The sequence below is a fragment of the Podarcis muralis genome, chromosome 5, assembly GCF_964188315.1.
Source record: "Podarcis muralis chromosome 5, rPodMur119.hap1.1, whole genome shotgun sequence".
Taxonomy (NCBI): Eukaryota; Metazoa; Chordata; class Lepidosauria; order Squamata; family Lacertidae; genus Podarcis; species Podarcis muralis.
Window position 1 is genome coordinate 51,709,657 of NC_135659.1, and position 576,716 is coordinate 52,286,372.

General features: G+C 44.0%; 12 protein-coding genes and 2 long non-coding RNA genes across 58 annotated transcripts in view; 6 read left to right on the forward strand and 8 right to left on the reverse strand.

Moving 5' to 3' along the window:
* The first annotated feature begins 28,951 nt into the window (after positions 1-28,951).
* Positions 28,952-34,992, forward strand: KLF17 (KLF transcription factor 17). 2 transcript variants are annotated; one of them, XM_028733728.2, is made up of 3 exons: positions 28,952-29,154; positions 30,791-31,769; positions 32,497-34,992. In XM_028733728.2, exons 1-3 carry the CDS (start codon positions 29,062-29,064, stop codon positions 32,670-32,672), a joined length of 1,248 nt encoding a protein of 415 aa, XP_028589561.2. In that variant the 5' UTR covers positions 28,952-29,061; the 3' UTR covers positions 32,673-34,992. The 2 variants fall into 2 exon arrangements, with proteins under 2 accessions (XP_028589561.2, XP_028589560.2); XM_028733727.2 differs by having other exon boundaries at positions 28,955-29,154; positions 30,788-31,769.
* A 40,224-nt stretch (positions 34,993-75,216) lies between these two features.
* Positions 75,217-130,548, forward strand: SLC6A9 (solute carrier family 6 member 9). 3 transcript variants are annotated; one of them, XM_028733730.2, is made up of 14 exons: positions 75,217-75,544; positions 83,730-83,875; positions 119,550-119,706; positions 120,521-120,652; positions 121,443-121,698; positions 122,682-122,814; positions 123,554-123,688; positions 123,860-123,963; positions 124,685-124,922; positions 125,724-125,858; positions 125,966-126,065; positions 127,417-127,517; positions 127,871-128,041; positions 128,149-130,548. In XM_028733730.2, exons 2-14 carry the CDS (start codon positions 83,846-83,848, stop codon positions 128,365-128,367), a joined length of 1,911 nt encoding a protein of 636 aa, XP_028589563.2. In that variant the 5' UTR covers positions 75,217-75,544; positions 83,730-83,845; the 3' UTR covers positions 128,368-130,548. The 3 variants fall into 3 exon arrangements, with proteins under 3 accessions (XP_028589563.2, XP_077784924.1, XP_028589562.2); XM_077928798.1 differs by lacking the exon at positions 83,730-83,875; XM_028733729.2 differs by lacking the exons at positions 75,217-75,544; positions 83,730-83,875 and adding an exon at positions 101,235-101,318.
* On the reverse strand, positions 126,777-142,498 carry CCDC24 (coiled-coil domain containing 24). Of its 4 annotated transcripts, none has more exons than XM_028733737.2 (9): positions 142,232-142,498; positions 140,156-140,316; positions 138,208-138,392; positions 136,331-136,438; positions 134,409-134,495; positions 133,372-133,426; positions 131,992-132,061; positions 131,662-131,782; positions 126,777-131,276 (listed from the first exon to the last, which is right to left on the reverse strand). In XM_028733737.2, the coding sequence occupies exons 2-9, from the start codon at positions 140,309-140,311 to the stop codon at positions 130,907-130,909; spliced, it is 1,152 nt and encodes a 383-aa protein (XP_028589570.2). In that variant the 5' UTR covers positions 140,312-140,316; positions 142,232-142,498; the 3' UTR covers positions 126,777-130,906. The 4 variants fall into 4 exon arrangements, with proteins under 4 accessions (XP_028589570.2, XP_028589567.2, XP_028589568.2 ...); XM_028733734.2 differs by having other exon boundaries at positions 140,156-140,341; XM_028733735.2 differs by having other exon boundaries at positions 140,156-140,341; positions 142,127-142,498.
* Positions 142,499-143,061: 563 nt separating this feature from the next.
* On the forward strand, positions 143,062-147,773 carry LOC114599122 (von Willebrand factor C domain-containing protein 2-like). The gene is made up of 3 exons (XM_028733744.2): positions 143,062-143,412; positions 146,429-146,558; positions 147,099-147,773. The coding sequence occupies exons 1-3, from the start codon at positions 143,062-143,064 to the stop codon at positions 147,281-147,283; spliced, it is 666 nt and encodes a 221-aa protein (XP_028589577.2). The 3' UTR covers positions 147,284-147,773.
* Positions 147,774-148,019: 246 nt separating this feature from the next.
* On the reverse strand, positions 148,020-163,631 carry B4GALT2 (beta-1,4-galactosyltransferase 2). Of its 4 annotated transcripts, none has more exons than XM_028733739.2 (7): positions 163,325-163,630; positions 155,440-155,816; positions 153,932-154,167; positions 153,071-153,261; positions 151,237-151,359; positions 150,723-150,827; positions 148,020-149,557 (listed from the first exon to the last, which is right to left on the reverse strand). In XM_028733739.2, the coding sequence occupies exons 2-7, from the start codon at positions 155,747-155,749 to the stop codon at positions 149,407-149,409; spliced, it is 1,116 nt and encodes a 371-aa protein (XP_028589572.1). In that variant the 5' UTR covers positions 155,750-155,816; positions 163,325-163,630; the 3' UTR covers positions 148,020-149,406. The 4 variants fall into 4 exon arrangements, with proteins under 4 accessions (XP_028589572.1, XP_028589574.1, XP_028589575.1 ...); XM_028733741.2 differs by lacking the exon at positions 163,325-163,630 and adding an exon at positions 162,891-163,169; XM_028733742.2 differs by lacking the exon at positions 163,325-163,630 and adding an exon at positions 158,883-158,989.
* A 6,572-nt stretch (positions 163,632-170,203) lies between these two features.
* On the reverse strand, positions 170,204-185,248 carry ATP6V0B (ATPase H+ transporting V0 subunit b). The gene is made up of 8 exons (XM_028733746.2): positions 185,094-185,248; positions 176,221-176,269; positions 175,121-175,204; positions 174,418-174,495; positions 173,698-173,767; positions 173,012-173,063; positions 171,625-171,815; positions 170,204-170,812 (listed from the first exon to the last, which is right to left on the reverse strand). The coding sequence occupies exons 1-8, from the start codon at positions 185,158-185,160 to the stop codon at positions 170,786-170,788; spliced, it is 618 nt and encodes a 205-aa protein (XP_028589579.1). The 5' UTR covers positions 185,161-185,248; the 3' UTR covers positions 170,204-170,785.
* A 112-nt stretch (positions 185,249-185,360) lies between these two features.
* Positions 185,361-193,089, forward strand: DPH2 (diphthamide biosynthesis 2). 3 transcript variants are annotated; one of them, XM_028733750.2, is made up of 7 exons: positions 185,361-185,568; positions 186,216-186,385; positions 187,494-187,606; positions 188,092-188,312; positions 189,144-189,776; positions 190,698-190,880; positions 191,259-193,089. In XM_028733750.2, exons 2-7 carry the CDS (start codon positions 186,233-186,235, stop codon positions 191,381-191,383), a joined length of 1,428 nt encoding a protein of 475 aa, XP_028589583.2. In that variant the 5' UTR covers positions 185,361-185,568; positions 186,216-186,232; the 3' UTR covers positions 191,384-193,089. The 3 variants fall into 3 exon arrangements, with proteins under 3 accessions (XP_028589583.2, XP_077784925.1, XP_028589584.2); XM_077928799.1 differs by lacking the exon at positions 185,361-185,568 and adding an exon at positions 185,611-185,693; XM_028733751.2 differs by lacking the exon at positions 185,361-185,568 and having other exon boundaries at positions 185,704-186,385.
* A 3,481-nt stretch (positions 193,090-196,570) lies between these two features.
* Positions 196,571-238,496, reverse strand: IPO13 (importin 13). 3 transcript variants are annotated; one of them, XM_028733747.2, is made up of 20 exons: positions 237,526-238,496; positions 225,010-225,746; positions 216,111-216,251; positions 214,790-214,931; positions 212,659-212,825; positions 212,323-212,443; positions 210,419-210,566; positions 209,551-209,732; positions 208,563-208,589; positions 207,860-207,994; positions 207,338-207,481; positions 206,700-206,780; positions 206,193-206,330; positions 205,826-205,922; positions 204,281-204,333; positions 199,195-199,261; positions 198,857-198,915; positions 198,395-198,484; positions 197,844-198,025; positions 196,571-197,056 (listed from the first exon to the last, which is right to left on the reverse strand). In XM_028733747.2, exons 1-20 carry the CDS (start codon positions 237,598-237,600, stop codon positions 196,957-196,959), a joined length of 2,886 nt encoding a protein of 961 aa, XP_028589580.1. In that variant the 5' UTR covers positions 237,601-238,496; the 3' UTR covers positions 196,571-196,956. The 3 variants fall into 3 exon arrangements, with proteins under 3 accessions (XP_028589580.1, XP_028589582.1, XP_028589581.1); XM_028733749.2 differs by having other exon boundaries at positions 237,519-238,496; XM_028733748.2 differs by having other exon boundaries at positions 196,571-197,053; positions 237,526-238,495.
* Positions 238,497-240,553: 2,057 nt separating this feature from the next.
* Positions 240,554-249,606, reverse strand: ARTN (artemin). Of its 5 annotated transcripts, XM_077928807.1 has the most exons (6): positions 248,665-249,605; positions 248,415-248,566; positions 248,072-248,207; positions 243,739-243,833; positions 242,790-242,982; positions 240,554-242,456 (listed from the first exon to the last, which is right to left on the reverse strand). In XM_077928807.1, exons 3-6 carry the CDS (start codon positions 248,193-248,195, stop codon positions 242,035-242,037), a joined length of 834 nt encoding a protein of 277 aa, XP_077784933.1. In that variant the 5' UTR covers positions 248,196-248,207; positions 248,415-248,566; positions 248,665-249,605; the 3' UTR covers positions 240,554-242,034. The 5 variants fall into 5 exon arrangements, with proteins under 5 accessions (XP_077784933.1, XP_077784937.1, XP_077784935.1 ...); XM_077928811.1 differs by lacking the exon at positions 243,739-243,833 and having other exon boundaries at positions 248,665-249,606; XM_077928809.1 differs by lacking the exon at positions 248,072-248,207 and having other exon boundaries at positions 248,665-249,604.
* Positions 246,690-258,102, forward strand: LOC114599127 (uncharacterized). Its single transcript, XR_003707252.2, has 3 exons — positions 246,690-247,120; positions 255,156-255,231; positions 256,514-258,102. It is a non-coding gene; the product is annotated as an uncharacterized LOC114599127 (long non-coding RNA).
* Positions 258,103-263,707: 5,605 nt separating this feature from the next.
* Positions 263,708-452,170, reverse strand: ST3GAL3 (ST3 beta-galactoside alpha-2,3-sialyltransferase 3). 13 transcript variants are annotated; one of them, XR_003707254.2, is made up of 14 exons: positions 431,431-431,623; positions 425,448-425,592; positions 399,520-399,567; positions 397,447-397,572; positions 385,015-385,057; positions 372,606-372,698; positions 336,224-336,318; positions 327,594-327,657; positions 324,519-324,614; positions 323,183-323,369; positions 308,353-308,499; positions 286,367-286,513; positions 273,401-273,599; positions 263,708-267,905 (listed from the first exon to the last, which is right to left on the reverse strand). XR_003707254.2 is itself a non-coding variant. In XM_077928801.1 (13 exons), exons 2-13 carry the CDS (start codon positions 425,566-425,568, stop codon positions 267,816-267,818), a joined length of 1,257 nt encoding a protein of 418 aa, XP_077784927.1. In that variant the 5' UTR covers positions 425,569-425,592; positions 449,806-452,170; the 3' UTR covers positions 263,708-267,815. The 13 variants fall into 13 exon arrangements, 12 of the variants coding, with proteins under 12 accessions (XP_077784927.1, XP_028589587.2, XP_028589589.2 ...); XM_077928801.1 differs by lacking the exons at positions 273,401-273,599; positions 431,431-431,623 and adding an exon at positions 449,806-452,170; XM_028733754.2 differs by lacking the exon at positions 273,401-273,599 and having other exon boundaries at positions 431,431-431,608.
* Positions 452,171-452,345: 175 nt separating this feature from the next.
* Positions 452,346-477,207, reverse strand: KDM4A (lysine demethylase 4A). Its single transcript, XM_028733780.2, has 22 exons — positions 476,732-477,207; positions 475,276-475,464; positions 474,261-474,436; positions 473,371-473,485; positions 472,907-473,100; positions 472,576-472,625; positions 471,163-471,266; positions 470,302-470,439; positions 469,119-469,366; positions 468,221-468,411; positions 467,016-467,368; positions 466,343-466,463; positions 465,297-465,475; positions 463,549-463,744; positions 462,234-462,310; positions 461,146-461,201; positions 460,390-460,498; positions 457,773-457,961; positions 457,286-457,456; positions 456,444-456,563; positions 455,868-455,960; positions 452,346-455,454 (listed from the first exon to the last, which is right to left on the reverse strand). Exons 2-22 carry the CDS (start codon positions 475,411-475,413, stop codon positions 455,314-455,316), a joined length of 3,159 nt encoding a protein of 1,052 aa, XP_028589613.2. The 5' UTR covers positions 475,414-475,464; positions 476,732-477,207; the 3' UTR covers positions 452,346-455,313.
* Positions 477,208-482,549: 5,342 nt separating this feature from the next.
* Positions 482,550-494,379, forward strand: LOC114599136 (uncharacterized). Of its 2 annotated transcripts, XR_013392943.1 has the most exons (4): positions 482,556-487,406; positions 488,735-488,874; positions 491,774-491,906; positions 494,279-494,379. It is a non-coding gene; the product is annotated as an uncharacterized LOC114599136 (long non-coding RNA). The 2 variants fall into 2 exon arrangements; XR_003707256.2 differs by having other exon boundaries at positions 482,550-488,874.
* A 7,265-nt stretch (positions 494,380-501,644) lies between these two features.
* Positions 501,645-576,716, reverse strand: part of PTPRF (protein tyrosine phosphatase receptor type F) — a 467,761-nt gene continuing 392,689 nt past the window's right edge. For 5 of the 15 annotated variants that reach the window (XM_077928818.1, XM_077928817.1, XM_077928822.1 and 2 more), the window contains 28 exons: positions 574,275-574,544; positions 572,409-572,990; positions 571,887-572,020; positions 571,054-571,198; positions 565,886-566,191; positions 562,892-563,085; positions 555,046-555,072; positions 552,033-552,150; positions 549,477-550,055; positions 548,759-548,856; positions 546,402-546,655; positions 545,501-545,591; positions 543,459-543,689; positions 541,150-541,301; positions 538,653-538,768; positions 536,269-536,301; positions 533,918-534,015; positions 523,855-523,978; positions 522,070-522,245; positions 515,676-515,795; positions 514,136-514,290; positions 512,403-512,688; positions 509,224-509,402; positions 506,565-506,691; positions 505,518-505,643; positions 504,977-505,131; positions 504,535-504,670; positions 501,645-503,202 (listed from right to left, as the gene is read on the reverse strand). In XM_077928818.1, coding sequence (XP_077784944.1) covers positions 503,134-503,202; positions 504,535-504,670; positions 504,977-505,131; positions 505,518-505,643; positions 506,565-506,691; positions 509,224-509,402; positions 512,403-512,688; positions 514,136-514,290; positions 515,676-515,795; positions 522,070-522,245; positions 523,855-523,978; positions 533,918-534,015; positions 536,269-536,301; positions 538,653-538,768; positions 541,150-541,301; positions 543,459-543,689; positions 545,501-545,591; positions 546,402-546,655; positions 548,759-548,856; positions 549,477-550,055; positions 552,033-552,150; positions 555,046-555,072; positions 562,892-563,085; positions 565,886-566,191; positions 571,054-571,198; positions 571,887-572,020; positions 572,409-572,990; positions 574,275-574,544 — 5,081 coding nt within the window. In that variant the 3' untranslated portion in view covers positions 501,645-503,133. The remainder of the gene's footprint in view (positions 503,203-504,534; positions 504,671-504,976; positions 505,132-505,517; positions 505,644-506,564; positions 506,692-509,223; positions 509,403-512,402; positions 512,689-514,135; positions 514,291-515,675; positions 515,796-522,069; positions 522,246-523,854; positions 523,979-533,917; positions 534,016-536,268; positions 536,302-538,652; positions 538,769-541,149; positions 541,302-543,458; positions 543,690-545,500; positions 545,592-546,401; positions 546,656-548,758; positions 548,857-549,476; positions 550,056-552,032; positions 552,151-555,045; positions 555,073-562,891; positions 563,086-565,885; positions 566,192-571,053; positions 571,199-571,886; positions 572,021-572,408; positions 572,991-574,274; positions 574,545-576,716) is intronic. The other 10 variants (XM_077928823.1, XM_077928826.1, XM_077928825.1 and 7 more) reach the window with 6 other exon arrangements.

A 576,716-nucleotide genomic window follows, 5' to 3' on the forward strand; every position in this document is an offset into this window, starting at 1 on the left:
CTTACTCATGTTTTCAGGAGCACTTTAGATCTGGAGAAAGATTTCTCTGTGGTATGGGCACTTGTTCTGGCTCTGCCCAGCCATTGCTATGATATGCCCCTCCTCTAGAGGTATCAGGTGAGGAAAGTGGCATTGCTATGAAGCCAAACCACCTCTGAAGAAGGGGGGAGGTATTTGGATCCCAGAACTGCCCTTGATTCTTCGTGTGACCTTTCATTTCCATACTCTTTGATGTTCAAATCCCTTGTTTTTACAACACTGGAGGGAGGGATTCCTTTTAGATCACCAGCATTGTAGAATGGAAAACATCTGCAGGACCCCCTGATTCCATTTGAAAGTGCAACAGCTGAAATGCCACACAATATCTGTCTTCCCCAGCCTTGCTGGCTGTGATTATAATTTTTCCCTCCAAACAATGCAGTTTTTAATGGACAAGTGGAATTGTATGGCTAGAGGACAACATGTGATAAACTGCTCATATTGTTCCAAAACAATGAGGCATGAGGAGGGCAGACGTCCAGGCAAAATACCTCGTGGTGTTCTGATTTATTTAAAATATTGGTGGAAAAATCCTCTTTTTGCCTGGCTGGCTAAGCTAGTGTTTCAGTCCTATATCATTTTGGACTGAAGAGAGGTGGAAATCTCCATTATATTCTGATAGAAAGATGTTGCCTTCCCAGCTGGAGAGGCAACATTAGAGGTTGTTTTGTTTCCCCCTTGCTGGAATGCCACAGAAACCTATTCCTACTAAATTGAGACGAGGATAAAGACAGCTTCTGTACGGAACTAGAGGGTGATTTATTCCCCTCACTGCATCTTGAGTTGGAGGGTGTGATATTCTAAAATCAGGAGCTGTCCTTTAAAAATAGGACATCAGACAACTCTAGCAGTACTTTTCTAAATTAACACATTTCAGGCCTTAACTTAAATTGAGAAACATTTGAAGAGTTTCTTGCTACTTTGGGGCACTTTTCATAGTGTTTTAATGGCAGAACCACTGACTTGCTATGGTGTACATTAAATTTATCTCACCCCTGACAAGAATAATGGAATCAAGATCTTTCATAGTTCAACCCCTAGAAATAGCAGGACTTGTAGTCTTAAACTGTATCTGACACAGTATACATTTTAGGACCTACCCTCCTCTTCTGATATAAAACCACTTTTAACTGGTTTTGATAGTTAATATCCTGATATAAATTGTTTTAACTGTTTTTAATTTTGTACATACTATTTTATTGTTGCAACCCATCCTTGGACCTTATGGTGAGGGGCAGGTAAGTAATCCAATGAATAAACAAAAAAATCCCAGCCTCTTCGTAATTTTCTCTTTTTCTCTCTCTGAGTGTCTTCTCTTGTATGACCCGTGGTACACTGAAGTTGTCTTCCTATAGAAAATGAAGGTATAATCCCATGTCCCATCATGAGACGAGAGGGATAATTGATTAAGATACTGAAAATGTCCCTTGTCTAAGGGGTAGCCACAGTGTCAAAGGTAAAAATAAAAAGGGAGCTGGAAGCTGGTTTACAAACCTCTTCATTATCGTGTTTTTGCAAACTCCAGTTGAGGCCCTCTCTGTTGTTGTGGCACTTCTTTATACAGTGGTACCTTGGGTTAAGTACTTAATTCGTTCCGGAGGTCCCTTCTTAACCTGAAACTGTTCTTAACCTGAAGCACCACTTTAGCTAATGGGGCCTCCTGCTGCCGCCATGCTGCTGGAGCACGATTTCTGTTCTCATCCTGAAGCAAAGTTCTTAACCTAAGGTAATATTTCTGGGTTAGCGGAGTCTGTAACCTGAAGCGTATGTAACCTGAAGCGTATGTATCCACTGTATTGAGGTGTTGTTGTTGTTGTTGTTGACTACTGTACTTCATTTGAAGGATTTCCCCCCTCTCCTTTTTATAAATCATTTTTATTTATTTTTGAACAAGGGAGGAAAAGATTACAAGCCATTCAAGCATTTGTAAATAACTTACAGAGTTGGGAGGGGGGCGGGATGTAGATTTACATAATACAGATAACTGAAGAAATAGCCTTAGGTTTTTGTTGTTGTTGTTGTTGTTTTGTTTTTTTAGGGAACAGTGGTGGGGAGGATAAACAAGGGATTAAAACCCCATATGCAAAGAAATTGTTGGTTTGTTTCAGTTAGAGAACAGCAACAGGAACTTAAGCAAGCTGCCTTATACTGAGTCAGACAATTGGTCCATCTTGCTTAGAATTATCTGATTGGCGGCTGCTCACCAGGGTGTGACAGAGGTTATTACCAGCTGTTCCTGGAGCTGCCAGGGATTGAACTTGGCCCTTCTGAATGAAAAAGCATGTGCTCTAAAGCTGAGCCACAACCCTTCCCCTACCAGCATTTGCCAAACACAAATACAAGTTTTCACATACAAAATCTCTTTTCAGAGTTATCAGAGATGACAGGTAATTCTTTGATTTTATTTTTTCCCCATGACTTACTGCCATATTACTGAAATGTCAGTATTTTGTTTTGAAATGAAATGTCATTGATATGCTTACGGGTGTTTGCTAACATGTTTTATCACGTAGTGCTGACATTCTTGTTTATTTGAGACGCTTTCGATGCAATCTCTTCTGTGGAAAAGCAGCGTACAAATTAAAATCTAGTGACATGTAGTCCAGTCAATGTGCTTGGTGGGATATGGTTCTCTCATGAGAGAAACTGAACTTTCTCACATTATTATCATTGCTATTAATTAAATTTCTATACATTCAACTGAATCACAAAGAATATAGCAAGATTCAAAGTTAGCTAGGCTGCCTTGACTTCCTCCAGGAATCCCCAGATAAGGAAGGCTTTTAATATAGCATCTCTTGCTACCAAGGGCCTTCCCGCATTAATAAAACATGGGGCCTTCCTGGTCAGACAATGCTGTATGCAGGGTGTGTGCCCTGCTCTAGTTCGCCAGTCTTTTGAGACTGGCAGTTACAGAGTGCACCGCCTGCCTGCCACACACCCCTGGGTGTGCTACAGCACGAGACTCACCTCTGAATGATTCTAGGAGTATGGCCATAAGGTAGCACTGCCCTACTTATACCAGAACCTGGGAACTACCCCCCTCCCATACCCTGGCTGTGTGCCATGACTTGTAGTGTTTTGCATCAGTATGGAGGCAGGTTTTATGTTTCTGGGTGTGATTGCATATAAATGATGCTTGAGTTGAATGGAAGATGTTGACCAAGTACCTTCTCAGTAACTTGCTGCTAGAAGGCTGCAAATACCAAAAGTTAATATCTTAAGTACTGCCTCCCCGGCCCCCATAGAAAATAAAACAACTTCAGGCTAATAATAATAATAATAATAATAATAATAATAATAATAATAATTTATTTATACCCCGCCCATCTGGCTGGGTCCCCCCAGCCACTCTGGACGGCTTCAAACAAAACACTAAAATACAATAACCTATTAAACATTAAAAGCTTCCCTAAACAGGGCTGCCTTTAGATGTCTTCTAAAAGTTTGGTAGAAAAATCTCTTTGACATCTGGTGGGAGGGCGTTCCACAGGGCGGGTGCCACTACCAAGAAGTCCTTCTGCCTGGTTCCCTGTAACTTGGCTTCTTGCAGTGAGGGAACCGCCAGAAGGCCCTCAGTGCTGGACCTCTAGCAGAGATAGCAGCATCTCATCTGAGAGGAGCATCGTATTAGCAAGTGACTGGCCCTTTCATGCTTTAAGAAAGGCTGCAAAAGAAACAGGTGGAAGAAACCAGGCAGCATGCTTTATTTAGAGGAAAGAAACTAAAAGTGGAAGATGACTGAAAGCAGTTTCAAATGCAGCAGGCGGTTATAGAGAGACTGGAGAACTGTTCGCCACACCCATGAGCATGAAATAATGCTTAGGCAGAAGTGCCAGGTTAAATCGCTGGTATCTCCAGGAAGAGATGAGAAAGACTCCCTGAATGAAACCCAGAAAATACACTGTTGGTCAGGGTTGACAGCGCTGAGCTAGCTAGACCAATGGTCTGATTCAATATAAAGCATCTATCCAAGTTCCATCTCTTCTGATCTCAGAAGCCAAATCATGTCAGGTCTGGTTAGTATTTATAGGAATGACTGCCTGTGACTAGGAATACCATTTTTAGTAGAGAGGCAATGGCTCATGGGTAGAGGGCAGGTTTTGCATGCAGAAAGCCACAGGTTCAGTCCCTGGCATCTCCAGGTAGGTCTAGGATGATTCCTCTCCGAAGCCTTTGATAGTCACTACCAGATAGACAACACTGAACTAAATGGATCAATGATCTTAAGAAGGTAGTTTTCTCTGTTCCAGTGGAACAGACTATTGGAAAGAATATTCTGTTGGGTTGGGAATGGAACAAGTTGCTTTAGAAAGTTTATAAGTATCCCCTTTGGATTGTTGCGAGACTGAATTCATGTTTGTTGAGATAATAAAACTATAGGCCTGAGTATGATTAAATGAGTTAAAGCAGCATCTAAAAGGACTGGGCAAATTGAAAGGTCATTATCTGATGCTGAAAAGGTAACAAAGTTATCATTATGGAATGCCATAAGGCTGGCATTCCAAAGCCAGGACACCGCTACAAAAAAGTCCTGTCTCTGAAGGCAGGTGGACCCAAAGAAGGGCCTCTGAATAGGATCCAAAATGTAGCCTGATTTAGGTGGGAGCAGCTGGTTCTTACAGTGATTTCAGATGTTAAGGCCAGCACTTTGAAATGTAGCCTTGTCAACTAGGCAGGCTTACGGTGTCCCTGTGTCCTACAATATGGAGGATAGTCCTCTGTTTGACGGACTGGCAAGAGCACAGTCCTCTATTTTAAGGTGTCCTCTTGGAAGAGCTAACCAGTCCAAGTCAGGTTTAAATATAAAGAACTGAAGTCAGCACAGAGGCCTTGAAGCTGGCGATCAACATCCGATAGACAGCTGACTGAACAGAGACACAGGTCCCCTGATCCCAGTCCTTACTATGGTAAGATGGTTGCATTTCTGTTTAAATGACAGGAAATGCTGTTAAATGTGCCCATATGCATATACATTAGCATATGCAAATTTTATACAAGTCTGTGTTCTCCATTGTTTTCTATGAGGTGGGCGATGCAGTTCCTCTTTTCTGGCAATGCATAAGTTGTACCCTAAACTAGGCTTGACCCCTTCAACACAGAGCAAAGACAATCTGCTTCCTCCCCCTCACACATTTTCAGCAAAATCCCAGTGCCTCAGGACTCAATTCATTTTACGCAGGAAACGTCCTGCCTGCTACTGAGACTGGCTGGCAGCTTGCCCCACCAGAGGACTGTGTTTACATGCCTGGTACTCCCCAGATTTAATATTTGCTTGTTTGCAGCAGGGTGTGCAATTCCTCCAGCAAATACCTGGAGAGGAGTAGTCAGGGCTGTGTTTATAAATAATCTTCTCAGGGCTTTCTGCACACCCCTTTGCCATGAGCATTTCTGACAGTGGCAGTCTCTTCTTAAAGAGCAATTCCTTCCCACCATCTTTCCAAGAAATCTACAACAGTGCACCCAGGAATCTAAAATTATGTAAGTGCAAGCAGGAGGATACAAGCCTACTTAGATGAGGGTTTATATGTATTGCCTTTGAAGAAGCACAAAGCAGCATTCATTCACCTGCCTCCAGTCCTAGACACATTTCCATGGAAGTGAGTTCCACCAAAACCAATTAAATGTACTTTAATCTGCCTTGAGTGTTTGGTGTGTGTGCTTTTCTTCTGGATTTTCATCAGCAGTGCAAATGCCTAGTACTTACCGCACCATTCCCAAAGCCCGCCACGTCTCTACTTTCAAATGCTTGTAGCTGAACCCTGCTCAGTTTGCAACAGTTTGAAACGGAAAGTTACTACCATCTGGTGAGCTGCTGATAATGAGTTGTATTCAACTAACATTTAATCAGAGTAGATCTATTGAAATTTATGACCATGACTAACTTAGCTCCTTTAATTTTAATGGGTCTACTCTGAGCAAAAGATAGTTGCGTACAACACAATAGCTGTGAAGCTTCTAACTTTAAATTGGCCCTGGTAGCTATCTGTCTGACAGCAGTTTGAACTGTAGAAATTAGCAAGGTGTCCATTCACAGCAGCTGCAACTGATGATGATACAGCCACTTTTGCTGCAGCAGATTTTAGTTACAATCCTATGCACTCTTACTTGAGAATAAGCCCAATGGAATACATTGAGATTTTACAATGATTAGACATGTTAATGACTGTACTATAACACCATTATCCTCTCTGACGAAGGTAGCACACTCTTAAACATGATTACACTGAAGGAAGTCCCACTGTGTCCGATTAAACTTACTCCCAGTGCATAAGATTTTAGCCTTAATTAGCTGCTGAGCACTTAATCACCCATCACACTCTCAGTCAGTGAGTTAATTTATTCTCTCTCTCATACACACATTCTGTCGCACAAACAAACTTATACTTTCCCTACTGCTTGCAGGTTGGTGAGTGAAATGGGGAACCAAATCTATGTTACTACTAGAGTTTAGGCAGCCTTCACCAACCAATTGTTTAGGACTACAATTCCCATCAGACCCAGCCAGCACAGAACCACCCTGCTGTGAAAACATTTGGAGGGCATCAGGTTGGCAAAGGTTGGGGTGGTATTGACTCTTAGTTTTGTTTGGACAGTGCATACATGGATGTGATCGTTTGCAGGTGATAACAGCAAGGGTTGTCCCCATATGCTTGGAAAGCACCGACAACATCCTGGATGCCTCTATGCACTGTTGATACTGATATAAATTGAAGGCTGATTCTGAGGAAAAGCGGAACTGAGCTTTCTGGCATGGCACTTCCATTTTCTCCATCTCACCTACATACTTTAAAACACAAAAATACAAGTGATTTCCTGAAAGACTTCACAAAGCAGTTTTCCAAGACAGCTTTTACCAGCTTGTGCTTCTACCTTTAGTCCTTAACTCTCCCCAAACCATCTCCAAACTGACTGTGGGCTGCGTACACATTACTGTTTACTCTGGTTCCAGTGTGCTCCCACTGCTGGCTTTTGAATCTGTGTACCTACATTATTACCCATGATGCAGAATTATCCCGTGTCTCCTTGAGAAATGCTGCTGTTTGATGTGTTTTCCTTCAAATCACCTTCAATCTAAAGGGAAAACTTAAGCCACATTCACTTTGCAGTTAAACAGAGGTGTGTATATTTGAGATAGCTATTGTGTATGCACAGCTTCATGAATAGGCATTCCGGGGGAGGGGGTTGCAGGGGCAAGGAAACCAATCAGGTCATACGCATCATGTGAAGACATCCCCACCCCCTCTCTGATGTGCTCAGTGACATGTAAATGCAACTTGGAACGCAGCAGGGGAAAACAGCCTTGTTGCACATTAATCTGGTAACATGTACACACATTAAGCAACTTAAGATACAGGTAGGTTGTCCATCCCCCACCCCATTGCATTTCAAGTCACATTTGCACATTGCTGTGCACACCAGATGTCTTCACCCAATGCACATTTCCTGTTCAGTTACCCTGTCCCTGCAAACCATCTCTAAACTCCTATTCATGCATGTGGCAGCTATCTGTACATGTGCTGTTATCTGTACACACACACAAATGTACACACCTCAGCTTAACTGTGAAGTGAATTTGGCTTAAGTTTTCCTTTTGAGGCTAATTTGAAGGGAAACACGTCAAACATCAGTATTTTCCAAGAAACTACAGGATAGCTGTGAGTATCATGAGTGTCGTCGTGTGTACACGGATTCAAAAGCCAGCTGTGGGAGTGCATTTGAACCAGAGTAAACAGTAATGTGTACACAGCCTATGAGTCCTATCTAGGAAGCCTGCCTGCTTTCTTCTCTCTGACTGACATCTCTCTGGTGTGTGTGTGTGTGTGTGTGTGTGTGTGTGTGTTGTGCTCATAGGGTTATTTGCTACACAGTGACTGTTGGTTTTGGCGTGGAGTGAGGACCACACCTGCTATTCAACAGCCAAGGATTTTTTTATACATATAAAAAAAACCCTAATGCAATATTTGTTGTGGCTTTAAGATACATATAAAACACACACACAACATATCCAATCAACCTGACCATGAGGGATGATGGAAAATGTTCTGAGAAAGCAAACTGTGAGAAGGAACGTATTTGAATTTTGAGAGACTTCTCTTAAGAAAATGTTTCTTAAGAGCATCAGGCCCCTGTGAAAGTAAATATTTGTTGGCTGCTTTCCTCACATGTTTCTAGTCATCTAGTTGTTGCCTTCTATGAAAGCCTCAGACTCCCAACCATCTTTTTCTCCTTCTGCGCTGTGCAGGGGGGTGAGGAGAATATCAGGTGCATGACTTGTCTGGCTCAAGAGGCAGTCCTAAGATGCCCTTCCAGATAGCAGATACGCTCTCCTTTTAACAGCCACCTCAGATGATGATAACTGACAGCCCAAAGGAAGGCACTGAGAAACAAGAGGGAGACATCAGCATTGCTGAGGAAGGAAGTACCTCAAGGTGTGCAGAAGTAATTAAAAAACCAAAAAAACCTAAGTGGCCAACTTATCTTTTGTAAGCCGCTTTGTGGGGTTTCCCCCCCAAACAAGCGGCATATAAATTTTATGAAACTCCCTTAAAAACAGACCAGTGAGGACTGACAATAGAATATTGTGTCATTTGGAATCCTGTGTGTGTTTATGTGCACACGCCTTCATGTGGAACACGGTGAAGTACCCTGAAGGAAGGTATGTCTGGCTGGAAACCTGAAGAGCATTCACTACTACAACATTTTGTTGTAGGTCCCACTTGCTCCTCCTATCTCTGTGACCCTGCCTCAGTGATTTAGCCTTAATGTAACCCTGCAAAAAAACTTTAGTGGAATAGATAATGCTGTCACTGCTGGGTTTTCTGCATATTACTAGCTAGATTGACTGATGCTTTTTTCTGGACCAGGATAAGGACTGGAAAGGAACCTGTGGGCCATGGAATTTGTATATTGCTAGTTTCCCACTTCTTGTATTTGGAAGACTGGCTCAAGCTAAAAATGCCAGAAGGCCAGAAGTGAGTCGTAAGATGAATTTGTCATCTATCAATTGTGTTTGGCTCGTGGGATATACCAGTTAAGAACAGACCAAAGGACCAACCAGTCCAGCACTCTGTTTATTCATTTACAGATTTTTATACCACCCTTTACCAAATGGACACAGGGCAGTTTACAAATAAAGACTTCATAAATACCTAATATAAAACATTAAAGTGATTTAAACAGCAAACTAAAGTGACATCAGCAAACATTCAGCAGTTCCAACAATTACATCATTCTGCAATGACTATATTTTATATCGTACTTCCTCTCCTGGTGGAAAAGTTGCATCTTTACCTGTCTCCTCAATTAAAGCAACCACAAAGCAAGATATTTTTCCATAGGGAGGTCATTCCAGAGTTTTGTAGCTACCACTGAAAAGGCCCTGCTATTGGGCCCCTTACTTCATATATCCTTGACTGGGAGAAGTCACAAAACCCCTTGCTGATCTTGACATGGGAGGAGACACTCTTTCAGAGAGCCTCCCAGTGCTCTGCCAGTGGTTAACCAGATGTTAATTGGAAACCCACAGGTATGGCATGAGTGCAACAGCACTCTCCCATTCATGTTCCCCAGCAAGTTTCCTGTGGGGAATAATTTTACAACAAATGCCTGAGTATCATGTTTGGAATTAAAGCAGGACTACGGGTTTTGAATGGTTGTCCTCTTCTGGGACAGGCTACATGTGCAGCAATTGCCTGCTATAAAAGTCTAGCTCAAAGAATGCAAACCGGATGCTGGAAATCAAACTGACAAGAAAGCAAAAGCAAATAGCAACATAACATCTCAGCAGCATTCTTGCAGCCAACTAACAGTGAATGATTAAACAAACTGCATGCCATCTCATCACTTTGTTATTGTTTTATTTGTTATCATGTTATGTATTTTTGTGTTTTTATACTGTAAACCGCCCATGATCTTCGGATGAAGGGGGGTATATAAATTTAATAAATAATCATATATTAACAACACCTATCATATTCTAAGGAGAAACACACTACTTGAGAGAATAAGATGCTTTATTTTAGGACAAGTGAACTTATTCTCCAAATGTTGAGCATTATATAGCTAAAAAATGGCATAGTGCATGCATAAGAGAACTCAGCAAGCTTGGGGAAATCTCATAACTTGCAGAAGCACAACAACTTTTTTTTTTTTTTTTTTTTTTGAGGGGGCATCTTGGAGAAATTATAACCCCAAAACAGCCCAATGCTCAGTGCCCAGATAATGATGAATGGTGGGGGGGGTGTGTGTTAGAAAACCAGGGAAACAAAATTAAATAGAGTATGCTAGAAAATAGCATGCCTGGCTGGCTAGAAATCTGAATGGGAGCCCTCCATACAACCACATTTTATTGCCAATCACACATGTAGAACTAAATAAAATGGCCCAAACTGAAGAAAGGAACTGATCTCAGGTAATGAACTCAGTGACATATATTTGTGCATTTTTTTTTAGTATGGGCAGAAGGTGATGAAGAGGAAGATGAAGACTCCAAAGTTCCCTGCTAAGCACTTGAAAGTGGGAAGAGAGTGAGGAAAACAGCAATGGATCTCTTAAAAGAAAGAAGACGAAAAACATGTCCCTAATTTTTTTCCTTCCTTATTAGCAACCGAAACTGTTTTGGAACCTGAGCCCCAAGAGATTAGCTAATCTGAACAGTGAACAAACCTGCTTCCAAAAATTGCAACCCTTTTGTGATGTGTAGCAAACCTATTTACCAATATGAAAGCTGGATAATTAAATGACACTTCCTGGAACAGAGGGAGGAAGCTTTACGTAATGCAACATGAAAGCGGCTTGCTCCCTGATCAGGAGAAGGATATTGTTCCTTCTAGACTTTTGTGCCTGACCAAGGCTGTCTACTCGTGTGTGTGTGTGTGTGTGTGTGTGTGGTGCTGCGAAGGGCAAATAGAATGCCCGAGCATATGTTACATGTCTGATATTAAGTTGGGGTTGTTGTTTTTCTTACTCGTTATCTAAAAGAACTTTTTTACATATAGTGTGGGTGTGTGCTTGGATAACTTGCCCTGTAGGAGTATTATAAGCTGAGCACATAGGCGCCGACCCCATGGGGCCTGAGGGGGCCCGAGCCCCCTCAAAAATTTTATTGGGGGGGCTCGGCCCCCCCAATAATTTAAAAAATTATCGCGCGCCTTGGCTCCCGCGGCCGGCGAGGGGAGCCCGGGCCGCGCGCGGCTGCTGCTGCCGCCTCTCCTGGGGGCGCCGCCTCCCCGGGCGGGAACGCTGCGGTTGCGCGAGGGAGGAGGGCGGCCCCCGGGGGCTGGGAGAGCCGGGCTGCCGTGGCCGAGAGGGCTGCTCTGCCGGGCGCCGAGCAGTTAATATTGTGTGATTGTTTAACTCTCTGTGTGCTGAATGAACTTTCACAGCAACTATTGGGTTCATACAACTGGAAAACAGTAGAAAAACTAAAAATGTACAGCAGAGGTTGCTAACCAGTTGGCCCTCCAGTTGTAGTTGGACTCCAGCACCTATCAGTCCCAGACAGCATAGCTAATTCTCAGGCATGATGGGAACTGTAGTCCAACACTAGGAGGGTCACAGGTTAGCCATCCTTGATGTTCAGGGATATACATGTGTTTCATTCAGCTTCTGTTTGTTTGTTTGTTGCAGTTCAGCACAGCCTCCATCTCTAGCAGGTGAGTAAGAAGAGGCTACTGAGTTTGAAAGACAGGTGTGCCTTGCTTTATGGCTTGCAGTATAGAGCACACTACTGCCACATAACTGCCTAAGAGACTCAGCAATTCCATAGAACAAATGATCTTCTAGCTACTCACAGGTACCCATGGCAAAGATCCATCTTTATAAAGGAATCCCATGGGAAAACTCCACAAGGTCCTTCTTATTTAAATATTGATCTGCCACCTTAACGGCAAAGATGTAAGAATCATCCATGCCCCAGATACCATAAGATAATAATTCATTATTAATTAAAAGATGCCTGGGAAACTGCATTCCAGTGTTACCAAAATACACAGAGGTGAGTTGGAGGAGAAGGCAATAGTTTCAGAAATAATGTCTGCCAGTCAAGTCTCCTTTTGAGGATTTTAATGCCTTCTGCTCATTGTTTCAGTAACTGAATCTGGACTAGGCGGTAATCATGGTGTGGTAAACGGGCACTATGCTGATTTCTTGCTTTCTCCCAACGGGCCCAAACAGAAGCCATTTAGAATTCAAAAAAAAAACATGTAGGAGATACTCTGCTTCCATGCTTTCTGGATTGGAAGGGGCCATCTTTGCCCAGCCCTGGAACCATTGGATGAGGAACAGGGACAACAGAACCCTAGCATATCTCCATACTGCCAATGGCTCAGAGGAACCATCAGAACTGGACAATCCTACTCAAGGACTGGAGGTCCTCATACCAGCTACCTGGATTTCTTGCTGGCTCTCAGACCCACCACTGCCCACCTCCCCCAACAGCAGAAGAGACAGGGAGCTAGACAGAAGTTCCAGAGCCACCACTAGCTGCACATGAGGCTACTTGAAAGGAGGGAGAAACCTGTCCAGATTAGGGTCTGGCTGAGATCCAGGAATGGGTAGATTCTTCAGCTCCTATAAAAGCTCCCAGCTTGAGCTGTTGAAGCTCCCTGGAGAAACAGGCATTATAGCAGAATGCATCTCTATCTCAATCTCTTCCTTCTCATGCACTGTCCATTCCCAGCAACCAATATTCAGAAGCCTACTGCCTCTGACGGTGGAGCTGGAACCAAACCTCTGTGGCTTGTAGCAATGGTTGACCTATCCTCCAACAACTCTATAGTGTCATGATAATTATTTTGCCATCTCTGGTAATCTCATCAAATGCTGTTTTAGCAGGTGTGATACACCTGTAACAGTGTGATTTGGAGTGAAATACACACACACCTGTTGATAAGGTTGCAATCCTATGCCCATTTACTTTTGATATGGACAGAATTCAGTGGTGAGTAAACATACTTAGTTTTGAGCTATGTGATTTAATGCAGCTCAAGACTGCATGGCATAATGTATTGGAAACACTCACATGAACAGTGACATTTGTGGGGGGCCTTCAGTTGACGTGAGCAATTGGCTACAATGAAATAGCCAGTTCACACACTCTCGTCTGCATAGTCTGAAAAAGGTTACCACTCTTGTTCTACAGATATCATATGTATATTTGCACTGAATTTGGGTGGCAGACATTAATCAAGTAATGAATGTGATTAATTCACTTGATTTAATTTTTAATTTAAAATTTGGATTTTAAGTAGGGCTCACCTCTGTGTATTATCAAGTGCTTCCCATAAGCATCTGTCTGGCCACTGAGAAAACAGGATGTTAGACTAGTTGTATCTTTGGCCTGATTCAAAAGGCTCTTCTTATTATCTTAAAGGCTTAAGGCAGAAGTTTTCGACCTTTTTGAGTCCATGGCTCCCTTGACCAAATACATTCTTTCTGTGCCAGCCCTGCGGGGCTCAGAATCCCAATTATGTCAACCCTGTTCCCTCAGCCTCCTCTCTCTCCTTGGGAGTCCCCTGGGCAGCTGCCGCAGCCACCCCTGGTCTCTGATGTGCAAACAAAGAGGGCTGCCTCCCAGAGGCACCATTTGCCTGGGGAGCTTATGGCCAGGGCTGCTGCAACAAACAGCCACACAAGCCTTTGGGAGGTCAAGACGCTAGAGGGCATCAGAGGAGGAAGGGAAGGAATGAGGGACAGAGGCGAGTGTTGCCCGCAACACCCCGACCATCATTCAAGGCACCCCAGAGTGCCATGGCACACTGGTTGAAAACCACTGGCTTAACGTATCACAAGCAGGCAAATGTGTACATATATAACACCCACTGATGTGAGTGTGACAACTATGAAGACTTCATGGTTCAGGATAACCATGCAGTGGATTTGACAAAAGCATGGCAAATTATGCAGTAGTACAAAGACACTAGTCAGTGTAATATAAAAGTAACAATACTTGGCCTACTCTGCAGGGTGGTTGTAAGAATTACTAAGATGAGATATAAAAAGTACTCAGAGCTCTTGAAATGAACTATAGAACAGTATTGGTAGTAAAACTTTGATATCTGGGTTGGTAATGGGAGTGCTTGAACAAAGAAATAACATTTGCTATGGCCTCTTTTGAGCTTTCTGCATATTGCCTCTACTTGCGAATTTGACTACTTGCAACTCATGGACATATCTGTTAATATGCCATTAACAGCGATTATCTCAATGTGATGAAGAGATATCCTAATCTGGGAAGACAAAAGCTATCTTGCTCCTATGGGTTCACCTTCAACCCAACTGGGGAAGCAGCTGGGATGGCAAGTGGCCCTAGGCAGGGTGGAAGGCAACTCATATGTTTGGACAGGTTGAAATGCACCTGCCCCCTTAGATGTGTGCACACCTGTCTGTCTATTCTTTTGTGCTTTCCTCCTGCTGCTTGCCTGGCCTGGAGACAGTGCATATGCAGGTTGTACCTGTTGCTTCACAGGCTGACCTTTTGTCCTGACAGATCCCTTATCCAATAGGTGTTCAACATCCCTTGAAGACACTACAATCACAGGGCCTGGCTGGGCTAAGCTGTTCTCCATCTGAAGGACTCGGACCCTGGGGGCTCTTCCTTCTTACACTCATTTGGGCTGCCAGCAAGCTTTCCTGGAACAGTGAAAGTTAAGAGTAGGAGAAAATAAAGTTGTTCTTAGCATGTTATAGAGGAAGAGAGGTAAAAAGGGCAGGAAATTTGTGCCGTGTCCATTTCCCCTTGGCCCTGAGCCGCAGTTCATTCCGGATCTGGGATTTGCGTAGGCAGAGTTAAAAATAACAGGGGTATATAAAGAGAAATGCACAGGGCCAGTGAATTCTATAACAAAGAGTCGAAGGGATGCGCAGTGAAGTGGCAGAACTACCACTGCATCAAGGAACATGATCAAAGTGAAAATGTTCCAACATAGAATAGTCCAAGTAACTGTAGTATGCTTCTGCATGAAAGTGTGTGCATGCCTGGGTAGGCAGCAGAGACAAAAAAGGAAACCACATTGCACTGATATCAATAGCAGTTTCCCAGTTGATTTCAGTGGAATCTGGACTGTACCCTTATAATCAAATCATAACCTTGTTTACTTGGAAGTAAGTCTCATACAGCTTAATGTCTGAACTCCTTGTAGGTTTACTTGAGACTGTAGCCTTAATTATATGTTTGGTAATGTCTGTTCAGTTCATAATGCCAAGAGGTCTGATTACATTGCAGTTGAACATGTGTGCGTGTGCACGCTAATACACAGACACAAGGAGAGTTCGTGCCCTTCTAGCCATTTCAGTCTGTTTGCCTTTTATAGTCCTGGAAAATAACCATAATAATAAATCTTCTTCCTAATAATAGGTGGGGCTGTAATTTTCTAGTATGGAAATTTTTAATTGATATTTTGTATGTCTGTAACCATTAAAGGTTTCAAAGGAGATTCATGACTATAATAGGTGTAGATGATACAACTCTCTTTAGTAGGGTGAATAGTCAATATTAACTATCATTCTAACTTCAGTTTTATGAATTAATACAAATAAGAAAGTGGGGGGAGAGAGAAAGGTTTCTAAAGAGGCATATTTTCCACCCGGATGCTGGATGCTGATTTTTTTAAAAAAAAATGTCTTTATGAAATACTGTATTTTTAATTTGTATACATACCGTGCAGGATAACTGAGCAACTGCTTTTAGAAGGGCACAAGTGTTGGGAGGACCCATTCACTAAGTTGCTTCTCTCTCTCTAGTCCCCAGGAGAGAATGACACTCTTAGTTAGCCTCTGTTATTGTTCCATTTGAATACAAATTGACAGAAACAAACTGAATAAGTACAAAATTAGTTCCAATTTGGTTTAATTTCTGATAAGCATGTGCCCAGAATTTTCACACATATATTTTTATTGGAAGCCCCCAGGTCCAATCACATTACAGTCACATGAGTCCAACTGAAATCCCCATTTATTTTCCTGTTTATTTAAATAGTTCTAGACTGAACCAACTGCAGGACTGTAATCCTAAAGACACTTATGAGATAGCTTTGGAATAGGCTGAGGAAAGAGATTAATTAGCCTCTTATATAGTGATGGTTCTCGACGACAATGACTGAACTTGCAGGTAAATTCCATCAGAACAATTACTTGATTTAATCAAGTAATGATTTAATCAAATAGCCTCCAGAAAAGCTAGTTGCATACATAATTTGATTTTCAGGACTTCAATCTGTTTCTCCCCCTAAAGGAGTGTGTTACCACCCTGGGTTGGAGCAAAGTTTGGAGTTCCCCCACCACCTCTGAAACTCCTTACAAATGAAAATGAATGCTACTCCTGATAAGATTGTTTTCTTTCCATCCAAGGGAAGGACCTGCCAAGCCTTGATAAGTGAATCTCCCTTTAATCTGAGGCCACTCTAGGTTGAATTTCATTTTCTTCTAGTTGTTTTTACTTTCATTTTGACCCCACTGCCTAGGCACAGCATTTGTGGCTGTATTAATCTACACCTGATAAATGGTTAGTTCACACAGTTCTGTTTGGGGAGTGCAATATTATGTGACAGTAGTTTTTTTCTTTGCTTTGTTTTTAAGAGACACATTTATGATGTGAACACCCGCCCGCCTTTACATGTGGTTTGGTTATACTGACTCAAAGGTGACAATTAGACAATGCTCACAAAAGGCCCTGCTGTTCTTTCAGAGCACAAAGTTTAAGCTGGCAACGCTGGCTAAAAACAACGGCATAGAGACAGTTAATGGCTGTTCTGAGGTGGCTATAATGGTAGTAGATGAACCCAAGTATTCTGTTTTGTTTCAGAGGGTGTTTTGAAAGGTTATGTATCACCAGTAATGCTAAGTACCCAACCCATTTCAAAGATAAGAAGGACTTGTGAGTCAAGCAAAGAGAAATGGTTGCTATGTAGAAATCTTTTGTATGTGTGTGAAACCCAAAGTCATGGAGGTGGAGCGCTTGAGACTGGGCCTCCCCCGCCCCCAAAGTGACCCATTCCCTACAATCAAACTCCTAGAGCCCAATGCTTCTGGGGAGGAGCAGCTTCTGGTGTATGCAAGTCCCAAGTAGGATATGTAAGCTCAGGTTCTACTGCTATGAATGCTAATAATACTATTCATATTTTTTAAAAATTCCATATTTCCTCCAGCAGGTAGACTGCCTCAGACCCTGGACGCTCCCTTTAGCTATCATGGGGAATAGCTGTTGATAGAATTTGGCTAATCCTCTTTTGAAAGCCATTTAAGCTAGTGGCTATTACTGCTTCTTGTGGCAGCAAATTCCTTGAATTTGAGTGCAACCCTAAGCAGAGCTGCTGTATGTGTATGAAACGGCAGCTCTATCACCACTTCCAAAGCTCTGCAGACTCCTGCTAGCCAGGATTGTTTGAGGAGATGGAAGGTGGGCCTATTTAGCCTTCACCCCCCCCCTTCTTCTTCTTCTTCTTCTTCTTCTTCTTCTTCTTCCCTCCTCCATTGGTTCTAATCGCTGGAATTGTTTACACTAGCTCCAGGCTGGACATAGGCTATCCTGCCATAGTCTCAACCCCAGGGAATGTCCTGTTTGGGGGCCTAATGGCAGCCACTGCCACTGGGAACACGGCTGGCTCTAGAGATGCACCTTTTCCACTGGTGGAACTCATCTCTGCTGCTGGGGAGGCACCCATGGGCAAACCTCACCCTGTCCAGGCAGTTCATCTGAGAAGTCAGGGTTGCTCTGTTAGCAAAATATTTTATGAATAAGCACTTTCTTGTCTCCACATAATTCAGGCTGGTATACATGGATGTAAATTTTCCCAGTTTATTCTAGCCTTGGTGAAGTAGTTTAGGTTGAGAAAGTGAGTGAATGGGCCCAAGGTCACCCAGTGTGTTTCATAGCAAGCAAAAAGTCTAGGGGCTGACTACTCCTTACTGGTAGTCACTTGGATCAAGTCTGTTCACATCCTTTCCTTGTTTCCTGGTCTGGGAAACGAGGAATAATTACACATTCTTTTTCACTGAAGTCTAAAAACTCTGGTGCAAGAGCTGATTGGAAGGCACAACCCATAGAAATGCTCACCTGCTTCTAGGCATCAAATAATTAAATAATGTCTATTTAATTATGTCTCCTATTCTGCAACAATCCAACTTCATGGAACATGATAGGCATTTCTTATTTCAAAGGTACTCTAGTTTTACGGAACACATAAACCAGAGATCATAATCGAAAAACACACCTTATTTTGGATTCTGTAACTTTATACCTTGGCCCCTATGAAACCTCTTTCAAATAGACCACCAACAGGCTATTTTCTTTCTACTCAGGGCTGCATTCCTTCAACGATAATCAGTCACGGGCCACATGCCAACTGTGTCTTCTTTCTTCTTTGGCGATCACTCGTAGCCAAGTAAGATTGTCTTCCATGAACATAGTCTTAACAGTGAGTCTGTAAGTGACTTTGGAGGCCAATCCACACGTCCTTCCACAGCGGGGACATAGGTTTCCGGGTGGGAGTTGATCAAGGTGAGGGTTTGCCAAATGTGCCTTCCTCTTAGCACGTTTCTCCCTTTCGTCCTGAGTTCAAGCATCTTCAAAGCCCCCAATACCTTTGGTAAATGCTATTCTCCAATTGGAGCACTTGCAAGCCAGTGTTTCCCAGGTGTCAGTGTTTATACTACACTTTTTAAGATTTGCCTTGAGAGGGTCTTTAAACCTCTTTTGTTGACCACCAGCATTTTTTAAAGTTCAGAATAGAGTAGTTGCTTTGGGAGACAGTATTCAGGCATCCAAACAACATGATCAGTCAAATGAAGTTGATGTTGAAGAATCATTGCTTTGACACTGGTGATCTTTGTTTCTTCCAGTACAATGGCATTAGTTCACCTGTCTTCCCAAGTGATATGTAAATTTTTACGGAGACACCATTGATGGAAACCTTCGAGGAGTTGGAGATGGTGTTTGTAAGTGGTCCATATTTCACAATCATACAGTAAGGTTGGTAGTACAATAGTTTTGTAAACAAACATTTTGGTTTCCCTGGTCCTCAAACACTCTGTGCTTCAATCGGGAGAAAGCTGCACTCGCAGAGCTCAGGCGATGCTGGATTTCGGCATCAGTGTCGGCCCTTGTGGAAAGATAACTGTCCAGGTAGGAGAAGTTACAGATAGGTAGCCGTGTTGGTCTGCCATAGTCAAAACAAAAAAATATTCCTTCCAGTAGCACCTTAAAGACCAACTAAGTAGTTCTTGGTATGAGCTTTCGTGTGCATGCACACTTCTTCAGATACACTGGTTGATGGACTTCCATTTCATGCGGCTCAATGTGGTGCCTTCCATGGTTCCAGTTACAGATAGGTAGCCGTGTTGGTCTGAAGTGTATCTGAAGAAGTGTGCATGCACACGAAAGCTCATACCAAGAACTACTTAGTTGGTCTTTAAGGTGCTACTGGAAGGAATATTTTTTTGTTTTGTCAGGTAGGAGAAGTGATTGACACTTTCCAACATTACACCATTGAGTTGGATTTGTGGCACTGCAGAGGGTTTGTTTGTGCTTGTTGGTGCAGCACTTTGGTGGTTTTTTTGGATGTTGAGTGATTTTTGTTGTTTAGTCGTTTAGTCGTGTCCGACTCTTTGTGACCCCATGGACCAGAGCACGCCAGGCACCTCTGTCCTCTACTACCTCCCGCAGTTTTGTAAGCTTCTGTGAAAATATTTAGGATGGTTTGGAGGTCATCCTCTGGGTGTGCACACACTACGTTCTCATCAGCATATTCAAGCTCTATGACGGAAGTTATGGTAATCTTACTCTTTGCTTTCAGCCTACTCAAATTAAAGAGCTTTCCATCTGTTCAATATATGATTTCTACCCAATGGGGAGTTTCCCTTTGACAATGGGAATGAAAATAATGAATAGAGTTAAACCCTGTTTAACACCTGATACCACTGTGAATGGTTCACTTTGAGAGCCATTGTTATCTGTGATAGTTGCTATCATATTATCATGGAGGAGCTGAAGGATGTTCACAAATTTATCTGAGCAGCCAATTTTCAGAAGGACAGTCCACAGGATATTACAATTTACAGTGTCAAAGGCCTTAGTCAGGTCAATAAATACCATATACTGGGTTTGGTTTTGCTCTCTGCATTTTTCTTGATGCTTGTCCAGCTTGCATGTGATGCTAAACCAAACCACAGCTGAGAACAAATGAGCAAGCTTGTGAGTTCATTGACTGAATACTGCAGCTGCAGCTCTCCTTTCCTGGTCGTGCTGCCACCATGCCAACCAGAGCTAAGCTATGGTTCAGCTTAGTATTTTGTCCAAACCCAAGCTTATTGGTTCAGACATACTTCTAAGCACAGCTTATATCCCTTTGGGTTGGCTTTGAAAATACACAAAAACAAAACACAATATGTAAGCAGAAATTAATTTGTGGGTGGGGAGACGTAAGCAGCTGATGAAAGCAGAATAAAACAAAATCCAGCAAAATTTAATTTGCTTTGGATTTTTTAAAAAAAACACAACCAAAACCATTTTTACCTTTTACACTCAGAAGGCCTCACTCTCTCTTGTTGCTCCTCAGCCCATCTCATCTCACAGGAAGTTAAGAAGCTGCTTTATACTGAGTCAGACTGTATCTATGCTCTCCAGGGTTTCAAACAGTGGATATTCCCAGCCCTACCTGGAAATGCTAGACACTGAACCTGAGACCTCTGCTCTGCCTCTGGACCTTCTTTTTGTGTGTGTACATCCCCTTTTAGAAGAGGCCACCACCGCAAGAAACACACTTAGCATTTCAGTATTGCTAAACTTGTCAGTGTGAGTCTCCTTGAAATCATTGTAAGCTGCCTTGCACATGCAGGGTGTGTGTTTTAAAAACCAATACAGCATGCTTCACAATAGCATCTCAGTAATCCTCATAACAAGAGCTCTGCAGAGTCAATGAATATTATGTATTATCCCCATATTGCAGAGGGGAGGCGATGGTGCTGAAGCTAAGAGACAGCGGGTAGCCGAAGCTCATTGGGACTGAGGTAAGGCTTACCATACTTCCCTGCTCCCAGTTGCAGCTTCATTCTAACCAACTTTACATACTCAAAAAATATCCAGTTGATTTCAGGGGGACTTACTTTAATTATGCTTAGAATTGCATTCTCAGCTTTTGCAGTGGTGACACCACTTTTATAGTTAAAACTAATTCATTTCATTTAAGTCTTTCCAATATTTTCAGGGCACTGTACATAGTTTTCTTCTCCTCCCATTTTGTTCTCTCAACACCCAGTGAGATAGATTAGGCTGAGAGAGAGTTATCAGTCCAAAGTCATCCAGTGACCTTCACCACTGTCTGTGTAAGGATTTGAATCCAAGCCTCTGTGGTCCTACTCTGACGCATTGACCACTACGCCACACTGGCTCACATTTTCTACCTCAACATCTCATTCCCCAAACCTCATTTATCAAATTCTCTTTAATATCCAGTATCCAAATTCACTTTTTCTCCACCCCCAATGACAGCATACATCAAGGTACTCTTCTATAGATGGCACTTTTATTGAAGCATCTGGTTAAACTGGAGATTTTTGGTTGTCCGTTGCATAATTTAAGAGGAGTTGTGCTGTAGCTTCCATTTTCTAGGAATGGTTGTAGGTAACAAACCAGCTTCATTAACGTGTAACCCTGAATTTTTGGATCCCTTCCAAACTGATGCCAAAGCTTTGTGCTCATTTTGTGCTGTTTACACCATTTCCCCACATCCTTGACTCTTGGGACAGAAATATGCTTAAGGCTTGTGCCTTGCTCACTGGCTGAATGAGTCACTTTAATACGCAAAAATTAGGTTTAGCAAAAGCAAAGCAGCTTGCTGCTCACCAGGTTAGAGACCTGTTTTCTTTTGAATTTACCCTGAAGGCAGAAGAGCCTTCAAGGTCTTGCACTGCCACTGTCAGTGAATTAATTCTGAGCTTGAAACAAAGATGAGCAACAGGGATAGTGTGGAGCCAATTTCCTTGTAGAGACCGGCATGTGCCTTGAGAAGGAGTGCTGCATCTCTTGGGGAGAGATTTGCATAGTTGTTGCTTTTCTGGATTAAGGCAACCATTTATTGTCCTGCTCCACCCGGATAATTATGGTCTGGTAAGGAGAGTAACTGGAAGAGTAGCTTTTTGATTCAGGCTCGAGAATCCAGTGTGCCTCTGTCTTGATGGTTATTAGCGCATCCACTTTACTTAGAATTGTCTTGTGCACTTTCCAAACAGCAGAATCAACCCAAAGTTCTTAGAAAGGTAACTGGATATGGGAAACCCTGTGTTTGCAAGAGGCTTGGGGAGATAAGACCTATCTCTCCTCGACAAACTCAACAGCTAAGGAGCTTCTTGGTACTGAGTGGCTGGAAGCCAGATCCCAGCTAAAGAGGGAAAGCAGAAGACACTTTACTTTGCTACTTGGCACAGTCCTGTGTAGTTCTTCAAGGGCCTGAAGACCACCCTGTGTGCCAGCTCATGCCCTGTTTGGGAATCCGCCAAGATATCCCCAGCGACAGTCACTCTTCCAACTATCCTGCACACTGGCAGGTGAAGCAGAGCTCATATGAGAAGGAGCCTGCCTTTCATGCCCAGGGTATGGAAAGCCCCAGCTTGTCAAAAGGAATATACCCCGTGCCAGAAGAGCTGAAATAATTAATGTTGATATTCTGAGATCAGTAGTAGCTGTCTAGCTGGTCACAGGGACTCTGTACAACATTTAACCCTGTCTGCATTTGGGATGTGCTTGCTGCATGTTCAAATGGATCACAAAAGGTTCTGCCACTGTTAGGGTTCTCCCACTCACAATGCTGCTTATTTAACATTTTTGCAAACTTCTCTCTATCATAAAAAAAACCAATTATCTCTCTCCTGCCACACATATATACAGCTACTGTACCTCACGGAAAAGGCAGCAGCTGAGACCCCGTACTCAGTGATAAAACTATCACTGCTTGGAATATACAACGAACATCACCAGCAGACACTCAAGTTATCTAGAAGAAAAAAATTCCATACTTGGAAGTGAATGGTCTGTTGCTGTTGTTGTTTTTAAAAAAGAAGGGAACTCTGAAGACCAGATCAGGACTGAAACATAAACATTCCAATGCAGAGAATTTCTGAGGCATTCTCGTGTAATTAAAATTAATAAGACCAAGGGTGCTATGGCAGTTTAAGGGCTAATTGGTTTACTGTGACATGAGCGTTAGGTTAACACACACACACATGTATGCAAATGAAGTCAGTATCTCTTGTATGGTGTATGCATACATACAGTGCAATATTTTGTAGCAGCTGACACTTGTTAGGCTTCTTCCAAGAAAATGTGCTTTAGATTGGCAGGTAAGGCCATATTCATGCAGCAGCGCTTGCACTGCCAGTCTGGTGCTGCAGTGCAGAAACAGAGGAGGTAATTAGAATAAGCAGGTACTTTCCCTTGGGCATCCCCATAGTGAAATCAGGGGATATTCTCGTAACTTCCCCCATCAGTCATGTAGGTAGGCAAGAAACCAAGAGAGGATAGGATCCATTCATGAACTACAGAGGCATTCATACAATACTTCAAATTATGAAGTCATGTGTGGGGATGCCCTAACACAGAGAATGGAAATAATATACATAGGGAAGGCATGTGCCCACACTTGTGTAGTAAGCAAATAAAACAATTTACCTTTTCGCATTTCCTCTCTTATTGAATATGGGTGTAGTACATGTTGCTTTTTGCACCTTTTATCACGGAGGGGAGGGGCATATTTGCATTTCCTATTACTAGATATGAGTTTACACATGAACAGAAAGTCAGAGATAATTGATGGGAAGCCCTGTTCTAGTCCTGGAAGCAGCAGCAACCACCTGCCTCCCTATTTCATTTCTTGCTATATTGTCTGAGTTGCTTCAGACATTTAAAACTATTGTTCAGGGGCAAAACATTTGGGTTTTGACACCTAAAACTAAGCCTGTGCATCTCCTCACATAGGGAAATGCACGTGTTGTTTCTACAACTTGATGTGCACGCATCCTCTTGTAGGTGGGCTCAGCTCTGGGCATGCTAAACAAGCAGCAGAAAAGGTAGAATTTATATTACTCTTTTATGTCACTTTCCTCAAGCTTTCTTACATCCAAAGCCTTGATGAATCCAAACTACATTCCTATTGTCTTCTGCTACTTTATTGAAGAGGTAGGAATGGATGGGTTGAGTAACTGGGATAGCTTAGTTACAGATAGGTAGCCGTGTTGGTCTGCCATAGTCAAAACAAAAAGAATTCCTTCCAGTAGCACCTTAAAGACCAACTAAGTTAGTTCTTGGTATGAGCTTTCGTGTGCATGCACACTTCTTCAGATACGTATCTGAAGAAGTGTGCATGCACACGAAAGCTCATACCAAGAACTAACTTAGTTGGTCTTTAAGGTGCTACTGGAAGGAATTTTTTTTGTTTTGGGATAGCTTAGTTAGAGTATGTTGCTTATAATGCCAAAGTTGAAGGTTCAATCCCTAGATGGGACAGCTGCATATCCCTGAATTACGAGGGGTTGGACTAGATGATCCTTGGGGTTCCTTCCAACTCTTCAATACAGTCGTATGTTTGGAATCCAAAGCGTGGCTTCTGATTGGCTGCAGGAAGCTGCGTTTGGCTTCCAAAAATCATTCAAAAACTGGAACACTCACTTCTGGGTTTTGATTGTTCGGGAGCCAATTTGTTTGGGAGCCAAGGCGTTCAGGATCCAAGGTACGACTGTATTGGTAGTTACAAATTGATTAATATGATTCTGAAAATAAACAGCCACTGGCATTTCATAGAAGTACTGCTGGGTCTAGTACATTTAACTTTATAAAATTTGTGGATGATACTACATCTGGAGGAACTGCATGCTAGAGTATTCTGATATGAACCTGGGCTATAGTTATACAGTCATACCTCGGGTTGAAGTTGCTTCAGGTTGAATGCTTTCGGGCTGCGCTCCGCTGTGACCCGGAAATAATGGAACGCATTACGTCCAGGTTCTGCCGCTCGCGCATGTGCAGTCAAAATGACATCATGCGCATGCATGGAAGCGGCGAATTGCAACCCGCGCACACACAGACGTGGGTTGCGTTTACTTCAGGATGCGAACGGGGCTCCGGAATGGATCCCGTTCATATCCAGAGGTACCGCTGTATTATTATTATTATTATTATTATTATTATTATTATATCCCAACTTTCCTCCAAAGGGCTCAAGGATGGTTATCCCTCTCCTCATGTGATCATCACAACAAATCTGTGAACTTTCTCCTTCAACCCGTTTGAGCTAGGTCTTCAAGAAGCTTGACATGCGAGATCTGTAGGCCTAGAATAACCCATTATTTACTCCATAGTTTACCAATCACACCTTTCTACTCCCTACTTCCATTTTGGTTAGCATTGTGGCCTCAGGCAATCTCATGCTGCTAATGGATGTAATTTCAGTATTGGGATGCTAATATTGCTCTAAAACCCTAATCCAATCAATTTGACCCTGCAGTCTGATTCAATCCTAAGGTGTAAGAGAAATGTAAGCCTTATCAATTGCTCAAGCTCAAAATTCAAAACCCAGCTAATAAACTACCAAAATGAGAAGACAGCAACAAACATGAAGGCAGATCTGTTAGATATGGGATATGTGTTAGAAGTGGCAAAGAAGATACAAATGTTTGGGAATAAGATAGGAGAACAACCAGGCAGGCAGCAAGAGTGCTGAAAATGGTATCAGTGTTAGCTCGGATAACAAACCAAGCATGAGTCAGCAATACGATTCTGTGACAAATATGGTGAATGTCTTTTTCTGTTATCAGCAGAAGCATCACTTCTAAGACTAAGAAGAAGTGAAGTGTTCTTTGTCATTAAGACTCACATGGTACTCACCCAGGTCTAGCTGAAGGTTGCAAGTGGAGTATTGCATTCATTTAGGCACTTGCAGTTCAGAAAAATTGCTAACAGGCAACAAAGGGGTTCGCAAGAAAACAACAAAGGTGGCAAAAGGTCTAAAAGTACTCCTAGCTGGAAAGGCTAACGAAACTGGGCAACAGGTCCATCTTAGGGAAATAAAGTTAGGACAGATATGTTGAAGAGTTTGCAAATATTTTTTAAATCTCTTAGAAGATAAATGGACAGCATAAAACAAAAAGCAACTGTTTTCAATAGCAATGATTTAGAAACTTTTAAAAATCTGTAATATCCTGGCTTTTAAAACCCAAGGTTGGCTGCCTAGAACACTCCCCGATGCAACATTTTGTTGAAGATTTATATACATACCAGCGTGTACAAGGCTTTATAGAGTACAAAGGGATAAGTCTCTGGCCATAGGGTTTATAATCTATAATCTATCACAGGGAGACAACAGAGAAAGGAGAGGGGCATGTAGAATCATAGAATCATAGAGCTGGAAGGGACCCCAAAAGTCATCTAGCCGAATCCCCTGCAATGGAGGAATCTCAGCCAAAGCATCCATGACAGATGACTATCCAGCCTCTGCTTAAAAACCTCCAAGGATCCTTCCTTGGAAGTCCACAGGAAGTCCACAGGAGATTATTCCCCTGTCATACAGCTCTTACTATCAAAAAGTTTCTTCTGATGTTTAGTTAGAATCTCCTTTCTTTGTAACTTGAAGCCAGGGTAAGTAAGGGAAGAATATGCATTACTAGTTTACACATATTTAGGCTTAATTGCAACAGGAAATAGAGACTGTGTCAAAGGCTTCACAGAAAAAATAGGTTTGGTATTTAAGACAGAGCATCAGTCAAGTGATATGAGTAGCAGTTTCATACCTAAGAGGAGGCAAGGAAGAAAGGAAGGAGTAATTTGAAGAAACAGCAGATTGTCTATTTTTAAAAATGATTTTAATTGTTTAATTTCAACAGCTTGTTATCTATAGCTCTAGGAGATCATGGAATTGTAGAGTTGGAAGGGACCAGGGGGGTCTTCTAGTCTAACCCCCTGCAATGCAGGAATCATTTGCCCAACGACCCTGAGATCAAGAGTTGCATGCTCTACCAACTGAGCTGTCCGCAGAACACTGTTAATATGTACATAGCATACAAAATCACAACAGACTCAAGTCCATTAATTTAAATGGGTCTACTGTGAGTATGGCCTAGTTGGATACCATCCATCATTTTTGCTCAAAAATGTTCAACCTTTGATTTCTACACACCATCACAAATATAGATTAAAGTCCCAGTTTTACCCAGAACTTTTACCGACTTTGGTTTTGCATATAAAGGATGATTAATGCACATTATGCTTGGAACTCATTGACAGGCTTCAAGGGCTTACTTCTGAGTAATCATGCAGAGGATTGATCTCATTATGATTTTGAGTTTCATTCACTATTGTGACATCTCCCTTCTGCTGTCTTTTGGGAGGTGGGGCTAAGAATTTGCCCCGTTTGGTTTCTAGACTTGGAAGTCAGACCTTTCTCTTAAATTATTTCACTCAATTCTAATCATTCTTTTTGTGGAGATACCCATGAAACACATTGTGTGCCAAACATTATGTCTATCACCCTGTGTGTTTCTCCTCTTACCTTCTTCCGTAGAGGGAAAATCATGTGTCAGAACCAGAACTCATTTGCTATAGATGCTACTTCCACAGCAAATTACTGAAGAGGAATAGCAGAACTGTATTTCTATAGACCCCTAATATCCCTTTACAATGGGCATCTCTGAATTTCTGAACTGAGTCCAAGGGCAGTTATGGAATGCCTTTCTGTGAACTTTTAAGGAGGATTTCAGTCTGCTGTGAAACATTTTGATTGGGTATAGGTGGTTGAGCTCTGCACATGATTTTCAATATTCCTTCTAATTAAGATAAGCATGCCTGTTCAGCCACCTGATCTGCCTTTCTTATTTCATACCCTTTTTAAACTTTATGAACAATACTGATAGGATGTCCACTTTAAAAAGAAAAATCAGGACACCTTATAGAAAGGAAGAAAACAATTTAATTTAGACATACAATGTAACAAAGTATAAAGCAGCATAACTGCATTAGACATAACTGTGGGCTTTAATGGGTGTTGGTGTATGTTCTTTGGAACTATGCCATTTTCAGCTGTGGACATTGGGGTGGGGGCACGTAAGATCTTCTTACAGTCCTTCATTGTAGCTGTTTTCTTCTCTGCTTCATGAGATGTTCAGAGGCAAAACACAACTCCCTGACATTGCTATTACAGTTAACTGGGCAACCACCACCTGCACTTCTGTTATTTGCAATCATGCATGAAGAATAACGTCCAAGCTTCCATGCATAGGATCATGATACAAGTCATGTTCTGATAAGGCTGCAGCTTCCCCTAGAAGCTGGATCCTGACTTTAGTTATAAGCTGTATCTCATATTTATCGACCACACACACACCGCCTCTCCTTCTAGGAAAAGCAGGGTACAGTATTTGATGTGCTCTCTCCCTCTCTCTCATACACACACTGCAATTTTAACCTCGCATAAAACAACCCCTCCTGCGTGGTCTCTTAGCCTTCGCCAGTTGGCCAGAGTGGGGATTTAAACCTGCCTCTCCGCAAACCCAGGCGGACACTAACTAATCACTAGAGCACCGTGGATCTCGAAGAGTAAGCTGCTCTCTCCGAATCGATTTCCTACGAAGTGCCTACCGGAAGCATTCCGTGACAATTGCTCCAGAGTAAAGACCGCTTACTTAGTAGGTCTGCTTCTGGATCTAAAAAAAAGTGGGAAGGTGCCCCTTCCTTTACCAAGAATGGGATTTTCTTGCTCATTTCCATTTGCTTGTCAACGAGCTTCGACTACAGCCGAGACCTTTGTAGTGGGCGTGGCCGTTTCCTTTGTAATAAATTCCAAAGATGAGCCTCCTGAATATGTAGTTCGCCTCGGCCAATCAGAGCGCACGGGAGCTCAGCTGTTTTACTACTGGAACGCAAGGAAACTTTTTTTTTTTTTTTGGCGCTTGCAGAAGTTCAGCGCTCGTTCAGTGCCTGGAGGGGAGCTGCCGGACTCGGGGCAGTTTCCTAGCTCTTTCCCGCTCAAGCCACCGTGCAAGATGAGCGCAGCCGTGGAGGAAGCTGTCTTGCCGTCTATCTCCACCTTTGCCGGATTGGTGCCGCTGGAAGACCGGCAGCCCGACATGGTACAGGTGAGGGCGCACGGAACTGTTTGGGAAAGCGCCGGAGGGGCGAGGCGCAAGGAAGACCCTCTCGCCCTTTAAAACTAATATTAACGGAATGGCGCTCCGAGACTATTTGGAGGGGTTGCGGGGCAAGGGCCCATGGCCCCCGGGGACAGTTTCCCCGTTCTTCATCGCCCCCCGTTGCTTCCCTTGCCGCCGCCAGGATCCAGATGTGTATTTTGAGGTGGGGTGTTAGAAACTGCGCGACGGCGCCTTGAGGCTGCACCCCACTTCTAACCTGCCTGGCTTTGCTGGTGAGGTTCCTGGTCTTTGCACTCGTAGGAGGATAAACTACCTTGGATCATATAAAAATGACACAGGTCAGGATCAGCTGCGAGCAATACGATTTTTCAACGATGTTAATTTAAAACTCTTGCCTGAGCTGTTTGGGGGCACCAACGTTATTGAGGTTTTAGCTTAAAAACAAAAGAAAAAACTTTCGAAATTATCTTAAGAATTCTGGAGTGGCACATGCCTTAAACTCAGCTCACAGCTGTGAAGCTAAAATACCGCACTCAGCCTCTTGGAGGGCGGGCAGGATAATAGAATGTATATAAGCGAGAGTTTTATCCTGGTCCAGGAGTACGTGCAGAGAGTAAGGGTGGAGTTCCTGATCAGGCTGAATTGATGCCCGAATTGTTCGGTAGCAAAGTTAGCCCCTCAGTTACTGGAATTCCTACCTGATTTGCGTCCCGATCCTGCGCTGCGTTAGGCACCCCGAAGGGCAGTGGCGGCGCGTGCAAGCTCTGGGAGAGGGGCATTTTGAAGCCGGGTGTCCCTACGAAAAAGGCTCTTGGGGGAAGCGATTTGGAGCAGAAAAGCGTGGTAGTGGAGGAGGAAGGTGGTTAAGCATTGCTCCCCCCCCCCACTTAAAATCTCCCTTTTCTTCTTAAAGGTCGTCACGGCTCCCTTATACGCATTTGCGTGTAAAATGTATTTTTGTCCCCACGAGAATTTCTGGGCGATCTAACAATTTAAAGGCTAGCTAGAAACAAAAACACATTGAACATATTTTTGTGGGACTTGGAAAGGATGCAGGGATAAAGTTTTTTTGACTGCTGAGAAATTTAAACTTAAGTCTCCGCGGGACGTTTTGGTAAAGACCGCCGTAATCTGCAAAGGACGGAGCGTACCAGTCATATTCCAGCGCGAGGGGCTTCTCGCTGAGCGGAACCAATCAAATATTGGGGCGGGGGCGGAGAGAGGGCGGGGCTAGGGGGGTCAAGTCAATTAACTCCTCCATAATTAACTACATTCCAAGAGGAGATGGGTACATTTTGGAGAGATCAGGAAGCGATCCCGGCTCATTCCTGACTGGCGTACTAGTAGGCTGTGTAGACGCAGGATCCGCTCCTCCGAACCATAGCAAGAGGACCGGGTGGGATCCAGTGGAGCCTAGCAGATTGGTATTAATTCGAAGTGATTTGAGTGCCAGGCGCGCCCTGCCCTTAAACTCATCGGAGAGGGAAGGTGCGCGTAACCCGTTTTTCAGGTTAGGGGGTGCTATAAATAGTGTCTGGATTTGGCTCCCCAGTAGCATGTTTGCGCCTGGCACCTTAACTCTTTCCCCGCCATAACCCCGCTGCTCCTATCCACGCAGCAGCAGCAGCAGAGGATCCCCACCCACGTGGAGGGCGCCGCGACCATCAAGAGGGAAGCGGACGAGCTAGGGAACTTCGTCGACCTGGAGTTCATCCTGGCGCACACCACGAACGGGCAGCCCACGGGGGTGGCGGCGCCCCCGCACCCCAACCCCAACTACCCGTTGCCCGAGACTCCCGAGAGCTGCGGCACCACCTACGACAGCGACAGCTCCAACTACCAGCAGCCCTCCAACAAGTTCGCCGCGTCCTACATGCCCAGCCCGGGCCACAGCTACATGGCCGAGCTCTTCACGCAGGACATGCAACAGCACCCGGCAGCAGGGCCGGGCCCTTGCGAGCTGCAGCGGCGGGAATACACGGAGCTGCGCGCCCCTGGCTTGGCCCACGCTCCCCCAGGCTTAGCTCGGGGCCTCTCCATGGAGCACCTGCGCGTCAAGCAGGAGCCGATGGACGGGCAGCCGTGCATGATGAGCGGCAGCCCCGATTGCCTGGGGCCCGCTCCTCTGGACCACAAGCCCCTCCTGATGCAGGCCATGATGCAGCAGCAGCAGCCGCCCCTCCCGCAGCACGCGCCCTCCGGCTTCCCCAGCGAGCAGATGAGCCCCGCGGCCCAGTGCCAGGTGGCTGGCGACATGCACGCGCAGATGGGAGCCCCCCAGCATTACCCCCGGGGGGCCCACCTCTTCCCGCCCAACTTCGCCGGGCAGATGCAGCCCCAGTTCCGTGGACACTTCAGCGTCTTCCGGGAGTCCTTGAACGCGCACGCCCAGGGCCTGCACGGGCTGCTGGTAACGCCGCCCAACTCGCCCGTCTTGGATTACTACGCCCCGATGGGGCCCCCGGAGGAGTGCAAGCCGAAGAGGGGCCGCAGGTCCTGGGCGCGCAAACGCACGGCCACCCACAACTGCGAGTTCGCTGGCTGCGGCAAGACCTACACGAAGAGCTCACATCTTAAGGCGCACATGCGGACCCACACGGGTAAGGAGGGCGCAGGGCCCGGGCAGGAGGGCGCGGGGCTGGGAGTGGAGTTAAGGGTCGCTGGGGGTGGGAGGGACGCGGATCGCCTCGGGTGGGGAAGCGGGTTCGCGGAGAAGGGCTCCCCAAGAGGAGGAGCTGGGCGGGGGAAGCGCGGAGGTGTTTTGTCCCCCCCTCCCGTGGGCGCACAGGGTGTAGCAATGTGGAGAACTGGACGCAAGCCTGACTCGCCAAGTGTGCGAAAACTGGCAGCAAACTCTGCCAGGCTGATCTTATATGACACTTGGGCGTGCTTTGGCCAATCATGTCTTCCCGGGAATGTGCGGCTTGTGTACAGGGGACGCTGCAGGAGCAGAGCTTGGCAGGACAGCGCCAGTGCGCCTTGTTGCTTTATTCCGCGAATTTAATTGTTTCTGGAAAGGCACATGCAGTACAATCCTGTGCATGTTGTTTGCCCGGAAGTTTGTTTACAGAACTCTCCAGTTAAGACCGCTGACTAGGTTGAACTAATGCTAGTTTGATGTAAAGCGGTTACGTCCAATGTAGGACATCGTTGGGGCCAGTTTTCACCAGGGATGTGAGATCAGTGGAGAGCACATTCCCTGGAATAGATTCACTTGGTCTTTTATTTGGGCGAGTGTTTGTCCCAGGGTGGGTGGAGACAGGGCCATTTTCACTCCTTTTCACCAGACTAGAAAGTTCACCTTTCTCTCCTTTTCTGTTTTTCCAGGTGAGAAGCCTTATCACTGTAACTGGGAAGGCTGCGGCTGGAAATTTGCACGGTCAGATGAACTAACACGCCATTACCGCAAACACACTGGTGTCCGGCCCTTCCAGTGCCACCTCTGTGACCGTGCCTTCTCCCGATCAGATCACCTGGCCCTGCACATGAAGAGGCATGTGTGAAGCATGGCCTGCTCCCTGGGGCACCTGGGTGGGATGTGGTAGGGATGAAGAAGAGGGGGGTGGGACAGGGACGCAAAGAGACTCTGAACTCTATTTATGAAGGGATGGAATATTTTCTTATTGGAAGAGGTAAATTATGTATATATTAGTAAAACATTTTAATATTTAAAGAGGAAACCCAGTTGGTTCTTCCATGGCAATATGGAAAACGTTTGTGTATTTAAGAGTGAATAGTTACACAGATCTAACTGCAGCAGAGTATATGAAAAATTGCACTGGAAATATTTGTGTGTGGGCACTATAATTGTGGCAGCATATCTCTGCTATTCCCATTCCAAATCTTCAGTGTGCACACAGCCATAGTTCAAAGACTATGTCAATTGCCTCAAGCGAGTTTAACTTTTTAATGTTTTGCTCTGTACAATGGTCTTTATTTTTTATCTTGTAATGTAAAATGCTTGCTCTTGTCGAACTACCTTTTTATAGTAAGTATCCTTGAGGAAAAGAGGGACAAATTTAAACTTGCTGGCTCCTTTTGTTCAAAGGGATGGTGCCAAAAGGGACAGATTCAAATAGCTTGGCTTGAGCTAAGTTACCCCAGTGAATTCAAACATCTGCATCTCATACCAAATTTTTTAAATAAAAGATAGATTTTGGGGGGGGGTTACCTCTCCCCCCCCCCTGTATATAATGACCAGGGAAGGGACTAGGGGGAAGTCAGCTTTTTTCTTTTTTCTAAAATGGTCACTTCTGGAACAGGCTGTAAAACCAAAATATAAACCCTGAACAAAAGGTAAAACTTACTCTGGAAGATTGCATGAGCTGAAGGGTTTCAAGGACCAATGTAGTGCAAGACAATCCTGTTGATACTTAACTCAGAAGCAAGTCCCATTTGAGTTTAATGGGACTAACAGCACAATCCATACATTCAAAAAAAGCACCATTGAGTTTAGCAAGTGTTCTAAGGTGGCCAAGCTGAAAATTAGGACAAGACTCCGGCATCTTTAATTAGTTGTATAGTTGTAAGTTGTCACGCAGGCTTACATCTTCTACACAACTTTTATTAAGCGGAGGAATCCTGTCTTTCTTTTCAGCCATTAACCCCAAAGTATACCTAGAGTTGCAATGTTAATTCCCCCTTCCCCTTGTCCTGCTCAGGGATGCTGCTAAAGCATTGCCAAAATTGCCTTAACATTCAAATACACTTTTTTCCTGCAAAATTGAGATATCGCATATTTATAGGCAAAACCTTGAAAAAGTTGCCGTATAAAAGTATAAATGTGTACTACTTTGGTGCTGTCAACCAGCTAAAATTCTTGTGGATGCGATCTTTGCTTTCAAGGGAACAAGTCACACTGAAAGCAGTGGGAGACACTTTTAAATAAGTTTATATAGAATTGTGCTTTGGCTGGCTAACTGTACAATCCTATATGTTTACTGAAAATTAAATCCCACTTTTTTTCAGCAGGGCTTACTCGCAGATAAGTGTGCATAGTACTGCAACCAAACTGTCTTAGCTTTTAACTGACAAGAAGATGTCCATACATCTGCTTAGTTGCAATACCTCTAGGTGCTTTGTGAGAATGTAACATGATTTTCAACCTCTTGTCTTCGTAAATGGGAAAGAAAGCCATCTTTGCTTGCTTCTTAAACAAATGTGTAAGGCAAGGAATGCTCCAAGACTCTTGTAGATTTATGTGCTAGCGACATTTTTGTAAAAGTACAACTGAAAACTATGGTTCTGTTCTTGCAATCATTTGTCCTGAACTGCCCATTTCTTTGCTTAAAGCAAAGATGGTGTTTGGATCATGAAAGCAATCTGTTCTACAAGGCTAATGATTTGGTTGATTAACTGATAACCTTTTAAAATCTGTTTTGGTGTCTCCTTCCAAAGGATGATCATGAAGCCAGGTACTGCTGCAGCTGCAATCCCTCTCCTACAACTGCCATGGCAGCTTTTTTACTTTTCATTTTTTTGTAAAGGGCATTTTTGTCCATTTCTGCTATACTTGAAACTTTCTTTCCGAAGAGAAAAGGACCCTCTCAATATGTAGCTCCTGCAAACAAGTTGTAATTCTTTTTAAAAATGCTGTAAATGTATTGTTGTTGTTTTTTTGTTGTTGTTTTTTATAGGCTGGGTAAATGACCTCAGCCCTGGTATGTGCACTGCACCTGTCTGTATTATATTGTTAATATTGTGTGTGTGTTTGGCTTGGGCCCATCGAGCAATCTACCGTGCAAAATGTTAGTTTTCTCTATATGCATACCTTTTAAAGATTGTTGATCTGATGCAGACAAATAATAAAAAATCTGAACTAAAGTAGTTTATTTCTAATTTAACTGCAAAAAAAAAATGTGGGCAGGAGGACGGCATCTGAAATGGCGAGGTAGACATCTTTTAAAATAGGAAACTGCTCTTTGTTTCACAAGTTAGGTTTAAAAACAAGAGTGGGGGACCTGTGGCCCTCCAGAAGTGGTTGGACTGCAACTCTTGTCATTCCCAATCCCTTGTGGCTGATACGAGTTGGGAGTTCAGTAACACTTGGACTAACGAAACCTGCAGATGTGCCAGTTTCAGTTTTCTCCCCATTTTGCTTGGGTGCCTAACACAGACGGAAATTCAGGTGTGAGGTGGCCAGGTGCAAAGAGGGATAGGGTTCCTATGCCATTAATAGTTGTGTGGAAGTAAGTGGTGTTTATGTACCTGCTAAAATCCCCACTTTTACACACTTGTTAAAGGTGCAGGAGTCCCATCATTGTCTGTAGCTGGCCACCCTACTCAGGAACCAGGATTGTGTTTGCAGCTGTATTAAAAGGAAGCAAGGACTTCTGAGTCTCTGTGATGCCAGGTGGCTAGAGGACAGGTTCCTCCACAAATTGTATCAAGGCTGGGCATGACCCATCCCTCTGGCTCAGCTGAGCTCCCGCACTGGATCTACTGGTAGTTTCACTCCTTGCTAGGCACGAAGGCTTCCTCTTTAAATTAATAAGGGTGACTAAGTTCTGGCAGGTCCCAAGCCCAACAAGCAGGTCTTTCTCCCTCCCTCCCACAGGCACTCATACTCATTTTAAGGGCTGGGCTTGTGCAAACTTGATGCGGAGCTATTAGCACAGGCAAAATGACTGTCCCAAACAAGATGGGTTTCATGAGCTGGGGCTAGAACTGGAGGCCACATCTGAACAGAGGAATCTGTAGGGATGATGGGCTCTGGCCATGCACTCAGTCATGCTGGTGGAGGGAGCTTTTCTGTTGTAGATTACTTAGCTAGGTGCAGAGTGGGAGGGTGTACATAGCGATCTGTCCTGAGAACTTTGCAGACTTGTTAAGGGGTTTAAAATGAAGTAAGGGCAGCTATCCTGCGGGGGATATTCTAGGGTAGCTGGTTGGTAGAGAGAACTGAAGAAAGCATGCAGTTAGTTGTGTGCATCTTACCAGAAAGGATAACTTTTACTCACTTCTTTGCTGTAACAGAGGGAGCTAGATTCTGCTCATGCTGAAGGTGTAAATCTTATTTCGCCCTGCTGGAAGCCTTTGAACTAGTTGTGACTCAGTAAATCTAGTGCTGACATGATTTTAGTTTTGGTTAATCGCTAGCGCATAACCTGATTTCAAACTAGCTAGTTTGGTGTGCAGATGGCTGGTTTTATACTTGTGTGTTGATAAACTAATTTGGTCCCTTGTGTGAAGCTTGGCCGCCTCTGCTTGAATTTTGAAATATGCTTGTCTGGCTGGATAAATGGAAGATGATCTTGGCCTCAAATTAGATTTTCTAATAGATCCAGGTTTGTGTGTGTGATAAGGAGTGTCTTTGTTTACAGACCAGAGAAAGAGGTGTGAGATAAGCTGAATACCTGATTAATCAGGCAAGTGTATGTATGTGTGTGTTTGTGAAAGAAAGAGAGAGCACCACTGCTCTTGATATAGTTAAGCCTCTTAGTTCCTACAAACATCCTGTAACACTGGAAAAGCTGGATTCAGAGTTTACCTCCCCTGCTCTCAGCAAATATCCACAGCCTGCGATTATTGTGGGGGGAAATTATGTGGAATGACAGATAATAGAATAATAAAATCTTAGGGTTGGAAGGGACCCCAAGGGTCATATAGTCTAACCCCCTGCAATGCAGGAATCTCATCTAAAGCATCCATGACAGATGACGATCCAATCTCTGCTTAAAAGCCTCAAATGGAGCGTCTACAACCTCCTAACGGAGACCACTCCAATGTCTAACAGCTCTTACTGTCAGAAAGTTCTTCCTGATGTTTAGTTGAAATACCCTTTTTTGTAACTTGAAGCTATTGGTTCAAGTCCTACCTTCCAGAGCAGGAGAAAACAAGCTTCCTCCATCTTCCATGTGACAGCCCTTCAGATGCTTGAAGATGGCTATCATACTTCCTCTCAGTCTCCTCTTTTCCAGGCTAAACATCCCTAGCTCCTTCAGCCACTACTCACAAGGCTTGGTTTCTAGACCCTTGATCATCTTGGTTGCTCTCCTTCTGAAATTGTGCCCAGAATTGGACCCAGTATTCCAGGTGTGGTCTGACCAAGGCAGAATAGAATGGAACTATTACTTCCCTTGATCTGGACACTATAGTTCTGTTGATGCAGCCTAGAATAACATTAGCTTTGTTTGTTTGTTTGTTTGTTTGTTTGTTTGTTTGTTTGGTTGTTTCTGCATCACATTGTTAAGCTAGTGGTCTACTATGACCCCTAGATCCTTTTCACATCTACTACTGGCTAGCCAAGTGTTCCCCATCTTATAATTTGTGGAGCTTGTTCTTCCTGCCTAAGTGTAGAACCTTACATTTGTCCCTGTTGAAATTCTTTTTCTTAGTTTTGGTTCAGTTCTCCCATCTGTTAAGGTAATCTTGAATCCTGATTCTGTCTTTAGCGGCATTGACTACCCCTCCCAGTTTGGTGTCAACTGCAGGTTTGATAAGCATCCCTTGAATACCTTCATCTAAGTCATTTATAAAGATGTTGAACAACAACAGGCCCAGGACAACCTTGTGGCACCCCACTTGTCACTTTCCCCCCCAGGATGATGAGGAACCATTACTGAGCACTGTTTGGGTTTGGTCAGTCAACCAGCTACAAATCCACCTAACAATTACCTTGTTTAATCCACATTTACCAGCTTCTCCACACAGTGGCGTAGCGTGGGGGGTGCCAGGGGTGCCGGCCGCACCGGGCGCAACATTTTGGGGGGCGCGTTTGGTCGGCCCCCCTCGAGGAAGCGGGAACCTCTCCAAGGCACAGCGTGCCGTCGGTAGAGGAAAAAAGCCGCGCAGCAGCAGCAGCAGCAAAGTCGGGAGGAGGAGGAGGTGGAGCGAGCCTGCTAATTCCTTGCTGGGAATTAAGCGGCTCAAGACTCTCTCCACTGGCCGCCTGGGTAGTGAGCCGAGCCGAGCAGGGAGTCTGGCGAGGGGGCGGGAAGAGACTTTTCCCCCTTTTTTCCACCTCGCCTGGTCAAAAAGGAGAGCGGAGTCTCCTCAGGGCGCCCTCAGGCAGGGCAGGGAAAGGCAAGCAGAGCGAGGAGGAGAGAGAGGGGGAGGGGGGGAAGCAGCCAGGAAACGCCGCGGTGTGGAGGAGGAATCAACTTAGGAGAGAAAGCGAAAAGCCTTGGAGAAAGGGAAAAAAGGAAAGAAAAGAGGCAGCTCCAGGAGAGCGCGGGGGAAAGAGAAGCCTCGCTGCTGCTGCTTGGGAGAGTAAATTACTGTACTTGCCTTGCCCCGGGTTAGGGGGCGCAAATTACTTGCCTTGCCCCGGGTTAGGGGGCGCAAATTACTTGCCTTGCCCCGGGTTAGGGGGCGCAAATTACTTGCCTTGCCCCGGGTGCTGATAACCCACGCTACGCCGCTGTCTCCACAAGACTATCATGGGGGCCCTTGCCAAAAGCCTTACTGAAATCAAGATATACTATGTCTACAGCATTCCCCTGATCTACCAAGCTTGTAACTATAAAAAAAGAAAGAAATGAGATTCATCTGGCACAGGGGCATAGTCAGGATTTTTGTTGGGGGAAGCAAGCCTTTTCGTAGGGGAGCAGGGAAGAACCTTTCCTATGTATTTTTTATTGATTTGGGGGGAGGGCAGCTGCCCCTCCCTGCCCCGGCTTGACTACACCCATGATCTGGCATGAGTTGTTTTTGAGAAACCCACATTGGGTCTTTATAATCACAGCATCCTTTTCTAAGTGTGCACAGACCAACTGTTGAATTAACTGTTCTAGGACCTTTCCTGGTATCGGCGCCAGTTGGTAGTTAAATGAGCTTTAATTTTTCCCCTTTTTGAAGATGAGTACAACACCCTACTTTCCACAGCACTGTTACTTAGAACTTTGGTGGTGTATTGCTCTGTTCATATATTTTGCAAGAGGGAATAAAGCATTTGTTCCCATAGTGTTTATAGCTTACTAGAGAGAAGGTGGTGTACCAAACAAAACCGAAAATGAGTGGGATACAAATATTTACTGTTTTAGGCAAGATGGTCAGGTGAAAACTCCCTAAGCTTCGGCTGCTGGAGCGTCTATTGTTCTGAAACTCCTTATACAGCTTCTAAAACTGAAATAGGCAGAGGTTTACCTAGAGTCCTTTGCACCTTTGGCAAGGAGCTGTATCTGCACTGGTGCCAGAAAAAAAACATTTTACCACAATAGCTACTGTAGAAATTACTACATTTTACGTGATTCAAGTACTCAAAGCATTCAGAGTGAGGGCGAGGGGAGTAGAAAGGGCAAATAAATAAATAAAATGCACACCTTTGTGCCATGGTGCAACAAGGACGGGAAACTTCTCTCGCATTTGATCTTGCACATATACACTATACACTCCATGATCTGATAAGTGATTCTTGTCCCACCCCTGGCTTGAGTCCCTGGTTGGGGCTGGTTTTGCCAACCCCTAGGTATGCCCCTGGTGTTGGCTATTTGCAGTTTAGTTGTGCTGCAGAAAGCTTGCTGGGGCGACCACGCATTACAAGGAACTCAAAAATAACTTTAACAAGGTTTTAATAATAAAAACAAAAACTCCTTTTACACTAAATATATCATGACCCAACCACCAACCCATCCCCCCGGGTACTGGGAGAGCTAGGTGCTGCTCTTTATATACTATAACCAATTGCTGACACAGCTTAATTAACACAACTTAGCAGCACCTGCTATACTGTTTCACAGCTGTAAAACTGGGTCTCGTTATTTGCTCTGGCCCTTAAAGACATACACATCTTGTGGAACAATAATGAACCTTCACATTTAAAGAGACCATTCAACACCTGGAAATAGGATACAAGTCTAATGCTCAGATGGCATCTAAAGAAAAAGCTGTACTAATGGGAATGTTATGTGTTGGGATGGAGGGGGGTGGTGGACTGAGTCCAGCTATGCAAAATGCGAAAGATGGAGGGGAAAGAAGACGGTACCAAGAGGAAGGGCCTACAGGCTCCTCATCTCCACCATCTTTGGTGATAATATAAGCTCCTGTTCTGTGGGGTAAGGGAAAATGAAAATGCAACTAGCACGGCTATGCCCTAAGATGACAGAAAACATGAGTCACCTGGATATTGTGATGAGGCCTTGATCCTATAAACAGGGCAGAAAGAATCACAATACTTGGCCTCTGAGGTGTTGCTCACTGAACTGCTGGGGGTGTGTAATTCGAGTGGAACCAGCTCATCCTGCCTGCTTGCATATGTTACGTGATGGTCCAACCATTGGAAGCGAATGAGGCCCTCAGTGCAAATCATGAAGTGGCTGGTGTTCTCTGTGTTAGCTTTGTTAAAATCACAAACATGAGCTGCTTTGGGTGGAGTTAGTGTAGCAGTTCTGTATGCCTGCATGCCAGGTAGCCTCCAGGGAGCAGCACTTGTAGAACAAAAGCTAGGACTCAGTCCCTGGCAGGTCTTGATGCGAAGAGGCTGTACTGTATCTTGTCCTAACTTCAATTACATTTCCAAAGTAGAATTATGCCCCCTTGTGAAGACTTTGTATAGTGTACTATCAACACAGCTCAATAAGAATCGTATGTATTTCTTCTTTCCAAAAACAAGTTGGCAGTACATTACCCCAGTTGCCTGGGAGCAAGCCCTATTTAATTCTGACAGCCTTAGTTCTTCTGAGTAGTCATGTATAGGATTGCACTGTAAATAACTGTCCTGAGATGGAATAAGAAATTCACATAGGGGAGTTTGTTGGCATCCGCCTGTCTCAAGAGACCTTGGAGTGCACCTCTGGGGTTGAAGTCAAACCACTGCATTAGAAGCACCGGTGACCTCCCTGGGGCACAAGCCTGAGCGGTATAGATGGAGGTCCTCGGCTGCACAGATGACAAGACCCACCCCCCTCAGTCTCGCTGATGTGGTCCAAAAGAAAGCAGAGCAGTATGTTTGGCATCAGCTTGGCTGCAAGAGTTGCTGGAAGGAGGCATACAAGGCACCATCCAACCATATTAGGGACTCCACTTCGGATTTGTGTAGGGTTTACTCCTTAGCCTTTTCTTCTCCCGAAGATATCCCACAAGGCAGAGGAGGTTTAGGATCAGAGTTTTCCTCCTCTTAGATGGGTTATGTTCCGAGGTTGATGAGCCCCCTCTGCCTCCCGCTTCCCTCTACGGCACATGCAGAAACCACCTTCTTGAGTGTTGGGCCCACTGTTGGTCTTGTCCACTCAATCTGCTGGAGCCTGTCTTCACATGCAGGGGCAAGTCCCTTACTCACTGAGGGTTTAAGATCCATTGGCTACCGTTACCTGGTATAGCCGGCCAGTCAAAACTGTTTACCAGGGTGTGGCTGCTGTCACTTGCTGACAGCTTCCAGGACCCACAAGGTGAGAGCTGTGTTGGATGGGAACCAAAAGTGGACAAACTACCCCAAAAGGAACATGACATGTCCCCCACCAGAGGTACTACCCTTCCCCAAACACCCCATACACCCCAGGTAGGGGAGTAAAGAGACATAATCAACAAGGTTGGGCTGGATCAGGCCAAAGGCCCATCTCCATCAGCATTCTGTTCCTCCAAAGGTCAACCAGGTGCCTCTGAGAAGTCCACAAGCAGGACATGAGCACACCACAGCCATCTCCTGCTTGTGTTCCCCAGCAACACTGAGGATTCAGAGGCTTACGGACTCTGGTCCTGGAGGTAATACATAGACATCATGATCGCCCTAGCTTCCAAATTCCATGAGTCATCTGGCCACACAGTTTCATCTGTGGCATCTCAATTTTCACATTATTTGGGATACTGAAAACACAAGCAGGCTACAAAGGATTCAAAAGACCTCTCCGGCTAGCTGAACTGAGCAGCAAGATGGCAAATGAGAGTCAATTTAATAAAGTGATGGGGGGGGGGGAATAGCTTCACACATAGGCCAATGTGATCCAAAAAGGCAGTGGCTCACCATGAAAGGGAACTTGGTGGACAACTCAATGAAATGTTTACCCAGTGTGCTGTGAAGGTGGTGAATTCCATGCTAGGGATTATTAGGATGGGAATAAAAAACAAAACTGCCTGTAGCACAATGCCCTTATACAAGCACACTTGGAATACCGTGTACAGTTCTAGTTGCTGTAGCTCAGAAAGGATATCTTAGAGTTTGGTGCAGGAATGGGCAATCAAAATTATCAGCACCTTGCATGGGAGGAAAGACTATGATGTCTGTAGCTTTCTAATTTTTTTTTGGGGGGGGGAGGTGACAAACGGCACAATCCTGACCATGTCAACTCAGAAGCAAGTCTTATTAACACTATGAAACACCTCACAAGTGGTGAATCACCCAGGGAACATGGGTTCACTAGCAACTTCTATAAAGCCACACCATGGCTCACTAAATTCAACAGCATGCTAGATGGAGGTACCGTAGCTGATTCATGGCAGAAATAAAAAATCGTGGCACTACAGACACCAGGTACATGCTCTCTTCTAGTGGGCTCTTGCTGCCCAATAGAGCGTATCAATCAGGACACTAAATTACTATCCTTAGTAATGGTTAACAGATTGCCCTCTAAAAGGAGTTATGACCTGTTTGACAGTGAAATTAGATCATGTATTTCTGTAAGTTCTGTGGGCTGTTACCTCAGACATTTCTTTATCTTTCCCTGACTCCTGTTAGGCTCTGCATTGTGCAGCTGTTTAGATTGAAGTGTTGGCTCAGACACTGGTGCCTGGTGCCTATTGGAACTGACAGGTCAAAAGGCCAATGGTACATGGAGCTGGAATCAATGAGAGGCGGAACCAACTAATTCTCATTTTGCCTGCATTCCTATATGGACATCTATAATGGCAACACTGAGACTAAGGGCTCCTTTAGATGTCCTTTTTTGTGCATTCATGATTATGTGCACTCATGAAGGTCTTGGGATAGCTATGCACAAACCTGCTTTTAGCACAAGTTTTGTGGTGGACATACTATGTCATTTCCAGTCGGTGCATGTCCTGTCCTTACTGATGGAATCCTATACCTTTATGATGCCAAAGGTTCCAGGAAAAATATTTTTGTCTCACTTTTGTTGCACTATAGTGCAAGGGTGTCCTTCAAGATGTCAATAATGCAATAACATGGGGGAAGCACTGCAGAGCTACTAGTAAAGTGGAATGATATGCAGGTGGTCCAGTATAAATCTACCACTAATATACTATTAATTGTATGTTGTAGAATACAACCCACACAGAGAAAACAGTCTGGAGAGACCCTATGCAGGAGGAAGCTAGCAGCTAGGTCCACCCCCTGGCCTGCTAGTAAGTAAACAGGCAGGTGTGGGCTGGGCAAGGGTAGGCTGAAGTTGTCGGAGAGCCAGTGTGGTGTAGTGGTTAAGAGTGGTGGACTCGTAATCTGGTGAACTGGGTTCGCTTCCCTGCTCCTCCACATGCAGCTGCTGGGTGACCTTGGGCTAGTCACACTTCTCTGAAGTCTCTCAGCTCTACTCACCTCACAGAGTGTTTGTTGTGGGGGAGGAAGGGAAAGGAGAATGTTAGCCACTTTGAGACTCCTTAGTGTAGTGATAAAGCGGGATATCAAATCCAAACTCTTCTTCTTCTTCTTCTTGGGGTGTTGCACTAGCTACCCTCACTGGGCTCAAAGTATCTTCTTTCTCTGCTGGGGTCTTTAACATGCCTCCCCAAGTTGAGACCTCTGCCCTGCTAGCAGAGCAGACTGGGTGCAAATTGTGATGTGATGCTAGCAAGGCAGAGGAAGGCTATGATGTGACCATCCATAAGGCAATCTCTATTTGAGTGCAGCTAAGATCTGATAGCACCAAATGTGAACATCAGGCAGCAAGGGAGAGCTGGGAATTATCACTGCCCTGTGGACTCTGGTGCCCAAAGGCAAATGTTTCCTAAGGGTGAGGCCAGCCTGCTTCTCCATGTGCGTGCGTACGAGTGTGATACCCATGGCTTAATAATCTCAGCCTTCAATTTGTAATCTGATCAGAGCTGTAACACTGGGCAAATAGCAAAGGAAAAACATGGCCACACGCTCAGATTGCGCAACTGGCATGTTTGTCCTACAGAGGTTTGCATTAAGAAATGAATTTCCATATACAGTTGTCTGGGAATTAGGGACCTTGGTATCGTAGGCTACATATGGGGGAATGGGAAGGTCAACATTTTCTGTTCCTTGCAACCTTGAAACAGTTGCTGTGGAAGTATGCAATTGTTTTAGATGTTTATTATTTAATATGTTATTATTTTAAAAAATGTACGGTTTTAACACTGATGTATTGGCTGCCCTGGGCTCCTTTGGGAGGGAAGAAGTTAAATTCAATCAAATCAATCAATCAATCAATCAATCAATCAATCAATCAATATTTGTCTTGATTTTCCAAGAACTGGCAACCAGAAGTGCTTGGCTGAAGGGGCCCTGTTGACACCTCTCCTTGGATTCCCAGGAGCCTGAGGATTCCTGCAACAAGCTCCTTGTCAACATGAGCCTCTGCCTGCATTAAGGCTCCACGGGGTCCTGACACTTACATTACCCCGCCTTGCTCTCACCAGCGTCAGATGGCCCGTTGAGTATCTAGTTCTAGTAATGTACAGAAACGGTCGGGCAGTGAGGAATGTGGAGGAGCACCAAAGGAGTGCAGCCTCTTGCTAAATGCTCAGTTATCCAGAGCAACCACCAGAGGGCACTGTGCTCCTTTTGAGTCGACGCGGCTGGTAAGGCTGCTGGAGCGCGGAGTTACGTAACCCGGGAGCTCGCAGTGCCCTCCGCGTGGCTTTCAGCGCTTGCTAGGGAATGCCAGCTGGCGCAGGCTTCTGGTCAAACCCCCTCCCCTTATGCTTTGCAGCTCCGTCCATTCCAGTTCAGTTTTTTAAAGCATATATTTTTATTGGTTTTCAAACCTGCGACAATGCAAGCGTACAAAATAAAATAAAATCCCACTCTGGCCTCCTGCAAACCTTTGCTCTGTGCTTTGACACAGTGTTACAGTCAAACTGTAGTGGTTATTTTTCACAGGTGCTGGGAGACACAGACATTTAAGTGAAAACGTCCCTTACTCAAAGTTATAAGAAACTGCTCCATGTTTTATTACAAGTGATCTAATTCGACTACAAGTCACATTTCATGAGTTGTTACTTCCACCCTGGATATCATCCACTCTGCCCAGGTTGGACAGGGTGGGTTTAACCAGTGCTGTAGGAGCCAACTCCTTGGGGCGGAGGTCCCTTCGCTCACCCCCGAAAATATTTGAGGGGGCCACTGCCCACAAAGTCAATGAACACTGCCATTCCAATGGTGTGCATGCACCGTGTCATGTGATCACTTGAGTTATACAATCAGAAGCTATTCTCAAATCAGCATCTCACAGGTAAACAAACTAGCAGCTACTATCAAGCTCTGTCCTACTCACTTTGTTTTTGCAAATATAACAGGGGGCAAATAAACACTGACGATAGCAATTAAGAGCATTGCATCAATCCTAACTTAAACATACAGATTAACATAGGCAGTCTATGTGTTCAAAGAGGTGACAGAGTACCATAAATCAGATGCTGAGGCCGACACCCCTCTGCCTCCAGGGACGTAGAGACGCCAGTGATGGCATGAACAAGCTCACAGATCCAACCCACTCAAAGAGTGCCTGTTCCCTTGACCAGTTCTGGGGCTCTGGCTGCTTGCCACCCTAAGAGCTGGGCCTGTCCTGCTCTTCAAGCAGAAGGTGCAGACAGTGTGTTGCTTGTTGGATAAATGTCTTACTTTGCACTTAGCCACCTCTTGTGTACCTGCCACACTTTGTAACCTGTGTCTGGCCTGTGTACCCAATCTGATTTACAAATTAAAACCTGTGGCAAAAAACAACAACACAGAGCTGGGAGTTCGAGTTCTTCATCTTGCAGTGAGCACAAGGACACTTAGTCCTTAATTATTTTAGGCACTTCAAAACTTGCAAGCCTCAAATACTAGCCTTGCAGTGGCAGAAACTTTCTCTGCCCACCCCACCCTGATTCATTCTCTCCCTTGAAATGTTGGCCATAGTCACTTTTTTCCAGTTGGATGTCTTCTGCCCGCCCACCCCGATTTTCCCTGGGAGTTTGGGGTAACCAACTCAACATTTGTTGAAACTCTGCCTTACATTGGCCCAATTTGATAGAAAGGCATGAGGGGAAAGGCTGTGTTTCACCTCATGGCTGGCTCTCGGTACCATCCTGTAGCAGTACCATCTGGGGTGGGTGGGCGGGGGGTATCATCCTGTAGGTGACACCCCTGCCCCCGCCCCAAATTCTTGTGCAACCCACATCACACTCAGCATTCACAATGGCCATGGATGCAAAAGCTGGAAAACAAACATGTTTCGCTAAGAACAAAATGCTGCTGTTCGGATGCTTTGAAAATGTGGTATTTCTCCCACAACAGAAGTATTACCTTGAGGCAAGATGTCTGGACCATGCACAGCAAAGCAGCTAACTACTGTGAATATATTGTGCAGCAGTCCGATCATCTGGAAAAGCCCTGAATAATGCGAGAAGCTTGGGCAATTGTTCCACAAGCCCTGTCCTAAATAGTCCTGCTGAGAGCAGAGAGGGAAAACAGCATTTGAGTGAGGGGCTGATCTGGCTTTAATACTCAGTGGTGTGGATCCTGGATGTGAGGATCACAGAAGATGCTAGAAACAAAGGAAACTGCCTTTTTATGAGTCAGACCACTGGGCCATCTAGCTCAGGGCTGTCTACACGGACTGGCAGCAGCTCTCCAGGATTTCAGGCAGGGGACAGCTCAACTTGGAGATGCTGGGAATTGAACCTGGAACTTCCTGCCTGCCAAACAGATGCTCTACCAATGAGCTATAGTCCTTCCCCAACACTGGAGGACTGCCAGGAGAGAAGATACACATTGCAAGGGTTGCTAGATCAAAAGAGTCAGGAATTAAAGAGCTTAGTGAATGTGCCACAGATATGGACAGTGAGGCCAGGCGTCCTTCACTCTTCCTGCTGCAGGACCCTCCTCTGCTTGGGCCACAGCATGTATGCTCTAAAAGCACAGCTGCAGCATGTGTAGTTCCCCCCTTGGGAACAGAGCCAGGGGGAGGAGACAGATGCCAGCCCAAGAGAAAGCTGAAAACAACATTGTCCTGTGGGTTAATCCCGCCATTGCTAAATCATACCAATCTGCAAAAAGAAAGAAGTTGGAGGATGAGGAAAGTTCTTCAAGCAGAGTAGAAGGTGGAGGCGGCCTTTTTGAACTGCTGATTTCATAGGCAGTCAGAGGAGGAGAAAGTAGTAGTAGTAGTTATTTATTGAATTTATATACCCCCCTATACCTGGAGGTCTCAGGGTGGTTCACAGAAAAGACCACAGCATATATAATCAGAATAAAAACAACAACCCAATAAAAACCCCGCAGAAAACAGCCACATTTTAAAAGGGTGTAGGATGTTAAACAGATCAGCCAAAGGCCTGGTTAAAAAGGAACATTTTTGCCTGGTGCCTATAGGTGTGCAATGAAGGCGCCAGGTGAACTTCCCTGGGGAGAGCATTCCACAGACAGGGAGCCACTGCAGAGAAGGCCCATTCTCGTGTCGCCACCCTCCGGACCTCTCGAGGAGAATGCACACAAAGGAAGGCCTCAAAAGATGATCTCAGGGTCTAGGTAGGTTCATATGGAAAGAGGTGGCCCTTGAGGTATTGCAGTCCTGAGCTGTTTAAGTTAGGAACTAAGATAAGGCAGAGGGACCCTTGTCCAGGGAGGCACTGCTCACGGATCAATAGATACATACAAATACAACAATGTCAATACAAAATGATGCAAATACAAACAATACAATTCATATAAATTCAGAACATTTCAACCATACAAAAAACCAAGCACATGGCTCAGGGGGATTTGAACCCAACTCCCCTTAGTCCTAGTTGGGTGACACTCTAATCCAGGGGTCAGCAAACTTTTTCAGCAGGGGGCCAGTCCACTGTCCCTCAGACCTTGTGGGGGGCTGGACTATATTTTGGGAGGGGGGGGGATGAACGAATTCCTACGCCCCACAAATAACCCAGAGATGCATTTTAAATAAAAGGACACATTCTACTCGTGTAAAAACACGCGGATTCCTGGGCCATCCACTGGCCGGATTTAGAAGGCGATTGGGCTGCACCCGGCCCCCGGGCCTTAGTTTGCCTACCCATGCTCTAATCACTACACCATGCTGGCTGTCCGAGTCTGATTCCTGGCCATCTCCTGTAAAAAGGACAAGGTTGCATGTAGTATGAAGCTTTACTGCCATCGTGACGACAATTCTGAGCTAAATGGACATGTGATCTGACCTGATAATATGACAGCTTCTTACAATTCATGTCCTTTCTGGTTAGTACTGCTGGATCAGGCCCACTTTTGCACAGCCAACTGCACTTGTGCATCTCCTGTTACAGAGACAAGGCATGGGAACGTGGAGACTTCAAAACTCAGAATCCCTCCCATCTCAGGGCCTGTTGTGCCAGATGATTAAAGCAGCCTCCATTTTAAAAGAAACCGGGATATTCCTAAAATTAACCTGTCTGTATTTCACAGACAGTTCTTGTATTTGCTTCTCTGTGCCGAATGAAAGAGTCCTTGAGGCACCCAACTCTTCTGGCTTCCAGCCCAGTTCCTATGAGGTCTTCCTGAGCAGGCAGGTACTATGAGGGTAACCAAATCCCAAGGACAAGGCTCCTGTGCCATTAATAGATGTAACAACAAAGATTCTTATAGCAGCTTAGAGACTAGCAGATTTATCGTGGCAAAGGTCTTGTGTCCTAAACCGACTTCATCAGATGCATGGTTCCTCAGTAATGTACACATGGGGTACATGGGGGGAAATTAACAAACTATGGAACCAAAAGAATGCAAAATGCAAGGAACACTATACAGTGGTACCCCAGGTTAAGAACTTAATTCGTTCTGGAGGTCTGTTCTTAACCTGAAACTCTTCTTAACCTGAGGTACCACTTTAGCTAATGGGGCCTCCCACTGCTGCTGCACCGCCACAACGGGATTTCTGTTCTCATCCTGAAGCAAAGTTCTTAACCCAAGGTACTATTTCTGGGTTAGCAGAGTCTGTAACCTGAAGTGTTTGTAACCTGAAGCATCTGTAACCCGAGGTACCCCTGTAACTGCTGTTGTAAATAATCACACTGCTATTTGTGTTTTGCACAGATAAGTTACACATTATATCTTTTTTATTCCATGGCCTTTTGGCTCCATGGTTTACAAGATTCTCCCCTCACCTCTCTATATATGTTTGAGTGTGCACACGTAGCATCTGGTGAAGTGGGCTCCTGTAGACAAAAGCTTGTGCCACAATAAATGTGTTAGTCTGAGGCACAATATTCCTGTTTTTCTTCTGACTGTAGCAGGCTAACACAGCTGCCCATCTTGGATTCAATACTAATTTAAGAGAGTGCCCTTGGTGTGCATAGTGCTTTACAGAGTGCAAGGGAACAGGTCCCTGCCCCAAAGACCTTACAGTCTAAAATCTGACACAGGTGAAGCCAACAGAGGAAGGAAATGGAGACAGGTGTACTCGGGAAGCAGTGGTTTCAGTTGTCTGTGTACTAGGCTGAGTTTCAGGAGGGCCTGGGAGCCTGTGGGTTATGCAAAAGGCTTCACAGCAAAGGTAGGTTTTGAAGAGGAATTTAATGGAAAGGAAAGGTGGCACCGCACAGATAATCTGGGAGGTTCCAAGCATACCGGGCAGCAAGGGAGAGATGTGTAGACTGATGATGCTTTTCTTATCCCTCCATGACAAGCTGAACATTCCAAGCTTCCCCCTTCAACACAGCTACTAAAATCACAGTCATTTTGTCCTCTTTTGCAATCTGTCAGTCATTTGTTCTGCAGGGAAAGGTTCGTAGCCTGCTATCTCTGTTGTGGTGTGTGGAGATACCTCCCCCTATTGGAGAGCAGTGATACTTCAAAGATCCAGCCTGATCTGGTATACAGGTGTAAGATACCTGTATGTATGTTTGTGTGTATCTCTGTGCGAGAGAAAGAACTTGCAAGGATTTTATAAGTATTAATGATCACAAGTATATTTTGATTGCCTTTCTGTTTGCACAATTAGAATAATAAGACACTGGTTTTGAAGTACTTAAAGGATGGGAGAGTGGTTTCAAACTGTTGCTTTCAGGACCACACTTGTGTCTTCAAGATAGTTCATGAATCCTGAACTACGGTATATAGATTCTTATAGGTTTTGGACAATTATCCCTTAACTGCTCCTTGAAGCAGTGGATTCATCTTTTTCAAAACCATGGGTAGGCAAACTAAGGCCCAGGGGCCGGATCCGGCCCAACTGCCTTCTAAATCCAGCCCTCAGACAGTCCAGGAATCAGCGTGTTGTTGCAAGAGTAGAATGTGTCCTTTTATTTAAAATGCATCTCTGAGTTATTTGTGGGGCATAGGAATTTGTTCATCCCCCCCCCCCCCCAAAAAAAATATAGTCTGGCCCCCCACAAGGTCTGAGGGGCAGTTTGCTGACCCCTGTAATTTAAACCATCCTAACTAGATCATTAAAAACCCTTAAAAACATACAGTGTTTGTTGAATTATCTTGAGAGCAGATCCTTAAATGTGTGGGTGTTATAATAAAAACCCATGTCAGCAAGAAGAGAACCAGAGAGTGGATTTGGGTGGTGGAGACAATCCTGTTTACTCTGCATCTTGTGTGCTCCCCCTGCTGGTTTGGGCAGTGGTGTACACGCATCATATTAACCACAATCTATATCTATCCTGTATCCATCCCGTCATTTCTTATGAAATTCTGCATTTGGGTGCGCTTTTCCGCGAACCACCTTCAATGCAAATTGAGGAAAGGAACAACCTAGCACCATTTGAAACTGGCAGTGTGTACACGGCCTTATTCCGGGTTGTTTATTCTGGTACAAAAGAACCGCCCAAGAGAGACCCAGGATGATCCAGCCGCAGGTGCTACCCACCGGGCCTCCTTGCATGCGTGGAGACCCCCTCCCTATACTTAGCCCCATGGACTCCATAAATCCTTCAAAGTAATTGGTGCCAGCTGCCAGCCCAGCTCAGATGCCTTCACCCCAGCTGCTGAGGCCCCTTTTGAGGCCCAGTCACATGATAGTGCCTCACTGGTTGGAGGTTATTTTGAGCAGCTGCAGACAGCTCAGCTGTTGAGCTTCCCCACTGCAAGCAGGGCAAGGCAATGGATACAGACCTCTTGACTGGAAGCTCTTCATATTGGGCCCATCATAATGGGAAGGGGTTGCAAAGGATGGGCAAAGCCATCCAGGAGCAGAGGGGGTTAGGCTCTGTGCCTTCACCCACGGGCTCCTTGGAATTGCTATAGAAATCACAGCACTTATCCAGTGCTCTAAAGCTAGTATTTTGAAGCTGCAAGAATGACAGTGCCTAGAATAATGAAGGACTGACTATCAAGAAGAAAACAATACAAGGATAAACTGTATGTATCTCTGGGAAAGGAAACTGCCAGCTCAATACAAATATTATGCAATATTTCAGTGAATGCAATTGCTCAGATAACATGGTGGTTTCAGCCTCTCCAGATCTTGTATGACATAATCTCTTACAACCTCCAAGTAGGCCAATGTTATTTTCCTCATAACGCTGGTGGGTGACTGAAAGGAACAAGAATTTGCCTAACAGCAGAATCCTATACATGTTTATTTAGAATCTTAGAACTATAGAGTTGGAAGGGACCCAATGGGTCATCTAGTCCAACCCCCTGCGATGAAAGATCACAACTATAAAAAAAAACCCTGACAGATCCTCCAATGAAGGAGAACCCATCACCTTCCAAAGTAGTCTATTCCACTCTCAAACAGCTCTGTCAGAAAAAAATTCCCAATGTCTAGTCGGAATCTCCTTTCTTGTCATTTGAATCCATTGGTTCTGGTCCTACCCTCTGGAGGAGCAGAAAGCAAGCTTGCTCCATCTTCCATGTGACAGCCCTTTAGATACTTAGAAATAAGCTTCAGTGAGCTCTCATTGAGTTACTCCCGGGTAAGTCAGTACAGTATAGAATTGCTGTGTAAGGCTCCCTGGTGATTTAGTGTCTAAAATGGAACCAAGGACACCCCAGTCATACCATCTCCCCATGTGAACGGTGTGGATGGTGTGCATCATTGCTGTGCTCATGAGTCCCCCATATGAGCAGCAGCACCCCACATATCTCTTTCCAAATGTATGGCACATTCCTGTGTGTGTTTACCTCCTTGCCCAACAAATGGCACCCGGCCTTCCTGCCTCCAGAATAACTCCAGTTCACATCACACTTGAAGCTACTGCAGTTACTGCCCGGGACTCAGTCTACAGAAAGGCAAGAGATGGAATGCATTTCTGCTAACACAACTGCGGAACTGAAGGGGGAGGGATATGTGATCTGGTTGCTTCTGACCTCCGTTAGACCTGTTAGCCATTTTTCTTGCTGGCAAGCTCCTTATGCCTTTAATACAGGGCTACAGAACCTGTGTTGGTCCTCTAGGTATTGTTGGATTTCATCCCCCTGCCAGCATGACTAATGGAGATCTCCAACATCTGATAGGCCACAGATTCCCCAACCCTGTTCTAATAGCTGCAGAACTGCAGGATTCAGCAAGCAAAGCTGCTTTCGATGTGGAAACGCCATAGAGGGGGACAGTTTCACTTGTCCTTACTGGGGCTGGGCACGTTCCTGGTAAGTGCAAGATCTCTCACACTGACTTCTTAGTGCTTGTAGGACGACAGATCTTGTCATTTACTTCAGCACCAGAGCACACAATCATCCTGCACATGGTGTTCAATTTTTCCTCTGTGGTAGCGTAGTTCCCTGCTTTTGCTGAACACCAGTCAGCAGGCTACCTATTCAATCCACATTTAAGAGGTGCTCTACAAACTGGAGAGAATTCTGCTCGTAGTACATGAAAAAAGACAATCCATTTGATGGGAATAGAAAACTGCTACAAGCAAAAGGGGGGAAAGGGGTTCAATTTTAAGTCTTGCTACACAAACACAAGGCTAATATATTTTTAATAGACACAAGGCAAACAGCTTAACAGATAGAGCTTTCCATGAGGTGCTGCTGCGACTGCTGAGGGAGCAGTAGCTAAGCTAGCTACACTTGTTGATTTTGTGCTTGTTGTATACCTATTAGGAGCTGCAGGACCTTGTAGAAATCTAAAAAGACAGTTCTAGACAAGACAAGGCTATCATGTGTGATGCCCCTTCATAACTGTCCATTTGGTGAAAAATGGACTGGCTCTGATTATAGATTCAGGTAGGTAGCTGTGTTGGTCAGTCGTAGTCATAATAAATAACAAGATGAAAGATCTTAAGACTGTCTTAAGACAGTCTTAAGATTATTTTGAAAGATTCTTTTACAGACTGTCTTAAGATAAAAAGACTTGATTCTCTTAAGGGAGTTATTTTTGGATCATCTTTTAATTTTTTTAAATCTTTCATCTTGTTATTTATTATGGCTCTGAATATGACACTTAGCATATGGCTGCCTTGCTTGAAAATGAGGGTATGGTGGATCCTCTTGAATGATGGTTCCCAACTGGAAGCTCCCAATGGTGACCCCCATGCAGAGTGCTTATCTTCCGCTTTCTGAGTCAATAATTCTATTCACTTTGCCAGCAGAGGGCAGCAAAGAACATCAAGCTACAATTGAGTCTCTACCTGAGATCATGGGGTAAATAGGGTAGGCGTTATGGCCATTGGTGCTTGCAAAAAAGCTTGAGCAAGTAATACTGGACGAATTTTGGTTGGGATACAAATTTTGTTCAAACTTCCCATAGCCGTGTGCCTTCACCATGCTGACAAAATACAGTTATGTTTGTCCTGTGACCACATGCATATCTTTACTCCAGCACCAGGATTATAACAATGTGTGCATGTGTATCTCAACAGCTTACAAAACAGAGCCTTGTTCTGTGATGAAATAGTATACCACCAAGACAGGCTCCTGTGCCTTTATCAGCTGCCTGGTAGGAAGAAATACAGCAGGGGGCATCTTCCCTAGGTACAGAGACAGGACAGAGGGGGGAAACTGCACATGTTATATTTCTGCACAACATGCAGCAGTTAAAGGTCCATGAGCCCTATCAGAAAAGAGGTAGCAATCTCACTATTCAACATATGGGGAAATGCTTTGCATTTGCTGGGTTCGGAAGGGCTCCAATAACAATGAAATCAGGGAAGTCTGCTTGCCCCTGGCTAATCTAGCCCTGGGACGGCCAATGTAGTGCCCTCCAACACTCATCAGCCTCAGCCAGCAGGATTAGGGATGATGGGAGTGAATCGCCCGCAATATCTGCAGGGCACCATGTTGGCTCCCTTCCTCTTCTCCAGATGTCTATGCTAGCTGGATAAACAAACTTCTCTGCTCCTTCTCGCAGCTCTTCCTCCAAAGAGTCTCACAGTGCTGCTGCAGTCTCTGTCCCTGTCCCTGATGAAAGGAAAGGGCTGGGGGAGAGAAAGTGTACTGAGCACACAGCATAACAGTGTTACTTCTTTTATTATTGGGAAATATTTGTCTGGCATATTGCAAGAGTAGGAGGAGGAAACAAAGCCAATCTGCTGCTCATAGATCTTATTGAGCCTGAGTTACACTATTCTGGTATCTCCAGTAGGAACAGAGCTTGAATTGCTCAACAACTAGTCTATGTCCACTGGGGCAATGGAGTTTTCTGCTCCTCTCATGAGGCCATGTTAAGTCATGGTGCCCAGATTCCTACTCCTATACACCTTAGTCACCTCACCTAAATGACTGGTTTCATTTTGCTTGAGCCTACTGGCACCTTTGTTAGACCAGGTCTCATGACTCTCTATTTGCACGTAGCCTAAAGAAGTCTACTTGGCTTGCAAGTACTTAGACCTTGCTTGTCTCCACTTTTACCCAGTGCTTCACAGCACAATCCTATGCACATCTACTCCTAAGTAAACGCCAGTGAGATTAATCAGGCTTACTCCCTGTGTAAGTGTGTATAGGATTTTTGCCTCCATCACCCACTCTGGAGTCTGTACCTCCCTTGAACTTCTTATGATACCAAGGCTGCAATCCTAGCATCCTCACTTACCTGGAACAGGAAGTAAGTCCCACTGAACTCAATGGGACTTAGATGTGTATGGGATTGTGCTGTAAGTCTCCTGGCCATGCTCTTGAGCAGGGATGGGAAGCCCTCCAGAAGATGCTGAGCTACAATTCCCATAATTCTTGATCATTGGCTATGCTGGCTGGGGCTGATGGGATTTAGAGTCCAGCAACATATGGAGGGCTGTGTTTTCCCTATCCCCAGTCTTGGGTAACTTCCTGACTGATTTATAGATACTTCTGGGCCCCTGACAGAATTAAGCAATCACTACTGGCATTCCATATTTCTGGCGATGGTTATCAGTCACAGCTGCAAGCAGAGAGAGAAGAGCGCAAAAATCTGTTACAGTAAAAAACACACACACCACAACTTGACATTTCTATTAAAACCAGTAGTTTAACAATCCACAAGGGGGGGCTCCCAACAGAATGAAAGCTGGTAATTCTGTAGGGAAGCCGTAAAGTAGACTGGGGGGGGGGGGGAGCATGACTATGCCCAGTCCAGAAGGGGAAGTTCTGTCCTGTTCTGCATGCCTGTACTCCAATTAAGAAAGCCTCAAGTCTCTACATGAGAGACCATTAAAAGGATTGAGTGGTCTGAGACTTTAAAAAGAACTAAAATTATGTAATTTCATTCAAACTGGCTGTTGCCTCAGCAGGAATTTTGCTTTTTGTAGTAACTGTTTGCTGTGGGCGTGCCTGAGAGCTGCATCTCACAAAGCCTCCATTTAGGAACTACTGTAGTTCCAAAAGTAGAAATCAGCCTATCTGATTTCTGATCAGGTTGGGGTGATGGGCACCAGCCACTATGGTCTCTGCACAAAGCATTTTGATTGGTGGAGCACTAGAATTCCTGGCTCTGTGTTCACAAATATTAAGTGGGAGGCAAACCTAGGATCTCACCTGTACAGAAACATTCCCAAAGAGCTAGGGAGGGTGGGAGAAATATGATCACACAGCTCTAGGGTGGCTAGGTCTAAGAAAGGGGACTAGGGCTCCTTCACTTTTAATTGTGCAGACATTTCAGCGGATGGTAGCCTGTAGGATAAATTTCCTCTGCTACACAACTTTTGAAGGTGCAGGAACCGTGTCTGCCTTCTCACACAGATCCCATTCTGTTGCAATGGAGCATTACCCATTTTCCTGGGTAAGAAAAGCCAGAAGTTTCCTTTCTTTTCTATTTTTGCAGCAGCCACCACAAATCAGAAAGGAGTGTGACTGAGCTAGGCAGATGATGGAAATGAGCTGAGATGGATAAAGCAGGGGTGCAACTTCTGTGAGAGACAAATTTCAGAGGGACCTAAACAAGCTCAGGGAATGAGTTGTATGCTGACAAATGCAAATCAGTGTCAACTAATACAGAGTAAATGCACATTGGAGAGCATAATAAGAATTACTCATGCGCATCACTGGGCCCTAAATTAATCAGAGCCAATCAGGGGGAAAGACCTGAACATCTTTGTTTGCAGTTCAGTAATACGGAGATGCAGATGGAAATGAGTGGAGACAGTGGAAATACTTGCTAAGCCTAGAGCAGGCTTCTTCAACCTCGGCCCTCCAGTTGTTTTGAGACTACAATTCCCATCGCCCCTGACCACTGGTCCTGCTAGCTAGGGATCATGGGAGTTGTAGGCCAAAAACATCTGGAGGGCAGAGTTTGAGGAAGCCTGGCCTAGATGATCAGTGTCAACTGGCCCTGCTTTTCAGAATGGTAAGAGAGGAAATGGTACCCAGAGAGGCACTACCCCAATGGGGTCAGTATAAGAATCATGACTAGATGTTAACATTTCATAACATTTTTGTTTGAACCCAAGTTGGTTTAACAAGGAAGATTGGGCCCCCCTGGCATCAACAACCTGACTGGCAGGAATAGGGTGAGGTAGAATGAGCTTAGGTATTGAAAACATCTTCCCCCAAAATGTCGGCAGCATAAAGGAATGTATTTTCACCTTTGATGGGAATGTGCTATGGTAGCCTCTTTTGAAGAACTGTGTTCATAGTGATTGTCCAAATAACAGCATAGGCTTCGTTGCCAGTGTCCTCATTGGCACTGTTAACCACCAGTAACAACTAGAACAGAGTTGGGAAAGGGAAAAGTTGAGCTGAATTTTTTCTTGATGTCTGCAAGATCTCTAGGCACTGGAAATATTTGGAGGGTCTTTCTGCAAAGGCATGGTATCAAAGGCATGGTTTCTGCCAATTTTGCAGAAACTGACCACTAACTTTAGGGGCCAAATAGCTTGCAAAATGTGTACATTAGTCAAAACTGTATATGAACCATCTTTTTAAAGGAGACATTTGCTCTAACATGCTGTTGATTTTTTGTGAGAATTTTTTTTTTTAATCAGAAATTGCTGCAAGATGGTGGATAACTGAATTTAAGATTGGAAAAATGGGAAACGGGGAGGACAGAAATGGACAGATCCTTCTCTCTCTTGCACCCACCGTGGCAGGAAACAGATACCAAGCAGGGTTACCTTATAACATAAATCAGGTACCATATTAAAATTATTAAAAACAAACCTATTAAAAACAGACATTAGCCCAAAAGCAGCCATGGCAGCTTGCAGAGAAAAGCAACACAATTATGCTTTTGCAGCTCCTTCTTGTAGACAACAACCAGCCTGGCCCCTCTTGGAAATGACGTCTCTGAGCTCCCAGGTCTTCTCATTTTACAGCACGAAAATATCCTGGCAGGCACAAGTATATGTTTTCCAATATCTAACTGAAACACTTTTAATGAGCTCTGAATCATCTGTTATTCTACCCTAAATCTCCAACTGTAACAAACTCCGTGATTTCATGCCAATTAAAAGTGCTTCCATCTCTAGAAGGGCATGCCAATAGGTTACTCTTTGGGTTCCGCTGTGCATGCCTGTTGGATCGCAAGAACCGGATACAGCTGAGAGGTGCTTGTTTTGCTCTTCAGGTTGTGAATAGCTATACATGCCTGGATATGTTTCAGTAATCCTTGGACTGGTAACGTCTCCGTATCTTCCCATGTGATCTTTCTCCTTCAAATGTAAGATAGAACGATATGTTAGGGGGAGATGCATTTTACGTTTCCTTTATTTTCTTATAGATCTTAATTTTATGTTGTCCTCTGTTTTGAACAAACTTTCCCCTTTCAATATTGCCCAATTTTCTCCATTATTTAGAAACCTTTTGTTGTTGTTGTTTAGTCGTTTAGTCGTGTCCGACTCTTCGTGACCCCATGGACCAGAGTACGCCAGGCACTTCTCTCTTCCACTGCCTCCTGCAGTTTGGTCAAACTCATGCTGGTAGCTTCGAGAACACTGTCCAACCATCTCGTCCTCTGTCGTCCCCTTCTCCTTGTGCCCTCAATCTTTCCCAACATTAGGGTCTTTTCCAGGAAGTCTTCTCTTCTCATGAGGTGGCCAAAGTATTGGAGCCTCAGCTTCATGATCTGTCCTTCCAGTGAGGACTCAGGGCTGGTTTCCTTAAGAACGGATAGGTTTGATCTTCTTGCAGTCCATGGGACTCTCAAGAGTCTCCTCCAGCACCATAATTCAAAAGCATCAAGCCTAGGCTAAACCCAAATAAACCTCAATCATCTTTTATTTCTCTGCTATTTAGGACCAACCTAGATGATATATGAGAGGTCTTTAACTGGATGTCAGTGTTATTTTTCAGCCCCCTTGAATCGCCCAATCTACTCTAAGCCCAGAAAGGGTATTAACAGCTTTGTGTGCATGTGTGATTTCGCTCAAGGCAATGGTGTGTGCCACAGTCCTGATCCAATTTTTGGGTAAGGCCAGGCTGTTTTTGAAAAAAGGTGTTGAGAGATCTGACCGTGAATTTAGATTGGTCCCTACAGAACATTACAAAAGTGGAAGTTGGAGACACATGTTAAGCAAAATTAGGTTCAGAGCTAGCTTGATACACTGGCGGAAGAAGAGAAGTGCGGGGTGAGCACACCGCCCCCGGCAGCACGATCCCGGTGGGGTGCCATCACAGCTATCCCCCCACCCGCGCTGGGTGCCACACCCCCAGGACACATGCCATGCCCCTGCAGGTGGCGTGCCACACCCCCAGGACACACACCACGCCCCTGCAGGTGGCGTGCCACGCCCATGGGACGCACTCCAGCCCCGCCCCCGCCTGCTCTCCGCCCCCACCCACCCCCCCGGTGCTGGAGCATGAAGCTCCACCACTGGCCTGATAATGGATAAAGTGAGATATGTGCTTCTGTTGACAGACCACAAGCAACACTCACCATAGACTGAATCCATGGTAGTTGCTTGCCTATCAAAAGAAGAGCGCATTCTTTGATTTAAATACAATACGGTGTATATACTGGTGCAACTTTTGTAGCAACCCTTTTGTACGCTTTCATTGGTGACAGGACTGTCATTGCACCATACCAACTGCTCCCCAGTTTAGATTGTTTGCCATGTAATCTGGGAAGGCTAATGTTGCTAAGGTCTGCTAGAGTGAGTGGATGTAACTGCTCTCCAAATGCCTCTCTAGGAGAAGCAGAGCAGGAAAGGCAGCAGAACATTGAAGCTAGTGTGGCTGGCACTCCAAATGCAATGCACATAAAGCAGGGGAAAGGCCATAGTTTCATGAAATGCATCCAGACCTTGCAGCCAACTTAACCTTGGACCAACCAGCAAACTGGTTCTTCTGCATTCAGACCCTAGCTGCTGGCATGTGCGGATTGGGTTGCACTGAGAAGAGAGAACTGCTCATATGCTCAGCACGTCGGCCACTGAGCTGTGGAGTTGGGTGTGAACCCAAGCTGGTTAGTGAGCTGGCAGTCAACACACAAAATCACAAGAGAAGCTGGCATGATACAGGCCCAATATGACATTCCAGTTAGAAAATTGGCTCCACCCAAAGCCCCCCCGGGGGGGGGAGCAATTCTAGTGAGGGCGGGGCAGCTCAGTGAGCACTCAGCAGCCAGGTGTTCCAGTTTGCAGTGGGCCTTCTGGGCACACATAACTGGGGCCACAGCCAGCCACCTCTTCTGTTTACAGCATGGGAGGGGCAGGGAGGAACCCCTCCATCACTAAAAATCTATAAAAATGCATAGCAAACTGAGATTCTGTCTCCCCCTAACAAAAGGCCTGCCACCCCAACAAAAATCCTGGCCACGCCCATGGTTTACAGTACTCACTTTTCAGACATACCTTCCAACATTCCTCATGAAATTTCATAGGTCCCAAATCATAGGCTGTCTGCTGAAGAACAAGCAAACACAAGACTGAGTAGGAAAATCAAAGTAACCACAAGCACAGTCCAAGGGTGGAGTCCTTTGCTCCCAATATAGTGAAAACCTTAACGCTAACCCTACAATTTCCCATCACAACTTTGCTCTCCTCTTAGGGCTCAGCAACACTTTTGCTTGACCTGTATTTTGATTACAGTGGTACCTTGGGTTAAGAACTTAATTTGTTCTGGAGGTCTGTTCTTAACCTGCAATTGTTCTTAACCTGAAGCACCACTTTAGCTAATGGGGCCTCCCGCTGGTGCTGCACCACCGGAGCACAATTTCTTTTCTCATCCTGAAGCAAAGTTCTTAACCTGAGGTACTATTTCTGGGTTAGCGGAGTCTGTAACCTGAAGCATCTGTAACCTGAAGCATCTGTAGCCCAAGGTACCACTGTATACTGAATACCCATTAATTCCCCTGAGTCTGAGAGCTTTCCTCATTGTTTCATGGCTGGTTCCTTGAGAAAAGCCTATCTTGCCTGCTGAATTGGATCCTATCAGATGCACAGAAAATCAGAAGAGAGATTTGGCTTAACTGAGCAGGCCAGGGTGGTATAGTGGTTAGAATGTCAGACTAGGGGGGAGACCAGGGTTCAAATCCCCACTTGGTCATGAAACTTGGGCCGGTCACTGCCTCTCAGCCTAACCCACCTCACAGTGTTGTTGTGGGGATTAAATGAGGAGGGGGAGAACCATGTACGCCACCTTGAGCTTCTTGGAGGAAAAGGTGGCATATAATGCAATCAATAAATGCAATAAATAAGACTGGGGTTTCTCAAGGCACGGTTGTGGAACAACAAGAAAAGCTTGCAGACATGGGGAAATTAACTGGTACACAATATGATCAAAATATGGGTCAAGCAAAAGTGTGGATGAGCCTTAAATTCACAACCTGAACATATTTCTCCCCCCCCCCAATAATTATGAGCTTTCCTTCCCCCACCCCTGGATAACAGCCCTTCACAGAAGCCAACAACTTATCTGGCCTGAGAGGGTATCTGTCCATCACAGGGCAACTGGAAACTGGTGTTTCTTTATGGCGTATTCTGCAACATGCCATTGATGCAATAATGGGGCATCAGTGGTGGATTTATCTTGGACCATCCATCCATCATTCTGCTTTCTTAGGTGTTTGGCAATGCTTCCCCAATGTTTACATATTATTGTTGTCTGGAGGGGCACTCTTATATCACAGCGCAACAGAAAGCTGGTATACAAATTTAATAAATAAACAGAAGTGGGGTAAAAAATAAACCAGAACATTTATGGTACAAAAATTTACAGAATTTCAGCAGAAAGCTATGGGACATGCACTGATTGGAAATGAAGCAATTTTCTAATTGTGTGACACATATTTCCTCATCACTAAGTTGCTTGCTTTGTTTCTAGGCTGTCCCAAAATAAGCACAGATTTGAATCAGAAAATGGAAGTAGCTACAAGAACAGTCTAAGGGTGGAACCCATATCCAACCCTATTTTGTGACAACTTAAAATGTAATTCTGTATTTTCCTTTTACTATGTGTAGTCTCTGCATCTGTGTTGAAAGGAAGTGCAAGAAGGAACAAGGCAGACCAGCTGTGAGGTTTGGGTGGTTGCAAGTTGTGTGGCCATGTTTGTATTTTCACATATATCAATATGACAACATTGAAGACCTGCAGAATTTGGAAACAAAGTGAAACAGAATGACAGGCAGAGCCCATCGGTAAAGACTTCCCTTTTTAGCAGTGAGCATGTTCATGCTTCTGCTTCTAATGCGGTAAGGAGCCATGTAAATGCCCAGTCATTGTGATTTTTCAAAAAGCCTGATCAATACAAACACGAAACAGAATGTTAGCAGAATGCTTCCAATGTTTAAACTCTGCTTTATAGAGTCAACACACAAGCTGACATTTTTGCTGTGCAGGTTTGTCAGCATTGCAACACGGATCAAAGCGACACATTTCTGGTGTTCTGAAGGGGAAGAGGGGAAGAATCCCTGCCTCTTGCTACATGTATCATTTCAGGCACACAGCACAAAAAGGTTACAAAGACGGGTTTGCGTCCTTATTTTGCATGCCTTATTCTGCTTGCCAGCAGTACTGTCCAAGTCTTCTAGATTGTCAGCTTCACATTGCAGCAATCGTGAAAACATCCTGAGAAGGCAGCAGGTGCTGGCCACAGGTTTCCAGTTCATTCTGGCAAGTAAGCAGTGTGTGAGAGAGCTTAACAGTATCAATACTGGTTACAAATCCGGGGTCACCAACCTTCTAGGTTCAGGGGCAAATTTGGATTTTTGAAAAGGAGTCTTAGGTGACTCGTTGGGTCACTTCTCCATTCAGCACCCTACCCCGGATCAGGACCCCTGCCCAAAATAGAGTAGAATGCATCTGAACCTTGAAAAGCCCATAGAGCTGAAAGCAGAAATGAAAAAGAATGTCCCTATTCCAATTTCTCCCTTTCAAGGGAGAAAAAGGTAACTACTCTTCAGTGGCGTAGCAGTTGCCCTGGGTGCCAAATTCTTAGGGGCGCAAAATTTCAAAAGAAAAAGAGAGAAAGTAGAAATAATAAATTTAAAATAGTGCACCCTCCCCCTCACACAGAACATCTCCCAATGTTTGCTTGGACAGATGGAGGAGCGGATTTGAGCGATGGCCAGTTCCTGAGGTGCCCTCTGCATGGGCTTTAGAAAGATACCCGCTCCTAACCGATCCTCTGTCCCACTCTCTGCCGTGCTCGACGCTCATAGGGCACAGTGGCTGCCACTCGGTTAGGCCGCCAAGGTATTGCACCATTGTTCCATTTTATTGGTGGGCGGCGCTGAGGATACTTACCTTGCCCTGGGTGCTGACAACCCACATGATACCATGGCCACCCTCATGCCTCATGACAAAGTGGGGCAGTGAGTGGGAGAATGTAGAATAGAGATAGCCCTACTGCTGCATTATTGAGTTTAAAAATTGAGTATTATTATCATATCTCATTTGTGAAGAAGGAAGCAGAAAAGAATGCAATGAAACTAACAGTCTGGAAAGGGAGGGAGGGAGGGTGATTAGTTACTGGCATAGATGGTTGCCTGTGCTTGGGCAGAGTCAGGTGCCACTGCCAGCCCTGTGGGGCTAATCCAGCCTTGTACAAAACTTATCAGAACTGCCCTGTGGTCATCAACTGGAAGGTGCACTGAGAGATTTTTGAGCTTACTCATTACAGAAAATGATCTACTGAAGTTCCTTACCTCAGACATTAATCTTTCTGCCCCCTTTGTTCTTTCTGAAACATCTCCTTTCAGGTGGCAACAATTGAGCCATCCTAAGGACCAAATCTTCTACCTCGTTTCCTAGGCAACCATCAAGCGGCTTCTTCTGGTAATATTAGAAGAGACAGCAGTGACACTGCAGTAGTGACTGCTTTTCTGGGAAATGTTGTGGCTGAGTTGCATTCATCATCATCTTAGCCGCATAAAAGAAGACACATCCCCAAACAAAACAGAACAGAAGTGCAGGAACTAATAGACAATGAGGCAAGTAGCATGTGTGAAGGACTATGACTCAGAAGGCATCAATTCTTTCTTTGTTCCATATCCCCACGACATAATGGAGACAGAAGTGGGAGCTGGCAGGGCATGCTAGCCTACCGTGTCCTTTCCTTTCAATATGCTGCCCCTCTTCACAAATGGACACATTAACAGTGGGCTTTTTTGTGCTGAATACAGCAACAAATATGTCCTGGTATATGGCAGCCACTATTTCCACACACTGCATTTACTACGCACAAGCATCTCCTGCCATGAAAGCATTGGCCCTGCAAAATCTCTTAGTTCTGCCAGCCAGCATGGCCTGTATCCTGAACGCTCTACAGGAGGAATTCCATCAAGTGGAGCTGGGAGTAATGAAAGCCTCATCAGCGGGAAGTCTGCACCAGCACAGTCACCCTGCAGGCTCTGTGAAAGACAAGATTACACCTGCACCACTCCTTTAGAAATCTGACATAGCTCTGTGGGGTGTTGATCCCTAGCATCCAAATGTCTCTGGGGAGAAAGAGAGAGAGAGATGGATGCACAAGGAGAGTTTGACCAGGCTAAAACAGACATTTCCCCGTTGCTCGGTCCCAGCGCCTGCCAACCTAGCAGTTCGAAAGCACCCCCGGGTGCAAGTAGATAAATAGGGACCGCTTACTAGCGGGAAGGTAAATGGCGTTTCCGTGTGCGGCTCTGGCTCGCCAGAGCAGCGATGTCATGCTGGCCACGTGACCCGGAAGTGTCTCCGGACAGCGCTGGGCCCCGGCCTCTTGAGTGAGATGGGCGCACAACCCTAGAGTCTGTCAAGACTGGCCCGTACGGGCAGGGGTACCTTTACCTTTACCTTAAAACAGACATTTCCTTGTTAGGCACACATACAGATTTCTGTATATGGTTTTCCACTACAGTCTGGGGCTCTGCTGTCCATGTTCACTGGGAGCATGTGGCAGGCTTCAGTAGTGTTCAGTAGGGTTTTTGTTCTATTCTACAGGATCTGAAGGGGAAATCGTGCCCAGCTTAGTTGCAAACCTTTCCCCTCTCGCAGCACTCATTGTTATGGCAAGCACATGCACACCCAGTGGCAAACGCACAGCACTCAGGCTCTCTCCTGAGATATAGAGGCAATTGTCATCCCAGGGAGGATGGGCTTGCAGTCCTTTTGCTGGGACGGCAGACACATGGCAGTGCTCCTGGGCATTGTGCTTGCAGCAGAGAGTGTGCCATGGCTGTCTCTGCACCGGCTGTCGTTTCCAGAGGGTAGCGCTCAGCTCTGTCTGTGCAGCCTCAGCAGCAGGCAGGGCGAGATTCGGCCTGGAGATCATTGCTGTGACAGGCCTGCCGATGGAAGACGTATGGGCAATTGGTGTGGGAGAAACCTTGAGCTCTCCAGGTTTGGGCTGTTTGTGTAGGAGAGTGCCAGCCAAGGGGAGACCAGAAACGAGGGGCGGGATCCCGAGAATGCTATAATTAGAGGAGGTAAGACAAGTACTTTTATTGGGTTGAATTGCAAGAGTGTAGAAACCTCACGGTGTTCTTCCTCTGGCGGAATGGGAAGACGAAAGGCAAAGTTCAAGCCTTCCATATGATCGTTTAGCAAGCTGAGCCCTTTAATCTTATCAAGTGAATCAGGTCCTCCTTACTGCAAAATTGGAGAGCAACAAAACAAATGAAATACTTTTTATACAGTGACTTCACACTTCCATCTTACATTTTTTAATTCATATTTTATTTAAAGTATTTGATATTATTATTAGTATTTATTTATACTCTGCCCCCACCGGCAGGGAAACTGTTTCAAACTGATTGTCATGACTGCTGCTAGTGGATTTGGAAGTTTTCTTTTTCCTGAAAGGTGAGATAGGAAGGGTTTTTCAAACAAATAAATAAGATACCACCCACTCACAAGGAACACAGTCTAAACCAACAGGCCTGAGATGAAATATGTTCAGAACTACTCAGGGGCAAATGACATTTAGGCTGCAATATTATACACACTTACCTGGGAGTAAATCCCATTGGGGAAAACAGAGAAAACATGTACACAGCTGTGCTGTTTGAGTTCCTTCCTGCTTTATATGGGAATTGTGTTTCTTCGGTGCAAGAGTGGATAGCAGGGTTCATAGAAACTTGAACAATATTGTGATACCAGCTCAGAAAGATAGAGTTATAAATGGTAAGGCACAGGTGAAACATACCTCATTTCCTTTCTCAGGTACAGGACCCAAGTGGTGCGAGTTATTTTTTTGGCCTCTTTTTAAAGTGGATAATTTATAGCATATAAGTGTTTGGCTGTAAACTGGAAACCCCTCAATTAAAATCTTAATTTAGTCATGGTGCTCAGCTGCAGCTGTGAAGCACAGGACCTTCCCATCTTAGTTATAATATAATGTTTAGAATTTACACAATGCTTTCCCTGAATGCTCAGTGTCATATCGGTACAAGAGACAGGGCCTTTTAAGTGGTAGCATCAATCTTTGGACCCACTGGGACCCCTCTCTTTATGCTTTAAAGGGTATGCAGAAAAAACTCTCTTATTACAAGAACCTTTCAATGTCTGATCACCTGCTACATTTTGTGGGCTGCTACTTTTATTTTGTTATGTGATTTTAGCGATGTTATTATTCTACGTATTGTTATTGTAACTTCTTGGTTGCATTATTTTTACAGTTTTAAAGCTGGTTTTTTAAAATAGAAAATTGGAATATGAATGACACTTAAATAACACTTCACTCTCTGGCTGGTGCTTATAACGAGGGGTTGAATGCAAGCAGCTTGCTACATGCAATAAATCCTTGAACCTTTATTTTAATCTACCCATCATCCTGTCTGAGTGCCCCAATACACTTTTCCCACTTCCCCAAAGCACTCTCCCTCTGCCCTCTCCCTGCTGCCTGCCCTCTAGACCTTTCTGCCTTTTGTCCTTCAGTGAGACTTATTCTCCTTTCCTGCTCCAGTCTCTGCTTGTCTTGTTTGGTATGTTTGCTATTTTATCCTCATAGGATAGTCATAGGACTACAGCTAGATTTATTTCCCAGAAATGGCCGTTTACATGGTGGGAGTGGCTTGAAAGAACAATATATGAGAAGGCGCTTCTTAAGTATTTATGGTGGAGGGACACAGAATTACACACCCTGATAATGAGAAGCTGTTGCTGTTGTTGTTGCTTTAAAAAAAAGACACAATTGTTACCGGTAATTCCTAGTGTACACAGGACCATAGTTATGGGAGCAGGGGCAGACACTGGCAATCTTATGTAATTTGCCACCCTGTGTTCCAGGCCCCTTCTTTAATCTGGGGGAAAAGTAAGCTTCTAGTCCTTTTTATTTATAGAGATATGTGGGAACATGTTTCAGAGAGTATTCTACCTAATTGCTCAGTATTATACACTGAGATATTGCAGCTCTCTCCAAGCTTAGAGAATGCCAAGAGAAATATGTAGTTCTTCTTTCATCATCATCATCATCATCAACAACAACAGCTTAACCTTAATTTGGGAGTGTGCTACAAAGAAAATTAAACAAATTTCACCAGGAGCAAAGATGTAAAGGTCAACCTCGTTTGTATAGCAAGACCTGTCAAATAATAAGTAAAGCCATATCAATATGCATCATCTAGTACTTTACGAGTGATCCACGACTGCTGTTCCTTAAACATCACATCTTGTCCCTGTCAATCAGCATTTTGAAAAGTGGGGATAGTGATGACAGTGTCTTAAAAGAACTCTTTCCCCTGCTAGCACTGCTACTGTTCCTTCTATTTGTGTGTGTGTGTTTTAATGGTTGAAACAAAAAACAAATTAGGGATAACATGATGCCCTTTAACAGTACCCTAAACTGTCCTTGACCCTGCTGTCATTCAGGCATTTGTCCAGCTGCCTGTCTGACTAACCATGTACTGCATGTCCAGTGGTGAATACGAAAGCATCTGAAGGAGGGATGTGTGTATACAAATATGTATCCTTTCAAACAGTGCAGCATTCATCACAAGGCATACAATAGATACCCAAGAATCTCGTCTGCAACCATAAGTGAGAAACAGCCCCCAATCTCCCACAGCAGTATTTAACTGATGACAATTAACACTCCTCTGGTCACCCTGCTAAGTCCTATGAAACTCAATGCACCTGCTCTGCTCACCTGGTCTACTTAGGTGATGCTACAAAAATTATTTTTACTGTCTGGCTATATGTATTTTGCTTTATCTTCCTAACACTGTATTAGGGAACAAAAGCAATAGTTCTGTGGCATTGTAAATGCTTAGCAACTTTATTTTGGCATATGCTTTTAGTGTCAAGGTCCTATTTCATGAGATGTGTGGAAGTTTTAGAACTGGAACATAGAATGTCAGGAAAGAATTTACAGGTGAACTTACTGAGAATTATATTTTTGGAGAAATCACAGCAGGACCCTGGAGAATATTCAGTGAAATCCCCTCCTCCAATTCCAGAATCACAAATAAGGTGAAATGTTTTGCATGCAGTTTTAATATAATTTTAATATTGTTGATGGAAGCGACGGGTGTGGACTGTATTCCTTCCAAACCTTCTCTCTTATCCTATTGTTTCTTCCAACCACATGGACTAACAGTAGTTCCATTCAGTATTACCTGAGACAAAAGTTCTTGAAATAGCATTTTCTGCGAAATGTTGTCAATTTTATTTTTTGGGTCCCTCTCCCCCTAAACTGTTAGAGAATTCATCTTCCTCCTGTAGAATATTCAGTGAATCCTCCTTCCATTTTTCCACCTGCAAATATGGTTGATAATTTTGGAATGCATTTTTTGCTCTGTGTTAGAAAGTTTTCCCCTAACAGGTAGGGGTGTGTGTGTGTGTGTGTGTGTGTGTGTGTGTGTGTGTGAGAGAGAGAGAGAGAGAGAGAGAGAGAGAGAGAGAGAGAGAGAGAGACTTCTTGACTTGGAGTCATCTCAAGCATTTCTGACAAGGAAATCACTGGATGCACTATTGCACTAGTCTTGCAAGGAGCAGTGTCATTCAGCTTGAACAAAGTAGTCCAGATGAGGACCATTCTGAACAATTCTGTTCTACTGAGCAGTACAAATGCAGGTTGCGATTGCTGAACTGGATCACAATCTTTCCTCCAGCTTGTGTACTCACTGCAGGGAAATTGGGGGAAACGGAATCTCCCTCCTGAAATGTCATGTCCTTTAAAGGAAAGCACACATTTTAGGCTACAAGCTGCATTTTTTCCTCCATTAGAAAAAATGCTATTTCAGCCTCATCTACTACTAGCACTTTTGCATCTGTTTGGAATGTCGTGGATATGTTACGGTTATGCTACTGACATATACATCTATTAGCTGTCCACAGAGAGCCAGTGTGGTGTAGTGGTTAAGAGCAGTAGTCACGTAATCTGGGGAACCGGGTTCGCGTCTCTGCTCCTCCACATGCAGCTGCTAGGTGACCTTGGGCCAGTCACACTTCTCTGAAGTCTCTCAGCCTCACTCACCTCACAGAGTGTTTGTTGTGGGGGAGGAAGGGAAAGGAGAATGTTAGCCGCTTTGAGACTCCTGAAGGGGAGTGAAAGGCGGGATATAAAATCCAAACTCTTCTTCTTCTTCTTCTAGCTGGCCTTCTGGACATCACTGGTGCCCATTCACGCATGTCTCCTCCCATGCAGGAATGCCCTGCTGCCTTGTGAAAAGTTTTTCTTCTTCTCACTCTTAAATTTTTGTTTTTAGTGTTCCCTCCCCTTCACCAGTGCTGCAGCTATGTATGTTATTTTTTTTAAAAGAAACTAAGAAGGACATTCACAGCAGAATGGTTAATTCCACTCCCCCAGCCCCACCATAAAAAATAACATATGAGGACAGGGTATTTCAAGTTAGCATTGCCTAGAGCAGTGTTTCCCAACCGGTGTTCCGCGGCACACTACTGTGCCGTGAGACATCGGCTGGTGTGCCGTGGGAGGGAGGCGGGCGAGTCGGGCGGCGAGACGCGGGGCGGCGGCGGCGAGCAGCGGCTGCCCAGCGCGGGGCTCTCGCCGTCTGCCTGCCTGGCTGCCTGCCTGACGCGCAAACCCCCGGCGCAGGCGCCCTGCTTGTTGACACGGGAGGGGAGGGGGGAGAGGAAACGCTGCTGGTGTCGCTGCTCCTCGGCGGCGGCTCCTCCTCTCAGCCCGCCCTGCCTATATTTGCACCAATCCCCGCCCACTAAAGCATTCGCGCCTCCCAATGGGAAGCCTTGCCGGGCGGCGGGTGCTGCTGCCTGAGAGTTCTGAAGCCAAGCCCACTTTCCCAGAGACTGGCGGTTCTGAGGGATCCAGGGCAGGGCCGGCGCGCGCGCGCTTCTTGCTGCCCGGGCGCTTGCTCTAATCCCGCCTTCCCTGGGAGGGAGGGATGGCGGTGGCCGCGAGCGTCCGGGGTGGGGCGCGCGCTGGCTCTCCCTGGCGGCCCCCGTGCCTGGCGTTCTATCAGTGCGCCTCCTCTCTCTTTCCCCACCCATCCTCCACGTGCTGCGCTCTAACCCGGAGTTAGAAGCAAATTAGAACACGCCCCCCGTGTGTGGTGTGTTTTTTGTGCTGCTCCTCTTTTTTTAGGGCTTTTTGGCGGCTTTTGGGACGGCGTCGAGGGGTGGCCGCCTCAGCTGCCGCCGTCCCTCAGTCCCTCGCTCTGCTGCCTCCTCCCACCCCGGCAAGGGGGAGGGAAAAAACTTTCACTTTTGTGCGTCCCTCCCGGCGTGACGCTGCGCGCTGACGTCACGGGGCGGGGCTTTAATGGTGGTGTGCCGCGAGATTTTTTTCCGGTAAACAGGTGTGCCGTTGCCCAAAAACGTTTGGGAAACACTGGCCTAGAGTGCATAGGTAAAGGTAAAGCGTAAATAGGTAAAGCAGGGGTAGACAACCTAAGGCCCAGGGGCCAGATGCGGCCCAATCGCCTTCTCAATCCAGCCCACAGACAGTCCAGGAAGTGTTTTTACAGGAGTAGAATGTGTCCTTTTATTTAAAATGCATCTCTGGGTTATTTGTGGGGCATAGGAATTCATTCATTCCCCCCCCCCAAAAAAAATATAGTCTGGCACACCACATGGTCTGAGGGATGGTGGACCAGCCCGTGGCTGAAAAAGGTTGCTGACCCCTGCGGTAAAGGGATATAGGTGACACTATGGTCTAAACCACTGAGCCTCTTGGGCCTGCCAATCAGAAGGTCGGCAGCTCAAATGCGATGGGGTGAGCTCCCATTGCTCTGTCCCAGCTTCTGCCAACTTAGCAATTTGAAAGCACACCAGTGCAAGTAGGTAAATAGGTACTGGTGAAGCAGGAAGGTAAATGTTTCTGTGCGCTCTGGCTTTCATCACAGTGTTCCGTTGTGCCAGAAGTGGTTTAGTCATGCTGGCCACATGACCCGGAAAACTGTCTGCAGACAAAAGGTTGCAGACAAAAGCCTTGGCCTGAAAGCAAGATGAGTGCCACACCCCACAGTCACCTTTGACTGGACTTAACTGTCCAGGGGTCCTTTACCTTTACCTAGTGTGCTTAGTTAAATGATCACACAGATCCCTTGTTGGTCATCATGTGGAGATAGCCTGAGCCTTTAATCTTGCCTTCTAAAGAACTTCAAGTGTATGGCATAACCTGAAGCGCTGCAATGTTTGTTCCTATTTCTTTGCCAAATGCTTCTGATTGCCAATCCTGCTAATATGTACCAAGCACCTGCTTCAACAGTTTCCTGAGATAAAGATCTAATCTTCCGCACTCATACAAACAGTCATTATATATCCTATTAGTTGTTCAGGAGCCACGGGGCTCCATTATTTGTGCTGCAGTGTGAGGTGTGCAAGCTTTAAGCAACTCTCTGGGGATCCTTTGGGAAGAGGTAGAAATCTGCCAACATGTGAAGTAAACAAATTTCTTAAATATGATCTACTGTTATCCCAAAGGAAAGCAGTAGATCATATTCAAGAAGCAGTGGATTGTAACATTCTGTTCTTAGAATGCAGGGAAAGGTATTATGAAATAGGCACTGATGTGGGAGCTGATCAGGAATGTGGGCTTGATGTTGAGCAATGGAAACAGTGGGGGCCACTCATGTGTGAAGGCTCCCTACCATGGGCTCCTCCCTACCAGGATTTGTGTTGGGGGGGGGGGCAGAACCTCAGTTTGCTATGTATTTTGATTGAATTTTATTGATTGTGGGGCAGCTGACCCTCCCTGCCCCCTCCCAGCTATGCTAGTGCTCCCTACCACCATCAGGTCTGGAGGCCAAAGGACCCACACCCCCATACCCACTAAAGCTCTTTCACTTTCTGCAAATACCATCTTCAGGGGGAAAAGTGAGAGATAAAGATCAGTTGTACTGAAAAAAGGTGATTGGGAAAAGTTCATCACCCCAAATACCTGCTTATGAGGGAGGGAGGGATTTCTGGTGGTTTCCATGATAAACTGAAATGTATGCTGCTCCCTCTTCCTTAATTTCCTCTTAGATAACGGGTAAAAAGCCTGCTTGTGTGCAAGCCCTACTCTTTTATTTATCTCAGAGATGGGAGATATGTGAATAAGCAGCCGGTACAAGTTTCTGCATGCAGCGTGTGCATGCTTATCCATTTATTCAGAAACCACAAGCTCAGTCATAACTTTTACTTTCATGCTTCTTGCCCAGAAGGGCAGAGTTAAAGGCCCTTTGCCTGCTCCGCAGTCTCATTACCTGGGTCAACAAACACAGAGAGAGTTTTCAAACCTCAACACGTATGTTCTCACATGCACAAACTGACTGCCAGCAGTGCCAGGGCTCCCTCTACCCCCCTCCCAGCCCGACACTACTCTTTGTTTGCTGCCCGTGGCAGCCTTTTTGTGCTGGCACCCACAGCACTTGTATCCAGGGCTGGCCCAAGACATTTTGCCGCTTGAGGCAGAACAGAAAATGGCACCTCTGCCACAGCAGGCTCCTCTTCCTCCTCCTCCGCCAGCCGTCTGCTGCCATGTCCCACCTCAACCCGAGGCAATTGAAGGAGGCCAGGTAAGCCCCGGAACACCAAAAGTGGAGGAGAGAGAAAAGGAGGCCAAAGAGGAGGAGGTAGCAGCAGCAGCAGCCCTGCGTCTTCCCAGGCTGCGCATGGGAAACAAGCACAGGAGGTGCACTCCTCAGAGGTTTGGATCTGCTGCCCCTCCCAGCTGTCCCCAGCCTGCTGCCTGACCAAGGCTAATGGGCGGGTCAGTCTTGCTTGTCTCAATTTATGAGTGCTGGCACCTCATTTTTTTAATACCAAAAAAAGCACTGCTTGCTGCCATACCTGGCTGTTGGAACATGTCCCTTAGAAAGCATGTTATCTGTCTAAACAGAGATTAGGTATCTTTCAATATTGTGTAATACTTCTGCTGTGCTGACAACTGTGTGATTAAAAAGTGGCAAAAGGGTGGGTTTTCCTACTTCCCCAACACACTTAAACTGGGGTTCTAGCCTGTACTAAGCCTTGTGAGTAGAAATGTAAAGTAGAAGATACTCTGCATAAGGTGCAAGAGGCACACGCAGCAATGAACTCAAAACAGCCAGGAGTTGGCTACTTTGGAGTCTCCCTCTGAAGTCCATCTCTGGTACAATTGTACAGCTGAGCCTTCTAACAGATTCTGCATGATAAAACAGACGGACAGAAAGTAGTCTTCCTCCTCTCCCAATGTGCTCTTGATGTAAGGAAGAGATATGCTGACAGTGGTGGGGGAGGAAAGAGGCAGAGGTCAGTAGCAGGCGCTCTCTTGGTCAACAGGTCCTCCCCCCACCCCCCCGTAACGCGAGGTGGAGCAGCACCAGCGACCTGTCACAGCGAGGATTGCTGGAATCCGTTGCATTATCCACTGGCACTTGTGGCGCCTGTCCTATAAAAGAAATGCCACTTCAGTATAATGATGGCATCTGCATTTGCGGTGAGGGAAGCGGGAGAAGAAGCGTCACGAGACACTTCCTCCTTGTCTTCTGGGGGACACTGTCACAGCCAGTTGCACCTTGCTGCGGCTTAAGGGGGCGATTGTTGCTGGCAGGTGGGCGCTGAGAGTCAGAGGGAAATCGACCCTGGGAACTTTTTTTTGTTTGGTTTGGATCGATTAGCAGACTCTTTGGCTCAAAGCTGCGATCTTCGTCCCGGGATGGAGGCAGCTTTGCTCCCTGCCCCAAGCCCCCACCAGCAGACCCCAGGGTGGGCCGGCAGGGGGCGGCAGCGCGCAAAATCCCTCGCTTCCCTGGCGCAGCAAAGAATCGCTGCCACGTAGCAACACGCAAATCTCGAGCAAAATCTGTGGACCAATTTAACCGGGGGGGGGGGTTCATACTCTAGGGTCTAGGGTAGGGGGGGCTGCTCCATTCCTCCTCAAGTGGGCTCTTAACAGCACCTGGGGCAGTTCGTACGTAGAAGGGAGCCCCGCGTTTGTCTGACCAAGGCTGAGCAATGCGATCCCTTTGCTTGCAAGACGCAACAAGCCGGGCGCCCTCGGTCTTGGGCTGGAGAAGAAGATGGAGCACTCTGGGGAGAGCGGGCCCGAGATGACAGGGCAGGGCGGGGAAGACACGATGCTTCTAAGGCACGGCCCCGCGAGGGATCGCTGGGATCGTCAGGTAAGAAGGGGCCCAAGACAACGAGGCTTTCCTAGAGAGCAACCTGAAGCCTTAACAGGTTTATTGTCGGCTTCGTCCGATGCACGACTGGAATGAGGACCTGAGGCACCTACAGCCGCTGTGCGGGGTCCACCCAAAGCACGTCGGGGGCGCGCGCGCGCGTCTTCTCTGGGACGTGCCTGTCCAAGGTGCTGCTCGGCGCGTGGGGGCTTCTCGGGTCTGCGAGCGGGAGCCCTCAGAGGGAGGGGCAATTGCGCGGATGTCTTCCTGGTTGCGCATCTATGTGCCAAAGACATCGCACATGTTTCCACGAGAAAATGTACGTGCCCCCAGCCGGCTGCGTCGGTGTGGGTCTGTCTGAGAGAGCGAGCGCGCTTTGCGCCTGTGCCCCTTCGGAGTACGCGCGTGGCCACAGCCATCTGTTTTGCTCCGCGCGCTTCTTTTGTGCGTCCGCGCCCCCTGCGGCCCGTGCGCGCGCGCCTCCAAGCCGGAGCATGCCTTCGAGGTATATGTTTTCCTTGTCATGTGGGTGGCGACGATATTTATTGACACTGCGCGCGCGAGGAAGGGGGCCGCCTCTGGGGTCCCGCCGAGCCGCCTCTCTCCGCCGCCACCACCAGGGCTCTGCGCAGCCCCCTCCCCAGAGCCCCACGGCGCGGCAGGGCGGGAGCGGGTCGGGGAAACAAATCGCCCCAATCAGCGAGCGGGGCGGGATCGGGCGGGGCGGAGCCGGCCAGGGAAGGCGGGACGTGCCCGCCGCTGTTGCTGCTGCCGCCGCTGCCGCCCCCTCGGAATCCTCTCCCAGAACTTTCATTAAAGTCGGCGTCCCCCCCGAGCCCGCGGCAGAAGAGGGACTGTCGGCTGCCACGCGCGGACACGCTGCTCCCGGGACGCGCAGCAGGCGAGCTCGCAGGGTGCGCGGCGGCGAGGCGAGGCTGAAGGAGTACGGTTCGGGCTGATGCAATTTTCTCAATAAGAGGATCCTCCACCTTGACAGCGCGCCTGAAAAGCCCGGGCGAGGCACCGGCGGGGAGCGGCAGGAGGAGGCGGGAGCGGCATGGCGAGGGTAAGGCGCGGGCAGAGAGAAAAGGATCCCGGGGTTGGGTTTGGAGACACGCGCGCCGGTGTGCGCGAGAGAAAAAGAGAAACGAAGGGGCGGGGTAAGCGTGGTAGGAAAGCGTGGTGCCGCCGAGGAAGCGCCGGCGAAGGTCCGGAGGCGGCGCGGCTTCCAGTGTGTTCCATCCGCCGCTGTCACTGGAGCTGCCTCGAGGCAAGACCTGTGGCGGGCAGCCCCGGAGGCGGGCTGTCAAAGGGTGTCCCGGACCCCTGAGCTTTACGGAAACCGCCACGCGGGAAGGGAGCGGGTGCGCGCGGCCTGTCTGGACGCCGCGGGTTTCTGGCCTAGGGGAGGTGAAGTTGCCGGGCGCTCCCGGGGGCCGGGGGATCCGCGCGCTGTAATTTTCCACCCCGGCATGTGCGGGGGCGGGGCGCGGAGCAGCTCCCACGTGGCAGCTGATGTAACCCCCCGTTTTCTTGCCCCCTCCGCTGCTTTTAAAGGGATCGCGCGCCCTCTCTGGCCAGGTGTTTCGGACTTCTCTGGATTTGTTTTCACCCACGGGCTGTGTGTGTGTGTGTGGGCGTGTGTGCCAGGGGTGGTGGTGCTTCCTTCAACCGATGCTGTGGTGGGTCCAGTATTGTGACATCATATAGAAAGTGGAGAGTGGTGTGGATTTGGAGTTGAAGGAGTGACTTAATAGCTACATCAGCTTGGGGGTAGTATCAGTGAGAGGTTTTTGCCAGCACTTGTCAATGGTCTGTCAAGGATTTCTCTCTCTCTGTGTGTGTGTGCGCGCGCGCGCGCCACACACGCACATGGACATTATGCCGAAAAAGAACTTACAGTTTTTCACTCAACTTTGGGAGGCTAAACTTGCCTCACAGTATCCTGTGTCCTCTTTCTAGCTTGGCCACATGCCGACTTGTAGAATTACAAATCTGAAAGTTAAAGGTGTTCAGGCAGTAGGAAATCAGTTAATGCAACAGTGTACCAATGGTACGGTGTGTGGGGGGGAATCCACACATAATTTACATATTGTTAATTGCAACAGGTTTGATGGCTGCAGACAACTTTGTTGAAGGTGCTGCTAGCTTTCCACAATAAATGCGCCCAACTAAAACAAAGAGCCTAAATAATAGATTCAATCCTGAGGATGGACTGAAAGGCAAAAAGCTCACTTCGCACTCAGAAATGGAGGCTGTTCAGTTACAAAGAGAGACTGAGAAAACTTACAAAATTACTCCTTCTGAATAATCAAAACAGCAAAGACCCTTGTGGCACCTTAAAGAATTACATGTTTATTGTGGGTCGGAGCTCACTTCGTCAAATGCCTGAAGTGAAATATACGTTGACCCTCCCTGAATACAGATGAAAGAAGAAAGCGGGGAATGAATGTATAATTATTTTTTGCTGTGATATTATTTTTTGTTTATGCTGCCACAAAACTAGCATGGCTACCCCAGGAGTTCTAATTTTTAAAAAAGAATCTGTAACAATGTTTTATTTCCGATTATGAGGAATAATGTTCCGCCAGATCTCCATTTCAGCCCATCAGCAAAACAGTACCAACACTCATGGACTGGGACGTGCAAGAGTCACTAGATTACATCCCAGATCAATGCTTCATTCTGAGACAGTCTCATCCATCCTTGAGGAGATAAAAATGCAGGTTGCCCTGTTCCACATAACCATACTTGTGCTCATGCAGGTCAGCATCAAGCTGTTTGCACCACTGAGATGTGGACGTTGCCAGTGTGGTTTGGGTGGTCCTCAGTTTCCCAGTATCTGGGTTCAGCAGCTTGAATAGCCAGACACGTAACCCTAGGGCTGTCTTCATTATTGTGTCATGCTAGCCTGAGTAGTAAATCAGTGGCAAGAGTGGAGATCTGATTACAGTGGTACCTCAGGTTACATATGCTTCAGGTTACATACGCTTCAGGTTACAGTCTCCGCTAACCCAGAAATAGTGCTTCAGGTTAAGAACTCTGCTTCAGGATGAGAACAGAAATTGTGCTCAGGCAGCATGGCAGCAGCAGGAGGCCCCATTAGCTAAAGTGGTGCTTCCGGTTAAGAACAGTTTCAGGTTAAGTACGGACCTCCAGAATGAATTAAGTACTTAACCTGAGGTACCACTGTACTGTTAAAATAACACTTTGGGCTGAGCTAAGGCCAGGATTTTTTCATAGTATGAAGTGTGATATATTCCCGCCAGGTCTCAGAAGTTCCCTCCCCCCAAAGTCATTGCTGACTCTTCCAAGGCAATTGACTTTCTTGCAGGACTTCTGATCCCCTTATAGTTGTGACGTACAGCTGCTGAAGGCTATTCAGTGAACCAAGACATGGTTGGCAGGAGTGCTCCCTCCCCCAGGCCAAAATGCAGTGAGTGTGGCGGGAGGGGGGAGCTCCTTGTTCGGTCCCGTGGGCAGGGTGGGTCAGTCCACTTGAGAGAGAGAGTGTGTGTGGACAAAGTGGCTCTGAGAGAAAGTGCCATCCCTGGGCACAGCTTCCCTTGTGTCCCCTTTGTGAGATGTCCTGCTATTTTGCAGGGTTTCTTAATTGCACTTCCGTGCTTTTGGCATGGCAGAGCAGAAAAACTTTTCTGCATCCCAATTCAGTAGCCGCTTGTTGGCAGGACAAGGACTGCTCAAGTATGAAAAGGGAGCCATCATTCCGGTGTCTATCTAGAGTGGGGGCAAGTCACTCAAGCTTAGGAACGGGGTAGTTTCCCTATCACATAATGCCTTCTGTGTCGCTTCATTCGTGCACCTCCCCACAGAGCATACTTTCCCCCCCTTGTCTGATCCCTGACAGCTTGAGGGTGTATCATTCACGTACTTCCTTATATTTAGGACACTGGAGCAGAAAGGGCCTCTGTTCCAGCTGCTCCTCAGGGTCCCGTTGGTTGCACAACGTCTCCTCTGGCCTCAAGAGTGTCCTTTGTTATGCTGTATTTTCACCTTGGGTCTTTGGCTAGTTCCTTGCTGCAAGCATAAGAGTGTGATTATTATGGTGTCCTTCCTTGAAGTGAAATGCACATTTATTTGCAAGTGTGCACTGGGCAGGATCCTGAGGGCAATTTGTTTGCTAGGCTGGTGGTTTAAACACCTTTCTGGTTGTGAGAGGCAGGCTGTGAAACAGCAGAGAGGATTATCACTCATGCCTCATATTTTATGCTGGGCCTGTTTCCTGGTTATAATGTTGTGGAAACTTCACCTTTTACCTGAAACAGGGCTGCTGAAAACTCGTGTGTAGCAACCATATATCCAAGACTGTGCATACTCTTGCATTTATTTATTTTTTAAGAGAGAGATCTGCACAGAAGTTTCCACAATTTGTGGTAGCAAGCATGTAAATCAGATTTGCACCTTTTGCATATCTCCATTTCCCTGATTTCCGAGGAGATTTGCAGGGCGCTGTCAGGCTTCCTCCTGAACTCAAAATCGTGTGCTCATTTCCCTTCTGGTTTTTGGCACTTGGATGTTCAAGCTTATATTTGCCTTCAGAACTGCCAGAAATTTGCTTTCCACCCACCTCTTTATCAACAAGAGCTAAAATTCGCAGGATGCTGAATTTTCTGGCTGCTTCTAAACTTATGTCTGTACTTCTTATGTTGTATTTCTTCCTTCCTTCTCAGGAAATAATAATAATATGCCAACAAATTCAAACATCAAACAAGGGCTAGCCCAAGACATTTTGCTGCCTAAGTTGAAGAACATGAGAGCCTCAGTGACACCTCTATCTGAAATTACCGTAACCAGATTGGTGACATGTTAGCATCCTCCACTCTGCCTGGAGGTAGTAGATTAAGAGGTCTGGTGTGAGCTGTGTGGCACACACAGAACTGCTGTCCAACATTGCTTCTCCCCACATCCTAAATCTGCCACCTGAGGTGAACCCCTCTCTCTGCCTAACAGTATAGCTGGCCTTGTGTCCTGCCACTGCTACCTCTCTCTCCTCTTCCTCACTTGGCAGTTGTTCCCTCCCTGTGTTCTTCAGAAGCTCATTACTTGGAGGCCTAGAGATTGTAGTGCACCATTTTTTAATGTTTCCTTTCCCAGTGCACAAGATCACACCCTTATCATTTGCATTCAGCTGGAGTGATGATCACTCCTTCATTTAATGCTGCCAGTCTCTAATACAAAGTGAAATCCCACCTCATTGCAGCCAGCATGTTATAGTTATATGTTTAACGTACACCACATGCTGTGTTTGAATGCACTGTATTTAAAATGCTGTAAAGGGAAGTTTACCTTAGGCAAGAAGTTTCACTCCAGCAAAAGTGTCAGAGAAGGCTGATATTTTTGAATTGGTTCTTGTTAAAGATTGTCTTGTGTTGGAATATAAACAAATGAACAAGGAAAGTCTCTGCTTTGGATTCATAGAGTCTTTTTCACATTTCATTTACATTTGGTATGAGACACTACTGTCATAGACACTGTGTGGTTAGGGGAAAAGAGGGGGAGGGAGAAAGATGGGGGGATAGCGATCTTCCATTCTGTTGCATAGTGTTTGCGCAAGTTTTTGTGTCAGCATCATGTGTGTAGGTCCTTTATTATTATATTTATTTTTTTATTTGGCATTGTGAGAGATTAGAGGCTTCAAAGCTTGCTTGGTTGCAGTGTGGTTTGTTTGTATCTGTGAGCTGTGGGGGGGGGGTGTTGGGTCAGATTAGCCATAGTAGTTTGTATGTTGTTGGGGTGGGATAGATCATTGTCTTGTTGTGATAAAAAGGAGCTACACCAAGGTGAAGGTGTCCTCCTTTGCTTGTCCGCATGCTGCTTTAAGCTTAAGTTACTTACTCGCAGCTAGAAATATTGCAACTAGACACTGGAAGGACCTATAAGAAGTGAACATAGACCACTGGTACAAAAATGTATGGGAAGCCGCCCTATAAGAAGACTGATACTTTTTCATTCAATAAAGTAAACTACCTGGTGATTCATCACAGGAGAGCCGCAGAGCTCTCACAGCAGGAAGTTGGAACTTGAGAAGCCAGCATGTGCTTCTGGGAGATAGCTGGCAGCAGCAGCAGTGGTTGCAAAGAAGCTCTGCAATGATGAACAAGCTTAGCATCTCTCTCTGGGTTCAGAGAGAGAAAAGTTTGCTGAACTGCATAAAGGACCGGACCCCATTTCTTGTTTCCAATGTATTACTTTTGTTATTTTGCAATGTTTATCTCATTTTAACTAGTATTTAAGATGGTTCTGCAGTAAAGATTTGAAATTTATTCTTGTGGTAGAGAGAATTCATTTCTACACAAGTTCTAGGGCAGGGATTTCACTGACCAGCTCCCAACACAGCACAGTGTAGTAACTAAATGACTAAGCTTTGGACCAGGAAGTTCCTTGTTAAATATCCCCTCTGCCTTGGATTTGGTAGAGGATGTTGAACGAGACATATTTTTCTCGAGTCTGCAGTACAGGGCTAATAATACAGACTACCCTAGATGGCTGTTGTAAGGGCAACTGACAGCGTGTATAAAGTGCATGGAAAATTATACAATATTAAGTATGAATATAATCATGTCTCCAAAGAATGGCATATTTTTGAGTGCCAGGCAAAAAACATTCCTCTTCTTTCAGGCCTTTGGTTAATTAAAGCCTTTTAAATGGGGGGTGGGAGGTGTTATTGATTTTGTCTGTCATTATGTTATATATTTTTGTGTTTTTATATTGTAAACCATCCTGTGATCTTTGGATGAAGGGTGGTGTTGAAATTTAATTAATAAAAATAAAATATGAATATATTTTAACTAATCCATGAGGAAATAGTTGATGGAAGAAATGGGATGAGAGGCAAGTCTGTGTACTCATACTCATGACGCATCTGTTCCAGTTCACTGTCTTTAACTTTTCAGGAGCTGCCCTTTCAAGTGTCCAGGAACCAAACGTGCCCTGTGGTATTGAGGTTGCCACCTCTGTCCTGGAGATTTGAAAAAAAATGTGGCAGTGACCACCTCCTGTTTTTCTGTAGTGAATGTGCCAGCTGTTTAGTGGTTGTTTCACAATAAGATATCCAGGGCCCAGTTTTGTGTTCACAGTCCTGTTCACAGGAAGTGAAGCACAATTTGTTCAGCTTTATTGCTTGCTGAATACAATTAGCATCCATAGAATGTCAAGCAAAAGGATCTAGCCTTGTCCTGAAGCTGAAATGAAGCTCTCTCCCCCCACCCAACCCCATGGCTCACTGCATTTCAACCAAACTAGTGAGTCCGCCATGTTATTTATAAACACCTCTCTCTTTTGCCCTGCTCTACGTTTGCAAAAACCCACACAACACACATTTGCTTAATTATATTGGTTTTCATAATTTATATTCGATCACGGATCCTGTGGTCCTGATGTTTTTTATTTAGTCGTTAGTGTTTCCGAATTTGGGTTCTGAATTTTAATTCAATAATTTAGAGAGACTTAATGATTGTGTCTACTTTCTTGTTGCCGAGTTCTGCTTTCAGTGCCAGTTTACCCTGGTACTCAGAGCCAAGTATATTATGGAAGTGAAGAGAAGACCAGGACTCTGGTGATCATGCTTACATGTGCACATTCCCCTAGCTGGAGCCCAGGTGAGGAGAATGAGGTGATGTTTCCTCCCTGGTGACCAGAAATGTCTGATGCAGCTAGGTCAGCCCCCTGGGGGGGAGGGCACCTGGGGCCCACCATCGTAAGGCACAGGAAGAAGCGGATGCTCAGATAGGTCTGCTAGGAGCTGAGAAGACAGAATTACCAGGACCCTTTCCTTACAGTAGCCGCATTCTTGGAGTGACGGCTAAGTGCAGTGATAGTACATGAAAAAGAATTTTTAACACTACCCATTGCTGTGCGCATTTTGGGTGGTTGGTATTCAGTCTCCATGGGGTATTTGACCCCTGGCATTTAACATGAAGCTGGGCCATTTGAGTTGAGGGTCTGAACAAAAGTCAATTCAGGTTTGCTTTCTCCAAGTCACCTTATCTGGAGTTGCATCATCGCAGAAGAAAGAAAAATGAATCGGAATTTGGGTCCCCTTTTTGTAAGACAGTAGAGAAGAGCTTGCACACTTCATTCAGCTCCTTATCTCACTGGCTCAGGCTCAGCCACCCTATCTTCTCCCCATCCACCCTGTTCCCCATGTGCTACAGTTTATAGAGGCATCCTTTCATGCTCTGCCCCCTTCATGACCAACAACCAATTCACTTTTGTTGCCGATGTCTTACAAACTATCTTGGGCGATGCCTTTCCCTACCACAGACAGACAAACAGACACCATGGCTGTCCCTTTTTCGCTGCCTGGCAGTACCACCTGGTCTCTAGCACAATGGCAGAGCTGACCTGGCATGTGACTAGGTGCACCAGGGTGGAAGGCAATTGCCTCCCATCTGTGTCCTCAGTGGCAGCTGTGCCCCTGTGCGTGTTTGGTGCCCTGAAGACTTCCCCTGCCCTGAGCCCTGGCTACGCTCTTTGCAGCCACGTGTGTGGTTCTTGCAGCTTCTTCCCGCTTCAGAGATGGCAATGGGCTGAAGGAACCAGGAATGAGGGGGCAGATATAAGAGCCTGCTAACCCAAACTCTGCATCCCTTCCCAGCCCTGCTCTCATTTTACCATCTTTGGGCATATGCTGAATGTAGACTGGGAAACGGCAATGTAATTTTTGCTGTAAAAAGAGATGGTCCTTGCAAATGCACCAGTCTTGGTCACGTGTGTTTGTGTGTGTGTTCCCCTCATTGAGGATTTAGAGCAGGGGTAACTACCCCTGGCCCAGAGGCCTGATTCAGCCACCTTCCCAAACCACCTTCCCCGCCCCTAATTTTGATAGCAGTGGCAAAAAAGTAGTGCTGGTGTGGATGAAGTAAAGTAGACACAGTACTTGAGTGGTCAGGGAGGGTTCAAGCTCTCTGCTCAGCACCCTGATGGGGATGCACATCTCTCATTCTGTGGCCATCTGATCAATCATTTGATGAGCAGAGATGGGCAATAACCCCCTCTTTCCACATTGATCAGCTGGAGAGGGGAGCTCTGTGTGTGTGTGTGCCAATGTGAGGTGACTGCAGTAACTTTAGGCCACACCCACCATTAGTATGTGGCCCCTGCAGGACTGGCCAGGAATGAATGTGGCCCTTGAACCTCCCCCCCAAAAAGTTTTGTCACCTCTAATTTAGAGGACAGGAGTCTTCTCTTGTTTCATTTTCTCTAACCAAAGCCCGTTTTGTTCTCCACAGCTTCCTGTCTCTTTGGTCTAATTTGCGCTTCTGTCTGAGCTCTCTGTGTAGCCTGGGAAGCCTAGCCATCAAGACGGACAGTGGGCAGCTGGGCGCTCACATCACGGCCCCCAACCATGGCAGAAAAATGCAGTGAGGGGTTGCTGGTGAGTTTGCGGGGAATACGTCAGGTTTGAGTTGGCATATTCTGCCCCCTTGGAATGCAGGGGGGAGGGATCCATGGGTCTCGGTGGTCTGGAGGGGGGTGACGGTGAGGAATTGTTACTTAATTTGTTTGCTGCTTTTCTGCACAAATGTGCCCAAAGCGACGCACTACATGAGTACGCAACAAAGCAGCATTAGCGTAAACAGCTCAGTACCAATTTGTTTCAAATCATAATACAGCAATCTCCACAAAGGAGTCTGTTTCATTAATACTGTACTGTTATAACATAGTGCATTCATTTCAGAATAGGTGGTATAAATCATTAAAGCACAGTATCAATTTATATTATTTATCAGTTGTTAAAGCACATTTAAGCCAGAATTAGATACAATAAAGCTTTCCAGTGCAGCCAGGTTTTCATAAATAATATAGCCAGCAGGCAGTTCCTCAGATGTGTCAAGTGCAGGAAATCGCAGCCCTATATTTTACAGCTATCGGTATAAAAAGGTGTTAGATGCAGATGCATCACAACAATCTTTAGCAGAAGGGCAGTGGATGTAGAGTCCCCAAACTAAGAAAGCACACTTGGCTGCCCTCAGATATCTATGAAAAGTCATATAACTGTTTATCTCTTTGACATCTGATGGGAGGGCATTCCACAGGGCGGGCACAACTACCGAGAAGTCCTCATGCACCTGTCCGTTTCCTCTTCCCCCAAATAGCCTGGGAAGTGGAAGGCAGGATGTGCCCTCCACAGGTGTCTTTTACCAGAGCTAGGCTCTTCGCTTCTCTCATAGGTGGAGTGAAGCTGCTTCCCTTAAAGCCCCCCCACCCCAAGTCATCAAACATTACCAGGGAAACATGTAGAGTTCAGCAGGTGGGAAATGTTAGCCCCCATCCACACCGCTGCGTTGTTTGTGTTTTGGATTTCTACATTTACTGAGAGCGAGGCTCCCAGGAGACGCCTGAAATAGCCTGCACCCCAGCCAGGGGGCACCGTGCCAGTTTCAGGCCTGGAACATGTGGGGGAAGGGGAGTTTGGATAGCTGCAACACACAGACACCAAAGTCCCTTGCATTCCATCCATAGAGATTGCAGGTCTTCTCTACGGCAGCATTTCACAGGCACGTCCATGCATTCCTTTACACATCTCCTCTCATGTGCTGCTTTATATTTTTCCTGCATAAACCATCATTTTGCAAGCACAGAGCACTCAAACCCTGGCATTCGTGCATGCAGCACAGCACTGTATGATCTGTGGCCTGCACACACTATTTTGTCCCGCAACTTTTTCAATCCACACGTCTGCATGTGTATTGGAATTGTTTTTAGATGTTTTAATTGTGCTATTGCTGCTCTGCTTGGTGACCTGTTGGCTCTTTTTGGAGGAATGTCAAGATATACATGTAATAAATAATAATACATCAACGCATGCAAAGACATATATTCATGCACACAGACACACGTGTAAAGGGTTGTGCCCTTTGGGTCACCTCCATTCAACTGAATGTGATTCTGCTGATTAGAAACCAAGTCAGGCCAGCCAGCATTAATCAAAATGAAAGGAGATGATAAACGGGTGAACCACCTGCCCAAGTGCTGTTCAGAGTGGCTGAACCTAGACAGCAAAGGTTATGTGCGAAAACTACTCAGATTCCCATATTTGCCTGGTTGTGGGACATTTTGGACTTTGCACATACCCTTTGCTGTCTAGGTTCAGCACTTGCTGTTAGAAAGCATCCCAGCAGGCCTGCAAATGTGTGCACATGCTTTCACATGCACAGGTACTAAGAGCTCTGCTTCTCTTTTGCTATATTGCAGTGCTCTTTGTGTGAAATGGTATATAATGACTTGCACATCCTTGCTTTCTTCCCTTGACACAACTTTTATACTGTTGCTCAATGCTCTGGCTGCTACTTTTGTTTCTGGAGTCCTTTGTCAATGTTGTTTTGTGCCCTGGGGTGGGGAGAAGAGGGTGTGCGGCGGGGAGAGTCCAGCGTAGCATCGGAATACGACATATATTCCGAGTCAATCTTTAACCAATTCTGGGAGTCAATGTTGTCAAATGGGAAAGAGGATGTTTGCAGAGGCTACTAGGACAAGGGAAGGGGTTGGACTAGTAGGTGATCCTTGGGATCCCTTCCAACTCTATGATGGGAAGGTGAATCAGAAATGCCCCTGCATTTCACCCCACCCAGTCACCTGGCATTGAAGTTTCCTGCTTGCTCTCATGCAGTTTGTGTAGTGTCTCTAGGTCACTGGAGCAGGCACTCGGAGCTTTCTGGCCACAGAGAAGAAGCTAATCCCCTCATTGAGCTGCCTAGACATAATTGAAATAGCAGCATAAACCCATCACCCACTAATCGCCTATCCCAAGACAGTAATAGTATCTCAGAGCCTACAGCTTCTCTTTGAGGTCCAGGGAAAGAATGGGACAGCTCTCTCTGACACTTCTTTTTGATGGGGCTTGATTTGCTAATGTCCACATTCCCCAAAATACCAAATAAACATGACCTTGGCACAGGATGTCCCAGTCTGGGAACCACAAGCATTTCCAAGAAGAGACAAACAAGGGGTGGTGGTGGTGTCAATAGCACATAAAAACCCTGTTGGTCACCTCTCTTACCTCTTTGTGTTCTGTTCTCCATTCCCCAGTTTGTCCTCTTGGGTAGTTCTCTTTCATCTGATGAGCATTGGCGTACTTGTGGTTGCATAGGATTTGCCCTCAGAAGAGAATATTTCCTGGCTTTTTCAAGGATTGTCTGTCACGAAACATAACTTTCATATTGCACAGCATTCAACTATTGTCATAATGCCTATTTCTGATAGGTAGTGCAGAGCAAGACAATTATGTAGTTGTGGGTGGGGGAATAGTTTTGGGCCACTTGCTTCTTTCTGGAGCCACAGTAGCCAAGTCTTGTTCCCCATCTTGTTGCATGTTTACGTGTGTCATGAAATTGGCTCTATCAATAACGGGGGCTCTTTTGGACTGAATCTTTGCAAAATGCCACCTAGGCAGCTGCCCAGTCCCTTTGCTCTATATTGGCTGTGGATTAACATAAAGGCAGTAGAGACTGGGAAGTGTTGTTGACACACAGTGAGATCCAGAAGTGCTAGTGGTAATTAGCCTTGGATGGTCCTTTCCATTCATTTGGCACTCTTTGCCGCCAACATCAGCCAGCAGTGCCTGGGGTTCTGATGTTTGGACGGATCAAATGCCCAGGTATGCCCAGAGGTGCCAACTTTGGTCTATTTACCTCTTACCCAAAGTGACATTGTGTGGCTCAGTCTGACGTTGTGAAAAATTACAGTTTTTCAGCCGGTTGGGGAGATGGAGCAAGCTGGGCACAAAGCCACAAGTGAGATGATTGCATGGGCCAGCGATGTCATTCACCCATAGTGCTAGCATCTATTTTGTGGAATTGATCAGTGTTTCAAGAGCCAGGTTTACAGGTATCTGTGGTGCAATGGGGTTTCTCCATCTGGCCTCTGCCCAGTTCAGTCAGCTACTAGGAAATCTGTGGGTACATAGTATTTCTGTCAATGGGACAGTGTATTTCCTGCTTCTAACGCTCTAGGACTAGGTGAAAGAAGGAACCATTCATTTTAAAACAGGGAGAAGGTGGAAGACAGGCCATTGAGAAGCATCTAGGTCTGTTCAGCCATTGAAGAACTGTGTGTTCATAGTTCTGTATGTGTATATAATGCTCCCCAAAACTGGTGTGGATGTTTCTCCTCAAATTTCCTTGGTATTGGCACTCTGACTCTAGCCCTTCTGAGTATGTGACTCTTAGTCCTAGACTGGCCTTGTTTTTACTTTCCAGGGATGGCAGCAATGCTTGCCTCAAACCCAGAGTTCTATAGAATGTGTAAGAAAAAATGAGGAACAGGATTGTAGCCTCATTCTCTTCTCTTCTCTTCTCTTCTCTTCTCTTCTCTTCTCTTCTCTTCTCTTCTCTTCTCTTTCTTTTCTTTTCTTTTCTTTTCTTCTTTCTTTCTTTCTTTCAAAATTTAAAAAGTACCCATTGCTTTGTGACTTATAGTTTCCACACTCCCCAGAAAGATTGGACTTTTTCTGATAAGGAAATATGAGAAAATGCAAAGAAAATAAATCAGAATGAGCGCTCATTAAATAACCAATGTTGTCTGATCGCCCTACAAGCATCAGGATGAATGTTAAGTGAGCAGGCTGTGTGGAAGCACCCAGCAATTACAGAAAAGAAGCAGAGATGGTAAGACAGGGAACGGTTATGTGTCAGGTGTTAACTCTACCTCTCAGTGCTGTGCTGTGGAGCCAACTTCTGGAGAATTTTGTTTTGGTTCTTTCTGAACAAGGAAGTTTGGGGTGGGAATCCTGATGCTGTATGGCATTCCTACCTCAGAGGGGTTGCTGCAGGCTGGGAAATGCTTTCAAGTGCCTCGGGGAAAGGCAGTATCAACATTTTGGGAGTCCAATGCAGGGGTGAGGGCAAATGTGCCAGCAGGACATTTTTAGATCACTTGGATCCTGCTCCCCCTCCACAAGTTCTGCAAATGGGGCCATCATAGTACAGCTTGCAAACACCAGGATGTGGGCAGGACTTGGACCTGAGAAAAACAGCTCTGTCCTGCTGCTTCCTGAGTCCGGATGGACAAGACCTGGGCTCCAGCCAGCTACAGCATCCCTCCAGGCTGCCTGCAGTGGGATTGGGGCCCAGATAGTAAAGGGGGATGGCTAGTGTGGTAGTAAAGGGGGATCTGCAATAGTGTGTAGTAGACTGCAGTACCTTTAATTCAGCTGGGAACCCTGATTCCCAGGGAGATGTCAGGAGACACAGTGAATCCTGGAGAGGGTACTAAGTAGAGTGAGAGAGAGGATGCTGAGCTCTTGAGGCAGCTTGCCTTTTTCACTGGAATGGGGATCCATTCACAAATCCCATTTGCTGCCCTGACACTGCCTGATGGGGGTGTGTGTGTGTGTGTGTGTGTGTGTGTGTGTGTTTTCTCCCATTGAGGGGGTGGCATTTCCCAACCCCCCAGCAGAAGTCAGTGCCAGACACTCTCTCACTTGCTCGTTTTTAAGGACATTATGTTTTGTCCTTGGATTTGCCATTGCCTTTGTTTGCACAGCAACCCCTGCCAGCGCCTCCTGACTCTTGGGCAGATTCCCTGGCTGCCCGGGGGCTTGCAGCATCTGCTGGGGGATTTTTAGGCAGACTGGGCGGGTAAAGAGGGCAGGGGCGTCCGTGGCATATACTGCAGCGATGACCCGGGCGGTTGTCTTCCACTTAGCTGCGGGGTTCAAGCCTAATGAGGGAATTTTACTTCTGGGTTTCAAGAGATTTAAGCCTGGCTCATGCCTGCCGGCCTCTGGCCAAACCACCCCCGCTGTGGGTGCTGAGCCTTTACTAGGCTGCGGAAGCTCCTCTGGCTGGAATAATAAGGGGGGGAGCAGAAGGAGGGGGGTTGGTGAGGATTTTCTGCCTGAGCAGCCCTGGAGAATTGAGGCCGGGCTGTCAGCGGGGCCTGAGAAAGTCGCCTGAGGATGTATGTGTCTGGCACAGGCCTCTTTCTTTCCCTCCTTACCCACTTCCTTGCCCCATGTTCTCCCCCCAAACCCATGACAGAGACAAGAGCTGCCACCTGTGAATGAGGCAGCTAGATAGGACCCGGTCCCATCCTTTTGAAATGCACCTATCGTATCCTGAGGTGTTATATGTACCTGGCATGGCAGCCCTGTTGCTGATATTCACAGTGTAATCGAGGATAGATAAGGCTCAACTGCATCAAGTTGTCTGTCTGCTCAGGCAAAGGCTTCTGTCACTCCAGCCCCTCAACCCCTCCAGCATGACCTGACACACATATTGAAGCCTTACACCACTCTTTTCAATGGGCTTCTAAGGGGTGCTCTGCTTGATAGAATATTTGTGGGTTTTCTCTCTCTCCCCCCCGCTGATCTGCATCAACTGAGTAGAAATTTAGAGAGAGTTGCTTGAAGCATTATATGTGATGTGCCATAAGATTGCCTAGACTCCAAGTTACCTCTTATCTGTCAGTGTCCCACCAATGTACCTTCATCACACTGGCATTCTAGTCCTTGGGGGTTCTGCAAATATGCTTGGCTGTTGTCAGATGTTTTGGGACTACAACTCCCATCATCCCTAGCTAACAGGACCAGTGGTCAGGGATGATGGGAATTGTAGTCCCAAAACATCTGGAGGGCCAAGTTTGGCCATGCCTGCCATAGAACAAAGAATAACACAGTAGCTAAAATCCCAAGAATCCTAGCTTGCTTAAGAATGTGACCTAAGGACACTTACTGGAAAATAAGCTCCACTGAACATAATTGCATTGACTTTTGTGTAAGCATGCATATGATTGCACTGTATTTTTTTAAAAAATTGTGTTCAGGGAAGATGACCACCATATTTGAATTGCTAATAATAAAGAGTCTATGGTTTGAAATATACAGGGATTTCCATACATCTTGACTTTTAAATATTAGAAACTTTGTTAGAATTTATTTTTTTCCTTTCTCACTGGCAGGTTTTCCTCTGATAGATACCTGCTGCCATGCTGGTGGTGTTACTTTTAAGTAATGGCTTTTCAGCTTGCAAGATTGCAGAGAAAAAAAGTTTTGCAAAAACCTTAAAAAATATTTTCCAGCCAAGTACGGACTCTGTTCACATAGGATTATGCAAACTTTATTTTAATTGAGAAACTGTGGCATGTTGCTTGCAGAATGTGGGAATTTTAGTGCACAATTATTGATTCAAATCATGCTCTCGTCTCAGTTCTTGTTCACCTCTGTTTGATGGTGATGGTAGAGAATGGAGTATTTGCCAGTGCTGAAGAACCAGATGTTCCAGCGCCACTATGCCTGAGTTTTCTTTCTTTCTTTCTTTCTTTCTTTCTTTCTTTCTTTCTTTCTTTCTTTCTTTCTTTAGTTGTGTGTGTGTGTGTGTGTGTGTGTGTGTGTGTGTGTGTGTTACAAAACAAACAGACAAAGAGGGACAGGTACAGCTATTGTCTCCAGTTTCAATTTGTAGTCTTTTTCACAGTTCATTTACATTTAGTGAGAGACACCTTTGTCATAGACATCTTCCTTTTGGGGGAAATGGGAGAGGGGATGCCTGCGTTTTCTGATGTTGCATGCTCAAGGTGTATTTAAGTGCAGAAAGCCAGCATCCTTGGTGCCTCTCCTTCCTTTGACATGCTTTTTATAAGCAAATGCATATCCTCCTATCCCTGCAGTTACATTGATTTGGATAATAAATGGACTGCACTGGAATAGTAGTTTCCATTAATGTTGGTCTCTCCATCCCCCAGGATAGAACACGCATTGAACAGCATTGAACTCACACATTCTTCTTCTTTGAACTTCAAATTTTGAAGTTGTCTGAAAACACTGGTAGCTTGAAGATACTACTTTCACACTTTTCCTCACATGGGAGACCTGGAACAGAAAAAAGGGAAGCTTTCCTTCCTGATTAAAGCAAAATAATTCTTTAGGATTAAGGAGGGAAAGCATCCTGGGCGTATTGAACAACTTCAAGCTGATCACGGTTTCTAATGGTCTGATACATGAGTGGAATATGTTTTAAGATATATAGATCTGTCTTGGCTTATTTTGGTATAAACTTCCACTGCCAGGTTTCTCCCAGAGAAGTTAAAACATGTAAAAATAAATAAGGTAATTAGATCTGTTTCTATTGGTTTAGCAAGCTGCCCTTCAAATCATGCTAAAACCTTCATCTGCCTGAGAAGAGTGTTGTATTATTTCCAGTGGTTGCATGTTTCTTTACCACACAAAAGTTGGTCTAATAAAAGGTTTCACCTTTGGGCTATGCTCACGTCTAACTCACCTTCTAAGAAGCTTGACTGAATATAGTTGCACATATGTGCGTTATCTAATCTCCATATACCGTATACAATTTTGAATCAGCATATTTAATCCTCCTAAGATGCTCCATATATTATCAACAGTGTTGGATTGGATCCAGGCTCAGTTCTGTTTAGAATAGACCCATTTAAATCAATGGGACTAAATCTTCTAATACTAACTGAATATACAAACGTACTGTAGTTCTTTGGATTTTTGCTTTAATAGGGCTATTTCTTAGTGGGAGTTTTCCAATAAAGAACCAGTGGTTAAGTACAGTTTACATAAAACAGCCATAGGCAACTATAGCCACCCCCTGTTCTATGCCCCCAGCACCTGATAATTGGAAGCTTGCTGCCTCTAAACATGGGGGCCTCTATTTTTAGTTATTTTTCTAAAAGGCACTGTATAGCTCCTATTCCCAATGAATTTTTCCAGCTCTTGGATTTTGTTTTTTAAAAAAACATTTACAGTTGTAGCCACAATCATATCTTGTGAAAATGGTTTCTATAAGTTAATTGTACATTAAGGCTGACATCCTATACCTCCCTAGGACTAAGCCCCACTGAACTGAGTAGAACTTACTTCTGAGTAAATATGCATAGGATTGCTCTGTAACTTGTACTTTCTGACGAACACTTCAGGGAGCAAGTCCTTCTAATACACTTTGCCAAAAGTTTTGTATCTTGTAACGGCAATGAAATGTCACTGAACTGAAATTGAACAAAGGTTTCTAATCTTCTAATCCTTTGTCCACAAGAGGTTACACAGACAAAAGGTTCCATAGCAGCCAAACTTGTTGACCGATTTGTATTTGCTGCTTACCATTGAATTCTATGTTGCTGTGTTGGGCGTGGGTTGAATGTTTGAGCATCTTCTGGTCTGACTTTCACAGTGGTTCAGGAAGGCTGCGATTCACAGGTTGGGATATGTTTGGGTTTTAAGTTTTGATCTTGCAGAGCATTGCTGGCTGCTTTACTAAAGCTACATGAGAAATGGGAAACTCTTCTTTTTGTTGAAAGGAAGTGTCCCAAGACCTGTCATCAACTGCAGTTGTGGGAGTTCCCGTACATTCAGAAAAGCTGTTGCATAAGTTTATTCACTTATTTCAGTTGGTTTCACATCCACGAAGTGGTAACACCGACTGGATGTTAGAGAATGAGATATAGAGATATGAGATATAGAGAATTGTTAGAGAATGAGATATATGCATGACGGGTGGTGGGGCTCACCTCACCTCAGTTGCATTGTTGCTGGTTCCTGGGAGGTAGAGGGTGAGGGATGCGGCGGCGAGCTTATTTTATACTAGAAATGGCATGCCCCTCTATTGTCCCTCTCAGTGTTATAGGTGAAATTATGGCCCCACACATACACAGTGAGGAATGTACCCATACCCCATCTGTCTGTAATGGAATATATAGTACTCGTTTGCAGCTATTGACTTGGAAGTTATTACCACCTCTCCCCCATTCACACTGTACAACAGAAATGGTAGGAGCCTTTACTGTCCCTTTTTAAGAGGATGGGTGAAGTTATGGCCAGATTTTCAGTTCACAGCATTCACCTGCATTCTGAGTAATTCATTGGAAGCCTGGCCGTAACAAAATGTCAACTGAAGTTATATGCCCATCTGTTTAGATTCTTTTACTCAGTTGTGTGACCAATTTTTATTTTATTTGTTTTAAGATTCGTACCCATCTTTACCTTTTCATAAAACACGTGATGGCTAATGTATTAAAAATATAAAACATATACGTTTTAAAAACGTGTAAAATTACAGAAACAATTTCTGGGGTGGGGTTGGGGAAGCAAAACAAAATCTCATAATAAGCATGGTGAAGGCTTCCTAGAACAAAAAAAGTATCTAAAAGAGTGGAAAATAAAAAGAGGGTGAATGAAATATCCTAGGGAACAGCAATCCACATTGTGGGTGCCATGGCAGAAAAGGCCCTTTCTTTTGTTTCCACCTGCTGTACTTCTGAAGATGAGAGGCCACGAGGAACAGGATCTCCCACTGAACATAGAAGCTGGGTGGGTTCTTATGGGAGGAGGCAGTCCTTTAGATATCTGTGAGTGCAGCCCAAATCCCCACCCCTCTGGCAGGGCTGTGCAGAGCAGCAGAGCCACAGCAGCATCCACAGCACAGCTGCTCACAGTGGTGGCAGCACACATATGGATGGGGGGGGGGCATGGAGGAGGATTGAGCCTGATACCATCAGGTGGTGGCAGCAAGACCAGCTCAAGATCCAGCAGATTCTGGGCCAGTGCAGCTCCACTACCTCCCTGCTCTTGGAACACCCAGGTTCTGGGGATTTCAACTAGCCACTGCTGGTGCAGACACTGCCAGTGGGCAGTTACTCCAGTGGAAGGCAAGCTCAGGCTCCACTCTATCCAACCACGCCATGGCCAGGCCCAAGAGGGGTTTGGATTGCTGTGTAAGCTCCAAACCATCAATAGCTTTAAAGGCAATAATCAGCCCTTTGGATTGTGCCTGGAAGCAAACTAGCACCCAGTGTACTTTGTACAAAAGAGGAGTTGCATGTCCCGAATAAACCAGCACCTGTTAAGTCTAGCTCCTGCATTTTGAACTTCCACCAGATGTTTCCAGGTAGTTCTGTGCATGCATTCCATTTATCCAGTATAGATGCAACTAAGGCTGTGGCCAGATTTATTCCCTTCCTGTTCTCATCTGGAAATCTCCTTGTCCGTAGGAGTCTTTGGTCAGGACCTGTTGTCATCCTTCATATGCTGAGCCTGAGAATAAATATGTGCCTAGGAATTTAAAACACTTCCAAAACTTGCTCCCACTCTTCCTTGGTTCCTGCAGGTGTATGTATTCTTGTCGTGGACACAACTGAGAAACTGGGAGTAAGAAGGGCATGTCAGTAACTCTGACCTGCTTTAAGGTGATATACCAGTGGGGGTCAGGAGAAGAGATGTGCAAATCCCTTGGTATGAAGTGGGTGGGTGTGTTGTTGTGAATGCATGGAAACCAAAAGGTGCAAGCTGTGTGTGTGTGTGTGTGTGTGTGTGTGTGTGTGTGTGTGTGTACGTGTGTGTGTACACAGGGGAATCGTTCTAAACAATTGAGCTAAGTCTGCAACTGAAAGAATCTTTTGTGGAGAGTTTCAGTGTACATTCGTTTAGTCTTTATACATGTTCATCGGCAGATAATACACCTGAGCACACCCCGTTGAACCTGTAGTAGGCCACTGCAACACCCACCAACACCCCAAAGATGTCCAGAGACAGGTACGTGGCCCTGTAACACAGTTATTGCGATGTAGATTGACACAGTACATGATGTGACTTTAAGGAGATTATTGGACCACAGAGACTAGCAAAGAACACCATTGTCCTAAGCAGTGATAGTAGGTGACATGGACTTGTACCCATTATTCCTGTGCTGGATTTATTTCCAAGGGAAAGACGAGAAGTGACAGCAAAGGGACTCAAAGATGGAACCCCAAACCCAGTGTGAGGCTCTTCTGTGATATGGCACAAATACTTGTGTGGTGGTTTTAAATGGAAAGATGCTCTCTTTCTTGCTTTAGGTTTGTTGTTGTAAATGGTTTAAGGTAGAATAAAGTCTTTGTACATATTTCCAATTTAGAAGAATGACTAAGCTTCCGTTCAGCTCAAGATTTTTTAGCTAGGCTGGGTTTCCTGAGTGAGACTGACCCATCCAGGCTTTATGTAGCCCTTGCAGAACATGGTTGTTCTAGTTTGAGATGTTTGAGCATGTTCCTTCTGTCTGCTGGTCATAAGTATCTCCCATTAAAAATACGGTAAGCCAACCAGAGAGCACAGTTTCACCCTGCAGTTTGGTGTCTGATTTCCTGAAATGTAAGACATTTTAATCTCCACGGAAAGCATTTTCATTCTGCCAACTGTATTTTTCCTTCTTTGCATGAGAATGAATGTAACTAACAAGAATGAATGTGTCTCCTTTGCCTTTTGCTTTTATATCTGACATAGGATTCCTATCCTGCCTATCCTGTCTAGCTCCACCTTCTGGCTGAATTAGACTCTGTTGCTGGCATGACCCTCAATTTGCCTTTTGCAGCTGTGGTGGCAAGTAGGTTTTGCAGAGTGGGACTTACTGGTTCTAAGCTAGTATTGCATGCCGACTGCCCCCACGCGTGGCAGCTTATCACTGGACCATGCCTTGTCCATGTGTAGCAATGGCAGCCCCCCAGACCCCATCTGGTCTCTTCTCCCCCCTTCTCTGCACTTCCCTGCCATGTTCTGCTGTCTCATTCACGCCTCATTGGGCTCCTTGGACAGTTGATGCTCAGGAAACAGCTGGGGTGCTCGAAGCCATAGTAGGGGAGGTGGTGAGGCTTAGCATTCCATCAAAAGCAGTAAAGACAACAAGAGCGTCCCTAAAGAACAAGGCAGGTCAGACTGAGTCCAAAAGGGGAGACTGAGAATCAAGTTCTTGGTGCCCCTATGAGGAGCCCAAGTTGGAGAAAACAGAAGACATTTGTTGTGCCATCTTAACTTCCCCTCTTTTCTGTTGCTCATTGTTGTCACCAGATGGTCAGCTCAGTGCATGGTGACTTCATAAATGGTTACCATGGAGATGGCTTTGATGACATCAAGAGGAAGGGAGAGCAGCAGCAGGATGTGGCATGTGGTTCTTGGAGGAAAGGCAACCTGGGATGGCTCTGAGGGATCACATGTCCCTAAAGCAGCTTCACCAATCTGGTGCCCTCCAGCCGATGGGATTTGTAGTCCAAAACATCTGGAAGGCACCAGGCTGGTGAGGTCTGCACTATTGGATAGGCTTCCCATTCCACTTGGATAAGTTGTTGCTCTTTTCCCTTCACCACTACCTCAATCAATTTTGGGAACCTTTGCATCTCAAGATAGTGGGATAAAGGTTAATCTAAAGGATAAAGAAAGTTAATCTAAGCATATCTGGTTCATCCACCCAAAGAGCTGGAACTGACCTAAGATGAGGCATTGTTAAAACATGGTGGGGATTAGGATATATTTAGCAGCACTGCACATTCGCAGAGTGGATTGCACCCTAATACCACTGTGATACAAAGTCAGAAGGCCTCAGTGAGGAATGGAATGGTTTAAGGCAATGAGTGATAGCTAGTTTTACTCAGTGTCTACTCTGAGCAAAACCCAGACTCACATATAGGAAAGTGTTTTACACCAGGTCAGTCCACCTAGCTCAGTATGGTCAACAAGGATTGGCAGAGGTTCTTTAGGGTTTCAGACAAAGATCTTTCTGTGCCTTGCCTGGAGAGGCCAGGAATTCAACCTGGGTATGTCAGCATGCCACTATGCTATAGCCCCTCTCTGCTGGAAGGAGAACCTACAGGCAGGGGTATTGCTGAACCCCAGGTTTTTTGCAATAGGCTCTGGATCGCCTACTCCTTTGCCTCTTTTTGGGGGGGGGGGGGCTTTTTAAAAACAAGTTTGCATATAGGACAGCTGGGCACACTGCAGAGTTCACTACCGGTGAACCCAATACCTTAGTTTCCCATAAATATCTATACATTTAAGTTAGCATAGGGAGATTGAATGCAAATTTATGTCATGAACCCATGTATCCAGCAATATGCCTGCCTAAAGGTTTCCACTTATTTATTTATTTATTTAAATTTGCATACTGCTCTCTACCTGTAGGTCTCAGGGCAGTTCACAACACAAAGTTACAATATACAAAGCAAAAAATTTGTAAGAAAAATAAAGCACAAAATATATGATAAAAATAATCAAAACAATAAACAATTGTGATGTACAGTATAGACACTAATAAACAATACACTCCCCAACAAAAGCCCCTAAACAATGCTCCAGCCCACCCACAAATACAAATAGAAAATCCAAATTAACATATAACATTTAAAAACAACCCCACCCTCCCAATAAAACAGCACCCATCCAAGTTAAAACCACATCCCCGTGAAAACAATAACTTTAACACAAGGGGGCTGGCTCACACCCTCGTTCCACCCCCACAGTGCTGCCACCAAAGGGATAACTCCCCTTTGCTGTTGCCCCCTTTGGTGTTGTGCCCGTTTCAGGGGCAGCCTTGCCGAGGGTGGCCCCACCCCCAGACAGGCAGGCTTCATAGGGCTGCCCCAGCACTGATCTTCCACCTGCCACCTCAAACCTACCGTCTTGTCATAGTTCTCAGTATTCTCTGAGTGGCAGAGCTACCCCGCCAAGGCATGGCTACAGAACACACACATCCAAGGGTGGCAAGGAGAAAGAGGAACCCTGGCTCTCACAATCAAGCCTACAACACCAGTCCAGGCCCAGTGCTAGATAGCTGTATCCTAAGCAGACTGTGGTGCTATATACAGGCCCCTGCAGAGGGGCAGACGGCTGTGTACAGTTGCCATTGACCTCGGAGGGCTAATCTGGCTGTGGGGCAGGACCTACACTGTCATGCCAAGAACTAGACTCAAGCCTGGCTACACACACACACACACACACACACACACACACACACGTACACGTCTCAGAGCTGTCTCTTTACAGCTCTGGCTTCTTCTCAGCTCTGTGACTGGCTGGGCTTTTTGGGATGCCCTACAACAGGTGGGTGCAGGCAGAAGTCCCTATAAGGCCAGGGGTGTGTGCCAAGCCAAGACTTAAATAGCTCAGCAAGGAATACTGTATGTGAGCACTGTGAATGAGTTGTTATGAAATCTGTTTGGGCCCAGGATGCCTGCCTCTTCAGACTCCAGCAAGACTGTAATCCTGTGCCAGGTATTACTGCCTCCAAGGAGCCAGGCCAGGCTGAAAGCACAGGCGCTGAGCCCGCACTGGGCTTGGGAGGGGCTGCCTGTGGCCGGGGGGGGGGGGCAGAAGCGGGTGGAGTCTCCTTCACCGCAGGAGTAAGAAAAACTTAAGCCCTTCCTGGCTGCCTTTCCCTCTTGGCGCCCGGCTGCTTGCCCAAGCGCTGTGGGGTCTGAGCCCATCTGTGAGGCAGCCCCCTCCTTCTAGTGCTAGCTAATTGAAAGGGAGGGGCAGCCAACAGCTGGATGCTGCTAATGAGGCCTCATTAGGCAAGGTCAGGCTGAGCTGGCTCTTTCACCACACTGAGTGCCTGCTGGGCAAATGGGAAAGGGTTGTGCCACTATTGGATGCAAAGCAGAGCAAGAGGCCCCACATACTCCTTCAGCCCTGCATCCCAGACTTCTCTCCATTTCCAAATGGAATTGGGAAGTCAGGGCGGGGGTGTCAGAGTTGGGGAGGAGCTGTAGCTCAGTGGTAGAACATTTGCTTTGCATGCAGAAGGTCACAGGTTCAATCCCTGGGAAAGGCAGGAGGGGGGATCTAGGTGGGCCAAGGGTCTGACGAGCATAGAATTAGGGCAAAGGACCCTAAGGATCATCGCAAGTAGATAAATAGGTACTGCTGCAGCAGGAAGGTAAATGGTGTTTCCATGCTCTCTGGCTTATGTCACTGTGTTTCATTGCTCCAGAAGCGGTTTCGTCATGCTGGCCACATGACCTGGAAAACCGTCTGTGGACAAACGCTGGCTCCCTCAGCCTGAAAGCAAGATGAGCCATAGTTGCCTTTGACTGGACTTAACTGTCCAGGGGTCCTGTAGTCCAACCTCCTGCAATGGAGGAATAGGCAGCTGTCCCAAACAGGGATCAGCACCATGCTCTAACAACTGAGCTATCCAGATGTTGCTAAATGATATACGGCAGCTTTCCATGTTGCTGTGCATGCAAGTCTCAGCTTCAGGTAAGCCAGATCCCTGCCCTGGAGCTGTTTGCTGCATCTCTACCTGAAGGTGCTTATAGCTGGCTCCACAGGCCAGTGGATATAATGGGAACCATTTGCATAGAAAATGTACCCAGTTCAGTCCCCAGCATCTCCAGGTAGAGACGGAAAAGTGTTCTGGCTGAAACCTTAAAGAATTGTTGCTAGTTGAATGTAGACACTACGCAGCTAGATAGACCAATGGCCTGGCTTTGGTATATGGCAGCTTCCTAGGTCCTGGTTCATAGAATCATAGAATCATAGAGTTGGAAGAGACCACAAGGGCCATCGAGTCCAACCCCCTGCCAAGCAGGAAACACCATCAGAGCACTCCTGACATATGGTTGTCAAGCCTCTGCTTAAAGACCTCCAAAGACGGAGACTCCACCACACTCCTCGGCAGCAAATTCCACTGTCGAACAGCTCTTACTGTCAGGAAGTTCTTCCTAATGTTTAGGCGGAATCTTCTTTCTTGTAGTTTGGATCCATTGCTCCGTGTCCCCTTCTCTGGAGCAGCAGAAAACAACCTTTCTCCCTCCTCTATGTGACATCCTTTTATATATTTGAACATGGCTATCATATCACCCCTTAACCTCCTCTTCTCCAGGCTAAACATGCCCAGCTCCCTTAGCCGTTCCTCATAAGGCATCGTTTCCAGGCCTTTGACCATTTTGGTTGCCCTCCTATGGACACGTTCCAGTTTGTCAGTGTCCTTCTTGAACTGTGGTGCCCAGAACTGGACACAGTACTCCAGGTGAGGTCTGACCAGAGCAGAATACAGTGGCACTATTACTTCCCTTGATCTAGATGCTATACTCCTATTGATGCAGCCCAGATGGTTCAGTGGGATCTGAATACTGAGTGCTGGGAAGGAATGAGCCACACTTGGAAAATGAAGTACATCTGTGCCTCTCAAGAGCAATTCCACATAGGACCCTTGAAAAGCAAATGGAAATGGGCTGTACGACAGGGATGGACCTCCAGGCTCATTTTGCTTGGTTTAGTCATGCTGGCCAAATATATCCTGACACTGCCTTGCACCCTCCAGCTTCATTTGTTTGTAGCCTGAAAGCATGTGGAATTTGCTGGGATTCCACGCTCTCTCTTTGTTCCCTCTGAGTCTTTACCTCATTCACGTTTGTTCATCATTTACCAAGTACACTTTCCTCAGTGGGACAAATAGCCTTAGGGGAAATGCTTTGAGCGAGAAGAGTTGCATGCTGCCTTTCACAGCAGTTCTGCCCTGACCCAATCTTTAATGAAAACCAAAGCACTTGAAGATCCGACCGCAGATCTCCCAAATAACATGATGAGCTTTCCATGTGTACTGTAGGTTATCACTTGTTAGGAGGAGCCACCTTTTGTCCATGAGAGTGGAGACTAGGCTGCATGCACACCATACATTAAAAGTAGCTCATTAAAGGTGCTGGGAATCGCAGCTCTGTGAATGGATAAACTATGGTTCCCAGGATTTGGTGGGGGGGGTGTATACAGCCTTAATAGCAGAGGAAATGGGTGATCGTAGGTCCTTCTGAGAGTGTGGGCTCCTCTGTGTGTGTGAGAGAGGGAGAGATTGCAGCAGTAGAGGGGAGCCATGTGGCTGGGTATAGAATGTTGGCGGGTGCTGGGCAGCGCGGTGCTGGGCACTGGGCAGGCGGGGGCAGCATGGTGCTGGGAGAACTGAGCTGAGAGTAATGCCAAGTTCATGAGGGAGAGGCAAGCACATTATCGCCCCAGTAGCAGCGGGGCTGGATGTGAAGGAGGCAGCAAACAGCCACAGCTCTAGCAACGCCCCAGGATACCGGGAATGAGCAGCCAAGGGGTTCCCTGCCCCCAAGAGCAGGTCAGTGGGGAATCTTCCCTAAAGCCCTAAAGTGAGGGGGAGGGGAGGGAGCCTTTTTCCAATGGGGGAGGAAGGATTTGTGTGAGTGTGTGTGTGAGTGTTCGAGTTCCACAAAGAAGCGAGGGGGTCCTGTTGCTGCGGCTGCCACAGCAAGTTTAAAAAGGGGGTAAAGGGGAGAAGTTAATGCCGGAGACTCAATGAAAGCTGGTAACCACACTCTCTCAAAGCCTCTTTGTGCTGGCTCCCGGGGAGACAGCGCAAAGAGGTGAGGAATTGCCAGGCTCAATGTGGCTCAGGCATCACTGCCAGGCTGTTTCTCATGAGGGTGAAGATGCATAAAACAGTTTGGGGGCTCCAGCCCATAAACATACAGGAGTGCAGGGGGGGAGCTGCTCCTTGGCTGCCGTTCCATCCGCTTTATGAAGCCAGAAAGTCTGCATTTAAGGTTGGTTATGGTTATAGATGTGAGTGAATAAACTTTTGTGGCTGCACATGTTCATTATCCCCCCCCCCACTGTGGACTTCAGTAAGGTGGCCTTTTTCTTCTTGAGGGCTCCAGCCCTTGCTTTCTTGTAGTGCTCCCTTCCGTCCCCTTATGGTGTCTGTTGTCCGGTAGCAGGAAATGCTTTCCAGCACTACTGAGGCCCTACACTTTTGGGGTCACCATTGTACCCTCACAGTTTATATGCATTAAGTTACATTTGCCAGCTGGAGGTGTGGGGAGTTGCTGTGTTTCCCCATGGCCTCTAGAGAGAGCCAGAGAACAGTATTTACTGCATGAGGGGCTGTAAAGGCCATGTAGCTATTGGTAACTCCACTTCCTGCACACTTTAGCACAGGGGTGGGGAACCTCTGGCCTATGGACCAAACTTGGCTCACCAGAGGTTCAAATATGGCCAGCCACCCCAGCTGCCCCACACCTGATGTCATATATGAGGTTAGGTGCGGGGCAGGTAAGATGCAGCTGCCAATGCACAATCAGGAACCTTGAAGTGCACTCTTCGTTGTGAATTAGCAAGGGAAAACAGGCTTGCCCACCACCAATTTGTGGGCCGGAAGCCTGCTGGATTGGCTGCATGTGGTGCTTTGAAGTCATAGCTTTGAGACCTCAAAGCACTGATTCCCTTGTGCAGTCAGGTGATTGACAGGTGGGAAGCCTCACCCACCTGTCAAATTTGGCCTGTGAGGCTAGATCAGATCTTGCTAAGGATCTGGCCTATGGAGCCAAGAAGTTTCTCCTCACTTTTCTTAGTAACACCTGTCCAGAAATTTTGATGCTCTGTGTGGAGTAAAGGGGAAACTTCAAACACTGATGCACTGATTGCTCTGCTGGGACAGTGTCTGTGGTCAGGGGTTTGGACAAGGAATTTATCTGAGCCTTTGAACAGAGGCATTCCTGAAACAGATTGCAGGATCCATGCTCTCAGTAACTTTTTAAAAGTGAAAACAACTAAAAGCAAGAAGAAAAGGCATCAATAAGGCCGGCCCTACCATTAGACAGAGTGAGGTGACTGTCTAATTTACCAGGTGCTGGGGTGCAATGACAGCAGCCCCTTGAGTATTCCTCCTAGTGAGTTCCCGGACCATACCATTTTGTTGACGACAATGCTGCCTTGTGACCTATCCTGCAACCACAGAAGTAGTCTGCTGCCCTCAGGTATGGTGGACACTATACCATTGCTAGTATTGAAATAAGATTTAAATGCTAGTCTAGTTGGCTTCTGTACATGGAATGGTGAGACGCCATTTTGTCTTTTGCCAAAGGCAGCAAAATGTCTTGCATCAGCCACAAGCAAACAATACCTTTATATGCATGGCTTTCAACACAAAGTATAGTATAGGGTGAATAGTCATATTTTTGGTGATTTGTCAGCAGTAAATTTAAAAGAGAGGAAATTGAACCTTTTAAAAAATGTATTAATACTGACTTGGTTATACTATCATTTTCACAAGAGATATCAATACTAGCAAGAAACTTCAAATACTGGAAGCCAGCTGCAATTTGTAAGTTCTGCAGGTTGGTTTGCGGCAAGGGGAACACAGCATTTTTGCACTTCTAGAAGAAGTCCCACAGCCAGCAAGAATGACTTAAAAAATGAAAATCACATTCAGTTCCCTTAGTTTTGGATGTACCAAGAAATATACTATGAAACTTTAAATGAAGTATCAGAATGAACAGAAGTACAAAAGAAAAATCAACTCATTAATTAAGATTATTGGGGGTGGGACCTATTACTGGTTTTTTCTCATAGCACCTTGGAACAGGTTTCACCTTTTTAGGAATGATATCTAGCAACTGTCTCTAAAAAACGGAACACCAGCTTCACCAAATCTCAACACCTGCAAGCAAATGTATTGCTTGCATCACAACCAGAGCCATTGTGATTAGGATACCCCCTCTTCTCCCTTCGGCAAAGACTTTTGAGTTTCCATTGCTACTTTTCTGTGAATCAGTCTTGACTGCACCCTTCCAAAGGCAAGAGCCTAAACCAGGGATGGGGAACCCAGGAGTGGATCTGCTACGAAACTAATGAACTTTAAACTTCAGGGCCCTTAATCCCAGAGGGGCCCCAGAAGCAACTTTCATCCACATTGCTTTAAAAATAAAATGGGTCTAGTAGACTCAATTTGAGTTGCATGGCTCAAATTGATTATTTATTTGTTTTTGTATATATTTCTCAGAGTTTTGAGAGTCAGTAGCACGGATGTTGTAAAGATTGTAAACAAGCCAACTGAAGAAGATAACAGTGGTTATCCAGACCTAATTGCTGGTTGCAAAGGGGCTCCCATAACAATTCAAACTTCAGGGCCCTAAAAATTAAGGTCTGCCACTGGGCCCTCCATATAATTGCTGCACTGCAACTCATCCCTGACCATTGGACATGTTGTCTGGGGTTGATGGGAGTTGTAGTCCAGCATCTGGAGAGCCACAAGTTGCCTGTACGTGGGCTAAACCTTGACTAAGTTAATCCCACATACCCAAAATCCTGGATGGTCACAGTATGTGTTATCTTCCAACCTGACTTGTGGGGCTCCGATACTGCAGTCGATTTCCTTGCTGTCGCACTGAAGGTGATAGCTACCAAAGCTGATCTATCCCATTTAAAGGAAGTCTGAGGCCAGATGGATTGTGGTTGCAGCTTGTGTATGGGTTGGCGTGAGGAGAGTTGAGTCCTGCGTCCCCGGCTCACTCCTTTATGCCTTTTTTAAAACCTCAGTTTGCCTATTTATTTTTATCCTGCATTTGATGGGTTGATGCATAGATTTAATCAGGTCATATGTTTTACCCTCAGTTGCTTTCTGTAGCAATTTAAGGTTCAGCCTGGGTGCCAGATGGAGTCCAAACCGTTGTTATAGTCAGTGAAGCAGACAAATAATTTCCGTGATTAAAAAGAAGTTTGCTCATCAGTACATGAAGGGAGGGAGGGACATCACAATTGGTGACTTCTTTTGCAGTGTGGAGCAACATTTCCTTTCAAAGGTTTACCCAAAGTGAGATTTCTGATTTGATGAACTTGCTACAGATCATACAGGTGGTTCTGTAGCTGCTTTGGGGTCATGGGTTGCATAATGAATTCATCCTGCTCCCAGCTCAAAACTATGTTTGAATTGCGCTGGGCCAAATGCAATTCAATGTCACCTTGTAGAGCTGTGTGTGTATATAGAACTTGTGGTGGCATAACTCTTATTTTTGGATGCACAACCTCAGTTCCTTATTCTTTTCTACCTGTTTTGGCTATTCTTGGCATTCTGGACAGTGCTACTTTTGACACAAGCCTTTGATTTGCTGCCTCTGTCCATTCAACAGGCTCCCTTTAGTTCAACATCCATTAAACCATACAGTATTTTGAATTAAGAGGGTGGTAATATAAGCAAATAATGTATGGAGGAAATATATAGAATAGTGTTGAGGTAAGCTTACAGAGAAGCACCAGAGTGACAAGAATCAATCTTGAGGCAAGCTGAAAGCTCCATCACAGGGAGTGAATTTGAAGAGCAATTTAGGGATGGCAGATTTTCTCCAAAATATGCTGCCCCTGGGCCCTAACTTTAAGAGCTCTAGCCCCTGAACTGGCAGGTGGGAAAGTGCCTCCAAGATGGCACCAAGGATGCACATGGCAAGCAAGTTTTTTTTAGTCATCCATCTAAGACAACCTTCCCCAATCTGTGGCCCTCTGGATGTTAGTACAGTAGACCAGTGTTTCCCAACCTTTTTTGGGCAAAGGCACACTTGTTTCATGAAAAAAATCTCGAGGCACACCACCATGCCAGATGGGGAAAAGTCACTTTTTACTTATGTAAAAAAAAAATAAAAAAATAGTAACAGCATAGAAGGTAATGGTTATCTCTTTGATGTCTGATGGGAGGGCATTCCACAGGGCGGGCGCCACTACCGAGAAGGCCCTCTGCCTGGTTCCCTGTAACCTCACTTTTCACAGTGAGGGAATTGCCAGAAGGCCCTTGGCACTGGATCTCAGTGTCTGGGCTGAACGATGGTGGCGGAGACGCTACTTCAGGTATACTGGACCGAAACCGCTTAGGGCTTTAAAGGTCAGCACCAACACTTTGAATTGTGCTCGGAAAGGTACTGGGAGCCAATGTAGGTCTTTCAAGACTGTCGTTACGTGGTCTCGGCGGCAGGTAGCAGCGCTCACAGCTTACGGACTGCACCGTGTAACAGGTGTCTGGCCCAGCAGCCTAAGGCGGACAAGCCACTGAAACAGGCATTCAGAATCCATTCATTTCATAAAACCTGCAGGGCTCAATCTCTGTGTTTGTGTATGTGTGTGTTTCTGTTTTGCCCAAGGGTCTGGGGGTGGGAGAGAGCTCTTTAGCATGATGCTTTTAAAACAATTAAATTATCAACAAACAAACCTGATGATACGAATAGCAACGTCAGGTGCTACGGGGGGGGGGGAGAAGGGGGCCTACTCAGAAGTAAATACTGCGTCCAGGCGCAATTAGCGCTGATTTAAGGTGCACCAAGACTGCCTAAAAACCTCACCAAAGATATGCAACAAAGTGCTTCGTTGCAGAGGGGAGAGTTTGTGCACCGTGGAGGCTGGAGGGCTTCTATTCTACATGCGGGGGTTGGGGGGGGCGAGGAAAATGTGCTCCGTGGTGGGGCGGGGAAGGCAAAGTTGCAAAAGCGCCCTGCTCCTTCTTCCGCGGAGGGAAACGCTCCTGCGGAGGCGAGAGGCAGCGAGGAGGCGACGAGGTGAGGCTTTTGTGAGGTAGGGAGAGGAAAGACGGGGGAGGGAACCCAAGGAGGATTTGCACGAGAGGGAATGAAGGGGAAACGCGCCTCCCACGTGGAGCACTTTTCCCCGGGAAATGCACGGGGTGGGGTCGTGGCTGATCCGTGCTGCGCGCTCGCGTCGTGCGGCCCAAAGTGCTGCAGGATCGCCAATGCAAGACCCCCTTTTAAAACCTCCCCCTCCCCCAGCTCTGGAAAAAAAGGGGGAAGGGGATGGCGTCGGGGTGCGGAGGCTGCCCGTGCCCGGCCAGGCGTCGGTGGCGGTGTCAGCGCTGCTGCAGCGGCTGCTCCTCCTGCGAGCAGTGAGTGGAGCGCAGCCGCAGCGGCGGCGGGGGGCGCGCGCGCTAGGGCGCAAGGCTGGCGGTGGCGGCGGGGAGCCCGGCGGAGGAAGGAACTTGTCCCTTCCCTCTGGACTCGCGCCCCCCGCAGATGTTGCGCCCGGTGCGACTGGCACCCCTGGCACCCCCCACGCTACGCCACTACTCCCACGGCACACTAGGCAACGTCCGGCGGCACACTAGTGTGCCGCGGAACACCGGTTGGGAAACACTGCAGTAGACAATAATGCCCACTCTCCTGACCATGGCCCATTCTAGCTGAGGCTTATGGGAGTTATAGTCCCACACATCTGGAGGATAGCAGGCTGAGGAAGGCTGTTTGATCTATGTAATCTTTTTTCCAAAGCCACCACCCTATAGCAATTCCAGAGAAGGACGAGGTGGAGAAAACATCCCACCTAGGAAAGCAGCTTGTCTCTTCCATCCCTGCAATTTATTGCCTAGCACCATTTTGGAAGTGCTGCTTCCTATGCCAAAAGGATTCAAGTTTGGGGGCAAATGAAATGAGAAGCCCCCCCCCCCAGTGCTCATACTTGATATGTGTTGGAGAAGGAGAAAATCTGTAGAATGATAGTGAATGCAGTCTAAAGGTTGTAGCAAAAGAAGGCAAAGAAAAGAAAATATCAGCCCTGTCTATCAAACACTGAATAATATTTAATTTGATGCTTGGATTCACTATTCTTAATGTTAACTTCTCACTGGCATAATAATCCACTCTTTCAACATCTCCTGATTCAGGCATCTCCCTCCAATTAAATATACTTTCACATATTGTGTGAATAGCATCTATTATGTTATTTTATTACACTTATATCCCTCCTTTCTTCTATCATGGGATCCAAGGAGGCATGCATGTAGTTCTCAGGCAATCCAGCCACAAACCTGTTTAGCATCAGCCAAGTGGTGACCTCCTGTGCCTTCAGAACACACCTGGGTAGCAGCACCTCTGCTGGGTGTCCCATGTGACTTTTACTAAAATGTTTGGGCTTCGGACTGAAGCATAGAACCCTCAATAAGTTGAGAAATGTCATCTCCCCTCTGGCCCATTGTATATTGAGTACAACACTGATTCAATGCAATAAAGGTGCAGTACATGAAGGTGATCATGGGATCCCTTTGACCAGCAAGGCTGGGGGAACTGGGAAAAGCTTTTCTGGTAATATCTGCTGCTTTCTCTTTTCCTCCTGACTTCCATTAGAATATTTAGAAACACACACGTTGTGCAGCTCCTAGCCTAGGATGAACATTCTGTGCCCAGTCTCTACCCGCTGGCACTCCAAAATGATCTTCCCTGTTCCCTTTGGTACTGAGAGCATCATGTTGTGAACAGTTTGACTCCAGCATGCTCTAGGCTTCTTGTTGTTGATATAAGCTGAGCAGCTAGTTGTCTTCTTGCCTGCACTGCCCCAGAGTTGGAGGCTTTGTGGGGTAATGAGTGGGGGTCAGGTGAGGCTCCAGTTGACTCAAGCAATGAGTGAGCTGGGATCAAAAGAGGGATTTCCCTTGGCTCCTAGCTAAGCCTTCCTTGCCACCTGGCTTCTAGCCCAGACCTGCTTCTCTTCCTTCACCACCGCAAGGGCAGCATGTCCCTTGGGAACCACTTGCCGGAAGGGGCTGTGCAGCTGACAGGAGCTTCTCTAGCATAAATCCTGTTGCCTGATTGAAGCCTCCTTCTGGAAGCAGCCCAGTGGCCTTACAAGCTCAGCCGTGAGGCCCACCAGTTGAGCCAACAGGTGAATTAGCATAAGAAAGGTAGCTCTTGCCAGGGAGTCCTGATGGATGAGCATGAGGTGGTATAAGAACTTCCTTCCCCTTCTCATGCCTATGAAATCCTGCTGTGTCTCTAGGAGAAACCATGGGTGACTCTCTGATCTGTGTCATCACTTGGGTCAAATTCAGTATGCATTTGTACTACATTTGCTATGCAACTGAGGGCTCGTCTACACTTCCGCACTTCCGCTTGTTCCAGGCCTGGAAAACATGGGTCTGAGTGGTTTTGCCTATGCCCCACAACTTCCTGAAAGCCTGCTGTTTAGTGCTAAATCAGAGCAAATGTCAATCTGGACAAAAACCCAACTGACGTTTGCTCCAATTCAGCAGTAAAGATTGGGTTTCCCCGAGGGCAAGCAGCAGGGCATGTGGAAGTGTGAATGAGTCCTGACTTGATGGGTGCAGGCAGGAGGATGCAAAATCATGCATATATGTGAATATAGATGCACACACACTTTTTCTTGAATTCACCAGCATTGTAAGTAAAAAGTGAAGTTTGTGGTACTTTCCCCTTTTGTGCTTTGTTAGAGCAAGGAGAGAGAGAAGCAGGTTAATGTCATCCCTGGGGATTCAGGGTAAATGGCTCCCCTAGTTCTGCCACCTCAAACTATTGCTCAGGATCAGTTCCAACATGGCTCCGGCTGAATATGAAAACATTTGCAGCATTTGCTTTGGTCCATTGAGGCATTGGTATTTCCGCAATAGTCACAAATAGTGAGGAAAGGTATAGTACCACACTCATATGGCAGCACCAGGAAGAATCTATATTCAGGAGCACACCAGGGATAAAGAGCCTTCCTGCGGAGGTGAACATTTAAAAATGCATTTTCCCCCTCAAGTAACCACAACATTTCAGTAATGGGAGAGAGGCAAGCTAAATGTCTGGAGAATGGTGACTGTTTGCACCCACTCCTGGTGCACTGCCTATGTGTGGGGAGGAAATCCAGACTTAACAAACAGCATTTAAGGAGGGCTCACAATTCTGCCAGAGGGAGAATTTGGTAGAAACCTGTGCTTCCACAGCAGACCAAGAACTTGGTAGCTTTCATCATGATTGTCTGGCACGTAAGGTGAACTTTGTGACACATTTATACCTGCACAAAAGCTTCTTGCACCAATATAGTGTGATGAAATAGCTGCACCATGTCAGTACAGGAGGCCCCTGTGCATGCAAATTGGAAATTTGGGACATTGCTTATTTGTTTATCATACTCTGCATGCTACCTAGCTTACAAATGTCAGGGTTTCTGTGTTATCAGCAACAACTGTTTTGTAAATTACCACTGTTAATTACACAATTTATTACTACCTCTGGCATCAGCATTTGCAATTCTTCAAAACCCTCCCCCCCAAATAACCATGTGAAGATATACCTGCAACTTTATGTACTTGATGAAATCAACTGTAGTCCACAAACGTTTATGCCGTAATTCTCTTTATTAATTTGTTGTCCTTTAAGATGCCACAAGACCCTTTTGTTGTTGCTGCAATAGGCTAAGACAGATACCACTCTAGAACTGCCAAGTACAAAGTCAGAACAGAAGCTTGGAATCATAAACTGATAATGAAAGTGTGTGTGTGTCTGCCAACCAGCTTGTTTTAGACTTTTCATTTTTATCCCACTTATGGACTTTAATTCAGTACTACTTAAGTTATTAAACTGGTGGCATCCGAACCATGATGTCCAAACTAAGAAACTGTGGTTTGAATGATCCCTACAAACTAGGATAGCAGTCCATGGTTTGTTATCCTGCTTGACAGGGATCACTCATATGATCATTTCCTAGTTCATATATTGTTGGAAACTCTTTCAGGAAACAAGGAAATGTTGAATTAAGGAAGAGAAAAGGGAAGAGGCAGGAGTCTGTGTTCTCATAGCTTATTCTTTGGTTTGTTGGACCAGGGTTGTTGTTGCTGCTGCTATTTTTTAATTTACGAATCACTTTCTTATGTCTGATCCAAATGGAATCCTCTTCCACAAGTATAGAAAGGTGTGTGGAACTTCCCCCCATTCTTCCCCAGTGTCCCATACATAGTTCTTCTCCTATTCTGCGCCCCCCCCCCTCCAGGAGGTTCTTATGCCCTTGGGTCTGGAGGATGAATGAGCTGCTGGATGCTTCCTGAGGAGGCTTGGCAGGCCTTGGATGGGAATGTGTGAGCAGGCTGCATTGCTGCATGCCCTGGCAATGTGATGAGAGCCTGTTACAGGGGAGTCCTGCTGGCAAAATGGGGAAAAACAAAATAATGTTAAAAAACAAATTAAAATAACCATGGAGAAACAGTGCTCTTCTATACAGTAACTACCAGCCCTTGTTTCTGGAAAGTTCTGTATAAAAGTATTCAAGTAAGTGACTTTACACATATGTATAGAAAGAATGCCAAACAGAATAATTAACTTCACTATTGAAAGCTGCATGACCATATATGCTCCTAGGTAGTAGTATAAAGCTGAGGCAGAATTTAGTATAAAATATATAGAATTTCATTGACTTTCATCTGTTTAGTATATATACTTGCTAAGTAAATACATGAATTGGAAAGCTGGAAACTTTGTTTAAAGCACTGATTTAAATCAGCCCTTGTTCTTGGAGGATATCATTATAAATCTTCCCAAACAGTGAAACATTCTGTCTGTATGCGACAGGTAAAATTGCTGCCACCAATACATGATTTGGCCAGACCCGCCAAATACCTGTTTTCTTGCCAAGACAGTTTTCCTTCATGAAAAGTCAACTGATTTAATTTCTGACCGACTGTGGGAGCTAATTCACATGTCTTCCTCTAATAAGGGAATGTGTGGCCCATTCCTGCCCTGCTATAGCCACTGCTTGTCTTGCCTGCCCCAAAATGGCAGGGTTGGTAGTTTCTTCCAGTAGCTGACAGAAAGGCAATGGTAACGGAGGATTAGCCTTGGTACTCACCTCCCCCTAAGAAGTAGTAACAGAAGCAGTGGAGGACCGATTCCCTGCATTTCCTCCTCAGGGAGGTGAAATGAACTGGTCCAACATTTGCAAAGAGTGGCTTGATCCTAACATGCTAGGAAGCAGCAGTGTATGCTGGGAGTTGCCCAAGTCAACGGGCTACTTCCATGAGTTTCACTCCAGCCTTCTCTTTGAGTTCCTGTTGGGAGTTCTCTGCTCAACAGACCACCACGTGGCCAGAGTGAACTGAGCTCCCATTAATTAAGCAGAACAGAAGCCTCATTAGCGCTCGCTTTGCAATTCAAGTTGGATTAGGCTACTCAGAGTGAGCAGCATGCTTTAAGAAGTCAGCCATGGAGGATCTGACCTGCAGCCAACTGTAGTGCTGCCCTTACTCTTGAGATGCTGCTCCTTTGGCCATGGAAAACTGTGTACCAGCTAGGACAGCTGAACTGGTAGGACGAACTATGACCATTTTTCTTCACAGCCTAATGGTGTAGAGTCATTATTTAATGTCAAGCTGGCACAAGTAGAATATAAAGGATAGAGGCAGTTGTGTTGTGTGATACCCTGGAGCTTCATGTTACAGTACTAGAACATCATAAACTGCCACCCTATTCAGAAACCACTGTTACTGACCTTCTTGAGCAAAGGAACTTCAGAGGGAGAATTCCAGCGTGAAACTGCTGAACTGTAATTTATGAAAAGTTCAGTTCTCTCACCTGTGCCAGAATCGAGCAATAGTAGCTCATCTTACCACATTGTTAATTAGTTTACTAATTATTAGTGAGAGAATTTGTGTGTTGGCCATACACACCGATTTGTGTAGTGATTTGACAAAGTTTTAGTGTAAAAAAAACACGTATTCATGGTATATTTATTTCTGGGTAGTTGTGAACAGTAGTCAACGTTTGTTCTTGGCTTTACATTTTTGGTTTATTTCATGGTAACAAATCAGAACTCCGCTTCCAACAGCATTATTGTGGCATGCAGACACAGCTGATAAACATACATACACTCAGAGAGAGACCCCCACCACCACAGCAAATGCAGGATAACGCTTCATGCATCTGATAAAGTGGACTCTATTCCACAGGTCTTTGAGATGCCGCAATATTCTTGCTGTTTTTGCTGCAACAGCCTGACACAGCTACCGCACCGTTATGACTCCTTATGGGGAAGGCTACCAGGCTGTGTATCCAATTCCTTGCAAAGTGCTGTGTAGCCAGGCTGGCAACCCCATTAACTGCGCCAGCGAACGTGCCACGCGGTTACATGTGGCTGCCGCCTGAACATCTCGTCCCGAGCCCATGCTCAGGGAACATGAATGGCCGCAAGCGCCCGGCAAGGACTCGATCAATGCAGAAGGAATGGGGGGCAGAGCGGGAGGGGAGCTGGGAACGCACTCGTTGCTTGATTTACAGCATCTGGACTCCCTGCTTCCGCGGGTGAGAGAAAGGGAGGGGGTGCTAGCACTTCCTCTCTCTGCCCCAGATTCCCTGCTGTGCCCTGGTGAAAGGCCTATTGGTCTAAGTGGAAAAGCACTGAGGAGCCTCTGCTGTCCATTGTGTCACACATCTTACAAAGCCAAAGAAAGAAGCTTCCTTCAGGTGGGTACAGACCCAGAACCTTAATAGGAAACTTGCCACTAAAGCCAGGAGTGGAATAACCTGTTATTGATCCAAAATCCTCAGATTGTCTTTGTGGGGACTCTTTGAGATAAAATTACGTATACACCATCATCCAAGTGGGCTGGAGCTGCTAGCCCAGGTCTGATATGGTGAGATACCTGCCTTTTTATCAGAATCCACTGAGCGAACATTTAATTCTTCCGACACACTCCACTGCTGACCTGGAAGCTGCTTCTCTTCAACATGGAAATGTTAAAGAGAGATGTCAGCAGCTGAAAGGACTGAATCAGAACTTATTAAGAAGTTTTCTTGCATCCGTTTGGGCATAAACAGACACAGTGGTTCCTGTCCCAGTACAGTTTGCTAATTAACAATGCTAGGGTGGTTGTATTTTTACTAGTTACTGCTGTTGTGAATGCTGCTGCTCTTCCCATCCCCATTTAAGTTCAATTCAGTCTTTGCATGTACTTTTTGCATTTTATTGCCATTCCGCTCTACTGGTTGTCCTTTTTCTTCTTCTTTTTGCTATGCACAGTGTGAGTGTGTGGTGTATTTGCAGTACCAAATGAGGATAATACTTAGTGTTGTAATAAATTGGTTCAGTCTTTAAGATGCCACAAGGCACTTTGTTGGTTTTACTGCAACAGATTAACAGAACTGCCCCTCCAGAAGCTGCATTTATGCAGTAACAGCTTGACTGTATCTGGAGGGAGAAGGCTGTTTGGTTAAGAGTAGCCACCCATATTAAAGACCCCATGTGGCAGGGCTGGTTTAGCCTTCCGCCAAAAGGCACCAAGGGAAAGTTGCTGGCAATGCTCAGGCCATCAACCTTATCCCTCTGTAAGCAAACCCTGCAAGGTTATTTGCACATACCTAGATGCATGTATGTGTGTAGGTATGTAACAGTTACACACATACTTTTCTGTAAACAAGCATGCAGAGAAACCTTGGGACAAATGTGCATAAATACATGTATCTCACTGCTAGTCTTGGAACGCTCTGGGGCTCTGTTCATATTCTGTTTCTCATTTCAGAATTGGTGGAGGAGAGGCAACATCTGTTAAAGGTCATATTGTGCCACAGCTCTTCAAAAGTGCCAGATTCTCTGCCCCTAAAACACAAACATCCCCCATAAGAGCAGCCCTTGGAACTGCTGGGTCAAACGTTGCCATGATGCAGGATTGTCTCTTGGCCTGACTCCCTTGTCTTGCAACTATGGTTGGGGTGCATTCTGTGTGTGCAAAGTGTTTGCTTACTTCCCCTCTTTGCATTTGCCCCTCCAAGACTCCACTTATCATGGGGAAATGACTTCAAGCCTCCCTTGTGTCAAGGGTGGGTGTGAAAAACACAGAGAAAGATTGAGATAAGGATATTAGGATGTGGTCTTCCTCCCTGCTTGCCACTGGCAAGTGTATACCTTTGGCTGTGTACATACCATACTATTAAAACACTCCCCTAAGGATAATGGGAAGTGTAGTTTGCCCCTCATAGAGCTACACTTCTCAGTACCCTTAACCAACTACAGCTCCCAGGATTCTTTTGGGGCGTGTGTGCTATAAATGTATTGTGTGTGCGGTCTTTTCTTTGGAGACAGGTTGTGTGCAGGGTCTCCCTGTCCCTTGCAGAGCATGGAGATCCTTGGAGGTGATCCTTTAGGTTGCCGCCGAGTCCCCATGATGCCACAATCCCCACTCCGGCTTCCATGGCCAGGGCTCACAGCAGAGGTCACTTCTAGCAGGCGTGGCTCCCCCGTACCCTGCCAGTCCCCCCAGTTAGCGCAGCAGATGGCTCCTTGGCAGCTCTGTGCCAGAGCGGCTGCTGGCTCTAATTGAATGACACGGTTAGGTGCACAACTCGCCGGCTGCCAGCCCCCTCCCATCCCAGTGGCAGGAGGCAAAGCTGAAACGACGGCTTCCATTTGCTGAGTGCTCACAGCAATTGTTTGCGATCAGCGGGCAGCCACGTGCGCCTACGTGGAGTGTGCTGCGTGCACCAGGGGGAGAGCAAAGGAGGTGCATCCGCAGGAGAGGCTCCTGCTGGCAGCCTGTTCATCTCAGAGCTCCCGAGAAGTAGTGGGGCTCAGGGAGCAACATCCTCCCCAGCAAAGCATCCTGGAACATGGGGCAGGGGCCAGCCATGAACAGGAGGGCCCACAGAGGCCAAGTGCTCCTTTCCTAGGACACCCACTTTTTCTTTACAATACCCTCCCTTCCTGTAGTAAAGCTGAGCTGTCTCATAAGCACTAAAGTGATATGGAGGGTCACAAGTTTCCCTGCCCCTGATTTAAACAGTCAAGATGCAAACGCTGCTAGCACAGGGCTGATCATCCGTATAACCAAGGGATTCTAGGATGCGCCAGCTGCATCGCCTTGCTCCCAATCTTCGCTTATTGACAGATCACGCCTTCAACTGGAACAGCTCTGTCATGGTTTATTTAATTGTTTATGAATAACAGGTAAAATATATTGACATTTGGAATGAGATTATACAGAATATAGTAGATTATTAATAACCATATATGTATTTGGACAATAATAGTACTGATATATCTATATAATAATGTATGGTAGTGTAGCTGATTATATTTAGTGTATCCTATGTCTTTTCTTATGTTTTAATTTTTTTGCTTTTTTATTTGTGCTTCTCTCTCTCCCTTCTCTTTTATCACTTTATTTTCTCTATAACTGAAATTTTCTTAATAAGATGTTAATAATTTTACAAGTGGCAGTTGACAGAGGAGAGTCTTTGCAAATTGCTGACCCAACTTACTTCAAATTCTGATTTACCCCTCAAGTAGGTAGGCAAGCGAACTAACGATCACTTAAGTCTCATGCAGGAGAACTGAACCCAGAAGCATCTTCAGGTGACGTCCCATCTCTCAGTAGGAGGAGGGGGCAAGGTACAGGCAGTAGCCGCCAGAGAAATATTGCTCCAGAGCATGACCAGATGTGCCCCATCCGCTCTAAGGGAAGAGAAGCCAGGCTTTGTTGTTGACACAGCACATCTCCCATTCCTTTGATCTGAAGGCTGCCATTGTTATCCTTGGGCAGTACAGGGAACTGGTGGTGCCAGGATGGAGCTAGATGCACAAAAGCTCCATTTTTGTCCTGCGGAAAGCGGCTACGCTTGATGACAGCATCCTGTCCTGTGTGGTGCTTGGGCTTCTTCTGTGTGGGGCTGAGTGCTTCCAGCCACATGGAAGTCGTACTGTTCCAAAGGTAGCTCAGACAACTCTGAGGTAGCTCTGTCAACGCTGTGGCAAGTAGCCTCTGTTCCTCCCCCTGCCCCTTAGGGGATAGAGAAATTGGGGGCATGTCTAAGGCTTGGGCTAGCAATGAACGCATTCGGAAGGGGAACTCTAGGGTGATGGGCCAAGATTGTTTAGTACCATTTATTTTCTCTGACAGACCTTAAAGGACTAGGTATGATTAAGGAGGACTGAGGCTCCCTCTCCTGGCGATGTCCTTTTACTACAGCCAATAACAGCCTTCCTGAGCTGTCACAGATAGACACACCGTGGGCACTTCCTTCCAGATGACCTGTTTACTAAGCTTTCGCCCTCATTTGTTTGCAGAGAGATAACATTGGCTATTTAATGACCATTGGTTTGGAATTGTTTTTGGGGAGATTAGATGACATTACAAGTGTTTCTTTACCCGCCCTTCACTCTCTAGTGCATTCTCCCCACCAGTTTCCAGTCTTACAGGGAAGAAGCTGGCTTGTCACGCAAGTTATAACTGTGCAACCCAAATTTGCTGGTGCACATGTTGTTTTTGGCCCCAGATGGGGGCAGGGGTGGAACAGGCCTACGTGTGACTGCTGACATGCACAATGACTCAGAACTCAATCCCCATGCAAAAGGGGAGTTGCCTCCTAGTCCGTGTATGTTCTTAATAGAACAGCTCTCACTTATGTGCTGAAAGGTCAGATATAGTCATTTCCCCACTTTTATTGTGAGTACAGAAGGGAGTTAACATCTATAAAAAGGCAATTTAGTGATGCCATGTAAACATCCATAGACTCTACGCTCAATGGGCATATTCCGAATTTGCTACCAAGAGCCAAAGAGAGGATCCAGTTTTCCTCCTGAGATTGCCAGGAACAAGCACGGGTATACAGTGGTACCTCAGGTTACAGACGCTTCAGGTTACAGAAGCTTCAGGTTACAGAAGCTTCAGGTTACAGAAGCTTCAGGTTACAGACTTTGCTAACCCAGAAATAGTACCTCGGGTTAAGAACTTTGCTTCAGGTTGAGAACAGAAATTGTGCGGCGGCAGTGTGGTTAGCTAAAGTGGTACCTCAGGTTAAGAACAGTTTCAGGTTAAGAACAGACCTCCGGAACGAATTAAGTTCTTAACCAGAGGTACCACTGTATTTCTGTTCCTTCTTCACACAAAACATAGTTAACATTGGGCATTCCCTGTCACAGGATACAGTTATGGTCACTGGCTTATAGGGCTTTGTAAAGGGCGATAAATAATTACAGGATGCAAAGTCTCAACAGCTTAATGGCTTAAATCAGTGGTTTCTTAAATCAGCTCAATGGCTTAAATCAGTGGTTTCTAACCAGTGTGCCGTGGCACCCAGGGGTGCCTTGAATGATGGTCAGGGGTGCTGCGGGCAACACTGGCCTCTGTCCCTCTTTCCTTCCCTCCCTCCTCTGATGCCCTCCCATAGGTAAAGGTAAAGGTACCCCTGCCCGTACGGGCCAGTCTTGACAGACTCTAGGGTTGTGCGCCCATCTCACTCAAAAGGCCGGGGGCCAGCGCTGTTTGGAGACACTTCCGGGTCACGTGGCCAGCGTGACAAGCTGCATCTGGCGAGCCAGCACCAGCGCAGCACACGGAAACGCCATTTACCTTCCCGCTAGTAAGCGGTTCCTATTTATCTACTTGCACCCGGGGGTGCTTTCGAACTGCTAGGTTGGCAGGCGCTGGGACCGAGCAACGGGAGCGCACCTCGCCGCGGGGATTCGAACTGCCGACCTTTCGATCGGCAAGCCCTAGGCGCTGAGGCTTTTACCCACAGCGCCACCCGCGTCCCTTTAGATATGGGCCCTCCCATATCTACCTTGCATAGCTGTTTGTTGAAGCCCTGGCTACAAGCTCCCCAGGCAACTGGTGCCTGTGGGGCTGGCCAGGAGGTGTTGGTTGCCAGGAGCTGAGGCAGCCTCAGAGTAAGCAAGCAAGTGGATGAGGGAGCCCAGCCAGCCAGTCCGCCAGCCCTTGCTGTTGGGAATGGACAGACAATTGGGAGGCCAGGCAGGCAGGCAGGTGCTGCGCTGGGATCTGAGTGCCCTGTGCTGAAGGGAAGCCTTTCTGCCATGCAGGCCCAACGGCTCCTGCTGCTGCCTCCCAATGTAAGGTGCTGCCTGGAGGACTCCCAGGGAGAGGGAAGCGGAGAGGAGGCTGAGGGAACACTCCACAAGGGGGGGTGTTCGAAAAAGGGTGTGAGGCTGCCAGCTCTGCAAGCAAGGTGACATAACTGGGCTCCTGAGCCCCACAGGGGTGCCGCAGAAAGAACATAGTTGGTCAAGGGAGCCATGGCCTCAAGAAGGTTGAAAACCTCTGGCTTAAATGAAACCTCCACATGGAGAGTTCATTCATGAAGTAATGACATAAATCATTCAGATAAGTCTGTAAATATCAGGTGCCAGGGACAAAACAACAGGTATCTTCATGAATCCCCCCTCCCGGCTTGTGGGCTTCCCAAAGCAATTGTGCTAGCCACTGATGGAAGCAGTATACTGGGTTAGGTGGGGCTTGGTGTGGTCCAGCAGGGCTTTTCTGATGCCCTGATGGGCTTAGCTTCCCTGCCAGTGAGTAAAGGGATCTGCTTGCCTTTCCTGTGGCCTCTTGTGCTCCATCAGTAGGCAGGAAGAGGGAACAGGCACAGAGGCTCCTTTGTGCTGACTCCTCTTATGCCTGCTTTGTATGGGCTGCAGCTGCCAGCTTCCCTACAGCCCGACCCAGGACTATTCATCTGGGCAGGCAGGGGGTAGCAGCCCCCTTAGCATAATCAAACTCTCCGCCCCCTGCCTGCTTTGCCTCCAGCTGGGGAAGGGGAGTGACTTTAAACCACCAGCAGCGCAAGCATCCAAAGTTGCAGAAGGGTGTGTGTTTGTGTGTGTGTGTCCATCCATATGACTTGTTTTGTTATCTGCCTGTTGCCCTTTCTAAAGCCCCTCTTTTTGTGGGAAGACCTTACAGGACCGACAGTAGGGGAGACCCAGAAGGAAGGAACAGGATAACTTACCTCCGCCCACCCTCTTGCCATTCCCCTACCTGCAATAACTGACTGTCCTCTTCTGGCAGAATGGTGCTGTGCCTGGCGAGACGGCTAAGCGAGACGAGAACCTCAAGCGTGGCAACTGGGGCAACCAGATCGAGTTTGTTCTGACGAGCGTTGGCTACGCTGTTGGGCTTGGCAATGTATGGCGCTTCCCTTACCTCTGCTATCGCAATGGGGGAGGTGAGTATTGGCCGGGGAAGGGTGCATGCAGCACATGAGAGATAGGACCCACTCTGCATTGCATTGGCTGACAGTCCTGGCCCTGACACTGTCTGGGGCTAGAGCGTGTGCAGTGTTGCAAATAGCAGGGTAGGACTGATTCCCTGCCCCCAGCCAGTACTAAACCCAGTGCTCTGGCATAGCACTGGTGTGTGTGGTGGGAATTGCAGTGCTGTGTCCTGCTAGTTCCTGGATGCAACTTTGTCCCCACAAATGAAGGTGTATCCTAGGAGCTTCATACACAACTATCTGGTGAGTATAGGGCTCCTCCTGCAGGAGAGGACTGGGATTTCGTGCCACACTCTGGGCAGCTTTCTCCCCACCCAGAATATGACATTTGGGGGAAATCTCTGCATTTCTTAAGGGTTTTGAAGCTCCTTTTCCACTGGCTTGAAGCACAGGAAGTTGCCTTGTACTAAGTCAGACTATTTGTCCATCTATCTCAGTGTGCCAGGTAGAAGAGGTCTTTCCTTGGTGTGATGTAGTGGTTCAGAGCCTCAGATTAGGACATGGGGAAACCAGGGCTCAAATCACCACTTGACCATGAAGCTCCCTGAGTGATCTTAGGCCAATCACTGCCTCTGAGCCTGACCTACCTCACTGGGGGGGGGGGAAGGTTAAACGAGGAAAAAGTGGGATGTAAGTACAACAAATTAATATTACATCCCATCTTGAGCTTTTTCATCTTGAGATGCTGGAGATGGACCTTTTTGCCTACAAAGCATGTGCTGAGCTATGTTTCCTCTTCGGTGCTCATTTCCTCTTCTGTCTCCAGGTGCTTTCATGTTCCCCTACTTCATCATGTTGGTGTTCTGCGGGATCCCCCTCTTCTTCATGGAGCTCTCGTTCGGACAGTTTGCTAGCCAGGGCTGCCTTGGTGTCTGGAGGATTAGCCCCATGTTCAAAGGTGAGAGGCAGCACATTCAGTGCTTACATTCTGTCCGGTTATTGTGCTACAAACACATTTGCAGTCTGCATCCTCTGCTCCCCATGTGTGGGTAGAGACTTGTGCGCACATTTCCCCCTGAAATGCAGGCTCCTGCACAACAGCTTTACTTTGTTGGTAAAAGGCCTGATTGAAGGATGACTGGCAACCAAATCTGTACAGTATTTGTATTTCAACTGGAGTTGCTAGGAGCAAAATCAATTTAAAGAGAAACAGATAATCAGTATTTTGGGGCAGTGGACCTTTGGCATCTCTGGGCAGGATTAGTTCAAAAGCAAAATTCAGAACATGTAATACTGCACATGTCATATCACTTCCTTTTCATCATGCTTAGTCTCACCTGTTGTAAGTGCAGGAGACCATGCAGAGCATGGTGCAGCAGCTGTGCAGCCAGTCTGCTCCCTCCACCTGCATCCCACGTGCCTTGTTGCAGTTGTGCCTTTGCTGTTAGTGAACCAGGGAGGGCAGGCAGCATCATAATGTGTGAAAAGGGTGGGCAGGCATGCAGGCCTGAGTGCTGACTAGGTAGAAAGCTGAGGTCTTGGTACATTAAATAATAAATCAACAAATTGCATAACCAGGCCCAAATTGTGCTGCAGTTTGTCTGCCTGTGCCTTATATCCACAGCCTCAGTGTATGTGTGTCCATACTTACACAGGCCATATACTTTATTTGGCTGCAAACTCCCATTCCTAGATGCCTTAGAGCTCCCCCCCTTGCAACTTGTGCTCATGCTTTGCTTTCCCTCCAGGTGTTGGGTATGGTATGATGGTTGTGTCCAGCTACATTGGAATCTACTACAACGTTGTGATCTGCATCGCCTTCTATTATTTCTTCTCATCAATGACACGGGTGCTACCCTGGACGTACTGCGGCAACTACTGGAACACACCTGATTGCGCTGGTGTGTTGGACGTTACCAATGGCTCAGATGGGTCATCGCTCAACTTCACACAACTCTTTAACCAGACGGCCAAGCGCACGAGCCCCAGTGAGGAATACTGGAGGTGATGATGATGGAGGGGGCAAATGGGTGTGGGATGAAGAGGGAACCAGCTTGTCAGTCGGGAACTGAGGGCCTGCCTCACAAGAGGACAAGCTGACCACCATGGACACATCTTGGTTCAAATATGCCAGATGGAGATCATGGCCTTATTTTTACCTTCCCTAAGTTGTTAAGGATGTTACCAAAACCCTCCAGACCTGGGATCACTGGGTGTCTCTAAGGGAGGCTGCATATTGGAGAGATGTTGCCCCAAATAGGCACCAAGCACAGAAGTTTTGAATGCAGCTGTCCTGAAAGTTTCATGGGTCATCAGAATGAATGTGGGGAATGATGGGAGAGTGTCTAAGGATTTGCAGCCAGAGGCAAGCACATCTGGATAATTAGAAGGCAGGCTCTTTATTGCTGAGCCAAGGGATGGAGATAGTACGTGTGAATATGAGCCTGCAGCATTTTCACTTTAAAAGTTCAAAAACATCCTGTGTATTTTGCCTCTTGAATTACAAGATTGGAACAGAATATATGTTGAGGATTATTTTTATATTCATCTTCTGATTGACCTCAGCTCCAGTCGGGCCCTGAAATGTTTCTTATATTGTGAAGAGGGTTATAAATGGACTGTTCCCATAGGAATCTGAGAGATGCTTGTGATATTTTTTTCTTTTTGTAAGTCTCATGATGCAAGTGGTCTAGAAATAACCAAAACCTTGAGGCTAGTGCTAAATTGTGTGCATTCACTCACTTGCTTGCTTACTTATGCACAGGTTCCTATCTCCCATTTTCAACTGTTTGATCAAAGCAGCTAATGTCATAAGGCCATTACGCCAGCATTTAACATAATAGGCTGTCACTCCTGGCAATGTCAGCGGCCCTAATGTCTGGGGTTGGACCTTTGGGTGGGGGCAGGTTGGGCAGGTGTAGATTGGTTGGGGTGTGTTTTCTGGAGCACATATGAACTCTGGTTTGTGCTGCTGTCTTCTACTCCAGGCGGTATGTGCTGAAGCTGTCGGATGACATTGGGAACCTGGGCGAAGTACGGCTCCCTCTTCTGGGTTGTCTGGGCGTCTCTTGGGTCGTCGTCTTCCTCTGCCTCATCAAGGGTGTCAAGTCCTCAGGAAAAGCAAGTAGTGTTCCTTCTCTTCTAACTTCTCCATAGAAACCCAAAGCACAATGACCTCTCTGGGCCTCCAACATGGCCTACCCAATGGCTGCAAACATTCTACCCCTCCTCTCTTATCCAGGCCTAACAAGTTGCTTGTGAGAAATGTTTAGTTCAGAATTGCCCTTCTAGATCCTTAGGAAGAGGCTGAGCTGTGTGCCCAGTGCTTAGACATTGACTAAGCAGGGGACATGGATTCATAATATAGGCAGAAAAATCCTGCTGCCTAAGAGACTGTTGGTACTAAAGCAGTGTTCCTCAGACTTGGGTCTCCAGCTGCTGTTGGCCTACAACTCCCACCATCCCTAGCTAGCATGGCCAGTGGTCTGAGATGATGGGAACTGTAGTCCAACAACAGCTGGAGATGCAAGTTTGAGAAACGTACTAAAGAAACGTTCAACAATAGCAGAAGCAACAGTGGCAAGTTTTCCTTAAGAGCGGGACAGGGAGTAAAAGTTGAGTTGCAAGCCTGTTGCGATTGGCACAGTGATGAAACTAAGTTTTCGGGGGAAGAAGACATCTTTGTCCAGTTGCTGGAAACCATAGGCAGATAGAGTGCTCTTGTGCTCGGGTCCTGCTTGAAGCTTTCCAACAAGCATCTGAGTGGCCGCAGTGACAACAGAACACTGGACAGGAGGCCATTGGCCTGATCCAGCTGACTCTTCTAATGTTCTTACCCAACTTTCCTTTTGACTCCCAGGTTGTGTATTTCACGGCAACCTTCCCGTACGTGGTGCTGACAATCTTATTTGTGCGGGGGATAACCCTTGAAGGAGCCGTTTCCGGGATCATGTACTATCTGACACCGCAGTGGGACAAAATTCTTGATGCAAAGGTACTTGTGTGGAATGCCTGGTAGGCTTGAACTGCTGCCCCCGGGACATGATCTCTGGGATTTCATGATCACATCACCTCTTCCCCTCCCCTCCTTACCATAGGAGTTTGGGGGCTTGTGTAAACTAGGTAAGGAGCTGTGCTGGTAATGCCCTTTCCATGTCTTTGGTAGGTATGGGGAGATGCGGCTTCCCAGATCTTCTATTCATTGGGCTGTGCCTGGGGTGGACTTATCACCATGGCATCGTATAACAAGTTCCACAACAACTGCTACAGGTAAGATTCATTCTATAAGCAATCCAGAAAGGATGTTAAAACTATTTGTTGGCGTGGCATAGTTCTTGTCTCTGGAAGGGGTCCATAGGGAGGTGCACCCCTTCCATTTTGAGGTGCTCAATTTTAGATGCTGCCCATTTTCAAGTTGTTCCATGAAACCATGAAGTATAGGGACTTGATTTTGTCACCAGAGCCTTAACAAAACATATAGGACAAGGTGGCTAACCTGTGGTCCTCCAGACGTTGTTGACCACCAGCTCCCATCAGCCTCAGCCAGCATGGCCAATGGTCAGGGATGATGTACTCCAAGGGCCACAGATTAGCTACCCCTAATATAGAGCATGTGTTCAGAATTAAACATGGTGGACTAGTTACCTCTTCATATGTCAGCCACACTTTGTTAAGGGAAGAGGTGATTTTCCCTACTCCTTTTAAAATTTAAATTTTGTGTCTTACGCTTTTTTGTTCCTCCAAAAATCAGAGCTGCTTATCTGGGGCTCTACAGAGGGTCTCTGGTGATATTGTTGAGAGCTAGAAGCGCTTAGCTTTAGGAAATACAAAGTACATGAGATACCATGAAACCATTCGCTTGACCTTTTCCTCCTTCATTCAGTGATTTTTCATGGCTGAAATAATCTCTCCTTCTCTCCACCTCCAAGGCTCATTCTTTGACCCTTTCCCTGGTGTCTCATAATGTGACATGTCCTCCCACTTCCAACAGAGACAGCATCATCATCAGCATCACCAACTGCGCCACAAGTGTCTATGCAGGTTTCGTCATCTTCTCCATCCTTGGCTTCATGGCCAATCATCTAGGTGTGGATGTTTCCAAGGTGGCTGACCATGGTCCTGGCTTGGCCTTCGTGGCATATCCAGAGGCACTGACACTACTTCCTATCTCGCCCCTTTGGTCTGTTCTCTTCTTCTTCATGCTCATCCTGCTGGGGCTGGGAACACAGGTAATCATGGAAATCGACCCATCAGATATTGTGGGGTGGGAGAGAGGGTATAGGCACCTATGTAGAACAGACACACTTGCAATTGGGGAACTTGAGTGCTTTAGTAATGGAGGGCTGGGTATGTGAGAGTGGGCACTAGTGTCTGAGGAATTGCAGAACTGGGTGATGGAGGGTCTGACAGAAATCACCCAGGGCACTGCATCAGAAATGAATTCTCCTTTTTCCAGACTGGGTAGAGCAAGGACCAGCTGAGTCACATGCTTAGGGACTAGGTATAGGTAGCCAAGCTGGTTGCATCCAGATGTTTTGGACTACAAAATCTGCCCCATGTGACATGGCCAATGGTCAACGATGGTAAGAATTGTAATCTAACAACATCTGAAAGGCATTCTCTTTGGCTATCCCTACTGCAGACAAAAAAAGTTACATTATTTTTTAAAAAAAACTTATTATCATCATCATCATCATCATCATCATCATATATTTATTTATTTATATCACAGCTTTTACCCTGACAGGGACTCAATGTGGCTTACAGATAAAATAAGAACAGATAAGAATGGTGTTATATAAAATGTTATTTGTGCCCATGTTGTCCCAAAGAACAAAGAAAGCATCTTTGATCACATGCTGTGGGCCACATCTCAAACAGTCCTGATCCTCACCCTGAAAGTGTATTAGAACTGGTTCAGGTGGAGGAGGAAGGCAGCAGGCCCTGTTGTTAAAGGGGATGAATGGAGAGGTTTGAGCCATCTCAACATTCCTCACGTCCTGTTTCTCCTTGGTCAATTCTCTCCTTAGTTCTGCCTCCTGGAGACTCTGGTCACAGCCATTGTGGATGAAATAGGAAATGAGTGGATCATCCGTCGGAAAACCTTTGTGACTCTAGGTGTGGCTGTAGTGGGCTTTCTTCTAGGGGTTCCACTCACTACACAGGTATGGGGCACAGGGAGAGGGGGCATTCTTAAGGAAATCAGCCCTTACTGAGCCAAAGGCAATAGATCTTGCCCATACTGACAGCTTTCCTTCCCTCCATTCTCCAGGCTGGCATCTATTGGCTGTTGTTAATGGACAACTATGCAGCAAGCTTTTCACTTGTCGTTATTTCATGCATCATGTGTGTCTCTCTCATGTACATCTATGGTAAGTATCCTGAGAGTTGCCTGGAAGCTTCTTCTGGGGTAGCTAGTCAAGATGTGGGCCGTTTGCACTTCGTCCTTTTTAGAAGCTATGTCATGAATAAGTTGGGCAGCGATTGGCATTCCCAATCAGAATTGGGCAGGGTATTCCACAGTCCAACAAAACCTTTCACTGGTAGCCAAGACTACCAAGACTTCTTCCTTCTGTCTGCAGTGTGACTGACAGATAGGAGCCCTAGGATTGTTAGGGAAATTGAATAAATTATATTCCACAAGAAAAAGGGACTGTGGTACCTCTGGGAGGGAAATCAGCAAACTCTCTGCTCATTCTTGGCTTGTGAAACCTTCACCATAGATTAGTTTCTCCAGACTAATGATGAAGGCAATGTTTTCCCTATTCCCAAATCCATATAGGAGTAACGTCACTCAGGCAGGGCAATATGGATTCTGTTGAAGATAACATGTCCAACAAGGCTTGTACCAATGGTCACTTTGGTGAGGCACTTGCTGTGGTCCAAGATGCTGGGCTGATCTCCCATTCGCCTGTGAGAGAAATGCTTGTTGCTAGGAAAATAAACTCTGCAAGAGCAGGCCTGGTGTCAGCATCTGGAATCTTGGACAACTGCTGAGGCCTCAGTATTATTTCTTGGCCCACCAATGCTGATGGCTGCTCTGGATCCTCTATGCCTTTCAGCTGGGACTGCAGGCAGCAATATATCACCACCACCACCACACCACAATTTATTGATCACCTTCTTAAACCACTGGTCTTAAGGCAATGTACACATAAAATAATTAAAAGCACTTAAAAACACAATAACAATAAATACAATTAAAACCCTAAGGAGTGGACACTCTTGTAAACAGCTATTTATCCAGCTGGGAAAGTCTTTGCATTTCCCACAGTGCCCTAGAGCTACATCAGGCAGCCAAGGGCATTGTGGGAAAGTACAAGGGTGTCACCTGGCTGTCTGTGGAAGTTGGCCCACTAGAGGGCCCAGTTCCCACCCCACCCCACAAAAGAAACACAACCCTGGAACTGGCTGTGTGCAAGGGTTCAGCTCCGTTGTCTCATCCTTTCCCTTGAAGCAGTTGGAACCTCTGGGGCAAACTCTGACTATCTGGTGTTCTGCTTCCTCTGTCAAAGCAGGGAAAATCTGTGGAATCATGATGTGGGGTTGGGAGAGAGACCCATCACGCTGGGAGAGAGTGCACAATCTACTATGTGGAGTCCCACAGACACCCTACTACACATAACAGGGCCCATGGAAACCTGCAACAGGCCCTAGTGCCCAATTACAATGTCCCTGGTTCATGCCACTCCTCTGACCACCCTTTGCCTCTGCTCCACACAGGGCACCGGAACTACTTCAAGGACATTGAGATGATGCTGGGCTTCCCACCACCCATCTTCTTCCAAATCTGCTGGAGATTCATCTCTCCTGTTATCATATTTGTGAGTGTGTGACGAGAACACTCCCAGTGAGAGGGGGCTAGAATGGGAGGGAGAGGACTGTCAACAGCCACTCGCATATGAGTTGGGGGAGGAGGGAGTTGTTAGGTAGCACACCAGTACAGGAGAGAACAGTGCCAAGGAAGAAAACAAGGGAAATACCAACGAGGAAGAACCACACCTGCAAAGGCAAGAGGGGTTCCCAAAGATGCAGTGAGTGTAACACTGGGCATAAGCGTAACCAGTATGAAGGAGGACAGGAGGGTGTGGGATTAGGCAGTTGCATGATGCCAACCCCCCCCCCTTGCTCCCCTTGGGCTTTGTATCACTCAGTCTTCTTTCCCATCTCTCCTCAGTTCATCCTCGTGTTCACAGTGATCCAGTACCGACCGATCTCATACAATACCTATGTGTACCCCACCTGGGCCATCTCCATCGGTTTCCTTATGGCGCTCTCGTCGGTCATCTGCATCCCTATCTATGCTGTGTTCTGCGTGTTGCGCTCAGAAGGGGACACGCTGATGCAGGTGAGGCTGTCCGTGAGCAGGCTAGCCGAGCGCCCCCTGCCTTGGATCCCAGTGGCCAGGGGCTTTGAAACCACTAACCTGCTCCCTTGCCTCCTGTCTCCCTGCAGCGTTTGAAAAACGCTACCCGTCCCAGCCGTGAGTGGGGCCCAGCCCTTATGGAGCACCGGAAAGGCCGCTATGCGCCAGTACTCAGCTCCTCCGCGGAGTCCCAGCTGGAGGTGCAGCTGCTGAACCCCGAGAAGCCCAAGAGCGACGAGGCTGGCGTGGCTGTTGCCATCACCGTGGGAACCAACGGCTCTACCCACAGCCAGGACTCCAAGATCTGAACATGAGCCTGGGAGGCAGGGCAGGGAGCCCTCCTTGCACCTCCCCTCTCCCACCTGCCCTGGTTCTCCAAACCCTACTCTGCTCAGATATATGACAGCGCCCCCCCACTGGGTGGGGGAGCCCTGGCTCCCGGGCTGCGCCGGACTCTGGGGGAGGGGCTGTGAGTTCCAACCCCACCCACCTCATTAGTGCCCCCCCCCCGTGCCATCTTGTAACCCTCATGTTTACAGTCACGTTCGGATGGCCCCAATTCGCAACCAGGACCAGGGTCAGGGGTGGGGAGGGTGTGCTGAACCGTTGGGGGTGCCTTGGGAAAGGGCACCAGGAGGAGGGTCGGTTGGAGCCTCGCTGGCTCAGCAGCCCCTTTGGGGGTGGATTCTGGCAGCTGCACCTGGGCCCAGGGGGTCTGGTATCTATTGGGGGTGGTATGCCCCATACTGCCCTGGATCAGGGCCCTGGGGACTGGCCCCACAGATAAGCAAATGGGGGATTGGGGTGGGGGGAGGGGGAGGGGAGGGCAAGAGGGTTGGTTGTAATTGTAAATGTTAATCCTGACATTCTAGGCATCGCTTGGCCACAGGCTAGGCAGCCTTCAGCTAGGCTGCTGCCCCTGCGAGGGCTTTTCCAGAGATGCACTTAAGACTGCACCTCCCCGCCCCCAACCACTGCACAGACCTTCCCAGCTTCCCCACCTAGGAAAGGAAAGCTAGCTTCCCCAGCACTTAACAATTTGCACTTCTCGCCATGGCCTCCCATGATAAGAAACGTTCCTGCTAGAAACTATGTATTGAATTTGGCAGGTTAATGACTGGGGTGGGTGGGTAGGGGGCAGGAGAGCTCTCCTTAATTGGGTTGCAAGAGCATGGGAGAATCACAACTCCATGAACAAAAATATGCACTTGTCTCCCTTCTGATCTTAATATTGAGCCTTATTTGCACACCATCCAGAATCGCACACCTGCAGAGTGAAACATAAGCAAACAGCATCTCTCACAAATAGAAAAAGCGACAGCTGAGAGGCTGGATGCACCGTATTACCATGATAGACATCTCAGGCAGCGCCACAGACTCTGGGCAGCACATGCAGCCCACTGGACAGATTTTGCCCAGGTGTGCATTCTTGGTCTAGACAGCATCTTCCGGATGCTCCCCCAAGCCTGTTATTCTGAAGCACTTTTCTACACTCTTCCCCTAAGAGGAATAAATTAATTTGAATGGGGTCTCCATAAAGGCAAGAGACCATTGGGACCTAGCTCTGCCCTATCCCACAGGGAAAGGGACAGGGCCAACCATGGTGCTAAGAGCAGATGATGTGCCAAGTCCTGCCCACACCATTGCAGGTGGGAAAGACACACACACACACACAAAGCAAAAGCACAAGCTTCCCTAAAGGCTATCCTGGCCAGGCCTGGGTTCCATGTGGCCCACTTCTCCACTAGTAGTGGGGGCAGAAGCTGCTAGTTTCATGGTGAAGCTTTGGAGAAGTTGGCCATCGGCACCAGCCCCGTCTCCAACTCCAAGGCTTTTCTCCCTAACACAAAGCAGGGCCTGTGCTGCCTCAGATGGGTAGGAGGTACTAATGGTTCCGTCTTTCGGCCTCACCGTCCCGTGTTTCCATGTCAGTGTTGCTGCCTGCACTTTACCCCCTAGAAACGCCTGGGTGGAGGAGACAGGAGACCCCGGCAGCCACAATCCTGTCTTGTACCCTGATGCCAATTCACTTAACCAATGCCAAACAGTGCATGTCGGGGGGGCGCCCCTCAGCTCCCAGCCGTGCACGATTGCTGCGGTGTAGCCATGGTGCCAACAGCAAGGGCACACCTGGCTCCTACCCACGTAGTACCTGTTCCAGCCGGTGGCATGGGCATAGCAGCCAGTGTACAAGTGCCAAACGTCTGCATCGTGAGCAGTTAAGAGGGAGAGGGGGGACAGATGGCTCCATGCCATGATGGTACTTTTGCCCTAAGCCACCAGCCCCCAGACCTTCCCTCCTCTGTGCCGAGGCTGCACTATTTAATGCATGGTTCCGTGTCTGTCCTTTCCTCCTGTGTCCAAGGCGGCAGCTAGCATTGCCGCCTCATTGTTCATAGCAATAATTGTGACGCGTCTCCCATACTGTGACTCTTCCAGTTGTAGATTTTTAAAGTCTGATAGATTTTAATGAAATTTATATTCCTGAACCTTGGGTGGTACAGTTCTTTGGTGTGCATGGAGGAATGGGGAAGGTGTGGGTTGGGTTCACAGCCTCACTGCCACAAGGCCCACTGCCCTGTGTTGTGGAGAAGAAGCATCTCACTGGCATGAGTCCCACTTGCAAGTAGTTTATCTGCATTCATGGGTTGGGGGAGGTTCTGTGTATGCATTTCTTTGCCTTTTCGCTTTCCCTGGAATCCCATTGACCCTGTTCACAAGGATGAGCAAAAGGCAACAGCAGCAACTCTTGAGGCACAGGATGCTGCAGGGCTGGGTCCCTTGGAGACCCTGCAGCAGGGGAGCGGGAAATGAGGTACTTAAGGGAAGGCGGCAGCTCTCCATTCCCTAGCTGGGTCCTTTGCATCGCAGCAGCCGAGTGCGAGGGCAGAAGCGGGGCACTGGGCATGGCTCTGTAGGAGGCGTGGGGTGGAAGACATGGTCCAACCCTGCTACTGCCAGCCCGCAGGCTGAAGCAATCCTGCCCCCTTTCAGAGGCACTGGCAGCACAGGTCTGGGCAACAGAACATCATTGTCCTTCCTGGCTTGGTTGGGTTCCTCACCATCCCGCTGCGACCATCCATAGGACCCTCGTGCTGAGTGGCCCCGCCGGGGTAGTGCCTGATGGCATAAAGGAGAAGTCTGGTCTCTGAGAGTTGGTGAAGAAGCAGGACTGATCTCTCCAAAGCTTGGTCCTTTTGCTGAACCTCTTAAGCCACTGCAAAAGGAAAGGAAGGGGTTACCAAGAAGCAGGAGGTGTTGCCCAAGCATCTTTCCATGTAAAGCATCAAGGACAGAAAAGCCTTAGTCATTACAGCAGAACTAATGGGTCCTGCACAGAACAAACTCCAGAATTTTTACTTAAAATATTGCAGGTATGAGACCATACAGCACAAAGAGCCAGCAAGATGCCCCCTCTAGATGTTAGACTCCCAACAGCCCCACTTGGAGGGCACCGCATTGGTGACCCCTGCCACAGAATAATAAACCAACCCTGAACTATGCTTGCACCTCTCTGCTGCAGGCGCCAGTTTGACAGCTACCCCTCAGTTATAATATTATGCAGTTCCATGGTATCATAGCTTTGGTGCTTGCAGGCTCACCTGAATTGCGGCTGGTAGCTGCTACTCCCAAGATGTTTCGACATCAGGGAAGGGCTGGTGCCTGGCTTAGGCTGGCTTAGCTGCAAATCCCGTTCCATGGCGCGCTTCTCCTCTTGTAATTCTGTGGAGAGAAGACCCTATTTCATGGGGATTGGGGGAAGCAACAATCATGAAGAGCATTGGGGCTGGCACTCACAAAGAGACCATGCCCCACTGCAAATACCACTCCTTGGCAACACCTGCCTAAAGATGATGTCTGTAGGCACCATCATGCTGCATCCCTTCCCCAATTCCCAGCCTGGCCTTATCCGAGACTCGGGTTCTGCATACCAGCCATGGTGGGCTCATGTGTTGCCTCTAGCAGCTCTGTAGCGTGCTGATGCGCCTCCTCCAGTTGGCACTGTGGAACATGAAAAATGCTATAGGAAACACAACACAGAAGAAAGAAGCTGCTCCTTTAACTATACCATTTCTCTTAAAGATGTACATGTCTCTGCTTAAAGGTTTTCCTCGTGTTGGAAAGTCTTCCCGTATTAAATACCTTACTTTTCCTCCCAGCCTTCTAGTTGCCCCAGTCACTGCAGAAAGCTAATGGATAGGCACCAGCGTATCCAGTCCCTTCAGCTGAAGATGCTCATTTCATATTCTTCTGGAAAACAGTCTGTCAGGTTGCTGACTTAGAAACTTAGTGGGCTGACTTAATAGGCTCTCATTTGCTAGAGGTTTTTAAGCAGAGGCTAAATGGCCACTTCTCAGGGATGCTCTAGCAGTGGGTAGCCTACATTGATGGAGGTTGGAGTAGATTATCATTGGGATTAGATGATCATTCCAACTGCAGTTCTACGATTCTTTTGACCCTGATTCTGCAGTCACAAGTCACTGATTTCATAACTTGGCAGCTCTCAGCACTATGGGTGTACTGCTGCAAAGGTGTGTTTTTTAATAAATAATAATAATCAGACACTGGTGACAGGAAGTACTCTTGCTGCAGTCCTGCTGCCCAATGTGATTGTGTTTTCACATCCAAATCATCATAACAGTTTTCCTGCCACTCACATCTTTCCTCAGCCCCTCCCTGTCCCCCAGATTTGGGAAGGAGACAAAAAAGCTAGCTATTTGGGCAATTGTAGAACTGGTATGGAAGCCAAACACCCTTGTCACTTCTCTCAAGAGTTCTGACCGAAGGCCTGTCCACACTCTGTTCTAACCCAGGCTGCCATAGCCATGGGAACAGCTTTGTAGATACAGCTCTGAGACCAAGCTCCTATGTATGTGGGCAGGAGGGAAGACATGAGAGCAGTAATACTAGAACTTCGGTCCATCCAATGAAGAAGATGGTTGCAACATTCAGGACAAACAAAAGTAACTATGGAATTTGCCCCCATGAGATATAGGGGTGGGTGCCAACTTAGATGACGTGCCGTGGGGATATCCTGCATGCAAGTTTTCTATAAGCATCTGTGAGAACAGGGTGCTAGACTAGATGGGGCTTTGGTCAGATCCCACATTGCCTTGCCTCTGTTCTTACACAATAGTCTCGAAGGGCTGAGGAAATGTTGCCGCAGATGCTGCACCCAAGCTGCAACAAAAACCAGTCTCACAGACCTATTGGCCAAAACTTGAAGCAGATCCTTAGAAGTGCATGGGAGAAACACTGCTTATGAGGAACTCTAGAGACCCTCCTTGAGATGAGAAGGGTTTATTCCTTACCTGTAAATAGGGGATGTATCTTTCCAGATCACAGCACTCATCCTCTAGCAAGGTTCTAGGAAAAATAGTACAGCCAGTGAGACCCAAAGGAGGTGACACATTTGGGACAGAAAGCAATTGCCAGCACTGCAGACTTGGTGTCTCCACATCTTCCTCACTTTTTGTTTACGTTCCCAATGTAGGGGCTGGCAATTCAAATGAAAGTTAGATGTGAGGATAGCCACCATCTGCTTGCAGTGGCAGCTCATGTTGCTAGGGATGAGAAGAGAAAACCACGCTACTTTGAAGCAGTTCGTAACTAGGCACAAGTATCTCTAATGCCGACAGTGTTTCTAAACCTTGTTTTGTACTCTGCTGCTCTCCTTGTTCAGAGTTCCCCAAGTTCCTGGCTGGTGAACACTTTCTGGCATTTCTGGGGGTGGTCTTTAGTAAGATCCCTTCAATAACTATACATACTGCCTGGAATATGCAGGATGCCAGTGGCACAAGATGGAAGAATCTTTACAAAGCCCTTTGTGTGTTCCCCACTGGAGACTGCACTGGGAGCCAAGACTATGTATGGCTTAGACACCCCACTCCTGTGTTGCTTCTTGACCTTCTCTTGAGGGTCCCACCTTTTTATGCTATGCCCTTCCCACCAAGTTCTGCCACAACTGTTGTTTGATCTGCTTCACTCCTTGCAATTACACAGAGCAAAATGTGCCATAGAAATTATATCTGTACCCAGAGGAAGTTTGGAAAGAGACTCTTGCCCCTCCTCGTCTTCATGATTGTGGTACAGGCCAGACTGGGAGACAGCTGGTGGGGAGAGTTAGAAGGTAGAATACAAGCTGCTTGGGTCCATCTGCACACATTTTCACACAATGCCATCCCCAGCTTCCCTTCTGTCTCTGCAGTGAGTTTACTGTTCTCAGACACAAGGTCTTCTGTTATATCTGCCTTCCAGACACCTGCAACGGATACCTGTAACCCTCTTGTGCCTTCTTCCCTCTTACAATATTTGTGCAAATAAAAAACCTAATAGAGCAAAAACTTACCGAAGTTGAGAGGCTACCTCACTGATATGGGCAATATTCAGTTTATTACAGAACGATTCCAGATTAGCGGTTCTGGAGAATAATGGCCTAAGGAAACAGAAATTGGGTGAGACTTGCATTTTCCTGTCACCAGATGGGCTTGATGCCTGCAACTGGGCATTCCTGCACTAAACAAAGCTTGAATGGGACACTGGCACAAGGATCAGGTAACAGAAATTGGTTGGGGATGTCAGTCATTTTCTTTCCAGGACCCCTAGTCTCTTTCAATGAGTTGTACTCCCATCCTCTCTGTATGGCTGTCACAGGACAGGGATTCATCAAACTGAACTAGCATGCTTCTTAGGACTCAGACACAGAACATTAAAATCACAGACCATGCCCCAGTAGAAGCAACCCTCATAATAGGAGAGGAAGCATAAACTACCCAATCATGGTCCTTCAGCCCCATCCTAACCACAAACAAACTACCTAGAGTCTCTTGAAAACTCTCCAAAACTACTTTAAGGACAACAATGTGGACGACATTGCAACCCCACTTCTCTAGGACACAATGAAAGTGGTCATCAGAGGAGCGTACATAAAGGAGAGGACATCCCTTAAAAAACAAACTTCCTCAAAAATTGGTAAATTAGAACAAGACATTTCAACCTTGTCATAACACTACAAACAAACAGGAGCCTTAAATTCATAGAACAAAAAAGAAGGGAAACTGACTCTCCAGAAATCAATAAAACAATGATTAACATCCTATACCCTAAACAATGCTTTTACGAATATGGAGGGAAGAACTCCAGACTATTAGCGAACAGATGTGGGGGGGGGGGAATCACTCAAAACAAGTATACACTGTGTCACTATAAAAGACAGTAGTGTTAACATCCTCCACCAAAGAAATAACCTCAGAATTTTATGCCAACTTATACACCTCCCGCAACCCACCTGAACAGGAAATCAGAAGATTCCTAACAGGGCTGACCATGCCAACCATAACTGCAGAGGAACAAAAATTCATGGGGACACCATCGAAAACATCCCCGCAACAGCACACCCATTTCTCCAAAACAAACTATAGTAAATCCCCACAACACTGATGCAATCAAACAACAATGGGAGCATGATATAGGCTATGAAATTAACCCCACCCAATGACTAGAATGTGGTCTATACCTCCCTTTAAGTCCATATCAACCAAAAGAAGGGAACTCACTCTGAAACTCACCTACAGGTGGTACTTAACACCACAGAAACTGGAGCTGATATGCCCAGGAATCTCACCAAGATGTTTGAGAGACTGTACCTCCGCATACCAACCTGCTCTTGGTTTCTTCAACTAGATATAAAAGGAAAGCATACTAGGGGTGGGATTCACCTACATCTCTGTCAGTGGAAGCCCTGCACAAAGATTTCTGCTTGCTCAGTGAGTCTCCCCTCCCCACCCCATTGATATTGCCCCATCTTTGCTGGCTAAGTCTGTAATTTCACAGCTTCTCTGACTTAACATTAAAGGTTCTATCCAAAATGGACACTTATAATTTAAGTGGGCACACCACTGCCAATTCTACATATGAATAATATGCATATCTATATAAATAATACAAGCACATTTCTAGATTAATACCACTATGGGACTGAAACCAGCACGGAGGCCAACTCATTGCAAGTCCCCGCTCCTGGAACTTGTATGAGGATCAAATGAGATAACAGTGATCAGTCCCAAACTGCCCATAGATGCAAAAAGAACCAATCACTGCTAGGTTGCTAAGTCTATGGCATATGGCACTCTGGTGTTAGGCTTCCTACAGACAAAATCAGTCCTGGATTCTGAGACCTCCTGTGGTGATACAGTTCATGGTGTTCCGGGTAAGAACAAGTCACAGCCCAGAAGCTCATTGTGTGGAGGCTGCAGCTTCCTTCAGTCTTACCTGATTAGGGCACTGCTCCCAGATGAAGACTGACTATTGCCAGCATTTGCCTTCAGTGCAAAGGTGACCACATGAGGGCTGTATTTAGCGATGGCACAATCTTGGTTCCTGTGAAGCAGAAAACGTACAGCCATAAGGCAATTGTTCATCCCCAGTCTTTGGGCTGACAAGGACAAGAGAAGACCAGTTGGTGGCAGTGCTGGGTCACAAAACCACCCAGTAGCTGGAATGAATAGAAGCCTAAAAGGAAAAACAAGCTGGACTAAAGAGCCCAGTGAGGTCCAACTGTCCATACAAAGTAGACCACAAAAGTAGTTTGACACAGAACCAATAGAACACATACTGTATTGTGCGGTGGGGAGACTGAGGCAAAAATTTGATGCCACCCCCCCCCCCAGTCCTTGCCCTGCCTTCCCAAAGCCAGCTAAGTGAGACAACAGGCTTTGGGAGGGTCCTAGAGCACTCCAGGGAAGCAGCAATTAGGCTTTGGGCAGGAGACAGGAGGACTCTAGGACCCTGCCAGAGCCTTTACACCTCCTTCCTAAGCCTAGTGCCTTGCTTATCTGGCTTTGGGAAGGCAGCATGAGGGTTGGGGAAGGTGTCAAATGTTGCCCAGGGCCAACAAAACAGGCCTTGAGGGCTACATGCAGCCCTCAGGTCATTCATTGGACCACCCAGTTCTAGGCAGCACACAGGGAGCCATGGCCTGTGCTCATGTCAATGTAGGGAAATTCAACAAGAGGGGAGCTATTTGAAAGTAAGTAAACAAATGCAGAATTTCAGGTTGTGACTGAGAGATAGTAGAAAGGTTTGAAGGGTGTGAAGGGATTCTCCTATATGGCAACATGGTACAAACAACTCCAGCAGGAGGAGTTTAAGAGCTCATCCCTTACTAGCCAGCCTGTTCTAATCCATGCCTTCACTGAGCTATTCATTGGTTACACAGGGCTAAGGCAGGGAGCAAATCCTCAGGCAAGGGTTCCAGCAGGTGCTGATCCCAGTGCTCACTCGGATGAATGCTCACTTTGAACTTGGAGGTGGGACATAATCCCAGCCTCAGGCTATGGACTGAACACACCATAAAAAACAAACGCATTAGCAGGACTGGCATTCTTGATAGAGGCGCTCAGCAATGCGATTCCTGCATGATGTAAGGGAGCTAAGTGGGAATGACAAAGGTTGAGACCCAAAGAATGGGAATGTAAGGCTGGAATTAATTATACATATAAAAAAGACTAGAGAGACACACAAACTGACAAGCTGCACTTGAATGGGAGCGCAAGTTACAGATGGAGGTGTATGGTGCAAACATGTGTTTGGCACAGGTTATTTTTGCTGGACGTTGGCCATCTGAGTGGCAGTCATGTTGAAACTATACTGGAACTGCCAATTAAATTGCATTGGAGCTGATATTTCCTAGTAAGCATTTCTGGAACAGTCACCCTTAAAAGGCAAAGGGAGAAAGAATACTGTGTCAATAGTGTAAATATATAGTTTAGTCGCTAGGTGGCACTGGACTTATTTATATCTGAGTGGAATCAGAGGTTTCCCCCATCCTGTTCTTGTTAAGAGAGACAATCAAGTTATTGTCTAGCCTCCTAACTGATTTGTCCCATGAAACTCTAAGCCTCTCGTAACAAATAGTTATGGCTTCCTCAATCTAGACTGCTTTGGCCAAAAGATGATGTAAAACTCACCCATTCCACACACATAAATACCACCAGCCACATCAGTTGGAAACTAATGGGCTCATTCTTATATCAAATAGGCTTCAGGTCTTAATATAGTCTGCTTGTTTTTCTTCTATCCCTACTACCTGCTCCCCCTCAACTCAGCCCTTAATTCTCTCAAGTCCCTTCTCTTCCAATCTCCAGTACCTGCCCTCCTGCGATGCCTTCTGCTGTAGGCCAATTAGAAGAAGGCGGATCTCCTCCCTCACCAGCTCCTTGAGGTTGGGGGGAGCTGCCAGCAAGGCCCAGCTGTCATCTGCTTGCAGTGGGCTTTGCTCCACTCCAAGGCGGCCTGACTGCAACTCCTGATGTAATTCCAACAGTGTCCGCACCTGTAAATAGGGAAGGGGTTGGACTGCATTAGGGACAGTGCATTGCCACATGCAGAAATTCACACATGTGCACATTGACACAAACTGCAGTAACTTTCTCAAAGTAATCTTTCCCCCACCCTCCACCTCCCCAAATGATGAAGCACTGACACAACCTAAAAATACAAGTTGCACTCCCATTCCCAGTATTGGTATTCTGCACACCTGGAAATCAAGCCAGGTGCCTGCCTGCAAGAAAAGAAAATCAATACCTAGCCATGGGTTAGTTACTCATCTGATGGTAGACAATTACATTTCATAAAGGCCACAGTCAGGGAACTGACAACTTTTCGGAAGTATGTCATCCATCAAGGGAATAAAAGATGCTTCAAATGTGATAAATGTGTGTGAGAGCACACTGAATTCAGTAAAACGTTGCATCTGCCCAAAAACTGGGAACAGTCTATGAGGCTATTAGTTTATGTAAAGAGTATTTTAGGATTAAGAGTGAAGTTTTTAGGTTTTAAAAAAACAACTCTTTTGCAGAAAGTGGGCAAAGTTGTCTGCAGAAGATAAGAACACCAGCCAGGACACTGTCATTCCAATGTAGCTGGCAAGAGGGCACTGCATTGTTGCTGTCTGTACACTCCATAAAAGGTGCAAAGCTGCAGACAGCCCACCCACAATCATTCTCTCCCTCCCCCCATGAGGAAAGTCAAGGTCATGCCGCAAAAATATCTGCAGGATATTTGTAAGGCAAGCGAGCGCCAGAAATCCCTTTCTGGCCCCACACATCCACAAGAGGAACGTTATGCTACAGCTGCTTCCCTGGGCGGCCTCTCAGATATCCAATTGAGGAGGGGAGCAGAGACACATACAAGAACACAGCAGGGAGACAGGCAGTACCTGGGCCACATTTATCAGGCTTGTGATGAAGAGGTAATAGACATCCAGGTGAGAGACCCCATAAAGGCTGGGGAGGGGTCACTGGTCACAATGTTGGGGGGGGTGGATCTCAAGCAAAGCTCTAACATGAAGAAGTGATAGAGAGAAAAAGGTGCCATCTTGTCAGGGTGTGCTGTGCTTGCTCTTCTGGTTTCAGGAGGAGGTAAGGCAATTACCATGTGAAAAGCCTCTGGGATGTTTACTGTTCTTCTCAGCTGCAGTCAGGACCATGCTGAATAAAGAAAGGGCATGAATGGCTGGAGGAGAACAAAGGGCCTGGAATAGCATGGATTAGGGGCTCTGGCCAAGCATTAGGAACCAGCTGAGCTGGGAGCTGGCAAATGGGGGCCTTGTCAAACAGGGAGGGGGTGGTTGCAGTATTTTATCCCCTCCTTGACTTGCCTTCTCAGATATGCTTTCCTTTCACTGAAATCAAACAGCACTCAAAGCAGATGTAAGTGGCAAACCAGAGGTTTTTTCCATACACACATGAACGCTACTCTATATGAAAATGCATGTATGCCAAAACTAGTGGCCAGTGCTCAGTGGAAGGGGGCTTAATACAATTTATAAGCCCTCCCTTAGCGCCGCTCAATTTTAGCACTCAGTCCACTCCACTCAATCTATAGACATGAAAGGCGGGCCCTTTCATCAGTCAAATCCCCTTACAAATTTAGTGCTGCCTCTTTAGCTGATGAGAGCTAGATTTTATGCTTTATTCAGATATCCCTTTGTCACCAGCCACTTCTAAATTGTGTAGTAAGAGGGGTGGTTGGTTGGTTTGTTCTGCTCTTTTGTGAATCATTTTGAATAGGAGATCCAGTATTTCGGTACTTAACCTCAGCATGAAGTTCCAAGCTCCGTTCCACAAGGCCATGACCCAAGATAGCTTTCGCCTCAAGCCTCTCACTGGGTGCTAATTGTTCCTCTACCATTGTCCAGAGTGATGGTACGGACTGCAAGGGTTCCCCAGATGCACCAGGCAAGGGCAACATGGGTGCTGTATCCGATTCCACGATAATGGGCTTTAAAGGAAAAAAAGATTGTGACAATGAGACAGTGAGTAGAAGCTCCACATCACAACTATTCGGTGCCACATGCAATGGTGCACCTAGGTAATTTTAGACACTGAACTTAATGGTTTTACACATGGGCTGCTGCCCTCCCAAGATTCACAAATATTATTGAAAAGCATTGAAAGTATTCAATTATCTGAGGTTCTGCCCCCCCCCAACAGAAACCTGGCCCCCCGCAATGTCCTATTTATGAGGTATTTTTACCCATGATTTCCCAAGAAAAGCTCAATAACTTTGTCCCTCCCCAACTAAAATCCTGGCCACATCCATGGTTTTACACCCCTCTCCCATTAGGGACGTGGGTGGCGCTGTGGGTTAAACCACAGAGCCTAGGACTTGCCGATCACACAGAGCCTAGGACTTGCCGATCAGAAGGTCGGCGGTTTGAATCCCCGCAACAGGGTGAGCTCCCATTGCTCGGTCCCTGCTCCTGCCAACCTAGCAGTTCGAAAGCACATCAAAGTGCAAGTAGATTAATAGGTACCGCTCCGGCGGGAAGATACCATATTTTTCGCTCTATAACACGCACCCGACCATAACACGCACATAGTTTTTAGAGGAGGAAAATCCGTAGGCATGCCACCCGTAGGCATTCCCTCCATAACACGCACAGACATTTCCCCTTACTTTCTAGGAGGAAAAAAGTGAGTGTTATGGTGCAAAAAATACGGTAAATGCCGCTTCTGTGCGCTGCTCTGGTTCGCCAGAAGCGGCTTAGTCATGCTGGCCACATGACCAGCTGTACGTCGGCTCCCTCGGCCAATAAAGCGAGATGAGCGCCGCAACCCCAGAGTCGGTCACGACTGGACCTAATGGTCAGGAGTCCCTTTACCTTTTACCCATTAGACAGCCACACATATTACATTTGTCAGTTGTCAGTTGTAAGGTAAGCCATTCCCATGTTTTATAACTGCTCCTACATTCCTGATACATTAGCACAATAGATAAATGGTTGTGAAATACTCTGAGCATGTACAGTTTCACATTCTAAACTCACTTAAGTCATAGCACTAGCATTACAGGAATACAATGGAATTTGCTTTTGCTGCCCTGATGTTAAACACATTTATGGGGGGGGGGAGCACCAAGGATGAAAGTAAAAGTAAAAAATAGAATCGAGTGCCATGTACATGCCTGGCTAACCACCCTCTGACTAAAACTGTTGTAGAAAATAAGGATGCCGCTGTGACTACCATCAGCGCCAATAGACCACAACATGCCCATGCCAGCCCAGGTGCTGCCACAGGTCGTTTGTTCCTGACTCCATCACCTGACACTCTCTAGATGGCCATTTGAGGCGCCCCATTTTTGTGGTGCTCTGTACTTTCCCCCTGAGTTGCACTACTGTCTACAAATCCTGTTACTTGCACTCACCTTTCTACCACGTGGGTCACCAGACAATAAGAGCATATAATTTTTATTGCTCCCCATATACTGTACCAAACTCATCCCCTCACATTAACCTCGAGAGTCACACTAATTCCCGTTAATCGTAATTATTATTAATCATTATTATTATTTATTTGTACCCCGCCCATCTGGCTGGGTTTCCCCAGCCACTCTGGACGGCTTCCAACAAAGATTAAAAATACATTAAAATGTCACACATTAAAAACTTCTCTGAACAGGGATGCCTTCAGATGTCTTCTGAATGTCAGGTAGTTGTTTATAGCCCCAAATGTAACCTATTGCCCATTATCCCTCCCCATAGTTGCTCCCCAGTGCTTAAGTCACCTACGTCTCGGCCCACCGAGCCCACTTCCGCCCCAGACCTTTTACTCTCCCCACACTTCCTCACTCCCTACGGACTCACGGACACAACTCTGCGGTAGCCCTCACCTGCGACACCGGGCGGAGGGGCGGAGGGCCAGGCGCCTTGCCCTATCCGAGCCCCCTCCACCCTCTAACTCTCTGGAATATAAACTCGCCGTCTCCATGGTAACGCCCCGCCGCGTTCCTCTGAAGCCTCGCCTCTTAAAGGAGCCGTGCCCACGAGGCAGACAGGATGTCGATCGAGCGTGGAGACGGGCGTCCCGGGGGAAGGAAGCGTGCGCGTTGAAGCTCTTGGCGCGCCCGCGCTTGCACCCAAGCAATCGGAGGTAAAGAGAAGCCACACGTCGGCCAGTTTTCATCCAGGAGGGGTCCCACTGGCTTTACGCTTTGGCAACAGTACAGTATTGAGAAACTTCTTTCTTTGCCTATTAATGTTCCTAGGATTAAGATGGGGGAGGGAGACATCCAGAGCCGCGCGTGTTTTGGAGGCCGCGGAGACTGGGAACTGGGGAGACGCAACTTTCGCTGCCCGGATGAGTGTTCGAGGGGTCTGGAGAGGGAGCACAGTGGACTTGTCTTAGCAGGCTTTTCCTGAGGTGCAGATAGGGGGCCAGGTCCCTCCCACCGCCCCGGTCCCGCCCGCTCCGTTGGGGAGGGGGTGCTGTGCCCCTGGGCGGGCTCGGGTTGCAAGAAGGGGCGGGCCGGGCCGGGCGGCGGCTGCACAAAGGCCGAAGCACGCCAGGGCGGTTCTTAGCCGCAGCTTCAGCAGGCAACCTCCCGGCGGGACCCCGCGGGCGGCGTTGGGGCGGACTGGATGCCCACTTTCCCCGCCAGCTCTCCTCCGCTTCGCTTCCCTACCGCTGCTGCTGCTCTGCTCCTCCCTCTCGCCAACTCCCATGCCCGGCATCTGTCCCTCGAGTCCAGCGATGCCCTTTCCGTTGGCACAGCTGAGCTTAGCGTTGCTGCTGCTGACTCTGGTGCCCGTCCCAGGACTGGCAGGGCCAGTGACCACGTGCGATGCCAACGGGAGCCTGTACTACGTTGGGGAGTGGTATTTCCTGGACAGTGACCACTGCACCCAGTGTGAGTGCACAGCGGAGGGGCCGGCCTGCGCCCGCACGGACTGCACCGCTCTGCCACCTGCCTGCATTCACGTCAGCCACTACCCCAGCGACTGCTGCCCACGCTGCGAAAGGGTTGGCTGTGAGCACCGTGGACAAGTGTATGAGCTGGGGCAGCATTTCCAGGTAAGGCATTCACGGGAGAATTAGGCAAAGGGGTGGCATGGGGTGGCATGAGAAGTAATCTAGAGCGAGGTGGGCAGGGATGGATATGTGATGGATGGCAAAGTGAGGATATTCAAAAGCAGGAGAAAAGGCGAATGCTCCTGAAAAAGGCACTGTCTAAGAATCGCAACCCGTCACTTTTGTTTCTTAAATCTTGTTCTGAAAAGGAGGCCTAGGCAGGAGAGTAAGAGACTGGAAGCAGGAATGCTGGCTGTGTCTTTATAGTTTGTTCATTACTGGCTGAAGCAAAAGAAAAGACAAACAAAACTAATAAATTGCATTTTTCCAAAGTGGGCGAGAAGCACCAAATCAAAAGTGCTCTATGAAGCTGGAGGTGCTCTTAAGATGTTCCCATAAAACCTCTTTGATAATTCAGAAGGCAATTTTATTGGCTGTAGTACCTAGCTGAGCATCCTTTGACTAACTGAATTGCATTTTCATCCATTTCTTAGGCCTGACATTGACCAGTTCAGCACCTTGCTTCTGGCTTTTGTCTGTTGCTGCCAAAAATGTGTGTAGTTTATTTTAGGACTTGAGTCAGACCAAACAATCTCTAGCATGGCTGACTTGGACAATTGAGGGTGGGTGGGGAAAGGAGTATTTTTGGCACTAAGCCTGCACTAGCCGAAGGGAGTCAAATTCTGGCCCTGAGGCTGCAGGTGGAAGATCAAAGCCCTCTATTCCTGGGCTCCATGCCTCTTTGGATAGCATGAATTGAGTGTTTGCAAAAAATAAGTGTATTGATGAAGAAAGGACCAGTTACTACATATAGTCAAAGAATGGGCAGTGGGGTTCTTCCTAGGTGAATTGCCCGTTACCTAAACATCAAATTATTGTGTGTCTGTTTGATGACTTATCTCTTGGCCTGTCCCATTTACCCAAACACAAAATTCTATTGAAAGGTACACAGAAAGTAACTGCTTTCTGCAAAGCTATTTGTTGTTGTTTAGTCGTTTAGTCGTGTCCGACTCTTTGTGACCCCATGGACCAGAGCACGCCAGGCACTCCTGACTTTCACTGCCTCCCGCAGCTTGGTCAAACTCATGTTGGTAGCTTCGAGAACACTGCCCAACCATCTCGTCCTCTGTTGTCTCCTTCTCCTTGTGCCCTCCATCTTTCCCAGCATCAGGGTCTTTTCCAGGGAGTCTTCTCTTCTCATGAGGTGGCCAAAGTATTGGAGCCTCAGCTTCACGATCTGTCCTTCCAGTGAGCACTCAGGGCTGATTTCCTTAAGAATGGATACGTTTGATCTTCTTGCAGTCCATGGGACTCTCAAGAGTCTCCTCCAGCACCATAATTCAAAAGCATCAATTCTTCGGCGATCAGCTATATTGAACCATAATTTCCCCCCAAATAATAACTTTATTATGGCCAGCCAAAATATCATAAAATAGCAAGCAACCTTTTGATTATCCAGAACCATTCAGCTGGGGCCTAACTTGCCCTAAAATACTTTGCTCATCCAAACCTTCACAGTTCTTTACTAGGGATGGCCAGATTTTGCTCTAGGTCCAGAGCATCTGGGTTGTGGATACAGTAATATAGGGCTGCTTCCCAGCACCGCCTGGAACTAGGTTATCTTGCATTTGCTTACAAGCAAGACAAGTGCTGTAGATCTAGAGAGAGAAAAGTTCTGTAATTAGGAAGGGTAAACACTTTCCTTTGTACTGTAGGTTTGTACTAAGAACAAGATATCAACTTGCCAGTGAAGTTGTGCAATCTCCTTCCCTGGAGTTATAAAGATGATCATGGATGATTGTATTATTAAGATGTGATTTTTGGTGTTAAATGTTGATGTCATCTTCCAGTTTCGTTATTTTAAAGTATTGTGACGAGTGATCTAGAGCAAGTGACCAATGTTTTCATTTTCAACCACTTGAAGTTCAGTGAAGTCCAGTCTTCATCATCACCCACCCTGAAGGTGTGAAATCAGATAACCAACCTATTAGTTCAGGAGGGAGGGAATTTGACAGAAGGTAGAATCTTGGAACTTTCCCCTTAGGGCAGAGATCAGAGGCATGTGGCTTGGCTAGAATTAGCCTCATGTTTCGCTAGTGAGAAGGCAAATGAGCGGCGAGGTGCTGAAAACGACTTCAGTATCCTTTGCTGGATATTTTAAGGAGGAGCTTGATTGGTTAATGGGTTCCAAAACACATTCATGGGCCTTTTTAGCATATTGGGATCCTTGATGGTTCTGCACTACTGGGGAACAATCTCTCACTCAGTTTTCTCTATTCAACATTTTCTTATGACCAGTCAGTTTCCCCAGTGGCCAGCCGCATGATTATTTGAGAGTAATCTTGAGTTGGCCAGAGCTGACAAGATACACAAAGTCAAGGGAGATTGGGACAGAAGCTTTTTCTCCCTCGTTATCTATCAATTCTTGGTTGATAGTGCCATCTGATGGTATAATCCCAGTACTGCCATGGCTATGCATTCAGTTTGGAATGCTTCTTCACACAAAAAAAGGAAGATGATGGGCCTTATATTTCTTTTGTGATCACCCCTTCCCCTGATACTTAAAGCACAGGTACAGGTAAGCAAAGATGCAGCCAGGAGCCTAATCCAATTAAGTATCTGAGGCATGAGTTTCCCACCTGCTTGCATACGCACATCTCTTTGCAAATTACAGACAGAAGACATGACTAATTCATTCTGGAACCGCAAAATCCAGTCAATTCTGCAACATGGTGGTGTGGGGTGGATGGGTAACCTATTTCTCTCAGCCTAATTTTATTAGGAGGAAAAGGGGGAGGGAAACAGGGTAGCAGAGGAGGTGCCCTACCCACTTTGACTCTGGACCAGCACACCACTGGCATGCAATTCTGAACAGATTCCCAAGGGAATGCAATTCTCAGAAAAGAATAAGCTTCTGCACCACTGATGCAAAATAGTTCTGGAGCTGCATCATCATCATAACCGTGTGCTGTCCACGTAAAGCTGCCTTGCAATATTGACCAATATTTGTCTCTCACAGCCCTCAGAGTGTGAGCAGTGTACCTGTGACCTAGATGGCATCGCTCGTTGCCTAGTGGCAGACTGCGCCCCTCCGCCCTGCGTCAATCCAGTCTACGAGAAGGGCCACTGCTGCCCCACCTGTGAGGATGGTGAGAAAGACACACCTTCACAGCAAGGGACAAATGTTCCACTTCACGCTGTCCAGAAGGGGGAGAGAACTTTGTCTCCCTCACAGTTCAGGGGCCCTGTCCTAATGGAGCTGGGAAGTGAGAGGAATTGGGCCAAGCTGACCAGACACAACCTTGCTTAACTGAACAGGAAGCCTCATACTTAGAAATGATGGTGGGACACCTGGTAGCCCCCACTTCATCTTGAAGGATTTGGCAGGTGTTTAGCCCTAGTGTTAGAAGAGGGGCTCCCCCCCCCCCAAAATGAAAAATGTCTTCCTGGTACAAAAGCAGCCTCTAGCACAGAACCTGTGCATGAGGTGAGCTCCCAGTAGAGGATAGGGGTGCAAGGCTGGAGTAATAATAATAATAATTTTATTATTTATACCCCTCCCATCTGGCTGGGTTGCCCCTACCTACACATGTACTCTTAAAACTGCTTGCTATTTCTGCTTCTAAGATTCATGAAGGGACTTCTGCAAACAATGGCAGACTCTAATACATGGACATGTCTCTCCACAGGGCCCAACTGCTACGTGGATGGGAGCCAGCGACGCGTAATTCCTGCTGGGGAGAGCATATGGGTGGGGCCCTGCACCCGTTGCCGCTGTCATGATGGCCAGGACGCCGGTTACTGGGAAGGAAACAGATTAGCTAAATGCGAGCGGCTACGGGGATGCCGGGCTACAGGTGCACATCACACCTGAGCTGCTCCAAACACCAAAAAATTCCTGGGCCAGTCATTCATCAGCACTTGCAAGGTTTCTGCTTAGCCAGACAAGCCCTAGTGTGCCCTTACACCCAGCCCTGGCCCAACTCCTTCAGCCATACACATAAGCAATTGCCAGTCGCAGAACGCTTTCCAGATCTACCCTCTTTCCCTTGACAATGTCTAGAGTTATTACGCAGGGGAGTAGCTCATATGAGAAAGCCTGTTTTATTTAGCATGGGTGGGCAACCTGTGGCTATTCAGATGTAGTTGGACTCCCAGCTCCCATCAGCTGTAGCCAGCATGGCTAATGGTTAGGAATAATTTAGCCACATCTCGAGAGCCAGAGGTTCCCCATATGATTTAGGGAATCACCCCTCAACCACCACCACATTCCCACTCCAGCTTCAACTAAACATAGCATCTTTTGCTACTATTTAACAGTTTTTCTCTGTGTGTGAACATCAATAAAATAACCTTGTAGAATAGTTCTCTCTTGTCTTCTGGGCTGAGTAACTACGCCCAGAGTTTCCTGGGCCAGAAAACCCAGTCCCTGCTTTAAACAAACTTGTTGGGGAAGCACAATGAAGTGCCATTCATTTGGAAACGAATTTAATTCTTCATTTTGTACCTTGCCGAGATGAGCACAAGGAGGGGAGGCTGCAGATTGCATAAACCTGCAGCGTTGCCCCTATCCACAGACCCCACCTGAATCCCATAGGCAAGGAGTCTCCCAAGTTTTGAAACTTTATTGAATACAAAAGTCTGATCGTAGTGACCAGTGCTGCATTCACCATAGGCTTGAAAAGGGATCAAAACATTCAAATGTACAAAAGTCACCAACACCTGGGCTGTGCAACACGCTGGTGCCTGGCTTCAAGCCTGGCCCAGCTGCCACCCCAAAGTGGACCAGCGCAGGAGATTCTACCTGCCAGGCACCATAACCAGAGATGAGGGATACCAGCAGCTTCCTAGCTCCAGGAATTAGGCACACGGCCACCATGTGTCATGAGCAGACGGTCGGACCCAGGGGCCTGGCCTCAGGTGGTGGCAGATGGCAGCTTGACAAAGAGGGCACGATGAGTGGTCAACGGCAGGTTGCCTGGCAGATGGCGGGAAGGTTGATTGGTGAGTGAGGGTTGGTATGGGGTAAGTGGGTTGGAGGTGAGAGGTAGGGGACAGGCAGCAAGAAGCCAACTTCACCTTCCTCTGTTCAGTAGCTATAGGCCCATCGGTGCCTGTAAAAAAGAGAAGCCAGCCCACACCAGAGAGTAGGCCTAACCATGCCATTTTAATTCCACCCTTGCTGAGAAGTGAAGCACACACTGCCCAACCAATATTCCCCATTCACAGACAGAAGAGCAAACACTGCTAGGAAGAATGACCTGTTGTCCCTTGACAGACAGGCTACCTGTCACACTAACCCAGGAAGCACTCAAGTATTCTAATGAGGGTTTTGTATAAAACGCCCCTGTGTTACTGGAGCCAGAAGTGACACCCAGGGCCCAGCAGGGGGACAGCACCAAGCCATGAATGGAGGTGGGCAATGGCCAGCCCCATGAGAGCTTCTCCTTTGGAAGAGCTTCTCAGCTGGGCACGAGTGAACCACCTGGACACCTTGCGGGCTGGCATTTGTCGTAAGGCCAGGCCACCCCCTGGAAGGAAGGCTCAAACGGCACTCTTGCACACTGAGAGGAAAGGAAAACAACTACCTGTACTGCACTTCCGGGATCCTTAAGGGATGCCGCTCTGTGAAAAGTTCTGGGAGAGGATAGGGAGGTTCAAGAACCTGCACAAGGTTTCTCTGCTCTCAGTGCCTTCCAGCCAGGAGTGGGGCTTGGCTGTGCCCAGGACCCCTAAGCGCTGCGCCAGGCACCATGACACACTCACACTTCCTCCCCAACCTGTGAAGGGCACTGTGGAGAACTGACTAGTGATCAGGAGATGGGCTTCAGCCAAAGGCTGGGGCAAGGCGAAGGTGTAGTCTTGGCCTTTCCCGCATCCCCACAAAGGAGGCAGACAGCTCCTCCAAGCCAGGACACAGTCCTCTGAACCAGTCAGGGCTGGGATCCGCACAGCTCCTCATGCATGGGGCCATGGGCAGAGCCAGGCAGCAAACAGTCAGCCCCGAGGGGGGCGTGGTGGTGGGCGGCCAATCTCCACGGTTACATTGGTGTACATGGGACGACGAACCACCTCCACCAGGCGGTACTGAAGCGAGCCAATGCCATCGCGTTTCATGGTCACCTTGGTATTCTGGATTTTGGTGAACCTGCCAGGAGAACCAGAGAAAAATTCATCTTACACATGAAAGTAGGCAGTTAGATTAATTCAAGTTAAACCTACAAGCCATTCCTCGATGAATGGAATAGAGCAGGCTTCCTCAAACTTGGCCCTCCAGATGTTTCGAGACTACAATTCCCATCATCCCTGACCACTGGTCCTGCTAGCTAGGGATCATGGGAGTTGTAGGCCAAAAACATCTGGAGGGCGGAGTTTGAGGAAGCCTGGAATAGAGAGTTGAATGACAGCTCAGGCCACTTGGAAGGATTTTGGGTAGAGCCTTACGTGACATCCACGCACAATAAAGCAATTTCTTATGTCAGATTTCCAGCATACAAAGCACTGTGGGACTTCCGAAATGAAATTGTGTCTTCTGAACACATGAATGGACAGTCACCAAGCACAGCCCTTCCAGGTTGAAAGTCCCAAGTAACAGAGTGAGCTTCTCTACCCAGAGCTCAGCTTTAAAACAACACTCCCCGTCAAATGATATAGCAAGGTTGCAAAGTGTGATGGCGTCATAGGATCCTGGAGGGCCATGGATGGTGACTGCATTTAGTTCTCATGATAGGTGATTACTACCACCACACAACCTTCTCAAGTGGAATGTCATGAAATAAGGTTTAGTGTATTGCTCTGAAACCATGCCAGCTGTGGCTTTTCTCTGGTTCCAGACAATAAATGTTAGGGCACAGGACAGGAGTCTCTTTCTCTTTCCTTGCCTAGAACTAGCAGAACATAGATTTAACCAAACACACCTGGTGCATGATTGGGACTCTGATTCATGTCTGTGTCTCTTAGAAGTAAGAGGCAGAGAGTGGAATTAAAACTGGGGGTAGGTCAGAAAGAGGGATGCACACACAGTAATAGAAAACACTGTCTGGGGGAAGGCTAAGGACTTGTAGGCTATCTTGGTTTGTCTCATGGACATTCTACAGGGAGGCAAACAAATGTGGCCCCTCTCTCATAAGGTGTAGAGTAGTATGCTATAAAAGGGAAGAGGCGTCTGGAAGATTATTTTCCATTGGAAATCAGGCTTGAAAACCATTATGTGCCCAGGGAAATGGTGCAGAAATTGTGTGGGAGCTTTCTATCTCCTTATGTAGCTTGCAATGGACTAGGTAGGGAGCTAGCAAGCACATTGTCTCTCTCACCGCTGGGGATTGGGCTCGTTGTGTCGGTCACGCTCGTGCTTGATCATGCGGTAGCGCCCAATGCGGGCATCAGGACGTGACACTTTCATGCCATTAAGCGAGATCCTGTGCAAAGAAAAAGTGCAGCTCAAAGACCAGCAGACAGGTCGGGGGCAGACTCTAAATAAAGCAGGAGTTAGTCCTCACCCTCCAGTCCTCAGCACCCCCAACCCCTTCTGGCTTTCAGAGTATTGGCTCCCCAGGCCTTCTATTTGGCCCTGCCTGTTATGTGCTGCGGAATACCTACCTGCCTATGTCCTCCTCTCTCAGATTTGGGAGCATTGTTATAGAAAAGGCAGGTGTTGCATATTGCCACCTGCCATTTGCACAGCTACCCCACCCCAGAAGAGGATGCTGTTCCCTGCCACTCAGCACATTCCCAGGAGACACCACATGGAAAAACAGACTACATGGCTACTACAACCAACTTGCAGAGAACAAGTTCTGGCTAGGCTTGGCCCAGCCTCTCACGCACCGGTTAAAGATGTCGTCATCTTCCCCACCCCAGCCCCAGTACTCGTTAGGGAAGCCATTGATCTTCAGAAACTGTGTCTTGCTCAGGCCAGAGACACCTCCGAAGTAGCCAGAGTATGGCAGCCTGCAGAGGACAAGCAGGAGAGATGGGAATCAGTCAAGCCACGAATGGGTTCAGGAGCACAGAACCTGGGTGGTCCAAGCTACACCTGACACAGTCTAAATCCCAGTTTCCAAATCAGCCATGTGATGTCACCCATTGCTCACACTGCATCAGGTCTCTCCTAAATCCTTCCCATTTCCCTTCTCCTTAGCTGGAATGCAGGATTCCATTTTATACACACTGTACCTCCTCCCTCTCCTTTTGCCATGGTTGGCAGGTAAGAATATAGGCAACACAGAACATTCACGTGGGGATCCTGTCTGTTTACATCACCTTCATATAGGTTTTGCAAGCGCCCATTCCATAATGTAGTATCACAAGGACTTCCCTGGAGCATTTCATCTAGTCATATAAGAGGCAGCAAAGTTTAAATTAGGGGTGTGCACCAAACAGAAGATTCAGTTTGGACCTGGATTCAGTACTTCAGAAAACAACATGCCTCAGTCCCAAGTGCTTCAGAGTCTGAGTTGGGAAAAACAAGATTTCATTTCCCCTCATTCACTATTGGGTTGTTGTTGTTTTTTAAGCTATACCTTTCCCCCTTTTTACAGTGGATAAAATTTGCAGGCACATTAGCTAATCCACAGTGGATTCAGCCAGCCACATAGTTCCAGGGTGGGGCTTTTTTCTGTCAGGTACCTTTGAAATTTGATGGATATTTTTCTAAGGAAACTTTTCCCCCTCCCCCACTATTGGATGAAATTTGCAGGCATCAGAGGCTCCATGAAAGATGAATCCTGTCAAATTTCTGAACGATAGCTTCATTGGTTTTCCCACAAGGACAGCCTTCACAGTTTGGGGATGGGTAAAAAGTGTCCACTTAAACTTCCCATGTCTTTTGAGGGCAATTGTTTGGAAACCAGACATGAAAGAGGTTTCCCTAGGTATGAAACTTGCCAATGGCAGACAAATTGGTCCAATTTTTGTGAACTAGGGACTTTTAATCTTGGGAGTCAGGGGACAGAACTAAAAAGGATTTCCTTTCCTCCTCACAAAGCACTGGGGTTGAAGACTCCAGGTGAAGTCATTCCCTCTGATTACAAGCTTGACCGGTCAGTCACAGCAGAATCCTGCCCCCCCCCTTACCCTGGCATTTGTTCTACTTCAGCCATTCCACACCCCTTGTGTTTTCCTTATACACTAAAGTTAGCTACATTAGTTTTGCTTTCAGCAGACAATTGTCAGAGTTTTCACAGTGCCATGAGGCACTTTGGGAAATCCCCACTTTGTCTCTGGATCCCTGAAGAGGTTCCACTTTGTCTCGGACAATCCCAGAATCCGTGCAAAGCACCCTGCTTTGGCTTGGGATTCATCTAAAGCTGTTGTGTATCCCCACTTTTAAGTAAAAAACCCCCTGAAAATTATGAAGAAATGTGACATGGTAGTCTTAAGAATGGGGGAGGTTCCTGTACTGCAATCTAGATAAGAAACACATTTCACAGCTTGCAGGTCCCCACAAGGTCCAAGCCACACAGAATGAGAGCACACACTGCAAAAGGGATATTTCTCCCCATATGGTCTCCAACAAGGCAGTTTCAATTATGCTACATTGGCAAGGTAAGTTATGTGTGCAATAAAGTCATATATTCCTCCTTCCATTTTGCCTCTGACACTCTGAACAATTTCAAGGGGCCACTGGCATTTCAAAAAAGATCAAAGTGCACAAACTCACCGGAAGCCAAACTTATCCATGGCAACAGCAAAGTGCCGGGGTTGGTCATAACAGCGATAAAGATTCCGGTCATCCATGGGCACCAGGTCAACGTCGCTGAAGATGAAGCAGTCATAGCTCTCATCATCTCGAAGGGCTTCTAGGAAGCCCACATTCAACAGCTTAGCTCGGTTAAAGGTGTCTTCACCAAACTGTATGGAAAGATCATGAAGGACAGGATCACATCAACTGCCACGACCCTCTTACTCTTACCTGATGCAGCTGGCCAAACTCTCTCTTGTTACATTTCATTGTGAATAACATTCTATTTTTTCCTATTTTTTTCTAGAACTGTTTTATCTCCCTTTATAGATCTTGCAAAGTCCCACCAACTGTATTTCAGGTTTATTGTCATGTCAAGAGAGCAGGCCTGATTTTTTAAAATGAGAAGCAAGTGAGAAGCATTTGCATCACATTCCACACTTACCATAGGTGCAAAGTTCATGGTGCATTGTAAGGCCCACACTCTGCTTCCCCCACAAAGCAGGAAGCCTTTGCTTCTAATCAGAACAGAGAGGCATATATTCATGAAAACTAACATACCGCTTTCCCTAATCAGGTTCCTCTCAATTGAACCGGATGGCACTATGTTCTATACCCAACCATCTTGCTCTCTTCCGTATCTGTGGTGCCATTAGGACAGAACTTTGGGTCAGATATCCAGGCCCTACTCCTTCTGCTTTGGAGCACCGCAGGGCTGGAACACCATATTTTGAAGTAATGCAGATTACCATCTGAAGGGGATGCCCATGAGACCATTCAGTCCAGAATGCTCAATGACCCAAGTGCACCACTGCCCCCACATTATCATTCTCTACGCACCTGGTTAATTATATAGATGCCGTAAGACACCTTCTGGCGCCGTAGAATCGGGTGCAGGTAGTGCAGCCAGTACTTGAGGTGGTGCTCCCGGTGCCGGAACGGAATGAGGATGGCCACCTTCTGGCGAGGCACACAGTCTGGGGGAGAATACTTGCCGCCCTCCCGCACATCTGGGTTTTCCCGTTGCACCCGCTCCATGCTCATGGGAGTGCTGAACTCGATAAGGAGCCGGCCCACTGCAGGAGAAAGGACTCCATTATCTATGCATCAGCCACAGCCTCTTGACTTACACAACAGCTCATGTCCCTTTCACTAGCCAAGTTGCCAGGGCACTGCCCAGAAAAAAATCAGCAAAGAAACCTAAAAACCGAAACATGTATCAAGCATAGAGACAGCAAACAGTCAAAGCAGAGTTAACTCGAATACCCAGCTAAGTGATTCAGAGTTAACAGGAAAGGTTGTTGCTCGTTGCAGATCATTGTTTAATAAAAGTTTTAGCCCCAGTTAAATATCAATTCCAAAGCTTGTGCTTCAGCTCTTTATTCACCTGTCAGGAATAAGGGTATTAAGTTCTCTGTGCCTTAAATGTTTTGCTCCCTAGGGTGAGGAGATTGTCTATTCTGGTCTTCACCAACCAGGTGCTCTCCAGATGTTTTTGCGCTACAAGTTTCATCAGCCGCAGCCATGTTGTAGTCCAACACATCTGGAGGGCATCAGGTGAGTGAAAGCTGGTCTACTTCATGCATTCATTAGAAGAGATCAGCATATCAGATGTATCAGATGTAAAAGTGATAAATAACTACCTGACATTCAGAAGACATCTTAAGGCAGCCCTGTTCAGGGAAGTTTTTAATCTGTGATATTTTAGTGTATTTTTGGTTTCTATGGAAGCCGCCCAGAGTGGCTGGGGAAACCCAGCCAGATGGGCGGGGTACAAATAATAAATTAATTATTATTATTATTATTATTATTATTATTATTATTATTATTATTAGGAGCTAACCCTTGTAGCCCCTACTAAGCCATGTCTGTGCAGAACCTGAGCCCTTTCCCCAATTACTTGTAGCCCACTTGCAGAAAGGCACCAGCTAGATACAGTGGGGCTGGGAAAGAGACAAGGAGTTGCCATGGCAAAAAAGGAAATAAAATGTCCACTATCTGATCACTGTAAATATACTAAGAACACTATTCATTTTGCCAGCTTTCAACAAATACTGTCCACATATTCCTAACTGCTTTTCCACTGCAGGATTGCCTCCAATGTTAGAGGCTATTGGAGCCTATGATTTGCAATACCATGCCTGTTCTGCAGATTCCTAGATCTTCTAGTTCCTATTATCAGGAGCCAAAGCCACTTGACATATTTGCATTAACAGGCAGCAGAGACAGGGAAACAGCAGGTGGCAAGCAGGGCACAAATAAACCCAATAAGTGCAATACAGTTTCACCACTAAAGGGCCTTCTGTAGGACACGGCATGAGGCAGACAGAGCTCATCTGTAATCTTACCTAGCCCAGGAGGCATCTCTGGGCAAGGTGGTAAGGGCTTCTCGGTGACAGTGCTGTTGATACTGGCGGACTTCACACTTGGGGCCAGGAGCTCAGGGCCCAGAGGCCCGGCAGTCCCGTTAGGCCGAGAGACGTTGACGTAGGGCAGAGTGCGGGAGGAGTTGCGCATATTGAAGCGGCTGAAAAAGTCCAGGCGCTGGGCGTAGACATCAAAGTAGAGGATCATGATGATGAGGAAGTGCAGTAAACATAAGAGCAGCACAGCTTTGCAGATCCTCTCCAGGGTCACTCCCACCAGCAATCTGCTCATCTTCTGGGCACAGGCCAGCCAGCATCAGGGGGGCACAGTGTAGGGGGCTCCTGCCCAGGCACCAAACCTGTTTGGGGAAGATGGAGGGGTCAGCAAATACACCTTCCCTACCAGCAGCACCCACCAATCACTCTCATAAGAGCAGAGTGTGTTAAAGGCAAGCAAGCCCTTCTGTCTTCCCCACGAATTTTGGGCATGTTTCATGGGGAAAGGGTGGCCATCCTATCACTACCATCACCCACAACCTGCAGAATGACTATGCATGCTTACACTATGGCATTGATTCCAGACTAAGTAGATGAGCTTTTTCAATCTAATAACTCTCCTGACATTCTATCTCCCCCTATAAAGAAATGTTGGCAAATGGGCAAGAAGCAACCCAGCCAAAGAAACAAAAACAAAAGAGATGAAGGGCTGGCACTCAACAAGGGGCTATTAAGAAGGAAGGAGAGGGCTTCCACTTGCCAGCACTGATATCCTCCTACCCTTAACATCAGAAATGAAAGAAGGGCAGGTGTCCCTTGAGCTTTGGGGAGGGCAGACACAGGAATCAAGAGGGGAATGATCCAAGTTAGGCACTGCATCCCTTTCTAGGGATCAGGGCCTGTCTTATCTCTCCAATAGCAACTCAGATACCAGCTCTGGAACTAGACCTTTACCACACCAGACCAGCACCCCACCCATGCCCTCTTTTCTGTATTCAATTATCCTTTGCTTCCTCAAAGATCTACAGCCTGCACACACAGACATGACAGATAACACAGATCAATCACCCATCATCACACCTCTTATCAGAAAAAGGCACCAGTTCCACAGCATTTGGAAGGGAACAATTCTCAACAGGAGCTTTATTTAAGAGGGGCTGTTACATTTTCACTTTGAAATCCTGCTGTCCCATGCTGGAGTCCCTTTTGTGTGTGTGGAGGGGATAAAAAAAGGCAAGCTGGATCTAAGGCACAATTGCACACATGTGGAGAGTATCTGATCTTATCCTTATCAGCAGGATCCCCCCTCATCTATGACAACGAATTTGTAGGATAATAGCAGAAAGCAGGCAGAAAGAACAGAACACAGAGCAGGGATGTACTCCTAGCCCCACTTATTTGGGAGTAAGCCCCACTGTGTTTAATGGGACTTACTTCTGAATAGAGGGATGCGGGTGGCGCTGTGGTCTAAACCACTGAGCCTAGGGCTTGCTGATCGGAAGGTCGGCCGTTCAAATCCCCACAACGGGGTAAGCTCCCGTTGTTCGGTCCCAGCTCCTGCCCACCTAGCAGTTCGAAAGCACATCAAAGTGCAAGCAGATAAATAGGTACTGCTCCGACAGGAAGGTAAATGACTTTCCTTACGCTGCTTTGGTTTTGCCAGAAGTGGCTTAGTCATGCTGGCCACATGACCTGGAAGCTGTCTGCAGACAAACGCCGGCTCCCTCGGCCTATAGAGTGAGATGAGGGCTGCAACCCCAGAGTCGTTCGCAACTGGACCTAGTGTCAGAGGTACCTTTACCTTTACTTCTGAATAGGAATGGTTAGGATGGCACTCTTAGGATTCCCAATGAGACTAAAGTCTAACTAGAGAAGTAACCTTAGGATTCCCAAGGAGTCTGAAGTCTAATTAGAGAAGTAAATTTTCTGGAAATATTGAAGCCATGATTAAAAAACCCAGGGTTTTTTCCACCACTACCTCAAAATAGACATTTCTGGGGACCCTGAAACATTTGCAATACTTTTGAAATGCACTATGCAGATTGAGGGGTGTTAGGGGAGGAGGAGTACCTCTGGCAGCGGACTCGTAATGCTCTTTCTGGGAAAGTTTGTCCATGTTTGGTTCCCACCCTGCACTCAGCTCTCACCTGTGGCTCCTATAGGTTGTCAGAATGTGACAGTGGCACACGCCAGGAAATGGCTTCAACTGGCTGGCTAAACCAGGTAAGGGTGGCCAATGGATCTCAAATCCTCAGTAAGTTAAGGACTTCCCCTGCATGCAAAGACAGGCTCCAACATGTTCAGCAGAAGAGACCAATAGTGGGCCAAATGGTCAAGAAGGCTGTAAGGAACCTAGCATCTCTTTGGTTCTGCCAGTTTATGAGGAGCAGGCAAAACACTATACAGAGAGAATAAATCATCAACATTATAGCAAAACAAAAAAATTTAATTGTCTCCTCCAAACCTCCAAAGTGTCAAGCAGACATAAAGCACTCAATTCCATAAAAAGAACTGAGAGGGGAAAAGAGGGTGACCAAGACTCAATGAATACTACATGGAATTTAATCAGTCTCATTTTCAGAGCTATTGCCATCAGTTTCTGCTTCTTAATATCTGTCATCATATTTATCAGAGACTTCTAAAACCTCTACTTTCTCCACTCACACCCACAGTCCTTTGAGGCCCAGGCAAGAAGACGGAAACAAACCCAACAACTATGCCAACAAGAGGAAGCCCACAAGTAACTGAATCTTTCTCATGTCAATTGCAGTGCCTCACAGAGGTAGCAATGCAACTTGCTTTTGCATTTGAGAATTGTGCTTTCAGTGTGCAGCTCGTGGCCTGCTTATTCTAAGTGTACAGGAATAATGTTGTAAGGATCTTGTAAGGATCTTCCTATTACGTAGTTTTTAGAAATCATTTTGGGGAGTAAAACTCTACCATTCCAAAAGAAAATGTTTCATAAGTCTATTTTTTTCACTTTTGGGGGCAGGGGAAGGCTTTTTGGTGTGGAATTGGGTATCCCCCCAAATATTTTTGTTTCCCCGCCCAGACCTTCATAATCCCTGTCAGGGAAAAGTGCAGGGTATAAATATATAATCATCATCATCTCAAGTTACTGTACGTGAAATATCAGCTTAAAAATAAAAATAAACCTGCTCCTTTTATTCATTCTAACTGTTTAAAATGTTAGGAAGTACTGAACATGGGACTGTGTGTAAGTAGGTTTTGTTAGAACAGGAGTGGAGAACTTTTGGCCCTCCTGCTGTTGCTGAAATACAACACCCATCATCCCTGTCCACTGTCCATTTCTGCGCTGGGGCTGATGGGTAGTTCAGAAACATCTGGAGGGCCAGGGGTTCTGCATCCCTGTGTTAGAAGAAGAATAAAGTCTCTATAACAGTAGATTTATTTATTTGGAGTCTTACCTTATGCCAAAGTCAAACATTTCACTACACTCACTGCAATTGATGGAAGGAAATAGGAGTTTTCAAGTAACTACTTCAGGCACCACGACAAAGCATCTGGCTCTCAGCTTAATACAGAGGAAAGTTATAATAAGCTGTTTCATTCAGGCAAATGCTGGGCTAATCACAAAGCATTTAGCACGTCAGACAGCTGCATATTCAGTACATTCACCCACATACCTTAATCCCATAAAATCTCTTTCATCCTTTGTGACTGAAACAGCAGACTTTCTGCCTTACTACTGCACTATGACCCTCACAAAAAGGGAAGAAGCCAATAGCTCTCTCCTTAGATGGGGAGGCAGAATCATAGAATTGTAGAGTTGGAAGGGACCACGAGGATCATCTATTCTAGTCCAACCACCTGCAATGCAGGAATCTTTCACCCAACATGGGGCTCAAACACCTGACCTGACCCTGAGATTATGAGTCTCATGCTCTTCCAATTGAGCTGTCAGAATAAATTTTGTTGGTGGGTGTGGGAGTAGTCACTCTTTCCAAAATATGTATGCACAAGAAAACACTCCTGTATTCATTTTACAACAATCAGTTGATCATCACTACTTCCCTTCTGCCTCCAAATTCACAACGACTGTGGGCAGTGTCCAACGCTCCTGTTCCACTGGTACAAAAGACCTTGTGCTAATGGAATGGAACTTCCTCTCCCATTCAGCTCCACATGCACTCTCAAAATCAGCTCTGGAGGATTGGGGAACCCTCTGGAGAAGATTTTGGGGGAACATCAAGGGTAGGAGAAGAAACAGAAGTGCCACTGTGCCAGCAGGACTCTGTTGATACTGCTTTTGATGCAACCCTAATGGATAGGAATCTTCACTTCATCCAGGTCACACAACCAACAGAATAAATTGTAACACTCTTCCTAAAGATCTATCATCTGACCTGAAGGTTTGGAGCGAGGTTGAACGCTTTCCCATGGGGGAAAATGCACGCACAAAGTAATGTAAATGTCAGGGAAAGCATGGATTTCTCCCAAACATCCACATTTCTATGTGCAGGGAGTTTTTATATCAGCTGTGAGCTAGGGGTTGAAAAGAGTTGAACTAAAATGACAGCATTCACCCTGGCACACAAACCACAGCTTTTCACAACTTCTGAAATACATGCTGGGACATTATATGGGGATAGAACAGAAGTCTTGAGTCCTGGATCTTTTGCACTAGGTCCTAGATCTCTTGCCCCCTCTTTTTCTTTTTCTTTTTCTTTTCTTTTTTTGCAAAACCATTTTGCTTGCAGGGTGGCTTTCCCTTTGAAAGGGAGCCTAAATTTACACCTACACATGAACGGAAATTAACATATCCAAATATATATCATGGGCATGTGCCCTGAGTATTTTAAGGTCCTAGTAATGCCCCTAGGTATGTTTATTGTGAATGCAGCAGAGTGGGAATAGGATTTATAAGGCACTCTCATTTAATTTTAACCTTACATGTCCCAATCATCCTACTTACTTGCTCCAGAACACAGTGAGGAAAGTTCAATGAGAGGAACAATATAAACATCTGAGCTGAAGCAACAATTCCCATTCCAGAGATTCACACATCTCACCTGCCACTACGGCACACCCAACAAAGCATACACTAAGAAGAGCTCAAGAGCAGAAGACAACATATCCAGGGGCATTCGGATGGTTCAGGGAATGAATGAAGCCCCGTACAAATTTGCAGCTTCCTTGCCAAACCAACTGACACCAGCACCACTGCTGTATATGGGTCATGCTCCAAGCAGAAGCGGGCTGCAGAGCACATCACACTGGTCTCGGGGCGATGTAGCTTCCTAACAGTTCGCAATGGGCTGGGTGCACTTGCTCTACTCAACCACATTGCAGAGCTGGAATCTCAAAAGTAGCCATTTCTCAGAACGTGTGCCAGGACGGCATCCCAGTGCCTTGCTGAGTCTGCTGGAGGATAACCTCAACAGAGTTTGCTCTATTCGTGGTGAAGATAACAAGGCCTTGCTTAAAAGGAAGGGTGTAGGGAACCTCAGAGGCAGTTCTAAGCTAGCGCAACCAGTTTGGCTGCACTAAGCACTGGCACCACAGGGGGTGCCACAACAGTGATGTAGAACGGGGCACGAGAGGTGGGGGGCACCAAAGTTTAGCATCACACAGGGTGTCACTGAAATTTGGGGATCCAAAGTCTGCCACTGGGAACCTGAAGATTAAGAAAACCAGTCCAGACACATCCTTGTTCACAGTACGATGGCTCCTCTCAATGAACAAAATATCTCAAAACAGAATATGTGGATACACATTGGCATCCTAGAACCACCATGTTTTACCTGTCAACCAGACGTCTCTTGTCCTAAAGCAGCCCTTGTCAACATAGCACCCTCCAAAGCTTTGAACTATAACTCCCAAACAGCCCTAGATGGCACATGCTAGCTGGGCCTGGTGGAAGTTGTAGTCCATAAGGTAATTCCTTCAAAATTATTGTTTTGCTGCACTATGGCTAGTGGAGTGGGTGCCAAAGGAATATAATTATCTCCTCCCAGGAGCTTTGCTGGTCCCCAAGTTCATCCTCAGATACTTCCTTTGCCAACCTACACCCACTGCATTCAAAAAAACCCTTGGCCTCCTCTCACACAAGAGGATGAGAAACAGAGGCAGAAGTCAGAAACTGCTTAAGTGGCAACTTGGCCCATGTGTCAGAGACAGCTCATCTCAGGGGCAAGAAAGACTATTTGTGAAGCTAGTACACATTACAGGAGCCCATTAGCCACCATCTTATTCCTAGGATATTATCTACAGCAGCCTCTTAAATGAGATGGCATCCCAGGTCTGCCTGTGTTTTCCCTCACAGGAGTCTCTCCATTCCTTTCCCCTCGATTAAGTATGTAGCTGGATATCCCATTGTACAAACAGAGTGCAGGCAAGCTGTGCAAAATACAAGTTAGCAAAGCTGGAGAGATGGGCTTTTGCAATGTTAACAATCCACTAATGGAGCCAGACTGCAGCTGGGCTGCTCCTTGGCTGTGAATAATTTATCTGGAAATTCAGTCTTGTCTTCTGCCTGATGATCACCAGAGAGCAGACACCAATGTTTATACAATTTGTGGGCATTAAAAAATATCCATGTTTTAACTGGAGTCAGAAAACATAGCCTCGGGTCAATAATGTTCCTTGCTGACCTGACTTGGCATAAGCATCCCTAACAGTTCTCTGTTTTGGAAAGTTACCTATCTACCTATCTGTGAAAACAGGAAAGTGAAACATTTGTAAATGGTGCCTGCAGGAAGGCAGAGGCAGCACAGAGCCCCCTGCTTCCCAGGCACACACATTTCTAGGCTATATATAGTGCTAGCCCCTAGTCCCATATGGGCTCCCAAGGGGCAACAAAACCCGTTGGCTGAAGAGAAGCCCATGGGGAAGCTCTGGGAAAGGTAAGTGGATGCCAGCCAAGGGTTGCTGTTGTGTGTGTGTTTATTCCTCTCTTCTTCTTTTTTTGCAAAACTGATCCAAAAGACAGCAACAAGGCCATTCTGTTCCACACAGAGCACACAGCCTGGTAAACATATACAAGCTCCATTATTTTCCGCCTGGGCTGCCTTGGCTGTGAGGCCCCTCGTTCCTAAAAGCAGCTGCCCCTTCCCTTTTCCTAAGAGAAAGGCTACATTGTTTCTCCACGGATCCCCCTGCCTGGAACAGGAAATCCCCCGTCTTGTCAGGAACCTCAAACGGGTAGAAGAACCTCAAAAGTGATCCGGCCCAGAGGCGGAGGGGCTGAGAACAAGCTTGTGCAGCAGGTGCCAGAGCGCCCCCCTCCCCAATTCCCAGGCGGCCCAGACACAGCCCCAGCCTTTCTCTGCTCGAAGAAGCGCCTTGGGGATTGTGCAGGAGCCATCTTGGGGGAGGGGGAGCGAGGCTGGCTGGGGGAGGGGCTCAAGTGCCAGCATCCTAGAGATACGCGCAGACAGACAGCCAGAGGCACACCTTTACTCTCGCCCACGTACCTGCTTGTAAACAGACATCCGTGCACAACTGGTATCTAGAGACACGCATCTACGCTGCACACCCCCGAGAACTGGCGCACGCGAGAGCATCCATCCGCGCCTCTCGACACACCTATGCCCAAGCCCATCGGTCCACACAATGCCCAGTTTGCCCAGGGGTGGGTGGTCAGACGAAACATGGCTGAGGTGCCGGAGGAAGCGCCCCGCCTGGGGATGCGCCCCTGAACCCCGGAGGTGGGTGCAGGTGATGGAGGCGCCGAGAGGAGCCGGGTGAGGAAGACCTGCTGGGAACACACCCAGCCCCTTCTCCGACAACAAAAGGAGGCTGCCGGCCGTAAAGGCAGGGTCTCTCTCTTCGCCCACCCGCCCCTCTGGGCTCCCGCGCCCAAGCAGCGGACTCCCTTCCCGGCTCGGCCCCGCTCGCTCCAGCTCACCGCCTGCTCGTTCCCGGCCGCGCCGTGCGCTCGTGGTGCCGCTGTCTCTCGGCGCCCGGGCCGGGCGGCTCAGGGGACGGCGCGGCGGCTCCCCCGGCCCCAGCCCGGCCCGGCCTCAGAGCGGGCGGCTGCCCGGCCAGCTGCAACAGCGGCTCCTGCGCCCCATCCCGGGCAGCACAGCGGAGCCCAGGCAGGACGATGAGCGGCGCCCACACCGGGGAGCGGATCAGGCCTGCTTGGGCGCGCCGGCAGCTCCGCCTCCTGCGCGCTCAGCGCCGCCCCTGCCAGCTCCGGCCAGCCATTCCCAGCCAGCCCGCTCCCCGGGCCCCCGCCGTCTCCGCCGCCGCCGCCGCCGCCCTCGTCAGCCCCCTTTAGTGCAACAGGACGGGGGGCTGCTCTCCAAGAAGTCACGTGGGAGATTAGGGAACGCGGAGAGCGCGTCTTCGGGATTGGTGGAGATCACAGGTTCCTCGCCGGCTCTCAGTCCCGATCAGAGGAGAAGATCCTAGGGGGTGGGGTGGGGAGTACCCATTCGTCACACACGCACTCCAGCCAAGGCATGAATCTCATCCCCCAGGGGTAATGATACTCACCTGAGGGGTGAACCAGCGATGTATTGACCTCCTCTGCCGATCTGTGATGTATTTCGTACTTGTTTTGTGAATCTCATGTTATTGTTGCTTTTATGCTGTTCGTCGCCATGATATTTTCCCATAATGTCAACTGTACACACCATATTGCAAATAAAATAAATAGAATCGCATATATTAAACGTCGTGGGCTCAGCTCCATGGGACACACACGTTTTCAGTCGTGGGCTCTGGAGCATGTGAAGATGCAACAAGGGAACGGGTTTGACTGCATACAGAATGCATCTCCCTCCCTTCTAAATCTCCCTCCTTTTTCTCACTTTTGAACTTAGCAGCAGGTACGCAGGGTCCAAGCATGCAGAAATCTAGGTTCCTCACTTACAAAGGTACACCAAACATGAGGAGTTGGGTCGCCACATCTAAAAAAGAAGGGGCATTTAGTTGGTATTCCAAAATTAATGATGTTTTGTGTGGTTGTGAGTTTTTGACATGTGAGATAGGGTGGTGGCCCATCTGTTCCTTCCACAGAGCTCGCCACCCTGACCCATTTTCTGTGGCACTGTGGTTCATCATAGGCCACTTACTAGTCCTGCCCGCCATGTTTTAAGCTAGAATATGATGTTACTTAGGGTAACCAAAACCAGCAGGGAGCCTGAGCCCAACTGGTGAAATGCAACAAACAAGGAAGTTTGGGCCTCCTTCCAATCTGCAGAATTGGAAATCTCTATAATTATTATTATTTTTTAAATCGCTTTTAAGATTCCTTTCAAGTCTAGGGTACTGTAAAAGCAAAGAGGAAGGTCATTCCATTCCCTGTTGCTTCTCCACTCTTCTCTGAATTTGGCATATAAATGGTCAGGTGGCAAGTTGCTAAGCACATCTGCTGAGGCCCCAGGACAGCGCTAACTGAATGTTTCCACTAAATGTGGCTTCACAGGACCAGCCTCTTAGCAGGGTTATATAGCCAGAAATGTAAAATGTGTCTGTCACCATGTTGGTGCTTGGTTAGGCAACTTGGAAACGAAGTGGAGATGCAAGGGAAATTCATGCTGCCAAAGGCATGATAGGGTGGTGCCAATGCTGCCCACAGAAACCACACTTCTCGGCATGCTGGAGGAGAACAAAACCCAGCAAGAGGCAGTTGCCTCTCCCTGAAGCAACCTCTGTATTAATAATAACTTTGGGCTATCACTTGGATAAGGGGGTGCATAATCAGACCCATGGAGTTTGGTAGGGTATAGATGTGTCTAACACCAGGGATTTGGGCTCTTCATTTCCAGCACTACATCAGTAATAAAAATATGCAAAATAAATAAAAATAAAGCATACATAAAATATAACTCATCGGCTGTAGCAAGGTAGTAACTTGCTTAGGGTTTCCCAAAATGTCCGTATGTTTAGGAGACTGTTATCCAACCTGTGTCTGCTAGTGCACTGTCACCTTCCTATCTGGCACAGACCATTCAAATGTTCTCTGTCTTGGTTTGGTCTGTCTGTCTGCCCCCCCCCCCAGTTCAGTTCAATTTGTGACTCCTTCCTCCCAAAGTTTCTCTTTCCAGCTGTGCTATAGAATGCTTTTGGGATACAAGTGGAGATACATTTCCAGGTAACTGTGAAATGAACCAAGCCTTCTTCATAAAGGACATTCTAGGAAAGAAGGAGCTCATTAAATGAGAATATGGTTTGGAAGAGATGCTACATGTTAACAGTGGTGAGAGGCCCAGGTAATCTGAACAATGAACTTGTCATAGTTACATATATTTAATACAAATGCATCTTTCTTTTTATTTCATCTCTGTATCCTTTTCTTTAATAAATAGGATTGAACTTTAACTTGGGCAAACTATAGCAGGGCTGATGGAACATCACCCTCCCTGAACATTTTTGAGCTGAGACAAGCAAATAAATGCCACCTGTTTGTATGTTACACTTCAGAATGGCTGTTCTTGCAACTACACGGGTAGGCCTTGGGAAGAACTCACAATAGACAGCACGGTCTATCTTAGCAGTGGCAGTCCAAGGTTCTTATTTTTCTCCACTTGGTATCTTTTCAGTTGGAAATGTTAATTATTGGACCTGGGGCATTCTGCATGCAAAACATGTTTTCCTCCAGGGAACTATAACCTCTGCCAATAGGACCATGCTGCTGTTGCCAAGACAGTGCCATTAACACTAGCCTACAAAATCTCCACACCCTAATACCCTCAAGAATCATCAGGAAGTATTGTCTGTTCCTCACTAGAATTTGGAGAACCCTGTAAGTTCCAAACAAAGAGCTTCTTTTGTTTTTCTCCCCTCTCAGCCACCCAGCCCCACCCAGCCTTCCCCTCCAACTATCATGTAACGTAACCTAATGAGTTCAGTGCTTCCAGGCACTCTGCAAGCCATGCCAACATTCTTGCCCAAGCACATCTGAGCTCCTTCAGTCCCAGTGCAATATTGCGGGGCTCATGTGTTTATTATTCTCTCTCTGTGTGAGAGCTGTCAAGCTCCCCAGTGCTTCTTTACAGCTTTGCATGCCAGCCTAGTGCCTCGATCTGGTAATCTTTACCTTCCTACCACACCCAGCAACTTGCATGCTCATTAAGTGGGAGGCAGGATACAAATATCCTGGAAGACTCTCCCCACAACACCCACCCACGATGCTACAAGGATCCCTGCCAGCTCATTAGTCTGATGAGCCAGCTTGGCTCCTTATGCCGGGCACTCTACAAACATCCAAAGTGAGTGGATTTTCTGCATCTTACAGCAGATTTGCAGGGATGTGGCAGAATCACCCAGGGAGCCAACACTAAGCCAGCAAAAGCACTGCGATTGTACTTAAGCCTCCTAGAGAGGAAAAATGGAGGACTTCACTTTCACTCCTTGTGTAGGCTCAGGCCCAGTCTGCACCGCCTCAGAGGTCATCCACATGAGACACAGGACCTCATGGCACTAAGGAAAGAAGCGCCCTCAGAAAAGCGGTGTGGCAAGATTCCTGAGGACAACAGCTCCTAACATAGTGCTAGGAGATAACACCATTTCAGTGTAGGAAAAAACACAGCAGGTGGCAGGTGGGGACTACAGAAAGGGCCTTCACCATTTTAGCACATCACTGGAATGCTTTCCCAAGAAAGCACACCTAGTGCCAACTACAATGCCTTTTTGATGTGACGCACATAGCCTTTTAATTCCCTATACTTCCCCCCCCCGCCTTTTAAATATCAGTTGAAGTGTTTTGTAGTTTGCTGCTGTTTTTATTTTCAAGCATTTGATTGTGCTGCCACTTCCATTGTTCACTAATCGGAATCTGTTCTTCTTTTAAGCTGCTTTTATTACCATCAGCCTGGCACATAGCAGACAGGGCAGGACACACATTTGTTAAATAGAGAGAATTATCTGCAGCACCACAGAAACACGCAAGGCCAGTGTAAGGTTCCTAAAAAGCAATGGGCTTGCCAGGGTTATGCCTCTGCAAGATAAGCCACCTCAAGGCAGTAACCGCAACATGTTTTGAGGGGGGAAATGTGGAGCTACAGTGTAGCAGGCCCTACCCATGCCACAGAACAGCAACCTGTCCTGATCTGAAGGAACCCTCACAACTTCTCCAGCATATTTCCAATGAGAACAAAGCCAAACTAACCCATTTCTTTGAACAGTGATAGTTACTATGATTTCACATATGGCAATCAGAATGTAGGAGGAGGAGGAGTTTGGATTTGATATCCCGCCTTTCACTCCCCTTCAGGAGTCTCAAAGCGGCTAACATTCTCCTTTCCCTTCCTCCCCCACAACAAACACTCTGTGAGGTGAGTGGGGCTGAGAGACTTCAAAGAAGTGTGACTGGCCCAAGGTCACCCAGCAGCTGCATGTGGAGGAGCGGAGACGCGAACCTGGTTCCCCAGATTACGAGACTAGGTGTTTTGTTTGGATCAAGATTCATCTTGTGATACTGACTGCTCACCCAATGACTGTATTCAAATACACGGAAGTGGGGTATGCAAAATCTAGGACTTGAGGTTACGTGTACAGGTCAAATTTTGAGTTATTATCTATGTAAAGCAAGGCCCCCCTGAGCTGCAATCACAATGAGAAGAACATTAAGAGTATGAACTGCAGGCAAACGAAGCCATCACAAGTAACTGAGATGCAGACCTTGAAGAGACTTGTTATACATATCTCAGTGCTTAAGAAATGTTGTGCAGGGACCACCGGGCTGCATTCGAAAGCAGGTAAGTCTTGTGGCGCAGCTTAAAGGTTAGGAAAATAAATCCATCACCCCCACCTATTGCAACTTGTGTTAAGGCTATTCTGGACATATTGTTATAGTCCTATATGTTTTAAATTGGAAAGATTTTGTAAATACATCACCAGGAAAGAATGTATGTGGCACTAGACAAAACAATGTTTGTCTTTTGAAATCCGTTTTGCCCCACAGCAAGATGTTAGGCTTGTCAGTTATCAAGCTGAACTGAAATTTGAGGCTCTATGTCCTCTAAATTTACACAAGCCATCACATCTAGCTATCAAAACATGTACAGATCTGAACTGAAGGAAACGTCCTTGACAGAGCCATTTACTGGAGGGCTTCTTCCACCACCTGACCTACATCATTTTTTAAACACTAAATGAATCCATTTCGGTCAGCCTATGAGAGAGCATCGGGGTATCATCAACATAAAGATGATGCTCTCTATCCTTTGATGACTTTTATAACCACATGCTGATAAAGCTACAGTTTGGCAATCAAATTATGGAGAGCAAGGGAACATGCAACCCCATCTGGTAGCCCTGCTCTAGCTTATATGGGTCAGATCTTGCCCCACTAGCAATGTTCTTAAAAGCTTTATTTAGATGAACACCAGTTATGTCATTGAGAAGTGCCGAGAGTGTCCCACAGGAACATCTTTGCCTTCAGAACAAACAGCAGAATGGCTCACACATGTAAATTCAAGTGTTTGTACTCAAGAGTAGTGGAAAACGTGGAAAAGAGGCTAAATATACAGTTGTCAAAAGTGTTTCAGGAAATCTCCCGGGGTGGGGCTCTGTCCCAGCAAGGAACCCAAAAGGTGACACTAAACACCCTGCCACATAATTTTTTAAGTTCCTGTAGAAAAATAAGCATAGCTCTGTTGCTCTCCAAAAGCACTGAGCCAATCAGAACAGTGAAGACTTGCTGTAAATAATGAAATAACAAACGGACAGAATCAGTTTTCTTTTTTTATATATTCCTTAAAATAAGAATATATCACAATACCCACCCCCCCCATTTGACTATCTAAACTTTGCAGGGAAAATAACAAATTTTTCTGCCTGGAATCCAGCTCTTTCCTCCCACCCTTACAGTTACCAGGTAAGGCTGGCATGGGATTGGATTACAGATGGCAAATCCTGCTCAGGACTTAAGCTATAAGATCTTTAGATTCATCCTACCATAAGAAGTGTTTCCCCTTCTGCAATGTGACTCTCTGGCTTCTAATTTTCAGCTAAGTTTTGCTTTAACTGAAAGCTGCCTTTGGCAACTCCCAAGATAGGATACAAATACAGTTTTGTAAATTAATATGCTTCATGGTCCTAGGACTGCAAAACTACCCACCCTTGGGAAGAGGTAGCAGGAATACTCTTTACCCTGGGAGAGGGAACCTCCAATCCATGGGGGTCCAGTGTAGAAACTCAGATACATAAGCTAATCGCTAAATGGTAATTTAAATCTAGGTTGTGGCTGCCACAATGGACTGTCCAGGTCTCATTTTCTTTCTCAGGGATGATGTTGATGATTAATTTCATTTCTATACCACATTATAAAGGAAAAAAACCCTTAAAGTTTACAACACTTTAAAACTTCAGGGTTCAAATCCCCACTCAAGTCATGAAGCTCACTGGGTGACCTTGGGCCAGTTACGGCCTTTGCACCTACCTCACAGGCTCTATCAAACCTCTGAGTGATTTGCAATCAATCAGCAGGGCTTTTCAACTATCAGTTGTCTAAAGGAAATAACAAAATGACCTTTCCTATCTAAATTTGGCCGCTGAAATGATGAAAGTTACGCAGGAGAAGACTTGGGCAAAAGGACTATGAGCTCCGTTCTAGTACTGAAAACCAATTCCTAGGATTCAAAATGGGCTCAGAGGAACCCCTTCTAAAAAATAATAATCTATATTTTGCCCCTGGTTAGTAGATTTTGGATTCCAGTTAAAGAAACAAAGACAATCAGATAAGCCTGAAGTTTGCCCACCCCTGCATTGAGCAGTTTGATGAGCAGCAGGCACACCACAGAGAAACAGCAACTATTAATCACAGTACAAGACATTTCCCATAATTAATTTTAATTAACCAATCATTTGTGAAGTTTCAGGGAACTCAAAAAATCACAACTTTTAGCTCCTATGCACCCCTTCAGCATGGAACAGATGTGCCTAGGAGGGCACCTCCCATAGCCTGCAGAGCCAAATCTTCAGCCAGTACCACTGGCTGTTCCAGAAAATGTGGACTGTGAGAGGCAGCAGGAGCCGGGGTAGCAGGAGGGGCACAGCAGCACGGGGCGCACAAGGAAGGGAAACTACTTGGGACACGGATGAGTTTATTTCACAGAACATGGCATTGCTGTTGGCAGTGGTTGCCACAAAGAGTGCAAGGGCTGGAAGACTCTAGGCTCCTTCTCCTAGGTCCATCCAGCCCCTTCTTTCAGGGGAAGTGGAGCAGGAAAGGATGGAAGGAAAGGAGGACAGATTCTTTCTCACACACACACCAATTGGTCAGGTTCTTCCACGGCCTTGCAGGGAAAGATCACGGGAATAAATTTATACACCAAGCTCCATCCCAAGCCAACAGAAGACATTAAATAAATATGTACAGAGTCTGCAGCTGGCAGACAGGCTGGTGGCAAAGGGCTTAGTCGCCCATTTTCACTTTAGACACCTGCAAAAGACAAAAAGGAGAAGGTAAGAAAACACAGGCGCCATGAATTAAGCTCCCCTACGTACCCCCACTATTGCCAAGAATAATGCCAGAATTTGTTTTTGGCTTAAGAGTGTTTGGAGTGAAACAAACAGCAACCCCCAGGCCAGGAATGGTGATTTGCTGCTCCTGCTGACTAGAAGGGAGGAGCAAATTGGGAGCCTTCTGTGCCTTCACAGTAAACCATTAACTACCGATTACAGACTGTGAAATGCAAACTGGGCATGCTATCATATTTGTCGCATGTAGCAGCTTTTTAACACTGCAAATGCATCCACCTGTACATGATCATGAGGAAATATGGCTGTTCAGGACAGGTGCACAGAGCAGCAGCCAAAAGTGAGGGGCAATAGTTGTGGAGAGGGAGGCTGAAGAGACAGAGCCGTAGTAGATCTTATGGACGGGGAAGCTTCTTGTCATTGAAGAAGGCTGAAGGTTGAGCCACACACACCCATTAAAGGCCTTGCCTCTTCCTTGCCCTGAAGCAGGGATGGCCTGGGGATTCCTTAAAGCAACACCAGCACCGCGAGATAACTACCTAACCTACCGAACCAGTAAATATTGGGCGCAACTTAAGAGTAGATGAGAGCCCCTTTGAAGGAACAAATTAGTTTTTGAAATTCTTTTTTGTTTCGCTAATCTGCAAAGAGCAGTCTAGGCATGACTACTGGCATTTCCAAACCTTCATCCTCTCTAAATTCTTCCTTCTACCTCTGCTTAGGAGGTGGGAATGGGCAAGACTGTCTGGGGATAGCAAGGTCGGAGAGACTCACCTGCAGGATAGCCACGATGACTCCAAAGAGTCCGATGGCACTGCCAAAGATTTCCACGATGAGGATCTTGACAAAGAGGCTGGCATTCTGGGCATCTGCCAATGCTGCACCACTGCCCACAATGCCCACACATATACCACAGAAGAGATTGGACAGGCCCACAGTCAAGCCTGCCCCAAACATGGAGAAACCTATGGGAGGAAAGAGTATTAGGAATGGGCGGCACCCAGTTATATTTTCAGTTGATGATCATTGCAGGCCTGACAAGACTGGCCTCAGAGACCGTTAGGATGAAGGCCCTTATGTTTTCTTCTAAGCCTGTCCTTGTTATGCATTATCTGCAGATGGAAATAAGGTAACAAGAAACTGTAACAATTTCCCTCCCAAACTCACACACAAACCGATTTTTCCTTAGGAAGAAAAGGTGCATGTTATGTATATTAACCCTTGTTTTCTATATGCAAACCTTTTAATCCACAAATAAAATAAACCAGTTCTTAGGAATTTAGTGCAACTGGTGCAAGGGCTCCTTATTTATTGGAGAAAGCTCTCCCTGTCACCCTCCCTGAACCAGACTACTGGGTTCAGATTTACAAAGTTTAAAGGTGTTCCTGACTCACTCAGGGGAAATGCAGCAAAGCAAAGAGTGGTGACAGTAACACTATCTAAGCTGAACAATGGCTATATACTATTTATTTAGTTATTTCTGGAGCACTAGAAAGCCTCCCAGGCCACAGGGTGGTATTAGATGTCACAATTCTAAAGACTTTGGGACAGGATACAGCCAAAGACAGCATCTTGGCCCAGCTCACACCTCGCTCAGGCTTGCATCTGTGGCATGCCACAAGAATAGCATTGCCACTATAGCCATCCAAGAGGACAGCTGCTGCCAGCAAACATGTCAAGATGTGTCGGTCTCTTCTGTGATGACAAAAGATGATATACCGACCACCCCAGGGTGACAGCACAGATATAGTTGGCACATCAGATACTGCAACATGGCGGTAGGGAGCTTTGCAAAGCCAGAAAATCAACTGGAGATAATACATATACCCCCTGCTTGTCAGACAATGTTCGGTGGCCTATTGGAAAAAAGCTGTCCTACTGCAAGTGAACTTGTGCCAAGACACAATTCAACTAGGGAAGGGCTGCAGCTCAGAGGTAGAGCAGGTTCCAGGTTCAATCTTTGGTGCATCTAAGTAGGGCTGACAGCCCCTGAGAAACTGCTGCCAGTCAGTGTCGAGAACACTGGCCTTGATGGACCAATGGGCTAACTTGCTATAAGGCAGCCTCCTAGTTTTCCTACGTAACAAGGGGCGCCTGATGATATTGCAAGGGCAAGAACCATTATGCCTGCCTATCCCCAGTCCCCACAAACCCAGCCTACCTGCATGGTAGTTCTGGGCGCCAATCGCCTTAGGGGTTCTGCCCGTAAATTGCTGTAAGGAAAGGAAGGATTTTAGTAAGCAACTCTCTGACAAAGACATTAGATGTGGCATTAAGGCACATCACTGTAGATAGGAACTATCCAGACTTGAGTTGAAATAAACTCGTACCCTTTTCAGAATTACAGCAGGGGGAAAGGGAGCTGAGAGGACTGCAGCCCACCAAGGTGCCTCATTCCTCATAAGCTCATAACTCTAAACATCTGCCAGAGGCAGGTTAACCTTGCTCCAAGGTCTTGGGCAATCTATGGCTCAGTAGTGGGATTTATCCCAGGTGAAAATAACTCCTCTTTCTCTCTATGTCAATACTATGTCCCTGTGTCGATACCAGCCCCTGCTTCAAGAGCAATTAGTCAGGGCTTGTTCTCCCCTACAAGGATAGAAAACTTTTGCTCAGAGGCATGAGCCAGGATTGCCTCCTGCAACTGGGCTTCTACCCAGCATAGCACTTGGCTCCACAGTTGCCTGGACTCCATCAATACCTCTCTGATTACCTTCTTTGCCCTCCTCCGTTTGGCAACAGCTCAGCTCCCTTCAAATCAGACACCGTGGAGCATGGCCAAGAGCAAGACTTGGCACACAACCGTGTCTTTCCCATACAAGCCAGCCCCTGCCCCCCCCCCATTACCTCAGCCATGTTGGTGATGACGATGGCCATGATGATTCCATAGATGGCCACAGCTTCACAAAAGATGATGCTGCCAGGAGAAAACACAGATTAGCAGCTGCAACATCTCAAGGGTGACAATGTGGGCATGGGACCAGGGAACGAGAGAGGGAGGAATGGGTTGGCCTCCAATGGCACATCTACCACTGGGCACTCTCCTTGGCTTCCCAGCCACCTCCTTCCTTCCCCTGGCTAGCTAGGAATGAGGTGGTAACCTTGCAGATGAGGCAGCAGCCTGAGAAGGACCAGGTAACCAAGGAAGCAGCAAGTTTCAGAGCACACCTTGTTCTCCCAAAAGTAAAGCTGATTCATTTGTTTAAAGTCTTTGCTTGACACTTAAGGCAGAGTGTTTCTGAGCACAGGCAAAGCCTGGCCCAAGGCAGATCCTTCCACAAGGTGTGCACACCCCTATTCTCACACCCCACCCATTAAGCCAGGGGTGAGGAACAGGTAATGTACTGAACTAGAGGGGATTTTATTTATTTGCTTTTTCTTTGTATTTTGCTGTGCCCAGTTCCATCTTTTGCCCTGCAAGCATTGAGGGTCCCCAATTCAGGGATGTACAATTTTTTTTAATCTGTGCAGCAGGAAACAAGGCATATCAAGGATGGGCAAGTGAGCTTTTGGACTTTGCAGTACCTATACCTGTGGAATATATGCTGAACAAGAGGGTCCTCTCACCTGACCAGATTTTTGGTTTTGATCCTAGGTGCTTTGACACCACCGCCAAGGATGCTGGATCCAGTAATGTAAATGCCCCTGAAAAAATAGTTATAGAAGCAGTTAGAGGAGTGGTACTTGATAGGCAGCAAAGGGGAGGGGGGGACGGCTTGCTTAGATTGCACCCTGCCAAAATCATTTTATTATTCATTAATGCCCAGCATTAATTCCCAGGGTTTATTGAATCCCAAAATTCCCAGGGTGATTTACATCCATAGAATACAGTAATGAAAACACATAAGCATATTAAAAATGCAGGCAGAGTAAGGGGAATATCCAATCATTGGTGCTTCCCAAACGCCCAGGGAAACAAAACTGTATCTGTCCGGTACTTGAACTATGACAGAATTGCTGCCACACTGCATAGTTGGGGAGCTGCAGAAAAGGCCTGTTCTCTCATCGCCACTCTCTGAGCCTGCCTTTGATGCATCAGGCAGAAAAGGGTCTCAGATGACAATCCCAGGGTCCAGGCAGAGTTTGGGGATCTCCTTCCAGGCACTGACCAGACACAGACCTTTGGCGAAGTGGCTGCATCATGTGCCCTCAGACTGTGCCTTGGGACTAACCCCCCAAAATGGAAGCCCAAAGTAGGGCTCAGCAGTATTGGTTGAGGAATGATGTCCATTAACAGATCACTAGGGGCTGGGAGAGATGAAGTACTCACCAGGCAGCACCCACCACTGACAATGAGATGGCCAGCCCAATGCCCAGGTTGGACCACAAGTATGGTGAGGTCTCTGTCAGGAACCTGTACATAGGAGGAATTACCTTATGAATACTCTATTCCTTTCTCCATCATAGCATCAAGTCATAGCACCCGCAGGGGAGAAGCAGCCCTAGTCAAACCAATCCATCCCATTTCTGGACAGAACTTGGTCAAGTCAGTCTACCCATCCTGCACAATTGGTAAGTGGTAAAAGAGAACTAACACCTGCTGCCCAGGGTGGCAGCCAGAAGGCCTTGCCTCTTTAGCAGTAACTAGGAGACTTCATAACCCATTAGGAAAGGTGTTATTTGTTATAGCTTGGGCTACAAAACAACACTGTAGAAAAGTTGTGCTGAGCCCAAGCAACCCTAGGCTAGTTTAGCCAACAGGAAAGGAGGTCCATGAAAGTAGGGTGAGCTAGAGACTTGCTTAAGATGCTGTTCAATACAGCACTCTTTGCTTAGCTCTTGAACTAGCAGAAGCAGGACATGGGTCACGGCAAGTCCTCAAGACTACTAATCCTATACCATTAAGACTAGTGGGTTCATGGAGAAGCATCTGTTTTCAGGCTCAAGCAATAGTCCAGAAGCACAGAAAAAGGTGCCCCAAAAATGTTCAAGATGTGTGTGCGGATGTGCCAACAGAATCTGAGCAGCACAGGGCCTGTAACCTAGCTAAGCACAGGGACAAGTGGCTTGCAACAGCAGGGGAAGAGGAGAGGCAGCCAGCTGACCTGCAGGCAAAATGAGGCAATTAGCAGCATCGACTAGTGAAATGGGACACTGCCATCAATACTGTTGTCAACCAATGGGGGAAGGGGGGGGGGAGAGACACGGCCTGCCTGTGGAAGCAACCATGCAAACGTCTGCCTGCCTACCACTCCTCAGAGCAGAGCACTGTTGGGCTTTCAGTAATTCACATGCATGGAAAAGAAAACGCGAAGGCAAATTACTGCTTTTCCTCATGCTCTCTTCCCCGATATATTGCTGAAAACACCAATAAGCCACTGTTCCCCATGCTACTCCAACCCCAGCCTCTAGGAAAAAGTGCCATCTTACCATGCTATATCGAAACGGAAACCAAGGTCAAATATTGTGTAGCAGATTCCTGAAAAACAAGAGAAACACAGAATGATTCCACTTTTTGGCTTGGTCTCCTCAAAGCCCAATCTGTGATGCTCACACCTTGCCACCGGTGCTGAACCCCCCCACAGGGAGAGCAGAAAGGGTTTATATAGTCTTCATACAGCTTACACCACAAATTGCCCCTTTCCAAATCACCTCTTTCATGGGGAAACTATCACTTATTCCTTACTGTTGTGCTCTGTTTAACAAGACCCAAAAGGTCACTACATACTAGAAATAAGAGTCAGAAAAGGAATCCTATCCTACAGGCTTCCTACCAGAACACTTTTTAAAATCCTTTCAGCACTAACAGGAAGTCTTGCCCCTCTCTGTTCCAGGGCAGCCAATGTGAGCATCCTCTAGATGCTGTGCAACTCCAGTTCTCATCATCTCCAGTCAGTAGTGCAAAAATAACATTTGGGGTACCATACTGGCTACCTCACTCTTTATCTTCTGAGTGCTGCAGCACTGACCCACATAGGAATACAACACCTTGGACCTCAAACAATCACTTTCGACTTCTGCCAGGCCCATGCAGAAGCCAGGCTCAGCCAAAGGCAAGATAACAGCCACCAATGTATGGGCAGGATGTTCTGTGTAGCTATGATGGAAGCTTCCTAATGGCACAATTGGCAGTTATAGAAAAACTCAAGAGATGTAACCATTCCACCTATCATTAATATATCTTTGTCTATGTCTATCCTCAAAATCTAAACAACAGCTCCTGATACAACACATTGGCTTGGGTAACAAGTGATTTAGATCTTTATCAATATTTAGAAAGTTTCAGTTTACTGGAAAAATGTAACGAAGATCTCCTATGATCGCCTATAAAGAAGTCACAGGTATCTTGGAGGCAGAGAATATGGCCTTTTATCCCTATATTCATAATTTGACTCTACAAAAAGAAAATGCAATGTTCAGAGAGATAATGGCTATGAACTCCGGTTAAAAAAACACCAACCACCCTTGTTTCATCTTCCATTAGTGCATATGGTCAAATTCTTTTATGACAAACTGAAAAAGAAACTTACAAAAATTCTGTGGAAGTGCAGACATTTTTATTTACGGAAAGGTCAATGTTTTCGTTGTGCTTGAATTTAAGGGGAAACTGCTATAACATGGCAATTCAGTGGCATCTTATGCCACAGAAATGTGTAAACCAGATACTGGGTACCTTTTTAGCATCAGGGGAAAAAACATTTTCTCTGCAGGTAGTGGAATTGTATAAGAACTAGAGAATTTGGGAAATGCTAGTGGGACTGATAAAATGAAATGTAGCTGCCATCTGATCCTCCCTCTTTTGAATTATGTAACAGAAGAATATGCGAAAGATTGCATGAGCTGATTTCAAATTTATTGGTTGCTGCAAAGTTGATTTATGCCAAACAATGGGAAGGACAATCTATATCATCAGGGAAGGATCAGTGACAGTCTGGGAATCATCTTATCTAGCCAAAATGTCGGCTTTCAGGAGAAATGATGTACTGCAATTCCTAAAATAAATATGGAGCAGGGTGATTTAATATAATGCTTAAAGAATCTATGTCTATAGATTTGCTGATTTTACTGTGTGCAGTAATGGAAACGCTTTTCTGCCCCCGCCCCATTTTTTCTGTACGTATAAATGAAAATCTTTCTTAGTTTAATATTCATTGAAATATTATGTTTATGTATAAAAATTAAAATCCCCATGTTCACACAGCTAACTGGAAGGGCACGGCCCCTTTGTGGTAGCCCTAATGGGCATTGCTATGAAAAATGTTATCTAACTGCTGCAGTCTGAAGCACATCCATCTGTGACACTACTCGTGACCAACCCAAATAAGCAAAGTTATTCATGAAGTCTTTTTATAATAAGTCATTCTTTTCTGTGATGTTCCCAACCGCCTCACCTGTGGAATGCTCTTTTTAGGGAGATGCGCCTGTCACCATCTTTGTCAATTTTTAGGTGCAGCAAGCCAAGACCTTTGGTTAATTAATGTTGCCTCCTATGGTGGTGCCCATCTTATAGTGGGGTGGGTAGGACTTGGTCCTTGTTAATTTGTTGATGAATGTGCATTTTATGTACTATATATTCTCGCTGTTTTAAACTTTTCTGGCTTTAAATGGTGTTGTAATTTAATTTGTCAAGTTGCTTTGAGACTTTTTATTGCATAAAGTGACTGATAAATGTTGTTATTATTATTAACAATACCAAAAGGATCCCCAGCAGCTTTCATTCTTAGATAAGCAAGAATGCTGTACCTTCACATCCACAGCAATCTTGGCTCTAGGGGCCTTTTTTCATCCAAAAACCATTTTCTCCTTTTAAAGGGCTGGATGAAGAACATGCATGGGGAAGAAAACCAGCTGTGAAAAAGTTAGCAGTATCACATACTGCAGACAGGAAGGGAAAATTACCCCACAATCTCAGACTGGGAAGCAGAGTGGAAGAAGATGAGTCAATGACATGATGATGGGAACTGTATTTCGGGATATATGAATAGAATATGATGGGACAGTCACAGGATGCAAATGTTCCACTTGCAAGGTCCAGGCAGAACTATCCTCCTGTGAGCCTGACAATGTGAAAAAAGACACAGACAGACACAGAGGTGGGAAGGAGCTGAGAAAGAAAGAGCAAGGCTGCAGAAACAGAGCATCATGGGGCAGGATAGAGAACAAATGAGCCACAGAACTGGGGAAGAAAGGATAGATTGGCTCCCATGGAGAATAACTAAAGAGAGAATGCAAGTAGGGTGACCCTTTCATCTATTTTTAAAAAATAGCGTTGACATTAGGAAGTGTTAGACAACAAGGCAGTTCAACAGAGGGTGTGAAGTCCCTATCAGTAGACATTGTAGATAGAATACACCACACCAAAAACAAGTCTGGTAGAATTAACCATGTATGGGGAAGCAGAAGAAAGTGGGTCAGGAAACTGGAGACTCTATTCAATGGCTCAAAGCTCATCAGGGTCATATTCACATCCCCGTGAGCAGAAGCCTATCTGCTCATAGGTGTGCAGCCTGCTCCAAGCGACAGCTTTAAGCCCTAGGCACTGCCAACTCCAGACCCTTCACTCAGCAGCAGCAGACTCTGATCTCAGAAAAAATTGGCACCAGGGGCCGACAGCCTGCTGCCTTTCCCTGCACACGCAGGCTTTGAAAGCAACACTGGAGAGAGAGAGAGAGAGAGAGAGAGAGAGAGAGAGAGAGAATGGGCATATACACCCAGGGAGAGCTACACTCTTCCTGACATTTAGGTAAGAACTAGGAGCAGAATCTATTCAAATTTGTATGCTGTGCAGGTTAATAGTCTATGCACAAGGGGAGAACGGGGCCCCATGAAGGCAAAGTCTTCTTTTGGAGCAACCCAGGTGAAGGTTGGAGAAGAGGGGAGTGTGGAATAGCATCCTTCCTTGCCAAGCCATGCCACCAACACTGAGAGAGTTAGCATAAGATATAATCTGATGCCATTTTGTATTAACTGCACTTTGCAGTCTTCCTTACAAAAAGTAGTCAAACCCGGCAGTTACAAACCAAGATGTGGAATGGAAAATTTACCAGTGATTTATTTTGCTGTGGAATTCCCCCCCACCCATTTTGTGAGTTGGATGCCAACAGCAAACACAGGCAAACTTGCCAATGCCCAAGTTTTTTTGCTTTGTTTACAAAATATTAGAAAAATGAACATGCTAAATTGGGAGTGTAATAAAAGTTTCCAACACAAACTGAATTATCTACAGTGTAAATTAGCCTAATAGCATAAGAAAGTTTCCCAGAAAGGTATCTAATTCAAAAATTTCTGGAAGATCCATACTACAGTACTGGTTACAAAATATCAAAAAGCATAGCTAGAGCCTTCCTCTCCAGAAAGCTACACAGCTACACAATAGATGTAGTTGATTAAAGGTGCTCCTGGAAACCTCCAAACCTGCCTGTCAAAAAATAAGACAGGGTTTGAGGGTACCGTATTTTTCGCTCTATAACACACACCCGACCATAACACGCACATAGTTTTTAGAGGGGGGAAATCCGTAGGCATGCCACCCGTAGGCATTCCCTCCATAACACGCACAGACATTTCCCCTTACTTTCTAGGAGGAAAAAAGTGAGTGTTATGGTGCAAAAAATATGGTACTTCTAGACACCTAACTAGTTTGATGCAGTGACTGTCACTTCTGTCTAATAGAGGTAGGGCTGCTACCAGTCCAGGACTATCTACCAGAACTATCTTCAACTTGCCTAAATTCAAATCTAGTTTGTTTAACCATCCACTCCACCAAAATGTGTCAATGTTAACTAAAACCAAAATAGTAGTACCCGTTCATTTAGTTAACAACATATACAGCTTGGTGTTATGTCAATAACATCACTGCCCAAAGCTCCAGATTATATTCAATTTAATATTTTTTTTAATAAAATATACCACATCAAATTATATTCAAATATTCACCAAACATGTAACCAAAGACATTAGTGGAATATATTGGAAATGTGGGGAAACAGTTGAGGGTTATATTAATGTCTGATGGACATGAGACAAAATTAGGAATTTGATAGGAAAGACCACTAGATGCATTTATATAATTATAATTGCATATCACATACTTATAAATCTGCTAGTAATTTTTCTGGAATATCCTAATGAAGATGTGAGATCAGAACATGGAAATTTATTTGGGTTTTATTAGCTGCTGCCAAAATATATATTTTGGAAGTGAAATGGTATTTTCCAATCATTTCAACAGAATGAGAATGGTTTGATAGAGTTTGGTATCTTGCTACAGTAACGAAATTAAAGAGAAATAGTACAATTAAGCAAAAGTAGACAAATAAATGGGACAATTTGAGAACTTATGGTCCCCCTTTCTAATGTAGAAAATTAGATCAACTAGCATAAATTAAAGCTTTTTCTCTGGTTATAATAATTTATTGCATAAAATATAGTTATATTTTTATTATATTATACCAAAGCTATATTTTAATGCATAGTGATTTACAAGTAAATTTTAAATCTGGCAAATATTAGCTCAAAATCCTCCTTACCAATGGCTTCATGCTAAGCAGCATTAATTAAAACATCCTAGGGGTGGTGGGCAACCTTGGCATATCCCACTGAATGCAAAAACCCTACTAAAAAAAGAGGGGTTCTTGTAATCCATCCCAAGTCTTTACAACATGGTAGGAAAACATATCAGTAATTCTAGCTACCCTCTCGTACCACAACAGCATCATTCAGAAACAGTAGACAATGTGAACTGTGAAGTCAGCAATCAGGTACTGTATCTGAAGGCATCCCAACAATGGAGGAATACAGGAATGGAAAGGCACAATAAGACAAAGCACAGCTGAATGGTAGTTTACTGACACTGCTTGAAGGATCTTCTTTACATACTGCAGGAGAAGCCAAGGGCCAAAAATGAACCCGAAGGACACCTCTACTTTTCTTCACAAGAAAAGTGTGAAGCAAGCTGGCAAAAGAAGCTTCCTGTCCTTATGTGGATTTGTTCGCTGTTTTCTCAGTGGATACTGGCTAAGACAATCCCTCTCTATATTCCAAATCAATTTGTACTATAAGCAGTAGAGAATACACTCAGTAGACTGGAGGGTCTCTTTCTATACTTTCAGAAGGGGAGAAAATTCCATGGCACCTTGTGAGGCCTAACAGGAAGTGGGCTAAAGATTGCCACCCAGAGGTCTGGTCTCTACTTTTCAGATCCACAATGATGATCTTGATACAGTATGTTACTTCCAATAGGACCAGCTCCAGATTTTTGTCTCTTGCTTGAAGTGTCACAATTAATGTTTTTTACCCTTGCAGTAGTAGTCATTCACTTTTCCCCTCCTTGATTTCTATTACAAGCATATAACACATAGCAAGGATGGAATATGCAATTGCAAAGAAAGGAAGCAAACTACCACTTTCAGGCCCAATCCTATTTTGGAATGCGTTATTTCAGGATACAGGTAGCATTTTTTCAGAGTTCTTTTACCCAATGCAGTGCTGAAGCAATTGATGAAAATACGCTACTTTCTGTAAAACTCCTAGAGGTACAGGAGCCCTCTTAAAATTTGGGCCAGATAGTATAAAAAGCAACACAAACCTATCCTACCTCTAAGTCCAAGACCAAATGGTTCATCATCCTGCCAGAAGACATGAGTGACACCCTTGTATGCAGTGCATTTAAAAAGTTTTAAAGCTACAAGAATTCTTGGGGGAAATTAACTCCCCCACCCAGACAAAGTCCCAAAATTGTTAGTGGACACTATGGAAAACCAAGTTAAGTGTAGTTTATTACACAAAGTAGAGTTGGCACAACAGCAAACTGACCAGTGAAGCCATGATTCTGCTGATGCTTTGAGAATTGGCCTGTACAACTGATCTTATTAATCGTTTAACAATGATGAAAAAATAAAAATGTCACAGTGTTTCGAGCATAAAACCTAGAGAGAATAATTTTTCAGTAAATCCTTCACATTAAAGATTGTGATCCTAAGGGTTAAGATCCAAAACCTTTAAGACTCTTCAAAGTTATTAATCATTCAATCACACCTGAGAAGTTAAGTCACTGTTTTGCAACAACAGTTGCCCAAAGCTACCATAAAAAAGAAGAGACAGCACAGTGAATAAACCTCCATTCATCACACTGCTTCTTCGCTATAGTAGCAAGGTCAAATGACAGGCTACCCCCCCCCCCCCCAGTACGGTTACATACATCATTTATTCACTCAAGTGGTGCTCTACTCTGCTTCCTCTCCAATAAGTTTAGTCATGAGGCAGAACACTGAAGTACTGTTGTAGGAAAGAGATCTTGACTTGGAGCACATTCCTTCCTGCCCACAGTCCCCAGCCACCCGTCTGACAAACCCTAGCTCAGGTGAATGAATGCCCCAAAGTAATAACAGAATCATGCTTGGGCAGGGTCCACAGAAGCCAAGACAGGCCGATACTCAGAGACCCACCATGAGGCATCTATGCTCACATCCTACTGAAAAGAAAGGAAAATGTTAACTTCCTCCCTGGTACAGCTTTAGTAATCATGGCTAGAAAAGGAGAAGTTCTGTTCTTCCCATCCATGCTGATCTGAAAGAGGAACTAAGAGTCACACTTACCACTGGAAAAGTAGCAAAAAGAGGAGGGAGGGGCAGAAGAACCCTAGCTGCAAATAAGATATAAGGAAGGAGAAAAGGAAATGGAGTACTGTTTGAGTAGAGTGGTATACGTGAGCAGACTGCTTAGTCCCAACAGGAACCAGTAAGAAACTCTCTGCTTCTAAGCAAGGTCTGTGTCCAATTGGTAAAATGACCTTAAAGGAACTGGGTTTGAATCAGAAGGTCAGAGCTTAGTTTCCTGTTTGTCATTCCTCAACCCTGACTGGTGAAGTCTTAACCAAATCAGCTGGGCTAATCCAGTTGAAGCCACCAACAGCTCCCAGAGAGCTGGGACAGGACTGTTGTAGGACAACTGCTCCAAAGCTTGTTGACAAAACAAACCCAAGGGGGTGGGGAGAGTCCACTGTGCACCCTTTGCATGGTTCATCACATTTCCCCCAACAGTGTTAACGCTTTTTTGGTTCCCAATAAATTGCAACCACACAACACAAGAACAAATATGTCATTCAACTCATGATGGAGGACTTTCTAAATTGTTCCTTGTTTAGAATAAGGACGCAGCATACCTGCATGGGCTCACCAAGAACAAATTATCACCTGAACAAATGTAGAGACTACCAGAAAATGCAAATATCTCTCCAGCAAGAATGAATCCAGGCTATTGGTGAGCCAAGTCTCCTTCATAGATCTGCACATGCAGAACTTCTTACCAATGCTATGATGATTAACATCGAAACCATGATGAACAATGAAACCAATGTTTGGTGGTGAAGGAAAAGATATATATCAACATTAAGACCCAGTAATCCTGTCAATGTATAAACAGTTACGTAGCTAGTCAGGAGTTCATTAAAGTGCAATTGCTTTGATACCAAAGATAACCAAGGGACAGCAGCTTCAGACTCTGCCACAGGTCCCCTGGTTCCAAGGCTACACACTCTAGCCCTTGCTCAAATTTCACCACACAAGAAAAGGAAACGACACTGCACTTTTAGAAAGTTCCTCCAAATGCACTTCTTTTGATCTACTTTCAGACATCAAAATGCCATTGGTGTGCACAGCATCAAAATTCACAACTAGCATTGAGCAGCTATTAAGAAAGCCTTTCCCCACCCCTCGCCTTTTCGCTGCTTTCACAGATGAGGAATCAAACTGAGCACCACAGAGCCCAATATGGTGGAAATCTGGAGTCCTCTCTTAAACTATTTTTATTTTTGAGACCAAGGCTGTGGAGAACGACAAGAGGTGGGCCTGCCGTGGGAAACCCACATGCGAGGGCCCCTCCGGAAACCTTCCCAATGAGAAGGTCATGGACAAGGAGAACCAAGTACAGTATCTTCCAGACCACCCCCCTGAAGACAAAACGGCTCTCCCCGCGCAAGCAGGAGGATGCGAGTCTCCCCTCTGCAGGGATGTCGCCTCGCCCCCAGCCCCGAGAACAGCCTGACGGGCCAACTAGGGTAGGGCAAGGCAGCACCGCGGATCAAGAAGCACCCAAAAACATTCGCTAAGCCTGGAGGGCGGCATCCCACCCCAGCGCCCCAGGTGGGCTCCCTCGCGCCCTGCGCCCCCCGCCCGCCCACGACAAGCCATTTCCTTTGCGTATAACCGCACACAGCCCCGGCGAAGGGAGGGGAGAGGAGGACTTCGGCAAAGCTGCGTCGGCCCTCGCAGCGGCGCTCCCAGCTCCCCGTTCAAAGCACTAACCGATGCCGGTGATGGTGGCGGCCGCGGTCAGCCCCAGCCCCGAATACAGCAGCGCGAGCCCGGACATGGCGGCGGCGGCGGCGAGTCCTCAGAACGGACTGAACGCGACCGGGAATCACCTGACCCACAGAATGACGGGAACCACGCTCCACGTGACCAGACCAAGTTTATCTGACGCCTCTGGCCGGCTGGGATGATTGGTCGGCTCGGAAGAGAGCGAAACTCCAGCCCCCACAATGCACCGCGCTGATAGGCTTCCCGTTTATTCTACTTTTCCGAGGGCCTTGCTGTGTCGGGATCTTTTATTGGCTGCAAAGCTCCCTGCTAATGACGTAGGAGAGAGAAAGAGAAGCGTAGCGATAGAAAAAAGACGCGTTCCGATAGGGAAAGGAGCGCGGCGTTCTCATTGGGTGCCTTTAATCCCACCCAGGAAGTGTATTGGTGGCCATGTGGTGGATGTTGGGGGTTCCTCTAGGTGAGTAGAGTGACAGTAATGGGGCGCAGTAGTTGATGTTTCTTATGTCGGGCGGGCGCGCGGGCGGGGGGATACATTTGTTTTGTGTGCAAAGGGGTTCCAGATTAAATTCCTGGCATTTCCAGGTAAGGTTGAGAAATGCGTCTGCCCGAAATGCCAGTCAGTCTTCTTGACAACATGGAACTAGAGCAGGCATAAGCAAACTCGGCCCTCCAGATTTTTGGGACTACAACCACCACCATCCCTAGCTAACAGGACCAGTGGTCAGGGATGATGGGAATTGTAGTCTCAAAACTTCTGGAGGACAGAGTTTGCCTATGCCTGAACTAGAGAGACCGGTGTTCTGTCTTTGTGTAGTAAGGAGCCTTCCTGAGTTCTGCTGTTTCCCAGGCCGCTTCAGTGCCATTTTCTTGTCTCTCTCCTATTTCAGTGCATGTTTCTGAACGAAGGAGGCATTCTAATCAGTGTTAGTAATTAGAAGCATGGATACAAAGGGTTTTAGCTATGTCTGTTCCCTACTGATTCATACAGAATCTGATCCTGCAAATGTGACCTTGGAGAACTGAAGCTCAGGACCATTCTCATCCAGCATCTTGCTAGTAGTGGGATATTGCAATGCGGACGGGCATCACTTTGTATTTTTGTAGTTTGGATATAGGCCACCATGGCAACAGCATTCAGCAGTGATGGTGCTGAGGTTATGCAGCGGACCGTGATTCCTGCAGAAGCAAGTGGACGTCCCCCAACCACCAGGCTGGAAGAGTTCTATGAACTGGAGAGAGCAGCTGCATTTGTATCTGATAATGGCTTCACTAAGGTGAGACAGTAGTTTGCCCTTTGCCAGAAAGCTTCCCCTAGAGTTAGTGGACATCCCCGCCCCAAATATTCAAGTATTGGGGCACTAAATATGGGGGACTTTAAAAAGGTTTTGTTTACCAAGTATGTCAAACAAATAAATATGTAGAAACAGCTCACACACTACAGTATTTAAGGCTGAGATGTGGAATCTTCCCCCAAGGGCCACATCTCCCAGGGGGAACATGCCAGCGATGGGAGAGCTGAGGCTGCCCAAGGCACATCTCTTCTCCCCCCACCTTTTCCTTTTCACCAGTGATGTGAGGTACTTTTTGGTGCTTTATTTTTCCACAAGGAAAAAATATGTTTCATAAGGTCATGATCAACAATGAATGGATGCCAGCTGCAAATACAGCATTAGGCAAACTTGGCAGTTTCAAGTTTTTAGCTCTTGTTTGCTAAATACAAGTAAAATAAAAAAAACAAATTAGACCATTCTCTAAGGCAGGTATTCTTCAACCTTTTCAGACCCAGGACCCACTTTTAACCCCAACATACATATGGAAACCCATTTCTTAATCTTTTATCATATATTTGCATGGTGGTAATGCTCCTGTTGTGACCCATCTTGGATCAGGCCGTGACCCAGCAGTGGGTCCAAGTCCATCTGTTGAAGGCCAGTGTTCTAGGGCATCACATATTGCCCTGTTCACACTATCCTAATTTTCAAAGGATTTTTCCCCAGTTCAGAACTGACAAACCCACATCACTGCTTACACATGTATGTCCATCCATTCTATTCTCTCTCCCCACCCATTCTTCCTCCTTTTTTTGCTTTTCTCTTTGCCCTTCCCTGCTGCAATTAAGCTTAGAGGAAATTCATTTCACTCAGTATGCAGGTTTTTGAGGGAGTCACAATGCAGATGGAGGGGTAAATTAACCCTCTCCCCAGTGCTGCCACCCTCACCCTTCAAACCCCTCCCCTCATGGCAATTAGACTTACAAGAAAAAATCCTGTCCATGTGGATGGGACCTTTTTCTTCAAAACCTAATTCCCCAGGAAACCCACAGTACTGCTAGCTGTGTACAGTGGACATGTCCTGAATAATTATCTTGGGTTTGTTTTGTAGGTTGCTCTTCAGTTTCCCGATGAACTCTTGCCAGATTCAGCAAGCATTGCTAGGAAGATGGAAGCAGCAACTGGCGCCAAAATGTACATTCTGGGGGACACATCATACGGCAGGTGAGGTCACAGCAGGAACCTCCTTCCACATAAACACACGATAGAAGCTCAGGCCATAGTCCTATAGACACTTGGGAGTAAGCCTCATTGAAAACATGGAACTTAGTGCTAAGAACATGCATAGGACTATAGTGCAGGCTTGCATTTTCAAGGGGTTCTGTAGTAATATGTCAGCCTCTGGATGTTCAGCAGTCTCTTGACTGCCTCTGCTGGGGTGGGGGGACTATTTATGACAAGAGAGTAGGACTTTGGGATCATTAGTTGCTCCCCAGTTCCTGCATCTTGGGTGTTGGTAACAGAGTATTTTTATCATCTGCTGTCAGGCCTGGGGATCCTTGCATGCTGAGTGAGCTGGTGACAGGGGAAATCCAGTCTCTACAATGGCAACCCATTTACTACATAGGAAGCATTTTTGTGTGTGCTAGAGGTGGTAGGTGTTTTGAGGAAAGCTGCCCTCTATAGCTAATGCTGTTGCTTTTCTTTAGCTGTTGCGTGGATGAAGTGGCAGCAGAGCACGTGGGCGCTGAGGCTGTGGTGCACTATGGCCCTGCCTGCTTGAGTCCCTGCCGCAAGCTGCCCGTGCTCCATGTGTTTGGCCGCAAACAACTAGACGTGGCACACTGCACAGAAGTCTTCCGGGAGTTGTATCCAGACCCCCTAGCTCATGTGGTTGTGCTGAATGAAGTGGCCTATTTTCATTCTCTAGGTGAGACCATGGGGATCACAATGTTGGTGGTGGGTGGTATTCAAAAGATCAGGCCAGGATGGGAAAAAGCTACAGTGGGCATCCTCTAACCGCAAACAGTGCTCTCCTTGCCAGTCCTGCCCTTTATGTCTTATCTGCCTTCCAATGTTACTCAGTCCCAGCTTTTAACCCTCTCTACTACCCTCAGGGCTGGATTAACCAGGAAATGCCTATTTCTCTCTGTGCTCCCCACCTCATTTGCCACTAGGATACTAGTTTGCAGTTTCCTCAACAATAACATTCTTCAGAGCAAAGCTAATAGACCTGCATGTTCAAAGGCAAAACCACATAAATTAATCAGTGAAGTTTACTCCTTTGTAGTTTGAATGAACTAGGAATGTGGTCAGTTAATGCACAGATACCTGCCAAAGAGGCTTTTATAAGTTCTATGATTCTATGAAAATGAGAAAAGTCAAAACAGTACTCCTGTCAATGTTCCAATTTATATTTCTGATTTGGCGGCTGGAGGGGTTGTTCTCTTTTAAAGGACCACAGAAGTAATATTTCCTTGTAATATTAGCTTTCAGTTAACTCCCCTCTGTTTACATCCTTTAAATCAGGGATGGGGAACCTATTGCTCTCCAGATGTTGTTGGACTAGAACTCTCATCATCCCTGACCACTGGCTATGCTGCATAAGGCTGATAGGAGTTCCCCATCACAGCTTTAAACCTAGTGTCTAGCACAAGGGCCCTTCCCTGTCCATGGAAGAGGCCTGCTGAGAATTTGGAACAGTGAGATGTGACAGTTATTGTCTCTAAATTGAATGACTTTTCATTTCTCTTCCCCTCAGATAACCTGGCCTCTCAGCTGCACCCCATTTATCCCAATGTAGTTTTCTCTCAACTGGATAACAAGGAACTTCAGCCAGTTCCCGGGCTGGTGCAGAAATTTGGGCGGTACTTTGTAGTAGACAGTCAGCATGGTCTTGACAACTACGCCATGTTCTACGTGGGTTGTGAAGGCCCAGAACTCACAAACTTCATGCTGAGCTGGAACCGGTGTCCCTTCAGCTCCTTTAATCCTCAGACAGGACAAGGCCGACGGGAAACATTGGATGTGAACCGGGCCCTGAGGCGACGCCTCTATCTAGTGGAGCGGGCACGGGATGCCCAAGTAGTGGGCATTGTGGTGGGCACTCTTGGTGTGGCAGACTACTTGTCTGTTCTGGAGCATCTGCGTGGCATCATTCAGCGGGCAGGCAAACAGGCCTATACCTTGGCTGTGGGTAAACCCAACCCTGCAAAGCTGGCAAACTTTCTAGAGGTGGACATTTTTGTGTTGGTAGCCTGCCCACAGAACTCTTTGCTTGATTCAGCTGACTTCTACCGGCCTGTGGTCACACCCTACGAGCTGGAGATGGCATGCAATCCAGCACGGACCTGGACAGGCAGCTATGTCACAGATTTCCGTCACCTCCTACCAGGTAATACTAGGCTTCGTAACTGGAGAAATGAGTAGAGGCAACAACCAGTGAGCTCCTTTCACACCAGACTCTGGAAATTATGTTTGGTCACACACTTCCAAAATTCTCTCTGCAGGCATAAGGGTTTGAAAGTTGCTTTATTATTATAATAATAACTTGAGTCTCACGATGAATTGCAATTTCAGACTCATAAAAGCTGCACAGCTCTACCAATGCTCTTGGGCCTGCCCTGAAGGCATAGTCTGCTGCAGCAGCAATGACCATAGTTCCCTACACCCACACAAAGACAGACCAGCGGCAGGGAACAATTTCTACATTGGGGAGAATTCAAATACATAGGGTTGTATCCAAAATAGTAACACGCCCTGTCAGTGCAAAGACTTTCACTTGCACAATGAAACTCCCCCCTCCTCTTGCCCTGAATCTATTCTAGGGGTTCCCCTAACCCTTCAGAGCTGATTTGGGAAAGGAGGAAGTGGGGAAGTTCCATTGTGCAAGCAGAGATATAATTGGGCTATGCGTACCTCCCATAGTCCTCTCCACATTTGCCATATGAAATGGTGGTCAATGAAGGGTTGCACCTTGCAGTGGCCAGTGGGGCTGATGTTGCTCACCTGGCTTCCCCATGCCATGCATTGCTGCCAGTGACCAAGAGGGGAAAGGGCAAGCCAGTGGGGAGCTCAGCGTGGTATAGGTGCAGGAAAGGAAGCATCAGAGTAGCTATGCTCTCATCAAGTTCCCCAACTTCTCAGTAACAAGCAGCATGTTGAGAAGCCAGGCGAGCAATGCCAACCCCACCCACTGCTGTTTTTCCATGTGCTAATTCTGCACCTCTTGATCATCCTTAGGTGGGTAAAAGCAGGGCATGATTCTCGATGGGCCAAGCTTAGCTGTTACTCTTTCCCTTGCTGTTGCCTGCAGGAGCATGTGAGCACACCCCTTTCCCAGACAAGGTTTCAGAGGCTGACAGTGAACCCAGCATTTCACTCATCACCGGCGAGCTACGCTCAACTTGTCTTTATACAGCACCGGACCCAGAGCCAAGCTCTGGCACTTCTGTGACCTGCCGCAGCTATATGCATATGGCTGAGAGTAGCCCAGCAGGTATGTGTCCGAGGGGTCAGGAATGGATTATGTTAACGGTCCACACAAATGGTGGCAAATCTCATCTCTTAGGACCTTTCTTGTGAGTAATGGTTGTTCCTGGGAGATGAAAATGGCTGTTTTGAAGTCTGTTATGTGGTGAATGTTTCAAAGGTTTATGCTAGTGTCAGAATAGCAATTAGCAGCCTAGTCGCCTTCCTCCATTTACAGTTGCAGTAATGAGTGGGGCAGTGGGCCCCGTGGGCTCTTTCATCCATAATCTTGAATATACTGTAAGCTCTGTTCTCTTCCAGAGTGGTGTCTGGAATTCAGCTTGGGGAAATCATTTATGCCATGATCATTGTTCTTGTTTGATTGTTGTTGTTGTTTTGGTCTTAGCCTCATTTTTGGAGTCACGAAGCTGGCGGGGGCTGGAGCAGCAGCTGGGGCAGTCAGCAGTCACAAAAGCTGTGGCTGGACGACGGGGGATTGCCATTGCATATGAAGATGAGCCTTCTGGATGACAGTACCAGCCGGGCCATGCTGAGAAAAAGTTGCCTTCCCTTTCTGCATCTAGATAACCAAACATGGTTTTTATCACAACCTTCTTCCTCCTACCCACAACTAGACACATGTATAAGGCAAGGAATATCACTTTCCCTGGCCTGGACATTCCTCTTGGTGGATGGACAGATCAACATTTTAACTGGCTGACATCTACAATACAGTAGTTCTGCCAAATGGTGTTTTTTATGTTAAGAAGCTAAGTAAACCTATTCTTCTCACTGTGCTCTCAATTGTGCTGGTGTTTATCTGTGCACATAAAGCAGCCCTGAGCTAAGAGTGGCAGCACAGTAGACTTGGGGTTCTGTTGGGGTAACAGGGGTGTGTAGCATTGCAGCTTAATTCACATGTGAAATTATACCACAGATTCCCATTTATCCAGCTTCCACTGGCAAGTGGAAGTTATAGTTAGCTATAACTTAGGGCACTCTTGGAAGCCAATCATGCCCCTACATGCCCAGGCTCAACCTCTGCCATAGTCTCATACATGGGAAAAAGCAGGTAAGAGTGTGATTGAGGAGGGAGTACAGGTTTCTATACTCTGGTTGAACCTTGAGCTAATCCACACCACCCAGTGTTAAAGGCGTAACTAGAAGTCATGAAAAGTTTTCCTATTGAGGCTAGGATTTTGTATCCTCGAGGAGTTAGATTTGCTGATAGCATGAGGAATTGAATTTTAGGACTCAGAAGCAAGAACCAGGCTTTGAATAGCTGGGGTATAAGAATCCTATGATAAAGAGCCAGTATAGTGGGTAGAGTGCTGAACAGGACTTTGGAGACCAGGGTTCATATGCCCACTCAGCCATGAAGCTCACTGGGTGATCTTGGGCCACTCAACTCACTACAACCCTGTAAGGTGGGTTGAAGGTAAAATGGGGAGAAGTATATATATCTCCTTGATATCTCTTTGGAGGAAAGGCAGGATACAAATGTAGTAAATAAATAAGAACAGCCTTGCTGCATTAAACCAAAGGCCCATCTTGTCTAGGATCCTGTTTCCCACAGTGGGCAACCACATACCTACACCTATGGGAAGCACACAAGAACATGAGAGGCAATGGCATCCTATAGAAACAAGTAGAAATGGAGTCCTATAGTTCTCCATTCAGTTATGCTCCTACAAAATATGCATTGTCTGCTCAGGTGGAGGTTACATATTTTGCAGCTCTTTGGAGTTTAAAAGCACAGACTGAAGAAAGGGGTGGCTGTTGATCTGTGTTAGAGAAAGAGTTGTGCACTAGCATCTTTCCTCCCAGTAGCAGGATAGGGTATGTTTATCCACTCGTCATTTCCGACCCACAAGCATAAGTCACTGACATCCTTAGAAGTGTACCATCCAATATAATGCTCAAAGTTATTTCTGTTGAACATGCCTATCAAACAGAAAGGAGAAACATCATTCCATATCCTAATAGAGAAGAAAAATATAACACAGCTGGCACTGTGTTGTGTAAACATCTGCCCTCCAATCAGGAATCAAAACAGCATTGAGCACAAGGTACAAGATGTACCAGGTAAGGGATATATACATCCCTTGAGTCAAGAACCTACTTCAGTTAAAGCTAGTAACATTTTTAAGACTTAGAATAATTTGCCAATAAAAAAACCATTTTTAAACACTACTTGTAGACCTTGCTATGCCAAATAAAGTTCTATTTTAAATCCATTGGCATCCTTCCTTTCTCCTTATTTGGGCAACTTTTCTGAAGCATTAATACACCCAAATCAACTTCATAATTGTTTATCAGATAATAGGAGGGCCACTGTATGCTATGCACGTTACAGCCCATCTGGCCAATGCTCTTAGTATCTGGCTGCGTATGTATGATCCCTGGGGTGGGGGCTTGTGATACATACCAGCAAAAAAGAAAAGTCATGGGAGTGGGAGAGATAGTAACTGGTAGAATGGGAACCTCCAGAAATGAGCACAGCATAAAATAGCACAGGGTAGTACAGAGAAGTATATACCCAGTGTTCTAAACTTCCATTGTTCTAGGCACATTTTCGACAGGGAATTCCATTAGCGCAAGTAGCTTCTGAGCTCTGGGTGCAGTACTGCGCCTAAAATTTCAGATTAAAACTGCAGAGTGGAAGGAAAGGACCTTTTTCTGCCTCTTCACTTCCAGATACTCTCTGAAGACTGGAGAAGAGACCCTCAAGAATATTAGTGGGGTGGGCAGTGGAAGGACTAATCCATGTGAAAAAGGAACATAATATTTTAGCTGCAGCTCATTCATTTTCAGCTTTGCATTCTTGTTACAAAAAAGTGTGCCTAGACATTCCAGTGTTGCGCCCATACCCTAAATTTAAGGTGCCATTTAGCTCCTAGCTTTCATATTTCTGTTTATAACACTGCTTACACCATGTCATAGCTGCTTTCCTGGTCTCCTGCTCACCTTCTGCTGCTGTTATAATAGTTTGCTGAAGTGAGAGGGGCATCCTGTAGCAGGCCACGGCCCTAGAAGCGGCCAGGTGAGTTATTTTACACCAGGGTGGCTAACCATTGGCCTTTCAGATGTTGTTGAACTACAATTCCCACAAGCCCCAGCCACCATAGCCATTAGGTGTAATGGTAGCCCATCATAATTAGGAGGACACCACATTGGCTATACCTGTTTTACACAGCCACTCGCTATGTAGAGAAGTCACACACCTCTACCCTTCACACATGGTCCAAAAAGTGAAGAAAGAGACCACCGCATAGCAATAGCTTAAGAGTTATAGACAGAAAGGCTAAGATAGACAAGAGTGGGGCAAACAAGAATACTTAATAACCAAGGAAGTATGCAACTCCATAAGCCATACTACAAAATGCAGCATAACTGTGGAGAAGCCGTGTTTAGACATTAGCACTGCTCCTAATCTCCGTAAGTTTGTTTCCTCTGAACATTATTTTCAGAACATCACCTCCACATTCCATTCTCCAACTGCCATGCCATACCAGACAAAAAAAAAAAAAAAAAGCACGAGAAAGGTATAACAGGCAGTCTTTTGCACAAGCTAGTAATGATTATGTTGCTTTTTGCTCCATGCTGCAAAGTAAGATTCAGTTCCATGGCCTCTTACAGTCTCTTGCTTGTACCTTCTATTCTACTTATACCACCTACGAAGACATGGGTCAAGTGCTGTGTGCAATGCAAGCTCATCAGTCAAGGTCCTGGGCAGCAGTTGCATAGGTATCAGGATCCGGAAAGCAGCAACATCATATGCTAAGCCCTGTAGCAGCCCATGACCACACCAGTGATCAATACCTTTCCTAATAAGGCAAAGTGTGGAGTGCTTAGATAAGCAGCATGGAAGTAAGAGCTTCAAATAAATAACTGAAAGGTATAGCACACAGCCTCAAAATGCTACTTTTTAAAGGAATGTTTCAGTGCAAAGAACACCAAACAGAAACACTGAAATCAGCGGAAAGAGAGAAGGTGCAGCAATGTACCACATGCTCAAACCTAGAAGGCACATTCTCTGCCAAGTACTGCTTGTTTTGTGCATTAATGTAGATACTTCTCTTTACCGGGGTGTAATCATGGCCACTGCTATAGAAATACCAGAGTACTGCTTTTTCCCTAATATAGCCAACTATACTTTGTTCTTTCCATGTGCATTGTGAAGGTTTCATAGCTATTCAAGATAAGCCACCAAGCCACCTTATAGATTACTTAATTACAGATCACTACTCCAATTTCTGATCAAAACACATAAACTACTTGGTTGCACTGATTAGTTAAACATTAAGTCCACATTTGATGTGAAGATTTCTGATGTAATTTGACTTTTTTAACCAGTTACTTAACAAGCCAAGATTACACAAAATGCTTATCTTGTTTCCAGATTCAAAGTACTTCATCTGCCTGAACTGGAACAACCCTTACTTGGAAAAAAATACGGTATACCCTATTCACTTTTCAAGACTTGACCTAGAACCGTGCATTGTCAGTATGCTACTTTTTGCATTTACTTGAGATGCCTGATTTTGTTTCAGCTTCTGTTGTCCCATAAGCATATTCTTCCCCAAGAACATGTTTTGCCTTGGAAATGCAGAAGCTCCAGCTGATGTCTACATAAACCTCTAGTACAGCAGTTCTCAAACCACTTTTTCCATGGACCACTTGGAAAATGCTGTGGATGGTGCAGGGCTCAGCCAGCTACTTTTTTGTTTTATAACTCATACTCTAAATAACTGCAGTCTTTTATTTCTAATGCGATGGATATGCCTGTTTTTTTGTGAGCAACGTTCTGTGAAGTCCGTCTCCATCATCAGAAAATATAAAGTGCAGGGCCAAGTACAGATACTTTTGACCACTCCACAAACCACCTCAATGGAGCCTGCAAATGTGTTTGAGAACTGCTCCAGTACTTACCACACTGGTATCTGCTATTGTTATTTAGATGGTTCAATTGTTACTTTAGTAAGCTCTTGTTAAATAGAAAGGATTGACTAAGGTTCAAGCCATCCCAACCTGCTTTTATGTAAACTGAGCTTCGCTACCGAGGGATAGGAAACATTACAGCAAGTCCTAAGTTAGGAACCTACTCGTGTTGTATGGGGAGACTGAAACTGGCCCTGGAGTCATTCTGAATTGCACATTTGCTCAACCTGGTTAGTCTCCAAACCTGCAATACCAACAGTCCCCCATATGAAAATGATTTGCTCCTCTTCTATCCTTTCACCATAAACAGTAGCACACCCTCAGATCCATTGTCACATCTTGATCTTCAGCTGCAGAAGCAACCAGGGACATTTTTCATCAGAGCGCGTAAAGGTGGCTGCAACCCTTTTAAATGAACCTAGAAACTATCATTCATATTACAGGCTAGTATGATAATATGCCTTCCACGGGATGCTCCTATAGATTGTTGCCTGCAAAAAGAAAATTTGAACTGGTTATGCAACTTTGCCAGCACACCAAGAAATGCAAAGGCTGGCATGTATGCTTCCTTCTGAGAAGCTAACTTTGATTCTTTCCAATACTTTGTTGCAGAATTTGGATTTCTTCTTTGTCCAAAACGACATCATACTCTTCTTTATTACCCGTTAGGCTAGGGCAGCTATAAGTGCAACTGCAGCTGCTACAGCTTTTTACCCTCCCCTGCCCAATATTGTCCAGAAGTTACGTCTCTTCCCCCAATTCACCAAACACCACAGCTTAGAAATAGCCTTAATATAATTCAAGGCTGCAGGGCCTTCCACTTCAGTCAGACACCAGCTGCCTCATGCAGGGCAAAGGCAGACTCTTTAGGAACAGACAATACCACAGATATGTCTACAGGAGTGTGCCGGGAAAACAAGGGGCAATCATTGCACCAGTCTAGCAGGGGGAGGAAATATCCTCAGCTCCAGCCTGTGCTCCAAGTCCTTTTAGCCTGCTGCCTCTGAACATGCAGGAGGGATGGACAAACAGCTCATTCTTGAGAGGAGCAGCCTCAGCAGGTTAGTTGCAGTTATCGTCCTATGAGCTGGTTCAATAGCAGCGTTAGGCAGTGGCAGGTAGCCAGCAGATCTGTTCATGCTCCTGTTTTGCTACATGGCCACTCAGTAGTCTGCTGTGTATTCGGTACCATGCAGTCCTCGGCACAGCAGCGTGAACTCCTTTACCATCTCCTTCACACGCCGTTTGTTCACACGCTCTCTGCTAACACAGAAAAAGAATGATGAAAGGCTGATATATAAGAATGGTGAATAAATCACTTAAAAAACCAGCTAGAGCTGAGTCGGATGTTCCCATACACAAGGGCACCACCCAGTGCCAAACCCATGGAATCCCCAGCACTGAGAGCTGGGCACTGCAGACGTGCTCCACACAGCTACTATAATCATTGCTGCCCTCTATTAAGACATCCTCTTTCAAATAACTCATGTTCCTGTTCTGCAAATTATCGTTCACCAATGCATCTCAGTTCCTCGGTGGCTGGATTAATCTAGTGAATCCTACTCTGCCAGCCATAAGAATACAAAAAGAGCCTACCAGAACAAGCCAATGGCCCGATACAGCAGGCTCTGCTTATGTTCCTGTTATAATTATTAAATGCTGGTGAATTCATGGGTTTTTACATGGAGTAGCAGGGGCTTAAAGGAGAAACCAAAGCAACACCAAGATAGGTAGCATGTCTCTACAAGGATAAAAACTCAAGTTCATGTTTAGTTTCCATGCTACCCTTTTCTATTTACCTCTACTTTATATAAATACCTTGAACCTTTCTGAACATCTTAATTAATTTACTAAAAAAATAAAAAAATAAGCAAGCTCTTTATTGTAGAAGATTCTGGGGAGAACTGTTGAACCTGGGGAAATGCTCAGTATCTATCATGATCACTCATGACAATTTGGGGGCATAGACAGAAAGCTGAAGAGCCAAGAAACCCCTTCACACATATTCCCCAACTCAGTCTTCCAGAAAAGCCTTCAAGAGAAACTTCACCTGAGAATTTGCTGGCTGAAGATTTCCTTTTGTTCAGGGCTGACACGGGCTGATGGAAAACCATCCTGTTGCATCACTTCCTTGATCCAGACACTCAAGTAACTGAAGCAGTGCTTGTTGAGAGCAAAGAGGATCTCAGCAAAGTGATCCATCAAGTTGCGTGCAGCCTGGCCACCTACACCCTGCAGATGGAGCAAATCCAGTTAACACCAGACAATAATCCTCCCAGGAGACTGCACTGCAGGAGGGAGCATTACATTACAAACCTAAGAAGGCTCCAGCAGATTGCATCAAGGAAATGTTTTTAAAAAGGAAGTGGCCAAGGTGGCACACTTGCTTGGGAGTAAGCACCACTGAACTTAGTGGAACACGCTTCCAAGTAAGACATTAAATGCTAGATCAGGCTGCAAATCATTCAGGGATATTCTGGTTAGAAGGGAGCTGAATTAATAAAAGATACTGGAATAAGTGCAGCTTATCTGTGAGCATGGCTCCTTCCAGTTATTCCTTCTAATTGTCCCTGACTTAGCTTGAAAAGCCCCACTCCTTACCTCAAGCACAGCCTGCAGCAGCATTTTGCCATTCTCATGTACCACTTGTCCCACCGGTGGAATCTCCCCACAACGTGGCAATAACTCAGTCTGTAAGAAACAGTGAGAAGGAGTTGATGCAAACTGTATTGCTATAACTCAGATATATAGCCATCTGTCTCCAGTCCCATGTGGGAGATGAGCACATTCCTGTATACATGTCCAAACAGAGTGGAGGCATATACAGTTAGGAGAAAATGCCTCCATACAAAAAATCCCAACTGCAAAAGAAAATAAAAAGGCCCAAATGGCAACTTATGAAAGGAGAAGCTCCCTTCTGGAATTTGGAGGCGGCTCCCTCTCACCAGTTCTGGGTGCTTCTCCATCCTGTCCCAGCACAAGTGCTTCCAAGCCACTTGGCCCAAACGCAACTCTGCCTGTACCATTGGCCAATGGCAGATCTAGCAAAAGCAAAACACTCACAAAAAAGCCACAGGCAGCTTTGACAGTTGGTGCTTCAGGGAACTTCAAGGAGATCACACCTAGAGGGAAAGCAACACTTCAGGACTCAGCTAACACAATTCAAAGCTTTCCACAAGAGTGGGGAAGGAAAGGAGCTTTCCCTTCTCCAAGCATAAGGACATTACATGGAGCTTCAGCTGGTCTGATTTGAGGGGTGTTTCTACATCAAACATGCAGGCTGCTGTCATATATCTGAACCTTTAAGAAACACTGCCTCATTTGGCTATATCAGCTTTCCCAATTGCATCAAGGGAGCTCAATTTTTGGATAGCTTAGTCTTACGGGGCCTGCCTACTCACCACAATGGAATACTGCTTTGACATCCAGGCTGCTACACAGGAACAGGTCAGGTTTCCGTTTGAGTGCCTGCAAGGTACACACACATACACAGACAATAAACACAGCTCTGGCAAGCCAGAGGCAAAAAAGTGCCACAGAATAGCTCCCTGGCCAAGATCCCCATGTGCACTTACCTGGCCATCAGCCATGGTGCACAGTATGTCAGATATGGCAGGAAGGGAAAGAACATAAGTAGGACACTTCTGAAGTCAAGGGCATCAAGGACTCCAGGTAATTAAGAGCCTCTGAAGACACATGTAATTGAAACATTACCTAGAACATTACCTACTAGGATTCCTACTTTGCTACAAATGAAGAAATCTAGAGATGTGGGAACTCTTTTCTACACCGTCAGGAAAGGGGGCTCATCTAGTTTCAGTATTCCTGTTAAACTACAAAACGGCTGATTTTACTTGTGACTTAATATAAATATTGCTGCCTGGCAGCTTATTTCAGCACCATAGACAGCAAGCACAGGCAAGAATTTTGTGAGCCTATCCATTTCAGCACCTTGGACAGCACTCCCCACTGTTACTTCCATTCCTGAAGGACCTAAACATCTGCTCCACCATGGCATTCACAAAACAAGGTGAGACCTATTAACAAACAGGGCCCTAAACAACTTATACTCCTATATAGCTATGTGAAGTATGTGCTTTGTCAATGAAGCACGATCTTCCGGGGCTGCAGAAGTATTGCTTGTTGTACCTGCAACTGGATACCAATCGCTGCAATGACTAGCTTCCAAAGCTTTGTATTCTCAGTTTCCACTCTACATGCCTTGATTGTCCACTTGTTCATCACCCAGGTGGAAGGAACAAAGAGAGTTAAGGGAAGGGCTGTAATTCAGTGGCAGAGCATCTGCCTTGCACACTGAAGCTCTCAGGTACAATTTCTGACATCTGCAGGGACGTCCCCTGCCTGAAACCTGTTAGAGCCACTACCAATCAGTGTAGACAATACTGAGCTAGATGGACCAATGGTTTGACCTGGTGTAAGGCATCTTCCTATGATCCAATGTTATGTCCTTTTCTGTCATGCAATGGTAAATATCTGCTTGGTGCTAATCTGCAGGGTTTTCAATGGTTCTTGTATTGCAAATGCTACTGTTAAAACTGCTACGGAATATTGCTAATACTCTAAAGTTTTAAAAATGATTTTTATTCCATCACCCTAGTAAAGAATGTTTTGTTTGTTTGCATCCCTCCAAGTACTGTTTTACATATTGAGGGCCAGTTTCAACTAATGAGCCCCACTAGCGGAACTAGAGCAATGGGGCTTCCCCTCTTCCCTCTCCCTGCACCCAAATGGGCTGGAGAAGGGCCAGGAGACCCCCCCCCCAAAACAGCCTGCAGGAGGAAGAAAGGGGCATCATTCCATATGGCAAGATGAAGCGCTTGTTTTGACAGAATGATTGCCATAGTGCTATGTTGAATTCCTCCCACAATGTGTTACAGGCAACTAAGGGGAAACAGATTTGCTTAGTACACAGTGCATTGTGAGCCACCAGTATAGAAATAGATAAAAAGGCCAATTAAATCAAATGTCTGAGCCCACACATCTTTGTATTCCATTACTGAAACATTTGCTCATATCCAAAGTGATGCAAATTAAACCATGCAGAATAAATTATATTAATACCTATACAGGTTTCAATAAACAATTTAGCCAATATACCACATGACAGCCAGTTAAAGGAAACTCAGTGCTAGCTCGCAATATGCTCATGACTTGACACTAACCCTTTGTCTCTCTCAACAACTACCTTTGTATCAAAGCAACCTTATGGTGGTGCGCTAAAACTAGGACCTCTAAGAACAAATTTAAAATTTTCATCTAAACACCTATGCTAGAGGAATGACTCTAGTGTTCTGACATTTTAAGCAATTAAAATTGTTCCAACAAAAGATCATTCTTTTGCGTCTCCCTTTCCTCTTCACTTCTTTTTTTCTTCTACATGGCAGTACACACACACAATTTCAGGAAAGTTCAAATGTATATTTAAGCCAAGGCTGCTGGTCTTCTGATTTAGGGATAATATAGGCATTAGTGGGGCAATACTTGCAAATCAAGATTATTTGATTTTTGAACAAAGAAAGGAAAATGGTATATATTATTGCATAATTCTGCCCACAGACACAACATTTATGTTTCACAATGTACCAGTCCACTTGAATGGACAAGCAGTGTTGTTACATACTCAATGGTCTTCTCATTTTAGCAAACTGACCCTTCTGCTAGGCCTGTATTCTAGTCTCACTAGATGGCTTCAAAGGAAGTGCATGCCAGATGCTGATGCTGTGAAGAATTTTCCTACTGATTTGTCTCCACACTAAGCGTGAGGGGAGAACATTCCCCTCGGATTTCAGATTTCTCACATATTCCTATATCCAGTGTCTTTTAACTTGGTTGTTGGGACAGAACAAGCCTGGACATGAGCCACCAGTTGGGCAAGTTAAACAAACAGCAAATGTTAACGTAAGTCTTCTAGGGCATTGCCAATTTAGGCTTACTCCAAGAGAGAAGGGTATAGGTGACATTCTGCCAATGAGACACTGTCAGCAAATTATAGGAAACTGGCAGACTGCAGAAGTTGCACTTTCAAATGCAACCCAGTCCTCCTTGCCTCATACAGAATCCAGAACCATGCGTAGTTTGGAACCATGTTACTTCAAGGGTCTCATTCTCCCATATGAATCCACTCTGCCTCTTTTGTTTTAGTTGAGTTCTTGCTCCAAGTACTACAGGTGTATGTAGGCTGGTAGCCACAAAGAGCATGACTCTTTGGGTGATGGCAGCCTGCCCTTGGAAGTATCTCTCTAGAGAGTCTGCTAAGATGCATTTTGGTGCATGGCCCAAACATCTTTTTAGCAAGGCAGTTGGAAGATGAAGAGTTTCAAATGCTGGACTACTGTAATTAATCTTTTAGTTACAAGTGTTTCAAATATTGCTTCAGAATTTTATTGTATCTTATTGTAAGCTGTTTTGTGGGACTGGCAGACCAGGAGGTAGTATTTAATTTTTTACTCAAAGAAAGAATGAAAGTGCTAATGACAATATGGGGAAGAACCAGTATATCAGCTGCCTCTCTCTCCTCTTTTGGGGTGTGTGTTAAGTTTTAATGTGAATGCTGAGAGTTAGCAAAAGTGTAATGGGACTTAGGCTCACAGATGAAGTAGAATAAGAGACAATGAGAACGCCAGTGACCCCACGATGCAGGGTGCAGTGTCTCCAGACCACCAGCTTTCACATCTCCAAAAGAAGTGGTGAACAAAACATACTGGGCACTAGTAGCTAAATCAGCCCAAACCCAGGCAACTTCTAATTTGAGCTTCTCTCAAAGTATATGGAGGCAAACAAACAATATTTATTCAACCAAGGGAGGAAAGTGTGTGTGTGTGTGTGTGTGTGTGTGTGTGTGTATGCAAGAGAGGAAGACATACAATATAAAAAAGTATTAATAGCATTGTTTTGAGTCCACTGAAACACTACTGCTTTAATTTCCAGCATGGGCCAAACTATGACACCCACTGTCCCAGACACAGTGCTGCATTTTTTAACTCTTCAGGATGAATATTGGCTGGTGATTAGGTCTCATCTGGATGCAGTCAGTCAGAAGATCTGGGGTCCCAAGTTGTTCCATGTCGAACAGCATGAGCTACTGTGGGGCTTTCAACTGTGTCTGGATGCCCCAGGGGCTTCTCCTAGTCCCCTCTCTTCACATCTCCCATTCCAACTCCCTTTTCCTTCATCTGGCTAAAGCTACTCCCTATCCCCCTCCTAGGATGAGATTGTTCCAACCCTTTCCTGAGAACATGGATCCACCATAGGGCTCCACCTATATAATTATAACTGATCTCAGTATTTGATATTTAACTGTACACTGATAGCTGACATCTCCTTAACATGATGACAAAACAAGAATAAGAACTCTAAAGGGTGGCATTTTAATTTTGCGATTTGCTGTTGTCAAATTTCAGAATTTTCTGGAAGTTCGTTACTGTGTTACTGAAGAGAAGTGCGAGATTTACAGTAACGTATTAGCTGATGGTCAGGGGTCCCTTTACCTTTACCTATTAGCAACATTGCCTCCCATATTTGCATCTGTATTAACTGCCACAAGGGGGAGCTAAGCACTCAGACACGTCCCCCATCACAGTATACAGAAACCCCATTAGGCAACAATAAACCAGAGCCAACGAGAGAGCATCTTATTACAGTCAGGAGATCAATATATAAGATCCCACCCCATTCTGCTCCATCAGTTCTTAGTGCTGCAGCTTATTTTCAGTCTAGGGACTGCTCATTCTAATCCACTTGCTGGGGGTGCTTCATCCTTCACTTACTCCAGGGAATGATACCCACCAGCCTCTGCTTGTATTCCACCACCACTGCTTTGCCCTGCCCTGTGCATGATGTCATTACAGCATTAGAGACAGAGCTCTATGGAAGATGCACAATCTGGGGGGGGACGGACAAAACACCAGACACAGAAAGCCTTGGCAGAAATGCTGGAGTGCAGAAGGGTTTTGGGGTCAAACACGGGAGGCAAGGCTCATCTGCTATCCTTACCCATTAGATCAGCTGCCCCTCCCAGATCCACCAAGTTACTGAATACATCACTCCTACCTAATAAACAGAAACTATGGACTTGCCAGCATTTGTAAAGAAGTCAGAGTCACTTCAGAAAAGCACGCAGATCTATACCAGGACTGGAATGCTGCTGCCAGAGCTCTTGAACTACATTAACATTTTTCAGCAGCCCCCTCCTGGGCAAGGCCACACCACATGACCTGGAAACAAACCCAACCTACAAGCCTTGTTGCATCACTAGGTATTGCCCCTTGGGGAATGAAAAGGGCAAACTCACACCTATGAAAAAGGAGAATGTTTTGTTTTCAACTTCCACGGAAACAGATGGAGAAACTCGATATTCAACTAAAAGGAAAAAACGTTGTCAACAGAAAGCTAAAAATAGGTTTAAATTGAATTAAAAAAGAGAAAGAGAGAGAACAGAAAGTGAATGAATAAGAAACTAAAACACACCTGTGCCAGGAGTTGCATAAATGAATCAACAATATCAGGATGATCCCTGGGCCCTAAAAATATAATAAAGATGTAACTGAAGAGAAAAATCATACAAACAGCAACTCAACATCATATAGTTATGTGATACAGAAAGAATTTACAAGTGAAAACAGGAGTAAGGGAAGGAAGGGGAGGGTGCAAGGGGGTGGGTTGAGGAGGGCAGGCACATGAGCAGCTTGAAGCAAGTTAAAGAAACAAAACATACAAAAATCATGGAGCTTGGAAACCCAAGAACAGAAAGAAAGTGCAAAGGAATAGGCCTGTGCCCAGAGTCCCCTGCCAAGCACCAAGGATAGGAAGGGGAGAGCTCATTGCACCCTAGCAGGGGAAGAGAGAAGCAGGAGCTAACTGGACACCAGCTTCATGTGGAGAACGAGCACATTTGAACTGGATACATGTTATCATGATTTACTTGGTCCTGAAAGACAACTCCAGAGTCAAACAACAAATCCAGTATTGACATGGAGTAGGCACAAAGTCTTGGAAATCCACTAGAGTGCTGGATGGACAGTCCCAGCACAGTATTTTCCTAACATCCATGTCCACATGCCTACCTAGTTGGGAAGAACCCAACTTTCTGGCATTTTCTGCAGGGAAAGGCCAGCGTGGTTGCTGGTAAGCATACTTCCATTCCACAAAAGAGAAAGCCTTGTGGCATTATAAATTTAGCAAATTTATTATCACATAAGCTTTCCTGGATCTGAGAATTCTCTTCCTCCATGTTGGCTATGCCTGACCCAGTCAGGCAGTAACAGGGCATCACTCCAAGCACTAGTTGCTCCCCATCAATTCTGAGTTCAAACAAGGACCTGGAGAAGGAAGCAGATACCCCACCAACCATGCTGACTGGATCTGTACATGTATTCCAAGCTTTTCATCTCAGCTGGGGTCAAAATGGAGTCAATATGGCAGTTCCATGCAAAGGCAAGTCCAAACACTTGCTGGGAATTTCACAAAGCTGTAAAAGGAATCCTTTGAGCTGGAGAACCAGGGAGATAGGATACAGAGTCCACATGACAAATGTTTTATTTAGGCCACGGGGGAAAAAACCCCTGATGAATATGGTCGACTCCATAAAGAGCAGTGATGGGGTTAACTGAAAGACATTACAACACACTCCTGAGTGATTCTTGCTTTCTACTCAGAGCCGACTGTTCAATTCATCTTCCTCTTGGGGCTCTAACCCTGGAATCTGACACGGGGAGGGCACATTTCCAGTCATGAAGGACAGGAGAAGAGGGGGAAATGGCAGCACTACTGTCCACTCAGGCACTGATACCTGAGGAGAAGCATGCCAGAGAATCCACCTCAGCAAGAGCTTTTCATCTTCATCTGTACCAGCTAAAAGCTTTTGGAACTGAACGAGCATGGCCATGACCTGAGGAAGGTGTTCCCTCCCCCCACCTGCACACACCTTATAGTCGAGTCTGAACAGCTGAAACCAGGAACAGCAGTTTTCAACGTGGCAGCCTCACAAGACTGAAGGTGCCCAAGCACACGTACCTTGCTGAAACAGTGTTAGCGTAACTGATGTGACGAGCAGAAAGAGCGCCTTGATAGGTGGGAAATGGGCAGGCTCATGGGCAAAGATGTGAACCAGCTGGGGATATAAAATACAAAGGGCATTGAAGCCAGAGCAGTCTGGTATGACCCATTCCATCCCATATTTGTAGCCCCTAGCTATCCCCCGTGTAAGTCTACCTGCCTGTTCTCTGCCTGAAAACATCAACAAGACCCTTGCTGCTAACACAACAAAGGAGACAGAGACCAGATGGCATAGGAACAGTACAGAGGGTAGGAATTACTCAACAGATTATCAGCCTCCATTGTAAACTTAGTAGCTTACAGGAATTCTAGTACTTAGACTTACCTGTCGAGTGAGATCAATTGCAGATGCCTGAGGAATGGTGCTATACATCTGGCCCAGCATCTCACACAGTTGAGGCACCATGGGTGCAAAGTCATCCAGGAGGGTCTTCACAGACTTTTCAAAAATGGAGCACACAGACTGTGGGAAGAGGAAGGGCTGCATCAAGGGAGGACTGGTTAAATAACTTGTTCCTTAGCTAAATATCTACTGATTCTGTACTTCACCTTTCCTCAAAGAAGCCTGAGGTGCCATATATAGTTTCCTCCACCCACCTCCAATTCAGTTCTGTGAGGTAAGTTTGGCGTGGTCGGCCAAACTCCTAAGCCTAAAAGTAGAATACCAAATTGAACAGAATGTGGGAATCAACTGAAAAGAGAGACTTATCCAACATCACAAACATACCTTCTTCAAGTTCTGCCAACAACCACCAGTGCCAACCTGGGAATCTCCTAACTATAGCTATGTGGGCAAAGTGTTGCTTGTTTTTTAACCTAGAAGATGCATTACCTCCACAACCTGGGCATCATTCAGCCACTTGCTGAGCACTTTCTGGATAAGCTGGAAGACTTGCTGCAGCACCATCACCACCTAGAGGAAGAAGATAGAAGAGAATTACGAAACTGGCTTGGTCTACCACAGTTTGAGGAGGAGGAGGAGGAGAGAGCTCAAAGCCATTCAGATCCAGGGATGAAAAGATGGTATTAGAGGCCTCTCTAGAGATTGCTCCACAACTCATATTATGCCAGAGTAGTTTTCAAAAGTCTCACAATACCAGATGTGTAGCTGCCCTCACTTCTTTTTAAAAGTGAACACAAAGAAAATATACACAATTGAAGGGACATTCTGAGCTCTCTTCTGATCACTCAGTAGTCACGTCAAACAGCTCACAATCTGCAGTGATGAAGTGGCTAATCTACGCGGGCTCATTCCAATAGTTAAAGTAACACACACACACACACACACACACAGTGCTATGTTGTACACCATCTATTTTCACAACCCTTCAACCATTCTATGCTACTGCCCATCAAGAGTTAGAAGAAGCTGCCTACAGTTACATGGCAGGGAAGAGGCACAGCCAAATAAACATGGAGTTGTATGCCCTAATGTATAAAAAGAACTACTCAGACACATGTAACACCCACCGGATTGGGGCCCTGAGGCACCGGCAGCTTCTTGACCTCTGAGCTCTCATGATCATCATCATGATGACTGATGTCCAATGTGGTGAAGAGGTTGGAGAGCAAGCCCAGGATGTGGATGATGGCCAACTTGTTGGAGGGGTTTGGCTGCAAGGCAAGGCATCACTATAGCAGTTACAGTAGATTCAGGATATGGGCCACTCACATCAGATGTCCCAGACTGGCAGCAAGAATGGACAGCACAACTGTGAAGCATAGTCTAGTGATTGATTCCCCCCCCCCCCCGCCAATTCTCACCCACTCCGTTCTTGACTTCAGAAGCATAATGGAAAACAGGGCAGGGGGAAGGAATTTAAAAACCAGAGGACAGAGATAAGAAATGAGAGGCTTGCAAGACCAGGGAGGTATGGTTAAAACAAGGCACAACTTGCAACAAGAAGAGTAGAGTTTTACACACAACAGGCTCTATTCTTTCTTAAAAGAAGGTTGGCAAACAGCCACCACCAAGAAAGGGGAGTAGCTCACCGTTTCATCAGCTAGCTTCTCCAGCTGCTGGATGTAAGGAGTAATCAGTGAGTGCAGATTCTTCAAAATCTCCTCCACTTGGAGGGCAGACAGCAAGAAGCCCAGAGCTTGCATCAGCCACATGCACTGACTTGTCTGGGGGCAGAACAAGATGGACAACATTCTTAGTTTCTCCTATTATCCTCAGAAAGTCATGCTACACTACATCTCAGTTGGAGTTTATTCTCCGTATATTTTTCGTCAACTCTAATGCTTAAGTCTTAGCTATGCCTTCTGGAAGTCTCAACACAGAAACCTGTGTTTAGTGCCAGAACTTAGCACCAAAATAGCCATTGTCAGAGCCCTGAGTCACAGATAAACACAAATAAGACTCTTTCATGCAGCTTTGGAATGCCTGGAAACATAACGGATGTCTATCTAAACCAGGAAAGAAAAATGTGTGACTCTACAGATGCTTTTGGATTCCAACTCCCAACAGTTCTTGCCTGCAAAGCCAATGGCCAGCAACTTCTGGAGGGTCACAGATTCCCCACTCCTGATCAAAACTCTGTTTGGGAGACACGCATGCAATTTCACCAATCCCTCTAATCCTCCTCTCATTGACTGGAATGCTCAATACTTCGGAAATGATAACCTGATAGGTAACCATATATTCTGTACATTCTTTGATCCTCTGCACCAGGGAGGAGTATAAGTATCTTACCTTGTGAATCTGCTTCATTAGCACATCCTACAGAAGGAAAGATGTGAGAAAGTGAGTACTCGCCCCACAGCAGAAACGTTTAACAATGCTCCAACCACAATATCAACTGACAACTCTGGGAGACAAACACTGATCTGGAGCATGGGCGCTGTGACATTTCAAGTGGATAAGCAAGAGAAGGCTAACTCCCTTCTGATTAACTTAAGCTTGGCCCCTTCCATACATGCTTTTAAGAGGGCCTTGAAAAGCTCTCTACTGCTTTTCCTGAAGAGTGTTAAAGACTTGTATGATTCAGAGCAGCTTTCTCATAGTAGTTGTACACCTGTCTGATGTACCTATTGTCATCTTGCATCAATCTGTTTACATACCGGTGAGGGCTTGATCTTAAAATGCAGCTTATAAATATATGAATAAATAATCAATAAGCACCCTCTCCCTCCTACAGTGAAAGCCAACCCTTCTCAAGGATGCTTCATAATGGATAAGTAGTCATCAGTGATTCATTATAGGCAGTGGTTTCATACAGCTTGTCTCCCAAGCTCCATAATGTCAGCAGCAAGGGTCAACAGTTCTGCTTCCTCCACACACCCTGCAAGCATAATTTTTCCTCTTCTAGAAGGAAATGTGAAGGGGAAACCAAAGACTGCATTTAGTTTAGCAGAAAGCTGAGCTGAATCTTGACCAAATTTCCACTGCAGAAGTAGCTCAAAGTCAATCCACCTTGCCAGCTGCCAAAACAGATGAACACATATCTTCAAACTGATAAGGTTCAAGTTATTTTAACTGATAGATGCAGTCAGAATTCCCATTCTGACAATGTGCAATAAATATTTACTCCACTAAATCTCACATACACACGTAGATATCCTCCTCAGAATGTTCCTACTGCTCTAAGCCCTGTTGAATAATCTCTGCTCAAAACTAGTCAGTGACTTAAACTTCCATGTTCTCATAGAACCATGTATCTTTAGACCATTATTTCAGTTACCTGAGAGACAGCAACTATGTTGGCAGCATAGGGAGGCAAGTCATACTTGCATTCACGGCAGATTTTCTTAAGGGTTGAGACACTAGAGATGGACAACTCAGGATTGCCCAGAGCCTGTAGCACCAGGGGTAAGACATTGTTGATCATGACAGGGTGGTCAGCCAGCCACTCTGAAAGTGCTCCTAGAAAGATAGAAAATGCAGAGTCATGAGCTGCTCTGTTTAATGTGCCAAATGCTATCAGTACAGCCCACAAAAAGCAAAGAAGCACCCCATCAGTATTTAGTTATTTAAAAGCATTACTAAACCACTTCATTAAAGGTCTAAGCAACGTACAAAAATACAGCCATAAACAGGATCATAAAAACAGCTAGTGCAGTTCCCTCAGCACAGGTGCACTATGTGCATGTCAAGGTGCTCCATTCAAAAAACTGGCTGTAACATTCTCCGCCAGATATAGCTTCCAAACCATCTCAAGAAAGTTCCACATGGACTACTGTAATGCACACCAATTACAGGCATTAGGAATCTTTTCAGTCCAAGGGCCACATTTCCTCACTGCCAACCTTCAGGGAGCTACATGCTGGTGGGGGAGTAAAAAAAATAAATTGCCCCATTCTGTTTTGGCCACACTCAAAGCTGGCACACATATACACATAGCAGAGACAATGCAAGGCTTTTTGCAGCCTAATTGTAGCACAGGCTTGGGCAAGGAGAGGGTACTGTGGACTGGATGAAGAGGCCCCACAGGCCACATCCAGCCTATGGACTGCTGGTTCCATAGTGTTGTAAGACCTCAACAGCCTGAGGTTCTTTGGGTTAACCTTCCCTTTCAGCACCCATTCCCTCCCCATACCCAGTCTTCTTACCAATAGTGAACATAACCGTATCTGCAAGCTGCACATTGCTGATGCTGATGTGAGGAATGAGCCCAATGAGGCCAGGCACTACATCCGAGTAGTTTACATCTATTGTTTCTGCGATGGACTGGAACCCATAAAGCAAAGCTTCTGTGTGCTGCCAGAGAAAAAAGATTTCATTCTTGAGCCCAGGCCGAACTGTAATGCCCCACATAGATATTTGTTATTTATTTATTTATTAAATGCATATACCTCCCTTCATCCGATTTGCAACATGGACTCAGCGTTGGTGCTGAATTTTACAAAGGGTGGTTCAAACACCACTACCCAAATGAACAGTGATATATAAATATTTTAAATTTATTTAATCAAACTTGAAGGCAATGAAGGCAGAGACACAGTATGTTGAAAAAGTCCCCAACCTAGATTTCATTTTTACAAAAAATATGCAGGGCTAACTTCCATAGAAAGTTATGATGAGTTGTTGATCCTTTACACTTAGTAGCACAATAATAATTGTTTCACCAGTAAGCTTTTTGCAGGGGCATCATATCCAGTTAGTCAAATTCTTCAGGTCAAGGAACCCCTTTCCCCAGCAACATAAAGCACCTGCTATCCTTCAGTGCAACCCCAACCAGACATCCTAAAAGCGCTGTGCTATATAACACACAGGGCTCACCCACACTTCCACTTGTCCCATGCCTTGAAAGCATGGATCCAAGAGGTTTTCCACTTGTCCTGTTTGTCTCACCACTTTCCATGGGAACAAACACCAATCTGCAGAAAAATCGATTGGCGTTTGCTCTGATTAAGCAGTAAAAAGTGGGTTTCCTGGGGGGAAAGGGGCGGGGCAAATGTGGATGAGCTCATTGTGTAGTCTCTCCCCTTCCTGCACCTGCAAGAGGAGGCAGGATACACCTGCATCCATGCTCCCTCTCACCACGGGCTATTCTAGCAAGATATGGACTGCTGAGGCTGCATACTTAGTATGCTGGAGTGCTGCTATGTTTGCTACTGTCTTAAGGCTTCCAGGTGCGTGGACTGTAAATCATGGCTAGGCTGGGTTTTTGCTTGGCTGTCACATTGATGAACGAGGAGCCCCTGCGGTCACTGGTCCTTGACGCCCATCACTGTTTGCTGTGCCAGTAACACACTGTCAACATGCCAAGGTGAACAGATACATTCTGATTAGCTGCCACACAGAAACCTCTAGCCTGGCATTACCACCCATCATGGCACAGGAGACATATCTAAGAATCTTTCAGCATCTTTCAGCAAACTGTAAAGGCAGATTTTCTTTGTAACACTGGAGGTAGTAGGACAACTACACTCCTCAATTTTCCCAGTACAGAAACCTAACTTGTAGACTATATAAAAACACGTGGTAACACAAACCCTATGGTAAGGAAAAATAGATATAATTGAGCATGCCTCCTGCTGTCAGATATCTTGCATAATTTGGTGGCTGCCACACAGTGATGGGAGGTGTGCCAGAATGCTTGCAAAAACCACCAGCAGTGTCTAACACTAGGAGACAAATCAGCAAGCTGAAAGTTGGGGCATAAAAGCAATCCTTCAGTCCCAATTTTATAAGTAACCAACTCAGATGTACACTACAAGGAAGAGGTTGACACATTTCAGACCCATTCAACAATTCTAACAACTTTTTGGAGTTTTGTGACTTTGGATTGCCCTTCTACACATACTGCTCTGAGGTTTAACAGATGGCTCTTCTAACCAAGACACTCTGCACCTTCACTTTACCTTAGGCACCTCTCTTCTACAATGCTCTCGCCCCAGGTCTAACAAGGACTAGTACCATCCTTTCTTAAAAATCTGCAGCATCTTCAGCCTCTGTGCTTGCTGCATTCCTCTAGCTTGTGTTCCATTTGAGGGTGGAGCTCTCCACTCACCTGCCATGAGGATGGCTGCTCTGTGTTGGTCAAGAGGCGACCTAGTTTGTCATATAAGCTGCTCAACAGCTCTGCTCCAAGCATTTCATACACATACATCAAGGTGTCAGAGATGTCCACTCTGAGGAAATGAGCAATAGAAAAAAAGAGTTACAAAACACTCCCACATTACTAAATAGCAGCTAAATTGCTGAAACAGTTATAGCCCATAGCCAAATCAGGGCAAGTTCAATGTTTACTCCCATTAATGAAGCATGATCAATTTCCTCTTCTGCAGATTATAAGCACTGCACACCAACTGAATGCTAAGGGATATGATTAGGCAAAAGGTCATACCGGTATATCCGAAATTGCTCCTTTTCATCAGAGGACCAGCAGCTGTACTCTTCATCAGAGGGAAACTGTGCCTTGTGCAGAAGCACATCCACCAGCTGGAAATAGACAGGCCGATATACCTGCTGATACATGGCCTGCTTTTCTGGATCAAAAGAGAGGATGTCATCCTGCAAAGAAAAAGATCATTCAACAAGTGGAGGTTGTAAAAATCAGCCCTGAACTCCAGCAATCATGTTGATGTTAACACAATCAGTCCCCCAAGCATTCTGATGTGATTGGGGGTGGGGGAGAATCACCTCTCATTGCTGTTGAATCTCTATATGGGAAACCCAGAAATGACATTTTAGAGTCAAGTTACTCCACTCAAATATTCTCCTTAATGCATCAAAGATCCTTCCTAGCTTTTAGGAGCAGTTCTACATATTTTGTCAGGTCACTCTCTCTGTAGTATCATTCCTTCTCAATACATTGACACCAACTAGACAAGTACAGAAGCCATCACAGGCTGGTAAAGCAGCTGACCATGTCTGCTTTCTTCTACTTTTAGTGACCAACACCTTGTTCTTTCCTTTAGAGACAGTTTTAGCCAGTTAAGGAATAAATCCGTCCCCTACAGTATAGCAATGTCTGCTCCAAGAAGAAAGCTGGGTATTCCTATGCTGCTCAAGGCTGGCATGGACAAGGTTACCTTATAAACTAGGCTGATGCAAAAACAGATGTATAGAAAAGAAAAGTAAGAAGGGATTCTGGGTCAGTGAATACAATCCTGGAGGCTTCACTAAACCTCTGATTTAAGATTCTTCCACTAGGCAGAGCTTATGAAGGAAATAGAAAAGGCTGATCCTGGGCTGTCTGGCACAAAATTACCAAAGGTTTTGGGAACCCATGGGAAACTGCAAAGGTGTGTACTGGTGTGGGTTAGACCATGCAGAAAAAGTCTTCTGCTGTCTCTCTGCTCTTGAGCAGCCTATAAAAGATGCTGCTTCAGTTTTGTTCCCTTCATTAGGAACGATGTGCCTGTGGACTCAAGTACTGCGCCAGTCACACACTGAGACAATGCATGACCTCATCTCATTTCAAGCTGGCACCCAGAGAAGCAGCAGCTCAACAGCTAGCCTTGCTCTTGGGCAGTGCAGGAGTATGTCAGGCTAATTTGCCATGCTAATGAAGCTTCTGGGCTCCAAGGAAGTGTGGGGATGGGGAGGGCAAGTCAGACCAGGCTGCACTGCTTCGAGGACTGTGTCTCAGCATAGCAGCACGCATACACCACAACAGACAAATCTGCATCTGCATTAATTGTGCTTGGAACTGGGAATAGCAGCACTTTGCCTGTCAAGACAGAGAACAAACTTGGTCTTCTTCCATAGCTGAAAAGAGCTATTATCTGTAAGGCTCTTCCAATAAGGCCACTGATGCACTATGGGTTACTCTAGTAAAGAAACACCTTGCCACCACTAGACAGCAAACTAAATGGAGCTCTCTTCCTGTCAAAACAGGGTACTCACAGTCAAGTTGTTCTCTAGCAGAAAGAGAGGAAGATGATAAATCTACCTCGTAGCGAATAATTTGATTCATGTAATGAAGTGTTTAGTTTACACACTTCTTGAAGAAGGTGGAGTCTGAGCTGCAAATAAATACCTGCAGGACCTAAAAGGAGTTTAAGGCTCACAGGTATATCTGAGCATCTTCTCTGTTGCCACAGAACATATTACTGGAACACAACTATGTTTAAACACCATGTTTATACAGTGAGCAGAATTACTATACATCCTTGTCACTCACTCTGGCCTTCAATATATGCATGCAAGAATGCAAGAATTTCCACTCCATTAAGCACAGAGCATACATCAAGTTTGGCCTCAGAGCTTCTAGTGGACAATTCCAGAACATTCCATTATACTCAATCCAGAGCCAATATCTATACAAGTGCTTGCATATGCAGAACAATTAGTGTAATCGTCATAAACAACTTTAATGTGCTAGCTATTAGCCTTGCCAACTTTTTCATGTAGAGGCATGCAGAACCGCTAGTACAAGCACATGCCTGGCACCAACCAAAGTACAAGCCAGAGAACAAACCTATAAAGATGGCACTGAAGAAGTCCACTTCATGAAGGTGGCTAACACTTACCTGAAGTGTATACCAGAAAGTGAGTGTAAGTGAACTCGTGGTCTCATTGACAGGATAGTGTCCTGGGATCCCAGTGCAGAACATGATCATGTTAACCAGTGCTAGGAAGCTCTGCCAGTGGTCCACTTGGTCCAAGAGAGCTCTGTGGGAGATAGTAGGCACACTGCATCAGGAATTGGCTCTGCCATTGCAGGTGCATAGAAACAGCAGTCACCCCACATTTGGGATAATACAGTACAGTATATCAGTGCACTATACCCTCTACAGCAGGCATCCCCAAACTCAGCCTTCCAGCTGTTTTAAGACTACAACTCCCATTATCCCTAGCTAACAGGACCAGTGGTCAGGGATGATGGGAATTGTAGTCCCAAAGCAGCTGGAGGACCGAGTTTGGGGATGCCTGCTCTACAGGAAAAGGGCTAGAAAGCAAACTGAAAGGGATTCGGCCAACTCAAGCAAGTGGAAAGGGGTTCCGTATAGTCCAGGCATGGCCAAACTTGGCCCTCCAGCTGTTTTGGGACTACAACTCCCATCATCCCTAGCTAACAGGACCAGTGGTCAGGGATGATGGGAACTATAGTCCCAAAACAGCTGGTGGGCCAACTTTGGCCATGCCTGGTATAGTATCTCTACTATCACGCACAGATACATTAGCATCCATATGATCCTTTGGAGCTGCTTTAGAATGAAGTTTGGGAGACTTATGGGCTGCTTAGCTACAAAGAAACCTAGTAGGGCACATAGCTGTCAACTTACAGATTTGAAAATAAGGGACCAGCAGCCTCAAAAATAAGGGATCAGCAGCCAAAATAAGGGATTTTCCCAGCACAGGTATGTTCGACTTCTGAGCCCCTCTGAGCCAAAGGCAGAAAGCCCAGCCAACAGCCAAATGAAGCCTCAAGAGGTGGTTCCCACAGCGCAGCAACCTGGCAAAGGGGATGCAGCCAGGAAAACCACTGTCACCTCTCCGCTGGGAAGCACTGAGCAAAGGCGAGTCCCCAGGCAACACACCACAAGGCATGCAAGCTCCACCCCCCAGTCATTCTTAGACTCCTTATTGGGTGAGCAACGCAGCCAAGCAACACAGTTGGAGCCTCCCTCCTCCTCGGTCAGCAGGGAGAGGAGCTGCTTCCTTTGAAACCCAGGAAATTTAACGGACATCATCAATAACAGACAGCAGTGGGACACCACGCTGGGATAAGGGACTTTCCCGCCAAAAAAGGGACAGTTGACAGCTATGGTAGGGCAGAGGGAACACTCCCCAAAATAGCTCCACTTTCTACTGATCATTGCTATCAGATTCCATCACCATGCTCCTCACCGGGAATGATTCTCCCCCAGGGCAACAGCAATGCGGCAGATCCCATGAGATGTCTCCATATCCCTGCTCTGAACTGCTTGACGTAGTTGTTCCTGGAGTCCCAGAACAGGTGGGATGAGCTTCAGAAGAGTATTCACATACCTGCCAAGGGAGAGAGGAGATGGGAGGCTTTATGCCTATATAGCCTCCTAAAATAATGAACCTTCAATCACAAATGTAAGATGACTCCTGCTGAATCAAGCCAGATAGCAGTTTTGCCCAGCCTTCCATTTCCCATGTTGCCCAACCAGATGCTTCAGGAAGCTCGTAAGCAATGGTTGAAGGTAACAGTCCTGTCCTACAATTTGCTCTGCAGCAACTGTACTCGGAGTTATATAATCTGTGAACCTGGAGTTTCTGTTAAATACTATTGCTACCGACCTTTCATAGACCATTTCCCCCCATGAAGGTGGCTTATCTCTTGCACCAGTGAATTCCACAAGTTAGTTGTGCACTGTGTGAAGAACTATTTTCTTTTTGTCTATCCTCAATTTGCCAATCAATAGTGAGTGACCCTGAGTGCTGGGAGTAAGAAAAAAATTCTCCACCACACAACTCATGATTTTTTTGAAGCTCTATCATCCTCTTCTTGTCTTTTATCTAAATATAAAAGCCCCAAACACCAAGGGCATCTTACACAGACCTCTCCCCCACAACTCTGAAAGTGCCTACATCAGTCAGGAAACCCAAGCCAACTGTAAAGAGTGTATTTTGTTATCTCTAGGCTTGTCGCATGCAAACTACTGTCACATTAACCAACACATCAATACCCATTTTGCCCCTTGGAAGTGAAATTTTTCAGATATGAGATTTTCTATACCTCTTAAATGATTCTTCCTGGCACAGAATATTGATAACTTACATTAAATGGCCTTCTCTTCCACAACAAACCTTTCAAAATTCCTGATCTACAGGTCTTGTAAGCTAACAAACACTGCTGAGAGAACATACCTAGAACTTTCATGATGAAGAGTCCTGTAGCACTTTAAAGACTAATACAGTGGTACCTTAGATTACAGATGCTTCAGGTTACAGACGCTTCAGGTTACAGACTCCGCTAACCCAGAAATAGTACCTCGGGTTAAGAACTTTGCTTCAGGATGAGAACAGAAATCATGTGGTGGCAGCGCAGCGGCAGCAGGAGGCCCCATTAGCTAAAGTGGTACCTCAGGTTAAGAACAGTTTCAAGTTAAGAATAGACCTCCAGAACAAATTAAGTTCTTAACCTGAGGTACCACTGTAACTCATGACATGAGCCTACGTGAAATACCTGAAATAGGAAGAAGGTTTGTATACACCATGGAAGAGAAAGTATTTTACAGTAAGGCCAAGACAACAAAATATAACATATCCTGGTCCCGATAAAGCCTAAGTGCAGTAATATCTGCTGAGCGCAGATGAACACATAACCCAGTTAGATGCATTCTTTTCCCCAGATGAATGCCAAAGGAACCAGCTCACACTAAGTTGTGTCCTGTCTGTGCAAGATGAAACCATGATTGTAACACTTCATGGGATGCAGTGAGGTAGCCATCAACAATCCCTTTTCATACCAAAAGATAATGTAAAGTGTAAAATTCGCTAACAAACATCATGTCCTAGCCATCTTAAGAATCCTTTGTTATTTTCTACATAGGATAACAGATACAGATTTGTAGGCAGATGACAGAACATACCTCATGGCGGTTGAACAAGTGAAAGAGGCCTTGATAACAATGTTGTGAGAGGTAGGCTTTACAACTCAGTCTACTTTGTTACGTTCTAGCATGATTCTGGTGATGATGATGATGATGATGATGATGATGATTATAGTGCATGCTAGAAGAGTAACTGTTTAGGACACATGCTAAAACCTAGAAAATAGGGTGCTGAAAAGGGCTGGAGCTCCCCAGAGCAACATTAATTTTCTGAGGCCATTTCAGATTAGTTTCCAGCTTGGTTTTGGAACTGAAACTGTCTTAGTCTCCCTTATGAGTGATCTATGCCAAGGGAATGAGACCCTGCTAATTCAACTATACACCTCATGACTTTCAATACTATTGACATTGCTATCCTTCTAGATTGGCTGCACTGGGGGAGAACAGGGGAACCACACTTTGGCGATCCCATACCAACATGAATCATCAGTTCTAGAAGGTCACGGTGCTGGACTGTTGCTGTGACCCATGACAGTCATGCCATGTTGTTCCACACAACTCTAGTCTGCCCTTCCTATGTTGTACCAACATCTATTTGGGAATGGGGAACCAGTGGTTCTCCAGATGTTGAAGTACAGCTCCCATCATCCCTGACTATTACACACACTGGCTGGGACTGATGGGAGTTGGGAGTCCACCAATATCAGGAGGGTCATGTGTTCTCTATCCCTGATCTACATGAAACTACTGAGTGAGATTTGAGAATTTAGGGCACACTTGACACTCACCTCTATCATTTTTCCTTCTAATTCAGCTGGTGCTGTGGCCTTTAAAAGTGCTGAATTGGTGCCTGGAACCCGTAATCGGCTGCATGAGGACCAATGTCCTGAAGCTCAGTCATGACAAGTTCTATTGATAGGTGGCTTGCCTGCCTTAGTAGATTGGATACACAGTCTGGAGGTGCTATGAGATCTAGCCTTACTTCTGGATGCCCAAGTAACCTCAGTGGTACAAAATACCTTTTATTACTCTAGGCTGGTACAACCAAGCTAACCACAATTAATCATGCTCCAGGAAAATCCCATTCAGATTGTTGCAATGTATTGTATATAGGGCTGACCTTGAAGAGTTTGGAAGTCAGTTAGTAACCTAGTTGCCATATTTTGCACTACTTGGGATGAGATATATGGAACACATCTTGCCAGTCTTAAAACAACTGCACTGGCTCCTGCATTGATTTCCAGAGCAAATTCACTGTGCTATTTAAAGATCTAAACAGCTTGGGATGAAGATACCTCAGTAACTACTTCCTCCCACATGAACCAGCCAGGGTTTTAAGATCCTCTGAGGCTTTTTGCGCCCTCCCCCATCCGAAGCAAGATGGATGGTGATGCACAATGGGGCTTTTTCTACTGTGATGCCCTGTCTCTGCAATGCTCTCCCCAGGAGCTCCGCCTGGTGCTAATTCTACTTACTTTCCATACCAAATGAGGATCTTTTCATTCAGCCATACACTTTAGTGTCTTTTAGTCTCAAATGATGGTTTTATCTGGCTTTTGTTTTCCCCCTGCTGTTTATGTTCATTGTCACTGTACTTTAATTGAAGCATGTTATTTTAAATGATTTATACAAACTGCTTTGTGAGGGTTATCCAAACACTTAAAATAATGAGCACATACTAGATACCAGGATCAAAAAACTCTGGTGGAGATGCAGCTGTGCATTTCCCTCTCACCACACACACCACTTAATATATGAGGTGGGTGCCCATACATGCACAGGCCCAATTGCACAGGCAGGAACATAGGAAACTGCCTTATACCGAGTCAGACCACTGGCCCATCTAGCTCAGTACTGTCTACACTGACTGGCAGCAGCTCTCGAAGGTTTCAGCAAGGACACAGTTCTGGCTCTAGCTGGAAATGTCAGGGATTGAACCTGGGACCTTCTTGATAACAACAATAATTTCATTATTTATACCCCAGCCACTAAGCGGCTTCCAGCACATATAAAATATTGTAAAACATTAAACATTAAAAACTTCCCAATACAGGGCTGCCTTCAGATGTCTTTTAAAAGTTCTGTAGTTCTCTATCTCCTTCTTATGCAAGGCAGATGCTCTGCCACTGAGATATGGCCCTTAAACCTCAACCAATACATAAATGTAAAAGACTTTTGTTTTTGCTGCAAAAACTCAACATCACTACTCTTCTGGAATTTACCAGCTACAGGTGAATTTAAAATCTGAATTCAGATTTTAAGGATGAGTGTGTTCTGCTCAAACTTCAGGGAAAAATAATCTGGATATGGTTTCCCTGTTCTGGTCTATTCACAATGCTCGGTGCTTGTCCTTCCTTCTGCATAGTTCCATTACCCCACAACATTTCACAAAGTCAACATTTTCATGCATTCAGGATGAAACATATTCTGAAATGGAATACAAATCTAAAGCTGTATGCCATTCACAGAATTTATTCCATCTGAAGAATCTGTTGGTAAAGGGGAGGCGGGAGGCTGAAAGAGTCAAGACCCTTGAATATCCATTTCCTAAAATCAAAAGAACAATGCTCATACAGTGGTCTCCTGGGGGCATCCAGGCAGCTACTGCCTCCCTGTGCACAGCAGCATTCCAGCACCATATAAGCAATTTCATGCCTGTCAATCTCCCTGCTGCTGCCAATAAGTGATTGTAACCATGACAACAAGCACAGAGGAAATGGAGGGGAAGAGCAAAGGATGGCCCCCAGAGAGAGGCTGTGCTGGCGGCTAATCGGCCAGCTGTCAGTTACCTGGCTACTGAGGCATATTATCTGGAGACACAGCTATTCTGCACTCGCATGCCTGCCCCCACCGCACATGCAGCTCATAGATACAGGTGGAAGAACACACCAATGTGCATGCATGCAGCACTAAACAGTTCAAAGGCCATCCATATGCTAACATCACCTTCAAGGCTGAGTTCTGCACTGGAGACCCAATTCCTCTATCATTTTTTTTATGCTCTCAGGACAATTAGGACCACCGTCATATCAATTTACTTGGGACATATCACAGAATGCCAGGTTTTGGTTTGAAAGCAGCCTAAGCGAGTAGACAGATGCCCATCTACCCACAGTCACTAGGCATATAATATCCTGCAAAGGGAAAAGTATGTGGTCATGTCACTGGTGTTTAGAAGCCAGGGGTAGAGAGATCAGGCTGCTCAATAAGCTGCAAACGTAGGAAGGAGGTGAGGAAGAAGGAAGCATTTATGCCCTGAGGGGCAACTCAAATGAATCCAGTTCTGCATTGCTGTGTGCAAAAACTGAAGTGGATGGAGGAGGGGAAGTGCGCCAGCTCCAGTGGTTGCCGACAACAGAAAAGCATGTGCATCAAGGCTGCCAGCAAGCATCCACAGACAATGCATTGGGGGGAGGGGGCAGCAGCACACTCAGAGAGGTCAAGGAAGATTCTTAAGAGCAACAGAGACTGAAAGGAGAAACAGAGCTTAATCCTGTTGATCCAGCCAGAATCATATTGCTATTCAACTTCCTCTCATTCCTCACTGATCTCTAGTGAAAACAATGGCACTGCACGCACACACACACACACCCTCCCTACAAAGCTTATACAACCACTATCTTGCCCTGCTGTCACCCACTCTCAAACTAGTCTTTCATGTCACATTTTTCCTTGTGGCCACCTAATGGCACCCAGTGTTTATCATTTTGGGCTTCTACACACAAGCTTACTTATTCCCTAAGGTAGAGAGTGCTTCTGTTGTAACCTATGGTTAAAACATTAAAGACTGACCGACTGAAAGTGAGTGCCAGTGCTATTCCGTGGCCTGTATTCTGATTCCTGAAATGCATAGTTACGGTATATTTGCTAGTGATGTGTTTTAGGTTTCTTTTGACCTTGCTTAAGCTCTTATTTGGGGGGCGGGTGACAGGGAGAATTATAATATTTTTAGGCCACTTTTAAGGACAAAAACCCTCTCAAGGCACAATGCAACCATGATAAGAATGCTTCAGAAAAGCCAGTCTAGTTAAAAAATAATGAATATTCAGCCAACCCAAAGCTAAACAGACTCCCTTGGAAGGTGGTAGACTTTCCTTCACTGAAGGTTTTTAAGCAGAAGCTGGATGGTCATATGTCATGGATGCTTCAGCTGAGATTCCTGGATTGCAGGGGTTGGACTAGATGATCTTCAGGGTGCCTTCTAACTCTACACTTGTATGATTCTATGAAATCATAAAATACAGTCTAAGATCACCAGCTACAGCATGAAGCAAAACACAGTCTTAAGCAAAGGCCAGAGAGAACAGATTGCCTTTTAGTGCTCTCCTAATTGCTTATAGGGTTGATGATTTATGAACCATGACAAGGAAATATTCCAGAAGTGCAGAGCCACCACAAAAAGATCCTCTCTCATGTAGTGGTTGCTACAGGCAACATGGCACCTATGAAGGCTTCCAGTGGTGCCACTGGGCAGGTGCCCTAGACTATGTGAGCAAAATGTGTAGATACCTCCTAAGTGATTTCAATGAAATGAGAGTGATATGACTACCTTGTAGTCTACTACATCTGTGTATGTGTGATCTCCATAATCAGGACCAGCAAGACATTGCTGGTTCCTCATGGTAAGCATAAGGTTGTTGGGGGTATTTGTCTTTCTGTATGTACCACTTTGGTGAAGCTAGTAGTGGCTGAACCACCTCAAGTCATGTAACTAGGACATAGATTCCTTGCCACATCTAAATTAGTCCTTGCTAGTGGTTTTTGAGTCATTCAGCAGATTGAGTTTAAATAAATGGTGGGTTGTAGCAGTAAGCATAATTCAGAATTTAATATTACTGCTAAAGAGGATTAACAAATTCCCTTTCTGGTCCATTTTGAATAGGTTGCAATCAACTTAGTGCTAAGGGAATTGTTCCATCAGCACAAGCATTTATGCTTGTCTGACAAACCATCTCCCCTCCCCCGCCCCGTTGTGGGGGTTCCTCTAACCCTTTGGAGTAGATCTGGGGATGGCACAGGGGTATATGATTGGGGGGGGGGGAGAAGGGAGAAATCCCATTGTGCTCGTTGCACTAGCTCCTGCTGGAGCAACAGTTTAATTGAATATGGCCCAGTGTCACAACACACTTGAATACAAGTGAAATAATTACTTTACTATACACCTGACCTTATAATTCTAATTTGGCAACCACTAAGAAAATGCAAGAGACTATAAAGGTGATTATCCAATGTTAGCCATACTCATTTGAGTAAACCCACTGATATCAATGGGCTTGTCCACTGATGTCAATGGGTCTATTAAGAGTATGGCTAAATTGGATCACCATTCTAAGATCTAAACTCATGCACACACAGCCAATGCTCATCCAACTCTCTCATAAGAACTGCATAGAATGAGACATTACAGCAGGGATGGGAAAACCTCTTCAGCCCAAAGGCCATATCTCTCATGGGCAACCTTCTAGGGGTTGCATGCCAGTAGTAAATAGGGTCAGAGGCAAAAGAGAACAAAGCAACAGCTGTGACTTGGTATAACAGACCACATTCCAGCTAAGCAAAAGTCAGGTTTTTACACATCCATACCTATTTCTCCATTCCCCATCCAGGTAAGAGACATTATCAATCACAGTTCAAGGACACATTTCAGCCCCAAAAAAGCACTTGAGGAAGGAGTGGCGTACAGCTGATGAGAGGTGTGGCCTGGGGAAGGGGCCTGGCCTGGGCAGCATCTTGAGGGCCAGAAAGAGACCTGGAGGGTCTCATTTGGCCTCCGAGTTTAAGGTCCCGACTCCTGCTCTACTTCAACCCTGAGGAGTTTGTTCTATTGCACCTTTATTCTTATGAAAAATGTATTTTTGAAATCTAACCCAAGTCTATTCTATTACCACTTAAGGCCAATGTTTCTCTTTTTTCCAGCAGCACTGGTAAATAGTGGTTTACTCTGCCATCCTTTTATATATTTGAACACTGGTATCATGTTCCCTATAATTTTCTTTTATCTAAATTGAGCATGTTATACATTTCCAAGCCTATAATATCTGTTGTCATGAATAGTTCTGCCACCTGAAGAACCACAGCACTCATTTCCTTTAAACCCCCCCCCCAAAAAAACCCTAGCTTTATTGATGAGCCTGTGGGCAAGGCCTCTAGCTCCCAGACATCAAGGATGTAATCTGTACTATGAACAAATACAGTCAGGGAAGGAGGGGTGTTGGGAGTAGGGAAGGAAAGAGAGGAGATGAAAGGAGATAGGAAGCAAACTATATTACAGGCCCTGTCTGCTGAGAGAAACTTCCCAATTATGTTTGCACCCAGAACCACACCAATGTAGTCACAACAGATTCTAGCTCTGCTAGTCATTAACAGATTTTGAAACAGACCAATAGTCCTGGACAACTCCCCTACTCGCTTAGATTCCATACTGTGCCCAGAGGGGTTACTGAATTAATGCACACCAGTGAACCTCTACAGAAAAAAGGGGAATTCCTCCATTCATTACTACCTTTCATATCACACAAGACAAAGAACTACAACCAACAGCCACAGCAAATGAATTAACAGAGAGGTGATTTAAGACCTGGATGAAGACACAATGCAAGACTCTAATGGGTAGGGGCCCAAAGCTGAGCTGTCTGGCCACTCCATGAACTCTCTTGAAGCTTACGAGATCCTCCCCTAGTTGAAATTAGAACAGAACCAACAGATGCTCTTGTAGATTGGCTGTGGCTACAGAATGTTTGTTTTGAAGCTTGGTAGAATTCTGTCTCACAAGAATCAACCACGTGATTATTTAAAAGTTAATAATACTAGTTTTAGCTGAATTTCAGTTCTGGTAATTCTGTTCTTATTGGTTGGTTTTAGCTTGATTTCAGCACTAGGTAATTCTGTTTTTATTGGCTGATACGTAGTAACTAAAAAAGTCCACAAAAGGTGGATGCTTGCTTGCCAATGGTTGCGCCAATTCAAGAGTTCCTCAATCTCCTCCCTTGCCCCCCATCTTCAAGAAGACCTGCGGAATTTATGTACTGTCCATGGATATGAAACTCTAAACAAGCGCACTCTATAACCTCTTTGTTGGAATCAGAGTGTGGTTGAGAAAGCTGATTGAACGTTCTGTCAATACAGGTTCTCCCCTTGATTGCTGCATGTGGAAACAGTCAGCTTACAGGGGAGGCTGCACAACTGTAACCACAACTGACCCACAATTTGGAACCAACACTTACCTCTGAGCATCAGGCTGGGAAATGGCATTGACAATGGCCTCCACAGCTGTATCAAAGAGTTCTGGATCGCGCAAAGAGGTGAAGGCTGCCTGGATCAAGTTCTCACACTCCATCAGGGGAATCTCTAACTGCACCCAGCTCGAGAAACACTTCAACACCTTCTGCTTAATGAAGCTGGGAGAGTCTTGTTGCTGTAGTAATTGCTCTAGCAGGGGGAAGACAGAACTGCACTCCTGTGCCAAGACGCTACGCACCTGCCCCTTACGGTACTGAGGCAGGCGGCTGGTTTGGAACTCCTCAGGCAGAACAGTCAGCAGCTCTAAGAGTGCCAGGCAGCGTGCTCGCCCATCAACATTAGAGTCCTCTGCCTGAAACATGCGCACCATGTCAGCAACAGCACATGGCCAGGCCTCTGGCATCATGTTTAGTGCTAACGAAGCCAGTGCCACACAAAGCCGGGTCAGCACAATCTTGGAACCACTAGCAAAACGGGTTATTTGGCTGAAGAGCTGTGACTTGAGGCTTTCATACTGGTCAGCTGGGATGTCATTCCAGTAGCGTGAAATCTTGATGTGGAGGGCGCTGGCCCCAAAGTACTGGATCTCAGGCACCTTGTCCATATCGAGAAGTAGCCAACTGAAGTGCCAGGCTTGTGGTGAGACTTGAGCTTGCATCAACCATTTCTGAGCCAGATTCTTATTTTCAATGTTGGGGTCATAATACAACTGGTGGAGTGCCTAGAAGGTAGAAAATAGAAACTTAGCCACTATTTTATATATGCTTATAAGACAGTAAAAAGCCAAATCCAGATCCCTTACTGTTGGGTACCTGGTTCATGAAATGTTAACTCTCTCCATATTACAAAAAAGAGTAACACCCCTGCTCGCTGGTTCTTTAGATCAGAAGAGAGCAGATATGGTTGAGTGGGGACGATACTACAGATAACCATGCAATCAAGTACAACACAGCAGTTGGGGACTGGTAAAAGTCTCAATTGCCCTCAACAGAAGAAATTCAGGATAAGAGTATTCTAAGTCAGTGAACAGAAAGTGTTAATTACTACAGTGGTACCTCTGGATGTGAACGGGATCCATTCCAGAGCCCTGTTCGCATCCAGAAGCGAATGCAATCCGCATCTGCGCATGTGGCGATTCGTCGCTTCTGTGCATGCACGTGATGTCATTTTGATCGTCTGCGCATGCACAAGCTGTGAAACCCAGAAGGAACGCGCTCCGTTACTTCCGGGTCGTCGCAGCGCGCAACCCGAAAATACTTATCCCGAAGCTACTTCAACCCAAGGTATGACTGTATTTCAAACCTTTAGTGCTGTAATAATATCCTTCCACAATGAAGAGCTAACTAGATGTGAAAGCAGCAGCCTCATGTTTTAGAACTAGGAATGGTAGAGAACAAATATAAGGGAGCAGCAATTTAATGAGGAAAGCAGGGAAATGGAACAAGTTGCTGAACACTTCCTCAGCCCTAGCTGCTTATTTTTAAGTTGGGTTCCAAAACATGACGAGAGAAAAGTATTTGGGTGCAATTCTGAAACAGAAGATTCATAACCCCCTTTCTATTACCTGTTTCTATAATACATTACAATCACCTCCACCCCACCCCATGCTTAATATCTGTTCATCATGGTGCTGTCACATCTATGTGAACCCAGTTTTCAGTGCCACTTTGCTGAACACACAATGCAATATTCCCCACCAAGCAAACCCTTTTATTTCTGTATTTTACATATGGGAATAACAGTCTGGTCCATCTTGGTAGTGGCTGTTTCCTGGATATATTGAGTTATAGCTAAGGGCTACTCCACACTTGTCCAATGCCTAGAAAGCACAGGTCTGAAAGGTTTTCACCTTGTCCCATGCTTTCTAAGCATGTGTCCAGGCGGTTTTGCATTTGCCCTACCACTTTCTCTGGGAAAACCCACTCTTCACTGCTGAGTCGGAGCAAACGTCAATCTGCAGAAAACTCAACTGACATCTGCTCCAATGTAGTGGCAACGAGAGGGTTTCCCCAGAGGAAGCAGAGGGGCAAATGGAAGTGTGAACGAGCCCTGAAGTTCACTTTCTTTACACAGACAGTAAATTCTTCCCTACATAGCTAGTAAATTCTTTTCTGTCTCTCACTCAGAAAAGCTGTGCACCTGCCCATCAGAGCCGAGCTATAGCAGTCACTCAAAACAACTCCCTGTACCTTGTGGCAGACTGCCAGTAAGTTAAAAGTGAAGCCAAGGGTGGTTTGATTTCTCCACTACTTTTCTGCTGAAGAAACAGAAAAGTTTGAATGGGTGCAAAACCTATTTGCAACTCATGTCACAAACCTGTCTTTGTGCAAAAGGAACAACTCATTGGGCCCTCAAAGATACATTTTTGGAAGTGAGGCTATCTGAATTTTGGGTTCAGGTTACCAAAATTACTCAGCTACTATTGAATATCCTGAGTTTGCCAATGAAGCAAAATCTATGCTGCTGCCATTTGATAGTGCATATATTTGCGAGACAGGTTTTTCAGCAATAACTACTATGAAGACAGTATAAATACAGTATAAATACTATAAATACAGTAGCCAGCTATGTATCAATAACGATATGAGACTATGTTTGACAACCATCAATCCCCACATTGATCTACTCATTAGCGAAGTGCAAGCTCAGCCATCCCACTTATACTTGCCAAAATGGACTTTCTTGTGAATAAAATATTTAAAATATTCATAGTTCAAAATATCTAACACTGCTCGTGTAATAGCATGTTTTTAAAATATTTTTAATAGTTCATGAAGCAATATTCTGCTATCAAGTGATTGGTGGTTACATTCCCATAAAAAACTGAGTATCTCTGTAAGTATTACAAATATTTCAACAAGTTCCATATTGATAGGGGCATTAAGTAAATTTTTGCTTGGATGCCTCAAATAATGGTTATAAAATAGGCAAATGTGCAGTTAAAATGCATGAAATCGACAGCTGTTGAAGACCTAAAGTACGAAACTCATGTGACACTAATTCAGTGGATCACCATACCAAATAAATAGTGGATAGTCATACTAAAAAGATTGGGAACCATTTTTTTGAACAAAGCAAAACGTTGAAAAACAGAGACCACAAAACTGATTAGTTTTATCAAATGTAAAAACAAGAAGTCTCTAAACATAAATGCAAATATTTTAATGGGTAGGTGTAGCAAAGAAAAAAATACAATATGAAGTCATATAGCTCCAGATGTTTTAAGCAGTGTCTACAAAGAAAAGCATCAGGCTGCTGATCAACAAGTGCATTGTGCAGCCATGGTCTGACTTTGTGTCAGGTTCTCCACAAATTTTAGAGTAATCAATGATATTTCTCAAGATGTGGCACAGACTGCACTCGGTCCTTGTACAAATCTGTAGCAGACTACACACACACATAAAATTCCTATTAACTACTGAACTTTATAGTAGGTTCCCATGCAGCCAGAATCTATTGAAATATAAGGGTTTAAATTATTTATATTTTTGAGCAACGATTATCATTAGGTAACTGGAAGTTTCTTAGGAGCCTCCAACACCAAAACAGAAAGCAGAGTTTGACAGCTTTCATGAAGAAGAACAGTAAACCATGCCCATTTGTATTTGGATTGGTGCTATATAATTTGTCCTTTGTGGTCTGGAGTAAGATGCAAACTGACAGACAACCAAATTTGCAGATGGTGCCAAATTATTCAGGATGGTGAAATCTCAGCAAGACTGAAGAGCTCCAGGATGCTGTCCCTAGCTGGATGAATTGGCAACAAAATGGCAGCTGAAATCCAACATTAATAAGTACATGAATAAACATTACACCACTCGGGCTTTAAGTTTGCTCACACACTTACTGTATGTAGTCAGCACATAACTAACACAGTCACAGAAACACGCAGGAGCTCAATTGCTGCATAAACTAAACCATATTACAATCTCCCTACGCAAGTGTCTCAAGACTTGACCTGCTGAGACTTCAAAACCTCCAGATCAGGGGTAGGCAAACTAAGGCCCGGGGGCCAGACGCGACCCAATCGCCTTCTCAATCCAGCCCACAGACAGTCCAGGAATCAGCATGTTTTTACATGAGTAGAATGTGTCCTTTTATTTAAAATGCATCTCTGGGTTATTTGTAGGGCATAAGAATTTGTTCATTTCTCCCCCCAAAAATATAGTCCGGCACACCACATGGTCTGAGGGACAGTGGAATGGCCCATGGCTGAAAAAGGTTGCTGACCCCTGCTCCAGATAATGCATCTTAAAGTAACAGCATGCATATGCCCCTTCCTCTAGACAACGGAGGCAAGGGCATTGTAGGGATCTTTCAAACGAGCACTTTAAAAGTGGCAATAACGGTTTCTCAAGCCTCAGACCAGCTTTATGGGTTCAGCACCATAAGGAGTTGGCATACAGCGTCCAATCCAGCGACTAAAGAAATGGATGCAGAATGGAGTGTCGTAAGAAAGCCTGAAATACTGTGCTATTCTTGGGCCAATAGAAATGGCAAGGTTTGTAACATTATATCTTGTAAGCAGCCCAGCATGCACGGCACTTTCAGTGCAACAGAGTGAGGTCTCGCCAGCAAAGGATCACTGCTGGGAAAGAACTCGCCTAATGAACAACACAGCACATGGTATACTAATGTAGTTCAACTGATGAGACAACACTATTGACACCCTAAGCCTTAACCAGAGACCCAAAACAGGATTCACTTCTTTTCTCTGACCTCTCAAGCAGATTGGCACTGGGTTTGCTTTATTAAAGGAGCATGAATGAAAATGTGACATATCAGGTTTTGATGCTTAAGTAGCAGCAGCAGCTGCCACAAGCTCAGAGTCCCTGGTGCAGTGCTTCCTCCTTCCAGGCCTCCTCTGAGCTTTTGAAGAGTAAGAAAATAGCAGTTTGTCTCCTTGACAGCACTATGTAAATAACAGCAAGCTGAATTCTCAAAGTCCCAGAGACTAAGTGAGAAGAGGAGTTCCAGCAGATATCAACAATTAAAGATAGCATGAGTACATGAGGCCACTCCAGGTTAGTGAACACACAAAACCCATCCCGTGTTCCTATACAATCTCTCTCCCTGGAATTGCAGGAGATGCAGTTGTTTGAGACATACAGTACTTCTCAATGTGAATGGAGACCAACATGATGACACTGTGCACACTCAGGATATGGCCTCATAATCCAATGACCTACCCCAATGGGCCAAAGAGGGACTGTATGGCTGCTGACTCTGCAGTGACTACCACTCCTCACCTCCTGGAAGGCATTCTGGGTTGCTTTCCTTTCAGTCCTGTCCAAAGCACCCAATATCTTGATCTCCTGAACAGCACAGCCAATTGCCACCAAGCAACAGGAACCATAGCAACCAGAGCATCATCTGTTCATTCAAGCAAAGACCTAGCCCTCTCCACTATGGCGTAGAGGGCACAGGCAATCTACATAGAAGGCGGAAAGGTTGCTGAGCATTGCCCTGGTTCTGCAGTACTGAGCGCAGTCAGCTGCAACCACAGTCTCAGTTCTGCCACAATACAGGCGTGAACATAACAGGCACTTTCCTCCCACCCACTTGAGCCAAATATTGATGGGCCCATATTATAGAGTTCTGTGCCAACCAAGCCGCCAGACATGTTTGCCAGCAGCCAATGACATCCTTCAACACGTCGAAAACATTGCTGGCATTACCACTGCCTTCAACCTCCACAGTATGCAACATACTGTCACCCCAAAGACAGTAAAGTACATAAGAGAGGAAGATGGGCCAGCCTTCAGCACCAACAGACCAACAGCTTAAGAAGACTAGATGGTAGTGATGGTGTTATTTAGAATGTTTGTACCCAGTCTTCACAGAAAAGGCTTGCAGAACAGCGTACATACAGTACAATCAACTAAAACAAGACAGAAAACAAGTTTATTAAAAAAAAGCTAATTCAGTAACAAAAGAGCAGCTTCTAGCAATAGCTCTTGCTACAGTGAGTATGCCACTACTACTGACTAGAACTAGGGAAGGGGCATGAGTTCTAGGGCTCAGGCTGCAACGTGGTTGAAGCTTGACATTTAGGAGTGACAGAAGAAGAGTGATGACCCAGGGCTGATCTTCAGAACAGAAGAGTGTTCAAAGAATGCAGATTCTGGGAGAAAGAAAGCCTACAGTTAGAGCAGCAGCTGAAATTCCAGACAAAGGAACACATAAGGATTCACATTCTTCACCTCTAGTACATTAGAGTCTGCTTCTTTACAAGAGGAAAGTACTGCAGACACTTGGTGTGGGTGTACACACACACACACAAAATTTACAAGAAGAAGGTGATCATATGCCCAGTTAATGCTAACCCTACAAAAGAATCAAGACTACAAAAGTCACAGAAATATGCAGTCCATGTCAGAGATTGCTTCTTGCTAGCAAATTGCTTTAAAAAATAAACTCTCAAACTGAAACATCACAAACTGCCTCTTTCACTTACTTTCTAAAATGGGCTTTAGACAAGGGCTAGCATGATTGGCCATCTGTCGTCATGAAGGAAACACCTATTACTTGCTGTTAACTAGGAGGTATACAAGAACATCAGAATATATGGTTGACTCTTTGCTTGGCACAAGAGACCAGCATTGATCACAGTTGCAACCATGAAACCAGGCGACACAATACCGCAGGCTACACAATATCCTTTGTAAGCAAATTCAAACATACCCTTAAAAAACAGAAGCCCCATTGTCTATGAGCAATGACATCTTGTACCGCAGGAACAAAAAACTTCTTTCTAACAAGCACAGCACCAATACCTTCTGCAACACAATTCATAATGAACAGTGTAAAGCAAACCTAAGAATCCACAATATGCACAGGTAGTGGTTTGCTCTGTTCCAAATACTCCAGCATCCTATCCCTGGAAATCAAGCAGAGGAATGTCCTTGGGGAAGTCACTTTTAGCTGATGCCAGCACAGGGTTGTGCCAGGCAACCGAAAACTGTTAGAGCTAAAGATGGTGCGTTCTTGGACCTGTTGCTTTGCTGCTCTCAACAGCAGCACTTCTAGCTCTGTGCAAGTGGAGAGGCCATGTGCTGGTACTATGATTCATAAGACCAGGCATAAGACAAAATAACCCAGTTATCAGCAGAAGTATAGTGTCCAGATCAAGGGAAGCAATATTACCACTTTATTCTGCCTTGGTAAGACCACATCTAAAGTATTGTGTCCAGTTCTGGGCACAATTTAAGAAAGATAATGGCAAGCTGGAACACGTGCATAGGAAGGCAACCAAATGATCAAAGGTCTAGAAACCCAGCCTTATGAGGAATGGTTGAAGGAGCTGGGTATGTAAAGATGAGAAAGACAACCATCTTTAAATATCTAAAGGGCTGTCACATGGAAGATGCAGCAAGCTTGTTTTCTCCTGCTTTGGAGGCTAGGACCCAAACCAATGGATTCAAGTCACAAGAAATGAGATTCCAATTAAACATTAGGAAGAACTTTTTGGCAGTAAGAGCTGCTTGACAACTGGAACAGACTCCATCGGAAGGTGGTGGATTCTCCTTCACTGGAAGTTTTCATGCAGAAGTTGTATAGCCATCTGTCATTAATGCTTTAGTTGAGATTTCTGCATTACAGGGTGTTAGACTAGCGATGACCCTAAGGGTCCCATCCAACTCTACAATTCTATGATTCTAACTAGACAAGGCCAGCCAGTGAAACTTGAGCTAAGGCTTGCACTCGCGGCCATTATCATTCTGCAGACTTCCATTTGAAATGAAATGCTACTATACCCTGAAAGTCCAATGAAATCCTCAACAGTACTATGGAAATTTACTGGAAAAGGTCAGGAAAGCTACTCCCAGTTGCATACAAGGAAGGGGATCTTCAGACTACTTTGACAACAGTAAATCAGCAACAGCATTTTTAAAGAGTCAAAGAGACAGATTCACCTGTATTTCTATTCCCCAATATCTTGGTCTGAAGGCAGCTGTCTCAGCTGTCACATCACACAGGCCGGCGGCTTACCACCTCAAATTAGAAGTGATGGAAACCAAAACCTTTTTATCCAGGGAGAGAGCCTAGATGATACAGCCCTCACCTCAAATACACACACATGCCGACAAGAAAAGGGGAATAGCAGGGGACGTGGGAGGATTTGATTTATTAATTTCATTTATATATCACCTTTTCCTTCGAGGAGCTCAGTGTGGTCTACATGGCTCTCCCCTCCCCAGTTTATCCCCACATCAACCCTGTGAGGTACTTTGGCTGAGAAATCCAAGGTCACCCAGTGAGCTTCATGGCTGACTAGAGATTCGAATTCTGGTCTCCCAAGTCATAGCCCAACACTTTAACCATTAAAACACACTGGATTGAGAACAAACACAATCACACAAATGCAGAAAGGTTATGCATTTATGTTGAACCCATAAAGTTAACAGGAACTGCTGCCTAAAGTACCATCAAGATGGCTAAAGGAAGAGTGGAGTGCATTTCATTGGAGTTACTTGCATCCTGTCTGTACTCCTGTGTGAAAAACTAGCTTGTCTAGGCTAAGAAACAGAAAAGCCACCTGGTTTGCTCTCTGGCTAAGAGTAAGAAAGATCTTTCCAAAAAAACCCACACACACAAAAAAACCCCCAATGTTTTGAACACTGTACCATAAATATATAATGCCTTGTTCCTTAAGGTTAAAATCTAAGCTGCACTTTAATTGGTATAACTATTTTAACTTCCTTTTTCTTTGTGTTGCTTTTCCCAAGCTTCCCCTGCTCACTGAAGTTTTGAACTGGATAATTCAAACATTCAGAACCAATTAAGCTTCTTCATTCATAAACTAATGTGTGAGGTTGGGTAGCTCTGCACTGAATATGAAAGAAGTACCTAGTATTAGTTCAACCCCTGCCTGTGACAGCCAGATGTCATTAACTACTTTGGTCTAAATGTCTGCTACAGTGATAACTACAAACCAAATCTATGAGCTCCTGAAAAAGCTGGTTAGCCTACTCAGTCACTTCTGGAACTGGAGCATGAGCATATTGGTTTGGCTAGATGCTGACTCCCTGGATCTGTGGCACCTGCCATGAAGAGGCAGCCTCAAGACCAGAGAGGATTGTTATTACAAAAAAAACCCCACGTGTTTAAGAAAGCAGTCTGAATCTACCCTGGCAAAGTACCACTTTCTGTCACTTGCAGCAAAAAAAAAAAGAGCCTTGGGCTGATGAGGCAAATGCATGGTAGATTTGACCCTACTAAAAAACCTGTATCTTGACCCCAATAGTCAATGCTTCCTGCAGCATAAACTGGCACTAAATACAGACTATTATGGCACAATCGCCTGCTTACACCCTTCCTCCTCTGTCAGCCAACCAATCTCCACTGTTATAGCATAACAGTTGTATCTTACGGGAAAGCTTGATGCAAGCAGTGCTAGGCAGCGAAGCAAAGAAGGTTTGAGACAGACGGGGGGGAGGCGAAGCATCTTTGAGAGCTTGCTACAGCCCTTCCCAGCCAGTGTGGGAGCCATTCTGGCACACCCCTGATGGCTCCAACTTCTACCCCAGCACTTGCTGAGCTAATCACCACCTGGGGTGTACTGACCTTTCTTGATGTCAACATTTGCTCTATTGTCAGCTCGCACAAAGAAGCTGCCTGTGCGTTCCTTCCAGAGGGAATTATAAAGCAGCATTACCCAGTAACAGATTAGGCCACAAAAGCTAGTGCTGCTATATAACTTTGCAGAAAGCACAAACCCTTATTCCATATGCACTGTGAAAGTGGGAGGTTTTTAACATCATGGCCTAAAGCCTTGGACTAGGAGTCTGCCATTCCTGGATATGGATCTAATAAACAAAGAAAGGGAAGCAAGTCAGGTTCCATATCCAGCTAAAGATATACCTTGGTGAGTTGTCACTATCTGGGCTTTGCTAGGAAGAGGGCTAAATGTCATAATCCCTACTAGTGAGCTGCCTGGAACCTGTGTGACAATTTAACACGAGCAGAATGACAGAATTCAGGGTGCAATAGGGAGTGGCTGCTCCAGTGGGCAGCAAAGGCAGGTTAAAGCTGCCTGAATAGTGACAGGTCCACAACAGAGCACTCTACAAAGCCACAATGGAAGATGTGTGTTGTTTAACAGAAATAACAATTTCCATCCTGCAGAACTTTACTCATCAGAAAGGGAGAAAAATAAACTGTTCAGGACTAACCCTAAACTGCCTTTTAATTTCTTTCAGGCCAAAGTATCCCAGTTTCAACCAGGAAAAGAAAATTTCTGCAGTATGTATAACTTATTCAAAGTGAGTGCACTTTTTCTGCTTTTCCTAGACATGGAGCTATGCAGGCCACAGAGCTCCAGTTCCGTGGCCCCTAGGAAACTTACAAGGTATCCTTGGCTTTCAATATTTCATCAGATATTGTTCACACATTTTCAAGCCCACCTTCAAAAACTTGGAGGCTAGAAATGTTCCTTTTCATTTAAAGATAAATTATATTCATCATAATCAATTATAATGAATTATACATATGCCCAATGTGGGAAACGGGAGCAGATTGGAGTTCTACTTACACTTGAGTGAAATCTCCAAAAACACATAGCTATAGATATTTCTAAGTATCATTCCTTAACAACCTCTCAAAAACAGCTCCAAGCTCATGCTTTTCTATCTTGTAAGTGTAGAATTTTATTCTTACAAACAGGCAGCAACAGTTAAGAAACCAATCACTTGGCAAAGTGAAATCTTCACTATTATCATAACACAGACTGCCCCACAACTTAAGATGGAGCCTCAAGAAATATGGTGCCCTTTCAGTAACTAGTACCACAGCATCCATTCTTCTTGCTTCTCCTTGTGCTGTCCATTATACAGCACATCACAGTCTGTGCTGTCCATTATACAGCACATCACAGTCCAGAGATAGGGATAGTTTACCTGGATACAGATAAAGAGCTGTTTTGCTGCAATATACCGTAGTGACTATGAGTGTGAGCTTTGACTGGGAAGTCCCTCTTCAATCCACACATAAACTCACTAGATAGTCTTGAATAAGCTACTATTCATCAGCTTCAACATTCAATCTGCAACATGGGGACAAAAATACTTGTCTACAGTATATGGTTGTTTCTGATCTTTCAAAAATACATTGTATAAATCTGAAGCACAATTGTATTTTAATTAGCAGCCTGCCTTCCACAAGGCCACCACAAAGAATTTTGAGAAATAGTTGCAAAAGCATTACAGTGAAGGAATGTGGAACAATTACATAGGTAAGATCCTCTTTAGCCTTGAACCAAGTGGTGGCACTCACTCTAGTCTAGCATATTTGCCAGTGAAGTTGTGGTATGCCTATAGCAGAGGTGGGCCACCTGCTAACCAATTTTTAAAAACCCTCAGCAAGCCATCTATGGCAAGAGTGATCTCCCCCTGCCCCCAGCCTGCTGGTCAGGGAGGAGGAGGAGAAGGAGGAGAGAGGGAGAGAAAGAGAGAGAGAGAAGTAAGGAGTGGCAGAAAAGAGAAAGGAAAGCTGGTGGCAGCCCCACCCATGATCAGCATGCAGTCCCCGGCAAACGACTGCTAAGGAAATGAGGCCCTCAATATAAAAGGTTACTCTCATTACAAAATTCATGTAAATATAGGAAGCTGCCTTATACTAGGACAGACTATTCTAAGTGGAAGGAGCTCTCCAGGGTCTGAGACAGAGGTCTTTCCCATCACCTGCCATCAGAACCTTTTACATGGAGATGCCAGGAGTCATAGCCAGTATTACAATACCATTTAAATAACTCCTGTGAATTAGGGAACATTTATACCAACATCTAAAAGAGAACAGAGGCAGGTGATTACACAACTGCCAAAAGAATAAAGCAGTCACCAGACAACAGTTCATCTTCCAGGTGTGTTTCTAAAGGCCACTTTGCTTTCTACAACTACAGGGTATCTCCTGAAGAGTGAAGCTAAAGGAGAAAGCCCAAAATGCCATGACTATGACATGCTAAGGATTCAATGAGTAACAGGATGCCCCCTGGGTATGCTGTCAGGGCAGAGCATCACTTCTGCAAATGCCCCCTCAAGCCAGCAGCAGTAGTGTCACCCCCCCTGCCAGGCTCATCATGATACGCTCTCAGAAGGAGGTAAGCAGAGGAAAGGTTCCCAGATCATAACGTAAGGACCAATATTACTGCCACTCCAAAGTGAGTGTGTGTGCGCGACTCAATGGGATTCAGAGGCTACAGTAGTGCAAACTAAACCGTGAAGCCAATGTCAGAGACCAATAACATGCCAAGGGCACTCTCAATCCCCTGAAGAAGATCAAGATGGGAGCAGCTATGCCCACCTAATAGGTGAAGTACAAAACTACTGGAACTCAAGACAGCATTGCCTGAGACAAATGTACACTGAAAGCCTGAGCACATTGAAAGCTCCTAATCCCGTGCACGGAAATTAACCGGGGTGTAGGATAAGGCACTTCCACCCAAGCCACCCCGCAACCACAACACAGGTACCCTAAAGCGGCCCCTCTTGCCCACCTCTCACCTTCTCCACGTTCTCCACGGTGAAGTCCAGGGTCTGCGGGAGGGCAGCGGCGGCAGCCTCCCCTCGGCGCTCCATGGCGCCGGCACGCCGACGGTCTGAGCCTCGCCCTGCACTGGGGCTCAGCTACAGGGGGGTAGGCGGCGGCGGCGACAGCGGCGGCAGCAGCATCTTGGGGTGGAAGGACGGGAGAAAGAAGAGAAGAGCAGCCCCCCAACCGAGAGAGAAAGGGCAATTCTCTCTGCCTGTGTCTCGCCCGAAGGAAAGGGGAGTGCTACGTGTGTTCAGCCTGTCAATGGGAGGGTTTTTTTTAAAAAAAGGGGTGGGGGCTGCCGGATTATTTCCCAATATTCTTCTCTGCAAGAGGGATACATGCCTAGCTGCCCCCCACAGGGCGATGTGGGGGGACGGGACTCTCAGCAGGGAAATAAGGGGAGAATCTCCCGCCTGTTCCCAACAAGATTCAGAGTGAATGGAAGCTACCTGCCTCCGCCCCGGTAAAGCGCACGGACTATCTGCGCCCCGCCTTGAGTGGGATTATTGGGAGGGAGGGAGCACAGAAAAGGCTTGATAAACTGACGCAAATTTCCTGGGGAAGCGGGGAATCTGTCCTTCTGCCCTTAATGGCGGAGGAGGTGCCTGCCTATCACCCGCCACAGACAGACAGACAGACAGACAGACAGAAGGGCGTCTGCCGGTCTCGTACTCGCCCGGCCCCTCCCGCTCAACGCCCCCCGAGGAGGGTCCCTCTATCTGCCTGAAGCGGCAACCGCTGCTGCCGCCACCGCCGCCGAGACGCCTCCCTGGCCACTCAGTCGGACTAATTGACTGGCAGTTGGGCCGGGCACCCAGTGGGGCACCCAGTGAGAGCGGAGGGAGGGAGGGCCTCACGCGCTGCCGGGTTGTCCACGCCAAAAGCCCTCTTGCCAGCTCGCTCGCTCGCTCGCTTCCAGTCAGGCGCCAAGAACAGCCGCTTCCCACTGAGGACCAAGCTTGTGGCGGAAGGATCATGGGAGTTGTAGTTCCCAGCTCCGGAAGCGAGAGATACATTGGCCGAGGGTGCTCATGGGAGTTGTAGTTCTTGCAGTGTGGCGAGTCTCTGCCTACTGCACCCCCTGGTGGCGAAAAAAATTTAGTGAATCTCAGCTAAGCAGTGGGATTCTGCGAGACTGGGGCGGACGAAGTTGGAAGTGGCTGGTCCAGGTACCTCGTAGCAGCAGCAGATTTGCAGCTGGTATAAAATAGAATGTTATGGAAACGCTTAGGTAACCCATAAATCACTCAAAGTAAGTTACACAAACACTCCCAATCCCGGTAGACAACCTTTCAAGTGGCATTGGTGGGTGGGGTCAGGTGTAAAAGAAGGCAGAGCATCGGATGTGACTCACCTCTGCGTAGTGGGCTACTTTTTATAGTTCAATGACATGTTCTGGTCAGATAAAAAAGCTGAAGGGGGCACAGAGCAGGGTCAGTGACAATGCTGGATTAAACCCTGTGGAGGCCCCATGGCAGTTGAAATATTGGGGGGGGGGGGCTCACAAATTATCTCCTAATATATTTTTTGTAATTTTCTTTAAAGACCAAGTCAATATTATTTTGATCCATTGTCGAGGGGCCCCTGAAAGGCCATAGGCCAGTCAGTGAAGGATGCGGCCTAAGAGGTCTCAGGGCCGGAAAGACAATTTGGAGAGCTACAATCAGCCCCCATCCCTGAGGTTCCTCAGCCCTGGTTAAACATTTAAACAACAAACAACCAAGCCCTAAGACCACACCAGTCCCAGCAACATAAAAAACAAAACTAGGTGTCTTTATGAACCTGGGCAGAAAGGGGGGGCAGCTACTTTACAGATGCACTCCTACACTCTTCGACAGAGTAAGTCACCAGGACTAACTTCTAAGTAAACACTGCACAACAGGCGCCAGTATAAACACTGCTTAAGCTACTTGTGTGGTAGGCACTAGTCCAGGATTTAGTAATGTGTGAAACGTGTTTGCATAACTAACTGCTGGAGTACATGCAGTTATGCGTGCCTAATTTGTTATTACCATCACTTGTGTTTAAAGATTCTTTATTATTTGTTTATCCAATCCTGATCGGTAGTTGGATTTGTTATTTTTAATGATTGGTGTAGACGGCAGGTTGTAAATATTTTAATTAATAAATAAAATAGCTTACCACTGATATTTACTACCTGCTAAGTTTGAAAACATCTCAGATTGTTCTGACCAGTGTTGGAGATGTGACTTGTACAATGTTTATCCAACAATAAATATGCATGCATCATGCACTAGGGGTATCATAAAAGACATTGTATTTTCTACCAAATGGAGGAGTAGCCATGTTGTCTCTAGTTTTAATGGGGTCTTACTTTTCAGAATTTTTGTTTTCAGTGTGGAAAAGTCACTCCAACAGAACTCCCTTTTTCCTTTCAGGAATGTGTTGATAGATGCTAGCTTAACCTTGGCTCAAATTGGAGAAGGTCAGCAGCACAATCTATCCTTTACCACCTGTGCTGTTGTTAGAAATGAATAAAATAACATATTCTAAGCATTCCAGAGGTTTCTAGAGCTTATTTTTATACTATCTGGTAACCATTTACCAGCACTGTATGTCAGTGGATCCAGTTTTGAATAAAGGAACGTCAACTGCCATGTTAAGATGGACTAGTCTGTAATACTTTTCACAAAGTTACTTAACATTTGTTGCACAAAACCCTCTTTTTACCCTGAAACTGAGGTGAGAGGACTCCCAGGATTTGCAGGTTTTTACCTAGAAAGGAAGCAGCTCTTAGTAAATTCTCCTAGGCACTGCTGGCCAGAGTTCAATCTGCTGGCCTTTTAACTCACTTTCAACCAAGCACGTATAAATAAACAAGAGGTTTGGCACATGGGTGATAAACTTTGAGATGACAAGGCACATAGTCAAATGCTTGTCTGCGCCCACACTTGCTTCAGAAACTATATTTATGAATTAAGCTGGTTTGCATATTTGTTGTTTCCCCCCCTCCTACACAGATACACACGAAGCCAATTTCTCACTGCCTTAACAGGCTTTATTGCTACAGGAAGTTGCTGCTGTACAAAAATAGAGTTTATTCAAATGCAAATAAAGGGTAGAGAATATAAAAATCAGGAAAGGAAAAAGAGGAAATGCCTTTGATCAGGCCAAGAAGGGAAAAGGGAGTAGGAACCGCTGTTCACAGGCCGGGACATAACATCAGCACCCGTTTTCAATGGTACACCAGGCCCGACTCTCAGCATCATAAATAGGTGCCACTGGGTGGGTAGGGTGGGGTTCAAACAAATAAATAAATAAGTTAGAGAATAAATAACTTTGTTCAGAAAGTGTCACTTCTAGGACAGAGAGTTCCCCACCCTGCTGGCACCAAGTGATGGCTGACTCAGGGATTGGCAGGGGCTATTGCTGCTTCCAGTGTTGGCCTGGCAACTGTAGTGGCCAAACTCCAAGCTGCTGCTGGTGTGTTAGGGAATGTTGCAAACCAGGATGTTAACACCATCATTGGTTTTATAGGATAAGACCATTTTCTATAGCAATAGATGCCTTAATTACGCTGTGGAAACATAAGACTTCCATCAGCTGTGCTTCTCGATCTCCACAAGGTCCAGCCACCAGCCTCCCATCTGCCAAGGGCTTGTTCTCACCAGGAGAAGCTCCCCAAACCAGGTCAAAGACTCTAAGAATTACCACCATCTTAGTACAAAACCAGGAAGGTGCTCCATTCAGTCCTCAACAACTGTGCCGAACATCCCAGCACAAGACTGACAGCAGTAGCAATCGCTGGACCGTCAGAGCACAAGCTCACCAGTTATAGGTTGACCCTGAAGCTGCTGCTAAGCATTGTGACTCTGTCCTTCGTGTTCAACTACATCTGTTCCCTGATGGAGCAAACCAAGTTGCTCAGGGAAAGGTTTGGGGGCTTAAAGTGGGAGAGAACATCAGCCTTGCAATTGACAGGGCCAGGTGACCTGAGCGAGCAGCCAATTCTTTCCACTGCCTGACAAAGTGGTAAGGAGTGATGCTCAAGAACCTACCCATTTGCACCACAGGTCTTTCAGGCTACATCCCTATCCTTCATCCCTTGAGTAAAGGTATGGGAAATCCCAGTGCTGCTTCTCCACTGGAGGGTGCAACTTGATGGGTGAGCAAATGCACGACACAGTTGACGGACCAAACCCTAAAGGGGAGAATTCCTCCCAGTGTGGGTTTGCAGCCCTCAAAGGCTTGGCTGGCCTCCATCTCACCATCTTGCTGCTGTGAGGAAAGTACCCTATGAAAATGTTCCACAGATGTGGAGATGAAGGCCTAGGCACCTTCGAGCCATGGCCATCATGCTCTCCTCCTGCTTATTGTCCATGTGCTGCTTCTGCCTGACCTGGAAAGCCCCACCACAGACCGTGTCTCTCCGCGTCTCATGCCCCACCAATGGAGCAAGGCCCTAGGCACGGCTGCAGACTCAGTGACAAACTGCGAGCTCGGAGTAGGCAGCCCCCTCAGCCCACGCAGCCACACTCTGCTGCTGAGACATGGTCCACAGTCTGCCAGGCATTGCGCACATTCATAAAGGAGAAGTCCTCATACCGGGTGGGGCGGCAGCAGGGGTGGGAGGAAGGGTGGTCATGAGGCCCAGGCACGATGGTGCGTTGCTGTAGCAGGCTACTCAAGGCCAGGTCATAGTTGGTGCGGGCTCGCTGGCATGACCCACTGCAGTACTTGAACCGCACAATCTCCTCCGACTCGAAGCCCAGCCCAAGGTCCCGCACCTTCACCAGCCGGCTGTGCAGGCGGCAGAAGCGGCTGTTTTTGCTGCGACCGGCTTTCTTGGATCCTTTCTTGGCCTTGCTGGAGCTGGCTGGGGAGCGCTCAGCCCTGAGCAGTTCCGAAGAGCTCAGCCTGTCTATGGTCACGTTTCCCCCTGAAGGAAAAAAAGAAGAGGGGTGAGCGGAAAGGAGGACATGGGGAGAATGTTAGGCACCGGGAATCAAGGAAAAGGGCATGGGGCTCAATCTGCCCAAAAGATAACAGGCAGAAATATACCTATTTCCATTTCCTCTGCAAATGGACTGCCTGTTTCAATGGGCATGGGTGGGTGGGTAAATGATTTAAAGAGAGGCAAAGCATCACAGCAGTGCCTGAGACAAAGGAAGCTGGGGACCACTGTGTGGGTGAGGATCCAACTGGGAAAAGTTCAGATCCTCACTACCCCAGACTCTCACCCACTTCCCCATGAGACATGCCAGGTTCCTACCGTGCCAATGGCTCCATGTGCCCAGTGACGATGCTTCCCTGCTATTTTCCTCCAGAGAGGCAGGGCTGGCAGTGCCCATGCTTCCATCAGAGGCAGCTCCCAATGTCTGGTTGTTGTGCCAGGTCTGCGGGGTTGCCATGACTGCACCAGCAAACAATGATAGCAGGGTGATTGCACCCCACAAACCCCGCTCCTACGAAAGAGATAATGGCACACCTCAGTAAGCACACCTCATGGAAACAAGGGCACAGAGAATGCAGCAGGGCTGTCCTACAGAGGAAGGTGCGATGAGGAGGCAATGTGTTGTGCTGGAGTCTCGAGGCTCCTTCACCTTCTAATGTGGGTGTCACTTCTGTGCTGGAAAACACATGCTGGCCACGTATATGTGCCATAATTGCACCATTATGTGAAAAGATAAAGGTGCCCAGGAATCCATTTCATCACATGCATGCCAAGTGAGAAGCTACAGCTATAGATGCATGCAGCAAAGAAGACATATGCAAGTTCACATGAGCAGTGGAGAAGCTTTGGCCTACATAAAAATTAAACCTATGTAAGAAAACTGCTATGTACAATGCGGCCCTCCAAGACTAGGTTCCCACAAGGGGAGAGGCCAGTGTTTCTCAAACTTGGGTCGCTAGCTGTTGTTGGACTACAACTCCCATCATCCCTGACCACTGGTTCTGCTAACTTGGGATGATGGGAGTTGTAGTCCAACCACAGCTAGAGACCCAAGTTTGAGAAACACTGGGCTAGGCTAACAGAGAGCAGCAAAGAACCAGATTCACGCACTGGAAACCCAAGGCAAGTGATGTACCAAGGAGCCATTCCATCTCTCATACATTGGGAGAGCTGGGATCCTCCTGCAGACAAGGGCCTTTCTACCTACCCATTGCTTCTGAGGCTCCTGCTCCTGTGTTGAAAACACCCTCTGGCGAGGCTAACTCACCCTGTATCGCTCTTGTTGGACAGGCAAACTCCTGTAGGCAGAGGGAGATCTGTCCGATCTGTGCCTTGGCCCCTCCACTCTCCACTCCATCCTACCTGCAACACAAAGACACAGTTCAGGAACCGGACCTTTCTTTCCTAATTGGATAGCCTAATTTCTACACCTTCAGCCTTACTGTGGCCCAGACATCACCCTTGTCTAGATCTACACTTCTCCTTCCTGCACTGCAAGCCTCTCTGGATAAGTGAGTCAGTTCAGCTAAATAAAAGCAGTTCAGATGACCCTTGCAAGAGATAGTTGACCCGAAAGTTTGCAGTTTAGGATCTGGTATGAGTCTGTAACAGGAACAGGGTTGGGCTATGAGACATTCCCATGGCTCTGTCCCAATAATGTATCTTGGCCAGTGAAAAATTAAAACAAGCAATTTCCTTAGCATCAGCTAAGACCACGAATATCCACAGCAAGCAACTATCTTGGGATGCTGGTGCTGAAATAAATAAAACAGGCATGAGTGTTGCAGTTCCTTGTGATTTAAAGATCATCATCTCTAGAGGGGTACCGTGGAGAGATCAGGCACCTACCCAGGACTGGGACAAAAGAGGTTCCTGGCCGGTTCCAACTCTGATGAGACCTAGCTTGATAATTTCTGAAGGTTTTGTGCTAGTTCATGTTTACGGTGACATGCACACAAATGGCTTGGGGTTTGTAAGGGCTGCCACCAGGCATGCAACCAGGAAAGGCTCACGTGGAAGAGTAAGTGCTTCCAACATGGGTACTTTATTATGCCACTGCTATGATTTGTGAGATATGAGCACACCTGTCCCACAACTGCAGAAAGTTTCACTCCAGTGTAAAATTTTAGATTGTAAGCTCATTGTTAGAGCTAACGCACTGAGTGAAGCACCAGATATTATCAAAGGGACAGTCTGCCCCTACACTACTTTCTGCCCTGAAACTACAGAGAGCGGTTCCCCAGAAAATAAAACACAGCTGAGCCCTTGTGTAGAGGCTGGATGCAAAGGTAACCCCTTTTGGTTCTTGATTATCCTTCCATCTGAAGTTGCCACCACCTTAAATAGCTAGCTTTGATATTAGACTACCTTCAACTGGCATCAATCTGACCTGACCAGACAGGATTCATCTCCTGCATGAGGGAACATCTGGGAAATCTACTGAAGTTTGCAGAGATGTGCACTTTATTAGATTCCCACAAGGTGGCAACAGAGAACCAGAGTTTTGCTGCGTTTTTTACACTGCCCATACCACACACACAGAGGGGAACCTTTTATCTCATCTCAGTGGCTAAGAGGGAGAACCTAGCCCTGATTCCCCAGACTGGGAAACAGAGAGTTCCAAAATGATTAAAAGACGCAGCAGTACGAGTAGCTGCGAGAAAGACAGGCTTCCTGGGATAGCTCAGCCGGTAGAGCAGGAGACTCTGAATCTCAGGGCCATGGGTTCAAACCTCACATTGGGGAAAGAATTCCTGCATCACGGGGTTGGACTAGAGCAGGGGTTGGCAAGGTTTACCTCGCCTGGGCCGGTTCACTCCAGCGGAGATCCCTCTGCGGGCCGGGTCGCATTTGCGCGGCCGCAATTTCCAGCGTCTGAGCATGCGCAGACGTGATTTCCAGCACCGCGGAAGCGCGCTGGTTTAGTACAGTGCATGGGGACTCGCCTAGCGGGCGGCTCAGTTAGGGCGTGGCTCGTGGGCCGGTTAAACGACCCCCGTGGGCTGCTTGTGGCCGATGGGCCTTAGGTTGCCTACCCCTGGACTAGAGGACCCTTTTGGCCCCTCCCAACACTACAATTCTATAGTCTATGAGCCTTCCACTGAAACAGATACATCTCTATCTTTAAGCCCTGCACAGAATATCCATGTCTGTCCTGGAAGGCGGGGAGGTCCTATTTTTTGTACAGAAAAGAATAACTTCTGAAGATCAACCTGTGAAATGTGGAAATTATATCCTCTGGGTCCAATCTCCAAGCACATCCTAATAGATACTACTGATCTTCAGCATTCAGACTTCTGTTTATTCTCTGCCATCCAGGCAATCATACCTAGTATGCAGAGCCCCCAGCCATGCAGACATTGAGGCCCAGTGGAAATCTGCCTCCATATCTTGCCAGACCCAGCATAGAGTAATAACCACACTGATTGCAGAGCTTCTGGGAGTCATCAGCTTCCAGCAACAACTCTGGAAGCTTCAAAGACATCTTTCCGCTTTCCCAAGACCTTTGGGTGGAAAAGCCATGCCTCCTCTGATGCAGAGGCCTGAATTTGACTCATGTGCATTAATGCAAGTCTTCCACAGACCTGGATCAAAATTATGGGGGTGGGGAACCAACTTCAATTCCCAGGGAAACCCAAGAGGACTGAGAAGAATGGAGGGGAGGGGAGGCTTATCCATTGACTGCTGGCTGCAAAATGAATTCAGAAGCTGCATCAGGAGGATGACACAAATCCTTTGAAATGTATTCCTGAAGACTCCTGCCTGGTATGTGCCACCTAGCAGCACACAGGGGCGAGGGCATTATCAAAACAGCATCTTCCCCTGTCATGCAGCTGTTTCGATTAAGAAATGAAGGGCTGCTTGTGCTGCATTTCGCAAATCAGGGAGGAGTGTTTGGAACAGGTTCTGGGAGAGCCAAATAGGCAGTCAGAGCACATAGGACCACATAGTCTATTTGTGGGTAATTAGGGAAATATACAAAACAATGGCTAGTAAGAAAGGAATGGGTTAGTATGGGCGGGGAGAACAGAATATTATCTTTCTGGTGCCTCGAACTGTCATAACAAGATGAAGTGGTGACTCTAAGGCACTCCGCTGCAGAGCTGCAGGAGTTTTTGAAGGAAGCTGGTTTGAAGATTTATGTTTACTTTCCAAAACAAAGAGATGTTGGCAGCAAAGTCTTCCTTGAAGCTGATGAGCAGCCAATATACACCCCGCTCCTTCTCCTGCTCCTCCACCCCCACAACTCTGAACATCCTGCTCACTTTGTAAAGCATCCATGCATATGCTATCCTGGACCCCTTGTGGCTGGAACAGCATGCCAAAGTATCAGTTCTGGAGCCTCATCTCTGGACACTCAGCCACCGGAGCAGCCCAACATGTCCCTGGTGTCTACAACAAACACAGTCAAAAGACTAAGTGAGCAAGCAAGCTAATGCAGGACTCGCAACCTGACGCCACATTCCACAGTAACCAAAAACAGCAGGAATTATATCTGCGAGGAAGCAACAGAGAAGTCACGCCAGGATCGGAACCACAGCAGAAAAGAAGAGTGGGCCGCCTGACACCGGTGGTGATGGGGAGTGGAAAACAGACCTGCTGTGCAATCCTCGGCAAGTTTACTCAGACGTAAGTCCCACTGCTCTCAGGTAAGTTTGCATAGCATTGTAGGCTCAGTGACTGAGGTGGAAGCGCTGAGTTTCTCAAGTTTTGATGATGTAGAAACTGTGTCAAATTCTTCTCTCTCTCTCTCCTTTGAATGCTGGTGGAAATATCTTCTGGATGTGCCTGAGGAAGCCAGAGAGGTCCTTCCTGATAGGCCTGGTCTAACAGCCCGAGAGAGCTCGCTAGAAGTTGTTAGGCTCTGTAGGGTCAGTGCATCTGGCTGTTTTGATGGGTCAAGTCCACCCAGGTACCATGAGCAGGATTCCTGCATTGCAGGGGGTTGGACTAGATTACCCTGGAGGTCCCTTGCAACCCTACGATTTTGTGATTCTATGACTCCTCAGTCCCATCCAACATTACCAATGGTCAGGAATGATGTTAGTTGTAGTCCAGTAATATTTGGAGGGCCCAAGGTTAGCCACTCTTGGACTGGAGGAAACGCAGAGAAATGCCAGAGAAATTCTAGAAGAGAAGAGGACCGTGGACCGCCTGGGAAAAGGCAAAGAGACACCCTGCATCCGGCTCTCTTGTCTTTCTCTGTCTCTTTCACACACACATACAACACACCCAACCATCGATTCTCTCCAGAGGAGCTGCCTGGAAAACTTAAGACTGGAGCCACGAGGCAGACCTGAGCTGTGGGGTGCGGGGAACCGAGAGAGCGAGCGAGCGAGCGAGCGAGCGGTCCGACTCCGAGCAAGCGGCCCTCTGGAGAACGAAGGCGCTCGAAGTCCGCCAAGAGTTACCCGAGTCGGCGGCGGAGAAGCAGCCCTGCCGCGACAAGCACCCGCTCCCCTTCCGAGCTACTTGCTCCGCTCCAGAGTCTCGCTTCTCCACCCGCCCCCCCCCCCCGCGCCGCGCATTTGCCCCGCTCTCTCCTCCCCGCCCCAGTCTAGGGGGCGCTGCGCTCGCGCTTTCCCGCCCGCCGCACTCACCGCGCGCTCCGTCTCGGCAGATCGGGCGCCTCCTGCTGCGCGCGGCTCTCCGGGGACCATGCTCCGAGGATCCGGGCCGGGAAGCGCCTCCCTCTGCCCTCGGGTACCGGCCCTTCCAGGGCATCGAATCCGCTCCCTGCACGGGAGACACACGGTCACCGGCGGCCTGGTCAGAGCCACGAGGAATACCTACACCGGGGAGGGAGCAAAGAGGAGGGCCCCCGCGCCCCTTCCCTCTTCCCGACGGCCAGAGATTTCGCCTCTCCCCGCTCTGGGACAGAACTGCGCACACCCACAGCCCTTTCCCCGCGAGGACCACGAGCTCGCCAGCCCCCCTCCTTACCTCCCGGCGGCGGCGGCGGCGGCTCCTCGGCGGCTCCTGCGCTCACCCGGCCCCGGGGGCCATAGCCCGGCCCCGCCGGGATCGCTCCCTCGGGCGCCCGACGTTCACGTCGCCTGCATGGCCGGCAGGTGCCCGGTGGGCTCAGCGCCCCCCTGCGGGGAAAGATCGGGTTAGAGCGGCTGGCGTCCGGGCCGGAGTCGACAGGGCAGCCCCGATCCCGGGACCCCCCTCCACGCCGGGCCGGACTCACCGCACACGGCGAGGCAGGGAGCCGGCGGGGCGTTCGGCCCTCGGGAAGCGGACCTACGGCCGGCCGGGCTCCGGGACAGGCGGCCTCTGGCTGGAAGAAAAGCACCGGCTCCATCTCCGCGGCTGGCAGAGTCTGGTGTCAAATTCCAGCCTCCGCTGTCACCTGATCCCCAGGGCGGGGCTCGCCCGAGAGACAAGAGAAAGAGCCACGGGTGGGACCTCGCCGCACCCCACCCCGGCCGCCAAGCCGAGCAGACGGCGCAGGCGCCGCCCCTGGGACCGGCGCGGAGGCCCCTGGGGCCCTCGGGCAGCTGGCGCCCTGGCGACGGTCATGGGGCACTTCTCTGCCTCCTGGTCCTCGCTGCCACCATTCAGTGGGGGGATTTGAGGCTGCGGGCACTTTCGCTCTCTGGACAACATGGTGGAGAGGATTGGGTCCAAGGAGAGCCAGAGTGAGGTGCTGCTTCTGCCGGCTTGCGCTCTCTCTCTCAGGGAAGTGCATCAGGGAGGGTGCAGGTGAGCAGAGGCAGCTGCTCATGCAAAACGTGGGCCACCCACATACTCACTCTCACCTGCATCCTCCCTCGTGGTGGCACAGTATTGGGCATGACGTTTGCTTGCACTCTCAAGCTGGGCAGTCCTTACTGCCGCATCACCCGCAGGCAGAGCTGCCCAGGGCAGGAGAGAGCAGGTGAGTGGCTGGAAGCCGTGGCAGTTGCTCCTTACATCCACTGCTAGGGGAGGTACAGAGCAGTCCTTGCCCACCCAAACTTCTCAAGGATGTTGTGCCACAGTAGGAACTGGTCTGTAGTCCATGCCAGTGCGGTGCTGGTGTCTCAGCAGCGGCTTGGCAGTGCTGATCCCTGACCCCAGTAGCTGAATCGCAGCTGCCTTTCTCTGGACAGAATGGCAGACGCACAGTGCTGTTCTGCCAAGTTCTGCTCTTGTCTCATCAAGCTCCCCGAGTCCCTACTTCCAGGTGCTCAGTAGCAGTCACTCTGGATTTGACTGTCTTCTATCCCCCGCCCCATCATCCTTAGATAGTAATAATTTGTATGACTTTGCTCACTTATAAAGTCATGCATTGGGGGTCCTTCATCATTTTGCTGCATGGGACCCTTGACTTCTGCCCCCAGATCCTGGCCTGAAGGCACTGCTGCCCAGGAGCATGTGCTAGGGGCCTGGGAGATTCTGGGTTATGGGGTACAGTGGTCTTGTTGGAGAGCAACTAAGCCACACTGGAAAGTCTTCCTTTTTCTGATTCCATGGAATAGAGGCAAGGCACCACCTAGTGTAACAAGCACGCCCCCTTTCCCCAGCTATTCAAGTGCACATGCAACTCCCCTCTCTCCTTAAGCTAGACTGGTGCCTGTGGCCACTCTGCTTTTGCTGGGGACCAGGGGCGTCTTACCCATAGAGGCTAGTGGCGTGGGGCACCGGGGCGCCAAGTTCTGGAGGGCGCCAGTGAAGAGGCGGAGGCTGGAAGCGGTACCTCCTGGCATCAGCTTGCCGCCCTCGCCCACCTCCGTCTGCCGTGGCCACTGTGGCATGAAGCAGCCAGCTGAGCCGGGAGGTGCCACGTCCATTCTCCACCTCTTCCCCACCGGAGGAGCCACCCTCCAGTCGCTGCCTGCCTCCTCTAGCCCCGCCAGCAGCTCCATCCTCCCTGAAAAACTCTGGGAAACGGGGGCGGGGGGCACCAGAGGGAGCTTTGCACCACGGCGCCAGATATGCTTAAGACGGCCCTGTTGGGGACTCGACACAAATGTAAGCAGATATGGCACACTGGTTTTCATATGCACCTTTGGAAGACTCAGTTACTCTGATTAACACTTCCTCATTCAAAACATAAAAGGCTGCTTTAGTCCAAGTCAGATCATTGGTCCACCTAGCTTGCTATCATCCACCACCACCCCATGAGTCCTGCCCAGCTTGGCTGCTTCAGCTTGGGCTGATGGTTTGGAAAGGCTGGTCTACGCAGCAGTTCTCCAGTATTGACCTTCCTCAGCAATATCTGGAGATGCTGGGGGCTAGATGAGGGATCTTCGGCTCTGCTGCTGAACCACAGTCCGTCCTTGCCGGCTGCAAGGAGCTGCAAGGAGAAGCCTGGATCTTTTCTGGAAATCACCACTGGCGTTGCTCACATGTCCCACGAACCCCCTCCCCACGCCAAGTGGATCATGGATTAACTCCCACATAGCTGCCGAGGGTATACCTTGCTAATCTGTTTGTGGGCAGACAGCCCAGTTCTTACCTCCAACTCTTATGTTCTTCTCCGGACCTCAGCGGAGGGACTGAGATAGCTCAGCAGAACCACCACCCCAGGTCCCCAAGCACCCTACCCCTTGGAGGCCTGGGAAGGGAATGTGTTCCCTGCGCCTTCCCGGCTCCCCTGGCACCAGGCAGCTCTCAAGGGCACCAGCTTGCATCCAGTTCTCACATCCCGTCCCCTTCCCTGCCTGCTGCCGCTGCTGTACATCGTAAGCCCCTTTGCACCGTTTCTCTGCTGGCTGCACTTGCCCTCAGCTGCTCTCTCTTGCCTCTAATTAGCTATTCCAATGGAGTGAGCCAAATGGGGCGCTTGCTGTTGGCACAGGATCTAAACTGGGATCGCTTGATAAATTGCCAACCCAATCTCTCTGGGCTTATATAATAATTCTTTGCTCCAGAGAGGAACTGCACGCTCATTAGTGGTTTCCACTGCTGGCCAGAGAATGGGCCTGGGGGATGCCTCTGCACCTGGCCCTTCCCCCACCTCCTGCCCTGGGCCAGCTATATATAGGCCAAGCATTATTTACTCTTAGCTACATAGGGTCTTACCCCTGAGCACATTTGCTTAAATCGGTTAGGATTATCCTGTATGACAGCTCCGTTTCGTTAAAGTGTAGCCAGCCACTCCTCCCTTACTTACACTTGCTGTGCAGTGATCTTAATAAGCATTATAGTGTCAAGTAAACCTATTGCTAAAACTGCCCTGCTCAAAGCAGTCTCAGTGGGATAACGCTTTAGAGACAGCACCAGCCTTAGACCCAACCAGGGTGTCGTGCTAAATCTACTAGTGTGGACCCAAGATCCTTGACAAACTGGGTTTTTAGGGAGGAGGAGATTTGAATCCTGGCCCCAGCAAGGAGCAGTGCCAACCCCACCCCCTCACTTGATGTGTTGCAACTGGGAAATATAAGAACAATAACTGGTGCCAGAGATATTTGTTTTGCTCTTTCTACCCCACCCCTTCCCCCCACCCCTTTTTGGGTCCTGCCTTTTAGATTGTAAGCCTGCGAGCAGGGACTGCCATGTTTTTAATCTGTGCAGAGTTTATTAAAAACGTAGGTACTTTGTAAATGAGAAAGCATAACAATTGAAATCAAAAGGGAAGGGGGCATCCAATGAATGTTGGGAAATTCAGAACAGATGAAAGGAAGTACCTCTCCCCACACTGTCTAGTGAAACTATGGCATTTGCTCCCACAAGGTGTTGGGGTGGTCACCAACTTAGATGGCTTTAAAAGAGGATTAGACAAATGCACAGGGGATAAGGCTGTCAATGGATACTAACCATCCTATGTTGTACCTTCACTGTCGGAGGCAGTATGCAACTGAATACCAGTTGTTGGGGAAAATGTGGTTTTGGCACTCAAGTCCTACTTGCAGTCTTTTTATACACATCTGGCTGGCCACTTTGAGAACTCAGTGTTGGACAAAATGGGCCTTTTGTCTGATACCACAGTTCTCTTCATATAAGCTTTCCATGGACATACCTGGGGACCCTCGGTGGCATGAATACTGCCTCACAAGTACTTCTCTGAGAGCAGAGCAGCACTTATACCACACATCAGATGACCTTTGTCTGGATTTAGGAATGTAGCGTAACGGAGTCTTTTATGTTCGCTTTTATCAGCACCGCAATTTTAGGTGTTTTTGAACTATATGCTTTTTGTGGGGCTCTGCTGCCATTTTTGCTCCGTTTTAATATCAGCGTTGGTTTGTTGTTGCTATGTATTTTTAAATCAGTTTGCCATAAGCTGCCTTGTGGGGTCTAGAAATGGAGAGGCTGGGAAGAAACCCTCTTGATAAATAACACATATACAGATGGTAAAGACTGCCTGAGTCTGATTACAGTGAAACCCAAAAGTGGATGCAAGAGCTATTTAAAGAAGAAGGTATATTTCTCACTGTTTTTGGAACAGAAAGCTGGTTGACTGCAGAATTTATGGTCTGTGCTAAATCTTGGATGATCTTCTCTGTTGCAGGCTGTCAGGGACATGTCAGGGACCAAGGTAACAGCAGTGCATGTAGTGTTATATATATATATATATAGATATATAGATATTAGATATGCCTTAAGCCTATATCTCTATCTCTATCTCTATCTCTATCTCTATCTATCTATAAACTGCTGCTGACACCCTGCTATAAGTGGGTGTGAGCAGGTGAGATGGGGTTAGCTTTTATTGACACCTTGAAGCATATTAGTGTTCAAATTATTATTAGTAGTATTATTTTCTGCCAACCCCCCCCCCCCAACAGCCCTAAGCCATTTGTATCAATTTCCTATGCCTTCAAGGATGGGGATATGCCTGTCATTTTTTGATAAAATGATTGTTTCCTGCCCTGACCCCATGAGATAAGATGGACTATAAATAAAATGAAGCAAATTGCTTGCAATCAGCTAGCTTGACCTTCTGAAGAAATAAAAGTCTCATCTCAAAAAAGCCTCAAGTGTAGCGGTGTTAACCATTTAACTCTATTTTCACAGTTGGAGCAGACACATTTAAAATCACCCACTGCCTTCCACTAAGCCAAAACTAAGCAGTACAACCAGTCCACAATGCTGGCGACAAAGGCCCTAATTGGGATAATTTTTCCACATGAGGTGGACCTGTGGAACGGTTAATAGTTTTTGGTTAAAAGTTTTACTATAAAAGGTCAACAGATATATTGTACACTAAAGCTGTACATTATTGGATGGACAAAACAAAAACTTGCTATACAAAGAATTCTGCTATTTGTGATAGTGGCAGCCATGCAAGTATAACCTAAGAATTAACACAGAGAAGTAACATGATTGGACCATGGGTAGAGCAAAGTGTGCAACATTCCCTTGGCCAAAAAACCCCCTAACCAACCAAGTAAAAGCCGCTAAAGGGAAAACACATGGGTCAAATTACGTATTTTATTGTTTTCTTACTTCTGGAAATGAAATAGTTGGACATAGGCTTCAGATACTGGACAGATGTTCTAAGTTAATATAAAGAAAATGTTCTTGCACAATTTTTCATTCTCTGTACTTACATTGTAAGTAAACTGTATAGAATGGGGGGCGGGCGGTCTGGATTATATCCATGGGTCCCTTCCAGGCCCGAGATCTTGTATCTGTGGGGTTAGAACAGGGGTCAGCAACCTTTTTCAGCCATGGGCCAGTCCACCGTCCCTCAGACCATGTGGTGGGCCGGACTATATTGGGGGGGGGGGGAGGAATGAACGAATTCCTATGCCCCACAAATAATCCAGAGATGCATTTTAAATAAAAGGGCACATTCTTCTCATGTAAAAACACTGATTCACGGACTGTCCACGGGCTGGATTGAGAAGGCGATTGGGCCGCATCCGGCCCCCAGGCCTTAGGTTGCCTTCCTCTGGGTTAGAATATGTAAGATGAAATCTGTTGAACCAGTTAAACCAGTTCCTTTGTTAGCTCCACTAAATGTTCATCACCAGCATCTTAAAGAGTGAGTCCTGTTGTCATAGAGACAAATGGGTGGGTCTTTTCCCACCTCACCTGACTGGATGCCGCATCATCCTAGGATTGAAAACAGTAGGCCAAGAGGGGCTGTGAGTGAGATAGTTTTGGCTAACGCTGGAAGCTGGAGACACAGAGGCTTGGTCTGTGCTGGACTCAAAAGCTGTGGCTTTGGGATCCCCCTGGGAACCTAATGAGGAGGCAAGATCAGTTGGTGTGTTTATGCTGCGAGCCCTTCTATGCCCATCCTATGCTCAGGCTGTATATATGTGCAACCTGAGCTTCTTTCCTGAAACTGGAAACCTGGGTAAACATTGGGTAAGTCTCTTGCCGTTTGGAGATTGGGGTGAACAATACCAATTGCAAATGTAACACCTCCTCCTACTTAGTTTTTGAAAACAGTAAACATATTTTATTTTAAAAAGTGGGGTAGGATAATGGAATCTACTTAGGGTACAGGGAAAGAGTAAAGAGTTAAACCATGACAGGTGCCACTTGGCCTATACAGCATCAAAAGCATATTTGTTCCTTAAAATACTGTAGCACAGGAAAAATCTTGTTTGTGGGGATCAGTTGTCCTCCTTGCCAGAATAGAAATTCTAATATTTTTCTAGAATAGTTTTAGAGGAGATTGGTTGAGGTACAACTATAGCAGCCTTTGCCAACTTGGTGGCTTCCAGAGGTGTTAGATGACAACTTCCACCCGATTTGATGGAAGTTTTTATTATTCTTATTATACTTTTTCTTTTGCAGGTAACAATAAAGAGCAACTGACTTCAGGCTGGAAACCTGGAAAGTCACAGGAGAGATGCATACATATGTAAGATGAGTAAGTATAATCCGATACATTCATTTTACAATATATTCTAATCATGAAGTTCCAGATTTCTTTTTATGTGCAGAACGCGGGTGGCGCTGTAGGTTAAACCACAGAGCCTAGGACTTGCCAATCAAAGGTCGGCGGTTCGAATCCCCACAACGGGGTGAGCTCCCGTTGCTTGTTCCATGCTTCTGCCAACCTAGCAGTTCAAAAGCAAGTCAAAGTGCAAGTAGATAAATAGGTACCGCTCCGGCGGGAAGGTAAACGGCGTTTCCGTGTGCTGCTCTGGTTTGCCAGAAGTGGCTTAGTCATGCTGACCACATGACCCGGAAGCTGTACGCCGGCTCCCTCGGCCAATAAAGCGAGATGAGCGCCACAACCCCAGAGTCGGTCACGACTGGACCTAATGGTCAGGGGTCCCTTTACCTTTACCTAAAGAATCTTGTACATTATTGGTAAAGTCCCAGCATATTGCATATAAGTGCTCTGCAGAATCTTTGCCTTTAATTACACAAAGTTTGTGGGTTATTTTTTCAGCGATCACCAGTCTGCAAATCTTTGTACCATAATGCAAGAGCCAACTTTAATGTCTTCCATTTTTGTGTTGCAGAAATTCTGGCAGCTGCCAGCATCCAAGTAATAGCTCTTTTGAAGGAAACAGCTTCATATTATTATCCCACATATTTAATAAATAAATAAATGTGTGAGGTTGCTTGAATCTGAAACTTAAATATGTTTGACATTTCTGCAAATATCTCTTTCATGGACATTCCCACCATAAAGGGGAAAAAGTTCCCTTTTGAACACACTCTCCTCCAACAGAACTGGGAAGGTTGAGAGTTTATGTGTGAGATCTGAACAGGAGTTTGGTGCCATCTATGTAATATTGTACTTTCAAAGAGTATTCTTGGATATAAGCAGATATTGACTTGAAGGGTTTACTTGAGCAAATACCATTCCACATAGTCTTCAGTGCTGAAATTAGGGTCTCTCTCCTATGCAGTTTCCAGGCCAACTAATTGGCCGGTAGTTGTGTAATAATTCATACATGGTAGAGATCAAGACTCTTCCTACATGCCCTTGGTTTAAGAGTATAAATTCAAATTTAGTTAACGGTCTGGTGGCTTGTGCAATTAAAACATTATCTGCTAAATAAGTGGGAGAACTGTATTTATTGTAACCAGTAGAGTCCCAAGTCACCTGTATTTATTGTTAGTTGTTCTTTGGATATTTGTTTATCATTAGCATAAAAACTACAAAGTCTAAATAAATGTTTTTTCTTCCATAATAGGATGAGATTTCATGGAGCTGGATCTTGGACTTGGGTGTGAAAGCCAAGTGATATTAAAGGTGAACACAGAGGAGATAGACATCGCTGCCACCTTTTCCATATTGTGTTCTTTGTATATGGGTTGCTGTATTTTATCTAAAATTGTTTTGGAAATTCAGGAGTACCCATATTTTATTTTATATCATTTAGCCTTTGAGGTCAATCCATTTCTTATTTGTTTTAGTGATGATAAAATTACATTGACATCGTTGGAATGCATCGTGAGATAAGGCTAGGTGTGGTAGCCCTTATCCACTCCCTTGATTTCTTGTAAAAAATAATAATAATAGCCAGCCTGGACCATTTTTTATTTTTTTTACACAAACACAAACTTTTAAAGTATCATTTACCATTTCTTGAGTCAATTGGGTGGAAGTCAAATTGGAAGCAATTGGGAAGGATATAAAATTTTAGGTATTATCATCATTTGAATAAACACAGTTATGAAGTTGAAAGATGTAGTTTATCCCATCAACCCAAGGCTCCTAACTTTTTGTAAGAGTATAATTTAAAATGTATAATTTATTCAATTTATATGGGCTTTTTACCCCTAAAAATTAGTCCTACAATGTGGAATAGGTATTTGCTGAAGCTTAATTTGCTCCATTGGGCCTATATTGTGGTACATGATCTATGATTTATTGAGATTGGTTTTAAGGCCTGCCATTTTTCCAAACTGACCTAATTCTGATTTTAGCATTGGTGAGGTGTCCAGTGGATTAGTTAACATGCAAATCATGTCATCAGCATAAATGCTCTTCATCCTTTCCTCAATCACCGCTAATATGAGGGTTGAGTTGCAGCGAAATTGCTAAAGGTTCTAGAGAAAAGGGAAAGAACAGTGAGGACAGAATATACTGTATCATTTATCTTGCATCTGATGGACAACGTGGTTCAAAGCATCTGGAGGGCACTAGGATGGTAAAGGCTGGGCTATAGTATCAATTTTGAAACCATCTTCTGCCCCTCGCCTGGTCAGAGAACGTTCTAGGGTCTTTTTAACATTCTGGTAGGTTTTATTACATTCTATGCTAGGAATGTGCTGCTCTTTTTCAGTTAGTGTGTCTAGGATTTGGGAATCATTCTGAAATGTCGGCCAAATTATCACTTGTTTTGCGGGGAAATAACATTTTCCCAGCAATAAATAGCTTTTCTTGTTGTTGCTGGTAAAGAAAAAAAGAAAGGAAAGTGTTTCTTCTTCCAGACAGCATGTCAATTGCAGCAGCATGCTTGGTGTGGAATGTGGTTCTGGCATGTCAGAAGCACTTTTTGGTTAATGTCAGTGATGTCACTGGTGACAAGCACCACTCTTCCCCACCCCCTGGTGGTACTTTTAAAGTTGTTGTTGTTTTAAAAAAACATGTTTCTTTTAAAAAAAATCTTTTCAGGAGTTAAAGGTCTTTAATGAGATTTCCTTCTGTAGCATAACAGCAGGAGTGCCAACTGCAGCCTTGTTAAATGTGTAACGAGCTGGGCGAACCCCATCAAGACTATTTCCTCCCCTGCAATATTGTCCTGACATTTCCTAATAAATTATAATCATAATAATATTCCCTCTAGACTGTGTGTTCCTCACCAATGCTGGAGTGCACAAACTTTGTTAAGTAAGTCAAAGAAAAACTCAAAATACAATACTCTAAAGTTGCAATCCAAAACACACTACAGAGTAAACATCATTGAACATATTTATTTAAATTTATATCCCACATTTTCTCCAAGGAGCTCAAGGTGGTACACACACTCCAGTTTATCCTCACAGCAATCCTGTTAAGTAGGTTAGGCTGAAAGACTGTGGCTGGCCCAAGGTCAGCCAGTAAGCTTCATGACTGAATGAGAATTCAAACACTGCTCTCTCATGTCCTACCTAGTCCAACACTTGAGGTGCCACACCACATTATTAGGACATTCTTTTGAGTCAATATATAATATATAGGGTTGTACCTAGGGACCTAGATGAAGAACATCGATTCCTGACAGTACGTGATATGCAATTTGCATTAAAAGGTCCTCTCTGCATTCTTATAAAAAAACAACAACCAACCTCAACAACTTACTTTGGCCCAAAACAATTAACAGATTCTGAAAATGCTTGCAACGTAGTTTATTTCCCCCCACACGTGCTTAGTTTGTTCAAATACTGAGTTCTTCTGTGGCTTATTTTATAGATCTTGTATTAAAGCCTATCTTATAACTCTGTTAATGTCGCTGGAGTGGGTTTGTTTGTTTTGATGAGTCATTCTGACAGGAGCATCAGGAGCCATTCTAGAACTGCTGGAACTGTGATCTTGAAGTAATGGCTTGAATCTAATCTTCCCTCATTAAAGCAGGTCTTTTAATAGACAGTCAGATTTAAAATGTACAGTTATAGGGGAAAACGGGTAATTCAGAAATAACATTCAGGCAGTTCACAATTTCAAATCGTTTAAAAGTTGTATTCTCTTAGGCGATTTGCTGGAGGAAAAGGTGTCTGAACTTCAGCAGAGTTAATTTCTAATAACCAGAACCCATTCCTTGTCCCTTTCAGGGACTTTCTGTGTGATATCAGCAGTAGCTGGCATTTTTCTTGGAAGCAAAAATAGTGGGGGGTTTTCCTTTAAGTTCCCAGGCCCAGCTAAGGAAATATGCTATGTTCCTTTCATTACCATTCACATCACAAAGCAGACCACTCAGGCAACACTGGTAGACAGGTAGCCCTTAACAAAGAAAGATATTCTGTGCCTCTCAAGACTGGAAAAGGACTTTCTCCAAGACTTTAGCTGTCTATTTATTAACAGCATTCATGTCCTGCCTTTCTGCCTCAACAGGAGGGTCTCTAGGTGGTTGTTAGTTCAAAATGCCACAAGGCTCTTTGTTGTTTAGGCCTCAGTATGTTGGTTCCTCCCACAGATATCATTGCTGTTGGCACTGGCTGCAGAAATGTCAAATCACCTATTTTATAATGTCTGTAATGTTAAAAGTGATTTGCCATCAACACTGTGTTTTGTGTTGTTCCTTCTATTCCCCCTCCCCACCGCATCCTTTCTTCAGTTTTTTTTGAATACGTAGACACAGAATTTAACGTACCAGTAAGCTGAAGGGAGGGCAGGGTTGTGAGAGAGGAAGCCACGGGAAATGGAGGCTGATTAACATATGTCACACATCACCAGCTTGTATAATTGGGAAAGGGTGAGGGGAATTCTTTTAAACAAACAGTAAAGGGTGGATACAGGGATGCAGGTGGTGCTGTGGTCTAAACCACAGAGCCTAGCGCTTGCCGATCAGAAGGTTGACAGTTCAAATCCCTGCGACGGGGTGAGCTCCCGTTGCTCAGTCCTAGCTCCTGCCAACCTAGCAGTTCGAAAGCACGTCAAAGTGCAAGTAGATACCTTCCGGTGGGAAGGTAAATGGCGTTTCTGTGTGCTGCTCTTGTTTCGCCAGAAGCGGCTTAGTCATGCTGGCCACATGACCCAGAAAAAATTGTCTGCAGACAAAGGTCAGCTGAGCTCCCTCAGCCAGTAAAGCGAGATGAGCGCCACAACCTCAGAGTCGTTTGTGACTGGATTAACTGCCAGGGGTCCTTTACCTTTACCATTTTAAAGGATGAATGGGACAGAAGTATTTTGTCATTTTCGTTTTTATAAATCTCATCCGTGTCTGAGCTCTGGCGTCTTTCTTGACAGTTCAGTGGTTTCTGTACTTTTCTTCAGTGCTTAAATGCAGAACTCACCCAAGGCAAAACAGAGATGGTGTCCCTCTCTCCCCCAGTACCCAAGGCTGGCCGAGTTATTTTGACACCTGAGGCAAAAAATCTCACAAAACACTTCTCCTCAGGAATAATATAAAATAAGAATAAATTATTTATTGTCCTTTCGTGACTCTCACAATCGGCTGCCTGAGGTGGCTGCCTCGCTCTGGCCGGCTGGAATGCAGAAACACATATTGATGAGCTAGTTTCTCCTTCCCCATAGCAGGTCTACGGCTTTTCCTATAACATGTATATTGCACAAAGGAGGATTTGCATGGGTGACACACAGTTAGAAGCTATAGGATTAATTATAGAAAATGCCTTAAAAGCATTTGAAGACCTTGATGTTCCTGACAACCCCCCTTCCTTCCTTAGGGACAATCAGGTTTGACTTTTATGACCATTGTCTCAGTCCTGTCAACATCCTGATTCGCTTAAGGCCACAGGGCCAATTTCACAGGCAAGTCTCTGTAAATACTTAGCCAAGCCCTGGCAATTCTTTTTAAGTATCATGATGTTTTTATATCACCCCAGTAAATCTCTTAATAAAGTATTGTGTGAATTGGGTCCTGAAGTTCTATTTGGTTCTTGTAACACGGGTGGGGCATGCCTTGCATTGACTGATCAACTGGATAAACTTGTAGTGCTTGATAAGAATCCAAAATTATTATTCAAGACGAACCTTCTTCTTATGCAATATTTATCTCAAGTTTATTCTCTTCTGTTACTTAACTGACACAATGGATGTTTTCCCTAACATTTTAAGCTGTCCTAAAATTTACATTATGTGGCCTATCCCAATGCAAATGGTATGTCAGGAAGCATTCTGCTTAGACAAAGCCTCAGTGTCCCATTTATCTTATGTAAAAACAACAAAAAATGACTAAAAATAAAATAAAATAAATAGTGAACACTCTGTTTGGGCTAATCAAGAACAGCAAGTAGCTTCTTCTTTCTTAGTGTAGCTTCTGATCCAGATCCATGTGCATATAAACCTGGCAGAAAACACCAAATGTTCCACATTTAGGACTGAAAGTTCCACGATGTTTTCCTTTTAAGCATGCTGGGAACATAGGAAGTAGCTTTCTGTCATGTCAGACAATTTGTCCATCTAGCCTAGCATTGCCTACTCTGGCAGTGGCTCTGCAGGGCAGATTCTTCCACATCACTTCCTACCTGACCTTTTCAGTGCAAGACACCAGGAACTGAACCAGGGACTTTCCCCACACAAAACTTGTGTTCTGCCACTGAGCTATGGTCCCTTCTTCTCCCCAGTATGTATGTCAGCTGGAAGTGTGGAAGCTGGCCTCAACAGACATCTCAAAGGTACTTGTTTCCAGTAGGGATTTCTCAGTACTGGAAAGGAGGACTGCTGTGTGTTGCTTCAAGCTAATTTAAATCATTTTTTCTGTTGACGACGGCATGGGCATAGCTTGCTCTGTTCCACCTCCTTCTTGTTTTCTCTGTGCATCTCCTCCTCCATCTCTCAATCCACTTGCAGCTTTCTCCTCTCCTCTCATGATCACTTGCAGGTTTCTCTTTATTTCATATCCGTATCAATTTTTTATCCTCTCTCTGGGCTGCCTCAATCCCAGGCTCAGTGAAATAGCTGTCCACTTTCCATCCAAATACACAGGGAGAACACTATTTTCTTACCTTTATATGTTACTTTTCTTCCATCATGGAATGCATCATGTAATTCCTAGGTGGCTACCGATCCAAGCCCTGACCAGACCCAGACATGCTTAGCTTCAGCAAAGTGGTTGCCCAGTGTGCCTTCAGAACATACCTTGGTTCCATGACCACATTCTCCTCCCCCTCCAGCATAACCCTGTTTGTCCCCAAAATTCATCAACTAGTTGAGTAAATTGGGCATTTGGATGGAGAAAAGGATATAGATAGATGGGAAACATTTAAACTAGTTAATGTCTGCAAGGCAAGCTTCTGTTATAGAGGAGCAGACTGATAGCAAGGTGGCAATCCTATACCAAAACTGTCCTGTGGCTGCACATTGTAAAGGGAGGTTGCAGAAACTTGTCCATCACTATGGATATTTGCATCAAAGCACTGTCAATAAGCTTTCAAGAAACCAGACTTTTCCAGAACACAGTTCTGCTTTTCAAAAATATATTTACATCTCAACTTTTCAGGATGTTCCATGCAGCTAAGCATTATAATAAATAAATATCTCTTCAGTTGAGAGGAACTAAAGTATCATGTCCCTAGCCTTACCCATCCCTGGCTTTCAGGGGAGCCTCCCTGGAGCGGTCTAATTATTAAGAGTCAGTCTCAGAACTGTTGAGGAAATGAGTGTGTGCCTCCATTCTAAACAGCAAAACTTTTCTCTTGACCATTTTACCTGCTTTGTGGCCCAACATGTTCTGCTCCACTTTACCCCGCACCCTTCAAAGATGCAAGAAACAGCTGGATAGCTCTGTTGGCTAGAGTGTGGTGCTGATAACGCCAATGTTGCGGGTTCGATCCCTGTAAGGGACAGCTGCATATTCCTGCATTCCAGGGGGCTGGACTAGATGATCCCCAGGGTCCCTTCTAACTCAATGATTCTAAGAAAGCAGATTTCATGGAAGACTACCAAGTTTCCACTTTGTGGGCACATCATTACAGTACCTGTTCATGTTGCTGGTTCAGTACGACTTTATGCAACTCAAAGTGCTACACTTTGGTGTGACCTCAGCAATGGTAGCAGTCTTTTCTCACATGGCATTCCTACAGCACTAATAGGAACTCTGCTGTGCAAACTGCACAACTCATCCAGGCTCACTCACACCTCTGTCAGTTGCACAGTTAAGTGATGTGTTTGTATCAGATGAAGCCTCATGAGCTTGTGGTTTGCAGGGATTGAGTACACTGCACAATAAAATATGATATTCTCCAAATAATCCCAGGATGGATATTATGTAAGGTATCTGTCTGCACATAGATACCAGATAGTAGCAACAACAAAAACACACCCAGCTGTGGCATGGCACCATTGGGATCTGTATAGATAAGCTGCAACTTCCTCAGATGACAACAGGTGGCCTCTTACGAGTTTTTGTGAAAGAGTGGTACCTAAAGACCAGAATACAGAATGTCTGCACATTAAACTATGAAAGCACACCATGTGCTGAGGTTAGCTCGTCCATAGTTCCCCAATGTGGTTGAAAATAAGGTTATATACACAAGGCCTAGAGTATCTATTTTCACTCATTTGACTTTTTATGTGGAAATACAGTATAAAGGTGCTCCAGTTTCCTTTTCTCACAGGAACAGCTCCTTATAAATATAGGAGCTGATTTTTCTGTGTGATTTCACCAGTAGCTGTTTGCTAACTATGGAAGCGACTCCAGGAACAAGTTGCACTAATCTGTAAGCATCCCTCTGCCTTTTCACTTGAGGGGAGGGCAGGGAGGGAAACACAGACACAGAAATCCAGACAACGTCTTTTATAGTTTTATTGCTTCCATGATATGAATAAGTCACAAGTGACTTGGAGGCTCATACATCACACCACCTCTTTCTTAGCTAAAAAGAAAGTTCAAACAATAGAAACTGCACAATTTAATAAAACTATGCATGTTTCAAGCACATTAACAGGGTGGGCCCCTTCACCATCCACCACAATGTGGTTCAGTCCCTCTGTAGGATGGGCCAGCAGAGCTCACTCTAGTACTTTGTACTCCTTGAATGATATAGAAAGACTGTGTTTCTAAACTGTTGGTGCCAGGGCAGGTGACTGATAGTGAATGGCATGAACAAGGATCTCTCTTGCTGAGGCTCTGTGAGATCTGTAAAGCACGCCCCCAGCCTCTGTCCATAACAGCTGCAGGCTCACTAGGCTAGCAAAAGATTTGCTGTATTCCCACTGAAGCCTACGAAACAACTTGTAAAGTGAAGTTTCTGACATTGAAGAAATAGTCACAAAAATGGAACAGGCATTTAGTCATTGTCACAAACAATTAAGTTTTCGCATAATTTCTGTAGGAAATGCCTGAAGGCAACTGTAAAGCTCCCAGCCATGATGATCAGACAAATGGTATACATCAGTGGGTAATTCCAGTGTAAACCACATTCCTTCAGAGTCCAAGGCTAAGGGAAGTCAGGAAGCAGCAGAAGATCCTGCTATCTATCTCCTGTGCAACATCTTCCCCATCCCAAGGTCTGCTATTGCTGGGTTACCTTGGGTAAATTACTCTCTCCCTGTTTCAGTTCAGCTATCTGCAAATTATAGAACTGCAACATTTAATCTATTAACTGGTTTGATTACTCAGTTAAAACACTGAAGAAGTGTCCAGATTAATTTGGCAGATTTTTTTTTAAAAAAGTATTACGTTTAATACAAATACTTGTAAGAACTAGTGATGCCAAGCATAATCTTAACAGAGGCATCATCCTTTCCCATCAAACAAGAGGGAATGCCTCTTCTAAGATGATTTCAGCAATGACATACATGTGCACTGAGCAACGGAAGCATGATTTTATTTTATTTTTTGCTTCTGAACTATATACAAATCTGATTAATTGACTGAAACTCATATAATAAGCTTTCTTCTTAACTGGTGACAGCCCTACTAAAATTGGAATAATTGCAAATTTTACATGATTATTATGAAGTTGAAAGAAATAAGATTTGTAAAATATTAGGAATACTCAGTTTTACCCTTTTGCACGTACAGTTGAGTTAACATTTGCCAATGAGCAATGTCTGTTTTTCTCCTCTGGGTAGCAACCTTGACTCAGAATGGAGGTGGATTGAGGGCATAGCCTCTGTGTATCAGTGATCCTTTCCTGACAAATGTTCCTCTTTTGCACATGTCGTAGGAACGGTACATGACTAATGGGATAGAAAGTGCATGCACTTAGGGGCAGCAAATGCACTAAAATAGCATAGATTGGCAGGAAAGAGAGTTCAACCCACTTCTTATCTACCATTACATCCAGAAAAGTGGCAGTGGCTCCATTTCCACTCTAAGAATCCACAAGTGTAGCTCTCTGGCCAGGACCCTGAGGTAACTGATCCAGGGCTTGATAATAAAATGGACTCAACACAGAGCACAGGAACTAACAACATTATCATCTTAATACTTTTTCAGCACATCGCTCTTGATGGACTAATGCCATAGCCTTGCTTTCTGTGTGGCTTGATTGCCAATAGGAGACTTAGCACTGGTCAATATGGTGGAGGCCTGCTCCCCAATTCTACAACTCATTCACACTCTTTGGGCCTATCAGAACACACACATACCTCCCATCCAGGCTATGTACAGTGATGAATGAATGACATATTTTTCATAAACTTCTATAATCTTGGAAATTTCTCATTGATTCATGTAGCTGAAATAGCTCTCCCAGAAACGCTGCAAACCCAGCTTTAGAAACTACGGAAGTGGACGTTAACATGATTTGAGTACCAGTTCAAAGTGAACCAGTGTGACTTGGGGAAAACAGAGCATTTGGGGGCAATTATGCTCCACTCTTCCGGCCTGGGCAGCAATTCCAATTCAGTTTTGAATCTCACAAGAAAGCATTCAAGTAGGCAAAATTTGGATGGATATATATTTTTGCCCAGCTGTGTTGCTGGAAGCTTAGCAAACCAGGCCTGACATTTCTGAAAACTATCAGGAGGTTAGTGGAGCAGATAAACAAATAATAGAGATGTATTCAAATGCGCTAATTCCAATACAAGAAGGGCTGGCTACAAATTCAATACTTCACACTCCAGCTCATTACTCTCAGCCAACAAGGGCCATCCTCCCCTTGAGGAGCTGCCATTCAAGCCTGACACACTTTGATGCACATGCAAGGAAAACTGCACACTTGGGAAGCTCTGCCAGGCTCAACTCAACTCCTGCCCAGAGTATGTCAGCTTGTGCGTTTTGGGTCAGTAAAAGTTAAAAATGCCAACATTCAGGAAATGCTTTTACCTTAAGTAGTCCTACAGAGGTACAGGGTCAGTGGAGGCAGAGGTTAACTAGCCTGGGGACTTAAGTTAGCTCTTGTATCATTAACTAATTCCGTAACTATGCTCTTACCTTTCCAAATGACCCTGAAAAACAATTATGGAAATGCACACTCACATTGCAGAATACAGGGTAACACCACTGGCATACACAGAAGAAACATTCTTCATGTCTATCTGCATAACAAGAGTTGTTCAGATTCTCATATCCTCTCTGTGCAAGGAAAGGCAAGCCAATGATGTTAATGCACTGTTGAACCTCACGTCAATGCAAAATATATTCGTATTTTAGAAGAGGAGGGGTAAGAGCCCCTGAGAAAGCTTCTTGGGTGCACAGATCCCCAGACAAATTATGCCATTTGACCCTTCCCACTGTTTGGTCACTTTGCACAATATATTTCTAACCTTTCCAAAACAAATGGAACACACTTGTGCAAATAGTGCATCTGACACTTAGGGCACAGGAATACAAATACACCTCTCTGTCCCCTTTAAAAGGATGCAGAAGGATTTGGTAACAGACTGAGTTAAACACCTGACACATGGAAGCTAAAAATGGGGTAATTGCAGGCCAGGCAATTTCTATCAGTATCTCCAGAGGAGCTTAAACACTATCAAGGTAGTAACCACTTAAAATAGAATACAACCGTATGAGTGTAAAATTTCTGGCACCATTAGTTGCTGAACACTGGTGAAACTTCATATTTTAGGACAATTTCTGACCTGATCCAAAAATAAGTTATTCCCTCCCCAAGCAAAAAAAAAAACAAAAACAAAAAAGTACAGAACACTTCAGAACCATGATGCAGTTGCCACAGAAAACAAATATTTTGGGGTTTCTTCCAGCAGGGCCTGTGGCTAACCTACCAAACAGGTAGAAATCCCCCAGCACATTGAAGTGAGTTCTGTGAACAATAGCTAAAAATGCAGCCTGGTGAATGTTGGCAGCAGTGGCTGCTGCATGAGAAGCAGGGAGTCTGAAGATCCAATAGACCTCTAATTGCTCCATCTAGGGCAAAGTGAGGCCACAATACTTTTAAATTATAGCAGCACCAACAACAGACAATTCTTGGACGGATTCAAGCCCTGCAAAGGGGCTGTGGCTGGCACAGGGGCAGGCTAAGTGCAACACCAGGTCAGGTGTCCCATGGGGCTGGTGCACAGGCCAGGCTCCACTTGATATATTTAGTGTGATTCTCAAGAGTTTCTTTATATATATATATGCATGTATATATATAAAATAATGCATTGGACATTCAAACACTGCTGCCTCCGGCCTGGCTCCTGTTCCCATTTGGCACAATTTTGTTTTGTTTTACCACTCTGTTTGTTCTCTCCAGTGATATTCCATCTCAAGCACAAGATCCTCTTGCAGTTCCGAGTGTGCGACCTGCCCCCTCAGGCCAGTAGCCGCTGCTCCCCTGTGAGCCCTGGTGCAGGCAGGCAGAGCAGGCCAGGGAGACTTTTCAAGGGCACCGTGTGTCTCTAAAAAGCCGGGATTCTTGCCAAGGACCTCTTGCTGCCCTTGTCCTCAGCTGTATGCATGTAGCTGTGCAATTCCGCACACTGGCTGCACCTCCTCATATTCCACTGGTGAGGTCTGTGATTACTCGAGCTTTCACCAGCTTTCGTAGAAACTCCTTCTCCCGCTGTATATTGTGCGTCCAGGACTGCAGGGGGTGGGGAGTGGAAAAGGAAAGACAAAAAGTGAAGAAAAAGTCAATCACTGCCCCGTTTCAGGTTTGTAAAGCTCTATTGTTAGTCTCAAGAGCTCTGATCACAGAGGCCAGATCAAGACTTTGCCCTATACAGGTGCATTTAAAGGCTTTTTGCTCTTGAGGCATCATTGTGACACTTAAAAAAAAAAAAAAAGGAATAGCTGCTCAGCAGCCAGATGTCATGGTGTAGCATGCTTTCTCTTAAATTAATCCAAAATCCTTTGCCATATTATTATTGCTATTATTTATTACCCCTGAAGGACCAGGTGCGCAACCTGGGAGTCATTTTGGACTCGCAGCTGTCCATGGAGGCGCAGGTCAATTCTGTGTCCTGGGCAGCTATTTATCAGCTCCATCTGGTACGCAGGCTGAGACCCTACCTGCCTGCAGACTGTCTCGCCAGAGTGGTGCATGCTCTGGTTATCTCTCGCTTGGACTACTGCAATGCTCTGTTCGTGGGGCTACCTTTGAAGGTGACCTGGAAACTACAACTAACCCAGAATGTGGCAGCTAGACTGATGACTGGGAGCGGCTGCCAAGACCACATAACATCGGTCTTGAAAGACCTACATTGGCTCCCAGTATGTTTCCGATCACAATTCAAAGTGTTGGTGCTGATCTTTAAAGCCCTAAATGGCCTCGGTCAAGTATACCTGAAGGAGCGTCTCCACCCTCACTGCAAGAAGCCAAGTTACAGGGAACCAGGCAGAGGGTCTTCTTGGTAGTGGCACCCGCCCTGTGGAACACCCTCCCACCAGATGTCAAAGAGAACAACAACTACCAGACTTTTAGAAGACATCTGAAGGCAGCCCTGTTTAGGGAAGCTTTTAGTGTTTGATGGATTACTGTATTTTAATATTTTGTTGGAAGCCGCCCAACAAAATATTATTTAATATTATTCCCAAAATATTATTCCCAAAAACATAACATGTTTTGCAATAAATGATCGGAAAATGTGCTGCAAAATGTGCTGGCAAAATGTGGGATAACGCTTGCTTTAATGCAACATCATCTAACCTCCTCACAAACAAACCAGAATGAGTGGTTATTAAGTAGTCAACATTGTCTAATCACCCTGCAAACAAATCAGGATGAATGTTTCATAAACAAGTCATCTGGAAGCACAGGAGGAAACAAATATGACAACAGAGCCCTCTCAATCAAAGCAATGATCTAAAGGCTGGACTATCTATCTATCTATCTATCTATCTATCTATCTATCTATCTATCTATCTCTATCCATTTATATACCACCCTTAAACCTTTGGTTTACTTTTAAACCAATTTATTCTATTTATATTCCGCCTTTAAATCAGATGGTGTACAATGTAATATCTTTAAAAATCCACTAAAATCCACATAGAAATATAAAAATGACATCTATAGTATCTAAGAAGGCCTAGGAAGGCTTGGGTAAACAGATACGTATGAACTAGCTGATGAAAAGGTGGGTTCCAAAGGATGGGTGCTATAACAGAGAAAACTAGCCTCCATGTAGTCACAAGATGAATCCATAGGGCTTCTTCAGATTACCACAGTCTGAGCAAGGTCTTATTGCCAGTCAGTCTGATGTTAATTAACAGCACCACTAGACTGGAGAGTACAGTAGCTAATACCAGGCACCTGGAATATAAATGAAGGACCAGAAGTGGAAATAGTGTGTCTATGTATTCTTCCCCTAATATGGATTATGAATCTTCTGTATAACATGGATAGCCCTCTTAACACCACTTTTTTGTTATTGCTATAAGCTGTAGGTCCCTTCCTTCAATAGGCAATTAGGGATGGAGAGACAATCTTAGCTGCACTTAGAATTGTAGAATTGGAAGGGACCCTGAGGGTTATACAGTCCAAAGCCCTGAAATGCAGGCATGACCAATGGCCATCCAAACTCTGCTTAAAAACCTCAAAGGAAGTCGAGTCCACTAAATCTGATAGGTGAAAGGTCTACTTAGACAAGGTAGGCAGAGGTATTGCCTACTGTATACCTAAAAAGGCATGGCCCTCATGGACAGGCAAGTGAAGAGGGAGGAGTTAGAGTGTGCATGTCTCAGGAATGACTGGAAGGAGGAAGATAACTTATAAGAGAATAAGAAACAGGTGAGAGAGGGAGAAGGACAAGAGCGAGAAAGATTGTGTGCTGGGCACACACAGAAAAGGAAGGGACTAAAGAGGATATATCAGAGAGAAGATGAGAGGAAGATATTCTGATTGGTTAGTGAAGTGTAGGTGTGCTGGATGAGGAAGTGTTGGAATTTACAAGCCTAATTGTTGTCAAAAGGTATCTGGTTTTAAATATACTGTGGTAAAGTTTCTTATAATGTTTGTTAAAACATTTCCTTGGTGTTTCTATTCTTTGAACACCACATCTAAATCTAAAGGTGAAAATATATAAAAGCCAGAATTACAAATTTGGGATTCAATTGCATTGCATTCCAACAGTTTCTGGAGGCACCTGCTGAAAGCACCATAATGTCCCTTTTTATGGAAGTATTGTGATGATACAGAGCAATGCAGTGGTTTGTAGTTCTCCAGGAGCTGCTATTTTCTGGATCAGCCCCTGTGATGAACGCAGCTGAATAAATAAAATAAACAGAGATCTTCATGCAGCGCACAAAACTGCAGCCAGACTATATTCTTACAGCCTCTCACTTCCAGCTCTTCTTGATTATGCCCTAACCAATCATTCAGATGCATCTTCAACTTCACCTGCAGAAACAATTGAAATATATTCTATTAACATAGCCTGAAAACAATGGATGCAAATGCCCTTCCCTCAACCAAGAAAAGACATTCCTATCCTGTTCTAGCACCCCCAAATACTGCATTACCAAGACTTCTTTCCTTTCATCTACTTCTTTATGGATGCTAGAAAGCAAACAGAAGCTGAGCTTGAGAATACTGGGAGCTGTACTGTATCTAATAGGTTAATCATGCAGAACATTTCAGAGATGGTTATTACTGGGCCATGAAGACAGCTAATCACTATCTCGTGCCGTGGCTGGCAGAGAGTGAGCAACAGAGGCAGATCTGAGGTCATTGGTATGTAGACTCTGTTCTCCATAAGGCTAAAGAGAATCTGCCTAAAATCTCAGTCTTCTCTGAATCAGAGTTGCACTTGCCAAGCAGGCATGCACTAACTACAGCTTGTTGCAAAGTGGTAAAGTTTGAGTAACAAATCCCAGAAGCTGCTTGTCTGAGTTAGTCAGTATCTTCATCCAATACCACAGTGACAAATTCTTTGCCTCAGAGAGATACAAGCCTCTCTCTCTCTCTCTCTCTCTCTCTCTGTATATATGTGAAGTGGTATAGTCATGCTGGCCACATGACCCGGAAAGCTGTGTGTGAACAAACACTGGCTCCCTCGACCTGAAATGAGATGAGCACCACACCCCATAGTCAGGTTTGACTGGACTTAACCATCCAGGGGTTCTTTCCTTTACTTATGCTCCCCAGCATAAACTGAGTCATATATACACGAATGCACGGTCACTATTCAAACATTATTAGTCTTCTAACAAATAGGCAAAATAAGCACATCATCAACCAGTATAATTGCAGTAAAACCTCTGGTGTTAATACCCAATGCCCCCTTACAAAGGAAATTAGGATGCACTGTTGGAAGGAGTGCAGAAATTCCCAAAGAGGGATTTGGGTAGATAGGCATCTTGCCCAGCTGACAGAAACAGACAGCTGGAAAGTGAATGTCAAACAGTCTCAAACAGACATAGGGACCAAGTTTAGAAAAGCCGCATATTACAAAAATCTTTATCCATGGGTCTCTGATCCTCCTCATCATATCCACAGCCCCAATGTCATTCATTGACAGCTGCCTCTAATTATGAAACTTGTCTTTATTGTAACGGCAGAACACAAAGTAGCCTCCTCATCTCTGCATCATGTGTCATGGCCTCACACTGCCTGACCCAGCCTTTTGGCACATGATGAAGACTGATAAGTCACACCCAACCTGCCTTAGCGGTAGTGCTGGATATTTGCATTTAACATGTGGGATTCTGGGATATAATATGCAAATAAAATACAAATCCCCAGGATCTATTTTACCCTGGTGAACATTCCACCATGCCAAGAGAGCTATGTACACTGATACCCGGACTGAATATTACTGATACTGCATATCATTGCAACAAGCATCTGTTGTTTTAATATTAAGGCTGGCATGTTGAGCATCTACTTGTGGTACTACTGAAAAGGCTGCATTGGCTATGTCTGTCATTTGCCATAACAGTTGCTTCCCTAGCTAAAAGCTTTTCCAGGGATCTGGGAACCAAGTTGCAGTTGCTGATCTTGGTGAGACTATTTGCCACAAGTGAGCCCCTCACCTGCATCCAGAAACACAGCAAGGGGCCACGGTCCACATAAATAATTTTAGCTAAGTGTTGGGACATACCAATCTGAGGGGAAAAGAAGAGGCTCATCTCCAGCTCCATCTATGGTTACCAATTATAGAAGAAAATCTTCTTACTGCAAATGGCTAATCAGGCAAATAAAACTGCATTCCTGCATTTAGCTAAGATTAGAAGAGTGAGGATAAGGTGGGAGTGATGAACTGAAACCCATGCTGTCCTTTCTGAGAAAGAAAGATGATCAAGTAGGCAGAGGCATTTGAAACACATTGGCTATTGATGTCACTGGTGGAACTGAGCCTCCCATGAGAACATATATACTACAGAGGGAACTCCATCACAGGGATGTCCATTACTTGGACCGTGTAATGAATGGGAAACCATTCCAAAAAAGTAATTAACCCTACTTGGGATGCCTCAGACAACATGGTAGTATGAACCATTTCCCTCTTACTGCTAGTTATGACTTGGGATGAGTTACACTGGTCACAAATTCTGTTCAGGTGGCTTAGAAAGAGTGCATTGTCTACTTCAGCTTTCCCAGCTGTCCTACTACCACAGGTGGGTCATTTCCAGCCTGATTTCCTGCTAGTGGTAGGGTTTCCTGTTACTCTTTGCAGTGAGGCAGAGCTGTCTGCAATCAAATGCATGTGCCAACAACAGCAGGCGTGTCAGGAGAATGTGTGGTTCAGTGGAACACAAAATTGATTTAGCTCCCTGGTTTCATGTTCTGTACCTCATTGGTCCTGTTCGCTAGGCTCTTGCTACAGTGAACTGACTCCAGTTATGGCAGATGACTTAAACTGATTAGAAGGATTTAGCCACGTGATGGTAACATACCCCAAACTCTCTTTTGTCAGTATAAGGAGCATAAACCCAGGGCTTCTACAGAAGAGCCATGCTGTCAGAACAATATTAGCCTCAGGCAACCCATGATTATTATTATTGGAACTGAGCCCTGGAGAAACATGCTTGTAGCCTGCTAGACAAACTTCTCAGCCCACTCCTTTCAGGCTCCCCCTTTCCCAGTCTCCCATTTCCAATGAGGACTCTGAACTGTTCTCAGTTGTGCAAACAAACCTGCTGAAGGTCTGAGGGGATGGCAGAAATTACAGATTTCTGTGTTTTCCAGCCAGAATGCTCCATGTGGTGTAAAAAATCTCTTCCTGCTCTCTGGGGATCAAGATAGGATTTCCTCTGTTTACAGTCTTGATTGGACTGTCTGATATTGTGCTCTGTCAGTGGTAACAGGAGCAATGGGAGATGATAGAAATCTGCTCTGCAAAACAAAAGGTGAAATGCATTCCTTGGAATTCTGGGTGCATTCACTGTAAGCAAGCGTGAAAGAGTGTGGGCTGGGGCAAGGGGAACAATAGGAGGGGCCAACGTAACATGAACTCAGTAACTGTCCCTTCATTTGCATTTTTATTTAATTATCTATGTAGCCTTTAGAATGTCTTAAATACGTGCAAATGAATAATATCCACTTCCTCTTTTATATAAGGTACTGCCTCCATGTACAAATAGCAAATGGAGAACTGTGCCAGGTTTGATCATGATGCGTGATAAACCAACTCAACAGGAGGAAAAGCTGCCCAGCTACAGCCAATTAGCCTCACTGCAGTTGCTAGACCCCTGTTATCAGACATACTTATCTTGATGACCAGCACACCAAAATCCCATAAAGATTAAATCGCAGGAGGAAAACCTATAAGAAGACAGCCCCTGTTGCTTAAGAATGGCAGACTAGGAGGGTCGTTTCCTGAAATACCCTGATACTAATGCATTTGCCACCTGACAGAAAGCCAGCCATATGTCCAGGAAAGTGTGCTGCTGCCTTGCAGCGGTAAAAGCTCCCTATTGACCATCTGTGGACACCCAACTCTACCTTCCCCTCCCCTGAGGTTAAGTAGCTCTTTTCTAGCTAATTAGCCACACGCAGGATCATACCTGCCAAGTTATTTTGTGCTGAACTTAGTATTTAATCTCCACTTTCTTTTCCTGCATGTCTCTTGTATGGAAGTTTCAACCAGGGACATTTTTCAAGTACACATAGGGAAACATAATCTGCAGCTATGGGAGGGAGGGGGGGTGGAGAGTGGCCAGAGGCAAGGGATCTTAGGGTCTCTGGACATCTAATACAGAGGAAAAAGTGAATTTTGGCAGAGGTGTGAAATGCTGAATCTGCTGAAATGCCTTCTTCCACACAAACATTTACAAGTTCTGTATGTGTTTACCGTCAGCTCTACAGCTGAAGAAGGGAAATAGAAATGACATTCTTAATCAAGTCATATTCTTGAATTAAAAACCTGGGGGTTCACCTGGATAATTTATTTGAAGACATTGATGGGCATTACTCAGCATACCTACTCTTTGGTTCTTCTTGTCTTTTATAGCTCAATATTTAGCGCATTTACTAAAAAATAAACCCAAATGAGCAAAATGGGACTTACTTCTTGTCAAAATGGCTGTATGGTTAAACTAGGGCACTCTAGGCCTCTCTATATTGCCCTTGGGCCTCTCCCCATGCCCTGTCCTTCATTGGCCCTGCTCCACCCCTCCTTTTGCCTGGCTGGAATGCGCCCTTGAAGAGTGATAATGCCTCTAACTTGCCTGGATGGAAAAATGCACGTGCAGAAATGCCTAGGGAATGGCCTCAGTCTAGCCCAGAGGTTTTCAACCTTTTTGAGTCCACGGCTCCCTTGACCAGCTACATTCTTTCTGTGGCTCCCCTATGGGGAAACACACTCCAAACCTCAGAAATCCCGTTATTTCAACCCTTGCCTGCAGATCCAGCAGCCCATCACCCCTTTCTGAACAGCCTCTGTTGTGGAGTGTTCCTTCCTCCCCTCTCCCCTTTCCTTGGAAGCCCTGCGGGCAGCCACCATGGTCACTCTGGTCTCTGAGCTACACCACACACACCCAAAGAGAGGTGACTCCTCACATCACCCCACAGGAGCCTGGGAAGAGGATGCCTCCAGCCTTAGCAGCCCGATGGAGACTGGCAGAAGGTGAATGTGAGGCCACCAATTTACTCACCTTGGGAGGTAGCAGTGACAGCATCAGCAGCTGCTGGGCCTGCATGGCGGAAAGGCAGAAAGTGCCCCTTCAGCACCGGGCACTAAGCTCCCAGGCCAGGCACACAGCAAGCACAAGAAAGGCCAACATGGCACCTGCCTGCCTGCCTGCCCACCTGGCCTCCCACTTGTCTGTCCATTTCCAACAGCAAGGGCTGACAGACCGGCTGGCTGGGCTCCCTCATCCACTTGTTTGCTTATTCTGAGGCTGCCTCAGCTTGGAGCCAGGGCTGCTACAACAAACAGCCGCACAAGCCTTTGGGAGGCAGAGACATAAGAGGGCATCAGAGGAGGGAGGGAAGGAAAGAAAGAGAGACAGAGGCCAGTATTGTCTGCGGTACCCCTGACTGTCATTCAAGGCACACTGGTTGAAAACCCCTGGTCTACTGTACAAGGGCAAGAGTCACAACTGCTGCTACACCCATTTTTTGCCTCTAGCAATGCTCACCACTGACATGCACACTCTGGAAGGTTGTCCATGAGGTAATGTGGCCTTTGGGTTGAAAAAACATTTCCCACCCCTTGGACTACAGTTTTAATGCAGTGAGGAGCTGACACTTGACTGCTCAAATGATGTTAGTTAGATGTGAGCAAGTAACTTTACACCAAGATTAAACTAGATCTGGGTAGGAGGAACCAATTTTCCTATTGAGAGCTCTTGAGATTCAGCTTGATTCTGCCCCCATGTGGCTGGCAAAGGATGTGCCTTAGGAACAAGAAATACTACTATTGATTGGGAACCATGGTACTGTACTGCTTTTTAAAAACCGCTTTCTATAGTGGGGAATGCATTCAAAAGAGCACTTTTAGCTATATAAATTACAAGTGCAAGAGTGTTTAAAAATGCAAATTCTACATTCAAGTTATGCCAAAAGTCTCCAATCCCCCAAAATTGCAATTGCATTAGGAAAATGTGGCATATTTCTATATTTTTCTAATTTGACTGCTCTATTATTGTGGTAGAAGTATTTAAAATTCTGAATTATTCATTTCCACCCAGAGAATTCCCCAGGGAATTATCAAAATCAGAGAAGCAACAGACTATGTATGCAGAAGGACAAACTGGGGAGAAGATGAGGGATGATGACACTAGAATCTGTAGGGAAGCTATTGCTTCACCCTGAGTATTAGAAACACTAATAAGAATTAGAAACACTAATTAGAAACACTTTCAAGAATGTTATCAACAAGCATGGTTAATGGCCAGTGATGATGAGAGTTGAAGTTCAGCAACATCTGGAGGGTCAGAGGTTCCCCACACAAATGATCCACAAGGATCATTTATGCTAGTCTAAGGAGCAGAAAAAAGGAGCAGAAAAAAGCCAAAAAGCAGAAAGTATGTGTGTGTGTGTGTGTAGCTGAAGAGACAGACAGATAAAAGGTGTGGTGAGTGGGTGGGGTGGGGGGAAGAGAATGAACCACATCAGTCATCACTGCAGCCACCTAAAAATGTACTATCCTTTTGCAGATCACGATGCCTCAACCCTTTGCCTCTCAAAAGTGACCGTGACCCTTCTTTCAGCCAGTGCTGTTTCTTGCATTCCCAGAGCTATTCACCAGGAAGGCTTGAAGAGCAGCCATGCTGCCAGACCATAAGTCATTAGGCCAGGTTTATATAATGTTTTGAAAGGAGTTTCGCTCTTCATATTTACCAGCAATTACAGGGATTCACTGTGGATAACAATGTGGCACATATTCTCTCATACTTCTTTAACTAATAGTGACACGAGAAAAAAACCCCAACCCCAGTATTGTTGGTCTGTTTCTCATCACATCAACATTTGAACATTATGGCACAGACTCAACACTAGCTCCGTCCCTCCCAGTTCTTCCAGTAAATGTATTTGCATACCTTTGTATGTTTCTTGTGATTTGCCTCCCTTTCAGAAACTAAGAGTTATATGTTTAGTTTTGATGATGTGTAGGCAAACTAAGGCCCGGGGGCCAGATCCAGTCCAATCGCCTTCTAAATCCAGCCCACGGACAGTCCGGGAATCAGAATGTTTTTCCATGAGTAGAATGTGTCCTTTTATTTAAAATGTATCTCTGGGTTATTTGTGGGGCATAGGAATTCATTCATTTCCCCCAAAAAATATAGTTCGGTCCCCCACAAGGGCTGAGGACAGTGGACCGTCCCCCTGCTGAAAAAGTTTGCTGACCACTGATCTAAAGCTAAAATGTAAGGGTCAACCTAAATGTAATGAAAGTAGTTCCCAATGGTTAAGCACAGAACTATCCCAGTAATGAAAAAGAGATCATATTTTTTTAAAAAACACAAAAGAGGCTGACGGATGAGAGAATCTGCTTTTGTTGATAGTTGGATACTAAGTCACAGAGCACACCCACTGAAATCAAGCAACAAATTAGTCAACCCTGTATCTTTTACAGTGGTACCTCAGGTTAAGTACTTAATTCATTCCGGAGGTCCGTACTTAACCTGAAACTGTTCTTAACCTGAAGCACCACTTTAGCTAATGGGGCCTCCTGCTGCTGCTGCGCCGCCGGAGCATGATTTCTGTTCTCATAATGACGCAAAGTTCTTAACCTGAAGCACTATTTCTGGGTTAGCGGAGTCTGTAACCTGAAGCGTATGTAACCTGAAACGCATGTAACCCGAGGTACCACAGTATTACCGATTTGGAAACTATCTTGAGCAATGGAAGAGTTGCATATTCGTTTTTTAAATAAAATTAATATAATACTTTAAAAAAACCTTCCCCCATGGTTTACCTCCTTTCAGCCCCCTTCCCTAGGAACATTTTCTCATATCTACTGTCACATCTGGTGTTAGAGCTCAGGCTGGGAGAAACGTGTTTGCAGAGAGCAGCTGATCAGGAGGCAAGTTCTGTACTCCTGAGCTACACCCTGCCCTTTTCTTTGGAAATCAGATATCACCATCTATCTTTCTACATTACTAGAGTTGGCAAGTAAACACCCCCTGGGATAGGTGGGGTGCATGGGTGTGTGATTAAAGCCCCACTATCGAAATTACAGGTGACAACCTGCAGCATAGAGCCAACCTAATTTTACAAAGCCCCTGACACCTTTCCAAGTTGCCCTGTTTTTCCATCCTATCAGAATTCCTTCCTTCCTGTTCTTTCTCCCTATCTTTTCCTGGGTTCTTAAGAGTGTCTAACACCTTACTTTTAACAAATGGAAGAAGCAGTAATGTATTTTACTTGATAAAAAAACAACAACAGATTTTAAAAGATCCTTTTCCTGTCTGGATAGCTTGGGAAAAAGACTTTCTTTTTCAGCTGTCTCGGAACAAACTGGCAGGTTTCTGCCATATGTATATGTCACAGTCACACTAAAGTCAGAGGGTGGTATTCAACTAGGCTTTATCTGGAGTAGACCCATTGAAATTAATGAATATACCTAAATTAGGTCTATGGATTTCATTATGTCTACTCTGAGTAAAATGGTAGTCGAATGCCATCCAACTAAAACAAATCCTTTGAATATTTATTTGACAATAACCCCGTTATATTATAATTTTATGATGTTTAAATGCGTTTTTCTATACCACCATGGTATTTTTTAAGAGCTGGCAGTTCGGAAATATTCTTATAAATAAAAATCAAGCCTAGTGAGGTTCACTGCATAGGACTGGGAATTCTATGCATGGTAAAAACTGAAGCAAGGTCACCTTTATTTTGGATAAGTTAATCCAGGACACTTTTGTTCCTGGTTCTGCCCATTATAGTTTCTGGATTCACCCACTGCCCAAATGTGACTATAGAAGAAAAAAGGTTGCCCATCCCTGATCTAGACTATAGAAACTGGGGGGGAAATCACTGCAGAGGAGTGTTCTGGGGCAAGGAAAAAATGGCAAGGTTGTTCTTTGTAAATTATGTGGACATTTGTTGTAAAACAGGGCTGAGTAACCTAGCTCATGGGCCTGATCTAGTACCACAAGCAAATTTTCCTGCCACACCTAGTCCCCACTGATCTTGGCAGTGGAATAAAAAATATAAATGTAGACAAAGCGCCGGAGTGGGTGGAGCTTAGCACCCTGATTGAATTGCAAATTGCCTTCTCCCTAGTCATCAGACTGATCATCTGATGAGCAGAAATGGGGAAATAACCCACCTCCTCAGCCAATCAACAGGGTTCAGCAGAAGAACTGCCTCACCTTCATAAAGAGAACAGCTTTACAAGTAAAATAACAAACAATTCTCATAATGAAGTATTTCTCTCTTTTTCAGTTAAATAGATTGTGTATGGAATATGTTTGGGACCAGTGTTGTACATTCAGCCTATACAACTGTGGATCAAACAGACTTCTACAGTATGTTCTATATAGTGGCCATACTGATAAGACAACATACTTCCAGTGTCACTCTGATTTTCTCCTTTTTTTCAGGAAGCAAGATGTTTCTCTATTACCTCCAGCAGCATTGTAAACAATGCCAGCTATGCCACCCTGCAGCAACTGGTATATGCATTCGCATTCACAATGTAATCTTTTAGTGTTATTTTTTTCTACTCAGAAAAAATAACCCTAAAGTCCTGTCTGTGTAGTGTTTGCTTTTGGGTGGAGATGCTGTTGCCTAGTCATAGCTATACTAAAATTATGGATTCCTCAAGTATATTATCTTGACAAATATCATTTCTAGAGGAAGGAGGACTCAAAAGGAACTCAGGAGTGCTTTCCTTCTTGTCTGAATCTAGAGGAAAATTAAGAGTCATACATGGAAGACTCTAAACAGTTTCAAAATGACTAAGGAAGACCCTTCTACTATGTTGGTGAAGGTCATTTTGATTTTGAGCCTTACAAGGTGCTTGTTTAACAAAATTTTGCTATAGCCTTCATCAATCAGTTATGACTTCACTTATTGACTAAAAGCACTGAAAGGCGGGATCAAGCTCATATCTCACAAAACAACTATGTCAAATGGCACCTGAAATTTTGTTTCATAAGATTTGGTATACAAGCGTTAAGGATTGGGCTCCCTGCCCAACAGAGCAGTACCCCCTGTACTCCCTCTCAGTGACCCTGAATATTAGATAAACACCTGTTTAAAAAAAACACCACACACCTCAACCCTTTGGCTAAACAAAGTAGACAGAGTCTTTCACCAACAGCTTTATTTGCATAGGCATTGTGCACATCACCTTCAATGTAAGCACAATCTCTCAGCCAACTTTATGCTCATGAGGACCTAAGATGAAAGCTTGAATGTTCATATTTTTGGACCAAAACCAAGCACTTGCTCACATTTTAGATTTTCCAGTATTAGGAGTTATATATGAATTAGCTGTGGGAAAGGTAAAGACACAGCTGAGCTGATCACTGAGTCTTGGAAAACCCCATGCATAGTGTTCCGCAAGCACCAATCAGCTAATTGTTGTGTTCTGCAAAGCCTTGTACACAGCATTTTGCAAGCGCCAGCAATTACCTTAAAGTCAGGGCATGTGCAGCACTGGGCACCTAGCATCATACCATGGGGGTGTGGTAGATAACGATATGACCTTCTGCAAATGTGGTTCCTGGTGTGAAAGCTCCAACAGGGAGCCACTTGAAAATGCATCTGGAGCAGGATAGGAGAGGCTTCATTGCTCTCAGATATCCTCTGTCCACTGAGATCCACTAGTCTGCCAGGTCCGTATTTAGGGATAAGGTTTTGCAGCTGCCATTCACTCTGCTGGACTCTTTCTCTGAATATACAGAGAAGAGGTGTTCTTATCTTGCATTAACAGTGCTCAGTGTTTACTAGTTTTGCTTCCTGTCTGAACTCCTCCCAACCACCTCCCAGTGTTTCTAATTCTGGCAGTGGGCTGGATGGGCTACCTTTAAAGATCAAGGTCACCCTCATGTTAGGCAGGGGACCAGGACTGTTACATTTGAAGTGGGTGTCCAATAATGCCTGTTGACTATAAGGCTATTGATGAGTGATAGATGTCTAGATTTTTGGGGAAATGTTTGATAACTATTACCATAAGGATGCAACTATACGAATTTACTCATGAGTTGTCCCACTGAGTTCAGTGAGTCCTACCTGCTCCATCTAGGCTGGATGCTTCCTGGATGATTTGCATACCTTCATATGCATATAATTTACACCACAGATATGTAGCTGGTAGCCAGAAATGCATGATTTCACAGTAACATACTGTGGTTTCAGCATTTTTGCCCTTAAAAATCTGACAAAACCTTCAGCCTTACATAGTGCAGCAGGTAATAGAAAAAGGCCATTTGTTTCTATCCTGAGGTTTTATCGCTCATGTCTTTGCACAGGAGGGGCCATCTCCACCCAGCTGCAAACAAATGCAATTCATTGGCTTTGTGTGTATTGAGAAGAAATTCCCTAGAGATGAGTCACTGGGTTTTTAAATGGTGTCCAGGGAGATGTCAAGCAGACATTGCGTGTAAATCAATGACACACCTTGCGTTAGGGAACACACACCGTAGCCTGCAGGTCTGTTCCCTCTAAGACACAGCACAATAGAATTGCCGGTTGATGGACATTCCCAGAGAGGCTCCTATTAATGACTGTGCACATGCGCGTGCACGCAAATATACACTTTTGGGACTAGAATTTTCTATTTATTCCTATTATGTAAAAACAATGGAGATTTGGGCTGGGGTTCTTTTACCTTCCTGAACTGAGTTTAGCAGAGAGGTATATATATTATTTTTAGGGACATGGGTGGCGCTGTGGGTTAAACCACAGAGCATAGGACTTGCCGATCAGAAGGTCAGCGGTTCAAATCCCCGTGACGGCGTGAGCTCCCGTTGCTCTGTCCCTGCTCCTGTCAACCTAGCAGTTCGAAAGCACATCAAAGTGCAAGTAGATAAATAGGTACCGCTCCGGCGGAAGGTAAACGGCGTTTCCGTGTGCTGCTCTGGTTCACCAGAAGTGGCTTAGTCATGCTGGCCACATGACCTGGAAGCTGTACGCCAGCTCCCTCGGCCAATAAAGCAAGATGAGCGCTGCAACCCCAGAGTCGGTCACGACTGGACCCAATGGTCAGGGGTCCCTTTACCTTTACCTATATATATTGTTTAGAGTACACAGACCTCTTTTATCAGACTATTCCATCCTTCTCTTTTGTATTAGAACAGAAGTTCTAACAGGGCAGTACACAGGGCAGTACCAAGTGAAACGCAACAAGCAATTTCTTCTCATTTCCTAAAATATCATGGTGGGGAACCTCTGGTCTGTGGGATGAATTGAGCCACTAGCTCTCCCTGTTTGGCATGCAAGGCAATTTCCCCCAAGCCACACCCAGCTGCCCTGGGGCAGGTGGAGATGCGGCTGCTGATCCATGAAGAAAGCACGACTGAACTCCCTGTGCATAAACAGATGGGGAGTGGAGGCATGCCTTTTTCCAGGAGTGGGAAGTGGTTTCAATGAAACTACTGTCAATGGAAACCCTCCTGGAGCAAGTTGAGCCCTCACCACACCAGAAAGCAGGTTTTGGCTCTTACGTCATTGTGATGTCAAGTGATTGACAGGTGGGCAACCTCACCCACCTGTCAAATTTGGCCTGCAAAGCCAATCCTAAAAAAGGTCTGTATTGCAGAGCCAGAAAGGTTCTCCATTCCTGCTATACATGATGCCACACTGGAAGCAAAACACACTTTGTGCTTAGTCACACAGGCCATCATTTTCAAGGTTCTCTCAGTCTTCTGTAGATTGATTTGTCTGAAAATTTACAGAAAATGCATTTTTGCTTGTTGTACACTGGACTTTACTCCCCTGTCCTATGACAAAACAGTTTAGACTCAGGTCATTCATTCATCCAATAGTTGTTTTAGGCCTCAAAAATGTTACGCCTACCTTCCTGGATGAATCCCAAAGACTCATTTTAAAAGGCACAGGTTTTAAGTTCAAATGAAACTGTTCAAGGCTTTACTGTACATGTAAATATTACTACAGAATAGAAGAAAGAAAATTATATTCAACACACCCTCATTACCCTTCACTCCCATTGTTATGGATAATTGTGTCCCAAGAGCTATGATGATTAATTTCCTCCTCTCTTTCACAACACGTATAAACCTTGTACCTATTTGGCACTAACACTGATGTTCAAAGAGCTTCAAAGTTTCATAGACAGAACTGGCTCTTTATGGCATACGGTGGGATATCCTGCCAACAAGCACCTGTAAAGTAAAAGGAGCATATAGAACCTTGCATAAAGGTAAGTAAGGATATAACCTCAGCTGACCCAGTATCAAAAGGACAAAGCTGCTCTTTCCAGAGCACTGGTTATGAGAGACAATACATGTACTTTTACCATGGATCACTAATAGCACAACATTCTTCTCACCTCTTGGCATTTGCATAGTCTACTGATCATGGAACACCAGTCTTGCAGCACTACAAACTCTCACTTGTTACACTCCTGGGAAAAGCAGAAGATGACAAACCAAGCCACTGCCCCTTTTACCTTTCATCTTAATTTCCAAGTGGCTAACAATTACTAGCTGTCATTAATATTAAAAAGGCGAGGCAGAAATGCAATCCCCTCTCATGTAGTTAGATTCCATAATATTATAAACAATTAGTCCAGAGGGGAGAAGAGAAGGCTAGAGAAGAATTAAATATTGATACTTGGGAGCAGATGGCTCTGCTTGTATTAGGGGAAGTGAAACCTAAGAGAACTTGGGTTTGAGAGGTGAGGATTAGCCTGGTACCCACAGACCAGATAATGAGAAAAGGCAATCTACATGGGAGATGACGTGAAAGCAATTCATTCTTCATACCTCTTTCTAATGGTTCTGCATGTAACCTGGAATCCTTATGGGAAGGCAGAGATACTTTATAAAGGCTGGTCATCCTCCTGCACCTTTGTCTACAGAGCTCCTCATGTATCAGTGAGCAGCTCCTCCATTAGTATGGTTTGCAGGTCGAGGATGCTTTAATGTTGGACTCTATTGAAGACTGGTCTGTCCATAACAGCTGCATTTGACTGTCATTTTTACTGACAATCAGGTGCGTCTCACAGATTACTTTACTCCCATTGCTCGGTCCCAGCTCCTGCCAACATAGCAGTTAGAAAGCACGTCAAAGTGCAAGTAGATAAATAGGTACCACTCCGGCGGGAAGGTAAACAGCGTTTCCGTGCTTTGCTCTGGTTTCGCCAGAAGCGGCTTAGTCATGCTGGCCACATAACCCGGAAAAAACTGTCTGCAGACAAACACCGGCACTCTCGGCCAGTAAAGCTACATGAGTGCCGCAACCCCAGAGTTGTTCGCAACTGGACTTAACTGTCAGGGTTTCTTTTTGTTGTTGTTTAGTCGTTTAGTCGTGTCCGACTCTTCGTGACCCCATGGACCAGAGCACGCCAGGCACCTCTGTCCTCCACTACCTCCCGCGGTTTGGTCAAACACATGCTGGTGACCTCGAAAACACTATCCAACCATCTTGTCCTCTGTCGCCCCCTTCTCCTTGTGCCCTCCATCTTTCCCAGCATCAGTGTCTTCTCCAGGGAGTCTTCTCTTCTCATGAGGTGGCCAAAGTACTGGAGCCTCAGCTTCACGATCTGTCCTTCCAGTGAGCACTCAGGGCTGATTTCCTTAAGAATGGATGCGTTTGATCTTCTTGCAAGTCCATGGGATTCTCAAGAGTCTTCTCCAGCACCATAATTCAAAAGCCCCTTCATGGATCACTGCCTTGCCGTGGCAAAGGGGCTTGAAGAACTCAGAGAAGCTATGAACTACGCCGAGCAGGGCACACAAGATGAACAGGTCATAGTGGAGAGTTTTGACCAAACGTGATCCACCTGGAGGAGGAACCGGCAAGCCACTCCAGTATCCTTGCCAAGAAAACTCCATGGACAAAGACAACAGGGTTTCTTTACCTTTACCTTTATTGAAGACTGGTCTGTCCATAACAGCTGCATTTGCCTGTCATTTTTACTGACAATCAGGTGTGTCTCACAGATTACTTTAGCCTGTAGCAGCCATAAGGCAAATATTCATCTCCATAAAACTTTTTTGCAGCAAAAATAGTTCAGATATGGGACAAATTGTTTCACTGCTGAATGGGAGTAAGGAAGGGTAAGTTAATCTGTCCTGTCTTCTACACCAGAGGTGGGGAACCTTTTTCAACCTGAGGGACACATACCCTCATGGACAACCTTCCACGGGCTCTATGCCACTGGTGAGCAGGGTCAGAGAGCAACTGAGACAGTGCAGAGTGGGGCCATTGAAGGGTACAGTCTGGGAAGAGTCCTGAGAGCCAGACAGAATGGCTTGAATGGCTGCATCTGGCCCCTGGTCCTGTGGTTCCCCACCCCTGGTCTACATACCGTATTTTTCGCCCTATAGGACGCACTTTCCCCCCTCCAATATAGTTCCATTTAGGGATCTCCAATTAAAAAAACTTATCCATAGCCTCACAAAACTATATGGTTTTTCAGCATTGTTCTGGGAAAACCATGATGGTTACAAACTATTTAAAACCAGTTTGGGTCTGTAGCTTGGATGTCGCTTAAGTAGCAATTGTAAGTTACATAAATGGAAAATGGCCAACAATGCCTTGCGAAGGCCCTCATTGTTCTTCTAAATTATCTGTTCTCTATCACACTTTCCTGTACCTTTTCCTTTATAATGGCTGGTCGGGAAGTGAAAAAAACACAGGATTCTGCTGTAAAGGAATCCTTTGAGCGGTACCATGAAATATGAGCTTCCACTATTTATATGAGTTCCTAGCAGCACAATATCCAGGTGATATTGGATTTGCTTTGCTGTCTTTCCTAGCTTCCTCCATGGAGGGAAAACCACTAGTTAACTATTTTGCTTTATAAATAGCTGGCTCAGTTCAAGGGTCCACAAAGTCTACCATCTTGTTTCTAAAAGTGGCCAATGCATGCCTTCAGGAAACGAATGAGAAGTGTAGAAGAGAGCAGCCCTCCCCCATTGTTTGTTTCCTGCACCTGGTATTCAGAGATATTCTGCTTCTGAACATGGATTTAGCTATCAAGGCTACTGCCTACTGAACATAGAATACCTTACCTCTTTGATGGCAGACATCTTGATGTTTTCATAGTAATGTAGTGGTGCATTTGGAGAGCTCATGTCATAACCAAATCCAGCCACTGCTACCTCATCACAATTGTGGAGCACCATGGTTATTGCTACACTTCCCAGAGTAGGGATGTTCTGTGGAGGAAAGGGGAAGGAAGCACAATGCAAGCTATTAAGTTAAGTTTTCATTTTCTTAAGCAATAGCATTTTAATGGCACCCAATGTGTGTGTGTGTGTGTGTGTGTGTGTGGAACTAGTGCAAATCCCTATTGGAGCAGAATGTGGGAGCAAGTTGCACATGGGAAATGGGAAGGAAGGATCCATGGCAATTGACAAGAAGAGGAAGGGAGTTAATTGAGAAGAGAAAAATAGCTTTGCAGAACACAGACGGCGAGGAGGGAAGGAGAGAAGAAAGGATTTCAACTGGAACGGCTATGGAAAAACAAAGAGGCATCAAATACTTTCACAATAATCCCCAAGAGAAGAGCCACAGATCATAACTCTGGCATTGAGTGTTGATGGCACACAGCAGCTTCAAAGCAACTGCAGGGAGTCTGACAGAAGAGCAGTGGGCTGGATTCAACTATGTAGGTGTGCTAGCAGGAGTCAGTGCAATGAGTTCTGCTAGTGCAAGGGACTTTCCTCCCTCTCCTCCTCTCCCCGCCCCCTGCACTGGCTCAGAGGTGGGTGGGATGGGGTCTGAAGAACCCCCAGAACAGCATGCAGGAGGAGGAGACATTAGATTATTCCACTGGGAAAGCTGAAATGCTTGTACTGACGGAGAAATTGTAAGAGCACAATGTTGAATCCTTCCCAGGATCTTTAAACGAGGCCATTCAGTATTAACGGATCATTTTATTTGTTGTTGGTTCACTTCCTGCTGTTAACAATATGTGGTGGGAGCTGTTTAATAAGTTGGGTTCTGTTGTTAATTAATTATTTAATAAGTAAATGTGTATACATTCAAGAGCTAGAATAATAAGCCATTCGAACTAATATAATAGCAATGTGCGTGTCTTCCCTCTGTAGAAAGTTTCCAGTTACTCAGACTTCTTTCAGACGTTGGCACTAGCAAAAATCAGGAGTACCTTAATCTTTAGACTACAATACAAACTTCCACCTTACTATAGTTCTGCCACTTGTCTCATTCCTCTCTCTCTGCCTAGCTGCTCAAGAAAGAATCTGTACCAAGGTGATCCTTAATGCAGAATATCTTGCTCCAGATTATGTCTGCCTTAGAGCAGGGGCATATAATTCAAAGCATTTTGAGGGTGACTTTTACACTTTTATTAATATAAGACGGTGACATCAGTAGTTTGGCTAGCATTTTGTAACACAGTTTTGTCTGTATACATTAACTTTAAATGATTCATTATATACAGTCCTAAACATTCCTTTGCCATCTTAAAAGTTTTGATTTGCCCCGTAAGGATAAATAAGCAGGCCACTGACCCTTATAAATCCAAACATCTGAATTTCTACAGACAAAATCCAACACCTACTCTTATTTTTGTTTCCCATCTCACAAGTCTTTTTGTATCCTCACCTCCCTGCTGCCTCTCTTCTTCTCTTTATCTCACAGATCTATGTGCACCACCATTTTTCCTCCACTCTTCCTTTTTACCATGTTTTCTTCTCTATCATTTGGTTCCTTATGTTTGTTCTTTCATGCTCACCTCAGTGACAACAACAGAACAGAACATTTTCACTCTCCCAACAATTCATATGCAGAGGGAATACAAACATACACACATCATTTGATCTGTAGGCTGCCTTTCTATAGTTAAAACCATGCTCAAGGTGGCTTACAACATGGAATATTTTTCATAATTACAAATATAACCCAAGTAGGCATAAACAATAAGGGACGCAGGTGGCGCTGTGGGTTAAACCACAGAGCCTAGGACTTGCCGATCAGAAGGTCGGCAGTTCGAATCCCTGCGACGGGGTGAGCTCCCGTTGCTCGGTCCCAGCTCCTGCCAACCTAGCAGTTCAAAAGCACAAGTAGATAAATAGGTACCGCTCCGGCGGGAAGGTAAACGGTGTTTCCGTGTGCTGCTCTGGTTCACCAGAAGCGGCTTAGTCATGCTGGCCACATGACCCGGAAGCTGTCTGCGGACAAACGCCGGCTCCCTTGGCCAATAAAGTGAGATGAGCGCCGCAACCCCAGAGTCGGTCACGACTGGACCTAATGGTCAGGGGTCCCTTTACCTTTTTAGGCATAAACAATAAAAAGCACAACCAAAAGCATGCAACTAAATTGAACCATTTCCATATAAATCATGGTAAGATCTAAAAATAAAGATACAAAAACTAATATCAATAACAGTAACAACCCCGCCAACAACCCTCATCCCCGCCCCACAAACAGTACTCCAACCTAGTAATCTGTTCAGCAACCTCAGCTTTTGTAGCTGGGTCCCGTCCTCCCAGGCCAGGTGCAAGGCAGGAGCAGGTCTTCTAGAACTCACAGCCAAGATCTCAGACACAAAAGAAGCCATGCAGTGGGGGTGACTTGTGGTTGAATCAGGCATGCAGATTCTGGCAGCAGCACCTCACACCTCTAGATCCAAGAAGGAGCAATGCAGATTATACAATTCTTCTATCCCGACTATAACTGCTTGACTTGATTAGGTTGAGAAAGACCCACAAGGAATGGGTATTCAAATTATTCAAGGGAGCTACAAATAATCGGGGGCGGAGGGGTGGTGGAATTGGCCTGTGAGGTTTTTGTTATGTCAGCCTGTGCTAGTGAAAGCTTTATCACAGAGTTTATACACAGCCCTGATTTTAAATCTTGGACCTCATGCTAGCAACCAAGTGTTCTGAGCAACATGACTGCATGTCTTACACACCAGGGTGTCCCAAACTGTGATCCACGGACCGCCAGTGTTGCAAGCTTCATTCAAATGGTCCACGGTGTGTCTTTGGATTTGTGCTTGAAGGTGGGAGATGGGACATCCATTGCATGAAATATTCACATTTATTTTTATTGCTCCTTTTATTTCTCATATTGTACTTTAATGTATTACAAATTTCTATGGAATTAAAATTGCAAGAACAGGCAAAAAAATCATTAAGTGGTCCACCAATACCTTCAGCAACTTTCAAATGATTCATGGGATGTGGGGGGAGTTTGAAAAATGCTGACATACCCGTATACCAGTCGCAATGGAGAGAAGCAGAAGCAGTTTGAAGCAGGGCATAGCAGTTACAGGATCAGTAGCTTCAGAACAGTGTACAGTGGTACCTCCGGTTAAGAACGTAATTCATTCTGGAGGTCCGTTCTTAACCTGAAACCGTTCTTAACCTGAGGTACCACTTTAGCTAATGGGGCCTCCCGCTGCCGCCACACCGCCAGAGCATGATTTCTGTTCTCATCCTGAAGCAAAGTTCTTAACCCGAGGTACTATTTCTGGGTTAGCAGAGCCTGTAACCTGAAGTGTCTGTAACCTGAAGCGTCTGTAACCCAAGGTACCACTGTAAATCCTATGCATGGTGACACTATGATACCCGCTAACTCACACTGTATTTCTGTAAAGCAAGGAGAGCAACATTTTCTGCAGCAGTGGGCTTGATGTATGAGAAAATTCCTGTTGCTTCAATGCCTTGCCAGCTTTATGGGGTGTGGGGGTCATTTCTATGTCACTGCTTTTTGGATTGGGAGGAAATGGTTGCAGTAAATCTCTTTGGAGAAATACCTGACACCTACATTGTGTATAGAAATTTTAGTTGTTATTTGATCCAATGGTGGGGGACAGGCCACCTATAATGCTGATTCCTCAAAAGAATAATGAGCAAAATGTGATTCTTTTGGTCTAACAGTTGTCACAAGTCTTCAAGACAGCTCTCTGCAATTTGTCTTGTTAAAACCAGCCAACTTTACATGGTTAACAACAGAGGGTTATAATCAACATCCTTGCCAGAAAACCAGTTCCAGCCCCTAAAACACAGCATCTAACACCCTTGCAGTCACTATAAACACAATCAATGAGACCGACTATAAATCCAAGTAAACATACATACAAACATACTAAACAACAAGACACAATTCTAGCCAAACTTCTGAGGCTGGATGAAAAATGAACCCTAATGGGCTTTGACATCCCTAAGGAATGGCTGTTGGAGTTTCAAACCACAGTCCATTCTTGTCCCTGAAGCCCAGACTCTCAGCCCCCTTTGTGGTTCACATTTGCATCTGTCTGAGATCACTTGCAAGAATTAGTATTTTAAACTCTTTTGTTACTTCCAGAAGCCCTGTATATTGAGCATCTATCCAGATTTGTTTGCATAAAGTTTGTGGGGAGGTTGTATTACATCAGTTATTTATTGAGCATGCATTCTGATTTGTTTGTGGCAATGTTATAAGATAGTGTGGCAAGCGTTATCCCACATTTTCCAGTGCATGTACCTGCTACTTTATCATTAAAAATCTGATTCTTCAGGGAAGTGAGTTTGTTGTGAAAGAGTACCAAATCAAACCTGAATTTGCTGGTATGTGATTGAATCCTACCCAAAAACAGCAAGGCTCTGGAAGGTCCCTTTGTTCAAAGAACATGCCTTGGCTGTGATCCACTTAAAAATAAGTATAATGTTATACTTATAAATTTATAAGTATACATTCTGTATAACATCATGGATAACAATTAGCTTTACAATATTTTTATTCGAATTGTCTTGCAGGTATTAACTTAGGTTTTCCAGCTTGCAAATAGTCATTAAAATATTTATTGACAATACAGCAATTATTCACAAATGTTTTTAAAGAGCAGCTTTCAATTGGTGAAATTTGAAACCAACACTAAGTTAATATGCCTGTAAAGTCAGCCAAGATATCATAATACATCTATATTGTTTTTTTGAGAACATTTGGATTTTCACAACATTTATTCTTCCGCAAGTAATACCAACACGCAGTCTCACAAATGGAGCGGCAATCCCTTGCCAAGTGCTTGTTGGGTAGATCTTTTTAGCAAAAGCAATTGTATTAAAGCCTGTCTCAGACCACAAGCATGCCTATAGGACCATACATGCCAAGGCCATGATGAAAGGCACCACAGGTATACCTACCTCTTCTTTAGATATATCCAACATCCTGTAATTCTAGCCAGGTGGTTGAGCTTTCCTTCTATCACTTTTGGGTGGAGAAAACGTTACTTAAGTTTTGTGTATGAAAGCATTTTCACTATTAAATAGAAATGGTAAGTGTGTGAAACTCCGTATGACATCAGAGAAAGAAAAATGAGAATCCATAAAATAAAAATGGCTTATTTATGATTTTTAAAAAGCACAGAAAACCTCTGATAATGTTTCAGAAGCTTCCACCATGCTGTGCAAGACTATGCATTTGTTCAAGACATAAGGGATGAAGACATGGACACTACCTTGCATATGTGAAGTAAAGGATCTAACAAAAACAAGGAATAAGAGGGCTAATTGATGGAAAACTTAGCGTGTATGATGAGCAGTCTGAAGGTGACCCAGAAGGACTACTTCTCATGAGGTGGAAGGCCATCAGACCAGAGCTGCTCTCAGCACAGCTGAATGATAGGTAAATAAGCTATGCTGATAACAGAACGGAGTGTTCCTCATTATACAGACACTATTTTAATTGAGAACATGAGTGACTGCAGTGCCTGTGGGGGAAATCCTCCTGTTCAACAAAGCATCACAAAGGCTGACCAATTGGCATATGAAGTATAATGCAGAAAAGGCAAAAATCAGTGCTGGTTTGGAGAACCAGAGAACTAAACAGCACATTTGTGACTAGTGTAAAAATATCTGCAATTTTGATATCTTAACCCCTAATCATGTTTGGGTTGTACCCCACAGATGAAACTGGAGTAGAAATAATATTAAATTTATTGGCATGGGTATCAAGCAACATTTTTTAAATTCTCTGGCAAGTAGAGAACTGCTCATATGCTGTAACCATACTTCTGGATTTTTACCAGTCATTCTGAAGCTACTAAATATAATTAAAATAACTTTGTAAGAGATGCACCTTTATTTGAAAAAGTACATCCTTTAATGCAGGAGTGCGGAACCTCTGACCACCAGGCTTAATTAGGCCCACCAGGCCTTCCCCTATTTCACCTGCTTGGACATTTTGGTCAAGTCACACTCATCTGTCCCACACCTGACATCATATATCACATAAAGTGCCAATCAGCTGCTTGGTGGCACATGCAAAGCCCTTTGGCAAAGGGCTTCAAAAAACCTGACTATCAGCAAGGCCCCTTGTAAAGTGTTCCACAAGATCGGACTGGTGGAGACTTTGCCATAGGTTTCACAAGACAACAGCTGGTTGTCAGGTCTTCCAGAGTCCTTTGAAAGGTGTTTTGTGGGCTGTGCATTTCAAACTGCCTCTAAATGTTTCATTTGACATCCTCCTTCATATATTTTAAATTATTGTATATTTTATTTTAGAAAATTTATGCCCTGACTTTCAGCCCCCGAATGGACCTCAAGGTGGTTTTCTTATTAAAATAATAAATTACATTAAAATAATATAGATGTGTGAGGATATTAGGCAGAGTGTGACATGATGATGCCTCAAATTTCACTAGCAGAATATTAACTTAAAAACTGTTTGTGCAGCCTGGATAGTTGTTTAATTGTCAATAACAATTTAATGACTAGCCACAATTCATTAATCTAGCATCCATGAGGAACTGTTCTGTTCATAAATAGTACATACTGTGTTGTCCAAAATTCACAAAGCTGGAATTATTTGTAAACAAAGCAAGTGCAAGTGTGTTTGCTTGACTGCCTTGCTTCCTAACTGAAGCAGAGTGGAATTGTATAAACTCAACAGTTTATTACTACAAATGTGCTCTACCATGTTCAGTAGATCACAGTTAAAACATAGGCATGTAAAAGTTGTTTAAAATAATATGGATCCCTTTTTAAAATAATATGCTTGAAGTGACCTCACACAAATATTAGTCCAGGACATCTGTTCTCTTTCTGCATATGAGTTTCTACTAAATATGTTTGTAATGAGAGACAACCCTTTTCCTAAGAACGGAAAGATCCCACAAAGTTAATTTGTGATCCAAGCTCAATACGTCCGCCAAATTTTCACTTACATGTGAAGTGATGCTAGACCGTGGAGTGTCACTAGGGGAATATGTGGGGTGGAGTTGGGGTTCAGCCTGAGTTGATAACTATATATAGTTGACAGATTTAATGGCTCAGTACAAGTTAAAACAAGACTTTCAAGAAGAACTGTTGAAATCCACCCCTACTCCATAAATGTATGGAGCCATATAGAGAAGATCTGAAGAAGACAGGATTTCCATACATTGGAGCATACGCAAAATATCTATACAAACACTTTGGCAGAATACTACAATCCTCACCCCCATGCTGCTGCAGTCTTTCAATCATGCCTCCTCTCTGTTAAGTGCAGCAGAATTGAAACCCTAGAGGAGGGAACTGGAAGGTGAATGGAAGAGAATAGTACAGTTCTGTTCTGGGAAAGAGTCTGGTAACCACATGAACAAAGTAGACTGCATGGGATAGCAGTTCTACCAATTTAAAGCAGAAGCACTTCTTTACTCAAAGCCTGTTGGCTTATACTGGCAGCAGCAGGCCTAAAACCAGCAGGAATTACTGGTGCAACTTCCACCACTGCTGGCCAATATGGATCCTGCTAGACTGCCTCCCAACACCAAAGGGCCCATCATGAGCTATATACCATTATGCCTAAACTACAAAACAGCTGAGAAGTGATGATTCTGTGAATCTCACAGTCTCCCTGACCTCAGAGGTTAATCCCCAAGGGTGTGAGGGATGTCAGAACGTGACAGAGATATAAATCCATGACTTGAAACATAACACTAAATCTGTAGTATGCAGTTTCTCTAGGCAAGGTTGAGGTGCCTTGAGGGAGAAAAATTCAGTCTTATTCACAAGAGGCCCAAAATACAACTCCCAGCCATTGCCATGACAATAGAATGAAACAAACAATCACAGAATATGTTTCCAAAGAGGGTGGATATCAATCATGTATTATCTTCAGGTCTTAATGAAATGGTGAATAGTATCAATTTTTATTTTAAGATTTGTCAAACAAAAATGAAAAGTCAGGAAACTGTGAATGCACTATACACAAATTATTTAAAAATGATAATGCAAATGAAGAACTTGATGCAATTAGACTTCATGATTTCTAAATAGTCTGATGATTTTGATGTTCACCTTACAAGGAGCTTCCTCCTATAACTCATAAAGTCTACTGGCATCCAAGTGAGAATAAAGTTTTATTGGCTTCTGTGCATGGTGGGGGAGTCACCAATGCTGCCCTGCACATTCAAAACAAGAGGAAGAGGCCAGGCAAAAATAACTGATAATCATCAGACAGTACGAAAAACTTTAGACAATGGGGTAAATCTATCCCAGGTCATATGATGACTCTATGAAGCTCCTGTAACTCACATTAATTGGTTTTGGCCAAATAGAAAAATTGTTGTTAGCACTTGAATTCTGATAAGCTCCTCGGTGAAGATATTGACAACTGTGAGTGTTGCACTGCTAATGGGGAGGAAAATTGTGCCTTCTTGGCTGTAATGACAGACCATTAGAGCAGGCAGGTTTCTCTGACCCACTCTTCAGCAATGTGGGAAAATTACATCCTTCCACCAGAATGAAGAAAGTGTGATTTTCCTCCCAATCAATGGTGGTAAAAAACATTAAGAAACACACACACTGATAGTCATGGGAAGTTAAAGGGCTCTGAATGATGCCCCCTATCACCCCGCTATCATTCCCCATTGCAATCTGGATGGCTGGTGGGTGAAGGAAAACAAGGAACAGAGAGAAGAGGGAAAGAAGGAACAAGAATGGGGTGTGGTGACCTGCTTGACTCCCTGTGAAAGGATGGTAAAGAATGGTACATTGACATCAATGGGCCATGCAGAGCAGAGAGCAAGCTGAGCCCTTGTGGCTTGAGTGAAGGGGTAGTGGCAACCAGCCATATCATTTCCAGAGTAGCAAGGAGCTTGGAGACAGCTACTGTCGCCCTCAGGCTGTGTATCAAGATCCCCTCTTTCTGTCTCCCACCTGTAAATAAATTTTACCAATTCCAAATGAATTTTCCAATTTATTGTCACCAATTAATTCATTTCACTTTCGAAAATCAGTCAAGTACTTCATTTTTATTACTGCTGACACTACTATTATCTTAACCCTGGGCTTTTGACACCTGAGGTTTGTATTTTTAGGACCCACCTTATTTTTGTATCTAAGTTATTCTGTACTGTTTTAAATATTGTGTAATATTATGTTTTAATAAATGTAACTCACTCTGGGGCCTTAGGGTGAAGGGCGAGTACTAAAATGTGACAATTGTAATAATAGTAAGTAACCAAGAAATACATTAACAGATAAATGTGCATGGTGGGAGTTGTAAGTCAGCAGCATCCAGAGGGCACCATGTTTGCTACCCGTTTTAATGGTTAAGAGCATTAGAAGAGCCCTACCGGATCAGATCAAAGGAATCTGCCTATGGGAAGCCTGAAAGCAGGATCTGAGTACAACAGAACTCTTTCTATTGATGATTCCCAGAAACTGGCATTCAGAGGCATACTGCCTCAGGTGCTAGATGCAAAACCATGATGGTTGTAGTCTTTGATAGCCCTGTTCTCCAATAATTTGCCTAATTCCCTTTTAAAGCCATCCAAATTGGTGGCCATCACTAAATCCAGTGGAAATATATTTAATAGATTATGTGCTGTGTGAAGAAGCACTTCCGTTTGTCTGCCCTGGAGTCAGCTCCACTGGACATTAGACAGGTGGGAAAAGCCTCTCTATCCACTTGCTTCTCACAATGGATACTTGCAATGGATACCTTTTTTCATGTTTCCACTTACTTGCTCCCCCCCCAAACTAAAAACCACCAAATGTTGTAACCTTTCTTCATAGGGGAGTTGCTGCAACCAGAAGTACACATAGTATTCCAAGTACAGTGGTACCTCGCAAGACGAATGCCTCGCAAGACAAAAAACTCGCTAGACGAAAGGTTTTTTTGTTTTTTGAGCTGCTTCGCAAGACGATTTTCCCTATGGGCTTGCTTCGCAAGACGGAAACGTCTTGCAAGTTTGTTTCCTTTTTCTTAACACCGTTAATACAGTTGTGACTTGACTTCGAGGAGCAACTCATAGAACGCGGTGTGGTAGCCTTTTTTGAGGTTTTTAAAGACTTTGGTAATTTTTGAAACTTTTCCAAAACTTTCCCGACACCGTGCTTCGCAAGACGAAAAAAATCGCAAGACGAGAAAACTCGTGGAACGAATTAATTTCGTCTTGCGAGGCACCACTGTACAGTCACACTGTATAACTGAAAAACAGCACTATCCTATTGGCAGTTTTATTTTCAATCCTTTTCCTAATGACCCTCAAGATGGAATTTGCCTTTTACACAGCTGCTGCACACTGGGTCAACACTGTAATCAATATCCATCATAACCCTGAAGTCTCATTCCTTGTCACTCACCACCAGTTCACAGCCCATTGGCATGTACATGAAATTAGGATTTCTTGCCCCAATATGCATCACTTCACATTTGCTTAAACTGAATCACATATCACTTATTCACTCAATTTGGAAAGATCCTTTTGGAGTTCCTTGCAATTACTTTTTGTTTTTATCAACCTGAACAATTTGGTGTCATCATCAAACTTGACCGTATCCGTTCTCACCTTGACTACAAGTAATTTATAGTCAAGTTAGAAAGCAGTAGAATGTTATGTGGCCCAAAAGCCTATTCTGCAGTTTATATTTATATTATAATAGAATGTCTTTAAGCTACACACATCTTTTCAAAATGAAAGGTAGGATTCTAGAGATTTTAAATTACATGCTTTGAGTTTAAAATGTAAACTATTTTAAGCTCCATGGCAAACTGGCACCACTGCAAGAAGTGGAGATACCAACCCTTCCCACAGGCCTGTTACTCACTGGCATGAAGGCACAACTGTACCTATTCACTGGTTGAGGGACTGCAGGATTTGAAAGATGCTCCACTATACCAGAAGAACAACAAATATGCCACTGCCATAATTTATATTATTTATTTATGTGTGTATAAAGCACTTTAATTTTTAAAAACCTCTAAGTGGAGTACAGCCTAAAAACAACAGTGTAATTAAAACAAAAGTACATCAGAAAACCAGTAAAACAGCAATACAAGCATATGAACACAAGAATTCAGGAGAGTCAGGCATATGAAGACAGGGTCTGATCTTATAGGTCAGGGAAAGACTGGACAAGAAGTCAGGAGCAATTGATGGTTGCTGCTTCACATAAAACTGAGCCAATAGTGGATAATCTGGTGAAAGTCATCTGATATATCAGTGGTACATACTTCTAGCAGTGCTATTATGGCAGTGAAGACACCCCAGTTGAAACTGGATGGACTCATGGGTGGGTTATGGGCAGTACATGGGACGAGAATGCTATACCTTTTTAATCCACAGCAACACACCTCACTAATGGCACACCTTTGCACCAGCCCCAGACTTGGAGCAAATTTGCCTTCTATTGACTTCAACGGGAGGGAGGAAAATAAAAGAAGCAGCCCTGCATTGACAGCTGCCTAGCCACAACAAGGAACAGGACATGGTGTAACTTAGAACCGAATCACAGCACACTGAAACAGTATATAAACCCCACAGTGAAAGATCACAACTCCAAGCGTATGTGCTATGGGACTACAACTCACAGGGGAACTTTGGTGATGGGAAACAGAGAGAAACAGGAATTTGCACAAAATAGCCTGACCTCACAACATACATTACTAATATTTCCCTGATACTACACTTTGAGACTCCAGACACAAATGTTCAACAGCAATTCCCATTCCACTCCAATGAGGGGGGTGGGCAGGACAGAGCACCCTGTAACAAGAAGGATCACATATTATAATAATGTATAACTGCTGCAGCAATTTTATATGTCTCGCACCCCTTTACTGCATTTTTCCTCAACTGTATTGCACTAGCACTGTTCCATCCCAACAGCAGAGAGCAGTGCCTCCCATATCAACTAAACTCTCTGTTGGCAAGGGCGAGGTACTCTGATCTAACCATTGCTGCTACTGGCCAAACACTTGTGAGAACTTATAACTTGCAGTATCACAGCCTGTATGCAAGCTGTGCCTGCAAATGTCAGAGTTCCCCTGCAAACTCCATGGGGAATGTGGAAGTATACTCAGGGGGTGAAGGGGAGGCTGATGCATGAGTACTAACTAAGCACCCATGTGACACCTCCATCTCCTCTCTAACCTTAAAAAATCTTACTTGCATCTAGGTCCAGGGACTATGTGCGCCTGCTCCTAATTATTGCTTTTTATTTCCGTTCTGTTACTTCCTTTGCTCTCTGCAGGCTGCTCTCTCCCAGATTTAGAATATATCCCACACTCCATTCCATGCTGATCGTGAGAGAGGCCCGCTCCATGATCAGCAGCAATGACCAGGATGTTCCCCGCTGTTCCTCTGTGGGGTTGTTGAACTAACCATTCCAGGCACGCTTCTGTATCCTTTCAAGTTCCATGACAAACAGTAAGTCTTCCAAACTTGGTTTTGTGCCATAAGAGACATTGCACATGCTACCCTGCTGTCTATTCAACCAGTGTCCAAGGTACAAGATAGTTTCAGACTGCCCCACACATTTGCCTTCCCCTTTTCAGGATCTCCTTCATCCAGATACTGTTCAGAAAGGGCTTTGGCACTGCTTCATGCACTGTTGCTAGAGTGATTGGTAAGGAATCCTTTCCCCCACCCTAGTATAGTAGGATCTGGCTTCAGATCCTACTAGTGCAGTGGTTTTCAACCAGTGTGCTGTGGCACCCTGGGGTGCCACAGACAACACTGGCCTCTGTCCTTCCTTCCTTCCTTCCTTCCTTCCTTCCTTCCTTCCTTCCTTCCTTCCTCTGATGCCCTCTCATTTCTCTGCCTCCCAAAGGCTTGCACAGCTGTTTGTTGCAGCAGCCTTGGCTACAAGCTCCACAGGCAAATGGTGCCTCTAGGGCTGGTCAGGAGGTGTTGGCTGCCAGGAGCTGAAGTGGCCTGTTGGCAAGCAAGCAAGTGGGCAAGGTACCCCAGCCAACCAGTCTGCCAGCCCTTGCTGTTGAGAATGGACAGACAAGTCCCAGGCCCCTTTGGGGCAGAGTGAGGAGGCTTCTCTCTTTGGGGGCAGCTCAGAGACCGGGGGGGGGGGGGGAGCAGCAGTTGCCTGGAGGACTCCCAAGGAGGGGAGAGAAGAAGCTGAGGGAACACTCCACAGGGGAGGTTGTTCAAGAAAGGGGGACAGAAGGCAAGAGGTGACATAACAGGGCTCCTAAGCCGCACAGGGGTGCCCCAGAAAGAATGTAGTTGGTTAAGGGAGCTGTGGACTCAAAAAGGTTTAAAACCTCTGTACTAGTGGAATGGTGGAATGGCAGTAAGTTTGATGGCCTCGGGTGCAGTGCTCCTCCACCCACTGCTCATTTAGTAAAGTGTTCCTTGGACTTTAAGGGGACAGGCATTTCAAAGGTGCACAAGAGAAATGAATGCTGCTGCATGGGTGCATCATTATTGAGAAATTCCATTTATCTGGAACACTACATATGACCAGAACTGTGTGCCTAGTTTGGTTTTGCTCTGAGCAACGTGTGTGGTGCTACTACAAACATACCAGAGGAAAACAATCTTACTCCCACAGCAGTAGCCAAGTATGTGAGTGGGTATTTGCATAATCTGCAACAGAAGCGCAAGTCTAATTAATTCCCAGAACCTTTTCCATATCTGACACAAGCATATAGTCCAATACCTATATTCAACTATTAATTAATGAATTAATTTCAACAAAGGGGTAAAAAGGCTTCCTACAGCAAACATCTTCCACCAGTAATTGGATTAAGTCTAAAAATGCATTCTTCTTTTCCTTATGAGGGACACCTCAGTCATCCGCTTGTGAGTTCTGATTAGTCACAGATCCCTTGTGGCCTCTTAACTGTGGTGGACAAACTGTCTTGTGATGCTTACCAACAATCACTGCCTGTGCCCTTTGCCATTCAAAGCTGGCTTGCCTTTGGCCACCCCATCATCACAGGAAACTAAACCTGCTTTGTGGATGTTTGTAGATAAGAGGCAAGTTATCTGACATCCAGCCAGTTTGGCCACCAAAATACTTAGTACTTAGTACTTAGCTTCTGCCAAAAACCCTGGATTCATCTGCAAACATGCCCCTGGTCAAAGTCAGGAAGCCACTTCTTACAGACTGCTTCTTTGGGACAGGTAGCTATTAGAATCTCACTGCTGCTTTGGCCCTTGTCCAAAGATGGCTGTGTGTGCTCTGTACGGGTGTCCTACACAGGAAACTGTTGAAGCTGTAATTTGAGGGCTCCTCGTCTTCCCCTTTTGTGCATTGTGCTACAAATGCTGGGTGTGAGTAGCAGAAGTAGATTAAAACTTCTGCATGTAGGACTGGAAAAAGTGGGATCATTGCAGGCTATGTGATTGAGGCTGATGGAGGGGAGGTGCTATGGAGCTGTGGGGTGTGTGTCCCCATCATCATAAATTAATTGGCTCTCTCCATGTGCGGGTAGCATGTGGGTGGCAGCACCACAGATCCTGATTGATGGTGCACTTGCAGAGTCTACTGAGACTCTATGGTCATGTCTTCTATTTTTATGAGGTTTTTTATATTTTCTAGTTGTTTATTCCCCCCCCCCCGCCCCTTTTCAGGGCCGAGAATATATTGGATATGGTGGCTGTTGCACTGGTATAGTGCCAGAGTAACTCCCACTACAATCCCAATAGTGTGTGAGTATAGATTTCATTTCCCGATTAGATGAAGATAATGTAGCCTGCGTGTGGAGAAGAAAAAGAAGATGGGAGCATATATCAGAAATCTGCGTCTCCTTTGCTGCTGCTATCATCATCATCATCATCATCATTTCCCACCCATCTGATTGGGTTGCCTCAGCCACTCTGGGCAGCTTCCAACAATGTCTTCAGGCATTGTCTCCATTGGGAGGGTATCTTACAACAAATTCGATAAATTAACAGTGAAGAGAATGGAGAAAGTCAAAGATCTAGTATTTCTTCCAGCTTTTGAGGCTCAAATCAATGTCCTTTGAAAAGGAAATAATTGTAGAAATATTTTGTTCAACATATACTTGAGGTATCATGCAGAATAAGGGGCATATGACACATTACATAAAAATACATTTTTATAACGGCAAATATAATCCAAATCACAGAAAAAGGCAGCTTAGGAAGGGTGATTTTGAGCAGGAATATGGCCAGCAAGGAAAGAGTTAAAGTGTGCATTCACACAGTCTCAGCTATTTCATGGAAAAGTACAGCCCCTCAAGATTGCTTTTTATTAAACAGACAGACTAACATACACCCCTGGCTGGGTCCTGTATACAGTGGTACCTCAGGTTAAGAACTTAATTCATTCTGGAGGTCCATTCTTAACCTGAAACTGTTCTTAACCCGAGGTACCACTTTAGCTAATGGGGCCTCCTGCTGCTGCTGTTCCGCCGGAGCACAATTTCTGTTCTCATCCTGAAGCAAAGTTCTTAACCTGAGGTACTATTTCTGGGTTAGCGGAGTCTGTAACCTGAAGCGTCTGTAACCCGAGGTACCGCTGTACATGCTCTTGTATGCAACGTCCAGTTAACCAAATAACTGCAGAAAAGTGCATTCTATGGCTTAAGATCATGCTGAACAGATACAAATGCAACACACATTTACAGCAGGTAAACAAGCCAGGTCATGAGCACAGCATCAATATGTATCAGCTGAATTCAGTCACTCCTATGGATGTCATTTCTCACTAGAGCAACAAACTGGCTGAAAGGACAACTAAAGCCTAGCTCATGAATTACCCAAGACCACACAGAGAGCTAGATACTATCTCTACTAACATTAGTTTCCATTCTGTATAATTGGAATGATAGTGGCAAGGACAGAAAAGATAAGAGTGTGAATTACTCTGCGTAATCAATCTGCTACAAAAAATGATTTATAAGGATGCACCCTGAATGCTAATTAGAAGTAGTGGTCTTTAGTTATTTACCTGAAAGAATTATAAGCTGGAAGATACCTGTCCTGGTTTTGTGCTGGGACATGTTGGAGGGTTATGCTGGCACTATGCACATAATAAAAACTACCACATAGATAACATTTTCAAAAGTAGGGGGTTCATGGCTTGGCTTTTGAAAAGCAGGGGGTATGCAGTACTTAGCTAACTGGAAACCACTGCTCTAGTGGAAGGCATACAAACAGGGGGCAAAACAAACCTCCCCAGGGCAGGGTGTTCCAGAGTATGGGAGTGGTAGCAGATAAAGTCTCTTCCTTGTTTCAAAACATGTATTTGAACCGACAAGTGGATCTCTGTGGATGACCTTAATGAGCAGGATGATTTAGACAGTTATCCCTCAGATATACTGGTCCTAACTGGTATGGGGCTTTAAAGGTCCAAACCAGCACGCTGAACTGGGCCCAAAAGACAATATGGAAGCCAGTGCAGTTTGAGCTGTGGGATGACATGCTGACAATACCCTACCTTAAAGTCCTGCACCAAAAGTTTCTTTTATGCCCTCAAATAATGCTGACAGTGTTAAGGGAAGGAGAAAGATTTGATGGTCTTTCCCTGAAAGCTTGGCTTACCCACTTCTCAATACAGAGGCAGATATCACTAAAAAGCCTACAACACACTGAGGCTTCCCCACTTTCCACACACCCTATCCAATTCTGCCTAGAAAGCAAGTCTCACACAACTGAATGAATCTTTCAGCCATCTTTGCTGTCTATGCACTATTGTACCTCACAGTTTTCTCCAGATTCATCTGGCACAAATTATAGTCTCAAAGTGGAGAATGTTCCTGCATTTAACCATTTATTAAATCCTGGAAGAAACACTTTGAGATCAGCCTTGAACCATTTCACTCAGCCTTCTCAACCCTGCTGAAAACCCCCCTAAAATTACGAAGTTAATTGGCAGCACATTGTTACCATATGTGGTGTGCTAGCAGCGCCCTGAAGTTTATTTAAGCTTGGAAAGAGGTATGGAATATTACGGTCCTTTATAAGGATTTCAGATTGGCCCTAGTTATTAAGGAGATGATCTACCTCAAGCCTCTGCCTGACCTTATGCTTTGCTGGTGCCTTTTTGTACAATTCTGGACATGCTCAAGATAGGCACTTTGTGAGAGGACTTTCATTACATATTATCTTTCATTAATTCCCCAGTACCTTTTTCAATTAAGTTCTTGACAAAAAGAGGAGGTTTGGTTAACTGACTCTTAAGATACCACAAAGATTAAAGAGCAAGCTGCACATTACATGAAGAGGACTCTGCAGTGTCTTTATGGCAAAGATTTACCCTTGGATCCATTTGGTAGGATGGTGCTGCAAATCACTCCTATTCCCACTGCATCTGCTCTAAAGTAATACAGTAACAAGCAGCTCATAGGTGTCACAGTCTATACAAAGAAAGGTACAATGCTTTTGTGAGAAACCCTGTTTCACAGCCAACCTCCTTTTCCCTGGGGTTGCTTCATACATTCCAGTTGTGCACTAAAGTATAACTCATGAGTACATGGAGGTCCCAAGTGGATGCAAACAAGTTCTCAGATGAGATTGTAATTGTCCCTATGTGTAGAAAAAGATCCTAACTTTCTAAGGTCCTACACCTGCATAGCTAATTCTGTTTTTGTTCAAAGCATCTGACCAAATAGTTTACCGTTTACTTCATCTGATAGAGGCCATTGGCAAAAATCTGTTTTCCTTAAAGTCTCATAAACTAGATTTTTTTAAAAAATGCCTAAGCATACTTTCATAAAGTTAAACATCAGGTTCTAATTAAAGCCCTCCTTGGCTGATTTTACCAATTTGATATTGTAACACAACCTATCAAAACCTCAGAAAGCTCAATTCAGAGCATGTTCATTTCTGCAGTCTCTTTTCTACATTCCAAATAAATTTAATTGTATGTGTATTTAAGATAATGTTTTTCAAAATAAAAATAAACTGAGCAAAAAGAGGCTAGCAAAAAATTGTTTTGTCACCCACCATACATATCAAAACCCCTCATCAGAACCTGTTTTGTTGATAATAATGAAAGTGGGGGGAAATGGATTCTCAGAATGTATACATGCGTAATTTGGATAAGGGAAATCCTTGCTAAAATAGAAAATCTTCTCACAGCAGTGCCTCTGTCTCAAGAGACAATGGAATTTGCCTCACGGGATGAAGTCAAACTGCATAGTGACTTCCTAGGAGTGCAAGCCTGGGCAATGTATATTGAGATCCTAGGCTGCCCAGATGACAAGACCCCAATCTTGGCCTTGCTGATGTGGTCTAAAGGAAATCAGAGCAATACATTTGGCACCAGCTTGGCTGCAAGAGTTGCCGGAAGGAGGCATACAAGACACCATCCAACCGTCTTAGGGACTCCACTCAAGATTTGTGTCAGCTTTATTCCTTAGCCTTTTCTTCTCCTGAAGATTTTTCCAGAGGGATTACTCCCAAAGCCTTTCTGTCATGAATAAAATCACCCCTCTTGACCATTGGACCCACTCAATCTGCCAGAGCCTGTCTTCACATGTAGGGAAAGTCCCTAACTCACTGAGAGTTTGAGACCTATCAGCTACCTTCACCTGGTTTAGCCGGCCAGCCAAAGCTGTTTCCAGAGGTGTGACTGCTGTCGCATGCTGACAGCATCTAGGAGCCACAGGTGAAAGCTGAGTGCAGGCGAGGACCAAAGGTGGACAAACTACCCCAGAAGAAGCAGGACATCTCCCCCACCAGAAGATCAACTGTTAATCAACTGATGTCACTAATACATCAGGAGACCCATTTTCAACCTGTGCAATGCTTTGAAGCCCCACTTCGCCTGACAATCAGCCGGTTGTTCTGGTACAAGAATATACATGCTACTAGGGGCAGAGCATATTTGAGAAGTTAAATTGCAATCACTCCTTCCCTAGAGAAGCTAGATTGGCTCCTTCTTTGTTGTCCTTGTGCTGGCTGGTGAAGACTTTCTTGTTCCAACAGGCTTTGGGGCTTTTAATGAAAGGGCTGGTTTTAATAGATTTCATATATGTTTATAGTCAGTACGCAGAACACAAATATAAAAATGACCATCAGAAAATACACAATTAAAGTATTCTACTATGCATTCTGCAATCATGTTTTCAGCATATCTGTAAATAATGAGTTGCTTTGCTGTGTGTTAAAATCCAGCCTAATTGAAAATGAAAATGAAATAATGCAAAAAGTCTTCCTGATGTTCAGTTCTGACTAATTTCCCACTTCTGAAGGTTAATTTTTAGGGGGAAAGAGCTTTGAATGTCTCATTTTATCTCTTATGTATGTAGAAACTAAACACCTGGATTACTTACATTTGTTTAAGAAAATAGTCGATCTCAGTAGTATCCCTGGCTTTCTCATCATTCTCTTTGAGTCGTTTTGGGTGCAATTATTCTTAATGACTGGAAGTGCATCTTACACCAAATTTGCATGTTCTTGATTTCAGAGTCTAATCACTAGATATTTTTTCTCCATGTCTGTCTGAATAAATAAACTGATTGAATTTCATCACATGACTCTTTGCCATCTAGGTGGTCTGACTCACTCAGTCTCTAAGAAGCTTACTGCCTAGTGCTCTCTCATAGCAGGCCATGGCACACCTTTAGAAATCCCACCTAGCAATGTGTATTCATTCCAAGTCTCCCATTTCATGAAAAAAACCAAAACCTTCAAAATGTATTGTGGGGGTGGAGTATGCCAGAAAAGGAAGGGGAATGAACTCTCACGGGTCTGGGCTGATTCTTCTGTACAGGAAAATTGCAAAGGCTGGGATTGTTTACCTTAGAGAGGAGATGACAAACATCTCTATAATTACAAAGTCCAACAGGAATGCAGAGGGGCAATATCTAGCCTGCCTGCCTCATAGGATAAAAGAATAAGGGCCATTCTGTGAAGCAAAGAGTGAAAACTGAGATGAGGAAATATTTTTCTGCACAATGTCACCTTTAGATTGGTTGTCACTAGTACAAAAAAGTAGGATAACAAATTTATGAGGATTAAAAAAAACACCACACAACTATGAGAATATACTTGGGTATATACTCAATAAAAAAACAGTTTAACTGAAAATGATTCCAATATTAATCAAGAAGCTTTTCAAAAGACATTATCTACCTTGCTGGGGGAACAAGAAAAAACATACTGTGGGGAAGGTGTTAAAATCTTCTTAACAGGCAACTTGTCCTGGCTCTATGCAACAATTGTTTATCTTTTACCCATTCCTTTGAATCAGATAATGCAGCCTAATGATGAAGACAGAATGCTGAAGCACAGAGCTGACCTAGCTGGGCAATTTGTCCTCTTCCAGCAAAAGAAACCCAGATATTTAAAAGGCATATGAGGAAGGGTCTTGGGAGGATCATTTACTTTTTCTATATATAATGATAGGAATATATTGTAACAGAAATAAATAGGAGCTGAAGAGGCTTAAGGAATGTCTGCATGGTTTCCCATTCTATCAATTCTAGTACAGTGGTACCTCGGGTTAAGTACTTAATTCGTTCCGGAGGACTGTTCTTAACCTGAAACTGTTCTTAACCTGAAGCACCACTTTAGCTAATGGGGCCTCCTCCTGCTGCTGCGCTGCTGGAGCACGATTTCTGTTCTCATCCTGAAGCAAAGTTCTTAACCTGAAGTACTATTTCTGGGTTAGCGAAGTCTGTAACCTGAAGCGTCTGTAACCTGAAGCGCATGTAACCCGAGGTACCACTGTATAGTGATGGAGCGTATCTCAGACATAGATGAAATTTTTTTCTGTGTCCTCTAATCAGCAACTCTGTTCCATCTACAAATTACCTTATACTCTATGCTTACTCACACTGCTAACATACTGGAGAAATTAAGGGAACATTTTTGCTGTAATCCCTCAAAGTGAAAGGGAGTCCATTCCTGAGTGAAGGACGTAAGAATGATGAAAATGGAATTGACTTGTTTTTAATATTTATTTACTATTGAAATTTGTATACTGCCTTTCATCTGAAGATCACAGGGCCATTCACAATATTAAAATGAAAATGAGAACATAAAATACATAATAAAATGAAAATATCACCATCCCCTCTAATACAAAACTTAGGTGATTCCATGCCCATCAGTATGGAAGCAAAACAAGTCCATCATCCAAACAAAGGTGGTAATTCTGCATATTGAGGAGATTCCCCAAATATTCAGAAATATATTATTTCATTATTTAAAATAATAATATTAATAATGTGAAAATGCCCTAGCAAGGACCTATAAACTTCCAGTACCTACAGAATCTTGAGGGAAGTTCAGCCATGGTTTGCCAAAGGTGTTGGCTGAAGAAATAAAAAAGAAAACTGAAGGAAGAAATAGGCCTGCTTAAGCCTAACAGCTTACTTGTAGCATCCAAGCAAGAAGAGTAGCATTACGTGCAGATGTGTGCCATCAGGTAAAAAAATGATCACTCCAGCATTGTATGAGCCCACAAGCAGTGCTGTAAGATTCCTGTTAATTAGCTGGAATCTTGAAACCTGCTTTATATATCTTGAAGGAGGGAAAACATGTACCATATGTGTATTGATGCAATTTAAAACATATAACACATATGACCACATCTGACCCAGTCATACCTGTTTTCTGTGAAATGCTGCAATTTGCATTCCTCATTTGTGAAATCTATTTTTATCATTTTTTAATCACCTTTCTGATAATTACTATTACAGCTTCTATCTAACATTTAGCACCAGTATGCTAGACACTGCACAAACACAGAAGTTACAGAGTCTCTGACCAGAGGAATTACCTCTATTAGATGAGTGTGGCTTTGGGAAAGGACTACGGATCATGGATTAAATTCACATTTTGCTTTCTATCAGCAGCACAAAATAAAGTGTCATTTTGGGGGTAAGCTTCCTGCACACTTACCCCTCTGCCCATCAGACCATTGTTGAAAGGAAGGCCAATAAAGCTGAAAGCTGCCTCTTGGATGAAATATGGATTCAGGATACGGATTTCATGTGGCTCTCTTGGAACATGGGTTGCCACAGACTTCCAGAAGCCATCAGAGGCACTCTGTAGAAAAGCAAAGGCCCATCGCAAATGGTTAGATAACTGACATGCTGTAATCTCACAAACCTGTTTTTCATTTGAACCTGCCAGCTCTGTAGAAATAAATTATATCCTAGGAACATATTCTAGGATCTACCAAGGAATGATGCCAAGGTATGGGCAGGTTACACAAAAAAGCCCTGAATGATGGGTCCATTCCAGCTATTCTTGTCTGGGCTTTTAAGATACATTCCACCCATACTCCAACTTCAGCCATCCTTGTTAGGTCACATCTGATTTACAATCCAAGACAAATAAGTCTTGTCACATACACATACAGGGAAGGGGAAGTAACAACAACAACAAATTGTGAGCATAATAGAAGGGGTTTGGTGTTGGTTGTGGTTTAGTACTATTACAAAGTCTTGGGGGGAACTTACTAAATTGGCCCACACATAGGCCTAAAGGTAAAGGTAAAGGACCCCAGACAGTTAAGTCCAGTTGCAGACGACTCTGTGGTTATGGCACTCATCTCGCTTTACAGGCCGAGGGAGCCGGCGTTTGTCCACAGACAGTTTTTCCAGGTCATGTGGCCAGCATGACTAAGCTGCTTCTGGCGCAACAGAACACTGAAACCAGAGCAGCGCACGGAAACGCCGTTTATCTTCCCTATTTATCTACTTGCCTATTTATCTACTTGCACTTTTTTTGGTGTGCTTTCAAACGGCTAGGTTGGCAAGAGCTGGGACCGAGCAATGGGAGCTCACCCCGCCGTGAGGATTCGAACCGCCGACCTTCTGATCGGCAAGCCCAAGAGGTTCAGTGCTTTAGACTACAGCGCCATCAGCGTCCCTTACACATAGGCCTAGCTCCTGCTTTTTGCATTCCTAACACCCACTCTCCATTGTGTACCTTCTAGGGGATTTCTTTGGAAATACTTCATAATTGGAAAGCTGTGGACATGGCAGGAAAAGAGAAAGAAAACACCTATCAACGTAAAGTGGGAGAACCACCAGTAGCAGTTACATCCACAGCACAGGAGCAGGAGCAGTGTGTCCCATTTCTCCACTTGGGATGAAATGGGAAGTGCCACACTGCCCACCCCGCCAACTCTGTTGCCGAAGTAGAGCTGGTATAGGGAAGATAAGATGTGTGGGGTATAAATAGTAAAATTATCTTTATGGAATGGGACGTCCCTATTTTCACTGCAGAAACATTGGAGGGTATGTGCATCCAAGACCAGAGGTTTGCTGCATTCTTCCTACAAATTACAACCGTACTTCAAATATTTTCTGGACAGCAATAATAGGTCATGGCCTACTTATATCAAGCAGAAACACAATTGTTTAAGTAGATGGGCTGTATAAGTGAGAAGTGCATTTGGGAACTCATAAAAATATGCCCAGAATCACTTAAAATTCCACCACCAGACTTTTGCTTTCTCAAAACTGTGAGTAGGTTCAATCTCAACTCAATTTACAAAATGAAAGTAGCTTCAGTCTGGCTGTTCCCTAGACTGACCATCAACACTGGTAATATATTTCTCTTGTTCTCCCAGCGAACCATATATACTCCCTGCCCTTTGCACCCATGGGCTAAAGGAAAAGCTGAATGTCTGCAGAATGAAACACCTCATAAATCGAAGGAAGGGAGAACTCTGACAGATGAGGAAACTAGGCTCTCGGCTCATGTCTAGAATGGATTAGGTATCTTTATTTACTGTAGTTTGGTCTGTACTTCTTATTGTGCCCCTGAGAAAACCAGCTATTTGATGTAAAATCCACAGCCGAGGAAAGATTAGTGGAGACAAATCAAGCAGCTCCAATTACAGAGCGCCTGCAACGGCACTGATTCCCTGCAGTACCTAATCCAATGCTTTGGGTATTGTTTTCACAAGTGCTCACTTTCTATTATGAACTGCAGAAAATCATTAGGATATGCAACACAATATTTTTGAAGAAGACTACCTTCTGAAGATTACTGTGCAGTATGGAGCATGACAGCACCACTTAGATGGCACTATTGCTCCTTACTCCATAACCACAATCTTCAGTGGAACTAGAAACATGTGTTAAATTTTCAACATGATACAGAGATCACACCTTGCTCTTGAGAGTTCCCAGAAGCTCCTGATGTGCCGATATCTAGTCAGCAGTCCGACACACAAAACTATGTTTTTTAATGAATTCCCACAATCCACTCATTGTGAATTATCTGCTTTTAAAATACTGGCAGCTAACCTGTGCTCCTCCAGATGTTATTCGACTCTTAACACTCATCAGCACCAGTAAGCATGCCCAATGGCCAGGGATTAGAGCAGTGTTTCCCAAACGTTTTTGGGCAACGGCACACCTGTTTACCGGAAAAAAATCTCGCGGCACACCACCATTAAAGCCCCGCCCCCGTGACGTCATTCGGGGAGCCGGCGGCCCGGGCCTGAGCTGGAAGGAGAGGCGGTGCTTTTCGGCACAAGGCAATCGGCCTGGAATTGTTTCCCGCGCGCTGCGAAAGGGAACAGCTGCGGTCGCGCGAACCCTCCGGCGCTGGGAGGGGAAAGGGCGGAGTCGCAGAGCACCAGCTGGCCGAGCGGTTGCGCGCAGCGTTGCGCTTTTGGAGAGCGTGCGGCTGCTGCTAGGGGATCCGGGGACGTGAGCAGGCCTGGCCCGACCCGGGTTGAAGGAGGACAAGCCGGCAGCGCGCCAAGTGAGTTCGGTTGCGCACGACGGCCCCCGCTCCCCCCACCCCCGCCGGATCCTCGCCGCCGCCGCCTCTCGCCCGCCTCCCTCCCACGGCACACCACCCGATGTCTCACGGCACAGTAGTGTGCCGCGGAACACCGGTTGGGAAACACTGGATTAGAGCAACTGTACTCCAATAAATTAAGGAGGGTCACATGTTAGTCACCAGTTGTTTTTTAAAGCAATTATAAAATCTATTGGTCTTTAATAATTAACTAACAAAATGCCCAAACAGATGAGATGTATATGGAAATGTGGGCATAAAAATGGTCTGCAGCTTAGTGGATGGGCACATTTCAGCCCCAGCTCCAACAGTCCTTCCCTTCTGGTTTTCCCATGGCCTTTGCTTCTTCTCTCTCCCTTGAGATTCCCACCTGCTGCCACAATTCTCAACCCTTAAGAACAGAGAGTTCCCCACCAAAATACCATTATTATTTTTTGCTTGCTCCCAGCCTTGTAGATAGAACAGCCTTCCGAATCTGGCGCCCTCCATATGTTTTTCACTGCAACTTCCATCACCCCCAGTCAGTGAAGCTATGTTGGCTGCAGCTGAAGAGAGCTGTAGTCCAAAACCTCTGGAGGACACCAGCTTCAAGGCAGAACACAGCCTTTCCCACACATTGCCAGTTTCCACTTTAAACGGTTTGTGCTTTCTCCTATACTAACTAACTAAGCAATTTTCATATAATTTTAAATAGCAGCAATTTCTGCTCCCCAGGATAAAAAAGTCTATACAAAGACAAAAGCTGACAAAACAGTCATCATCAAAATAAGGACTAGCAGAAGTATCACTTCTTCCTTACCAAGTGGGATGCAGATAAGTACAGGAAGTTGCCTAATTCTGAACCAGAGCACTGGTCAATCTAGCTTGTGTGGCTCTTGGGGGTTTCAGACTAGAGTTCTTCCTACCCAGGGATACCAAGAATTGGACCCGGAACCTTCTGCATGCAATGCACAGTCTCTGCCAATGAGCTATAGCCTCTGCCCTGAGTCATGGAAATATGTGAAATAAAAAGACTTGCCATGAGTTACTACTGATATTACAGCATCAGTTGATAGTCAGTGTTTATAGTGAAAGAAAAAGTGCTAACAGTTTCGGGGAAGTAGTTATGATAGACACAGAGGTGTCAATTAAAGGAATGTTGAAAGAGAAACAATTAAAAGTTTTAGTATCAAGAAACAGTGCTGTAATTCACATGATGGATTTCAACATCACATCCTGTAGAGCTATTTGGAGTTACCTGGAAGTGGTGATGAGGTAACAAAACATTCAAACCAGTTTTCCTATAATAAAATCACTACTGTGGCACACCACATATAGGCGTGGAGAACAGAAATGTGTGTCCACTATAGGGGACGCATACAATTTACTGCATGTTAAGACATCTATGCAGAAAATGCTTCATACGTGTGAAACCCTCTGAAGTGGCAGTTTAGAGAAAGAAAGGTGGGAAATGCAGAGGTGTATAGGATTTCCAATAAAACCCCTCTAGGCCTTGTCTCAGTAATGGACTGAATAAGAGCCAATAAACTGATGCTCAATCCAGGTAAAACTGAGGCACTTTTAGTGGGTGGTTCCATAGAACGGATGGTTGGGAAATTACCTGCTCTTGATGGGATTAGACTCCCTTTGAAGGAGCAGATACGTAGCTTGAGGGTACTCCTGGATCTTTTGCTATCGCTGGAGGCTCAACTGGCCTTGGGTGTGTGGAGTGCATTCCATCAGCTTTGGCTGATGGCCCAGCTGTGCCCCCATCTGGACAGGGATAGCCCGCCTAACTTCTGTTGTCTATGTTCTGGTAACCTCTAGATTATATTACTGCAACATGTTACACATGGAGCTGCTTCTGAAGATGGTTCAGAAACTTTAACTGGTGCAGAATCCAATGAGAAAGGGTAAGAGGGAAAGTGGGGTATATAAAGACCACTCCTCTTTTCTTATATCCTTCTTTTCCTCTTACCCTTTGGGTCACCTCACTTTCTGACCAGCTGTTTGGCTGCCAATCTGAGCCTTGAAAAACTCATACAACTGAAAGAGGAAGCTGAAAGGAGCAACACTCTTCCCACTTCCTCTTCCAACATTATGTGCTTTGCAAAACTCAGATTGACAGCTTGGATGCTGCTCTGAGATTTGAAGAGTAAATACAGATGAAAGAGGCAGTGCGATAGAATGTAACTCTAAGTTCTTCTTCAGCTCTATATACTTGATACCTCTAGTATATACCTCAAGGAGGGGAGTAAAGGGGGGAACACAGAGGTTTCAAAGGTACCAGTGGAAGTAATCAGTCATGAGCACCATGTTTGCTACTCCAGGATAATAGAAGGATCTTGGCTAATTTCACAATGCAATAAGAAGGGGGGTGGCCCATGACTCAGAAACATGTGGGGCAGTGCTTTGAATGCAACTGCGAACTGAAGCAGATGGACTGCTTGTTTAAATAAAGTATTTACAAATTGGATTAAATATATTTCTGTGTTTTATGCAAGCTCTGGAGTTTAAACAATCGTCAACAAAACATTATCAACTAGGAAAGCTTCCTATAGTTTGTCTTTATGCCCAGAAGCCAATGCTGTGATCCTGAAACATCTACAAATGAAAACAAAACCCCAAAGTCAGCAATATTTTCATTTTGCAGACGGCAGCAAAGAAAATGTTACAAGGAGTTTTCTAAACATGAAATTTTCTAGGTTTATTTCAACTACCTTGTCTTGTTGCCAACAACATCTGTGTGTAAACTCCAGGAGCTAGTGATGGGCAGGCAAACTTAATGCATCAAAAATGTGTGTATGTATTTCAATTTTTTTCTTAATGCTATAATTAATATGACCTATTGCTTCTAGACCATCAAGGACTTGACTTCTGGGGGAGGGGGAACCAGATTGTTGGATTGGACTGCTTTCCCTTTAAGGGTGGCAGGGCTCACTTGCAGAGGTATTAGCTGTGCAGTCTTTTTACCGTGGTAAAGGTAAAGGTAAAGGTACCCCTGCCCATACGGGCCAGTCTTGACAGACTCTGGGGTTGTGCGCTCATCTCACTCAAGAGGCCGGGGGCCAGCGCTGTCTGCAGACACTTCCGGGTCACGTGGCCAGCGTGACAAGCTGCATCTGGCGAGCCAGCGCAGCACACGGAACGCCGTTTACCTTCCCGCTATTAAGCGGTCCCTATTTATCTACTTGCACCCGGGGGTGCTTTCGAACTGCTAGGTTGGCAGGCGCTGGGACCGAGCGACGGGAGCGCACCCCGCCGTGGGGATTCGAACCGCCGACCTTTCGATTGGCAAGTCCTAGGCGCTGAGGCTTTTACCCACAGCGCCACCTGCATCCCTTTTACCATGGTACACTTTGCTTAAACCTATTTTGGGCACACTGGAGTTTGGAAATATATTCTACTTTGGGTAATAGGATATGGGTAATATTCTGGTCTATTTCATTTGTATTATTCTAGGATTATCAACACTACTGAAATGTGCTACCACGCTGAATGCATTCAAAATAAAAGCATCCTGTTCCTTGTGTTTGGGTTCCAAAACAGAGGCTTTGTGGTTTTGTTCTACAGCTCCTTGTTTCTCAGCTATAAAGCTCATATCCACCACTATACAAACCACAGGCAGCTGGCTCCACAGCCACTAACCCCTGTAGGCTTTAGCAGCTGGTATTAAGGTATCCTCTCAGCTGCTGTGTTCTACTGGGGCAGCCACTATTATGTCTAATAGTCTGATTAGAGACAGATGCTTGGGGAAATGTCTAAAGCTGTTAATTCCTATTGGGGATACCTGCCCTTCTTTAGACTCAGAGGAGCAGACAGACAGGGCAGTTAACAAATGCCAGGCACTACTAAAAACACACATTTCTTAGAGCTCATTCAGCTCAGTCATGGGAAGAGAGCTAAGGGATATATTCTGAATGTTTGTATAGACCTTATCAAAAAGTATATTCCTCAGATCTGGGATAAGAGCAATCTTTTTAGGATAGGGGCTAGAGATGAGTTGATGGGAGGTGATTCAATACAGTGAGTACCCTGTATCAAAAGAGGCAGAAATTCAATCAGACAAGCAGCAGATTTTACAGTATCTTAGCAGTAGTAACATAGGAATAGCCCTGCTGGATCAGGACAGTGGTCCAACTAGCTTCCTGCTTTTACAATGGCCAGCCACATGCCCATGGGAAGCCCACACGTGAGATCTGAATGCAACAGCACTCTCCCTTCCTATGGTTGCCAGAAACTGGTATTGAGAAGCATGACACTGCTTCGGGACCATCAAGGGCTTCACTTCTAGAAGCATCTGGAATAAACTTCTGCCAGTTATTGTAGCTAGTAGCTACAGATAACCTTATCTTCCTTGAAGCTGTCTAATCCTCTGTTCAAGCCACCCAAGTTAGTGGCCATCACTGTCTCTTGTGGAACAAATTCCATAGTTTAACGATGCACTGTGTGAAGAAGTATTTCCTTTCGTCTGTCCGGAATCTTCCAACATTCAGCTTCACTGGAGTCCATGAGCTTTATTGTTATGAGAAATGAATAAAAACTCTTTTTATCTCCACTTTCTCCATGCCATGCATAATTTTATACACATATATCATATCACTTCTTACTTGCCTTTACTCTGATGATCAGTAATTAGGGAGGGCTCATATTTTGTTCTACTTGAGTGTTGGAGGGCTAAATTACACCCTCCTTCCAATTTCTTTAACTTTACACTTGAATCAATTGAATCCACATCATGTGGGATGTCACATGAAATGCTCAGCGAACAGGAAGAGCACAGCTAAGGACATTCTATATATGGAATGTGGTTTGTAAGGTAGATTTCGGAGGATATAATTGTTTCATCTATGAGAGCACAGATGAAAGCAGGGCACATATGAGCTGAATTTGCCTTTACCTCTTCCAGAATCTATTATTGCCTCCACCTGAATAACAGGGGGAGTGGCAGATTTTCAACTGCATAAGTGAACGCATTGAACTCAATGGGGCTTACTTCTGAGAAGGCATGTAGAGGATTGTGCTGTTACATTACATTCCTTCTTGAGATTGTGACTAAATTCATTCTTCTTTCTCAGTCAAACAATATCCATCCCCCCTCTTTGCAAGGCACTGAGGTTGTTTCCACCATCAAAGTGGGAGTTTGCATCCTGAAGAGCTGCGAGTTTTCCGGTGCCTGTCATTACTTACATTTGCCAATACTGGTTGAACCGAGGAGAGCAACTTGGGGGATGTCAGGGTATCCTTGGCCTTCTGTTATCTGAATGCTTGAACCGAGTAATGACACCAGAGAGGGTGTTAAAAACACCAAGCTATCTCAAGAATGTGTGGAGGATGGTATCAACACTGCCAATTTCTCCACTCCTTTGCAGTCATGTGTTGGGTAGGCTCAGAAAAAAAGATGCTTATCTATTCTTCATTATGGAACACCAAAGTGGAGGTCTAGTGAAGTACTGCTACTGAGATCTTTTCCAGCGCTTTTCTTACAATCATTGCACTGAGTCACTTCCCAGGCAATTGGCCTGTTCTTGTGACTTCATTTTTATATAATTAGTTGCAGGAAGTAATTATTTCCTTCAGCGAGCAATAAAGTCTCACAATGAAGTGCATTTGTCATCAAATAAGGAGTGTTGTATTATGAAAGCAGAAACTGGGCAAAGCAAACCCAATGGAAATTCCCTGGACACCCCTGCTCTCATTGAAGCAACAGCCCTTAAAATACAGAGTTTGCTCTATAGCTTGGTCACGGCCACCAGGAATCTCTGATTTGTGGGCAGTTGGTGAAGTCTAGTTTGGTTTGCGCCTGCTCTCCCCTGCAGATTTAGCAGAGTGGACTTCACACATCTCCACTGGACATATAGTACCTGCCTTTTCCTAGGGTTGCCATATTCTAAAAAGTGAAAACCCAGGCACAAAGGTTGTTGAGTTTTTTTGGCCAAAGTTGTTGAGATTTTTATTTTATTTTTTGCAAATTACAAAAAAACAAAAAATGGTTCTGAGCTATTTTTAAAGGAAAATCGGCAAAAACTACACTGCCAACATGGGTTGCCATACATCCAAATTTTCCTGGATTTTGCCGATTTCCGCCCAGACACTGATTACAACTGAAGTAATTCTGTTTATGTCTGGGAAATTCTGGACATATGGCAACCCTACTTTTTCCAGTTTCTCACACAAAGGGGCAAAGAAAAAGGTCCAAAGAGAGCTAACATAAAGGTGTGCTCATGGGGTAGGGGTGGTGGTAAATCTCCTGGATATATTTTGTGATCATGTTGCTCACAGTGCAACAGTCTGGTGTCATACATTGCTTCTCACACTTTTTATTTGAATTGCATTTCTTTTTCCTTGCATCTGCCCAAGGGATAAATGAGCTATCATTTAAGTTGCATGGATACGATTGGGTTATTAGCTACCTTCCTAGTAAAGGTTCCCCGCGCCCTGGTTGAACTCTCAGTTGTACTACTGAAAAATGTGCAAAAATATAATGTAACTGACCAATTAACCAGAAAATGGGTGGCGTGAGAGATCATAGACAGGCAGAAAATAGAAGAAAAAGTGCAAAGATGAGTTCTTTGTGCACATTTTGTTCCTCTGTAGTTGAGTCTTTAGTCACTATGCTGCCTCAGTCTCATATAAAGAACTGAAAGGTGGGATGCATTACCCTTCCCCAGGTAATTATTTCTGTGGTCAAAATTACTTCCCATGCATCTCCTAGTCATTGCAAGGACAAACATGAATTTGGAACCCTGCGGGTGGGGGTGATATGCAGCAGAGAAGTGGTAGGTGGGGAAAGTGTTAAGCACTCTTGCTACTTCTCCACTCCAAATTTGTCCCTCCTGAAATGAATGATACCAGGACTCTGTTCGCCTGTTGATGCATGATGCCCCCAGGGCAGCAAAGAAATGAAGTTTCTTCAACCCAGTTTCGTTTAAAGAGCCGTAACTCAGGAGGTGTGTTGATTCATAGCTGTGCATCTCACAGATTCTGCAGGTTACATCACAATATAGTACTCCACGTCCTGCAAACAAAACTTTAGTCCTGTAAAACTGCTCATTGATCCCTGATTAGTTGCACATCAGTTGTATGAGAATGGTTGGTAGATCAGCAGGAAAGACAAATCATTTGGAAATAAGGGCTTCTGTAAGGGGATATTTTTGTGCTTTATACTTCAGGAACAAGTTTATGAAAATTACACAGAACAATGAATGAGAATGGAGGCTTGCCTAAAAGTATCTAGGTGAATGCAGTTGGCCTTTGGTACAATTGGCAACAATTGAGAGAGGAAACGGAAAAGGGCAGATGTAGACCAAACAATGCTCCAATTCACCATGTCCCTCTTTGTGTGCCCCACCCAACCAGGAATGTAGTTATACAATCCCTGACTCCATTGCACAAGTGATAGGTAGGTTTACTAGACTGACAAATGGGAAGTGTTTCTGCCCACATATAACTTTGGTTAGGCCCCAAAGTAGGCACTCTCAATTAGCAACTCAAGACTCATCTGCTTACATTTGCTTACATTGTTCATGAGAAGCACAAACAGAAGAAAAGGAAGAAGAATTCTGATGTGATAAATAATAAAGACATGTAACTAAACAGGGAGTTTTAGTCAGTAGCTGGTAAGCTTGCATGGTACTTGCAGATGGTTTTGAATATAGTGCTCTAAACAGTTTCTTGTTCCAGGCTGCAAGTCAGATGCTAAATGTTTGCCTTCACCTAAGCAGAAGCCCTCCAAACAAATCAAAAGACTGGAGTAAGGTCTGAAGACTGTACTGCAGAATGTAGTTCTGAGCACTCAAAAACATACATTTTTAAAGAAACTGGATCACAAATACTCAGATCACCATGCTCATGATACACAAATATTCTCTTTGAAACCTTCAGTGCATAGATGCTTTTCTCCACAGAGTTTACAAGTGGATAACTGGAGTAAGTAAATACTTAGATATTTGGCTATCAGAGGAAACTCAAACGTTAAGAAGAAAGAGGAAGAAATGTCAAATACCTTTGTGCATAGCACATACTTCAAGTACATGATTTTCATAACCATCCACAATGCCTTCTAACTTCAAGAGCTCTCAATGGGTTTTGTATTTGTAGACTGCAGAAATGAACTCATGCATATTCTCAGTTGTAATACGCCATTCAACACTTTCTAAGGATTTGATGGGTCACCTGTTCTCAAAAAGGCACTCATTTTATGTCATTTCTGTGATGCTGACCTTAATATTAAGCACTTTTCCCTTTCACTTATAGCCATCCACCTGATGGAGAGCACCACAGTGAAAAGAACAGTTTCAGCACTGCCAAAGATATCCTGTGCAAACCTGTATAGTCTTGTAGACTTATGCTTGTCTACTGTTGTGTGGGCAGGCCAACGCTGCCAGATTTTCTGCTTCTCCCACATATAAACTAAATTATGATTTATATATGGCAAACACTAAGACAAACTGGGAGTTCAGCAGGGAAATGTCTGCCTTATGCTTACATAAATACACTTTGTGAGTGTGTGTGTGTGTGTGTGTGTGTGTGTGTGTGTGTATACACAAGCTCCTACTTTTCAAAATGTGTTTAACCTGCATGGATTTGTATGATCTTTTGTTGTGCTAAACTGAAGAATTTACAGCAACTACCATTCTGCATGAAGCTGTTGGGACAACTTGTGTGTCTCCTTATTACACAGCCATGCACAGACAAGCCAAAAAGGCCATAAACCTAACTGCTAATCTTAGTTGGTGTAACAAAACTAAAGCTGACTCCAGCAGCTTTAGCACAGTCTTCTCTATAGGACAGGAAGGGGTATTTTCTTATTTCTCCCCTTTTTACTTCTTATTTTCCTCCCATTGACTACAATTTTGGTGTCATTGCAATAACACAGCCAGCAGGACATGCACATCTCTGAACTCTTTCTATGGAGCTACTGAGAGGCCTCTGGCAGTGCTGTGTCATCCCACTGGGAGACTTCCCCCTCCAACTGTAAATTGGTACTTAAGCGTGCCATCCTACAGGAAGTGCTGTTAAGTGTCAACTATTTCCCCATTAGCTCTAATAAAGTCTTCACATGCCTATAAGTCGGGGCACTGTTATGGCTTTCCCCAAAGAATCCTGTGAACTGTAGTTTGTTAAGAGTGCTGAGAGTAGTGCAGAAGCCCCTATCTCCCCCCCCCCCCCCGAACTACAACATAAATAAATTCAAAAACAAACAAAACACTGAACTGAAATGACAGTAAAGCTGGAGAGGCAAAGAAACACAGCATGTTTAGTGACTGAGAACTCTGAAAATAGGCAACAGCATGAGATAAACTCCTTCCTTGGTAATGAATAAATGCATGGGGAACTAGACACCCTGTGCAAGCTACTGAGCACACTACCTCACCTCCAGAGAGCACTAAAAAAATGAATAGAACATTAAAAAATGAGCATATCAATGGAAAGTCATGCTAATAGTATTTGCAAATACCAGCAGATTACAAGTGTGGGAAACAATGCCTAAACAACAACAAGAAGACGTACATCTCCCTGAAGCTTGTGGGGAGAGAGGCAAGGTTTCAGATGCAGCATTGTCAAGTGGTCTAAAGCTAAAACTTCAAAGCAGAAAGTACTTTCCCAATTCCTTTCATATTTATAATGTGAGAGCTTTTATTTGGGCAGGATGAAAGAGGTTCAGAAATACTACAGTTCTGTACGTTGTCCCCCAGGAATGCTAACTCCTGTCCCAGCAGCAGTTTGGCAATTGCTTTATAAAAGGATTAAAGGACCTTCCCAAACTCCTATGACACATATTTTAACTCCTCCCTGAACGTGCCTCTCAGTTTGTCCTGGAAAACTGCCTTGCAAGAACAAGGTCAAAGAAGGGGAGTGAAAGAGAATTTCTGCTCCACTCCCTGTGTGTACAACACCTTCTAGAGAGAATCAGTTTAATAGCATTGCCCCTCCCTTTGCTCCCCTTTTGCTTACCTTGTGACTGTGATTCATTTTAAATGTTTAAAGCACCCATTTCCTCTTTGATGCAAGGCAAAGAGGATTAATTTTAACCTATTTGGATCATTCATTGGTTTGGGGGGGGGGGAGACTGTATTGTTGTGCTGGCTCTTCCTGGATGGTGGCAGAGAGTTCATGTGTGACTAAATAAATCTGCTAATAAGGTAATACCCACAGTGGTAATGTGTTGCACAAGAAGAATTAGTTGCCACTTGAGCTATCCACTGTTCTCTGCATGCTTACACAATATTCAAAACCAGTAAAAAAAAAAGGGAAAGGAGAAAAAAGAGTTGCTGCCATCAATATATAGTGGTTTCTATGGTCTTAAAGAGACCGTAATGATTCCACAGGCAGGTATAAGCATATGGAGAAAAAAATCCAGATGAACTGTAGTAAGACATTTCCCCATTATTTCTAATGAAATAATCACTGAAGTAGGTACTGTACAGGAGATGGTCAGTTTCTTTTGTTCCTTCCTCCACTGGTGCCTCTGGAGCCCATATACAGTACTAAGATTTGCTAGGAGAGAACATTTCACTCCATAGTAAATTTTGTCTTTCTTTCCTAAAGATTGAAGATTGTTCAGATCTTATAGAAGACAACTGATGTGCATATGGAATAAAAACAGAAGCATTTCCCCTTGCCCAGATTCAGCTGCACCCTATTCGACCTCCAACGTCATCCCTGCACACTGTGCATCAGACACACCTCTGCAATGAGCAGGCTGTTGAGCGTGGCTGCACTTGCAGGCAGGTGCTCACTCAACACCAGACTTACACTACTAAAGACATCTTCCTGATGCCGCAGGCACTTGCTCCATAAGCTGTTCATTTTGGCAGCCTACTGGTGAAAGTAGGTATAGGGTTATTTTTTTAGAGCGGGGAAAACCTAGAGGCTACTTATTTCCAAGGAAACCTTTGCCCTCATTTGGCTCCTTTACCAACATGAACCAGATGTTCAAGGAGAGTTTCCTACAGATGAAATCATTTTATTGAGGTAAGGAAGTATATTTGAATCCAACCCACTAAATAGCATTGCATGTATGAATCAGGGCTGCCCAGTTATTTAAAAAGTGTCTGAGCTAAGTTTGGCAATCTGCATTTTTAAGTATCTTTCTGCTGCCGCCTTTTCCAATAGAAAAGATGAGACAATGCTGACACTTCCAAACTAGAAACATGGTTATCCCTAATGTTTGTTAACTTATTGCATTTATATTCATTTTTTTCTCTAAGTAGCTGTGGATGGTGGACATGGTTCTCCCTCTCAACATTTAAGCCCCACAGCAACTCTAAGAGGTAGGTTAGGCTGAGAGGCAGTAACTGTTTCATGATCACTCAGTGAGCATGGCTGAGTGGGGATTTGAACCCTAGACTCCCAGGGTTCCACTACCCCACACTGGATTCTCAACCTATGAAAAAATGTGTTCCATGCTTACAGTACAGCTTATGTCTCAAGCTGCTAAAAAAGGCCAGAATGAAACAGGTATGTGAGACCAAAAATAACCTGAAAAGGAATAGCAGCCTGACTGGAGTGTTCTTACCTCAAACACTCGTTAAAGTCCTCCATTGAATCTGTTTATCGATGGGCTGAGCAGACTGTATTCTGCTGGGATATGAGGTGCTTCTAGATAGCCTAGTTTATCCCCCAAATCATTTTTCTATTTTGTTTGAATTTATTTGCCTTGAATATTGGATTAATTTATCAGCCTTGTTTTTATCAATAACAAGCAGCCTACAAAGATATGTTGTTCTTACGCTGCCATTTTAAATTATTTATTTATTACATGCCTCAAACCCCACATTTCTGCTTCATTTTGTCAGTGTTCAAACTCAGGGTCATTTGAGATTAGAAAGGCATTCTGAAGCCCATTTTATTACTTCGAAAGGCAAATGGAAAGGATGCATTCCACAGAAACAGAGCTGTGCAAGAAATGTAAGCACAGCACTGAGAGCTACAAGCAAAAAGTCAGGAAATACCAGGAGTTCTTCTCCAGAGTAACTCTTACCACTTTTTCCTTGTAAACAATGTACTTCAGCCACTTGAAATCCTGCCACTTGAACCCTGCCAGCACAAAGAGGGAATCCTTTTCATATTGCTCTGGTTTCTGGATGGCCCCTTCTGGGTATGTTATTCGCATTGTTGTCTTGCCACCAACATCCTTTTCAAAGCCTTTCACTGGAGCAGAGTTCAGCCTACAGAGAGTTCAGAGAAGAGCGGGCAGTTGCATTTACACCAGAGTTCAGTTTGAAATGGTAGCAAAAACACAGGATAGAAACTATAAAATTAAACAAAAGTCAGACATGAGCAAATATGCTGAGAGCTCGTAACTGCCAGTGAAACAGTTAAAACTGCTTGCATCCAACTTCTGGAGTTAATGTGTATAAAGAGATGATCAATTAGGCCTGACTGAGCAACCAAGAATTTCAGAATTTAGTGTTTCCTGATTCTTCCACAGGCCAAAGTGAGAAGCTAAGCACTCAAATAAAGAGCCAGCCACTATTCTCAATACAAATATAAAGGAAGTTATTAGTGCCCATTCTCATCCATCTACACTATCTTGATCTTTCCTAGAACATATTGAACTGCTGGTAAGTAGTTATTCTCTACTAGGACTATGGCATGGGCCGATATTTATCATCAAAGCTTATCACAAAGCATGAGTGCATAGAACTTTTCACCTACAATTTAGTTTGTGGTATAATCGTGCTCATGAGGTAGTGCTAGCAAGACTGCCTTATAAACTGAAACTAGTTGTCCACAAACCAGAGCATCCCTAAGCACTGGAAGATGAAATTTTTAGGTATCCAACTCTGGAAAAGGAGCTCCTTGAATGCCCTTGGGTACTCGGCATATGAAGAGATGTCACCGTTGCGCCACAATTTCCATCCGACAGGAAACCAAGAAACTGGCAACTGGGTCTCTATCTCTTTATAGTTCAGGACTAGACAATATCAGAATGGCTGTTCTGAAAAGCAGTAGTCCCACATCCTCCTATGCCTCCCCGATAATGAAAAACATTTAACATCTTGCCAGTGTGCCCCAGGTTTCCCCACTACATTTCATTAGCTGTTTGCAACACAGAATGAGATGATTTTATGTCACACATTGTATTATTAGTTGCTAGTGCGGAAGCGGAAGAGAATGAAACAAGAAGGTGCTGTTTTTAGCAGCAGCCCCACATCTGCCATACCTTCTAATTCCAGCCTTAGTCTTTTATGTGAGGCATATTGTGCCAAGGACACTGGAATCTGACAGGGCCAGAGGTGCTGCAAACCTCTACTGCATATAGTAGGAAAATAATTATAGAACACCTCTTCCTCTCCCCTGTGCGGACAACTCACCTGATAACAATGTCGTAGTCATCGATTTTCAAACCCAGTGACTTGTTTGCTAGAATGCCACCATTTCCCACAATAACACATCTCCGGCAACTGAGACTGGGAAGGAAGCAGAGATAAGGGCAGTTGGGTAAACAGTGAAATCCACAAGCACAGAGCTCCTCCTGGTCAAGATCCAATTCAGGCACTGTAAGTATAATCAGGAGGCTGTACTCTATTAATTTGCAGTAACAAACTCTGACAATTTATAATACAGGGAGCATAGCAACACAGGTAGCAAAAGGAGGAAATGTTCTCACCATATCTACTTAGGCTTATTGGCTCAAGATGAAATCACTGCATTTAAATAGCTAACAAAATGTTTCTTTTCATAATGAAACAACTGCAAGGGAAGAGTTAAACAGTGAAACTAAGTGCAGATTTTGTTTGCACAGAAGAATAGTAACTGCTTAATTAAATACCATTTATCTATGCACAGGAAAATATGCAGAGAAAGGTCCCAAATAAACAATCCTTAAGAGGAAAATGACAGTTGTAGATTGTTGGTTAAAATCATGTTAGAATTCCTAGTGCGATTCTCTTCCCTTTATTTTACTATTCACTTTGACATTAGACCTGGATCTGTGTTTAATCCAAATTCCTCTTGTCCTCTGCTCAATGGACTGGATGGTACACTTTGCTTCACTCCCTGTTACATACAATGGGCCAGTCACTTTCCCTTCACCTAGCCTACCTCACTAGGATGTTGTGAGGATATAGTGGAAGGGGGGTTGTATGCCACTTTGAGATCACTGGAGGAAAAGTGGGACATAAATGAAATAAATAATATAAAAGCATTATTGTCCCATGCTGTCCTCCTTTTATACAAGATAAAATTCCCAATCCAGATCCTTCAACATTTCCTCATCAGTGCTTCCTGTAGTTCAGGAGAAGTCAAAGAGACTACATTCAAAGGCTCCTTTTTACATCCTCTTTCAAGGACATAATAAGAGCATTGTAATTTTAAGAATTGCCTTATTTTTCCGTGTTTAACACGCCCCCATGTATGACTGGGGGGGGGGGAGAAAATGGGGGGAGATGGCCCAGAGGTGTTGAGCTTTTTTTGGGGGTGGGAGGAATGCCAAGAATAAATCAAACGACTGAAAAATGCTGACAATCACAGTTGCAGCCAATCCATGGCAGCCCCTGCCGCAGCCACAACTCACCCACCCAATCGCCGCACACAAGCTCCTGCTTGTGGCTGCGCACATCCCTCCTCTGCACTACTCATGTTTAAGACGACCCCTGATTTATTTACATTGCTTTCAAGTAAAAAACCCTCGTCTTGTACACAGAAAAGTACAGTAATTGCCAACAGGAATTGGAGGCTGAAGGATGAGTAAAAACTGTCTATGTACTACACAAGCCACTTCCTTAATTTCACTCCTTCTCCTTCTTCCTCCCACTTATTGCTCTGTAAAGTCCTATATACATTAAAAATATTGTGTATTGTTGAGTACAACTTTGGAAACTAGGTCCCAAATACCATATGATTTGTGGTTACATTTAGTGGCTCCAACAATGTGAAACAGAAGAGTAGGAATGCTCTGGGATACCATAGAAAAACACTGAAAACTGCCTCAAAGGAGTACCACACCTGAAGCAGAAAGTACAGCACAATAGTAGGCTGTCTGTAAACCAGACCACATTTCCATAAAGTTGTCACATCAGAAGTAAGACAGACACTTGGAAATGCTCCTAGACAAGATGAGATACTGATTGAATTTTTTGTTCAAGAACAAGGGTAACACTTCTTGCTTCAACTGAAAACTGCAATACTATCACCTCACTTCAGTAATATTTCAAGTATATACAGTGATCTGCAATCTTGATTTAACTCATTCTCATATCCAGTCTGTATAAAAATGGACTATTATTCTTCTATTTTACTATTTTAAGGTAACTCAATGGAAAGGAGAATGAAAATGACTTGTCTAAAAGCTTGGAAAAGTATTTATTTAAAATTGTCTGATTTTAGGATGGGTTAACTCTACTCTGCTCTGTAGAACTCCATATTTAACCTTTAATCTCTGTGTAGCCTTAATTCCTTGCATACTTCCTCAAGTCTCTCTTATCTTTCCCTTCCATCAGTTTAATCTCTACCAAGGATTGTGGCTTCTTTCTTCCAAACAAATCACAAGCGGTAAGCCAAGAACAAACCTTGGTTACCACTTGTGGTTTTCCTGGGTGTGAGCAACACAACATGCCAGATTCTGGTTTGGTTCATCCATGGAACTGCAGCAGTAGAAATGGGACATGCGGCCTGTTCACACTAAACCACTGTTTGTTTTAAACTATGGGTTATGACAGGTGACCCAGAACAGAGTTATCTCAATTTTTTCTTGCCAATTCAGAATGTAAAATATGTTTAGTGAGGTACAAAGCTCAGTAGAAGAAATTGAGGCAAAGGAAAACAGCAAGAATTTTGCGCTAAGCTAGTATTAGACAACAACAATAGGTGTGAGGTTCTACCATGTGCCAATAGATTAGTGAAGACTGTTCTATATTAAAAGCAAAACATTGGGGGAGGGGGAACAAATGAACATGTCCGCCACTACATCCAAGTTTGCTGCTCCCATGAATATGTGCATTAACAGCTCATGCCTCCAAAAGCCAGGTAAAAATTTCCATAATCAGTCTTGCTATCAGCTCCACTGCCCCACAGCTATAAACATAGGGTTTAGAAGAGGAGCTGTTAGTGAGAACAAGCTGAACCTTATAGTTGTCTGAATAAACACTGTGCAATTCTGCTGCCTTACAATGATACCTTGGGGGAGGTTGTGACAAGTTAATGCATTTGTTGAAAGATTGTCAGTTATTTATTTTGAAATGTAGGGAATCAAGCAGATTGCGGTAACACTAGAGAATAAAATTTCTGAAGCTGTCAAAAACACTATTTTATAGACCCCATGGATTGGAACAGGAGCATCACTCCCAGCTCCTCATTTTATTCCAAAACCAAGAGCCCATAGGGAGGCTGTTTATTAATGGCCAGCAACTCCCAGGGGCTCCTTCAGTCTCCCAAAAGAATCTACTCACCTATCAAGGGCTGGAGTAAGACGATAATCTTTGGTTGCTGACAAGATGGCTTTGATCAGATTATCTGTTAAGAAAAAAATACATTAGAAGGGTTAGCTTGCTTCATTCCCCCCCCCCCCAATAGTATTGATGTACAAAGACTTCAGGGACCAAGATGATTAATGAATGAATTTGCACTGGTATATTTAAGTTACAGCATAACAATTAGAAATTAGACAAAGGGCAACAAACATTACATAAATACATTCTTTAGGTTATATGTTATAGCACATTATTTTGATTCAGGAATGTCCTAGAGCTAAAAATTCAGATTGACTCTGAAAAATAAAATTATATTTCCAAAATGACTGAGCTTCAATAAACATAGGCACCTTTGAGAATCTATTTCTCCATTGTTTCTTTGTTACATACAGTGTCTTCCCTCTTTGCTTCTCTTTCTGATGTGTACCAAGTGGATATCCTGAACAATAAACCACATTGCTTTCACTAAAGACCTGCAGAACTTTCTACATGTAAGGAGGGAGCTACGTGCATTACTCATATGTGCAACAGGTCTATTCAGTGCAATCAAGGGTGGCAAACAATTTTGGCAAGTATGCCATAAGTCAACTCCACAACATTAGATGCCACCCTATGTAGTGCAGTTACAGGCAGCCCCTGGTAGATTAATGTGGTTTCTATCTAATGAGCCAGGGAGCAAGCAGCAATGTGGCAATCTAGAGACAGGCAGATTTGTAGACACCCACCTCTATGTCATAACCAGATCATTGGGCTCCAACTCTTGTACAGATGTACTACAAACTCAAGTTTAGATTGGCTATTCAAGATGTACAGATGTACACATGACTTTTCAGCACTGAATCTGTTTGCATGTCAAGACCCTGATGTCACCCCCCCCCCCATGATGAATAAGACACAAGGACACAGATATTAGGTTAATGGTTATTGGGCAAATTTTGGCCACAACTTTATTGGTTACAGAATGTGACTGGTATTGGCTTAGGCACTGGAATTGACCTGACTATATCTGACTCCTGCCCACCACGCAGGGAGTCTTGTAAGGGTCAACCACCAATAGGGGGAGCCCCATCGATGAAAATCAATTCGAGCTCCCCCCAGGTTCCCGATGGGGTCATGGCATGGCCCTAGCCCCTCCCTGGGCTTCGGACAAGATCCACAACCCCAGATTCCTTTAATGGAATACCCTTAAAATTGGAGGGACAGGGGATGGCCACACCTCCCCTCCCCCACACAAGTTCAACCAAACCTTACAAAGTTGTGACGATTGCTACGAGGTTTAGTTTAGATTGGCTATTAAAGATGTACACATGACTTTTCAGCACTGAACCTGCTTTTGGAACATGATACTATAGTAAACAATAAAGAACTCATTTTAACCAAGAACCAAAAGTGATGAATGACATAGTACTAAATCAGGAGTATCGTGTACTGGATCCTGCTCTCACTGGAGGTATTTTTCTTTTCTTTTGTGCATTCTCAAAATAATGCTACCTCCTTAATTTTAAAATTAAACATTTAAACAAGGGAAAGACTTACACTATGAAAACAGAATTCTGCAAGTTAATGGAAAAGGCAGATAATATATAATATGCAAAGATTACAAGATCTATCTATCATTAGACAGTAAAGTAAAGAATTGTGGCTGCTTGAAGGGCTGTGAAGAGTGTATATCCTGAGTGGAGGCAGCTTTTATCAAGCAGCATGGTAAATGGGAGAGGGGAGGAAGAAGAGAAAAAGTCTGACTTGGCATAAGGCTATTTCCTCCTAATGTTGCAAACCTTTTACAACTCCCCGCCTTAGCTGGAGCTCCCAACTAAAATGGTAGAGGCCAGACCTTTCATTTAAAGATGAATAATGGATGGGAAAGAAGACAATGAGAGTATAATCCTATGCATTTCACTCAGAATAAAGTTCCATTGAGGCGTGCTCTTCCTTAAGTAGGTTTTTTTCTTTCTTTTGAAAATGGAGGGGGAGAAGGGAAAGTGTTCTGAGCACTATTTTCAGTTGAACATCCTGTGAAGCAGTAACTTATGTAAACTGTGTATCCCAATGTATGACTCATTGTAGGAGACAGCAGATAATTTCAACTAGCCCTGCTCCACTTTTTATGACTGGTTCAGGCTAGTAAATCTCAAGGCTCTAGCGCAGAAGAAGCCGCCAAAAATTGGTGTACCTCTTGTATTAGTGGAATAAAATTCAGGGGTGGGGGGGGACTCTCCTAAGGAAATTATAGTGGCTTTCAATAGCTATCTAATGGATTTGTACATTTTTGTTTTATGTTTTCATATATGCCAACTTCTATAAGTTAATGTATTGCAATGGAGGATAGCACCATAGCAAAATAAATTGTTATGAAATGCTGACATGCACATAAGAATACTGATTCCTTAGTGCTCAGGGAGCTGACTGAACAGATAATAACACAGTTAATATTTTTTTACAACCCAGGTTGGCCCCAGCTTATTTAGTATGAGTTATTCCCAAGTAACAAGGTCTTTTTCCAGCTTTCTAACTATGCAGGTTTGTAATAGATCTAGATCTCAAAATGATCCTAGTAAAATTCTTGGTGCATCCTGTTGCACTCATCTAAAGCCAACCTACCCTGAACAAAGCAGAGATTCTGCCAGAGGTCCAAACCATACAAATTCCCCTCCAAAGAATACTCAGCTTCCTGTCTACAACGTGCTGTTCTCACTCCTCTTCTACATTAAGGCTAAATAAACAGCCACTGGGCTTAATGACTCAGCATCCACTTCAGGGATCAACAAGCACTGATGGGATGCAGTGTTCCAAGCAAGTTTGGTCAGTTTGCCACATGAGTCAGCTCCATCTAAGTTTATATAGTGTCTTTCATTTTAAAAAATGTTCCAAAACAGTAAGCAATGAGAAAAAGTGAGTTTTAGTATTTTATCTCCCATTGGTCTCTATTTGAAAAATTCACCTGAGCAGAACTTCTCTGGCAATGAGCATCTGACACCTGCACACATGCCATTAATTTGACTTTACATGGGAGGCTCCTAGAACAGGTTTGTGAGACACAAGTCAAGGTGTAACAATGTTGTCAGGTGCTAGGAAAGCTGGTAATATTTGTGCTAGAAAAATCTAGACCACAAGGTTAGCACTGCTGCTTTTATATGCTACAAATTTAGCCAAGAGACATTTTGTTGGAATGCTGGAGATGTAAGAAAGCAGCAAGAAACTATGGGATTCTTACAGCCTAAGAAATGCAAGAGTATGTTGCAGCAAGTAAAGAGAGGATGGGTGAAGATATGGAATGCAGACACAGGTCTCTCAACCCTGTAACAATTCTCTTTCTGATATATAACTAAGGCTGCATAACCACCATACATTTCAAGTGCATTTAAAACACACATACCCTTCAAGAATCCTGGGAACTATAGCTTGCTAAGGGTGCTGGGAATTGTAGCTCTGTAAGGGAGAAACTACAGTTCCCAGGATTCTTAGGGGCGGGAGAAATGCATGGTGTGTATGATATCTAAATCTGCACTACAAATACCAGATCTTTTGGCAGAACAATCTCAACTGTTCCTGGGAATTTGCACTGTGAGCTGTCCCAGGTCCTGACCTACCTGACCTTGCTTGACCCTGCCTTAGCAACTTAAAACCAAGGTACCTGCTGCAGGATTCTGGTATAGATCAGCCTTCTCTAGGTCATGTTCAGCACTTTGTGACTCACAACTCTGCAAAAGGAGCACACAGCTGATGAGTACAACTGAAGTCAGAGTTCATACTGTGAGAAAACAAAGCAGCCATGGCACAAAGATATCCAGTGCCACATAGCTGCTCTTCAAATGAATGCAATCAGATGTAGGATGCTTTGCTCTGGAGTGATATATGCAGTTTTCATAACCAGATACATGATACCAATGCAGGGCACACCCAGTTTATGATGTACCTGCTCTGAGGGTTTTAACTTCTTAAATTCCTAGATTAGCATAATAGCAATAAATCAGGACCACAGAAAACTATGTAGATGAGCTGTAACACATGTGGAAAGACATCAAAATTGGATGTTGAGCAACATCCAGCTGTACATGGAACATACTTTTGCTTTTCTGATTCCTTAGGGGGTATTATTCTTGATCCTCAAGCTTCTAGGATTTTTGCCAGGGGCATGCAAGCTATTTCCAGAGTCTTGGGTATTAGGAAAAACTTCAAAGGGGTTTCAATGGAAGCTTTGGTGGAAAAAAAGGCCAATGAAGATATGCGGGTTCCAGCTAAGGCCTCATCTCATCCGAAATGCATACTTTTAGGTTCATCATAACTAAGAAAAGGGTAACTCTCAGATAAGGGCGCTGCATCTATTTTTCCTCCTCTCTTTGAGTAATTTTAGAATGCTCTCTGTTCTCTTGGGAAGTGCCAATCAATATTCATGGGATTCCTATCCCACAGAGTAAAAGGCCAACCAAAGTGGAACAAAACACTTTGGCTACATCATACTATGACATAAAAAACCAGGATCAAATCTTCACTTGGCCATGAAGCTCATTGGGTGACTACATGCAAGGCAAGCCTTCCTAATCAAATCTACTTCACAGGGTTCTTGTGAGGATAAAGTGGGGGGGGGGGCATGAACCACCAGCTTCTTGGAGGAAAGGTGTAATATATTATTACTATTATTATTATTTAAACTTATTAGTCACTTGTTACTCAAGAGCTTCCTAGTGACTTATGTCACAGAAAAATATATGCAAGTACATTATACCTAGAAAAAAGGAGGGGGGAATCATAGAATATGTTAGTATTCCATAAAACATATTAGGAAAACAAAATCAACGCACCTTAGCAGTAATAAACAACATTAGCAATAAGCAAACAATAAACAAAGCAACACTCACAAGCACTAATTAGCAGATAAACAAAAAAGAATCTCACCCCTTCCTTAGCCCCCAACCATTCAATATGGTTAAACTGTTTGTTTGTTTGCCCCCGCCTACCCACCACAGAGATTTAGGCAAGTGGGAAACAAGTGAAGGGGATTTTCGGTGTTGGTGCTCCAATTGTTATTCTTTACCTAATTGCCACTTGCCTAAATTTCTGAAGGTGGAAGGCACCTATAGAAGGGTCTCTCATGTAAATCTTATGCATGGGCAGGTTAACTGGAAAGGATGTAGTGTTTTATTTATGCTCTTTGACAATTGTTTTCATTAGAAGATGGAGGAAGTTGCACCCTAAAACCTCTGTAGATAGCAAGAGATCCATTCATGAAAGAAACAGACTGCTGAACCTCATCGTGTTAATGTAGAATAGTTACCATAACACAGCAGACTGAAAAAAGGTTCTCAATGAACACAGGAGGTTGATGAGGGAGTGAAAATGGGAAAGAACTCCTGCTCTCTGAACTTCAGCTCCTCCAGACACAGATCTGGGCAAGAAGCCAAGAAGGAGGTGTAAAGACAGATAGTTTGGTTCAGTGCAAATTTGAATTTTGATGTCAGCATGCATCTGTATTTTATCAACAGAGATAAAGTATTATTTATATCAGCATGCCAGATGTGAAAAGAGACTGCTATGCAGCTAAAAGAATGTTTAGGGAAGGGAATGGCATAGATTGTGTTTGGTAGTGCTCAGATGTGCTTGTTCCAGTATGCCCTGGAGGTCAATACTTCCAACTGTGCATGCATAGCTTTCTACCCTGCAGAGCTCATAAAAGCAAACACTTTGACGTAACACTTGCCTCCACAGGAATGTAGGCATATATGTGAAAAATGTGAAGTTAAAATTGGTCATCCACACAGATTTTTCTAGGACAATCCCATGATCAGGAGCCAGCAAGAGCTGTTCCAGAAAATTCACATAGGTGAAGAATTCTGACATGACATTTTCATAATGTGTGCCTTCTCAGACATTATTTTACATAGTTTTATGGCAAATAAGTTTTTGTTGATTAAGCAGCATATCGGCTTTGTTATATAAATAAATGAATAAGTTTTTTTCTATTGCTTGTTTTTGCATTTGAGTAAATAACTTAAGAAGTTATGGCAGGTGTGACATTTGTAACAAATTGCTATGTTGAAACCAACCATGCTTATTAATAATTATAAAATATCCTGTAGTCTACTGATATGAAACCTGGTCCAATCTCAACACTAAAGTTTTGGTTAGCTTGCTTCTTGGTGAAGCCAACCCAGAAAAGGCATAGAAGAAGAACTCTAGGAATCAGTTTGACAAACAACTCACTGACTAAAACAGTCTGGTACAACAGCTTGAAACTTTAAAATGTTACTGTGCAGACTATGTACATCACAGCCAGGGTGATCCCAAGTTCACAGAACAAAGCAAGTTAATCCCCCTTGCCATTTCAAATCAAACAGCTGACAAGCAGACTGAAGCTCCTGAACATTTGCACCAAGCACTTCTCATGGTATGCTATACACTTCCTTGACAAAGGTAGAGTCTTTATGAAGGATTAGCTGCCCTCTGATGCTAAACTGGCACATCCTCTTCTCAAGCATCGCTCAATTTCTCCAGTTGCTGTAGTTCTGGCAAGCACCAGCAACTTCTTCTTGCAGTCTCCTTTCAACTGGCACCAGACTAGCCCTGACTGAAGACCTTAATGAGGTGCTGATCCCATCATCAGGTCACTATTATTCATCCCCAATGCATCCCCTGGGATAAGCAGAAAAAGCTGATGTAAGAATCCCAGTGACGTGTGATGCGAGAAGGTTGCCATTTGCCTCTCTCACGCTCCTAGCCTGTCAGCACAGCCATTAGGCTCACCAGTTTACAGAGAGTAATAATTCTTCCCTCCCACATATACAAACTGCCTTGGACTGAATCCTGGCACAAAGTTCTGTCCCATGAGGGCATTAAACAATCCATTCAGTTGTTTTGCTCCCATTGCTTCAGCTCCCAGCCATTTAAGTAATGGCAGTTTCTGTTTTTAACTGAAGAAAATCCAATATAAAACCCTGGATTTACATAACACTGTAGTGGTGACACAAGCTGGCAGCAACCTGGAAATGCAAAGCAAAGACTGCCAAATATATTCAGTCATCCTGTGCTGAGGTTCTCCATTTTGATTCTACTTGGCAAAAGACTTGATCAGCTGCTTCCGAGACCTAAAACAACCTAGTACAAAGACCTGTATTCCTCTCTGTATCTGCACACCTTGAAAGCCAGCAGATAAAGAATGGTGCAAATCTCTTGCAGTGAATGAAGAGTTTCTATTTCTGGACAATTTGCACAGCTGTATTTAATCATCCGCTTTGCTAAGAGGGAAGCATAAGAGAAGAACAATGTATACAGCTTATTACATCTACACTGACTGGGTCTGGTACAATGAAAGGGAAAGGGTGAACAAATTCCTCCTTATACTAGGTACAAGGACTATAAGAATGGCAAGCTCATGCTTCCAAGACCCTCCCCTTATTAGGGAAACTAATGTCATTATATGAATAATAATATATATTGCCTCATATAGAGCAGATTTATTTACACTCAGTCCCGCTCCTACTGCAGTGTGAAGACAGATGCTACAGTGAGACTGTTACCAGTTCCCCATGCACAGTGTTAATTAAATCATATCTAACAATACACAAGACCTCATGAAGCGCAATTCTAGGATCACTTTATGGTATACCCAGTATCATGAACTGAAGTCTTACAATATGGGCCAAATAATCCCAATATTTACAAATAATGCAGGCAAGTAATGTAATTTCTGAGATGCCGAATTAATTTCAAGTTTGCCATGGTCTGCATCCTACTCATTGATCTTTCCAAAGTGGCTACAAAAGGATCAAAGTACAAAGCTATGCCACTTTAGGTAATTAATTCACACGGTCAGAGTCAATAGGTGTGGGTAATCACAGAGTCATGATCAACTTCCTTTAACTGGTAATCAGTTCTATTTTTAAAAGGATAATTAATTTTCCAATTAATTCTTAGGGTAATCAGCTGTACAATTAATTCTTAAAGTATAGCAGCAGAGCTTGTGGAGGGCTGTTAAATGTCTTGATATGCTTGAAGGAGGAAGTAGGAAGGAATTTTTGAGGTGGGAAAGCTCATTTTGCAAAGAAGCAAGCCAACCGGTAATCAGGCAGAACTAAAAATAGTGTTGATAGGAACTCAGAATAACAGTACAACATCCACACGTTCTTCTAACCAGACAGTGAATTTCAAATGAGGCCAGAAATGCACAGTGAAAATAGGTGAACTCTCAAGTGAGGCAGAAAAACGAACTGCTCCTCAAGGAAGGGGAAGGGCTGGCATCTAGTCAAAGCTCTGCCTCTCAGTCGAGTAGAGGGTAACAATATCCACCTGGTGGTGTCCTAGTCCCCACTCAAGAATGTAGAATTCAACATCACACAGTTACAAACGTTCTGTCTGCACAAGCATTTCAACTTGCCACGTGATATTTCAGAGCCAATTTCAGGGGCCACAGGGTCATGTGGAGGGAAATAGGGGGAGCCCTGTTGCTCAAGTGGAAGTCCTTCCATAGGGTTACTGCTGATGGGGCTCGTTAGCAGTTGAAGTCCACAAGCGGCAGATACCATAGACACACAGAGTATGTTTAACTATAGGCACCTTCTATTTTTGTACTTCAGCAGGGCATTTGAGCTATGGTAAATGAACTCCTATCCTACCTTGTCCTTTAATTCCAAAAGGAGGTACAAAGTCCCGGATTCGTGCCCACTTTCTGAAGGAATCATCCAAAAACATTGGTGCTGGCTTTGAGAACCTGAAAAATATAATGAAGCAGAATCTTTTTTAAAAAGTGGGGAGGAACTCAATGAAGAGAAAAGGTTTTATTACCTAAGTGCAAATTGTAAAACTATGTGACTCAGCAGCCAGCAATGATAGGGGGCAAATCAAACAGAGAAAAAGGAGTCAGGGAACCTGTGGCTCTTTTAATCTTAGGAATGCCCCTGAAAAGGATGCAAAAAGCTTTCCAGCATAAGCTATTCCAAATATGCAATTCAGAGTTCATGATGATAGCATCCACATACCCAACCAGAAGCTACACAAAGAAAACCAATACAGTCGTACCTTGGAAGTCGAAAGGAATCCATTCCAGAAGTCCGTTCGACTTCCAAAACGTTTGGAAACCAAGGTGCAGCTTCCAATTGGCTGCAGGAAGCCACGTTGGACATTCAGGTTCCAAAAAAAGTTTGCAAACCAGAACACTCACTTCTGGGTTTGTGGCATTCGGGAGCCAAAACATTTGACTCGCAAGGCGTTCGGGATCCAAGATACGACTGTAATCATACAGTTCAGAACATACAGTATTCCTATACACTATACCACCAGTTCTAGCAAAGCACTGCATAACAATGTTTCAAGCCTAATTTGGATACAAAAACTGAATATACAACATGCCATTCAGTTGACTTGAAAACTAGATCAAAAGAAAATTACTGCTTCTAAATCTAATACTCAGAACTGGTGTGGCACAGAGGCTAAAACAGTTGAGCCACAAATCCTCCATTCAAATGTCACTTCTGTCATGAACTCACTACATAGTCTTCAGCAAGTCACCCTTCTCAGCCTCCTAAGTGCATCATGTGGATAATATTAAACTTTACAGAGTTGTTGTAAGGATTACAACAAGATAATGCATGAGTAGTAGTATACTAATCTCATTCAAAACAGAAGAGGCTGGTAGGAGACATCACACAGTGTGGCTGGAAAATAAAAGGACTGGGGGAATTACCAAGTCCTGAAAACCATTAACAGTAGGCACTTGCCTTATCTCAGTGGAAGGGTTGTTCTATAGACTGGGCACCACAACACCATTTCTTAGGAGATGGACCTCTGCAGGCTGAGGAACAACCAGGAGGGCATTGTTGGAATATTTTAGTGATCAGGCAGGATTATATGAGAGAAGGCATTCCCTCAGATAACCCTGCCCCATGCTGTTTAGGGCTTTATAGCTAAAACCTTAAAACTGGCCCAGGTGCATACTTTTATAAGTAGTGTTACATGCTCATAGTAAACTGTCTCAATTAACAATTAGCCACACTGCCAGCCATAAAGGCAACCCCAAACAGAGCACATTAAAGTAGTCCAAGCTTGTGGTTACCAACGCATGGTCACTGGGGCTAACTTATTTTGCCCCAGAAGTGGCAGCTGCGCTCTCTCTCTCTCTCTCTCTCTCTCTCTGTGTGTGTGTATCTGTATGTGTGTGTCTGTTTCAGAGGGAGGAGAATGATAATGGGCTATGCTGCAGCAGTGAATTTTTGCAAAGAAAAAGAAACAGTGAACTCAATCCTGACCTTTCCATTCCTCCTGCCATTTTCTCTTTCTTCTCTATGCTCACATTTGCTCTCATTTTCACCAAGCAGAAATACCATATAAGTGTTTAATCTCCCCTCCCCTCAATCTCATAAACATGTCAATTCACAGGATTTAAAATTTCTGTCTCAAAGTGACACTTACTTACATACACAATGTATTTTGGTCTCTCTCTCAATTCTCCTCCCTCTCATGGAGGAGAAAGGCATGGAGAGAACAATTAGACACATAATCTGTCCCCCACCCCCACCCCTAAATGGCTTGGCTTGAGTAATGTATGTGTATAGCAAACAGGAGATAGAAAATATTCAGAGGGACTTTTGGGTGGGTGTGAAATCTATTTACTCTAATTTAGATGGAATAAATACTTGCTTCCTTTCATATTTTGGGGTTCTTTTTATTCTTTTTATACTGTGTTTCCTTCAGGAATCAGTCATCTGTGCACAATTAAACTTCTCCTTACACAGTCTCCAATTGTCTCAGGCCAATGCTACACTACACATTTAATGGACATTTAATACACATGGCTTCCCTAGCAAAGCAATGGCAAGAACATGGTAGAGGAAGAGCCCGGAAACACCAGCTTTTTAAATCTTTTTCATCTTTTGTCCTTTTCCAATTTTTCCTTATGAACAGTTGTGTTAATACAAGAAGAGCCCTGATGAATCAGATCAAATCTCTATCTCATCTAAGGTTACTGAGTTCATAGTAGTTTGCTGTCATTATTTATTTTCCTAATTTATGGAGCCTAAAATTGCAACAATTAGTATGTGCAAATCTGCAACATCTTCATGGTTAAAAGGGGGTCCATTTACTTGTAAAGATTGGGAACCACTGGTCTAGAAGGTCATGGAAAAACTGCAGGGGAGGGAAATTGCTTCTTGTGCTCTTTCGAAAGTAAACAACAGCAGGAAATTCAATATCTGTGTACAAGCTAATAAACTATTAGACTCTGGAAAAACCTCCAGAGATGCCACTGACGAGATTTATTTTTCTTCTGAAAATTAATTAGTATATTTAATATAAGTTTTCAAAATCAATATATTGTTTCAGATACACAGTTTAATTCAAATAAAGCAGACACAAAATTCATAATACTGTATAAAAATGTAGCATACCAGACTAATAGAAGCAAAATATGTGCAGACAGGCCTATAAAGCTTACAAACAATGTGTATAATCTCCAAAATCAGTTTTCTAAAACACACAGAGAGACAACTTATTTTCTTTGGCAACACAATGAGCTCCACCTAGTTCAGGCTCAACCACATCTACTAAATCCGGCACAAGAGGACAAGACTTAGAAATAAAATGGGCAGTAAGAATTTGACAAAACATAACAAGAATAATCAAGAGCACACTCACTTTCTCTTAAACAGATGTTACTTATATGAAGTGCTAATTTTAAGAAGAGCTGGTATACGGTATAAAAGAGTACTTAAATTTTTGTGAAATTTATTTGTTTAATTAATAATTTATATCCCCCATCATAAAAAATCCTTTCAGATACATTCTCGTGGTTGTTAGTAATGATTTTTTGTTTGTTTGAGAGCCAGATAGTCACTTTAGTCATCCTTTTCTAGGTTTCATTTGTCTTCTTACACTGCCTGTTTCTCCAAGTATATTTTGGTAGCTTGCCCTAATCCTGGAGGGTGCCACATCAGACCTTCACCATTATCACAACTGTAGTCATACCATCAACTGGCTGTTCACACCACCGTAAGAACTAGATCTTGTTATCTGCTCACCCTTCATCCTTTTTAGTCTTCTGAATATTAAAGGGAAGAAGACGCCCATCAAAGCCAGCTGTCACACAGATGCCTGGATTCAAGGGCCAAAGAAACACACTGAAGTTTTAAACTGAAAACAAAACCAGAGCAGCACTTGGGGTTTTTGCTATGGAAACATGTCTCTATTTACAGAGGTCTTCCTTTATGGATGCTCTAGAAAGCTGTTGGAAGTGACAATTTTAGGATATTTATAAAGAGAAACAACAACTCTGACTGAATTTAAATTTATATTGCTCACATATTTTTAAACCAGTAGTGGAGAAAAATGGGGAACAGGGAATTGGTCTGATCAAGTCCAAGTAATGTATTATGTATTTTGCCATATGAGGGATAATATGAGCTTTGGATAATATGAGCTGGCTTAGTTCCAAAGCTTGTTTTTTTGGAGATTAATGACTACAAGAGAGAAATGTCTTTCAGAGCCCAGTTTGACCCAAAATATATTTCTATTTTGACTTTCATGTGAGAGTCACTTCTCTCTGCCAAGTACAGCACCCAGGACCAGGGACAAGAACAGCTCTTGACCATTCAGAGTATTGGACACAGACACACATTAGCTTGCCGTTACAGCCTGGCTAAGTATTGTGAATGTCTTGGTAACAAACAAGAGAGCATGACAAGTTGCTGCCGTGCAATACAAGTATAATATAATGAAATCTTTCTAGGACACAGCTGGCTGCAAAATTAAGTCCTTTTGCCATTTTTCACAATGAATACAGACAAGTCGTCACATTTTAAGACACTTTTTATTATGTATTTTGGAACTTAATTTAGACAGAAACCGCCTTTCACGTGACATTTTCAATGCAATCACATTATTGTGGTCTGCCTACGAATGAGAAGCAGAATATTAGGAACAGTTTGAAAAAAATTGGTATAAAGTCTAATCATTACCACTATGTTAGTGTCATTTTTTGTATTTAACATATTACTCTGAAAGCAGCTGGGCTGAATTACTATTTTTGGAGTGCGGTAGAGCTGATCCATAAACCTACTGGAGCACTCAAGGCTTCTAGTATGAGTGAGCCAAGGGGATGCAGTTTCGGGGTATTCTGAAACACAAAGAAGGTAAGCAAAATCTATGGGAATTTACTGCTTACAATTTGCAAAAAGGAAGCATAAAGTAGTGAGTGAATTCTCAGTCTGCATATCTATGCACATGCTCTTTTGTCACAGGTATGCTGGTATGTCTCCCTTTCTCTCCCACCCCTGTCTCACACATAGTAACAGCAGCCAGACAGCCAAAGCTTCATGTTGATCAAATTTCCTTAGTACAAGCAAGCATGAAAGGAAGAGGAGGGAGGAAAGTCCATTGCTGGACACTGTTTACAACATTAGCTGGCATCAAACAGGTTCCGCAGGTAGCAGTCTTAACTGCAGTGATTATACTAAGAAAGCAGAATGCTGATGGTTGTATATTGGATGGGGGATTATGTCCGGCAGAAAGAAGAATGCAGTTTTCAGCATCACTATCCACAGATACAAGAAATAAACAACAATCTAATAAGTAAGTGCCAGCGATATAATTCTTAGCAACTTAAATGCTGACAGAGCCTGAATCAGAGCCAATATATTACTAGCTTTATTCAGGGCCAGAGGTAGACATTATCTGAAACACATGGCCATGCTAATCCATGATTCTTTGTCTCTTGTTAACCTCTAGCTGAAGGAGATGCTTGAAGAGGCATCACATTTAGTATTTCACTCACCACTTACATTTAGCAGTCAATGAAGTGGTAAATGAAATGGAACAGGGACTGAGAAATGCTGGTCACGATGGCATTACATCACACATCTGCTTCAGCTAGATGTCACCACGAGACAAGGGAAAGAGACATGGATCGGTGATGGCCATCAAATTTAAATAATTTCCTAGTTTAGCTCTTACTGTGAAAATAAAAATAAAAATAAACCACTGCTTCATGTGGCTGTATCCTTCACTATGCAAACCTTTTCCTGTTCTCTCCCTGCTGCAGTAATCATGCGCTGTTTTTCAAAACTGCTCTAAAAATAAGTTATAATCATTGCCACTAAGGCTAAAATAAATTCTGATTTTTGTAGAAAAGTATTAACAGGTCCACAAAACTTTTAAAATTGCTTAAGGATCTAATAAGGTTGATATCAGGTCTACTTTGCATATGGTAGTTACATCAAAGTGCTATGTGAATAGAAGCAAACCTAGGTTTACATGCTCCCACATCTTTCAATGGAACAGCTGCAAGGAGGAGATCAGAAGCATCTGCTTGTTCACAAAAAAGAAGAAGCATCTGCTTGTTAATAAAGTACCATATTTTTCGCTCTATAAGATGCACCAGACTGTAAGACGCACCTAGTTTTTGGAGGAGGAAAACAAGAAAAAAAATATTCTGAATCTCAGATGCCAGAACAAGAGGGATCGCTGCACAGCGATCCCACTTGCTGTTCTGGCTTCTAGGATAGCTGTGCGGCCTGCATTCACTCCATAAGATGCACATACATTTCCCCTTACTTTTTAGGAGGGAAAAAGTGAGTCTTATAGAGCAAAAAATACGGTAATCAGATTTCACCATTACATCCAAACTGGGTAAGGTACTTTACAGTTTGTAGATTACAATTTATTGTTACAAGCCAATCTTATGTCTCACTAGCAGAGAACTTGAAAGCAGTCAAAGGCCTGGTTTGGATATAATACTAGACTTGCATAGAATGACATATGCAAGTTGAGGGGTCTTGTGTTCCCTCCTACTCTGGTGTTAATAATTAAGCCCAAACACAAAGTTGAAGTTAACCTATGCTCTGGGAGAAGAAATATCATGGTGTTTTATGTAGGCTTACACAAAATGTAAATGCTAGTCTTCATACAATATATGCAAATGTTTTCTGAGGTCCCAGGCCCTGTTTTGACCACAGGCAGGGGTACAATATACTTGCTGCACCCCCATATCTTGAGCCATTCATTGTACCACTCCAAGACATAGGCACTATTAATCTAACCTTTTAAGTGACAAGCACTTGAAAAACTAGCCCTGCCTCTGTTCAGATGGTACTGTCATCTTATCACCACCAAGTCCTGTCACAAACCATACACATCTAAACTGTTTTGGGAATCAAAGCAGAATAATTCATTTGGTTCAAGAGATACAGTTTGTTTCTGTGTAAACTCAATTTCATGTCGCTGGGGAAGGGGAGCATGTGTCTCAGTTCAAGTACTTCAAAGGCAGTCCTGTCACCCGTTTTAAGTGCATTTTGTACACTATGTACTAGAGCTCCTCCCCAAAAAGCCATTACTTGGGAACTGCAAAGCCTATATTAATTACTTCTATGGCAATCTAGGCAGGAAACTATTCCAGATAGCACTCTTCTATTACACTTAACAGGAATTCCACTTGTAATGCATTAAACAAAGTCCAATGTTGTTTCACAACAGGCCTTTCCATCTTTAAACCTAATGTCAGAATTTCCTAGAAACAACAGTTCCCGACTCTGTCCACAACACGAAGAAAATGCCAAAAATAACTACTCTTTTCTAAACAGTCTTCTCAACCTACGCCACGCACAGGACTTGTCAGACACAGGGCTGTCCATGTATTTTTCTGTCTGTTCCACTGCTTTCTGACTCTGAAATTATCAGCAAACCAACATGTTCTATAATCATACTGATTTACATAAATGCTGTTTAATATAAACACCCCTCCTGAGATCCTGAGGGGACAAATTTTTAAAAGAAAACTTATATAAACAGATATTTTACCAAATCAAGAGTAAGCTTGTAAAACCTCTTTATAAGAACAGCTTTTAGAAATAATACATGTGAGATGGATACACGAGAAACTGCCATGTTGGAAGAGAGGCAAAAGGCTCTGAAACAAACCCTTAAGCACAGTTTCGGTTTCCCCTAAATGGATCAGAGATAGGCTGGGGATTTAGAAAGCTAGCTGTGAGGAGTATGCCAAATGCTTTTGCAAATATGCAAAATTAAAAAGAAATAACAGCTTTAAAAAAGTGTAGCTGCACTCTCTGAGCATTAAATACAGGGAAGCATAAATGTAGCCGTCTGCATAGACATTGGTAGGAGAAAGGAGGCTTTCTGAATAATGGAGAATCTAGTGCAGGCTTTCACCATGTATTGGTTGTAAACAAAATACAGTGGTACCTCTGGTTACATACTTAATTCGTTCCAGAGGTCTGTTCTTAACCTGAAACTGTTCTTAACCTGAAGCACCACTTTAGCTAATGGGGCCTCCTGCTGCTGCTGTGCCGCCGGAGCACAATTTCTGTTCTCATCCTGAAGCAAAGTTCTTAAGCCGAGGTACTACTTCTGGGTTAGCGGAGTCTGTAATCTGAAGCGTATGTAACCTGAAGCGTCTGTAACCCGAGGTACCACTGTATGGGCACATCCACAGCCTCCTGCAGGATACCTTCTCCTTCATTAAGCACAGCCTGTGAAAGACAAGGTGGCTAAGGGAAATGGGCTGTCATACAATGTGGCTGCATTTGCAATGTGCATACTAAAGCTGCAGTTCAACAACTTTCGCAATGCTGCAGGCAATTCCCAGGATATACCTCTTGGCTTCCTGCACTGTCTCCAATTCAAGCCAGCCAAAAGAAGTAGCTGCAGCATGCATCTTGAGAAGAGTGTTCCAGGATTCCATTCAATGTTGCAAAGGCTGATCAAGGGCAAGTCTTGGCTCATGTAATTCAACCATTTCTCACTGCCACCCTAGTGATTTTCTATTGGTTATCTCATCCAGAGCTTGTGGAAAGGGGATTAAGATCAACCCATTCAGTACATTGCTTTCTCAGCAGATGGTGGAGAAAAGAATCTCAATAGCATGTTGCAGGAAGAAGAAAAGCCCTGTTCTCTTGGCAAGTTTTCCCCAGTATTTGTTCTCAAAAAAGCAAATGTATTGATTCAACATTTTGCAAATGAAACTCTAACTTCTCAGAATGGCTGGAACGCAGCTTAATCCTAATCATTCTTATTTGTATAAAGCTCAGCTCTTCTCCTTGAACCTGAACAACTACTTTATAAAGCTTAAGTCTAGCACACAATTAACAGTCAGAAAGAACTGGTCCAATAAAAAATTACAGCTCACTCCATTATTTTGTGCTTCAGAAGCAAGAGCCAAAAATCTTATGCCCATATTTATTTTGGGGGTGCTCACTTGATTAGGTACTAACGTATATTGGTTGAGGGAGAAGGGGAAATGGATTCAATTAGAAGTGCATACAGATATACATATTTGTCTATTACCCTTGCTGGTACCTTTCCCGGGAAAATCAGAGGCTCACTATGTCAGGTTCCTATTGGAAGACAGGACAAACGCTAGAATATGAGCAGTGGCAAAGTTTTTATCGGTGGTTGCCAAAACCAGTGACCCCTATCTTTTGAACAAAATGCTTGTTTAACCTGGAGGTAGGCTGTATGAATTGTGCATTGCTTTGTAACGATTTGTGGGGTCTCTGGACCATAATAAAGATTGATTTGATATTTTTTCTATGAGGCTCTTGCAGAAGTGCACTTACTATATCTGTGGCATATATGTACAATCCTCTCTCCCAGAATGAGGTAAGTGAAACTGTTCCCTCCTACCACACTGTAAGGAGCAGAAGCTAGATTTGATTGGTTGGCCCTTGAGTCAATCATGAAACTACCACCCCTCTTTTCAGAATTGCTTTCCAAGAGTTTAAAAATGTTAAGACTTCTTCTTTAAAGAGTGCCATGTACTTGTTCACATGAAGATGCAAAAGTACTTGAGAGTAAGAGAAAAAACAAGCAAGCATCCCACCTGACCTGAAGCATGGGGGAAAGAGGTAAAAAGAGACAATCTGCATTCAGTCTGGAGGCTGTACATGTATTGCTTCAGGACCGAAGGCAGGGAATTGTGGTAGGCACAGACTGTAGGAAAACCCTCATCACAGCAGGAAGGCTCTCTGCTTGCAGGTAAATCTGTATGACGTCTACCGGTAAATGAAATGATTGAAATACATTGCTTAGAAGAATTGATGAAACCAATCTTCCACAACACTAGCATGACTCAAATATGCAGCAGGCACCATCTGATTCTAAGCAACCTAAAGCATTGTAGCCAACAAATACCAAATATTCCACATCAGTTTTGTGTCTCAGTTGCTGTTTGCAGTAAAACACATGGCCCTCACTTTGTAAGAAAGCATCATAGTTTTCACTTGTGCTCACCAAGCCAAAAACCTCCACTCTGCTTTGCTGGGTCAGTAATTACTCTCAAGAATCCATCACTTTGTGGTATTTTTACATAGAAATACATGATTTTGCCACCTCTTTGGCTTGTATGGAAAAGCAGGAGGAAAGAGAATGAAAAGCCATGTATGGAATCTGTTATCTGTATGAGACCTACAAAGAACTCCTCTCTCTCAGGATTTTCTTGCTTTCTTGGACTTTATTTCTTACTCCCTGAACTGTACTACATCCCATTTCCTACAGAAAGCTACCACTAGGGCTGTAGTAAAAATTCAGTTGGGCTTGACTTTTAAATTGAATTAAATTAAAATTTCAATTCTTAACTGAGATTTGACAGAAAATATATCAAAATGCTTAGTCAACTTACTAAAAGCCTGAAAGCCACAAAGAAGGCAGAATGGAAATAATACCTTTTGCCAGATTTAAAATGTGGTCCTTGCAAAATTAAAGGCTTTTGCCTCCAGTCAGCTGTAAAGCAGTGAGATTATAATACCTTCTGGCAACTTAGAAAGTTGTACACATGCAAGCCTCTTATACAGAAGGTATGGTTTTTAGAAATGAATTATAGCCACTTGGCAGCTGGAGCAAAATAATACAGTAATGCTTTTAGTTTCAGATCCACCCCCCAAAATTTCCCATAAAAGGTAAAGGTACCCCTGCCCGTACGGGCCAGTCTTGACAGACTCTAGGGTTGTGCGCCCATCTCACTCAAGAGGCCGGGGGCCAGCGCTGTCCGGAGACACTTCCGGGTCACGTGGCCAGCGTGACAAGCTGCATCTGGCGAGCCAGCGCAGCACACGGAAACACCGTTTACCTTCCCGCTAGTAAGCGGTCCCTATTTATCTACTTGCACCCGGAGGTGCTTTCGAACTGCTAGGTTGGCAGGCGCTGGGACTGAGCAACGGGAGCGCACCCCGCCACGGGGATTTGAACCGCCGACCTTTTGATTGGCAAGCCCTAGGCGCTGAGGCTTTTACCCACAGCACCACCCGCGTCCCATCCAAATTTCCCGTAGCTCACTATAAAGCACCCCTTTTTAAATCATCATCATCATCATCTTGCTATATGCAAGCAGCTAGTTTGAAAACTAAATTTGACAATAAACAGATCCTCAGTGAATAGTGACAGTATTTCTGACACATGTTTTTAGGTACAGTATCACACTTACATTTCAATATGAGTGTCCCTTATTAACGGTGCTGCAAGCTGCTTATAAAGCACTCAGACTCTAAATGGGTCATTAACAATCCCAGGACCAAATCCATCCATGCATCTGTGTCTGTATGCATGTGCAGGAAGGTACTGACAGTTGTAACAATGGTACTTGCAGGCAGACCACTGCTTATTTAATAAGTCCAGCGCCAAGGGACTTCTGACCGTTCCCTCACTGCGAGAAGCAAAGTTACAGGGAACCAGGCAGAGGGCCTTCTTTGGAGTGGCACCCGCCCTGTGGAATGCCCTCCCATCAGATGTCAAAGAAATAAACAACTACAGTATCAGACTTTTAGAAGACATCTAAAGGCAGCCCTGTTTAGGGAAGCTTTTAATGAATCGTTGTATTTTAATATTCTGCTGTAAGCCACTCAGATGGCTTATACCTCAGCCAGATGGGCAGGAATAAATAATAAAATTATTGTTATCATCACCATCATCATTATTATATCCCACTTTTTGCCATCAGTTTTTTGCATTGCCCTCTTCATCTTATGTTTCTACTATAGCTCATCCCTCCACAACATATTATCACTATCCCTGCCCCGCCATTTCCTAACCAGTTAAAGAAAACCTACATCATCATTTTCTCAGTTCTGTTTTTTAGGACCGGAAGTGGTGGGATTGGTTCACCTCCCATCCCATACCTTAAAGTGGTCAACCTATAAACCTAGTTGCTTTAACCAGTCAGCTATCAGCAACCCAAGCTGATTCTCTCTCTCTCACGCTTTGTATGGATGTGGAAAGTGCATTGATATTACTTTTCTTTGCTAAAAATGTTTCAACTGGCCTCTTCATAATTTAAATCACTCTTCAAGCAAAAACCAGTCCTACAACATTGCAGGCCAAAAGTTGACACTTCCAGAAGCTTTGCAGCAAAAATAAGGAGAGTACAATGGAAATACTTAGGCAACATTGAGCTACTGCTAGCCCCTCACGGGAAGCTTTAAAAGATTCTTTATTGTGCAGCTGAAATATCCAAAAAGATGTCAGCTGATCTGAACGTAAAGCTCATATTAAAAAGAGATGTATCAGAAGTTGTAATGATTCAATTGCAATTGATAGCTTTAAAAGATTCCAAATGCCTTATATAATTAATCCCATGGAACATTTTAAGGGAGTCATTGGAAATCTTTTCCAAAAATGCCTGTCCAGCAGACATTTTCCATAGTATCAAAGCAAAAGGGGGGGGGGGGATTAAAAAAGGAGAAGAGAGAGAGAGAGAGTAATAAAACATCTGATAACACTGGCCATCTTTCTTATTGGAACTGAAATACATTGTTCCCATGAGGCTTTGAAAGAGAGATTGGTCACTAGCAATGCAAAGTACTTCCAGCAGGTTTTCTTAGCGCTTGTTGGCTAAAAACAAGCATTCACCTAGCACACTAGGAAGCATCTGGGTTTGTTTATGGATCTTTATAACGCCCCACTTCAGCTTAAATTTTGTCTTAAACCATTTTTAACAAATCCAAGTGGTATTTAGCATCAGCTCACATTAATGATCTAGAACTTCTCAGTAATTTCCAGTGAATATTTAAATTTAAGCAACAATTAATATGAAATTATTCAGTAGCAAGCATCCAGAAAGGTGACATTAACAGTCTTGTAGAAAACTGAGGCAGCATAAGTGTATTTCATATTTCTGGTAATAAATGTCAAAATTACAATAAAAAAGCAGAAAACCTCAAATATTTTAGATTCTTAATATGCACACAAGATCACAAATGAGCTTAAAAATTCAATTAAACGCCATATCTTTATTTATCATCACCACCACCACCACCACCACCACCATTATTATTTTTTAAATTGATACACTGTTCCTCATCAAGAGACCAAAGGGTGGTTTATAACATCAACACAAAATTCATTTGCAACAAATAAAAAAATGCTTCCAAGATGTCAAGTGCACCTCTCCACTAAAGCATGAGAGCTCATGTTGTAGTTGCAGCCGTCAGAGCACGCCAGACAGACAGTGATGCACTATGGTTGCTGCTACTGCTTTGTTTGTTGTTCCATTTATCTCATGAGAAAGAAACAGAGTGAAAGAACAATAAGGATGTAGGGAAACCATAATAATTGTTCTGGTTTCAGTAGAATTCAGTGGTTGCTACTGAGTATTCCTCTTTGGGGGTGGGGGGAACCACATAAGGTAGAAGCTAGCAAAAGGAGAAGGCTAGGTAACCACTGCCATAGTATTGCTCTGATGCAGCAGGAAGAGAAGCTGAAAGATGTTTTGAACCTAAAGTCCAAACGGCATGGAACAGTAGTAGAAACAGCTCTAAACCCCATATAATTGCTGTCACAGGAACTGCATCATTGATGACATTTGCCTCTATATATTAAGGTTTAGACTTGATAACAAATGACATAAAGATTCACACTCATGTGATTTTATCCTGAGAGAGAAGTAACAACAACAACAACAACAACAACAACAACAACAACAACAATAATAATAATAATAATTTATTATTTGTACCCCGCCCATCTGGCTGGGTTTCCCCAGCCACTCTGGGCGGCTTCCATAGAAACCAAAAACCCCACTAAAATATCATACATTAAAAACTTCCCTGAACAGGGCTGCCTTAAGATGTCTTCTGAATGTCAGGTAGTTGTTTATCGTTTTGACATCTGATGGGAGGGCATTCCACAGGGCAGGCGCCACTACCGAAAAGGCCCTCTGCCTGGTTCCCTGTAGCTTTGCTTCTCGCAATGAGGGAACCGCCAGAAGGCCCTCGGCGCTGGACCTCAGCGTCCGGGCAGAACGATGGGGGTGGAGACGCTCCTTCAGGTATACTGGGCCGAGGCCATTTAGGGCTTTAAAGGTCAACACCAACACTTTGAATTGTGCTCGGAAACGTACTGGGAGCCAATGTAGGTCTTTCAAGACCGGTGTTATGTGGTCTCGGCGGCCGCCCCCAGTCACCAGTCTAGCTGCCGCATTCTGGATTAACAAAAACCTCTCTGGCCAAATCTGTTATTAGTACTGGGAAGTTTCATCTGCTATGGTTCACTTCACATTACTTCTCAGCAACTGAAAAACTTGTGATCATGTGCATAAAAGATTACCTAACCCACAAAGACTTTCTCTAAATTCATGCACAGATACCAGAAAACACAGAAGTGGGAGCGGAAATGCAACAATAAAGACCTGGAACCATTCAGGTTTTGTTTGTTAATTTGGAGAATCTATTTCACATTTCTTCTGGGATCCAAGGCAGTTTCAATACAAGGTTTTTAAGGGTATTATCATGCTTGAGGACACAGCTAAGTTTCATCTTAAAGGCTAGTTACATTTTCCTTCACACTGCAGAAAGCCTTCAGCTTTTAGATCTAGTCATGAAACACCTAACCAAAACAGTCTTGGACAAATGTCCCCTGTAGATCTAAGTTCTCTTTCCCAACTACTATTAAATCAATTAAGTTGTGGTTATTCAGAAGTATGATGCAGTGTGTGTAACTCCCACCTCTGGGCTTCATTCTCATCCCTGAAGTTTCAGAAGTCTGCCCAGCAACTTCATCCCATTTCACAGGGATAGCCAATGTGCTGTCCTCCAGATGCTGTTGGACTACAACTCCCATCATTCCTGATCATCAGGCATGCTTGAAGTGTAGTCTAACATCTGGAGGGTGCCACATGGGCTATCCCTGCTTTAGATATTTCCAAGTGACTTTAAGAACACAACAGAGTTTGCTTCTTATGCTCATTGTGTGTATGTTTGTGTGTGTCATACATATCTGCTCCCCCGAGCAATTCTCCTAGAGTTTCTACTGGAAACACACTTCCCTATTCCAGGACAATTTATTTTAAACTCTTCAGCTTCTAGTCATGTTCCAGACTCCCCTCTCTCTCAATTCTTCAGTGCCATGAATGCTTTCAGCACCATCATTAACACCAACATTCCAAATAAATGTAACAGACAGGAGTGGTGTGCCAGCAGTTCCATCTCCTGACCTTGTTGCATTCCAGCAGTTTAAAGTAAGCTAAATAGTGGGAATTGCTTAAATCATATTTCCCACTGTGACAGCTTTAAAATTCTATTTCAAGCACCCAGAGTCAGCCTTAGGCAGTTTTGTCACCTAGGAGGAATATTAAAATGCTGGTGCCACCCTTATGGGGTCTTGCCACTCTTCTACAGACCTTCTGCTACCCATTGCCTGGCCCCACAGCTTAATGACAGACCCTTAAAGGGCCTCTTAAATCTCTTCTAGAACTAAGACAGCCCTCTCTGTGCTATGGTCCTCTGTTCCACTCAGTGATTCTAGGATGATTCCCCTTCAGAACTAACTTTCCCCAGAAAAGAACATATTCCAGAACTACAAATGAAAGAGACAGCTCTCCATGAACTAATAATGTTTGACCTTACCACCAGGTTCATTGTGAGAAAGGGGAAAGCACATTATCAAGGACACAGCTGAAGGCATGCAACTCCTCTTCCCACTACCCTCCTCTCTTGAGTCTGGATGTTCAGGTCTAACACAGGGACCTCAGTGCTGGATTTACGTATAAGCTAAACCATCTATAGCTTAGGGTCCCACTCTCTTGGGCCCCCCAAAAAAATTAAAGAAAAAAACTGGATGTAAATTTCCAAAATATAAGATAAAAAAACAAATAAAATAAAACCTACATACAGCAATAGTGTTTTGTGTTGTGTAGGCTCCTATGATGTAAGTAATGGGTCCCACCTGCTAGCCTGCTCCCTAAAATATCACTGGTTTGCTCATTTCTATATAGGGTGCCTACATTCTGCATGGACTCGTTGCATGGCAACATGTAGCAAAGGACAGCTGGACATATAAAGGGCCCCATTACCTTCAGTAGCTTAGGGCCTCATCAAACCTGAATCCGGCCCTGAACAGGGTAGAGCCCCAATGTAATGCTGTTCAACAGAAGCATGAGTAGGAGAGAAGCAAAGCACCCGTGATTTCAGTAGTGTGCACCAGCATGCTGTATGGTCACCTTTAAACTATGTTTGATCATTTAACTGGTTAAAGTAATGTGGACCATAATGAAGAAGCTCAAAGATCTTTCCAAAATGGATGAATGGAAAACACAGTTCAATGTATGTGTAAAGTGATGCAAATTGGGGCAAAAAATCCTAACCACATATAAACTGATGGGGGTCTGAGGTGGTGGTGATTGACTAGGAAAGGATTCCTGGGGTCTTGGTAGATTGCTCAATGAAACACAGACCCCGTGTGCAGCAGCTGCTGAGGACGGGGGGCGGGAGGAATTGCCAAAACTGTAATGCTTTTCTAGATATCTATGGTGGGACACCACTTGTAATACTGTATGCAGTTCCGGTCAGAAGGAAAGGCAACCTAAATGATCAGGGGACTAAGCAACTCCTCTATGAGGAAAGATGAGTGTGGGAGATACAACATAGGTTTATAATGATGCATGGTGTTTTCTACTTCTGTTGTAGTTACTGGAACCTGGGATCATCTTTTGAATCTGAATGGTGGGAGATTCAGGGCAGTCAAAAAGAAGTATTTCTTCTTACAGCACATAGTTAAACTATGGAATTCACCACAAAATGTGATCCTAGCTATGTTTATTCAAAAGCAAGTTCCACTGAATTTAATTTAGATTACAATTGTAGCCTTAAGTGTCTTTAAAGAAGACTCAATAAATTTACAGAAGATGAAGCTACTTATCAGTGGCTATTAATCATGATGGCTATATGCTACCTACAGAGTCAGAATGCCTCTAAATACAAACCACCGTCTTCAAAGACAGCCTCACATATAACACATTGCAGAAGAATATTGTAACCTATGGTGCAGAAAGCAGCTGACGGACCACAGAGAATTAAAAAGAACACACTTCCCTTGTCTCTTTGCTGACAGGCGTCATCATACAGGGTGACAAAGTTACTAATATTTACTCAGCTTTACTAGGACTAGACTATTTAAAAATAAAGCTAGAGTAATTCAGAACACCACCAACAATAATAAAAACTGGCCAATAAACTTCTTCTAGTTCAACCCAAGTATTAGTAATACAACCCAAGTATTAGTAATTTTATCTTTCTTAAAGGAGCTGGGAAACGACAAACTGTGTGTTTTGTGTCATCCTAAAGAAGAATTCTACCAAAGTACCCTGGGATGGAAATTCAAGGAAGTGCTAGTTTTCCACAACAGAACTGTCAGTATCCACAATGTTGTACTTGACAAATAGTAGTATCTTCTCTCTCAGTCACTCTGTAAAGACATCTCCCACCACTCTAAACCTGTAAGAACAGGCCAAGGTTTTCCAAGTGTAAAATAGATGTACTCTTAAACTGCAGCTTTTAAAAGAGCATACGTTTTACAGAGAAATAAGGAATTCAGGCAATTACAAATGACAGTTGATCACATGGCTGAATCCTCTCCATCTGCAGTCAGCGTGGGAACCAGTGTTGGTAAGGAAACTGCAGCAGATAATGTCCAGCAGCTGTCAACAGGCTGGCACGCAAGCAAGTCCTGAACATAGAAGGGGAGGGGGTTGGCAGCTGTGGAGCCAGTCTAAGGCTCCAGGGTGCCAAAGCAGCATCTGTTAACTGAGGAGTGACTTAGTTCAATGGAGTATGCTGAAGGGCCTTGTTCAGGCACTTCATTTATCCATCTCCTGCTTGTATTTTCTAGTACAAAAATATGATACATAGAAAGTTTGGGAAGTAAGAGAGGCTTAACCTTCATTTCCTAGTAAAACCTGTTATTAATATTTTTATTATGTGCCCAAATTCTCCCTGATTAATTCCAAGTGATAAATTGATACTAGGTGAAAGAGCTTGTGAATGAATGCACTACAGCTGCAGTGGACGATAAACAATATCTGGTCCACTGAGGCTTTTCTTATAGAAAAGCTTCCCCCACCTCCTTCTCCCTGAAATGACCTACTCATGGGTGAGTCACGACGCAGCAATGCAGGTCTACACAGGATGGTAGAGAAGCCTTAGCAGAACAGATGTGGCCTCCAGCCCTGAGATTGTTTATCCTTGCACAAGAGATATGTGCATCTGCACACACCTCCATCTAGTATCCACATAACAGAAACAATATTGGTTTCTTTAATCTGTCCACAAAAGACTTTATTCTGTACAAGAAGTTCTGAACAATTTGGCACAGTTGCTTCACTGACCTCTAATATTGTAGAAAGCTATTGCTGTTTACGTTGAGCCCTTCAGTTCTACTAGAGTTGAGGTGGGAAAAAGAACTAACAGTTTTTTAATCTATTTACTTTATGAGTCACTTTTCTGCTTCACAACAGCTGCAAAGCACCCGGGATCTACCTTTATATAGCTCAGCATCTTCCAATTCTAACAGAAGCAACTTCTGAGACACATAAACAAGCTTACACCAGAATTCCATCTCATAAGGAGGAACTGTTTCTTCTAAAGAGGACATCAGTTTAAAATAGCCCAGGGTGCTGCACGCCAAGGCTGAGGTATGTAGCAGAACAGCACAGGGGTGGCAGAAGGAATAGAAGACCTTGGGAGTTGGAAGAAGGAGCACTAGAATAGCAAAGGTGGGCATTTGTGATTCAGATGCACTGGCAAACTTATAAGAATGGAGTACAAAGCTAACACATTTGACAGGCAGTAAAGTGCATATTAAAATATTGCCTGAGAACAGAACCCGAGTTTTGATGAGGAACAGGTGAACAATAAAAGCAGCAGTGATGAACCTTTACTGTTACTGCCAGTACTATATCTGGGTATCAGGCTTAGCTCAAGATGCTCTGTAAAGATCCTACTAGGTTTCATTCCAACTCGCCTGAGAATCTTCAGCAGTTCCAAAATCCTCTCTTTGGCCCAGTTCAGACATCAGACTACAATTCAACAAGCAAGTTGCTGGTACACAGGTCCTGCAGGTTTATCTCTCCTGAGCCTGATGCCATATGACATCACGTGATGGTTAGGTGTGGGTGGTTTAAGCCTAGATGCGGCAAGCTTAATTAGGCCCTACAGCTGAAGTAAAGCTAAGATGCCTAGGGATGCAACAAATGAAGAAGCTCTTTCAAAGAGGAAATTATCCTCCACAGAAATGACAAGACACATGCAGTAAGCAATTTTCAAGGATATTAAAGAGATGGTGTTTGCTGAAACATAACCAGGTGAGACCCCCCAAACATTCTTCCTACCCCACCAGCCACCAGCACCTTCTAATAGAAAACATATATGGGGATTTTATTCTACTGGACATCTGACAGGATACTCATGTAGCCATGTTATTATATTATATGCTCCTGACCAGATTATTATTGTGAATTACTTCAAAATGGAAGTTTCTGCGTTACAATCATAAAACATTTATCTCAACATGGAGGTTTTCTGTGCAGTATTCATTTTTCATCTTGAGAGAAACATGAAAAGGATGTCCTTTCTTTTGATGTGGAACCCAGGAATACTCAGAAGACACAGCTCTGACCTTTACAAAAACAATTATTATTCTCTCTCATTCTTTTTCAGCACACACAAAGATACATACTGTGTTTCTTCAGGAAGAGATAATCTTCTCACTTGACACATTGAGATGGCAACCAAGATAGGACACTATAACCTTAGAATAACAACAGTTTTAATGTTCCACAAATATTTTTAGTTCCTGCAAATACCCATTAAAATCCTAGCTTAATGGAGTTTCACTTGTAGTTCTGTGCACAAGGCAAATATAAAGAATTAAAATGAGTGATTATGGGGTAAAAGCTCTTTCTCTTCCCCATGACAATATTCCCATTGCTGAATAAAGTGAGTCATGGCAGACTGCTTATGTTCTTATAAAGAAACAAATACAAGAAAAGTGACATCACAGCATTCCATAATTAATATTGAAAAGAAATTTCTCTTTCAAAAGTTTATCATCATAGGAATATAAAAACAGCCTGCTGGATCAGGCCAATGGCCCATCTAGCCCAAATGCAGTCACATCACTGAGCTGCATAACAGCTTAATGTTTTTGGCTAATTGTGTATGATGGTGTCCTGCAACATCTACCTGGATAGGGGTGGAAGGTAGGGTTGAGTTTGAGGTGAAATGGGACACGCTGCCCCTGTGAAAACATCACTTACCTAGGCTGTGTGGTGGCAGCGCAGACTTCTGGCAAGATTGTGTGAGATCTTGTTGGAAGCTGGCGCCAATGCCAGTGCCCTTTATCCACCAGTGGTGGAGATGGCAAGATGGTTGGGGTGCCCACAGGGATGCTGCCTCAGGGGCATCTGCTGAGTGCCAGCCCTTCAGGGGCGTCTGCTAAGTGCCAGCCCTAAGTGAGTCTAAGGCTAAGCAGAAGATCTGAAATCCAGGTGTATATGAATCAGGCAAGTCATCTTCACTGGACCAAAACAGCCAACAGGAATAAGTCTCTTACCAGTGTTCTACGTTTTTTGCTACTACCCCTTCTGGTCAATGTTTCCTCAAGGATCTCTGAGAGCCCAGTGTAAGACTAGGGATAGTTCTTACTCCATATTACTCTATGTGAGAGGATTTTACCTTTAGCTTTTCTTCAAGAATGGAGTCAAATCCTGCAGGTGCCATCGCACATTACTGGGTCTGGAAGCCTTCCTCTATGCTCAGCATGCCAACTGCCACTTCCCTTGCTGCCTGCCTTCTCATGCTCTCTCTCTCTGCCTTCTCATGCGCTCTCTCTCTCTCTCGCTCGCTCGCTCTCTCTCTCTCTCTTTAAAAAAAACGACACTTTGCATCTATATGAAAAAGTAACCGCCAAGCTAAATAGAATCTTTGCAGTATACATAGGTTTACAGAATATTTATATAAACATGTACACAAGCCTCAATTGTGTATATGGAAAAGTCCTCATCAATAAACAATATTGTGAATTAACACAGGTATAGACGGTTTCAGTTTACTCAGTCCTGTTGCATAATTTACTTTTAATATTTTATTGCATCAGTTACTTCTGGTTTCCAACATTCAGATTTCCTATGATTGTTCATTTTTCTATGGTTATATCTTTTATTTTAAAACATCAGTTTATTTCCCTCTTGAGGCTCCTCTTAGGTACATAAGGTGAAATACACAGAGGAACACATGTGGAAATACACAGAGGAACACATGTGAAAAATGTTAAATCCGAATGCAAGAAGTATGAGTATTTTGCATTCCAGCATAATACTCTTCACATGTATTTCTCCATGAATGAAAAAAGTTACACAGAATCAGTCCTAAAATACCTGTCCCAAATGAAGACTGTTCCAAAATATCCCCTGCAAAGCAAATCTGACCAATCAGATTTTTTCCTTACTGAATTCTTTTGAAAACTGTACAAGACAGTGCAGAATGCATAAGGGTTAGATTTCCTTGCCAAGTACTTGCTATTTATTGCCTGTTTGATTGCATTATGGAGACTTAGTGAAGCCAAAGCCTATTTCTGGCATTTCCAAGGTACATTCCAGAATTGTTTAAGATGGAAGGACATCAAACTATAGTTCTGAGATAATTATCAAGCTCATTGCTGTATAATGTTTACACATCCAGAGTAAACAATGCAACATAGCAAAGTTGTAGACACAGCTACATGCTCAAGCCACAGAAACATAGGAAGGGTGAAGGAATCCATACTGTACATCTAACAAACAAGAATAAAAAAGAGGGTGTGTACGTACCATACATCTAAAGCACATGGCTTCCCCCAAAGAATTCTGGGAACTGTAGTGCAATTCCCAGCATTCTTAGCACTGTGATTGTTTGGGGGAAATAATATGCTTTAAATATATAGTGTACACACAATAAGAAAGATTACAAAATAAAAGTTTATCTTATATTGTGGCAAATATGCTATGTCCTTCATTTTTGAGATACAGATTTGTATCCATCTAAGTTCTACTCAACACAGACCCACTAGAATTAATGGGCCTAAGTTAGTCATGTCCATTCATTTTAACAGATCTACATAGAGTACAACTAATAATAATATTGGCTACAGCCCATACCACTTTGATGTGACTATCCAGTAGAACATACAGGAACACAGAAGTTCAAGTTAGCTATCATTACAAATAGCTGTTGATAACGAGTTGACAGCCATTCATTATTCTAAGTTTTTTTGTTTTTTCATTTGATTCTACAAAGAAAGTTGAGGATGGGGTGGTGCACTTCAGATCATGGCACTGCAGCAAATGTTGAGTTAGGAGTGGTAATTTTTAGAAAAGGACATTATTTTTGGAGTTCTGTCATTTGTCACAGAGACTCTACCTATGCCTTATGCTCAATCTGTGGTATTATGCAATTTATTTGCTTCTGAGCCTCACTGTTTTGCCTTCTATAAAATGGATGCTGTGTTGTAGCTGCAAAGGAATGTCAAAGGCGTGGCTTGGTGTTGGTCAAGTCACTGTCCCCATTCAGTCCACTACTGTTTCCAAAAGCTGCCAGCCAAATACTTCTGAAAGCTTAAAAGAAGGAAATGTGAGTAACAGAACCCCTCAGCTTGCCCATCCTCAGAATTTGGCATTCAGATATGAAGTTGTAAGAAGTTTACTTTTGGGAGGCACCAACTGGCTCTTGTTTATATGTCTGATCGAGTCCTGTGACTGTCTATGTAATTTGACTTCATTTGCAGTGCTGCATTTATTATCTGGTCCTGGTGTAACTTGGAAGACTAGTATGTCAAATTGATCAGCATCCCATTAACCCAAGCTGAGCACTCTCAAGGACTGGGAATTACCCCAAGCATCAAAACAGACCTGTCCCTGAAAGATCTGAGTCATCATGGAATGAAACATACAGTACTTACGTAGATTCATGGGAATCTGGACAGTTTGCACTACACCATTTGTAAATACACTAGATTAACTCCACCAACATGTTTTTACTTTGCTTTCCTCCTCCATCTACACTCAGCTGTTATCCTGCCTATGCTCTGAAGCAAGTACCTCGAGGTAGGGGAAGAAAACCAGGGGCTCAGAGTTCATGAGCCTTCCTAATGTGTGCCACATTGTGGTGAGAGAAACGGTGTAGCAGCATGGTGAGATAAGGTCAAGAAATGCAGGAAATGAACTATTATTTTTTAATAAAAATCAAGCACTGGATTCAACTAAACGGTTGTGTTAGAGGGAGCCAGCACAATGAGTCCCACTAGCACAATGGGGCTTTCCCTCCCCCAAATTGGCTCTGGGGAGTCAGGAGAACTCCCTGAACAGTGTGTGGGAAAAGGAAAGAGGAGATCGTTCCATCTGTCAAGCAGAAATTCTTGAGCTAATGATCATGATAGCACAACACTAAATTCCTCCCCACGAGTCCTCTGCTTATGCTTTTACTCCACAAACTTCTTCCAATTGTTAAAGTGATTATCTAGACACTACATCAGAACTAATTGCCTCAAATTATCTATACTTATGAACCAACTACAGTGGTACCTCAGGTTACAGACGCTTCAGGTTACAGACTACGATAACCCAGAAATAGCACCTCGGGTTAAGAACTTTGCTTCAGGATGAGAACAGAAATCGTGTGACAGTGGCGCGTTGGCAGTGGGAGGCCCCATTAGCTAAAGTGGTACCTCAGGTTACGAACAGTTTCAGGTTAAGAACGGACTTCCAGAACGAATTAAGTTCTTAACCCGAGGTACCACTGTATTTATTTTAGTCAGCAGAGAATACAGATTTGGGCAGTGAGCAAAATTATTATTATTATTTTCATTTCTATACTTCTTTCTAATTTTAAGGAAAAAATATCAAAGTGGTTTACAACCTACATTAAAACATAAAATAAAACAATCTGGAATAAAACTTTACTAAAGAAAGTCAAATATAAAGTATACATTCAAAGGAACATTATGAATAGGAAATTAAATATTATCTTAAAGATTTCAAAACAAAACACTACGAAGGATGTCACCTCTTTCAAATGACCAACTCTATAAAATATGCTACATTTTTTTTTTTTTTACAGGGGTGCTGGAAAGCTAACAGCACCGCTCATATCGCTCATTAAGCTCTGTAAAACCATTGACATGGCAGCATGCATCAGGAAAGCAACAGAACGAGGGGGGATTGAAAATGCATCTCCTAAGAGATTGGCTGCATCATTTGTCAATTTAAACATATTTTGGCATTGAAATCTGAAGAGAGAGAGAGGAAAGAATTCTACAGATCAACCACTTTCTGTATCTTATTGAATTTACTTGAGTCTATTTTAGCTGCTACCACTCTAAACTTTTCTGAACCCAAGGTGACCTTCAAAAAAATAAGCTGAAAAAGCTTCCAGCATATACAAACAGATCCTAAAACACACTGTTGGGAACAAACAGTCCTTGGAAGAGGGCAAACAATCTCTATAATAAACCGAGAGCAATTAATTTTGATGGGAAAAACTGGCTAATTCAATTCAGTGGGGCAAGCAGGTTACCAAGACAAGGAATAACTTTGCTTCATGAAGGCAATAGCTTAACAGAAGTTAATGACTTATTTGGAAAGGAACCATACAGCTGAATTAAGAATACAGCATTGATAGCATTTTACTGGTCTTTTCCATACACCTATGAATACACACACAACACACACCAGGGTACATTACAATTACACACACATTACAATTACAGACTGATCTGGACATAAGTAGTCCATACCTTGCGTATTCACTAATAAGTCCCGAATCTATCTCATCAAACCAATGTTTTACCAAGGAGGTTATGAAGGATTTCATAGCTGCAAACACATAGATCCATGAGAACAATCAAGAGCAGATCATTGGAAGTGAGCTACAGATTTATTCCAGTGCATACTGAATCCTGTGCTTAAACCTTGTGCTCACATAAAAAAGCTTTTCTTTCCTGGAAATGTGTGGAAATCAGACTATTTGATCTGGTATGTGGTAATGTGTAGTTCCAATCACAGTCCAAGCTTTCCTGGGGAGCAAAAATAGCCCAGAGGGAGCAAGAGCCCAATTTTACAAACAGTATTTCATCTCTTGTGAAGATGTAGATTCTTTCTAAACAAAAGTTGGCTGAAAAGTTCTACCACTCTTCTCCAGGACCTGTAGGTTTCCTAGAAGTTAGACACCTTTTCTGTCAACTAGAACATATTCAGTCCTTGACTGCTTCAGACAATTATAATAAAATAAAATAAAATAAAAACAAAAATAGTCTAGCACTTCACTATAGTAGCCTAATCCACACATAGTCTGTTGAACATAAATCAAGAGCAAATAATCTGCCAGCACCTGTTCTGATGTGCCAGATTGCTAGGTCACTTTAAGGATGTAGAAAAGAATCTATCTACCCTCTGTCCAAGAAACAGAAAAAAAATTCTTCATAACATTTGAACAGAAGCTGAATGGGCGGCCAGGGAGACTAAACTACACTACGTTGCAAGAGAAAACAGCTGCACCAGCTTTCAGTACTCTTCTCAGGGTATTTGTCAGCACTAAACCTAAACCTAAACCCACCTGAAATCTAAAGGACAAATTTCACACACACACACACACACACACACACACACACACACACCCTTCAAACAAAGGTTAAGAGAAACATAAAGGTCGCTGTCCAAAGTACTTGGGCTGCAATGTAAGAACAGAAAAGAATAGGTTGCTTTTGTGCAGCAAGCAGTGGGACAAAGCTCAGAGCACACATGCGCAGAAGGCAGCTCTGAAGTCTCTCATGGCCTTGCATACATATCAGCTCTCTACCACTTCTGGGAAGAGTTTGCAATGTGTTTATAGGATGTGAAACACTCTCTCCCAAACACAAGGCCTCTTTCATGATTTTAATAGTCATTTAATTAAAACAAATAAATTCAACACTATTAACGGACTACATTTCTGTTGACAGGCAAGGCATCCAATTTCAACTGCATCAAGTAGAGGTTTAGAGGAGCGATGTCCCTAATGATTTAGAAGGAAATCAAAATTAGACACATGTAGTCATTTAAGCTGGAATGCAACAGCAGTCGGACCAGTCAGAACTTTTCCCAATTCTCCTAGATTAAAAATCTTCACAGGCAGGGATTTTGGAACAATAAAACTCAATGAATAAAACTCAAGCCAGCTTCTCTAACCAGGGATGTATCCTGCTTCTGCTATTCTTTACTTATAAGCTTTTCCCAAACTTTTAATACTGTTGCTGAACCTAGACTAGAAGGAGAAAGCAAATATCAAAGGAAAAAATGTGTTACTTTAAAGCTTAAGCCCATCCTGCAAATACAATTATTTTGAAATGTATATCAGCCTTACATCATATGAAATTACAGGATCAGTGAGCACAATGAAATAAAAGTCTTTGGGTGGAGATTAATGGGTAAACACAAGTCTGCTAGGAGAGCTGAATGCAAGAAAGGAAAAAGAGTGAAATTATGTTTTCCCTCTGCTCAAATCTGCAGTGGTCAGCTCTGCTTTATGGAGTACACATTGAGTATTCACTAACCATAAGAATGCAATAATATAATGAACAGTCTTAATTTTAAAAAATTACATGAACTGCTACCAGGTCACTGAGGTGTTGCTGGGATGATCACCACATGTTTCCTTCATATCTTCTGAAGAAGTTTGGGATCAGAGGCATTAGTGAGATAATGAAGAGCTCCTTTGGTCAGGGAGCTATAAACACATCTGAGGGCTCATCCACACTTCCATTTGCCCTACCACCTTCCCCTAGGAAAACCCAGTTTAGCGCTGTATCAGAACAAATTGGTTTTTCCACGGACTGCTTTCTGTTGGCCAATGGCCAGCAGGTAATGGCTTTTTCCACCTGCCTTGCCCCACCCTACAGCCCTAGGAGCTCTCATAAGGGAGCTGCTTCCAGAGTAAGAACTGTGAGGGAAGAGAGACTGTTTGTCATTAGGGGGTGGCTAGTTTCACCTGTGCTGCCCCACCTCCAGCCTGAAAAACCTTCAGAAGGGAGTTGCTGCCACGGGCATTATGTGGATGTGTATTTTAATGAGCTGAACAGTGAACAATTATGAGTCATGGGGGTGTGGGGAGTGTGCATATGAATTTAACAGTGCTTAGTTTATTTTTTGGCTATTTTGTTAATGTTGTTAATAACACTGTATTGATTTCACAGATGATTTGTTAATTATTCTATATGATTTATGCTGTATTTGTGATATTCTATTATGTTCTATCAGGCTATTCTTATTTATTGTTTATAAGCTGCTTTAGGAGTCATTTGAATGAAAAGCAGCACAGAAGTTTAATAAATCAATTCAATCAAATCAATTGTTCTGAAAATATAACATTCAACCAGCTGCTATTCTCCTTAGAATGTCTCTCTTCATCAGAGCATATTAATCTATGTGGCCTTTCCCCAGATAAATTCAAAAAAGTTCTTGGGGACAGCAGGGTACAGAGCCAACAAAACAAACCATGACTCAAGCCAACTCTTGCCTTACACTAGGTTCTAAGGCATTATCTTACACTTCAGCCTAAGGGACAAAACAACGCTGTCGGCACTTTATACTGCATGCTCTCCAAAGGCATGTACACCACATTGTGAAAACAATATCCCAACATCATTCACTGTTATTCATTTGTACACTGTAAGTAGATAATTCACCTGGTACTATTTATTTTTTTCATTATCACAAACCCAAATACGACCCAAACCTCTAGACTTTTGTCTTTGCTATCACCAGCAATTTGTATGATCTGTTTGTGTTACCTGGGATTTCTCCTCTTGTAGTTTTACAACTCATAAAAAACAGAAACTCTTATATTTCATTTCCCCTCTGGAGATCTCTAGAAGCATTTCTTCTCATTTACCTGATATTCTTCATCCTAGAAAGCTTTCATTACTTAATATTCCATCACTGTGAAATATTCCATCACCTGTGTTACAGGAAAAACCATTATATACAACAAGAAACTGGATTTCAAAATCAAGTCATAATTACTGAAGTAGATATGAGATTGTTAGAATCACAACGTTTTGGATAGTTACAGTAGGAAATGAATTCATATTCACTGCAAAAAGGACTAGGTGGAATTCAACATTATGCTCTACTAATGCTTCCATCTATGCAAGCATTGCCAGATGCAACAATTCCCCCTTGCCTCCCCCAAAACACTCTGTTATGGAGGTTTTCCAGAACCCTCCCAAGTCAATTCTGGAGGCATGGAGTTCAGAGATGGAGGAAACTCCTTAGTGCAAGCAGAAGTCATTGCAAAGGCTTCCACTGACAGGGCTGGTTAGGTGAATACCACCCTTTGTTCCCATATGAACCTGCCCACTTTTCCAGATGATATTCAGAGGTCCTGAGGATGTGGCTTAAGGCACCAGGTCAATTGGCAGACCAACCTTGCATTACAAAGATGCATGCAAATGTGACATGAAGGCTGACAAACAACCGCAGTGCCTAGAGACAGTCAGGTTGTACATCCATAGCATAGAGGAGGAATGACGCCATGGTGCATCTGCAGCAGCACCAGTACCAGCACCAGACACCTTCATCTGCCCCAGCTGCAACAAAACATGCCCGTCCGGTATCAGTCTCTACAGCCACAGCAGGTGCTGTAACCTTCCAACAGTTAGACTTAACCTCCAAAGGCACACTCTCCCACTGTCTCCCAAGACAAAGAACACCAACTAGGTATTTCAGGTACCTTTGCATTCAGAGGTTAAAGGGGGAGCGACCAAATAATGGGCCTTTTGTAGTGGTGTAAGGTAAAGGAAAAAGTAAAGGACCCCTGGACGGTTAAGTACAGTCAAAGGTGACTTTGGGGTGCGGTGCTCATCTCATTTCAGGCTGAGGGAGCCAGCGTTTGTTCAGAGACAGCTTTCCGGGTCATGTGGCCAGCATAACTAAATCACTTCTGGCACAACAGAATACTGTGATGGAAACCAGAGCGCATGGAAATGCCATTTACCTTCCCGTCGCAGCGGTACCTATTTATCTACTTGCACTGGTGTGCTTTCAAACTGCTAGATTGGCCGAAATGTAGTGGTGTACTACTTGTTGGAATGCTCCCCCCACAGATACATGCTTGGTGCTTGCTTTGTTGATCTTGAGGTGCCATGCTAAGAGAATTTCTCCTAAGATTTGAGTGTCTATTGTGCTGTTTTTACTGGCACTACTATTTTACGGATAGGTATCTCCTTTTATAATTTAGAATTGTTTATTTGAATTTAGAATTTTAGGTTGTTATTTTAATTTATTTCTATTAACTGATACTTATGTAAAAGTAAAAAGAAATAAGCAAACCTGTTAGCCACAAAAGGCAGGATATAAATATTTTAAATAACTAAATGCAACATTTCAAGTCTCTGCAATGGAAAGTCAAATTACAGGTACAGACTTCCAAGTCTGGGATTCTAAGAACATCTCTTTCTTAGAAGAGCAGCTAAACATTTCAGCTATATGCAAAGCAACATTTTCTGATATGTGTGTAGATTTTTATAGTCTTTTCTTACAGGCAATAGCTATCTTTCCCCTCCATTCTAATTAAAATTGATCAGTGTCAAAATAAGCCACGAATCCAAGACCCCTCTGTATTCCACAAAAAGAGTTGAACACTTTGCCTAATTTTCTCTCTCTTTCTCTGGAACTAATATGGAAATATGCTGAACAAACCTAGCAGTTTTATTGTCTAGATACTCTCACCACTAGGCAAAAGTCCAAGCTCTAGAAATAAACAGGCAGATTCCCCTCTGAGTATATTTTGTGCTATTTTTATCAGTCCTGCTGATCCTGGCCTTGTCTCCAGTTATGTTCATCACTCTCACAAACAAAGCGTGGTATACCACAAGTGATGTAAACTACAGGGCATGATCACTCTTCAAGTGAGTATAACCATGTCTTTAGATGTTGAGTAGAAGTTGCTGTTCAAAATAATGGCTTAATACCCAGGAAATTTAAATCTCACCTGAGTCTTGAATTCACTGAGCCCTTAAGCAAGCCATTACCCTCAGGCTCAGCCCTCTTTCTGTAATATGGGCATGAACACTATTACTGAGATTATGTGTATGAATCTTACTCCTAACACAAGATTGACAAAACAGATTGTAAAAAAAAATGACCTGGTTTGTGTAACGCAGTGCTATCTGTTCTATTAATCAGTCAATACCTGCTTGCACCATGTGAATATTTACTCGGAAGGAAGTCCCACTGTATTCAATGGGACTAGCTCTCAGGTAAATATTCATAGAATTGCTGTCTTTTCCTTGTCAAGTTTCCTAGTCTTTTCAGGAACAGTTTGACACAGGCCCAAGCGGGGGGGGGGGGGGTAGCCCCAGGCCTTAGAAGGCTAAGCTGGCCAGGGTGGGGTGGGGGTACTGCTAGGGGCTTGCTAGTCTTACGCTGTCATACACAAGACTCCCGACTCAAGCCTCGGGCAAACTCTTTGCAGGCCTGGTTTGAAATCACAAAATAATTATGGAAAAGCTAGGAACAAGGAATAAACTGGGTGTGATGAAATGTTGGTAAGCAGTTCACAACACTTTAGAACAGCAGCATGGAATTTTGTGGTGCACTGAATTTCCATTTACCATAACACAACATATTTTGAACATGTCCAGCTATAATTGCATCTTTCATCTGGGGATTTAATGTGATTAGTTTGACTGAACACAGAGATTAAGTAGCATTAAGCACAGAAAAGGGAGGAAATGTGCCTGTATTAAACTTCAGTACAAGGAGACAATGGCTCAGGAGCCGAGAAAATTCCATTCCAAGTTATGACTTCAGTCTAAGGTAGCCATCAGCCTTCTGTCACTGTTATTTGCAAATTTCTCAGTTATGACCAGAAGTGTCAGTGGAAAGCCCAATAAAACTGGAGACTCCCTTAATGGTTTCTGCTGTGGTATATGCTCTCCAGACTAAACAAAGCCCATAGTAGGCACTTCTGAGAACATCCATATCCAAACGCTGTAACATTTTCAGAGAAAAAGCATCGTTCAATCTCCAGAGAGCTTAGCATAAGAAGCCTCCCAACTGCAACCTGTAAACAACTTTCTCCAGATATTAGATGTCCTGCACCTATTCATAGAGTTTGTAATATTTATACTAAAAAAACCTTCATTTGCACCCCAATACTGAACAAAATAATAGATAATAGATTCCATTATAATAATAGATTCCATTAATTTGCGTTATAAGCATTTTCCAGTGTGTATGGCTAGAATCATAGCTTTCCAACTGCTTAATAGGTTCTGAGTGCTGTGTAAAAAGGCAAGTCAAAATGGAGGGTAAGATGCTTGGGAGGAGGTCTAATTGGCTGGAGAGGGAGTGCCATTGTGGCAACCACAGGCACAAGTGTGTCCATAGACTCCCCTCTGGCACCCATGGAAAGTCCCTTAATTTCAAACAAGAGAGAAGGGACTTCTTTTCTCCCTTCCACTGCAAGCAGTCCCTCATTACTTTGTTTGGACTTGCTCACCTCTTTTAATGCAAGCACGCTTGCTTCTGCCATTGACTTCTGACTGGATGTCCTACCTTCTATTTTGGATCTTAATCAGATAAGGGGGGGGAGGGTATTCTGTGAGGAAGTGGCAGTGGATGGAAAATGGAAGACATTCTCCATTTGTCTGGGCTTCCTCTTCCTAGCCTGTCCACCCACTTACTTTTGCTTGTAGGCAGCAGCAGAACTGGGCTCACCAGGCCTCTTCGGCACAGAGTGGGGAGGATGGAGCAGGGAGGATGAGTCTTCGTTTGCCCACCCACATTGTTTTGTGGCAACAGCAGCCTCAACACTTCAGCATGATAAAAAGTTATGAGGAGTAAAACAATCTGCCACTCATTAATCTAGGCTGGGCTAATCAACTTGAAAGATGGTTTGTTTTATTTAGGGCCAGGTTCGATTCCATTCAATAGTTGCACCAGTAGGAGTTAGAGCAATAGAGGTTCCCTCCTCCACACCGGCTCTGGGGGTCAAGAGAACCTCCAGAAGGAAGCACAGGGGGAAGAGAGGGGAGATCATTCCACCAGGCAAGCAGAAATGCATGTACTGATGGAAAAATCATATTAGAGCAATGATTAATTCCAGCCCAACTAATTAACTTATTATTTGGAGAGGGGGAGAGAAAATGATTGAGGAACTATTGCAAGTGTGCAGCAGATAACAACACAAAGCTGCAGGGTGTCTCTCTCAATAGCAAAAGCGATTCATGTCTTTTCAACTGCATCAATATTTAGGACTCATGGTGGTGATGTTCAATAAACCAGAAGCTGAAGACGTGATGATGGTTGCTGATGATTACATGGCTATTAAATTGTATTAGACAAATTCATGGCTATTAATATGTTAGAGAAAGTGTACCTCTGAATAACAATTGCTGGAAATCATAAGTGAGGAGATCACTATTGTACTCAAATCTTGTTTTCAGTCTTCCCATAAGCATCTGGTTGGCCATTGTGAGAACAGGACTAGATAGGCCTTTGGCCAGACCCAATATCATTTTTCTTATGCTCTTATTACAGAAGGAAAAAATAATGAATCCATGATCCACTCGGTACCTGCAATAGCTGCTATTGTTTTTACCCCACCCCCGAATTTCCTTTATCCTCTTCCTGGCTATATTTAAGTCATTCTTCAGCAGTGGTCTGTGCTACTCTGATTGACTAGATTGAATGTGCATAACTTTCTTTTTTTAAACACAGGATCAGCCCCTAACTGCCATCAAATCACAGAACACATCTGTCTCTATGGTCTGAATAATAAAAGTCTCAGATTTTTGCTTCCCATGATTTTTATGTTTCAGTCTAGGGAGATAGATAAGATCTAGATGGTAGTTTTTTGGGTGCGTTCTCATGTAATAGTCATGCAAATGCAGGAATATGTCATTTGTGTGCTGTGAGTGTGTCAATGTGACTGGGTCATACTTCCCAGTAAACTTCATGGCTAAGTCAGGGTTTGACTTCTGCAAACGTGAACCCTTAACAACATGGACTATTTGTCTTCTAGTTAAATGTATGCTTCCATTATTTTCTCTAGCTTGGTATTAAATAGTCTGCCAGCACCGCTGAGTAAAAACTAGATAAAACAACAACACCATGATCATTAATATCAGTGGTTGTTTATCATCCTAATGAAGAGTACTCAAAAGTATTTTTTCTAGCATTTTAAGCATTAGTTGGCTGATATAAACAGGTACTGTGTCTGTTTTCCCTTTTTTGAGAACCAGAAATTCTCAGCCAGTAAAACTGTAAATCTCCACTAATTCATCAACCTGGAAAAGAGAGTATTTCATATTCCTTGGCTCTCTCACTAGTATAGTCATCAAATAAGGATACCGTGCACTAATTACTAGAGGGGGCATCACTGTTAATTAAATCCTTCTATACTGCAGAAGGTAGAAAAGCAGGAAAAGCAGAAAACGAGTCCTAGAATCACAAGGGGGGGGGAGGGAGCAAGGGTCATGCAAGGAAGATTACTATGCAACATAATCAGTATAAAACTGTCAAAACAGACTAATTCATGAATGGACACACCCTCCCTCCCTTTTAAAATTACTAAGGCTTTGGTAAAATAGGCGATAGTATTAAGCTGAACATTTTATATTAACTGAAAGAATTAATATCTACAGCAGATACTGCTATCTCAGTGGAGAGGAGTTGAGTTAATTTGCAAGGACAACTGGAGCCTTTGAACTTAACTGGGGCTTTAAAGCAACAAGCCTGTCACCTCACGCTTTAAAAAAAAAAGATACTTGCTGAAACTGAACTGAAGGAAAAGAGATCACATTTTGTGAAGCTGCCACGGGCACATAATGAAAACCAAAGTGTGAAGAAACACAGAAACATTTCATATATATCATTTTGAAATGTTCCAGGTTTTAATTTAAATGTGATACCTAATACATATGGAAGTTTCCAAAATGCAATAATTAAAATAATTGCTCACCATAAATTAGCTCCCCCAGAACTAAGGCCCCACCATGACAAATTTCAGCATCATTTGTCTTTTCCAACACATACTGAACTATCATCAAGAACAAACGTCACAGCCAGATTGCAGCAGGCTTACAGCATCTATAGTTGAGAAACAGGAACTTTGCCATATATGGATGTGAGGCAATGTGCAGACAGAAAGGGCCTTTCTCCATTTTGGTCTTCTTCTGGAAAGATGGGCTCCCTGCAAAGTATGCCTGAACATAGGTACCAACTCCCTGGGGCCCTGGGTATCTGAGCACCCACAAAATTCCCCATGCACGCTGCATGGCATCCACAACCCTTGGTACCCACAGTCACGGGGCCAAACTGGCACATCTGTGCCTGAGCAATGTCATTCTCCAAGCATCTGCCAACCTAACAGTACCTTAGCAAACCTGAAAACTGAACAGGTAACTAAGAACAGAGGGAGAATAATGAGGGGACATGACAGGGGGCGACTCCTGGTGTCCCTGCCTATTCTCACTCCTAAGTAAGACAACAGAGAGGCTCCAATGACCATTGTGCCAGACTGTCCCATATCCATCAAGAGGAATAAGCAATATACGGATAAGGCAAAACTACGTCTCTCCTTAGTGTCCATGGAATGTACAAGGCAAGTTTCATCTTGTGTAAAACATGCCCTCAAAAATTCAGTCTCCTAGAATATTCTGCAACATCCACCTCTCAGAAGTGGCACCTGCAATCAAGCAAGTATCTTACAATGCCTCATGAAAATATGAACTGACCCCTAAGTGGCTACTCTATTGATTTCCTTTCTGAAAGCTCAAACCCAAATGCTAGTAGACGCTGCTCATCCTTTAAGGGAATATATCATAATACCCTGCAGGGACTAGACCATGTGAAAAACAAACAAAATATTTTAGCTGCAGTTCATTCATTTTCACCTTTGTATTCTTGTTATAAAAGAAGTGTCTAGACATTCCATTGTTGCGCCCATAACCTAGGTTTAGCTCCTAGCTTTCATATCTCAGTTTCTAACACTGCAGCAAAGCAGACACATACTGCCAGCAGGATTTCACTCTGCAATCTCCCTTGCACATCAGGCAACTGGACACACATTTTCAAAGTCTGTCTAGTGTACCCTAACAGCAGAATAAATTTTTTTAGCACAGAACTCCGGAGCCCCTTTTCATAGCAACCAGATTACATTTTACTGAATTATACTCAAAACTGGATATAAAAGTGACCACCATCTTTTGACCCTACACATCTGTTCATTATTCACTGCTGATACACAGTGAATATAGTCATGAAGTCACATTATAAAACCCAACATTACCCATACTTTGTTGAATTCATCTCTCAATTAATCCACATGTACACTGAGAAATGCTACTGGAACAACTTCATAATGAGTTATACATGTTTTGTCTCCTTTTAAAACAGGAGACCAGAAGCTCTTGACTTATGATGCGAATGCTCTTTGTTCTTTCCACACAACTGTGAACTACAAAATGGCAGGCAGGCAGGCAAGCAGGGCTTGTACACTGGTACATAACTGCAGCTTGTTTGTGAGCAGAAAATCCTCAGGGTTAGGAAGGGCTTTGTTGCATTGTGTACTGTATACCACAGGCATATTCCATAGGACTGGAGGCCCTTGTATTAAATGTGGAAAGCCAGACCCCTCTTCCCGAAGAAAGGTCAAAAGCTATTCAGCAATCCAACTCTCAGATGAGCAAAGGCCTCCAATTTAGAATGATCTTTTCAATGAACAAGGACACAGCAACAAGCCATTTAAAGCCAAATAGTGAGTACTGGTTTCTGCCTTTCAGCTCCTGAAATCTCTTGCAAGCTGTCAGATATACACATATATTTGAGAATCACCAGCGTCATCATACTATAACATGGTTCTATTTTTATCCAAGAAACAACTTTCTTTATAAGCAAGGCAGACACACACACACACATATACAAACTACTTGATGACTGCAAAATCAAGTGAAGAATCATATATGCTTCTAAGAACCTAAAATGGACTGGATGGTGGACAAGGCAGCTCCTCTTCAATTCAAAGTCATTTGGCACCCACAAGCACATCTCCCCTTCACTAGCAGTTAGCATACAAAAAAGATTACGGTAAGTAACTAGCCTTTCATAACACCTACAAATTAGGTACTTGGGGCAGTTCCCTCACTCTGCCTGCTGGGAGGGTCAGTCTTGTGGGCACAAATCAACCTATCTTTATCAGTGCAATTCTAGGCAATCTAAAAAGATGGAATGCATAAAAAAGGGAAATGGGAAAGGAAGAGAAACAATACATGAATATTCAGACACAGTTGCATATTATTAAATGCTGTAAAGGATGGCAAATATGATAAGAAATTATGAATGTATGACCAGTGAAATTTATATTTTGGAATTAATCAGTACTGTTTGTCCTCCTGTTTCAAGGTACAGTTTTAGATTATGAAATATCTTGATTTTGCCCATAAATTAGGTAGTAACTTTTAATGACATGAGGAGATGATGTTTTAAATCTTTCAAAATGTGTTAAGTGGCTTTGATTATGGCTTCACAAAACTAGCTTATTTTATGTTACTGTAACATACGTCCCTGATAATTTATAAATCACTAAGAATATAGTCCCCCAAACCTCTAAATTACGATATTACCTTAATAATCGTCATCATCATCATACCACAAACAGGGGAAAATATTATGGTAGGAGTAAAGGTCTGTAATGCACAAACCTGAAGGCACAGGTAACTTACTTTGGGAAGATGGCAGTCATGAGTGCAGATGCATATCCAGGCTTGCAAACCCCCTCTGAGATGTTAGCATACTTTGATGCTAGTTCTGGAGGCCTGTGAAGAAAGAAAAAGAATCAAGCTAATCCTGTATAAGAAATGTCAGCTGTGTCACCTTTTATCAATTGTTTTTCCTCAAATAGTTAAGAGCAGCAACAGGGGGGAAGCAATATTAAACAAATAAGAATGTGATAGCATTGAGCACCTAATATGTTCCCAGCCATTATAGGACTTTAGACACCAAGAAAGGTAAAGAAAGGGATCTCATATGCTATTTTAAACTTGAACTTTCCCAAAAAGATGGAGGTAAGTAGCAACAAAGAATCTCTTGTCAGACTATTTTTCTGTTGCATGACAGATCTACATGCCTTGTGAAGTTACTATTTGCAGAGCAAGTCTAACCAAATTACCACAAATTTCTACCAGGCAGTGTGGGAATGGAGGCAGTTGACATTTCTCTATCACAGGCGCAACATTGTTTCCCAAGTTCATTTTCTAATTGCTCGTCCTCTCTCACAATCAATGGATATGTCTTTACATTCTAAGAAAAAGCATTGTGGTTGAGCAGCTAATGTTTCTGCTAGGCCTGAGGAGAATGAAGTACTTTTAAACAGCCACTTGCTATGTGAGTCAAACAAACTGGATTTTGTGTCTGCCATTTTATCACCAAAAACTCCCAAGTTACCATACTTAACTCTTAGGGGCTACATATCACAACCTTTATAATTGTAGCTATTGGGGGCATTAATTTCTGCCTTAATTCCTCTCCTTTCAATGTTTTATTGACAAATACAAAAAGAATATTGGTCACATAATAATTGTAACATGTTACTTATATACCTTTTGTAAAATGGTTGCTCTTTCAGCAAAGCAGTTGGAGCCACTCTATACCTTTAAAGGTTTGGATTTAAATCTGATCCTGAGTTATCAACACCAACACAAATTAACAAATCATAGGTTTCTTTCTTTCTTAAGATTTAAAGTAGTAAGAAAGCAAAGCAATCTCTCAGGATCACAGTTACCACAGCAACTGCACTTCTGATTATATGGGCTCCATCTCAACCTGTATAAATATTTAAACCACCATCTTTAATAAAGCTGAAGGCCAGCTAAGGCATCACAGCATAACTTTTCCCCAAATGCAGTGCAAAGCCTGACTGCATGTGCAGGAAGCAGCACTATTCAAGAGAGAGGTCATTCTTTGAGGAAGTCTTAGCAGAATCTATACATGACAGACATTTTCATTGTTTGAGACAATACTGAACAGCATATATAGGTAGTGAATAGAACTGAAGTTAAATTTTCATTTTATATTTTGCCCTGGATAGTGTCCCAGCTATAATACAAATATTCCAGAAATAACAGAGAGGGGAGCATCACTGTACAACAGTAATTCAGATTTTGGGAGGAAATCGGGTTCTCTGCCTTGTGTGAGTGGGGTACTAGTGAAAAGTCACCACTGGATACAACCATTATGTTATGTGCTTTCATTATTTAAAGCCCATACAACTGGGAATATCCTTCTATTTGAGGAGCTAAAACCAACAAAGAAAAAAAGCCATTAACACCACGTCCTATTATCCATTCAAAATGTCTACACTGACACAAAATATCTAGCACAATGCATAAAGATGTATTCCCCTAGCCTGTCCGTAAAGTTTTCTTAAAAATTAAATTCAAAATGCCAAAGTATATTCTGTACGGATCCTAAAAAGGATTAATATCCTTGAGTAAATCCTTTCTTGACTAGTGATGACTTGCTGGTGCCATACTAGGAACATATGTGCTCATGTACCATAAAACCCACAATTACTCCCAAAGTCATTGAAGTCAGAGACAAACTTATTAAACTTTTTCAAATGTAGTAAAAGTTTGTGTTCCAAAGTGCCACAAGCAAGGCTAGGCTTGCAACCCAACCACAGCTGCCAGCTCCATTTGCTTAGCACTACTCATACCCCATTCTGTAGATATACTTGGGTCAGTCTTTCATAGTTTTTCAAGCACTGTTCTCTTTATCTGGGAGTATTTATTTGTCTAGCCCTATTAACCACTACAGATCTCAATCTTTATTAAACTATCACAAAGACATTCACAGCCAGCTTTGAAAACTTACGTAATACATATAGCTAATAACCTGAACCACATCAGAGAAAACACCGCAGAGGAAGGAAAAGACTGCTTCCCCACAGCACCTTGAAGGCATTATGCAACCGGGACGGTCATATATCAAGGTGCCAAAGGAAGGATATTTCAGATAGATCCTCACAAAGAGCCAAAACCCAGCCATGGATTCCAAATCATGTACACTAATATTTTACATTAATGTAAAAAAATGAAATAAAAACAAGGTACACTAGCATCTTATGACATTAATTAAAACATTTACAGTGCAGTATTACCACTGTCAATTGTAAATGGCACCACAACAGTACAATGCAGATTACAATAACTAAAGATAAGAACAACCTAGTGATTCCTAACACTTTGATTCTTTGCTATACTTACACCCTGATTCTATTTGCCTTGTCAACAGATAAACTTCTCTAAGTGTTCTTCCTTTTTGAATAGAACCTTTGATACCTTCTAGCTCCCTAAAGCAGAAGAAACGCTAAATACAATACTGAATAGTTTTGAAATCTTATCAGCTATGCAGTCCCATGTGCTAGGACTGGAGACTTTTTCAGCTATCCTCATAGCTGTCAACTTACAGATTTGAAAATAAGGGACCAGCAGCCTTGAAAATAAGGGACCTGCAGCCTCACCTGTTCCAGGCACTCCAGTCTTCCTGTCCTCCTGCAGTCTGGTCAAACTCATGCTGGACAACACTGTCCAACCAACTTTATAACTAGAGGTTCAACTGAATAGAATCTGAATCACATGCACCACAAGGCCTATGCAGCCTCAACTTAAGATGGCTCCCCGGCCTGGCTTTGCACTGCAAAGTTTGCAGCAGCACGTGCAACAAAATGGCGTCCAGCATTCAAAACCCCCCTCAGCTTGCATTAACTAGCCACACACAAGGCATGCAAGCTCCACCCCCCCGTCGTTCTTAGACTTCTTATTGGGTGAGCAACACAGCCAAGCAACACAGTTGGAGCCTCCCTCCTCCCTGGCCAGCAGGGAGGGAGGGAGAGGAGCTGCTTCCTTTGAAATTTAAGGGACATCATTTATAGGACATCCATCAATAAGGGACAGCAGCGGGACATGGCGCTGGAATAAGGGACTGTCCATTCAAATGAGGGACACTTGACAGCTATGGCTATCCTGTTTAAGTGGGACAGTGTTGACAGCCAGGTTGCTCACCGGGGCAAGATGGTTTGTGCACATAATACCAATCCAGGTCGGACTGCAGCCGGACTGTTTCTGGGCCCAATTCAAAGTGCTGGCTTTGATCTATAAAGCTTTAATGGCTCAAGACTGCCTCACCCCATATGAACTGACCCAAACACTGCAATCATCACCTGAGGCCCTTCTTCGTGTTCCGCCTAAATGAGAGGTCCAAAGGGTGGCAACATGAGAATGGGCCTTTTTTTGTGGTGGCTCCTCATTTGTATAATGCTCTCCCCAGGGAGACTCACATATGTTTAGGCATCTGACGAAATTGTTTCTCTACAACCAGATCTTTGGCTATTTAAACAATCTATGGCTTCTCTCTCTCTCTCTCTCTTTATGTGTGTGTGTGTGTGTGTTATTGGTTTTCTTTGTTACTATATTACATATTTTTGTATTTTTATATTGCAAATCATGCTGTGATCCTCAGATGAAGGGTGGTATCCATACTATAGATAGATAGTATGGATTATACATGTAAATATTTAAATATAAGTAAGTAAATATTTACTGTCACAAGAGAACCCTGTTCTGGGCCTGGGTGGTCATAGTTACTTCCAGCCAAGTTGGGGAATAGCATCTTGGACAGCAACTGAAAAGCAGGGGTTATATTTCAAGCTAGGCCCAGCCTATTGATCACTATTCTGGGGCAGGCTGAGGCCTACTGTGATCTAGTTGAGATTCCTGCATTGCAGGGTTGGACTAGATGAACCTCGGGATCCCTTCCAACTTAGCAATTCTATGGTTCTATTTTATTGTTAGCAGTATTCCTTCCCACTGGGAAATAACATATATAACTAGTATCAGTATAGGAAACCAACATTTATCTCCCTTTCCTCTCACTGTGCTTTTCATTTTTTCATGTGCTCTTTTCCCAACAGCTTCAGGCAGCTTCATCTTCCTCCACCCCATCATCAGAGGTTAAAGCCTTCTGGAGCCTGCTCTGCAAGAAACAGACTTTGGGCCTCAGGACTGGAGATTTGACACCCACTGTGTTAAACTATTTGTTTGGTTTTTGCAATATTTATTACAGACGGTTTCAGAATTCAAAGACACTTCTTTAAATATATACTTCCTTGGAACCTGTTTACAGTTTTCACCAAACAAAGCTTTTATGTCTATTCAAACTGTTTTATTATATTGCAATTATCACTTTTTATTTTATAGAAAAGCCCTCAAGTGGTGGATGATAGGCTGGTTATTTGTTAAAGTAAGCATCTGGCAGGTACATCCCTGCCAATACACATTTTTAATCAGATTTTTTTAAAAAAACAACAACACTTTTTTGTTTCCATTTCCATTTGCAAGCCTGTCACCATTCCTGTGTTGGGAGCTTCAAAATCAGCTCCAGCTACGCCATGTTTCCAAAGCACAAAGAATAGCAGTCCTCCCCCCTCATCCCAACAAACCTACCACTATCATATACTACACATGGGTCAAGGGCCTAACTAAGAAATCAAAGCAAATTTAATCCCCACTGCAATGTCATTTCATAATTCTAGATCTGCCTCTGACTTGCAAGATCCCATACTGGAAAATAGCTGGGATCTTCAAAGCAATAGTGAGTTACGGGGGAACCTACAAATTGCATAGTAATATAATCAGACTTCATGCAAGAGGCAAGACTCAAAAAGACACAGACAGGATGGAGATTAATGTGAATTCTATTATCTTTGAAGAGGGTTGAGAGCTAATCTGCCCCAACAGCAATAGTCATGTTATCATGTTAAAACAGAAGCTACTGCCCTGCCAACACCAAACATTCTGGAGCTTTCCCTCTGGCAAATAAGATGCCTATCATCCACAAACTTCATATGTGGACCAAGATGGTCTTGGTCCAGCCAGTTTTAATTGAGCTTAGAGTTATATTTCATTATTATCACAGAGTACAATTCTGTTTCACTTTTGTTCATATTTCTTTCATGCCAGGACTCCAATTTACGATACTGTGCAAAATAATACAGCTGCATTTATATACGCACCAGTAAGCTAGAAAGAAGGCAGACATTATTGATTTAAATTCCTTGCACAATGAGTAAGGAAAGGATGAAAACAATTTATTTTAGTTATTTGTGCATGTGGTGAGCTTACACAAAGCCCAGCTCCACGAGACACAGAGGGAAGTGGGGGCCAAAACTGATATTAAAACTTTCTGCATTGATTTTTAAATAAAACATGTTTTAACAGCTTAATAACAAAATATTTTTATTAGTAGAATGAGCTCTAAATTTCATAAGATAATACTGAGAACAAATTAAAATGACTTATGAAGAAAACCATGGAGAAAAAATAACATAAAACCAAAACAAAGCCATGGAGTATGGCAAAATCGCTCACCAGAGCATGGGTGAACAGTTAAAGCAATTGCTTATTTGCCTGTGGGCGAGAAGAATCCTAGCCATTAAAGAATGAAAAGACATTAGTTCTTCCAGTGCATCTCCATATCAATTTGGGACCGCCCCATAATGTACATTCACTGGGGATTTGTCAGATCTGATTTAAAATACTCTTAGTGATGAGTATCTACAACCTTAACAACAGTGAAATCCAATGCATGACTACCCATGATTTAAATGAGACTTACTCTCAGGTAACTGTGTGCAGGACTGGAAATTTGTTTCACACAGAGATGCCTCTAATATGTTAACCTAATATTAGTTCTGTTTTATTATATTGCAATTATCCCCTCAATTTTATTCTTATGAAATTTCTCATTCTTATTGAGGTTATGTTTCACCTCAATTTCATTCTTTTATTACTGGATTTCTCCTTGTAAAAGCTTAAGCACTGCATATTCTATATATAATTCTGCCATTCAAAAGGTTGAACAAACTTCTAATCAGGCCTTACCCTAGTAGGATCTGTTTCCAGTCAGTTCAATTTTGCAAATACACATCTATATATTCCATCTAGTTTATCTACATATTCTAGTAGGGAAAAACCCGCACAACTCCAAAATTAACCAAAATAATAATGGGCCTTTTGGTGGATGAGTTTACGTAATTCCTTTTGCTAAAGATAAACTGTTATCAGCAAGACAAACTTGGAACCATATAGCTCAAAGCCATTTCAAATGAAACATCTCTTGATGCACACAGTAGTGAAGAGAATAGTGTACTGGGTATAGACCGAAGAGCCTTTGGTTTGAATCGCTGCTCAACCATAGAATCAGAACTACAGTTGAAAGGGACTCAGAGTCATCTAGACCAACCACCTGCAATACAGGAATCTCAAAAGCATCCATGGCAAACCTCTGTTTAAAGAGATAATATGCTCTAAGATCACTGCAATAAGTGATACCTCGGGTTAATTTGTTCTGGAGGTCTGTTCTTAACCTGAAGCACCACTTTAGCTAATGGGGCCTCCTGCTGCTGCACTGCCAAAGCACAATTTTTGTTCTCATCCTGAAGCAAAGTTCTTAACCCGAGGTACTATTTCTGGGTTAGCGGGGTCTGTAACCTGAAACGTATGTAACCTGAAGCATATGTAACCCGAGGTACCACTGTACAGTTAATAACAGAGAGATAAAGAAACAGAAGCAACACCACAAACCACATTGGTAGTGGAATTAAAAAAACAAAATGTCTGGTGAAGAGGAATGTCTTCATTCACTGCTTTCCTGAAGGCTAAAAGAGTGAGCTAACCTGGCTTCTCAATGGAGGGAGTTCCCTCTACTAACAATAAGTTCCAACCAACCTTCAAAGGGACATGGAACAAGGCCTCTTTATGTTGAACTTAGTTGGGAGAAGAGGTCCTTCAAATATCTTGGTCCCAAACCATTTTGGGCTTTCTAGGTTATAACCAGAACTTTGAATTGTGCCTGGATACAAACAGGAAGCCATTGCAATTCACATAATACGGAAGTAATATATTCCACAAAGCTGAACCCAGCACTCGGCACCAGCTGTAGTTTCTGAACTTCTTTATGGGCAGCCTCACATCGAGTACACTGCAGTAATCTAATCTGAATGCAATCACGGTATGTGTAAAAGTAGTCAGATCTGCCAAAGTATTTATTTATGCCCTCCTAAAACTTAAATACTTGTGTCTTCAGCTTCAAGTGGAAAAACACTGTTCGCAAGACCATCCCAGAAATAAGAGGCAAAGGAATCTGCTTAAGCTTTTGTTAATGCTGTGTAGGGAAGACATTTAAATAAACACTAGTAACTCAAGTTCCATGGGTTCCTAAGCTTAGGCTGCCTCCATTTTTATGGTTTTCTCGCAGTCTGGGTTGAGTTTCATTTGGGTTTGAGAGGTTGAAGGTTGTTATTTTTGGCTCTCCTCTTATTTTGGACAAAGACCTCAATTTCTACACATTTTATTTCTTACAAAGAAGTTTGCAATTACAGTGTAATATGTCCTTTCTAGTATAGATATGGGAGATATAACACAAGTATGTAATAAAACAAAGACAAATCCTCAGAGCTTGCAGAATGTCTGGAAAATGGCTGGTGGGGAAGCCCTCCCATGAGTCCTTAGTTTCAATTATGTGATCTCCCTGGAGCCAGCACTACTAAAAGTTTGTGAATGTATGTGCACACAGCACCTGACACTAACATTGCAAGTAACTAATGCAGCCACCAAATAAATACATGTACTATAGTTTATTTACTACCATACACACTATTTTAGTTAATCTGTGCAGTTTATAGCAAATCCATGTTTCTGGGCTTCAGAATACATGCTGTACTAACGCTGCCATCTGCAATTATTTATGGAGTTGATTAAGCACAGACTGTTCATGCAAGGTTACTCTTCTAGCGACAGGCTAGAGTAGACAATGGAATGACTGCCAAGTACGTTTATATGGGTCAAGAAACAGTCCTACAATCTATAGCTTCGCATAATTTACATATAGTGCCTAAAATGTCTGCCAGAGCCATTCAGCTTACAGTGTGCCTGTCAGTAAGTGTAGCAGCTGCCGATTTGATTAAAGCTTTATGTGCAAGTTACCACCCAATTTAAAAAAACCTATGAGGCTGCCCTCTTTTCTGCACCCCAACTTTTCATTTTCAGTGTGAACACAGCTTATTTGGCAGAACTTCAGCCTGACAATATTAGCCCGCATGCAGTTTCACACAGTGCTCACTCTTAATATTCCCCCCTTGATATACTGAAAGCCTCCTTTTCTCATTTCCTTTCAATTCCCATGAATTCTAGAAAATAATACCAAGCAATCATTACCTAGCTGCGAACATAACAAGTGTGACTTACGTCACATTGAACAGTACAGGCTGAACGTCAACAATGTAAAAAAAGAGGCAGAGATCACAAGAAAGAGAAAGTCATAAGCAGCCCAATGTAAAATACCACATTATATTTACACCTGTGGAATAACATCCCAAATATAGATGCATCATGGCTATGAGCCAAGGAATATGCATTATTCAAAAGCTAGTTTAACAAAAAACAGTTTCTTCATTTGTTTTATCTTTGTTGGTGAAATGATAAAGAATTCCCTGTCAGAGCTCAGTAAGCTCTCTTTCACAAAGTCATACAGGCATGGAGACACCATCACCAATTAAGGCACTGTTACAGAGTTACATATCAGCAATAGAATTCCACAGGGGCAATCACATCTACAAAACAGCCATATAATGAAACCATTTCTGTCAACAGGGTCATCAACCAGAACATAATATCCATGCAGCACCATGCCCAGATGTCTTCCACTCTGAACTTCTCCCTGCCCCAGGATTATCTTCTGCATTGAGCTCTGGAGAGAGAGAGATTAGTTTTTAACCCTTTCCTTTGACTTTCTTGCCAATATGCGAAAATATTGTTTTCCACATTTGGAATCTTCAATTTTTGCAACAAGACACTGCTTTTGCACTGGAAACATCCAGTGATTGCTAATGGATCAAAGGAAAGCATGCTATATACAGTTCCGCCGGAAAACTGTGGGCTTCAATGAAAAAATGTAATATCATATCATTTTTAAATCATACACACACACACACACACACACACACACACACACACACACACCCCTCTGTTAGTAAAATCAACAATATTTGAATAATACTGCATTTCCCAACCCATTACAACAATATTTAGTTCATTTATGCTTTCTAAATGCCCAGGTAATCTATCCAAATATTTATTTTTGGTACAACTACCCAATCAGCTATACCTGACCTGTGCAGGTAGTCACCAAATTCAGATTTCTTGCTAGATACTCAAGAATTTGAATGAATTGGAACTCTGTGTAATGCTCACTTATATCAACCATTGCCTTTTGATGGGCTGGAGTATTTAGGAATTTGGATCTAAAAACAAATTAACAAAATAAGATGGACAGACTGTTGCCCCAAATTAACCTTAAATCTTATTCGTTAGCAGACATTAGATTTCTCTCGCTAGCACATCTAACATAAATGGTTGACCTCAGTTAGTGATTTGCATGAAATTGCCCAAATTATCTATTTTTGTAAATAATGTGGGGTTTTTTTTGTTAAAATTGTTGACAACCCCCTTCAAAATAGGTAGGGCAGATTAAAAAAATAAAATCAAATGACTATACCTTTAATTATTGACAGGAATTTGTGGTCTACAATCAGAACTTATTAGTTCCTGAAGTTTGAAATGAAGCCCAAACTGGCCTCCACAAGAGGCACTAACAAATCCTTGGCATTTCCAGTTAAAAGGAGACTTTTAACAGGTGCAGAAAAACCTCTGCATATGCTCCATAGAGCCACTGCCAGTCAGAGCAAACAACACTGGGCTAGACTGGATACTACCTTCTACTTGGTCAATATTCATAATTCATACAGGCCATGATCCAGTCCCTCTGCTTAAGAAGGGCAGAGCGCTGGAAGTTAGTGAGTGAGAGGTGTCTCCAAAATAGAAGAACAGGGAGGAATGGCCTGGCTCATTCCTACTTCAAACTAGAACACTTAAAACATGAATCACTTTTTTTGTGTCCGCTAATGAAGTCTTCCTCATGGAATCTTGAAGTAGAAGCAAAAAGTTGCTCCATCTGATCTGAGTCAGTGGATGCACTCAAAGAAGAGAGGAATAATGATAGTGGGCTAGCCAATTCTATTCTACAAACTCTCTTCTGATGAGACTTGTTTGCTTCCAGTCTTCCACATATAGAAAGGCTGAGTCCTGGCTACAATATTTTAATAATATGTGATGAGTTAGAAGAGGAATAAGTGCATACAGAAAAATGCATACACTGAAAACTAATAGGGGTATATTAAAGAGCATGGCATAAGGAAGAACATGAACACATGAAAAACTGAAATAAAAGGGTGCTGGTGTTGTCATATTCTTACATACCTTAACTCATATATGCGTGTGTGTGCACGTATATGCATGTGTGTATACACATCTTATCAGAAGGTGGAAAGTGGCATATATGTGAATGAATCTTACAAAACCTTCCCCTGCTTGAGGAAAATTATGTGTGCCACAAACTAGTCAGCATGCCTTATAGCAGTGATGGGGAACTTCTGACCTGTGGGCCTAAATAGGGGTCATTTTAGCCAGAAGGCCATTTTCCTGCCTACCTGCCACCTGATCAGCAGCACTTGTTAAGTTCTTTGCCTTTAGCCGTATGTTTTGATTTCAAACTGCAAGGGCAAAGGAAAATGTGCCACCTGACAGAATGGCCCACAGGGGTTAGACAACCTTAGCAGCCATTCTGCCTGCTGGAAACAGTTCCCCACCCATGCCTCATAGTGTCACACTTTGTTATTATATCTTCTTACTGCTACAGACTAACATAGTTCTCTGCACCTTATCACTGGTTATGGCTTACTTCAATCTAGTCTTCATTTCACACCTGTTTTATACTTCTGCACTGGCTATTAAATAGTAACCTGAAATGAAGCAACAGAAAAAGCACAATATTAAACACAATTGCTGACAATTGTTCAAATTTAAATTTTTTTCCAAGTTTACTCTATGTGTAGGACAAGCACTTACAATTAGTTTGAATGAAGTTGCTTGAGAAAATTTAATTCTACCATTTCCTCTGTAATTTGTCACTGCATTATTCAGATAACTGTGTATGCCCTTACTACAGCAATTCCCACCCTGGTGCCCTTCAGATGTTTTGAATGACAGCTCCGTCTACTGTCACTTGGCAGCAGCCATTAATATCAGGCTACAACAGGGGAAGGAAAAGAAAGGATGCTGGGCCACAACCAATTCTGCTGAGAAGCCAGGCTCTGTCCTCCATTGACAGTCATTACATTACAGCCATTACATCAGGCTGCAGCAAAAGCAAGAGAAGGAATGCAGATCCATTCCTTTGTTATACCTGAGAGCAGCAATTTCTTAACACATTCGCTCGCCATCTAGTTATTAGAACAACTTGTAACTAAAAACTTGTAATTTGCTTATTTTCTCCCCACTTCCATTCCATTTTCATTTTGTGTCATGTATTTCTAGACTGTAAGCCTGACAGCACAGGTTGACTTTTTCAGTCAACTATGGAGTACCCACATCTAAAACAATGTTAAGCTTCTGCCCTTTGAAACCTGTTCAGGGAATGTGATCTGTCATTTTACAAATTTAGTTGTAATTTTAAAGTTTATGACATACACAAGGCAAGGTGATATACCTTACTGAAGAACAGATAGGAATATTCATCAGGTCAGATCGATCCAATGAGAAGATAGAGAGGGAGATCACATCCCTATGGTCACACTAGTCTTGGTGAAGAGGTTGAAATACCAGAGCTATGACAGGGCTCAACAGCACCAGTTGCTTCTCAGTACTAATAAAAACAACATTAAAAAAAATACAGTGGCCAAATTGGGGAGGGGGAGTACAGGTTACCACCATTGGTCTTATTCCTGAGAAGAGACTGTGCAGTGCAATCAGCTATCAACAACAAAAAGTGCAATTGTGAATCTTATTGACCAAGAGAACAGTTGTGAGCAAAATAGGAAGAAGCTACCAACCAGCTCTGTTAACTTTGTGCCATACTACTGAGCACTACTGTACAGAGCTAGGGATCAGAATCTATTTTGTCTCCAGAGGAAACTGATAATGCTAGATCAATAAAAAGCCTTTCCATAGTTCTACTCACAGTCTGGAATCCAGCTGCAGGAGAAATCCCAGTTTGTCATATTCTGAAAGACAAAAGCAGGAGAGTTCAGGTAATTAAGGCAATACAACTTTTCATCATCAGGTGTCCTACAAGAGAGCAGAAACTTTTTAAAAAGATAATTTTTTGTGAAGGGCACAAAAGTTTAGAAACTGGATATGACAGCATGGTTAATAAATCAAGAAGTTCTTGTTAAATGTACCATCAGATGAATAATTTCTGGTTTCTTAATTTCTAAAGTCAGAACTAAATAGACTATTTTACATAAAGAACCTAGAAAAAAGAAAAAAGATGCACTTGCATTTTCTATATACACACATACTTCTTTCAACTTGATCCTGAACGCGAGTTGTCATGCAAATTTTCTGAAGCATGATCATTCATCTTCTAACTGATTATTTTGTAACTCCTGCCACAATTAAATACAGAGCCTGCATTTACTTGGGGAGGACCTTCAAAATAGGTTTCCCTATAGAAACAGCGCAAGACACCCCAGAATAATTGTTTTTTGATTGGGTATTGATATATTTCCACATGCTGTAGTCTGTATAAAGCATAGCCAAGAACTACATTTAACCCTTGCATTTTTACTCAAAAGGGTATAGCAGAAGGGAGTATCAACAACCTCCCATCCTGTTCCATTTGGCAGTCTCAAGTCTTACAGAGGTTTCAATCCAAATTGCATTCCTGCCTAGCAAAGGAGGAACAGTAGCAGCCCTGCTTCCAGCTGCTTCAAGTGCTGATGTGCAAAATTTACAGGCTGCATTTACACCTTCTCATCAAGTCAAATAAACTTTCAAATGAATTCCGTCACCTCACCATACCCCAGCAAAAACACAACATTCTTTTAAAAAGACAAGATAATAATGTCACATTTTCAAGCCAACAATACTGCATTTTGAGAAACAGCATTTTAATTACAAGACATACTATATAATTAAACTTTCCTTTAGGAAGGTTACTGAGAAGACAAATCATTAACACTGAGTGAGTGCAAATCTGAAAGCAAGTGTTATATACTTTCCCTGATCCATATTATCTACACATTTGGGCTGCAAGAGGTAAAATCATGCAGGAAACAATTGAATAAATCCCATGATGCCTAATCGGTTGCCAACAATTTGATTTTAATTAATTTTATAATGAAATGTTTTTAGAATGTTTTTAGAATTTGACTGTTTGACTATTTGACTGTTGTTAGCCGCCCTGAGCCCGGCTTCGGCTGGGGAGGGCGGGATATAAATAAAATTTATTATTATTATTATTATTATTATTATTATTATTATTATTATTATGATCAACACAAAGTCTGCAACAGGCAAAAAGTTCCAAGGAATATAAATGAAATACGGCTTAAGACTGGAAGCTCTGAACACTCTAAAATTCCAGTGCCTTCAACTAAAGATTAAGCATTGTGGATTTGCTAGGTATCTCCTGAGCAATGATACTCATAACAGGCACCAGTCACTTTGGGTGGGGATCTACACGGGTGGATATCTCAGTCATTTGTTGCAATAGCATACAAAATCTTGTGGGCATCAATATAAATTTGATGCAAACAACCAATTGTCATACATTATGCAAATTGAATTTTAAGCTTCCTTCAGACCTATTAAACCCAACAGACCCCTAGTGACCCTTTACTGTGGCAATACAATCTACCCTTGTTACTTATTGAAGAGCCATACTCTGATTCTCTGAACTGCAGAAAAGGCATGTTCTTGTGTTGCCACCCTCTGGACTTCGCATGGAGGAAGCACATGAAGAAGGGTCTCAGATGATGATTGAACAGTCCAGGTCAGTTTATACGGGGAGAGGTGGTGCTTGAGGTATTGAAGTGCTGGGCTGTTTAAGGCTTTATAGGTCAAAAGCAGCACTTTGAATTGGACCTGGAAACTAGCTTACAAGCAACAGTCAGGCCAGGATCAGTCTAATATGCTCAAACATATTATTGCCCCAGTGAGCAACCTGGCTGCCGAATTCTGCACCAGCTGAAGTTTCCAAACCATCTTCAGAGGCAGCACCACATATAATGTGTTGCAGTAATCTAACTTAGAGGTTACCAGAGTAATTAACAACAGAAGTTAGGCTCTCACTGTGCAGATAGGGGCACAGCTGGGCCATGCCACCAAAGCCAATTTAGCATCAAGCAACAGCAAAGGTTCCAAGAGTATCTCCAAGCTACATACCCACTCTTTCAAAGGGAGAGCAACCCCATCAGGAGCAGGCAACCTCCCACTAACAGTGGTTCAGTCTTATCTGCATTGAGCTTCAATTTGTTGGCTGTCATCCAGTCCATTACCAAGGAAAGACAATGGTAAAGGAGAAGTAGAGCTGTGTGTCATCAGTGTATTATTGACAACAGACTCCAAAGCTCCAGATGAACCCACTCAAAAGTTTCATGTAAATGTTAAACAGCATGGGATATAAAATGAACCCTGAGGAACCCCACAATGAAGCCTCCATGGGGTCAAAGAGCACTCCTCAAGCATCACCTTCTGGAAAAGACTGTCCAAGTAGGACTGGAACCAATGAAAAGGAATGCCACCCACCGCCTACTCTGATAGCTGCTCCAGAAGAAATCAAGAAGAATGACCAAGGACATATTTTTCCTGTCTCTCTCCCAACAAAGGTCTTTATAAAGGGTGACCAAAGCAAGTTTCTGTGCCAAAACCGGGCCAAAACCCCAACTGAAATTGATCTAGAAAATCAGTTTCCTCCAAGAGCACTTGGATCTGGTCCATGACCACCTACTCAAGAACCTTGCCCAAGATGGGGAGATAGGCAACTGGCCAATAATTGCTTAGATTTTTCTAATCCAATGAGGGCTTCTTAAGGAGTAGTCTTACCACTTCTATCTTTAAAAAAGTATCTCAAAATGTCTATTACTGATACACATATGTGTGGTGCAATTCTCATAAGAGCGTACAGAGGAAGGTGGGAGATCCACATTCACAAGCTGAAGATTCTTCAGACTCATAACTGAAAAAGAAACTCATATATATAGAAAATTTGAATAATCAGTTCTCAGATTGATTTATAAGAAAGTAAATTATATCATACATATTCAACAATAATTAATGTTGTGCTTGCATGATAATATATACTTTGTAGCCTAAAAGGCCATCCAAATTTGCCATTGATAGTCAAGTACAGGCATAGGCAAACTCAGCCCTCCAGATGTTTTGGGACTACAACTCTCATCACCCCTCGCTAACAAGACCAGTGGTCAGGGATGATGGGAGTTGTAGTTCCAAAACATCTGGAGAGCCGAGTTTGCCTATGCCTGGAAAAGTAGATACTGCAAATATTTCGAATTTCAAGTATAGGGGTAATAAAAAAGAGGTAAAAATGTTTTATTCCATGCATCAAAAACTGAGAAATTTCACACTTTTTAAAAAAAATTATAGGTAAGTATTAAGAAAGAACAATTCAAACAAATATGCTAATGAGTGCATCAATCTTAACAAAGGTTTGGGACCTGTTGCTATTCTGGATATCATAGAGAAAGCTACACCTGAAATAAAGGGCAACAAAAGCATTCACTGCATGAGAACACTGACCAATGAATGATTAGGGACACTTGACCTTGCTATACTAAGAGATGTGAAGAGGAACTGCTGCCCATCTGAAACGATTCAAGCAGAGCTATCTTACTCAATTAAGAAAAGTAGAAACATTAAGAACATAGGGAACAAAAATATGAAAACATGTGACTAACTTTCTTTGTACCGCATAGTGCAATGTGTCACAGATAACCCTAGCATATCACAAGTACAAGAAAACAATTTCCCCTCATACCACAAAGCACACTAGGCCTTGGGTCAAGAGAGATAAAAACATATTCTTCTAAGCTATAGGGCACCCTAGTTTCAAATGAGAACCTACCACTGCCAACGATTTAATAATAAAAGTGTAGCAGAAATAACACAAACAGACTTACAGCCAAGCACAGCAAGCTCAATAAACTACACACTTTTCATGCCAAGCTAAACACTGGCACAAATATGGAACTTTCCTCTGAACATCTAGGATCAGTTTAACTGCTGGACAGTTAAGTGAGAAATGCTTAGTCTAATTGCCCAGCTCCCAACAGACCACCCAAACAGACAACACAGCAGAAAGAGCAAATGCATGTACAATCCATCCACCTTCACATTTTCCAGCTGCATCCACATGTTTACACAGAGAGAAGGAAACTAATTTGTCTCTAGTGTGTATTCCTCAGGGGCCAAACCACAAAACGGACTAAATACTCCACAAGCATAATTATGAAAAATTGTATACACAAGTCAAACCAAAGAACACAGATACTACAACTTCAGCTGCTACCTGACAACATTCCTTCTTGTGGAATCTATAATGTCTGCTCTCATTAAAAGAATAAGAGGTACAGCCCACTTTTATGCTAAGGGGCTACATGCACATTTGTGGTACAGTTCTAGAAATATGCCTATACACTGCTGGTTATGGGAACTGACCCATGCTCTATGCATAAATTCCATCCATTTGCTCTCTCTGTATGTACCACCTTACTTGTCATAGCCTCAGTTTGCAATGGGAATTTTGGTGGCCAATCAGCCTAACCTAACTGATTAGGTTAACTGATTTCAAGTTTCCTAATAAGACAACACAGAAAGAACATGAATGAATCTAGATTCTTTGCACTTTTGGATAATAGTAATACATGGTTAACTCTGGCTCCAAGACAACCTTCCATTGAGGTTCACTGGTATTAGCTTTTAGCCTCCTGTTTCTGAATCTTGCCTTCTAATGTCTGAGACAAGCAGTTCTACAAAATGTGGTGTGCCCATGCCGATGTTCATTAAAAGTTTCTAGTTTGAGAAACCTGTTTCACAGTTTCAATATATTCGGAGAGTTAGGGAATTCATTATATTGGTGAGAGTTCAGACTAATCTTTCTGATCATTCTCTTACTGAACGGACCTGAACCAATGGATTCAAGTTACAAGAAAGGAGATTTTGACTAAACATCAGGAATAATTTCTGACGGTAAGAGTTGCTCCACAGTGGAACAGACTCCCACAAGAGGTGGTGGCCTCTCCTTCTTTGGAGTTTCTTTAAGCAGAGGTTAAGCATCTGTCATGTATAATTTAGTTGAGATTCCTGCATCGCAGAAGGTTGGACTAGATGACCCTCTGGGTCCCTTCCAACTCTACAATTCTATGATTCTAGGACTGTTACGTTTCCTTGGGACATACGCGTATACATGTCTGCAGATTACAGATTACCGTATTTTTTCGTGTATAACACGACCCCATGTATAAGACGACCCCTATTTTTGGGAGCCCTCAACAGTTGTGGAGTTTCTTTTGTAAGTGCGCTGAGCTGTTGAGCAGCTTTTTGATGATCCCCCGCTCTGGCTGACGGAAATGGTGCCATAATACACCACATACTGGCACTCACCAAATACTCTTCCTAAGCCAGGAAGAGGGGATAAGATGCCTCCTCTTGGACATTTCATTGCTACCGCCGTAGCACCAGCCCTCACTTACTTAGCATATTAACCCGTGTATAAGACGACCCTCAATTTATCATAAAAAAATCAGAAAAAATGTCATCTTATACATGGAAAAATACAGTAATGTTTAAGGAATAAACCCTTATGGAATTAAAATGACTGTCTGGGCAGGATGTAGCTGAAATATGCTAGGGGAACTATTTCCATTGCAACCCTAGTTCTATTCTGCTAGAAGACCGCTCTCTTGCCTAGTAGAGTTGGCCCAGAAACTAACATGTTTTCTGAAATACACAAGACCACAGTGTGAGTTTCTTTGGGTCACAATCTGAATACTGGAGTGCTCTTGTAAGGCCCTTGGGATATGCGTGTGTGTATATATATACAATAGACAATAGATAATAACTTTCCCAGAAAAATATCACAGAGGAACAGGTAGGTGTAGATGAGAAGTGATGCCACAGTTCACCTGTGCAGTGATTATTTTGGTTTCTGGGGAGAAAGGAACCTCCCATCCCAAACTGAGTCTTGATGACAGTTTACCCAGTGGCCTTACCATGGTTTGCACACAACTACTTAATGGGCTGGCTGTTTGTAACAGCCAACCAACATTATTTATTTCTCCTTGCTATTTCTTACAGATAATATCCAACATGAAAGCCTTAACTAGAATAACTTCCATGCACCTATTATATCAATAAAGATACTTTATAGCCAATTGCTTTATATTTTTCTCACGGAGCAAACATTCATATAAACAGTCTTCAATCATGAATGCCATCCTTTGATTTAGTGTTTAGCAAGTTATGTAATTCAGGTACTGCATTTTCAGTAAAATTTCCTTTCCCATGAAAATGCCTGACTAGACCCCTCAGAAACTTCTTTTCTGGGCTCACATCCAGAACATTTCTCAGTGGCACTCTGCCAGCTCCATATCACCTTAGCAATGAAAGAGTTAGTAATCCACTGTTTTGCCTGTATGTATCTTCTGAATAAACAAGGACTGAGACAAAAAAAGAGAAAAGAAAATGGGGACCGGTAGTCTCAGAGCTTATTCGCAGACTTATGTCAGAGATAGCAAATTCTAAGCATGTGAATATTTTTCTTCTCCACAGTAAATTCAGGGCAGCCTTCAAAACTACGGAAATCTTCCAGATAGGAGTATAAAGAACTCATAGAAAACTCAAAAAGAAAGGGAATATGCATCATCTTTGTCTTTTCTTCTCTAAAAAGTTATGTACTTGGACACATGCAGGTCTTTGTTACATAAACTGTGATTTCATTCAGTGCCATGAATCCTTGTGTAAATGTAGTTAAACATTCCTAAGTGACTGTTTCACAAAAGAGGTTTTGCTCCACTTCAGAAGCCGTATCATATTTCCTAGTAAAAGTCAAAGATAATATTAACAAAAAAGTAATGTGCAAAAGTTCTTGGTGACCTCTGGGGCGAGTCAACTTGATCTGCAAAAGATAACAAATAATAAATAAGAGGACATAGGAATATTTTATTACAAGACTAGATTAAAGGTTATTTCTATGGAGATTCCCACCCACAGACATTCATATCCCATAGCCAATAGAGATGAGAGGTGGAAAGGAGACTAATAGTAGAAAAGAACTGCTGCACTTGACAAACAAGGTACAACAGGAATTGGCAAACCATCAGCCAACTCCCAATTAAACTGTCATGGGGATATAAAACATGGAGGAAGCACTGTTACCCAAAGATGAACTGGAGGAAACCAAGGAAATGTTCTGCAGAACAAATGAGCTTCTACAATTCATTGAAACTGATGAAACTTTATGGGCAATCATGGCAATTATTTATCAAGTAGAAAAAGCTCTACTGTCCCAGGCAGAGATGTCCTCAAAGTAGCATTGAAGTAGAGCATTCTGGATCACAAAAGACAAACTCAGACTTCACCATCGAACTTAAAATAAAATGCTTTTCTAATTCATCAGCAGTTTTCTCTAAAAAAATAAATAATACAGCATTGTTTAAAACTACCATCAGGACATACTGGCTGGGAACCCAAGTTTCCTCCCACTGGTGGGAGCATCCCTTGAGCAGACTTCTGCTAAAAACACTCCTGGTAGTGTGTGGAGGACAGGGGAATCTCTTGCCAATTCACCTTGGTGTTCCTCCAAATGTATTTGGGAGGGCTGGGGGACTCTTGAAAGCAGCACAAAAAGCAGCATAGCAAACTTATGGGGAAATAGGGAAATGGGTGAAAAATGCTCCCCTCCTCCTATTTTTTAGCTGTTACTGTATATTAGCAGCAGTTATAAAGCTAAACAGTCTTTCTTCATCATTTTCTGGAATGACATATTTTAGTTAACTAAGCAGAAATATTTTATTTTCCAGGGGCATATGATATCCTAACGTATCAGAGATATGCTCCTTCTGTTCATAGACAGGATGCAAAGGAGAATCCTGCAGGTAGAAGGGGGAGAAGCCAATTTCCTACTATATCTGAATAGATTGATAAAATTTGGTCCATAGTAACTATGATTAAGTAACTTAGTACAAAAAAATACATATAAACCAGCATAACAGGTTTTGGGGGGTGTTTTTTGTAATGTTTTAGAACAAGATCAATTATAATGTCCAACCTTGTGCTGCTTTCAACCTGCTGAAACTGTATTGCTTTTTGCTCTTTATATTTGCTTTATTTTATTAAACAAAATTAAAATGATAAAAAACACTTTTCTCTTTCTCTAAGCCTTGGGGTCTTGGGGTTCGTGGATGAGATATGGAGCCCCCTGGTTTATTTTTTAAAAAGGAGCAGATGTAGTGAACTATATAATTTATATTGTTTATTTGGTATGAACGTTGTATTTTATTTATGTACTTTTACCATGTGACTCACCCCGGGATCACCTGGCGGTGAAGAAAAGGATAGAAAAAATTGAAGGAAGGAAGGAAGGAAGGAAGGAAGGAAGGAAGGAAGGAAGGAAGGAAGTGGCTGGAAGCAAAGGTTCTGGACTGCCTTCTTTATAGGGAAGCTGAAGTCTCCTTCATTTCCTTGGACCTAGTAAAAAAATTAATCTTCCAAGCATGAAAGCAATGTCCTTCTGAGCATGCAGTTGTACCCTTTCTAGGGTTGCCATGTGTCCTCTTTTTCCAGGACATGTCCTCTTTTTCATGTGTATGTAAAATGAAAGTCATCATAGTGAGCCATAGTTAAAAGTAAAAGGTAAAGGTAAAGGTACCCCTGCCCGAACGGGCCAGTCGTGACCGACTCTGGGGTTGCGTGCTCATCTCGCTTAAGAGGCCGGTAGCCAGCGCTGTCCGAGGACACTTCCGGGTCACGTGGCCAGCGTGACGAAGCTGCTCTGGCGAGCCAGCACCAGCGCAGCGCACAGAAACACCATTTACCTTCCCGCTATAAAGCGGTACCTATTTATCTACTTGCACTTAGGGGTGCTTTCGAACTGCTAGGTGGGCAGGAGCTGGGACCGAACGATGGGAGCTCACCCCGCTGCGGGGATTCGAACCGCTGACCATACAATCGGCAGGTCCTAGGCACTGAGGTTTTACCCACAGCGCCACCCGCGTCCCATAGTTAAAAGTAGAAGTTGGCAAATGTGTCCTCTTTTTTGCTCTTCAAATTATGGCAACCCTACAGGCTTAACCCCAGAGCAAAAAGCTCCAAATGTCACTCTCAGAAACCTTTCACCCAAGTCAAAGAAATATTAGATGAGACTGAGAAATGCCCTCAGGAAAGACATGATGTGGAAGCTAAGCTCTCATGGAGGTTTCCCCCTAGGAAATATTAGATGCTGCTGCCTAGTATCAGCCCTACCCAAGAGCAGGTCCTCCTCCAGAAGTAATACATAAGCAAGACAGAAAGATGTCAGAACAGGTTTGAGAAATAGAACTATCTCAAGAATTGTAAGAGTCCTCTAATTGTAGCAATCCATTTCCCTAACCCTACAGGGAGAGATGAGGGCAGATGAAAACATTAGTTCATTTGCTTCATTAACACAAGCTTGTTTCTTGCATCTGGTAACAAAAAATAGACAGATCATTCATGGTCCTATAATAGTATCCCTCCGGGGCACTGATAGTGGTAAAGACAGTTTTCTGATTCAGGAGTCCAGACCCTGAAATCCAGAATTATTTATTTTGGTGGCCTTTGCATTATGCAATTCAAGTTTCTAACCGCATAAGACCAAGGGTAGTAAACAGCAGATTAGCCATGACACACTCTGTTTCATTGAATCATGGAATCTTTTACATTGTGGGCAAAGAACACTAAACCAGTCAATTGTCAAATTCTAAATACTGTGGTTGAAAGTATGTAGTATGTCAGCATGTAGATGACAAATGCAATTATACAGCCACACACAATGAAGAGGCATAGCAGAGTGGGACATGATTCTCATTTTAAATAGACACTAAGTGCTCTTTGGTAGTTTTATTTTACTATCAATTGTTGATAAAAACCAGTTTAGATGCTTAGATCAAATCTACATCCCTAATATTTTTTTTAATAATTATAATTATATAAGATAATGCTCCTTCAAAATTGATTTGCTCTTTGCTGAAGTTTATTCTTTTGTGAAGATTAATCAATTCTTGGAAATCATAACTGGCCTTTCAAAGTTATCCATTTATCAAAACTGAATATAACTCTTCAACTCTTGTTCTTTCGTTGTATGTGATCCAGACATCGTCCATCAACAAAGTGTGTCTGTTTCAGGGACACTGAATTTTCTAGAACACAATATAATGTCACATGGAAAAGTTATTGGGTTTAATGCAATTAAGAACAGTACTTCAAACATTCACAAGGGCACATAATGCATAGCAAGTTTGATGTCAACAATGCCAAGACACAAACACACACCCTCAAGTATTTGCTCCATTATGTGGCCTTTTAAAAAGGTTAGCATTATAATAACTCCCCTCCCGCAAAACTTCTGAGGCTGCGTCCCCTCGCTGTATAGCTAAGTGGTGCTAAAAAAAAAGTAAGACAACATCAAAATTCTAGTCACTTCTGTGGACAGTGTCACAGTATAGTTAAATCACCAGGTGGCACTAGTAGCAGGAACCGTCTGTGCCTGTTCTGTTATTTTGAGAGAGTTAATAAAGTTATTGACTAGTTTCTTGACTGGTGTGTCCTGTGAGTCAGAGATAGGCAGAAGGCAGATCAGGATCCACAGACAAATCTTGAGGTGATTTATCAGGGGTGGAATTAACTGCTAGATATTGAACAACAGAAGCCATTAAAAGTCCACACACACACCCTTTAGAAATTCAAGTTACTGAGAGAATGACAACTTGAGGGGTATCCAGGACTAGATTTGCATGTGAAATGACCAAGAGATCAGTTCTAGGCCTGAAACCAAATTGCTCTGCTCAGAGGCCTTAAATGAGAAGTGTGCAGATTGCAGAAGCCTGCTTGTGCCCCCATTTTGCACCTGCATGTGGCTGGTGGTTCTCATGGTTCTACTAAAAAACAAAGATCTATCAAGCCTGTGGTCTGCCAACCCCTGCTTGAAGCTATCCATAAAAACAGCCTCCAACATCAATGTCTGCCATTTTTTAGATTGTTCTAAAAATATACGCCCTTCTCCGTGGCTGAAATGCACATCTCCAGTGCTCCATTAATTTTTGTCAGGGGAAAAAAAAGACAGCAAACAGGCTATCCCTCTGCAACTAAGCTACCTTACACACTCATCCATTATATTTGGACAGATTACAGCGCTCACTGCACTGGGACTAGGGAAAAGGAAAACACCCAGGACTTCAAATATCTGGATAAGCTCTAAATCTAACTGTCTCCTACACAGCAGAAATAATCCCACAAGAAAATGGTTCAACACATACAGATGACCATTTAGGGTTTGAAGGTAGGCTGGTGCTTTTTCGGAGCAAAAGGCATCCCTCCCTATCCCCAGAGGTTCTAGTCTACAGAGACTCCTGTGAAAAGGGGCCAGATGTATATTGGAGTAGAAAGGCAGAAGTCAACAGAAGATAAGAAAAGGTAGAGCCGTTGGTCATAAAAACTGGTATGGAAAAGGAAGGAACATGTGTAATGCACAAGTTATGCCATCAAACAACTTCACATCTTCAGGGACATATGGCACTAGGAAGAAGATTGGAAAAATTAATAGGGGCATAAAATCAGAACAATGACTAGAGGTCCGACCCAAAACTTCAAAGTGAGAAGCCATGTGACTGGAAGGACAAACATGTTGCAACTTCCTCACCACCTCAATTGATGCACCAGGGTGAAAGAAGGCTGACAGATATGGCACCTTGTCAAGGCCCTAGTGCATCACATTTCTTTTTTCAGATTGGGGCAAGAGATTCCAGAACCAGGACAGCACCACTGAAAATAACAGTTCTGTGGTTGCTACCTGCCTAATCTCTGATTCTACGGCCTGCTAGTAAAGAGCCTCCGATGCATATCATATCACATGGATTGGTTCATGTGGAAACAGGTGTTTTTTCAGATAGCAAGGTCTTTTTCAAAGATGAATATGCACCTTCAGATCCGCTATTTTAAGTTTACTTTTAAGAACACAGAAGACATTATAAGTTGTTTAATGCAATTTTCCATTTAAAACATCTGGTGTCATGAATGTAGAAGGGATTTCATACAGTCACAGAAACTTTTGGTTTCAGTTGTTTAGAATCTAGGAATCAATCAGAAGGTAAAAACAGAAAATGAGGGTAGGAAAAAATAGATGTAAACATGAAATATGAGCAAATTCAGAGTTACTATGTATTCATATAATTGGAAAACTACACAGCTGGAATTTAACTTTAAAATCATCCAAACCGAGCCCCAATGAGCAGAGGAAGCACCTACCCACTCCCAAGTCACCTATTGCAAGTTTCCAACCCTTGAAGAATATTTTTTCTTTAGTGTGTGTATCATTTGATTTCCCCCCTTTCTCTCCCCAACCTGAAGCAGTACCTACTAGGAATGGTTGGGCGTGGAATAGCGACAGGTTCTCTCTTAGCTTTGCCTGTTCCCAGGTTTGCAGCAAGATGTGATGGGAGAGATGACAGAGGCACAAGAGATGTGGATTTTCTCTCTCTCCTTCCTGTTTTAACAAGGAAAGCTATCCCTCAGTCCAGCAACAGACCACACAACTCAAACTTATTACATAGCTTCTTTTTCTCTAGTAGGCAGAGCTCGAAGCACAAAAAAGCCAAAGCTCTTAATATTAAATAACTTTAACATGCAGCTGTTTAACAAACTGTAACCGGTTCCAAGCTTTCTCTCCATGGCTGGCTACTTTAGTATAAAGACTGAATAATCAAATTTTGTTGAGGCAGACAGAGGAACTGATTCTCCCCCCCCCCCTTTTTTTTATTGTCTTCTTACACCTCATGATGTTTGCCCCACACAGAGATACTAGCGCAACAGTATCTGCAAGTACTAAATTGGATCTCTTTAAAACTTAATGATATTTCCCTTCTTCAAGCAAAGCTGGGCAATCTGTGAGCAAGATCATGCACCCTTGCCCAACCAGCCTTTAGGATCACATTCTCAAGAATGAAGCAAGAAGAGCAGGAAGCAGCCTCTGCTTTTTAAAAGACCCCCATCTGAGGTTAGTAACTCAGCACCCTTTCGACAAGGCTTTGCTATTAGTGTTAGGCAGCAAGCTGTGCTTGATTATTGTGCAGGCAGGAGCCTGGGACCATGTTGGAAGGCAGCAAACATTCTTCCCAGAGTACAATTAGAAATCCTGAAAGCAGCTTTTAATGGGAGAGGGTGGGACGAGGCTAGTTTTTAAAGGGGAGGGGAACAAAGCTTCTTTTATTGGGGGCATCACACCTCTTTAAGACTGCAACAAAATCTGGACAATGAGAAATTTCCTACCCTTCCTCTTCCAGAAACGCACATTGCAGAGTACGTGCCCTTAACAGAATATCAGAACTTGTGTTGTGGTAGAAAGCTATGAGCCAGAACACTGATCCATCCTAGTAAAAGAACAGTCCGAAGGTACAATCTATGCAGTGCTGGTTCATAGGTGACCTGAAGTGGCCCAAGGGACAGAATTTGTTTTTAGGCTCCAATTTGTAAGATTATAAAGTTCAGTCACAATCGAGAAGCAAAATGAAGTTTCTCCCTGGCTCATAAACTCCGTATGTCTCAACAAACATTGCTAAAACTCCACATTTAAAACTTTGCATACCTTCATCTTCCCTCCTGAACAGATTCCTCAACAGGATTTCTTCCCAAAAATGGAGAAGTGATCTATTTAACTGAACTCTCTTTTGGAAGAGTATTTTTCTCCAATTAGTGTACAATGCACTGTATGGTTGGGGTGGTGGTAAGGTGTGCATGTGTATTTATACATTAGGTGCAACTAAACCCTCTGCCTAGAAAAAAATACTATCATTATCATTAGTTAAATTTACATCCAGCCTTTCCACCAAATGGCATGATAAGGCAGGATATCGTCTGGGAATGGAGAAATACCATTTGTGCAATGTGGATCCGTTGTGCAATCAACAGGTCAGCTGATTTGAGGAATGTGGAGAGGTGGCAAGGAACACAACAAAGCAGGAATGGGGAATCTGTGGCACTCGAGATTTTGTTGAACTAAACTTCCATCATCTCTGACCATTGATCAGATAGGGCTAGATAGGGCTAATGGAAGCTGAAGTCCAGTAATATCCAGAGGCAGCAGGCTCCCTAGCGCTGCAATAAAGTCCTATATCACCCTGCATCTAATGTGTCCGCCACTTAGAACAAATGCTTAGTCAAATTCACAACTGAAGCACTAAAAATGCAACACAAGGAAACAAGCAGTTCCACTCTAAGTGGCTTTGAGTTGCCATGGCACACAAAGTAATTTTAAGTAATTCCCTTTTGAAGACAGAGAGTTCATCTGCTAGATTTCTTTCAAGGGCTACTTTGAAGGGTAATCCTGAACTAGGCTTGACAGCCTCTTCTCTGCCTCCCAACATGGCTGTCACATATAAATTAAATGGCAGTCTTTTTATGAGAGGGGGAAGGGAGGGGGGAGGGATTGTTGTACCTGAGCCTATTGAACGTCCAACGGAGTCAGAGGAAAGAACCACTGAATCTGTAACACAAGAGTACAAGTTCATTTTTCCCTTGTCATATAAATCCATTACCTGTTTACAAGAGGCTCCTATTTCCTCTTCCTCAATAAAATCAGTGTACTGGCTACACATTCAGCAAAGAAACTCTAACCACGGCATTTTTTGTGCTACATGTGCAGCTGATCAATCACACTGGAGTGAAACATTAAAAATACTTCTGGCCCAGAGTTATATTTCTTCCAGGAAGGGGGTAAGCAGTCCTAAAAGAACCTAATTTTTGTCCCACAGCAGAAATTCAGTAGGGAGCAAGCTCCATGCTGCCTTTGAGGAGCTACTAATGCCTCATAATTATTATTCAAATGTCTTGCAGTTTCTTTTCTGAGTTATTCCTATGCTGTGACAGAGAGAATGAAGTGCACTAGTCAAACAGGTTAGCAAATTACTATGTCATAGAATACCCAAGTGCTACATTCCATTATGTGAGTAGAAGAAGGTATCTAATACATATGAAAGAGAAGCAAGGACTATGTTAGAGATAACATGTGCATTAAGAGCAAATGCCACCACAAGCATAGCTGTTTAAAATCACTACTGGAATTATATGGCCTCTTGAGTCTAAGGACGTTTTGTTTCAACACTACCCATGGTTTAACTTCACAATGTAATAGAGAGATCATGGAGAGAAAGATTGCGGAAGCCAGTTGACAGATGCAGAATTCAACTGATAAATTTCAAGATCATTCATAATTCCCTATTTCCAAAAAAGGGCAAGCAACATGGTGAAACCTGAAACCAGAAGGAACCCACAACAACAGTGGATGGAAGCCGGGAGGGAAGGGATCGACACTTTTATTATGTGAATTTTCCCAAGTTTGACTTAGATCCCAATATATTGTATGTTTTATAAGACTCATTTCCCACTTTCTTTTTCCTTGCAATATCCCTCAAGCCATTTGGACATATTCTGTGTCCAAAAGAATAATGATTTCAGCAGAATCATGTTTAGCAATAAACCATTTTTATTCCGAAGGTTTAGACTTGTATGTACAGATTGTATGCTGTATTGGAAAGAGTTCTGAGAATCACAAAATAAACCACAGGCCCCGCAGAGATACTTGAAGTTTAATAAAAGATTGATGCAGTTTTTGTATTACATACCGCAGGTAATCCCAAGCCAAATATAGTGATGGACCAACACTAATCTGGTGGCTCCTTTAAAGAAGTGTACACACTGGACAACTATGAAGAAATATATTATCAAAACTGGTACATTCACCTAATGCAGAGCCAAACCATGGCTTAGCCCCAGATAGTGCAGCAGCAGGAGGACCAAAGGAGGAGCACAGTCGTAGATCTGGGAGTCCACACATTTGCTCATTTACACTAAACCAAAGTTTATTCAGTGTTGCATGCAAATCGGGTCAGTGTTATGTAAGGTGTTCAATATTTTGATTCCATCTCAAAAATAAGATCACAAGATCAAAGAACAAAATTCCAGCTAGTAGCTCCTACTGATAAAGGTAGTTTCTCCAACCTCACATTTTAATTCACAAACTCAATGAAGTAATACTTTTTGTAGTGTCAACATCTATCATGCATATCTGCTCTAGACGTAAAGCCCACTTGACACAACAACATTAACTAGATTGTGGCTATTCCTAGAACTCCTATACACACACCATTATCTGTGAATAAATTCTTTAAAAAGCATGATTAACACATGATGTGTTGCTTCCTGGAACAGTGCCCTGCTATTTCACGCAGTCAATGCTAAGTCTACTGCCAGATTCCCTTCTCCATTCCAAATTGGATTTAGTTCACAGAAATACTAAGATTGAAGCATATACAGGAAACGCATATGCATACCCACAGCTTTTTAACTGTGTTACACCAAACAAGGCATTATTAGAAGCACAAAATAAAGCTTTAATTCGCAAGTGAGAACATTAGAAAGAATTCTAGCTGTTAACTTCTAGAAGTTACTTATGTATTATTGTGCAAATGTGTTGATCAGAGAAACTCCTCCTTCACACAGAACCGATTCTGCATACATCATTGATTCAGTAACAACCTGAAATAAAGGTCTACTCAAACCTGCTAGCAGTTGATATGGAAAATAATGAAAAGCAAACATCCAACTAGCAACAGTTAATTCCTGAACACACCGAGAAAATTGAATATTGAGATTGCTGTTAAAAGTCTTTATTAAGTCTGCTTTTCCAATCTGAAATTTGAGTCCCTCAGAATACATTTGTCAAAATCACATGTAACAATGCTCCATGTATGTTTTGTTTCTTTTGCAGCGATAGGACCACAATATTTTATCCATTCACTGACACCCAACTATTAAAAGGATAAACACACACACACACACACACACACACGTACGTAGTAAGCTAGCTGGTAGCAAATATGGTTATTAGAGCACAGTCAAGAAAATGTGTGCAGTAATCTGTCAAGAGGTAGCTTTGTCCACTTCACTGGTCCCTGCAGCCTAATATAACCACTTCCTATTAAAATTGCATGGGGACACCACACCATATATGCATTACCCCTTTTCTTCCCCCACTCCAATACCCAATAGTAGGAGCTATGAGGAACTGCTCTAGCTACTAACAGTTCACAAGGAAGGCTTATTCTTCTTGTTCCCAGGCTTAGAGCCAGTTTGGGGTTGCTCAATACACACCCACACAAAAGCACCCAGCCAGTCAGTGGACTGCACCCATCAGTTTCAGGACCCTTGTTCAGATTTGTATCTGAAAATAATAATAATGTTGAATTCCATCAACTACTGAGCATCCTGTCTTGCTTTGGTGCTTCTTATTTGTCTGGACTATGAATGCCCTGCATCAGCCTCTCAGGGCTTTTTGGCAGTCACCCACACCTCCTCCAGAGTTATTACCACATTTATGGACCTTTGTTCAAAATGAACTGAACGCTGCCAACTGCACTGAAACACATGCTACAAAATTATTTATTCACATTGTCATCAGGTGGAACTGTTCCTTTATTTATTCTACTCTTCATAGTACTCTGCTTTCAAGAGAAATAAAAAGGCAACCTGTTAAGAGAGTCTTAACATCTAACAGGGATGTAGATACTTTAATCATTTGCTTAGGTATGGTCCAAAGTTCATTCAATTCCAATTGCTCTATTCCACGTTACATAAAACTTACAAAAGCACAAGCAGCCACACGATGTGCAGATACAAATAAAACCTTTCCAAGTATTCCATCAGCCATACTTTTGCAGCGCTCAGGAATGTGAGATGACTTACAAACTGCAGTGACAACTCTGCAAAGGTGCAGAAACAACAGCCCTTTTGAGGCAACATAATCAGGGAGCAAACCATGCTAGTACAGATATTGGAGAGCAATCCCTGCCAGATTCTACATACATACAAACTGTACACACACAGGATCTGTTCTGTTTATGAGGATAGGGCCTGCTGACACAATCCAGTGCTCTGTGTTCTCTCTCTCTCTCTCTCTCTCTCTCTCTCTCTCTCTCTCTCTCACACACACACACACACACACTCTCACAAACCCACTGAAGTATACCATGTATTATGTTTTTGAAAAGAGGGACATGGCAGAATTGAAACAGGGGGACTGGAAGCTACTAGCAAGTTAACATATGGATTGAGCCTCAGTCAGGTTGCCTGTCCAAACTGACAGGAGAAAGGGGCCCATGGTGCATTTTTATTCCCTTTACTGAAGGAAAGCAGCAACAGGATCCAGCAGCCAGAAACATCTGATTGTAAAAAGCATTTCCAATAAATTCTGGATTTTCTACTTTAATAAACTACCTCCTTAAAATGAGATTGCTTTACAAAGTCTTACGCTGTGTGTGTTTCACTAAATTACCCCCATGGACCACAAAAGTTGGAGGTGCGCCTGTGAGGCCCAACTGAGAAGCATATGGACCTAAAGCAATTCTTTTATGTTAAAAATGCATTGAAAGATGGGAGTCATTAAGTTTATAAAGATGCAGAGTTGCTTCAACCTAAATTTACTGTGTACACTCACACGCACATAGACACTGTGAGATTGGTGAAAGCTTTTCTAGCATGTTCCTTACTTGGAAACAGAAAGCCTCCTTTGAAGGGTAACCCCTGCACAAAAAAACACAACACCAGGTTTTTGCAAGCTCACAAAACTGCTTCGCCAACAAAAGATGGCAGCCATCCAAGGCGACCCTGAAGGCTCTAAAGCAGGGGTCAGCAAACCTTTTCAGCAGGGAGCCGGTCCACTGTCCCTCGGACCTTGTGGGGGGCCGGACTATATGGGGGGGGGGAATGAATGAATTCCTATGCCTCACAAATAACCTAGAGATGCATTTTAAATAAAAGGACACATTCTACTCATGTAAAAATATGCTGATTCCTGGACCTTCCGCGGGCCAGATTTAGAAGACGATTGGGCCGGATCCGGCCCCTGGGCCTTAGTTTGCCTACCCATGCTCTAAAGAAAGCATGAAAACTCATATTGTCCCATTTTTTAAAAAAAGGTTTTTGAATTCACAAAGAGTTTTAAAATTCAGAGTTTAAAAACTCATTTCTAAAAATCCAAGAGCTGTCATCTAGCAAAATACATCTCTTATAGTTACCACATGATGCTCTTCCCACATAGTGAGATACACGGGTCATGCCTACATCTGCACACACAAACATACATATGTGAGAACTCATTCTTTTTTTTTAAAGTTCCCTGTACAGCCTGGTTCATTCATTCCATCTTTGCCTGAAATAATATACAGGTAAACAGAGAAGATTCACTGAGGTATTGCATCTCAAACTGGCTGATAAAGAACAATAATTTTAACTGTTTATTGGTATGTGTTCCAGAACCCAAAAGATGCTCAGCCAATTCAGTTGGTAAGGCCTGGGCTTCCTAGGACCCTTGTGAATGAAGTAAAGAACCATCTTGCAACTGTTTGTTCAATGTAATATTTTTTTAATTCTTTGGATACCCATGGCAATTATTCCAAATCAGGTTTATGCAGAATCACAAATGGTTTATAACTAGTTTTTGAAATGTAAGCAGTAGTTGCAAGTTATATAGAAATAAAATATGTGATTCTGTGAACTGTAAAAGGTGAGGAAAGAAAGCACAAGGAGTGAAAGCAAATTAAATAAACATGCAAATGTGCATGTTGCATATGTGTACTACAGATTTCCTATAGATATGCCCAAAGAGGAGATATGAAATCATTAGATCCCTTTGTCAAGTACAAAAGCAGATCAAACATCAACCTCTTAAAATAGTAAAGTTTATCCCAAATTTAATAGTCCCCTATGAATCAAGGAAGATTTTCCTTAAACTTTGACAATGCCAGGCATCTCTCAAATGAACGTTCTTCCCATAAAGGCAACAATGCTTCTCAGTTTCTCAGAAAGGATTTTTGCAGCCAAAATCTCCCAAAACTTAAAATCTTCTGGCTCAGCTGCCTAGAAAATTGTCAGCGATTTCATTCTTGACAACTTTACACAGATAAAGCTTGCCTGTCTCAATTCCGCTGACAATATGAACAAGCAGCAGCCAAGACTGAAGCACAAGAAAGAAGAGCGAAACACGGGAGATAAACTAAACTATCTGGTGACTAAGAGCTCTCCCAGACACCCTTTCTGTATGAAGTGGCAGTGCCCCACTTCTCTCTTCATTACAAGGGCTTCAACAAGACATTTATTCAATGAAAGCTGACACTGAACAGATCCAGTCAATGCCTCTGGTTTTCTACTATTGCCCTCATGGATGCAGGCCTTGGCTGGCTGACTCACAACAGCTGTAACTTTGAACTGCAAGTTGTAAGATGTTCCTGGCCCTCCGCTGCCTTACATGATCATTGCCCCAAGCTGGGAGTGAACATACTTTGCAGAGGGGAAAAAAGGCATGACATACAGAGACCAAAAGCAGCATGCAATATTTCTAAACTAAAAATTACAAACAGATTAGACTTGTGCTTCCATAAACCCTGTGACCTATAGTGTAATAAATAATAAAGTAAAAACAGATCCACAAATCAAGACACTTGCATTTTAGGAATAAAAAAGCCACAGTTCAGGGCTCAAGTTCAGGGTCAGAGCTGCCCTCCTTGGCTTAAAGGTCGTTTGACAGAGATACTTGGTTTGAAAGCTTCCAAGCTGAAAAACTAAGCAAGCCCACTGCAGCTCTGACAAGAGGCCAAGAAACTCAAATGAAAGAAAATTCCCACAAATGGGAGCATGATCTCAGAGCAGAAAAGGATCTGCTTCATGGGAAAAGTTTGGACATTTTAAAAAAGCCAGAGACCAGGCTCTGCGAGTTACCAGTCAGCTCTGTAAGCAGCACGGCTGTGAGACTATTAAACAAGAGCAGATGACAAGGAAGCAAACTACTCCAGCCCTAGACAAATAGAGCTGGAACATTTTCAAAAAGAACCACATTCCTTGCACCATACTGAGTATGAAAACCAAACCACAATGTGGCCTTTCAAATTAGCACTTGGGAAAGACATGATCTAATGAGAAGAATAACATCCTATGTCATCCAGAAGTGTAAATGCAGAGAAATTTTTTATCTGATCAGAGTACCATGAGGATTAGCAACAAATATCTGGAAGCCCTGCGGTAAGTCACCAAGTCTCTTCTACATCAGCTGTTCATGTTGCAGAGTTCCTGTATAAGCCCCAATAAGCAGGGGGAAGTGTCAGCTTCACTTGGTAGCAACCACCATCTATCCAATCAACAGTATATTAATAGGGTGTTCTGTTCCAGCAGAGATTTGCAATAGCATGAGGCTTATAGGCAAACTGAGCATGAGATCTTCACAGGAAAGACATTTGACAGGTTTGTTGGTCCCACCCACTTACTGAAAGGTCACACATGTATGTGCATCTAGCGTCTTCAATGCACAGAATGTTGAAAGCTGAAGCTGCAGATCATTACTCTTGCATTTGACAGTTAAGTTATTTTGTTTTGTGGTGCCTACCTCTTTTGCATAATTTATACTCTTCCATTCCATATTTGAATGGTTTTATGTATTTTATCATTGTGATGGTTTTTCTTTGGTTCTATAATTGTATATTTCAGTGCTGTCACCCACCTTAGGACTTTATGGTGAAGGGTAGGTAAGAAATCTTATAAATGAATAAGTGTGCATACAAACACACACACATATTCATCACAAATGAACTAAGAGATGTTTGAGTTTACAGAAGAAGCTCAATAAAACCATGAAAGCCCTGCAAGAATTGAGAGTTCTGTATTGTTTATTTGACCATACACCTTCACAGAGCATCTCTTGTGATTCTGTATAAATAACACTTCCATTTCTCTAGTCAAACCTGTCACTAAACCTCTCATGAATAACCCTTCAGAAATAGGAGCTGCCCACACAGTTTAGCCATGAATTCTTGCTCAAAACCCTGGAAAAAGGCAGACCTGGGAAGGTATCTGTCATTTCCTCCCAACCACTTCTTGGAATATTTCCACCCACCTGTTAATGTCAGGCACAGAGGCAAGGTATCATGCTCTCATGGGATTGGCAAGCTTACAGTTATGTCGGTTTACTGGGCTATTTCCAGTACCAGAGCACCTCATAAATGGCAGCAGTTATTTTATTAATCTTGGTATTATGAGGCAGCTGCCTTCCCTCTTCAATTCAATTTTCATTGAAAAGTTTCTGTAGTTAAAAGATTTCCAAGTCAGCTCAGGGCTGAAAGGGAATCTCTTATGGAAAGCATCCCTTTGGGGGCATGTGTGGCAAAGATATACTGCTCTTCACTGACAGTAATGTTGGGAAGAATGTAGTTCTAAATGTATATTTTTATTCTTTAAAAAAGTAGAGAAAGAAGGAGAGAAACAACAGATAATTCTACTAGGTGTGGGAATATAAAAACTGAGCATTAAGATCAAATGGAATACTGAATTAATATTTCCAAACGATTCTTTTGAATATGTTGACAGTTTGCGGGAATCTAAATCTATAAGCATATTCATTATCCCTTACACTATTTTCAAATTGTGAAACAAACATTATTGACTAATGCTGCAATCCTGTACCTGTTTACCTAGAAGTAAGCCCCTTTAAAACCTATGATATTTATTCTGAATAAACATGTAGAGGATTGTTCATTTCTCAAAACAAAAAGATGCCTGACAGTACATGTTAGAGCATCTGGTGATTCAGCCCCGAACAACCGGGGGTTTCACTCTTAATTTGAGCATTATTTGAAATTGCACTAATGCATTGGGGTGGGAGCTGCACGATTCCACTTGCTTACTATGCCTCCACTGGTGTGCACAGGAGGCATATTAGTGGCACATAAAGAGGCAAGCAGAAAGAGAAGTGGGCACAAGCAAGATACAATTCTAACGAGCAAATGTAGCAAGTACAGAGGCTTGAGGGTTTGGCTTACTCTAGCACATCAAACCCTTACAGCTACCAGAAGTCTACCCATCCTCACAAAAGCTATTTATGTCCCTTCAAAGGGGAGCCTCCCTTAGAAGACTAGAAAGCTCAGTCACACAATGTCCAAGACAGCTTTCTAGATCCATATGGGAATCCACTTTCAAGCTAACAGAAGGGAATAGGAAGGCTCCAACAACTTTATAGCAAGGGCTGCAAGCCCACTCCCCAACTGCTCTATGCAATTTTTCACAGGTTTCAACTTCTCATCACGGATTCCAAATGCAATAATATATAGCAGCAGTGCCCTCTACTGGCATAAGGAACAAATAGCTACGCACTTGCTCTCTTTTTGCCTTCAAAAGCTATAAAACATCAATTTCTCATAGGGCACATTCTCCAACATAAATATTCAGAGGGTAACATTAGTGGGCTTTAATCTCTTGGAATGAAGTGACACCATCACAATGAATTTAGACTATAAGATGTCTATGTAGAGGCAAACCTAATCTGGAACACATTTATGCAACTGGTACACACAAAGCCAACTAACATCGGACTGGATCCTGAGTTGCCTTTCTATGAACAGAAGGGCTCCTTCTGTTCATGGATGGGACTGCAATCCAGCAAAGACTCCCACTGGGAGGAATGGGGGCAGGTGATTTTCATAGACAACTTTTCTTTTGCAGCCTCCTCACCATCTCCCATACTGTTCCAGAGTGTCCCCACAACTATACGGGGAAACCATGAAAATTATTTGCCAGCAGAAGCATCCCAGGAGCAGAATTTTGCTTGTGGAAATGCTGGATTTAACCCTTATGTGAAATGTTAGTTCTTGGGTGAGCAAATAATTAACTTCAGAAGCAGGTCTTTTATGTTCAATATTCAGTTCTGAATATTGTCCTTTCCTCTCAATTTTCACTTAAGTATCTAACCCTGAATATTAGTGTTAAGCAGGCAGAAGTCCTCTTTGACAATAAGCAAAATATATTGCTGGGAGGAGCATAAAAGTAAATATGAAACTTTAAAGCATGCAACAGCTTCTAACAGGCACACTGCAGCATATCAAGTTGGTTTCTCATTTCATTTAGTCCTGCAACTGGGCTATGAAGTCATTTGCCTTTGCCAGACCTAACCTATGTAAACTTTATGAACAATTATATTTCCCCCCGTTAACTATAGAGAAGAAAGAGAAAAACTAATTGCATGAAGAACTGCTTTTAAAAGTTCACTGAATATCCAACATTTGCTAATGTCCTTCATTTTTTAAATGTCGCTACTTAGGGTTGTGCCCGACTAAATCACTGAGCGCAAGTGGAAGGACTTCCACATATAAAATGGAACTTCTTCTACCTCTCCCCTCCCCAGGCACCCCCAGATCAGGTCTGGGAGTTCCCCAACTCTTGGGAATATATGGGGGGAAAGCAGGAAAGTTCCATTGTGCGAGAAGTCATTCCACATGTGTAATTATTTACACTTAGTTTTAGGGCCACATCATGCATTCTTTGCTGTCATGAGCCCTGCAGCACTGTCCGGATCAGGCTTGAGTTGGTAGATTCCAAGAAATAAGGAAGAAATGGGAAGCAGGGGCTGAATTGTAGGAACGTAGGTTGGAGAAGATGGGGAGCTCATCTTTCTACCCCAACCTTTGGAAAGGGGAGCAGAGATGATGGCTCTCCCCTCTGACATTCCTGTGGAATGCTGAGCCTCAGTGGAGGCTAGAGAGGATTTTGATCAGCTGAGGAGGGAGGCTGAACCGGAGACAGCAACAACTAAAGCAGAACCAGAATAGGAAGGTGCAATCTTGTTGCCTAGAACCAAGCACCCCCTTTGGTGAGATCAGACCCTCTTGTCCTGAGAGAGCACGAGTTTGCAATTTTGGCATTCCCACAAGTGAGAGAATCTCACAAGGGAACATGTCATGCCTTGTCTTTAAAAGCTTGACAGGAGGAAAGCGGAACCTTGATGGGACATCTTCATCACCTTCGACCTAGTTCTGAACTTCTTGCCCTGCTCCTGAACTCCTGAATCATGACTACCAAGTCAGTAACATTACTTTGCTAGAATAAACATCTATTTCTTACCTGCAAGTAATAACTTCTGCCTGTATGTGTTGGGTGGGAGCCAGGACATTTGCTATCAAATATACATGTGGCAAGGAACAGTGGCTAAATCTCCAACTCCCTGGCACATAATACATGCTATGGTAAACACATATGTGTTCCACCAATGTTACATGTATGTAAATAATTTTCAGTGCACATCTGTGCAAAGTGGCTTTGAGGTCATGGAGCAAGAGTCCAGTAACACTGCTTAAGATTAACAGTTTGGAATTTCATGAACTTTCAAGAGCAGATTTGCTGAAAATCACTATGTGTTTTCATTAAGCAGAGTATCTTTATTCAGAGCTGAGTGTTCACCTTACTCAGAAATGGGTAATTCCAAAGAAATCTGGATTTTACATCCATAATCAGTTTTTGAAAACAAACTCCTGTACTATTCACACAAAAAGATGAGTGAAAGGGAAGGAACATGGAGTACATATTTCTATTTAAAGGATCCCTATTTCTGAAATGCTTGTTTCTGCCAAGTGTCAATATAAAATATATTCTTTCCCAGTATACATTCATCCATGACAAAAGGTCACGATAACTCTGGGATAGTCCCATGACTTCTCTAAAAATGACCCCATCAAATATGTAAACAATACAGAAGGCGACACGTCATCCTGAATATCCCCAATAAAAATATATAATACATTTACACCACAAAGAGCAAAACACAGGCTACATATAGTTGTCCCCCTGCCCCATGTGGCCAGCTGGGTGCTTCTCAGTTTTCTACCGCTGTCAAGTTTACCTCCGCCTCTGCCACTAAATTTGCCATGGCCACAGCTGCATTTGGTACCGTCCCTGCCACCAAAGCAACTTCACTTTTGCTAATCACCCATTACTTAAAAAAAAACAACCAAAGAAAACACCCCTCCCTTACAGAACTGAGCCAACGTTGCCACCTCTGTCTACCCTACTCTTTGCTTCCTCCAACCATAGATGTGCCAGGTAGAGCATCTATACAACGCTTTACCTTGCACACTTGATGATCAAAAGAGAAGAAAGACAACAGCAAGATGTAGCAAGAGTCAGCAAGATCAGAATGGAACTCAGCACTGCAGTGGAGAAAGACAATCCAAACGAGGGAAAGCAGAAGGAAGCACTTGCCAGAGATAGGGAGTGGAGTGGGGAGATAAAGGGATACAGTCATACCTTGGATCCCAAACGCCTTGGGAGTCAAACGTTCCAGCTCCCAAACAATCGAAACCCAGAAGTGAGTGTTCCAGTTTTCAAACATTCTTTTGGAAGCCAAAAGACCGATGGGGCTTCTGCGGTTTCCGATTAGCTGAAGGAGCCAATGTTTCCAAATGTTTTGGAGGTTGAATGGACTTCCGGAATGGATTCCGTTCGACTTCCAAGGTACAACTGTATATGGATTTTTTTAAAAAAAATACCCTTGCATGTCTCCTCTCATGCTGAGATAAAAGTGTGTTTGTGTTTGTGGGGTGTGTGTGTGTGTGTGAGAGAGGGAGAGAGAGAGAGAGAGAGAGAGAGAGAGAGAGACATTGGTGGGGAGGGGGAAGGTTATGGGGAATGAGTGTGTCTGTGTGTACGTGTGCAAATGAGTGTGTGGTCCCTGATCTACCACCACTATCTCTGGCCCTCAGGGCCAAAAAAGTTGCCCATCCAACTTTATGTGCATGTGAATTTAAAGTAAAGGTAAAGGTACCCCATACAGGCCAGTTGTGACCGACTCTGGGGTTGCACGCCCATCTCGCTTAAGAGCCCGGGAGCCAGCGCTGTCCGAAGACACTTCCAGGCCACGTGGCCAGTGTGACGAAGCTGCTCTGGCGAGCCTGCACCAGCGCAACACACGGAAACGTCCCTTGTGCTTTGAATTTAGCCTTCAATAAATGTATTTAATAAGCATAATTGATTCTGGCAGAAATACTTTAAGAATAATTCAGAAAAAGAACTCCTAAATGGCAGGGGCCACATTTTGATACAGTGCTAAGGCACAAGCTATGGCTTGTTTAACCATGCTGTCCATAAGCTGTGTACTGGCACATGCAGCTCAAGCTCTCCCTCTTGACTCCGATCTTAGTCAAATAGGGAAACAAACCCTGGAGCAGATGGATTAGCTATACATGCAACCCAGCACTTGTGCTTTGTTTCCCTCCAAACAAGACACAATCTGTGCATCCTCCTAAGTATGCACAGAATCACAGGCTATGGGCACTTGAAATCTGTGTTTAGGCTCAAAGAAAAGTTTCCAAGCTTTTGTTGCCAAGGCTTCTCCTCTTACCTTTCATTACCAATCAGGCATTTATGCCTAATGTATAGTAAATAAACTCTCTAAAGGAACTGAAGGTATGCACTTGGGACAGCAGTTGAAAATCATGCCAATAACTGTTTAATACTGAATAAGTCCATATGACAAATATTTATTTGTTTGGTTAAGCCAGTATGAGGCAAAAACCTTAAGTGCATTTGAGGGTGACTCAGGAGGGGAAAACTGGAAACAAATGCTGAATTTGTAAAGTACTTACAACACTGATTGCAAAAAAGAGAACAGAGTAAAACAACCCAGATTTCTGTGGGCAGTCAGGGTGGAAAATAAGTGGACATCTTTCCTTTTTATTTAAATCTATTTGCTTCTTGGATAAAAGCTCCCAAGATATATGACTCCAGAATGCAGAGGTTAGAGTCCCAGCATGCACAGTCCAGTATGCATGGATATAAATAAATTAAACAGAGAGCTCATTTGCCCTTTTTCAGGCTCCAATTCCTTGTATATTTCAGGAAACATTGTAAGTAACCACTATATGCACTGAACTCAGAAGAGACTTTCTTCCATGTGGACAGTGTAATATGGGAACTGGGTATCACACTATCAATGACAGTGACAAATGGGTTGATTATCCCCCAAAATATGCAAAGTGTCTAACCAAAAAAGCTTTATACCAAGTGCATCAATTTATCATCAATAAACAAATTAGAACCATATTAAATTTAAAAAGTCATTTATAGTTAAGAGACTTTTGCTTACAGCAATTGCAGAACAAACAGAAAATATGTAACAGAGTCCTTTCTCATGGTATTCCTGTTCATACCATCAATGAATTGCATAACTGTTTAATTCTCAAGACTGAATTGAACATATCCTAAAGTTTCTCCATTCATTCCTTGAAATATATTTCTGAAATTGCCAGGCTGCCCTGTCCCCTTTTCTGCTAATTTTTCAGAAATTATTTAGGACTGCTATTTGCACAATCTTGACTCCCAGTGTTACTGAATACTGTACAGATTCAAGATCACTGTACCCAGCGTTACTCACTGTACCCAACGTTACTCACTGTACCCAACGTTACTCACTGAGCTTCTGAAGTGCCAATTAAAGACTGATGATCTTGTGGTTATTCAGTATTTTGAAAAATGAAATGGCAATTTTTATTTGTTACTTTATAAAAAAAATGTATCAAAGCAAATGAAGCACACAATTTCTGAATTTGCAAAACAGATCTCAACTACCAAAGCTAAAGAATCATTGCCTTTAATTTACCAGTTACTAATAATGAAAGTTTTACAAAAACAGAAATCATTTTAATTCCAATTGCAAGAACAGTCAGCATAAGATGTTTATTTATATTCTAGAACCAACAAAACCTATTTGCACAAATTTGAAAGGGGGGTATTATTTAATGCCACATAATTTGAATAAGATCTACAAAACCAACACACATACTTTATAATATGGAATTTGTATACCGCTTAATCATAAAAACTTCTAAATGGCTTACTAGGGAGAGAGAGATAAAAACAAGTTAACCTAAAAAAATTATGAAACTTAGATCAAATCAGCAGTTTGAAATATACATTATAAAATAAAATTACACATGAAAATGCATGACAGCTTTACTTTTCTGAGTAGGCTTGACCAAACAAAAAGGTTTTTAGCTGAAAATAACATAGTAAAGGTGCCTGCCTAATGTCAGTAAGCAAGGGATTCCAGAGTGTTGGTGCTGCCAAGCAAAAATAGTAAATGTGTATCTATGTTTTTCAGTACTGAGAATCTTCATATATATTCCATTCATTTATTACATAGTCTATCACCTCTTCCTTTTATTTGGGGGTTCATGTATTGATAATAATGTATACAAATTTTAAAGAAACATTAGATATTTCCAACATTCCCCAATAAGGAAAGTATAGAAAGTGTAGATTAAGAGCAACAATAAAACCAGATTAAGCAGAAGCACAGCAATTCTCTAATAGGATTGTGGACATAGCACAATCTTCAAGAAATAGCAAGCAGATCCAGCTGTTGAACTGTCCTGGTTACATACTGGTCTCTGTCCAGCCCTCCCACAGCCACCACACAAGTAAATCAAAACACATCTGTGATCAACACCAACAGCCCAGGGCTGTAGTGGAACATTTTCAAATGCAGTAAAAGGTTTCCATGCAAAAATTCCTAATAAGGAACATAGCTAGGTTGTCAAATGGAACTAATTACTATTTGCATCTTGCACCTCCTGAGATGGCTCTGGCCTCAGGAAGGCATCAAAATAGAGAGCCAGTGGACTTTAAACATATCATCCAGTATTCAAAACAGCATTTCAGTGGAAAGATTGGGGGACGTACACCACACACATTCCCTGGTGATGGCAAAAGCTTAGTTTGTAAGTACTTTGATTATTAAGTGTTTAGGTTGATTCAGGAACCTACTGTAATTCAGGAAACTGAAGTTTACCACAAGCAAGGAGTAGCAAAGTAAAGAAAACTATACTATTTGGGGGAGAAGGGGCACATTTTTTTAATGTGCAGGAGGTGGTCAGGGTTGAAACAAGAGAATATGTTTCTGTTCCATTAAAGGAAAGCAGATTACTTTAAAAAGCAAAGTGCAATGTGTACTATAATAATGTGGAGTCATTCCAACTACTCTGCCTCCAATTTATCTTTTCAGTTTGGAATACTGAAAAAAATCTTGAAAAGCCCCTGAGAGACAGGTAGATAGAAGAATAGTGTCAGGATGTTTTATTCCAAAGGTAGGAAAGCAAGAATGTTACATTAATAATCAAAGCTGCAGCGCAGAAAAGTAAGCAGAAAGAACATCATTTCATACTGTTTCACACATATTTACAGGTGAAACTCGAAAAATCAGAATATCGTGGAAAACTTCATTTATTTCAGTAATTCAACTTAAAAGGTGAAACTAATATATGAGATAGACTCATGACATGCAAAGCGAGATATGTCAAGCCTTTATTTGTTATTGTGATGATTATGGGGTACAGCTGATGAAAACCCCAAATTAAAAATCTCAGAAAATTAGAATATTGTGAAAAGGTGCAGTAGCTATTCAATCCATAACACCTGCAATGGGTTCCTGAGCCTTTAAATGGTCTCTCAGTCTGGTTCAGTAGGAAGCACAATCATGGGGAAAGCTGCTGACCTGACAGTTGTGCAGAAAGTCATCACTGAGATGACTTTGAGGAAAGCCTCAAAAGGTAATTGCAGAAGAAGTTGGATGTTCCCAAAGTGCTGTATCGAAGCACATTAATGGAAAGTTATGCAGAAGGGAAAAGTGTGGAAGAAAAAGGTGCACAAGCAGCAGGGATGACCGCAGCCTGGAGAGGATTGTCAGGAAAAGACCGTTCAAAAGTGTTGGGGACTTTCACAAGGAGTGGACTAAGGCTGGAGTTAGTGCATCAAGAGCCACCACACACAGACGGATCCTGGAGATGGGCTTCAAATGTCGTATTCCTCTTGTCAAGAAACAACGTCAGAAGTGTCTTCCCTGGGCTGAAGAAAAAAAGAACTGGTCTGTTGCTCAGTGGTCCCAAGTCCTCTTTTCTGATGAGAGCAACTTTTGCATCTCATTCGGAAACCAAGGACCCAGCGTCTGGAGGAAGAATGGGGGGGGGGGCACACAATGCCAGATGCTTGAAGTCCAGTGTGAAGTTTCCACAGTCTGTGTTGATTTGGGGAACCATGTCATCAGCTGGTGTTGTTCCACTGTGCTTCATTAAGTCCAGGATCAATGCAGCCGTCTATCAGGAGATTTTGGAGCACTTCATGCTTCCTTCCACAGACAAGCTTTATGGGGATGCTGACTTAATTTTCCAGCAGGACTTGGCACCTGCCCACACTGCCAAAAGTACCAAAACCTGGTTCAATGCCCATGGGATTACTGTGCTTGATTGGCCAGCAAACTCGCCTGACCTGAATCCCATAGAGAATCTATGGGACATTGCCAAGAGAAAGATGAGACATGAGACCGAGCAATGCAGAAGAGCTGAAGGCTGCTATTGAAGCATCCTGGTTTTCCATAACACCGCAGCAGTGCCACAGGCTGATAGCATCCATGCCACGCCACATTGAGGCAGTAATTGATGCAAAAGTACTGAGTACTTCTTCTACTTCTCAGAGGTCCAATATTGCTCTATTTGCAATCCTTGTTTTGCTGATTTCATTTAATATTCTAATTTTCTGAGATTGTTAATTTGGGGTTTTCATCAGCTGTATGCCATAATATCACAATTATAACAAACAAAAGGCTTGACATATATTGCTTTGCATGTCATGAGTCTATCTCATATATTAGTTTCACCTTTTAAGTTGAATTACTGAAATAAATGAACTTTTCCACGATATTCTAATTTTCCGAGTTTCATCTGTATGTTCCATCCATAGAGGAGGAATCAGGGTTAAACAGAATTTCTAGAGAATGACAAAAAAGGAAATCTACTGCCCTCAAGTGGTAACAAATAGCTACTTTGAGACACTGAACGTTGAGCTTTTTCCACTATACAGTACAAAGGGCTTTAAAAGATTGCTTAATGAGACTGATACTGTGTGTGCCATGATTCTGCAACACAGCACAGAAAAAGCAAATGGCAGGCTTTCATATCCAACATGAGACATACTCAAAGTAGACCCACTGAAATCAATGGTCTAAAGTAACTGAAATCTACTGATTTCAAAAAAACTACTCCAACTATGGCTTACTTGGGTATTAGCCACAGAGATCAGCTTTGTAATATATATATATATATATATATATATATATATATATATATATCAGTTTTCATTTAAGGTCTTGAAGATAGACCAATTGCTTGTTCTGGACAGGTTGTGTTCCCTCTGAAGGAGCAGGTATGTAGCTTGGGGGCATTCCTCAATACATCTTTCTCATTAGATACCCAAGTGACCTCTGTGGCTAGGAATGCCTTTTACCAGCTTTGTCTTGTACTCCAGGAACAGCTGCGTGTGCATCATCAGGATAGTCCGGCCACTGCAGTCCATGTATTAGCAACCTTGAGACTGCCTTACTGCAATATGCTCTATTAGGAAACTTTTACAGTCCACTGTCCCTCAGACCTTGTTGGGGGGCCAGACTATATTTTGAAGGGGGGACAAAAGGAACAAATTCCTATGCCCCACAAATAACCCAGAGATGCATTTTAAATAAAAGCACACATTCTACTCATGTAAAAACACCAGGCAGGCCCACAAATAACCCAGAGATGCATTTTAAATAAAAGGTCACATTCTACTTATGTAAAAACATGCTGATTCCTGAACTGTCCGCAGGCCGGATTTAGAAGGCAATTGGGCCATATCCGGCCCCGGGGTCTTAGTTTGCCTACCCATGCTCTATGTGGACCTGCCCTTTGGCTTGGTCCAAAAGCTTCAGCTAGTGCAGCATGCTAACAGAGGAAGACAGCAGAGGTGTCACATGCTGTTGGCTAAAACATCTGCACTGGATGCCCATAGGCTACCAGTCCAAGCTCAGTATTTTTGTATTAATATACAAAGACCTGAACAATCTGGGTCTAGGATATCTCATGGGCAGCATGAGCCCTATATTCCATGCTCCTTCACCAAGATAATATGGAGGAGTGCTGTTAGTTGTCCCTAGTTTCAGAAATCTGACTAGCTGCAGCTAGAAGTCAGGGATTTAGGGTTGTTGGTACACAAGTACCACAAGTACTCTTTCAGCCAAGATTTGGCAGGCATCCTTGCTGCTAATGTTCAGGCATCTTCTGAAGACCTTTTTATGCCAATAGGACTTTATGGTTGTTTAATTTTTTCTTAAGAAGAGACAGTCATTTTTATGATCATTCTGTATTGCTTTTCTGGCATCTTATGGCTTATTATATTTTATATGATTAGGTAGTGTACCGCAAAACTAGTGAATGACTAAACTTCTGCGTAATTCAATAATGAAATGTAAGCAAATGTTCAAAAAGAAAGAGAGACTAGCTGCCAAAAACTTTCAAAAGTGTAAAGTGGGAGCAATGTAGCTTACAGCAAGGCAGTTCTTTCTTAAAAAATAAGAGAGCTGCAAATTATTTGAAATAATTAATTGGCTAGTGACAAGAACACTACAATAATTAGTCCAACACCGCTATTTTAGACTTCTTAACCTCCAAGTTATTTAGCAAATAAAGCCTGTTATTAAAGTAATTCAGTTTTGTTATTTGCAGAACAATGTAGTTCCCCTGCCAACAAGGCTGTGTGTAAGTCATGATGCTTCAGCCTGCAAGAGCTGAAATACAATTAGAAGAAAACTAGCACAAGCAAAGCTTAGTCAGCCATGTGGGAATACAGTCACTTCTGATAAATAGCACCCTAACAAACCAAGGCTGCCTTTCAAGAAATGAACCACACATCCAAGATAATGGCTATGATCCAAATGATTTCTTTCACAAGCAAAATGCAGTTCTGCAGCTGAGGGCGGTGGGGTGGCGTCCTCAATCTCTATCCTCCAGGATCAGTCCCCGTGTCACATCCCCCCACCATCCTAGAGGGTCCCTTACATGTAGGGGAGTGGAATTGACTACAGTGGAACAGATGCAAAGGAAAGCCTTGTTGCATGAAAGAAACTTCACTCATGCTCTCCTTGATCCCATGTGGTTTGGTTAGAAGAAGAGGAGGAGGAGGAGCTTGGATTTGATATCCCGCCTTTCACTCCCTTTAAGGAGTCTCAAAGTGGCTAACATTCTCCTTTCCCTTCCTCCCCCACAACAAACACTCGGTGAGGTGAGAGGTGAGTGGGGCTGAAAGACTTCAAAGAAGTGTGACTGGCCCAAGGTCACCCAGCAGCTGCATGTGGAGGAGCGGAGACGCGAACCCGGTTCCCCAGATTACAAAACTACCGCTCTTAACCACTACACCACACTGGTGTAGGAATTACTAGCTGCTCTTGAGCTGTTATCACTCTCCTGATTTTATCAAGGTAATTTGTACAGTACTTGATCACATACATGTTGCAAGTGTTGCACATACAGTTCTAGATACAACTTTTTGCTGCAGTGAGGTTGCATGGAAGAGTGAGTCCCGGGCCAGTGAGGACTCCTGACAGAGATGATGCATTTGTATTTTCTTCAGTTAGAAATTCTGGCAGCATCTTGATCAGCCTCACATTACTGAGTATCTTCCATGAGCATGGGGTGGGGCCAGCAAGCTCAGCCCTGCTCTAGCCTCATGCACCAGCACTCATGCAAGGAGAGAATAATTCAACAACCTAATTCGGCTTTCAAATCAGAGCACCTTTCAAATCAGAGCACCAAAATTATCCACATGCTGCGGAGCAAAGACAGAAGACAACCAACAGCTTGCAATCAGACTACATTTTAATGCAGGCCTTTCCAATTTATAAGCCACCAGTCCAAACCTAAGACTATCTTGTAGTCGCAAGAAAACCTTGTCATTGCTTTTTGTCTGGACTGCAAAAGCAGGAGGATGAAGGTATCAAATAAATAATACACGGCTAATGCCCTACATTCAACTTTGTAGTTGTGCAGATTTGTGGCAATGGTTACAGCTCACTATTCCAACACTTATGCCAACAATTCCATGCAGCAAAATGGTGTATACTTAAAAGAAATTTATACTACGTTTACTAAGTTGCACACTTTTGATAGTTTCAGAGTTATAAATGCATAATGTAAGCTTATGCAATGTGTATTTGAGAAACACTTTCTAACTATTTATATAACAAAGATTGTGAATATGGTGTCTCAGAATCCCCTTTCAGGTCCTAGAGAAAGAAAATCAAGGCTCACAAATAACTCAATGTTAAGAAAGTGTCAAACATATGACCGGCCCAAACATTACTTCAAACCTCCTGCATTATCAACAGGAACCCTGGAAACTTAAATGAGTCTTAAAACTCATTTTCCTGGAACTCAAGTTTAAATTATCTTCAACAGAGCTTGCAACCATAAAAATGGAAGCAAACCACAACCTACCAGGAGCAGCTGAGTGAGTCTATTTGCTCATGCACCTAATTTCTGTTCCCATAGAAACAGACAGACGGGAAACAGATAAGAATTGCATCTAGTGCTTTCCTGCTACCAACTATTTTTGCAGTACAACCATTGGAGAAAAGCCAGTGACAACAGCAGCAGGAAGAAACGAGTAAGAACGTGATTTTATGCTTCAGCAGGAAGCAGGCATGGACTAAAATCTGTCTACTGAATGGCTTCAACAGTCACTTACAGGTTTCTTTGGGTTCAGGGTTGCAGCATTTGTCAGGAAATTTGAGCTAAATCAGTAAGGATATTCCAAGGCTGAGAGAGAGCAGATGTCATGATTTGATACATACTGGTAGGTGTCCAGCCAAAGCAGAATCAGCCAAGGTACAGTGTTGCATATGTCTGCCCACCCATGCTATTCAACTTCTCTCTTGAAAAACAAACATCACACAACTTGCTTAATGCTAAGTACTCAGCTACCAAGTACTAAGGGACCAAAGCTCATTGGTAGCCGACGTGTCTTGCATGTAAGTAGAACCCAAACCCAGTCCTTGGCATTTTGACTTACAAGAATTTCGGATGGCAGGGTTGGGAAGTACCTCTGCCTCAAGTCATGGATAGCTGCTACCAGATGGGATAGAGGGCTAGATGAATCAATACTGTGGCATCATATAAGGCAACTTCACAGGTTCAGTGCAATTATTTAAAAATAAGACCTTACCCGGTTCTTCGGGGAATATATATATTTTGTTAAGGTTTATTTCCTTTATTATACCTGTTATAATATTCAAATACAATAATTCTTAGGAAACATACTGGAGTTCCAGACACATTATTTAACAGATGCATTTAAGACACCAATTAAATTCCTTCCACTTAAACATTTGGGCTTCTGCTACTATTGCTGTCGCTACTACTATTTATATCGCCTTCCGTTTACAAAGTGCTTCACAATCTTTACCCTTCCTGTGTTTGATAAAACTATGAACTCAGTGTGTCTTCAACAGGTGGGCAATACCTTTTCTTGGGACCAACCAAAATGTCACAAAAGTGTGGCAAGCTTTAGAGTTCTCCAGAACTCTTCATAAAGCACGATGATACACAAAGAAGAGTGGGGGTGGGGAAAGATAAAAGGGGACAGAAATTAGGCTAATGTGGCAGCTATGAGGTCAACTTGTAGGCTCAGTTTCAAGGTACAGATGATAATTTTTGTGACATTTTGGTTGGTCCAAATAAAAACTATTGCCCAACTATGGTTATTTGGGGGGGGAGTGTGTCTTGTTTTATAATAGTTCTTTGTGCTCACGTTTTCTAATTCAAGCCTTTGCAATGGGCAGCTTTTCAAATGTTAAATGTTTGCCTGTTTGACTAAAGAATTTATTTGCATGAGCTTGTTGGCTAAAGATCTGCTGAAAAGTCCTATCTAGAAACTGTGAAGTTCTAGTCACTAACTTATCTCATTAATTTGCTTGTTTGTTTATGAGATTTCGATACTGCCTTCATCAAAAATGGTAATAGCAATATTGATCAGGCAGCCCAGGAACATGTCATACTGTGTAAGATCAGCCCAGATATTCCACTTGTCTGAAATAAAGGATAGGAGACAGAAAAAGCAGGAAAGAGTTTAACAACTACCATTGAACATCAGAAAATGCAAATACAGGAAGAAGGGTTGAGAGGGAGTCTAGGTAAAACAGGTGATATTGGGGGGGGGGGAGAGCTTGAATTGACTACCTGTTTCCCCTGATCAGACACAGAAGTTTCCATCTGCAAGCAAACACTTCATAATTTTGTGTGTGAAGGGTAAACATGCCAAGATCATGTATTCCAAGTCCATGACAACAGAATACAGCACATAGAATATCTGCTTTTACTCTGTTTATTTTCTGTGCTGGAAAAAAAGCGAAAGCCAAGATCTTCCTCACTCTGTATCATCATCTACAGTTACTAGGCAACTGTGCAACTGCAAAAAAGTGCAGTTCAAATGAAAGAGAGTTGGTCAATGGTATCATGCCCTCCAAAAATGACAGCAAAAAACAGATAGCAGAAATGGAGTGGATTTATGCTTCTGACATAACAAGACACTAAGTGCAAGTTGTAGGCAATATATATACATACAGAAGTAACAAGGAGTCTTTTGGCATTTTAAAGATTAACAAGCTTGTGGTATAAGATTTCATAGACTAGAGGAATTAGAAATATGCCTGAAATGTTAACTTAGGTTAGCAGGTACACACACACACACACACACACACACACACACACACACACATATACAAATTTGTGGTTACATGCAAAGGAGAAAAACATTAGAAACGATCCAGGAAAAGTTAAGCATTGAGGTCCAATTTATTTCAGAAGCATGTGCTTTATCATCTCCCACTGAATGAACTAAAATGCTATGAACTGCCCTGAGATCTATGGATGAAGGGCGGTATACACATTTATTAAATAAGTAAATAAAAGTAAAATTTCAATATACTTAAGTTTGGCTAGGTTGTGCTGATTTATGAAATATATGGGAACCCTATATGACCTAGAAGTAGGCTATTTCATTTACAAACAAAGTTATCCCTTCAAAGTTTGAACTACAAGCTGAGCACTACTGGAGCCAAAAGGTCCAACTTTAATTGCACATCCTCTGCTTAAAGAGCATTATTAGAGACACTATTTTTTTTTTTTTTATAATAATTTTTATTGATTTTACAACATTAACATAAACATAAACATAAACAAAATACAAACAAACAAAACACGACTTCCCCATACCTCTCCTTCACTGCATTCTTATTTTAAGATCCTTCTTTTCTAGCAATCCATCATTCAATTTTGTATTTAATTCCCTTTAAGAATTTTCTTAATTTCAATTTTAACAGCTGTAATTCTCTAGATTATATCCCTCGACATCTCAACATTCCACAATTTTACAACAATTTTTAAGATAAACTTTAAATTTTTTCCAGTCCTCCTCCACTGTCTCTCTCCTCTGGTCACGAATTCTGCCGGTCATCTCTGCCATAGAGACACTATTTTTAACACTGATCAGGCATCACACCAACTGCACTACTACATTTTACTTCCCAGCTGACCTCATTGTAGTTATGACATTTGTCAGGATACTTTGGCTGCAATCCAAAGCCTTACATGCCTAGAATTAAGTTCTATTGAACTAAGAGGGACTATTTCCAAGTAAGCATGCATCAGATGTGGGATGTTACTCCACTGTACTTCAAATGCATTTGTTCTCCAGTGTACTTCAACTCCTATTTTTCTATATATGTACTTACCATTTTTTAACTTCCATAAAGCAAATAAGCAGACTGCTGTCTCAAAGACTCATCTCACAATAACCATGGTGGTTTCCAAGAGTCAAAGAGGTGTAGTAGATGGTTATATACAGGAAGTTAAATATTTGCAACCATTACAACAATATACTTTACTGTTATCTTAACAACGAAATAAGTATGCCACAATAATAAAGCCAAGTGACAGACAAATATCAAGACACTACCACAACCCTTTCCTAAACACACAACACATTTTATTGCAAATATAATAAAAGCTCCTGAACTACATCAGATACAAAGGTCAATTTAGGAGGGTTTGGGAGTGAATAATATATTCACTTTAGGTACTCTGAAACACCCCAGTAACTGTTTTGGTGTTGCCAGGAAACATGGTAATAGAAAACGACAAAGCAGGCCACAATTAGGTAACTGCCAGGCTATGGGTCAAATACAGCCCATGCTGCCTCCCCATCAGGCCTGCAGCCTCCCCTCAATTCCCACCACCACAAACCTCCCTTTGAAACCAGCAAATATTTTTCCAAGCCTAAATGTGGTACACAGGGCCATATGGGGGAATCATAAGTGGGAAGTGAAGGGTTAATATTTATAGCTGAAAAAGCCCCCCATGCCACCTTCAGGCTTGGATAAAAATCCCTCCCTTTGACTCCAAGCCTGATTCTAGCAAGTAGGTTTGGATGTGTATGTGTCCATGTGTGCATCAGTTTACCAGCATCACCAGAATATGTGGTTGTGTCTAACCACCACCACTGTTTGCATGCAGCAGCTGACAGCATTCCACCACAGCCAAAAAAGTTTCTCCACCCCTGCAGCAGGATGTGCAAAGCCCATCACCCCAGATTTATCTTAAGTTGCCTTGCTCTTTCCTGTCACACTGAACACTGCCTTTCACACTGAACACACCATGGTAGCTTGCTCATATAGTAACCAAGTTGCAAAAAACTAAAATGAATATCCAATAACATGCATATAGCAGGAAGACTTATGTGGAAGAGAAGCAGGGAACTTGTAGTTTCACCCTGTCAAAACAAGATGTTTAAAATGTCAGGAAGAAGCCAATAAGAGATAGAAAGGAGAAGTGTGCTCAAACTAAGGAGAACCCCAGATTATCCTTCATAATTTGCACACCATCAATTACATCATGGATTGAACCAAATAATAATGAAAGCAACAACATTTGGATTGCTTTTTTGTTTAATAAAGCACTGGAGAAACAAATCATCTTCAGCTATTTAAATAAGGACTAAACTAGAATTGGTTCCACCTGAGTAACCAAAGCCCAAATACACCAGTAATCAAGGCATTGAAGTTGCATCTCACTCTGTGCAAATACCAGCACAATGACTGCATTTTGTATGTGTGTTGGATTCTTCATTCAGTTGTGTCCTGGTATGTACTGGACACAATGAAAACATACAGATCCATTGCAGAACCAGAACAAAACCATCCCCCAAAATGAATGCCTTTACCAGTAAGTCATATCTAATGGAGGATAAAGAAAATAAATGGAAACAACATGCTTCTGCTTGTATAAAAGATAAAGAAATAAAGAGCCATCACCACCACCGTAATAACAATAGTAATAAATCTTCACACAAGTCTCAGTGGCTCTCCCAACACTAGTAACATAAATAACTATCACATCTATAGACAAAATACCTATGTAAATGCAACAGGAATCTACAGTTCATTTTATAATTTTCTAATTAATTGATCTAGGGAATAACAACATTAAGAGGAAGATACATTTGATCTCTACAGCACAGGAAAGGATCAAACAATTGTTTGGACATGTTCTAGGCTGTTCCACAGCAGGCAGACCTGAAATCTATGAAAGATTACTTAGCCATACATCTATGGAGGCTCTTAAATGGCCTGAGCAACATACTTACTTGAATCCTCCCATTGGAGAAGATGCAGTTTCCAAGCTGAATAATACAGAAAGCCCAGCACCAGAAAGAGACAGAGGGCTAGTAGCAGGTTACGCATGTACACCAGCAGTCCCATCTTCATATAGGGTTGTCTCTTTTATAATACCTGGGGGAAAGAAACCAGTTTGAGCCTTGCATTTTCTAGTTTGTTTACTGAACCCTCTGCAACCTAATACACACAGACATAAAATATCAAGCAGCACATCTGTTCCCTTCCTAACATGTATATTATGTAGACACTCTTATCAGCAATAGCAACATCACAATTTTATGTCTCTTGCATGGAATTAAGTTCTATTTAAATGATCATGATACATTTCTGAGTAACAGTCTGTGAAAAAACAAGTAACAACAGGAAAAAATTCTGAGTAACTGTCTGTATGCGAGAAATAAATAAATAAATAAATAAATCAGGGGTTGCTCCTCCAAACATTGGTCTATAAATGCTATTCTTAGATGCTATCAGAGTCCATAGGAAGCCAACTCATTCCTAGATCACTATGTTTAGAAAATCCACTGCTCTATAACACATGACCTCAATTATAAAAACTCAGAACAAGCTATACTAAAAGTCAAAAAATATTCCACAACACGAGATAATTGGCATAAGATAATTAATTTAAATAGAATACAATAAAAAATATTGAGTATATGAAATTATTTTCCCAAGAACTTGCTGGCTTTAATTCGCACAAATCTTAAAAGTACCATTCACATTCATTTAAACTTTCTAATAGCCATTTACCCTCAGTAATATAACCCATGACTCTTTCAACACCATAATGCAATGCAATACAGGGTTATAGCAACATTTCCCCCAAAATTAAGAATATTTAATTCTGAGACAAAGCTTCTACACAGCCGAGCACCACTGGTATTTTAAGATTAAATGAGATGTATGTCCTTGGCTACAGCAGTCAATGAAGATGTGGTAGAGCAGGTGCTAACAAGAGCTGCATTTTCTACAACTGTCTAAAAAACTATGGGCATAATAGCAACTTGGCATATGCCTTAATTAGAATCTATCCCATGTTGGAGCCAAAAATTCTGGAAATAATTGCTCATCTCTCAATAGCAATAAGAATGGTGATAATTCTAAATGGAAAAATACTAATCCGCTGTCCTTAATCTGTACACATGAATGAGGAAAGCAAGGAATGAGAAGAGAGGCCCGTGGCTTGTTCCCAGTCTTCCAAACCATGGTTTTGACTAACATTTTAATTCAACCAATGTAGCACCATATATTTCTTAAAGCCACTAGGTACTTGGTATCGTCATCATGTCAGATTTAGTTTCCATGTGGAAAAGAGATAAAATTAACCATCTCTCATAGAAGGTTTATTAACTTTGCATGTGCAAAGATTTTCTCAACAAGTGATGGACTCACGTTTAGTATATATTTATCACATCACTTACAAAGCAAGCATGAGCAAACGATTAGGAAATTAAATGACAGAGCTCCTCTTGACTTTCAGCAACTAAAGAAAATAAGTATTAGCATACCAAGAACTGGCCATATACAGAAACTCTGAAAAAAAGAAACGCAAGCTGGCTTGAAGGCTCGTACAAACTTCAGTATTCTGCCAGCATTTGAAGTCTGGCCACTATTTCCAATTATCTGATACCCTGTACATTTTCCAAATCCCATTTCAGGACACCTGCTTCAAACAGACTGCAAGAGACAAACACAAAGAACTTCCACCCACATTCCTCACATATAACATTACAAGACATGACTGATGAATGCTGAAGGCCCCCTCGAGTAGTCCAGAGACCCCTGCCTATTTCAAAGCAGACCCCCTATGCTTCAGTATCCTATATGAATAATTGACCAGGAAAGCTCATGCCTTGAACACCTCTATGTACTGTATGCATCCCGCTGTTGCACTGCTTGTTCACTTCCTTCCCACTAGTTTGTTGTGAAGAGAAAGATATTTCAGAAATCCCATCTGACAGCCAGCTGGAGCTCCAGAATCACATTTAGAAAAGTCAGGAAGAAATCTAACAGCCTCCTCTGTAACTGTAGCATTCAGGAGGAAGGGTGGAGCTTAAACTTCAACCGTGGCATTGCTCAAAGAGAGTCCTGCATCTTCTAATTATAAGGCAAATTCAGCATTTAATAACAAAGGGCAGAGTTGCTTAAGGCAAGAACATTCAATTCTGATCGCTAGAGCTCTTCCAATAAAAATCTCCCCGGAGCAGTAACCAAAGTATTGTATGCTACCAAAATTGGCACAAATACATGTATTATTCTTCACATTATTACACCACAAAATTTACTAGTGGGTTTAAACAAAAATTAGATATATGATTCAAAAATTATTCTCTTTGTTTCCTTGACCATTCAGCTGAAAAAGAAAACGCCACTACATAAAATAAAACACAAAACAGACCCTTCTGATACGGAGTGAAATCCTATACTCAGAACTAACCCTCAGTGAGTTCAATGAGACTGATTCCAAGATAAATGTGTATAGGACTTCAGCCTAAAGCTGATTGAAACATTACACCAAACCATGGTTTGGCATTGCATCCAGACCTGGGCTTTCCATAGGCATCTGGCTGGTCATTATGCAAACAGAATGCAGTAGTGGCCTGTGCAACAGAATAGGTGGGGATCTGCTACTCTTCTAGCTTCTGAACAGAGCACATCACCTGCACTTAATGAAGGGAGGAGGGGCAAAGTGCAGGAAGCTTGGCACTGTGCTATGCAGGAAAGTCAAAGTCTCGGCCTCTTCCAAGATACAGCAGAAAAAGGCCTGCTTCCAGCTGACTATAGCACATTTCTTGCATAACTATTTCGTCTGGATTAGGAAAAGTTACTCACATGAAGAAGAAGAAGAAGAAGAAGAAGAAGAAGAAGAAGAAGAAGAAGAAGAAGAAGGGGAGGAGTTTGGATTTGGTATCCCACTTTTATCACTACCTGAAGGAGTCTCAAAGCGGCTAACATTCTCCTTTCCCTTACCCCCCCACAACAAACACTCTGTGAGGTGAGTGGGGCTGAGAGACTTCAAAGAAGTGTGACTGGCCCAAGGTCACCCAGCAGCTGCATGTGGAGGAGCGGAGACACGAACCTGGTTCCCCAGATTACGAGTCTACCGCTCTCAACCACTACACCACACTAGCTCTCCATTAATACACCACACTTTGCTCCATTAATACTAAATTTCTAGGCACACTTAGGGAATAATCCACATTATAGGACTTACTTCCAAGTAAAGATACATATGAGTGAGTTGTAAGAGGGACTCATGTTCTCACCATCCTTGTTTTGATATTACTAACAAAATTGTGTCAGGCTGAAGAACTCACACACTTGAGCTTTAGTAGCCCATAATAAATGCTCTACCCCTTGAGAGTAGAAAAGCTAATACATGATTAAAACAAATTCCTTAATTTAAAGAAATGATGAAAGTATCTTGAGATTTAGACTTACCCTCATCACACAAAAGCACCAAGGAGAACAATAATAAAGTTGGAAGAAATTTATTCAAAACTTTTTTTTAAATATAGCTGTAAGTCCAGCCCTCTTAAGTTCAACTCAAGGCCATGTCTTTTGTCTGTTCTGACTGGTTTGGGCACCGCTCTTAGCATTAAAGCACAAATGTCAATATTGGGACTAGTCCAATGTAACTTTTTTTTAAATGGCCTGAAATCACAACAGTAAAATAGTCAAATATACAACTGTCACCAAATCTTTAACAAAATCCCACACAAATTGTGAAGAGCTCCATGAAGATCTCTACTAGACTAGATAAAATAATTGTTGAAGAGATTCAACTAAAGATCAATGTGATGTACAGTGGGACAAACGACAACCCAGCAAATGCACACGGATGGAATCACACTTCTGACCTCTTGATTACCTCATCTCATTGCCTGGTAAGTTCCCATACTAAATAAATGTATGCATAAGTCAAGCTGCAATCCTACACATACTTTCCTGAGAGAAATTCCAATTGAACTCAATAGCATATGCTTCCGAGTACACATGCATAGACTTGCCTTTTTCACACTCAGAGAAAGTGCACTAGATTTGCACTGGTACAGAGATGTAAACTTTAACTGTTTTGCACACCCTAAGAACTATTTTCTGTACCATATCTCAACAAGCAAGCTATAATTACATGGAGTACAGGTGTGACCATTGTTTGAATAATAACCATAGAATGCATTTCATAAATCTAACAAGTATATACATGTGAACATGTAGATAGACAGATTCTTTCCCCCGCCACACACACACATACATATACATTTTTCTGGGTCTTCAGACCTTTACTCTAACAGCATTGCAAAACAGGGAACGCATGGGTTTATTTATAAAATTAAAATATTTATATGTCAAATTTCCATTTGACAACTCCCAAGAAACCTTCTAACAATAATAAAACTATAATAATTTAGATGGTGGCAGAAGAGGGACTCTGTAACTGGACAGTCTCAAATACCAAGAAAGAATTCCTTCTGGTGCTCAGGTCTCAAGCCTCCAGGACAGGAAGGATGTAAATAAGAAAAGGTAACCACCAGCACTTTAGTTTCAAGTTATAGAAGGTTGGCTGACCATAGGTTTTTAGATCAAATTCCTTCCTGAAAGGAAAGTTTTTCATTCATCTCCTTCTGTTCTCAGGAATTATTCTTTAGGATAAGTGTTCACATTAAATGTGTCTCCATTTTTAAAAAAAAATCCCAAAACCTCCCTGCACATTTAAACTAGTACATTAAGTAAAAAGTTCAAGTACTTCAGAGAACACTAGGCTCCTAATCAGGCATGGAACAGATTTCCTAAATACCTTTGGTCAGTCAGTACTCTGGTCAGGTGTTATTGATTTCTCTTATCAGCAAATTCTCCAGCTACTTTCTACATAAATGTTGTCAATGCTTCTGCAACATATGGCAAGATCCAAAGGGTTCATTTTTTAAAGGAGCTCTGTCGTTAGCCTACAAAGGTTATAAAGGTAATTTTGGCAAATGGAGATGCATTTCTGAATAGAGCCCTTCAAGGTTTCCTCTGCATTCTAACTAAGAAAGGCTTGTGTTACAGTTACAGTCAGCGTTTTGTTGACCTTTCCCTTTGGGTCACTGAATGAATAATAATGCAGTTGGAGAATTTATCTGGAAATGAACTAGCATGTGAACAGTCACACGGGTGAACAGTTAACCCATAAAGTGCAATCACGTATGAAATAACCATAAGGCAAAAAAAGAGGCACCCCCCCAGATTTAATCATCATTCTTGCTTATTTCTTCCTCCCTCATGACCTCTCATCTTCCATTCACTGCTACACAGAAAATGTTGGCACAGAGGAACACATATTAGCTGGCGAGATACAACCGCCTTTCTGGGTAGAGTCCTGAGGTAACACTCAAAGACCGATTGTCTCCCTACCGGCCCAGTCGTGTAATCATCCACCCATACAAGTACTAGATCCCATTCAGGAGCTAAAACCAAGACAGGAAGATTCTGAAATCGCAGTACAGTGCTCGGTGGGTGACCCAAAGGGAGTTGTTTAGATGGCGAGCCTGAGGCTATATGTTTGATGGGAAGGGGAAAGGTGGGAGGCGAGGCGCTCCTGTGGTGAAAAGGAGGTTCTGGCCACACATGGGGTGTACTTTAATGGGTCTTCTCTTGAGAGTGAGAAAGGAAGCAAGAGAGGAAATCCCTGGAGTCTCATGGGATCCCTCATTTCCTCACTCTCAAGAGAAGATTCCTGGCAAGGCAGGGTCCACGTGAGGTGGTGGAGGAGGAGGAAGAAAAAGAAGAGCAGGACGGGAGGGACGTAAATAAGAAAAAATCACTGCGGGGCGAGAGGTTGACCTGGGCAAAAAAAAGATATTGGATGCAGAACTGAAGCGCTCGCTCGCTCGCTTCCTCCTCCTCCTCCTGCACCACCACCACTACCCCGGAACGGATACCGCCTCCCTCCGCCTCCCATCTCCTCACCAGAGCATCAGGGGGATCCCGGCCGCCCTTCCTCCGGGTTCGGGTTCTGGCTGCCCCGCCGCCCGCCATGCCGGGCCGGGCAGCGGCGGCAGTACTAGCCGGCCTCAGGGGCAGGGGGGGGGGGCGTCGGTCACCAATCGCACAACAAGGCGGGACTTCCGATGGCCAATGGAGAAAGGCGAGGGGCATTCTCCACAAAGCGCTCAGCGACTGCGGGAGCGCGGGGGGCTTCCTGCCGCCCAATCAGAGGCAAGGAGGGTCCTCCACTCAAGCGTACCAAAGACGGAGGCCCTCAGCTGTCCAATCATGTGACGCGAGGAGCGGAGGGGGGCGAGGGCCGTCCAATCAGTGAGGCCGCATCCTTTTATTTTCCCTCTCCGGTTCTCCCCGTTTCCCCCTTTAACTCTAGGCGGGGCGTTACATATCCTCTGTAGCCAATTGAGGAATAGCGTGGGAGGACCAGCGTCCTCTGCAGAGATTAGGAAGGGTCGGGGGGCAGAATAATAAAGGTATGGACTGGAATCCCAGACACTGGGAAAGAGGGAAGGGAAGGAAGTCAGGAAGGGAGGAGAAGGGACCAGTCGTAGCACATCCGACCTATTGTAGGCTGATTGAGACGCTAGCCGCTAGGAGGAAAAATTCTCATCCGAATGCGGCAATGCGTGTAGGTTTGTGCAAATCGCAAAGTGCCAATGGCATCCGTGGGTGACCGGGGCCAGATGAAGCTTTTGCGAAGAGCACATTGCTGCTTGCAGGTAGCCTCGCTTCCCCACCCAACCCAAAGGTGGGTACCGTGGAAAACTTAACTCGCCTTTGACCGGGGGGGGGGGGGCGGGCAAAGGGTTGACAATCCCACAGTCACCGAGAGGCTGTCCTGGGAAGCTGAAGCGTAGCATGTTGGGGTCAGGGCACGCTTCCCTTCCCCACCGCTCAATGGAAACTTCCCTTGGGATTCTCCGTAATCCCCACATGACATGCTAAAGAGAGCGGGTGGTTAGTCTTGTTTGTACCTGATCCTGTGCGGAAAAGCAACAGCGGCGGCTCCCCCAGCTAAAGCAAGAGTAGGAGAGGGTTAAAGGAGGCGGCAAGGCATGCCAGCGGAACTTCCGTCCTGCAAAATGCTAGTTTGGGTCCTCTCCAGGGGTGGGGTGGGGAGGCTGTAGGGCAGAGCCTAAATATACAAAATGGAGCTGTAGAAGGGTAGGGGGAGATGTCTTTCAAGACATCTTCTGGGGCTTGGGTGTATTCTCTTCCTAAAACGATAAATAACATTATGCTCTGCTGCCAACTGCAGGTACTGTATCAGAAATATCCTGCAAAATAAGGGCTGTTTTGGACGTGGCCTGTAAGTCCCTTAATAAACACACAGAAACAGCAGCAGCAGCCTGATTGAGAAGTGGAATTGCGGTGCAATGAGGAGAACAAAGGTGCCCCCAAATATAGATAATAAAAGTAAGATTCTCCATAGGGAGGGAGACAAACTACTTACCTGCATCTCAGCAAAATGAGATCCCCAAAAAGCTGAGACAAATAAAAATAACAGCTAGAAAGCAAATGCGGGAATTTCCAAATAGATTAGGGTTTGAGGAGAAATGTAGGCTATCAGGTGTAAATGTGGGGCAGCAGATTGGAGCCAATGGCTTCCTAAAGGATTCAAACATCCTGTTGAATGAGTAGGGCAAAATAACACAGAAGTTAGCAATCCATTAATGGGGCATAGTTTAGTGTAGATCTTATGCTTTGAATGCTGAAGGTTCAATCACTGGTGTCTATTTAAAAACTCAGGTAACAGGACTGAGAAAGGATTCTACTTGAAATCCTGCAAGAGCTCCTGCCTGTCAGATAGACCATATTCTATCTACTCGATGAACTGCCATGGTTACTTGATCTCTCAGTTTGAAAAGTTTTCCTCTAGTTAGGGATTTCCCAGCACTTCATATTTAGCTAGATTCATGCTACCTTTATAAGACTTTGTTAAGCCAAATAATCTCACACTTAATGCTTCTTTCTGCAGCAGTGCTTGCTTTCTACCAGTTTACTCCTGATGTCAATAAAAAAGCAACTATAACAAACCAACACCACTCGGTTTTGCATCATGTTCATCACCTGCTGTGAACTGCCAAGCAGCATTATCCTATTATTTCTAAAGCACCTATATAAACTAGTTGTATATAAAACAAAATGAAAAGATGCAGGCTTACAATTCTAAGACAAGACATATTAAGGAAAAGGATGCGTGAAGGGAAATGGTAAAGGTGTGAGATCAATTAAAGAAAATTTATGAAGTTTTTAATTGGACATCTAAATGCACCAACAGTTGAGTGGAATAGGTAAAGGGGTAAAGCACAACAAAAAGAAGAGAACCACCAAGAAAAAATGGTACAGTTGGGAAATGGAGAAACCAAAAAAACAAGAAAGGGAAGAGAAGGGGATGAACAGCTAAATGAGTAGGACAGAGATAATTAAACTTTTGAAATTCAATAGACATTTAAATAGAAAGCAATAAGAAGTCAAGTTTAAATCAAGAATTAAATTATAGCAACAAGTGGAATAGATTAAATGAGCTGAATAATTTGAGACCTAAGAAAGGGGTGAGTGAACAGATAGGACTGAGCAACAGAGCATTGCATTAATCAGTTTTTGAAATTTATAAGAGTGAACATGCACTCTATCCTTCTCTGATAAACAACTGGTTTCCAGCATAGGTTAGCTTGTACATCAGTTTACATGCTTTGTGGAATCCTGTGGAATCTTTGCGCAGCCTGGCAAGGAATGCATATTTGTATAACTACTATTGCAACTCAAAAAAGTTGCATATGTTACGCAGTATACAAATTCTGTTTGTTAAATAAATAGATATTATGCTGTCAGGAATTACCCCTTGCTTCCAATTGGAATGAATAGTTTCCTTGCAGTGAAAACATGTTCCCTGGAAATTTTCTAGGACTGAATCACCTAGATATGTTTATTTGCTGAAGTATATAACGTTTAAAAAGAATTTACCCAGCTTTTCAGTAAAACAACCAAATGGCTTATAAAAAACACACACACATACAATTTGATATAGAAGTCATACAAAAAACAAAACAATAAAATGGAAGTACTTATACGTCAATTATAGTAACAATCTAAAAGCAGCAGACCATAGCAATTTATTAAAATAGCAGACCATGTGCTGAAAGCCAGCTGATTTTTGAAAAAGGCTTTAGTTGGTGTCTAAAAATAGAAAAAGGGAGCATAGCAGATCCCATCTCCCCCCCCCCCCGGGAGTTTATTTCACAAATATGGTGCCTTCGCTACAAAGGCCCAGCCCATAAAAATTCATGTGAGAGTAGCCACTTTCTATGATATTCTCATCCTATATCTTTCAGAGCATTAAAGTTTAATGTTGTCACTTTAAATTTCTTAGCTTTCTTCCTTACACTCTTCCTTCGCTTTTCTTACATATTTGTTGGTGTTACTTAGCATTCACAGAGTTTCCTTCAAAATATTTCTATTACTTAAGCACCACCTCTTTTTTCAGCGTAGTTATTAAAGATTGACAGCATTGAGTTGAGTCCAACAATTGTTCCTTCACTGTTAAGAGTCTGCTGTGTGTGTTTTTCTGAGCTAGTGCCTTGCATTTGTTTTGGTTTAAATTAGAATTGTTCCAAGTGCTCTTTTTTAGTTTTATACTGTACGGTTGTACTTTGGACATAATGCAAGACGCAAACATCTCAGATTTAGATTAAGTGTGACACTGAAACTGTGGAGACTGCCATCTACTCATTAAACATTGACATGCAAGCAGCTGACCTGAATTTTTTGATGATCTTTATGTAGTCAGTCTGCGCTCTTTGTGTCAGTTGTTGAGTTAACCATGCTTTTGTGATTAAGTAGATTATCCATTACAAGTAGGTCTTTCACAATTTCATTTTAGATCCACAACTCCCTTGAGAGATAAGAGTGTCCCCTTCATTAAATAGTTCCCACCAGCAACTAAAAGCATTTTCATTGGCTAATATTTCTGCTGGGCTCTTTTGAATACGCTCGTATATTTATTATATTTCAACTTTGCTTCTATACTGGTTTTTAAAAGATTGTCACTGTTAGCAGCATTCACCACATGTTATTTTCCAAATAAACGAAAGGCCATTCAACATATTAAATAATAATACAAGAACACTCTGAACTAAATCCAATACAGCAAACCACAAATCAACAAATCCCAACAGTCAATAAATAGATATAACCTAAGCCGTTACAAAAGCTTTTTAATAAGCCAAAATCCCTATAACAAAATCATGACTTCACCAGACACCTGAAATAATACAGTGAAGGAGCTTAACATTTCTCTCTTGGCAGGACATTCCATAGGGTTGGTGCTACATGGGGGAAAGCCCTAAGCCTAGCTGACACTACCTTCACCTCATTAGGCTGTAGGACCTGCAGCAGAGTCTCAGATGATGATTGCATCTTGTGGAGCAGAGAAGCCTGCTGAAAAAGCTAGTCCATGAGATACCTACGTCCCAATCCATTGAAAGCTTTGTGGCTAATACCAATATCCTGAATTGAACCTGGAAACTAATCAGCAGTCAGTGCAAATCACACATTCTTGACATGATAAAATCAAATTGCTGGGCACCATCAGCATGTGTCTGGAGAAGTGTCTAAGAAATTTAATACATAAATGGAACACGATCCAGCCTAAAAGAAGCATATACAAAGTTTACTTGATATTAGAATGAGAGAAATCTGCTGTTTAAATCAGGCTGGAAAGTGCCCATAGAAATCATGCTTCCCGGTTGCTTCCCAAAGGAAGGGGGTCCAGTGAATCATCTGGTCCAACTTTTGCCCTAGACCAGGATATTCTATACCTAATGCATTACCATTAAAGCATTAACTGAAGATTACTTAGCCAATACCTCCAATGTTCCCTCATCAAGTTTCGTACAGTTAGAAAGTTGATCCTAATGCTTCACATAAATTAACCCTTACATATTGCCCTTTTCTCGGAGTGAACAACTCTGCCTGAAAACTCATACTGTTTCCCTCAGTTTTCTTTTCTGGACTAAAAAAATGCATAATTTCTCCCACATTTCCTCGGATAATTTGCCTTCTGGATTCTTTGTCTCTCTTGTATATCACTTCTAAATCCTTTCTAATGTCAGTTCAACGACTTTTGCAGTTGAATCTCCCATAAATGCTATGTGTCATTATTGCTTCTTGAGTCTTGGAAACAGGTGCTCTTTTAATACATATGAATATAACATCAGCTTTTTATGACGCAACGTTAGGAATAAGGAAAGCTGCCTTATACAGATTCAGATCATTTGTTATCCAGCTCAGTGTTGTCCAACATGGCTCTTCAAGGTTTCAGGTAAGAGTCTTTTCCAACCCTAACTGGAGATGCCAGGGATTGAACCTGGAACTTTCCACATTATTATTGTGTAGCAACGTTGATCCACAAAATTACAGGTCATATTTTTACTACAGCTCAGTCATTATTTTGCACATGACACAAGAAGACCAAGTGGACTTTTCTTATGTTCAGCTTGGACTGATTGCCACCATTTAAAAAACCAATTGTATTTGGTATTTGCATATTTCTCATAAATACTTCAACATGCCCTCCTATTCCTGGCATATGAAGACTACTTCACTAGATGATAAAATGTCAGGTGTTGTGTTTCCCTATCAGAATTTTAAAAATAAGGACACAACAGAGGTGCCATCCCCTTCCCCCAATCATAATCATAAGCAATATGAAGAACTGGTGAAAATGAAGGGATTTGGATTTTCCTCTCAACTGTGTTAGCTCTGCTACCCTGCACTCAAGGAAATAATTCAATCCTCCAAGGATAATATGAACAGCATATAAGGCAGTCCTCAAAGCCGACCAAGAAATTGGCTCTAGAAATTGCATTAGTTTCTAAAGCTGCCTGAGATAACATATGGAAAGAGACTTAATCCACTAAATTCTGTTAGGATTAAGGGAAACATTTCCTACTACAACAAATGGAAGAGGACTTTTGCTGCCAGCTTCCCATAGTCATCTGGTTGGCCACTGTGGGAGCAGAATTCTTGACAGTGGTCATCTGACTGAACCATCAGGGCTCTTCTCATGCTTTTCACTTTTTTTTTCCTTTTCAGGACATACCCAAGAGAGAAAGCAACATAACACCATTTCTTTTCACTCACAGCTCCACCTAAAGCATTCCAATGTATCATCAGTGCTCTATAACCCATCCTAGACAATGAGACACCCTTCTCATAGTGCTTGAGTAGGAGGTCTGTCCTTGCTTACAAATGGCTCCCTAATTTAAAACAGCTACTCTCACGAGCAACAATAGTCAATCAGACCCTGCAACAATACTATCCCAGGACCATGATAATATCCCTTACAACATCAAGGTGTCATTTGTTCACTCCTTGTCTGATTTGTTATAGGCTGTCACCTACTGGAAATGCCCTGTGGGGGGTGGGGTGGGGGTTAGACCCATTTCATGCTACCAAGTCTAACTAGGCCCAAATCTGTGAGAGGATAGGTGTACTGTCCAACAGAACTAAGTGCAGGACATTGAAATTAATAAAAGTAAACAAGATTTAGTGACAAAAGGTATTGTTGAACCTAATTACTAATGAAATAAGATACTGGCAGCTGCTGGGTTGGCTTAACAGAGCTTAAACGCCTTAACAAAGATACAAACTTTCCTTGTTAGGCAGAATTGCTGTTATCAAAATGAATGTATTGCCTAGAATGTTATTTCTGTTTCAGACATTACAAATAATAGACAAGATGGACTGTTTCAAGAGGTGGCAGAAAGACATATCGAAATTTGTTTGGCAGGGCAAAAAGCCAAGAATAAAATTTAAGACATTAACAGACGTAAAAGATAGAGGGGGTTTTGCCCTGCCGGACTTAAGACTTTACTATGAATCAGCAGCGTTTTGCTGGTTGAAAGACTGGCTGCTCCTCGAGAATACAGACATTTTGGATCTTGAAGGATTTGATAACAGATTTGGTTGGCATGCATATATATGGTATGACAAGGTAAAAGTGCATAAAGGTTTTAAGAACCATATGGTGAGGAAAGCTTTGTATAATGTTTGGATAAGGTATAAAGATTTGTTTGAAAGTAGAACCCCTAGGTGGCTGTCACCAATGGAGGCAAAAGAGGTGAAAAAATTGAATATGGGTTCTAATTGGCCTAAATATTTTGAAATTATAGAACAAGATGGTGAAAAAGTAAAATTGCAGAGTTTCGAGAAACTGAAGTTTAAGGTGAGAGATTGGCTACATTATCGACAGATAAATGAAGTATTCAAACAGGACAGAAAGAAAGGCTTCCAAGTGGAGAAGTCAAAACTAGAAACAGAACTGTTAGAACCCAATACTAAAAACTTGTCAAGAATGTACAACTTGCTGTTGAAATGGAATACTCAAGATGAAATGGTGAAATCCAGTATGATTAAATGGGCACAGGATATGGGGCATGACATTGAGCTTGCTGACTGGGAGCAGTTATGGACCACTGGTGTTAAATTCACGGCATGTAATGCCTTAAGAGAAAACATTATGAAAATGATCTACAGGTGGTACATGACTCCGGCTAAGTTAGCAAAGATCTATCATCTGCCCAACAACAAGTGCTGGAAGTGTAATGAAACGGAGGGAACCTTCTATCACCTTTGGTGGACCTGCCCGAAGATTAAGGCTTTCTGGGAAATGATCTATAATGAAATTTAAAAAGTTCTGAAGAGAACCTTTATTAAAAAACCAGAAGCCTTTCTCTTGGGTATGGTGGGCCAAATGGTGCCAAAGAAGGATAGGACATTTTTTATGTATGCCACAACAGCAGCAAGAATCCTTCTAGCAAAGTATTGGAAGACTCAAGATTTACCCACGTTGGAAGAATGGCAGACGAAGGTGATCGATTATATGGGACTGGCAGAGATGACTGGCAGAATTCGAGACCGGGGGAAAGAGGCGGTGGATGAAGATTGGAACAAATTTAAAGTTTATCTTAAAAACTGTTGTAATTTGGAAAATTAGGGGATCAGGGTAAGAAGAGATAAAGAACTACAGTTGTTTTAATAACTTATGGAAGTTAAATTTATGAAATATAAATAAGTTTATTACGAAAGGGTTGCTGAAAAATCTTGAAACAAGAATGCAGAAAAGGGGTGGTACGGGGAAGTCGATTTTGTGTTTGTTTATGTTTTTGCTTTGTTTCTTTTTTACTTATGAAAAATTAATAAAAATTTATTTTAAAAAAAACAAACAAAGATACATGGTTCGTAAAGCAATTCTTGAGGAGAGACCTGGTCCCTGTGAAATAATGTGATAAAGTAGCCGTGTTGGTCTGACGCAGTCGAAATAAATTTAAAAATTGTCCAGTAGTCCCGATCTGAAAAAGTGTGCATGCACACGAAAGCTTATACCTAGAACAAACTTAGTTGGTCTCTAAGGTGCTACTGGACAATTTTTAAAGTTTTTTATTTATTTCAGACCAACACGGCTACCTACCTGAATGTGATAAGGATTAGTATTATTCAGCACCTTCAACTGAAGTCCACTTTAAGCAGTTGGGGCAAGCTATTACTATGTACTGTACAAGGTACAGAAACAACAAGAATCCAGTCGTGGCTCATCACAACAATCCCTCATCACACCCCACGCTGAGCACAAAAAACTAAAAGGCCTCATCATGGCTGGATGCTGGAGGGTTCGACCACTCGCCTCTTCTCCAGCCAACTGTGTTCACTCACAAACCACATGACCTCTGATATAGGCAATGACCTGCTTCTGACAAAAGGTGAGATTAGCAATTATCTAGGTAGTTAAGACAGACAGCGACATGATTCTCATTTGTTATTCAGCCTGTGTTTTGTCTCTCTGGAAACACAACTCCATGCTCTCAGGTGTCTTACCTGCTGGAAAGCCTCCACAACAAAATCAGATTTCCTGCCACAATGAATCTTGAGACAACTGAATCTTGAAACTGTGCACTCAGGATCAGTCTATGCAGGCAACCATCTAACTGCCACCTAGAAGATTAGGGCCATGATTACTGGGTGGTGTTTAGGGCTTTAATGTGTTGTTTCACATTAAATGGTATTTTCAAACAGATGTCAAGCTGGATGTCGCTAAGAGGACATAAAAACTAGGAAGTAATTAAGTTTGATTAAACAACATTATAATGTCGTACAGCTTCTCTGGGATTTACTGATGCTTTCAAGAAGCATCATTTGTGGGTTGCCTTGCCAATAGTCAGACAATAGCTTTGCACATTCAAAGGTTCATGCGCTGCTCACAGAACCAACCCAGAGAGTGAAGTGATTGTGTTAGGTGGCAGAGATGTGTGTTTGTGTGGCTGCCACTCAGCTGCTGCTGCTGCTGCTGCTGCTTCTTCTTCTTCTTCTTCTTCTTCTTCTTCTTCTTCTTCTTCTTCTTCTTCTTCTTCTTCTTCTTCTTCTTATCATTATCATTATTTATTTCTACCCTGCCCATTTGGCTGGGTCTCCCCAGCCACTCTGGGTGGCTTCCAACAAAAGATTAAAATAAAATACTATTATCTCTGTTGGAAGCAGAGTGCACCATGCATCCTGTCCTGTATCCCCTAACTAGCCTACCGCCCTCAAGCACAGTGGAGGACAATGTCCTGTTACCTGCACTGAAATAAGAGGGTGGGGAAGGTGCAGACGTGTCCTTTGGGCAGCCAGTTGTCTTAGGTGTGCTGCGTTTGTTATCCTTAGTACTTCACAGCACATACAGTGGTGAAAAGGGCACACACTTTCCTGCTATCAGAGAACTTTGCTTCCCTAAGCAGCTCTCTTCTTCTTCCCTCTCCTCTAAATCCATGTCTTATATATATTCTACTAAGCAAATAATTATTTTAAATGAGACAAAATTCCTGTGTTTCTTAAAGCCAGGAAGTTATGATCAACAGAATAGATAAAGGCACAGTGATGAATCAATCAATGTGCAAATAGGTTCCATTAATTTTCTCATCATATCTTGTTGCTAACTTAGTCTATTCCAGGTGTCTCTCAGAAAAGCATCCCAGCAGGAGCCTTTTAACTTAATGGAAGTAAGCAGAGGCTGCTCTGTGGGTGATAAGCCGAGTCCCATAGTTGTAATTGTTAACAAAATGTTAGAGAGCTCAGGTGCAGCCCTAGGGAGTAGCTATCCTTCTTTCTAACTAAGCTCGGCGAACTAAGTGGAAGTTCTGCTGATACTCAACTCTCTGACTCAGACTATGGCCAGATTTACAAAAAGGCCAATAAATGAACAATGCAGGCAGGACTCGCACCTCTTTGGCACGCTGATCTAGCTCTTGGATTTCAGCAGCGATAATTCATCATCCTCCGGAATCTATTGTGCTAAATGAGTGGCTGTAGCCTACCTCTAGTCAGCCTCTCACTAACTCCAGCTTTCATCTGTCTAATTTTTTACTAGTTGATTTTTCCTTGCCCCATCAAGCTTTGTGTGCTTGATTAAGACTTATAGAAGTTTGCCACACTTCAGTGACATTTGGATGGGTTCCAAGAAAGGTATCGCTCAGCTTTGGAGGTTTTTTCTTTTCGATCAACACAGCTACCTTTGCTTTTTAGCACCCACTGTGACCCTGCAGGGGACCCTGGGACATGCCTCTCAGTTAATATGCAGCCTTAGTAGCAATAAAAATATCGGTATCTTAAATAATTGTCTGGGTTGTTTATGCAGTTGAGCCAGCCATGTATAATGATTCCGTGAGAGAGGTGCCTTCCCTGAGTGATTCTGAGGTGAGTCAGTTCTTACGTCACATGGCCAACACTTTGTTGTGTATACACCAGTCTTTGTGGCAATGAGCACTGGAAAGTGTGAAGCAAAAAGCCTGTAGATAATGCATACAGTGCATGGCAGCTGTGGCTGGATTAGGGTTCCCTGGCAGAAGTCCACTACTCACCTCTTCCTTCACGTTTCTCCTTCACACTTTGTGGTGTTTACAATGCAAACATTTGTACACATATAACAAATGCAATTGCCATGCATCATGCATTTACTGTAGGTGAAAGCTAGATTAGAAACATGGAGTTGTTGTTCAAACCAGATTTTTTTGGGTGTCGGTGTGTGCAAATTGAATCAGTGAGGAAGTGCTGAGAAAAGGAGCATTTACATCTTCCCCATGTGTGTCCCCCCCATTCCCAGTCTAAATCTATATACCCTTCCTCCCCCATTTGCCTCATGAGGGAAAGCATTCAGGTATGTTGCCTGTATTCTCCCCTCTCCCAGAACAAATAACAGCATTTCTGGAAATGCATTTTGGAAATGCATGTGTTTTTATATTGTAAACCGCCCTGTGATCTTCAGATGAAGGGCAATATGGAAATTTAAAGAATGTAATAATAGGCCCTCAGGCAGAAGATATAGAAGCATGATTAGTTGCACCAACAGGGTAAAGAACAGCTTCTATCCATGGGCTGTTAGGCTGCTGAATGATTTCTTTCGGGTTTGGTGGGTGTGCATCAGTAAACGACGAGAATTAAGACTAAGAGAGCTGAGTGGGGGGGGGTGTGCTCATGTAATCTCACTGTATACAAGTTGTGCAAGTGACAATAAAGTATTTCAATTTCAATTTGCCAGTGCCAAATCTCTGATCTGACCCAAACCCCCACAGCTCTTTTGAAGTTAAAATATATTTATACCCCCACACATCTTACTGGGTTGCCCCAGCCACTCTGGGCAGCTTCTAACATACAGTATATATAAACATAAAAAAAACCTTCCCTATAGAGTATTGCCTTCAGACAGCTTGGGGGATCAGATAATGTCATACCCTCCAATGAAAATAGCGACATCTTAAGAAAAGTGGGACATTCCGGGATCAAATCAGAAACCAGGATGGCTTCTATAAATCAGGGACGTCCCTGGGAAATAGGGACACTTGGAGGGTTTGAAATTATCTAACTTAAAACAGCTGATTAGAGAATAACTGTTAGAACCTGTTGGAGATCAGAGAGATACCTGAAAAGAATGTATTAGAACACTCTTGCTTCTATGATTGGCTGTTTGCTTGGAAACTTTCAGGATGCAATTGGCCAGATTTAGCCATGATATTGTTTCTGCTCTGTATGATTGCAAGAGTTCTTCCCACCCCATCCCCAGCTTCTTCCAAAAGCATTCATGCATTTTAAGAGTGCCAGCGCTTTCTAGGGTGGACTATTTCACACAGTGCTCTTTGTGATAGAACCTGTGACATTTTTAGGAATTTGAAACATGTTCACAGATAAGCCATCGGAATAGTATATCATGTGCTGATCTCTCACAAGCAGCAGCCCTGGCATATTTTCTGCATTCATTCAGATTCAAATCTGCAAATCTATTTCTATACACATCTAATCAGTTTGTTTTGCATTTGCTACCAGCTGTACAATACACCCATACCACAGTGCACCATATCCAGCTCTGAATATTATAAAAACACAACCAGATCTTGAACAGTGGCTTTTTGACACTCCCCAAATCCCCTACAGTCAAGAGATATATTAATGGCAATGCTGTTCCTGCAGTGGAATCTCTCTTTTGCGGTCAGAGTTGCTTTTCAAATGAGAGTGCTCCCCCATCCCCAAATCCTACCTTGAATTGCTGAGCCCTGGCCTCACCTGGACTCCGAAGCATCTTCCTTAGCGACAGACTGCCAAAACTGCTTTGCCATTCTGAACTGCTGACTCTGAAAGGAGCTGATGGCTCAGGTTCCAAATTCTATGCTTGTTCACTAGCGGACCTAAAAATATCCCCGGGAGCAGGATGACTGAATTCATGCAACAGCATCTGTTATCCTGGCACCTCTTCAGAGAGTAAAAGCTGAACTGTCAATCTGCAACAGAGTAATCAGCCCCCAAAAGAACCTCCTTTCTCTCCCACCCCTAGGGCAGGCGAATACTCCAGCATAGGCTGCATACACCTGCTACAGGAGGGAAGAATCTATGGAGAGATTTGTCCTTCAGTATTGTTTTATTGTTTTTAATATTCAGTTGGAAGCCGCCCAGAGTGGCTGGGGAAACCCAGCCAGATGGGCGGGGTATAAATAATAAATTATTATTATTATTATTATCAGTGGAGCAAGTCACTCAGACATGTTACAAAAGGCAGGTTTTTGCCTAGAGTACACATGTACAAAGGTATAATGCATGTATAAATGTGTGGAGGTCAGCAACAGCAAAACATGTACAAGGCATATGAATTGTTTACATTGCTATCTGCAGAACGCCTGGTGGTGTTGTGTTATTGCCCCTTGGCAGGAAAGAGTATCTTTCAGGTGGAGGTGTTTGCCTATAGTACTGGATAGACTGTTGGTAGATAGCTGGTGACTCATGCAAAAGAAAGCCTTTGTCTTCACATCCCTTCACTTAGCACCGTGTCTCCTGGGCACATGCTTCATGTTCCATAATGTTAAAGCACAGGGGCCAAGCATTACGTCCATGTCTAATTAGCTGGTCCACCACTGCTATTACATTTTAGTCCTGGCTGCATGGATATTTGGGGAGGGAAACAGAGTGAGGAGGGGACAACACTGGGCAGTTGCCTAGCAACAGGAACATCTCATTTTGGGCAGTGCACCTGCTTGGTCAGAAATGGCATGTGATGAAGTGCTTAGCAGCACACAAGACTTCTGACATCTCACACAAAAGACACAGGATGCTGCAGGGATGTCTAATGCAAAGGATTCTGTGACATCCTGCTATTTAGCAGTAGAATAATAATACAATAATAATAATAATAATAATAATAATAATAATAATAATAATAATAATAATTTATTTATACCCCGCCCATCTGGCTGGGCTTCCGCAGCCACTCTGGGCGGCTTCCAAAAGAATATTAAAATACTGTGATACATCAAACATTAAAAGCTTCCCTAAACAGGGCTGCCTTCAGTTGTCTTCTAAAAGTCTGGTAGTTGTTGTTCTGGTAGAAGGTGTGCTAGTCAACTAGGAATAACACCAGGACAACTTTTGGCCTGGCCAGTACTGTGCCTGTAAGCTCAGACATTCTGCTTTCATCTGGCCACCACCTCTCCCCCGTGTTACATGGACAGGGGTTCAAGGGGCCTCTGGAGCAGTGTTTCCCAACCTTTTTTGGGCAAAGGCACACTTGTTTCATGAAAAAAATCTCGAGGCACACCACCATTAGAAAATGTTTAAAAAATTAACTCTGTGCCTATATTGACTATATATAAAGTAACTCTCTTTAATAGGAATCAAATAAACACAAAGAAAGTATTTTATAATTACTTTATTATGAAACAGTAAGTAAACAGAAATATGAAAAATTATAAAATACTTTATTCAGTGCGCAACCTGGGCCTGTTTGGCTGAACACAAAGCTGATATTCTGGCTGGAATCAAAGGAAGACACACACATAGCTCTTCGTCAACAGCTCTCAGTCTCTCTCTGTATTTAGTTTTTATAGCAAATGAAGGAAGAGTAAGCAGGCTGGGGTGGGTTAAGTAAGGGCTGAAAGTGCCTAGATGAAGTGGGGAAAGCTAGAGAGGAGGTACATTCTGACGTTTGAGGATAGACTAGGTTCTTTATGTGAATGATAGGTGAGTTATTTGACAGATCGAACTGAGAGCAAGGTGTGGCTTGTGTAGCTGGGGTGGACATGAATGTTTGGGGTGCAAACCCCAGGCCGGCCAGGTCCGAGGGGGGGCAGGGAGAGACGGGCCTGCCTGCCTCTGCCTGCGCTGTGGTGTGTTTTGCCCCGACTGACGGACGGACCAACCTGCCAGCTGTCTCCGCAGTAGCAGCGCGGACTGGAGCTCCGTCATTCTCCCCGCCGGTGCCCGGGGAGGGGAGTGTGGGGCGGCCGCTGTGGAAGTGACGGCGTGCTCCTCCTCCTCCTCCTCCTCTTGCCGGGCTAGAGCCAGCCGGCTAGCGCTCGCCCCTCCTTGCTCGAGCCGACCCCGCCGCCGGGGGCCTTCCCGTCCTCTCAGCGGCGCCGCCTCGCGTCCCACGTCCGGGGGTTGGGAGGGGGCTGGGGGGGAGGAAGGGGGCGAGGGGGAGCAGCCGCCGCCGCTCCTGAGGAGATTCTGAGGCGGTGGCGGGCGACGCGTGGCGGAAGAGGAGGGGTCCCGTCAGCCCCGCGTTTCTCTCTCTCTCTCCCTCACGGAAACCTTCCCCTCAGCTTCTGCCGCTTTTTCTCTTCTTTCCCTCTTCCTTTTTTTTTTTTTAAAAAAATGAAAAATCTTTCCTTTCTCTCTTTTCCAGCCCCCCCTCCCCTCTTCACGGAATTTCACTGCACTCGGGCGCCGCGGCGCGCAGGCGCACTGCTCGTTCCTCTTTCCGCGCAGGCGCCTTCTCTCGCTCTTTCGCCTCCTTTTCTTTCTCTCTCGATGGTCCGCCTACAAAGGAGCGAGGGAGGTGCCCGCCATGTTTGGATTTGCATCCAGCAGGAGATGCCGCCGCCGCCCCGCCTCTCGCCGCCCGACTCGCCCGCCTCCCTCCCACGGCACACCAGGCAACGTCTCGCGGCACACTAGTGTGCCGCGGAACACCGGTTGGGAAACACTGCTCTGGAGTGCTATGGTCAGTTCATGCTGAGTACCTGCTAGATTAAAAGTGGCACTATATGGTACCACATCAGACCTACCAAGCACCCTGCAGTGTGACATGATGCCCCACTGATGCAGGCAGCAAATCATGAACATTCCTACCTTGATTTATAAATCCACCCAGCCCATAATTTATCCAGCGTTTTAGTTCTTATGGTGCAGAATTTAATGGTATGGAATATTTGCAGCCTACACAATCAAAGTCATCCTTTAAGGATATTGGAGTTGATACAAATTCTGTCACAGCACAGGAAGGCAAGGTCTGCAAGGTTTCTTCTTCTTCAGCAGTTTCACTATTCCATCCACCACGATCTTGAGAAGTAGTCCTGGCAAAAGGCCTCACAAAAGGGTAGTGGGAGTGAGCATTCAATCTGCCAAGTACTCCTTCCCTAAGAGACATACAAGAAGGCTCACAGCTAATTAAATTGCTTTTTACTCCAATCTGCCTGCCTACGCTCCACCACTCCCCCCTCCCATACAGGCACAGAGCTCTGGCAGAGCAATGTTGCTATGGGACAATGCCCTCTGAGTCTTCAGGGCATTAATTGCTGGCAAGCAGCCTTCCCTGAGGTCTCCTGTGAATCACCACAATTCACAAGGAACAGCTTGCAAGTAAGCCCACTTCTTATTACGTCCCTGAGCTGAGGCCAGACAGGTAACCCAAGAGTGTCTGCAAGCAGCAGAGCATTCATGGCATAGATTAGAAAGCAAATGAATGCTAACAGTTCCCCATAAACAGTGTTTGCTGCTAAGGGACTCACTGGGCTCTGGGACTCTTTCATCAGCACACAACATATGAAGATACCCAGGGTGACTTCCTTTATTTATATACCACTTGCATGCCAAAATAGCTCCTGAATCCATTACTATCCACACTTTAGGGAAATGCAGTTTCATAAGTCTGCTTAACCCAAGGTAGCTGCCACACCAGCCAGTATTGTGTTGTAGTTAAAGAGTTGGACTAGGAACTGGGTTCAAATCCCCACTCAACCATGAAACTCACTGTGTGACCTTGGGCCAGTCGCTGCCTTCAGCTTATCCTACCTCACAGAACTGTTGTGAGGATTAAGTGAGGAGAGAGAGAACCATGTGCGTCATCTTGAGATCTTTAGAGAAAAAGGTGGGCTACAAATGCAATGACTAATAAATATTGTAAAGAATATATTCAAATAGCATAGCACAAGCTGTACTGAATCTTAGTGGGAGGCCAGAGTTACTAGGGTAGAAGAGAAATCTTAAAATGAAGACATTCAGAGAAGTAAAAAACAAAACAAAAAACCAGGCATAGTATACAGAGAAAAATTCCCTTCTTCCATGATGGAAATGGTTGTGGGGAGAAGGAAAAATGCTGCTGTGAGCATGGTTTCCATAGAGCTGCATTTCCCATTCCCCAGAACTCCTGTTATGCTCCGCTAAGCCAAAGCAAGAGACAACACAGGGAGACACTGAAGCTCTTTACAAGTCCACAGAGCTAGAGCATCTTCCCTGACTCTCTTCTGGGAGATATGAGCACTGCAGAAACTTGCTCAGGCTTGCTTCCCTTATGTGTTGCCATTCCTTATCATTCGGTAACTATTCATGCTACACAACACCCAACTGGTTTTATCACATCGGCATTTTGGTAAACAGTGGTTACCCTTTCTTCAACCTTGTTCAATGAAATCTTCATGCTTCCCCATCCATATATTATTTTCATTAGAGAGGAGGGGTAGTACCTGTGGTGAAAGTCACACTGTGCTCCTTCTGGGGCAGTGTGTCTGCCTCTGGTCCTCATCCTGCTCTCAGCCCTCACCTGTGCCTCCTAGAAGCTGTCAGCATGCGACAGCGGCCACACACACCAGGAACAGCTTCAACTGGCTGGCTGAACCAGGCGCGGGTAGCCAATGGGTCTCAAACCCAGTGTTGAACTTCCCCTGCATGTGTAGACAGGCTGCAACAGATTGAGTGGATGAGACCAATAGTAGGTCCAGCGGTCAAAAATGTGGTTTCTGCACATGCTGTAGATGGAAATGAAAGGCAGGTGGGGCTTGTCAACCTGGGAAAGTAACCCATCCAGGAGAAGCAAAACTCTGATCCTATTCAGGACTACTTCACACACACACACACACACACACACACACACACACACACACAGAGAGAGAGAGAGAGAGAGAGAGAGAGAGAGAGAGAGAGAGAAATTGCATCCCCCACCTCAGCCCCAAGACCCACATGAAACCACAGGGCAGTTGTGTCTAGCTATGCTAGAAGCTATTAACAAATCCTGAGTACAGACTCTTGCTTTTTTTAAAAATTAAACCATTATTGGCTTTTTTAAAATGTTGATTTTTATTACATTGTGTGTTTCAGTTTGAACTCAAAAGGTAGGCTAATAAATTTATTAAAGCACCACAGAGCAGTTGACAAAAAAAATATATAGAGCATGCATGACAGGGAGGATTGGGAAAGCAGAATCTGTCTTTGATATTTGTATCTGGCCCCCAAATATTTGCACTTCAGCTCCTCATGCTGCATTGCCTCCAGTTAATTGCTAGCAGCCCAGTGACCCATTTCCCAAACTGTCCACAATCACCAGTTTGAGGAATTTACTATTTATTTGCTTTTATTGCAAACTGGAGGGTTAATTTATTTCTATCCCGGCCTGCTCTGAGAGTATAGAGGACATTTAAAGGAGAGATTTGAAAACAATGGAAGTGAAAGAACTGGGGCTTCTCCAGACCACTCCCCATGTCCTGCTCTATGTCTGAGTGTCTACTAAGAAGAAACAACAAAGATGAGTGCAGTTTTAAAAGATCTCACCTCAGCTGTAGTGAGCAGAGTTCTCTCCTTCCCAGCCCTGAGCTCCCCTTGCACCTCCTGTTGGCTTTTCCTCATACTTCCATAGTACAAGCACAGAGAGCTACTGTGCTTGCCTCAATCCAGCCCTGTCTGGGCCTCACACACAAGCTGAGAGGACAAGCCTGACCTTATGTTCATACCCTGGGCAAGTGGCAGGCAGATGCTGTCTTTATGTAGTGACAGCTCCTAGGCCTCCTGCCAGTTCTCGCTGTGTTCTACAAGGAGCAGAAAAGGCAGCCCCAGAGCAGGAATATACCCTGGGCAAGATGATAAAACCTTCCATCCTTGCAGCCCTCCTGTTTCTTTAATAATGTCTAGTAATGTCTAGTCATTGGCCCAGCCCCTGTGGAGATTTGGCATGAATGAGGCCAGAGAGGATAAAAACAAAGTGTAGGAAAGATTTATACATAGAAAGATTTAACACACCATACACCAGTTCTTAATTAGAAGAGGGAAGTCACTGACAGACATCTTCCACATAAGTCATGTGCCAGAAATGAGTTCTCTAGGACAGACAGAAGATCTAGACTGCATTAGCAGCAGGTACTGCAACAGGTAAGCTTCGCCCCTAAACCTTTCTGAAAAATGGGTTGAATTTAATGTAGCTAGATACATGGTATTTCAGCCAAGTGCTTCTGTGACAAACTCATCCCGAAGAGTAGAAGTCACTGGGAGCAGGCTTCAGGTGTAAACAACCCTTGCTCACACCTAAATCATTTTCTCCCTGTGCTAGTTTTTAGAGGATTTTGGTTTTCTGCAATGACCTTCAATATGTGAAGAGCATTTGTGCGTCTTCCTCAAAATATGAGCTGGAGTGTTGCAAAACTAGCCAGACAAAGAAAAATTTTGGCTGTTCAACTCTCTCACATATTTCCATAGGAATCTTTTTTCAGAAGATTAGCAAATGGAACAGTGAGACAACTAGTGATGCAACAGCCGCTAAAAATAAGTGAGAGTTCCTTAAGTTCTATCTCCACATGTATAATTGAAGCAAAAAAGCCACAACCAGCCCTACAACTAGTGCACAATCCTCCACAACTCAATGAACCTTCCAGCACGTACTTTTCCTTCCCCTTTCACTTACCTTTCTAGGATCCCATTCAAACCATGGTTATAGGCAGAGATGCAAAAGTTAGAAAGGTCTGCTGGCTTGTGTTTCACTAATAAAATCAGCCAGCAGCCAGAAAAGTTACCCAGAATCATTTCAAAGGAGAATCATGTGGGTAAACCCTAGAGAACAGCATTGTTAGCAGCTACATCTCCCACACCTTTGAGACATTTCAATTACTGGTACTTGCAGCGAAGGGAGTGAATATGAATTTGGTAGATTTTGAAACAGCTCATCTCACATCTCAGTACATGCCAGCAGGACTGTGCAGAGTGGGGGGTGGGCAGCTCAGTACACTTGCCCTGGGCTTCAGAGGGGTAAGCTGAGTGGCTCTGCCATCTTATGTAACTGGACCGGCTGCTTTTTTTTTTGACTTTGTAACTTTTATTATATAACAAGTCTTCTGCCCTGGGCCTCAAGACAAGCTCTGCACGGGCCTGGAAGCCAAGGACCAGATTTGCCAAATTCAGGTCTGGCTTGAAACTGAATTTGCCTGCCAATTCTCTCCCAAAGAAGCCACAAAAGCACAACCAAACCATCTTACCTTTGAGAAAGTTAAAGTTGTAACTAGTGGCAGAAAGGGCCAACTGTTTCTGCACTGGAAATGATGCACCAAAGTATGCTCACAAACATAATTTCCTGCTGGGCAAAATGTATTCATAGTTTCCTCTGCTTTTCAAGGCAAATGCTCAATATTGTAATTTCCTGTTAAGGAAACCAACAGGGCCTCTTACATCTTTATCAAGGCCTCCCCACGGCTTGCTGTCCTTTCCCCTTTTCAGAAAGTATTGTTGCTTTTCTTGGGAAGGGGGTAGTAAAGTTCCTTCCCCTTCCCAATGTGTGTGTATGATTGAAAGCATTCTGTAGGGCAGAATTCTCCAGAGATTGTTGGACTACAAGTTAGTCACTTCTGCTGCTCTATGGAGAAAATTTTTTTCAGGAGAGTTCATCTATCACTTTACAGTTGGAAATATTACCATTGTGCAAATCACGTTTATCCCATCCCATCCCGCAAGAAAAGGAGGAGGATAGAGAGGAAGAAAGTGTTCCATCCTTTTACCTATATTTTTCATTCTCACTCTTACTGTTCACATTTCATCTGCCTATCATTTTCTGAATTAGGAGCTGTGGGCTTAAAACCAGATGAACTTCCAAATGTATATTCAAGTGTGCACAAGGCATACCCCTACTGCAGTACATTTATTTTCAGAATATCTGGAATGACCCTTGAAGGTTGGGGGGGGGGGGGGAGAGGAGAAAAATCAGATGATCCAGGGTTATTAAGAGTAAACAGTGACCAAACTACCATGTAACTAGGAAAGATACAAAAGGAAGAACTTGGGATAAGCAATAGAGGTTCCATGATGTAATTAAATACATGAGGCTTACAATGTTAAAGTGTTTCAGATTTAATCAGTTGAGTCTAGTCCAAAATTATATTACTAGATCAGGTTGAAAACAATACATAAAGCTGCCTATCTTGTCTCCATCTCACATTGTCATTCCAAAGCCAGTAAAACTTCAAACAGGTCAGAAATTATTGGAGTCCAATTTAGAGAAGGGTAATAATGACATAATGTCTGTAACACTCTGTTCAGCCTGCTCCTTGCTGTTCATGCATCTTAATCAGTTAATTCGTATTTAAAGTAGGGGAGAAGCAAATAACAAGGAGTTTAACTCCTCAAAAGCCTATTAAAATATCAGTACAAATGAGTTCCCACAGTCATTAAATAAAATTAATCAATAATTGGCATTTTGGGGGACAGACACCTGCTTTGCTATTTCACTGATCTCCTATGCTGACTAAGATTAAATGCATTTAATTGATCTAAATGAAGCAAGACACACACCCATAATAGTAGTAGAGCAGAATACTTATAGTAAGTTCTGGATAGAATCCTTAGAATTCTCACAAAGTGTGCTGGTTCAGCCACAACGTACTTTACATATTGTCTCCACACAATATAAATTTGTTTTACTTTAACCTGTTGCAATCTATCTTCAGGTTCACCCACAGTCTAGAATAGGAACAGCCATTTCCAGAGACACACATATTCAACCCAGATATCATTTTAAAAAATGTTTAGAAAAGGCCCTGAGCCACAGTATAGCTACAGTTCAAGACTATTTTTATCGGGTGAATTTAAATGCCTTCTAGACTAGTTTTTCCCATAGACAATTTGAAACAAAAGCATAAGGAAAAATCCCCCTTGTATGTTGATAATATTTAAGGTAATGATTCAGTTTCAAAGCTGATACAGAAAAGCCCATTATTTCAGTTGAAGCATAACAGTAAATAAGCCATATTTTAAAAAATATGCCAACATAAGGATTTCTGTATATAAACACAATCCTTCCTGAATCAAGATGCAGAAAATGCCAGCTGGGACAGGAAGAGGCTCCTGGGAAAAAGAAAAATAGAAGACTCTGCTTTTCAATATCATACCTGGGGAACCAGAAGAATACTGACCAGAGGGAATCTGTTACCCAAAGCACCAAAAAGTATGCCCACCCACCCACCCACCCAGATAGCTGAGGGAGTGAAAAGCATTCAAGAATATTTGAAGTGTTTCTCCAAAGGCAGATTTATACATTTGGGGAGCTGCCACTCTTCAAAGGACAGTCACAGAAATCAATGAGATGCAATGACTTTTCTAATCTTCCAGTCTGCTGTGTGTATGTACATGTGTGTGCGTTCAGGGATCCCACATACACTGCTTCTGAAGTCACTCCACTCCTGGACTCTCTCAAATAACACACAGAGCAAGTTAATACTGGCTATCAAGATTTATATTACCCCCCCCCCCCCGTTATGGGCTGCCTCAGGCCACACCAAAATTACAATTAATAAAGGGAGAGAAGAGTCAGAAAAATGCCTGAAGATTGTGTTTGCAAGCTGAAGGAGATTTTGGTCAAATTACATTATAAGAATTTGCAATATATGATGCAAGGCTGATACAGAAGCAGTGGCCTACCCCACAACATAGTCTGTTGTGTAAGAAGGCACTCCATCCCTAAAATTTCCGATACAGCACATCTTTATACAGCAAGAGAAATAGCTGAACAGAGGGTTGTGGCACCACATCCTTTGCCAGAGCAGCCAAATGAACAAGAGGGTACTTTTATCTTCCAAGGTCAGATAAGGGCATGTTCATGATGATATGGCCCTACAGTCACTACAATAACATATTTATAAAAGTAGCTTGCACTCTTCTCTGGAACGTACGTAAAGTTGTCCCCATTGTTGTAAAGCACAAAAGCAGCCCTTTCTCTCTCCCAAAATCATACCCCTTGAACTTCCACACCTTGGATAGGACCAAATACACATGAGTTCTGTTGCTACTTTTACCATCTTAGTTTAGGGCAAAACCAGCATCAAGTTCCTAAACAGAAATACCAATAATGCTGACCTTTGCACTTATTTTATAAATACTCAACTTATACTCAAGACACCCCACAAGCTGAAGCCAATGCCAGTGAGATACGCTTACAATTATTTTCCAAGGCATCCTTGCTACATGCCTGCGCCTGACTCCTCGTCTTCCCAGGAGAACCAGGGCCCTGGAATGCCTGCGGTCCTTATTGCCTTAATGAGGGGTACTTCCTAGGATTCTCTTGCCCAAGGAATGCACGTGCTAAATGGCTCCAAACAGTTTCCTATTACATAGGCACATACTATTACAATTAAACGCATGAGTAAATAAGTCTCTGAATATAAAATAGGACAAAAACTTAAATCAAAGGTTCAAGAAGTAGGGACTAAAAGGAGCTAATCAGTTTCACTCTCCCTTCTTCATCCCACTTGGCTCCGTCTGAGAGAGGTGATGCTGAAAAAACACGTGCTCATGACAAAAACAGGGTTATAAATATAAAAAGGAATTAATTGTCAAGCACCAGTGACATCGCCAGCTTTGTGCAGGCATGGTGAGCCGGGAAACACACCCTGAACCAGACAGTTAATCCAGGAAAAAGCAGGGGGTTCATCCGTAGCACTGCAGCTGTCTGTTGCTCCCTGGGGTTGTATTAAGAAGATTTTCCTCTGGTAGAGAAGAGTTTGTACTTCAAAAAGAAACTCACTGCCAAAAGTGAAGCCATCAAGCTGGTGTGAGCCAAATGGTTCAGGAAGTCAGAGAATTTAGTGCTCCCAAATTCTAGACTTACAGTCTGCCAGTAAAGTTGAATCCATCCTATTACTTGACAACCACCTTCAAGGTGCTGCAGAATCAGGTAAGTTTGTTTCATTATTATTTTTTAAAAAAACCTGGATGTAAAGACAGTCTGTTTGGCCTCTGCTGTGCTGTAGTGCTAGGATCCACCTGGAGGTGGTCACCGCAATTCTGTTGCCAGCTACTACTCCACTACTACTCCATAATGGCCCGGTACAGTGCAGGCTCAATGTAATCTTCACGGTAGCGTGAATTGATGACCCTCTGTCTTTTTCTTTCTTGTTTGACCTCCTTCTCTGTGAAGATCTCTGTGAAGCGCATGTCAGATGCAACAGACTGTGGGAGAGAAATCAACCAAAATAGTTACTATGAGAATGGCATTCTCGTTCTGCATTAGAGGTGGCCCAGCTGATCCCCACAAACAGGTGATCAATTGGGCTTTCAATTTCAGGACTTTTAAATGGCAGCTTCTGAAGCATCAGTTCAGTTTGCCAGTCATTAAAATAAAATTAGGGCTAGTTACAAGGGATTTTACAATGTTTCGAGAGGATCCACGATCGCTGTTTAAAATCAAGGATTGCGCCTTGCAGGGATAAAGTGCCCCCCTCATCGTAAATTAATAATTAAAATTCACCTATGCCCATAGCTACATGAAATGAACTATCTCAGGCACAGAAAGGTCTGAGTTATAACTTTACTTCTCTGTGAAAAGAACTATATGGATCAGCCTCCCCTGCTCCTTGACTCACCAGCCTTGACTTGACCCTCTTAGGAAGTTCTTCATTAAGAGTGTACACATCATCCCTCTTTGCCATCAGCTGGGAGCCATCCTCAAATTCCACCTACATCCAGAAAAATCAGGCAACTGTCAAGTGAGCACAGTAACTCATGCCTTCCTGAGTTCAGGATAATGTCCATCTTACCATCTGTCCCCTCACGGCTTCTGCATTTGTTGAACTGATGCTGAGAAACAAACACTGAATCTGCATATATGCCCTCAAGAGACATCAGGATGGGAATGGTGAAAGACAAGCTAACAAGCAAGAGAGGGGACTGTGGACTTGGACAGATATTTAGAACCATAGCACACAACCACAATTAAAGCAAGTCAAATTTCAAATGCTCAGCACAACCAATGTTCCTTAACTATGGCCAAGCTACAGCCTAGATGCCATCTGCCACTTGTACAACTGATAAATAAATTTATGAATTGAGCAGAAGTAGTAGACCTCCAAGTTAGTAAGCCATCAGGGGGGGAAAAACTCATACAAAAAGACAGGGGAGACAGAAGATAGAAGTATAATCCCTTCTCACTCAGTCCTTACCTGGTACATCTGAATAACATGCGAAGCCACGAATGTAGCTCCATAAACTTGGCCGTCTGTCCATCTCACTTGAACAACTTCACCTCCAGCGGGAGGACCCATTTGGAGACAATCTTGACTCTATCATGTGGGATAATTTTTTGAAAAAGATAAACATAATCTATTTACAAATGGGAAGCATAAATATTGCCGACTATCCAACCCACTCTGGAGAGAGTTACCAGTTGAGTGGATGAATGGGGGTTGAGGAGGCATCAGACCTTTCATTAAGTGGAATTACTGCTCTCTCTTAGTTGCTGTTAGGAATGAAACTTGTGTTACACATAGAGCATTGCTCCCTTAAATAGGCAGTTGTTTACACTTCAAATCTGGTGCTACAACTACACAGCTGTTCTACAGCATGGAACCAGTTGTGGCTAATTCATCTCCGTAGATACCTGTCTATGACCCTATTTTTTCTCAATAATACATGTAAAGGTTTAACAATAAAAAACAAAGAACACTTTATCCTTGGTGTTTCAGATATGTGCTCCTACCACAGCTGGTGTTATCTGGCATCCTTTTAAAAAAATGATGCTAAAGGTACAAAAATGCCAAGGAGGAGGAAATGGAAAATATTTGTAATAAAGCAGTCAGGCATTTTAAGTGCTCCATTCAGAGTCTACATCCTACAGCCCAAAGTGATACGCTGAGCCCTGTTCAGGTGCTTTAGAGATTTGTCCCACTTCAATGAACACTAATACTTCAGCAATGTGAACTGAGATGCAACATGAGCATACAGGAAGGTATTTCCTTAAACTATACACCCTCTAGTGGAATAGATCTTTCATTACATAGCATACCACAATGTCTTCTGGGTATAAGTTGTCACTGAAGGAGCCATCGTCAAAGTTGACCTCATAAAAGGTTTCCTTAGTCAGATTGACCACTTCACATTGGTAGAAACGCCCGTTCTTGTGCTTGCTGATCACTGCTTGCCCCACGGTAAGATCCTGAAGAGCAGCCTTGGCTCGCTGAAGAAAAAAGAAGAGCCATAGTCAAGATAAATAAAACTTCCAAGCTTATGGACCACTGATCAGGGAGCGAAGCACTTCCAATGCATTTTATGTCCAGGAAGGGTAAGATAACTTGTCCAAAGCTGTCAATTAACACAGAGCCCTAAAATGATATGCTCCTCCATTGAACAAAGGAGATCACTGTTTCCCCTCCCAAGCGCTATGTGTTTTGCTGGTGCTGCATGTCTTTGGATTCCTAACTATTTTCATCCCTGTATGGATATGCAAATGATTTTAACAGTTAAACTAAATCTAACAGCCTCCATGACCTTACCTCTGCCTGGGATGGAATCTTGTGCCTGAAACAAGTAATGAAGACCACAAAAGGCCAATCATCCGGTTGCATCATGACTCCAGCTGCCTGAGCACAGCTGACATGGAAGGATGTAGGACAGCGGCCATGAGAGCACTGCACGCAACAGCCAGCAGTTCTCTTCCGTCTCTTCTTGCAAAAAACACATTTCTGTGAACAAACCAGTTTAGGGTCAACAGATTCAAGGAACATGACAACCAGAAAAGACAGTGAGTCATATCAGCTTCAAATCTGGCTTGGATGCTACATTTTTAAAGTTTAGGTACTGAAATAAGCACACTTTATATAGGACTGATTTAGAAATATTGAGATAATTTTTCAAATGTTGTGGATATCTCCAAATTCCATATAAATGTTAACCATTTGCATCTTATGCTTACCTATGTATGTGAGCTTTGTAGTACATCAACTTTTGTTCAAGGGTTTGTCACAAAAATGGATGGACCATTAAACTCCTCATGAATCATTTTTATTGGCTTATCAATTAGCTGTCCCTCCCTGGCAGTCTCCTCACAATTCTTACAGGGCTTTCCCTTCCTCAAATAATTGCTGAGAAATTATCAAGAATGGTGCCTCCAATATCCCTGCTCTCATGTCATATCTGATATGCCCAAAAGTCTAATACCCAAATGACAAAGAACAAGCATCTCATTTAGAGCACAGGGCTTTGAACTAGTGCATAAACAAGAGTGCCAACCTAGCTGTACAACATCAGCTGAAAAACATGAAATACCTGACAACAGAAGCAGGTTATTCACAATATAAGATAAATGGGCAACAGTTAATGGACTATGATACCCATTCTAACTGTACAGTAATATGAAAGACTGAGATGAAGGCATGGTGGGAACAAAACACAAAGGCTTTTCCAAAGCATAAATAAAAACAAGTCATGAATTATGTTCATATCACCACACTACCCTGAAAACAGCAGACTAAATTTGAGACATACTTTGAGTGAGAGGGAGCTACTGTAATATCAAGAGGGTAGCAGGAAAATCTCTTAAGGAGAAGTGTGACTAAATTATCAATGCTGTCCCCACCTTTGCCTCTGCTTACCCAGTCTCAAAAGTTGTGGAAGTGTAGAAGACCTGCAGCCCTAACCTGACAGTATGTCATTTATCTGGCTCAAGTTTCCATGGGTTCTTATCTTGTATTTTTATCTTGTGAACTGCCCGGAGATCGTTTGATGAATAGCAATATATATATTGCTATTATATAAAAATATTATATAAATTATAATATAAAATTATATTTATATTATATAAATATATAAAAATAATGATATTGATGATGACAGACTCTTGAGCTAGGCAGGGACACTTGTATTCCATAAAAAACTACAGCTGGGTTTTACTTGCTGTGTCCTTAGCCAACTGCCAGTGAATAGCTTATTCATTCATCTTTACTATAAAAATGAGCAATGAATGCTTATCCCTTGTCCTCTCCCTAATTAATTACTGGTCTCCTTTCACAGAAAGGAGGTATAACAATTACTATCTCAGTGGAAAAGAACATCTTTTCCCTTCAGAATTTGTTCTCTAAATTTTCCTATGCTCTTGAAAAAAGAAGTCATCTGCATTCTTTCAAGTGAGAAGTAGATGAGAGGGTTTGGGTTCAGATGTGATAAATTCCTATTTTCAATAGGTCTGTCAGTTCTGATTTGTGTTTTATTATAGGCTTTATGTTTCATTTTTAAAATGTCAATGCACTTACTGATCTCCATCAAGTAAATACAGTACTGCACTTTCCACAAATGAACACTGCTACTCTAGAACCCTGTGAAGAATAATAGAGAACTCATGCTGTTTACTTAGCTGCAGGTAGTCTATGCCATATTGCTTTGTAAATTTCCCCTGCTATGCTCAAGGTAATTTAGAACAAAATGTAATGCAACACTGCTTGCTGATGAAAAGGGCTGTTAACCGCACACCATACATAGGATGCAGGAGAATAATGGCCCATTTCCTTGGGATAGTTTACTTTCTCCATCTTTCTCTGCAGCATAAGCAGTCTGCTCTCTCATTATAATGCAACTGGTGTGTTCAACCTGACACTGGTATGACCAGTGCTGTTGGCATTTCAGTGCCCTCTAATCTCTTGTATCTAGTAGGCTTTTGGGTCTCTCAACCCCTCATAATTACACATCTAGGAAAGATGTGTCCATCTTGCAGGCAGGAGCAAGGTGAATACTATTGACTAAAAGTTGGTGGGAAGGGCTTTGGAATGAGTAGTTTCATGGGAAAAGAGCAGGATGTAAATGCAGAAAACAAATATAATTCCAGCTTTAAGTTGCTATCTGCAACATAATACAACATAATTAACTTATAGGGTTGCTGTACAGATCACTGGAACAACGTATATGAAGTGCTTAGAAGTTACAGTATACAGGTTATGTGTTCTACTTTACATCTGTACAATTGCTTCTGCTTCTAATCGCACTCCAGCTTCATTTATCTTATTGATTTGAACAACCTTATTTTACATCCTTTATCAGAATGTTGATGGAAGAATAATCAAAAAGCATATGCTGGGATTATTGATCACTTCAAAGGGACAAAACAATCTGCCTTCTTACCAGCCGGAAGCGCTGCAGTGGTATTTTACTGACATCCACTGGACTGCGTTCTGCGATGTTCACAAACTTAGCCTCCAGAACTGCCACAGCACACATAACATGAACCCACCTGAACAACATCAGAAGATGGAGTGTTAGCACATGCTTATAAAAGATGGGCTGCAGGCGATGATGCATCTGAAACCAACAAACCTACACCCACCCCTGCCTTGTACAAAGGTTAGGTAAGCAAATGTGCTTCCTCTCAACCCACTTTGCACCAAACAGGAACTCGTAATTCCCAGATCTGTTGCTTCAAGTTAAGTGAATTATTGACACATTTTAGGAAAAAAGACCTTCCATATTCGGTTACCCAAGTAAAAAGGTAAAGGTAAAGGAATCCCTGACAGTTAGGTCCAGTTGCGAACGACTCTGGGGTTGCGGTGCTCATCTCGCTTTACTGGCCGAGGGAGCCGGCATTGGTCCACAGACAGTTTTTCTGGGTCATGTGGCCAGCATGACTAAGCCGCTTCTGGCGAAACCAGAGCAGTGCATGGAAATGCCGTTTACCTTCCCGCCACAGCGGTACCTATTTATCTACTTGCACTGGTGTGCTTTCGAACTGCTAGGTTGGCAGGAGCTGAGACCGAGCAACGGGAGCTCATCCTGTCGCGGGGATTCGAACCGCCGACCTTCCGATCGGCGAGCCCTAGGCTCAGTGGTTTAGACCACAGCGCCACCTGCATCCCTTCCATATTCAGTTACCCAAGTACTCACTTGTTATCATTGGCTTTTTGAAGTGCACCTCCCCGAAGTGAGCACAAACAGCAATCCTGACAGATAAGGAAAAAAGCCACGTGACCAAAACAGAAGAAATGAAGAAATTCTCACTTTCATCCTTGTGACAGAACCTTCCTATCTCTCTCAAACACACAAAATGCTCAGTCCTGCAGACTGTACAAGCTTATCTCTCTTTTTATTGCATTAACCACTTTTGTCAAGCTAGCATACTAAAGCGGAAGAGAAGTCAAACCAATTCTACTAGAAACCTGCGGAAATGAAGGGCTTAACATATGCCTCATGCTGGGCAGAATGCACTCAATGGGGTTGAGTTCTAGAACAAATGAAGAGGAAGTCCTCCTACACCAATGAAAATTGAAGGTGGAGGTGAAGCAGGAACTCTGCATTATTCAGCTGGATGCTAAGCCTAATACAGCATCCTAACCAAATTGTTAGGTAGCGGCTGTTACAGACCAGTTCCATTATCAGCTCAAGTACCTATAAGCCACATACTAAACAGGACCCAATTCTCTAAACCAGCAGACCAGATAATGGTTCTCAATGAGCACCATAAATATTAATTTTAACATGGAATCTCAATGTGCAACCTGACATACTGCTTTAGGGAAATTTCAAAAGAGCTACCTCAAAGAATCTTGCACTTTGTATCAGTTCCAGTATGAGGCATTCAATGGACGGGCTACCATTAAACACAGACACAAATACAGGGACTGACTGCTTTGTGTGGGGGTTGCGTTCTTGACCCCCCGTGGGCAGCAGCGGAGTGCATGTAAGCACTCCCTTTTCCAGCCACTTTTGGGGACAGCATGATACGTGCATGCACGGTCATGCATCAATTGCACGCGCCTAAAACAGGCATTGCCTATATATTTCAATAAGTAAACCTTCCAATTTCCTTTGAGACTATTCCATGAAGCATTTTCATAACAAAAACTAGCTCACAATATTATTTACATTTCAATAGAACATTTTCATGTATAGCATTCCAAAAGCTATTGAGTCAAGGCCCACACGTGTACACAATAGTTTTTTAGCAAAAGGTATGACATTCAAGATTTTCTTACCTCTTCTAAGGCATTAGCTTTGCATCTAGAGCACTTCCAGTCCTCAGTTGCTTTCGCAGGGGCTACTCCATAACAACCTAACACAAATGAACATACAAGTTCAACAGGAGAAGTATTTTTTCTCTAATAAGTGTGTGTGTGTGTGTGTGTGTGTGTGTGTGTGTGTGGTGTCCATTAATACATAAATATGGAGCAAAATGTAAGTTAAATCTAGATTATTTATTTCTTCAATGTTTTTTGAATTATTGATTTTATCCTATTTGGATTTGTTGGTAGGTTTGTAAACTGATTTCTCCCCCTTCCTTTTTTGTATTTTGATAAATTGATTTATGTTGTAAATTGCTCTGGGCACAGCTCACTGTGAAGAAGCAGCATATAACTAAACTGGCAAGCTTTTTCAGACTCTACTCTTCCTGCTTCAGTAACTTTATTTACTGATAGAATTAATCACTGCATAGCTGAATATAGCAGTTGCGTCCCCGAACACAACAGTATGGCATTCACACCAGAGGGAGAAGAAACAGACAACTCCAGAACATAAGCAGACTTTAGACTAACCATTCCATCACCCATTCAAATCATAGTAATACATATCTAACAATAGCACTAAGCCTCTTACACGCTTTTCATATTTTATTTCAAAATGGGAATACCCACATTTCTTCATGATTTACTCAACACCTAAGAACAGTCATGGGAGTAGGGGTAGGTGGGTTTTCAGATCCTGACTCTGGTCACTGTTAGGAATGAGGGGCTAAATTATTAAAACTGGGTAACCAACCAGATTTAGTTTTCTCACTATAAATCGCTAGAGACCGGAAGTGATAAGAATACCCAAAACATTATGTAGACAATTTATTGTGGCAATCCTAATAGCAGCTGATATTCCTACTGATCATTTGCTGTCTTTTTTCATGAACTCTTATACAAACTTTCAAGTGGAAGAATTTCAGAGTTCCACTACGTGTGGTGTGCAAATGCTTTCTGAATGCTTTTTTTAATCTGCTGCATAATTTCTTTGGCATGCTCTAGTTCTACTATGTGCACAGATTAGATTTCCTGTTCATTTCTTAGCTAATTCACACTAATGCAAGGTCTTCCATGCACTTGTTCATTTTATTCTCTGTAGAAATCAAGGTAGTTCCCAGAAGGCAGCTCAATAATATTTTTCAGCATCCTTCCCTGCTTTTTTTTTTTAAAAAAAGTAGCAGTGAGTTACCACAGGTCCATCTTTCCCTTTTTAAAACAGAGTAAAATGGAGGGACAGCATTTAATATCATAGCACAGGATCACACCCAGGATATTTAGTACTCACTGGCATGTACTCGAACTTGACACTGTTTGCAAGTGACCAGAAGACTGGTGCCATCTTCCTCCAAGTAAGGAGTGGAAAGGCTGACATCTGTGCTGCAGCCAGTGGTAGTAAAGCACATCTCAGGAATCAGGGGCTTAGTTCTCATCTTTCCATCAGCATCTGGAGCTGCCTGCGAGCTCTGGCCTCCACAATCTGCCTGTAAGAGGAGGAAAAAGAGTCATTTAATAGGACACCAGTTTGGAAAGGCAGTTAAGAGTGTAGGTAATAACAAAGGCCACCTACTCATTCAGTACGCTACCTATCAGGTACAGTCCTGTCCGAACACAAGAACTACAATACTCTAGTCTTAAACAGACAAGTAACACAGCCAATGACAAGGTTAGTGACAAATCAGATGTAGATTTAGTAGAATTCCCTAGTGAGAAAGAAACACAAAATATTACTGACAAAACCCCCACACACAACCCAGTAAGCCAACTTGCTGTCAGACCAAGGTACAAATGTGAGGGCATAATTTTAAACAATTTAAACAAGTAATTTAAATTTAAACAAGTAATCATGTGCCAAGATCAAGGACAGGCTAAATTAGACCTCAGTTATCTTGTACTGTAATCCCATTATAGTACCCATTCTGTTTTATTATCTTGCTCCATATTCAATGCTTCCTGGGTCACATCAAACTGCTACAGAGGTTTCTAATAGATTTGGCTCAGAGAAGCTAAACGGAAGGTGTTGATAAGGGTAGGCTCTAGCAGCTGTTGGAAACAATCCAACACGATTTAAAGAGACCCATACCCCGCAGTATTTTCACAAGTAACTCTCTATGGAAGCAAACTCTGCAAGGTAATATTGAAGGGAAGGCTTAGTGAACTCTTCCTTGTTTAAGAAAAAAGACCGCCAAACAAACTGCACAACCAATAAAATGTTACTGTACAACAGAATTAAGATCAAACAACAGATACAAAATGGTACATGCCTTTTAAGATGCATGCAAATTATTCAGACACATTTCAAGCACTTTTAAAAGGGCATTCTTGAAAACTGTATCCATTAAAACTGTGCTTTATATATATTTCACTAATCATCATCAAACCTCTTAATGGCATCACATACAAACATCCATAGCAAATCAATACAGAATTCCCGCCTTTCCAGTGACACAAAACATTTGTCAAATGAAAGCGGCAAAGCAGTCTAACATTAGATCTCTAGGTCTCCAGAGAGATCAGATGTCTGCAATGTGTTTCGACGACAAAAAACTAGATAAAGGTATTTAGCCACTAACTTGGTAAGCTCCTGATTATTCCCCAATAATAGAAAATGTATGAAACTCTGGTTTCCATTTGGGGATGCAGAGTTGATCTAGGAACTGCTGGCGGAGATCAATATATAGTTTACATTTAAGAACCATATGTGTAAGAGTTTCCACCTGATGGTCTTCACATGGGCAAATTCTTTCTCCTTCCACCATTTCCGAGAACCTTCCCCATAGGAGGTTTGAAGGATTTGAATTAAACCTGGCCAGCGAAAATGCCCTTCTTTCTTGAGGATTAAGCAAAAATTCAATATAATTGTGGTTAATTTCGTATCCCAAGAAAGTTGAAAGTTAAGAGGGGAACATGTTTTCTCTGCTGTTGCTGTTAGTTCCTGGTGTTCAATGCCCACAACCTAGTTTTTATTATATCCTTGGCTATTTTCTCTCAGCACTGGTGCACTACAAAGACCTCTAAAAGATTTGGTCTGCTTACCTGGTATGTTTGGAACAGCATGCAGACTGCACAATAGGGGGCTTGCTGAGCCATGGCTGAGTTGTACTCCTTTTCTGCCTCAAAGTTTGGAGGGCGATTCTGCCATAGTTGGCTGAGTGGCTTTGCCCATGTTTCTATCTCCTCAGTTTCTTCATCTGGTGCCAGCTGCTCTGACATCTCTGCAATAAGATACACAGGGGTCTTTCAAAGCTTACAAACCTGAGCTGCAAAATAGCCAAGTCAAGGGACTTATAGATTGTTGGAAAATTCCTTAACGATTTGACCCACTTCACAAGTACTACCAAACGACACTGGTCTCACTGTCCCCAAAAGTGTACAACTGCCCAGTCCTGCTGAAAGTTTGCTTCACCAGCAGCAATTACAAGCATGGTTCTCACACATGTGGTGCAATAGTGGAAGCTCTAGCATGATGATCCTCAAGCCTATTTAATTTATGGGATCAATAACTTGGAAGTAACACAGTACGCACTAAATGTAAATAGATACAAAAAGTGTGTTGAATTTTAGCAACCAAAACAGATCAAAGCCCTGTACCTGCCCCTAACCTGCTGGCTGAAAATTCAATGCCAGAGTAATTCTAGTTCAGTTAGCCACGCATTGCATCTTCTCAGGAATTATTAATCAAAATATTCCAGAAATGAGTAAGAGGGCATATTTCAAGGAATAACATGGGGGCAGGGATTTCGTTTGGAATCCACATTTTCTCTGTTCAAATTTTACTTCATTAGTCCACATATACACACATTGCAGTTGAAGACAAAATCTGCTTGCTTGCTTCCATCCATGCCAGTACGCATTCCCCTTTGTCTTTGTCCCTGCCTTCCAATTCATTCATTCAAATGTGTTCATTTTGCACAAATGTGGCATGCATGTAGGAAACAAGTGAGCAATACGCACACCTTTAAAAAATCAAAAAAATTGTGTCTGCCCAGCAATTTCACAAGGGCACACATCTGGGAATCCCCAATCCTCACTAGCATCCACAACAGACCTCTATTGCGGTAAGGAAACAACACTGAACTTACCATCATCACTGAGGCCATCTTTAACCAGAAGTGGGTGATGACGTGGTAGTTTGCTCAGGGGCTGGCGACGCCCTTTTGATTTTTTACGGTCTTTTACTGATCTGATGTACTCCTTTGCCATCTGGAAAAGACAGAGGTAGGTCAGTGGACATCTCTTCACAGACAACAGATGCAGCACAACATAAACAGATTGCGGGGGGCGGGGAAAGAGAATTTTCAGAACTGAAGTCAGGATGAACAGAGAGAAAAGTCGAAATCTGCAAAATGCTTTTGCTGTACCAAGCTACAGGACAGAATCTGAAAGTGAAAACAGCTTGTTTGTTTTGTGGCTTACATTCCATTACATACAAGACTTTCACTCGGAGAAAGTACTCATGTCTTAAAAACCAGAGGTGCAAATATATAGCTTTTGGACATCTAGAGTTACTTGGTGCCCAAAGCAGAAAACACAGTCCTAGCACAAATGCACACCTATTTAATATCTAGCTTATGCTTGTATTGGAAAACACTACAAGGATCAAGCTGACAGCACATTACATAAAAGACCAGTCTTAAGGTCAAGCCTGATCTGTTACACAATTCATACAATTTAGGTATCACTGATCATTAGTCTGCTTGCAGCATATGCAAGACAGCTCTTGTAATGCAATCCCAATACTAATCTTCCAATTACTTTTGCAAGTTCCTGTTCATTCACATGGGTAGTAGCACTGGCTTTTTTTCCAGAGGGCTGCTCACTGTCCATGCCACCGACTTCTTCTTTAGCATAACTGTGCACTGTGAGAACTTCAGCTTGCTCAAGAGCCTGCCTGGGGAAGTCAGGAGATTCAGAATCTGAAGAACTTGAACACATTGAAGAGCCAGACTGAGAGCTGGAGGCTGAACTCTGCTTCATGGCTGACTGGGTCAAGGCTGAAGTCACAGAATGAGAGATGGAAAGATCCAAAACAGCTGCATCTGGCTCGTCCTCTTCTAGTTTGACATTTTTCAGTTCTTCAAATTTTACTTCCGAGGAATCTGCATATTCTGGATCAAAACAATGTTTAAAGCACTCATTAGTAACTGCCAAATGAGACAAATTCCAAGTGAGGCTTCCAGAGGTGATCCATCAGGTAGCTAAGTCTGGCTATGTCAGCGGTGCCCCAGCAACCTTTTTATTCCATGACTTCAAACACCAAGAAAACATTCTAGCTCAGTGTCATCACCACCCCACCATTTCTCAGCATGCATGCTTGCACATTTCATAAGCATTTTTTCAAAAAAAATAAAATATTGCCCATTTTGAATTCTCCACCTGCATAATGTTAAAACTTGACATTAAGGGAAGAGGGAGGGGACACATATTATCCCTACTTGCATGTCCCAGCGCACATTCCCAATCTATTTCAAATCTTTTAAAACACTACATATTAGCTACCTTCTAAGGATTTTAACGATAGGCAATTTATTGTTACCACAATGAACCCTTAGGCAATTCTGTATCAGTTCCTTTACAACTTTCAGATGAACACCTCTTGATATGGGGGCTAACCACTATTCACTTTATTAATTTGTTCTAAAAGCTTTTAATGACATGGTAGTATTGGACTTCTTTTGTCAAATGACTCTGAATAACTTAAGGTGAACATTACTACAAAGAACCCATCTACTTTCTCTGTGATTGCCCCAGCTTCTTTGAGCATGTATTTTGTAGTTAGATTTAAAGGTCATGCTAATTTACTGCCTAGATTTCTGCATGTAATGCAGAAACAGTAGCCCTTTTCAATCTAATGTGTGTTGCACCTGGTACATGACACCTGAGTGATAGTGAATAAAACTGCAGCAACATGGTACACACTGATGGAGCAGTGCAATGGAGCAAGACCTTGAAGCAGTTACCTGGGGGTGCAAGCCCTTGGTCCCCTTGTTGCACAGGCTCTCTAGCAGGTCCAACAGGCGGTTCTGCCACTTCCATGTCAAACTGCACTGAACCCAGCTCTTCTTTGGGAAAGGCCTCACTTTGGCTCACCTCATGAGGAACCTCTAAGCAGACGCGGTGCCGTTTGGTTCCAATGCGATGCTTGGGCATGCTGCAAAAACAAGTCTTACAAGTTAAGCACAACTGAACCCAGCACAGCAAGTTGCTATCTCTCAGGACTAGTTGATTAATGGACTTCCTGCAAAAATAAAGAAATGCATGTATCACGATGGAGACAACAACCAAGAAGGGTGATAGAAACCATACCACACTCTGCCACAGAGTAAATGGACATTCATTGACATCAATGCTTGGAATAAATTTTACAGCATTTCCTCCTCAGCTTTAAAAAGATCCCTGTTTTACATAAAGGTCCTGAGAGACTTAACTATTATGTAGCCATGGAGTAGCCATATTCAATGTAGTGTATCCATCACAGATACAGACTTAAGGTGAAAAGGCTGTGAAAAGGCAGGGTAATCTAGTCAGATGTTTGCAATATATTAAATCAACTCAGCTTTTTCTGTAAACTGCTCCCTCACAAGCCTACAGTGAAAATATATTTAAAGAAAATGCTGATCAAATAGCACTAAGTAGCCTTCTCAGCTATATGCTTTTTATTTCCTGCACTCATCTAAATATTCATCACCCCTCTGTGAGCCAGAAAAACATCAAAACAAGAATTTGCTGATGGCCATGTCTTTAAGTAGGTCGATCATCACTTTTGATCAAATTTGTTCATAGGAAAGGAAGGTAATATCCAGCTCCTGAATTGGCCACTTCACAATTTCTGTGTACGGTATAAAAAAACAAACATACCTCTTCTTCTCTGTATCTTCCTCTGCTTTGCATCCTTCTTCAGGTTCACTTTCCTCAGGACATTGCTTCTCCTTCTTAACTTTCTGGAGGAGCTCTCCTTTAAGGAACTCAGCTGCCTCTGGAGTTGGTAGTGTGTGGTCAATGACAGTTGCATCTTTCCCTGCTTTCCAAAGCTTGTAGCGTTCTGGCTGGTATTTTCTCACAAAGACATCCATGGAGATTTTGACCATGTCCTTTCGGCATGAACACTGCATGGAATAACAAACCAAGTGAGGCCACTTCTATTTCTATTTCCGTCCAATGTTACTTTACTCTGCTACCATGTTTTCCCTCCAATGATTTCACATACCATTCCCAGTCAGAACTAATAAGCAGGTACTAGACTTGAGATTGAAAATAATCATGTGCAAAAAGGGAGTGGATGTATTTGAGGAGTGCTGGGTAATAAGTGTGTACATCCAATTCATGTCTAATATTCTTAATATCAAAAGTTCAACACCAGTTGTGAGCTGTATTCTGACATCAACACATTCGTTAGTTGGTGTAACAAATGATTAATGATGAAATAAAAAAGGACCCAGTGAATGGCCTAGAACCATTTGTAGCTGCCCCACTGCTCTGATCAGTGTGCAGCTCTGATCAGACCCTTGGATGGGAGAGCACTGGGAGGTTCAATAAAATCTCTCTCTCTCTCTCTCTCAAAACATATATAAAGTGTACTGGGAAACTCAACAAGTCTCATTACCACATTGTTATTTCACAAGCCTTGTGCTTTACACAGTAGATGAAGCAAGATTTGCCTCTATTTGGGGGACTATGCAGGAGCAGCCAGAGCAGTGGTGCCATACAGCTGCCCTGACGCTACTTGTGGCTACTTACTTGGCTATTGTGGGGAAAGATGGAAGCAAGATCAGAGCCCTCACTATACCAACAATCACTGCTGCTTACTAGAATGGGGTAGAGGTGTAAAGGACTCCAAAGTTCTCTAACCAAGTCCTCCCACTGCACATTTTTAAGCATAATCAATCTTAGAAAGACTAAACTGGCTGATTCGACTTTGCAGCCCAGAATCATCAACAAAAACCTTTGTTATAAAAATACAGTAGTTCCAAGATCCCTATTCGAAAAATCAAGCTGTTAAGTAGGGATTTTTTTTTCAAGCAGCAAGCAAATTGACACCTACTAGTACAGACTGCTTTCCATACTCAATCCACCGAAGTGTAGCAAAATTAGTAGATTCAGCACAGTTGAAGCCATGATTAAAACCAGCATGGTATCCATAAGGAAAGGTTATCATGAATTCACCTGCTTCTTGGGTCACCTATAAGACAGGAAGGCCATTTAAGATTATCTGCATTTTGCATTATCTCTTACTTGTAAGTTCCAATACTATGAATCCAAAATCATAGGGCTCAATTACCCATTTGCTCAAATAATTAAATTGTCAAAGGCTGATTTACTTGCACTATTCACAGATTTCTAGGAGACTGAGAACTTCTGCAAATTGAACTATATATGGCATGTTTCAATCTGGACAGAAGAAGAAATGAAGTGCAATGTACATTTTAGTTAAAATTTTATTTGGCCACATGTACATTTGTAAACAAATATTTAGACAAATTATGTATCAGCTGAGACTGAGTGACTAAAATTATCTTTCAATGCTATAGTAGTGCCTTTTCCATTTCAATTAGAACTGTGAAACTGGCATTAGAAAAGAGACATGTGGCTAACCCCTATGTTAAGGGATGTTATGCTAAGTAGGCACAAACCAAGCAAATAATTTGCTACATCCCTCTGCACAGCATCAAACCCTGCACCTTATAATTCACTTGCAGAAGAAAGCTATCTTGTCCAGTAAGTTTAAGACCAGACCTTTCTAGAAATAGGAAGGCCAAAGTTTAAGGGATCTCATAAGAGATTTTGTATTTTCTGGTGTTTTCATCAACTTCTCAGAAATCCAATTCCTGTCATCTTACAAGGATCCCTGATGCTTCCTTAGATGTACTCTAAAACTGCAGTAATGCCAATGCTCCTTTCTCACCTTGTCAAATGGAATGCCGTATTTCTTCAATATTGATGGAGATATTAGGGTCATCTTGTGACGAAGGAAAGCTTCACAGCTCTGGGCACTTCCAGGAAAGAACCCTGTTTAAGTAAAGATGTTATATGTGTTCCTGGATGAAAAGGGCTGCTCACATAAATACCCTTTGGCTACATTATTTAATACTTTATTCTCGACTCTTGCTACTCAAGCAGGATAGAGACAAGACTGCAAAAAAATCAGACCATTATCATGCTCTCTCAAAGGTGACTGTACCCACTTGTTTCTAATGGAAAGGTGGACAGTCTTTCCTTATCTCATCTCATAGCACAATACGAATTATGTCACAGACTCAGAATAAGGACCAAAATAATGAAAATGGGGGAGGGGGACACCTCACAATAAAAACCCCAAGAACTAAGGTGGAGATTAATATCCATTTTTTAGACTCTTAATAGAAGCTGCATCTTGTTTGTGGGTTCCAAAGAAAGTGAAGCTAACTAGTGGATTTCCTTTAATCAAGCTGAGTAAAAAACATTTTGAAAGCCTAAACAGATTACAATTAAGACAATCAGCCTAACTTCAACGCCCCCCCTCCAAGTAGGAGTGCAGGAATAAAAGCAAACACTTCATTCCCAGATTCTAAGAATGGTTACCACCACAAAGAAATTTCCCTTCCCACACACTCATTCAGAGACCAAGTGTCTCAGCAGAGATATTTCCCAGCCCTGCTCGGTCTTTAACCGGAGATGCCGAGTACTGAACCTGGAGCTCCATTATGAAGGATATGTGCACTACACACTGGGGTACAGTCCTTCCCCACACCCAAGGTCTCTTCTCGAAATGGTTTTCCAATTTCTCCAATGTCAGGCATTGCCCAAGGAAGCCAAAACTAGCTCCTAGCAGTACAACCATCACTGTTGTATTATATACTGTATATTTATACATTTTGGCACGATTATTACAGTGATCTACTGGATTGTGCTGATGAGTAATGCTTCCTCTTTCAGCTGCAAGGACATAGCAATTGAGGAACTAACTTTTCTTTGAAGATACATGAAAAGATGAATGTTTGTCCATATCTTCACCTATGTAGTCCTTAAAAAAGAAAAGGGAGCTATGCAAGGGTAATAGTCTTCCAACATTGCTCATTTCAACATTCAGAAACTGACTGTGATTTAATAAATTTCATCACTCCACTAACCTGTCAGTTGAACTGTATGGGAACTAGGGTAAGTTGCTGCACTAGAAAAGGTTTTTCCCTCACGTGCAACAAGTTCTTCCTCCCTGCTGTTAGGTTTATAATGCTGGATTAGGGTTATTGCCATGGTAGCGTTAAAGTGAAAGTAGATCCTATGGCTCTTCAGAAACAATCAACTGCATACATCCACTGAGACAGAAAGAGATGGTTACCTTTAGCAAGGCGTTCCAGCCGCTTCCCATGCTCTGGAGGAATGGAGTACCTGTAGTCACAAACACGTTAAGTAAACAAAAAGCATAGCGGAGCTTGGGGTTGAAGAGCTTTAGATATCATAATAATAGTAGTAGTAGTAGTAATAATAGGAAATAATGGAGAAAGAATTCCAATTGCTAAGCTACCAACATTTATAGGCCAATTTTGTTCTTTTCCAAACTAAGGAAGTCAGAAAGTTTGCTTGCCCATGAGACTCTTACTAGAAATACAGAATGGTAAATATAAGTAAAGTTTATATACAAAATGCTTTTCCATAACAGGTTCTCTCACCATGACTTGGGCTCCCCAAAATGCAAGTAGTTGATGCTGTAGAGATCCATGTCCTCTGTGTGCCAGGCAAATGATGTTTTCCACATTCCAAAGTAGAGATATGGTGTATTCACCCCCTCAATAGTAATGCCACTTTCATTCTCTACTACATCAAGAATTGTATTCAGATGGCCAATATTCCAGTCATCTACATGCTGAAGAAATTAAATGAAGCCAAACAGAAACAAGCAATTAACATCTTATCAGCTGTAATAACTAATATTATTTGTCCTATATTACTGCTAACCTCTGCTCCTTGCCCTATTGGTAATTTCAGCAACAGGGACAGGTAAGTCTGCACTTGCTTCAGTGACACCCTACAATGGTTAGAGCTCAGCATCAAGGTTAAGAGTTTGTAATCACTACTGAAAACAAGGTAAACCATACACAAGTTAGAGACACCTATTCATAAGTTTGCTTCTTACCTTGTCATAGAGTGTGCCATTAACATCTGCACCATATATTGGAGCATTGAATGTGAGGTTCTTCCAGTATTTGCGTTCAAGGTCTTCAAAATCAGTATATCGAGGGGTGCAGTATCTAAAATAGAAGGCAGTTGCTTTTCACTTTCTTTTTCATAGGCATATCTCATAGAAATGTCAGAAAAAGTAGCAGTCATTTTTTTTAAAAAAAGATTAGTCTTAATAAAAATGTATTATAGAAAACAGATTAGATAAGCACTATGGATAGAGGGAATATGTATAAGTATAAACATGCAGAACTAAGAAGCCAAATGTTCCATTCTTCTTCTTTTCTACTTTTAGTAATAATGTTTATACGCTATGCAGTCAGGCTCAAGTTCTTTGCCAAAAAACTGATTTGCATAATTTGAGAAGGAAAAGACCATTAAGAAATACAGTACATGACTGGATAATTTTATCTCAATTATTCTGGTGATAATCTTTGACAAAGAACACCAGTGTTCCTGGGTGGTCAGCAGGGATAAACACAATTCCTATGAGCCACAGAACAGGACGAAACATCAGTTTCTTATGGGTGCAAGAATTGCAATGCGCAGCAGGGGATCCTTGGGGCTGACTCATGCCTTTGTGTATGAAGATCTGTTCTTTTTGTTAAAACTAAAGGACAGGTCATACATGGGCATTGCTTGGCAGTCATTTAAAAAAAGAAACTAGAGCAGGTAGTTGATGTAGTGCTCTCCATGTGTTTTGGACTACAACTCCCATTAGCCCCACCCAGCATAATTAATGGCCAGGAATTGAAGGTGTAATCCAACATCATCTGGAAGGTGCCATGTTGGCTATCACTGTGATAGACAAAATTACAGAATAGAAATGTATTTAAACTTTCATACTTATCACTATTTGCTATCCTCCTGAACTCCCGAACTGTCATAGCTTTCTTCTGGATGTTATATTGTGTGAAGAGGCCTGACTGGCCTGTGACCACTTGCTGAATAGGAGCTGGGATGTTCACATCATCAATATCATCATACCATTTGCGTGGTTTCCATTCCTTTGGAGGAACAACCTAGAAAGTTCAAAAGACAAATGATACAATGGTTCAAAATAACAAGTAAATAAAACCTGTAGAAGTAACCCAGTAAGGCATATGATTTCATAAGATATTATTCCAAGGGTACGGCTGCATATTCCTGCATTGCAGTGGGTTGGAGTAGATAATCCTCAGGATCCCTTCCAACTCTACAATTCTATGGTTCTATAATATAGTTTTCATTGGCATAATGCTTTGATATAATTAGTTGGGACTAAGCCTCATTGAATTAAATAGCTCATACTTCTGAGTAGACATGGTTAGAATTATACACTCATTAAAACGTCTCAACTTTTAATATGGGGGGGGGGAATCACCCTTCATCTCAAATATTGTTAAGCAAATAGTATTAGATAACGTGCAAAATTTCCATGTCTGACTATGAAAATCTAAACAACTCAATTTTTATCAGTGAGGAATATTAAGACCTATTTGTACTGAAAATAAGAACTATTTCCTTAGCATCAACGGCATGCAGCTGTGTATCAAAACTTTCCAAAGACACGTCTTCACTGCAAAATACATTTCTCATTAGCACTATGCTGTGGTTCTCAACAAATTACAGTAAGGCAACTTAGGCACATTTGCTCATTCAGCTTTATGTAAAAAAAATAAAACAGGCAGAAAGGGAGTGGCATTCAGGGAAAATTTGGCAATCCTACCCGTCACTAAACATAATGGGTTTGGACTAAACATGATTTTGGCTTTAGGTGTGATCTCTGGAATGTAACCCCCATGTAAGTAAGTTAACTATACACTATATTTTTCTGAATCATACTAGAGAACATTTTGAACACTTTTGTGGTCTGTTTTACCTTTGCCAGTCCAGCTCTATGAGCTCCTTGCGACTCTATATACGCAATGTAACGGCTGAAGTTTTTGAACTCTTCCATAGTTGGGTGGAATGTCATTATTCTCGCACTTGGATTCGGGTTCTCAAATTCAGATGCCATGGTTCTTGTTCACAATTGTCCTTGTCACATGTGAACCAGGAAAAAAGTGCACTAATACAAACAACCATTCAAATAACACAAATAAATAATCAAATCAGGCCTATCCAGGATAGTTTAAGCATAATATATAAAGAATGCTAAACATAAATGAAGGCATTTCCCCTCCCATTTCCCAAAGATCAATAACCCAACTATCTTGGGAGTGGAATGACAATTTTAAAAAAAAAATCCTCCTAACTTTCACCGTGTTTTACTCAACAGCTTGTGCCTCCTAAACATCCGTCACACTGTAAAAATCCCGTCAGAGAACAAGTACCAGGGTGTACTGCCAACACTACTGTTTGCGAAAGACCCCACCATTCTCACTCTTGGGATACTGGAAGGTGCTCTGATGGTTGGCTACAGAGGATACGGTATGACGATGCTTTTGCTTTTGTTTTATTGAGGGCATTTCCTGACACGGAAGCTTGAGTTACATTTCTCACCAAAGAGTTACTTTCTCCTCCAACAAAGACATTTATCAATCCTGAAAGGCCATGAAGCCTAGGGGAAAGAGGCAGCAGTATGGCTATGAATCTCATCGTTGATGGGGCCCACAAGCAGGAAAGGGTTACTACGCTCGTGTTCTTCTTCTTCTCGGGGGTACCTGGCTCTTCTCGGTGGGAAATAAGATGCTGGACTAGACAGGCCTTTGATATGACCCGGTGTTACGGCCAGCAAGGCTCTTCTTAGGAGAAGGATGTCTCCTTGACAGGGGCACGTGCGGCACTGTTTGATGGGCCGGCCCTGTTTGGTTTTGTACACACGGGAGAGAGGCCTGCCTCTCCAGGAGAAGAAAGGAAGCTGCGCCCGTCGCTGCGAGACGTGAGGGGCTTAACAGCACTCATCTTTGTAGGGGCGCCCAGGGCTGCCTCGGGCTGCGCCTGCGGTTACAAAACCCGGCCTAGGGGAGGCGAGGAAAATCGGGTCGCTCGCTTGTGCGCGGAGGCGGCGAGACCGGCCGTCCCTCACCCCTTCCACTCATGAAGCCAGGGCCTGGCACCGCACGGCGCGGCTCTGAGCCCCGAGAGAGATCAATCCAGCGGAGAGGGGAGCCCACCCTCCATCCACTCCCACCCGAAAGGACGGTCTTCCGCTGCTCTCGACGGTTCCCGTTCCTCAAACGCGACTTCAAGCCAACCGAGAGGGGCCCCACCCGGACCCGTCTCGCTCCCCACTCCCCCGTTCTCGCTACCCTCACGACTCAGTCAGTCAGTCCGCCGCCCGCCCCCGGCACTGCCACGGCTCCCCCAAGAAAGCCCCCTTAATTCGTACTCACCTACGTGCATACAAGCACCACCTCCGTCTTTGCCAAGGCCCAAGGCTCGAGTATTACCTGGGGCCGAAACCGTCCTATGCTCCGCCCCCTCCTGGTTGCGTCGGGGGCGTTTCCCAGTCACAGTCCAATCCCCGCGACCGCCTGGATCGGCGTTACCGTCTCATAGGCTATCTGCAATGCCAATCACAAAAGTCTCGTCCGCCGTCGGGCCCCCCCTTCGCCGCCGCGACGACTGGTCGGATTAGTGCCCCCTGCCGTGAAAGTAGTTCCGACGCTATTTTACGGCTGCGCGAGGCGATATTGCGACTTTGTTTGTTCGAACGACCATAGGCCGCCCCCTCCGCTCGAGTTAGTAAAGAAATCACTCCGTCTTTCTCTCGCTCCCTTTTTTTCCGCCCCTTACTCCATATTCCCAAGCGGTCTCCGCCCACAACGAGATTCACGTACTGTAATTATAATTCCGATCCAGTCAGCAAGGAGAAGTGTGTGAATCGGCTCGACCATAGAATAGCCAATCAGTGAGGAAGAGAGTCTTGTCGTTAAGCAGACTTTGTGTTTGTGGGGAGACACTGAGGGAGGGAGGGAGTCTCCACCGTTGGTGAGGGGGTTATCTAATAACCGTTTTCATATTGAAAGGAGAAGCGGCATAAGGGTTTGTTGATATAGGGGACAGCAGCGTGCGCGATACCCTGTTATTATTTTGTATTATTTTGCTTTTCATTTTACTTAAGCACCGAAAGCGAAAACATGTTGGTTGAATTTCCTCGACGCAAGGAGAAATTACTGCCGTTCCTTTATTTACTTCTCAGCGCTGACGCTGGAGCCCAATTCCAACATGGCTCGGTTTTAAACTGGCGAGGTGGCAAATCTGTATTGTTTATTGTTTTACCAAAGAGATTGTAGAATCGTAAAGCTGGAAGGGACTTCCAAGGGTCATCTAGTCCAACAGCCTGCGACTCAGGAGTCACAACTAAGGAATCCCAGAGAGATGGCCACCTCTGTTTAAAAACATCCAATGAAGAAGAGAGAGGCATGTTGTACATACCGGTAATAATTTAGTAACAATTCGGAAGTTAGCCAGGGGTTACTGGAGGGAGAAGGCTTTTTTCTGCACAGGTGTCCAGACTAAATAAGAGATAGGGAACCTACAGCCCTCCAGATATTGTGGGATTACCGATCCCATCATCCCCAGCCAGAGTGGCCAATGGTTAGGGGTGATGCCAGTTGTGCTCCACCAGCATCAGGAGGACCCTACTTTGGCCGCCTCTAAGAAATGCATGACAGACAGAATCACACCAGGGGCAATAGAGTTGCAGAAACCGACAATTGCCCAAATGTTTCTTTCTATGTTACTCTTAAAAGTGAACCTAGCAGAGGCTGGGACTGTTAATCTTTAATCATATCATATCTAATCTTTGAATGGTTTCCAGAGAGAGACTAATATCCGTAGACTGGCCTTGCAGACATAAGAAGAGCCTGCTGGATCAGGCCAATGGTCCATCTAGTCTAGCATCCTGTTCTCACAGTGGCCATCCAGATGGCTGTAGGAAGCCAGCAAGCAGGATTTAAGCACAAGAGCACTGTCCTTTCACTGTGTTATCTACCAGGCAGTCTCATCTGTTGACTATGAGGAACATGAATTTAAGGCATAATGCATTCCAGAATAAATTCTGGTTTGCCAGTAACAAGATATCATTCATTTGGCATAGGGTAAGGCAGCACCAGACCCATGGCGAGAAAGGGGTACTACTAACAGGCAGGGAAATGTGGAGCCCAGTTCTAGCCATGTTTAGTTATCTCACTGGTTTCATTTGAATTTGCTCCAATGTAAGCATGGACAGTATTGCAGCCATTCATCTTCATGTTTATTATTGGGTTCAATTGTTCTTCAGTTTTCTGCCGCAAACAGCCTAACCCTATTTATCTGGTAATAAGCCCTACGTAATTTAATAGGACTCACTTCTGAGTGGACAGCTCATAAAATTAATGCAGCATACAATTTTCATATGTTTACTACCTTTAAATCTACATGCAAAATCAAATACCAGCTGATTTAGGGTTGTGGAAAACTTTCCAGAAATGTTTATGGAAATTTTCACAATTTATTCCCCCCCGCCCCCGCCAGTAAGCCAACGTCACTAACTGAACTGATGCCTTTCTTACTGGGCTTATTTTAATATTAATACAGGGCATACATGTTGAAAATGACCCCTTTGTTTGAAACAGTACAGTTGTCTTTTAAAATCTTGCCTAGAACTGAAGATTTATGTTGGGCAGAGATCTGATTCTAGGGTGATACCAAATCACCTTCTGAGGGAAGACCAATACACCCCTCCGGCTACGTTGGGTATCTCTAATCCTGAGGAAAAACCAAGCATGCTTGTCATATTTATAGAGACTCTTTACTCACATTAGCATGCCATGGCTGAAAAAAGCATTAACCACCAGAAACAGCGCTGTCACCAGCAATAGACACTGATGCAAGTCCTAGAAGGACAGGGATTAATGTACTTACTTAAAATTATAATCTATCCTGAGTCACATGGATGGTTTGGGCTATAAAACAAAAATAACTGCATGTCCTAGTGAGCCACTTGTTTGGCAAGGTTGCCCAGGTCAGACCCCAATGACCATGTGAGTCAAATTCTCCTTTCCCAGCATTTAATTAGGATGGTCCTATTGAACCAGTAGAATTGCTGGGAAATTTTCCGGAAAACCTCTCAGCCACTGATGAGAAATGTCAGTTATTCTTGGGAACTCCTAAGGTTTGAGACAGTAGCACCCGCAAATTTTGGATCAGAAGAAATAAAGACAAGTTAATAAAATGTTGCTGGCTGGTCTCCAAAGACTTCCATAGACACGGTCTAAAAAACTTTGGTTATCCTGAGAGAGCAAGCAGATGACTGACGACTAGCTGTGAGGGAAACGCTGTGTGTTCTCAGCTTCTCCATAGGTCTGGCAGGCACGTTGTTTCATTACTAAAGTCCTGGAGCAACTTTTAATATCATTCAGGATGACACAAGCCATTTTTTATGATGATAAATGGTCTAGAATCACCACCAAAGGAAACATGTAAGGCTGGTGACACATTTATTGTTACCATGGCTGCTCCTGGCTGGAGATTACTTATTAAAAACCAGCAAGAGGGCAGCAGTAGACAGCTGTTTGAAGGGACCAGAATTATTCCTGCTCTCAGACACAATCATAGCCAGAATGAGTGAGAGGAACTTTCTGCCTTCGGCGAAACTAATAAATGAAAATATTACTTTAAGTGGCAAGGGGTAGGAGAGTTTCCCCCCACCCCCTAGATTTGGATCATATCTGAACCTTCTATGTGGAACAAATTGAATCGATTGCAATCTGATTTTACAATAATGTTTTCTTGTTTGAAATAATACCTTTATTTGAGCAAATGCATATTTTAAACCAATTAATTCAAAGTGTTCTTTCTTTGGCTATGTTTGTACTTCAGGGCTGAACTACATGAGCCATATCTCTTTTTTATTCTGTGGATTTATGCATTTTTATTTTTGGCTAAGCTACATTAGTTTATCAGCCTTCTCTAATCCCAGTTTTAAATGTGGACAATCAATTCTGTGGTGCATTTCTAAGAGGTTTTGTGTCAATTTTGAAAGCAGTGGCAATGAAGCCTCTGGTTCCTGAGTTGGCTGAGCTACTGTGAGGTTTAACAGTTTCTGTGAACATTCCATCTGCTGAGGGAGATTATTAGGCTGTGGCTTCATATTGCTCCAACTTTGCCAGATGAAGTAAACAAAACAAAACAAAATCTCTCACATGGAGAATGTGGACTGGAAAGCTCAGCAAGAAGAGGTCCCAGGAGGAAGCAGCACTCACAGGTAAGCAGCCTGAACACATGGAGGCTAAAGGAAGGTATTCCAGAAATTGAAAGCTGAGGGAAGGTTGGATAAGGCAGAGAGGGGTCTGAGGAAAACAAGAACAGAAAAAGATGGTTTAGAAGAGAGCCAGTGTGGTGTACTGGTTAAGAGCAATAGACTTGTAATCTGGGGAACCGGGTTCGCGTCTCCGCTCCTCCACATGCAGCTGCTGGGTGACCTTGGGCTAGTCACACTTCTCTGAAGTCTCTCAGCCCCACTCACCTCACAGAGTGTTTGTTGTGGGGGAGGAAGGGAAAGGAGAATGTTAGCCGCTTTGAGACTCCTTAAAGGGAGTGAAAGGCGGGATATCAAATCCAAACTCTTCTTCTTCTTAGAAGAGTGAGATAAAAAATGGACTAATGAAAGGGGAAAGAGTTTGTGTGTTCTTGGTAGTAGTGCAAAACTGGTCAAGTTGTCTAAAGAAAGTGAGTACACACTTGAGTACACGCAGAAAGAGTGTACACATTCAAAGGAGCTGAGGAAATAGCAGGTGGCAGAAAGTTGAAGAGACTAAGGGCCTAACCAAATGCACACATGTGTATTAAATGCTCAGTGAAAGTTTGAATATAAAGTAGGATAGTGGTGGTGAGAAGATTAACCTTTTACTCTAAAAGAAGTTTGGGGAGCAAAATCTACTCCCTCCCCTGCCTTAGCTATGTACTTCACTGTTTTATGATGCCCTTCCCCTTCAGCTCAGCTCTGATACCAAAAGTGAGGGGGGGGCATCTTAAAACATCAGAAAGTAAGGTGAAAACACTAAAAGCATGGACTAAAGAGTGAAGACCTTCTCCCTCCCACCACAAAAGAGGAAGAATAAATTTTGAAGCTTCAAACTAATCTTCAAATTCAAACCAGCAGTCAGGCAGGAGGAAGGGAAGCGTGTACTGGAGGAAGACACTTGATGGCTCCAATTTTCTTTCCCAGCCAGATATCTTCCTGGCACTAGCTGTTTTTTTTACCCTAAGCCTTCTACTTAGAATCTACTTAGAATGGTTGGACAGTGTTCTCGAAGCTACCAACTTGAGTTTGACCAAACTGCAGGAGGCAGTGGAAGACAGGAGTGCCTGGCGTGCTCTGGTCCATGCAGTCACGAAGAGTGAGACACGACTAAACAACAACAACAAGCCACTTTTTGTTTCTGTCAACCCAAAGGAAAGGATGCAGACTGTCCTTTATGTGTATCTTAATTTTGTTAAGCAGCTCCTTTTCACAGAATTCCTCTTGCACAAAAACATTTAAAAAGAAAAATTAGCCTTGCAGTACAAGAGATATGGAGTTGCGGGTGGCGCTGTAGGTTAAACCTAGGACTTGCCGATCAGAAGGTCGGCGGTTCAAATCCCCGCAATGGGGTGAGCTCCCATTGCTCGGACCCTGCTCCTGCCAACCTAGCAGTTCGAAAGCACGTCAAAGTGCAAGTAGATAAATAGGTACTGCTCCGGTGGGAAGGTAAACGGTGTTTCCGTGTGCTGCTCTGGTTTGCTAGAAGCAGCTTAGTCATGCTGGCCACATGATCCGGAAGCTGTACGCCGGCTCCCTCAGCCAATAAAGCGAGATGAGCGCTGCAACCCTAGAGTAGGTCATGACTGGACCTAATGGTCAGGGGTCCCTTTACCTTTACCTTACAAGAGGTGTGAAAGGTAATGGGGAATAAACAAATTGGCATGGGAACAACTCCAAATCCTTTCCTGGCTTGAACTGCTCTTGTGCAAACCCAAATTTCTATTTCTATTTTTTTTTTTAGCTTTACGAGCACAGATAAGCAAATGGACCTCTGGCTTCAAATCACAAATCACATTTGCCTTAATTTACTTAATTGTAAAAAATTATATATTCAGTGCTTTTCAGCACTGCCATGGTGCAACAATCTGGATTAAGGGGGGTGTGTGTGTGTGTGTGTGTGTGTGCGCACACGTGCGCATAGACACACATTTCGTCTTTCGGGGTGGGGGGAGTTGCGGGAGGGGGAAGAGCTATCAGAATGGGTGGTGCCCAGGTCACTCTTGCCAAAATCTCCAATTGTGCTGACAGGTTCTAAAAGGTTGTCAATCCTAAATGATTGACATTGGAGTGGCTTTAGCTGGAAGCTGTAGGCTATAAGTGGTGTTCTTTCACTTTCATGAACATCCCCACGCCCCCACAAAAATGGCCTACAATATACCAAGAATATTTTCTCCCGATGATGCCTAAAGGACATCTAACTAACAGACTTTGCCATTTTGTACCTTTGCACATTTACTTCTGATTTGGGAAGAACAGATCAGTTGTGGATTTGCCTTGGGAAAACACAACTACTCCCACAGCAAAGGAGAGTGAGAGAGGCAAATGACAAACCAGACCTCACTTTCAGAGAAATAGCTCACAGGTGAACTGCAATTGTAGCTTCAGGTCACTAACATTTGCAGAATGCAAGAGCCACTATTATACCAGACTACAGTGCTGGAACAGTGGCTTATGTGACAGCTTCAGTGAGGAAATGCTGCAGGATGCCTTCTTTATGTGAATGAGCCTGGTTGTAAAGAATGGCTGTGGTGGTGGTGGTGAAATCCTCTGATCTTAAAAATGTAGGAATTTAAAAATCACTAGAGCATAAGTACAAATGACTTGTAGCCTTTTTGTTTAATGTTTCAGATTCTTTACTTTTTATTAACATCACATGTTCCATCTTTTCTCTTTAACCATGAGGACTAGAATGTGCCTTTTAGAAAAATGGAAGTTTGGCATTCTTGGGATAACAACAGGAGCTCTGGCTATACATAAATGTCACTTGTGTTGTATGTAAGCCATGGGATATTTGTTGCCCAGCCTGCCAGACATATAAGCAAGTACAGTGGCGTAGGAAGGGGTGTGTGATGGGTGTGGGCCGCTCCAGGTGTCATCACTGAGGAGGGTGACAAAATGACAAAAATGTGAGGGTTTTTTTTTTTAAATGGGCTCACTAAACTTTTTAGTTCAGTCAACAAACGCAAAAAAACGCGGCTGGCACTGGGTGCCACACTGCGGGGGCCGGCACTTACCGCGGGGCCTGCAGCATGCCCAAGCTGTGCGTCTCTCCTAGGAGTGATGTGGTGGCTTGGGTGCCTGCAGGCTCCAGGCGATGCCTGAAACAGCAGCATGGGGCTTGCATCTGCCCACCTCCTCAGCCACCCTACAGTTGAGGGGGAAGTTGTGGAGAGGCTCCATGCAGTGCGCCCTGCCTTGGCTTGCCCCCCCCCCCCCGGGCACCCAAGCAGCTAGCTATGCCACTGAGCAGGTACAAAGTACTTTCATAAACAGCCATTGTTGGGGATTTGTGTTATCAGTCTTGTGAGATGATTAAATCAATGTAAATTTGTGGGTACATCCATTTCTGGTTCCCTGTTTGCCCCACAGCCCCTGAGGTAGAATGCTGAATTATTTGTGAAAGGATGTGGCTGCTTTTACTTGCTCATGAGTATTTCTATTCAGTCTAATAGAAGAGAAATGGGCTTTTAAAATCTCCTGGGACCTTGCTTTATAGATGTAATTTACCTTCAAAGTGTCTCAGATATGCCGCTAGAGAGAATTTCTAAGAGTGCAATTGCATTAGGTATGAATGCAGAAGGCAAACTACAGATAAAATGCAGAAGACATTAAGAGAATCAAGAGGGAGTGAGAAAAAGCTAAAAAATATGAAAGGAATGAAACATTATAGAAGTGAGGAAAACAAAGACTGAAAGATTGAAAAGAGACTGCACAGATTCAGCTAAAGCATGCTAAAAAGGGTGATCTGGAAGGGAGAGAAGAGGATGTTTCAGTGGTATGTGAATATTGGGAAACATGCAACTAAACTGGGCCTTTTATTCAAGAACATGTTAAAGTAGTGGACTGAATTATTTGATGGCATTTTTCCTTGTACATTAAGTGCAAAATTGTTAAAATGCTTGAATAAGAAGGAGTGTATATGTGACTCAGGCATTTACAGATTTAAAGTTAGAATGAGCTGGATTGTGCCATTATTCTTGGTCTCATGTATCTTTATTGTGTGGTATGTCATAACAAAAGAAACCTGTGATATTGTAGCACTCTTTGCTCCTTCTCAGTACAGTGGTACAGTACCTTGATTTACAAACTTAATCCGTTCCAGAAGTCTGTTCTTAAACCAAAACCGTTCTTATACCGAAGTGCGCTTTCCCTAATGAGGCCTCCCGCCACCGGTGCCCTTCCACCCTTCGGCTTCCATTCTTAGACCGAGGTAAAGTTTGCAATCCGGGACACTATTTCCGGTTTTGTGGAGTTCGTAAACCGAATAGTTTGTAAACAGGGCTGTTCTTAAACCGAGGTCTTGGGTTACAGACGCTTCAGGTTACAGACTCTGCTAACCCAGAAATAATACCTTGGGTTAAGAACTTTGCTTCAGGATAAGAACAGAAATCGCGTGGCGGCAGCAGGAGGCCCCATTAGCTAAAGTGGTACCTCAGGGTAAGAACAGTTTCAGGTTAAGAATGGACCTCCAGAACGAATTAAGTTCTTAACCCGAGGTACCACTGTATAGTTGTTGAAAGTTAATTGTTCTGCTTTAAGCATGCTTGAAAAGTTTGCACACTGGTTGCATTGCAATTCTGCATTGGGGCTGCATGTGCTACACAGTGGTGATGGGGAAAATTACATATGCTCAAAGGCGGTGTCCTGTCTTGTGCATGTGCAGTATGAAACAGCTGAAATGTTTGTGATAAATAGGAAGTTCAGGTTTTCAGTCTTGACATTCCCTTCTGAAGAAGCTTCTGGGATCAGGATTGCCAGGACACAACTAGAATACCATACCCCCCAACATTTCTCTGATGAAAATAGGGACGTCCTATTTAATAATAATAATAACCCCACCCATCTGACTGGGTTGCACCTGTCATGCTGGGTGGCTTCCAACAGATATAAAAACATAATAAAACATTAAACATTAAAAAAAGCCTTCCCTATACATGGCTGCCTTCCAATGTCTTCTAAAAGCTGTATAGTTACTTATCTTCTTGGCTTGTGGGGTTGCATAACTCCATAGATGCCAACATTTATCCGATTAAAATAGGGACGTCCTAAGGAAAAGTGGGACATTCTGGGATAAAATCAGAAACCAGGATGACTTCTGTAAATGCGGGACTGTCCCTGAAAAATTGGGACACTTGGAGGGTCTAGAATACTCTTCTTTCTCCTTCAACCAGAAGGGGAATGCAGATTCACCATCCCATTCTTCCCCTGGCTCTTGCACCCATTCTCCTCTCCTGCCTACTTAAACAAGCAGGATGTTTGTGCTGTTCCATAGGAGAGGGAAAGTGTGAGGAAGATAATATTTTGCGAAGAGCAGGGAAGTAGAAGCTACATCTGAAAAATTCCTAAGCAGATAGAGAGCTTCTGTGAGTTATTACCTGGTAACACTCTGGGGCAGAACACCAAAAAGCCAATTTTATGGTATTTGTCACGGTCCGGTTCACGGGCGATCAAAGTCCCAGCTGGGGATGTTGGGACCAAGGGCAAGATGGCGGGATGGGAGCAGGAACGGGAGTCCAGAAGACAGGAGTCAGAGAGCCGGGAGTCAAGAAGTCAAGGGTCCGATGGTCAGGAAGCAAGGAGTCACGAAGTCAAGGGTCCGAGGATCAAGGAGCCAAGGAGTCAAACGCAGAAAGGCAGGGAACGTGTTGCTGTGGCAAAGAGCTGAAGGGAAAATGCTGACCTTATATCCCTTCCCTGCTCTTGCCACCAGGTGCTGTGAGTTACCAATCGGCCTCACCTGTGTGGCCACGACTTGCCTTTTCAGAACAAACTTAGGAGGGCCCAGTCCTGCAGAGTCCTATTGGTCACAGGGCCTGGCTCCTGCATGTACACCTGACAGTACTCCCCCCCCCCATAGGAAAATGGGGTTCCACCCCCGGTCATGGCCCAGGCTTGTCTGGGAACCTCCGATGGAAGGCCCGTACTTTGGTGGGTGCGTGCACGAAGTCGGCCGGCTCCCATGATCATTCCTCTGGCCCGTAACCCACCCAGTCAATTAGATAGTGGAGCTTGCCACGGAGCCATTTCGAGTCCAGAACCTGGCCGTCAACCTGGACTGGTGGTGGGGCGATGCTTCAGCTGGGATACGTGAAACACTGGGTGGATCTTCAGGGAGGGGGAAGCTCCAACTTGTAGGCGACCGGATTGATCTGTTGCAGGGTGATGAATGGTCCCTGGTCCACCTTAGCCAAGGGACGTCCAGTGCGGTGGTGCTCCAAGGACAGCCAGACCTTATCCTCAACCTGGAATGCGGGCCCCTGGTGGTGCTGTTGATCCGCTTGCACCTTATAATTTGCCTTGGCTCTCTCTAGGTGCCGTATCAGGTCAGCTTGTGTTTCCTGGATGTGGGAGACCCGATCATTGGTGGAAGGCACGAGAGATGCCGCCGGTGTGCAGGGATGGTGGTACCTGAAGTTAGCGTAGAAAGGGCTCTGCCCCGTGGAGGCATGGCAGGTGTTGTTACAGGCAAACTCAGCCAGTGGCAGAAGGTCCACCCAATCTTCCTGATGGTGGCTCAGGAAGCACTGGAGATATTGCTCCAGGACTTGATTAACCCTCTCCGTCTGGCAATTTGTTTGAGGGTGGTATACGGAAGAGAGGCGCCTCTCAATACCCAGTCGTTTGAGGAAGGCCGCCCAGAACCAGGACGTGAACTGGGGACCCCTATCGGAGATCACCGCATCCAGGAGCCCATGTAGCCGGAAGACGGGTTCAAGAAACAAGTGGGCTGTCTGTTGCGCTGTGGGGAGGCTCGAGCTGGGATGAAGTGTGCCATCTTGGTGAGTGAATCCACCACCACCAGAATGACCGACTGTCATTTGGACACAGGGAGGTCCACGATGAAGTCCATAGAAAGCATTGACCATGTCCTGTGGGGGGTGGGTAATGGCTGGAGGAGCCCCAAGGGTCTCTGCCGTGGCACCTTGGTCTGATCACAATTCTCACAGGACCGCACGTACTTATTAATGTCCGCCCGAACCCCTGGCTACCAGAAAGCTCAGGCCAGTAACTGCGTCTTCGCGTATTCCCCATGTCTGGCAGTTCATGCATCATGGCACTGCTTAAGGACCTGGGTCTGGAGCGGCCCCTCTGGAATTTAGAGCTGGCTGCGATGATACACGCACCCATCCCGGACATCAAGTGGCGCACCCCCCAGTCCCGAAGGGACCGGGCTAGTATCCAACCAGGCTTGGTTGTAGTATCCATTCAACTTGGTGAACAGATCCTGTCGCCGTGCCTTGCCTCTTCAGAACAAACTTAGGAAGGCTCCAGTCCTGCAGAGTACTATTGGTCACAGGGCCTGGCTCCTGCACGCACACCTGACAGTATTAGCCTGTTTTAGCATGTCCTGCCTGTGTTAAAGTGGTATGGGAAGCAGCAATGGTGCCACTCTCATTATATGAGAATTGACCCTTGGTCAGGTCTCAATTCAGCATGAGAATAATAGAGCATTTGGAAGGGCTGGGAATATATTTTTAGATTGTTACCAAGCCTGCACATGTTGATGTGTCCTAGTGCACATGTCTCCATTCACATGTTTCACAAACACATGCTCCCTATGGCAACCAATGCCTGAGGCCTGGGTCAGTCGCTTACACTTCATTATAGTGGCAGGGCTAGATGGAGGAGGGGAGAACTACTATTGCTGTATAAGAGTGTTTTTAGGGATATGGGAGGGTGAAATGGAGGCCCAGATGCATCAGGGAAATGTTTGAATACAAAAGGCTTGGGCAGAGTGATAGCTAGGAGATGGAGAGAAAAGGAAGTACCGGTAATAAAACACTAATTCATACCTTCCAACACTACTCAGATGAAAATCAGGACATTTTCATCTGAGGAATGCAAGGTGTTTCTGACTGGAGGGAAAGGGTGGTGGAGGAAATAGGTGCACGCTTACTCAGTACATGCTCAGAGGCACTACTGCCATCTCTTCATTACCTCACACATAACCGGATGAGACCCTAGCACTGGGCATCAGCCCTCGTTCCCTTTCCTCCTGCCCTCTCATCCATCTTGCTAGTTGCTCAGGACTCAACCATTGCCGTTGCCAGCTCCAATCTGCACTGAAGCCCTTTTAATCCCTGCCCCCTCCCTGTCTCTCTGAAAGGTGCCCTGGTGAATGACATAATCACGCCGGACCATCAAGCTTGCAGATCACCAAATTGCGAGGGGAAGAGAGGCAAGATCCATGCAGATCTGATCCAAAGAACCAACCTTGGAGAGTCCAATCCACTGCGTGGATGGCAGGTGAGTCTCAGGCCCTGCGTGGCCTCTGCGATCTGCTGTTGCCACTCTCTCACTCACTGTGAGAGGGGAACAAAGCCTTGAAATTGGGACACCCCAATTTCAAATCAGAAGCTTGACCTCATGTGCGTAACTAGGATTTTTGTTAGGGGGGACATGCCTTTTGTTGGGGGGGGGGCAGAACCTCAGTTTTTATTGGATTTTATTGATTTAAGGGGGGCAGCTGCCCCTCCCTGCCCTCCCACCCCCTTGGCTATGCCCATGCTTCATCCATCAAAACTTAGGAAATATTTCCTGAGAAAATTACACATTATTTTAACACAGAGAACAATCACAAAAAGCCATCTCTGGCTCTCCTCATTACTCCAAATATTTCCTCTACAAAAGGAGATATCTTGGAGAACACTTCCCCAATAGTTCTTTCACTTTCAAATCTTGCCTTAAGGGCATATTTATGTATAAATAGGGTGGGTCAGTGACCTAGATGCAAGAACTAAAGTATTTACCATCTCAAAAGAATGGTCAGACTGCCCAGGTAATGCAATCAGTAAAACATCAGGTATTCTGGCAGACAGAAGAGAAGCCTCATACTCCTATTTCTGTTGGAGACCACTTTACAGATGCAGAATGGTGGACTTCGGTTCCCAACGCAGTAGAAGATTCAGATGTTTTAAGGACCTCAGGGCCAAATACAAAAATCAGGAGGTTGTGCAATTGAATGCTTTGCCAATTTGTGGTTATCAGTAAGCTACAGTTTTTTCCTCAGATCTGAAAAGAGGACAAAATCTAAATTAACTGGTTTAACTTGACCAGCGCTCTACCCCTGCCCAGATAAATGTACAACTTCCAAGTTTTAAACAAGGGTTGCCCCAGGGGGTGCATAAAATGTCATTGTTAATCTGTCCCAAGACTTTTCATGCAGCTAAGATGAACAGTAGGGTACCAGCCCTCCCTGGCTGTGCTTAGATCTGAGGACACCTCAGTAAGAGAGCACATAAAAAGATTAAAAATGGCAAATCCCTGTAGCAATTGAGTGCCCACCAACAGTATGGTGCAGTTCCAGATAAGGAAATACAACACCAATACCCCCGCTTCATCTGTTGGTAACTGCATTATTTGGAGGGATAGCTGAGGGGAGGAAGCCATTGAGAACCTTACAAAATATTGATTCATTTAGAATATTGTTGTGAAAAGTACTGAGAAATTCCTCTCAAGACATACATAAAAGGGGAAGCACTTTCATTCTGAGCACTTTAATCTTGCCCACTTAAGTGATCCATTACACATACTGATTATTGTGGTATTATTCCCATATACTGCAGTAACTCTGGATACTGGGTGGGAGTACCATAACTTCCCCTGATGGGAGTATATTTAGCTTGATTTGTTTCTGATTACCTGCACTAGTGCTGTGCGCTCAGAGTGAAGTTGATATAAGCACATATTTGTGGGGCATGAGCAAAACTCCAGTTGAACTGAATTTCTGATAACATCTTTGAACTTGCTTCAATTTGCTGACTTGCTTTTTAGAGACATGAGCCTCCCCTGGCTTGGTAATCCAAGGAGTACTTTACCCTCCCATCTTTCTCTTGAAATTCCACACATTTGTCCTCACTTTTTATATATATATATATATATATATGAGGGACGCGGGTGGCGCTGTGGGTAAAAGCCTCAGCGCCTAGGGCTTGCCGATCGAAAGGTCGGCGGTTCGAATCCCCGCGGCGGGGTGCGCTCCCGTTGCTCGGTCCCAGCGCCTGCCAACCTAGCAGTTCGAAAGCACCCCCGGGTGCAAGTAGATAAATAGGGACCGCTCACTAGCGGGAAGGTAAACGGCGTTTCCGTGTGCGGCTCTGGCTCGCCAGAGCAGCGATGTCACGCTGGCCACGTGACCCAGAAGTGTCTCCGGACAGCGCTGGCCCCCGGCCTCTTGAGTGAGATGGGCGCACAACCCTAGAGTCTGTCAAGACTGGCCCGTACGGGCAGGGGTACCTTTACCTTAAAAGCCTTAGCTCATGGAGCCTTTGCTCTAGCCATGACCCCAGTGAATAAAGTGAAGGCAGTCTTTGAAGAAAGGATGGGATAGGATAGTGCTTTATTATTTAGTGTTGTGAGTTTCATTTATTGCTGCTGTCAGAGCAGTACTGCAGACCGGTGGCAAGTGAATTCATCACAGAAATGGTATTCAGGGGTGGTAGCTGCTAAATACTTCAGATCAAGTAGAACATCTGTGTTGAATTCAGAAAATGTATTCCTAACACTTTTAGGTCACTGCATCCAAAATGGTGGTAGTGAGCTTGAAATCTGGCATGTTCATTAGACTTTATTGTGGTTCACACCATTTATTGTTCATTACATTAATGTATGCCCCACTCTTCCTCTCATCAATAGTTTTTTTAGACAGGCTGTCACTGTGCACTGAGTAAATAGAGGAGAAAGGCTTGAAATGGATTCAGCTAACCAGCAGTGGATCTTTTCATTCTGACCTGATCTCTCCAGGATGGGCTATTCTCTTACCATTTTGCTATCTCGTTTGGAATTGCTATCTGATTGAAGAACAGTCATTTATAGATAAGACTAGTGGTAGATAGAAGAGTTTCAGTTTCATGGCTGGATAGTGGATTTTCACCACCCCCAAGCAATTTTCTACTTGCCAAAAATAATTAGCATGTTAGTACTCTGCTGCTGTACTAAGCCAGTCATTAAAGCAACAGAAGAAGGATGTATGTACAGCTTTTCTGGAAGCATTGATGGCTTGCCCTGCATAAAGAATCCAGAGAACCATAGTACACTTCAGGACTAAAAACAAGCATTTTGAAAATAGGCCCCAAGACTGTGGGTCCATTATTTCCTCTACACATTTCAATTTATTTACTTACTTATTTATCTATATTCCTTTCAGGTGTGTGCAAAATATGAAAATGAAAGGAAATTGTTCAGACCTGGGGAGTAATAAGCTTATTCTAATTATTCTCCCTGCATCTGGGCAGAACAAAATCTTGCATCCACTGAGCCCCACTGGGACCAATTTGCAGGTGAGGTAAAATGCCTCCTCTCACAGCTGCTTGCCTTACCTGAGCAGACATAAAGTGGGAATTAGCCAAAAATGGAGAACATCTAAACTCCTGAGAAATAAGAAGTGGACATATGGAATATGGAAGCTAAACTTGGTTATCAAGAGCTCAGAGTTACTTATTTTGTCACCAAATCTCATCTTCCTCAGTTTAATTCTACCAGACAGGCAGTCTGGTATCCTAGTATATTCTAATGTCAAACTCAGTGTAGACTCTTATGTAGCCAGAACAGCGCCATCCACACACAGGAGGGAAGTATCAGCAGGCTCAGAGAAACCACAAGGTTTTCAGATTTATTTTTTTTAAATGAGTAAATCCCCCTGTAAGAAGGGGGGAGAGCTCAGGGGCCACAGAAGGATAATTTCCTGAGATTTTTAATAAATGGAAAACTGGAGAGGGGCTGACTAGAATCCAGACAGATGCACTCCACACTCCAGTTTTGTTGCAGCTCCCAACTGTAGATAAACATTATCACATGTCTAATGTGGCAAATAATTTATAATAGTTATCCCATATATCTTCACAGCAGTTCTTTGAAGTAAGTCATGGTTAACTTAGCTTTACAGATGGGTAGAAATGTAGTGTTGGAGGATACCTAGTGTGCATAGTTGATAGGAAAACCTTGTCTGTCCATGCACATTGGACAGCCTGCAGCTAATAAATGGCCAACTCTGTTCAATAGGGTTGCCTGATCTCAATCTGCAGAATACAATAAAATTGCATCTTAGGCACATTTACTTTGTGCGATTTCAACTATATGCAGTTGAAGGCTGGCTGGTTGAAATTGCACAAGTTAAATTAAAGCAAGCTAGAGACCTTAAAAGCTCTCTTTGCACCAGATCCACTTAAGGTTACTTGGTGGATAAAGAGTTTTTAAACTCTCTGCCTTGCTTGGGTGGCAAGGCCTTTTCAGTGTGCCTGCTTTGGGATGTGCTTACAAGAGCTCATAGGAATTCAGATGGGCCTGTGAGATCTTGCATGAGTATCCTAGAGACATCTGAGTTCACGTGCGAACTCACACAAGCATTGCACAGCTGGCCTTTCCTCACAAGCAAGGCAGAGAGCTCAAAAGCTCTTTATGCGCCAGGTAACCCAAGTGGAACCTGTGTATAACGAGCTCTTAAGCTCTCTGAATTGCTTGGGGGGCAAGGCCTGCTCAGTGCACCAGCTCTGGGATGCTTGTATGAGCTCAGAACAAGCTAATGGACAGGCTTGCTCTTAAGATTCTATAAATATTAAAGATACAGTAACAGACATCATCACTGGGTGGGTGTGCAAGGGGAGCTGTGGAATAGGAGAGAGGAGGATGTGGCGTGGGGTGGTCTGTGTGCAAGGGAGAGTTTGAAAAGGACAGTTAGGTGAAATGGGTGATTAATTAAACAGAATTAAATTAATACACAAACACACATACGTGTAGTTATTGAAAACAGTAGATGGCAAGCATAACCTTAGGGCACATTTTCTGCTTTCAGTCTGACAGGAGAGAATGTCTCTTCTAAAATGATGTCATACATCTAAAAAAGTAGGTGGGTTTGCTTCAGAACTATTGTTTTTACTCATATACAAATATAATAGATGAGCTGACAAAACATATGATTAATTATTTAACTGAGTGAGCTGTACCAATAAACTCACAATTTTCAGATGCTTGCTCTCTTAACAAAATCATCCAAGCTGCAGTCTTCTGCACATTTACCAAGGAATCAGCTCTATTGAATAAACATATGATTGCACTGTCAGTTATTAGGTTTTGCTTTTGGAACTAATAGTACATCTATGTGTAAATGTAACAGTAGAACAGCTAAACAGAAAGGCACCACATCCAATTTTCCATACCAGGAGGTGGCTTTTCAGTGAGGTGGTTTGGAATAGTTTCAGAACAGTGCCACTTTGCATATACAAATCATGCTCACTAATAGCTAATCTTTCAGTGCATGAGCTAAACTGGAAGAGAGAACTGATAATGCTTAGCTAGGGGTTTGAACCTGCTCACACTTCCACTTGCTGGCTTTGCTGCTGCAGCTGCAAACGATAGGTTTTTTTTTAAGGCTGCTAATAGGTTTTTCAAAGGCTGCATTTAACTGTTTTAATTGTTTCACTTTAATCACATTACATATTAATATTGTATTCTTCATTCTGTAAGCTGTACAGAGAATGTATGTTGATGGGTGGTCATAAACATAAGGTTGCTAAATAGAAAGAAACCTATTGAATATTGGGTGGTGACTTTTGATAACACGAGCAATAGCTAAAGCACTGTCTTCTAGAATCCTGCTGAGACTAAGGCAGCTGCTTTTCCACCTGCAATAACATTGCTTCTTGTTTCACTGCAGCCCCAGCAGGTGTATCCAATTGGTATAAATTAGCTAAGGCACAACAGTAGACCTTTGCTTGATACAGCAGGAGTTCTGAAGCTGAGGTTTGCAAGGTAAGTGCTGCTTTTTCCTTGTTCTGCTCCCTGTGGCTTTTGAATTTAGTCACCTATAGGAAACCATCTGAAGCAATGCATACCATGTGGGTTCTCATAATAGTCAGTAGTGAGCAGGCTGCAGAGAGGGATGAGCTAGGGCATACAGCTCAAGTTATGCAAGACTCTTTGTATTTCATGGGCAAATATAATGGGTCAGGCTGTGCAGTCTTAATAGTCTACTTGACTGCAACATATCTACACCTGAAGGACAATTGACAATGGTCCCCCATCCTGGTCCTGGGTTAGAGAAAGCATAAAAAACCCTCATACTTAATGAGATGGAGAGTGGGTGGATGCAGACTCTCAGCTTCTGAATTGCCACACAATTATTACTATAACAGATGTACAGCACAAGAGGCATGTTTTTTTAATGCTATACTGAACATTTAAGTTGCACAGAGGGAAGGAAAAAGGTCAGAGGTTAGTGATGGCAGTGGAGGAGGAGATAGCATGAGGCTGTACTGATTCTAATTTAAGAGACTGGTGCTGAAGAGGGAGAAGGAATTGTACTATTGTCACCCATGATTTATTGAGCCAGGTTTCTGAAATGATAAGTGTGAATGGGGGCTTTATTCCAATACAAACAGCAGATCAAGACCATGATCTGGATTGAAACAGTCCTGGCAGGCGGCCTGTTATTTATTCTTTAAAAATATAAACACATCTGCTAATATTGTAAATGGTACTGCATTTGGTCTGGCCCTTAAGATGATTTTGGATGGATATTAGATAGTCCTAGTTTAATAGCTCTATGAATAGTTAGGACAACAAAATGTTAATCCATGTTTGGAAGCGTGCCAGCTCTTTGTATAAGTTGCTGGAAGCATACAGCAGGTTAAATCTTTGTGCTTTGCTTGTGGGCTTTCTGGAGACTGTTGGCTGGCATCTGTTGGAAGAAACTGGGTGCTGGACTGGATAGACTTTTGGTCTAATCTTGCAGAGATCTTAGGTTCTTATGAAACAGTGAGCAGTGTTCCTCACTACTGTCTCTTTTCCTTCCTACTCTTTCTGCAATGCAAACTAAGGTGACATAAATAACAGCTAAAATGCACAAAATGCAGCTCATTCTGCATTTTTTGCTGGAAATTGGATCCTGACAACCTGAGCCAGATGCTGTTTCTTTCCAGTCTTAGTGGAGCTTTGTCCCTGGCTTGAGTGGATGATGTTGCCCTAAGCAGCTATTTGCTAAGTTTTGTTGATGAGATGCCTTGACTGCACATATTATTACACAATGAGTGTACTGAGTAGGGACATTAAATTGCCTTTAATTGGAGCAGCTTGACTTCTTCTGTTCCTTTTGGTTGCTCTGACAACTAAAGGCAATTGAGTCCATGCCTGATAGTTAATGAGGGGACACTGCTATTCTCAATTCCTGATGAATCATAGCACTTCCCCATGTGCCACAAACTTTGGCGTGTATCATCTAAAAGCCATTCTTGATTATGACCTACAGTATCAGAATGTTCCCACCCTTTCTTCCATATTTTCTTGGGGTTATGGATCTGAATTTCACATAAAGGCCACCTGAGCTTTTATTTAAAACTATCCCCTTATTCTGCAGCCTTCTCACTGATCTTCACTTGCTGGCTCTGTCAAGCCTTTTTAAATTTTGATTTCCTCAAAATGTCCTCCAACATCACTGGTGCATAGGGTGCATAGGTAGAGGTGGGTGAATAGTCCTACACAGGAAAGGTTGTGTGTTTTCAGTTTGCAAACTGAAAAGCTAACACATGCAGAACTCAAATCCATCCAGCAAATCAGTTTACATGTGGGCTAAACTGAGTTTGAATGCCAGAAAAGATTATAGTGGAAGGAAAGACCTGCCTTTCTTGAGCAGGTTAAAGACTGGTTAATTACCCAAAGCCACTAGAAGATACTGCTCCTGCTGGCTGATGTCTTCATGTATTTCTCCCTTCAAGTAACATTGTTGTTTCCCCTTTACTTTTTAGTTTTAATACAGGGATGGGGGACTTGTCATCCTCCAGGTGTTTTTGGACAGAGGCAGATTTAGAGGAGTGCAACTGGTTTGGCTGCATTGGGCGTCAACCAAGAAGGCACCTCAACACTGACAAATAACAGAAGCCGAGAGGTGGGAGGGGACACCAAATTTTGATGTCACAGTTTTAAAGCTCAAAGTCCTCCACTGTTCTGGACTACTGTTCCCATCATCCCTGGTCTTGCTTTTTGGGCTCATGGGTGTTGGATATTTGAAGGGCTACAGGTCCCCCATGCCTGTTTTAAAATAATATGTATAAGCTCCCATCAGGTACAGGCCTATGAATAGCCGACGGCCAAGGCAACACAGCACTGCTGGTCTAAAGACAACTCCTCCCTCTTGCATTGTTTAGAACTAGTAAGTTAAGAGACACTCCCAAAAAGGAAAGCTGAATATGTCTTTGTTCTGTGGCCACTAAGTGATCTTGAACTAAAGCCTGGTAGAGGTGTTGGCAGCAGGCTGCTGAGACTTCATTTTTGTGTCTACCTGTTCAAATAGCAGTGATGGCAGGTAAAATTTTGACTTGGTAGAGCTGCAATTTCTAACCCTGCTGTTTTCATCACAATAGGTCTTGTACAGCACTTATTTCATACCCTCCAACATGCCCCAGAGGAAAACTGGAACACACATATTTCAGGGCCGCGATCTTGTGAGAGCCAGGTGACTTGAGTAAAAGCACCCCACCCCCAAAATGTGTTTTTTAAGGGCCATGTGACTCTCATGAGAGCACGGCCCCCCAAAATGGGATGTCTCACTTAAATCGGGACAGTTGAAGGGTGTTATTTAGGAACATGTGCCATTACACATGTGCAGAATGTCACGGTCTCATAATCTCTAGCCCCATCCCCCTGTCGAGTATTCTTTGCACATCTATGGACAAGGAAAGAGCTTTCATGTAAGAAGGCCTAAATATGATTTTCAGAAGATTGACTCCATACCTTTTATTTAGAAATTAAGCATTAATTAAGATATTCCTTCTTCCTCACCCAGTTATATAAGAAACAATATGCACCATAAAATAGCTCTTGCTAGTTCACATTGCTTGTATCATGGCTATGGGACTTATGCTACATTTTACTGAAAATGAAGCCGTGTGTAGGAAGGCTAGAGAATTTTGTTTTTCAAACATCGGAGCAAAAATCCAGTATTACGTATAAAGCATGTTCATGAGTTTACTTGGTTAGAAGATTCTGATTGGTCAGTACATATCATCTGATAAAACCAGGCAAGAGAATTTCCAGCTTTACTTGATAATCACTTTTGGGTAGGTTTTGCCCCTATATTGTGGCAAATTGGGCACAACTTCTACCAAGTCCTTTTTTGAATCTGCATCACCATAAAAAAAAATCACCTGCTGCTTTTTAATTCTCTTCCTCTTGTGCACTATCCATAGGCATCTCTGCAACTACCTTAGTGCTCATGTCAAAAACAATAGTAGTTGCAGGTCTTGTACTTTTACCTTCTGAAGTCAGGAACATTAGGTTTTCCCATTTCAAATTATGATCTGTATGGGCAACTGGGTGGAACAAGAGCTTGAAACTGACCTTCCATTCCCATTCCTCCACCCCTTTTAGTTTCAGAAGAGGAAGTAGATTTACTTGCAGAACTGCCTGCCCCCTTTGCATCTAAAATATTAGCTGCAGTCTCCAATTTGAGGCATCAGCAAAGGAGGAAAATTATAATTCTTAGATTACGGTACTTGGGTGAGACCTTCCCTGAAATAGTGTGTCCAGTATAGGTCACTCTATTTAAGAAAGACTGTTTTTAAATTGGAACAAAATTTAGACAATATGCAGCCTCAGTTCTCAACTGCATGCATTCTGTGTTACATGAGAAGCTGGAAATGTTGGGCCTGTTTAGCTGATGAAGTAGGAGTCTGAGAAGCACTGAACGGTGCTAGGACTGAAGCCTTGTGATACTCCAACTGTTGCTGAACTTCTAGTTCCCATTAGCTCCTGCCAGCATGGCAAGTGGCCAGGGATGATGGAACTGAAATTCAACAACGTCTTTGGGGACACAGACCCCCCCCCCCGGTATATACAGCCTACCAGAGCAGTTTGCAAAAGTTTGAAATGTTGTATGTAGCAATAAAAATACAACAACACAGAAGATGACTGCAAAACAAAAGAGCACTTAAGCCAGATAAACCCATATCCTGTCAAATCCAGACAGATTTTTTTAAAAAGCCTTTACCTGGCAATGAAAAGATAACAGAGATAGCAGCCGGAGGCAGATTCCAAAAGCAAGATGCTGCAAAACAAAACAAAAATCATATCCCTGATCACCTTATAATCGTGCAAAAAAAGCACATCATGAAGATCTTAGGGTGAGCAGCTTGTTTGGCAGCAGGTAGTCCTTGAGATACCTAGGCCCTGTAAGCCATTTAGGCATTTGGAAGTTAAAAAGCAGCACCAGAAATTGGCTCCAGAAACAGACCTGGGAGCTAAGACCAGAGAGCTATGATGTGGCTAACTGTGGTTATTCAGGAAACTATAGTCTGAAGATTCTTAAACACACACCATTAGACTTATTTCAGGGCTGAAAACAGGTAGTGAGAATTCCAGATTGAAGGTGGTTGACCTTAATGTGGGGGGGGGGGGGTCAACATTAGAAAATGAAAATCTGCTCTCTTTCTACAGGAACTTTGCCTGTAAATATACATAACAAGAAAACTTCCAACATGCTAGAAAAATTTTTTGTATTTGCAAAAGTTGTAGGAAAGCTAAATTGGTTCAAAACAGTGTTTATATAGGAAAATGTATCCCCTTTATTGGGAGCATCAGTCAAGCTATGTGTGGCTTGGCTCATTTTCTTGAGATTTGCATGGCTTTACTAGAAACTTCCCAAACTGTGCAAAGCACGTTGTTGCCCCCCCCCTCTTGTGCTGTTTCCAGATCTTTTAAGTGGGTTTATGCATGTATGAAGGATCCTGACTAAGGGGAGGTGATGATCATCTTAAGCTGCCTTTACTTAGTAATTCAACTAAGTTTTACTTGGAGAAGACACATGAAAATTTATGAACATGACTTAAGTTAGGTCCATTAATTTCAGTAGGTCTACTCTGAGTAAAACTTCATTGAACACCACCAATGGCATTTAAATACAGTGGTACCTCAGATTAAGTACTTAATTCGTTCTGGAGGTCCGTTCTTAACCTGAAGCACCACTAAAGGGGCCTCCTGCTGCCGCTGCACCGCTGCACGATTTCTGTTCTCATCCTGAAGCAAAGTTCTTAACCCGAGGTACTATTTCTGAGTTAGTGGAGTATGTAACCTGAAACATCTGTAACCTGTAGCGTCGTTAACCTGAGGTACCACTGTACATGCCTATAAAGTAGCTTTCCAGATCTTTGGCAGTGGAATCTGGAGGGAAAGGGAGTGTTAAGTTTGTTTCTCAGGCACCTGTATTACCCCATGAATAATTCTGCACTTAGCATGGTGGATAGTTTCCAAAAAAAATATTAAGTAAGGTTTGTTTCCTTTCTTTCAACGTGGATGCTATTCTCTTTCTCTCTGATAGCAAGAGGCAGGCAGTGTATTAGTGTTGTGGGAGGGAAGGCAGAAGAGACCTCCCCTATCCAAACCCTTTTGTGCCCTGAAAACTTTTGCACAGGTTCTGTAGCTGCAGTTTTGTGTGTAGCTGCCTTACAACAAAGGAAAAACAACTTGCTGTGTGGAGCGGCAGTAACTTTTCCTACTGCCCCACACTTTCTGAGAATACCTCCTGTTTGCATAAATGTAGTATGTGCATAGGGTTGTGTGCATGTCTAGGATATTAGGATAAAGTTTAGCATGTAAACATGGGGCCAAAATGCAGATTTTTCAAGCTGTTAAGTGATGTTTTGGACAGTAAATCCCTATTTTCTTTTTTAAATAAAGGGTTTGTAAATTTAGCTTGGGGGAAAAAAGATGGTGGTGCAGCAGTAGCAGCAGCAGCAGGGAGGTAAGAGTGAGGTTCACTTGGGTGATGACTATGTGGGTGGGCAGGCGGCGCAGTCCTGCTTGGCTTTGGTGGAGGGGTGCACTGGCAGTGTTGGTGGCTTGCTGGCCCCGGGTGCCAATAACTCATGCTACTGGTGGTATGATGTGGGATGTAATCCACTGGGAGCAGTCACGTACAACATTACCTGTTTTGCTAGAGTGGTCATGCAGGGGATGTTGATCCAGTCAAACTTCCTGTTCCCTCTTGGCCTGGAGCATCCTTCTTTGCATGTGACTAGTAGGTGGGCGTGACCTTTCCAGGCCTGGTAAAAGGCCAAGTCACACAGCCACCTCCCCACTCTTCGATCTTCTTTTTCATCCTGCAAACTTCCTGATTCACCTGGACTGGACTGCTAGCTGACTGCCAGCCAGCAGTCTCCCCAGGTTATCTCCCATATGGGGTAAACCTGTTTGTACATATAAGCCTAAAGCCTGCCTTCAGAGATCACACTGTGCTCTGCCTGATCGTGAGTAAAACTACTTTTTGTTACTTATGAATAAGACTATGGTGCCTTTATTCTTTTAGGAGGGATCAAAGAGGCCTTACCTGGGCAAGCCAGATTGAATTGTTTATTGTCTTAAGAGGCTCACACAAGTCTTCAACCAGTTTTTTGCTGCATAAAGGGGGAATGTACTCTACTAAGTGAAGAAACTTGCTAGCACAAGTTAGGAAGGAATCAATATACAGTGGTACCTCAAGTTAAGTACTTAATTTGTTCCGGAGGTCTGTACTTAACCTGAAGCACCACTTTAGCTAATGGGGCCTCCTGCTGCTGCCGCACCGCCGGAACACGATTTCTGTTCTCATCCTTAAGCAAAGTTGAGGTACTATTTCTGGGTTAGCGGAGTCTGTAACCTGAAGCGTCTGTAACCCGAGGTACCACTGTATCCTCTCCTGCCACCCTCAACATTCCCATATATGACACATGTAGTGTATTACAAACAGAAGCACTTCCATACTATCATGTAAGTGCTATTGTTTCAGCAGCCAAATTGTCAATGTGGAAATGATTCATGGCACACCCTTCTTCTACTGAAAAGCGAACTGTTCCAGCCGTTCCTCCTTTTTCTTGTCTGTCTGAGCAGCCAAGCAAGAGCATTTTGCTTTCACAGAATTTTGTTTGAGTTCTGCTTTCCACCACATGGACAGGTAGGATTCACTCCCACAGAGCTGTGGTCTTTTGGAGCTCCTGCCAGGGTAACTACAGGTTTATCTGCTAACTGGCAAATAAAACAAGACAGCAAAACGAACATGTAGGAAACCCGATTATTCAAATTTATTAACATCAAGAATTATGCAATGATGCTGTAGATTTTTATTAACAAATAGAAAACAGACTGTATACAACAGTGACCCCTACAGCACTATGCTTTCACAAGGTAAAAATGAATGTTCTCTCCAACATCACCAACCCAGGATTGTTGATTTCAATGTAATTTGAATACATTGGATAATATAGTTAGAGACCTTTCCACCACCTTTATTTATAGAACTATGCACCTGGGAGAAGGCTGTAATCTCCCTGCCTTTAGTGCAAGTGAGAGAGAATAAGGAGTATTAATATATAGTACCGTTAAATTAAGTCCAGTAGCCTTGCCACATTGGTTAATTAGACCATCCTGTCATAGTGAAAAATACAGCATTCTAATGACTTTTAAATGTGGTACAGGATAGCAGAAATTATAGTTACACTCAGCCTCTGAGAACTGAATTCCTTACCTGAAGAATCCCACCCCTCCCTCCCTAATAGCCAAGGCACCCCCATGCCGGGGTTGTTTGTGCAGGAAGGCTTGACTTCCCAGAGTTGTGCTCTTTCACCTTGGAAGGTGCTCCAATGCACTTGGTTGGCCACAGTTGCCTAGGCAACAGCACCTCAGGATGCTACTGGCACAGAAAGAACTAAATAAATGTGTCGGTCAGGTCCCTTTTGGGAACTTGGTTTTCGTGCGGCAAGGATGCCACATTCCCCCCCCCCCCATCTTAACAAGAGAATCCCAAGCAGTGGGTCTCTCACTCAAATGGAAAGTTCATAAGGGATCTGCTGACAAATATGAGGTCACTGGACACATGTCAATAGGACCAAGCATCTAATAGCTGCTGGAGTCCCACCTGACAGACAGGCTTATGAATAAAAGGCTTTAGAAATAAGCATTAAGTTGGCTCCAGCTCTGTGGAATTGAATATTCTACAAAGGACTGAAGAGGGAGTGGAAGGGTCCCAGAGCTGTGAGCCAGCCACTAATATTAACCTGGGGCTGCCCGAAAATGGGCAGCACCACCTTGATTGAGACAACAAAAGAGTTAAGGGCGGGGGAAGCAAAAGGAAATTCAAACCCCACCACCTCCATTCTTCTGTTTTGCTTGAGCAAAACATTAAGACTTGCAAAAGAATTTAAAAAAGAAAAGATATAAAAGACTAAGTTTAACTATTTTACATATATAAAAGATCCCATTCCATCCACCCAGTGACTCTCACCATGAAATGCTGTCAAGGGGAGGAGGAGGAGTGGGGGCATTAACAGAAATTCATCTGGAAATTGGAAACGCTAGAAGCTGGTCCCACCTTTGGCGCTGTGGCAATGAACCCAAATACTGTGGTCAGAACTGGTTGGTCATGGGGAGGCTTGATGCTGCAACAACAGCAGCAGCATCTGCACAGAAGGACTAACAAATGGGTGGCTGGCTGGGAAGAACCCGTCTCTGCTCTTGGACATTCCCGCTGCAACTGGCTGAAAGCGCTAGTTACGTTGCATAGTGATCGAAGCTGCCAAGGTACTCCAGTGCAGCCCTGTAGCACAGCTGATACTGGTCCTGGAGAAGAAGGAAGAGAATGGGATAAGCAAAAAGCCTCTAAAGGAGACCACCACTTCTATCACATCATGGTGCAAATACCTGCAAGCGGACTCCTTCACCACCTCACTCTAAAAGAGGCAGCTGGTTAGCACCAAGCCCTGCATCTGATGTAAAGAGGGGTCATTTTGCTCAGATTAGTACAGTAAGCTTAGATTGGGAGTGAAGTTCCAGTTAAACTGCAGGTGGGAGAGCAGCAAGCTGACTGTATGGGAAACCCAAGTACTGAATTTTTAGCAATGTAATTTACTCTCATGATGCACCAGTGAAATATGTCCTATATAAAAAGGAGGATGAATTATGGATTTCTGCTCTCCGTCTCATGACCCATCCAACCACTGGTTCTGATATCCTTGCACTACACAAAGAACAGCACAGAATCAAAGGTCGCATTGATCAGGTGAAAGAGAGGCCAATCCAAGCTGCCATCAAGTTAGACCAGAAAACAGCATGGGTTCTAACCAGAGGATAGCCACTGGCCATGTGTAATCCTTTGCAAATGCTTGATGGCACTGTTCTTTTGCACAGTATAACCATGACTACCTTTTGGGACTAACCCAGAGTGGGGTTTAACTCATGGTGAGAAATCTTGGCTGGAAGGCGCTCTGATGTGGCTTCATCAGTCTTGACCGATCCAGCTGTCTCACCTTTTTAAAGCCTTTTACAGGCTTCAGAAGATGCTGTAGATACTAGTTGTGCCAGTCATAGCTTAGCGTAATGCTGGTGGTCAACAAAAGAGGTTTAAAGACTGTCTCAAGGCAAATCTTAAAAAATGTAGTATAAACACCAACAATTGGGAAACACTTGCCTGCAAGCACTCCAATTGGAGAACAGCCTTTACCAAAGGTATCATGGGCTTTGAAGACACGCAAACTCAGGATGCAAGGGAGAAATGTGCTAAGAGGAAGGCATGCTTGGCAAAGCCACACCGTGATCAACTCCCACCCAGAAACCAATGTCCCCACTGTGGAAGGATGTGTGGATCCAGAACTGGCCTCCACAGTCACTTACAGACTCTTTGTTAAAACTGTGTTTATGGAAGACAATCTTACTCGGCTATGAGTGATCGCCAAAGGAGAAGATTGTATGTACCCTATAAATCTCATAGAACACATCAACATGGGAATGGGGGCAAGATTGGTGGCTGCTTGATGTGATTTATATGGAATATGCCTACTTACAGAGAAAGTTACATCCCTTTTCCATACTGAAAGCAAGTGAAAGCAAAGTTTTGGTCCTAAATGCTTGCCCCCAGTCCTCTGTGCAGCAGCAAGCATGTGGCTGGTGGCTTACCTCTGTTTGCACCATGGCTGGTCGTTGTGTCCTCAAGGTCTTCACAGTCTGGAACATGTCAACTACGCCCTCATAGCGCATGCGCTCCAGTACAATGCTTAATGTGATGAACACCCCTGTGCGTCCGACCCCCGCACTGCACATAAGGAAGAGAGAAAGAGACACAGTGAAAGGGAACTGAAGCATCAAAAGATCACAAAGATCAAAAGAAGCTCTCCCAAAAGCTAAAATATCTCTCTACAAGTGCCACAATGTTTTTGTGTGCTCAAAACTACAAAGCAGAGATTTCCCCTGCCTTTTACCAAGGAAATGGCTTCTATACCTAGAAAGGTGAGGCCATCTCTGCAGTAGTAATCTAGCTTTCCCTGATGACCCCAGCCTCCTCACCACTGGCACACAGCACCTAGCCAGCTTCCATGGACAAGCAAACAGCAGAACTTACCTGCAGTGTACAGTGATGGGCCCATCCTGGCCAAACTGCTCCTTGGTTTTATGAACTTGCCCAATGAAGTCAATGAAGCCCTCTCCAGTTTTTGGTACTCCCTGCTCAGGCCAGTCCGTGAACTGGAACTGCCGGATGGTTCTTGACTGTCCATCCTAGTTGTGGTTAAAGGGAGATATAGTCACTGCATCCTCTCAAAACACAAGACAGCCTTCATGGTCAGGCCTTTCCTACTGGTGCCAGAAAAGCCTTGAGGAGGGGAGGCCCAGCTGACCTAAGCAGATTTCTTTTGCCCCTTAGTGAGTATTTTGTTTTATATGGCAGGGTGTAGTAGATATAAACACAATTGAAATCCTTGCTTCTGCTTTCCAGCTGTCTCAGCCACTTGACACACAGTAACACCAATGCAGAGGGTGATAAAGCAATGGACAATCGGATGCACGTTGAAGATAAAGCCCTTCTGTCCTGTGCTACTTGCAATTTCTGAGCAGTAATGGGAAATAAATATTGGGGAATTCAGGGTAGGCTGTGCGGTACTCACCCTGGCATCAGTGACCTTGAACTCACGCAGAATGTACTGGGGCATGTTGTATTCAGCCATGGGATCCACCACAAAGTACTGGTACCGAGCAGAACGCTCTGCTGGCCAGTACTGGTGGCATTTCTCCTGAAAAGCAAAGGAAGAGTCAGAATTGTTACAGTCAAAATGTGTGATGTGACTGAAGCTTGAATATTTTAGAGTGAGGTGCCTTTTGACATCTTGTCCTGTTGGGTAGAACAATACCCACACAACTCCATGCTCTAATATGTGCAGCAAGACACTGATCTATTTCTTCCTTCCTGCCATGATGTGATTGATTAGGCTCCCCTTGCTCCTGCACGCCTCCATTTCCCATGACTTCCTGATTAGCAATCAGCCTGCTCTTTCATGCCAAGTTACTAGGTAGAAAACCTCAGTTCTAGCCCAAATGCCCCTTTTTTGCTGGCTCTGGGCAAAGCAAGAAACCTGAAGCTGCTAGCTCCTCTTAAAGTTTGAGCGGGCCAGGGGGATCAAGTCCATTGATGGTTGCAGAGGATACTTGTTCACCAGCTGGGTCCCAGCAGAGCTAGTCAGCCATGTAGCTGGAGATGAATGACTCCTGCAGATTGCGTGCTTATTGAGCATACATTCTGATTTATTTAAATAAAGCTGACAAGGAGGTTATACAATGCTCACTGTTTATTCAGCAATCACCTGATTTGTTTGTGGGGAGGTTATATGACTTCATGTCGATCAGTTGCTATATTTCTGGTGCATTTTCCCACCACCACAAAAAAGTCATTTTTGTTGTTGTGCAAGAGTTTTAATTCACTTCAATAGCACAAACCTAAATTTACTCGTATGCAATTGAATCCCTCCCACAAAACAGTTACAGTCTGAAGACATCAGTGCAATGAGCTTCACCTTTAGCAGTGACTTCAGTACCCTCTAGCATTAGGAGAATGAAAGCAAAATATTTGCTCCCAAGACTGGGCCGTACACCTGGAATCTCACTGGAGAAACAGCCCCAGAATAGACATCACTTGGTAGCTGAGAGTGCTAGCTTACCCGCCCCATCTCTCGCAATTTGGTCAGCATCACCACAATGGTAGAGTTGTGCTCCCACAGCATCCGCCAGAAATCCTCTGTAGTTTCAGCAAGGGGTCCCTGTGTGGCAATGTAGGCCTTTTGCTGCCTGCAAGGTATCAAACATTTCAGAGTGGTAGATGACTGACACTTCTGGGATGGAAAGGAGATGCTTAACAGTTAGGTCTAGAGAACTAGTTAAAGGGCTTGCTGGGGGAGGAGAGGAGGACTTGTGCCACACATCTGGATCTCTGATAGCATCTAGCTGCTTCCTTCTGTAGTCCTTGCCCACAACCAACTATGAGATCAATAAGGCTATCAGAGGTCCCTTGATGAAAGTAGAGTACTAACACAAAGGCACTAAGTAATTAGCCAAAGTTACTCAATGTGAGAAGAGGCATATTATATAAGTTGGAGTAACTAATGTTATTACACCAGTTGGATCTTCTAAAATGCACACGTGGGGTGAAATATAATACCAGAGTAGTGCTACAACTCTACAGTAAGCTTTTTGTAAAATTGTGTGAGTTCCTTTGAGGTGTGCAGGAAACACTGGTATAGGATGTGTGTTGTAAAGGTAAAGGGACCCCTGACCATTAGGTCCAGTCGTGACCGACTCTGGGGTTGCGGCGCTCATCTTGCTTTATTGGCCGAGGGAGCCGGTGTATAGCTTCCGGGTCATGTGGCCAGCATGACTAAGCCGCTTCTGGCGAACCAGAGCAGCACACGGAAACGCCGTTCACCTTCCTGCCGGAGTGGTACCTATTTATCTACTTGCACTTTGACGTGCTTTTGAACTGCTAGGTTGGCAGGAGCAGGGACCGAGCAACGGGAGCTCACCCCGTCACGGGGATTCGAACCGCCGACCTTCTGATCGGCAAGTCCTAGGCTCTGTGGTTTAACCCACAGCGCCACCCGCATGTTGTACATGACCCCAAAGGGTGGAATTTCTGCCACTGCAAAACTCTAGCTACATTGCTGACTTCACAGAAATTAGACAGTAGTGAGCAAATACATACACAGACCCCGACATTTGCTACCAGAGAAGACAGTGAATCCTGTTTCCACAGTGATATGTAGGAAAATAAGTCAGAAAATTGAAAAGAGAATCTGTGCCATCTGTATTCTACCACTATGGGGCACTACAGATCCTTGAATGTAGACTTAGGCTCTCAGCCTTATCCACTCTCATTTAATCTCTCCACTGGTGCTAAAAATTAATGAATCTGTTGTAGGACAGCTGTAATGTGTGGGACAGAGATGGAAGCTGTTCCAAGGTGGATTTATAAGACATCATAAAAGGCAGGAGTGGGGCGGGGGGGGAGGGGAGGTGGCAGAAACAAAGGCGCTAATAAAGATGCAGCTTCAGAGCCGTCTGTAGCTCCTTGGGCCAATTGATCTCTTTAGATAAAGTGGAGAACGATTGCTCACTTCAAAGGGAAGGACGGGAAGAGATAAACAGGGGCCTGCAGGGACGGTTTAGGTAGGACATGAAATGCTACCACCTGCTGCTTTGGCACACATTTTTGCCAGCGCCCCCCTCCCAACCTTAGCAGCTCTCTTGCAGCACCAGACACATGGAGGTGGCGGCTCTAACACACTCTGGGCACTTGAAATCTGAAGCAGATAAGTGGCCAGGACCTCATCTGCTCTTCTGTTTCCAGCACAGCAGCCTAGAGGCCTGGCATCAGGCTCCTGTTTTGCACTGAAAAGCCTCCCCATGTTGCTGGACCTCTGCCACTCAAATGCTCTCCCAAGATATCTTTTGCACTACCAATTCACAGCTGTTTTTGTAGCCTCATGGGGTGTCTCAGAGATGGGGGCAGGGAGTAAGTTATAGGACAATGCTTCCTTTGCCCCCACGCAGAGGGTGCAGCCCTCCTCAAGGATCCCCAAGTCCATTTTGGAGGCAGATTTGCTCTTCTCACTGTTTCTTTGCTTTCAAGTGACAGGATGCATTTCAGTTGCTGTTACTGCAGCACTGTGAACAACTTTGCAAGGCAATCCCATTGTGGGTGGTGAACTGTACAGTTGGTTCCCAGCAGTATCTTGGCTAATGAAAAGCTGAGGATGCAGGAGCCAGTACCTGTCACCCCCAGGCTAATAAAGCCTGAGAGGGAAAAGGTAACTTCTATCAGGATCCCAGGCTCTGGGGAATTTGTTGTTGTTGTTTAGTCGTTTAGTCATGTCCGACTCTTCGTGACCCCATGGACCAGAGCACGCCCATGGGGTCACGAAGAGTCGGGGAATAGGCAGCTTGAAAAAAGCCCCATGTTTGCTAATGAAAGGCTAGTGTCTGTGCTCTTATTGAAAGATAGAGCTGTCCAGCTTATATTCAAATTTAAAAGTAATTTATATACTATAAATATATTTATAACTAAATATTGAACATACCTATTTTAGTAATTTATTAGATTTCAGATGATAATTCTAAGATGCCTATTTAAGGATGTAAGCTTCAATTTAAAATTATTTTAATATATTAATGAAATGTTGAAATATTTAGGATGTGGTTAATGTTATGATTTCTACTGATACTGTATAATAGCATCATTTTTTTTTGAAAAAAAGAAAAGTAAAGCAGCAGCACAGCAACATCACAGGAGGAGAGTTTAAACTCTGTTTAGAATGACTACATTACCTATAGCCATCTACAAAGCTGGCATTGATGTAATCTGAGCCCTCGACGCCTCGGATTGGCTGCAGGCAAACCCGTGTCAGCTCATAGGGCATAATATTCACCAGGCGGTTTTTGAATTTGTTGCAGGGGAGGTTGGCACTGATGAATCGTGAGGTATGTGCTTTAGAGTTGGCGAGGAGCTGTCAGGGGAGAAGTACAGATTAGAGGGGGACAGGGGCACACAGAAGTTGTAACTACTCTGGGAGGAGCAGCTCCCATATGATGTACACACATTTATTCACTCTGCCACATAGAATAATGACCGAGGTAACAAAAGATGCAGGAAGCTGGCCTAAATCAGCCCCTCTGCCCAGCTGAAATATAGGGGGCATTCCAGCAGCCTTGAAAAGGAAGAAAATTCCTGCCTACCCTGGCAAAGGTCCTGAGGAGGCAAGACCCTGGGAGGATGTCTTTTCAGCCGAAGTAGGGTCATTTTACCCATGATGCAGACAAGCTCAGCAAGGATCTATAGCCAGTCACAACTCCATGATGAGCGTACCCTGTTCTTCAAGTTCACACTATAGATTTTAGATGCACATTTTAAAACATCTTACTTGTACACCTAAAAACATAGGGGTGTGTGTGTGTGTGTGTGTGTGTGTGTCTTAGGTGGGTACTTAGGGTCACTCTATAGTATTCTTCCCCTGGGAGCTCTTGTTATTTGCTTTTACTCATTAGCACCTTACTAACACTCATTCTAACATCATGCCTGACCTGCTTAGAAGCATGTACCTTGCTCTTCTGAGCAACCCTTGCCTTCTGTCTCATGCTGGGGACTTCTGGCCCATGGCTGAAATATCCTATACTTAGAGGGAGCCTCAGCACAGGACATTGCAGAGAATACCAAAATTTGTGAGATTGGTATTTTAAGACGTTTGTTAGCACTCATCAGGACCCAAACCTCTGAAGAAGAAGGGGAGTGGGACTCTCTGGTGGTTTTTAACACAACTGGGTTAAACTCCACAGCTCCCTATCTTCAGAGGCTGCTTCTTAGAAAACATCCAGCTCAAGGGGACTTTAATATTGGGACACCCCCTCCTCCAGCACCTTGCTAGTGTGTGTGTGTGTGTGTGTGTGTGTGTGTGTGTGTGTGAGAGAGAGAGAGAGAGAGAGAGAGAGAGAGAGTTGAAACTCAGGTTGAGCCCAGCAGTGTCTCCCATTCATTAGACCTACTCAGAAGGAGAAAGCAAGCCCCATGTATACTTCTAAGCAGCTCTAGGAAGAGCTGCAGCCAACAGGTCCTCTATAAATGCCACCCATTCCCAGCTGCTCAGTGCTAATTCCACCGCTCCAGGAGATAAGCCCATGTTTAGCCTAGTAGCTTCATCTCCTTGCAGGACAGCTTCCTTGCTTGGCAGGAAAAGGACCATTTTTTACATTCTCTACCAGAAAGAGTTAGGGGACCCTTTATGGATGTGCTGCCCAGTTTCTTTCTAATTGTATGAGGACTTAGGAATCTGTTTTGCTCCATGTAACTCACTTTCCACTCCTTTCCCCCTTAATTCTTATTGCAGCTCTACCCATCCACTTCTTTCACTCTGTGGCTCCTGCTCTGATGTATGGCATGGCACATACAACCAAGTTGCTTACAGAAACAGGGCTGCAATCTGAGCTGCTGACATCTGTTGAGGTCTACTACTGACTGCCAGAGGCCTGTTGTTCCTCCTCATTATCACTGCCTACTTGCCTCCACTTTCCAGGCAATAAGCATCAGCAGTAAGAAGCAGATGCTGCCACCTGCTTCCATGTCTGCCTTTCCCTCTGGTTGGCACTGGGAGCAGGCTAGGCCTAGTTCCCACTACCACTGAGTGACAGCTGTTCACTCTCCTCACCAGTATCAATTCAACCAGTCTCCTCTATCATCTCTCTTGGGAGTGGTGGCAGCCGCAAGGAAGAGCAGCATCCACTGCCACCTGCTTGCCCCTTGGCTCTTCTGGAGTGAGTAAGCAAGCGGCAGTAACTCCTCCTCTTCTCATTGCGAGGCTGTTACCACTCTGCTCACTCACCCGCAGAGTACAGCAAGCCAGTGGTGGGCAAAGCAAGCCATCTAGCAAGTAGTGACAGCAGCTGCTCTTGCTTGCTGCCATTACCTCTCTCACGTTCATTGAGCAGTGATGTCAGAATCCAGGAGCAGCAGCATAGCACCCCCCACTTGTTCACTTCTCCTTTGGGGAAGTATTGGGGATTGGGAATAGGTGCAGGTGGAGGTGAGAGCCTTGTCCAATCCCCCACCCCCAAAAAACCTCCAGTGTGAGCAGTGTTCAGAGCAAAGAGGCAATGCTGTTTTGCTTTGTGCCGTTTCCACAGCAAGTCAATATTTTGACTCCATGGCTGCTGTTTTGCAAGAGGCTATTCCCAGGGTAGAGCGGGGCTTCCGCAGTCTGTTTCACACTCTACATGCTTCACTGCTTCCCCACAGGAACTATCTCCCCCCCCCCCGCCTTTGCTGTACAAATGCACATCATTGGAGAATGTGGGCATTAGCAAAAATTGCAGCCTGTATCCAGGCTGTAAGAAAAAATTGGTGTGAAGCCGACACAAGTGTGGGTGTTGGTGCTGGCAAGCAAAGACAATTGTGACAACCAGGGGACTTTACTTCCTTAAATTGCAGCAGGCAATATGCCAGCTAAGCCTGACAGTGGCCCTCCCTCTCTCCTCCTCCATACTAGGGAGAAGTACAAGTGGAGGAAGGCAGGGGGCACTGGAGCTGTTGACATCTCAAGTATTTAAACTAGAAACATTTCCAGCGAAGTTGTTCATAGTGACATCAATTACCACTAATGCCCAATCTGCATCTGATTTTGGATGCAGCTCCAGCCACTCTGCAAAGCAATGTTGCTGAGAACTTCATATCAATCTGCTTTTTTATATCCTTGCCAGAAGCTGCCGTTCTAGGAGGGAAATGTCGAGGACACTCACTCTGCAATGCAAATATATTTTAATCACTTCCTACCTGGTTTAGAAATTTACAAAAGAATCATTATCCCTAGAAAATCTCCCTTCAACCCAAGAATCAACTCTTCATAGTTGCTCACAGATCTGTGGGGGATGACAGGCAGGGGTGCAAGTTCCAGCTGAGCAGCCCCTTGATCACTCTGTGTGTTGACATGTGGAAAATTTGCAAATGCTCTTCTGCTCACCTTAAACTCCAGTTCCATTGCTGTGACACTCTCACCCGGAGGTACCTGACTCAGCTTCTGGATGTGAGCAAAGAGGTTGCGTGCGGGCACCTCAGTGTTTCCACAGGTGGCTGCTTCAAGCAAGGCCTCGTGGATGAAGATATACTGATCCTCAGTCTGCACCATATAGTTTCTTTGTGAGCGCATGCATGTCACATGCCCATAGATGTCCACTGTCTTCTCATGCTTCATCCTCTCAAGCATGGCATCGATTACAATGAAGCAGCCTGTCCTGCCCACACCGGCGCTGTAAAAGCATGGCACAAAAACATGAAATAGTACTTCCTTCAGAGTCAGTTCTAAGCCTTCACCAAGCCCTGCCCCAACCCACTGCATACTGCAGGGACTGATAATCCTCAAGTTCAAACTTTCTCCGAAGAACCCTCAGAGAGGCAGGTTAACGCACCTGAATAGAGCAAATGGAATGAGGATTCTGCACTATGGTCTCTCTGCCCCCACCCTGTGCACACTTTCTGAGTAATGTTCCTTCTTACAAAACCAGCAAACCCAAATCTTCCTTGGTGGAGGCTTTTTGAAGTGTATAACTTGGTCCTGCTCCCAGTGCACAAACCAGCACAACCAAAAACACGCCAACAAACAACAAATGTGATGTCTGACAGCTGAGAATTCTACAGCAGGACATCTCCTTGCTGCTGCTCATGTCAAATTCCTAACAGGGTTTTAATAGGGAGAGAGCGTGTGTTAATTATACACCGCTCCCATCTGAACCAGAGCATGAAGGGAGAGCATTAAATACCGTTTCTAAGGAGTTCGTGAGAGCTGCAGTGATGAAGTGGTTTGTTCAGTAATAGTTCCCACTCAGCTACAAGAGATAAATCACTGGCCAGATAAGATGCTGATTCCTAGTGAACTAATGTTTGTGGCTGAAGCAGCCATTTCTTTCCATCCTGAAGTGCAGCAAGAGATTATATGAGTGCACATGCAGATGGTGTGTCATGCTCTGTAAATAGATGGCATGTGAATGTTTGTGCAGAATGGTGCCCCATATGTTTTTGTGTTGTGAATGCACATACTTGTTAGGAGAATATGAATGTTTGAGCTGTAACTTTAGATTAGGCATAACAGTTTCCTGAATTGTGTATGCATGGTGCTGGGATATTTCATCATGCTGTGTGGTTCAGTTAGATATTCTACCTTGAAGGTTCATTTTAATATGTTGTAGCTAGCCTAAGCCTTCAGGTACAGGGGGGAAATAGAAGCAAGTCAATAACAGAGTAATAATTGCACATTTTATGGATGCTAAAGTATGCTTGCATTTTATGTGAGATGGATTTGTGGGTTTCTGTCATCAGTATTATTGCCATTGGTTGTTGTGAGGATAAAATGGAGAGAGGAAAAACCATGTACCCCACCTTGAGCTCCTTGGAGGAAAAGGTAGGATAGAAATGCAATAAAATAAATATATAATAAATATGCAGAATTCCCCTCTGAAATGTTTTAATTTTTAAAATATTGTTGTTGCTTCTCAGGTAAAAATAGTGAATTAAGTGTTGCGATGATGGGCACTGACTGCAAAGTGCTGCTTATGCTAGCAGAGGGCTATAATGCTGATTTCATTGCTCTTGCAGCAGCAGCAGTGGCGCCAGGCTGACTGTAAATCCCAACAGGTGCACCCCTGCCAAAATACAGAGACTGGCAGGCCCTTCCCATTCCTTTATACTACTAGTCCTTACCTGCAATGTACAACCACTGGCCCAGCATCAGGGGGGTTGCAGGCTTTCACTCTTCTCAGGAAGGCTAAGATCGGGGTAGGGTACTCCGGCACCCCATGGTCAGGCCAAGCCATAAACTGGAACTGCCGCAGCTCCCGCTTTTCACTGGACCCATTCTATGGAAGAAGCCAAAATATGCCAGCTAGTGGTGGTGCAGTGGACAGTGGGCTTATTTCTCTGGTTTAGAAATTCCATGCCTTCAGACACTTCAGGGCACAGGATTACTGTACACCAGGGATGGGAAACCCTTTGTTTCAGCCCAAGGGCTGCACTGCCTCATGGCCACAGCCCTATGGTGGTTGGGCCAAAACAGAGGGATGGATGACAAAAGCTCTCTTCAATTGGTAAAATTTCAATGGGTCTTTTTGGGGTGGGGAAACAACAGGGATGAGTGTGCTACATTAGCCCCTTCATCATTTTGCCTTCCAACTTGTGGAAGAGGACTGTGTGAAGTAAGCAGCCTTTTGTGACTATAGATGCTCCCTGCATGTTGTACAGCCACATTCTGAACATCTGGAGAGGACTATACTCTCAAGTGTTCACACACACAGCAGATACATACTACCATCCTACATGGCACACACAGACGTTAATACTCACCTCCCCCCACCCTACAAGTAATTAGGCTTGGGGGAAAAGCCTAATTCCCAGAGGGGAAAGAGGCAACATTTATGGTGATTGCAGATTGGGAGGGGACAGTTAATTCTTCCCTCCCCAGCCGCAATCTCAACAAAGATTGTTCTTGGAAACAGCCTCTCATTTGAGCCAATAGAAGGCTGCTTTCTGTGGGGAGGAGGCAACTTTGGGTGGTGGGGCCTCAGTATATGGGAAAGGGAGGGTTAATTCTTTCCTCTCTAACTCTGCACACTCATGCCCCCTCCCCGCATTAAGGATTCAAAACAGACTATTGTCTGCTCAGAGGAAAGGCTGTTGCAAGCCCAGTTGCTGCTGGGTGTGTGTGTGACACTGAAGAGGGGAGGCTGTGGGTTAGATATGGAGGCTTCAGGGCTGCACGTGGCACCTGGCTGGTGGTTCCTCATTCATTCCATACACTTCCTTTCATAATATGTTCACAATCTGTTCTGTTCTATTTTTGTTTCATGCTGAATTTTTGGCTGCCCACTGTGATTTTTTGTTTGCTGTATTTTATCAGCTGCTTAGCTGTATAGATAGCTGTATAGATAGACGGAATTCCTCAGGCCATTCTAACCTTCAGGTTAGTTCACCAGCACAATGAGAACAAATGGCTTGGCCTTCACTGCAAGGCCAAGATGCACAAAGAATAAGCTCCTTGGCAGAATAAGGCAAGACTGGGCTGGGAGTGAAATGTGTGTAGATGGCTCTTCCACTTCAGCCTGTATTTGATGATGGGTTCTCTCACTTCAAGCATCTGTGAAAGAGTCAGTATAACTCCTTGCACTTTCATGTAACTCTCTGGGAAATATACTTCCTGGGCGCTCTTGCAAGACCTTGGCAGCCCACACTTTCCTTCCTCCTTTACCTTGTAGAGGGCAAATGTCCGAACTGTGTACGTGGCAAGTTCAACTGTGTCCAGCAATGTCACCTGGATCAATCCATAGGTCTCTGTACCACGGCCTGGCCAGTACTGGTCACACTTCACCTGCAATGAGAAAAAGGAAATAATGGGTCAATGTTTGGGGGTGAAGTTATCAATGGGCTCCACATATGCCCCTAAGATGCCTCAGAGCCTGGTTTTCTCGCCTTACTCAAATTGCCCCTGCTAGGAGCCAATGGCTGGTATAGACACACTCTGAGTAGTGTAGAAATGCAAAACACCTTTACTGCATTTGGCTGAGGCTTACAAAGCAAGTGGGTATTTTTGTTTGACCCTCTACTTTGTTCTGCAAAAGGCCAGTAATACTGGATGGTCTGGTAGGAAACAAGGAAAGACAAGATACTTGGTACTCAAAGGTAGGAATAAGGAGCAAGAATGTTAATGGGCAAGGGGAGTGCAACAGAGAGAAATGGTCTATTCAAAAGCAATTTCTTCCCCTGTAATTTTCTGTCCTTTCCCTGCTCTTTGAGAAGATTGGTGTCTGTAGACAAATGTACTGATCTTTCCTCCCCCTCAGTGGTGAATGTGGGAAGCCTGGCCACAGTCTATCATCCTCTGCTTGGGAATCTGCCAGGGTTCCTGCCATGACGGTCACTGGCAATGCCCTCTCCAGGAGACAGCAGGTGGGGAGAAGATCCTCTAAGTGGGGACGGAGTAGTAGATTCTTGAAGGGCAACTGAGACAGCCAGTTTGAACCAAAAAAAAGTCTAGCAAGAGAACAGAGTCAAACAGAGCCACGGAATGGACATTTTGGGGGTTTTATCTTGAGCTTCTCCAGGCCCTGAAGAAATGCCAGTGTATGCCTGATAGAAGGAGCCCCTCTAAAGGATAGCTGAAAGTGCTGCTCTCTGCTGAAGTAGGATTGGCCTGCTTTGCTGGGAAGGTGCCAAATATGTGAGAGATGCATCAAGCTATGAAGCATATTTTCATCTAGTTCTCTCTCTTTGTCAAAGCCCAAGACCTGGAAGTGTACTTCCTGTCTAATAAATGCGCTGTGGGCAGTCCACACAGCAAGGACGAATTTTCCCACTCCCATTTGACTAAGATGCATTAGTGGGAAGCACTAACACATTTTCCTGGATGTAAATTGCTCTCTGTATAGGCTTGCTCCTCTATTCCATGGTGGAGAGAGGTGGCAGGGAAGATGTCTTGTTCCTTTGCCCAAATCTTCCGTATTTTAAAAACTAAATTCCATGTGTGTCTGCTGCTATTCCTCTCCACCTCCTGCTTCACCTATCCACCCATCCATCCCTTGTACTCTGCTTCCTATTCTGCCTCTCCCTATTTCTCCTTCCCAACTAAAGCCTGGCTACAACAGAACCTCTACAAGGGAGAATGAATGAGGATCATCTGGACCTGTCAAGTAATGGTAAGCTCAGTTATTAGCTGTGTGTGTTTCTAGGGAATGGAGGACATGGAACAACACCCTAATTAGAAATCATTGGTGTTCCGCCTGTTAATTGAGGATATTTTAATGGGTGGGCTTAGTAAACATGCCTAGATAAGAGATTTAAGTGCACCCTAGAACTGCTGGGGTACAACTTCTTCACCTTCAGAATCACTGCTTAAGGTCAGAAGCAACTTCCTGGGCAGTTGGGGAAGTCTGTAGAGGAGCTACAGGTAGCTGGGATCCTGGTTCTCCTGAGGTCACAGAAGTATGTGCTCAAGAAGGAAGGTCTGTTGTCTGGCTTACTGGTAAGCTGCCTCGCCCAAGTGACAGCTAATATAGCAAATGGCAGCGCAGGCCTGGCTGTGTCCAACTGCTTCTTCAGCAAATGTCACCCTTTTCCTGCCCAACTCTGGGGAGACTACAGTGTGTATGTTCAAACACAAAACAAACTTTCAAGTACTCTATCCTAGGGTTTAATAGCAAAGCCCAAACTGGTAATTGAAAATTATTTATTCATGACCAGATAAGAGTCACTCACATTTTCTGCCAAATTTACCCATAATGTTTATGCCCCATTTTCAAGCTCTGTAAATTTTATGCTGAAGCTGATGCACGATGGCACTAAACCAGATAAGAGAGTCTTTCTTCTGGCATCACTCGCTTCTCATTAATGTCACGAACACGCTTACAACCTGGAAATTCATTTACTGCTGGCAGTGCCCAGTGGCTCCCTCATTTGCTGGGAAAATAAGGAGACCCCCTTAATAAAAGTGCTACAAAGGAAGAACAGCTGGTTTAGAATATATCTTTACCAGGCAGGCCACATCCCAAGACCCACTGTCTGCAAAATGGGATGAGAGGTCTCCAATATACCTGGGCTTCAGGGCACTTTCTATTGAGCGGTGCAGAAACTGGGAGAGTGCAAGGGAAGTTTCCTATGGAAAAGGCAGTCTGGGCCAGTTCCCCAGAACACATAGGGCCCTGGAGACTCACATATTGCTGATTCTGCTGCCAATTGCAAAAGCTTTGGAGGCAGTGAATGAATATGCTTTTATGTAGTATGCAAACATGAAAGGTGAGGATGATATGTACCACGAAGCTGCCAGGCCCTGCAGGTCATAACAAGGCACCAAATAGGTACACCCCGCCATTGATTGCTTTCCATAATAAGTGGAAACCTTTTGAAGCATTGAGCTCCCCAAATCCACGAAGTCAAAGTCCAGAGCAACAATACCCACACACAGCATTGCTGCTGGGCCTGAGAAAGTGCTACTTGCTAGCATTCATCTGAAACCATGCTCAAAGGTCCTAGGCTGGGAGACAGCTTGGAGATAAGAAAAGGGGCAAGCTTGAGCAAGCACTGAAAAAGACAGATGTTAAAAGTGAATCCTTTCACTTGGAGAATCCCCAAGAGCTAGTCTAGCGTTTAGATCACACATAGGCAAACTTGGCCTTCCAGATGTTTTGGGACTACAACTCCCATCATCCCTGGCTAACAGGACCAGTGGTCAGGGATGATGGGAGGTGTAGTCCCAAAACATGTGGAGGGCCAAGTTTGCTTATGCCTGGTTTAGATCAATCTTTTACTCCCACCCATCAGGTACCTGTTTGTCTGATTCCACCCTGAAGCTACTATGACTACTTAATTGATGGTTCCCTTGATGTGGGTGCATCATATCTGTGACTGGTAGTAAGGCAGGCTTCTAAAGAGTAGTGGTATGAACTCAGTTCAATGCAGAGGAACAAGTGTGTCAGTGAATCTTCCCTACCCACCATACCTGGCTGGATGGTATGCTAACTCACTGAAGTATGTCACCTTGAGGGTACTACTGCACCCTCCATTTCATAGGAAGTAATTAGGAGGGGGAGGAGGGGAAGTGTGCTACTAGGAGATAATGTGCATCTCAACAAGCAGCGAGGCAGGAGAGAGACAAGTGCCCAAAGGGCCTTACAGAACATGTTATCTTGGAGAAACACACTCTGTGGAGCATCTTCTGATAGCTGGACAGCCCCAAAACAAAGCAAAATGGACTTTGGATATTCATTTATTCTGACACACAAAAAAGGGTCATTTCATGTTTACCTTAAATGCAAGCACTATTCTAAAACTGAAAAGCCTGTATTGGAGTTCCATGGCCCAGTTAATAACCACAGACAAATACTCTGCTGCTTAAATGCAAGCACATGGAGGCATGTCTACTTGGCAAACTGTTTGTGCAAACTAACTCCCAACCTATTCTCGCAATTTTAGCTCTCTCAAGACAAATGTGAAGGAGAAGAATTGCATTGGAGTGGTAGTGGGGAACTGCTTCATGCACAAAGTTGCTTGGCACACAAAGTTGCTGCCACTTTGGTATGTTTGCAACAGCCATTACCTGCCCCAGAAAACTATGTTAGCTTTAAGTTCACAAACACTTTCAGAACCAACCTATTCCCTACCTCTGCTTTTTTCTAGAATGAACACAGTGCAACAGCCCCCTGTCCTCCTCTTCCCTATTGTATCCGTTTCATGTATATGGCAGTATTTGGGGTGACTGCATATCACTCTGGTTGCCCTCCCCACAATAAAGGGACATTATAGGAAAGCAGCTGGTACAGAAAAGGACAAGAAAATACAACAGGTCAATCATCCTTGTGGAAAAAGGTTTTGAGGGTTATTTAGCTTTGGGGGGGAACATTACTGAGGAGGGGCTGGATAGAGATCAAGAATGGTATAGGAAGAATGACAAGGGGAAATTGTCATAAACCTTGAGGCTATTCATTGAAATTAAAACGAATGGTTTTTTAGTTAAACAAACTTTGCTACAGAATGCATGATTAACTTTGCTGCAGAATGCTGTTATGCAGCTAGAACAAATTGTTTTCAAATCAGGCTAGATAAAATATGGGAAGGAAAGAAACATAAATGGCCACTACGTCAGATGGTGGGAGAATAGCAACAGAGAACAGATTCTCATTTTCATTCCTACTTTGTAAAAATGTCTATTATATCTGGGGGTGGGGGCAGTGTCAGGAAGTCAACTATATGGACCACTGGTCTGATCCAGCCTAGCATTTCTTATTAGGCACTGGCAAAGACTTAGCAACAGCTGTACAAATCCACGATGAAGGAGGCTACTTTCACACTGCTGACTGAATGCTTAAGGGGGCAGGGGGAGATACACTTAACAGGTACCCCCCCACACCATCCATCAATACCGACAAGCTTTTTCTACAATAATCTGGGGTTGATTCCTTTTTGCCTAGGATGGAGCATAGGCTGGTCCCTATTGCACTCTCTGTAACTCAGTTCTGTCCTCTTATCACACAAAGCACTGGTGTTCTGCTTTCAGCAATAAAACTCAGCAAAGTAAGGAAGGATACATGCCTGCGTTTGTCTTTTCTCCCTCCACATACATCACCCCCCTTCATTCAGCTACTTCCCTCTCTCTGCAAATTCCCCATTTCCAATCTCCTGACTCAAGTCTATTTGACTAAAGAGACGAGTAAACCACAGTCCAAGTGCACATCTCTCTGCCCTGTGGTTGGCATGGAAACATAAAATATTCTGTGAGCATAAATGTTCACTACAAAAGATGGTACTTTCTGGGGAACCCTCCGTCCAAGGTTCTCCACACTGAAATCCATGTCTCTGAGGATATCTTTAAACACATGCATCTTAAGCTCAGTGACACCCAGGCAACTGGGAAGGGCACAGCTATATGGGGGTGAAAGAACCCTTCAGAAATCCCTGTGCACATTCAAAGAGTAAACATGGGGATAGGGATTGAAATCAGATCTCACTATTTGTTATGTCTGACCTCCATGTGTTGGAGGACACATCTGCACAATAGCCTATGCATGAAGAGCCTCCCCCACCCCCTTTGCCAGCACATATCATACTAAAAAGCAACTCTCCATTTATGTGGTAGCTACATTCTGGGCCCCTGCATGCATACGTAAAATTGTGTAAAATGGGGAGCAACTTGGAGAATCCTAGTGGCTTGCATGGAAACTCACCCCAGACCCACCAAAGAGGGTTTCCTTGCGAGCTGGAAGGGCAGTGGGGCTTTACTGAGTTGCTCAACTTCCCCGCCAAACAGCTGACATGTGGGGCAGCACAGCCACTGTTGCTGCTTCCCCATGCATCAGCTGAGCAAGCCCTGGTGCCCCTCCAGCTCACATTGAGGTCCTCTTTGGGCTGTGGGGAAGGTCTCCTCGTGAGCCAGGAGGACTCTCCAGGGAGCTCCATATTTCCAGGTTCATCTTCCAGGTTCCTAGCACTGCTTGTACGTGTTGGTCGTGTGCAAATACATCACACATAAATGAGTTGTTGTTGCCTGTATAGAAACTTGTCCTCTAATGGAGGTTGGGTCCAGCAAGGTGATGGGGACTTGCCACAATGGTTCCGATTCCTTCCTCCCACTTTGAATGCCTTTGAACATCTGCATTATGCCTTTGAGCATAAGGCTGGAGAGGAGCTCCATAGCCCTGCCTCCCAAGCCACTGTTTCACACAGGAAGCCACACTGAGTTTTTATTCTTTGTATGTAGCTCTATGGGATAAGATTCCCACCATGATTCACTGATGAAGCAAAAACTCCATCAGACTGTGAAACAGCCATAGAAATTACCATTCCCCCATGTCATATCACTCATTTAGGACGTTGGAATCTGATATAAAAAGTATTCAGTTATGGATTTCTAGAACTGGTCAGGGTGGGGAGGCTATGCTTGATGATCAGGCTGGCATTAAAATCCTAGTACCATCTTTGTCTATAATGCTATATTCTATTTTCCTCAGAGGCCTGCACTTAGGACCTCTTGCCCCATGTCACAGTACCATATGAGGCTGCTACTAATCTCAGCTGCACTGCACACACAGAATCAACATGCACCACATTTCTCTGACTTATCTCTGCCCAGAAGAGAGGATTGCACTTGTCCATACCCGAGACTTCTCCTCCAACCGGGTCATCATGACGATAGTTGCTGTGCGCTGTTCCCATACCATCCTCCAGAAGTCACTGAGTGTCTCTGGCAAAGGCCCTTGTGTAGCAATGTAGGCATTCTGCTTCCGGTAGCCATCAATGTAATTAGCATTGATGTAGTCACTTCCAGGAACACCTGCATGACAAAGGAAGAGGATGCACCTTCATGGGGTTGAGAAGACAAGGGGGTCGCCAGAATCCTGGACCATGCTGGTAGTGGAAACAGACTGTACTACAGGGAATAGTTGTTACTACAGGGGAGAGGCTTCCTATGATGTACTCTGGGGGTGGGGGACCTCTGGACTGGGGGCCAAACATAGCTCTCCAAACCTCTCCATCTGGTCCTTGCCATACACCCTCTGCAGGCATGCCCCTCACTGACCCTGGGTCACACTCTCTTTGAGTGTTTTTGCCTGGCTGGAATGTGTCATTGAACTCTGATAACGCCTTACGCATGCCTGGGTGGAGGATAAAAAGGGGTGTGTGTAACTAGTCAGCTGTACAAAAGGTAAAACATTAACATTTGCAGCTCTGCCATTTTTGCTTCAGCTGCCACCCAGTACTGGCATCTGTTCCCTGAAAGGTTGTCCAGGGGAGAATACAGCCTGTGGTCTGCAAATGCTCTCCACCCCTGGAACACACTTTACTTCTGCCCAATTTTCACTGATAAAATGGATTTTCCAGTTCTGAAACTGGACAAAACCCTGCAAACCTGTTTACCAGAGGTGAAAAGGAAGGAGTAAACCATGCAAGGGGGGGGGGAGAGCAAAGATCACTCTTTCAACCTTTCAAGAAAGCTTGCAGCATTTTACATTTTTTAGTTTAGAGAAAAGGAGAGTAAGAGGTGACATGATAGAAGTTTATAAAAGTATGCATGGTATGGAGAAAGGGGATAGAGAAGGTTTTCTTCCTGTCTCATAACACCAGAAGCTGCAGACATCCAGTGAAGCAGAATGTTGGAAGATTCAGGACAGATAAAAGAAAGAACGAACTTGTTCACAAAGCACATAGTTAAACTATGGAAATCTCTCCCCTAGGAGGTAGTGATGGCCACCAAACCTGAATGGTTTTAAAAGATTAGACAAATTCATGGAGGAGAGGGCTATCAGTGGCTACTAGACACAATGGCTATGCTTTGTCTCCACAGTTGGAAGCAGTAATGCTTCTGAATATCAGTTGCTGGAAATCACAGGAAGGGAAAGGGCTCTCGTGCTTGAATCCTGCCTGTGGACTTCCTGTAGGCATCTGGTTGGTCACTGTGAAACGGGATGCTGAACTAGATGGGCCATTGGCTGGATCCAGCAGGCTTTTCTTATGGTCTCTGAAGAAGCTATTGTCTGTCTTCAACCTTTATTAAGTAGCAGATCTGGAGGAGTACCAAGACCCAAGTGTACCTCCTTCCAACCATCAATGCCTGCAAAAGCTGTCCAGATGGGACTCCAGATATGACTCTGACAGAGACAGGCTGCTTGAGTTCTGTTTCCTTAAAAGTTTTTAGAATGGTAATGTGTTTAAAGGCTGATTTGCAAGGCTTCTCAGAATGTGCTCAAGTGATTCAGTGAAAAAAACAGTAAGGAAACCATGAACTCTTTGGGTCACTGAGTCCACCAGAATGATACCCTCTTAAGTTATTCTGCCAGCTGGAACATGGTACAGTTACTTGACATCACATGAAACAGGGATTGAACCTCAGGTCTGATGCACTGAGAATTTTGTTAGCATGAGGTGCTGCTAACAACACTTACCATCAATGGAGGTCAGAATGACACGTGAATGGTCATAGGCAATCACGTTTGCATAGCGGTTCTTTGGTTTGTTCACTTCCAGGTTGGAGTTCTCCCAGGTGAACTGCTGCCCGGGATCAATCGACTGCAACAAAGAAGAGGAGAAAAGGAGTGCTAAAACACAAGTTCTTTCTGTCTCTCTCAATTCATGGCATGATTACAAGCTTTCACACTTCTATGTGTGCATGTATGCCTTTCAACTCTGAAATAAACACCAGCCACCCTAGAATGTGAAACAGTATGGAAAGAAAGTTTCATATGCGAGATCTTGTGAATCAGCTTTCAGATTGGTTTGCCATCGGCACATTCAGTCTGGGCAGACCCCCCCCCCAAAGGGGGGGGGGAAGCCTTGCCTATCTTGAAAGTCAACCCCCAAAATTGAATTGGCCCTTTACAATCAATGCAGCAATTAAATACTTTTTGCACTGTGTGAATTCTCTAAAAGTCAAAACAGTGATTCATCTTGAGTTGGTGAAAGTTGTCTCATGAGTAAATCCTCTGATGTGCAGCATCTCTGCAAATCTGTGCCCAGTGAAAAAATAAACTCCCAACTGTCTTAGAGGCATTATTGGGCAAAATACTGTAACATCTTTAAAAATAAGCTTGAGGACAGAAGCAAACATGTATAGTAGATATATTCTCTCTTAGGCATGAACAGTGTTGTTTGCATCTAGGATGAGTCTGTGCATCTAGGATGAGTCTGTGTTGCTCCAGATGGCAGTTTTGGAACCATTGTATGAAAATTGCAAGGGAGCATTTTTTGACCAAATATTAGAAGAAACTTGCTAATGGTAAGAACTGTTTTGACAGTGAACAGAGTCTTGGAAGGTGATGGGCTCTCCTTTGCTGGAGGTATTTCAGTAGATCTGTCAGAAGTGCTGTAGTTTAATCATGCATTATAAATTGTGAATTCAGCGGGCTAGATGAGATGATCTCAAAGATCTCTTCCAACTCTGATTCTAATGCAAGTCTCTCTTTCTCCTCTGCACACCAGTGAGGCATGATATGTAGGGAGGAAATGGTGTGTATATAATCAACCTTTTCCTTGCAACCTCTCCAGCTGCTTTCCCACCACTTGATGTGGCAAATAATCATCTGGGAATAAAGCATCTTGGAACGTGCTCTGGATTAAGAGTTAATAATTTATTCCAATTGTTGTTTCAATCCTGCAAATTCCTTCCAACAGTACTCTGCTGCAAAGATACAACCACCCTGGTACCTAGACCCTTTTGCAGATCACCATATAAATTTGGCCTTTAAACCAGACCCAAATCCCTGAACGCTTAAGTCCTCTCTCCCCTTCTGCCACAGTGATATCTACTGTGTCAGGCTAACCAGAGCTACTAGTAAAAAGGGCGCGTGTTTTTTACAGTAAGTCAAATGTGCAACTGCCAGAAAACTAAAGAGCAATGAAAGGAAGGAAAAACACCATTCAACCCTACATCGTCCTACAGAAGTACAGGACTGCAGAGTAAATGTTCCTTTCCTGCCTTCTATGGGAAACAGGTTGTGGAGAAGCACTCAGGTGGAATTTAAATAGGAACTTTAGCAGTTGGTTCCTCTTATGTGGGCTCAGCCAGAGAAATCTCTCTCAGCTGGATCATACTCTATAATTCTATGTACAAGTTCCTTCATTTTTGAGTGGCTGAGAACTCACACCTGCATCTTCAACATGGGTTCATGGAGCAAATGCTGGAGAAGCTGTGCCCATCCAAGCATATGTATCCAATGCACTGGTCTGCGTTGATCAATGTTTTTGCCACAATTCTCAGTGTAGTTGGCAGGACTAGGTCGGCAACTACTGCCTGCTCTCCTGCAAAACTTAAAACACCCGATTGTGATATCCAGTTAACACTTGGCATGCGATCTGTTTCATGCCTGACATGGCAATTTAGGTAACAGTCCTACATGATGCAGACTGCAATGGACAGAGAGCTGCTTTTTCAGTTTCCCACAGGCACAGCATGGTAGACAAAATTGTCTGAGCAAAACCAGAGCAAGCACTTTATAGAACAGTAGAATGCACATGAGCAACAAAGTCGAAGCAGCTCAGTATAGGTAGTGTTGGCACTTCTCCCAGTCTGACTCCTCACAACCACTGCTGGGAAGTTTCCTTCTTTAAGGGCTTTTCTCCCACTGCATTACAGGAGCAACAGGCTGAGGCAGTCATAAACAAAAACGCACATGGGCTGGTTCACTTGGAGGAATGACAGGTTTAAGTCCAAGAAACTGCACAGGCCTTTCAGGAAAACAGCATCCCATGTTAGGTTCAGTGGCAATGGGTATTCCTTTCAAAGAAGAGCAATGCAGCACACAAAAGAGATTTTCACTGTCTCAGCAGGGAGGATATGACATCACAGCACTGCTAATAGGTGGTTTGGGAAATGCAGGATGTAAATAGACGTTTCCAACAGGAACCCTATAATCTTCTATTATCAGAGTAATAAGCAGGCAGTGCAGTGCAAAGTGGCAGGAGTAGACACAGCCCAGCTCTCTGCAGCTCAAGGCTAGGGCTCAAGTCACACTAAGCACATGTCACACATAAGAGAAACAAGCCAGGTTTCTGGTCCATAGCTACCTGGACCTGTCCATTTGGCACCCAGATGTCTTTTGTTTTCACCTAGCAGAGAGGAATTCCATTTGTGTTTTTTGTAAGCTATCCTCTCTGCAATAAATCAATGGTAGGGAAGCATTTTGCGTCTTGGCAGGATTTTTTTTACAGCTCAAGACAAGCATAGCAAATATAGCCCATCCCAAGCCTAATATTATATTTCAGGCCACATTTCAATAAATATGGTAATATCCTCAGCAAACAAGTAGGAAGATGTCTACTCTCTCTCTCTCTCTCTCTCTCTCTCTCTCTCTCTCTCTCTCTCTCACACACACACACACACACACACACACACACCATTGCACTGGTAAGATCTAAAGTGATGAATGGGCAGCAGTGCACTTTCACAGGTGGATTTGGTGAGGACACAAGAGAGGGCCTTCTCGGTGGTTGTTCCAAGATTGTGGAAATCTCTTCCACAGTAGGTTAGGCTGCCCCCCACCCAGCTTTCCTTTAGCTGGTAGGGAAATACTTTTTTGTCTAGACAGGCCTTTGGTCATTTACTGGCTGCTGTGGCAGTGTATTCTGAAGGTGGGGGTTCTACACATTTTTCTTTTTGTGTGTGCTTTTAAATTGCTTTGAGTGTTTTTGGTGCTCTTTTTAATAGAGTTACTTATTTATATTGCTTGTGTGTCTTTAAGCCACATTTGTTTTAATTCATTCTGTGAGCCATATGTGGTCCTATACTGGGATATAAAGTGGGCCACATCACTTTAGACTGTGTAGAACCTCTGTGCAGAAAAGCCTCCTTCAGAACCCTCCTGGAGGCCTTGCCCTAAGCGTAGAGTCTGAAGCACAAAACACACCTCTGCTCAGTCAGAGTCACACTGAGACGGCTGCAATGACATGGAAGATAAAGGCGAGGATGGCATAGCTTCACCCGATCCCCCAGAGTGTAGCATCAGCAGTACCACTACAGCAACTGTCTTGCTCTGCAATGCGGAGGTGAAAAATCTCCCATGTTCTATCACCAACGACCCTATAAGAGGGCAAACAGGTGAGAAAAGCAGCATCCACCTGGCAGTGAAGAAGTGCTAATTAAATACGCCTGCAAATGAGTGACTTGTTTAGAAGTGAAATGATTTAATTTAAACTCTACTGATGAATTAATGTGCACCTGTTTCCCCCTTAATGGCGGGCAAATGAGTAAATAAGGCAGGGAAAGAGAGGTGCCCCAATGCAGCTGAAACCCATCAAGCAGTTTTTTTCAGATGGGCCACACCAAGTAAAGGGCTCACCCCACTGTTACCTAACTCCTCTCCTCTGTCCACGGGCAAAACAGCTTTGCCGTACTGGGATGTGCACATTCACTCTTGCAATTTGGGCCCAACAAGAACCTCACATTACCCAATCTAAGACAGCAACAGCAGCGTGTATGTATGGGGTGGGATTTTTCAGGAAGGGAGGGACAGACACCAATTTGAATAAAGAGTTGTCAACATTTTTCCTGGAAGATTTCCTGTATGGCCAGCAGAAATTCAGCAGGTGAAGCTTTTCTTGGCAGGTCCAATGACTGAAAGGATAATATTCCTTTTGTTAAAGGTGCAGGAGCACAGCTAGAGAAGAAGTTGGCAATGTCTCTACTTTTTTAGCAGGCTGGGATGATGCAAACCTTGCTAGCTACATGGTTTGGTTCCAGCATGTTTGCTGTGCCCATCAAGAGGTTATGATTCCTAAACCCTGAACTCCAGGCAGTGCTCTAGCATAACCATAGCAAGCTAGTGCATTAGTGTACTACCAGTGTATTAATGATGGCAGCACCCATGTTAACACAGCCATTGACCAATACAAAGTCAAAAAAACTTCTTAAATGGGAAAAGAATGGCTTCTGAATCAATCACTGGCAATGTGTCAAATTGCAGAGTCACGTCTGTCACTGAAAAGAAAACTTCCAACTTCTAGGACATATTGCAGCACAGTAAGCAGATACGGCTGTGGGAACTTGCATGTAGTTTTGATGGGCCCAATGAATGCCTGGACGGAAAGCAACTGGGGATAACTGAGGAGCTCACCCTCCAGAAATCCCTTGCTGCCACAGGAGCTTGATGGCAGTGACTGAGTATGCAGTACCTCCTGCTCCAATGATCTCTTCCCTTACTTGCACCCTGCTTGCTACAGGAGACAAGAGAGAAGGGTGAGCAAATTAATTAGCAGGGCAGGAGGTGTTGCTACTGCACACTTGCTGTCATACTTGCTTTGAGCTCTTAAAGTGACAGGCAGTCTCTTAGGAAACCCCAGTGAGGTCTTTGTTCTGTGGTCAGATGGCCAAGGAGGATTTTGGAAGTGGGGGGCATGGCAGGATACTTGGAGAGGGGAAAGGCGATACAGTGAGGAACAAGCCACACTGCTCTTTTCTAGCTGTAACCATCACCATACAACTAAATATCTGCACCTTGCTAGAGTGTCTGATAGGTTCTAATGCTATGGCAGATGGTTGGAAAGGAAGAGCTGGAAAAGATGCAGCTCAGATGCTTGGAAGCATTTGCTAGTCTTTCATTATCATTTCAAGGGGCAACAATGAACATATTGCCTTAGCAGGTGGTTGCTAAGCAGAATCTGCAGGGCTTCTTCAGTAACTGACTTCTTTGTGGCTTCCCAAATAAGGAAGGGTGCATGGCAGTCTGGGAGTCGTAAATCTATCCAGCAGGATAGAATTAGGGGAAGGAAATGCTGAGTGCCAAAAATGCTGGGTGATATTTCTGGTTCTGCAATGGAGATGTTAGGACAATTATTAGTTGAAGCAAGAGACAAAATCTACAACCATTAGGAGTCTCTAAGGTGTATAAGGAAATGATTCAGAGTGAAACAGGACACCCTCTTTCTACAACAACACATATACAGAGGGACTTGCTCCACGGCCTGTAGTTTTGCCCTCTTTGATCTATTTGGAGCATTGCAGCCACCACCTACTAACTATGCTGACATGATTAAAGTGAGGCAGGGATAGGTTAACAGCTCTTCACAACAGTCCAATAATTCAGTGTAGATACTGCTTTTGTAGATGGCAAAAGTATACCTGGTCTCCATTAACTGATCAGAGAATGAAATGCCTGGAAATGTTGGGAGTAGGCCAACCATCCATGGTCTTCACTGGAGGTTCTTTCTGCCTGCTTCCATGAGATATTCTCTTAGCATGACCAGCCTAGGTAGTAAAACCTACACAACTTTGGAGTGGAGCCCCTAAGATGGTTGGATGGCATCTTTCCAGTTGAATGGCCTCTTTTCGACAACTGGTGCCAAATGTATTGCTCTGCTTTCCTTTGGACCACAACAGTGAGGCCAAGAGGGAGGTCTTGGCATCTGGGCAGCCCAGGACCCCCATAAACATTGCCCAGGCTTGCACTTCAGTGAAATCACTTTTATGGTGCAAATGCAGCAAAAACAACACGGAGACAGCAGTTACGAGTTGTAAGCTCAACCTGATTGGCACAAGTGTAAGTTATAAGCTCTATGAGTTGCCTTGGTTGGTGGGAGAGATCATTGTGTCTCGCTGGGTGTCACTCAACAAGCAGACCAAACAACTGCACCAGGCAAAAAAGAAATAAACCCTCTTGCACCTAGCAAGCTGGAACATCAGGACTATGTGTCCTGGCTTGTCCACCGACCTGCTGCAGGTCAATAACTCCTGAAAGACAGCCAACATTGACTGTGAGCTGAAAATGCTCAACATTGCCGTTGCCACTCTACAGGAGACCAAACTCACTTCAAATGGCTGCCTCAGAGAGAAGAACTTACACCTTGGGAACCCAGAAGAACCACGAAATTGTGGCATAGGCTTTGCAATGAGGAACTCCCATCTGCCTACAATAGAACAGCTGACAGAGGGCTCAGAATGCTTGCTTTCCCTCTGCTTTTCAACCACTTCCTGTCTGGTTAATGTCTTGAGCATCTACACTCCCACTATGTGCCCTGAAATACAGACCAGGGACCAGTTCTACAAGGAAGTAGACTTCTGTCTCAGACACGTCTACATTAACTTGGTCGTGTCCACAGAATGGAAGACAGCAGGGTCCCCAAGGACATCCTCTATGGGGAGCTGGCTTCAGGCACCAGGCCTGTTAGCAGACCAAGATGTCTGCAAACAAGACATGGAGGCTGACAACATAAACCCCACCGTGTGGGAATCCCTTGCAGATGACCGCAGTGCTTGGAGGCAGTCAGGTCATCTATCCACAGCAGTGACCAGGGAGGAATGACTGCTGGACTTCTTCATGTGCCCCAGCTGCAACATCTCTCTCCCGTATCGGTCTCTACAGCCACAGCAGGTGCTATAACTGTCCGATGGTTTGACTTCACCCTCAAAAGCGCACTCCTCCATTGTCTCCCAAGACAGATGCATGCCAACACATTACATGGCAGGTCAATAAAGCTAAAATTTGTTCCTCACCACCGTATAACATTCCAGTGAATGTATCTGTCAGAGCATGATGCTGCAATTGTTTCAAAGACCTGAATATATTTTGAACCCAAGAGAAGGGGCAACGTGGAAGCCTAGAAAGGATCATGAGCAGCAGCAGCAGCAGCAGCAGCAGCAGCAGCAGCAGCAGCAGCAGCAGCAGCAGCAGCAGCACTAGTCTTCTCACCTCATTGACAGATACAAGGAAAAGAGCTCTAGCTAATTCACTTACTGCACAACACACAGCATCTGCTTCCTATTTGCATGTGACCGTGCGGGGGGGGGGGGGAGGAGGAAGCACTCCAGCTTGCTAGTCAGTGACAGAAGGAATCTCACTTGCTCACTCACTGAGCCGAGGAGGAAGACTGGCCCCACCTCAAAATTGCCTAATATTTATCCACAGTCTGGCAGACCACCTGCTTTGAGTATCTTGTGGGCACAGCCTGTCTGCAGTACAGGCAACAGTCCAACAGGAGGAGCTCAAATACAAGCATTGCTCTAGCACAGCAAGAGTGTAGATAAATAATTAACATGCTGGCATGATTGTGCTTATTTAATTCTATTAATCCCTGGCTGTAAATTCTCTCCAAGGTTCAGTGTGCTGTAGGAGCTAAAGATGCTCTCTCTGTGGTTTGACATCCAGACCTATCAAGAGCAACAATGAGCTACGCCACTTCCACTCCTTATGGTCTGTGCAAGTCACATGGAGAATGACACACTGACTTGAGATCCACAAGGGCTCATAACCAGCACTGGCAGCACCAGGCAGCTGTTTTGCTGGGCAAATCCTTTTTCCGCTCCCAATTCTAGCGCAGCTACACCCTCTGCAGGCTGCTGGCACAGTGCTTGACCACACTTTCTCTACTACTACCCCTGAGGTCCTGAAGTTGAGGCTAGGAACTGTAGTGTTTCTTATTTTGCTTATGAGCTAGGTTTTGCCCTGAGCAGGAACTCCTAATGCTGTTCCATTCCTGTGGCTGAAGTATTAAGTATGCAGACCTCTGAATTACCTATGGCTTTGAGCATGTCCTTTATGCAGCGGTTTTGTGGCTAGGTTTGTGTGAGAAACGTAACATGCAATTCTACCCAAATTAATGAGCACACAAATAGCCTCAAGGGCTGATCCAAACTGCTTCCCCTTTCCTTCTTGCTGCTTCAGCCAGCTGCAAACCCAGTTCAATTAGCTGGGTTCTTGAACTCACAGGATTAGGCTGAGAGGAAAAACTGTGATCTGTGTTGTGATGCAGAATGCCTTCTCAATGTCTCAGTATATCCCCACATCTCAGCCCTATATTGCTCTTCCACTACTCAGCTTAGATACACAAGACTGCTCCTGAATCATCTACCTACTATTCTAGATTTCTTCTTCCACACCACACAGCCATGGCCCTAACAGAGTGCCTGTGGTATCAAAGTGCTTGCTAGGCCTGAAAGTTCAAATTTTCTCCAGTAGTGACAAGGACAAAAAGCAATAAAGGGTTATTTCTTTATTTTCCAACTTTCTGAGTGAGTATTGCTTCAGTATGCCTTCTCCCTGCGCTAGTGGGGAAATCCTCTCCTGTTACTCAGCCTGCCCTGGACTTAACAAAGATGAATGGTTCAGACAGGGGTACAAGGCAGCAGAATCCCCAAGAAAAACCCATATACCAAAATTAGTTCCTTCCTTAATAGCTACTTAATCATGGTAAATGCAGCTGATGTTTACTTGAAACTGGAATTTGAGAGAGAGGGATTGGAAGGTTGCAAGTCAGAATTGTATCTAATGACTACTTTTAAGAGATAGTGTGTTCTTTAAAGTGTGATTGAAGCCCCCTATAAGAGTGAGAACACTCAGCACCCCCCACCAGCCCTGATACTATTGTAGCTAATGTTGCCCATGGTCCTCTTTCGTACCACACTCCAGAAAAAAATGGATCCTGTCACAATGATCTATGAAAACAAGAGCCCAATTAGAAATGGGCTTGCATGTGGGATTTTGGGTCCTGGCAGGCTAACAGGCTCATAAGCACTCACCCAGCTGGGAGTTCCTGGAAAACATACTCCTTTTTGTGTCCTTCCCTGCTAAATGCTGTGGATCAGCAGTGTGTGGTTAACAGTCTTTCCAAACCTTGCTAGGCTTGGGTGCCTCTTTCACATGCTAGCCTTTAGCCAGCCAGTGCTTCTCCCTGGCCTCTATAATCTTGCCTTCTGGGCAATGCTTGTATCACATCCCCTGAATCAAGGGAGATATGCTGCTGCAAGGGGAGGTCAGGGGCAAAAGAAGATAACAATTCAAGCAGGACCAATAATGCATGAAAAGGACACTTCCTCAATTTATCCTCCCCCTCTACACATATGAGAAGAGTTTTATTTATGATTTAAGCCCCTCACAGCTGAAGTGGGCCCTACAGGGCATGCTGCAAGCACAGGAAAACATTTATCCTGCTACTGTGACTCTAATAGCTACAAGGGAACTTTTTCCAACATAGCAATTTTTCAAATTAATCATCTGCCTAGTAAATGGTTCATCGTGGAGAGAAGGAGTTTGCCTGCAAAAGCCACCATAATTCCTGGCCTCTCAATACCACTATTTTGGCCTCCATCACAGCATAAACAGCACTCTGAGGGTACTGAAACTGTAACCTTTTCCAATATAATTAATAACTAACAGAAAGTGTGCAAAACATAATGTGAGAATCTATATCTATATTTCTCTATATACTGGAAGCAAAACAGGTCTGCACTTGACCGTTCACACATTACATTTTACACTTTTTTCCAGCATATAGGGCAGTTATGGGCAGAATTCTTTTGTAAGTTCTGCAATGTTAGGTTGGGCTGAGGAGCGGCAGACAAAACTATTGTCCAGGTCAAAAGCAACCATTCCGGTGCTATCGAGACATTCTAAATCACAACTCTCATTAACTCTCTGGCTGGGGCTCATGGGAGTTGCAGTCCAAAAATCCGGAGGGCACCAGGTTGTTGACCCCTGAGCCTGGAAGAATACAGATCCAAGATAAACACCCAAGCAGACTCACCTCATATTCCTGGGAAAACTTCAGCCCATCATTGGCCTTCAGTCGGTCGATGTTGTCTGCGAGGTCCGTCACTGGAATGGGAGGATGATCACGCATGCCTACCAGATCAAACATAAGGAGGGGAGGTAGCAGGGTAAGAAGTTATTGCACAGTTGAAGAATGTTCCCGCACATGCGCACAGCAGACCAAATGGCAATGTGGCGCGATGGATGGAACATGAGTGAGGAAACATGGCATGCAGTGCCCACGCAATGGCACAATGTATGTGTGCATGCTCTGATGAGACAGCGACCAGCCAGATGGCTTCTACATATAATACCAGGCCAAAAAGGGTGAAGATACTGCTGTATGGACTGAGGCTGGAAGGGGCCTAGGCAATAAAGTACAAAGCCCTTGGAGTCTGCGCCCTGCATTCCATTCAGACAGTGCACACTACAGTACAGATACAGAGATCCTGAACAGATGCCAGCATTGTTCACTGGGCCCTGGGACCACTTTCTGTATCTCTCAACAGCCCACTCTCATGTTCTCAGTGACTGAGGCAGCGGACAAGTCTTAAGCACTCACAGCCATGCATCTATAAGAAAGGCACCAAGAAATCCTGTATCTAATAGCTGGGCAATTAAAAACCATTCCTTATCAAAGAATATTTTGCCTAGTGATAGGTAGGGAGCAAAGAGGGTCTGGAAAGTAAGCTTTTGTGCATCTAGCCTTCTTGAGTTTGATGACTGTGCAATGATGCACAATCTCACAAAGTAGACTTACACCAGCCCCTAATCAAGAGACAGGATCTGTTCTTCTTACAAGTTAAACCTCATCTCTGTTCCTCTGCAATTCTCAAAGTATCAATAGGAAGTAAAATCTGCAGCAATTCCTGCCCCCCCCCCCCCGCATTTTCCTCTTGCCGTGGAGGCCAGAGCCAAAGTAAACTTTACAGGCACAATATAGAGCAAAATCCCATCCTTCTCCTTTGTCCACCAGAAGTTCAGAAAATTAAGACAGTATTTGTAGGTGACACACTGCACTTTACATTCATTAAGACATAGGCAGAGAGAGCAAAAGAATAAAAGAGCAGCTGCATGAGGGACTACTCTTGCAGATGGTTCAGAAGTTGCAGTTAGAGGAAAATGCAGCAGCCCATTTGGTTAGTGGGTCAACCACCTGGAATCATTCTAATTCTACAGGATTTACACAGGCTTCCAATACATTTCTGAGATCAATCCAATGTACTCTCACTGACCTATTAAGTCCTGCATGACTCAGGACCCCTGAAGGAGCACCACTCCCAGTACTGTCCCGCCTAGTTGTTAAGATGTGAACAAAAGTCCCCTTTTGATGTCCCACATCAAGGGTCAGTGCCCATGGAGTTATCCTTTTTGCATCAGCTCAAAACCTTTTTGTTTTCACAAACATTTTTAAGTGTTGGGATTTTATGGAATTATCCCCAGGACTTGGTTTTGTAAATTTTAATTTCTGCTACTCTCATGTATTATTTTGTATTGTACCTCGAGGACCACCTCTCCTCATATCAACCAACCTGAACCCTGCAATCATCATCTGAGGCCCTTCTTCATTCCTTTTCTCCCAGGCATTTGGCTAATTAGACAATCTATGACCTTTTAAACTGTTTGTGTGGGTGGTTTTTGTTTGTTACTATAGTATGTATTTTTGTAGTTTTATATTGTAAACCGCCCTGTGATCCTTGGATGAAGGGTGGTATAATAATAATAATAATAATAATAATAATAATAATAATATCATTGTTTTTATACCTGTGTAACCTGAACTGGGTTTAAGAATGACTGAATGACGAAATAAATACATTTGGGCTTAAGGCATTCCAATAAGGTGCTGCCTGCAAAACAGTGGCTGAGGAGCATATGGAGGAGATGAGCAAGTCCTAGCTTGCTGGACTACATTTGGATAGAGAACACTTCCTTTTCATTTTGGAGGAGATGCTGTATGGCCTCCACATGATATAAGTGCATCCTTTGCATCTGCAGCCAGGCCTTGCTTCCCTAAGTTGGGGTCCTATAACATACCAAAGAAAGAGCTGCTGCAGCCTCATGTGCTCAGTCAAGATTGCAATTTTGCTGGCTGATTTATGAATTTCATTGTTTGGAAAACTGTGACGTGTTAATCTCTCTTTCTTTCTTCACATGCATTGTATGTGAGTAGCACCAGAGACTAGTTTGTGGGGGACAGCCTGGCTCACTAGCAAGAGAAGGGTTAGCACTAAGTCTGTGGTGAGTGAGGTTGACCTTCATGACACTGAACAAAAAAGATGAGAAAGAAAGAGGCGGGGAAAAGATAGTGAGGAAGAAGAAAAAGGAGGAGGAGAGAAAACTAACTTGAGATATTCGGGCAACTGGGGCCACTGGCACCTGAAAGAACAGAAATCCCATTAGCTGTTGCTGAGGTAAGAGTTAAAGATGCGACAGAGGAGGGTCAAAGGGCAGCACAAAAATCCCCACCACAACCTTCACATTCCTATTTTCAGGGATGGGAATTGCAGCTTGATGCTTGCTACACATGTGGCAGCATGGAGGGTGATGTATTAAGACAAGCACCAAGTACAACCAGGATTATTTCACAAAGAGGATTTCCCCACAACAGACATGATAGATGGCTTTGCTTGTTGGCCAGGAAACAGTTCCGATTCCCAGCACATGCTGCTTTCCAAGACCATGCTTCCCTCCTACATGAGACAGCAGCAGAGCCTTGGAACCAAGGTGTAGTCAAAATTCACCCAATCGCTTAGTAGCGACATCACCCTGCCTGACCTGCCACAAGTCTGCAAAATGGAACATGAGAACAAAGGAGCTGACAATTCACGCAAGAACCTGTGTCTGAAGTGGAAACTATTAAAGTGATAAGCTTAATATTTAATAACAGCAGCTTGATTAATTATGTACTGAGCAAGGCCTTTCCTGCCTCTACATTTGCCAGAAGGGATATCAACTATGAGACTGCTCAGGGTTTAGTTGCTGCTGTCTGGCCCACAGAAGGCATCCATCCATCACAGAAGAGAGTGAGGCTAGGTGGAGGCAACTAAGTGTCTCAGGCTGAAACAATAATACCAGAACTTTTTTTGTACACTGATTGTTCCCTACTGGGCACCTGAGAAGATAAAAGGTAAAGGTACCCCTGCCCGTACGGGCCAGTCTTGACAGACTCTAGGGTTGTGCGCCCATCTCACTTAAGAGGCCGGGGGCCAGCGCTGTCCGGAGACATTTCCGGGTCACGTGGCCAGCGTGACAAAGCTGCATCTGGCAAGCCAGCGCAGCACACGGAAACGCCGTTTACCTTCCCACCAGTAAGCGGTCCCTATTTATCTACTTGCACCCGGGGGTGCTTTCGAACTGCTAGGTTGGCAGGCGCTGGGACCGAGCAACGGGAGCGCACCCCGCCACGGGGATTCGAACCGCCGACCTTTCGACCGGCAAGCCCTAGGCACTGAGGCTTTTACCCACAGCGCCACCCGCGTCCCCACCTGAGAAGATAAAAGGGTGCAAAAGCTCAAGCTAGCAGCTCAGCAAGTATGGTCACACCTGAGAATATGTGGGGGGGATTGCGTATACACTATGAGGCTAACTCGCTTTCTTTTGTCAAGCTTCCCTTTTGTGCAACATCCCTTGTTAGCACATACAACTCTGCACCATGTCCATGCCTCTATCTTCTCTCTGTGACCCCTCTGGACTAGACCTCTAACTCTCCTGTCATGTTGGACTCTGCAAACCATCTGGTGGAATAATGACTTTACACTAATCGGGTGGGTCGTGCTCCCAATTCTACAAGCTGTGTGCGTACAACCCACAAAAGCCCCCGTCCTCTGACCCATCTGCAAGGCAGTATGAGGTAAAGGACTCAAGCCTAGAGAGAGAGACAAGAGAGCAGCGCTGCACATAGTCACAGGACACAACTTCCAATTCCCTTCCTGCAACTGCTTTCCTCCCAAAATCTATTATAGGAGGACAAATAGTTTTGAGGAAAAGGAATACAGGTCACATCTTGCTAGGTAGAGTCTGGGTGTACTGAGCTAGAAGCCCCCACTGACCGCTAACATCATTCAATAGCCTTCATGAATCCCACAATCTAAATAAGGAAGGAATAGGTTGCTTCAACTCTAACACGATAGAATGCAAACCACATCCTGCCTCAGATGAGGATGTGAGGCCCTCCACAAAGCAAGAAATCTAGGAAATAGACTCTGTTGAAGACAGATTGTTTTGCTGACACAGCTAAGCAGCATCTATTACAACTGCAAAGTACCTTAAGAGTTGGAAGCACTGCAGGAGCTGAATCATGAACCTGCCTACCTGCTACTTGACAGTGGACCTACTGGCATGTTGGACTTTCCTTTTGCTGGCTAATTTTGAGACCATATCTGGAAAGCACGATGTGGGCCAAAAAACTGAGTGTTATCTATGGAATATAAGATAAATCATGACAAGGGCTCCATTAGAGCCTGTTCTTTGTCACGCTATGCCTTCCAGCACCTTGTGATGCATGTATGGTCAGGCTATTGAGCCAACAGAAAGCCTGCCATCCCCATTCTGACTGTTGCCAATGTCAGATATACACGTGAGCAACAGTGTATTGAGCCACACTGGCCTCTGAACCTAGCCTGAGAAGGTGCACACAACACTGCAAAGGGAAGAAGAGGCTCTCTTATCACAAACTTCTGCCAGTAAAAGGAGCACGGGCCTCTCTGGGGCCGTCAAGTGGTACCTACCTGGTGTTTGGTAGTTGAGTCGCCTCATTTCAACAGGATCAGAGGAATGGGCCAGCAAGGAGTCCTTCAGGCCAATGGAATGTTCATCCTTGGCGGAGGGTGAATTGGCCCTTTTCCTAAAGGAAGAGAAGGTGCAGCTCAGAAGGTAGATCTGGGCATGGACCAAATGGCAGAGAGCTTCAAGATGACCCTGTAGCAGACTCAATAATGCACCTAGCTGTAAGGGGGACTGGTAACCCCCTCCCCAGAGCCAGACACAGGCTTACAAAATCTCCAGTTCCACTTCCATCTTCCACACACCAGTGTTGGGAACTATTTCCTGTGGTGGATGAATATACTTAAGATTTTGCCAAGTATTAAAAAAATTATTTAAAATGTGAAGAGTTGTAATATAATAGGGTAAGGGCTCTTCAGGGTGAATTTTATTGGTCCATTAATACTTGTCTTGAGTGGCTGAAGGCCCCCCAGGCGTGTGTTAATGGAACAATAAAATACACTGTTGTCTCTTCATGCTATATTTATGCCTGCAGCTCCACCACCCTAGGCTCTTATCCTAGTAGATTTCACTAGCTAAGCAGAGATGAACCTGCTCAGTGATTAAATGGGAGACATTTACAGGAAATTTTGGCATGACAAGAAGAGTTATCAGTGATGTCCAGTGGCTACCATTAAACCAAAAAACCTCATATGGTGTTGCCTCTTAAAGTTGCAATGTGTTTTCTGGGGTAACTAAGCCACGGGGAGGGGTATTCAACAGAAACAGAAACACCCCAGCCTGGTATTAAGGAGCACTGTGCTACAATCCTGCAGGCAATTCAGCAGAGAGGTGTGTGTATCTGTTGCTCTTTCAAACACGTCAGAAGCCCAAAGCACTTATGATTAACCTGGAGACACTGTTGATAGCACCCTGCAAAGGATTTTTTTACTATGCCTGACGGCACAACTCTATTTGTTAGAAGGGAGAAATTGCCACAATTAGCATGGTGCCTCACGAGCTCTCTGTGCTGTGAGGGGAGAAAACAAAAGTTTGTTCAGCTGTATGCACATGCATGCATGAAGTGGGGAGTCATTTATAAAGCAGCCACCACATTACAACATCTGAAATAAGAGCCCTGCATCAACTTGAATTTATCACCAAAGGGGACCATTGTTGAAATAAGCCTAAAACTTTGCTTTGGTTCCTGCCTCCTGCTGAAAGTCAGTGTCACTCTGTTGTAACAGCATTACTTCCAGATTTACTAAGAATCAGCTAGACACCAAAGTCAGCAAGCAGTGGGAGACCTTTGTAGGACACACACAGTGACACTGAAAAGGGAACAGCTCAGAGCAAGGCCTTATTAACTGGTTTATAGAGCATGCTGATTATGCCAAGGAACTAGAGTCAGCTCATGGTAATGTCACATCCTTGATCAATATAGGGGGCAAATAACCCCACAAATCCTGGAACACCAAAAGCACTGAAAAGGAATTTTCTAAAACTCTGTCACACCTTACTTGTGAAGCCATTTATTTAAATATAACAGCAAGAGAAGGCTAAAGGAGTTTAGGACACCACAATGGCTAGGTAGGCAGAGCAATATCCAAAAGCCAGATTAGTCTGGATAGGAAGACTTATGCTTACTGTTTTTAACAAGATGAAACAGTGGATGTGAAACAGACAAAGCAAAGGATTAGTAAGGGTGGGGGGGAGGAGGGCAGATGTCTACCTTTCTTGTTTGCTAGATCCAGGGACAGCAGAAATAGGAAAAAAAGAGGAAATCCAGGTTACAAAAAGGTACTAATTGTGCATGCAATAACCCAAAGTCACCTCCCCTCTTGGTGTTATTATGCACATTTAGTTGGAGAAAAATGATGACAGCTTCCCAGAGCAAAGATGGGAGAGTAAGCACTCCCTGTAACCAAATGAGCAGCTCCTGCTTCTTTTAACAGCCCAAGCACTTGACACCCATGTCCCAGATCATGGATCAGAACACCTATGACTAGGCTGAGGACAAATCTCTGGAACAAAGGGTCCCTGTTACCACATGGAGGGTTCATTCTTGGAGCCAAGAAGACTTGGGGAAAAGCACCAGGCCTCTGAATAAACCAAGGGATGTAGGCATTTGTTGGCCAGAGCCTTTTACTTAATCTGAGGCATGGTGATCCAGGTCATCACCCTAGAACCACTAAGCAGAAGCCATGTCCTATGGCTTCACAGTTCATCTGGCACTGACACAGCCCCAGTTCACTTCCAGTATATACCTTCCCAACACAAAATGAAATGCAGAGACCACTGAATGTGATCCCATGCTCCCCATCCCTTCCTAGGGCTTGCCTTACATAGCAGTTTTGCAGGCTCCATTGAGAAACACCTTCAGGAAGGTTCAGACCACATCCCCCAGAAGAGACAGTGTCCTTGGATTTATCATATAGTTTGCTCAATGTAAATGTTCTTGAGCTTGGCACAATACTGCACCATGGACACCACCACATTGCACGGGCATAGGCGTGTGCTCACCTTTTGAAGAGCAGGATAGCAATGACAATGATGATGATTAAGATGACAGCCAGGACAGGCCCCATCACCCACAGCATCTCTGGTTCATCCTGCTGTTTTGCTGAAACCTCCATCACAATCTCATCTGAGTAGGGGCTGGCTGCATACTTCTTCTGGTGAGTTTGAGAGAGAGGAGAGCAGACAAAGATCACTGATCAGGTCTCTTCCTTGCTTAATTCTGAGTTGTCCCTCGGTACAATAGCCCCAAGCTGCCCACCTGCAATTTTCCTCATGAGCACCCAGGGAATTAACAGACATCGTGAAAACAAACCTCCTCTCCACAGTAATGGAACATTCAGAACCACATCAGCTAGAAAGTGGCCTCCCTCAGTGCCAGAAAGGAATGGTCCAGCTGAGAACAAGTTGCCAGCCTCAGACACACGAAGAGCCAAATTATAGGCTTTGGAGATGCAGCCAATTGAGCATCAGGCCTGGCGGGTAGTGACTAAGTGGTTTATAATACCTATTATGCCGTTATAAACACATCACCCTAGGGGGTTATATGTCAAGGAACACCCACTGGGCATTATGTTCCACACTGAACAGCAGACTAACTCATGGCTGTCCTTGAAGCTCTAGCATAAGCCCTGAATACAGCAGGATTCACATGGGGCTTCTCACATGCAAAGGCTTCCAAGTCATACAAGGGACTGGCAAGCTGCAACCAAAAAAGCAATACAAAATTGGCTGGCTCTGTTCCAACACATGCTACGCTCATATCTTTTTTTTAATGCCTGCCAGAAGACATATGTTTAGGGAGGACCATGTTCTCTGTTCTAGTGGAGGCTTCCTATTGCCCTGCTCAAGGGAGAGGCGTACACTGGTCTCACTTTTAGCCCCTGCGGAGATGCCTGTTGACCAAATTCTGCCAGTCTGAAAGCGGAGATCTTAAATAGCCTCTTTGACTTCATGCACAGGAATTCTGTGAAACACAGAAAAAACGTGCCCATAGCAGCTGCTTTTGTGGATGCTCAGCAGGAAACACCTGCCTGGCTTAATTTGAGCCACATTTTGTCTCTGGAACCTGGTTCAGTGGCAGGGCTAAGTCCTAGAACATGCAGAATAGTAATAAATAATATTCTAGAGCCCATTTTTACATTACTGAGAAATAACTACACGTTCCCCAAGTTCCAAGATTAGAACTAAATTTCTGACACTTCTTGGGGAAACAAAACAATAAATGTCGAATTCCAGGGGGCAGCAAAAACAAGGAAGGTATTTGCAGTGCCTTAAAGACTAATAAATTCACTGTGGCATAGCTTTTGTGAACTACAGCCCATTAGATGCATGAAGTGTTACTCTGAATTACAGGTATATGTATATATACACATGCCTGGGGACATGGAGGGGACTGTAACCAATGAAGTCACAGGGAAATGAAATGCAGAATAATGCAGTGATAAATGAAACGAGACTGATAAAGTGCTAAATGACAAAGTAATCTGTGGCTCTACAATCGTTCTTTCAGCAACAGCCATTTATGATATTGTGGCTTCATTCCTCTAGTTTAAGAAGACGACGACTGAGTTGAGTGCCAAGCTGGAGCTCACAACCTGGCACAGGTTTCAGAAAGAACTGGCAGAGAACTTTGTGAGGGCAGCAGATCTTATGTAGAGGGCAGCTGCAGTTGCACCACAAAATAAAACCAGTTGCTTGGAGAGTTTGCTCTGCTAGCCAAAGTGCTCTTGTGCACATTCACTCTTGTGCATGCAGTACCCAACCTTGTGGCACAAGGGCACCTTCTCCGGCTGCTCTGCGGCCTCTATTCTCCTGCCTGCATGTATGCTATGTCCGCCACACAAGTGCTCAGACCAGAAGAGTAATGAAGCATTTGACCAGCTCTAATGAGCCATTACAAGTAAATGAGGCTGAAAGTGAGAGACCCAGCATGGGACGGAGCAGAAGGGCTTGAGTATCTTCATTATGGGTGGACATTATTTACACATTTGCAGAAGCAATGGCATTATCCACCATTTCCCCTCCCTTATTCATTCTGGCTTGCAACAATGGATAATCCTAAAAATTACAGGGGTGTGGAAAGTGAAGAAGCACAAAGAGTGGGGCAGATAATCTATTTTCTTCCTATGGACTGCGAGGCACCAGGCAAGAGAGGCATGGAGAAGGGGAAGGAGATTCTGAGTTGTTTTATACATCTGATTTTATTAAAGCTTTGCAGAGCAAAGTTCCACTGTGACAAAGCTTCCCTAATGCCATCTCTGGAATGGCCCTCTTAGGCAGCCCACAGTCCCTTCGCTTCTCGTGGTCCTTACCGTATCCCCATCCTCCAGTGAAGCCAGCACAAAACAACGGTAGCTCAAGTCTTCTGAAAGGGGCTTATTGTAGAAACCTTGATAGCTCTTCTGGTCCCCCAAGACAAAGGTCTCTGGCAGATCATCCATTTGGGCAGCAATATAAGGCTTGAGCCGCTCTGCCTGACGTCGCTGGCGCCTGCTTGGGTCCCCTTGGTTCATGGCCTCAAGTAGCTGGGTGGCAAAAGGAAGCTAGCGTGAGAGAGAGCAATGCTATTTACCAAGGTGACTCTACATTTCCTTGAGGAAAACCTGTAAGCCAGGTGACAAAAAACACCAGGGAGGTCCAGGTATTCATTACTCTAGTGCATTCCCGAAGGCTTTCTCTAGAACTCAATGAATGTACATCTACTTCCTTAACAGAACAGTTAATTAAGTTGCTTGGGGATTAAACTGGAACCAAGTGTTGTCCTGGGTTTATGGTGGACGACTGTGAAAACAGGAAGCAGGACACGATAGACCCCTGGTCTGACCCAGCAGGGCTCTGCTCACATTCTTATGCATGTTTTGTTTGTATTCATCATAACCTACACTGGGCATAGTTTTGTGAAAAATCGTGTACCATTTTTATAAAGTTTATACCCCTCAACATCTCAAGGGAAATCATTTTAAAATACATGTTTCTCTTTGATGGTGGAGCAGCAGGAGTAGCAGAGAACAGGCCACACAGTCCACATATGCATCTTTAGATGCCCAGCAATTTGAACTTTTGGAGATAGGCAAAAATTCAGCAGGCTTTGACACAGATTTCTGCCACTCTGCAAACACACTTTGTAGCTTACACTAAAATGGACAAAATCTGTACGCAGAGCTCACCACCCCCACCACATCCTGCTGGGCTGCAGCAAGACTTTGTATAAATCACACACAGTGCTAACATGGAATGTTCAGAGAGAGGAAAAAATGGCAAATTTCATAGTCGTCCACAAACTCAAGAAAAAAGGATATAAACACACCAAAATTCAATTACATTGCTCAGAAAAGCTCTCAGATGTTTAAAGATGTTTTTCTAATGAATAAAAATGAATGCTAGGCTCTGAACAGAAATTCTAATTTAAAATGAAGGAGGAGGCATGAAATACATTTCACACCAAAATGTGTTAGGGCAGAGATGAAGCATTAGAGCAATGGTGGTGCCAGGAAGAAAACAGAGACCACACAGAACCATGCCATTATTTCAGGGAAGGAGGGTGCTGGCTTGTGACCCTAACAAAATGGCATCCCTGCCCTCCAACCACTGCTTCTCTGCATCCTAACTAATGTGTGCAATACAAAGATGTGTGTGTGCACACAGTCTTATCCAAGCTTCAGTTTTTACCAGTGGAAACTGATCTATTGGGGCAAACTGGGGCACTGCTCCCCTTGGTAAGCCCCCACTTGCCTGGCTTCTTATTTACATCCAGTGTAGGGGGTGGCACTGACTGCCAGTTTTCTCTTTCTTAAGTCTCAGTGTTTCCCTTGCAAAACTCAGCAGGGAGAATTAAGTGACTGCCTGTCACTGGCTCCGACTCCAAGTACAGTTTGGGCTCCCTGCCTTCTGCCTTACCCATCCCAATGGGGACCTCTGCTTCCTACATCTTGTTTTGCATATAAATTATACAACAGAACCCGAGGGCAGAAGGAGGCGTGGTGTGATCCATACATGCAACAAGTCCATGGGCAATCACACTTCAGTGACCTCTTTCACTGGACCTATAAGCTTCACAGGCAATTTTGAGAGCTGGCTAAAGATGAATATGGCTATCATGGGTATTTGAGGAACTTGATGACTTCAGGGTGGCAGAAGATGGCACCTCCAAATTAAGCTATCAAATGTGGGAATTATCCCACATAGGCAGTTTCCGAAACCTCAGGTCCTTTGCCATTATCTCTAGGATGACAGGATGGTTAACGCTGCTCATATACTCTCCCAAATTATTTCATATGTGTGGGCTAGTTTCTTGAACATCTGTTTCCATTACCCCCTTCAAAACAAGTGGAAACAAGTTTTGGCCTTCTCCTACCTGGTCTAGTCCCATATCATCTGGGCTCTTCAATCTGGAGCCAACTAGGTTGCTTGTGTGGTCTATCGGCACAACCACGATGTAGTACCACCTGGGGAACAAGAGAGGGGAATGGGTGAGCTCTACTTCAAACAGTGGGATGCTCTCCATGAAAGCCCTGCAACTCCCTCCTTTGAACTTCCCAGAGGCACGCGCTGTAGCCTGCTGGCATGTGTTAGGTTAATAAAAGTCACCAGGCCAGCTTCTAAGTGATAGTGTCCGAAACTGGGAAAGCACAGCTCGATAATCTGGTTCCTTTTTCAGTGGTGGGAGATCAAAAACACAAATGAGACTTCCACAAGCCTCCTATTAGGATTTACATACATTATTTAAAGTAACTGTGCAGCAGTGTGGAAAGTACATCCTGGGCTCTTTCAGACGAATGATGGGGATTATGACTCCCTATTTTTCATATAATGATAGGTGACTGAGAGGAGCAGGTTATAATACATAAAAATGGTAGCCCAGATCCAGAACCCTGATCACATTCTGCACATCACCCTTGCCCAACCTAGTGCCTTCCAGATGTTTTGGGCTACAGCTCTGATACCCTTGTCCATTGACCATGCCAGCTGGGAGTTGTAGTTCAAAACATCAGATCAGGTAAGGCTGCTGCACAGAGTGCTCTCATATTTTCAGTAACCTCTTGCGATTGGGAAGCATTTTTAACACGTTGTAGGTGGATTTCCACCAATATCATGATCTATGAAATCCAATGCAGTTCCCTATAACACCACCCTTATTACCTGTGCAAAAGCACCAAGACTCTGCAGGGACTCAGGAGACCCTTCCCCAATTATACAACACCATGTTTTCCTAGGATAGCATCATAAATAAAAAAATAAATAAACTAGAAACGTACCTGACTGGCACAGAGGTCTGCACTTTGGGGAGAGTCAGAGTGAACTGCCCATTATGAATGTATTTGTATGTGGAAATGGGCTTGCTCTGGATGACATCAGGTGCTGTCCGGATGAAGACTCGGTGTTGCAAAGCTCCTGCGCTACTTCCCCGGTTTGTGAGTGCAAAGGAATAATTTGTGTCTGGCTGCAGGTTATTAATCAGCTTCCTCATGGAGTGGCCATCCACCTCCACAGTCTGGCCATTGTACAGAATCTGTAAGCAGAGGGAAACAGTTGATTCAGCCCAAACTGATAGGAAAAGGGTTGGATGAAGTTCTTTCCAAAACTCCTCTTCCTGGTTTGGGTCTTTTTTTTCTTTGTGTAAGGTACCAAACAAGCTGACCTGTTGATATACCAAATCTGAGAGAACATGAACCCCCATGTAGAAATAAGAGTTGGTGCTGCCTTCTCCCAGCTCTGTTGGTCTGCACATGTGGGTAGGAAGAAAGATAAGGTCCCTAGCTCCCATAACTATTGCAACTTTTTCTGTCGTCCATTCGGGAGTAAGGAGTGCGGTGGTACGGTTATCTAGGGTAGAGATGCCTGCTTGGCTGTTCCTCACTTGCTGGGCCGTCTGGAGTTAGGCAACAATGGTGTAAGTTACTGTGTCAGAGAAGCTAAAGTAGTCTGCAAGATGAATCTGTTACTAAAAATCTGTCAAGGTACAATATTAGGAGGTGGAAGCCAGGGCTACTAGACTGAAAACATTCTGCCTATGCCCTCATGAAAATGTCTCATGATCAGTTCTCATTCCCCAACACAGCGTTCATTTAAAATCCATTTCTAGCATCAAACACAGGCAGGGAAGCAGCTCTCTTAGATCAGGGACAGTGTCAGGTTCTGATTGCAGCAGGAATCTCACCATAACATCACTTCTCACTCACTTCACAGGACCAGTCATCTCTTTGCAGGGAGTTTTATCTCCTGGACCAGATGAAGCAACGACTCTTCTCTGAGGAGAACTGAAAGCCCTGTTGTTGATTTTTCAGTGAAGGAATTTCAAAGGTCTCAGTTCACTCCCAATAAAAAATACCATGATATTTAGCCTGCGCCTCAGTGTTCACAAATCATAACAATATCTGCCTTAATTAAATCTGTTAAAGAGAAAGAGGACACCCTTTGGGATGTAGATTTAGTGTGAGACTGTTTATCAAGTGTAGATAATGCTAATTGTTCCCATGGAGACTTATCAGCGGTGCTCGTTAGATTATTAGGTTTTGGCCTGGCATCCTGTACACTTGAATTAAGCAGCTCAGCACAGGTGGGTGGGGGAGTGTCCTGTTTGCAAAGTTGCTGCTGCTCCTGGGCCAGCTGCTCCTGGGCCAGCTACTCTGTTGGCACTTGTGCATGGCCTGGACATCTAATACTGTCTACAGGAAGAAGAAAGCTCATTTACACCCGTTGCGTTTGCATGGCTGCTCCTCAGCTAGTGAGCCGCTAACACCATCTGCTCCTGTGCCTCATCATGGCAAACCCATGGCAGCAACTGCTGTCAACTCTCTGCTTACGTCAGCAAAATCTGGCAACTACGTTTTGAAGCCCACACTATGCAACCGTTTTGATGATGGTTCCAAGGCAGCTCTGACCATACAGCATTAGGAACGAGTCCAAAGAACTAGCCTTTTATGAACAAATTCCCCGCACAGAATCCTCCTGCTGTCACGAGTGCTTACTTATCTCTGTCATGTTGCTAGCGACCACAGGCAGAGCAGCACACTATGGTGCCCTGTTGGGTTCTAGAGGTATCTCTATCCTGCCCTAAGTGTAATTCTTCCTGTGTTCTGAACAAAAATGCTTCATGATCAGCAGTAGGATCAAACCATTTTGCCTGGAATGCAGGGGGTTTGGGCTCCTAATTGTAGTCTGTTCTGAGCAGAAGATTGTGCCAGTGCCCAGAATGAATTCCTCACTCCACCGTGCAGGACTCATGGGAAACCAATTCCCATACAGCTAGAGTAACATTTAAAGGGCACATATGAGTCTTCAAAATCGTCAAGGGAATCAAGAGGTTTGGTCTGGAAATGTACCAGTTTTTAACTCATTTCTAAAGACTTGCCTGCTGATTTACCATGCTTGGTGATCTAGAGTAAAGGAAACAAGTATCAGGACTCTAGGGTACCCAGGACAAGGGGGTGTCCACACTTCTTACATCCTGACTCAAGCCCCCTGGTGTTTCTCCGGATTTGGTTGCTCAGCTTACATAACTGGGTTGATGAAAGCAAGACTCTTGGTCTGAAGGTCCCTGAGACAGACTTTCTAATTTCTTCCTTACTGCACATTAATCGGGTCCCCATACATGACAGACATATTCCCTTACCTTGAAAGGAACTGCAGATTTGTAAGAGTCTGGAACCTCCCAGCTAAGTAGCACTGATGTTTTCATCACAGCACTGACACGAAAGTTCTTTGCAAACACTGCAATTAGAAAGAATCCTTTTGAGTGGCCCCTGTGAGGCAACACTGGACAACTAACCCTTTCCCTTCCACTCTTCTCAGTAGCAGCAAAATTTGGTGTTTTCCTGTAGATTCAATAAGCCTTCTCGCACCTTAGGACACTTAAGCTTTTTGACCAAACTGTGTTGCCACCTTCCCCTCTTTGTCATAGACTGTGTACAAACTATATATTTAAAGCACGTTCAAAGTATATTCTTTCTCTGGGCCCTGTAGTTTGTTATGGGTTGCTAGGATTTTTAACACTGCAAGAGGTAAACTACAGTGCCCTGAATTCTTTGAGGAAAATAATGTGTTCCGATTGTACTTTAAAGGTATAGTGTGTACACAGCAATCTTCAAAAGGTAGCAGTTATGAGGCACTGTTTCTTCACAGAAGCTGCCTGTTCAGTTTGCACCAAAGCAACAATTCTTATCTGGAAACAGAAAATGGGGTATGTGTTTGAAAAAACAAATGCAGTCATGCAAACTCCATGCCCCCCCATCCAAAAAATTGTAAGCTCAGGAAGGTAAGACTGACCAGGTCATCTCTGACCTGTTTTCTGCCATAGAGGTTCATTAACTGATCACAGGGGAGGCGCTTACCTTGTTCCATCGGCATCGTCCTAGACTGAATGCTGGGGCTGAGAGGGCCAGCTCCCTTGTTAGTGTGGGCTCTAACTTTGATGTCATAGGTTGTGTCAGGTTTGAGGTTGGTCAGAGTGATGCTCGTTTCCCTCGTAACATTGGTCAGGTTCTGCTGGCTGTTAATGTCTCTGTACACAACTGTGTAGTTGGTCATTTTCCCATTCCTCTCTGCCAGAAGTGGAGGCTCCCAAGTCACTTTAGTGGTGGAGGTGGTCAGCCCCACCACGTGCAGGTTCTGGGGGAAACCGCTTGGCGCCTCCTCTGCGGTAGTGATTTCTTTTTCAAACTCCTCCCCAAGACCAACCCTATTCTTGGCAGCCAGCTTGAAGATGTAGGTGGCACCCTTGTAAAGGTCAGTCACGGTGAAGTGATCCACGTTCTTCTCAAAGTTCATAATCCTCATCTTCTCCTCCTCAGCATGTTTGAACTGCAGCTGGTAGCCCAGCAGCTCCCCAACCATCTCTTTAGGTGGGTGCCAATTGATCAGAGCTGTATTCATGGCTGTGGTGCTGATCATCATGGTAGGCTTGCCTGGGACTGTGGAACAAAAACAGGGTGATATGCCATAAGTGGGAGGGAGACAGAGTTCTGGCCTTTTCACTGCTGGAGTTGCTCACTCGGGAAATTTATCTACCTGCTAAGGAATATCAGCTAGCACAGCACTCCCTATCAATTTGGCGACAGATTACAGATGAAAGATCAATATGTTTGAATGCTTCCCCACATTAAAATTAGCTGCACACAAAAAAGCAGCATATCTGGGAGAAGACTTTTCCTTTGCATGCTTTCCACAGGCAGGGAGTTTACAGGGGCAATGTCCAAAAAGGCAAACCACCTGCAATTTGAAGTGGTTCAGTCCAGAAACAACTGCACTGTATTTATGAACATATCAGTGTTTACTCTTCCAGGTCCTCCAAATTCCACAATTAAACAACAGCAACAAAACAAAATCCAAATTTTATAATGGAAAAAAAACTAATTTCTACATGGCTACATTTCACAAATATCCTTAACCTATATGTTTGTCTGTAAAATGTGCCTGACTTGATCATAAGATCTGATTTCTTTTGGGGAGGGGAGTTGAGAACCCTATAGTGGAAGCTATAGGATCTTAAAGGAATAGGGATGAATAAGATTATCACAAATGCCACACTTTGTGCAAGCTTCTGAAGGAATTTTGTCAGCTGCTATATTTTGTGAAAACCTTTGTGCCTGCAGTTTGCAAACACTGATAATGCAGGATGTCAGTAGGTGATGGACTGAAATTCAGATGGAACCAAACCCTGGGGCAAATTATTTAAACAGCTAATCCCTAACTTCTATAGTGTAAATTATTCCAAATGTAACTATTTCCAAAATTGCAATGAAAAATAACACTGTGATGGATACTGTCTTCAAAACTTCCTTGTATCTGACTCTTAAATCTCATCATACTTCCACAACCACTCCTTGAATCTTGCCATTTGCAGAAGCAAGCCTAGAGAAAGTAGATTTGGGACAGTATGATAAAGAAAGTGAAAGGTAATGCCATAAGATAAGAAATCAGGGCTTTAATATAAGATGTTGCAGAGAAGCCCAGACTCAAAACTGGAATCTCCGCTAGTTTGATGCAGGCAATTTTCATAGCAATCTTTATAATTTCACCACCTGTGCGAGCTGTTGAGAGCATAGCATGCTGTTTGCAATCAAAATGTGCTGTGTTTGAGCTGATGAACTGGTTCCTGCTAGGAATGTTGATGTGATGGCTGAGCAGCAACAGGATTCCAAATCTCATATATGTAGCACAAATTAAGGGCTGCTCCCTTCAAAGCTTAACACCTGCTGTATAAAATGGATGGTTTCATATCTCCGTTCCACCCACAACAGAGACACATCCTTCCCCCAAATCAGGGGAGATTGACGTGTAAATCCATCAACAACAAAACTATTCAGTATCAGCAGAGTGCCAAGATAACCATTATCCTGTGCCAGACTGTGGCACTCAGAGCAAATTCACAATAGCATAGTGGTATTCTGGATTTGGGGTGAGCTGATTTGACTAAGCTGTGATGAAGCTGCCACGTGAATGTCATGGTATTTTGCCAATTCAAGGCAGAGGCATTTCCCAGCATCTATTAGCCATGGTAACTATGAGCAGAAGCGGTACAGTTCCAAATGTCAGATACTTGGGATGAACATGAGATGGTCATTGTTCTCCTGCTCTGCTTGTGGCTCCCCAGAGACATCTGACTGACTGCTGTTAACATGGCATGCCAGAATGCCTGCAAATTATCTCCATTGTAGTAAAATTGTAATGTGTGAAGCGGTTCTTAAAGAGAGGACGTTTCCATTCTTCTACTTGCTTCTCCATCACCTGCAGTTCAGTCTGCAAAACAAGGGGTTCGAGGGTACAGGTGCTTTTTTCACCTTCCTAACACTTCTTAAGATTAAAATTTCTGTCATCTTTGATTTTGGAGCTCAAAATATTAGAGTAGATTTGCTTATCAAAGATGTGTTGTAGTACTATTGGCTCACCTGCTCCACTTGTAGTAACCACCTTGTCCCTGCTGCGGGCCCCATCCCCTTTGGTGGTGTAGGCTGCGATGCTGATAGAATAGGTTGTTTCAGGTAAAAGGCCTCCTATGAGGGTTTCCTGTGGGAAACAGACATTTTTAGCTCGTTATCAAATTAAGGAAGGCAGGAATATAAGAGCATTTCTTTACTTTGGATATTTGACCCATTTAGTTTCAAAACACACAAGAAGGAAAACTGACCCTGAAGTTATATTAACTTTTTAATGAGATTACTTTGGATACAGGGCCTCCATCTCTCGCATCACTGATGACAAGTGAAAGTTGCATTGAGAAAACATGTTCCTAGGTTGGTTGATGCAATCCAGTGTTTTCTGGCCTCTGTGAAGTAAGCCAGGGTATGTTTTGTCATAGGCTACTTTTGTTGTGTTTCCTGTGCACCTCCCTTTGCCAGAAAGCACCCATTTTCACTAAATCATGTGAACAAATCCACACATTTTTTCCTATTTCCAACATGGGATAAAAGGGTTGGTTTGTCTGGAGCAGCTTGTCAAACTCAACACTTGCAATTGCAGCAGTCGTTAGTTGCAGCCCAATTTCTAGACAAATTGCCCAGCATATAATTCTGGATAGCCAAGGATGTTCACTGCAAGAAACAGGGATCCAACAAAATACACCAAACTGAAGTGGGAAGGGAAGAACAACTTTCCCACAACTTCTACCACAAGTGAACTTGTTACTGGTCAAAGGACAACCAAGGGCTACTGAGTAGTTTCACCATTTCCATCCCGGCAAGACTGCCAGAAAGGGAAGATCAAGCTGGTGCTAACTGGAAGTAAATGTCTGTTAACAATTAATCTCTTTTTGTTCTGGTACTGACAAACCAATAATAATAATAATAATAATAATAATAATAATAATAATATACCCCATCCATCTGGCTGGGTTTCCCCAGCCACTTTAAAAGGCTTACAGCATATATAAAAATCAAACATTTAAAACTTCCCTCCACTTGCCTTCCCTTGTTGTCTTGTCTTTTAGTCTCTGAGCCTGGCAAGGTTCTGTGTCTTATTTTCACTTATGAACAGCACCTTCCAGCAGCATCATATATTGAATTTTAATTGTCATGAGATGCTTATCGGAGACAAAGTGTTTCCTCATATCAACAGGCCACAAACAAGCACATTCTTTTGCTATACCCGGCAGGGCAAACTGCTATGCAGTCATGTAATAAGGGCATGAAGCAGTCTTCTCTGTTCATAGTGCTGCCATTTACCCCACAGATACATGGGCAAAAGATGAAAAGGACTGGTTGTAAACCTATTGTAACAAGAAAGTAGCAGCCCTTCCATCACAGTTAAAGTGTTAACTTCAGTACATATAACAGAACAGAAGCAGACCACTCACTTGTCCCTTCCAGCAGAAGGCCCTGGGATGAGCAACAATATAGCTAGTGGATCTGCCACTTGCCATAACATGCTCACCAACCACGGTATTCAAGAGTCTTGCTTCTTAAAAATAAACTACCCATGCTACATACATCAGGAAACATGTAAGGTGAGAGAGCAAGCATAAAATTATACACAAAACAAAGGCCACAGGATCTATAGGCCACAGGATCTGTTACCTTCTCAATGGTATTGTCCCCAGCTGTGCAGGCTAGAGACACCAGCAGGGGCAAGTAGCAGTAGGACCTTGAACTATCTCACTGGATCATTTGATGGGGTTGGCTTTGTAACCATAAGCCTACTCCAGCTCTTTCAAACCTTCTACATTCTATTGGCAAATATGGACCCTTGTGAAGGACTCCACAGAGAAAGACCTGCTCAAAGACAACCTCTAGCAGTTTTCTAGTAGAATTTCAACCATTAACCCTTCGCATGAAGGAGTGACTGTTAATGCACAAAAATAAAAATGTGATATAACCAGGAATAAATCTGTATTGTGATGGATAGATAGAGCACAATCTCTTCCTAGAACCTTGGTTTGTCAGGGTGCTTTGTTTTTGGCTGTCATGTAATTGTTAATTACTTGAATAAAACAAACAAACAAATGTGAATAGGCTTTTTCTCACTGGCAGCCCAGGTAAGTTACAGGATTCAGCCACCTAACCCAGATTATTCCTTCATTGCTTTCATTTGCAAACCCAAATTAGCAAACAGAAATCAGAATGACACCAAAATCAGAGTTCAAGTAAGATTTCCTTTTCCCCCTGGAGTTGTATGAGAGAGCAAAATCAATCAATGGCAATAAATTGATATAGAGGGAGATACTCAAACACACAACACAAAGGCTACGAAAAGATGTAGTCATCACCACAGTCCACACAGGAGAGTAATTCTCACACAGGGAAGAGCATGCCACTAGAACAAAGCAAGTTAGGGGGAGAGAGGAAAGAAAGAAGGTGGAATGAGAGATACCATACATAGGGCTGTCGCTGCAAACCCCTTCTAAGCAAAGTCCTTCTGCTAAGAGACGAAGGAAGCCACAGCAGGGTATGTAACTTAATCTCTCTTTCTCCAAAGGTAATTTTCAAGCTTGTTCCTCCAAATTTATATCTCAAAATTACTTGGAAAAATTGAATTTAACTGTTTGAATGTGATTGTGTTCTTATTACAGCTTCTGTTTCAACCAAAGGTCACAGCTGAGAGAACAGGGTATTTTTCACGACTGGGATCAATGAGGTTTAAAGATTACATACAGATCTGACTCTGCCATGTAACGAGCTGGACCAAAGACTGTAGAAAGTGGGCTGCTCCCCCCGCATCTGCCTGAAATTGCATTGCAACAAGCTGGAAATACAGATTATGAAAAATGTCAATTGCTTTTCTGCATTTAGCAGCAATCTAAATGCCAATTTGCTCAGGATTTGTGGCTGGTGGAAGCTCCACAGAGCAACTCCCTAGAACCATCTGAGGATTGACAGGGGTGTTTTGACAGCACTATGCACACAGATTTCACAAAATGATCCTCAGACCCATCTGATCCAAGCAAACACTCTAACAAATGGTACTTACGTGGTCAATAGCGTCCTTAAACCTTAACTGATGGGGGGACAGGAAGGAGGAAAGAGTAAGGGAACTGTGATGACAAACTATGGATTATTAACACATGCAAGCACACACACAAGATTTGGCACTATCTGGACCCCCAAGTGTATCTACTGCTTTCTTCCACAAACACCTCTCTCACACAAAGAATTGTAGCTCTCTTTCTCTCCGCCCCCCCCCCGCCGAGAACTACAGAAACAACCCCCCTCTTCAAACTGCAGACTATCTAAGGCTGCAATCCTATACACACTAACCTGGGAGTTTGATATGTTACATTATGTAGGTACATAGGCTAGCTCTGGACACCAGCTTTAGAAACAACATATTGCTACTGTTAGCAATAAAGGAATTAACAGTAACAAGGAGAAACACATGTGAAAATAGTATGTTCCTCCTGTAGTGAATGATCCTAGTGGAAATAGGACATAGAAATGTTTTCATGAAATGCTGTGGCTGGGCTCCAGAGCCTCTGATGAGACAGCACAAGCCAAGAGACTCAAACCAAATCAGGAAAAATGACCCACCAAAGCTTCAGGGCAATACTTGCCCTCCCCCTTCTACCAGCTGAACCCTTTCAACCATAATTCTCAGACTCCTGTAACCCTCCCTGTTAAGATAAGCAATAGCTGTGTACTGAGATAAGCTTCCTCAAAAACCAGCCAGAGAAGCAGCATGATCATCAGTGTAATCAATTTCTAAGTTTCTTGCATCAAGCAGAGTTACTTAAATTCTTGCAAAGAGTGCGTTTACCTAAAGTGCATCTTACAAAGCAAGCAGATTTATGGTGCACGTCTCATTTACTCATCTCTTTGCCTTCCAAAGCAACATGCTCGGGTTCTGAAGGAAGGCTCACAAGGATTCGCATCCACCCCACCCCAGGCAGGCAAGTGATCTCATACTACTGAACTGTCTGGCCAGAGGAGCTCTTTGCTACAACTTGCTCTGTAGAAAATGAGTTTGGCAGTGACACATATGTTTTCACTGGCAGCAAAACCCAGAAGCAAGCTCTTCAAAACAAGTGAGATCCACAGCTACTAAGGCACCTGCCAGCAGCAAAAGCTGTATTAGGAAGAAATACCTGAAACTGCTGCAAAGGCAAGATGTCCCATAGAAGTAATCAAGTGAGCCACAGGTTTGTACATGTCCATAGCCCTGCTTTGGAAACTCCCCCTCCCCTCAATTCTGCTTCCTCCACTTCACAAAATGTACTGCCACTATCTCAATCACTGCCCGCTTCCATTCCCAACAATGGCATTTTTAAAATGTGTGTCATTGTGTTTTATGAACTTCAGTTTTTCTTGGTATGTATTAAGATTGTAATAATGTTGTCACACTGCAGTTGGTGTGACCAACTGCAGAATGATGACGGAACAGCAGGCAGGCAGCCCAGACAGGCAGGTGAGTGACACGGGTGGCAGGTGGTCCGGGCAAGTGGTGTGGGTTGTGGACAGCACAGCTAGTCACAGAGAAACAGCCAGGGCAGGGCAGGGCAGGGCAGTTCCCCACAACCACAGTTTTGGTGTCAGCAGCACTGGAGGACAATGAGGCAGGAAGCAGCAGCAGAGCCAAATGTCCGACACTGACCTTTCTGCTGCTGTGCGGCTCACCTGGGCCACCCATGCTGCTTGCCTGGTCTGCCTTCCCCTCTTGCCTGCCTGCTGTTCTGTTGGGAGGCTGTTGCTGTGGGAAGGAGAGAAAAAGCCTGCATATTAAAATGCAATTTCTTTTTCTCTCTTTGAGTGACAGTGGTGGGACAATTAAAAGGAAACTTGCAGCAGAGCAGGAGTGCAAAGGTGAGAAAAGACTTTCTCCTCTTCATTTACTTCATTTCACCCTACCAGTGGTGAAGTGTAAAGGGGAGAGGCTTTGGGTGAGGTTTGGGGGGTTGAGGCGTAAAGTGGAAGAGGGCTGGGGATTTGGAGGGGTGACATGTAGACAAGGCTGGCAAGCAGTGAGAGCAGAGGCGCAGGCCCAAGTAAAGTAATAGAATCAAACCATGTTTTACAAATGCTTAGGCAACACCTATGCAAAGGGGGATTCAGAGGATGGAGAATTAATAAAAGAAAGGAGGAGATAGGGAAGAAGACACACTGAATATCAAACAGAAAAATCAGTGGTATGTTTCAATTCCAGCCCACACTGGAGCTAGGCACTTTGTCTACAGGAGAAGAGTTTGGGAACCCACAACAGAAATTCAAACTGGTCTTCCTGGGGGGGCAAGGTGTTGGGAAGACATCCTTGATCACAATGTTCATGCATGACAGTTTTGACAGCACGTAACAGTGCAAAGGAGAAGCCATTCTCCTAGGATGAATGAGACACAAAATGGCACAATTATTCAAGACAATGATATGAACATCTATCCTGTCTGTTCACAGGAACATGAAAATATGCACAGCTGATCACTGTTCAAGAATGTTGCAACCTATGAGGTTACAGTGTGCTACATCAAAGGCTGGTTTCTTGCTCAGCCATCTACAGGTGAGACTGCAAAGGTGTCTTAGCTTGCTCTGTGTATATCAGAATGTGAGCTCCTCTATCTATATTAAACTTGCTTTCTCTCAAGCTAATTAATAATTACATTTCTCAGCTGCCTGCTCAGAACTATTCTATCAATAGTTCCCACTCTGGGATCCATTGTGATGAAGAGTGGGTTAGAAATATTATAAACAAAAGCAGTAGACTACATCCAAGCCTGTGTGCATTCGATTGATTTCCCTCATGCTTTGAAGTTGTACAGAATTTGGTACTAGAAAGAGATTTCTGCCTTCCGAGCATTTTAAGCTTTTATTGAAAAAGGAAAAATACACACACAATATTTTGTTTCTAATGGCTGCCAGCCCACTATATTCTTCATTCAAAGCCCTGCTCCATATCCTGCTGTTTGGGGACATGGGACAGTGGCTTCTTGGTTGTGGTGCCCAAGCTGTACAATTCCTTCCCCAAGAAGCCTGAATAGAGTTTTCAAGAGTTACATTTTTTTTTTTTTGCTTCACCAAGCTTTTAGCTTGATTTGAGGTTTTTATCCCTGCTGTTCTATATTCTGTTTTATTATTCATCAGTGCTTGTATTTTTTATTATGTCCGGGGGCCCTTTGTGAAGCTTAAAAATGGGGTATAAATTGTTTAAATAAAGGAAGAAATGTCTGTTTCTTCTAGAGCCTTTATGGACTGCTGTTGTTTAATTCCTATGTTTTATTCCTGCTATTTTTAATATTTTATGTATTTCTTTTGGATTGTATTTTATTTTACTACTTATTTTTGTAAGCTACATCTAATGTTTCCTGAAAAGTGAGGGGATAATGATAACAATGATCATTATAACAGAATGATGATAGATTTTGCATATATAAAATGTATTGAAAATATGACATCCAAGCCAATATCAATAAGCAGACTGTGCAAATGAGCAAAATGCTCCAAACTGCAGGAGAACTCCACAATTTCCCTGAAGGGCAAAGCAGAAATATGTGAAGCAGACCAGCATCCTGGTGGCACCCATTCAATCTTAACAGTTTATTTAAATGTAGTGTTTACCCTGACATCTTCACCAGACTCTAATCTCCTCACAGATCAGAGGAACCTCCACAGAAGGAGCATCTCTCTGAAATCTGCTCCAGCCAAATGTCTGAATTTATGAAACAGTCACCTGCAGATAAAAACATTTCTCTGCTAAACCAGCCCAATTGCTTCTTAAGTATTTAGCGTTGCTGAGTAAGATAAATGGGTTTTAGGAAGGCAGTGGCCTTAATAAAAAAGATTCAGCTGCTGCCACTGCTTGGGAGCACCAGAACCAATACAAGCAGAGCTAACACTGGCAGCTGGTATTTATGCTGGCTGCAATGCCCTTACAGCATTTCATTTTAGTCTTCACCATGACTCTCTATAGCCACTGTCTCTCTGACCATGTCTGCAGTTCTGGGGGAGAGAGCTGTGATATGGATTACTTGGACTAGCCCTACCCTGACATTTATTTCCCCTGCGTGTGAACTGTCATTGTAGTGAAGATTTGCCCTAGAAGCACATACACACGCCTGCTGAATGCACAATAATTCTTCACTTCAGGTGTCGGTTTTTGTTTTTGTTTACCAATGGATATCATGTGGGTTTTGCTAATAAAGCCAACTTAAGTGGTTACAGAACCCTCGTATCAGAGGAGAGGTTGCTATTCTTCTTGTTCTTTGGTGTGGAGATGGCTAGTTCTAAAGACATATTTATGTGCTTGTGCTATCTCAAGCTGCTGTCAGGGACTGCTGAGCTAGATGGACCACTGGATTTGACTCATCCACAGCATGCATTTAAAGCACAGGGCTTCCCCCAAAGAATCCTGGGAATTGTAGTTTATCCCTCATAGAGCAAAAATTCAAACTACAGTTCCCATAATTCTTTTTTTTTGGGGGGGGGAGAGACACCATGTGCTTTAAACATACAGTGTGGATGTGATATAAGTATAATACAGCTGCCTATGCTCTTATTCTATTCTGAAGACTTGCAGCTTTTTAACATGGCCCATCTAGACCAGCATCCTGTTCTTATAGTGGCCAACCAGATGTCTGTGGGAAGCCTCCAAGCAGGACCTGAGTGCAAGAGCACTCTGCCCTCCTGTGATTCCCAGCAACTGGTATTCAGAGGCATCCTGCCTCTGACAGTGGAGGTAGAACACAGTCCTCATGGCTAGTAGCCATGGACAGCATTGTTCTCCATGAATTTGTCTAAACCTCTTTTAAAGCCACACAAGTTGGTGGCTGCCACTGCTGTCTGTGGGAGCAAGTTCCATAGTTCAAATATGTGCTGCATGAAGAAGTACTTTCTTTTCTGTCCTGAATCTTCAAATGTTCAGCTTCACGCAATGTCCACAAGTTCTAGCATTATGAGAGAGGAGGAAAATGTTTCTCTGTCCACTTTCTCAATGCCATGCATAAGTGCATCAACTTCTATCGTTTCGCCTATTACTCGCCCTTTCTCTAAGTCCCAAATGCTGCAACTGCTCTTCACAGGGGAGTTGCCCTTTTCTGAGCCTTTTCCAACTCTACAACATCCCTTTTGCGTATTCCTGTGAATACTAAATATGGAGCTAGATAAACTAAAGACATAGTAACACCCAACTGAATTTTGTACCAAATTATTGTGCTTTGATAATCTAGATTATTCTTGTGGTTTAAATTAATTGTGAGATGCTAAACACAATAGGGAGGAGGGTGTAACCTGACTTCAAAACAGTAACTCTAAGTACGGGAAGACAAATCCACCCTTTTCTAACTGATGGGTAAATTTCAGATGCTTCCTACACATTCATATTTCTCCTTACCTACATATATGAGGGCTAGGAAATCTTGTTTATTTTTGTTCTCTGAACTGATTATTGCTTCCTGAAAGCTCCCATATGTAATTTTAATACATAATCTTAAGTATGTATGGGATTGTAAGAAATGGCAGACATTAGCTTCATTTTCTTATAGTCATCTGAATAAACTGACCAAGTTTATTTGTTCCATCTATATAGTCTTTGTCTCTATGCCTCTATGTGTGAACATTTCCATAAGGAGGGAAGCCTGTGGCTGCAAATCAGACAGTCTGAGAAGAGACTCTACCGTTAGATGCCTTATTTGATACCACACAGTATCAAAGTACAAGGTGTGAAAACAGCCCAGATCCAATCCAAGGATGAACTGAGCCAGGATTGGCCTAAGGCATGAGCTCTACAAAATACTGTGAAGTATCTCAGCCGGAAACTGGATGATCACATAAGAAATAAATGAAGCATGGCATCAGGAAGTAAATCAGAATGAAGGAATGCCAGGGCTAGAGGCAAGCAGGGAAGCAGGAATGGTCAAATCCAACTTGGTCTGCATCTGAGCAATGAGTTACTCAGACTGTGTAGCTAAGCTAAGAGACAGCAGGTTTATTTGGCTTTTGTGTTAGGTAATTCCAGGAAGCAGGAAAGTGTGTACATGGTAAGGCAGCCCTCCTGGTCCCAACTAATATGATGGATGGATGGGCAGTTGAAGGGGGAAGGGGAGGAGTGGGAAAGGGCATTCTTTGCCCAAAACAGCCTGGCAAGCAAACCTCCCAGGTGGGCTGAAGATTCCCTGCCTCTGTCTCCAAGGTCCAAGTGGAAGACAGTGGTGGAGTGGGATGAGGTGGCAGTCTAACCTGCCAGGCTCAGAAATATTACATAATTGGTTCTTTACTCTGTTGGGACTCGCTCCCAGTCACATGGCTGAGGAATATCAGAGTCAATAAAATGTGCATGATAAAAGCACTTAGCACTGTAGCCATAGGTAGGGAACAAAAGAGGTACCGGGGGGGGGGGAGGGGACGGGACAAGGAAATGTTTCCCCATCATAGGGCCTCAGTTCCCACCTTCAACAAGGTCAACTGAACCTATGGAACCCCTTTCTATATAAATTTACCCTGGAAGGGAAGTAGGATAGGAAGAATCTAGGAACGCAGCAAGATATGGCAGCAGACTACTATAATGCATTTCTACCTTTCAAAGGAGAAGGGACGCGGGTGGCACTGTGGGTAAAACCTCAGCGCCTAGGACTTGCCAATCGTATGGTCGGCGGTTCGAATCCCCACGGCGGGGTGCGCTCCCGTTGCTCGGTCCCAGCGCCTGCCAACCTAGCAGTTCAAAAGCACCCTCGGGTGCAAGTAGATAAATAGGGACCGCTTACTAGCGGGAAGGTAAACGGAGTTTCCGTGTGCGGCTCTGGCTCGCCAGAGCAGCGATGTCACTCCCGGCCTCTAGAGTGAGATGAGCGCACAACCCTAGAGTCTGTCAAGACTGGCCCGTACGGGCAGGGGTACCTTTACCTTTCAAAGGACAGATGTGAAGGGACATTAGCTAGCCTCTGATCTCTGCCATATGGGGAAACACTAATGCAGAGACATGCCCATGAAGGACAGGAGACCATGGAACATGCACTTGCAAACTTAAGTGTTCTAAAAGAACAGTGGTGAAATCTGTTCTTAATGCCCAGGAAGGTTCATTTTCTCTCTAACAGAGGACCGCCCCCCCCAGTTCAAAAAGCAAATGCAATCAAGTTATTTCATTTAGAGGAGATTAACAGCATAGTTTACTTGGGACCAAATCTTTAACCCCAAAGACCAAAAGAACACGGCAGCAAGTTGATGATTAATTTCACCAGCCTAAAGGACAACTTTGAGGAAATTGGAAGAGGCATTGGGCTGCTTCACAAATACAAAAATTCGACAAAGTCTGTAGGAATCATGATGGTCTAAGCTGAGCAGTGAAGTCTTGAGCTAGCAGGTCTTTGTCTCACTTTATCCCCCCCCCCCCCTCCTTGTTGGGGTGGGTTTGGGTTATATGTGGGGTGGGTAGTGGTTGTATGTGTGTTTGGGGGGTTGGCTGTGCTTTACTCCCTGCTGAGAAAGATGCAAATGAATCAAGTGTTGTATTAATGAGATTCATTAATTAGTCAACATAGCTCTCCAGTAATCCTATTGGGTGCCATTCAAATAGTCTAGCTCACAAATGATCACACCTAGACTGCAACTGTAGAAGTCCCAGAAACGTCTGCCTTGTCCTGCTCCCTGATACTCCCAGTTGATTCCATCTCAACCCTTTCCACATCGTTCTCTCCCAAAATTTGTTTTAGGCTCTCAACTACAGTAAGGAAGCCTGTAACAAAGAAAATGCATGTTCTTTGCCATAATATAGCTCTCTTTCTCTCTAACCATATAAAGTGAAAAAGCCCATGACAAAGCAAATACAGACCCTTCTCCAAAATATATTATTTCTCTGTCTGTCCATGCATGCATCCATCCATCCCACTCATACCAGGATATACCTGGGACTCTGCTACCATGACGTCTTTCATGATAGGCAACCCAACTGGCTCATTATTCTCCAGCTTCACACAGATGACTTGGTAGCCTCGGATCTGGCCATGCTGCTTGTTAGAGATAGGTGACTTCCAGGTAACACGAATGGTTGTGGAGTTCACTGATTCTACCTCCACTTTCCGAGGTGGAGCACTGGGCACTGGAAGGCACATAAAAAAATTTCATCAGAGACAACAGCATTGCTTCTGGGGTGGAGGAGACACACATTTTGTTGCACACATCACCCCAGATTACAAAGCAGAATTCACAGTAGAGTGAATGGCAAATATCCATGATTGTACTGCTGGACTGTACTGTACTACTGCTGTCCTGCTATTCAAGGCGTGGCATAAGGAGATGCAAAGCTCTGTGTAGATTACTAGTACCCACACAACCCAATACATACATATCAATGAGTGGACATATTATAGGCACAATGGGAACATAGTTAATGATTTACCATGAATATGCCAGGAGCGTCCACTTCATACCTCCTTATTAGTGAATGGAAAAACAAACCACAACCCCTAGCTATGGGGATCTTTAATTATTTATTCGATTCCATGATGAGAGCTATACAATGGAAGTGCTAGACACAATCTAGTGAAAAGGGAATTACACAGTGTAGAGGCAGCCACGAAGAAGACTCTCACCAAGGTCACTAATAAGTCCAAATTTCTGAGAGTGGTGGAACTACCAAGAGGGCCCCCTATGCTGATCTTAGCACCTGAGATGGTCTGTAGGGAAATCAGTCTTTCAGTTAATTGGGGCCCATCATTTAGGGCCTTAGACACTAATATGAGCACCTTGTCCCTGGAAATGAACTGGCAACTGTTTTAAAACAGGGATTATGTTTCGAAATGGAACCCCATCTGGCTGCTGCATTTGAAGTTTCTAAGTAGTCTTCAAGGGCAGCCCAGCATTGCAATAATCCACCAGAGCATAGAGTACAGTAGCCAAGTAATCTCTGCGCAAAAGGGGCTGTAGCTGGCAAACCAGATATAGTTGGAAATAGGTCTTCCTAGCCACTAATGAAACCTGAGCTTCCATTGACTATCTTGGGTCCAAGAGTACTCCCAGCCTACTCCTTCCAGGAGCTCCCATGATGCAGAGCAATAGCTACCACATAACTACTTTTTGGAAACAGCTCCAAGGGTAGACGTGGAACTACTGTAATACAGTGCCTCCAAACCCTGGAGTTGCTCCAGAAGAATACCACAGTCAAAGGTATCAAAAGCCACCAAAAGATCAAGGAGAACAAGCAGGGTTACACTCCCCTCATCTGTTTCCCAACAAATGTCATCAACCAGGGGGACTAAGGTGCTTTTTGGTGTAAAGTCTGGGCCTGAAACTGGACTGAAATCAATGATTTGCTGTGTCCAAATGCTGCCACTGATGAAAATTTATTAAATTTATCAAAATTGCTCTAAGGTCAGCTGCTCTGTAGCCTAAAGTGGGAGGCTGGTAATGAGGGAGGAAGGCAGTCCTAGGAGACTCTTATTCTTGGCTGGCCATTCAGCTTACAGAATGATTTCCGAGAGCAGTGTTCCTTCCAGAGAGTATCCTTGCTCTATTGCTACTCAGAATTTGCTTGAAAAAAATAAGACCAGAATTCTGTTATTGCAGGGCAAATCCACAGCCCCTGTAAACACACTGTGTCCCATTTGCTAGTGCAGAACAAGGTTAATTGGGGGCAGAGAACTGGATGGAACCTGTAAGGACTGTTCTATGCAGACACTCGGCAGGCAGGCAAGGCAGCCGCTCACCCTCTGGCAACTAGTTGTTTCCACAGATCTCACTCTTAATTGCAGATAATTACTTGAAGAGGAGCACAGAGGGGAAAGATACATATATTAGCAGGGGGAGGAGGCAAGCCTAATTGGTGAATGAGAAAGGGGATCATGGACCTCATTCCATCTTTCTCCATAAATTGAAAAATGGGGTGTCTTTCCCTGATGGTTATTCCTCATCCAAAAAATGAGTGGAAAGCAAACTACATTGCAGTGTAGTAACTGGACAACACTCCCCTTCTGCTCCAACAGTTAGACATGGCTGGGAAAGTGCTTGTGACGGTTCTGTCAAGGCACAGCAATCATGAGACTTACCTATACCTGCCGATAAAGGACAGAGTCTTAAGCTATTGTTGGGTCAGTGGAGGTCACCCCAAGTATGAGGAGGGTATATTAGCTACCAGTAATATTTCAAGATTCAAAAAGCACTCTCACCCCCTTTTTGTGCTACCACCTATGAAAAATGAGTGCATCAGAAGGTTTTAAAACCACTCCTGACAGAGAGCTTAGCTGGAAGAGCCAACTGTACGGCCCTCAAACTTATGCAGAGAGCTTGCTGCGACATTTCTAGGGTAGCAGTGTCCCTCCGGCTAAGGCTTTGCTAAATGAGAACTGAAGCAAACAATTCAGGCAGCAGGACATACAGATGTGCAAGCAAGCTTCAGAAGTAGGCAATGAACATTGCTATGCAAGGCTTTACAGGGTTGCAGTGGTGCAAGCAACAGCACAGCATGGGTGGTACAACTGAAGTATGCCTGCTCTCAGTTTACTGAGTGGCTCCTTTTTTCTATTTGCCTCTCTGTGCACTTTCTGGTCTCTGAGGCAAGGATGCAGCCTGGGAAGTGCCTCCTGACAGTGCAAGGACTGGCACTTTCTACAGAAGAGATTTAAGCTGGCATGACATATCTGACAGACTAGCCATAACAATGCAATTTTTGCTTCAGAATGTCCTTGATAGAGAGCTGCTTTGCCCATGTGATAGAGAAGAGGAACAGATTCATGTAGGAAGCAGGCATTTTGATTATATTTCATACATATTAACCCCTTCATTCTTATCGACTACATTTAGACCCCCCTTTCTGTAGAGCCGAGAACAGCACTACAAATGCTATTCCTTTGGCAGGACCCAAAAGAGCCCTTGTTACCTTCAGTCACGGGTCGGGAACCTACCGTCTTCATCAGTGCGAACCCAGACCGGGATGCTCTCTGGCCCAGGACCCACGTCTGTGTGAGCCCTCACCCACACTTTGTACTCTGTCCATTTCTCCAGGCTGTTGATCTCCCAGCTTGAATGCTCGTGTCCAATGCCCTCAACCACACGCTTGCTGGTGTCCTCTCCTTCCACCGCTTGGTATGCGATAGAATACTGTGTGATGACTCCATTGCGGCTCTGAGCCGGTGGTGGTACCCAACTTACCCGGATAGAGGTGGAGCTGGTGCTTACACACACGACCTCTTGGGGTGGGGCAGAAGGGGCTAGGGATAAATAAAATGAAGCAAGTGGGGAGATGAGGGGAAATGATTGGGCAAAATACATAATTTACAGGGAGCTCTTACCCAGCCAACAGAGCCTCAATAAACATAGAACAAAACCCACTAGGCCCGATTCAATTGAAGAGTCGTCTGGCTATTCCCTCTCATTCACCTGTGCACCCCACCAACTACTCTGGGGGATTGGGTGAACCCCCAGAACTGGGTGCAGTGGGGGGGGGGAGTAGAAGTGATATTATTCCATCTGGCAAGCAGATATGCTATTCCGCCTGGCCTTTAATTTGAATTGAGCTTGATCTATTATTTCCTTCTGTTCCCTCCCCATCCCCTTTCATGAAGATTACCCGCTCTGAGACCCCACAGCTAATTCTCCCCTAGCCTCCTCTGTAGAGGTTGCCTAAAAAGAATAGAGAACTAGAAAGTACAAGACTTAGACAGATGTGAGATCAATAGGATAAGTAACAGATGAGAATAGGAGAGCAGGAATCAAGAAGGAAGAATCTGAAGTATGAAAATTATTGAAACCAAGAAGAAAAGTAAGGACAGTGTTGTTTTGTTCCTTGAATAACCTGATGATGCTCAAGCTGAGGAAGGCTATTGGAATATACCTCTTCTGAGGACAGTCTGACTGTACACTAACTGGCAAGCAAGCAAGCAATCCTGGAGAATTGGATTCTTTGCATCTGACATATTGCTCCAAACCTGGGAGCAGGGCACAGAACTGGAGGCTCCTAAGGCTATGAGGAAGGTTCCTAAAGAGGTAAAAAAAGTACTACAAACAACACTGCTGAGGTGGACCTGAAAGGTAGAGAGTAAAGAAAGAAAGCCAAGGCAATGCAGGAAAGTAGACAAAGTGAATATAGGTATAACCCAAGAAGGATACATGGGGTATGAGAAGCAGACAAGAAGAGAGCCTAAATTAACTGGAAACAATCCTTTTACTAATGAATTTGGAGATTTTGGAGAACAGGCCTCACTTGACAAAGCTCTCAGCAACTAGAAGCAGAAGAACTATCAGCAAGCATAATAAAGGGATCAACACATGAGACATAGTGATTTCCCACATCTACTGATGGCTGGGTAAGAGTCACACCTGAATAGTGCCAATAATAAGCTGCATCTTAACATCAGAGGACAAAATAAAACACAGCAACACAAGCAAAATACATGGGAAAAGTACATGAGAAAGAAATGCACACCAATATGCACATGCGCGTACACACACACACACACACACACACACAGACAAACCACACATTTTGAACCATGACACACACAAATATTCTCAGAGGCAAAATGAACCCATTCACTATTCTCAGGTTATGCCCTCCCTGGAAATGTAAGTGCCTCTAAATCATGCTTATGAAAATGGCTACTTGTGTGATGAGCACTGGGTAACCTAATTTCAATGTTTCTATGTTTAGTACCAGATGACTGATCTTCTCAACATATTATCCTCAAGAAAAATGCTAGGAGTTGCAGCATTTCCCCCAGAGATAATGTATCAAAGGACATAGATCCTATGTGTGATTAGAGGAGCATCTTATTTGGGCTGTTCAACAATTAAGGTCAGGATTCCCCATATGTGCCTTTGCAAACTATTCTTCTAAAACAGAAAAAAATGGCTTCAAGTTTTCATTTGAGCCAGGGTGCAGCCTTGGATCCCAAGTTCTCAAAAATCATGCCTTGCCTGAGTTGCTTAATCCTTCCCTTGTTAGCTGCCTTTCCCTCAAACTCCACCCCACCGTTTTCATCTTGTCTGTTTCACTGAATGTGTTTACCTCGCAAGCACAAACCTTGAACTCCATTGGGGTTGAGTGGGGAAAATAACTTGAAAGGTAAAGCACTGTTGTCCTATACCACAGGGGTAACCAATGTGGTCTCCTCTATGTTGTGGACTACAACTCCGATAATCCCTGACCATTGGTCATGCTGGCTGGGGTTGATGTGAGTTTGGGCCCAATTATTATTATTATTGGTAGTGGCGCCCACCCTGTGGAACACCCTCCCTTCAGATGTCAAGGAAATAAGTAGCTATCCTATCTTTAAAAGACATCAGGGAAGTTTTTAATATTTAACGCTGTATTGTTTTTAATACTTGATTGGGAGCCGCCCAGAGTGGCTGGGGAAACTCAGCCAGATGGGCGGGGTATGTATGTATGTATGTATGTATGTATGTATAAATAAATAAATAAATAAATAAATAAATAAATAAATAAATAAATAAAATTGGCTACTCCTACTCTATCCATTTCCCACTGCTAAGCTGTTCTTCCATGAGGAAGGGACTAATGGCTAACATTACACATGGGTGAATATGACTAGTGTAATATGTAGTTTAGCCTGGAGTATATGCAGTTATATTCCCTCATAAAAGCTAAAGCACAGACACCTGGAACTAGGAGATATAGCCAGGGATGGAACCAGAGCACCTATCTTTTTATAGTATGAAACATTGCCGAGGAGGATCAGTATCACAGGAGTTCTGTGTCAGAGAGATCTCCCTTGCTTCTGTCCCCAGAGACCATTTAGTATGCTACTGGGAACACTTTAGAAATATAGCTTGGTAGTTTGCTAAATCAGCATATGGCCCTATGTTAAACTCAGATGCTTCACCACCTCCACATGCAATCTGTGATGGCAAAAAAGCAAGACTAGATGAGAAAAATGTTCAACAGAAATTGGTCTTGAGGCATGCAATCCCCTTAACTTTTCTATCAATTAGCAGAAACTTGGATTCTACAGGTTTCTCACAACACATCAGGTCTGCAAAAAAAGCTGTTTTCAGACATTGTTCAAGGAAAGGTAAGCTTTAGAATTCCTACTGATGGGCTCTTTAGAACAGGTTTCCCAGTGATCATAGCCACTTAATTCATGCTCCAAATGTTACATTTCATAGGGAAATGGGCTTTGGCACTACATGCCTTCACCCCTCACCTGGGAGGTGTGAAGAGAGGTTTCTTCCTTTACCTGTGGACTAGAATCCATGAATGGCTAAAATGGCACAACATCAGGATTAAGGTAAAGGTAAAGGTACCCCTGCCCGTACGGGCCAGTCTTGACAGACTCTAGGGTTGTGCGCCCATCTCACTCAAGAGGCCGGGGGCCAGCGCTGTCCGCAGACACTTCCGGGTCACGTGGCCAGCGTGACATCGCTGCTCTGGCGAGCCAGAGCCGCACACGGAAACACCGTTTACCTTCCCGCTAGTAAGCGGTCCCTATTTATCTACTTGCACCTGGGGGTGCTTTCGAACTGCTAGGTTGGCAGGCGCTGGGACCGAACAACGGGAGTGCACCCCGCCGCGGGGATTCGAACCGCCGACCTTTCGATCGGCAAGCCCTAGGCGATGAGGCTTTTACCCACAGCGCCACCCACGTCCCTCTTAACATCAGGATTAGCCTTCCTTTAATTGCTGGACTTTAAATTCTTTGCACAGACTCCTAACATGGCCCAGCTACACAGAGCTATGCATGAGTCACAGGTTGGAGATATCTGCATTACTATTTGCTTTGGATATTTGTCTGTTATGCCTTGTTAGTATGATGGCTGGGCAAGTGTCCAGTCATGGCCTATCAATACACATGCTCCATGAGTAGCTGCTAACAGAACAATTAATAGTCTCCACATTCAGTTTGTGTCCCCCAATGTAAAATATTTATGATGCCTCCCTCTGAATATTGTTTCATATATTTTTGTCCAATCGTCCTGGCACTAAGATCCCATTAGCTAAAGAGCAAGTTAAACAGGACTGTTGGAATTCTTATGATGGATGTGCTAATGAAAGGAGGAAAGGTCATTCCAATCATAAGTGGAGCAGTTCTTCCCCACCCTGATTCATCCCAGGCACTCTCTGGCTCCACACAGAGAGGGCGGCTGCTGCCTCCTCTATTGCTTGCCCCACACAGCCACTAAATCCTTGACAGATGGCACAAATGAAAATGTCTCACTTTTCCCCTTTAATGCTTTTTGCATAAAAGCAAGCCCCAAAATCGTTAGTGAAAACAAGCTTATCTCAGAGCTCTTTGATAGCTTTAATCTGCTTATGTGCAGCACTTTGAGCTGCCAATAAAGGTGCATTGGTCTCCTACTCCACCAGCACATGGGCTCAGAAGAAAATGAAAGTGATCCAGCTTGGGTCACCTCTTTATCTGGCCTTCTGACTTATTTCACTGTTTGCCTCAAGCCTTCAAAGCCTTGGAGCAAAACCCACGCAGCAGTCTTCTTCCTCCTTCCACTCCATAAAAGTCAAGCATCCACATGCACCACACACCTCACTCAGCACACATCCCCTTAAGAAGCTATTAATCATTCAATCTACTTGCAAAGATCCCACCACCCCCTCAAGTTAATTCTTCCAGGCTTGCAAATGCCTGCGGTGTAGCAGTAATGCAATGTGTGCATCGCTCCTCTTGTACAGAGATGATTGTCTGGAAGGGGCAGGGAAAAGGCGAGCAATGGTGTCTCTGACTGGGGTATGAGCACATGCACAGTAGGAAGGTGCATGCACGAGGTGCAGATATCAAACACCCACTACAACTGAATTGCATGGGGAAGAGGATGTGCCAGTAAACTCACAGAGATACAGGGAATAAATCTCATCAGCTTCTCCCACCTATTCCCTTTGCCCAGCATATCTGTGAGTCCACCTGTTGAAAGGGGAAAGCATGGACTGAAGGACAATGGGACAAGACTTACCCTGGGCAAATGGCCCCTGCATCAGAGCCACAGCTGGCCTGTCCTCTCCACATTTCTCTTGCTACTGGTTCCAACCTCTCCATTAACTCTCATACAAAAGTGCAATAAGATTTTGTCCCTCACTCAATCTCAACCAAACAGAGACACTTACTGGACTGTGCTGTTCGAGCTTCCAAAACTGCGGTATAGACCCCTAGGCCCAGCTCAGAGCGGGCTGCCAGCTGGAACTTGTAGAGTGTGTCCGGCTTGAGCCCTTCAAGTGCATATGATGAGGTCTGGTCAAAGTCCACCTTATGCTAGAAAAGGCAAGAGGCAAGTTTTTCTTTTACTCAGATTGGGGGGGAAGGAGGAAATAACATAGCTATTGACACCTGACTATTGGACTCTTGGCCGTAGATGCCTACCAGTACTGCATACTAGGAATCATGCAATAGAGCAATCTACACTCATCCTATGTAACCCTGAAAGCCATTATTTAAAGGAGATGATTTCACTTCCCCACAGATGTTGTGAATTCTCATTATAACCATGAGAAAAGAATCACTTTCAGTTCCCAGACACTGGAAACTTTTGGCTAATGAAGGATGTGTTGACGTAAGTGCGAGTAAGTTAGCATATATAGAAGACAAGCTGTGATAGGTCTTCACTTCAGAGCCACCACCTAATGGTTCAAAGGCCAGATAACTTCTGAGGCCTGATCCAACTATTATGTGGCAATATGATTGCCAACAAAACTGCTGCTCTTGCAGGAGCAGGAGCTCTTGCAGCTATCATAGGGAGGTGAAACTCTGGTATAGGTTCATAATCCAATGGGATGTGGATTGCAGTATTCTCACAGATGCACAAATATCTAGTCATGCAAATGCCATTTCCCACAACAATCATACTGAGCCTAACTCTAACAGATATAAAAATAAGTGCCCCATACCCATAGGCTACTTTGGTATAGGTCTTTAACCACCAATGGGTCATGTTGTCCCTCACCTGGATCCCATCTGTCTCTTCCCAATACACCAACTCATACTTGGTGACACGTTCTTGAGGTGCTGGCTGCCAGGTCAGCATGATCCGTGTGTCAGACTCTGCCTCAGCTTGGAAATCAGCTGGCTGAGATGGAACTGGAGACCAATAAAACAAGAGTCAGTTGTGGGAGGGGACTCCAGAGCAGCTTTAGAAAATTTCAAGGTGCAAGCCCTATCATCAACGCACTTCAACAATAGCATTGTCATAAACACAATCTTAACACATTCTCCTAAGCTCCAGGTTCAAACAATGACAACTATGTTCTTTCTCAAACTAGTGATTAACCAAAGTATCCACAACTATGCTTAAGTCAACTGTTAACTATGCTGGCAACAGAGTGCTGCTAGAACACCTATTTGAAAAGGACAAATTGCCTACCAAATCCCTAAAGTCTCTGGATCACACCTCAACCTTAGCTCAAAATATTAGCTCTTGGAAACAGTAGGACAGAGAAGGAATAGAGCTCACACAAAACATACATACCACCCTGTTGGGCCTTTATCTGGATGGCATCAGAAGGGGGTCCATCTCCTACTGAGGTGAAAGCCAAGACACGAATACTATAGGTGGCCCCATTTATCAAACTTCCTACAGTGGTGAGATGATGATCATCAGTGTTGTGTTTCTGCCACTTGCTGAGTGGTAGGTGGGGGTCAATGGTGTAGTACACTCGATAGCCACGGATCATCCCATTGGGCTCTTCAGGTTGTTCCCATTGGACCAGCATGGTGCTGGAACTCAGCATCCGTGCCTTCACTTTGAGGGGTGGGCTTGATGGAGCTTGCTCTCCTGTCCGTGCATCCACCAACTCACTAGGGGGACTCCTGCCAATGTTATTTACAGCAATAATGCGGAACTCATATTCTGAGAAGGGGCTTAGGCCACCAATGCTATAGCGGGTGGTTGCCACACCATCTACTTCTCGGAAAGTGCCCTCTAATGACTTGGACTTATATTGGATGACATAGTAGGAGATAGGGTCAGCATTTCCTGAGTCCCAGGTGAGAGTCACACTGGTAGCTGTCGTCTCCGTTACTAATGGCTCCATTGGAGGTTTTGGAAGAGCTGAAAGCAAAAAGCACAATGTCAGTAATTTGATTAGTGCAAATGCTGTAATGTGCAGAGCTATAAAGGAGGCTTAGATGCTTGCTAACATTTTCCTTTAAAGGCAGAAATCATTTCATAGTCAAGAACGTACATTTTTATATTACACATTACCATATATTGCTTGAAGTGCTTCTTAATGGAAGAGTAAACACAGCAATCATGTTATTAGATGTGCTCAAAGCACTTGCTGGCAGCTGGCTAAATAAAGGTAATTTAAACAAGGAACCAAGTCAGGTTTTCTAAAGCAGAAAGGGTTATTCAGCTGAGGTACACTTTAGGAAGCCAGGTTCATGGCCTTTTCGGAAAGTATACCGGGGCAAAAGTGGTTCCATGTCTACTGTTGCTGCAAGAGCAAGAATATGTGGACTGCAGGGACTTGTGGCAAGCATATTTTTGTGGTGGGATGTTAAGGAAGCCAATCCTGTTATGAAAGTTCCGAGCATTAACAAGAAAGCAGAACTACTCTAGCACAACTGATCACATCAGCCATTTATCCAAAAAAGATAAATTTGTGGTCAGTACTGCGTTCTACTATCTTGGGATCCTTCTATGTACTGGCTAGGCACAAGGAAAACATTTATGATCATGAAGAAAAGACTGAGAGACTCCCTGACTCCCATAATGATCACCCTCTGGAGCTGTATTAATGTAAATACTGAAATCATAGTAGGTTATAGGATGTTTAGTAAGGTAACAGAACTGAAAGACAGGTGCTTCCACAAAGCTTTTTCAAGTGACCTGACAGAGATGTGCTGTCCTGGATGCCATTTCACACCATCCAGATACATGCACAAAGCAAACAAATATTAGCTCTTGGGCAGGGCTCTTGAATGACAGTGGAGAGGCCTTATTATTTCTCCCAGAGACTTGCTCTATAATTCTGATGTTTGGCCATTCCATTTATGCACTGTAAGTAAACCTCTATTTTACAAGAAAACAAATGAGAAAACTCTGGGAGATACATGTTGGGTAACAAAGACCGGGAGGCGGGGGGAGGCACATGCGATGTGTCTTAAAAGTCTACACAAGTACAGCAGACTCCCTGCTACAGATGTTTGCTGTGAACATGCAAGAAGCTGGAAAGACCTGTGCAACAATGGGGACAGGGCTAATGGTGAGGCTCCACAGCATCTTTGTACTCAGGTTCCCCATTCACACTAATAATGACTGAGTCACAAGTGCACCCCATTCTGCTACCTGGTACCATGCAGAGGTATAGGATACCATGGAGCAGCTTCTTACCTTTGACAGTGATCTGAGCTGTTGCATGGATTACCCCCAGTGAGGACATGGCTTCGCAGGTGTAGTTGGCCGACTGCGTGATGTTGGTCAACTCTAAAACATTCCTGCCCATTGGCATGTCATCTTCTTTCGTCAGCTCCACGTCTCCGACAATCCACTTCACGTAGGGCATTGGGGACCCCACTGCTACACATGTGAGATTCACGCTCCCTCCAGGCATCACCTCATGGTTACTTGGAGGGATTGAAAATCGAGGGGACACTCGCCGGACTGAAACAAGGAATAGACAACTAGTAGGGTCACAGCCTAGACAATTGATATTCACTTGCTGCATACCCAAGGGGTGGGGGAAGGATCAACATTTCTCCTAAGTAGTAGCAAATCAATCCAGAAAAGAAGAAAAGGAAAAAAAGAATTCTGAACAAGAGCTGTTCACTGCTCTGCCAAATTTCATACCCAAGTTCTCCCTTTGACCCACTGGTGTTTTCAGCAGGAGCTCAACTATAGGACTGCCACCATTATTGTTCTCTCAGCTAAGTTACATTATGGACACTAAAATGTCTCCTTATTTCAAATCTACCCACTAATTAGAAAATAAGTTCACGCCCTGTCCATAGGGTGTGCAGAACCTCTGCAAGGTGGAATTAGCTACTAAACTGGTTGGTTCCACAGCAAAGCAACCTGCAAGACAAACCTATCTTGCAGGGGCAGCTACAGGGTTTTATTTTTAAATTACTGCATGCATTACTGCTAGCTAAAACAGTGTTCCTGTGCAGGATTCAGCAGTGAGCCTGGGGCACCGCACAGCCGGATCAGAACACCTTGTTGGGTAGGAGCTTCATCTTAATAGACAGGAGATCAGATCTAAGCTGACAGCAGAGGGCCTGGGTGACAGGATCCTCTCTCCCATTGGGAATGTGTTCCAGGAGAAAGAACACTCCTTATTTCATCACACAGCATCTATTCATATAAAAGTCTCACTTGGGTTATTTTGTAGACAAACCATTAGATCGGCTAAAGTGCCCCAGCTGTTTGCTGTACACACATCAGTCAGGGAAATGACACTGAGAGATGAGGACCCTTCTTTAAGGCCAGTATTATGGGCCAATTTAAGGAGGGATACAGGAACACAACTGAACATAGTAAATCTTTGTCTCCTCTGGGCAGACTCATTTCAAATACATACAATAAAGTAAAAAATTAAAAGTGTGGGAGGGAGGGTGCAATGTGTTTCTTCTGGGAAGCCTGCTTTTCTGTAATGGAGATGTCACTACACATTTAATATCACAGCCTCTCCAGTCCACAGAGTCAGGGCTGGCAGAGTAGTGAAGAGCTGCAATGCAGAGGGATAGGGTTAGCTGGAAAGCAGTGGGGTGGACTATTTCTTAGCAAGATGGGAGAGACCTGCTCAGGGGCTAAAGCCCACAGGGACTGCCTCATGCTGGGCCTCCTCCTGCGTCATCTCCAACACCACAAAATCTCGTTAGAATAGGGGCAGCTGCTGACAGACAGGCTGACAAGACTCGGCTCAGCCTGACACTTCCCCTAATCAAATTTCGCTTGAGCTCTCTTTGATGATTCATTCCCAAACCAGCAGACTCACAGAAATAGACTGAACACAGAAGCCCCCACATTAGAATGTACAACAGAGTGAGGGTTTGGGGATAAATTAGACAATGCTGTCAACAGTGACAAAGCAGAGCTCATCAGCTCCTCACCAGCTTTTTTAAAGGGGCCCTCCCATAATGATAATGTGCATGTTATCAAATGTCTAAATCTATAATCTAGTGGGTTGTTCCTTTTAATCAATTGTTCAATCTCAGGTCAATAATTGTGTGCATGGTCACCAGTGAAAGGCTTGCTCCCTGCCTGACAGGGGAGTGCACCCCCAAACAAGACAGAAATTAAAGCAAATCAGCGCTCTAACAGAGTTATGAGAATACCCTGGTATTTAATGGACATGGCAATGGATCAACATGATGGGGTGGTTGTCCAACGCAGCCTGGTTCTGATCGGCAAGAGGCAGGACTCGTTCTCCCCCCACACAATGAACATGGTATTGAGCCAGTACATGAAGAGGTTTGTTCATTTGTTGTGTTTTATTCCAGGGACCAACCAACTTCCCACCCGCTCACCAACCAAACTGGTCTCAAAGAAAAGCAAGCTTGAGTAGTAACACAACAGGCACGTGCACGGCAATAATTAATTGACTTGACATGCGCCAGACAGGAAAGAGGCCAGGTATGGGAAAGAAGCTGCTACATAAAATCTTGACAAAAAAAAAGGGTGGGAAGGTTGAAATGCACAGATAGGCAAGCACGAGGCACAGGAATGAGACTGGAAGGAATTCATGCAGAAGGGCTGAAAGAATTCAGTAGCATGCAGAAACCACCTCTGCCATCCACTCCAGTGAGAACCAAGCAAGATAGCTCCTACAACTAC

What these genes read in the sequence shown, in the direction of transcription:
- KLF17 (XM_028733727.2), top strand. Translation starts at nt 29,062, where the DNA reads ATGAGCGCAGCCGTGGAGGAAGCTGTCTTGCCGTCTATCTCCACCTTT. An exon ending in GGCAGCCCGACATGGTACAG is followed by an intron (nt 29,155 to 30,787) that starts GTGAGGGCGCAC and finishes CTATCCACGCAG; the next exon opens with CAGCAGCAGCAGAGGATCCC. An exon ending in GCACATGCGGACCCACACGG is followed by an intron (nt 31,770 to 32,496) that starts GTAAGGAGGGCG and finishes CTGTTTTTCCAG; the next exon opens with GTGAGAAGCCTTATCACTGT.
- SLC6A9 (XM_028733729.2), top strand. Translation starts at nt 101,283, where the DNA reads ATGAGCAGCCAAGGGGTTCCCTGCCCCCAAGAGCAG. An exon ending in CTGCTATCGCAATGGGGGAG is followed by an intron (nt 119,707 to 120,520) that starts GTGAGTATTGGC and finishes TTCTGTCTCCAG; the next exon opens with GTGCTTTCATGTTCCCCTAC. An exon ending in CCCAGTGAGGAATACTGGAG is followed by an intron (nt 121,699 to 122,681) that starts GTGATGATGATG and finishes CTTCTACTCCAG; the next exon opens with GCGGTATGTGCTGAAGCTGT.
- CCDC24 (XM_028733737.2), bottom strand. Translation starts at nt 140,311, where the DNA reads ATGTTGCCCTTGCCTGGTGCATCTGGGGAACCCTTGCAGTCCGTACCA. An exon ending in GAGGTAGCCTCTCAACTTCG is followed by an intron (nt 133,427 to 134,408) that starts GTAAGTTTTTGC and finishes TATTTTTCCTAG; the next exon opens with AACCTTGCTAGAGGATGAGT. An exon ending in AGCTACCAGCCGCAATTCAG is followed by an intron (nt 131,277 to 131,661) that starts GTGAGCCTGCAA and finishes TTCCTTTTGCAG; the next exon opens with TGGCTTAAGAGGTTCAGCAA.
- LOC114599122 (XM_028733744.2), top strand. Translation starts at nt 143,062, where the DNA reads ATGCCCGGCATCTGTCCCTCGAGTCCAGCGATGCCCTTTCCGTTGGCA. An exon ending in AGCTGGGGCAGCATTTCCAG is followed by an intron (nt 143,413 to 146,428) that starts GTAAGGCATTCA and finishes TGTCTCTCACAG; the next exon opens with CCCTCAGAGTGTGAGCAGTG. An exon ending in CTGCCCCACCTGTGAGGATG is followed by an intron (nt 146,559 to 147,098) that starts GTGAGAAAGACA and finishes GTCTCTCCACAG; the next exon opens with GGCCCAACTGCTACGTGGAT.
- B4GALT2 (XM_028733739.2), bottom strand. Translation starts at nt 155,749, where the DNA reads ATGAGCAGATTGCTGGTGGGAGTGACCCTGGAGAGGATCTGCAAAGCT. An exon ending in AGAGATGCCTCCTGGGCTAG is followed by an intron (nt 154,168 to 155,439) that starts GTAAGATTACAG and finishes TTTCTCCTGCAG; the next exon opens with TGGGCCGGCTCCTTATCGAG. An exon ending in ATGGATAAGTTTGGCTTCCG is followed by an intron (nt 151,360 to 153,070) that starts GTGAGTTTGTGC and finishes TGTCCTCTGCAG; the next exon opens with GCTGCCATACTCTGGCTACT.
- ATP6V0B (XM_028733746.2), bottom strand. Translation starts at nt 185,160, where the DNA reads ATGTCCGGGCTCGCGCTGCTGTATTCGGGGCTGGGGCTGACCGCGGCC. An exon ending in TCATCACCAACATGGCTGAG is followed by an intron (nt 173,064 to 173,697) that starts GTAATGGGGGGG and finishes CTTTCCTTACAG; the next exon opens with CAATTTACGGGCAGAACCCC. An exon ending in CGCCCAGAACTACCATGCAG is followed by an intron (nt 171,816 to 173,011) that starts GTAGGCTGGGTT and finishes TTCCTCCCATAG; the next exon opens with GTTTCTCCATGTTTGGGGCA.
- DPH2 (XM_028733750.2), top strand. Translation starts at nt 186,233, where the DNA reads ATGGCAACAGCATTCAGCAGTGATGGTGCTGAGGTTATGCAGCGGACC. An exon ending in GGGGACACATCATACGGCAG is followed by an intron (nt 187,607 to 188,091) that starts GTGAGGTCACAG and finishes GCTTTTCTTTAG; the next exon opens with CTGTTGCGTGGATGAAGTGG. An exon ending in GGCTGAGAGTAGCCCAGCAG is followed by an intron (nt 190,881 to 191,258) that starts GTATGTGTCCGA and finishes TTTTGGTCTTAG; the next exon opens with CCTCATTTTTGGAGTCACGA.
- IPO13 (XM_028733747.2), bottom strand. Translation starts at nt 237,600, where the DNA reads ATGGAGCGCCGAGGGGAGGCTGCCGCCGCTGCCCTCCCGCAGACCCTG. An exon ending in AGCAGCCATCCTCATGGCAG is followed by an intron (nt 210,567 to 212,322) that starts GTGAGTGGAGAG and finishes TTTCTCTGGCAG; the next exon opens with CACACAGAAGCTTTGCTTTA. An exon ending in CAATTGATCTCACTCGACAG is followed by an intron (nt 205,923 to 206,192) that starts GTAAGTCTAAGT and finishes TTATATCCCCAG; the next exon opens with CTGGTTCACATCTTTGCCCA.
- ARTN (XM_077928807.1), bottom strand. Translation starts at nt 248,195, where the DNA reads ATGCCCTGGAAGGGCCGGTACCCGAGGGCAGAGGGAGGCGCTTCCCGG. An exon ending in CTGCCGAGACGGAGCGCGCG is followed by an intron (nt 243,834 to 248,071) that starts GTGAGTGCGGCG and finishes TTTGTGTTGCAG; the next exon opens with GTAGGATGGAGTGGAGAGTG. An exon ending in CACATGGAGCCATTGGCACG is followed by an intron (nt 242,457 to 242,789) that starts GTAGGAACCTGG and finishes TTTTTCCTTCAG; the next exon opens with GGGGAAACGTGACCATAGAC.
- ST3GAL3 (XM_077928801.1), bottom strand. Translation starts at nt 425,568, where the DNA reads ATGAAGATGGGACTGCTGGTGTACATGCGTAACCTGCTACTAGCCCTC. An exon ending in TCTCCAATGGGAGGATTCAA is followed by an intron (nt 399,568 to 425,447) that starts GTAAGTATGTTG and finishes CTTGTGTTACAG; the next exon opens with ATTCAGTGGTTCTTTCCTCT. An exon ending in AGATGTCTGCCATCAAAGAG is followed by an intron (nt 267,906 to 286,366) that starts GTAAGGTATTCT and finishes CACCCCCTGCAG; the next exon opens with TCCTGGACGCACAATATACA.
- KDM4A (XM_028733780.2), bottom strand. Translation starts at nt 475,413, where the DNA reads ATGGCATCTGAATTTGAGAACCCGAATCCAAGTGCGAGAATAATGACA. An exon ending in TCAAGTTCGAGTACATGCCA is followed by an intron (nt 462,311 to 463,548) that starts GTGAGTACTAAA and finishes CATTTGTGTTAG; the next exon opens with GTTGTTATGGAGTAGCCCCT. An exon ending in TATACCCAGAAGACATTGTG is followed by an intron (nt 456,564 to 457,285) that starts GTATGCTATGTA and finishes CCCACATGATAG; the next exon opens with AGTCAAGATTGTCTCCAAAT.